A 576,716-nucleotide genomic window follows, 5' to 3' on the forward strand; every position below is an offset into this window, starting at 1 on the left:
TGGGATCTCCCTCAACCGGGGCACGAACCCGTGTCCCCTGCATCGGCAGGTGGACTCTCAACCACTGAGCCACCAGGGAAATCCCCTGTCTCTTCTTTGATATTACAAAATTTCATAGTAGCGCTCTGAACTTTCCACCATAATTCCCTGTTTTCACTACCTGTTTATCCCTTAAGACTTTTAAACTTTCTGTTCTCTCTGCCTGGAACAGTCTTTCATATCTGTTCTTTGCATAACAGGCTCTTTCTCATCGTTAGGTCTCCATTTTAATGTTATAGCCTCAGAAAGGAACTTCATGGTTATAATAATTAAAGTAGCCTTTGATATATACACACCCATCCACCTACCCACACACTTACTTGTTCTCATCACCCTATTTATTACTCTCATGACATTTAACATGATTGGTAACTATCATGTTGACTGATTTGTTTCCCCATGTGTTCTCTCTCTCTCTCCCACCCACACCCTATCTACCCACTAAGCCTTGGATCTTGTCCATCTTCTTCACTGACATTTCCCAGTTCCTGGCACAGGGTCCATCCAATAAATATGCATTGGAGGAATGAATGGTCTATTTCTACATTATTCTGTAAGCTCTAAGCAGGCAGGGTCTAAATATATTAACTGAGTGAAATTGTTATTAAAGGGAAAATCAATTTTTAGAGTGCAAATAAAATTGAGATTATTTATTCCATAATTTTCATTTTGTAGGTAAGTGTTCAAAGGAGTGAAATAATTTGTACAAGGTTTTATTCTTTAGTGAAAGAGCCAGGAGTAGAAGCTAAGTCTTTTGATGTCCAGAGGAGTAAGCATCAATTAAAGATCCTCTTCCCACAGGCACTTATAGACTAGGTTGCCCAACTTCCCCAAACTCTCCACTCCAGCCAACAAAACCAACAATGCATAGCCTGTTTATTGACAGCCGTAATAGCAAATCCCAGCTGTCTCTACTGTATGAAGCAGTCTCCTCCCATTCACCTCTATTCACTGAAGTCCTGCTCAAAAGATCTTATCTTTTTCAAGTTTTACTTGAGTAAGCCCAATCAACTCTAGTCTTATCAGGTGCTCTGTAAATTGTTTAGCTCTTTCTCTTTTCTTTTCTTTCTTTTATCCTTTTTTTTTCTTTTTGGCTGTGCCACATGGCATGTGCCATCTTAGTTCCCTGACCAGAGATGGAACCCGTGACCCCTGCAGTGGAAGCACAGAGTCTTAATCACTGGACTGCCAGGGAAGTCCCTGTTTAGCTCTTTCTATCCCTGCCCTCCTGCTTAGATGGTAGATCTGGGACTCGTTTTTCAATGAAATTCCCTCACTGAGGTAGATTGAAAAAAAGGGCCACACTATTTTGCAGCTCCTCCCATTAAGAGGTGGGAATCTGGGCTTAGCCATTTGACTTGCTTTGGCCAATGGGATATTGACAAACATGTTTCAAACAGAGGCTCAAAAAATGCTTGTGACATTAGGGTTTGCCTTCTCTTGCTGCAGTTGGAATCCTGAGGCCACCATATGAAAAAGCACACACTAGCCTTCTGGAAAGCCCACATAAAGAAAAACCTGAGCACCTTGACTGGCTACCTTCCAAATGCTAGACATGTGAGTGGGGCCATCCTAGACCCCCTAGCTCTCAGTCTATCTGCCAACTGACTGCAGACCTAGGAGTGAGCTCAGGTGAGAATATCAAAGGAATTGCCCAAATGAACCCAGCACAAATTGCCAACCCACAGAATTGTGAGCTAACAAATGACTGTTGTTTTAAACAGTTCTGGGATGTTTTGTTACACAGCAAAAGTCAACCGATATACTCACTATGCTTCCCGCATTGCTTTCTAGTCATCTTTATCTGTTGCTTCACAGGTGTACTTCATTAGTGGATGATCCACTTATCCCCATTTCACAGAGAGGAAAAGTCAATGCCAAGAGGCTTTTCTAGTATTGATGCCCTGACAGGCTTACTTCTTTAGATCCCATGCATTAGAGATAAATCCTCCTTAGACATTTTTCAAGGGAACAGCCACTAAAAATGTTCAGAAAGGAATTAGAAAGTTAAGGATGTGCAGACAGCGCCTGAAAGCTGGACTCCAAAACTATAAGCCTGAGCTTAAATAGGGCTTATAAAGTTAATAAAGCCAGTATCCAGTTTGGTTTGTTTACCTCTTATTTTCCAACCAGCAGCTATCAACCATGCACAAAAAATCTAGGCTGTTCCAAGGCCACAGTCACTAGAACCCACACAATAATCAGCACAATAATTATCAATAGTATTTATTGATCATCTTTAAATGTTTGGCACTTTTCACATCCATATCTCTGATGCCACAATAACCCAACTAATAGTTATATTTACCTTCTACAGAATAAGAAACTAAGGCCTGGAAAAGTTAAGAAACTAGCCCCCCAAACCACACAGCTAGAAAGGCAGAGAAGTGAAATCCAAGCCAGGGTTAGCCTATGACCTTTCTCATCTAGGCTTTTCCTCCCTTGGATTGACTGCAATGCAATTCCTGTTTCCTTCCACATATTAAGGATGCAGATCATAAGCCCCACATCCAAGGATACCTGCAGGGACTGTTCCTTAGCAAGAAAGCAGAGTCTCTGTCATGTATCAAAATTTAAGTGATTTCACTTTCAAACAGCTTAAGTCTGTTAGTTATCCTTGGAATACCCCTAGAAAAGCCTCCTATTTGTCCACAGCATTTACTTTTCAACCCAGGTTTTGAGGAGGCAGAAGGGAATACATTAAGCCATGAACTAGACGCATTTTTTTCTAACTCAGAGCCAGATAACGTAAAATAAGACCTTCCCAAACTTCTGAATTAAATTCCCTAAAAAATCCTCAAAGGAGACCTCAATATTTAAAAACGTAAGAGAGGTCAGCCTTGAAGCAATGAACAGCCTTTATAAGTACTTTTTATGTTCCCAGTAAGAGACCAATGCACAGCACACTCATCTCTGTTAGTGACATTTTACACTTCTTAAAGTAGTAAAAATGGACACTGTGCTTTTAATTTTATTTAATGGATCATCTCTTACCGGCTAGCTCCATTTTAGTATCTCCCTTCCCCCTCAGTTACAGGCTTATAAAATCCGTTTACTTCGTTGCATCTAACAGGTATTTGTTTTTTATCTGCTCCATATCCACAGGCCTTTATAATTTTGTGATTTTAGCCTCTCACTTCCTGGAGCCTTCCATTTGCACTTCTGTTTAGACCTGTCCGTGTCCTCTCCTTGACAGCTAGCACCTGACTTTAGTTTCCATTGTATCCCAGTACCTAAGACAGTTCCTGACACATGTAGGGGCTTATAGTGTCCCATTGCATTATACCTTTTTTTTTTTTTTTTTTTTTTTTTTTGCTGTACGCGGGCCTCTCACTGTTTTGGCCTCTCCCGTTGCGAAGCACAGGCTCCGGACGCGCAGGCTCAGCGGCCATGGCTCACGGGCCCAGCCGCTCCACGGCATGTGGGATCTTCCCAGACCGGGGCACGAACCCGTGTCCCCTGCATTGGCAGGCAAACTCTCAACCACTGCGCCACCAGGGAAGCCCCATTATACCTTTTTTGTATCCCAGCTCTACACACTTCCTACTTTGCACATAGAGAGAATTCTCTAAATATTGTGAATTAATTAATGGGAATAAGCAGCTCTTAGGGGCAGGAGATCAATGACAATTCCCTTCCTCCATTTTTATTTTATTTTTAAAAAGACAGGGTTCCTCTCCTTCATCAATTCCTTTCCCCCAATACTCCAAACTCGATATCTAACCTTGTTAAAATAAGCCAGTTTCTTTTCCCTACAAGGCCAATTTCATAAATATAATTCTGCTAACTTACATACCAGCTGAAACAGGCTGGGATCTGGGACCCGGGACCCTTCGCTGCAGCACTTGCACCTGGACAAAAATCTCCTTGGACAACAAAGAAACTATATGGGACCAAAAATAACTGTGTGCATGAGCAGTTGGGGCAAATGATGAACAAGATACAAAAAGACCATATCGCAACTGCCACTTCTGAGGTGTGGGGAGCAAAAGCAGGCTACCGTGCCCGATCCCTGCATGCAGCCCCACCCCTCGGGCCGGACCACTGGACCCGCTCCGACCCTCACCCCATTTAAGGGACCAGCTCGCCCCCCGTGCAGGGAACAAGCGAGGGAACCTGTTATCGTTTTTGCTCCCTCATGCTGCAGCTCGAGTCCCAATAAAGTCTCGTCTGAATTTCTCATCTGGCCTCTTATCAATTTCTTTTGATTAAGGAGTCCAAGAACCCTGGTTGATAACACAGCCATTTTAAGAACCATAGCAGACTATCTCAATCTTTGTGAGAATTAAGTGACCAAAGCCACTTAAAAAGCACATCTTAGCAATTCTCTTAGTTCCCTTAAAAACAGCAGCGTTCTATAGAAGCCAAATTGCAGAATCCAATTCAGGATGTAAATTACCACAAAAGAAAAGGAAATGCAGCAGGAGTTCTCCATTGTCAGGTTATACCTGCTAAGCTAAAATTCATGCATCTGGAAAATAATATAACGTTAAAAAAAAAAGCAAAACTGATTTCCCTTGAAGTAGAACCACTTCTGATTTGGTTCCTCTTACATCTGCTTCCACCAAACTTGTTGAAATGAAGTTATCGAAATGTCTGTGCTGGGCGATCAGGCAGCACCAGGACAGCACAAAAGAGATGAGAAAAGAGCAAGAGGAAGGGAATATGTCACATCCTGACTACAGGGAAACAGTGCAAAACATCTAATCACAGCAGTGCCAGGGAACTTGAACCTGTCCAAAAAGATCCCAAGCTCTCCGTGTTTAATTGCCGTTGATGGCTGCTGGCCGGTCATGCATGACGATGTGTGCGGGTCTGGCTGCTCCCTGCCTGTGCTCATTGCTGTCAGCCTTCACTCCAGGTGATGAATATGGTCCTCAGACCCTGCGAGAGGGGGTCTGGGCCAGAGCTGGGGGGTGGGGGAGGCTAACCCCTCATAGACACAAAGCGCCTTGGATGCAAATAACCCGTAGCTAAACAGAGGTCTTTAGAAATAAAAACATTATAACCAGCTTCCAGCCTTACTTCCTTTCCTCAAGTATCCAGTAGATTTGTTTTCTCTCAAGGAAAACAAATCTAGGACACCCTATGCAGATGGGTAGGACATCTGTAACCTGAGGTATGTCAATTGGCCAATTGTGAATCTCCTGTTTAATCGATTCTATTTCAGCACATGCTTGATGCTGGATGGAGAAATGTGAACTGCACTTGAATAGCAAAGGGCATTATGGCTTTTCGTTGACTTAGTACTCTTAAACTTCTTTCTGTCTGCATAAGAGGCAACATCACGTTTCTGTTGATTCCGATGACAAGAAAAACCCCCAAGCTCTTGGGGGAAGTGATGGTTTATGAAGTCTAGTGTGGCACTGATAATTTGGAAGGAGTTCATCAATCCTTTTGGTGCCTAATTATTCATTTTTAGTGTGGGATGAGTCGAGAACTTCTCTGGAGTTGAAGACCCCTAGAGAGACTGCATTAAGGCATGAATCTCTGAGAAAGCTCAAAATGCAAAAGTTTGAGGCAGAACAAAATGGTGCAGTTGAGATTAGGAACAACTTTCCACAGAAGGCTGGTCACTTGTCTACACCCCACGAAGTGTTGGGGAGAGCTTAACTTCTCTCTGGGTTTTAATTGCCTCATCTCTAAAAATAGACATTTCTACCTCATGGGGATGCTCTAGGATTAAATGAGCTGATGTCTACTTATGAGATTCCTCTGCCAATAAATAGACAAACTGCAGGCACCTAAGGACAAGGATTTGTACCCATTTATTTTTATAAACTTAGTGATAGAGCTTAACGGTAAATGGTACAAGCTCTGAAACTAGTCAGGACTGATTTGAAGACAGACTGTGTTACTAACTAGCTATTTGTGTGTTAATTTTTTTTAAAATTTATTTTAACTTGTGTGTTAATTTTCTCATCTTAAAAATGGAGATAATTATTCTTACCTGAGAAACAGTTGAGGTGATGTGCCTAAGAGATCTGACATACAGTAAATATTCAATAAATGGTAATAACTCCCAGCTCCAAGCACATATCCAAGAACAAAAATTTAGAAATAAGTTTATGGTACTGAAAATTAAATCATCCACGGCAGGAATACAGTTTTTGTTGATTGGCAATTTGTGTAAATACCTTACTATTTTCTCAGCAAGAACCAAAAACAAAGGATGGGAGCAAGGAAATTTCGTTTCATTATCATAAAGGCTCTTTTCTCCACAATAAAACTAGTTTCACCTTTTTTTCTGATTATGTAAACACTAGTTCATTGTGAAAAAAAATTTTAAAGCCAACCAATCAATAAAAGGAAAGAGAAGAAAGTCAAAATCACCTGAAATTTCACAATCCCGTGATAACCGTCATTAATATGATATGAACCAGCAGCCCCACTTCTGGGTATACAGGTGACTCAAGCAACACGAGCTGGGGGGACAGGACGGGCAACCCTCCATGCAGTGGAAAATCAACCTATAACTTATAGTCGGCCCTCCCTAGCCTCGCTCCCTCTATATCTGAGGTTTCAAATCCTCAGATTCAACCAACAGCAGATTACGAAGTGCTGTAGTATTTACCATTGAACAAAAACATTCACGTGTAAGTGGACCCTCGCAGTTCAAATCCGTGAGTTTCAAGGGTCAACTGGATGTCCAGAGGAAGTGAAATCAGGATCTCAAAGAGAAATCGGCACTCCCGTGTTCATAGCTGCATTATTCACAGAAACCAAGATAGCTTGTAATGTATCCGTGCCAGAGATTGACTTGCTGCTCACCACACCCATTTCCTTTTCCTGGGGACTCAGATAGACTTCACTGGCCGGCCTCCCATGCAGTTAGGGGTGGTCATGTGACTGATTTCCAGCCAATGAAATGTGAGAAGGCACATGTTACACTTTCGGGTCTAGCCCGGAAATATTTCCTGTGATTGATCCTCCTTGCTCTTTCCCTTTTGGATTTGATGCGGGAGAGTACAGTGTCTTGGACGTCTGTGTTGAAGATAATAGAATAAAAATAATGAAAGGAAAAGGGCATCCTGAATCACTGCCTATAAGAGATCTATCTGCCCATCAGGAGCACCCCTCTGCCCCCATTTGGACATTACATGAGTGACAATTAAATGTCTATTGTATTAAGCCTCTGAAATCTCAAAGTTTCTCTCTGCAGCAGTTTGTGCTGCCTTAATTGTATGATAGAGCATTTTCTCACATCCCTACGAGCAGCAGGTGTTATTATACATTCATTTTTTAAAGAACCATAGCAGCAAAAGAAAAATATTTTTTCTTTTCAAAAATTTCTACTGATTATTTTATTTCTTATCTTGTATATGGTGAAACCATGAAAACAATGGTGAATAATAAGGGCCATGGCGTACACCCTCTCTTGTTCCTGATTTTAATTAAAATGAGTTTACCTGTCAGTATCAAAACTTTTCTCTTACATTATCTTCTATTAACTTGGTAGTCTTATCTTCCACGTTTAGTTCTTTGATTCATCCTTAGTCTATCATTGTATTTGAGGTTAAATAGAGATCATATTTTATTTTCTCTGTAGAGTGAGTCAACACCATCTCTATATTTTCTGTTCTTTCATCATGAATTTGTGATACCCTTTTATCAAAAATTAAGCTCATGTGGATTTGGACCTAAGAATTCTATTTTGCCCATTGGACTATTGTCCATTATTGAGTTGTACCATGATGACTACTTTTTTTTTTTTTTTTTTTTTTTTTTTTTTTGCGGTACGCGGGCCTCTCACTGTTGTGGCCTCTCCCGCTGCGGGGCACAGGCTCCGGACGCGCAGGCTCAGCGGCCATGGCTCACGGGCCCAGCCGCTCCGCGGCATATGGGATCCTCCCAGACCGGGGCACGAACCCGTATCCCCTGCATCGGCAGGCGGACTCTCAACCACTTCGCCACCAGGGAGGCCCTACTTTTTTTTTTTTAAAGCAAATCTTCATATCCTGTAAGCTGTCTCCCCTTTTCCCTCTTCTTTTTCAGAGGTTGGTTAACTTTTAGTAGAAGTTTATTTTTCTGTCTACAGTTTTAAAAATAAATTATTGACTAAAATTTAGAATACATATTTGAGTTCCTCAAAAATATAACTTTCTTTGCACTTTAATTTTAATTAAGATTCTGATAATTTCTGGATTAAGTTTGGGATAACTAAAATCTTTTAAATTCATCTAAGAATATGAAATGGCTTTATATTCGCATCTTTTAAAAAATATCCACAGTGCCTTCTTTTTTTTTTCTTTTTTTTTTTGCGGTACGCGGGCCTCTCACTGTTGTAGCCTCTCCCGTTGCGGAGCACAGGCTCAGCGGCCATGGCTCACGGGCCTAACCGCTCTGCAGCATGTGGGATCTTCCCAGACCGGGGCACGAACCCGTGTCCCCTGCATCGGCAGGCGGACTCTCAACCACTGTGCCACCAGGGAAGCCCCATTTCTATTTTAGAAATCATTATTTAGCATTTGTATCACACGTTGCTAGTTACTCTATCATTAATCGTTTAGATTTAACTGTATATATTGCAGTGTTATTGTTCATCACTTGCATCTTTTCTTTATCTTCCATCTTAAAATGTCTGGTCTATCTCATTTGCTATTTCACTAGAGCCTTTTTGTGAGTACTTTCTTCAGATAGAGTGCATGGAAGAAAAGTTATCTGAGCTATTGCATATCTACAAATTTATTTTTTTATACTGATAAGTAAATATTATTTTAACAGGGAATAAATTTCTTGGGTCACAGTCTTTACACCCAGTAGTCCATAGCTATTATTCCAAAAATCTTCTAGTTTTCAGTGCTGCAGCTGAGAGGTCTTTTGCTTCCCGTCTTCTCCTCCTCCCCCTCCTTCTCCTTCTCCTTCTCCTCCTTCTCCTTCTCCTCCTCGTCCTCCTCCTCCTTCTCCTTCTCCTTTTCCTTCTCCTTCTCCTTCTCCTCCTCCTCCTCCTCCTCCTTCTCCTTCTCCTTCTTCTTCTCTTTCTTCTTCTCCTTCTTCTTCTTATTCTTCTTTATAAGCAACTTGTCTTATTCAGCCTAAAATATTTAGAAGTTCATCTTGGGGTTCAGGAATTTCACCATACACTAAATATGTGCCTTTATCATCAAGCCTGCCTAGAGCTTCACGAACACTTTCAGTATGCAGACCAAAGTCTTTTTTCCTTCTATGTGCTTAATTCTTCCTTCTCTGTCATCTATTCCTTTTGGATCTCCTGTTATTTGTATATTAGAGCTCCTGGATCCACTGACTTTTACAATTCTGGTAAGTATTTTTTCCAGAAAGAATTTTATGCCATAATTAAGTCTTTTTATATGTTTTTATTCATACACTTTCGTAGCTAGCCTAGTTGCCCTCTGTCTCCCCTGAAAGTTCTAGTTCGTGTTCTGGGTATTCTGCTTATTTTTCCCCTCCGGTTATTGATCCTCTCAAATGAGTTGTCGTGGTTGAATTCATCTTGAGGCTTAGCTCTTGCTTCTGGGGTAGTTTAAGCATTAGAAATTCCATATAGGTTGGAGAAACAGCAGTCACTGCCCTGTGAGTCAGTGATACACTAGAGGGCAAGTGGCCAATTCCTTCTTGAGAAATGGTTCCAGATTTCTTCCATTTCAAAAGTATGTGCTCTTCCGGTTTTGGAGGTTGGTAGGAATCAATCTACTTCTTCAGAACTCCTCAGTGTCTCTTACAAGAATGCTTATGCAACCCAGCATTGCCTTTCTCTCTGGTTCATGTTCTACAGGCCAGATATTACCTAGGAAAAAAGTCTTGCACCAGCTCTCTCCACCCTCTAGGCCCTGCTGGTCTAGGAATACAGAGAGCTACCAGCTCAAGAGTAATGTTTTTTCAGCTTAAAGATGGCCAGGGAGGGTGGACATATGGAGGATTCTATTCCCAGAATTACCCACATCAAATCTTTCTCTTTTTTTTTAAAGAGTTCCCTTATTTGATATTTTTATTTTATAAAATTATTTATTAAAAAAATACTCTGAGTGGAGGCAAAATTACAAGATGTGTGAAATATTTAAACTCAAATATTTGTGCACTTCAATTCAGAGAGAGAGAGAGAGACAGAGAAAGAGAGAGGATACCTTCCCCCTAGCAACATGTCAACTTGACTTTTGACTTTAACATTTATATATAATAGACTATGATATGTTGCCCCCCTTGACTTCTTGTCCTAGCCCCTTAAGGTGTTACAACAAATACTCTACCATCAATCCAGATGGCAAACTACAGTAGATTCCTGAGGAGCAGCATTATATAAAATCTTTCTTAAATGAAATGAGATTTTCCAGTTACTGCTTACCTTGTAGCTATTAGTAATAAAAATCATTGCAAGTAATGTTTTATATGATGTTTTAAAGATTAGAAGCCTTGATCTGAGCCTGTATTTACTTGGGAATCCACTTTCCTCTACCTCTTTACCACTTACTTTCATATATCTTATACTGTTTATTATTTTCACATCATATTGTCTTATTTATGGTATATTTAACTTTATAAATATTAACTACTACTACTATTTTCTTATTTGTTCTTTCATAAATTGGACTCTGTAAGTCTCTGAGGGTATTTCTTTAGCATATTAGGTCTGACCTCCAGCTTCCCTTTACCATCTCCATTGCTCCCCTTTAGGGAATGACATGAAATTATTTTTTAAAATGTGCTGACACTTTTGTTAGGAGTCTGATAAAGTATGGATGAAGAGTTACCCTCCTTTCGCTTTTGTTGGTACATAGTCACTTACCTGAACTACTTCTGAGAGTTGATTTAAAGCACTGCCCTCCAGTCTGGAGGGAGGAAAATCAGCTCATTTGGTTTGGAGATAAAAATCTGACAGCTCTGTCAAAGGTGTGAATATTTCGCTAGCAAATAACAAATCCTGACAAGCTGGACTTCATCATCTTCTGCAGCCCTGGGTGAGAGTGAGGCCTGTGGTGAAAATGGAGATGAGTCAGAATTAGACATGGAACTTTCTGGAAGGCAGGGGAGTCTGGGCATAACCAGAGCACATGTAAACACATACCCACACACACACACGCACACACACATACAGAGCTCTCTGAGACTGTGTATAATTCAGAAAGTTGGATTTTTGTTCTCTTCATGTAGAAATTACCAAAAAAATCCAATGTTTGATGCTTTTCCAACATAACCAAATTGATGCACTTAATCTTACATGAAATCAACAAGTATGCATTTTCTGAGGAAATATGCTGTGTGCAGTCCTGGTCAAACACCATAACAATAAATATAATATAGCCAAGGTTCTCCAACGCTATTAGGCAACATTTCAAGAAAGGAGTTGGTTAAGCTACAAATGGTGAGATTAGAATACAAATATTATAGGAGTTCAGAGACAGCAGAGATTAGCAAATTCTGGAGTTGTCCAGGAAAATTCCATGAGGAAGGTGTAGTTTGAGTTGAATCTTAAAAGATGGGTGACATTTGGATTTGTGGAAAGGAGAAAGAATAGTTACAAATCACAGAAGTGGAAATAAACATGGTGGGTATAGTGGATGGTGAGAAAATCTTTCTGGTTCTAAAACGTGTTGTGGTTTCTTCCAGCTAGAATCAAGGAATCTTGAGCTTAAAAAAAATTTTAAGCCCTGTATAGTCCTTTTCTGAAGGGAACAGATATTAAGAATCTTGGAAACTCAAAAGAGCAGGCAAATAGAGAAATTAAAGCTGGAGTCTGGCTTAGACCAGATGCTTGGAGGGTGGAAGCTGAAGCTAGCTGTGAGCCTGGGAGATGTGATAGGCATAGATAACTGCTACAAAATGGCATCAGTTGTCTGTATTACTTTGTGTTTTATTTTCTGTCTTGGAAAACCATTTTCATGTTGTATTGTCATGTCATAATGTCATAATTTATGTTTTAGCTGATTTTGACATTGGGTCTATATATTGGAACTTTCCATTATCAGGTTCCATTAATCAGATTCCGGCCACTTCCCTGGTGGCGCAGTGGTTAAGAATCTGCCTGCCAATGCAGGGGACATGGGTTTGAGCCCTGGTCCAGTAAGATACCACATGCCGCAGAGCAACTAAGCCCGTGTGCCACAACTACTAAGGCTACGCTCTAGAGCCCCCCAGCCACAACTGGAACCCGCGCGCCTAGAGCCCATGCCCCACAACAAGAGAAGCCACCACAATGAGAAGACTGCGCACTAAAACGAAGAATAGCCCCTGCTCACCGCAACTAGAGAAAGTGCGTACGCAGCAATGAAGACCCAACGCAGCCAAAATAAAAAATAAATACATAAATACATACAAATAAACCACATGATAAGTATCACAAAAAAAAATGTTTCCCTGTAACTTGCTTGCTGAAGGGTACTTGCATGCATTCATTCATTTAATACTTAGCAGGTATTTGAGCACCTACAATGTCCCAAACCCTGGGGAGAAATGCATCCACATACCATTCCTGCCCTCACAGAGCTTACAGGGTTTTAAAGTGTCTGGTGGCTTCTGAGGTCACTGAACACAACCTGCTCTTAAAGGATAAATTTTCCCTTCACTATTTAGTGACTACTTGGACATTTCTAATAATAAGGGGCTTACTTCCTCTGCAGGGCAAACTGACTTCAGTGAATGCGTTGGAATAGCAGAAATTATTAGAAAATTAGTTCTTATATTAAAGTGACCTTTGCCTCCTTAGGGTTGTTCTCAAACCATGGTGAGCACCATTCTCCATAAAACGCTTTCAAAACTACAGATTTCCAGGCACCACCCAAGAGCCATTGAATCAGAATCAATAAGGATCAGGCCCAGGAATCTTTTTTTTTTTTTGAAGATTTTTTTTGATGTGGACCATTTTTAAAGTCTTTACTGAATTTGTTACAATATTGCTTCTGTTTTATGTTTTGGTTTTTTGGCCATGAGGCATGTAGGATCTTGGCTCCCCAAACACGGATAGCACCCTCACCCCCTGCACTGGAAGGCAAAGTCTTAACCATGGGACCACCAGGGAAGTCCTAGGCCCAGGAATCTTTTTTTAACATCTTTATTGGAGTATAATTGCTTTACAATGGTGTGTTAGTTTCTGCTGTATAACGAAGTGAATCAGCTATATGTATACATATGTCCCCATATCCCCTCCCTCTTGGGCCTCCCTCCCACCCTCCCTATCCCACCCCTCTAGGTGGTCACAAAGCACTGAGCTGATCTCCCTTTGCTATGTGGCTGCTTCCCCCTAGCTCTCTATTTTACATTTGGTAGTGTATATATGTCCATGCCACTCTCTCACTTCATCCCAGCTTACCCTTCCCCCTCCCCGTGTCCTGAAGTCCATTCTCTACGTCTGCATCTTTATTCCTGGCCTGCCCTTAGGTTCATCAGACCCAGGTCCAGGAATCTTAATCTTAAAAACTCTACAGATGATTCTGAGGGGCAGCTAGGGTTAAGAACCACAGTCGAACATCTTCTTCTTACTGTTTCTAGGTCTGTCCTCTACAATTAGACTAAACAGAGGCAAATCCATCTTTTGTTCATAGTCCTTCAAATATTTAAAGACAACTGTCACACTCTAACTTCCCCAAAGTCCCCCACTCCTATTGCTACTTCATCCACAGGCTGAAGACATCCACTTTTACATGATGTGATTTTCAGTACTATCATCATTTTTCATTCAGTGATTCTATTTTGTCAGTGTCTTGTGGTACCAATAAAATCCAGACTTAGTTTGGCGAAATGGACATTTGCATCCCTTGATCTGAGCACTGTGCTTTCCTTAATGAAGCTTGTTTCTTGGTGCTATCTAGCTGCTTTCTAATTCTATTAGCCCATTTAGAGCTTGGGCCAATGAATGTCCCCCACCAGATATTTTCAGAGTTATCAACCAAGTCTCCCCCTATTTGCTCCATTCATATCATTGATCTTTGAATCTCAGTGTAAGACTTTACCTCTATATCTATAATTTTTCATTTCAGTTAGAATTAATTTCAGTCTTTCATCTGTCATCAACATCTTTGCTTCCTCTCAAAGATTGGGTCAAATTTGAAAATAGTCTAGAAATGAATTGTAATGGTAGATAGTTGTCAGTTTCTGTTTCTTGAGCTTCCTTTTTAGCAATAAAACATAGAGCAACTTAATATACCTCATGCAGAAAAAAAAGAAAAAGGGAAGAGGAGGAGGAAATAGTCAAACAGAGATAGTCCTTGACTCTTTTGAGAAGTATGTGCATTTCCACTTACAGGCTGTACATTAAACAAAGGGCGGCCAAATCCCTCTCTCTCATCGGGCCATTCACACATACGCACTCAGATGTAGAAGATGTAAGAGAGCAAATCTAATGAGCATTTCATGGGCAGGTAGTTGCATGAATGATAAAAAACTTCTTAAAGTATCTTGACACAAATTAGAGTGGTGCGCACTTTATAATAAGGGCAATGATAATCAGGATGATTTAGAGCCACTTTAATCAAAGGCTATATTAGAACGTGGATCCCAGAGGTGAGGAGGCAGTTATCAGTTCACTGAACCACCCCGATCCCCAGGCATTCATAGCTCAACTCACACAGAAGGATTTTAGTGGCTTTGTAAAAGAAAATCCCCTTCTGAAATCATTCCACTTGGAAGGAGCGGGAATAGTCAAGTAAAGATAAGAGGAGATAAGGAAAGAATTTGAAGTTGACATGGAAAAAAATGGGTTGGAACTTGAATGGGAAAGATATTTACTTCAAAGTTGGGATGGAACTAGGAGAATCTAGGTGCCCACAAATGATTCATAATGTTTTGGGGCACATTTAAGTTTGATTAAAGCACTTAGAAATATACATTAGCAAAATAGTCAGCAGTGAATATATTTTTTTAAATGTGATTTAGGAGGCTTGTAAAGCATTCAGAAATCACCTATTTGTATGCTGATGAATTCCAGATTTCTATCTCCATGCTTGACTTCTTTCGTGAGCTCCAGACTTGATTAGTAAACTCTCCATTTGACAGTCCCACTTGGATGTCTCAAAGGAAAACCACACTTACTGTGTCTTAAACAGAACTCTTGATTCCCGGTCCCACTCCATCATCATCCTCTCTCCGGTCCTCTTTTTTTTTTTTTTAACCTCTGTAAATATTATCCAGTTTTCCAGGCATATGCCCTAGGAGCCAGCTTTAACCCCCCATTTTCCCTCTCACACCGTGTCCAGTCTGTCAACAAGTCCCGTATCCTTTCTCCCTCCTTCACCTCTCACCCCGCCCCACCTAAGTCAATAGGCTCTTTCTCATGGACCCATATACGTCCTCATTAGTCCCCATCTTCTCTATTTGCTCCCCCCCCAGTTCATCTCCCACACACACGGCCAGAGTGATCTTTCTATAATGTAAGGAAGGTCATGCTACTCTCCTGCTCGATAAAGTCCAAGGGCTCCTATACACTCAGAATAAACTCCAGGCTTCTCACCATGACCTGCAAGGCCTCCCATGATCTGGCATCTGGCCACCCCTTCAATCTCACCCTCCCTCCCCATCTCCACCTCACTCAAGTGCACTCGAACCTCCCTGAGCTCCTTGCTCGTCTTCACAGTAAGCTTGTATCATCCCATCTCAGGGCCTTTGCACTTGTTCTTCTGCCTGGAACATTAACTCTGCCAGATACCGGCAAGGCTCGCTGCCTCACTTCCATTAAGGTTCTGCTCAAACGTCACCCCCTCAGAAGCGACACTGTCTTTAAAATGACACCTCCCTCCATCAAGCCCTATTCTTCTTCCTGTTTTTAGTTTGGTTCACAGCATTACTCTGGTCTGACGGTGTGTCATGATACATAATAGACAGGTAGACAGATCGATGAAGAATGCGTATAGATAGATAATAGAGACAGACAGAGCTAGAGGTAGGTGATAGAGACACATAAATAGAGCTAGAGGTAGACAGAAGAGTGGGTGACGGGGGGCTGGGATTCAGGATTCTTTAAAGCTTTCCAGGTGATTCCACTGTGCAACCAAGTTTGGGAACCACAGGACTGGAGGGCAAGAGCTAATACATAAAACAGACATCTTTTATGCTGGAATTAAGTTGGAATATTTACTGCTGATCAATTTGGTTTTGTGATGCTGGAGGGATATCTCAGAGCTCCCTTTATCCCCAATATGGCTTGGGTATATGTTCACAAACCAAGAAGGCTATGTTCACAAGTTGTTTTTCTCTTTCACGAAGTCTCTTTACTAAAGGAGGAAGGGCATGAGTATAAGAGCCAGACACCTTGGCTGTGAATCCTGGCTCTACCACCTGACCAAGTGACACTTCCCTGTGACTCAGTTTTCTTATCTGTAAAATTAGAATAATAACAATATTTTCCTTCATGGAGTTGCTGGGGAATCAAATGAATTCTACATAAAGGGCTTTGAACAGCACCTGACACAAAGTTAAGGGCTCTGAAAGCGTTTGCTGTTATCTTTGAGGGAGCGGCTCTCAAGCAGAAAATGCACGTGGAAAATTCCTTTGGCCAATGATTTTGAAAGTAGCTAGGGGGATTGAGACAGGCCATTTTTCTCTAATACTCGAACTCCACACAAGAACAGAGCTGGTTAATGATTAGACCCTATAAAATTTTCCATGTCATGTGCCTTTTCCCCACCAGGCAATAGAGAGTAATTAAGAATTATGGGAAGCGGGTTCACTGAGAGGAAAGGCATGCCTTTCTAGGGACAAGCTCCAAGCCCTAACGAGGTTACTGGCACAGGTGTCTCCTGCAAATAAATTAATGGGGAGGCAGATCCAATCATGAATCTGTCATCCAAACTTGGTGTTTAGAGTCATTTGGGGAGATGGGGCTTCCTTGGCCCAACCTTGGTGGTGTCTGGAGCAAAGATTAGCAAGCAGAGTGATTTCATTAGGATAACAAGGCAGTTAAAGAACAATCTGGCTCTTTAGATGGTATTTATAAGGCATTTCAAAGAAACTCTGAACTGACAGCTGCTGTCAGTCCCTCACATAGGAACTGTGGTGATTTATTGATACAGCAGGGGAGCTGTTATTATCCTTATTTGTAAAAGTTTTGCACATACTAAGGGTCCATCTTGACTAGTTGCAAACTTCCCAAAGACAAATAAACCTCACTGAATGTGTCAGTTGCCCTGGCATGAGGTTTTGTTTAAACAGAATAAGATAAATTCTTAAATACATGGGGTCATATATAGTTTGGTCAACCGCTCCAAGTCCTTTTTGATAGAATATGGTAGATAAAGTTACATTCTCAGTTATCTGCATGAGGATTAATTACTACCATTTCTTGGCTAGTTTCTTCCAGCTTCAGTTCTTTTCTGGATGCATTAGAATATACAGATGTGTAATTTTTTGACAGAAGAATATGAAATTATGCAGAAATCAGTGCTCCACAAAATGTGCAACACTACCGAAACTAAATAAGAGTGAGTTTTATTAATTGTATTCCGTATTTATCCATGCCATTATACCTTCCTGGTTCAGCTAACTGAGAATTGATCATGTGTAAGTCCAACCATAGAGCAATTTCTTTTCACCCTTTAGGGCCGCAAGGTAGCTAGACAATTGGGTTTCCATTAGCAGTTAGCAGAGGGCAGGTGGAGCCTCTGTGTCACTTTTAGGAATAGACATATCTGTTCAATACTTTGAGGTTAGAGGAATGGGATTTCCTGACAACATTTTTATCAGATCCTATGCCAGTAGAGCCACAGGATCCTTGACTTTTCCTGGACTGGAAGGGATCGTAGGAACGACGTAGCCCAAGCTCGTTCATTTTACAGTTGAGTTAACCGAAGCCCAGGGAGATAAAATGTCACATAGGTACTGCTGAGCCAAGACAAGAAAAACTAGTAAGTGTTAAGTCTTGAATGTTTATATTCAATCAGATATTCTATTACTGCTCGTTTCTGTGGTGGTCAGAGTATAGTCAGTGAGGGAAAAAAAAAGCGGTTGGAGCAGGAAAGAAACACGGATGAAGAAAGGAAGAGGGATTGGTTTGGGGATACTGAGGGCATTTAAAAAAAATAATGGAGACATGCTCTTTTCCTTTGGGAAAGGGAATGCCAAGACCCACTAGGACTGGGTGAAGTATCATGGTGGGGCAGAGGCGGTACATGACTTTTTCCTCACAAACGAACTAGAAAGAGCCAAACCTGACTCACTACAGCCTAGAACATTAGGTAGTGGCACAAAAGAGGGCCACTTGAAACTTGACAGAGATAGGTTTTAGACAGCTGAAGCAAGTACTAATTTATATAGCAGGTAACAAATTTTCATGACACCAAGAGAAAGATTGAAGATTGAGTAGATTCAAACCTAGCTTCAGTAAATTAGTGTACGCCCGGGCCATATAGGCTTGTACTGAAAGCTGAGATGTTTGGGGACAGACTTTTGAGGTTTTCATTGGGGAAATGATCCCTCTCCTCTACATAGATCTCTTATTGCCATAGTCAAAGTCTATTGGATCATCAGGTTTGGCTGTTCTTACTCTGTGCAAAATTTTATCTCCACACTTTCCATTAGTGAAAGTTATTACATATGGGGAGTTTGCATTCTATTTTTGGTTATCCAGGAGGTGATACACACATTGTCTTCGAGTCACCTCCTTCTGATTGCCAGCTTTTTGATCCCTTCATCAGATGTCATTATTTCTGTGTACCCCTAGAAATTAAAAGTAGATGAAATTCCAAAGTAGATTTTTTCATTGCCACCAATGATATATCCTTGGTTTCTCTCTCAAATTAATGGGACCTTTATTTTCAGTCAGACAAATTGGCACCTTCATTTAAAACTATATTTCCCAGCTTCCCATGGGGTTAATGCTGCTCACCTTGAAATAGGGGGCAGTGTCCTGTGAGATTTCTGGGAAGTCTCTTTACAAGCAAGGTGAAGTTCTACCTCTCTTGTCTTCCATCCTGCTGCTTGAAATGTGTCTCTGGTGGTTGTTGCCCAGAGCCATCTTGGACAGAGGCACAAAGACCACATGCTAGGGATGCTGCAGTATAGCTTCCAAGGGAAGGCTGGGTCCTGATGACCTGGAGCCACCATCTCGCTCCTGGGCTGGCCATCTCCTGATTGTTTTTATATAAGAGAGAAATTAACTGTTTAACTCATCATATTGGGTGTACTCTTCACCAGAGCCGAACCTAATTCTAACTGATATAATATTTAATTTTGCTTCTTCTTAGTGGAACTGAGGAAACAAATTGTTTTTTTAAGAAAACACTTGAAACTAGTAGTTAAATTTTTAAAAAAAATTAGGATTCATTACAGACTTTACTTACGCACACAATCCCTATCCCCTCTTATCTTAGTTAGTCAAGAGTTGGCTATGTTTTGTTTTTCCCAGCCATGATTAGTTCCAATCCTAGAGAACACCTCACCCTTGAATGCTAATCTTGTGGTTCTTATGGCAGGCAATTTAGGTAAGGAAATTGGCAGAATACTTGAAATTTAAAATAGAAGTTCCTATTGCTCTCCTACAAAACAATAAGACTTTTAAAAGGACTTCCTTGGAATATGAATGAAGAATCAATGTCATCTGAAATATACTTTTCCTATGTAATTAACGGGAAACATTAAAAAATGGGGCCACACTTTCCAAGTTTGACATAGAATAGAAAGAGCATTTTACTTGGAGTCAGAAGATACAAGTTCTAATCTTGGCTCTGTAAGTTGCTATCCACATAACCTTGGGAAAATTATTTAATCTCCTTAAGCTTATCCCCTGAATTTAAAAAATGATAATGATAATAATAATTCATAGGGTTGATGTGAATATTAAATAATACAGATGAAAATATTTAGCCCAGAGCTTTTCACACAGTAGTTGCTTTATAAATGTCAGTTAATCTGATTTAATTAGTGTTGTATTCATGACAGTTTGAAGAAGACATAAGTTAGTACTCAAGTCCCATTTAAAAACGCACAGGGTGTCTGTTGTCCATAAGTCAGTGGGGACAATGGAGCCGACCACCATTTCTCCTGAAAAACCAGCTTAAGAAAAAAATCAATGATCATAAGCTGCCCAAGGATACATTGCAGCTAATCTCCTAACACTTAGGTGTGTGAAACCATCCAGCACCAACAACATTCTCATTTTTAGATAAGCTGCAGAACGAAATACACTTTATCAAATGTTTTGTAACAAAATATCTGCAAGAAATGTCTGTGCTCACAAAAAATATATACAGAGAGGAAACAGAAATTGCTCCTCTATATTCATTCACTTCCACACCTTTGGTGTTTTGTGAGCCTGGCCTTTGGAATGATTTGTGACATTGGGGATAGCAGAGCTGTATCACAAAGAGCTGGATTTTATGGGCTCAGTAAGAATCAGAAGAATTCAGTATAACAGTAGACTGGGGTAGACATGAGGAACGTACAGGATGGGGTAGGACATGTGTTTCTGTCTTAACTGCAGGGGTATTCAATTCATGGGATTCAATTCGGAGATACATGGGGGAGAGGGAGACAAAAACAACACTAAAATTGAGATTAATTTCTCATCTAGAACACCTTTCTCCTCCATAGGCACCAACCCTTATATATAACCCAGCTGATCCTAGTACAGTCTCCAACTCTCTCCCATCCTGGTGCCTTAGCATATGTCTCCAACTGTGAGTGGAGGTTTTTGGTAAAGAAGTTTAAAATTCTCACCAATGGAATGGAATGTCTTTAAAGGTTTGATGGTATGCATAGACAATGATAGCCATCTAAGTGATTTTTATAGCTCAAGAAAAGCTCCTTTGTTTAAAGAAAATACTAATGTTTCCGTCTATTGAATGATCGCAGTAGGGTGGGGTATTGGAAAAAAGGAAAATATTTGAGCACCAGTTATACACTAGGCATGTATATATATAAATGTATCTATATTAGGTATAGGTTAGGTATCATTTACACATATTATCTCCTTTGATCTTAAAGAATTCTATGAAATAGGTGATTTTATTTTAGTTTGGCATATTAGAAAAAAATGAAGATCAGAGATGTTAAGAATCATGAATAAAAATCACAGAGCTAGGGCTTCCCTGGTGGCACAGTGGTTGAGAGCCCGCCTGCCGATGCAGGGGACACGGGTTTGTGCCCCGGTCCGGGAGGATCCCACATGCTGTGGAGCGGCTGGGCCTGTGAGCCATGGCCGCTAAGCCTGCGCGTCAGGAGCCTGTGCTCCGCAACGGGACAGGCCACAACAGTGAGAGGCCCGCGTACTGCAAAAAAAAAAAATCACAGAGCTAGTGAGTGATAAAGCCAGTGGTGGAGCAAAGTCAGTTATGTTAAACTCTGAAGGTTTGATTTGATTTAATTTTAAAATTTTTTTAATTTAATTTTTATTTTATATTGGGGTATAGTTGATTTACAATGTTGTGTTAGTTTCAGGTGCACAGAAAAGTGTTTCAATTATATTACATATACACATATCCATTCTTTTTCAGATTCTTTTCCCATTTAGGTTATTACAGAATATTGAGTAGAGTTCCCTGTGCTATACAGTAGTTCTTTGTTGATTATCTATTTTACATATAGTAGTGTATATATGTTAACCCAGAACTCCTGAAGGTTTGATTTTAAAACTTTAGTACTTTGGTCCTGGGAGTAAGTCTTAGCAGCCAGAATGTGTTTATTTTACCTTTTTCCTGAGACAAGCAGGACTTGTTTTCTGGCACACCTGAGGATGATTAGTATGCCCCTAATCTGGAGAGGCAGTATTACGAAGTGATTAAAGACATGGAGAGCAGCAGAATGATCTGATTCAAATCTCTGTTCCAGAATGTTAGCTATGTGTTCTTACACAAGTAGCTGGAAATCTCAGATGCCTTATCTCTAAAATACCTATGTGATACCTACCTTATCCATTTACCATAGGGTTGAAGGCAGCCTCTAAAATGGTCCTGAATGAGCCTTGCCTCATGGTATTCAATTTTACATAATCCCTTCTCTTGAGTGTGGGCTGGACCTAGTGATTCACTTCTCACAAAGTTAGGGGTTGTCACTCCTGAGTTTAGGCTACAGAGACTGTGGCTTCCCTCTCCAACTTGAACTCGCATTCTCTTGCTAGCTCACTGCTGTAAGGGAAGCCAGCTGTCTTGTTGTGAGCCACCCTGTGGAGAGGCCCATGTGGTGAGGAACCGATGTCTCCAGCCAACAGTCAGGAAGGAACAGAGTCTGCCAACAGCCATGCGAGTGAGTTTGGAAGCAGATCTGCCCCAAGCTGTCCCCTGGAGTAGAGCCTTGTCAGAGCTTCTGGGCTGACATCTTGGCTGCAGTCTTTTGAGGAATCCTGGGCAGAGGTGTCCAGTCAGCTGCATCAGGATTCCTGACCACAGACACTGGTGAATAATAAATGTTTGGTGTTTAAAGCCACTAAAGTGGGGATAATTTGTTACACAGCAACAGGTAACAAATACTCCTGGGAATAAAAAGAAAATAAAGTACATAAAGCATCTGGTACAATGTGACCTCCCCACCAAAAAAAATATCATAAGTTTAATCATTTGAAAAATTGTGTTACGGAGGAAACAGAAAAGGAAGCAGGTATGGGTGCTGAAAGACAACCTTTTTCTACATATAAGTATTGCCTATAGCTTGCCATGACATTAGGCAGCTATGTCTTTCTTTTTGACAGCTCACTACCCTACACCCCCATAAATGGGGAAAGAAAAATGGACTCAAGAATAATTATCATAATAAATGGCAAAATTCACTGGAGCTTTGGCCGATCAGTCAGATGTCACATTTATCACTGGGCTTCTAGACATTGATGTGACCAGTGTCTTAGATCAATGGACAGATGACAAGACTATGAATGATCATAACCACAAATGTCAACTTTATCGCTTTAACTGCACTCAGTGTCCTGTAGATAACCCAAAAGGTCACATCGATAGTCACCACCTGCTATGTCTCTCATTCCAGACACTATCAGACAACATGGCGTTTCTGGATCAGGGAAAGAAGTTGACTGCAACAGCAGCCTGACATTTGATAATGGATCAGGGTGCATCATTGTCTGATTAAGTCATGGCGATTCTTCTCTGTCTTTGAAAGACAGACCAATGCAGTCTCCTTGCTTCTTTCGGTCAGAGGGACAACAATACTCTTCCTGCCAGGTGAGTCTTTGAATTACAGGTATGAGCGGACCAAACACATTTTTCCTGAAGTCAAAGGACTTGTGATACTTTATGTTAATAGTTCCCAGCAGTGCCAGCTCCCCACAACCACCAAAGACAAAATTCCGAGCTCATCATTTCATGCTACGTCATGGGGGAAAGTCTAAATTCATGAAAAGTCTAATTTTATAGTACATTTTAAGAGAAATGAGGTTTAGTGCTTTTTAATACATAGAGTAACTTCAACTAATTGCCAAAATAAAGTTGGCTCCCTCTGGCTTTAATGAACAGATTAGTGGCAATAGCATTAACAACACTATTCGCATAAAATTAATTTGCTAAAGCCCTTAAAAACAGTGTTCCAAGTAGCTTAGACATGCTCACTGTCTATTTACACTATTAATTTGCTAAGTAAACCTTTCTTTTGAAGGAGGGCAAAAATGAATCATCTGTCCAGCTAAAGCTGAATTACCACCAAATCCTAAAATAGTGAAGTCTAGATTAATATGTTTTTCCGGTACAAGGCTGGGAAAACATATGTCTTTGAGTTCAACTCCCAGTAAACTGATAATACAGATATTTTGTTAAGCACTGGAGCAACAAGGAAAAGTAGACCAGTTTTGAACTTGTAGTTACAAAAGTCTCTTTTCCCAGACTCATTTCTAGTTGAAAATAAGTTGCATTATAATTGATTCCTACTCAGTGGATATTATGGGTGACAAGCATGTAGAACTGTGTTGAAAAGTTTACTGAAAGAGTACAAAATGAAAGAATACAAGTATAAACCTGATCATATATTTTTCCTCAACTAATATGGAAATTCTTTACCTACATTCTTAAAAATTATGATTATGTGGAATAATTTGCTGTTTAAATGCTGACAGTACTCTCTATAATTATTCCTTAAATCCAAGGAAACTCCAATTAATATATCAATAGGGTTTGTTAAATGATATTTGATAGGCTAACTCTGTAATTCATATGAAAGGGAGAAAATGCAAAAGAAAAACCAAGAATTTTTTAAGTAGGATATTTTGGAGGGAAAGGGCAGCAACTTCTTTCACCTGATCTCAGATTTTTTTTTATTAAATTTTTTATTGAAGTATAGTTGATTTACAATGTTGTGTTAATGTCTGCTGTACAGCAAAGTGATAGATTCTTTTTTTTTATCTTCTTTTCCATTATGGTTTATCATAGGATATTGAATATAGTTCCCTGTGCTATACAGTAGGACCTCGTTGTTTATCCATTCTGTATATAATAGCTTACATCTGCTGACCCCAACCTCCTACTTCATCCATCCCCAACTCCCTCCCCATTGGCAACCACTAGTCTGTTCTCTATCTCCCTGAGTCTGTTTCTGTTTCATAGATAGGTTCATTTGTGTCATATTTTACAATCCACATATAAGTGGCATCATATGGTATTTGTCTTTCTCTGTCTGACTTACTTCTCTTAGTATGATAATCTCGAGTTGCATCCATGTTGCTGCAAATGGCATTATTTCCTTCTTTTTTATGGCTGCGTAGTATTCCATTATATATATATGTACCACATCTTCTTTATCCATTCATCTGTTGATGGACATTTAGATTGCTTCCATGTTTTGGATATTGTAAAGAGTGCTGCAATGAACATTGGGGTACATGTGTCCTTTTGAATTATAGTTTTCTCTGGATATATGCCCAGAAGTGGGATTGCTGGATCATATGGTAATTCTATTTTTAGTTTTCTGAGGAACCTCCATACTGTTCTCCATAATGGTTGTATCAATTTAAATTCCCACCAACAGTGTAGGAGAATTCCTTTTTTCCCCAGACCCTCTCCAGCATTTATTATTTGCAGACATTTTAATGATGGCCATTCTGACCAGTATGAGGTGGTACCTCATTGTAGTTTTGATTTATCTTTCTCTAATAATTAGCAATGTTAAGCATCTTTTCATGTGCCTATTGGCCATTTGTATTTCTTCTCTGGAGAAATGTCTATTTAGGTCTTCTGCGCATGTTTCAATTGGGTTGTTCATTTTTTTGTTGTTGAGTTGTATGAGCTGTTTGTATATTTTGGAAATTAAGCCCTTGTTGGTCGCATCGCTTGCAAATATTTTCTCCCAGTCTGTAGGTTGTCTTTTCATTTTGTTTATGGTTTCCTTTTATGTGCAAAAGCTTGTAAGTTTGATTAGGTTCTATTTGTTTATTTTTGTGTTTATTTCTGTTGCCTTGGGAGACTGACCTAAGAAAACATTGGTACGATTTATGTCGGAGAATGTTTTGCCTGTGATCTCTTCCAGGGGTTTTATGGTGTCATGTCTTATGTTTAAAGCTTTAAGCTATTTTGAGTTTATTTTTGTGTATGATGTGAGGGTGTGTCCTAACTTCATTGATTTACATGCAACTGTCCAACTTTCCCAACACCACTGGCTGAAGAGACTGTCTTTTTTCCATTGTATATTCTTGCCTCCTGTGTCAAAGATTAATTGACTGTAGGTGTATGGGTTTATTTCTGGGCTCTCTATTCTGTTCCATTCATCCATATGTCTGCTTTTGTGCCAATACTATGCTGTTATGATTACTGTAACTTTGTAGTATTGTCTGAAGTCTGGGATTGTTATGCCTACTGCTTTGTTCTTTTTCTTCAGGATTGCTTTAGCAAGTCTGGGTCTTTTATGGTTCCATATAAATTTAAGGATTATTTGTTCTAGTTCTGTGGAAAATGCCACAGGTAATTTGATAGGGGTTGCACTGAATCTGTAGATTGCTTTGGGTAGTATGGCCATTTTAACAATATTAATTCTTCCAATACAAGACCATGGTATATCTTTCCATTTCTTTGAATCATCTTCAATTTCCTTTATTAATGTTTTATAGTTCTCAGTGTACAAGTTTTTCACCTCCTTGGTCAGGTTTATTCCTAAATATTTTATTTTTGGGGGTGCAATTTTAAAAGGTTTTTTTTTTACATTCCTTTTCTGATATTTTATTGTTAGTGTAAAGAAATGCAGCCGATTTCAGAATATTTTTTAAAAGCTTAGTAATTACAACACCATTGGTATTGGTTCAGGAAAATATAGATCAATGAAACAGCAGAGGGAATTCAAAAACAGACACATGTATGTGTGGAAATATATAATAGTGGTAGAATTTTAGGTCAATGTGGAAAGTGTATATCAACAAATTGTGTTGGAAGATTGGCAGTCCATTTAAAAAAAGTTAGATCACTACCCCACATGACCCACAAAAATAAGTTACAGATGGACTAAAGCAGTAACAGTTAAAAAGAAAAGTGTTAGAAGTAAATAAAGGAGGATAATGTACAGAAGAAATTCTTAAACAAGACATAAAATAAAAATCTATATAGGAAAAAGTGAGTGAATTTGACTAAATCAAAATTTTAAAATCTCTGTGTTAAAAGAAATCATAGCAAAGCTGGGAAAACATATTTACAATGTACATAGAATACAGAGTAACAATATCCAAAATACGGGAAGAATTTCTATGTAGCAACAAAAAGCAAACAACTCAGTAAAACTTAGTACAGGAACAAATGACTTACAGAAAGTAAAATTCCAAATAACATAAACACATGAAAACATGTTCAAACGCATCAGAAGTTAGGAAGATTAAAATGAAAATTATCATTAAAGATCATTTTTTTCCATTCATCAAGTTATCAAAAAATATTTTATGTGATGGCAAGTGTATGGGTAAAGCTTGTTCATTTCCTCTTGGTGGGAGCAATAGAGTTTTTTTGGAGGACAAATTGAAAGTACCTATTTAAATTAAATTTTAATGAAGCTTCCACAATTCCAACTCTGATATTTTCCCTAAAACAATAGTCATGCATGTACACTAAGAACTATGTGGAGGGATGTATGCTGGAGCACTTTTATAATAAAATATTGGAAATAACCAAATGTCAGTAGGAGAATGGGTGCATAAATTATGGCCCCTCTAGGATTTGTTATTCACATATGCAACATTGTAATTTCAAAAAAATCACTGGAATGTTACATGTTATAGAAGATGGGGAACACCACATATGTCCATTCATTGGAAGAGAATAGAATAAATGCTGATATGTCTGTATGAAAATATTATGTAGTTGTATGGAAGAATGAGTGTATCTATGTGTGCTAATATCGAACAAGTTGCAAGATACATTACTAATGAAAGCAAAGTTCAGAGGGTATAGTGTATACTCTAGTTTTCAAAAGGATTATATATAATCTTTGTTATATTTATACAATAAACTATATATTTATATAGTATATGTGATACCCTACACACTACACATACATATACACACACAAGTATTTTTCACAGAAAAGGAAATATACCGTGGATACAATGCTATATGTAAAGCCTATCATATCCATATATGTGTGTATATATGTTTTTGTGTGTGTGTATATATAGTATTATATATTCATGGGATGCCTTTGCATGTTTACACAGAGATCTGATAAGAAGACTATAAATCTATCAGTGTCTGGAGTGAGAGGAAGACTCCCTTTCCATCACTTACATTTTGTACTGTTTGAAATTTATTTTATCATGTTCACATACTAATTTTTCAGATAAAACTAGTAACTTATAAATAAAAATTATAATATAACCACACTATAAAAAACTATACATAGTTTAAAAGAATGGGAGAAATCTATGTACAGTGACAGAAATACATCCACAGCACATCTTCAACAGTTACAAGTGTGTTGGGTAACAATGCATCCTCCTCAATATCATCAATATTAAGAGACATAAACAAAACAGACTTACATATGCATTTATATAAATGTGTACATTTATGTAAAAATAAGTAAAAGGGTACATAAATATTAAATAATGCACTCACAAATACAACCATATATTTGAAAATGCAAAGGGCAACCTAGAACAATACACGATCACCTGCTAACAATGGTAGCCTCTGCAAACCAGACTCAGTTGGTGGGGTGAGGTTGAGAAGATGATCTCTACATATTTAGATTTTTTTTACAATGAGAATACATTCAGGATGACTTTGGTAATTACACTTTTTAAGTTTTAAAAAAACGTTAAAATACTAGTATTAGTTACTTGTCTAGTAATAAAATATATGTCTAAAATTCGCCTGGCAAAATTAAATTTATTTAGTAACCATGGATTCTTTAATCAGCCTATTAGTAACTCTGTAACTTTTACCCTTTATTTAGTCAGTATTTAACTATCAGACCCAACCCACCAAAGAGCCTAGAAATTCAAAACCTTCTTAGTTATTCACGCTCTAAAAGATTAGGCCATTAATTTCTCCCCTAAAAAAGAGATTAAAGCTACATCCTACCATAGCTTCTTGGATGAAGTGTAACTCAGCCTCCCTGGTTATAAAACAAGTATGCTTCCCATATTCCCTTGAGGCTCATTTAGGACTCTAAAATGGATGTAGAGTTTAGACTTAAGCATAATTTTATTGATAGATGAACCTGAAGTAGAAAAATTGCTGCAATTAATGGGATACCAATTCAGATCTCTCTCCCCCTCCTCTCTCTCCCTCTCCTTCTCTGTCTCTCTGTCTCTGTCTCTGTCTGTCTCTTCTTCCATCTCCTGTTGAAACCCCAGGAAACCAGATCAATGTTTTGATGGTTCACCTCTTCTAGAATGTCACATAAGTCGGCCCTTACTTGAGTCTGGCTTCCTTCACTTAGTATAACTCATTTGATATTCATGTATCAGTAATTCTTTCCTTTTAAGATCCGAGTAGTATTCTGTTGTATGGATATACCACAGCTTGTTTATCCACTCACAGATGATGGATAATTGTGTTGATTTGGGACTGCTATGAATAAAGTCACTACAAATATTTAAATACATATTTTCATATAGACTTACATTTCTATTTCTCTTCGTAAAATACCTAGGAGTGGACTTGCTGAGTCATATAGTATGTATATGTTTAATTTTGTATAAAACTGCCAACTGTTTTCCAAAGCAGCTGTACCATTTTGCATTCCCACTAGCAACGTATGAAAATTCCAGTAGTTACATATCCTCACCAGCATTTGATATTATCAGGTTTTTAAAAAATGTAATTATCTTAACAGGTGGTTAGTGGTATCTCACTGGGTTTTAATTTGTATTTCTCTAATGACTAATTAGGTGAGCATCTCTACATTTATTTCCAATTTCATTCTTAAATTTAAAATAGTCTCAGAGGAGGCTCACATATGTTGCTCAATCGTAGGAGTGAGCAAATGAAGGGGCTTCAGCCTGACCTCAGGTGTCAATGGGGGATGCTAACTAAACAGTGCATGAGTCTTAGCCATCTTTATAGTATCTATAGTATTAATGCATAGTATAATATCATACAGTATCCTATCATATAGTATCTAGCACTGGGACTAAACATTCAATGAGCATGCCACTTCAGTGGCCAATTTAATTCATGCTCCCTGCTTCCCTGTAAACATACTGTTGCCCACTGAACCTGATCTCCATAAAGGCTTGAGCTACTCTCTGATATGTCACGGCATCTTCACTTCCCAGCTGAGTCAGATGCTTACCAAGAGTTAGTTGTGTCTGTTCCCAAACCTGTGTTATACAAGTTGAACTTGACGTTATCAACAGAAAGTAATTAAGTATTATGAAAATGGATTAAATTTAGTGACAGAAAGAGTTCTTTCTTAAAAAAAACTAAGTTAATTCTTTAGAAGACTTAATGAAGGAAAGTCACAAAAAATGTAGATTAAAAAGGAGGAAAGATAACATTAAAAGAGTGGGGAACATTATGAAAATCTAGAAGTTTTCTACAATCAGACTGCATCACAATTGTCTTTAAGTTTTTTATCATTTTCAATGAAATGTAAGTCTTGGAGAGTACATTACGGGTGTGATTTATGCAGGAAAGACAATGCCAAACAGTGGACTAATACCCAAAGAAAGGTTTTTAAATGATAAAAGTTCATTTATTAGTATCCAGTTATAAATGTTAGATATGTTTGTGTTTGAACATTTGAAAAATAAAGTAATAAAAATAAATATACCTTGATAGTTTTACCATTCAAAGATTAAACCACAGTTAGCATTTTGGAACATTTGTTATTACAATTATGACTACTTATACCATATATACAATATTATATAGTAATTGTTTACTTAACATTAATATATATGGTTTGTATTGTCAAAAGCTCAAAACTTGTAATTTTAGTGGCTTTCTAATATCTTATCATGTAACTATATTATAATCTTTTTACTCAACCTACTGTCAGACATTTAGGAAGTTTTTATTTTTTCACATTGGCAATCATGTTTTTTGATTTAATGGTTTTTTAAAAATATTTTGGAGTATATCTTTAAGATAGAGTCTCTGAAGTGGAATTAAGAGATCAATGGAAAAGAACTAAAATAAGGTTTTTTTCTGATTATAAAAATAATTCAGATTCTTATAAAAAAACTTGGAAAAATATAGGAAAATATGAAGACAGACAACTCAAGGATTATATTTTAATTGATGTATCTTCTAATAATTTAAAAACATAATTATGATCATATCATGTATAAAATATAGTCTCATAGCCTATTTTTAATTCTTTCTTTAAATTGTAAGCATTTTCTCATATATTAAATTTACTTGACAATATCTCTTTACTATATGCATATTAATATTTTTTATGGATGTATCACTGTTAAGTACTCTCTTACCGATGGACATTTAGGAAGATATTCTGATTCTTTACATTATAAATAACAATGAAGTGAACATCTTTATCAACATCACATTGCTTTCTTAGGTTAGCTTCCTAGAGACAAAATAGCCAGTGAAATGCTATTAGTATTTTTACATATGTTGCCATGGTATATTCCAGAAAGAAGGGATTAGTATTCGTTCTCAGCCATGGCCAGTACATGATTGCACATCTGTAAAATGCAAATGCTAACTGGCCTAATTTTGTAGAGAACTAGTCACACCTGAAAGTACTTATGCAAATGTCCTTATTCCTTGGCGACCCGCCCCAGGTGTATGGATTTACAGCTGTACTCTCTTAGGAAACCTTTCTTTCATATTTTAAAAACTCAGTTTATATTGCCATTATGTAAAGGGTGGTTTGGAGAAAAATGCAAACAATACAAGCTTCCTCCACAGAGGTATTTATCATTTCAGTTAATCTATCATTATAGACTATCTTGACTAAACCTTCTGGCTGAGGTTTAAAGATCCCAGTGGGTCATTGTTATACACCTGTAGGATTCTCTGACTGCTTAAGTATTGATTTATCCATTTGAAATTCCTTCCCATTGATTTATTAGGCCTATACATCTTCTGGTGGCCAGCTTCTGTCTATAAAATGTGGCTGAAAGGACTGTTTCACTATCATGTATTTTATAGCTCACTGACATTCATTTACTGCCTCTTATTTGTCCAATGTTAGTATTCATGTTAATGGGTGTTACAAATCTAGCCTTGGTCTTTGTGTATTTTTGGCTCTGCTAAGTACAGTATATAAATGATAATGAAAGAAAACTATCAAACTTGCACCAGAAGAGAGGACATTGTGAGCAATACAGTTTCCATGTCCCTTAAAATAAAGGAAGAACAGGAATAGAAATGGGTTCATGCAAGAGAGAAATGGATTCATACAAGAGATAAATGGAATACTTTCCTTAAAAGCACTGACCATAAAAAAGATTCCAATTTGTCTTTGCTAAGATAATGGGAAATTTGGGGTAAAGGGTGGGGGCCAGAAGAAGAGGTTAAGATAGAGTAACCATATCCATGAGCAGGGCAGAGATTTGCAGGAAAAGATATTGGTGACAAGATTCTAATCCTGCCTAGCTCAGAAATCAGAGCAGTTGCTTGAAAATGCAAATAGGAAGTCTAAGGAGTCATTATTTATATCTAGCGGTCTTCAATCTATACAGTCAGTGCCTTGAATGCAGTGGAGACTCTCTTAGTTGGTTACCAGCGTGAAGCAGTGGAGTCCATGCAACTTGAATTTAAATTCAGCATTTAGAAACTGTGTGCAACTTTGGGCAACTGATTCATCCTCCCGTTCCCAAATTTTTAAATTGAGATAAAGAAAGTTGATCTTGGAACATTGGGTAAAGCCCTCAATATGGGCTGTAAAAGTTATGGTCACCAGTTCCAGTGTATGGGAGGTGTGTTTTGGGGTGTTCCCCCCGCCCTGTACCACCAAGCAAATCTTGGACACCAGCTGGGTATCCAACAATTCAACTCAATTCTAACACTTTTTACCCAGAGATGGCATCAGATTCCACAGGGTAAAGGCTCAGAGCCCCTCCCCACTGCTCCTTCTTTAGAGGCCAGTTACAAAGCCCACGCACGTTATCACCCGTGCTTCTGACCCATAGGTTAGAGACAAGAGGTTCCAACTACCCCCTCCTTGGGGTTTGATTAATTTGCTGGAATGCCTCACAGAACTCAGAGAAACATTTTACTTACTAGATCACCAGTTTATTTTAAAAGGATATAACTCGGGAACAGCTGGATGGAAGAGATGCGTAGGGCAAGGTATGGGAAAGGATGGGGAGTTTCCATGCCATCTCTAAGCACACCACTCTTCCCCACATCTCCAAGTATTCACCAACCCGGAGGCTCTCTGAACCCTGTTCTTTGGGGGTTTTAGGGAGGCTTCATTACATAGGCATGACTGATTAAATCATCAGCCAAAGGGGATTGAACTCAATCTCTAGAGCCTTTCCCTTCCCTGGGGGTGGGAGGGAAGGCGGAGGGAGGACTGAAAGTTCCAACCTTCTCATCACATGGTTGGTTCCTCTGGTGACCAGCCCCTATCCTTAGGTGACCTAGGAGCATTGCACTAGTCACCTCATTAACATGACAAAAGATATTTTAATTGTTCTCATCATTTAGGAAATTCCCAGTGTTTTAGGAGCTCTGTCCCAGAAACGGGGGTAAAGAACAAATACGTATTTCTTATCTAAATCACAATATTACAGGCTGAATTGTTCCCCACTCACCAAACTCATATGTTGAAGTTCTAACCCTCAGAATGTGACTGTATTTGGAGATAAGGTTTTTTAAAGAGGTACTTAAGTTGAACTGAGTTCATTTGGGTGGGCCCTCATCCAAGACAAATAGTGTCCTTATAAGCAGAGGAAATTAGGGTACAGACACTTGCAAAGGAAAGACCGTGTGAAGACAGAGAGAGGAGAACACAGTCACCTAAAAGACAAAGAGTGAAACCTGCCAAATCCTTGACCTCGACTTCTAGGGTCCAGAATTGCGAGAAAATAAATTTCTGTTGTTTCAGCCACCCTGCCTGTGGTACATTGCTACTGCAGCCCCAGCAATCTAATACAGCACCTGCTACCAGTAGGTGCTAAATAAATGTTAAGCCTTGTAGTGACAACACGGAGAGGAGGCTGTCTAGTGGTGATTACGTGAAGTCACTGGCATGAGGACTGGGGGAACACGACCAGGGAGTCCTGGTCACCCCACACGGCAAAGGCCATATTTGCAGTTGTTTCCATAGCGTGTCATCGATAATTTGCTTTTCTGCCTTCTGGACAGCCTCAGACCTTGCCTCCTTTTTTGACAACTGCTTAAAAGGTCCTTGCCCTAAAGCCACCTCTCAACACCGGTCACCAGGCTTCCTTCCTTATGAAAAGGGTCTTCAGTGTTCTCCCTTCCCCAACTGTAGATCACACTGACCTTCATCTACACTTTACACCACTCCTACCCAGTAGGAGAGACGATGAGAATATTAGCTTACGTTCCACATATTTCATTCTTTCTTCCCAGTGATTCTGGGAGCTATGCAAGATGAGTACTATTATTCTCATTTTACACGTTTAAAAAGTGAGACTCAGAGAGAGGCTAAGTGACTTCCTAACATCACACGGGCCCCAAGTGATACAGCCAGTGGGATCCAGTCGTCAGAGACTAAAGCGCATGCTTTTTCCATCGCACCACGAAGTGGACTGTAATGTAATTCACCGTCTTTCATTTACTGCAATATACAAGTCACAGGCAATGCTGATGAAATTGCTCAAAAAGCTCTCCGTGATGTCTGCGACAGACCTAAAAATCACAGTGCAAATGAAAATTGGGCTATATTAAAATTCAACTGGACTTTCAACTCTATTGCACCTTGATGTCATCATTTGCAGGAAAGAGGAATGACTGAATTCTTAAAATATTCAAGGTACTGATCTATGAGGGTTCTATAAACACACACAATAGTGGCCTCATAAACTTCAAATAGAAGTCAGATAAAGAACTTCTTTATTATTTACCAATGACTGCTAGTTACTCTTCTATGTTCATTTATTGAATAAATACTTATTGAGCACTTGCTATGTATCAGTCACTGTTCTAAGTGTTGAGATTATAAGCAGTAAACAAACAGGTGAAATGCCCTCCTCTTAAGGAATTCATTTATTATCTTGTTGTGTATTTAACCGTCTACTGGTTAGGACTCCACAGTTTCACTGCCGAGGGCACCAGTTCGATCTCTGGTCAGGGAACTAAGATCCCGTGAGCCACCCAGCATGGCCAAAAAATACTACTAATAATAAATTTTAAGAAATTGAAAGAAAAAGAGAACACTGCTATGAAGGTATCTATACTTGGCATTTTACAGAAGAGGAGATAGAAGCTTTGGGAGTTTAGGTATTTTTCCCAAAGGCATCAGCTAGTGAAGGGAAAACTCAGGATGGAATCGGAGTCAATGTGATGCCAAAGCCCTAAATAATGCACCCAAGTTGCTTCCATCAGGAAGCCCAACATGTAATGCCTGGTCTCTGAGTAAGTACCCAGTCCTAGAATAGGGTACACTTTCTCCGGGGCAGTGACCCTGTGTCCATGCTGTCTTGTCTCTGTGTTGCTCTGCAGAGGTGTTTCATTGTTACTGTTTTGGATCCTCCTCCCCCCAGCTTTGCCTAGAGTAACACCTAGAGAAATGTGTGGGGAAAGATTGCAGCTGAGAATAAAACTTAGATGTGAAGTGAGCTGACATCAATGAGGGGGACCCTCTCCAGGAGTTGAGTTAGAGAATAACAAAAAGCCTTTCATTTCCCTTGAGCGTGCCACCACACAGGGCCCCCAGGGACAGTCTTATGGCTGTTGACCGAGTAGCCGGTGGGCCACCACCAGGCAGAAGTTTATCTGTACTCACTCCGAAGCCGGGTAATACAGTCCTTCAGCTAGAGCCCTGGACTGAGCAGACTCTTCTAATCCTTCTCTCCTCAGGAGGCAAGACTTGCTTAATGCTGCCTCTGGCTGGAATTTATATGCTGCAGAAATGTAAAATAAGCTGAATTGAGTCTGAAAAAGCTTCCAAGTTCTTACAGAGGCTGGGTGTTCTGAAACCAATCCACATTCATTAGGACTTATAGGTGTGTTTACTGTCAGAATTTTTCCACACAGGTTCAAGTCATGCAGGGCCTTTCTCAAGAATCTGAGTCTAAACTGTTGTTTTTTTAAAATTATTAATTAATTAATTAATTACTTTTTGGCTGCATTGGGTCTTTGTTGCTGCGTGCGGGCTTTCTCTAGTTGCGGCGAGTGAGGGTGACTCTTTGTTGCGGTGTGTGGGCTTCTCACTGCAGTGGCTTCTCTTGTCGCAGAGCACAGGCTCTAGGCGCGCGGGCTTCAGTAGTTGTGGCTCGCGGATTCAGTAGTTGTGGCTCGTGGGCTCTAGAGCGCAAGCTTAGTGGTTGTGGTGCACGGGCTTAGTTGCCCCGCGGCATGTGGGATCCTCTTGGACCAGGGCTTGAACCCGTGTTCCCTACCTTGGCAGGCGGATTCTTAACCACTGCACCACCAGGGAAGCCCTAAACTGTTTTTCAGAGCATCCTGAGCTATCTGGCTGCCTCGGCATGCTAAATAAAGGTCCAAAGAGCCAGGGAGTTTGCCTAGTGACATGCCTGTATGAGCTGGAGCCAGCCCCTGGTCTTTCTGTCTTTCTGTGTTTCTCTCTATATAAAGATTAAAACAATACGTGCCTCACTAAGGATCATACTCCAAGGCTTTGAAATCATGTTGCAAGAGAAATCAGATTGCATCTCATTTTTATCGCATCCAGTGAAATGCTTAGTACTGTCACACGCTGCTCCAGGTATGGAGGAGCAGAACCACCCCAGGGTTTGGGTGAAAGGCTCCTTCCTTCCTGCTTTGGCCACCCCCTGCCCCAGGTGAGGTATCCACGCCCCTCCCTCTAGACCATGCTCCAGGTACTGAAGGCCCCAGGATTGTCCAGCCAAATTGTCTTGAGTCAACTTACAGGACCTGCAAGAGCTTCCTCCTAGGGTCCGACCTCCGACAGTTGAACTGTACCACCGAGGAACTCACCCCTGGGCTCCTGAGCAAGGGAAAAAATTGACTTTTAGACAAAACCAGAATTAAAATTTCTAGAGGAGTGTTGTCCCCTACAAAGCAGTCCCCTTGGAGGTTAGACGCTTATCCTAAGCAGGCAGCCATTGCTCAAAATATTTTGACACTGATTTTTTAAAAATTGCCTTTGGAGGTGGATTATGAACCACATCAGAAAGCCAATCTCATTATTTCACATCACAGTTTGCATTTGACAAAAAACAACATTACCCAGAAGGAGGATGCATATTACTTAGCAGATTTAGTTCCTATGTTTTCCAAGTCAAATATGAAATAAAAGAAGATCTATTATATAAAAACACCTATTTATTTTAGCTTCCTTCTGAAACTATACCAAAGTGACAATGAAGAAAGAAAAAAGGCATAAATCTGCACAGACAAAGAAAATGAGAGAGAAGGTTGAGGAGGAAACGGGAATCAACATTTTGGAAACTGGAAAATGGATGGAGAAGTGGCCATTGACTTGTCAGACCCCAGAAAGCTGAAGCCTGAGCCTGTCATAAGGACAGCTAAGACAATGTCTGATTTTACCTGAAAACCCTACCCCAAGAATTAGAGGTAACAAGTAACTCAGAGTCAGGAGTGCTAGATGGGGGCAATAAAAAGAGAATTTGTTGAAAATTTCCCTAAGGAGCAATTCAACCCACAGATCTCTTCCCCCAGCAGGCAACAATCCTTCCCCAACCCAAGAAGAAGACATAAGGGCCATTCTCTAAAATCCCCACCCAGAGAGACTCTGCATCTTGGAACACCATTCCACAAGGCAAGGATGGAAGTCCTTGCTAAAAATGGGTCATTCTTTGAAAATATGCTGAACATGGAGACCCCAGCTCCCTTTTGCTTGATGACCAAAATGAACATGGTTGCCTCAAAAGAGGCAGGCACTTGGAGTGGAGATAAATAGGATAACAAACATTTATTGAACATCTTCTGTCTGCCAGATCCTGCCATATGCTTAGCCTTCAACAGGAAGTCTGGCACAATTCCTGCTCTTGCACAGTTTTCTGTCTAAATCACGTTGCATAGTTAACTGATCTGCTCACCAATCAACTTCATACATAAGCATTAAGGGATACTGGGTATGAGAAAGTCCCATATAGATGGTAAGAAACAATCCTGAAAGCAGTGATTGATTGATTGATTGATTAAAGAATACTTTTGTTAAACTTCGAATTTTATATTGGGGTATAGCCGATTAACAATGTTTTTATAACTACCGAAGCCCACGTGCCTAGAGCCCGTGCTCTTCAACAAGAGAAGCCACCACAATGAGAAGCCTGCGCACCACAACAAAGAGCAGCCCTCGCTCGCCACAACTAGAGGAGGTCCCCTCACAGCAACGAAGATCCAACACCGCCATAAATAAATAAATAAATAATTTAAAAAAGCTTTTAAAAACAAACAAAACACAATGTTGTGACAGTTTCAGGTGTACAGCAAAGCAACTCAGCCATACATATACATGTATCCACTCTCCCCCAAAACTGCCCTCCCATCCAGGCTGCCACATAACATTGAGCAGAGTTCCCTGTGCTATACAGTAGGTCCTTGTTGGTTATCCATCTTAAATATAGCAGTGTGTACATGTCGATCCCAAACTCCCTAACTCTCGCTTTCCCCCACCCTTTGCCCTTGGTAACCATGTTTGTTCTGTAAGTCTATGAGTGTGTTTCTGTTTTGTAAATGAGTTCATTTGTATCATTTCTTTTTACACTCCACATATAAGGGATATCATATGATATTTCTCTTTCTCTGTCTGACTTACTTCATTCAGTATGACAATCTCTAGGTCCATCCATGTTGCTGCAAATGGATTAAGGGATACTTTTGCATGTGTTTAAGAGAAAAAGAAAGTGCAGGAGCAAAAGAAGCCATAAGCAAAATGGACTGAGAGTGAATAATACAGACATGGAAGCAATAAGAAAAATTGGGAAAATTTTGAAGGGTCACGTGGAGGATAAAACAAGGAGGACTTGGGAAGTGGTGATGCACTACTCAGACTCAGAAAGAGAGGTCCTTGAGGAGGAAAATCTCCAAATAGGGGCCATATTTGAGGCCACTAATTCTAGGAGCTGAACATGATTAAAGTGGGCATGGAGAGTGGACAGTTCTATTCAATGGAAAGACCAGATACGTGTCTAACTCAGCAACAAAGACACAAGGGGCAGGGATCTGGATGAGAGCTGAGTTGGGAAAATTGAGAGAAAGATAAAATTTATGGTTAGTAGACATTAGTTGGGCTTTGGCTGTTGAGAATTTATCCCTTTGTGCTCACTCCCTTCTATGGGTTTTTGATCCCCCTTTTGAGGGAATCACCTATTTTGTGAGGTTTTGGTGAGTCAATGTCCATTTCTCCATCTCCCACGGTGGAACCAAAAGGTGCCAGGTTCTCCCCTTTTCCACTGTATGGGAGGAGTGGGAAGGCAGGAGGGGCATGAGACTTCAGTTTGACAAATGTGACATTCTCTCCTGGGACTCTGAATCTTGAATGGGGAGCGAGTTGAAGGCGAGAGCATTGCAATGGAAGTAGAGTGAAGGAGAAGAGACCTGACCCTTCCTGTGCTTGGGCTCCCAGCCCCCTTGCCTCTTGCTTACTCTGTAAACCATCTATTGGTTCTTGGAGCCACCAATATCCTTTCAACTGATTCGCACTTTGAAAGATATTGTCAGATTTCTTTTCTCTTGCTTGCAGCCCAAATTCCTGACTGATACAAGGGAGATACCATAAAGGAAGTATTGGTTGCATTAGGTAACTGGACGGGAGACAGCAAGGACAGCTCCTAGGGGAAGTATGAAATGGATGATTAGTGCCATCGGCAGAGATGGGAAAAATAAAGACACAAGATTTGTTTGGAAAAAGATAATACCTTGGTGTGTTTGAGCCCTGAGTTCAATGCCCTTTGAGCAGCTGTGAAAGAGGACTGCAGTGTAGCAAGACACAGAGCTGAACGGGGACACTTGGAAGAAATGTGCATATGTAACAACATTCACAAGGATATATGTAATCCTGCAAAGGGAATTATAGAGGAGCAAGAGCAGAATTCTAAGGTATAAGCCCTCCTAGAGAGTTGCAACTCATAGAAAATTATTTTAGGGAAGAAAAAGTAATGACTCACAGAGAACTGAATATGCTTATCTTGTTTTAATGCTTTGTGTTTTTTTGTTTGTTGGTTGTTTTTTGGGGGGCTTCAGTGGGTCTTCGTTGCTGTGTGTGGGCTTTCTCTAGTTGTGGCAAGCGGGGGCTACTCTTTGGTGCAGTGCGTGGGCTTCTCATTGCCGTGGCTTCTCTTGTTGCGGAGCATGGGCTCTAGGCGTGTGGACTTAAGTAGTTGCAGCATGTGGGCTTGGTAGTTGTGGCGCACGGGCTTAGTTGCTCCGTGGCATGTGGGATCCTCCCGGACCGGGGCTTGAACCCCTGTCCCCAGCATTGGCAGGTGGATTCTTAACCACGGTGCCACCAGGGAAGTCCCTAATGCTTTGTTTTTAAACTTCCTAAAGATCTCAATATACTAGGTAATACAATATATCTTGATGTAAAGAAAGTGGATAACTTTGGATGCAAGTGCCAGAAACTGTTGACCTTCATTGGCTTAAAGAATATCAGATTATATTACCTTAGGAACAAGAAGCCCATAGATAGGGCAATATTCAGAAGTGGTGAGTCAGGGCTTCAGCTCTGCTTTGGATCCGTTGGATCTGTCCTCCTCTATGTGTTGGATCTGACATCCAGTAGGTTCTCTTCAGACTCACAGGAAGGCCATATTAGTTCCAGATGTGACAAGAATAAAAAAGGGCTATTCTTCATTCTGTTTCTTGAAAGTGAAGATACATTTTCCAGAAGCTCCTACTCAACTTTCCCTCTTGTCACATCGACCAGAATTGGGTCACATTGCCATGCCTGCGCCATGCTTGACTCAAACTATTTAAGAGTCACCCCATGGGGCTGGGGCCAGCCTGCCTGCAGCACACAGCAAGGCAAAGGAAGAGTAGTGTAGACCCTTGAACAAAACAGTGGTGGACACAATAAGATAGTATAATAGGAGAAGCTAACACAAAGCAGCCAACACAAAGCAGCCATGAAGAAGAGTCGTAGAATCAACACTGTCTGCTCCATGGTGTGAGGCAAGTGCTGTACATTAAAATTCCATAATGAATTGAGCTTGATGTTTGATCTGGAGGTAACTTTAGGATAAGCTATGCATTTTTATGGGATTTTAAAAGATCCATCATTACACAATTTCAACTTGAACAATTCTTACTAAGCCATGGTTTTTTAGCCACTGCGTAACTCATCTGTACTCTCCTTTTTCTTTTCTTCTCTCTCTAACCTTGCCTCCTAAAGCTTTTCAAAAATCACAGGTAGCCCAGAGGCAAAACCCTTCTGAACTCCTAGTTTGTCCACCACAATTCCACCAAAGCCAGTGATTTGTTGGTATATAGGGACGGCATTGACAATGGCTGCCCGGGTCAGGAGTAATTAAAAAATGTCAATGGTCAAGGATGGAAATCAGTTCAAGCCCAACTGAAGCATTTAGCTATTTTCCTGCTACATCCTTTTAGGCCCCTTGCAGCTTATAAATATTAATTTAAAGACTACCAACAAGGACAGTAAACGGATTTAGGCATAAAACTTCCTGTCAGGGGTGATTTATATCCAATAAAAAGAGAGCAGGATAGAGAAAGCCTGCTTTGCTAAGTTTATGATAGACAGTGAAATAGTACCATCAAAATAAAAAGGCTTTCAGTCTGTCATCGGCTGTGTGGGTGTCTTCCTTCTTAATAAGCGGCATGCTAGAATTGTATTGTTTGCTTTTATCAGCGCCTTGCACTGTCGAGGAAAAGTTCTACTGCATTGCTAATTGAACTTGTACAGATTTATAAGCTCACGGCCTGTGCATGAGAGAGATTATTAGGGCTTAAAAGATAATAGCGCCAGCAAGAAAATTAAAACTGCTTTCACCACTTAGATTTCAATAGCGCATAACTTCTACCCTTTATACATCCCGCGATGGACTAAGAATTTGTTTGAAAGAAGATCTGTCTTAGTGTCCATGCAAGAGTGATGAAGCCCCAGAGAAATGGGCTGCCATCTTACCTTGCACACAGCCCAGTGCTACAGGGGGCCTACCCATGTGAGTCTTAAAGTGATGTTTCAATGAAACTGCTTCCTAGGTTAACAACTTGACCCTTCTAGATGATCGCTGTTGGGAGACACTTCTCCATGAGTTTTCACATGTCTATACATCTTGAAAGCAGAGGCATTCTCTGCTTTTGCTCCAGACTGTCTTTTCACGTTGTCTATACAGCAAACAGCTTTGGTAGAGAGAGATGGGGTCTCCCTCAAAAACAAAAGGCAGGTTTGCAGCTCAGGATTCTTCTCCCATAACATAACCCACTGTGTGTACAGGGACCACATGCCCTCTTCATATTGCCTTGTGAGAACTGGGATTTGGGAAACTGGAGCAGATGCTGATACTCTGATTATTGCTTTTGCAATAGGTAATACAATGCTTTGCCTCTGATCTAGGAGCCTGTATCTTCCGCTAGCATCCAGGAGCAGGCTAACTTCTCAGCTTTCAAATAGGGAAAATCTCAGACCCCTCACAGTTTGTAAAAGTCACCAGTAATGTGGACTTAGAAAAGCCATTTGTCTAATCTTTCAAATAAAAAGGAGACTAGCACCTACAATAATATGTCACTATTCCCTACATTTCCATATCTAAGAAAGTACAATTTTCCTTTGGCCATAACCAATGAGAAAGTAGTATAATGATCATTGTTAGGGAGGGTTACGGAGGAAACTTCTCTTGAATCTCTAAGAAAAAATTTTCAGTCTTCTGACAAAAAAAAAACCCAAAAAACCCGAGATGAACTAAATGGTCAGGTGACCAATTAATGTCCCTTCCAGCTCTTCATCTCACAGGTTTACTTAAATATTAAGAAATATTTATGGTCAATAGAAACACCAACAGACTACTGTACATAAACATTTAGAAACACAAGTTTACACAGCAACATATAACTCAAGAATACTTTTAATACAATTTTCTGAAATGTATGTACTTTCTAGTTAGCTAAGGCTAAGATCTTTGGCAATGTCTTCTTTTCTCTTTCTTTCTATTATTTGTTTGCAATAGTAAGTATTGCAAAGCACTGTTTAAGCACAAGAAATAAAACAATCCATGCTCTCAATCTAGCTGACTTGTATCAAGAAAGACATACGCACACATGAGTCAAATGAGTGAAGGAGAAAAAAGAGGGTAGAAGTGCCAGGTGAGGGTTTAACATGGGCATGGCTGGCCTCAGGATTTTAAGTGGAAAAATCCATATGGAACATATTACCTGAAAACTCCACTCTAGTGTCTGGTCAGTGAGGTGAGGTGAAAGCTAAGATATATGAAGTTATTTCTTTGTGTCTAGAAAAAATGGATTTGGCCATGGCTAATTTTATGTCTATTGGAAGTCACCAAGCACTATTAATTCAACTCCTATAACTTCTGACATTAATACAATCTAAAATTTTGAAAAGTATTGCTGACTTGGTTGTATTATAAAAGTCTAATTTCACTCTTGCTTCTTGCCGTCTTATAATCTAACTTTGGCTTTGTCCTGCCATCCAAGGGGGTTACTGGGATCCAATAAGTTCAGCCCATCAAGAACTCTTTGTTGTCTACTGGCTGATTATCTGGCTCCGTTAAAGAGGCTGGAGGTCACACCAAGGAATGTATGAACTATTGTGCCCATTCTCCACTTGTTCCCAGGTAAATAGAGTGAAACTTCCTCCCTCTTTTATCCCCCACCCCCAGATTATAAGTAAGGAAAGATAACGCCCTTAACCAAGTTTTCTCCCATTCAGAGATCACAGTATTGTTCCTTTTAGACCATTAAGAGGAGAAGTAAGTTGAACACTATTTCTTTTAAATGAACAAGGATGAGATTTATATAAGGAGAGGTAGGCTGATAGAGCCCATGATAACAAATATTGAGGTTACCTGAAGTTCCCTTGGACATGACTCCAAGATTTAAAAATAGTGCATGTGTGGAAGCAAACCCTGGATGAGGATATACATTCCTAAAGAGAACAGTATGGTTGAACAAAGCTTTGATGATGGAATTAACATGAAACAAAGGCCCTCTGAGGAAGATCAGTCTGAAAAGAAATGAAGAATACATAAAACTTTGTTGAATTTATGGAATTTATATGCTGCTGGCCAGTAAGTATAAAGTTCCATTCCCTTGGTCCTCACTATCATTCATGTATTACTTGTCAGTAAATGTGATGCACTCAGAACATAACAGCTCCGGTAATATTTCTTTTCCCACTGCAGCTTTACTACACCCATGAAACTCTGTAATCTTTAAATTCCCTCACTGTTAACATCTGCTGAACCATTATTGGTCCCAGCATAGCCAAGCTGCTCTGAAATTACATTTAGCAGAGTAGTTAATGCTAACAGTATAATTCTCAATGCAACCAGGTTTGAAAAGAGCTTTAGAACAGGCACAATGATTGCACTTCCTTTAGGTTTTATTTCTTTCATATCTGTTTTGTATCACAATCTCATTGGCTTCGAGCGTGCCAATTGAAAAAGAGCATATCGTATATGTATTGTTCAGTAAACACCATATTACAATCCAATTTTTTTAATCCATAGCCTAAACTCACTTTTTCTAGTGCTTTTTTAACAAAATGAAATTCCTTTGCAAGATATGATTATAAGCATTTAGCGGTTTGAGGAGGGAACTCAATCAACCTTCTGTAAAATGAAGATATTTTATCATCCTGTTAAGGTGTTTTGAATGTTTTAAATCCAAATGGTCCTACACATAAGCAAAATAAACAGGTTGCTTATGGTGCTTGTTAATGAGGATGCATTCATTCTATTATCATAAAGTTGTTAACATTTAAAAAAAACTTTGCCTTGAAAAACCATCTTTGTTATAACTCCAAGAATATAAACATTGCATTGACATTACTTTAAAATTAATATATCCATATATTTATAACATATTTTATATTAGTATAATTATTTATTTATATTTAGTATAATAGAACATGATGTTTAACCATGTGTAAACTGTAGGCATTTATCTGATCTAGTAAGAGCCGTAGTATATGGCTTGGTAAATACTAAAGACTTCTCTTCCCCAGAGAATATTCTTCCTCAAATTAAAATACGAAATTTTTAATTGAATTTCACCATTAAGTAAAAATATATATTAATAATTTAATATTAAGCAAAATCAGATGAACTTATTAAGTTCTAATCGTTTTGAGGGCAAGAAATACGTCTTACTAGCAAAGTAGAGAGCAATATTTTAACACAAGTTAATCGAACTTCTGAATATATGAAGGAAGAAAGTCTGTGCTCAAGAATGTTCACACTGTAACTTGAACAAGCTTTTACATAACTTTCCTCAAATGAACAAGATGTTTGCCAAAGTTGATGCCATAAAATATATTACAGTCAAAGATAGTAATTATATAAAATTATTACTATATATGTTGTCTCTTGAATATTTCTTGTATCATGTGTAATAGTCTGTTGGGATCACAGGGCAGATTATATTCCTAGCTATTTCTGCAGCATCTATGCCAGGATATAAACAAGACTAAGTCTTTTCTGATAAACAGGTGTTGGATTTATCTCTCCCCCCACACCCCCATCCCAGGAATCCTCATCCTCCCTGGGTTTCTTATTCCCCATGCCAAGAGCAGTTACAGCCATTGTTCAGAAATCCTCTTTCCAGAAATTCTTTCCTTGGCACTAGTGCCCTCTACTTGCTGGCTAGACTCTTCGCTTGGGTCCCCTAATCCCTCTCTATTCAGTCTCACTTTGACAAGATTTCAGGGTGTCTGCTACACTTCTGCCTGTCATCCAGACCCATGACTTGCATGTGATCTGAGTAGGTGTCCCATCTTCAAGCAGAAAATGCTTGCCAAGCTCCCGCTTGCAGGTGCTAACCCTCAGCATCGCTACTCGCCCAACTGTGCTCTGTAACCAGATTCTAGATGCCTGATTCTCCTCTGATCACTGGCTTCCCTCCCTGAGCCTAAAATATTCCTGTGCCAGCTTTTATTCAATCACTCTATTTCTTACTTCTGGCTCCCCACATCCAAACCTCTTTCCCTGCATCCACTCTCCAAGGTTGATGAGATCAAAACATTATTTCTTTTATGGTATTTGGTTGCCTTTCACGGTATACACACAAATTTATAATAAAAGCTCTACGCAGAAAGAAACAACAAAAGCTCTGAGGTTTTAAAACATATTCACAAATTAATTTACCAGACAATGCAAAACGTTATATCATCATTGAATGTTTACCTTCATTATGCTCATCTCCTAACCTCGTACAAGGACATGCATGTAGGAAATCTTATATTTGAGATCTAAGCAGTACCTGATTAATGAACAGCAGTAAATTATAAGTTGCCAGCTGGTTTTCCAACATTTGACTGTAATAATAATCTGAATTCATAGCTCCTTTTTCTCCTTCTTTTTCCTCATCGTTACCATAAAACTAGAAGCATATGGGATGATATTATTAAGGCAAGGTGAAATCTATGGAAAACAGAAAAAGGAGACAGAAGGTTGTTTAAAACCATTGCTTTGGTATGTGTGTGCATGCATGAGAGAGAGAGAGAGAAATTTCCCTGTTTCATCTTCTTTAAGACTCGTCATCCTCAATGCATAAGGGGACTCTATCAAGTGACCTAAAGAGACATAGTAGAAACGATTAACATTGCCTTCCGCTGCCTTCTCTGAAATTCCTTCCCAACCTATAGCCCTTATGGGTGGGCTTAGGCAGCCCTGATTATGCTTTTCTCTAGCCTCAGCTGATTGGACTCGAAGTAGATACATGACCCTGAGGGTAACCAAGATCTAGCTGAAGTTGAGCCAATAGGATTTTGCTGTTTGTTTTCTTTTTCACTCCCTTCTCTTTCCCTCTCTCCCAGTAAGATACATAGAAACTGGAAAGAAAATGTCATTTAGAGTTGAGTCTGCCAGTGAAGCCACAGCAAACGAGAGCATGACAGGTCAGGTAAACAGAAACCGTAGCCCTGCAGGAGAAATTACCAGAGAAAATAATGATACAGATAAACTAAAAGAAGCAGAGAAAATAAACCATGCAACTCTAGAGAAAAAGATTCTTGATACAAGGCAGAGTAAATAGGATTTAGAAAAGATCAAATATGGGGTTTGAGAAAAAGAAAGGAATCGAATGAAGACTTCTAAAAAAATAGTTGACCATCATTTCTTTATCAACCATCTCAATCCAACCTTTAATAAAATGCTGCCACAAATTCTATTTGTTAATTTAACAAATATTTATGGAGCACCAACTTTGTATTCAGTAGTCTACTAACCCTTGGGTATAAATCAGAAAATAAACCAAAGTCCCAGCCCTCAATAACTGTTAAGTCTTACCGGAAGAGACAAACAATCCATTACATTTCAGTGAGGGGAAAGTGTGTTGCACAGAGAAGCATCTAACCGAACTGTTTCCCACGGGAGTGTGGGAAGGCTAGAGCAAAAGGAAAGATATGGAATAGCCAGAGAAAGCGACACGCAAGAGCATTCCAGGGAGAAGGAATCATGTGTATTCTCTTAGGACTTGCAATTTGTTCTGTTTCTTAACGGAATTTAAATGCAATATTTGGAAAGTAATGTAAGCAGCTAAAATGTAGTGTGTTGTGGACTTTCTCTTTAAGTGAGTAAGGAATTCTGAATAAAGAGATTATTGTGAGGATTCTATGACCTTCAGTGTTGAGAAAAGAGTTGAAGGATGAGCAGAAATTGAACTGGTGGAGAAAAAGGACAGAGGACACCCATATTGCTCCATAATCTTTCCCATGTGTGCTCTGTGTGTATATCTTTCTTCTCAAGTATACTGTAGGTTCTTTGCAAGCAGCAGTTATATGCTTTTCCTATACATCTTTCATAATATCTACTGCTTTGCTGTGCACAAGAGTGTTATAAAAAATTTTCCTCAATATTTGATTTTTGTGCTTTATGAGTCAGAGATAGGAATTAGAAATGCTTGACCCTGTTTTCTGTATACCAAAAGTCCAAACATCTAGAAAATTCTGAAAGCACAGCATCTGATGCTTGCTCATTTTCCCCAAAAGCAGTTGCTGTGACCCCTTTTAGAAGCGTGTTGGTAGAGTATGTGTACTCAGATATTTTCACTTACTCACTAGGTTCATGGATAAATTTTTTTGATGTATCTCTTTAGCAGACCCTAGAAGTGAGTTTACTTACTCATAATGCAGTTTGGATGTCAAGTACGGGGCTGCATTGAGACTATCTCAAAGTATTTCTACTTGTAATCCATTCGTAGTTTATGATGGCTTCAAACAGGTAGTAATGATGGGATTAGTGACCAAAGTACAAAACAAAGTATGTGATCCTGCTAATATATCAAAAATTAGAACTAATAAAACAATTTGAATAAGGCAAAGAAGTAAATTCATCCAGTAATTTGATATAGGATTACCATTATATACTTTAATACCTAAATATACCATGAAAACTTTTGATCAAAAAATTCGGATAAAGTTACAAATACAAGAGGGGTTTTATTCATTTGTTTCTATCAATACAGTATCTTAGAATATACTTTACAAACTATCTGCAAAGAATTACTTCACTTTATACATTAACATGAATACTACAGGTAAGCATACCCTAAAATCTTGAACTAATACCTATATGTTATCAATAGCTACTGGTTTATAATGACACTGTAATTCAATATAATGATGATAGTGCATACTCTTTTAGTATACAGATTTTTAAAATTGAAAGCAGGATATATAAAATATTCTGGAGTAGCTAATGCAATATCTCAAATAGTTTTATAAATCAAAATCCAAACCATTTTTTTTTTTTTTTTTTTTTTTTTTTTGCGGTACGCGGGCCTCTCACTGTTGTGGCCTCTCCCGTTGTGGAACACAGGCTCCGGACGCACAGGCCCAGAGGCCATGGCTCACGGGCCCAGCCGCTCCGCGGCATGTGGGATCCTCCCGGACCGGGGCACGAACCCATGTCCCCTGCATCGGCAGGCGGACTCTCAACCGCTGCGCCACCAGGGAAGCCCCCCAAACCATTTTTAAGGCAACAATTTTAATGCATTAAAAACACATGGAAGGGGCCTCCCTGGTGGCGCAGGGGTTAAGAGTCTGCCTGTCAATGCAGGGGACACGGGTTCGAGCCCTGGTCCAGGAAGATCCCACATGCTTCAGAGCAACTAAGCCCGTGCACCACAACTACTGAGCCTGCGGTCTAGAGCCCACGAGCCACAACTACTGAGCCCGCATGCCACAGCTACTGAAGCCTGCGCTCCTAGAGCCCGTGCTCCGCAACAAGAGAAGCCACCGCAATGAGAAACCCATGCACCGCAACGAAAAGTAGCCCCTGCTCGCCACAACTAGAGAAAGCCCGTGTGCAGCAATGAAGACCCAACACAGCCAAAAATAAATTAAATAAGTAAATTTAAATAAATAAATAAACAAAAACGTGGAAGATATAGGAATTTAAATTCTGAGCCTTACTTTGTCTTCTATAAAATGAGAATAATAATCCCTACACTGTAAACCGGTGATTAGGATTAAATACAGTAATTTATACAAAATGCCTACTTCCTATTAGGGTGCAATGCTGACTTGTTATTATTATCAATAAAAGCTAATATGTTGGCAAAATTATGGAGACAGTGAAAAGCTCAGCAGGTGCTAGCGGTGTGGGAGAAGGGGAAAATGAATGGTGGAGAACAGAAGGTTTTTAGGGCAGGGAAACTATTCTGTATGATAGTATGGTGGTAGATATGTCATTATACATTTGTCAAAACCTATAGAATGTACAACACTGAGAGTGAACCCTAGCGTAAGCTGTGTGCTTTGGCTGACAATGATATACTGATGTTGGTTTGTCCATTGTTACAGATGTGTCACACTGACACAGGATCATTAGGGAAGGCTGTGGCAGGGGAGTGGCGGGTTGAGGAGAAGATGTAGGAACTCTCTATTTTCAACTCAATTTTGCCGAGAACCTAAAACTGCTCTAAAAAAATAAAGCCTACTAATATTTTTAAAAAAGGATCCCCCCAAAGCTAATATGAACAAAATATTTACTATTTTACAGACTTTATAGATCTGGTTATTCAACCCTCATATCAACCTTATGAGGAAACTAAAGCACAGACTGGTTGAATAACCTCACACAGCTAATACGCAGTAAATAATACAGCCTGAATTAAAAATAGTATACTAAGCGGCTTTTAATTAAAGAACACTTCCAGGGAACAATGCATAAAAATATTAAATAACAGAAGCAATGGTGACATTAGGAATAACTGAGTTACAGCCACAGAGCCATATCCAAGGGTTCAGAAATCTGATAATTCCCCAGAGTCCAGCCTAATTCAAAATCAATTATTGGAATATTTCTAAATAACATACCTAAAATTGGTGGATTCAGATCCCCTCTATTTTGGGAGATCAAATGAAAAGGGTAATGAGTTTTGAAAGCCACTCCTCAAAACAATACTTTGGTCTGGGTATTCTTACTGCCATTTTACCAATGAGAAAACTGAGGCTATGAGAGGTGCAACAATTCACCTTGGCTAAAATCTTTTGTGGATCGAGACAGGGTATAAATAAAATAGGTAAGCGGTTCCCTGAAGATTAGCAGGTTAGCAACTGAGGGCGCTGTGCTTCATAGTCAGTGTTCTCTTAGGAACTTCTCTCTTCTTCCCTGATCACCACTGGCTCCAAGCACAGTTGTGTGTATCGAGTTGCAGTCCCACATGGATGTGCCTCTCCCAGATCACATCAACTCCAATATAAAATGAAAGAAATTAAAGAAAATATCCTCAATTCAACACAGTAGTACCACAGGGCATTCAGACTCCACAGAAGTTTGAAGACATGAAGGGATTTCTCTCCCAGCAAAACAACCAACTAGAACTTGAATATCACAAATTCCTACTATGAACAGTCTCTTGGTGATCTTGTTGCAATGCCTGGCATTCTCTTATATATTCTCATTCTTTTCCTCCTTTCTTAGACCCCTCCTCTATTTTTTAATCACCCTATTGGCCACTTTTGCAAAGTGATTTAGCTCTTTTCAGCTCCTATTCCCGATTCGACTCAACATTTCACACAGTAGGTGCTGGATGAAGCTTTGAAAATATATGTGTTTGCAAGTCACCTTTTCTAACTCAGGATTAAAAGTTAACTTCTCAATTTCTATCTAGTGGTGGTTTTTTAATTTCTCCAGTTACATATTCATTTAAATGTTTTACAAACAGTAGAGAAAATCAGCCTAATGAATGTATTCTAATTGTCTGTTACACTCCAGTTGCAAATTTTTTTTAAAGTGTGTTTTAGGCTGAGAAAAACATTTTTTAAAAAATATTTGGGGGAAGGATTAAAATTAACTAGAAAGTTAAAGAACCATTCTCTGTGTGTATTAAAAGTCACTCTGGGGCAGGTTTTAGGAGTCTATTAATATCTGCAGCACATGGTTGTATGCAGCAAGTTTTCATTCCAAGATAAATGTTAATGGAGCACCGGAATATGCCCTGTTGGGTCGTGATGCTGAATTTTAGAGTGATGATGTGTGAAATGACACGTAAATTAGGTTAGAAGCCAAAGTTTGCAAAACATTGCAATTTGTTGATTACATATGTCAAATTCCACTGTGAAAATCTGTTTTGTCATATATAGTAACAAAAACTGGCTCCAGCTTAAAATGGTCTGATGGCACCCATCGTATAATGCCTCCCTACTAAATACTAAATAACCCAATTGAACACAAAGCCTGTGAAAGAAAGTTCCATCTCTTCATTTTGAAGAGATTACTTTAAAATATTTGACTCAATCTTGCCCAAATGGGCTAAAAAAATACACACACAAAAAAAAACCCCACATAAGCCAACAGGGATGAAAACTCATTTTAAAAGATGATATCTGACTGGTTTCATTAAAAATCAACATACTTGTCTTTAAAAATTGATTCTTATAATTAATTCAACAACTATCTTTGCCTTATTAATAACCAGAATGGAAATGTGAATATAAAATATAAATGTAAAATAAGAAAATATCCAAGAAATTTTTTACATTTTAACCTAATCCATATATTGTAGCAGTACATAGTAGGCACTCAGTAAATATCTGTTGAATGAATAAATGGTTAGATGAAAGACTATGAAGATTAAATGTCTTATTAGTCATAAGTGCCCATAGGATCATTTTTTTTCTCATCAATAGGCATTTATTTTTCACTCCCTCTGCATAAGCACTGTGTCGTTGAGAACAGAATGAAATGTGGGACCTGGTCTGTCTCCTCAAGGAACTTAGAATCTCATTTGTAGGAAAAATGTAGAGATTTTATATTTTTAGAATTTCCTCAAGTGAGTATAGCAGATAATTTGCAGAAAACAATTCCCCGAAGAGCATGAAGAGTGACTACCCTCTGGATGGGTTCATTTTGTCAGTCTGGAAAAACAATGATCACAGACATCTATCTTTCTATAGATGGCAAGTTCCACATGTGTGTCAGTGGCCAGATGAATTTTGTACTGGTAGAAAGAGTTAGGACCACTCAAACCACACTGCCATTGGTCTGCTCAAACCTTGGATGTCAGTATTATTCAGTGCTCATCCTTGTCTATCCTTTGGAGAAATCTCCTTTGCTCCCAGGGTCTCCACTAGCTTCTGTTTGCTGATGATTCTCAAATCTCCATTTTCAATACAGACTTCTCAACTGAGCCCCAGATCCAAACACCTCATAGATGGCTCCACTTGGATACCCCACAGATATCTCTAATTAATATTCCTAAAACAAGTTCAGTTTAAGATATTAGGTTCACCAGGACAGAAGAAAGAGGAGTGACTACTAATGGGTAAAGGGTGTCTTTTGGGGGTGATGAAAATATTCTGGAATTAGTAGTGATGGTTGTGCAACTTTGTGAATATCGAAAGGCACTGAACTGCATATTTTAAAAAATGGATTTTATGGTATATGAAATACATCTCAGTCATAAAAAAGAAAAAAATATAACCCAATCTGCTTCTATGTCAAACTTCCCTTTTATGTTCTTGAAAGGAGCAGTTATTTTCCCCAGCTGTGAAGGTTATAGCTAAATAGGGACAAGGATTCAAGCAGATCGTAACTACTGAAGGAAGACTAAAGATCGTTTAGCAACTAGACTGGGATGCTTCAATGCAAAGAAAATATCCTATTCATTTTTCTGTGATCTTTCTTTCTTTTCTTTGAGTAGGTACTCAAAATAAGTATCTTCTGAATGAAAGAAAAGATTGAGATTTCTGTCAATAATGGGAAATGACATAATACACCATTAAATACTCATGCTGAAATCTTAGGGTGGGTACCAAGTCTGTTGTTTCATTGTGTTCCTAGGGCCTAGTTTTATGCTTAATGACAATAACAATAATAATAATACAGTCCAAATAGTAATAACGGACAATCAGTAACCCTTTTTGAATGAATAAAGCTTAAAATTCATGCCTCACTGACTCTCTTTTCTTCACCCTCCCCATTTAGTCAGCCACCAAGCTCTACAGACACCCTATCTGCAGAAAATCTGACTTTTTCTCTTCATCATCATTGTGCTATCGGGATCTTGTCCTCTTTTCCTGGATTACTATACTAATTTTCTCTATATACTTTTCTCCAAATTTGTAATATTATGAAACTAAAAATAATTTCATTAAAATTAGACTCCCAGTTGGTTTCCCTTAGCTCAAGACTTCTACTCTTCTAATCCCATCTCTGCTGCAGCCCGAGGGGTCTAAAATTCAAATGAGATCGTGTTTGTTTCTTATTAAAGTTTTCAGTGATTCTCCATTGTCTACAAATTATAATGAGAGTGAAATTCCTCAGAACACCTACATGACTCTTGGCCTTGATCCTGACAGCTCATCCACCCATCTTCACTCTATAAACTTTCCTGGTGCCCCTTGCTCCCAGATAGTATTGACAGTTATCTCCTTATGCCCTCACTCCATCCAATACACACACCAGTGATGGGATCCGGAAGACACCACCATACTTATATAAAATCTGTCCCCATGGCTACACTTAAAGCCCCTTGAGGTCTGGAACCAGGCTTAACATAAAATCTGCAGGCTGGTGGTGTATCTTGTGGAAAAATCAAAATTCTCAGAGATGGCACTCTGATTCCACTAGCTCAGCAGTTTAACTCTTGTATCGTACTCTACAAAGGTACACAGTATCGTATATAATGGTTTAGTAACACTTAAAAAATACTTTAAAGATACTTCAGTAACACTTAAAAAATGAGTCAATGAAAATTCCTTTTCTTCTTCTGTCCTCTGTTGCTTCCTCTTCAGGATTTTACTACAATCTCTCCCTTAGAGAAGAAACTGTATCGTGTAGGAAAAGAACAGCATTCAGATGAGAGGGTTTCCGAGCCTAATTATACTGACGGAGTGTGGCAAGGCAGTTATTTTAAATTGACAGTAATTTGGGGGTCACTTGTAGATTTGGGTTATTCACATTATCTCCAAGTGTGAATTCTCTTTAGTCATTGGAACTTGACTACATTTGTTTATGTCTCTATTTGACTCTTTAAAATTAGTCACTTAGTGAAATTGCCTTGGGACAAGATACAGAATCCAAGCGTCGATTAATAATCAAATACAAATACAGCCAAGAGAAAATAGCATGGAGATAAAATACTGTGCTTAATAGTAAGTTGTGTCAGTGAAGATGATATTTAATAGAGTTCGTGAAACTCAGAGTTATGATGAAATTTGTCAGAAGTAAGTAGAGCTTCTGTGTGTACTATACAATCCCTTTCAGTGGGTACTTGATGTGAGTTTCTTAGTGTATTTTCCAAATCAAATTTTGAATGGGATGAACAAGAGTATTCAGTTTTAAGGCTGATGATTCTTTACTATTTCACCAATTAAATAAAAATTCCCCAGGAGAAGGAAAGTTGGCAATTACCACTCTCACTTTAATTCAATGATTCCATATTATGTCATTCCCATTATTGACAGAATCCTCAATCTTATATTCTTTCATTCAGAAGACTTATTTTGAGTACCTACTCAAAAGAAAGAACACAGAAAAATGAATAGAATATTTTCTTTGCATTGAAACGTTCCAGTCTATTTGGCAAATGATCTTTAGTCTTCCTTCAGTAGTTACGATCTGCTCCTTGTCCCCGTGTAGCTATAAGCTTCACAGCTAGGGAAAATAACTGCTCCTTTCAAGAATTTTGGACTGGTTCCGCCTTTAATTGGAGAAAATTTTATAAGACCCACCAGTTATGCAAGGGTAACATATCCAGTTGAGATGGCTGCTGGTTTTGCTCAGATCTTATATGCGCTGGACCCAGGAACTCAGTCCTTGTCTTATTCTCCATACAAAAAAATTCCTGGGGCTCCCCTGTTGGAGCAGTGGTTGAGAGTCCGCCTGCCAATGCAGTGGACACGGGTTTGTGCCCCGGTCCGGGAAGATCCCACATGCTGCAGAGCGGCTGGGCCCGTGAGCCATGGCCGCTGAGCCTGCGCGTCCAGAGCCTGTGCTCTGCAACGGGAGAGGCCACAGCAGTGAGAGGCCCGCGTACTGCAAAAAAAAAAAAAAAAAAAAAAAAAATCCTGCTTTCATCCCTATGTTCACTAATTCCCATCTCACCCAGAGTTATGGTTCCCACTTGTCTCTCTGTACTCCCTCCAATGTTGGAACATTGCCCAATCCCAGTCCTGACTACAGAATCACCAGATCTCATGGCCAGCCCTCCTATAGGAAGTTGGCCTCTGTTGGTTGTCTGCTCTTCTTTTTCCAAGTCCTGGCTTCAGCATAGCCAGGCTACCTTTCTCCTGAACTGCCTTTGCCCTCACTGCCTGTCGCTGAAACTTTCCAGATCAGCACCCTGTCCTGAGTCTCTCTGGTCTGAGGGTGTGCAGGGGCCAGGCCTTCCTTTAGTTGGAGAAAATGCAAATAGTCCTACAGATCAGTCGAGGGAAACATCAGATCAGGCTTGTTGGCGGTACCGCTCTGTACCTCATATGTTATGGAGAGATGACTGGTTCCCTACAAGAGCAGGAATTTGAAGTATCCGGTTTAGTTGCCAGCGATCACTGCCTGCCCCAAATTCCCTGGTTCCGATCCTGGTATCTTGTTGCTACTGTAAGCGTGTAGAAGAGTGATCTAGAGGAAAATGGATGGCAGACAGAAAGAAACCATGTGACAAAGCTGAAGACTACTTGCTTCTCCAAAGCAGCTTGAATCTTCCTGCCTGGGCTGCCAAGTGAAGGATGTGATTAATGAAGAGATGTCAAGGAGATAACTCTTCCTAGCCAGGAAGAGTGGGAAAGGATTTTTTTTTTTTTAGAATTATTAGAGGTTGAGTGGAAGGAAAGGAAGAAAAAGGAGCTTGTCGTGGTTGTAAAAGTGCCAAGAAGAAGTAGTTGTGCCATCATCAACCAAAGTATGGACCCTCCCCACCTGCATCTTTCAGCACCTACCCCTTCCTGCTCTTCCGGTGGAGCTGCCAGCTATCTCCCCTGTTATAAATAGCAGCACAGATGTTGACAGAAAAATGCTCCCTTAATTACCATACAAACTGCTCTACTTGAGTGCACTGTTTAAAGCAGCCTCCAAAGGAAGTTCACTCAAGCAATTCCGCAGATTACAGCTAATGAACAATATTTCCCCGCACCTATTTAGTGCTCATTAAAATGTAAAAGCCTTTCATTTTTAAACAGACGCACACTAAATAATTCCTCTCTCCCTCTCTGTCTCTGAGAGGCTTGGATAGAAGCAGGGAGATCAGGGCTGGGCTCGGGGGCGGGGGCAAGAAGAGAGACAAGAGGCGGAGAAGGGGGGATGGGGGACCAGAGAGCCAGTAAATAGCTGGGGGCTCATTAGCATCCCAGGAAGCCACAGCTTGTCTGGTAGGAGGGATATCTGTGTTTGGAGTTCAACAGACAGATCCTGGGACCCACTCATCCAGCACAGGCAGCCAGCCATGAACGAGGACGGCAGACAAAAGCTACCCCAGGCAATCCTGGGAGTCAGAGAGGGGCCGGCTCAGGCTAGAGCCAGGCTGGGTAGAGCCCTTCAGAAGTAATAAATGACCAGGGCTGTGTTGCTTCAGCTTATCCTGTGTTTATTTTTTGTCCTCATTTATTTTTAGGCTTGCGGTTAGAAGATGAATATCAGATAAACCTTGAGGGGCTACTTGTTGCAAGTGGGAACAGAGAGAAGCTATAAGATGTTTTTGTTGTTGTTGTTGTTCCTAAAGGGCCTTATACCACCACCTTTAGTATTTCTATCACAGAACACATATCGCACAGAAGGTGGAGGCATTCTTCGTGTATTGGAGGGAGCTGGAAGTGGAGGATGGTGGAAAATATGGCAGATTTCTGGGGGACTGTGTCTGGTCCTTTTGAGATAAACAGCAGAGGAAAGAGGACCAGGGACTTGGCGAAATAGGTACCTTGAAAGGATTTAAGAAAACTCTGCTTTATACACAAACATCTTTCCCCCTTTAACAGAGCTGTTAATCCCAGAGATTGGTGGGACCAAAGGGATGCAATACGTTTGTGGTGATGCAGGTACAGTAGGGGAAAAAGCCCGAGAAGATCCTGTGTCACCAAATCAGCACACCAATGAAATTGACATGTGTAATGAACTCTCTCGAACTCCAGTCACCTGGCTGGATCACGTGTATAACAGTAAAGGGACTTCATTGTCAGGGCTAACCAAGATCTTTCTTTCTTGTTTAATTCTTTCTTTTTCCTTTTTTTAAACGATGGATGAGGGATCTTCATTCTGTTAAGGAATATTGTCTTTCTAGCCAAAATTGACAGTACACCTTTCAACTTGAAATGGTTATTTCAAGTCAGAAGAATGACTGAAAACCACCAGCTTTTGTTCTAGAAGGCATGCATTTATTACACAACTATTGAGTGTCCAAATATCATGCCATGTGCAGAGGCTACAGAAATGAATAAAAGATGTTTCTGCGAGGAACCCGCAGACCTAGAGAAAGTCATCGCGCTGTTACAGTAATATGGGCAAAGAGTGCTGTAGAAGCTGGGGTAGGTGGGAGGTCTAGGATGCTACATGAGACCTTGACATTTCATACTGCAACTGGCAACACTGTTGTATTCTTATTCCAGAGCTAGGCAAATACTGGTTGATTCTTGGGACCATTTGATTCACAGAAGCTAAGTGTTTGTTAGGAAGTAGCAGGTTTGCGGGGATGGGGATGCAAAGGTACACTTGAACCTGTTCTGTGACATGAAGAAGGCACTGGGAAAGAAGAATTAAGTCTGTACCTGGCTTTTAACTAAGGTCATTTGAAAATGGTCTTCAACACCCATCTCATTTGCTTTTTTATGCCTGCCAATTTAGTGTTGTATTCAAAGTGATTAATTAGTTTGTAGTGAAGGTTTATTAGGTAATCTTTCTGTCAATCAAAAATCACTAGGGTCTCAGAGCAGAATAAAGAGCACCCAGAAATTTTATAAGAATGGAGAATTTACCTCATTATTGTATTAAAAAATAAGCACAATCTTAAAATGTGAGAGTATATGGAGGAATTAACGTGGATATTTCTAAAGTTGCCAAGAGTCATCTGGCTCTCTTGAATATTTATGGCTCCTTTTCTATTAGGACAAATTTATTTCCAAAGTATGAATCAATCCTTCATATTTTTTCTGCACTACTGACTTAAACGTAGAGTATTTTCACTTTTCTTCTCATTCAGACCCATAAAAATGTGAGAAACATATTGTAATAGAGTAAAATACTTGCTTAAAGCTATGTTATATAGATACCTTAAACCAAGGTAAATAGAGGGGATAATAATATTTCTAGGAATCAAAGATATTACCCCAGTTAAAAGTACATTCACATTATGCTACAGACCCAGAAGCTAATTTCCTAAATGACAGACCATTATATATATATTTTTGTTTTCATCATATGTATATATAATTAATTTTAATTTATTACTGTTAAAAGTTTTACTGCAATGATATTTGATACTGCTTCCTTGACAATACTTGAAAATCATTTAAGGAATTTTAGGAAAATTGGTAGTAAATATTACTTAATTTCTCTGTTTATACAAGAATAATTATATCAGTGTAACATGCAGTGTAGATAGTGAACAGAAGATAAAAACTGTTCTTTGGAGGCTTTTTTATTTAGACTGTTAGCAGTTTCCCTCTACCTATGACTTTACCAAATACAAAATTAATAGATTTTTTTCTCCTAACAAATATCAATATGGCCACCCCCCAGTCTAACACACAGTTAGAACTTAATAAATACTAAATATGATTACTATAGTTTTAACTATTTTTTACTGACAAAAAAGTATCTTTAACCTAAAAAGCTGTGTTTAATTGAATTATAAACTGCAACAATGTATTGCTGATAACATTGGGAAGATGACATTTTTTAATCCTAAAATGTCATAAGGCACTTCAGCATTATTTGACTAGTCTTTACAATGTCATTTTGCCTCTTTGAGTTAGCGCACACATTAGTGGGTCTTTATGGAACAGACTACCTGAAATGTTGCAAAAGTATCTCCTCAGAAGAAAGAGCTCTTAGGCTGACCGTGGGAATAGAAAAAAAAATCAACAATCAAATTTGAGAATCAAAAACACAAAACAGTCCACCAAACACTACACTGCAATCTTCATTCTGACAGGTTTAGTCTCTTTTCTCCAGTGCAACAGAGTGAGCAGTGGTTAGAAAAGGAAAAAGACAATGGATATATATATATATATATATATATATATACACACAATGTTTAACTAATGCAAATCAATAATTCACAGCCCAAATTGTGTTTTTAAATTTTCCAGGTAAGGACCAACAAACGGTAAATGGCATCATATCAGAAACTCTGGGATAGCCTGAATCACCTTTAAATTCCTCCTAATGCCTACATTTAAAAAAGAAAATATATTTATTTCACTGATTTACAAGGGCCCCTATAAGTTTAGATATAGTTTGGTCTGGGAATTGTAAATTTAGTCTCAGGTGGGCTCCACATTCAGCCTGAAATGAATCTGCAGAGAGAGAGTCTGAGTTCTACAAATGCAGTGGCTCTAGGGGAAATTTGTTAGAGATCATTCTGAAAGTCAGCCCTGCCTGAAAGATAAGAGTCCTCCCCCTGCCAAAACAAAAACAAAAGCACCACCTCAACCCACGTTGTGTTTAAATGATTTTTCCTCCTCTCAGACACCACACTTTAATTTCATATTTCTCGTATTTGCATTTCCTTCCACATTGTTGATTTTCAGAAAAGCAGTTGGGAACCATTTAGAGTGCTGATTTTCTGTATGTGACGTGAAATGGCAACACAGTCTGTCTTGGTGCGTTGAAGGAAGAGAGAGGAACAAAAATCGAGCAGGCTTTCTTACGTGTCTCCTTTGCCAGGCCCCGTCATAGAGAAGCAAAGGAGTTGTGTAGCTGAGCTTCTTCAGAAGGATGTAATGACAGCGTGGGGTCCGTGGGCGCGCGGGGGAGAGGCCACCTCGCACTGCCTGCGCGAGATGGATGATACTGACGGCGACTGAACACACGCATCCTGCCTGAATATGAACAACAGATTTGTCAGTGTGTGACAGGCTGACAGCCCCGCTCCCAGCTGCTTGTCCACTGCTGTTATATCAGTACCTTGTCTAAGTATTCAGCAAAGAGGCAATCTGCTTCCTCCCGGCGTGGGAGGCAGGTTGCCAGTTAAAAAACCAGTATTGGCTTCAGGCAGCAGTGCCGGAACGCATTGAAAATATGCAATCTAAACCCCTGTGTGCCCCTCAGGCAACACAGCACAGGTCTGGGAAACTAAATCCTCCAAATTAGGTTTGTAAAACAAAGAAGAGAACTCAAAATGAGACCCATACTGGCAAAACATGGTAATTTAGCCTCCGTAAGTGTCTCAGCGGACACCTGGTCGTGAAAGAAAAAACGCCGGGCACTGAGTGAGGCTGAATTGAAAGTCTCCTCTGGTTCCTGCTTGTGCAATGTTATTTGGGGGGTAGTTGAAAGTGTGTCAGTGAAAATCTACCTTATAGCCCATAAAGCCCCCAAAGTTAAGGATGAGGATTAAAAGTTCTCACCGACTAGTCAAACTATGTTGATATGATGGACAATCAGTAATGAAATATTTAACAATGTAAAAATTCTAGAAATATATTTACTAGACTTTCTATTAGTCATTATTAAGACTATTAAGTATACAAAAATGTTTACTATAGTTCTAAAATCTATAGAAATGGATCAGAAAAATTAGAAAGAAAGTTACTAAGGAATTGTACACGTTATTTTTATGTCTAAGGAATGAAATACATTATGTTAAAAGGAGAAAAGTAGGAGAAGTAATGAATTTCAGAGAAAATTGCCAATTTGCTCTGGATACTATGGATGTATTGTTCAGAAATTAGAGCGCCACTTAACTGCTTTGATGAAGTGCCACAGTACTGCTGTGGCTGTCTCCAATACTTTGTGTCTAAAAACTGAGAACCCAACAGGACTTATGCCATAGTCTTTAATGGCTCCTTCGGAGCTGTTAGGACTGTCAAGCCATTAATAAGCAGTATTTAAGAGTCCCTAAAGACACATTTACACAACAGTCCCCAAGGTCTTAGGGAAGGCTATTATAGTCTGTTGGATCAATAATTATCATCATTTCACTCAAGTCCACTGCAAAGTGAAGAACTGGCTATGGGGTCTTCTGGCATCCTTTCCTTGGGTCACCACATGGTGGTGTAGGTCTTCGTAAGTTTCCAATGGCTTTGCCCTTCAGCATCCCTGGAGGCCCAGGTCCTACCTCCCATCATATTCATTTGTTTTGCCATGTGTAAGACTCAGGAGATGCCAACATCCTTTTAAGTTTGAGGCACGCTTACCAAATACAGTCTTTAATTTGACTAAGAAAATTTATTCATTTATGTTGACAAAAAAAAAGTAGTAATAAAAGCTATGTTAGAAAACATTCATAAACATTCACGTAGAAGTGCTGTACATATTTTATTTTCTGCTAAAACTTAGCCCAAATATTTAGTTATATGTGACTAGTTGAATAAATTATTGTACATCTTTGCAAAGGAATGCTCTGTGGCCTCTAAAAATGGCATTTTAGGAGACTAAGAAGATGTTCCTGATATTCTCAAGTGAAAAAAGCAGCTTACAATGCTATAAGGGAAGTTGTGATGGTTTAAAAAATTATGAACTATTAATTAGATAGATAGATAGATAGATACAGATAGATAGATATGGATGGATGGGTGCCTAGAAGGATACATACTACACTCAAAAAAAATGGATGTAGAAAGTAAGATGTAGGAGATTTTTGGGTTTTTCTTTGTGCTTTTCTGTATTTCTGAAATTTTTCTCTGTGACAAAGTGGTGCCTTTTTTATTAGGGGGAACATGCTATTAAAATAAAAAGCTGGGGCTTCCCTGGTGGCGCAGTGGTTGAGAGTCCGCCTGCCGATGCAGGGGACATGGGTTCATGCCCGGGTCCGGGAGGATCCCACATGCCACAGAGCGGCTGGGCCCGTGAACCATGGCCGCTGAGCCTGCGCATCCGGAGCCTGTGCTCTGCAGTGGGAGAGGCCACAACACTGAGAGGCCCGCGCACCGCTAAATAAATAAATAAATAAATAAATAAAATAAATAAAATAAAACCAAAAAGCTGTCAACAGTAGAGATTCACATTTAAATGATGGAATTGCTACTCTTTTTTATTTCCTGTTAGATATTTGTGATAAGCATAATGTAATGCTATTAAACTTTATAACATGAAACATCACAAATTAAAAGCCTGAAATTGCCTTTTATTTTTGTTATTTATTGTATAATATATAAATATTTTCATAAGGACTCCAGATATATTACTAAAGATCAATTTTGATAATTATGTTAGGACAGGTTTTTTTTTATCCCATTTCAATCCTCCAAGTTTTTTCCTGTAAACCATCAAATTAATTGTAATTTAAAAACTATAGAGATTGGTTCAAGATGGTGGAGTAGAAGGACGTGTAGAAGGACGTGTGCTCACTCCCTCTTGCAAGAGGACCGGAATCACAACTAACTGCTGAACAATCATCAACAGGAAGACACTGGAATCCACCAGAAAAGATACCCCACATCCAAAGACAAAGGAGAAGCCACAGTGAGACAGTGGGAGGGGTGCAGTTGCAATAAAATCAAATCCCATAACTGCTGGGTGGGTGACTCACAAACTGGAGAACACTTATAAGTCCACCCACTGGAGTGAAGGTTCTGAGCCCCACATCATGCTTCCCATCCTGGGGATCCGGCAACAGGAGGAAGAATTCCTAGAGAATCAGACATTGAAGTCTAGTGGGATTTGCTTGCAGGATTTCAACAGGACTGGAGGAAACAGAAGACTCCACTCTTGGAAGGCACACACAAAGTAGTGTGCAAATTGGGACCCAGGGGAAAGAACAGTGACCCCATAAGAGATTTAACCTGACCTACCTGTTAGTATTGGAGGGTCTCCTGCAGAGGCAGGGAGTGGCTGTGGCTCACCGTGGGGACAAGGACACTGGTAGAAGAAGTTCTGGGAAGCATTCCTTGGCATGAGCCCTCCCAGAGTCCAGCATTAGCCCCACCAAACAGCCAGGTAGGCTCCAGTGCTGGGTCGCCTCATGCCAAACAACCAACAGGGAAGGAACCCAGCCCCACCCATCAGCAGACAAGTGGATTAAACTTTTACTGAGCTCTGCCCGCCAGACCAACACTCAGCTCTACCCACCACAAGTCCCTCCCATCATGAAGCTTGCACAAGCCTCTTAGATAGCCTCATCCAGCAGAGGGCAGACAACAGAAGCAAGAAGCACTACAATCCTACAGCCTGTGGAATGAAAACCACACTCACAGGAAGACAGACAAAATGAAAAGGCAGAGGACTTTGTACCAGATGAAGGAACAAGATACAACCCCAGAAAAACAACTAAATGAAGTGGAGATAAGCAAACTTCCAGAAAAAGAATTCAGAATAATGATAGTGAAGGTGATCCAGGACCTAGGAAAAAGAATGGAGGCAAAGATTGAGAAGATGCAAGAAATGTTTAACAAAGACCTAGAAGAATTAAAGAGCAAACATCTAGAAGAATTAAAGAACAAACAAACAAAGATGAACAATACAATAACTGAAATGAAAAATACACTGGAAGGAATCAATAGCATAATAACTGAGACAGAAGAATGGATACCTGACCTGGAAGACAGAATGGTGGAATTCACTGCCACAGAACAGAATAAAGAAAAAATAATGAAAAGAAATGAAGACAGCCTAAGAGACCTCTGGGACATTTAACGTGAAAACATTCGCATTAGAGGGGTCCCAGAAGGAGAAGAGAGAGAGAAAGGACCCGAGAAAATATTTGAAAAGATTATAGTCGAAAATTCCCTAACATGGGAAAGGAAATAGCCACCCAAGTCCAGGAAGCACAGAGTCCCAGGCAGGATAAACCCAAGGAGAAACACATCGAGACACATAACAATCAAATTGACAAAAATTAAAGACAAATAAAAATTGTTGAAAGCAACGAGGGAAAAATGACAAATAACATACAAGGAAACTCCCATAAGGTTAAGAGCTGATTTCTCAGCAGAAGCTCTACAAGCCAGAAGAAAGTTTGGAAATATCCAAAATTTAGAAGCAGCTCATGCAGCTCAATATCAAAAAAACAAACAACCCAATCCAAAAATGGGCAGAAGACCTAAACAGACATTTCTCCAAAGAAAATATGCAGATTGCCAACAAACACATGAAAGAATGCTCAACATCATTAATCATTAGAGAAATGCAAATCAAAACTACATGAGATATCATCTCACACCAGTCAGAATGACCATCATTAAAAACCTACAAACAATAAATGCTGGAGAGGGTGTGGAGAAAAAGAAAGCCTCTTGAACTGTTTGTGGGAATGTAAGTTGATACAGCCACTATGGAGAACAGTATGGAGGTTCCTTAAAAAACTAAAAGTAGAACTACCATATGACCCAGCAATCCCACTACTGGGCATATACCCTGAGAAAACCATAATTTAAAAAGAGTCATGTACCACAATGTTCATTGCAACTCTATTTACAATAGCCAGGACATGGAAGCAACCTAAGCGTCCATCGACAGATTAATGGATAAAGAAGATGTGGCACATATATACAATGAATATTACTCAGCCATAAAAAGAAACAAAATTGAGTTATTTGTAGTGAGGTGGAAGTCAGAAAGAGAAAAACAAATACCGTATGCTAACACATATGTATGGAATCTAAAAAAAATATGGTCATGAAGATACAGGGGCAAGACAGGAATAAAGACACAGACCTACTAGAGAATGGACTTGAGGACATGGGGAGGGGGAAGGGTAAGCTGCGACAAAGTGAGAGAGTGGCATGGACATATATACACTACCAAACGTAGAATAGATAGCTAGTGGGAAGCAGCCACATAGCACAGGGAGATCAGCTCAGTGTTTTGTGACCACCTAGAAGGGTGGGATAGGGAGGGTGGGATGGAGGGAGACGCAAGAGGGAAGAGATATGGGAATACATGTGTATATATAGCTGATTCACTTTGTTATAAAGCAGAAACTAACATACCATTGTAAAGCAATTATACTCCAATAAAGAAAAAAAGAAATAAACAAAACAAAACAAAAAAACAAAAACAAAAACTGAGACAAAAATAGAGCTTATTCAGTTTGCAGTCTATTTGCCAATGGTGGCTTCAAGGGATTGAGCGATGGTTGTCCTCTTTGAAATCATTATACATTTATAGATTATATGCAGTAAAATATCTAGTATATATAGTGAAATAAAAATATATAATGTAGTTTATATAGAGAGAATAATATACATATATAGTTAAAGCTCTCATAACTGACTTTCCAGATTAACCAAGCCTCTGCATATTCTCTGTAAAACATTGACTGATGTCCCTACTCAGCTGAATCCTTAAAGTAGATCCCAGTTTCTTTTAATAACTGTTTCTGGCATTGCCATTTACTAATGTTTGGATTCATTTCTATTTTTTTCCAGTATGATTCTTCATGGGTTATGAGTACTATACATTTATAGCCTGGTACCTAATGGTGTATTTTTTCTATGTGTTTGTATGTTAGAATGTGTAACCTATCTTCATAAGGTTAATTCCAATATGTAATGCTTTAGACAGGAAGTAACGTTATCTTACGTGTCTGCTTCTATGTTTTCCTGAGCTATCTTGGGTATGTAGCAGTCCCTAAATAACAATGATTATAAGGAGTTTAGAAGACACTCACCACCTAGAAAATGTTCTCAGATTTATGGAAGTAAGTTTCTTTGGCCATCGATGTGAAAATGGACCCACGATGTAGCTTCACTTCATTCATTGCTCTTGGAGAATTATCAGGCCAGGCAACATCTACTTTAATTTATGTAATCATATCACCATGCCATTTTCTCTGGAAATCTGATTTCTATAAGAGGTGTCATAAATCTATTTATTTAAGATTAGGGATTTGTAGAATAACAGGCCATTTGATGGTATAGTCTAGGAAGATCTTCTAAGGAAGATGTTGAAGCTGATGAATGAGAAAGAGGCAGCCAGGTGACAACACAGGAGGTGGAGCTGTCCTTTATTTATATTAGTCTCTTCAGTCACATTAAAACTTCCCATTGGGGTGCATATATCTTTTTGAATTACAGTTTTCTCTGGATTCTGGGAGTGGAATCGCTTGGCCATACAGTAGCTCTATTTTTAGTGTTTAAAGGAACCTCCATACTGTTTTCCATAGTGGCTGCACCAGTTTACATTCCCACCCACAGTGGGTTTCCTTTTCTTCACACTCTCTCAAGCTTTTGTTATTTGTAGACTTTTTGATGATGGCCATTCTGACCATTGGAAGTGACACCTCATTGTAGTTTCGCTTTGCATTTCTCTAATAATTAGTGATGTTGAGCATCTTTCCATGTGCCCACTGGCCATCTGTATATCTTCTTTGGAGAAATGTCTACTTAGGTCTTCTGTCCATGTCTTGATTGGGTTGTTGTTGTGTTTTGTTTTGTTTGTTTATTTTTGTTACTGAGTTATATGAGCTGTTTGTATATTTTGGAAATTAAGCCCTTTTCTGTACACCAGAAACTAACACAACATTGTAAATCAACTGTACTTAAATTGAAAAAGAAACCCAAAAGGTAGAAACAATATCCCACTTATCTCGTATATATCCACAGTAATTAGCCCAATCTCCTACAATTCCATCTCATTTCCATGGCCCATGTTTTATCATTATGCTATTTTTACTAGTGGTATATTCATTGCTTATCTCCCAGTTTATCAACTTAGATAGTATCTACTAACTAGCCATGAGGAAAGTGAGGAAATTAACATTTTTCTACCCCCCGAGTTTTGTTTTCTTATTATTACTATTTTCATTGTCAAGATTTATAACGTTTATTTTTTTTCAGTAATTATTATTAGACCTTCTAAGTTTTGTCTGCAGGTTGATTTAAAATTGAAAACAAGAAGCAGCTTTTAAAATACTGTCGTTATATGAATGTTTTGAATTTTAGAATCAACTGGTATAGACGGAGCTGTTTAGAAGAGATGAAATCATGCAGCCCTACCTCATGTAAACTTCACTGAGGCAAATCTTTCAGTGTAGATTCTATTTTAATCTTTCTGACTCCATCCCTTCCTTCCCTATTTTCATATCCCATGATGTATCCTTTCATAGATTATTTTTCAACCTACAGGACAACTTACTCAGGTAAATTTTTTTCCTTTAGGGTTCAAAAGTTTTGTTCATTTCAGGTTCACAGGTAGTGTGCTTTCTGAACTCTGGCATGTTTAAAAATGTCTTTCTTTTGCTTTTACTTTTGCCTGATGGTTTTATTCGCTGGAAGAACTTTCAGTTCAAAACTTTTCCTCTAATAACATTGGAAACACTACCCTAGTGTTTCCTAGCATTCATTACCTCTTATGAAAAGTCTGATGTCTGTTTGATTTATGTTCCTTTGTAGACAATATGTTCCACTCGTATACCTCCCTCACCCCTTCAAAAAGAGTTTTCTTCTGTATTTGTCTTGCTTGGCACTCAGTGAATTCTTTCTATGTGAAGATTTATATTGTTAATTTATTGTTTTTCAGTTCAGGTAAATTTTCTTTCTCTTATTTCTTGGGTTTTCTCACCCTTCCATTGCCTCAATTCTCTCCCCTTGGAGCTCTTAGCAAATTAAGTTTAATGTGAACCTAGTCTCAACAAATGTTTATTGAGTGGATGAATCAATGTTCTGTTGGCATCCAATAAAAAAGATATTATCATAAGGTGGCCCAAAACAATGAAAGTAACATTTTGAATTGTTTGCTGTCTATAATAATGTCATTTCTAAAGACAAAATAAAATAATTATTTTTTGTTTATGCCACATTTTCTTTTGAGATGTCATTTTAATTTAGGATTATCCTATTTGCCAAAACTTCAGTGTTATGAAATCCCAGCCAGCTGGTAGGAATTAACCCTGCAATATGCACATTAAAAATACAGTTGGAATTGTCACATAACATTTCTTTCTTTTTTTTTTTGGACACACTGCTCAGCTTGTGAGATCTTAGTTCCCCAACCAGGGATCTAACCCGGGCGCATGGCAGTGAAGGCACTGAGTCCTAATCACTGGACTGCCAGGAAATTCCCATCACATAGTATTTTTTAATTTTTAACATCTTTATTGGAGTATAATTGCTTTGCAATGGTGTGTTAGTTTCTGCTTTATAAAAAATGTGAATCAACTATACATATACATATATCCCCATATCTCCTGCCATTTGCATCTCCCTCTCACCCTCCCTATCCCACCCCTCTAGGTGGTCACAAAACACAGAGCTGATCTCCCTGTGCTATGCAGCTGCTTCCGGCTAGCTAGCTATTTTACATTTGGTAGTGTATATATGTCCATGCCACTCTCTCACTTCATCCCAGCTTACCCTTCCCCCTCCCCATGTCCTCAAGTCCATTCTCTACGTCTGTGTCTTTATTCCTGTCCTGCCCCTAGGTTCTTCAGAAACATATATATATATATATATATATATATATATATATATATATATATATATATATATATATATATATACATTAGATTCCATATATATGTGTTAGCATGCGGTATTTGTTTTTCTCTTTCTGACTTAACTTCACTCTGTATGACAGAATCTAACTCCATCCACCTCACTGCAAATAAATCAATTTCATTTCTTTTTATGGCTGAGTAATATTCCATTGTACATATGTGCCACATCTTCTTTATCCATTCATCTTTCAATGGACACTTAGGGTGTTTTCATGTCCTGGTTATTGTAAATAGAGCTGCAATGAATATTGTGGTACGTGACTCGTTTTGAATTATGGTTTTCTCAGGGTATATGCCCAGTAGTGGGATTGCTGGGTCGTATGGTAGTTCTATTTTTAGCTTTTAAAAGGAACCTCCAGAGCTTCCCTGGTGGCGCAGTGGTTGAGAGTCCGCCTGCCGATGCAGGGGAAACGGGTTCGTGCCCCGGTCTGGGAAGATCCCACATGCCACGGAGCAGCTGGGCCTGTGAGCCATGGCCGCTGGGCCTGTGCGTCCGGAGCCTGTGCTCCACAACGGGAGAGGCCACAACAGTGAGAGGCCCACACACCGCAAAAAATAAATAAATAAATAAATAAATAAATAAATAAAAGGAACCTCCATACTGTTCTCCATAGTGGCTGTATCAATTTACATTCCCACCAACAGTGCAAGAGGGTTCCCTTTTCTCCACACCCTCTCCAGCATTTATTGTTTGTAGAGTTTTTGATGGTGGACATTCTGACTGGTGTGAGGTGATACCTCATTGCAGTTTTGATGTGCATTTCTCTAATGATTAGTGATATTGAGCATTCTTTCATGTGTTTGTTGGCAATCTGTATATCTTCTTTGGAGAAATGTCTATTTAGGTCTTCTACCCATTTTTGGATTGGGTTGTTTGTTTCTTTAATATTGAGCTGTTTATATATTTTGGATATTAATCCTTTGTCCATTGATTCATTTGCAAATATTTTCTCCCATTCTGAGGGTTGTCTTTTCATCTTGTATGTAGTTTCCTTTGCTTTGCAAAAGCATTTAAGTTCCATTAGGTCCCATTTGTTTATTTTTCTTTTTATTTCCATTACTCTAGGAGTTGGATCAAAAAAGATCTTGCTGTGATTTATTTCAAAGAGTGTTCTTCCTACGTTTTCCTCTAAGGGTTTTATAGTGTCTGGTTTTACATTTAGGTCTTTAAACAATTTTGAGTTTATTTTTGTGTATGGTGTTCTGGAGTGTTCTAATTTCATTCTTTTACATGCAGCTGTCCAGTTTTCCCAGCACCACTATTTAAGAGACTGTCTTTTCTCCATTGTATATCCTTGCCTCCTTTGCCATAGATTAGTTGACCATAGGTGTGTGGGTTTATCTCTGGGCTTTCTATCCTGTTCCATTGATCTATATTTCTGTTTTTGTGCCAGTACCATATTGTCTTGATTACTGTAGCTTTGTAGTACAGTCTGAAGTCAGGGAGTCTGATTCCTCCAGCTCCCTTTTTCTTTCTCAATATTGCTTTGGCTATTCGGTGTCTTTTGTGTTTCTATACAAATTGTGAAATTTTTTGTTCTAGTTCTGTGAAAAATGCCAGTGGTAGTTTGATAGGGATTGCATTGAATCTGTAGATTGCTTTGGGTAGTAGAGTCATTTTCACAATATTGATTCTTCCAATCCAAGAACATGATATATCTCTCCATCTGTTTGTATCATCTTTAATTTCTTTCATCAGTGTCTTATAGTTTTCTGCATACAGGTCTTTTGTCTCCTTGGGGAGGTTTATTCCTAGGTATTTTATTCTTTTTGTTGCAATGGTGAATGAGAGTGTTTCCTTAATTTCTCTTTCAGATTTTTCATTCTTAGTGTATAGGAATGCAAGGGTTTTCTGTGCATTAATTTTGTATCCTGATACTTTACCAGATTCATTGATTAGTTCTAGTAGTTTTCTGGTGGCATCTTTAGGATTCTCTATGTATAGTATCATGTCATCTGCAAACAGTGACAGCTTTACTTCTTTTCGTATTTGGATTCCTTTTATTTCTTTTTCTTCTCTGATTGCTGTGACTAAAACTTCGAAAACTATGTTGAATAATAGTGGTGAGAGTTTGTGTAGGTTCTCTGGTGGAGGGGACTGGTGCCTGTGTCTGGTGGATGAGGCTGGATCTTGTCTTTCTTTTGGGCAGGACCGCATCTGGTGGTGTGTTTGGGGTTGCCTGTGACCTTATTATGATTTTAGGCAGCCTCTCTGCTAATGGGTGGGGTTGTGTTCCTGTCTTGCTAGTTGTTTGGCATAGGGTGTCCAGCACTGTAGCTTGCTGGTCGTTGAGTGGAGCTGGGTCTTAGCATTGAGATGGAGATCTCTGGGAGAGCTTTCGCCATTTGCTATTACTTGGAGCTGGGACGTCTCTGGTGGAGCAATGTCCTGAACTCAGCTCTCCCACCTCAGAGGCTCAGGCTTGATAACCGGCCAGAGCAACAAGACCTTGTCAGCCACACGGCCAGGTACGTGGGTAGTTTCTTGCCTTTTGGGAAATCTGAGGTCTTCTGCCAGTGTTCAGTAGGAGTTGTTCCACATGTAGAAGTATTTCTGATGTATTTGTGGGGAGGAAGGTGATCTCCACATCTTACTCCTCTGCCATCTTGAAGGTCTCCCCCCTCACATAGTATATCTAATGTAATCATTTCCACTTGGAGTAGGGCTTAACAAACTTAAAAGTTTATTTTAAAATAACAACTTACAAATGAACTTATCTACAAAACAGAAACACACTCACAGACTAGAGAAAGAACTTATGGTTACCAGGAAGGAAGTGGTAGTTATGGAGTTTGGGACGGACATATACACACTGCTGTATTTAAAATGGATAACCCACAAGACCTACTGTATAGCACAGGAAACTCTGCTCAGTATATAAACATATTTTTTAAAATAAATTTATTTATTTATTATTGGCTGCATTGGGTCGTCGTTGCTGAGCACAGGCTTTCTCTAGTTGTAGCGAGCTGGGGCTACTCTTCCTTGTGGTGCACGGGCTTCTCATTGTGGTGGCTTCTCTTGTTGCAGAGCATAGGTTCTAGGTGTGTGGGCTTCAGTAGTTGTGGTATTCGGGCTCTGTTGTTGTGGTGCACAGGCTTAGTTGCTCCGCAGCATGTGGTATCTTCCTGGACCAGGGTTTGAACCTATGTCCCCTGCATTGGCAGGCAGCTTCTTAACCACTGTACCACCAGGGAAGTCCTAGAACTCTGCTCAATATTATGTTAACCACCTAAATGTGAAAAGAATTGGAAAAAAATAGATACATGTACATGTGCAACTGAATCACTTTGCTGTACACCTGAAACTATCACAACATTGTTAATCAACTATGGTCCTATGTAAAATAAAAAGTTAAAAAAAATAGCAACTTCACTCTTTCCTGTTTGTATTTTCATGATTCAGTGTTCAAGAAGAAATAAATATTCTCTGAAATGAACAGCAGTGGATAAACTATAAAGCTCTCAATAACTATAAAATAAAAATAATATGAAAAGGAAGAGAAACATTTTAATTGTACAGTATTAGCTAGCATTTCAGGGAAAGATTATATGTATCATATTGAATACTTACATGTTATCTTGGTACACATGTGCATATTTTACATTAACCAGAAAAATAAGCACTAGAAACTTTATCTTTAACATCCTCGATTTTAAGAAGCCGATATGCAGCCTGTTTATGTATATTTAAGATCTCTCATTTAGAGTTAAGTGGAAGAAGAAAAGGCGAGACTGTTTTTGCAGATGTTGAGAAGGAATTCATTGCAGGCAATCATCATTTAATACCCATAGTGCTGAATTCTTTTTTTAGTGCTGGCTTTTTGAACAAGTGCTTTCTCTAAATGATAAATCAAATGAGTTGGCACCAACAATAATCTCTTAGAATATGAATGAGAAAAACAAGAATATTAAAACAATAGAAACATTAACATTAAAAAATCAGCCATTACAGCAAAGAACAGCAAAGGAAATTGGGGAACTATTTTGAATTTTTTATGGTTGATGTTAACACAATTTACAGAGGGGACTATTGTGTAAAAAAGCCAAAATACAGATCGAGCTGTAAATATTTACCCATTTATATGTGCCATGTGGTATATGAGTTGTTGGTATTGCTGTAACTAACAGTTGAAATGAAAGGATAGGAAATTTTGCCATTTAAAATATAGACACGCAAAACAACAATTTTCTTCATACTGTATATCCCATGCTCTCTACAAGTGAGACCACTTCCTGGATTTTGAACAAGTCATACACACAGTTTCCCATCTCTATTTACCCTCTGTTCCCTCCACTATCTACTTCCATCTCTGTGTATGGAAGGCTTAATTTTCTTTCAGGTTCAGCAGAAATACTAACCTGCTTTCAACACCTTGGTAAGCATGTACCTTTAATTTTTGAACATCTATAGCTTTATATAAAATTTTGGGGTACTTGGCATAAACTCTTCTGTAGACTTACATAGCATTATGTTTTTAGGTGATGTTATTTCATTTGATATTCCTTACAATGCACTGGGAAAGTGGGACCAGAAAAAAGAAAATCGAAGCTTCAAAAGTTTCAGGCTTCCCAAGACAACCCAGTGTGTGCTGAGGCCAGGACTCTGCCCATGAGTGGCTGCTTTTCCTAGTATATCATGCTGCATCTCAAAATCTTGCTCTTATCTTTTCTTATAAGGTTGAACGTCATGTGAGGGCAGAAAGAAAACAAAGTTATCTGACTTCTCTCAAAATTTCCAAACATTGGCAGGTTTTATACTGATGCATATGGCCCCAAATGTTGCACACACAGTTTTATAAGCATTCCAAATTTTATCAATCATTGTTTACATCACGCATGTGTTCAAATCCTGTCATAGTTAATCAAAATTGCATAAAGTGACCCTAGCCTCACTAAATAGGTTGCTAAATTATAAAGGACCTGGGAATGCAGTTAATAGCAAAGCAAAGCTTTTTTGGTAACAAAATTCACTGAGGATTCAGCTGCTAAATAGGGTCAGTACGGTTGCCCCCATACAAAGAACTCTGTTCCATCAACATTTTTGTTATATAGAGATTCTTCTACTGCCAGAGGAAATTGAAATAACTCGATACCTATCCCGGAAGAGTATGTTAACAGAGGGATTTTTAAAATACATTGTGCGCTAATATGTGGGGAGTGTCAGAAGGGTTTCTGATTCTGAAATTTCCTCCTTTCTCCTGCCTTCCTCTGCTACAGGGAAGAGTGATACAGAAGTGGCTTTGATCCTCTTCCTTACATTAATTCTTTTTTTTTTTTCCCAAACCGATATAAGCCTTTTTGTACTCAGCTTTGTTTTATTTTTATTCCTATTATTACAGTGGTCTTTTGGCTACCAGATGCTTCTTTTCAGCATTTATGAGGATTTGGCTGTTTCTATTTATTTTTATTTCAGTGGTGGGGAATCCAAAGTTCAACTATAGCAAGGGGTCCATCAGACTGTATTTTGTGGGTTGATTATGCATGAGGCAGGCCCGCACCTTGGCTCTGCTTTCAGCTTTATGGGCCTCTCCTTGTCTCAGAGCCTGGGGAAAGTTGGATACTCAGTACCTCCCAGAGCAGGTGTACATAGCGAGAGAGACTAAGGCTTTAGGTGAAATTGCCAAATCCTATATTTGTCCACCAGCAGGCAATAAGTGAAGAAGCTTAAGCATTGCATTCCTACTGTCTGAAGCCGGCAGACCCTGCAATCAAACACAGAGACCGTATTCCAAAACAATTGTACCTGATGACAGCTTATTATGGAAACAGTCAGTTTCACTAAGGATGCTTGCCAATAAAACCAAGTGGAAAACAGGATCTCTTCATAATTTCTGCTCATCGAGCCACAATTTTGTAGATGATAGCTGAGCTCTTATTCAGATTTCAAAAACCACTTTGTGGACTTAAGGACCATTGATTCACACAGGGCCCCTGATCGGGGCATCCTCCACAGGCATCAAGCAGAGAATGAGTCTGCTGCCGGGTAACATCTTCCAGAGGCCACACCGACTGCCCGAAGATCTAGTTAAGCACAGGTCCGAACGGCAGCGGAGCTAACGGTTCACCTCTTATTCCGGTGTTAAACTTGGGATTTACCATCCTGCAGAATGATTTCATAGACACCTCTGAGTCAATCCTTTCTTTCTAAATCAGAATAACACAGTTACCAGCAGGCTTGACACCAGGTAAACATTTGTAAAATGCCAGCTGGCCTAAGAGATTACACTCACTGGACGGAATGTGAGTTAATGCTTTCTTGTCACCTCTGGCAGACATTTTCCTTACAGATTTCTGTGAACTTTTCCTCGTGGTTAAGAAAATTGGCCGGAGGCAGTCCTGTGTGAAATATGGACAGTCATTTCTCCTTCATTTGCTTGAAAAAGTTTTTTCCTTTAAGTAAAACTGGGCAAACAGCTATTCTGATTTTGTCATTCTCAAAAATTTGAAGCAATTTTAATCATCCCTAACTTTTGCATATAGCCTTTGGGCCTGTAGACTTTCTTTTTTTCATTTATTCATTTATTTATTCAGTCAAATTTCAAATATGGATCAGTTATCATTGTTTGTGGTGTAACTAGTGGTGGATATATAGTTTTGTACTGAGGAGCTTCAAATAAAAATAGGGAGCTAAGATAGGTATAGAGAAAATGATGGGAGAATGATTAAAAAGTGATCCCTACCTAAAGAAAGTTAAAAATATTAGCTAAAAATATCCTCTGCCAGGATAGGTATCGAGTGCTTAGAAAAGGTGCATAAAAATGTTATAAGGGTAAGACTGGTGGAAAGAGATGAAATTTAACCTGATTCTAAATGGACACAGATTACTGGGGAATCTTTTTAGCCAGACAAAAGGGAGGCCATAAGCAAAGGAATGGGAGTGGGAAAAACCTGTATGTGAACATTTGAAAGAAGGAAGATTCATTTGATTAAGAGATAAGCAAGAAGAGGGCTTCCCTGGTGGTGCAGTGGTTAAGAATCTGCCTGCCAATGCACGGGACACGGGTTCGAGCCCTGGTCCGGGAAGATCCCACATGCTGTGGAGCAACTAAGCCTGTGCACCACAACTACTGAGCCTGCACTCTAGACCCTGTGAGCCACAACTACTGAGCCCATGTGCCACAACTACTGAGCCTGCGTTCTAGAGCCCGCGAGCCACAACTGTTGAGCCCACGTGCCACAACTACTGAAGCCCACACACCTAGAGCCTGTGCTCCGCAACAAGAGAAGCCACCACAATGAGAAGCCTGCGCACCGCAACAAACACCCAATGCAGCCAAAAACAAAATACTTGAAATAAATAAATTTAAAAAAAGAGATAAGCAAGAAGAGATTCCTGAAAAGAATCAAGAAAGTATCATTGGAGAGATCTGTGTACTTGGGTATCTTGAGATTATCCCCCTTCTGTGACCAACACATATGGTGTCTATAAGCAATTGTAAATGGATTTCAGTACAAGAGTTAACTTTCATGGCCTTTCACTGCCAAGGACTCTGCACCTGGTTTCATCATGAAAGAGCACAGTTATGGATTGATGATGTCTGCCATGGACAGGGAAAGGCAGCACATACAGCATTTATGCTCCATTATATACATTGGCATTTGACTGTATTCAATATAATTTTTTTTTCATTTGAAGTATAGTTGATTTACAATGATTCTGGTGTACAGCAAAGTGATTCAGTTTTACACACACACACATCTATTCTTTTCCCTTATAGGTTTTTATAAGATATTGAGTATGGTTCCCTGTGCTATACAGTAGGTCCTTATTGTTTATATTTTATATACAGTAGTGTGTATCTGTTAATCCCAAATTCCCAATTTATCCCTCCACTCCTTTCCCCTTTTGTAACCATAATTTTGTTCTCTATGTCTGCAAGTCTATTTCTGTTTTGTAAATAAGTTCATTTGTGCCATTTTTTTAAGGTTCCACATATAAGTGGTATCATATATTTGTCTTTGTCTGACTTACTTCACTTAGTATGATAATCTCTAGTTGCATCCACGTTGCTGCAAGTGGAATTTCATTCTTTATTATGACTGAGTAATATTCCATTGTGTGTCTATATATATTATATATATATATATATATATAATATATATATAATATCTTCTTTATCCATTTGTCTGTCGATGGATATTTAGATTGCTTCCATGTCTTGGGTATTGTAAATAGTGCTGCTGTGAACATTGGGGTGCATGTGTCTTTTCAAATTAGAGTTTTCTCTGATATATGTCAAGGATTGGGATTGCTGGGTCGTATGGTAGTTCTATTTTTAGTTTTTGAAGGAACCTCCATACTGTTCTCCATAGTGGCTGCACCAATTTACGTTCCCACCAACAGTGTAGAAGGGTTTCCTTTTCTCCACATCCCAATACAGCATTTTAGACATAGTGTTTTTTTTCCCTCCAACTTAAAAAAAAAAAAACATATGTAAGTAGGGCTGGTATTTACCAACATGCACTATTACACTATAACAATATTTATAGCTGGCATCCATTCAGATCAGATGGGTATCCACTCTCATTGTCCAGTGCCTGTGCCAGTCTTATTATGAAATATTTAAATATAATTTCTGAATATTTGTTGGATTTATCCAAAAAGATTACAAGTCCCTTGGGGCTGGTGAATACACTATGAAATTCTTATGAATCTTCACAGTACCCAGCTCAGTGACAAGCATATGGTAGATGCTCCATAAATACTTAGCAAGTGGCATATAATTAGATAGTAGGAAGTAGACACAGTCTGCCTTGGCAGAATATGACTGTCATTGGTCTCATTTCGCTCTGTAACAAGTAGTTTACCTAGCCTAATGACCTGTGAGGTACTTTGGTTATTTTCACAGCTGCAAAAGTCAGATTAAAGAATAGACCCAGAAACAGTCACAGCCCAACCCTGTGCTATTCATCAACAAAAGAGTGGACACAAGGCCAGTGCCCAGTGCGAAGATGCACCAAAACCCTCTCCCGGCCCCACCTACTGTCAACGTGGTTGGAAAGTGGAGAGAGATTAGATTCTCAGGTGTGTTAGAATATTACTGCCCATCACCCACAAGCTGGACTGAGTTATAGTCTTTGACAGATTCTCAAAGGGCTTCAATTAATTCAGACTGAGATTTCCTAAGAGTTCTTCCTTTGATTAGTTTACTGTTTTCCATTAAAACAGATGCCTTTCTGTTTCCTTTTACTCAAGTACCATTTTCCTTTTTAAAAAAATTCAAAACCAACCAAACCATACTTTTCCCATTCTAGAACTACAGGGTAATTCTTGAAATCATTCTATTTCTTCTGGATGTTTGTGTCTTTAGAATATTTTTCAGATGATTAGACCCCCCTCTGTGGTCATTGTTTAGCAAACTCTCCATTATTCCTGCCTATATTTTTCTTAAAGTCAGTCCCTTCAGCCTTTAATCATTTGTCTTGAATTTTTCTGAACCTGTTCCAATTCTTCAAACTGTATATGGAGTTAAGGTCACTACACTGAACCCCAGTTCTTTAAAAGAAAAAGAATCACTTTCTTCTTCATTGTTCTGGGAAATCATGCATAATCTGTTGTCCAAGGTCCTGTTGTCAAGTTAGTGTTATCCTGTATCTATGATTAGGAGCCTGACATGTCATGAGACATGTACCAGGAGATGTTGTCAAATGTTACTTATATGGACCATGCAGAATTTGACTTTGTGGTTATTGAGACTTAGGGTGAGCAAGTATGCCTGTGCATTATTATGATACTTTTATCAAGTAAATTAACAGCAGAAAGAAGTTAAAGGGAAAATAAAGTACTTAAGGAAAATAAAAGATTTCAAAACTTGATACAATACAAATGCTGTTTGCATTTAAACGCTGGTTTGAATATTAATTCTTTTAAGTAAAATTTTATTCAATATTAAGTTAAATTGTAATTTACCTATAAGCAATAACATTGCATGTCCTTAAGTATTAGCTAATTTGGACTTGCTGCTGGTTTAGGGGCGATTTTTTTCCCCATTAGTATGCATTCTTGAAGTTGATTGTCATCTAATCTTTATAACTGAGAAGGACCAACAGAGGTATTGATACCTTTCTGTGAAGTTCTCAGGAAAATTTCGTGAGAAATCCCCAGCACAGAGTAGGCACGCAGAAACATCAACTCCTTTTCCCGAATAACCACTTCTTTTTATAAATCTGGATACAAAATCCAGAGCAGTTAGGTGAGTGTCTTGAACCAGTAATGAATGGACCAAATTTGAATCCAAGTCTTCTAACTCCTGGTCCAGCACTACTTCTGCTGTATTCCCTGCTTCTGTGTCCCAGATATAAAAGGCAAGCAAACCACCAGGACTAAAGCGTTGCTCTCTGTTCTCTGCCTTTTTCCTGTTTTTTTTTTTTTAGTTGCTTCCTTCCTATAGAGGAGGGTCTGGAACTCCTGTCTGATAGCCTAGAACAGGGCAGCTGCTGATTCCAAGGGAACCGTCTTAGCAGTGACAGCCACGTCCTCCCAAGAACCAACAGCAGAACTCAGTAGCCTGAGAGTGTGATAAGCAAGCAGCTATAAGATGGGATACAAAGACTAAAGGAAGTGACATCATAATTTACAGATTTGCCATGCTCTCCTCTACTCTGTGACACATAGAAATTGTAAAACAGCTCGGGGAGAAATATCATATGTTATATATTCATTAACATATTTTAAAAGTAAAGTAATTTTCAGAATTCTTCTCCAGTCTTACGAGAGTCCCTTGAAGTAATGGGCCTCCTTTATTGATAGGAATTACTGGGTTAGAATTTGGTAGAGTTGGGCTCAATTAAAAAAAAAAAAAGAAAGAAAAATGAGGCCAAGTCATTTAGAATACTCCATTGCCAAAAGATGGAACTTTATTAAAGCATTATAAGGTGTAACAGTTCCTCTAAAACTATAAATTTTTAGATAATTGTACAATCCGAGAAAATTCAGTTGGTCAAGTTATGGTAGTACTTTTCAGTGTTTTATTATACATTTACATTTTAGCCAATATCCTGCAGAAAATTAGTACTATTTGGAAATAACAGAAAGCTTAACTTGTACAAAAAGAGAACATTTATTATAAGATAAAGGAGTGTCTTATGGGACTGGGGATAAGCCCACAGAAAAGAATTACAACCATGGTCGAATGCACAGGGGTCCTGTATTAACCTGGACAGGCTATTATTTTAGCTCCTGTCTCCTAACACAAAAATCTAAAAACTGGACAATTAACTGTCATTATGATTTTAGATTTGTTTTATCTGAATCTATGATGGCTACTTAATAAACACTAGCTTAAGCACTTCAGCTTTTACTTTTTCCCTCTGTTAAGTATTTAATGATCTGTAAATAAGCACTTGAGAAAATGCTACCCAAAGGGACCCTGTGCTCTTTTACAACATGAAAAAGCTTTGTGTAATGTGAGTGATTCGCCCTCTGATTTATATGTTTGCTCATAAGATGTTTAGACCCGTGTGGTAAGTAAGCATCCTGCCCAATAATGTAAGAGGCTTGTTCCATGCAAAGAGATGTCACATTCTCTTACAGAAAAGTGTTGCTTTCTCCACCTCCCCAGAAATGGTCCTCTGGTCTTTTTTGGAGAGAACATCTAGCAAGCTTAAACCAGGATCCAGGGCTGTGGGAAACCTAGACATTTTTCTTTACCTCATTCTTTACCTCATTTACATACTGACTTCCTCTGCTGCCCAGACCAATGGCTTCTTCATTCAAGAGACCAGTTATACCAAGTCCAGAATGAAATCTATTAGTTCTAATTCCAAATTCCTGGGAATTGTCTTAGGGAGAGGGTGGGAGGGTGGTGATGCTGAGAACATTGACCAGGAGAAGAGAGCTGGGGCAGATGAGCCAGTAGGGTCCACCATAGAAGGCTGGGCGTGGATGTGGGCAAAGGTTTGGAGATTACCTAATCTGGTTCTTCTAGGACAGTCTTTCTCAACTGCATACTCATCCTCAGGTATCTTTCTGAGAGTGGAGTTTGAGAATCTCAACTCTTTTAAGTCCTTTCCTGGTGATTCCTATGCACTCTGAAGTTTGGCTCTGTTTTAGAATATAGTCTTGAAAAGATTCTGTGAAAAGACAGAATTTCAAATTAAGCATCTCAAGCAAGAGGTCTAAGGCATTTGTCATAGCATTAGTATTACTCCTGGGCCAACGTCCCTCTCACTGGGTTCTGTATCTCCTAGTTCTGTGAGGTCAGTAGCATATACTAGAGCCATGGTAGGTTCCAAAGGTGTTGATGGGCATGGCCAATGGTTCCTGGATGATTTTCAGTCAGCTGGTAAGAAATTATTGAGTGCAAGTGGTGGTTAAATTCTGTATTTTTATTGTTTATAGGTTCTAGTCGAATGGATTTTTAAAAAAACTTATTATTTGGAGTCATAGCAGAAGTTTATTATTAAGGGTATGCCCATCAATGGTTATGAAATTAGAAAGATTGTTTAATATCACTTGTCTTTATTGGGAACTATTAGCAAAGTAAAAATACAAGAACACTTCTGACCTTCTCCCCTCAACCAGAAGAGCAAACAAACAAGGACAATTTATCACTTTATTAGAAACTAGAAAAGAAATGGTACCTAATTTAGAGCACCTACTATTTGCCAGACACTGCTAGGGTGTATTGTGTGCATTATTACATTTAAACCCTCATAACTCAATGAGGTAGCTATTATTATTTCTTACTTCAGCCAAAAAGGGTGAAACTTGTGAGATTAGTCTCAAAAAATACAGAAGGCATTAGGGCTGGGCACTGAATCTAGTTTGGAATAATTCCAATGCCTGAGCCTTTTATGTCATATAATGTCAACATAACCGAAGCAGCTATGGGTAAAAATGAACCCTCCTTGTTTCTAGTCAAACCCTGTCAAGGAGCAGCTCCAATCCCACCACTTCATGCAGCCCTTCCCTGGCATTCCTTAGAATTGTTTTCTTGGCCCAAGTCATTTAATACTTATAAACATATTTTTATCATTTTTTTCACATTTTAGTATTTCTGAAATTGGGAGGGAGGCATCTTGCCATGGGTAGAGGACCATAGTTTACCAGTGCTTTTTTTTCTTCTTTCTTAATGATACATAAAATTAAGGTGCCTCTTAAACTTGATGGCATCTTAGACTCAATGAAATGTGGTAGACGTTGCTTTGATATTTAATGGTCTGGACATGTCATATTGAGATTATGTAAAAATAGTGTAACCATAGCATAAACAACTATGGCAGAACTCATGCTCACAAACATCCACAGGCTTCCTTACTTCCAGCAGCTTCCCTGAAATCCAGTTGGGCCTGTGTGACCAAATCTGGCCCATGGATCCTGAACAGTGACACGTCTCACCTCGGGCCAAGGCAGTTAAGTGCTGGTGTGCTTCTTCTATCTCGCTGTCCCTGCCACAGCAAACTTAGGAGCCAGTAGATATTAAACACTTATTTAACAGATTTACGGTAATATATACTCACGTGATAAGTGGACCATGAAGCCTCCTTCTGCTGAGCTTCTACTAAGCGAAGACCCATTACTTTATATACCTGACATTTTAAGTAGCAGCCCTGGGGTGCGGCCCCTTGTTCCTTTTCCTCTGCACGAACTTCGTTATCAGTGCCTCAGCTAAACTTCTACAGGCAACATTCCTTTATAATAAAAGGGTCTGGGGATGGGGGGAGAAATAACCTTAGAAAGAGGAACACAGGAAAAAAGCATTGGATTTCTAGTATCTAAAGTAAAGTTCAAAATGTAAGGCTCTTCCTCCAAACTGGAAATATTTTCAGCCTAGGCCCACTTGCTTCTTGAGAAGACTTCAGGACTGACAGATCTCTAGAACAAGATAACTCTCTAGTTCTCATCCTTTTCAGAATGCAATTCTGAATTTACTTTTTGTATTGTCTCAGGACAATCCTGTTTGTGAATATGTCTCACGGTATCAACCTGAATTTCCTGGATCTGAAAAAAGTGAAGAGAAAGACTATTTGCTTTTATGTAATCAGATTCTCTGGAATTTAATCCTATATCCTATTTATGGCTGAGCCAGCCATTCAAAATGAAAATGAACCTTTCATCCATGTGTATCATAAATGGGCATTTATCAGGATTATTTGATTGTGCAATCCATCTGAAAACGTAACCTGAATTTGTTTTCTTTCCGTTTCACTATGTAATTACCATGCAACAATAACAAAAGTGACATGTTTGAAGAACAGATAAAATGCTGTAAATTGGCCAGTAATGGTGATATTTCATCTTCTGAAAAACCCATTTATTCTCTCTCTCAACAAATCAAGGCATTGTCAGCCCATCCTCTTCGCGTGGCCAGAGGGGCTCCACCAATTTCTAGATGTAAGTGAGTCCTGGAATGCAGATGAGGGCGACTAACCAAGGCTTTCAGCGCAGGCAGCTGGTTTTTGCTTGCCTCAATTTCTAAATCATCCATAATGGGGCCAAGACCTCCCAAGCACTAAAAAGAGCGAGCTGACATGCTGGACAAACTGTTAATTTTTTCCTGAAGAAGCTGCTATATTGCACATCTGTCACTGCGGCGCGCACACAATTACTCAGTGAGGGGGGAAAAAGAATCTGCTGCTTGTTTCTAGCTGAGTTGTTAAGGGACATAATGGAGAAACACAACGGGACAGGAGTCAAATCACGCGGGTTTCCTGTCTGCTCGCGATTGTTGCCTCGTTTTGGAAGGCTGTCCCGTGATATTAAAATAGGGGAAGTAGACGAACATGTGTGGAAAGAAATCAGGTGTGATGCAATTAAAGGTGAAGTGTATAAAGGTGCCGGAGGGGCAAGACCCAAGCCTTACAGATTCCGGACCACACTGCTGACTGTTGAAAGCCTACAGACACGATGGTCGTTGTTTTACAAATATTGTGGTTTTGTACTTGAAATTTCACAATTTTAATGTGCGCTGTAAAGTGCTTCACATGCACTTAAACAATTGTTTTGTAAACTCTGTACCTCCTACCTGCAACGTGGATTATCTATAGTTTCCATAATCAATTATAGCCATCAACAAAGAACTTTAGAATTAGATTAGCCACACAGGTATCTAATGGAACCTTAATTCCACGCCCACCTCCCCAACTCATTTGCTCATCAAAACTATGAAATTCTGGCGTTTGAAGAAATTCACTTCAATAAGCGATATAAGAATTTGTATATATAAATATATATATATACACATATTTATACATATAAAATATATATGTATTAAGTAAATAATGAACTCACATACTGCTTTAAGTATATAATGAGCTTGTATACTATTTCTCATCATTTCTGCTTTTATTAAAGAATGCTGCCTTTAGGAAGAAATAAACATTTCCTTGAAATTTAATAGGAAGATGAAAACAGGTAGAAAATAGGTTTGATTGTTCTTTTTGCTTGGGATACTATCATAATACAGTCTTGTCTTTACCATCTTAGAGCTGAAACATCAAGTATTATACACAGATTTAAAATGCTAGTAATTTACTTTGAGTATTCAAACTAAGGAAAAAAAAACAACTAAAGAAACACAAAAATTGCCTTCAATTGTTACCTAACTTCATCCTCGAAAGATTAAAGAGTAAACACGGGACATTCTGATACTGCAACAGGAATGAGGTTGGTGAATCTGAGAATGATTTAAACTCTCTGACGATTCAAAGATAGAAGACGACTCTAATGTACAGATAAAACCAAAAGTGGCGACAGTAGATCATACTCCGGTAGTTAATGGCACTGACTCGCTAGAGACAAATCTGGATCTACTTAAAATGTCAGGTGTATAAAGTAATGAGTCTTTGCCTAGTAGGAACCCAGCAGAAGGAGCCTTCATGGTCCACTTGTCAGTTGAGTATATATTACTGCAAGCCTGTTAAATAAATGAGTATTTAATACCTATTGGATTTAAAAAAAAATCCACATACTCTAGCAACTCACAAGTCAGTTTTTTGGGAGAGAAGAAAATTCTATCAACATAATGAGATGCTTTCCTACAGCCAATGGAACTCAACGTATTTTTTTTTTAATATAAATTTATTTATTTATTTTTGGCTGTGTTGGGTCTTCGTTTCTGTGGGAGGGCTTTCTCTAGTTGCGGCGAGCCGGGGCCAGTCTTCATCGCGGTGCGCGGGCCTCTCACTCTCTCGGCCTCTCTTGTTGCGGAGCACAGGCTCCAGATGCGCAGGCTCAGTAGCTCTGGCTCACGGGCCCAGTTGCTCCGCGGCATGTGGGATCTTCCCAGACCAGGGCTCGAACCCGTATCCCCTGCATTGGCAGGCAGATTCTCAACCACTGCGCCACCAGGGAAGCCCGGAACTCAACGTTTTAATGCATATTATAAAATATTTTAAAAATCCAGGCAGGTTTCTGAGAGGTACAATTTCCCAGAAGGAAATGGAGGGACTGTAACACATATGGTCCTGATGGATATTTCAAGTGTTAGAGAGAATTTGCACTCGTTACTTTAGAATCAGAATCTCTGAGTGGAAAGAGACCCTAAGCCGTTTAGTCCAGCCCAGTTTCAGAGAAAACAAACAAAGCCAGGAAAATGTAGTAGAACAGGTCACAATCAGCTGTGAATAAATGAAATCAAATATATTTACCAATTTTTTTTCTCTAAAATTTTTTGGAAAATGTTGACATTTTCCAGGGCTTAAAGGTTAACAATGAATTTAACCGCACTGTTTGATGTCGTCAATGGGTAGTAATTAAAAAAAAAAATAAAGTCCTTTCAACTCTATTTTTTATTACTTTTAGAAGGAAACATTTAAAGCACAAAGACAATGACTGCTTATAAATAACATTCTCAAACATCGTGTTTATTCTTTCATTCTTTGTTGTACTATTAATATACCTTTCTACTAAAAGAAAAAAATCCAAAATATTCTTTGCGAAACAACTTCATTTTACAATACCCATTTAGATCACTTTTTTTTTTTTTTTAGAAAGACAGAGTACAGGAGGAAATGGTTTTAAAAGGCATGTCAACAGTGATTTTTCTCTTTCATGAAATATCTGCTCAAAATGAAAATATATTGAAGAGAAGCAATTGTCAGTCAATTAATTGCAAGAATATCAATTCACAATGCTAAAATAAGAATATTAATAAAATGCAATTATTTTGCCATCATGTCCGTATATGGCACACATATGTGCCCTGTAAACATACCTATATGTATACATTAGGCATATCTTTAACCCTACTTGTCTTAACTTCTCTTTGATAGAAACAGTGTGTGTTATAAAATCTATGTTTTAAAATGCTGAGACCAATTAATTGGTAAATTTTAGTTAGCAATGGATTTTCTTTTAAAGGGGTATCATATAATTAAAAAATAAAAGCAAATAAATTTGAGGGGGGAACATAGCCTTAAAAATTGCATTTGGGGAGAAAGAAGGAAAAAAGGAGGAAGGAGGGAGGGAAGGAAGGAAGGAAGGAAGGAAGGAAGGAAATGACCCCAACACACAATCTGATTAATATCAAGTATAACACATATATAAAGGCAAAAAGTTGAAGTGCTAATATAGCCACACTCACCCTCTCTCGGCTACTGCTGGGACTGGATAATTTGGATAGTAGTGGAAGAGACCAATGCACTCTCTAAAATTTTTAGTACAAGCAATTAATTTGATATGAAGCTTTAGATACTGTAGAAGAGTTGGCTTTATGAAGAAGAGAAAAATCTAACCACCTTTTTAAGGAGATATGATTGATACATTCTAAAGGATGAATTCCTTTGGATGCTTTGGGTTCTATGGGCATAGGAGCCAGTAAAAATTAACTATAACTCAATATAAAACATAAATTAGTGAACTTCATATCTTAAAAGATATTCAACTTACATTACAAATTGCATTTTTCAATTGGATTTATTTCTCCGATTCAGTTCAGGTCCACGCAGAACTTCAGGTGTGCATTGATTTTTCTTAAATTTCACTGAAAGGTGAAGGGATACATGTGCTCCTGGTGCATGTCTGTGTGAGAGCTGGGGGGATGCTTGGGATGTTGCCACCTCTCTGCTTTGAGTACTGATTCACATATTCTGTATAGTTAAACACTTCCATAGGATAAGAGATGTTTGAAATCCTCTGTGAGTCACAGAGAGGGCACTAGATGTCAAGATTGAGACCTTTCTTCTATCAGGGGAAAATATAAAGATGAATTGTTTTGGGGGGCTGAGTTAGAGAGCACCCAAGCTCAGTGATATCTTAGAGAAGGTTTGCTTCAGAAGGTTGGTACCTGCCCAGGAGGACAAGAAAAAGTTTTCATACAGCTACAATATTTAGTTAAGGAGTTCCCCTGTGCCAGCTGGTATATATGGTCTGTTCTTCTTCACTGTGAGGGTTAGAACATGATAAAGTGAAAAAGACGGTCAAGTCCTCAGGAATTTAGGATCAGTCAGTCTCACAATAATCTCCTTGTGTGTTATCAGTGGCTCCACATTTGGCTTTTCAAAATTCTAGGATTTTAGAAGATCTTCGGGCAATGGTATTAAACAAGCAAACAAATAAACAAACAAAAAGAAACTTTTGAACAGATCCTAGAGCACTGTATACTACCATAAAGAAGTTTTAAACTGGAATATAGACAATTTTACCCCTTACATAGATAGAATGAGTAGTCAACAAAAACCTTTTTTTAAAAATGGCAGATTTCCAGGTAACAAACTTGTAGAAAAGAATCATACAACAAGGTTACTTTATCCAATGAGAATGCTCACCTGATAGCCTAAGAAGAGCATAAGAGCAACTCACCTGGTAGTCTATAGTCCTCTAACCAACTTGTCTTTTACCACGATACTCCTAGGAAAGAAGGTAATTCTTAAAAGGAATGCGTCCTTAAAAGGAAATCTGGCAAACCATTAGGCCTTTCAAATAGCAGGCTGAACTTCCTCTCCCTAACCAGCAGTATTTTCTTTAGGGGACCACCTGGGACAGGTCTATTACATGCACAAACCTCCTCTCCCCCCTTAAAAAACTCTTGGGGATTGACAAATTTCCAAAAGCCTATTAGACAGGAGCCCAGAGGAATTTTATCACAGTAAAACTACTCTGTATGATACCATAATGGTGCAGACATGTCATTATATGTTTGTCCAAGCCCATAGACTGTTCAATACCAAGAGTGAACTGTAAGACTAACTGTGGACCTTGGGTGATTTTGATGTGTCAACGTAGGTTCATCAATTGTAACAATGTCCCACTCTGATGAGGGAAGTTGATAACGGGAGGCCGTGCATGCATGGGAGCAGGGGATTTATGAGAAATCTCTGTACCTTCCCCATAATTTTGCTGTGAACCTAAAACTACTCTGGAAAAACAAAGGGTTGGACTTCCCTGGTGGCACAGTGGTTGAGAGTCTGCCTGCCGATGCAGGGGACACGGGTTCGTGCCCCGGTCCGCGAAGATCCCACATGCTGCGTAGCGGCTGGGCCCTTGAGCCATGGCCGCTGAGCCTGTGTGTCCGGAGCCTGTGCTCTGCACTGGGAGAAGCCACAACAGTGAGAGGCCCACGTACCAAAAAAAAAAAAAAAGAAAAACAAAGGGTTAAAAAAATAAAATCATTAGAAGGGTGATTCACGTGAGTTATCTTGGCCTTCATTCAACCAACAAAGGCCATTATAAAGAGAATATTATTATTAGTCCTTAATAATGGAGATAACTAATCAACATCTAAACTAAGAACAATTTAGAATCTCTGACATGAGGAAGCAGATGATTCAGATTTAACAATACGAGGCACAAAGTAAAAATGAATTGTTTTGCTTGGTTTGAAGGTAACTGCTTAGATGTTAGAAAGGGCAAATCAGTACCTTTCATTTTTTGTTCACCTTGTATATGGGCTGGACCATTGCCAGAAATCTGAATTCTTGGGAGAGCCACTTAAATCTTCGAATAAATTGAGTCGATATTCTAACTTACTCTGATGGTTAAAATTTAAAATCAGTTTACTACAGTTGAGTTGATCTTAAAAAAAATATCAACCTTTGGGAAGCATGAGGTAGAAGGAAGTCTAGATTAATGGAATTTACAGTTCAGTCATGGTGAATTTAAAAAATATTTTCCTTTCCATAATTCCTTTATGTTCTAAAGGAGGTAACATTTATAAAATCTGCATTAAAGTCGTGTCGAGGGCACTCTGGTGATCACAACGATGAGGTTTATTTTTGTCGACATGTCAGAGGGAAACATTAATGGCTGTTTGTCAACTGTGAACTTCATACGACACTGTCCAAGGATAGACAATGGGTGTCACCCTGTTAGAGAATCCTAACAAAAAAGCCATGTTCAAGGAATATGAAATTGGCCAGCCTTTCAAACAGAGATGTGCTTAGGACTTCACTGATGTGATGATAGGTGTTTTCGGTTACAACAGACAGGGCTGATGTGAAACACAACCCTTTCCGGCTAATCCCATTTTAGAAACATGCGGGTGTGCTCAGTTGCCAGGGCATGGAGCACACACGTGAATGAATCCAGCTAAAGCATTAGAAATTATTGACATACAAGATCAAAATAAATAGGAGAAATTGAGCTGTTCTTTGCACCTAGAATGTAAATCGCTGAAAAATTTTGAAACATAAAGGTTTTTACTTTAGCACCATGAAGTGTGATGAAATCCCATTTCTATCACTGTGGCAGAACTGTACGCAGCTAGGAAGCTAGAGTGACAAGTTTGAGGCTTTGATGTTAGATTTCAGCTTCAAAAATAGAAGCTATGTTGTAATTTTAGAACAATGGGATACATAGAGCAAATACAACTGGTAAAACATCTCTTCTTTGCTTTTCTTCTTAGGCGGATTTTCCTGAATTGGAGGCAGTTGTTGTAGGGTTGCTTTTTGGTAGAGGAAATCCAAGTCCTAATCCTTTTGGCCTCTGCATGGCTTGAATCGGCTCAGCGATCCCCTTGCCATCTCGTCCGAGACCTGACCCAGGTGTCCAGCCCATATTCTGGAGCATTCGATTTCCAATGTTGTTTTCTAGGATGGGCTGGGCGTTTTCTCCTACAAATCCTGAAATTAGAAAATGACACACACACACAAAAAAAACCCAAACCACTGTTATTTATGAACACAAGTGAAGAGCCTCTTAGGCTAAGAAAACCACATTTTCCTAAGTTTTTCTTTCAACCAGGTTGTTGATTCACCTTTGGATAAGGAGCTTGCTGTAGCAGAGGGATCAGTGAAAAAAGGGCCTTGGTTAGTTTCAGCTCTACCACTTAGTAGCTGATTAAGTTATTTAAACTCTTTGGGCTTCTGACTTCTCATCTGTAAAACAGGCATAACACAAAGCCATCAAAACTCAACTACCAGGTCATATCTTGTGGTTACTCTTCCTTGACAATTAAAGAAGTGATCATCAAGCAACTAACATTAGAGACTGTGTAGGAAGAAAAGGGGTGAAAGTATTGTAAAACCACCTTTTAGTGAGAACATATTCAGTACAGTCTCCTGTAATGGGGCTTCCCCAAAAGTCTGTTGTAGAACTTTGAAGGATATAGTATTTGCCCACCATTCCGTCCTGAGGGCTCCAGGGATAAAGACCTTTCCAAAGATCTGCAGGATGCCTGTGGCATACCAGCTCAGTCCTGGGTCCAGCACGTTTCTGCTCTGAAATGTGGGCTATGTTTTCCTAGACAGTCTGAGGGCTGAAATGAGCAGTTGTTGACAAAATCACTCACTACTCTCCAAGGCTTGTGAGTCAGATGTCTCTTTGGTACCAACCCATGAGCTCCCTGCACCCCTTTCCCATCCTCATCCATCTTTCCTCCCTGATTTGGGATTATGACAGCACCTTCTACCCCACCTCACCCCCCCAAAATTGGGATTCTCTGTCCTACTTCTCTAAGATTGTGTTTAGCGTGGTGATACAAGGCACAGAAGGCTCCTTAAGCACCAGTAACAAAAAATATTATCTATGGGACCGCAGCATAGAGTTCTATTTCTTGACCTGGGTGGTGGCTACACTAATGGCCAAATTATTATTGTGTTTTAAAACTGTATCTACACATTTCGATGTATTCTCTGGTATATGTATCTCACAGTAAAAAAATAAAATAATAATAAAGAAAAGAAATGTCAGGGTTGAACTAACAGTATATTTAATCTGGTAATTTGTATCTGGCTTTCTGGGGAATAGTGAGTGGGTTGTTCCTTGTGATTCTAACTTACAGAAGGAAATTGCAAATAGAGATGAGTTTTATAACCGAAACTGATGCGTTTTATAACTGAAACTATAGAGTAATCATCAGTTGATTTTTGCAAGACCTTTACCAAACATTTTGATATTCTCAATCTTCAGTACATTTTCTGACTGAGAATAGAATACACTGTTGCCATTTGCTGACTTCATTACAGGGAGTGAGAACTGGGTTACCACAATAATGAGTTGGTTTTGGATTTGTCAAATTGGTTCTTAGCTCATTGAAACAAGTATCTTAACATGTAATAGAAAAAACCGGGCTTCCCTGGTGGCGCAGTGGTTAAGAATCTGCCTGCCAGTGCAAGGGGCACAGGTTTGAGCCCTGGTCCGGGAAGATCCCACATGCCGCGGAGCAACTAAGCCCATGCGCCACAACTACTGAGCCTGCGCTCTAGACCCCGCAAGCCACAACTACTGAGCCAGTGTGCCACAACTACTGAAGCCTGTGCACCTAGAGCCCATGCTCTGCAACAAGAGAAGCCACAACGATGAGAAGCCCGTGCACCGCAACGAAGAGTAGCTCCCACTCGCCGCAACTAGAGAAAGCCCGCATGCAGCAACGAAGACCCAACGCAGCCAAAAAACAAACAAGTAAATAAGTAAATTTATAAAAAAAAAAAGAAAAAAAAAAAAGAGAGAGAAAACCTTCAACTGCAAACAGCTTGAATGGCCAAAGAAAAATTCTGGACTAAAGTTATTTACTGCTTGACAAAGGCAAAATATACATACACAGAGATTTTACATATATATTTAAGCTACATAAAAATATACATATAAATACATATAAAATATAAAAAATGCAACTCTTAATTACCAAAAAAACAAAGAGAAGCATTTTGTCAGAACTCTTGTTTAATATAATAACAAAAAGGCAATAAAGTTTTTTTAAAGTTTTTACTTTGAAATTATGATAATGGTGACAACAAAGACAGACCACCAAGGCATCTAACTGTTTTCCAAACAGCTGCTGCTCAGGTGTGTCAGGTTAAATGGTGTACTAACATTTTGTCTTATATCCCTAATTTTTTTGTGATCTCCATGAATTAATTTAATTCCATCTATAATCTAAGATCAGATCAGAGGGCTAATGCTGCTTTAGGTTACACATCAATTTAATCATATTTTCAATACAAGAGCTTTCAAAGGTTCAGGTTTAAAATTTAATATTTAAGAAAAAATATGAGGTCAATTTAAAACATCTCTGCACAAATTGCTAAATTGTGGTCAATTCTCAGTTCTGAAGTGAATAGTAAATAACTGATTCACTCTTGTAATTTTAAAGTGTTGGTGTTTCAAGCATGGTGGCCTAGCAGTGGCCACCCTATTCCTCCCATGCTTTTTTGTCTATATTTTTAATTGAAGTATAGTTGATTTACAAGGTTGTGTTAGTTTCCGGTGTACAGCAAAGTGATTCAGTAATACATACATATATATACATATATGTATACACATATATATATTTTTTAAATATTCTTTTCCATTATGGTTTATTACAGGATATTGAATATAGTTCCCTGCACTATACAGTAGGACCTTGTTTATCTATTTTATAAATAGTTGTGTGTATCTGCTAATCCCAAATTCCTATTTTATCCCACCACCCCCCCATCCCATTTCCCCTTTGGTAACCATAAGTTCATGCTTGGTTTTTATACAGGCAGAAAAGAATCCATTCTCTCTCTTTTTAATGCTGGTTTCATTTCTCTTCGTAACAAAAAATAAAATAAAGCATTATATTTACAGTAAAAGAAAATAATATTTAATTTCTCAAATGTTAAATCTTTCCACACTGAAACAAAGATCCCAGAAACAAACAAAAACAATGGCTTTTCTATACAACTTGAAAAAAAATGACAACAGATACTTCACTTTTCACGGGAAATGATTCTAGAGTGAGATCTACTATTGGTCGCTCATCCTTCTTTTATGAGATTAAGACATGGGAGTGGAACAGCTCAGTCTCAGCACAGCATCCTACAACCATCATTTCCTTTTCTTTTGTTCCTAGCAGTGCGAAATCCTTTAAGCCCTTTCCTGGGAGGCTCTCCTGCTCGCGCAATTTTAGCAACACAGAGCCTCCTAACCCTTCTGCAAGTCCTGCTCCCAGCCCCCTTTCTGCTGGATCTCTTATATCTATTACAGCTGAGTCGGTCCTTTCCCCTCAAATCTTCCAAAGTGTATTGTGGATGGTAGTTCACTGGTGTAATTGGCTCAAGAGATGAAAATCTTGTATCGGTCTCTCTTAGCTGCTAATATATCTAGCTGACTGCAAGCCTAATTGGCACCTTGTTTAGTCATTTGGCTCCTAAAGTGTTGTATTGATGTTGGATAAACAGCCAGTGGAAGGGGAGGTGACACATGCTGCTTCCCACATAACAGCTAGTGCATTGCTTCATTCCCGACCCTGTATTCAGAAGGCTTTTAATGGTGTATGTTCATTCTTTCTTCCCATCCATCCTCTTTCCCCATTACTTTACTAGCCAGCTGAAGGGAAGGATTATTGTTATTATTATATGTGACATTATTAGAATTGCAATTTATAATACTGTCTTCTGTTCCCAGTCACTAATTTAGGGACATGGGTTTTTGATTGCTGTTAAGAAAAGAAACAGCATTGAGCACAGTTTGGGATGTGAGAAAGTGGTAGGTGTTACTACTTTTTGTCAAATGTTTTAATTATTTCTTAATATAGAAAAGCCTAATTCAGACCATCCTACATTTAACTGCAATATTTCAGACATTTTTCATGGGAATTTTGTTAAATAAAATCAGTTCAAATAGATAACTGCTTAAAATACAAGCCACTTTTTAGAAAGTGAAATGTAAAACTAGTTTCTTGGGGTTTTTTTAAATTTAATTAATTAATTAATTGATTAATTAGTTGGCTGCGTTGGGTCTTCCTTGCTGCGGGTGGGCTTTCTCTAGTCGCAGTGAGCGGGGGTTACTCTTCATTGTGGTGTGTGGGCTACTCATTGCGGTGGCTTCTCTTGTTGCAAAACACGGGCTCTAGGAGAGTGGGCTTCAGTAGCTGTGGCACGTGGGCTCAGTAGCTGTGGCGCACGGGCTTAGTTGCTCCGTGGCATGTGGGATCTTCCTGGACCAGGGCTCGAATCCATGTTCCCTGCATCAGCAGGCAGATTCTTAACCACTGCGCCACCAGGGAAGCCGGTTGTTTTTTTTTTTTTTCTTAAATGATGAAAACTTTGCATAGTAGGGAGTGAAAAACATGGTCAATATTGACATGTCTGGAGAAGGGAGTGTTTTTTTTTTTTTTTTTTTTTTTGCGGTACGCGGGCCTCTCACTGTTGTGGCCTCTCCCGTTGCGGAGCACAGGCTCCCGACGTGCAGGCTCAGCGGCCATGGCTCACGGGCCCAGCCTCTCCGCAGCATGTGGGATCGTCCCGGACCGAGGCACGAACCCCTGTCCCCTGCATTGGCAGACGGACTCTCAACCACTGCGCCACCAGGGAAGCCCGGGGAGTGTTTTTATTAATAGATGTTTTGGTTATACAGAAACATTTTTTATGGAATGATTGTATATCAAAGAATTGTGTTTTCAGAGAACTAAAGAAATCTTAAAATAAAACTGTATTGTTCTGAAGGCACACAGGTATGTTTGTTGCTATAATATGATCAGGACCATTTATGGTCTACCTACTACGTACCTGGCATGTGATTTAATTGCTAAGCATGTGACATTCGTTATCTCCATTCCTCATGACAGTTGTGCAGGGGGGAATTATAATGGGCCTGAGAGAGATGAAGTACTTGACCGTTACCATATCCTAAGCTAAGATTCAAACTTTGGTTAAGCTTACTCTTAAAGCCTACATACTTGCCATTACCTACACTGCCTCCCTATGAGAATTAATGGCAAATAAACAATTTTAGTGGAGATGATGCTCCAAACCATTAAAAAAAATAATTGGGTTACATATTAATTGCAATATTAACTTCTCTCAATTTGCATTTGGACAGTATTCAGCATAGTACACACAGTGACATACTTGGATAACTTAAAATATAATGGTGCAGTTCTGAGAGATTACCAGTGCTTCTGTAGCCATCATTTCTTTTGATCTTCTGTAGCAACCTGAAAGATTATTATTGACTCCACTTACAGAAGAAACTGAGGTTTAAAGAGGAAATGCACCTGCCCAAAGTCAACTAGTCAGAAAGTGCCCCAGTTAGAACTTGAATTTAGGACATCTGAGTCTTAATGTTACCCTTATCAATGTTACTGAACATTGATCTTAAAATATTCTATCACCATTAGTTTCTATTATGTCATTTCTTCTGCCACATTTCCCCAAATGACTGAGATTTTAATATATCCATAAATTTCAAACTCCTGGAAAAAAACTGCTAAACTAGCATAGCAAGTCTGTTTGAAGAGTGTTTCAACTTTCCTGAAATACCTCAAAATTCCCTTTGTTATTAACCCAGCTACTCTAGCTTTCGTTGGCTGATATTTAAATGACAATTTATGTTTTAGTTGTATTTATTGTAAACAGCATATACTGAATTTTGTTCTTTTATTCATTATGATAATCCTTGAATTTAATTGATGCATTTATTCCATTTACATTTATTGTGATTACAGATATATTTGGATTATTTTTACACTATTACTTAATGCTATTTACCTTGCTTTTTCTATACATTTTTGTTTCCTCCTTTCTGGCATCTACTGCTTGCTTATACAGCTTGAAAATTCCATATTATATTTCTATACTTCTAATGATTACTTTTAAACGTTAACATGCATACCTGACTTATTATTCCCTCACATTTTACATATTATTGTTGTCCAGAGTTTTAGCTCCATCTTACTTTTATACACCCAGATTAATCCTTTTTATGGTCATTGTCACCATCATCATTATTACTTTTATATATTCAATGTAAGTTTAGCTTTATGCATGTTTAACAATTTCTTTGCTCCCAACTCCTTCTTGATTTTTATTCTTTTTCCTTTTTTCATGGATTCCATTTTCTTCTACATGAGTTATTAAATTTAGTAATGATGGGTCTTTACCTGAAAATGTCTTAATTTCATCCTCACTCTTGGGAAATAATTTAACTGGACAGAAAACTCTATGATGATTCGGTTATTTCATCTCACACTTTGAAAATATTCTCTAATTTTCTGGATTGCACCATTCTTTTTAAGTTTGTTGCCAGTGTAATTTCATTCCTACGTAGGTTATATCTTATCTCCTTGGTTGCCCTTAAGTTCTTCTCTTTGTCTTTGGTGTTCTAAAGTTTTATTACAGTGTGTCTAGGTATGACTTTATTTATATTTACAACTTCTCAATAGACTTGTACTTTTTGAACATGAAGATTCAAGTTTTCTTCATTTTTAAAAATTGTGCTATTTTCATTGAATTCTTTCAGCATTCTCCTGGAATAGTGCACTTCCCTATCTTTCTACTTTTTCTGGACGTTCTATTGTATTAGACATATATTGAACTGCATGCTCCTTCAAGTACTCTGGCTATTCTTTTATATTTTCCATATTTTTATCCCTCTGTGCTTCTTTTAGGTAGTTTCTTCAGATCGCTCTTAAAACTCACTGGTTTTTTTTTTCAGCTGTATCTAATGTGCTGTTCAACCCATCCAGTGAGTTTATAATTCTCAAGATATTTTCATAATAAATAAAATAATCTCAAATTTCTACTTGGTTCTTTATCACGTGTCGTTTCTTTTTTCAGTTATTCCCCTTCGTTTTGAATGTTTTAATAATGAATTCTTTTAGTTTTGGTTTGTGAGGTCATCTTCAGTAGGTTTTCATTTGTGGTGGTTCTTGAGACTTGGGGTTGAAGGTGTGTACCTCTAGAGTGGTTTTGCACTTGCATCAAAGACCAGTTTTTATGCTAATTTTTGGCTTGGTGTCATTTTAAACTAGAAACTCATATGTGAAGGTAGCCTCTTGGTTACAAATCTTCAGAGAGTTTTCTACTTGGAGCCTAGGTGGAAACCAGATTCTTAATTTTCCTGTGCTTGTGGGTGAGTTTTGTTTCTAGTCTGCCCTGTCCTGAGGATAGAGCTTGTCAGACATTCTGGCTTGATAAGGAGCCTTACACCAGCTCCCCGGCTTGCCTCTCTTTCCACAAGGGCACTAACCAACAAGCCTCAAGGTTTCCGAGGCTGGCATAGGCATGGGGGTGCTTGGGACCATTTCTCTCTTTCTTTCCTGCAGTCTCAGCTATGCATCTAAAGGAGATGGTTTCACATATTATTCAGCATGTCCAGGTATTCTGTGGTTTGAGCACTTTCTCATTATTTAGTCTTTCATATTGTCAGGAACAGCAATTATTTTCTATCTAACATGCGTGCTTACCTTCTTAAGTGTTTCTTGTATCATATGACAATGGAGAGCTGTCTAAGACTCTACTGAGACACATGACTGAAAGGTGGTTCATATATCCAAGAGGGAGAGAGTTACATACTTCCTAGGCTTTTGCAATATGTTTAGATACAGTTAGGGTTCAAAATGAATAACAATAATCCCCCCCCCCCCAGTAAAGTCTGCCTGTTTTAAAATCCTGGAAGAGATAAGATAATCTACAGTGGTCATACAGATCCAGTGATAAAATTAAAAAAAAAAATAGGGGACTTCCCTGGTGGCACAGCAGTTAAGAATCTACCTGCCAATGCAGGGGACACTGGTTTGATTCCTGGTCTGGGAAGATCTCACATGCTGAGGAGCAACAAAGCCCGTGCGCCACAACTACAGAGCCTGTGCTCTAGAGCCCGCGAGCCACAACTACTGAGCCCATGCGCCACAACTACTGAAGCCCATGTGCCTAGAGCCTGTGCTCCACAACAAGAGAAGCCACCGCAATGAGAAGCCTGTGCACCACAACAAAGAGTAGCTCCCCTCGCCCCAACTAGAGAAAGCACGCGTGCAGCAACGAAGAGCCAGCACGGCCGGAAAAGAAAAAAAAAAAAAAGAGGTTAACGTGGTAAATTTAAAATATATAATTATTGATAAGATAAATTTGGACAACGGAAGAGACACAGTACCTTGAAAAGGAGCTTGGTTACATCAAACATTTCCTGATTATGTTCAGTATGACTTAAAAGCACTCCTTTTAAAAACCTTCACCCATTACGATTTACAATCTGCCTTTATTGCCTTCAATCTTCATAAAGATTATTTTATTATTGAAATATCAGTAGGATGCAGAGGAGAAGTCACAGAAAGCTGTGATGTAACTCCTTGCTAAGAACTTGCATGTCCACAAAGACACAGTTTTGCTGGAGCAATATCTACACTGAGATATTGAACTTCTAATTTAAAATGTAGAGAAGAAGGTCTACTACTTATGATGAATACTTTCCCTATGATAATATTTCAATAGAAAGCAAAATAGTAACAGCAAATGCTAATTATGGATAACAATGAATTTAGTAATACATAGTGGACAAAACATTTTTTAAAAAATGTGGTAGCCACAATATCTCAATAAACATACTTAAGTCTTTTTAGTATCAGATCCTCAGTAAGCTATGACTTCTACCAAAAACCCAAGACCATAACCAACATTGCTGACGGCCTTTTAAAAACGTGTTAATAATATTCCTAGTTTGCTCACTGCTTTTCTTCACCTTTACAGATGACAGGTTTCAAACTATAAAATGCATTCTGCTGGCAAACCTTGCTTCAACAGTTCTCAGTTTTATAATAATAAATCTACATTCTTTGCTACTGAGACATCCACTACCTTTTGGTATGTGACTTTGAATGAGGCAGAGAACAAGCCATACATTTAAAAATCAATACCTAACCTTATCAATATTCATTTTACTTTGTCAATACAAAATACGAAGGTGAAAGAGCAGTAAATAAGCTAAAGCACTGAAATAAATTCGGTGTTCCTGTCACAATTAATAAATGTTCAACCGATAACACTACTGGCTAGTCTATAGCCTTACTTAAATTATGCTTCAGTGTTATTGTTACAACAGGGTGAGTAAAATTTTCAATACACTAGCAGGTAAAGATGATCAGATTTTGGGTTATTAATTTCATAGGGAACTTTAAATCTTTAAAAATATTATTTATTATGGATAGAGTATATAACTGTTCAGCATCTTAAATTGTTGTATAAACACAGTTTGGGATTATAAAGTGCCTAATTATAGTTTTCTGATAAACGTTTGCTAAATCTTTTCTAAATCTGCTATTTGATGACATAATATTTCATATATAAATCAGAGGGGATCATCCAACAATATTCAGACTGTCAGCCTTTTAACTCTCATTTCTGATTTCAAATCAGAAAGTGTTACCTTCTCCTGTCTTTTTCCAGCTTAGACTGAATGTTGACTAAAGGTAGAAGGAACTGTGAAAACACATCTCAATTCAGTGTGTTTTCTGGGAGGTCTATAAGGGCCTATAAAATGGCAAAATAACTCTACATGTTAACTCAACTTTGGAAGCTTATAAAGATAAGATTCTTTGTTATGAGATTAACTATATTCCAGAATTTGAAAACTATAATTTTTGGAGACAAGATGATTTAGGATTCATAACCTTATTATCAAAGTGCATTTATGCAAAAGCATTTCTTACTTGAATTTGGAGAATAATCTTCACCTTAGAGTTGATTCATTTGTATTGGAAGATATTCTTTTTAAAACTAAGGATTTTTAAGTAACCTGATTCTCTTCCTCTTTGAGGGGAACGGTTATGCATGGATTGTAAAAATGCATTGAAAATGAGTAACCTAATTCTCTAACTCCAATACTATTGGATTAATTACAAAAATGCATTAAATTTCTGAGTTATGTTCTTTTAGGTAAATAATCTAGTAATAGAATCAAAATCTTGAGTCTTAATAGAATCACTAAAGTTTTGAAATACAACACTTGGAATATGCTGGTGTAAGCTTATGAATGTTTTAGGCTAAAGTTTAATGTTTATACCCATACACTGTAGAAATGATTTCCTCTGATGCTACTGAATTGTAACATCAAAATCACCCTGTAGAAATAATCACATTATGCTCTCCCTAACCATTATGCATTTTCCTTCTCACTTCACATATGTTCAGAGTGTTAGGACCTGACCCTGATATCCTCTCTTCCTTATTGCTGGCTCTGAGGTGCTTCAGTCACATTCCTAAGATTGTTCTTGTACTATTTCTGCCACCAGTGTTTGAATCATTGAAAGGTAAGAGAATTCAGGGGACCATTCAACTGGAATGGGAATATTAAAGAATCCTATACCTGCCTTATGAAAGATTTGAGGAACTCATGACATGTATTTGATCTAAAAGTGGCTATATGTTCCTGTATAAAGAGATATATTAGAAGTGTTGTAATGAAAGTTCTGTATTTCTATACAGCAAATTTAGATAAATCTTTTATGGCACTTAAGATACATAATAGTCTATATAAATATAAATAATTATATAATAGTCTATTTATATATAAATCAAGATATATATATATAATTGCATAAGACACATGGAATAAGACAGTCTTTATATATATATTCTTACAGAAAGGCCATATGTATGCTATGAAAAGATCATGAGTTTAGGAGTCATGCAGACATTGGCTTGAATCCTCCCTTTGCCCTTCAATCATTCTGCCTTCTTAGGTAGCTAAGAAGACCCTAACACATGTCTGAATCTTCATTTTATGGTGTAAAGTGAATGATAATAACACCTAAGTCATCAAGTTGTTGCAAAGATAAAATAAGGTTTTGGTACATAGTAGGCACCCAGTAAGTAGTAAATATTATTCTACATGAACACAAACACATTCTGCACACCGGTATTTCCTACTTCCAAATTCTGAAAATTCAACAAAGTTAGAGGATGAAGATCAGATATCACACTTGTAACTATACTTATAACTACAGTTCATAATTTAGCCCTTTATGTGGATGGAACAACTGTATGTGAGTGCTCCAATTTTAAGTTATTCTTTAATTTTTTAGTGCTGAACTATGGGATAGGTCTACTGAATACAGAATTTAAGCTTCACCTCTTTAACTTCCTTTGAAATCATCATGTCAAGATATCTGTCTATTCATATCTGTTATCTATATCTATATTTTCCCCTTCTCACTGCTTACTCTCCTGTTGAATCTGAATCTTATTTTCATATTCTATAATTAATCTTGGAAAACATAACTCTTCCTATAAAAGAATTCCTAAATGAAGCTGAGACAGTTTATAAATATGAATGGTTAAGGACCCCAAGCAATAGGCCACTACTATAATAATAACTTTGTAATTGATCAAGGATCTACATGGAAAGCATTTTCTCAGTCAGTTTGCTGAATTACAAACCCATACAGTTAATTGTTGTTTGTTCCTGTGCACGTGTCCACATTTAAGGCCTAGTAGGCTCCCTTATCACAGGTTTTTATCTCTGCTTCCTGCACCACTGCTCTTGCATGAGATCTTTTTTTTTCTATTTAACATCTTTATTGGAGTATAGTTGCTTAACAATGTTGTGTTAGTTTCTGCTGTATAACAAAGTGAATCAGTTATACATATACATATATCCCCATATCCCCTCCCTCTTGCGTCTCCCTCCCACCCTCCTTATCCCACCCCTCTAGGTGGTCACAAAGCACCGAGCTGATCTCCCTGTGCTATGCGGCTGCTTCCCACTAGCTGTCTATTTTACATTTGGTAGTGTATATATGTCCTTGCCACTCTCTCACTTCGTCCCAGCTTACCCTTCCCCCTCCCCATGTCCTGAAGTCCATTCTCTACATCTGCATCTTTATTCCTGTCCTGCCCCTAGGTTCTTCAGAACCATTTTTGTTTTTTTAGATTCCATATGTATGTGTTAGCAGACGGTATTTGTTTTTCTCTTTCTGACTTACTTCACTCTGTATGAAAGACTCTAGGTCCATCCACCTCACTAGAAATAACTCAATTTCGTTTCTTTCTATGGCTGAGTAATATTCCATTGTATATATGTGCCACATCTTCTTTATCCATTCATCTGTCGATGGACACTTAGGTTGCCTCCATGGCCTGGTTATCGTAAATAGAGCTGCAATGAACACTGTGCTACATGACTCTTTTTGAATTATGGTTTTCTCAGGGTATATTGCATGAGATCTTGCAATACATATTAATCTTATTCTTATCCTTCCCTACCAAGCTCAGGTCTTTGCCTTTCCGGGAAGGCTTCTGGTCCCCTTTGGTCCAGTGACTTCTCTCAGCTCAAAACTTTTGGTTCTCCCTATACCACACTCATTAAAATGACATGGTGTTTGAGGTGGAAATGATGAGAGATTTTTTATTCTAATGCTAACTTGTCTAAGTAAGGAAAGACGAAATCAAAGATCTCTGGAGAGCTGGGTGTAGAAACCAGACTGCTACACTCATGAGCAGGCTGGCATCTACTACCACATGGGCCTTGTGTTTTGAGGCTGCTTCAATACTTGTGAATTCATTACTATTAATTTCCTCTGGGGTTATTTACCTTTTCATCAATTTATGCCTTGTTTTCCCAATAAGTCTGTAACTTTCTTGAGGCCAAAGACACAGCTTTTGAAGTATCTGTATCCTGTAATACCTCACACAGTTTTGCAGGTGTGTAGGAAATACTTTAGTGATCAGCGGCCTGAAAAACCTACACAAGGAACACACAATACATCCTGACACCAAAGGCAAATGATTTGCTTTACTGGTTTCTTGTAACTGTGCTTCCTCCTCAGTGCAAGTGATTAAGGGCTATCTGTATTTTACTCTTGATGATTTATGAACTTTATATGTGTGTTTTGCCCCAAGCCCTTTCTCTTTTACCTGCTGTAGTAGGTCCAGGCAAAGGTGCAGCTTTTCTTCTCCGTTTGATGTCTCCAGTGCATAGGGATCCTAAATGCATGCTTGTTTGCCTACAAGTAATTATCAGAAAAAACTATTAACAAAGGAGGGGAAAAACGACACATAAATACACAGCTTGTATAATCTGAACCTAAATCAAAACATTCTCAACAAAGATGGAGCAGCCTAGTAAAACCACCAATCTTGTTTATATCGAAACATAATTACGTTTGTTGACAAGCGTTCAGCAGCTAAATACGCCATCATAAATTGTTACTGGAATGAATAATATAAAAGGAATGCTTTTTAATTTTCAAAACTGGCAATCTTTCTGGCTCAACATAAAATCAAGCACTGTTGCTTCTGACAGGAAAATAGCTAAGATTAATTATCTAAAGAGATCACAATATTGTTGCTAGGTTATCAATTGGTTACTAATGCTTTACTGTCAGAACAACATTTATTACAGGAAAAGTATGATCAATTTCTTTTAGGATATTATGTGGCAGTGAATTCTCTTAAAACATTTTAAATAGAAGGAAATAGTGATGTTCTTCCTTACAATTCACAGGATTAGAATTCTTTAGTTAATTATTTATTAGCTAGGTGAGGAAACAATTTGAATGCATTAATGCTGATATTGATACTAGAGAAGCTAACATGATATTGGATTACCTTTGTAAAGACATGATGTATAAGAACTAAGAAGCAGACCTTCTGCTACTCTTGGAACTACTCAGAATTAGACTGTTCTGTCTAACATGGACTCCTAAATTTACGAGTTTTGGAAAAATTAGAAATGGCTCAATTGGAAATCAAGACAAACTAATAAGATGGAAAAGATGGAAAAGTCTTCAAGATTTTCAAGCTATAGAGGACGCTTATGTTCATGTCCTGGATTATAATCCCCGACATGGGGTTGGGATACTACCTGGGGATCATGAAGCAGAAATAAATAAAGCATGTTTACTAGAAAACATGACTTTTTAGTAATTCAGAGAGATATGTGGTAGTATACTGAAGTTTTATAGGGCCCAATTAGAAAACAACCAGATTATTAGAGAAAAATGTAAAAGGAAGAAACTAATTCAGGTAAAACTCAAAATATATACTTCCACACTTATACCCAGGTGTTTAAATATAATGAAAAATTGGAGTTGGGGAGTAAAATTACTTTAAATACAGATTCTATCTATAATGTACAAAGTAAAGTACAATCAATGAGCTGGCTAATCCAGGGGTATATACAACCAAAGAAGCATACTGTGAAAATCTATCAATATAGGTAGAAGCAAACAGGTATTTATCTAGTTTTCTCTTCCTTTTGTACTGAGTGCATAATGATTCTCTTTTATAAATATTTATAATTATTAAAATATTTTAAAAAATTAGTTCATTCAATTAATGATTAACTTTGCAGAAATACATACACACACATGTCAAAATGTTTACTAGTATGTATAACTATAACATTTTTATTGGATTTTGAAGTGTGGTTTTGGCTCATAATACCAAGAAAAAATAAATGGCTATATTTATTTTATATATTATATATAATATATATTTATATATTTATTTTATAAATATATTTATATTTTATATTTATTTTTAAAGCTATATCAAAATTTAAAAAATTAAAAAGTCACATCCTTTTTTTTTTTTTTTTTTCACGGTACGCAGGCCTCTCACTGTTGTGGCCTCTCCCGTTGCAGAGCACAGGCTCCGGACACGCAGGCTCAGCTGTCATGGCTCATAGGCCCAACCGCTCCACGGCACGTGGGACCTTCCCAGACCGGGGCACGAACCCATGTCCCATGCATCGGCAGGTGGACTCTCAACCACTGCGCCACCAGGGAAGCCCAGTATCACATCCTTTTTATAAAAAATTAATGAATTCACTTATTCAGCATGCAATTATTAGTATCTAATGCTGACTTAGCATAAGACTCCATAGTGATGGTGAAAATGAGGAAAAAGGAAGTAGAAGATACCAACGAAATGGAAAGTTCAGTTCTTATTATTGGAAGAGTTTTAAGTCTGAGTGAGGAGATTAAGTCAAAATATATGAAATAATTAGTGGCAGGCACAATGAACTTTCCTAATATTACTAGACATTTTGATATTTAGTCCTTATAACAATTCTAAGCATTTACTGAATATACCTTTTTTCTTTGTAGGGAAAAATCGGTGCTTCAATGGAAAACTATAGAGTACACCCTTCTACTCACCTGATTCTGATTCTATGGGAGCTATTTTACAACTCTAAGTTTAGATAACTGAAAGCAATGGAAAATAACTCTCGTCTGCAGTAATTCAAATGAGTTCTGTCCTGAGGAAGGACCATCCTCCCCACTGTGGGAAAGCCAGTTTGCACACATTGGTAAGTTCATTCAATCTTCCTTACTCCATATACATTTGTGCTTCTTTCATTTCTCCTTTGAACCCATTATAGCATCTGTCTGGTTCCCTCATTAATCAATGAGTTAAAATCTCAAATGCATATTCATTTTATATCTGTAAAAGAGACATGATTTTACCTATTTGTACAACATTATCCTGACACATCTCCGATCCCTCTTGAAACCTCCCCCCTAGAAAAAAGACTGGAGTAGTTTACCTTCCACAGAGCATGTACCAGACAGGCGCGGCTACCAGGAATAGCCGAGGAGGAGGAGGGGAAAGTAACATTCTGGAAGTGGGAATAAAGTGGGAACCCGAATTCTGGAGTGTGGCCCTTCTGTTACGGAGCTGTGAAAACCAACCCACGGACTATCTACTTCTTATCCTCTTGTTAAAACGTAATAAATATGCTTAGATTAAGCCACTGCTGGTCAGGTTTTCTATACCTGTTGCTGAAAGTATTTTTAAATGATAAAGAGTTTGTTCTGTTCAGAGAATTTTGAGTAGTTCAGGATGTCTGGGTAGCGGTGTTTACAGAGGAACTATATAATATGATGGAAGAAGAACGCTGGGGCTTGACCATGGGCCATATGTGCCACATTTGCCCCGTGAAGGTGTCTGGATTTTATAGCTGCTGTGGGGTCATTAAAGATCATTTAGCAGAAGCAAGCTGGCCAGATTCATGGGATGCTGATGAGCTGGGGTTGGGAGAGTAACCAGGTTTGCGAGTAGTCCAGACACAAAGTTCCTCCCAGGTTATCTGTCTCTGTTATAATTAAGAATAATATCATGCCACACAGTGAAACTTCTTCTGAAGAAATACCTTTTTAGAGATCATTAGAAGAATACACAGTAGCTGTTCATTGTGACTATTAAGATAGCTAGTTTCTACTTACATTGTTCTTGCACTAGTGGTATGTAACCGGAGTCTTCTAATTGCTTGAAAAACCATTCTCCCAAGTCCATATCACCTTTAAAACGTTATTATTTTTTTTACACTGTTCAAACTTATTAGGAAGGCCTGTTTACAAAGAGGGTGAAAAACAAATTCCAAGAACAACTCCCTCTTCTAAGCCTTTTTCTCATCTGCTGGACCCCAAATTCCCTTTTGGGTATCTGTACAGAACAAGTGGAACAGCACATTTTCCTTCAACTCCCCTCCCCCACCCCCAATGTAGCTACATCAAGGAAAAGAGACAAACATTCAAGGAGAATAAAGTTAAATTAATAAAGTCAGTACACTGAGCCCAAAGACCTGAGCCATAAGAAAAACAGCGAGCTGTATTTCAGTAATTCTATCAAGAATTGACTACCTGCTACAGCACACTGAGAGATCGGGATTATTGATCAGTAAGATTACTCATTTAAGCCTGTCCTCCCTCCTTTCCTTCAGACAGGTGCAACGGAGTTGCTACAAATAACCTAAGCAAGGTCTACTCCGTTATTTAGTTGTCATTCTTCATGCAAAACAGAGCAGTTATTTTTTTTTAATTTAAAATCAATGAACGTCTCAAAGGCAGCCTAGTTGGCTTCAGCCTAAATGAGTCATTTGTCTTTGCAAAGCAGAACATGTGGATTATTATTCAAGGTGATGGTTGGCAATTTTTGGTTTTTGTTTAGTTTTTCTGGCTGTGGTGTTTTGAAGAATGACCATATGTTGTCCTATGAACAGACCCAAAGTTGTTAAAAAATGTTAAGGTCCTTTTGTAAGGCACTGTTAGGAAATTACCCATCAGCCCTATCAGTATATTTGTGTCAGTGAGAGCCTTTGCTGGGGAGAAAAGTCAGAACCTGGTAACTTTGTAACTACTAACACCTTAAAATTCTAGAGGTAAACACACCCATATCTTTAAGTGGAAAGGATAAAGAAATAATGCTTTTTTGTTATGGATTTAATAAGCAGTGTCAGCTATGATTTGAAACACTGTTTCCCTTTGTACTCATTCTGAAACTTTTCCTATTAAATATTAGAAAGTAGAGCTCAAAGGGAAATCTTCGTTTTGTTCTGCTTTTGAGCCAGACTTCGCTTGGTTATCCCGTCATCCTTTCAAATGGGGTGGTGGCGGGAAAGTGGGCATTTCATCCAGAGGAAAAAAAAAGTAAAAAACAAAAATATAAAAAATCCAAAAAACCCCCACAAAGCAGAGACAAAAAATACTAAGGAGGACCACCTTGCCTGAGAACCTGTCTTTTGACAAGGGCTGACAAGGTCTGAAGCAGGCGGTGTCAAACACAATAATATTAAAGAGAAGAGAAGAGGAACTTGTCTCTTCATTGTATGCGCATTTGGCTTTTCAGAGAATTAGGCCTAGTGAAAGCTGCCCCCTGGATAAGATGTGTTCCCGAGCAGCCTCGGACAAGCTGCAGAGAAGAGACAAACAGATGTGACTATGGGCCCTGGCATTTGGCAAGAACACTCACTGTCAGTTAGAAAAATATAAGCCTGGACAGGGTATCAGCTGCACAGAAATGAAGTGGGTCTGTGGTGTCACTGGAGGAGCAGTCGGTGCAAATCCAGCCCTACGTGAACTTTCCCTTCTAGATCCAAATCACCCTCTCTTCCACTTTATTCAGTGTCAATATGTCTCAACATATTAACTGAACAAGTAAACATCAGTATCTAGCACTTTTCCTTCTGTGCCAGTATGCACATATCAAGTACTGTTGAGCATAAATATTTCTTAAGTACCAGGATCGCGCTAAATCCTTGCTTTTTTAAAAAAACATTTATTTATTTTATTTACTTATTTTTGGCTGTGTTGGGTCTTCGTTGCTGCGCACGGGATTTCTCTAGTTGCGGCGAGCGGGGCACTCCTCTTCGTTGGAGTGCACAGGCTTCTCATTGTGGTGGCTTCTCTTGTTGCCGAGCACGGGCTCTAGGCATGTGGGCTTCAGTAGTTGTGGCACGTGGGCTCAGTAGTTGTAGCTCGCAGGCTCTAGAGTGCAGGCTCAGTAGTTGTGGCGCACGGGCTTAGTTGTTCCGCGGCGCGTGGTATCTTCCTGGACCAGGGCTCGAACCCGTGTCCCCTGCATTGGCAGGCAGATTCTAATCCACTGTGCCACCAGGGAAGCCCTAAATCCTTGTTTTTAATGATGTTTTCTTTCAAAGTCCCTTCTTGTGCACGCAAAACCTTTTGCATTTGGTATTGTTTGATCAGTTGTTGGTTCTGGCGCCTTCTTTCTCTGGTGGCTTTCGTCATGTGGCGTCACGTTCTGTCTCAAGCCCATTTCCCCTCGCTTGGGAACAATCCTCACATCAGCAAGGGGTAGTTTAAGCTATAACTCGGTGCACTGAACTCAGTACTTGTGTCCCAGGATTTGGACCCTTGCTTTACTATGGACATATCCTATCTCGTTATAAACCTTCTGATATCTTAGTTCTTTTATTTTTTTATTATTTTTTATTTTTTTGCGATATGCGGGCCTCTCATTGTCGTGGCCTCTCCCGTTGCGGAGCACAGGCTCCGGACGCGCAGGCCCAGCGGCCATGGCTCACGGGCCCAGCTGCTCCGTGGCATGTGGGATCTTCCCGGACCGGGGCATGAACCTGTGTCCCCTGCATCGGCAGGCGGACTCTCAACCACTGCGCCACCAGGGAAGCCCCTATCTTAGTTCTTTTAGATTTAGGTCATTGCCTGGACTTGCCCAGATGCTAAAATGCACCTGGTAACTGGATCTGTCTCTAACGCTGCAGGCTGACCTTCTCCAAGCTTCAGCTGCTCCTGGCCCCCGTTCCTGTCACCGCCTACCTGCTTGGGCGGTTCTTTACGCTGCGGTTCAATAACCTCCGATTACCTGTTGTCTGATGCTCCACCCCTTGGATACCGTGATCTGCCTGCCAGGGTGCAGTTCCCCTCAACAGCTTCAGAAGGGTCTGTCCTGTTGGTGCTTCTTCCACCTCGTCTGAGAGTTCAAGTCCAGACCTACATCTTCCCGATCTGCTTTATCTTGCTACATACAGGTATCTGGTGGCTGCTGCCAGAACTAATGTTTCCTGTGCGTTTCCTCTGTGCCAGGTTATATGCCAATAAGCACGTCCCCCGTGGAGCTCCCAGCGAGGGTGAGGGACAGCTGTGTGTCAGGAGGCTCTCGGGGAGCTCAGGGACCAGAGTCACTGCCCCAGCAGCCAAGGACTCTCCAGGGTCCTCAGAGCAGAGCCACTTGGCTGAACTGTAGTGAGCAAGGGGGTGACACGGGGGGAGACAGTGGGAGGCTTCAGGTGGTCCAGGAACCTTATGAAATCATGTGCAAAATGTGCGTATGCATACTTTTTTATCAAGAAGGTCCATGATTCCTCTCTGATTTTGAACCATTAGCAGAGACATTAACACCGAACATTATAGATTGATACCAAACTAGTATTCATAATCGAAAATACCTATTATAAAATTTCTATGGAATATTTAAAATATGCTATACACATAGACCACCTTTTCTACTTACAGTATCACAAACAATAGAATTTAATAATGTAAGTTTAAAACAAAAAGCCTCATCCAAATATCTACACGTATCCTGTGTTCTACCTAAAAAGCGACCCCTTCATTTCTCCATCTCCTCACCCTGCTTTACTTTTCTTCATAGTAACTATACTAATATTTCCAAATTATAGACCATGCATATGTATTTGTTGAAAGGTATGGAAACTATGCAACGAAAGGCTGGTGACGATTATCTCCAATGTGATGGCGTTTGGTGGAATTTTCTTCTTTATGCCTCACCTTAATATTGGGCTTTATTTTTACCATGAGCATGGGACAAACAAACAACAAAAAATACAAATTATAATGAGATGAATTAGAAAACAGCAAACAAGAGGATTAATAAATGTAAGTGGTTGTTGCAGCTGGGGGTATTTCTTTGTCAAAGGCATGGTGGAACTTTTCCCACTGTGGAAACGGAGGTGTTTGTTAGATGAAGCTTTAGGTTCTGTTGGCCTGATCTGCCTGAGTCTCCAACAGAATTTCTTTCCTCTGACGCTGCCGTTTCTGTTTTCCCAACTAGTTCTCCGAAAAGGCTAACTTACACCATATTTGTCAATGTTTGAGAAGGATTTTAACCGATCTTTGGCATGTTACTTAAACTCCCTTTGCCTCAATTTCCTTACCCTCAAGAATTGGGATTAGTTTAGTATTTACCTCAAAGGTTTTTTGAAGATTTTATTTAAAGAGCACTGGTGTAAAACATTTGGTACAGTGCCTGCCCACACTAAGCAACTGATAACTGTTAGCTAATAAATGTACTATTATTACCATCTCCACTTTATAGATAAGAAGCCCAGGGCACAGAGAAGTGAAATAATTTACCCAGGATCACACAGGACAGGGGACACAATGGTATAAGACAACCAGAAGAATGCCTAGTGTAGAGTGTCAGGAAACAGCCACGAAATAAACACATGACGGTATAAACTCATCACATCTCAACACTATCAATACGCTATAATAAGGATATAAATTAGGGTCATTTCTAAATAACAAGTAGGAATTTTTTTGGTAGTTAATAGGAAAAGTAAATTCTTCCTTAACGTTTGATTCTGCTGGCTTTAAAGGTGTCATAGCACGTAAGAATAAAGCACTCATTTTCATTTCAAAAACTCATTAAAAACCCACAAGCCTCCTGTGAGTCTGAAACCCACTGACTCTCTCAGGTCAGCCCACTGCCACAGATTTTTCTCTTGGCCACCACTCGGTACTTCCCTCTCCACCGGTGTGTTCCATGCTTTATCTAAAGCCCCGAGGGTCTGTGATGCTGGTGATATCATTCCTTGTGTGGGTTAATAAACACACACTTCTGTATCCCTAAGCAGCTCATTTAAATGCTTCTTCTTTTTGTAGCTCTTCATTATTCTAAACAAATGGTACCTGAAAGTGGTGGAGGTTGTTTTATGCAATTCGGGTAGATATTAGAACGTTCTGAGTGTATGTGAATGAGGACATGCTCACATCAGGAGGAAACTTAATCTTTTCAGAGAGCAGATTATTCAGGAAGGTTTCAAAAAATCTATATGGGAGAACTGCTGTTACATTTTAGCTTCCCTGGTACCGCCATCATGCTTCCCATATTTGTTTAATTCCTTCTGATTTTGTTTTAAGGAATTGTCAGTCACCAAGTCCATGCATACATGCTAACACACAAGCAGTGTGTTCTACCCACTAGAAAAAACTTCCTTGCCATGTTTCCTAATTCCGCCATCTTTGAGAGCCTGCCCTTTCTCCCTTCAAAGTTCTCCCAGGGCATTTAAATCTAAATGTTCTTTCTCTTCTTCAAACTTTACTAAGCTCATTATCTTTCCAAGTGCCTTTTCTTTATATTTCTTACCTATCTGTGCATATCTCTGTCATTAAACTTGTCCTACTGTATGTCCTCAAGTTGCGTTCGGATTAGAGTGGATTGTCAGTTAAATATACGCTGGAAACAATTTTAGGCCAAGCACCATGTCTAATTCACAGAAGCTAGTTGTGCCTCTCATCTATGAGCAAAACAGTAAATATTTATTGAACTAAAACAAATCAAACTACGGTAACAACTGTTGCCTCCGCATTCTACTTGGCAATCAATCATGCATTTTTTAGGATAACACTTTCTTGAACTGTTATTTAAATTCACTCAAAAATACTCATTTAACAATTAACAAAACTTGACTATGAATCATGTATTTTACTAGACGCTAAACGAAACACAAAGAAGAATAAGAGCTCCTACCATTGAGGGGCTCATGGCCTAATGCAGGAGACACACATGAATAAGAAATTACTATACGATGTAATAAATCCACACAGTTATAGTAGCAGGCCACCACTTTGTGGAAATGGAGAAAAATTCATTTCGCCTGACTTCAAATTTTGATATTGTCTCTCCAGGCAGAATCTAAGATATTTGAGGCATCTTGGAGTATTCTTTTATTCTTCACACCATAGTACCTAGGAAAAATAGGCACTTAGTAAACTGATATTGACTTAATTTACTTGATTCCTAGCTATAACTATACATTTCTGGAATCTGATTATCATTGATATTTAGCATAGAGTTTCAACAAGTTTATTCTAATTTCCTTAAAAAATGATAAAGCTAGTATTGACTCTTAGGAGAGATAAAAAATTACTCAAAATAAACAGGATTCTTTTGGATATCTCCATTAAATGCAAGAAGATATGTGTCTATATTTAAAAAATTGGGATGTTGGTCCTGATAACATCTTGCATCTTACATAAAAGAACCATCAGATCAGACTACAGATGCAGATATAATCCCACATTCTCTCTCTGATCAGACACTATGAAATGTTTCCCAGGATGGTATTGTTGCCATTTTATAACTATTAATAAAATTATGGTATTCCTAATATTCTTAACTTTTTAAAGTGAAGTCCATGCATTATTCATTTTCATATCCACTTCATTCAGTGCAGTATATAATATTTGAATATATTTGTCAAATTGACTTTTTACTTATTGTCCTATTTGATAATTTCTGACTCTAAACCCAGCTTTAAATTCAGTAGCATTTTGGAACAAAAGTGCTGAGTTTCTTTCCTTTACCAGCTTCAGGGAATAATGGGGTTAAAAGGGCAGGACAGAGAATATATTTTATTATCTTAAAAAACTATTTTGAATACATGTTGGTTTCTGAAGTCTTAGAATTTATTATCTAAATTACCAGGAACATCCAAGCTTATTGACTGTCAGCTATATATGGGGTATTGTTAAACATTTTCACATACTGTCTTGTTTAATCCTCACAAAAACCCAGGTCTGAGGAACCTGAGGTCCAGAGAAACTGATACTTGTCAAAGATCACATAAACAGAATATAAAGTTCTCATATTTGAACCAAGGAACACTTGCCTTGAAAGAATCATTTTTTCCCCTATACCATAGGACCTCATTCAACTCAGTTATTATACTCCATTTAATAAACATCTACTGAAAATGTAATGTGCGCCATGCCCTATGCCATAAAACAGGATCGAGAAATAAAAAAGATATGGCTTTCATCTGCTAGGGGTTAAAGTCATGTGGGAAAATGATTTCAACTCAATATTCAAAGAGAATTCCAAGCAGGCATGTAAGGCATTCTAGGCCCTTAGCTGAGAGAACACATCTGAAGAGGCACAAATACCCTGAGGTGCACACATGACGTGCTGTATCTGGGGCTCTGTAAGCAATTCAGTATGGTGGGAGCTGGACCCTATAAAGGAGTGGGAGGAGAGGACATCCCCTTGTAGCATCAAGTGTTAAGAAATTCAACAAATCTGTCCATTCACAATTATTTTAAATTCTCTAGAAAAAAAAGAATGAAGCTGCCTGTTTGACTGAATTAACCAGTTTGTCAACTACATTGATGATTAAATTCAGTGGAAAAATGCCTGACCATAATTCTTTGTAGATACAATTCTGGATTTTATTGCAGCTGTAGTCAGAAATTTACTGCTCTAATGAAGAGATGGAATCAAATGTAGATCCATTTCCAAGGCAGCTCTTGAAGTTGAGAGGTTTTGCTCATTCAATAGAGTCTACAATTCACTCGCATGATTGAGTTAGCAGATACAGGCTTAAGACTGAGCTCAGTTTGACTTCTGTAAAGTGTCCATGACTTTGCTTGTTGAGAGGGGACTTAAAGTGATGTCATAATTCTATATGCTGTAATGGGCATCTGCTGAGTAAGAATACTGAAAAGCAAAGGAAAATATGGTTGCCACTTTTATCTCCATAATGAGGAGGTAATAAAAACTGGTTATTTTAATAACGGGCCAGAATGTCTTAAACTTCTGAAAGAGGTAAGGAGTTATTTCTACTTTAAAATATGTCAGACAGCATTACCATTTAATATAAACTTACTTGAATTTAGGTTAAATTATTGCTTATTGATGGAATTCAATTGGGATGCTATGACCCAGTTAAAATGCCACCTCCTTTATGCAGCCTCTTCTGATTGCCATTCCAGAATAATTTCTCACTCCTTGGAGAAAACAATGTTTTCTACCTTCAACTAAAGCTATATATGTACATGAACTAATCCTCTAACCAGACTGTATATTCCTTGAAGGCAGTGGGGTCCATATCTGTTTTATTTTTTAAAGTAAATTTCCCTTGGCTCTTACAAGCCTTGCCAATTCAGGTACTTATTGAATAGTTGTTGAATGAAATTTAACAAGGCATGCCAGAGTTTTTAGAGTAACTTGTCTTTATGATAATCAGTATTTTTATTGAGGTTCCAATTTCTATAATAAAGAAATGTTTACTTATGGAAATAGAAAACCACAAAACTTATTTGGTTCTTCTCTTGGGCTTCGGGATATAAATATCTGCAAAATCAAGCTTTTACATGTAAACCAGCTTTTTTTTTTTTTTTTTTTTTTTTTTTTGCTCTATGCGGGCCTCTCACTGCTGTGGTCTCTCCCGTTGTGGAGCACAGGCTCCGGACGCGCAGGCTCAGCGGCCATGGCTCACGGGCCCAGCCACTCCGCGGCATGTGGGATCCTCCTGGACTGGGGCACAAACCTGTGTCCCCTGCATCGACAGGCGGACTCTCACCCACTGTGCCATCAGGGAAGCCCTATATGAACTATTATATGAACTGGTATATAGTGTTCAAGGCAAAGAGTAATTGGAGATGATGCTGGAATAGTAAGAGCAGTAAGACCAAGAAAGACCTTGCAAACCATGTTTAGGACTTGATCCTAAGAGCAATGGGAAGCCATTAAGAATTTTTAAGAACACTCAAATATATATGGGATTTCCAAATGCCATTCTGGCTGGGCTATGGGGAATGAATGAAGGGGACATGAGTGAGAGACTGAAAGGAGTAAAGGATAGTGCCTAGGGTTTCCTGACCAGGATATCACATCCTGGTTCTACACATATCACCTGGCCCAGTGCCTTTTATTCACTTGGCACAAAAAGCCCTTAAACATGTGTGGAAATTGTGCATGAACATCATTTTTTCCTTAATATTTATTTATTTATTATTTATTTTGGCTGCGCCAGGTCTTAGTTGTGGCATGTGGTATCTTTTAGTTGCGGCATGCAGCCTTCTCAGTTGCAGCATGTGAACTCTTAGTTGTGGCATCCATGTGAGATCTAGTTCTCTGACCAGGTATCGAACCTGGCCCCCCTGCATTGGGAGCATGGAGTCTTACTCACTGGACCACCAGGGAAGTCGCTGAACATTATTTTTCAAAAGAAACATAAGCAATATCATACTAAAAGACTAGAAAACCATGACATGCTATTGTATCAGTAGAGAAATGTAAACCTGACCACTTACTCTAATCACTTATTTTGCCACTTAAATATAGGCATGTTTTGTAGAAGTCTTGGATTCCTGTAATTCTAAAAAAAAGTCATAACTAGAGTATTCTGAGAATATGGTGGCAGTGACACTGTGGTTTTTGAATCCACATAATAACATGTAGGATAACCCAAAACTCTTGGACAACAATAACTAGCCAGAGAGATGACAGCATTCAGAAAACAACAGAAATAAAAGGCAAAAAAAAAAAAAAAAATGAAATGGAACTAGGACACAAGAGTAAATAAATATGATGAAGAAGTAAAAGATAAGAACATAATGAAGAAAGGAAAATGCAAAGGATAAAAACATTAAAAATAAAAAAAGATTTGAGAGAAAGTGATAGCTACAGAAGGTAGGCAAGGAGGTCCAATATATGTATAATAGAAAATTTTGAAACAAAACCAAAGCAATGATACAAAACAAATATGAAAAATTATAATTGGAGAAAATCTTGAAATTTATTTTAAAAGTAATAAAACTACCACTGAAAGAGCCTACTTCATCCTTAGGAAAAACACATAGAATGACCAACATCAGCACAGAGTCTAGTCAAACCCTTCGGTTTTTTTTTTTTTTTTTTTTTTGCGGTATGCGCGCCTCTCACTGTTGTGGCCACTCCCGTTGCAGAGCACAGGCTCCGTATGCGCAGGCTCAGCGGCCATGGCTCACGGGCCCAGCCGCTCCGCGGCATGTGGGATCTTCCCAGACCGGGGCACGAACCCGTATCCCCTGCATCGGCAGGCGGACTCTTAACCACTGCGCCACCAGGGGAGCCCCCCTTCGGTTTTTTTTTTTTTTTTTTTTTTTTTTTTTTGCGGTAGGCGGGCCTCTCACTGTTGTGGCCTCTCCCCTTGCAGAGCACAGGCTCCGGATGCGCAGGCTCAGCAGCCATGGCTCACGGGCCTAGCCGCTCTGCGGCATGTGGGATCTTCCCAGACCGGGGCACGAACCCGTGTCCCCTGCATCGGCAGGCGGACTCTCAACCACTGCGCCACCAGGGAAGCCCCCCTTTCGGTTTTAAAGAAAAGAAAAACATATACTGAGCATCTGGGCAACACCAAGTCACTTATATGTGAGAGAAAAATCAGACTGTATCACACACTGAAAACAACATTTTATATAGACAATGGACTAACATATTTGAAATAGTTAAGGAAAGAAAATATGAGCCATGGATTGTATATCTGCCCAAAGTGACCTTTTAATATACAGGGTCTGAACAAACCATTAATAATATGCAGGGACTCAGGGAATATTGTTCCCATGAGACCTGCTGGAGGAATCAACCAGAGAATAAACCTCAGACAACAGAAAGAGCAGAGACGCACTGACTTCAGATAAGATAGGGATCATTAAAAACATATTTATTCATAGAATTAAAACTAAATGAATTAAAACTAAAACTAGAACTGAAACTAAGGAGACAGTATAGTATTGAATGACTATACGCCTCAGACTATATGTATGTTACACACATACGTATAGTACAACTACCTAAAAATGGAAAGAAATGAAAGCTATATAGGAAAAATAGAATAAATTTGCTGACCGTCCTGTAGGTATTAGCAGAGAAATAATTAACTTCAAAACAAATGTGTGGGAGAGGAATGAGAAGGGCAAAGAGGTTCCTAGCTTATTTCAATACTGCTCAGAGCAGAGAACCAACTGCAAATAGCCCCCCACCCTCAAAAGGGGAAGGGGACTAAGGCTGTTATATAAAAGTATTAAAATAAAGATAATTATTACAAAAAATAAGCCTCCTAAAAATCAAACAGTATACTAGAGTGAGAGTGAGAGTGAAAGAAAAGGAAATGGAAAAATAGGGAGAGAAAGATATGTCTTCTTACCTTAAAAATAGAAAAAAAAATAGCCAATGGAAGGGTAAATCATAAAGAAAACAAAACAAAGCAATAGCTACCTATATGACGGGGGGAGGGAAACAAGTGGTGAGGACTGAATAGAAGTTAGACTTCTTTAAAAGTAACTCCTTGAGGAGATTTGATTGTGGAACCTGTAACTATTTTTATATTATTATAAAACAAATAAAATTTTAAAAAGCAGTCTCTGAAAACTAAAATGAAACTAATGAACCTAACTATGGATTAATATATCTATACTTAGAAACTATTTCAAGTGACTTTAAAACACAGGAATTTGTGCATTCCTAGTGAAATATAGATGAAATACAAAAAGACTAGGAAAAGGGAAAAACTTAAAAAACTATTTTCAGTAATTATTTTATCAGTGGTCATGATGGTATGGTGATTCTGAGACTACTGTGTATGTATGGAGGGATCAATAAAATGAACAATTATTATGCTGTCACCAGAGGTAATATTTTTTATGTTGAAAAAAGACAGATTAAAGCCAATGATGGAAAATACAAAAACAATGAAGTCTTGAATTTGAACTGGAACTATCAGTATGAGCTAATTTGTTAAAAAAAAAATCTAAGTATTTCACTGAAAAGGCCTCGAAATAATGACACCCCTAATATGCAGATTGTGGGTTCTAAAATTATTTCCCAGTAAACGAATCAGCACTTCTTAAAGAAATGGCTGATTCTTGGTCTAGGCCAGAAAAGGTCCAAGGTAGCCTTGGAAATATAAACATACCAGAAAGCAAGGAAGAAAGCAAAGTCTCGTAGCAAGGAAACAGACTCAGGAACCTATTTAAATAATCTCCCATTGCCCAAAGATGGGACAATTTTAACACCAATTAGGATGATAACAAATGGACTGAAACACATGGGATCTGTTTAAATCAATGCGTTAAAAAAAATAGAATAACATTTCACCAGTCACCTCAGGAAAGTGTAAGGAATCAATTAATTTTGAAAACTGATGGCTAAAGGAAAAGGAGCAAGTATTTATCTTGCTTTACCTACATGATCTGTAGCTCAGAGTAATCAAGTATTTGAAGGGGCTAAGTTTGAAACAGAAGTAATCCAATTAATGAACCAAAGTGAGAGGACAGAATTAACATATCACCGTTCCGTGACCCTTAGTGAATGAACTGGGGTAACCATCTTTATGGCTAATAAATCACAGAAAGAGATGTGGAAGGGAGAAAAGTCTAGGCCACCACCTCTGGAACAGTTTTGCCGAAACAAAACAACAAAACTGAACCTGAATCAAATCAATTCTCTAGCTCGAAATACCCACTGCAGAAAACTCAAGGGACAGAGGAATAGGTTAAATGACACCATGTGGATAAAATCAGCAACATTCCTCAGATGTGGGAAACTTTATAGGACAATCTGACTTCTTTTTCTTCTTCTTTTTTTGTTTTTTGCCACACCACATGGTGTGCGGTATCTTAGTTTCCTGACCAGGAATCGAACCTGCTAATCTAACTTCTTCAAACAAAAAATTTCAAGGAAAAAACAAAGGGGCAGGAGGGCCTATCAATGGGAACTTGAGATATATATATGTCAACCAATTTTAACAGATAGATCTCATTTGGATCCCAATTTAAACAATGTATAAGACAAAAGATTATGAAATAATTGGAGACATCTGAGTATCAGCTGTAATTAAACACACATATACATACACATTCATACATATTAAAGAATTATTGCTTTCTTAATAGATGTGATAATGGTATGGTGTTTTTTTTCCTTAAGAGACTGTTATTTTTTAGAGAAACATACTGATATATTTCAATCAAAATAAGATATAGATGAAAGAAGGTTGGCCACATGTAATTACCTAAGACAGTTTTTTTTTTTTTTTTTTTTTGCTGTACGCGGGCCTCTCACTGCTGTGGCCTCTCCCGTTGCGGAGCACAGGCTCCGGACACACAGGCTCCGCGGCCATGGCTCGCGGGCCCAGCCGCTGCGCGGCATGTGGGATCTTCCGGGATAGGGGCACAAACCCGTGTCCCCTGCATCGGCAGGCGGACTCTCAACCACTGCGCCACCAGGGAAGCCCCTAAGACAGTTTTGACAGCTGCAGTTTTGAGCTTATATTTTTCTCTGTATTTCTGCTTATGATGACATTTTCCATAATAAAATATTGTTAAAAACTGCTTTTACCATCCTGACATTGCAAGGGAAAAGGCATCTTTTCAACTCTTAAGACTGCCAGTATGAAGCCATTATAGGTTTTTCGTATCTTAGTGAGACTCTCCATAATTTTAAAGTGATCAAATCTGAAATTAAATGAAGTTATCCATGAAGTCCATGTCATCTAGTCTGTATACATCCCTGGACTATAACCTGATATAAAAAGATTACAGAAATCCCTATCTGAGGTTTATTGTCCTTAGAAAGGATAATGCATAGTTTTTATTCCATCTTTCTAATTAGTAATTTAAGCATATGCTCAGCATTTAATTCTAAATGTTTGCCTTTTCCCCAAGCTCGAAGACAGCTGTCCAAGATTTGAATGCCAGAAAACATTTAAATATCAACATCTGTTGAATTATGTTAATTAAGTGTAATATAATTGGGCATGAGTTGGAATTGATCAGAAGTATATGAAATAAACAAAAGATAAATTCCCAACAATATCTTAGTATACAAACAAGTCACTACGGGGTGATGAAAAAATATTTCTAAAGAGAAAGGGCAAGGAAAAATACTGATTATGAAGAAATTGATTCTTTTAAATACATAGTTCTAACTCTATGGGACATTATTTTGTGATATTTGAACTTATTTTTAAATTGGCTCAGAAGTGAAAGATAATTAAAATTAGCTAAAACAAGTGATAGTTAATAGTTTAATATTTGAATATATTTATAAATTGTTAAGTGAAACATTAAAAAATTCTAATTATTGGGCTTCCCTGGTGGCGCAGTGGTTGAGAATTTGCCTGCCAATGCAGGAAACACGGGTTCAAGCCCTGGTCTGGGAAGATCCCACATGACGCGGAGCAACTGGGCCCGTGAGCCACAATTACTGAGCCTGCGTGTCTGGAGCCTGTGCTCCGCAACAAGAGAGGCCGCGATAGTGAGAGGCCGGCGCACCACAATGAAGAGTGGCCCCTGCTTGCCACAACTAGAGAAAGCCCTCGCACAGAAACGAAGACCCAACACAGTCATAAATAAATAAATTAATTAATTAAAAAAATATATATAAAACATTCTAATTACTTATATACTCATTAAATTTTTTAGATTGCAGATGATTCCTGTTATGTTATAAACAGTTACATACCTCAAAATTTAAGGGCTGATGTAACTTCTGTTCTATAGACATAAAATAGTATTTTAAACCGAAAGGTTTTCCATGTGGCAGATGGATTTATTAGGTTTATTCTGGGACTGGAAGATACAAATTATCAAGTAGTGGCCTTGTTTATTGTACTGCTGATTTAAAATATTAATTTTTATATCAATTCTTTTACTAATAAGTTAGGGATGCTTGTTGTTTTGGGAAGTATTCTGGCGCATATACACATTGCATGAACAGATCCCTGAATGCCCCTGTAATGAAATTCTAATGCAGGCAGCAGTAGCAATACAAGCTGCTGTGATGTGGCCCTGCAGGTGTGCTGTCACCATTTCCTAGGGGAACCATCTCTGGGAGTTAAAGGTTAGTTCCGTGTCCATGCCCATTTAATCACAGGACCAATTTGGGGAGTGCCAACTGTGAAACAGACACCAGTCTGTAAGGAAGTGGACTTCAGAAGACAAATTTATTTCAGCTATAGGTCACTGGAACAGCTTTCATATGCTAACTATTCTTTATTATTAGTGACCATGGCCAAATTCAACTGCTGTTCCAGAGGTGAGAGGCTGTGCATACTTTTAGTCATTTGAAAATATATAGTTCATCTATCAGATTTCAAGAGAAAGGGGAAACAGTAATGAATGTTTCACCACAGAATACTTGATTGCTTTTTTACTTACCACACACTGGACATATTATATATGTCAAATGGCAAATCCCCCTTTTTTCTTTTCTGTGTGGATTATTCACATTAAATTGAAAAGCAATCTCTCAAAATTCTAACTGGCTGATAATTACTTTTATTTAGTGTAATCACAATTTAAAATAACTCTCTATAATCATTAGTTTAAAATTTTGGCAAGGAAGCTTAGAATTTCAGGATGCCAAAAGGAGAGGAGGCAGAATTGACTTTCTGAGAACAGTGCCTTTTTAAAATACAATAATTTGGTTATATAGAGTACAACAGATTAATTAAATTCCTTGGAAAGCACTTATGTTGCATATGTGGTATGTTTCCAATTTTTCTACTCTAAATACATCTATACCTAGAAGCTATTCAAATTTTTAAAAAATTAGAACACATGTGCAATTAAATGTATTCCAGTTAAATAAATATGGAATGCATACATTCTAATTAAAGGGAATGTGTGAATACTTCCTAATTGTTCATTCACACATACAGAAGAATGAATTCAAATAATCTAAAAGATACTTTTCTATCCGGAGGATTGAGTAAATGTTTTTAGAACAATAAAATTTAACGCTAATTTTAGATTTGGAAAAAGGAAAATAATAAAGGACTAGAAATTTTATTTTGAAAATTAGTAGTTTAAAAGCAGTTTCAAGCCATCATTTTAGAATACAGAGTACGCAGAATATAAAATGCTGAGTGGTATAACTTGCTTTAAAATATGGTATTGAATCATTAGTTTTAATATGACAAAAGAGAATTTGTTTTAAATTAAATCTTTACTAGTGTAGGATAAGTAAGTCTCTTTTTAAATAATTAAAATAAAGCATCACTTACTTTTGCTGATACACTTAATTTTGTTGATACATTTCTGTGAAAAGCAACACTAGCCAAATACAGTCCATGTCATTAACCAGTACTCTAATGAACAGTTATCCCAATTTATTAACAGCTGCTCAGAAATGTAGTAATTAATAGTTTCATTTATGTTTTGGCAAACTCGCAAAATGACAAATAGTTTTGTATCTGTTGCAAATTAGGTCTCCTTCCCAAATAACAGATGACACTATGCGGAAGACTGAGCAAACTGAATCCTCGAACATCTTTGGATCTTTAGAAGATCAAATAAAGTACAGCTGTAATTCTATTTGTTACATCTGCAACAAAATACAGTGACTTGTATCATCACGTGAAAACAAATATGCTCTGTATTAATGTAAATAGGAATGTTCTTTCTAACCTGACAGAAGAAGGTTGACATGAATGTGTATGTGTGTGTGTATGTGTGTGTATATGTGAATGTGATGGGATTTGTTTTGATTTTCTGATTAAAACTATTGCCATTTTTTTCATTTTAGAAGATTCTTTTTACTACTAATCAGGCAAGAAAGTGACAGCAAAGGGAAAAAAAAGTTTATTTTTCCCTCCTTATTATTTATTAATTGATCACACAAGAAATTAGAGCACACAGAATCCAGGGATTTTCAAGTCATTTGACATTAGTAGATGAAAAATGTAATGCTTGTAAGAACTAAGTAAAAGTGAATTAACAAACATGTGTTTCTGAAAGCCATTATAAAATAGTAAGTTAAATTTAATAATATCGGCAATAAAATGTTTTTACTCGATTGCAAATTACATATCAGACTGCCAGATAATGTAGCCTTGGTGCTTCACAAGAGTAATTGTAAATGGCAAAAATCATGTAAGTAAGGAAGTAGGGCAAATTAAAAAAAAAAGATGCCAGATCTGACATGATCTACTATCAATCTTTTTGTATGGATTCTTAGAATGATAAAGACTAATCGTTAACATAAAAATGTGTTTAAAAAAGCAAGATCTTTTCAAGAACGGTACATCACTCGGTGTCAGGCATTGCTTCATGCATGTTTTACTTACTTTCAATTGGGAAGGCTATATTGAACTTTCTGGTACTAATCAAAGGTTATGATATGAGAAAAAATGTGAAATTATTTAATTGTAATTTTAAATGAGGTGAAGGGAGAGAAAAAGATTTTTCTAATTTTGAGAAGTATAAAATCTGAACACTGAAATAAAAACTAAAGCGTTTGAATAGGAAGTCTGGAATTTAAGAGAAAGATACTGGTTAAAGAATAACTCTAGATGTCACTAGTATTTCTATAAGACACTTAGGTGCATCGTCTCAATGTTAAGCTGAGTGTGTGTGTGTGTGTGTATGTATGTTCCACTTTGGCTAATAATCTATTGCATGCAACGACAACTCAAAAACCATGCCTGTTAATTATTAAATATTGACAGTGACAGGTAATACGCAGTGGTTTTTAAAAATAACAAATGTACATGCTTTCATGCATTTATATATTGAAAGACCTTTGTGTTTTCCTGAGCTTATTTATGCTTTCAAAGGTTTAAAAGTATGTAAAGATGAGAGAATGGCATGAACAAACTCTAGACATGCATTACATATTAGGGGAGAGATAGTACACAGTAAAACTAAGATGAAACTTCATAATAGGAAAATGGACAGAGAACACTGAAGAAATGGAAGAATGATTGGAAAATAAAACCCTGCAGATTAATCAAAAAGAATTATCAGATGGGAATAACCAATAAGATATAAACAACACAGGACTGTAAGACAGGAAACATGTAACTTCAAGCACCACCACAATGTAAAATCTTGGGAGAACACATCAAATGAATATGTGAGGATAGTGTCTTGATGAAAAATGTTCACACTACTCAATATCTGACACACCTAGTCTATGATATGGGCTCCCCACAGAGAATAAAAATGAAGCAACAAACCAAAAGAAAGATGTATGAGACCAGTATCACTAGAACTAATTAGATCAAATTATACCTCTGTTAATAATCAGTATTTCTTTAAATTAGTTTACATTATACCTATCATTTTTTTACCTTTTTTTTTAAGGCTTTCTTTTTTACCTTTTTTTACCTTTTTGAATCAGTCAAAAGTTTGATTACAGGACCATGAAGTGTCATATCATAAAAGTATAAGAATGTTAATTATGTTTAGAATAAACATATGAACAAATACAACACATTAATATTTCAGGAGTAACTATCTGCATATGATGGAATGGCATGTGACGACGAGCACTGTTGATGGTGAACAAAGCTTGGGAGGAGATGTTTGCAGAATGAGAAGCATGGTAGGAAATCCAAAGGAACGATGCCCTTTCAGGAGGCGGAAGTATAGGAAACCTTGAAAAACAAAGTCTGTTACTGATGAGAACTTCCTGAGGGAATTGACTGAAATTATTAAAGTGGGTTATGTGTTTAAAGGAGAACTTCAGGTTGTTACCTCCTTGGTACTGTTAGACATGAATCAGTCTAAGAGTTGGAAAAGAGACAATTCTCCTGCACCCATCACTGATTTAAAGAGCCTAGATGAACATTAAAGTAGGTGTGGCAAAAAAGGGATAAATGCCATAAATCGGACACCCAGAAAACTGCCAAACTGCACTACAGTCAGTGGCATTGGTAAATACGTCCCTAAAACCCTTCTTTGGAGATCTTGAAAATTCCCCCAGGGAGCCGAGGGTAAGAAGTACTATATTCCAGAGGTTAAAGCCATAACTGCAGTGCCCTTTATTCATTCAGAGCTTCAGTGAGGAATGCCCATCTTAAGAGTGTGCTGTACTCATGCACTTCAAAATTTCAGCTTTGAGTCATTAACAGCAGACCACTTGTGCACTTATCTTTTCTTATCTGCCTAGTATATTTGGGGAGTAAATGGTCCTAAAATTGATTGATTCAATGAATTACAGTTCTCTTCTCTAACCTTTATATTTTTCTACAAGTTGAAAAAGGGAGGTGCAGTCACTCATCCAAAAGGGGTAAGGAAAGTCAAGCCAATATTAAAAATACTAAGGAAGAAAATGGCTTCAAGGGAGGAACACAGAAAAATGCACACAAATGAAGAAGATGAAGAATTTTCATCCTGCACTCAATGTTGTAATGAAATTTAAGCTTGAGTCTTTCCTTGTGTTTATTTCACCTTTGCAGGTTGCCTCATGCCTAACACGAGTGATACCCTTGGATAGACAAGAAAATACACCACATCCACCAAACAGGACAAAGAGGATGTAGAAAAGGAATGTTCAAAGAAACAAGGTGAGCTCTTGGAAATGCGATGTATTAGAGAATTTTTTAAATCCACAAAACATTTGGGACATAACCATTAATAAAACTGCCCAGAAATCTTTGAAGACAACAATATAGAAAAGTTAAAAAAAAAAAAAAAAAAGACAACTGGAGGAGCATTTGAAGGTGCTCCAACATCCAAATAATAGGAGAACAGAGGAAATGGCAACCACTGGAAATTATTGGAGAAATGTCTTCAAAATCCTGAGGCAAAATGGTTTCCAAAGTAGAATTCAATTCCCAGCTAAATCAATCAATGTGAGACTAGAATAAAGACATTTTCAGAGATGCAGAGTCTCACAAATGTAACCACACCTGTTCTCTTTCTCAGAAAGCTCAGGAAAAATAATGCATGGGATCCAGGGAAAAGGAAATTCCACATAGGAGAGAGATTAGGAAACCCCCAGGATGAGAAGTGAAGAGAGGTCCTAGGATAGCAGAGGTGCAGCTGGTCCAGGCAGCAAACAGTCCAGAATAGACCTGAAAAATGGAGGGCTCCAAGAAGGATGCCACCAGGACAGAGAATTGAGGGGAGTTACACTTCTGTGTAGAGGTGGCTGATGAACTGGGCTAGGCACATAGAAAACAAAGCAAATGAAAAACAAGACAATTATCTCTACAACAACACAAAAGTTATACATCTATAAATAATATCTGCATATATGATCATACTAATGCACACAATAAATATTTACTTGGTCTGAATATTATGATATAACCATTAGGAAGAAAGAGGGGAAGAAAAGCAGATATGGGTGTGTGTGTGTGTGTGTGTGTGTGTATGTGTGTGTGTGTAGGGCACACAGCAGGAAGTCAATAGGTAATACTAACTAAAAGCTTCAAGAAATAGTAATATAAGCATGTAATTTAGGTCAATACTGGAAGAAATACCTAAGAGTTGAAAGTGGGTTTTTTTGGAGTGTGAAATTAGAGAATGAGGAAAAATAAGGCTGGGGCCTGCTGTACTTTGTTATGTCTTATAGAATGATTTGACATTTTAAATTATGTACAAGAAAAGTAGGACAAAAAATAAAACTTAACAAGTGCTTAGGAAGCACACAGATGGAAATAACAATATCAGACTTTTCCTAACAGCTACCGTAAGAACTCTTATATTTTAAGTGCTTTATAGGCATGAACTCATACATTCCTTATAACAATGTTCTTAGATAAGTACAATTATTTTGTTTATTTCACGGATAAGTAAACTGAGGGACAGAGAGGTTACGTATTTTGCTCAGGGTCACCCAGCTAGTAAGTGGTGAAACTGGGATCAGAAGTCAGGCACTCTAACTGCAGAGGCTGTACACAGAGGCCAAGATAAGGACTCAGTCAGTGCACTCTACTGCCACAGAATCAATGTCAAATTCGTTTGACAAATATTTTATGTAGCAAATATCTCCTATGTATCAGGCATTGTTTTTGGTACTGGGGATACACCAGTGAGTAAAGCAAAGATTTTGCCCTCATGAAGCTTAAAGGTAATAGAGACAGTAAGGGGTAATAGAGACAAGAAGGAAGACACAAAAAGCAGAGCTGGTGGAGAGTGGGCCTTTTTTACATTGAGCACAGACTTCAGACATGGGTGGGGTTGGTATGTTGGAGAAACGGGAAAGAAACCACTGTACCTGGAGTAGGTGAATAACATAGTTCAAGTGGAAGAAGATGACGTCAAGGAGGAAACAAAGAAGGCCAGGGTCAGAACACATATGGCCTTGTTGGCCAAGATAAAGACTTTGGCTTTTACTTGGAATGAAGTAGAAAGCCACTTAAGAGTTTACTTTAAAAAAAAAATATATATATATATATATATATCTTTATTGAGGTGTAGTTGGCATAAGTCCTAACCACTGGACGGCCAGGGAATTCCCTCACCACTTTTAAAGTGTAAAGAAAGAGAACAGGTGTGGTTCTATTTGTGAGACTCTGCATCTCTGAAAATGTCTTTAAGTTTTGTCATAAGTTTTCACATATGTATACACGTGTGAAACCATCACCATAATCAAGATAATGCAGATACTCATCACCCCAACAGTTTCTTAATGCCTCTTTGTAATCCTTCCCTCCAGTACCTCCCTGGCCCTCATCCCATGCCCATGCAACAGCTGATCTGCTTCCAGTCACTATAAATTACTTTGCTGTATGGTATGAAGTGTAGATGAGTTAATTTTTTTTTTTGAAAATGGATATTCAGTTGTTCCACTACCATTTGTTGAAAATACTATTTTTTTTTCCACTGAGGTACCTTTGTACTTTGTCAAAAATCAATTCTCTGTATATATGTGGGTATATTTCTTTCATCTATTTTTCTATCTTTGCACCAATACCACACTTTCTTGATTACTACAGCTTTGAAATTAAGTCCTGAAATCAGGTAGTGTTAAAGTTTGGCTATTTAAGTCCTTTGCATTTTCATATGAATTTTAGCATTTGTTTGTCAATTTCTACAAAATAGTCTCATGGGATTTTTGTTTGGATTGTACTGAATCTGGAGCTAAATTTTGGGAGAACTGACATCTTAAGAATATTGAGTCTCCTGATCCATGAACAAGGTATATCTCTCCAGTTACACAGATCTTTAATTTCTCTCAGCAACATTTTCATACACCAAAAAATATGGTGAAATGCTTAGGGATAAATCTGATAAAATATGTGTAAGACCTATACAATGAAAAAAAACCACTGAGAAAAATTGAAAAAGACTTAAATATTTGGTTCTTAATTATGGGTAGTATTATATTTCTTGCTTTATATTGTTATCTTCCTGTACTTCTTTTAGTTAATACTTATTATGCTAATCAAATTCTTTTGACTTGTTTGTTCTAACATTTCTGCTTCTGTTGAAGTCTGTAATCCAATATATATATACTTTTTAAAGTAAATTTATTTATTTATTTATTTATTTATTTATGGCTGTGTTGGGTCTTCGTTGCTGCACACAGGCTTTCTCTAGTTGTGGCAAGTGGGGGCTACTCTTCGTTGCAGTGCACGGGCTTCTCTTGTTGTGGAGCACAGGCTCTAGGCGTGTGGGCTTCAGTAGTTGTGGCACGTGGGTAGTTGCTCCGTGGCATGTGGGATCTGCCTGGACCAGGGGTTGAACCCATGTCCCCTGCTTTGGTAGGTGGATTCTTAACCACTGCACCACCATGGAAGTCCTATATATATATATATATATATTTTTTTTTTTTTTTGAAAAGGCTGTTCTCCTCAAATGTCTTATTATCTAATTCTACCAGGCAATGCTATGGGGAAAGGCCAGTCTTCTCTGTCCGCCCAAAGCAGTTCAGCAATTGGAGGTGAATGAACCTGACTTATGAGTATAGAGGTCTGGGCACCAGAAAACCACAATCATCACACCCCTCTCTATAAAATAACTCCTCTGTCTGAAAAATGCTCCCTTTCCTCACTCTCAGGAAAATAAGAACTGTAATCCTCCAGCTCTGTGGTTTGTATGGTGCAGAGTGAAGACCAGATAATTTGTCATCTAGTCCCATCAAGCTTTCCCAGCTCCTCACAAATACAGCACTGTGAGCTGCCCTGACTTTATCCTTAAAAACACTTGGACCAGAGATCTGAGTCTTTCTGTAAGGGGCAGATGTCATTTGTCCCAAGGCCATGGCCAGTGACAAGCTAGTATAGAAAAGAACTCCAAAGGTTCTCCTCACATCTCATTCTCCCTTACCCAGGCTGAATTGCCTCTTGCTTCAGGTCAAAGCACACAAGCACACCTGTGTGCCCCCATCTCATAAGCACAAGTTCAAAATAGCATGCCCCTTCCCTTAATACTGGGGACTTCTGGTAGTTTTCTGCTTATTTTCTCTTTCTAAATTCCCCCTGGGTTGATCCTGGAGGAGAGAAGCCATCTTCTTATAGTTTATAATCAGTAATCTTAGAGTTCAGAATCTTGACTGCAACAGCAACTGGGACCAAATTTCTAATATACAACTTTCAAGTAGTAAAGTTTTCTTAATTACCATCTAACTGCAACCCACAAGTTTAGATATTATCACTATGATTTTCTGGACACGAGTTATTTTAAAATGTATTTTTAACTCCAAACTTTAAAAAAATTATTTTTGTCAATGATTTCTCTTAATCACATTCAAGTTAAAGGATATGATCTTTATGATACATATTCATTAAAATTTGTTGATAGTAGCTTTGGCCTGGTAAGTGGTCAATTTTTGTAAATATTACATGTGTCTTTGAGAAGGATGTGTTTTTGTTAATAGTTTGGGTGAAATGGTTTATATAATATCATTAAGTTTGTTAATTTTCTGTTGTGCAAATTTTCTGATGGCTTAAACTATCAATAATATCAATGCTGTATTGAAGTGGGAGCACCATGATAGTGGGTTAGTGAGTTTCTCCATTCACTGCTATTAATATTTGCTTTATATATTTTCCTGAGGCTATTTTAATGAATGTACGCAATAATAAAATTATTAACTTTTTGGTAAGTTGAATCTTTTATCATTAAATTATGCGTTTCTTAAGCTTGTTAAGGCTTTTGTTCTTAAGTCAGTTTGTCTGGTATGAGAGTCTCTTTTATAGTATATCTGGTATATCCTGTTCCATCCTTTAGTTTTCCACCTTTCTTTGTCATTATTTCAGGTATGTCTCTTATAAAGAACATATAGTTGGATTTTAAAAGAAAAACTAAATCTGCTTAGTTTTGCTTTGAACTGACAAGTTTAATCCATAAATATTTATTGTAATTACTGATACATGGACTTGATTCAATTATCTAACCTATTTTTCTGTGTCCCATTTTGTCTATGCTTTTCTCCCCCCTTTATTGACTTTTTAAATGGATTTTTTTAGGTAATATTTTATTCCATTCAACCCCACGCCCGCCAACTGGCTTGGAATTAACATACTCTATTTCTTTTGACTTAGTAGTTATTTTTGATATTTTACCATGAATACTTAATACAGTCTTATCAAGTATCAATCTCTTAACTGACCAATGAAGTAAACACCCCAAACAATTCAAGGACCTTAGATTGAACTTGAACTGTAATCATCAACACTGCCAATTTAACATGCTGTTATTTTCCACTATCTTAGATTGTCTTTTGAAAAGTCCTATGAATTACATATTATAACTATCAACTTATATAAACAATGGTTGTTTAAACTTACTGAAATCTTTAACAGTTTATTGGCTTAGTATTCATTTTTTTATCTTAAGACTTTCCTCAGGAGATCCTTTTCTTGAAATACATCCTTTAAAAAGTCTTCTAGCAAAGGTCTGTTGGTAGTAAACTTTCTTAGTTTTTGAAAATCTTAAACTGTTTTTACTTCATCTTCATATATGAAAGATGTTTTTCTAGGCACATAGTTCTATGCTGACAATGTATTTTCACCCAGTACTCTGAAGACTTGTCCACTGTTTTCTGGTTTCACTGTCAGTACTCAGAAATCTGATGATGTACAGCTGTCATTCCTTTGTAGTAATTCATCCTTTATCTCTGGATTCTTTTAAGATCTTCTCTTTGTTTTTGGTGTACTACAGTGTACTACTAGGTATGGATTTCTTTCTATTTATTCTAGTTGGTATTCACTGTGCTTTCTGTACCTGTATCTATAGATTTATAACTTTCACCCATTTAGGGAATCCTTAGCCAACATCTCTTCAGCATCATGTTTTTTTCAGCCTTTCTATACCCTCCATCAAAGCCTCTAAGCTTAAATATATCTTAGATCTTTCCTGGGTCTCTTAACCACTCTTTCATTTTTCCATCTCCTTGTATTTTTATGCTGTATTCTGGCCTACTTCTTCAGCTGTACCTCCATTTCACAATCACACGTCTCATTTTTAACAATTATATGCTTTTGATTCAATTCTGCTTGAACAATTCTAATAGCGATCTGTTGCCTGCTTATTTTATTTCTATAAACATGTCATTCGTAATTATTTATAACCTGTATAAAATTTATATAAGCCATACTTCATAGTTTCAGGATCTGACATCCTTAGGGGTAACTATATTAGTTTTATGTTGACTATCACTGATGGTCAACTTATTATGTTTGACAATTTTTGATTGTCTAAATTAGACATGCTAGATGGGATTTATGTTAGCTTCTGCAGATACCTAGTGGGTTCTCAGTTGGGGTTAGTCTGTACAACATGGTACTTGGAAGCTACATTGCTTGCTTGGGAGTGTTAAACACAGTGGCTAGCACACTAACTACGGGAGGCCAGGAGATGCAAAGGTAGCTGCCGAGGTCGGCTATCTTGTTAAAAATTGAGCAAGTGTAAATCACAGGGCAGTAGTTCTGAACAATATTCTGATAGTCATTTTCACCTAAGTAAAAATGAGCTCTTCAGAAACACCATGTGCAAAATTTGGAAATACACTGTCTAAAACAATAAACTGGGGCAAATTTTTTTTATTAAAGAAAAAATATAACATCGACTCAGCAATATAAAATGAGTAAGAACATAGAAGCACTTTAAAAAAAGAGTATATTTTCTAGATACTTATTTATATATTATTAGAGATAAATATACATGTTGCTCTCTCATAAAGCCTAAGTACCATTTAAGTTTTGGGGAAAAGATTAATTCTCTCTCTCTCTCTTTTTTTTTTTTTTTTTTTGCGGTACGCGGGCCTCTCACTGTTGTGGCCTCTCCCGTTGTGGAGCACAGGCTCCGGATGCGCAGGCCCAGTGGCCATGGCTCACGGGCCTAGCTGCTCCGCGGCATGCGGGATCTTCCCGGACCGGGGCACGAACCCATGTCCCCTGCATCAGCAGGCAGACTCTCAACCACTGTGCCACCAGGGAAGCCCTAATTCTCTTTTTTTATAATTAAAAAATAAACGAATTATTCTAAATCTTGATCTAAAATTCATTAGTTATGGGTGGCAGAGATTTTCTTTTCTTCTAAAAATGCACTCTTACATAGAGAATGGACTTGAGGACACAGGGAGGGGGAAGGGTAAGCTGGGACGAAGTGAGAGAGTGGCATGGACATATATACACTACCAAATGTAAAACAGATAGCTAGTGGGAAGCAGCCGCACAGCACAGGGAGATCAGCTCAGTGTTTTGTGTCCACTTAGAGCAGTAGGATAGGGAGGGTGGGAGGGAGACACAAGAGGGAGGGGATATGGGGATGTATGTATATGTATAGCTGATACACTTTGTTATACAGCAGAAACTAACATACCATTGTAAAGCGATTATACTCCAATAAAGATGTTAAAAAAATGTACTCTTTATTTTTCATCAGCTTTAAAAAATACAAATAGAATGGTATCTTTCTATTCATTACTAGTAATCATGAAATAGATTCTAATAAACAATACATAAAATATTTTCAGCTGGCACTTTAGAGCCAAAGGCAACCCAACTATAACTCACCGTGTTCATACTGGTATGGAAAAAAAAATCACATGATTTAATGATCAGAATAAAAAGTGATTTTAAATTGCTTACCTGCTGGCTGTTTTCACAGAACAGTTTTTCTTGTGTCCTCTTTCAGCTCGGTTATCTCTCAGAAGCTGATGCTGTCCAAAGTGTTAAAACAAAGTTGTAGAAACAAAAATATTTCCATTATATTATTTTGTAAGTAGAAAAGTATTCTCATTCAGAGGGACACTATTTGTTCACTTGCATTACTTTTTTTTCTTTCTGTTTTTTTACTGGTTTTTCTTAAAACGAAGACAACTACTTTTGCTAGAGATGCCACTGACACCCTTATAAAAATGTTGCTAAGAGTTGCCAGTGCTTGCCTGACAGCTTACACTGCTCTTATAGTCACTTAATATACAGCCTAGAGCTGGAGGTCTAGGACTCACTTCTAGTTCTGGTTCTCTGGAGTGGTCCTGGTTAAAGTAATGCAACCTCTCTTACCAATGCTTCTACCAGTGCATTCAGCTACGAATTTTTCGAGGCTTTTGTCACCTACAATGACATAAAAGATCTAATCTTACTTTCTCTGTATTTACTGGCCTAACATGGTAAAGAAACATTTAAAACATTCTTTTTCAAAGAAATTATTGGCTTGGAAATACATAGTTAGAAAAAAATACAGATTTGACTGCCTCCTCAAAATGCCTCACCATACACTTCCCTTCACACTTGCTTTACCCTAACTAATTGGAAAGAAAAAAACCCAAGTAGTCAATACTTTTTGCTGTGTGTACACTCAAACTGTAGCTTATCTTATTTATGCAGAAATGTGATTATATGCAAGACTGGGCTAATAAGAAGTTGTACAGCATATTAGAAATTAACCTTAATAAAAATAGAAATCTTAGAAGTAATAGTGCAGGAAAGATCTGGGTTCAAATCCCAGCTATACCAGTCACTAACAAGTCACTAGGTTTTAAAAACAGGTCTACCATTTATAAGCTGTGTAACATCTCTAAGTCTCAGTTTCCACCTGGAAAATTGAGATAACAATAATATCTACCTGTAAGGGTGCTGTGAGTGTTAAATAAGATAAATCATGTCAAACACTTAGCACTATGACCAGAGTATAAAAAGTGCCGAGTAAATGGTTCAAATGCTACAATTGTAATTAATGAGCCTGGTTGTCAGTGGTTATTGTCTGACCAATATCAGTAACTTCTAACGAACTAACTGCTTTGAACTATTGAATAACATCATTTAGAGTCAATTACTAGCCACATTTGGCCATCCTTGAGAAGGAAAATAACTTAATTAGATCACAAAGAACATTGTTAGATCATTATTTCAGGAATGTCTTAACTAAATAAGACTACTTTATATTTCTCTGAAATATCTGCTTCTTTCCATCCCCACTACCAACATCCCAGTCCAGGCCATCATTTTCTTTCACCTACAACAGCCTCTCCAAAGGCCTCCCTGCCTCCAGCCTCACTCCCATTTAATCCATTCTCCACACTGCAGCCAATAATTCTAAAACTAGATCTGATTACATTATTCTCTTCAGATAAACCCCCAAATCTTGTACAAGACTCTCATGGCCCTTCATAATTTGATTATATTTCTAAACTCATAATTTATTATGCTTCCTCCTACCCCCCAACCTAAGCTCCTTATTTCTAAATGATATATCCCAGCCATTCTGAACTTTTCAGTTTGGAGCATGTACCATATTCTTGCTCACCTTTGGCCCTTTGTTTTAGTTATTCAATCTGCCTGCACCTCCAAGGCTCAGCACAGTGTCTGGAACATTTTTAGTGTTCAATAAATATTTGTTGAATGAATGAGTGAATGAATGAATGAGATAAAGAAATAGGGAATGAGATCTAGTATTTGATATGTAGATGAAGCCATACCTAATTATTACTACTTATAGAAAATAGCAACAATTTATCTTTAAGTCCATTAATCTGAAAGTGTTTCAATGTAGAAACACTTCGTACCATGAAAGCTAAATTGTTTCTGAAAAAAAAAATTAATTACTTTGGCATTTCTAATGCTAGTGTCTTTGTAAAAAAAATATACAAACCAACATTTGTGACACAGATAGCTAGAGGTGACATGATAAAATCTCTACCTCCACCTTCAATTAATAGTAGTAGTTAACTAACTTTTCTAATTGTTAGATAAGACGGATATGTGAACACTATTCCTGATATTTGTGTTAAAACAGTTTAAACAAAGAACTCAAAAAATCCCAAACATATGTTCTGAAATAAGAAAAGAATTCTACAGTTTAGTTTTTTTCAAAATGCAACTATAATAACCAAAATAAATATTAGGCTATACCTACTAGGTCTGGATAGTTCTCAGAGAGGCCACCACCTGGATGAACTAAAATGAGATAGCAACTTCTCTGAACTCCGAGGTTAGAGCTCCTTCTATTAGATTCACATGGGAATTTCTTTTCTCCCTCAAATTTATAGTTTTGATGGGCTTTGTATATAAAAAGAGACAAATATTGGAATTATTTAATATAATGCATCTATATTAAAAAGTCATCATAAAATTATCTCATTTTATCAATAAAATTAAAAGTCTGGGTGTATCTTTGCAAATTTAAAATCAAGCTCAGAGAGAAAAATACAGACTCAGATCTCTGGGTCATGAATTTAACAGGTTAATATGGGAACCTAGATCTTCTAAGGGGCGAAGATGAAAAAATTAATCCAGAGTGTTATTTGAATAGAAAACATACATTTGTATTTGAAAGATTCCCAACACGTGTCTGCTCTGCCCCAAGGAACAAAAAAAAAGGGTGGCAGGGGGGAAGAGGGGCATCAGATCAGGAATTCATGATAAAAGACACAAGAGTCCTGGAGCTCTGCTCTGATATGCAAGAGTAGATCATCAGGTTTTGAAAGATTCTTCACTTCTCTTACGGCTAACTTTTCCTGTTTCCTTGGACTCCTATCAGTGTCACAAGTGAGGTCAGTTTTCAGGGCTCTGACTCAACACCATCAACTCTGATTAATGACAGAACTTCTGAATATGGTGCGAAGTGCTTCTTACCTTCTGACTCTCAGATTGCTGGACTTAGGCCAAACGGAGAGACAATTCCCTTATTAGTGAGTGACCTGCAGATGTATATTAAAAAATGACTCATATAAGAATGACATGAACATTCATAAACACAAAACCTAGTACAATGTGAGGTTTACAAAAGTTACGCAATTTTAAAATCTGCTGAACGAAACCAGGAAGAGAAATGTTCCACGTGGATCATGGTTGCTCCTGTGACAGAAAGGGAGCTGAGAATTTCTGTGGCTATTCATGATATTTTAAAAAGATTATTTTGTGCGTGTCACGTTCCTAGCACAAGAGGAAAAAGCAAAGAGCAGAATTCTTATTCCACTTTGCACGGCAATCCTTTCTTTACCGCCTGATATTCAGAAGGCATTCAAGCTCAAGACTGTTTCTGGTTAGCAGCCACTTTTCAGGTAACTCCTCAAATGTCTACAAAAGAATTTCAAGTCTCTCCACACTTGGCCTTTCATAGGGTCCTCACCTTAAAAGGAGAACTAAGTAGTCTCTAAACAATGACCTATGGCTCCTTAAAATACTAGTAAACTCAGTCAAAAATATCACACCATTAGATATTCAAGGAGGAAAATCCTCAGAATTAAAAAAGACACACACACACAAAATGAGGCTTCCTGCAGCTGCTTCTGTCTCCTTACTTCTACTACTGAACCACCTTTCACTTTTCTCTTTTGTGGCCTCTGTGGTGCCCTCTCTGTGGTTTTCTCAAACATTTACCAACATCATGTAGATACTGCTTTCCTGCCCCAGATTTTACCCACCTCAGAGGAAAAGCTATGTTGTCTATATAAATACCTCTTTTTGTAAAAATAAAGAGTACCTGAGAGATAACGGCTGATGGACAACAGTGATTTACTAAATGTGTGATAAAGAAAACACTGAGTATGCATGATGTAAATGGAAATGGGACTTTGCACTAAAGAAGAGAAAGGGGAATCATAAGGTGGGGAAAGCAGTGAGGGGTGGGATTTCAAAAGTGGGGTTAATATTATCATTTCTTTATGTTGGTAAGTTGGTATGGGAAAAATAAAAGGTGTTCATGCATGCTAATAGTCATTCATTCAACAATATATTGAAGGATGTTATACTTTTTCATGGTCTTGCATTTTATCACTTGGACCTAGGTTTAGCCAATAGTTTACTGTGCTAAAGTTAGGTCTAAGTTGAATAAGAAATTTTTATCCCTCAAAACATGAGTAGTTTGTATGTGTATTTGTATACACACGTATATGTGCAACTGTTACTCATTATTCATGGATTCTGTACTTGCAAATTCACCTATTTGCTAAAATTTATTTGTAACACCAAAATCAGTACTTCTGGTGCTTTAGCAGTCATTGGCAGACAGGCACAGAGTGACAGAAATTTGAGTCCCCTGTAGCGCATGTTCTCAGCTGAGCTCTGACAAGGTGATGTCTGTCTTCTTGTTTCAGCTTTCATACTGTAAACATGTGTCTTTTTCGAGGTCCATTCAGTGCTATGTTTTTTTGCATTTTTTTTCTTGTTTTTATCTTCATTGTTTAAAATAGCCTCCTAAGTATCGTGCTGAACTGCTATCTAGTGTTCCCCAGAGCACGAAGGTTGTGATGGGCTTTATAGAGAAAACATGTGCATTAGACAAGCTCCCTTCAGGAATAAGTTATAGTGCTGCTGGCCATGAGTTCAGTGTTAATGAATCAATAATATGTATTAAATAAGGTGTCTTTAAACAGAAACACACATCAAATAAGGATATGTATTAATTAGTTAATGAAAATGTTGTGACCAGAGATTCTCAGGAGCCTAACCTTGTATGTTTCCTGGGAGCGATTTTTCAGTATTTGCTACGTTAGTATTCTTATCAACCTCATAGAACATAGCTATTACAAATAACAAGAATCAACTGTGTTCATTAACCTATCTAGTCAAGATAAAAATCTGAAATGGTATATCCGAGTTTAAGCCAAAGGGTGATTCAAAAATTTGTCTAAAATATTTAAAAATTAAAAAAAAAAAAGATTGGTCAACTTTCTTCTCTATATGTTCTTAGCTATTTGTTAATTTTTAATTACAGAAAAAAAGTTTGGCTGGAAGCAACCAGTTACACTATAATCTAAAGCACAGATTTATAACATGACTTTAGTATTTCTCAAATTCTAGAAGGTGGAAAATGATCTTTACAAAATCGTATTTGGGGATAAACTATATCCTAATGCGACTTACTACTAGAAGCAGAATCTTAATGTAATCATTTTACATAGAGGGTATGAACCATTTGGGAAAGCAGAAAGTCTAAGTTTTACATTCTGAACAAACACACTGCAGATGCAACGTAGCCTAATTAATTTCCAAAACTTTAGAAATAACGGTAAATATTCTATTATTAACAGAGAAATATATTTAAAGGTGCAAACTGCTCTCATGGAAAAAGGCCAAGTTTACAAAAAATCATTAAACTGAATTCACATATTTTTCTTTAATTAGATTCATGTGTGTTAAGAAATATAGTATACCTTATAATGAAGTATTTGGCACTTTCCTGTTATAAGAAAAGGGAACTATGGTATGTGCAACCAACTCTGCACCTGCTGCCCAGCTTAAGAAATAAGACATCACCAATACATAAAATAATGTTACCAATTACCAATTACTAAGCACAATCTCCTCTTTACCGACCTACCTACCTACCTACCTACCCCTCAGAAGAAATGATCCCGGTGGATTTGAGGCTTTTCATTTGCATATATTTAAAGGGATTTCTTACGTATCATACTATTGACCCACTTAAAAAATAACTCTTATAATCCACAATGAAAAAAAAAAAAAGGCTTAACAAGGATGCAAAGCCATATGCTTTAAAACTTATCAAAATTTTAAGCCCTAAATTACCTTATCACACTGCAGAGAGAGAACTAACACATTCAACAGACAAAGAAGATAGACTACTTATTTTATATGTAAAGTTAACCAAAATGAATGTCAAGTTCTTGCTAAGTCAACTAATCATTATGCTGCCATGAAACTAATACAAAATTTTAAAAAACTCACTTAGAAATATAACATAAACTTGTAAGAAACCATTATCACCTTCTAAACTTCAAAAATAAAAATATTCTCTGGCTGGCTGATCTTGTTTAATACAAAGCAATTTTTTCAAGCGTATGTACTATTTTGGTACCTTAACTTTGTGAAAAACATGTGAATGGTGAAGTCCTACAAACTAGTGAATTCTAAAGCCTTTCCATGGAGGTGACACGTGTGACTGAGGAAGGGGGCAGTAAGGGAGAACTCTGATGCTAGCTGAGGATCAGTCACTTGGTCAGTGTATCAGCACCGGCACAATGAGCTCCTTTTAAAATAACCTGGGATTTTATCCTTTCTCATAAAACTGATCTACTACCTTGAAGGGAGATAGCTAAATATTTGAAAGACTGAGTAACTTCCTTTTGGATTAGAATGTTCCTTACCTGGCCATGCTCTGTTCTAGCCCCAGGGCTAAACCAATGGCTGCAGAGGAAAGAGAAAAGGAGTTAGCAGGAAACTCACTAAAAGCACATGCTCTCACGTGATCAGTCTGCATGTGCTGTAAGAAATATACATGCCACCAGCAACAGAGCCTTAAAATATGCCGTATTTTAATGGATATTTCATGTAATCCTAGACTTACACCAATTTTGACAGAAATGTAAGAGGGCTCATAACCCAGTAATTTTCAGTTTAATAAGCAAACTCAGTTAGAATTACATTTCCATTTAATTATGTTAACATAAACTGCTGGGACTGTATTCATTTTATGAATCAATTCTGGTTATAAAATCTACAAATGCTATCATTTACCACAACTTAATTACAGCATCATTACAACAGATGATGACCTTTTGATTGTTGGAGTTTTAAAAAACATTAAAAATACAAGAATATTATATCCTCTGGCTATGTCCCGAGCAACAATCACACAAGGCCCTTGATGTGAATTCTAAAGTATCAGCTGAAGGTACCTTGATCCCATTCCTTCCATGGGATTCTGGATTCTGGCTGAGAACAAATTCAACAACAACACTGGAGATATATAAGTCATGGCACAGTTAAAGCGTTCCATTCTTGCACTGTGCCTCACCCTGCCTGGCCCACCCCATACTGTTCCAGATGCAACTTGGACTTTTAATAGTCTATCTGGTGATACCTTTTCAACAGGAGTTATCATTAGCTATATGCCCAGCCATCTGGCCAGTATTCTGCTTAAAACTAACTGTAAACATCAAGGAAATCCAGAGAGACATTGTGGGAAATAAGCCAGTAAAAGCCCACAATCATAGGGAATGATACTAATATTATTATTTATTTTTTTGCGGTACACGGGCCTCTCACTGTTGTGGCCTCCCCAGTTGTGGAGCACAGGCTCCGGACGTGCAGGCTCAGCGGCCATGGCTCACGGGCCCAGCCGCTCCGCGGCATGTGGGATCTTCCCGGACCGGGGCACGAACCCGTGTCCCCTGCATCGGCAGGCGGACTCTCAACCACTGCGCCACCAGGGAAGCACTAGAGTTTCTATTTTTTATAGAGTTTCTATTTTTTGACTCAGAAGCATAATTTTATATTAACTTAGTGTGTCCTGTACACATAATGGTCTAAACTTGTGCTCTCTAATATGGTAGCTACTAGTCATCTATGGCTATTTAAATGAATATTAAAAATTAAGTTCCTCAGTTGCATTAGCCACATTTCAAGTGCCCTAGACATACATGGTTAGCAGCTACCATCACCAGCAGTGCAGATACAGAACATTTCCATTACTGTGAAAAGTTCTATCGGACACCACTAGTTTACAGATTATCACTGAAAATTCAAATTAACTTTGGAAATGGAATATAATCTTCTACACTGAACATCTTCCTTGTGAACCGTAACTGTTTTATTGAAGAGACTTGTAAGTATGAAGAAGTATATAACAGAAAGGGGGGGGGTGTTGAGGAATGGGGAAGGAGAAATGTCTGTTAAACTCCTAACTCAGTATTCTATAATAGGGTTTCATGGATCAAGACATGGGAATAAAAATTAAGGTGAGAGGATAGCGTATTAAGAAGAAGCCATATGCTAGGTAAGAACTAGATCTTGGTAGCAACTACAACTGAGGATGCCAAAAGACTAAGGCACATGTGTCAGTGTAGAAGACGCTGACAGGGAGTTCCACATGACCTTCAGTACCTAGGATGATACGTGAATTTTGGTATTCTTGGTTCTATCTCTGCCTGTGGTTCTCAAAGTGTTGTCTTCAAAGTGTATTCTATGCAGCCCTGGGCGGGAGTGAGGACATCCCTGGAATACTGAACTAGTAGTCACTGTATTCCTCACTGCAATGAACTTGCAGGGGGAAAACAAAAAAGCCAGTTTCACTTAAAAATATTCTTGACATAGCAGTAAACATTTTTTTATTAAGTCTCAACTCTGGAGTATACTTAAGAAAATTATTCGTGGTGAAATGGGCAGTACACATAAAGTATTTCAGATGCATAGTGAAGTACAACAGTTGTCTCAAGAAAAGCACTTGTGAGATTGTGTGAGATGCAAACAGAACAAAGCCACTGTTTCCATGGAGCACTATTTTTAACTTGAAAGAATGACTAATAAACTACGGTTATCTATACTTGACTATCTGGAAGACATTTTCTTGAAAATGAAACAACTTGAGCCTCTAAAGTTATGGAAAACAACTACTTGTGACTCATGATAAACTTTAAGCTTTCTAGCAAAAACCAGTCAGGCTTTTAGAAAACTTGTAACTGCCACCATGAACTTGACAGTTTCCAAATACTTGAAGTCTGCTGTGGTGATATTAATGCATGTGAATTCTTCCAAATGATCAACGTATGATTTACTAAATCATGATGTGCAAGTGATCCATTCAGAATTCAAGACCAATAGATTTTAATGTCATTGAGGAAAAAAAAGCTCACTGATATGTTTTCAGATTATAATTAACCTTTGAGGAAAAAAAAAAAAACCGAAAAAAACCCTCTGTGTTTTGGTGCAGTATCAAAGAATATCCACAATGAGTTGAAAAGGCTATTAAAATACTTCTTTTGGGGCCTCCCTGGTGGCGCAGTGGTTGAGAGTCCGCCTGCCGATGCAGGGGATGCGGGTTCGTGCCCCGGTCTGGGAGGATCCCATATGCCGCGGAGCGGCTGGGCCCGTGAGCCATGGCCGCTGGGCCTGCGCGTCCGGAGCCTGTGCTCCGCAACGGGAGAGGCCACAAGAGTGAGAGGCCCGCATACCGCAAAAAAAAAAAAAAAAAAAAAAAAAAAAAAAATACTTCTTCCTTTTCCAACTACACATCTGTGTGAGGCTGGATTTTCTTCATATGCTTCAAATTGAAAGCAGAAGCAGCTACGAGAATCTAGCTTCTGTTATGCCAGACATTAAAGTGATTTGCTAAAATGATGACATGTTTTCACTAATTTTTTAGAGGAAAAGGTAGTCATTTTTCAAAAAATATGCTATATGTGTTAACATGTAATGGGCTTACTATATTTCTTAACGGATATATAAACACCTCATATATTCTTCTTTTTGCTACAAACCAAATCTTCATCTAGTGGCAGTATCAACCTTCTAATGGACAACTAAAACTCAGCTTGGGCACCTTTCTCTCTCATATTCAAACCATCAGCAAGTCCATAAGCATCTCTTAAATCCACTCACTTCTCAACATCTCTGGCACCACCTGAGTCCAAGCTATCAAGTTTTACCTGGAAAGTTGCAACTTTCCTTGTACCTACTAACTTTAATCCATTTATCATACTGCAGGCCTAGAGTGATCATTTCAAAGTTCAATTCTGAATTTGTAGTTATTCATACCCTTACCTACCCTCAAGAAAACACACAAACAAAAGCAAACCGAAGTCTTAAGTGGCTTTCCACTACTCTTAGGAGAAAGAATCCTAATACATCCTGCAAGGCTCAGCATCATCTGGTCCCTGCCCACATTTCTCCAGTCTCATCACTTTCCTCTCATCTCTTCCCTCACATTGTCACTTGTTTTAACCTTTGTTTAATTCCCTGATTACAGAAAGTGGTATTCTCTCTGCTTGAAATGCTCCTCTTGCCATCCCTTAGTTCCTAGAGATTTCATCTCAAGCTTGTTGTCCTAAAAAGTCTTCTCCATCTCCATGTCTACTTCAAATTCTTTTTAAAGTTCTCCTTTAGGGTACTTAGCACAATATACAGTAACGTCTCTTGAGCATTTATAAATAATAATAATCATAAATAATTTATGGGTCAGTATATAATTATACATTTATGGGTGTGCTTACTGATTAAGGTCTATTATCTCTATTAGGTTGTACCATGAGAACAGCGATGATGTCTATCTTATTCACTACTGTATACCTAGTGTCTAACACACAGTAGGTCCTCATAACTATTTTCAGAATGAATGGATAAATGAATGACTTGAGATTCAGGGCAGAGTTTTATTAACCAAAGCCACCCTGTTATTCTATATGAAAACAGAAGAATAAGAGCACTGAGCTATGTGGTCTTTAAGATTCTTTTGGGTTCTGGATATTCTGTGGAGCAGATGACCAGGATGTAAAGATATTCCTCATTCACTACCTTTTCTATGAAACAAAAAGTCAGTTCTAAAACTATCTCAAGAAGCCCTTCTAAAACTTGGCATTTATTTCATTAAACTACAAGTGTAAATCCAGGAAGTTCAGGTTGGCATGGCTGCTAAATCATGGGTTTTAGAATCAGAAAGATCTGGGTTTGGACACAGGTTCTGGCACTTACTGGCTAGGTGAAGTCGTTGAGACTCTTGGGTTCTTCCTCATCTATAAAATAAAATAAATCCCTCTGCTCTTACAGTATGGGGAGGCTTACACAAGACGGAGAACCCAGCACATAGTGGGTGTTTAAAATAAGTATTAATTTTCTCCCCCATAGTACACAGTGAATAAAGTAATATGTGAGCTTTTATTCTATGAACTTTTGCAATAACTTCCTATTTATTCCTAAATGTCAGTAAAGACACCAATACTCATGGGTAATGTCTATAGGATCCCCCAACAGGTTTAATGTGTTATCAAATATGTAATAAATGCTTAATACATTGGTTTCTTTAATTGACTTTTGGTTGAGTGGAATAGAGTGTGTGACTTCAGAAAAGTCAAGTTCTCTATAAAATGGGGTTATAACACCATCTATGTATGCTTCAGAGAGCTAATAAAACAATGAAGAGAGTTGTGCATATGACAATACTCTGAAAAGTAAAATATACTCTACAATATAAAGCATCATCATCAACATCATCTTGAAATGTTTTATGCCCAGTTTAACAATCTTTCTGTATTTCACATAAGTACTTTGTAAAAATGTTATATATAAGAAAGGACTGTTATTATCCTTACTCTATAATTAAAATTAAGAAATATGTAAGCTCAATGACTTACCCAAGGGAATCACAGTAAATCAGAAGAGGAATTGATCCAGGCTATTTTATTTATCTCAATCTAAAGTTGAAGTTACTTTCACCATAAAGAAATAGATGCTAAATTTCAAAGTGTAAAAGTATTCCCAATGACCTTTCATCCGAGCAAATCTTGCTTTAAGCAAACTTTATATTTACACAAAAGATAAAATAAAGGGTGAATATTTGCTTTATAAAGGAATTCATCATAGGTGTATAAGTAATTACCCATGTGCATTTAAAATAAGTTTTGATCTACATACAATTCCTCAGGTCAATTTCCTAGACTTTCAAATTAAATAAATGCAAAATATAAATATCAATGTAAAAATCAATTAATAAATCATATTTGCTCAATTTAAAAACAAGTAGCTCATAAATGATTGGAAAAATGTTGGAAAGGAAAAAATTCTGGACCATTTAAGGTCAATACATAAAGGGAAGTGGAGTGAATAAAAAGTAACCCCATTTGATGCCTTTAATATTTTTATTTTTTTATAAATTTATTTATTTTATTTATTTATTTTTGGCTGCGTTGCTGCGCGCGGGCTTTCTCTAGTTGCAGCGAGCGGGGGCTACACTTCATTGCGGTGTGTGGGCTTCTCATTGCAGTGGCTTCTCTTGTTGTGGAGCACGGGCTTTAGGTGCGCAGGCTTCAGTAGTTGTGGCTCGCGGGCTCTAGAGTGCAGGCTCAGTAGTTGTGGTGCATGGGCTTAGTTGCTCCGCGGCATGTGGGATCTTCCCGGACCAGGGCTAGAACCCATGTCCCCTGCATTGGCAGGTGGATTCTTAACCACTGCACCACCAGGGAAGCCCCAATGTTTTTTAAAACTAGGTAGTCATATATTAATTTTATTTTGCAGATTTTAATATTTGTATTTTCAAAAATTCAACAGAATAATTAAATGTGAGTTTCAAAACTTAACATGTTATTTTTACTCAGAAATTAGATACTAATTTCTCAGCTTTAGTTGGATTGAAGTTCTTGTCACATTTTGTGTACCTCTCTATGGTTATTTTAATGAATATTTCATTTATTTGCATGATATTTCCCATTAAAAGAAACCTATCATATATTAACAATTGGACTTTAAGAAGAGAAGTACATGTTCCAAGGAAATAATTATCAGATGGAATATAAAATAATTAGTACAGTGAAAATAATCACATTTTCATAATTATGACACTCTATAAGGCTTCTCAGTATCTGTACAGAGCACATGTTAGTCTACCTTTAAAACCAAGACTCCATAATCTAACTTGTGCTCAGCAAAGTTGGCGGGTCACCAAATGTCTAAAAGTAATTTTATTTTATAATTGAAATTATTGTAAAATATCTTCTTTAGAGAAACTCTTCACATTTTAATGACCTACTTCCGCTTTCTCATATACCGCACTGAAAACTTTCAGTGAGGTGAGTTTTTCCACACTGAGCACCATGCTGGGTATTGCTCTAATGACTCTAAAACCATCCTTTTCCATCCCTCAGCTCAGCAGTTCTGTTTCTTCGATTAGACTTTTCCAAGCTGCCCTACACTAAACTTTACTAACCATGCGACCATAGGAACTGAAAATTCCTAAATGTTATTGCATTAGAACCTGTAAAATATTTCCCCTTATTTATTAAAAATAAAATTCTTGAAACTCTATGAAGTAAAATTATTTTAAGTATTCCTATATCAGATTATTTTTTGTAGTTAATCTTCCAAAGCAAAACAAATATTGACTTAGAGGAATCATTCACTGAAAGTAGTAGTTGTTACCTACTATCCAATTAGAAGTTTCTAAATATTTAGTAATTGAATGACTATTTTAGCCATTCTTACAGTTCTGCATTCTGAGGTAAGTGCAGCAAGGATTTCACAAAACCACAGTTCATCTACGCTTTCCCTATACTGTTGTGCAAGAATCAGGAAGGGGGGGGGGTCTTCTCCTCATCACTAGCCAGTAGTGGAACTTGATAACCTTGACCCCAGAGCCAGTGATTTTGGATGTGTGCATTGTATTGTATATTATGAGAAAATTAAGAACAAGAAAAAGCTTCCATCCTTGGCAAATTCATGGTTCATTAGAGGAATAAGGTATGCATATAATAACTATAGTCTAGAGAATAACGTGACAAATACTATAATCAAGTAGAAATAAGGACCTGAAGGGAGAATATAGAAGGTATCGAGAATTGCTGGTTGAAATTTGGGGGAAAAAAGCAAAGATTCCTTAAAGGAGGTTGTAGCAGATACTGTTAATGTCTCCTCAATAGCTGTGCAACTATCTACTTCCAGACTTCCAGTTATGTGAGTACACTAAACAGCTCTCTGTTTAAACCATTATTTGTAGGATATTCCGTTATTTTTTCCTGACCGGAATCTGCACAAGAGTGGTCTTCAACCATTTTTGAGCACATATTGCCTGAAACAGTTATGAAAATGTCCTCCTTTTGCATATTTTTATGTAGACATCTAAAGTTTTCATCATAGTTTAAATATTTGCAAAGGAATCATTTTCTATTAATTTTATATATTGATATTTCAAAGTAAAATAAACTGCACCACTCTTTTGACTATATACACTGGAATCTAAATATCACTGTGCTTTTATATTAGCCATCGATCCATTAAAAAAAGATACCAGGGGCTTCCCTGGTGGCGCAGTGGTTGGGAGTCCGCCTGCCGATGCAGGGGACACGGGTTCATGCCCTGGTCCGGGAAGATCCCACATGCCGCAGAGCGGCTGGGCCCGTGAGCCATGGCCGCTGAGCCTGTGTGTCCGGAGCCTGTGCTTCGCAACGGGAGAGGCCACAACAGTGAGAGGCCCGCGTACCACACACACACACACACAAAAAGATACCAGGACAGGCACGTCTTTAAAAGTTGAAAATTTTACATGGCTTATTTTTCTCCTTGAATCCTTTCAATTTACAATTCACTCGTTCACAGAAGTTTATCCTAATGTAATATAATTTTATACTTGAAAGTCTTTTATTAGTTATCCTATTATAGTCTTCTGCAACAAAAATGTGTGTGTATATCTATATAACATATATACATATGTATATAAATACACATATAACATTTCCTTAAGGATCTGTGACTATAAAACTAGAGTAAAAATTATTTTGAAAAGTTTATAAGTTAGTCAATGTTAATAATAATTGTTAGTTGATAACCATTAGTTACTTAAGATCTGAAATACTTTTCATTAGTACTCAACTAAACCAACATAAATATATTTTGATAATACTAAACATAAAAATAAAATTTTATTAGAAAGCTATCATTAACAAGTTTCCCCCCCAAATTAGTTCATATATCCATTGATGAATATTACCATTAGCATCAATTCTACTGTTATTTTTAACACTTTGAGTGCTCAGAAACCTTGTTCACACAAATTGACAAATGGAAATAAAAGGAATTTGGTTAGAACCAACACTTGATTATTGAACTCCTTCAGAGTTTTATGCCAGAAAATATCACACACAATGATTTCAAGATTAAGCGGTATTTTTAATAATCTACCAGATACTGAAAACAAAGAATTAGTAACTACCTAAATCGCATAAAGCTTTGTGACTTAGTCATTTGATTTAATCTGTCAACATCAATATCAGTACAATATGAATGACCCCCTGTTCGGAACCCAAGAGGATTTTACACTACAGGGAAATGTGCCAAGATAAGATCAGAACTGAGAGGGCATCTTTTTTTCTAAAGTTGAAGAAAGGCAATTTTAAGATTCCCACCTGAGGGTAGGGCGCCCGGAGCACCCAGCTCTGAGACTCAAAGGACTGCAAAGAAAGAAGCAGTTCTTAATGGGCACGTGAGCACTCTCTGTGGCTATCCCTAAAGGCTCAGCCCAGAGGGAGCAGGATGTTTGCCTAAAAACGTCCATCTCCCAGTCTTTTCCTGGAAGGCAAAGGTTTGATGGCAAACCTTACAAGCTGCCGCCTGAGGTTCTAGAGTCTAACTGAGGATGCATCTAGGGGCTGGCTGCCATCCTCCTCAGAGTCCAGGGGGCTGGGAGCACTTCCCCCGCCTTCCCACTCCTGCTTGCTGGAACAATAAAACCAGGCTGCTAGCTTGTACACATGTCTGGTGCCCCAGCTTTTGCAGCTGCCACCTGAGGGACAGGCCCTGGATCTCCTGGCTCTGACAGCCAGTGGAGCTTGCATTCACTAGTCTTACAGGACTACAGCAAACAAAGAAGCAGTTTTTAAACAGACACAGGAACAATGTCCCCTCATGACAATACACTTAAGCTCAGTGTAGAGGGAGCAGGCAAAACACCCATCTTTATTCTCCCTGGAAGGGTCTTAACTACCTACTTTCCCAGCTGTTACAACTGATCACATAAAAATACTAAGGATCACAAGAAACTACTATAAGCCATTATTTTCCAACAAATCAGATAACCTAGAAGAAATGAATAAATTCCTAGAAACATAAAATTTACCAAAACTGAAATCATGAAGAAACAGAAAATCTAAGAAGACCAATTACTAGGAAGCAGATTGAACCAGTAATCAAAAACTATCGAAAAAGAAAAAAAAAAAGTCAAGGACCAGATCACTTCACTGGTGAATTCCATGAAATATTTAAAGAAAAATTAATATCAATCCTTCTCAAAGTCTTCCAAAAAATCAAAGAGGAGGGAACACTTTCAAACTCATTTTACAAGCCCAGCATTATATCCTGATACCAAAGCCAGAGAAGGATTCTCCAAGAAAAGAAAATTACAGGCCAATATTCCCGACGAACATAGAAAAATCTTCAACAAAGTATTCGCAAAACAAATTCAACAGGGTCATACACAATGATCAAGTGGGATTTATTCCAGGGATGCAAGGATAGTTCAACAACTGCTAATTAATAAATGTGATACATCAAATTAACCAAATGAAGGATAAAAGTCATATGATCATCTTAATAGATGCATAAAAAGCAAATGATAAAATTCAACATCTTTTCATGATAAAAACTCTCAACAAATAGAAGGAATGAATGTACCTCAACATGGTAAAGGCCATATATTACAAGCCCACAGCTAACATCATAGTCAATGGTAAAAAGCTGAATGCTTTTCCTCTTAGATTAGGAAAAGGACGAGGATGGCTACTACTCTTGCCACTTCTATTCAACAGGTATTGGAGGTCCTAGCCAGAGAAATTAGGCAAGAAAAAGAAAGTAAAAACATCCATACTGGAAAGGAAGAAGTAAAATTGTCTCTATTTGCAGATGACCTGATAGTACACATAGAAAATCCTTAAGACTCCACCAAAAAGCTATTAGAACAAATGAACAAGTTCAGTAAAGCTTTAGGGCACAAAATCAATATACGTAAGTTGGTTGTGTTTGGATACACTAACAACAAAATATCACAAAGAGAAGTTATGAAACAATCCCATATACAATAGCATCAAAAATAATAAAATATTTAGGAATAAGTTTAACCAAAGAGGTGAAACATCTATACACCGAAAACTATAAAACACTGATGGAAGAAGACACAAATAAATGGAAAGAGATTTTGTATTCATGAATAGGAACAATTAATATTGCTAAAATATCTATAGTATGCACAGATATCCATACAATCCACAGAGCGAAGGGAATCATAAAAATTCCAATGTCATTTTTCACAGAAATAGAAAACAAACCCTAAAATTTGTATGGAGCCATAAAAAACCCTAAATAGCCAAAGCAACCTTGATAAAGAAGAGCAAACCTGGAGCTATCACACTTCCTGATTTCAAACTATCTTCAAAAAATACACACTAAATATATATATATATATATAATAGAAATCAAAAAAGTATGGTATTGGTTAAAAACAGACACATAGATCAATGGAACAAAATAGAGAGCCCAGAAATAAACCCATGCATATATGGTCAATTAATATACACACACACAATGGAGTATTATTCAGCCTTAAAAGGAAGGAAATCCTGCCATTTGTGACAACATGGATGAACCTGGAGGGCATTATGCTAGGTGAAATAAGCCAGACAGAAAAAGATAAATAATGCTGATATCATTTATATGTGGAATCTTAAAAAAAAAAAAGGTTGAACTTCTAGAAACAGAGTAGAATTGTGGTTGACAGGGGCTGAGGTGGGGAGTCGGGTGGAGGAGCTAGGGAGAGGCTGATAAAAGGGCACAAACTTTCAGTTATAAGACGAATAAAGCCTGAGGATCTAATGCACATTAATGACAACTGTAATTAACAATATTGTACTGTATGCTTGAAAGTTAAGAGAGTAAATCTTAAATGTTCTCACCGAAAAAAAAAAGTAAATATGTGAGCTGATGAATGTGTTAATTCGATGGTGGGAATCCTTTTACAATGTGTGTATGTGTATGTATATAAATATACATAAAATTATCATGTTGCACACTTTAAATATTCTACAAGTTTTTATTTATCAATTATATCTCAATAAAGCTGAAGGGGAAAAAAAAAAAAAGAAATGAGTTGCAAAAACTGTGCAGCACCCTAGAAGGGCATCTGAGGTAATGAACATATCAGCTGTGATCTTACATATAAATAACAAGAAAGGTCCTCCAAGAAAGCAGAAAAGGACTGCTTGCCAAATTGGACGTATATTAAGTGCTTCCTTTACTGAATAGGAGCTTTTGTTGAAATAGCCTGCATTCTCCACAATTCTATATTTTATATGCAGTCACCTTTAATTTATGCTACATACAACATACTACAAGGAGCCATAGCCAGATCTGATTAAAGCTTCATGTCACTCAGAGGTCCCAGATGAGATTTTGAGACAGATGATGTAACTGGATGAGACTTTGAAGTGGTCTTCTTTGGGAAAGGCAGGAAAGGTATTTCACACAGTATGTATGTATGGAGTGAAGAGTGTGTATGAATGTTGAAAAGTCAGTGAGCTGAGTACGACAAATTTTGTTAGCAGCTACTCAATGGATAGTATCCTCTTCTTATCCTTATTTTGTTAGGGGCCACTATGTGCCAGACTCAAGTAACCTATCATGACTGATCTAAACCTTTGTTAGACACCTACATTCCTAAACTCGCTTGCAACTATGGGTGACCAAGTAACCCAGTTCTGGTCAATGAGAATTAAGGGAAGGTGGGTGAGTTATTTTTGAAAATAATTTTGTTTCTTGAGGAAAGCTGCTTGTACTGTCCTTCCCTTGTCTTCCTGCCTTGAATGCAGACATGATATGTAGAACCATATGTGCCATCTTGAGACTTTGAGGCAGTAAATCTGAAGACATATAAGAAAAAAAGACCAGGAAGATGCTATGTGTTGAAATGTGTCCCCTCGCACCCAAAGATATGTTGGAGTCCTAACCCCTAGTACTGTAAAATGTGACCTTATTTTGAAATAGGATCTTTACAGAGGTAATCAAGTTAAAATGAGGTCACTAGGGTGGGCCCTAATTCAATTTGACCTTATAAAACGTTATTATATATCTGTATCTGTGTCATTATAAAAAGCAGAAAGTTGGACACAGATACAGACACAGGACAAAGGCAATGGGAAGATGAAGGCAGAGCCCGGGGTGATGCAGCAGAAGTCAAGGAACAGCAAAGGTTGCCAGCAAACCACAAGTGAGGAGGGGGGCAAAGAACAGATTCTCCCTCAGGGTCCTCGGAAGGAACCAACCCTGCTGATACCCTGATCTTGGACTTCCAGGCTTCAGAAATGTGAGACAGCAAAAGCACTCTTAAGGAAGAAGAGCAAAGCTTGGAGGTGTCATGCTCCCTGATGTCAAACTATACTACAAAGCTATAGTAATCAAAACAGTACAGTACTAGCACAAAAAACGATACACAGACCAAGGGAACAGAATAGAGAGCCCAGAAACAAACTCACACTTTACGGGCGATTAATCTATGACAAAGGAGGCAAAAACATACAATGGGGAAAAGACAGCTTCTTCAAGAAATGAAACTAATATAATATTGTATGCTACCTATACTCCAATAAAAAGTATTTTAAGAATATAGAAAATTAAAGGGAGAGTGCAAGAATGCAAGAGGAATTTTATTCTGCAATGAAATAAAAGAAAAAGTATGGAAAAAGAAAAGAGCTATGAGACAATACATTTGTTGTTTAAGTCACCCAGTTTGTGATACTTTGTTACTGTAGCTCTAGGACACGAATACAGGTGATGAAGCAGAAAAAGAGAAATAGTCTGGCCCTTGATAATATCGTTAAGCTTAGTAGCAAGCCCTAGAGCCACCTTCCTTCTAACTTCTCGTGTAAGAAAAGAAAAACCAAACCTTTTGGTCTGAGCTAGCATTAGTTTCATACTCTGTTACTTGCACCTAGTACATCCTGAAAAATATAATGGATGACTTTCTAATCAGTCTTGAATAATAAATAGGGTTTTGACAGATATGGATAGGAGGAGATGAATGAGCAAAGTCACTGGCTAAAGGGGCCAGTGCAGCAGAGGTTCTATTCAGGGCACAGAGGTAGACAGCTGGACCACTGGTGTTAGGAGGAAGAGATAACGGATAACAAAGTGGAAACGTAACTGGAGGCAGATTGTGGAAGGTGTTTAACGATATGCTAAGGTTTGTCCGCTGTCAAGAGGCAATCAATACTGGAAGTTTTAATAGGAAAATAAAAGGATCAGAACTGAACTTGAATAGTAGAAGTAAGTAGTATGTACTGAAATAGTGAGAGAGCAGAGACAGAAAGATCCATATAAAAGATAACAGAGCTGTAATTAAAATAATGGAGGAGGATGTGGAAAAGAGGAGGTCAGAATGAGATACTAAAAAAAGTGGACTAGTAGCGTGTAGGGCGCGAGGTAGTAAAATGACCCTTTTAGTCCCGAGTGTTGAGAGAATTGTAATCAAACACATTGGGATGACTTGGGAAACTCTAAGAACGTGGCATCCAAGTTCCATCCCCAGAAACTCTTATTTATGGGGAGATGGGTGTGGAAGGGTTGTTGGGATATTACAATGAGGGTCATACCGGCTAATTTCAGAAGCAATACTCAACTGACATTCTTGCATTTGTCCTATTTTAAATACAAACTTTTATGTCTTCACTCACTCAACAATTGGCACTGGATTACGCTGGTGATAGAGATTGTTTGCCCTCAGAGCATTTACAATCTTTACCAAATGTGAGTTTTGGCTTAAATATAGCTCTAAATCTACTTTCTTGATATTTGTTTTCTATCAGAACAGAAAATCGAGATGAAAACATACAAATCTTCTGGTGTTCCTTATGAGATAAAAAATGCTTTATCCATTTTTTTTTTCTGTTTGAGGGAAAAAGGGAGAAGGTCTTTTATGGGATAATGAAACAATGAGTAAGATAAGCTATTAAGAGGGAAGATTGTGATATCATAAGCTATAAAAGTAAATATATAAAAATAATCTATATAGATAATATTTTATATCATATAAATTATACTCATATTAATATTTATAAATTAAGCTACATCTGAACAATAATTTCTGCTTTATATTTGATAAAAAGTAGATTTAAAAAATAGGACCTAATGGGTCCTAATATAATTGTCTTCCAGAAAAAATTCATTCAATAATTAATTCATATCGTTCCATACTTTAATGGTCTTTCTCAAGTTCAACCAGCTTCATAGGAGACACATGGTATTGAACCAAAATACACAACTTATTTCAGGTTTTCCAACAAAGATGTATTTAGAAATAGAATTAGCACCTAGAAATTCACCCCATAACTCACCAAGCCACAGCTTTACTTTTTTGGAGTTATCTAGTAAATTAGTCTCTTCCTTTTGTTGCTAAATGCAAATACTTTCTGGTCCCATCACAGCTCATGCTGGACAGGAGCAGAGGGTAGAGAATTAATGAGGAAAAGACTCACTGTTCATTTCAGTACCTTAGAAAGGATTGTAGAAGGAAGGAAGTGAGGATGGATGAGTCGAAGGAGAGCTTGATGCTACTTAATGTAATGAAAATTTAAACGCTTTGAGATAATCTTATATATGACTTTCAGTAACACGTGAATTTCAAATTCTATTGCAAGTAAAATAAAAGAATGATTACTTAAAAACTTTTCTTTAAATTTCTGTCATGGGTTTCATTTAAATTGTTCTTGGACTACTGTCCTTGGTATATGATGTTTACTCTTTTATAAGACAGATTTAAATTGAACCACCTTTACTAGCAATAGCTACCAATTTCCCAAAAGAAAGATACAGAATAGCCCAACAAGATTATACAAATACCATGCATACTCACTCATGGTGATGAGAATCTGGGGAAAAGTGAACCATTCTCTTGTTACTGACTGGGCCAGGAGTGGTCACCTGAAAGGAGATTTAAAACCAAAAACAGGTCACAGTTGAGTGTGTAAAAAGGCAGTGAATAATAGGGATGTTTTCATTTGAGGACATCCACTCTGAAATGGAGAATATAACGATTCTCAAAATCTAAGACACAACTGCATGGACCAAAATATACCTTAATTCCTGGTAACAATGTGCTATTTGTTTTAGTCTAGCGTAGTTCCTCGGCTAGAATTTTAAGACTATTTAAAAAGTACCTTCATAACAGAAAAAAAAAATCTTTCTTAAGAACTAGACCACTGACTCTCATTTCCAAATACTGTACAACTGCAAATATATTTAACTGTATATAAAAAAAGGTTTACTTAATTAGATTAGTGTTGAGAAGATGATATTTCCTAGGACCAACATGTTTGTAGTTAACTCCTAAATGTAAATAACATGTACTATAATGCACACATTTTAAATGCATACAAATTAGGAGTTTGGGATTAAACTATACTGACTACTATATATAAAATAGATAAGCAACAAGGACCTGCTGTATAGCACAGGGAACTATATTCATTATCTTGTAATAACCTAGAATGAAAAAGAATCTGAAAAAGAATATATACATATATATATGTTTAACTGAATCACTTTGCTGTATATCTGAAACTAACACAACATTGTAAATCAACTGTACTTCAAAAAAAATGCATACAAAGACTTAAGTCAAGGAAGTATTGAGTAGTCCTTTTTATAGTTTTCCCATAAAGTTAGGAATTATTTGTGTATTTACATAGAACAAAATGTAATTTCACTTAAGAGAAAAAAATTTATTCCTTTATTTCTAAATCAAATTAAAAAGCTGAGAAAGAATTCAAGGTTCAACTTTTTTGATATTGCAAGCTATTACCATTTTTAAAGAAAATGGCACAACTTTCCTATCCTATAGAGGGTTCTCAACGGGAACATAAACACAGCATGAATCCACCATCACAACTGATGAGACATAAACTGACAGCAAAAGGCTTTACATTATGCTCCGGTGTATTAAAAAAAAATCCCTCTGTAATTATAGAAGTGCCACTTAACGTAGAATCCAAAAAGGCATGATGAGGCAACAAATGCCCCTCAGAAGAAACGAACATTTTCAAAAATGTTATTTTGTCTTGTATCAATTGGGTAACATGGATGCCAGCACACACTGAAACTCTAAGAAATGCAAATATTGCAAATGTGCACAGATGATGACATTAATAACCCGATGGTTTGAGCACCACAGGTAAACATGTGGCTCAACTCCAGGACTACATCCTGCATTCATCTCAAAATGAGGTTTTCATGCTATTCCGGTGGGTAACCCTGGAATATAGTAATCCATTTTCTACACAGTGGCTATGAGAAAAGCCGACTGCGCCTATGTCATGCTTTGTTAGAGGTTCATGATCACATTATCTCATGGTGGACCTGACACTTTTATTCAGTTTACAGTATGTTCTATGTACAGGCAACTTATTTCCTTTGCCAGGGCTGCTGACAACCTTTTCCACACTATATTAATCTTGTTTACTGACTTTATCTTGGTACAAATATCAGAAAACTGAACTTTTTATCTCAGAGAAAGAATAAACAAAGTGTTGACAGAAGCAGAAGCTATTTTCAGGGCTAAAATTGCTTGTTTACCTGCAGCTATACTTATGGAAAAATGTTTAAGTCTTGCTCTGGCTTGAAATACGTAATCTGAAATTTAATAAATGAAGAAATTTCACATATACCCATGTGATAAATTGCCTGATGAAAACAATGCAACTGAATACAACAAACAGAATTTATAACTAATTTATACCACAATACAAATGTAAGCTTTCAATCTAGTCAGAAATAATCATACTATGTATTTCTCAGAAATCACATATAGAAACTATAAGCTCAATTCAATTGCTGTAAATCACTCACAAAAGATTTACAATATCAAATGTAGATATTTAAATGACTACATATTTACCTAGTACATGGCCCTTTTTTTTAAAAAAAGAGGTGAATATCCTTGACTGTTATTTCAAGTCAATTTTGGTTTTACTTTTAAAGATATGTAAAGAGGCATAATTTCGAATTTTTTTAATGAAATAAAGAAACACTGAGATCCATCCATGATGATCTTCTTAGGGTCAATGACACTGGCCTGCCTCAGGAGTAAACTATTCTAACAACAGGAATCAGGAATGTTTTGCTACTTTAGTGACTAGACATGCTTACCAGAAATCTGAGGGTAAGATCTTAGTATAGAATTCAGCTTATGGAAATCAAGGCTATACTGGAGTTTCAGTGTTTTTTAAACTTGAAAACATGTATTTAATATGATTGATTATTAGTAGATACTTCAAAGAATTATAAAATGTCAAGAAACATTCTTACAGAATTCTTCCTAAAAATTTATAATTCAGGGTTAATCTTTCTAAAAATAAAATGAAGCAACTTAAAACATAAGGTCAAAGTATTAATTTCTAGTAAATGATTAAGTATGGTGATTATTTTATTCTCCAAAAAATATGCCTTCCAGGTATTACAGAAATGTCTTAGAAAGAAATCACAAATTAAAAAAAAATCATAACTCTTTAAATATCCCATAAGATATTCATGTTGTAAAAGTTATTTGTTAGAAAAAGTAGATTTTATTTCAAAAGGTCAGATAGGAAACAGGTATTCTGTTCTTCATGAGAAATAGTATCTCCACAATCCAATTCTTGTTATTTGTTAAAACTCTGGAAACAGTCTTTTATATAATTAGCCAATATTTACTGATAAGAATCTTAAACACCACACTATATGCCCTGAATTTTTATGATTCATTTGTTAAATATTACTACGTCAATAGTGACTACAATCCTAAATAAAGTAGGCATATTTCTTTTCAGTATCTATGTTTATTATGCAAATTGTTAAATTAAAAAAATAAACTCAAAGTTAGATAGGAATGAATGGTCTCTGGATAGCATAGCATTTATGTCAACTTCTGGCCTTACTAGATTGTGAAATAAACTATAATGCTAAAAGAACACATGGATCTCAGTTTTTACTATTGTTATTTACAATCAAGTTATCAACCTTAGAAAATCACAAATGTAGTAGTTACCAGAAGAAAACTTAATAACAGCTGTACAAGTACCACTATCAAAATTCATAAGGTCAATAAGTACCAATATAAGGGAAATTTAGCCAAATGATTTCAATAACAAAATATCTTTAGCAGTTTTATTAGATACATTAAAAGAAATTTCCTATTTTTTCTATCACTGATTTATCAACACTGATTTTGTGACTTTCCTTCAAAGATAGAACAGTTGGTTTTATACCTCATTTTCACTTTGTTATTATTACCAAACCCACTGCATCTCATCCCATTCTTCTATAATTAGATGGTTGAATGAACTACTTCCCATATCAGGTAAACTTATCTGAGACACAACGGTCTTATGAGATTAATAATGAGTTTGTTCAACATGAATGATATCCTACTTATGTGCTCAATGAATAAGATCCCTTCTATAAATCCAGGAGATGTTATGTCTCCATAGAAGCACAAGAAACCATCATCCTTTCTTCTCTGCCTCTAGTAGAGCCATTGTCCTCCAACTTTTCTCTCACTTACAATTATATTTTGCTTTCCAAATGCTATTCTGCTTCAGTGCCTACACTGACAAACACTTAGGGTGGCAGGCTGCCATTCAAAAGAAGGCCTTTCAGTTTTGTGAGAACTGGTCAATCAAATCCGCCCGGCCTCCAGGCTACAGCGAGACATTGTCTGAGCCTCCCTGCCAGTTTGTCAAGACCCAGAAGCTTCCTGCTTCTCTAAGGACCATTATTAATTTGACTCAACTTCTCTGAAGAAAGAAACAAGCCTTTAAAGTTTAGCAGGCTCTGCATGAAGGCCCCCTCGGTACATTCAATAAATGTGTCAGTCAAATATATGTGACAGATATTAAGGAAAACAACTCAAAAAAAAAAAAAAAACAACTCAACAGCAAGAGGCTTAAAAATAGGACTTTAAACCCTGGGGGTAAGAAGTAAGGAAAGGAAAGCAAAGAGGTGGAAGGAAACTTACTATAGTTGCTAGTCTATACATTACCTTCATTTAAAAACAAGCCCAAGAAAATCATATTCTAAATGTTTTGCAATAGTTGATTGTTGAATAGTTGAATGTGTATAATGTCTATCTTTTAATCACATACAGAAAATGAAGAAAGATTCTCCAAAAGTATTTCAAATGAGGGCACCTGAGTTTACATAAGTGCTCTAAAAACTTGGTACAAGATGGGAGAATGAATAAAATATTTCATTGTGTCACCTATTCTCATATATAATATTACAGAATGGTCACGATCCACAAAAGGCACAATTTATTTGGGGATGGAAAGCATTCAAGAAAATAACATTACTTCTAAAACAACATATAAAGAAGTAGAAATTACTTTTCATGCTTTTCAACATGTCGATTTTCTCATTCCAGAGCCATCCATAGCTCCACACTGAAAACAAAATTAAAACTAATGAGAAATGCATTTGAAGCCCTCTCTAATCTCATCCCTGCTTTCCACTGTGATCCTTCTCTCCAGCTCCTGATGCAGTTGATTGTTCCTTGTTCTAAACCCCAAACTGCTCTGCTTGATACAATTCAACAAATATTTACTAGTTACCTATCGTGTATATAAAATTTTGCTTAAATTTACTATATAATGAGTGGTATATGGTTCCCATTCAGTTGGGTGACTTTAGTTATATAGTTACATTGATTGTTACATTGATTTAGTTATATTGTTACCAATATTAATAATCTTTTTTATATAATGATAAAGTTCTGTGTTAAGGGACCCCTCTAATTCCAAGGTGGTTTTTTTGTTTGTTTGTTTTGGTTTTTTTTAAGAAAGAAAGATCAGTAAATAATTCATGTGTTAATCCATATTTTACCTTCATTTGTCTAGAAGGCTATTAAAGTAAATGTGAAATTATACAGGTGCCTATGAAGAATCCTCTTCACTGGCTATAAAAAACTAAAAAATAATAGGTGCATGCAGAATGCCTGATGTGTGCCAGGTAAGGTGTTGGATCTGAGGGAGAAGTCAGTGTAAGTCCTTACCTATGAGGAGTTATAGCTTTGGACAATGTCCTCCTGGAAGGAATATTCAGGAAGGAAGATGATCCATTTCTGAGGACAACTGAATTACCTGAGGTTTCAAAAGTTGTTGTACTAAATTAATAAATTTGTACACTAGACCTTGGTTTTCTAACTAAGGAAATGCCTCAGAGTTTGGGATTTTATAAAATCTAATAACATTACAGAAAGATGTACTAGGTTCTCATCATTATTCATATCTTTAAGTATACCAATATTCATAAACAATCTTGCTCTTATCAGCAGAGCTCACCCAGTTAAGATTTTAGGGGAAAAACCCTCTTTTTAGGATCTATGCAGCATCTACTATTCGTAGCCTTCATGTTACCTAAATTATATTGTAGTAGATGTAACACAGTGAGTGAATCTGATGACTTTTACCTGGGTGTCAAGGTTAAAGATTCCACATTGTTCCACAAGGTTCCACATTGTTTACTATGCAATTTTTAACCCTTCTTGGAAGGATGTAAGCATGAACAACCCAACAATAAAAGTGTGATAATGACTACCCATGACACATCAAGAATTAATACAATTTATAGAAATATTTTTGTGATTAATGGTGACACTCCTATTCTTTATCAGTCTGTCCTGCTTATAAGGTAAGTTTTCACAGGCAAGATGGCTAAAGTGAATAGACATCATTATCCTCAAACACTAGATGAAGAAACTAAAAACACCCACTGAGGTGGGGGCACATAACACCCAGATTACAAAGACTAAAAACAGAGCTAGATTTGAACCTACGTTGTTCTATCCACAATTTACTAAGTTTCCCCTACGGGGGACCACAAAAGGAAACAATACATCAAAACAAGTGTTTTTTGTACTTGGGGATTTGACACAGGAGATGCTGGCTTGAATCTAGAATATACTCTTGGAAAATCTTCTGCCTAGAAATATACATTCAAGGACATTCTGGTCTTTACTTGTAACTTCAGGGTAACCTACGGGGCTATTATAAATATAGGCAAGAGTGAGCATGGCAGCTCAAACAGGGTTGTCAGCCCATGTTATGGAGAGACTAACAAGAATAACAAATGGCTCCACCGCTCGTCATTACAGGCAAAGTAGTAAAAGAAATTTAAAAATCGCACTAGAGAGGGGTAAACATTTCATGATGAGAATATGTGAAGAAACTTGGAAAATTTGAGAACTTGGACTATTTTTTTCCTTCAAGCAGATAACAATATAAATGTGAGATTACACCTTCAAACCAGAAAGGTTTTATAAAGAATCAAAAAATCACAGGAAATAAAGCACAGAGAAGCACAAGGCTATCCTTTCAATTGAGGATTACCCTTTCTGGCAGGAAGCGTATGTGTCAAAGGGAAGATGCTAACCTTTTAGCTGCCAGTATCACATGAAGTAGTGACTGAAGACAGACTTCAGGTAATCTGGAAGTAATCTTAGTACATTTTCAAGTAATAGCAGCACACATATCTCTTTTAAAGAATTCTCAAAATGCGAATTATACTAAGCTGATAGAGGTGTGGAAATATACACACATACATATGTGTATATATATGACAACATTTGCAATTCTTCTATTTTCATTCTAAAACTAAACAATGTAATTGTTTTAAATCTTCACTTTAAACAGTTTTTTCCTAGTTAAAATAAGTCAGCATTACTAATTAAGAATTTAGAATTATTGGCCTATTAGAATAATAATACTTCTAATTATTAAGTGCATAAATTCTCATTTCTGGCCTACAAAATAATGAATGATCTAAATATTTTAATAGAAAGATTAATCACTACATAATTAAAAAACAAATACAGAAACAATTTTTTTTTCCTCACGACTCCATGGTAATGTTTTTTTTCTTTTTTTTTTGAGTAAGGAACTAAAAATTAACCAGCTCGGAATGATGGCCAATAGTGATTAAAGAAAGAGTTTCACTTTGCCATCCAGTTTTAGTAGCAAGCTGTGAGTGGCCTCTGCTGGCTGACCAAAGCCTTCTTAAATCACTCATTCATGATGCTTGCAATACCATAGGCTTCAAGAAAATAAGGATAGGTCCACATATGTTTATACAAAATCCATTGTGCATAAAGATCTGCCTTTTATAAGAGTAAATGCCAAAGTAATAAACAAAATGTGTACAAGATGGTGTAAAAAACTTTATAATCTCATCCCACTGCAACATACTTAGATTATACTCCAAATCTATACATCTTCTAAAATTTGAATTTATAAACCATAAGAGTAGGAATGTGGATTATCTTTTCAATTCACATCAAGCAATTCACATCTACATTTAAAAATAATCATTTTCTTGAGGTTCATTTTACACACATACACACAAACACACAAACCTTTTCTCAAAATTAAGTGTATAATGCAGGGAAATGCAAAGAAAGACAGAAATAAAAACCTTTTAAATAATTAGTGGTTAAAAAAGGCATTAACATTTTATATGATGGTTTATGAAGATACTAGCCAGGAAACACAGTAAAGCAAAACAATTTTAAAGATTTCTAGATTATTGTACCCCTGTTTGGGTAGAAGTAACTTTATATTCAAAACTTAAAATTGCAATTAAGGAGTTGAAACCTTACTAGTATTAGGTTATGTTAATTTAGTAATCATAATAGAGAAGAAAAAAAGTTTCCATTTTTTTTTCTCAGCAGCTTTCTATTAATAAAAACTTCCTGTGCATTATAGAATTTGTGATTTTTAAATTTATCTATTTAAACATACCATTATATATGATTCTCTTCATACTCTACCCAATCTATCCACTTAAAATATACCCCATTATCAAATATGCCTAATGCTGTCAAAAGGTGACTACATTTACTTTAAAAAGTTATTGTTCTCACATGTGACAATACTCCAGTATATTTCAACCCTCATTTCAGAATTCAGTCCCATTATCTTGCCTGCTCAAAAAATTGTTCACAGGGTTAGCTACCTGACATATTAGATAACCCTCCATCTCACCAGACACCGCTGGGATATGACACACTGACCCACTGTAAGCCCTTATTATTAGCCTGAAATATATAGCACGTAATGCAGCTCCTGCCAGGGAATTTGTTTATAAAAATCCCTTTATCTCCCTGGACATTCATAACACTTTTAAAAATAATGTTCAACTATTTAAAGAAATTTCAAACAACAAATAAAAATTCTAATGGACGTTTTGAAGCCTATCCTCTCATCTCTTGCAATTCTGCAGAAGCTTAAAAAAGAAGCAAAAAAAGGGAGTCACATATACAGAAAACAGAAACTAGAAAGTGTTTCCTTCTTGGTGCTTACGTATACAGAGTCTATTATATAAAGAAGAGACTTAAAAAACAAAAAGAATGCTTAATATTTCCCATTCCTAATGAGAATTATAACACACTGAAAAGCTTGGTACATGTAAAAATAATTTTTTTTTTTGGTAGTATAAGAGGTCGGGGGTAACGTGGCAGTGAAGGTGATTATGATATATGATAATCAGCAAACACGACTGATAAAGTAAAAAATCATTAAGATAGCTTTTTGAACAAAAATCCTACCACATACATTAAAAAATTTACTTTAGGAATATAAGCAGACTAGGAAAACTTTTCAGTGCTTAGTTATAAATTACTTAAATTATTCTGATACTTGGAAGACATGATCAACATTTCAGGAGCTAAAATTACTTTCTTTCCACATTAATTATTTGATAATTTATCACAACATTATCAGTGGTGCATATACCCTTTTGAATTGCGTGTTTTTTTAAATTTTTCAAATTGTTTTTATAAACTAGCTTATTTCTTCCTACCTTAAGCTGACAGTGATGTTGTATGGAATTTTAATTTACATCAAAAGAGAAAAATTACAGCTGTTTTTGATATTTAAAAGAGTGCCTCTAAGAATAGCAAGGATACACTGATAGTAATTTATAAGAAAAACGCTGATAGTCTCCACATTTAAAAACTGATTGCCTTCATATGGTTTATATTTAGCAAATAAAACACTTAAGATATTATATTCTACAAGCTGTTCTCCTTAAGCAAAGATGCAGGCAACCACCCAGTCTCGTGTAATGCAGTTCTGATTATTATACTGTTAATTGCACTAAAACATGTCTATAACTTAAAAAACAAAACTGCGTAACTGTGACTTGAGAGGAGAAGGAAAAAGATCACAACTACAAGCATATGCAAACTATTCTTTAAGTTGTGTATAAATGAGTGAATGAATGAATGAAAAGCAAATCAAGTATTAGTTAAAGATAACAGAATATCTCAGTATCTTACATACTATCTTTCTCAATGAATGGCTACACAAATCACAAATAATAACCCGTAACCTTTAATATCCTCTGGCCAATATATATTTCGAGTAAAAAAATCACATAGTCAGACCCTCATATCTGGGGGACACTTGTTAGTAGAATTAGCTTTAAATTGAAAGAAGTAAATATCTAGCTTAACTCTGGTCGCATCATAAAATCAATCAGACAGACAGAGATGGTCATGTGAGGTGAGGTCTGGCCAATAAGAAGTATGTCAATCACTGGGTGGAGCTTCTAAGGAAAATTCTTTCAATGGGATTTACTAGCTGCCATGTACTTTGTGCCCTTCTTTGTACTTCAGGTTGCCCGGGATGCAGGCAACAACACCCATTTTTTTTGACTAGGAGTGAAAGATCAAAAGAATCAAAGGTTTCCACCCTGCCATCCTTTATCTGGATAACAAAGCCATCAAATGTCTTCTCATGACATGAAGAAGAAACAAAGCAAAACACTTTCGTTCAAGACACCATTATTTGGGCATTTTGTTACATGCACCAAGCCCACTCCCTAATTAATAAAAGTAATAATGCTGATTGTATTCATTAAATGCTACCTTTATTCTTAAAACAAAACAAAACAAATCAAACAAAAAATGCATGCCATTCAGTGCGTCAGGAATCCACAAAAAGAGAAGAGTTATTGAATATCTATTCTACATGCCCAGTACTCTGCTAAGTGCTATAGAAGATACTAAAGAATTGCATAATACAAACCCTGCTAGCTAATATGTTACAAACTCAAAATATATAAACCAATAAAGATGAAACAACCACTACACTGTGTGCATTTAGTTATAACTGCAATAGCAGTTCAAAAAAGAGAAATTGTTGAAGCCCGACTTAGCACATGAGTTTTTTGGCAGAGAGACTTAAGGCGAGTGCTAGAAATGGGAAGACTTTAAGCTGATGGAAGGAGGGAAATTATATGCTAAACACAGATACGAGGTGTGGATCAAAAGAGTATTTAGACTGAAAATAGAGAAGTAAGCCCAGCTAGAGCAGAAGTCTGATGGAAATAAAAGCTGGATAGGTAATAAAGTTTCAGAAATCTAGGAATTTGGTTCATTCCATAAAATAGTCTATGTTCGAGTCTCCACAGATTGAGCTAGAACATCTTGACTAGTTGATATTGTCAGAGTCCAGTAAGAAAAGGGTGCCTCATGGGGTTAGCAGGTGTAAGCTATTATATATAGGATGGATAAACAACAAGGTCCTACTATATAGCACAGAGAACTATAGTCAATATCCTATGATAAACCATAATGGAAAAGAATATTAAAAAAAAGAATATATCTATCCGTACAACTGAATCACTTTGCTGTACAGTGGAAATTAATACAGCATTGTAAATCAACTATACTTCAATAAAAATCTAAATAAATAAATGGTACAACCAAAAAAGAAAAGGGTGCCTCAAATCAAAATAATAAAAAGAAACAAAAGAGGAGGTATTTTCCTATTTTAAGTCGCTGTATTTTCACCTTCAGTAAATCCCAGTCCCGGTTGCTTCTGGGTTCCTAGGATCAAGAGCCTGTGAGCTGCAAGAACAGTTTCCTCTGCCTGCAGCATGAAGAGGCAAGTCCTTCTGCCAGTGACGGCTGGGCCTTGAGGCTCCTGCCTTCCCACTCTTGCAGAGCATGGAAAGGAGAACTGAGGCTGAAGCAGGGGTAAGATGGAAACCACGGTTCGAACTGCCCCCACTCATATAGGGTAAAGTGAGGGGTAAGAGCAGACAAGCATGGGGGAACCAAGGAATATCTGCTTAGCTCCGGCACAGCTGGTAAGGAGGCCAGTCTCCAGCAGAGTCCCTCATTTGAGTTGGCACTCTGCCCAAACTGGCACAGAAGTAGAAAGCTGCATTGGTGGAAGGAGGGAGCTGGATGGATAGCCTGAGAGAAGGCTACTGGTTCCCCATGGACTGAGTGTGCTAGACAGGTGACCCAGGAGTTTTGGTAAACTAACGGGGGTGGGGGGGCAGGACCAGTGGATGAGTGCAGTCTTGGGACCTAAAGAAGCACAGAGACTTGGAGATCAGAGACAAATGGCTGGAATGCATGGGCTTTGGTAATGGGTACCAGCATGGTACCTCCAAATGCCAAACAGGACCAGACTTGTACAAGTGAATGAGGTGCCTGTGTTCAGATCACAACAGCTAGACAGACATCAGCAAGGACCAAAGAGTACTGCATGGACAGTAGGACGATGCATGGACCAAAGGTAATCTTCTCCATGACCCCAAGGGCACATAAACTCCCTACTGCCTCTTGGAGAGAAGCAGATGGGAGGGGGAAAAGAAATGCAACACCAAGCATTTGTTAGAAACAGACTTGATACTGAGATACAGGAATTGGCAAATCCGTTTCACTTCCCGACTCCTGCATCCCCACCCACAGGCTCCTTCCCCACACCTAGTACTAATAAGTGGAAACTCACGAGAAATATCAAATGGAGTAAATAAAGACGCTCCATTTTCTTTGGCCCAAGTATTAAACTTTTGCCCCACTACACTTACAAACTGACATCAACCCTTTAAATATACTCATGAATAGAAGAATTATCCTTACACTAGAATAAATGAATATCTGTGTGATCCATAAGCAAGTAATAAAGCATTAAGTACTTTACTAGTTTAAGCTTTCTCACTATTTGACAGCAAAATTCCACATAATGTATTATATTTTTCAATCTGCAGGTTACAAAATCAATTGTGACCAAAACATCACTTTTATAATAGGATTAGAAAACAAAGCAATATGAAGTCTTATCAGTAATTCTTGCTGCCCGATGCACTGGTCACAATGGGATATATCATCCACAAGTTTTTAAAATAATAAATTAGAATTTATGGGTTTCATCAATTTTCTCTTTTTCTCCAGTATAGAGTAGTTCTTAGGAGTAGAACATCATCGTGATTAAAAGTATGGGGTATGAAGCCAGATGGCCTGGGTCTAAAGCCTGATTCCTCCATGTTTCAGCTCTATGACTGCTTTAACTTCCTCATCTGTAAAATGGGTATGAAAGTAGTACCCGTTTTATAGAGCTATTACGAGAATTAAATGAGATAATCTTTAAAACACATAGATCAGTATCTCGTAACTATCATTTGTATTAATTGTCTCAAGGTCTAATGCAAGATACAATCTCAATAATAAGATGACACAATAAATATTACAATAGATGTAAGCAGGAATAAGGTGGTTTTGTAGGATTGCTGGGAGTTGGGAGCAAGGAGGGTGTGCATGCAGGGTGTGCATGCAGGGTGTGCATGCAGGGGGATGGTGCAATTGAAGATGTTTCTTATTGGCAGCATCAATCACTCTTTTCAGTGAATTACTTGAAACAACAGAGCAATTGTTTCTCACGAGCCTATAGGAAATGCCGATACATATTTAATATACAAAATACATCAAATTATAAAGAAGAGTTACTTTACAAATTAAGTGAAAACCACAAGGTAGCCAGTCTAAATCACAAGATTTAATTCAGTAATTTCCACAAAGACATTATTAGTGACTACATAAGCTGGTGCTTTTCTGATGCTTTTCAACTAGCAGAAAGGTCATGAGTTTAGAGTTAAATATCTTATCTATAATAATGGTCCATAAATTGAATGTTTTATAGCTGATTTGCTGTTTTTGGCCGATTCTAAGGCCCTGAAGGAAACCTGAACTGGCAACCGGCAAACCATTTGAACTCATGCTATTAAAGGGAATGCACCTCTTCCCATGCTCCAATTCAAACACACACACACACACACACACACACACACAGATTCTTCGATCCACATACAACAGAAGTAATTTCTCTCTCTCTACTTGGAATTCCTGTGTTTCTTTGCAACTTTCTTATATCACTTAACAGACTGCATCATGTTAAAATTTATATGTTTATCTCCTCTACAAGAAAATACATTTCTGGAAAGCAGTGGCTACTGTCTAATTTACCATTGTGTCAGTCACCAACAGAACTTGGTATATTTGTCTCTACTGACCCATGTGTTGAATTAGTCAAAAGCATAAGTATTGTTCACTACAGCTGATTAGCATTTTATGATAGTTATAAAACAACTTGGTATATATTCGGAAGAATTCACAAACAGGTTAAATACTATAGTCTTTCAAACACCTGAATAGTTTGTCTTAGAAGCCATGTTGCCATCTGTATAACTAAAACCATTCTAATACCATTTCATAAAATTAAATAGTACAAAAACCAAAACTTGGTAGGAAGTATACAGAGAATCAACTGAAAAATGAATATAATTTACTAGGTGTTTTGCATAAAGAAAAGTTCACAAGTTTTAAAATACAGAAAATGAAAGAGATGCCATTACTATCTTTGATGAATTCCTAGAACACTTTTACTCAAGTTGGTCAAAAGTAACAAAGAAAAAAGAATTCCAGAAAAAAGAAGTTATCTTCAATTACCTTCCTGGGGTAACGCACAATTAAAAGAATTCATAGACAGAAAGGAGGCTGTCAAGTATTAGCATATATTCCAAGAGTACGGCAGGATATGCTCTTAAACTCACTCTAGAAGGAAGCTATCCATAAAGTAATGGTGGCATCTAAGAATCAATATAACTAAGAGACTAGATACAACTAACTTCTTGAGTTGCCCCATGGTATTAACCATGAGCTCTATAGACGTTAAACCACACCATGGAATCTGAAACAATATCTTCTCACATGGGTAGTTTGTGAAACACTGACATAATGTCACTACAACCCAACTCTGTGGAACTGGCTACACAATTAGAATGCCTGCCGAGCAGCCCACTCCATTGGACTGTGAACACCTCCAAATGCAGGGATACTTGCACTTGTTTTATTCTTTTCTTTTGTCTTTTCTTTTATTGTTTTTTTGTTCTTTCTTTGTGATGAATCCGGTATGTACTATGTAAATAGTATCCATTGTTATTGATATCACCAAACATTGAGCACTTTCTAGGTGGCCGGAACTCTCAGAAGTTGCCTAGACAGTATTTCTAATGCTCACAATGCTGCAAGATTCTAATTATTATCTCAGGCTCATGAATGAGGCTTAGAGAGATGAAAAGAGACCACCTAAGACCACCTGCTTCGCACATAGCAGAGCCAGTATTTTAGTCCAAAAATGTCTGGTTCCTCTACTCAGTAAGAAAATATTGAGCCTTTACATTATTTTCCTGCTGAGTAAAGGAACCAGATATTTATATATAACTAACAACTAACTAACAAGGACCTACTGTACAGCACAGGGAACTCTATGCAGTATCCTGTGATAACCTATAGGAGAAAAGAATCTAAAAAAGGATGGGTATATGTATAACTAAATCATTTTGCTGTACACCCGAAACGAACACAACGTTGTAAATCAACTCTACTCCAATAAAATTAAAATATGAAAGAGAAGGAAAGAAAATATTGAGCCATTTCAATGTGCCTTGGGTTGAGGAAGAGGAGATATACTGGGGAACAAAGCTGAGAGGACCGGGCACTGATGGCATGGAAGGACACACTGACTTAAAAACAAATATACAAGAATGCGATAGGTTGCTGGTAAATTCTAAGAAGGAAATAAAGAAGGAGAAGGTGGTGGGGAAGTGGAACCCCAGCTGAGCTGAGTCCTGAGGGGCGAGACGGAGCAGTGAAGCCAAGGGGAGGAGAGGTGGGAACATCCCCAGTCAAAGGAAATAGCACATATGGAGGCGCGGAAGCAGGGAAGAGATGTTCAAGGAGTAGAACAGAGGTCGGTGTGTCCAAGGACAGATGGTCTGGTGGAGATGGGAGAGCAGAAAGGAGCCAGAACACACTGTGTCTTCGTGACCTTAATTCTAAGACGTTGTGCTCATCTCTTTAGGCCAGCAGTTCTCAGCCTCTATATTCTTGAAAATGATTGAGGACTCCACAGAGCCTTTGTTTTATGGATATCTGCTGTACTGGAATGAAAACTGCCTTAATTTTTAAATCCAAGAATCTATAACGCACTGCTTGGAGACTGTGGAAAATACCACGATGTACCCCTGAGAAAATGAAGTGAACAAAGTCAAATAATATCTTAGTATTATTATGAAAACAGTTTTGCCCTTGTGGACCCCTTGAAGGAGTCCTGGGGATTCCCATGGGTCCCCAGACCACACTTTGAAAAGCAATGCTGTCTGCCATGGTTGTCCAAGGGTGGTCCCCAGGCCCACAGTATCAACATCACCTGGGAACCTGTCAGAAATGCAAAATTCTCAGGCTTCAAGCCTCAAACTTACTGCCTGAGAACGTGTGGGAGGTGGAGCCCCACCATCTGGGTTTTATCAAGCCCTGCTAGTGATTCTGACGCTCACTGGGGTTTGAGGACCACTGTGCTATACCTTACTGAAGGAGGCAGGGCAACAGGGAAACACACCAGCGGGGAGGTCGTAAGAAATGCTTTCACAGCAGGCAAAATTTGGTTGTCAGAAGCATAAATGAAAAGCTTGAAACCAAATGCAGGAAAAGAAAAATTAAAAACCCTGCAGGAAGATAGAGAATCCATAGAAGGGTAGTTTGGGTAGTTTCTTTCTTTTTTTTTTTTTTTTTTTTGCCGTACACGGGCCTCTCACTGTTGTGGTCTCTTCCGTTGCGGAGCACAGGCTCCAGACGCGCAGGCTTAGAGGCCACGGCTCACGGGCCCAGCCGCTCCGTGGCATGTGGGATCTTCCCAGACCGGGGCACGAACCCGTGTCCCCTGCATCGGCAGGTGGACTCTCAACCACTGCGCCACCAGGGAAGCCTGGGTAGTTTCTTTCTGAATAAAGGCGTCAGAGTGAGTGGAAACGGAAAAGGCAAAACTGGAAACCCTGACTGATTCTGCAAATATGTATGGCAGCAAATCCCAATGTCAGTCTTCGTGGGTGGATAACACCAAAAGGGCTAGCGTGGAAATGTCGGTCTTGGGCATATGGATGCCCACAGATAATAAACAGTATCAAAGGTGCTAACCAAGATAATATATTTATGAAAAGAAATAGCTACTTTTTATTGACTCATATCTCAGTTCTCACAAATAATTCTTCTTAAAAGAGAATAGGGCTTCCCTGGTGGCGCAGTGGTTGAGAGTCCACCTGCCGATTCTGGGGGCACGGGTTCGTGCCCTGGTCCGGGAAGATCCCACATGCCGCGGAGCGGCTGGGCCCGTGAGCCATGGCCGCTGAGCCTGCGCGTCCGGAGCCTGTGCTCCGCAACGGGAGAGGCCACAACAGTTAGAGGCCCGCGTACCACAAAAAAAAAAAAAAAAAAAAAGCATTCTGTCATGCTAAGTTGAGTTCTTAGATCATTTTCATAGAGATTAGAAAGAAAAGAAAAGGAGTCCTTTTTGGCATTTTCTTTCTCTCTGAATTTCCTCAGCCCTTTGTTCATTCCATTAATAAAGCACTTACCTGGCCACATTAGATTAAGTACATGCCTACCCTGATAGATAGCAAATCCCTTGACAGTAGGGCTTGTTTCAATTAATCTTTGTACCTGGGGTTACTGAAGACAGTATCTGGCACATAGTAGGCATTCAATATATATTTGCTAACTTGAAATGAATTAACTTAAGAGGTTTGAGATGGGCAAAGAATGTATAAGGCTAGTTGCTTTGTACTAAACACAAGTACTCTCTCTAAAAAACCCTGTTCATTGCCTCCACACTACCTTCTCACTGCTATAATATCTTGACATTACTCAAAATACTACAATATAGGAAATAAAATAATCATCACCACCATACATGAAACTACTTCAAACAGAACAGTCAAATTCAGCAAAGTACAATTAAATTATTTAGGACTTAAATGTCCACTTAAACAAGAAAAAAAGGAAATGTTTAATTTGGTAAATACAACTTTCCCACTAATTTAATAATTTGTATAATTTCAATAATTTCAAGTTGACAATGACATAGGAATTTCATCCTTCAAGAATTTCACCCTGATTAGAAAGTCTTCCCAAATAAAACTTGTCTTCAAAAAAAAAAATTTCACCTTGAAATTTATTTTTTTTAATTTCAAAAAATTTTTTAAATTTGAAAACTTAAAAAAACCCCAATAATCAGATTATAATACCTAAATACTTTACAGATTTATTTCTTTCAGACAAACACTGGATTATACTCACAAAGACTTTAACTCTCCCTTACCAGGACCCTCGAATTTCAGACTGTATAAAGATGAAATAAGTACAAAAACATTATCTTAGCCCTACCTTTTCATCATAAAACAGATTGATTCTGCCTTAGATGGATTCGTGTAGGTATCAATAACTGAAAAGTCTACATCCTTTAAAAAAAATTGAACTAAAGAAGTTTTGCAAGATAATTTATTCAAGAGTCCCAAAAGGCATGTGATAGTCATGCATGATTCTGTTGCAGTTCTAATGTGAATCACATGCATGGAGCAAGTTCACAACAAGAAAGCTGAGAATTCGTGTCTCAATTCGTGTCTCAATCTCTAAATGTCATTACAGCAATACCCTTTACGACTTGCAGATTCTATAAATTTGGGGTTAATATTACTAAAATAATATTTTATGTGGTATGAAATTTATTTTGGTGGCAAATTTTACTTTAATAGTTTTATACTTTGGTTTTGTGTTTACAGAATCATTAATGGCCTAAGAGATACTTAACATTTTTAGTTTTACTTTACTGGAATGGATTTTATAGGGAACATAATATGCTATGTTACATTTTTCCATTTGCAGTACATGAATGTCTCAGGACAAATCTCCTGCAGATATCAAGGGTCTACTGTAATTGTTTCCAGTCTGCCCACTGAAACCTAGCAAATGGGTAATAATACCCTGGCCTCTACGTTCTGACAGTGACTTGGGTTGGAGGGTTAATCACCACGAAAAGCAGAAGAGCTGAACCTTCAGCATTAAGCTGGGCATAAATCCTAACCCACATCGTATGCATTTCTACCAATTGGCTCTTCAGGTCACTATGGGCCAAGTCATGTCCATCATCACTATACTTAACAGTGCTGGACCCTAATTTTTCACATTGTTATGAAGCTATGCTATCAAAAAGCATGGGTATAGGGACAGATTCAAGCCCATGCCTTGTGCTGAATGCCATCACCCCTTCCCTTATCAAATCACTTTCTAGAACTCTCTGCCCATCTAAAGGCAGATCAGAAGTTTTATCAATGTGGACAACATAGGCAGTTTGGGCAGTGAATGTGGGTATAGTGAGTGAATGGGTTAAAATTTAGAATTTTTGTGTGGTGAAAATTGAATAGTTCAATAGGTGAAAGTTAATTAAATCCATAATTCTACATAGGAAGACATTACTACAAACAGTTTTTTTCTTAGTAATTCAGAAAAAATAAATTGACAAGTGAGAGTTCAAGTATAATATAAAGGCCAATTTCAGAATGAGAAACATCTCAGTATTCCTCCAAAATGTAACCTCTATGTTGAAGAAATGGTTATTTCTCTCAGTAAAAGAATGATCATTAATTTTAAATCAGAGGGTGGTTTATATTTTAAAACAGTATATATTTGCTCAATTTAATACATGGAGATTCTATCAACAAGATTGAAACAGACTGACTATTTGAAATTTGAAAAAGGCAATGTCCACATTTTTCCCCTCATACTGTAACAATGGCAGGTCAAACTTTTGTTCCTCTTGTCCTACAAACAATTTTCAAGCCCACGCTCAATAAATAAATTTGGTCTCAGTGCTCCCAATCAGGGCTGCACAATCCCCTCAGTAGCAGACCTATGATAAATGGGCTTATTTTCCCAAATCAAACACTTGAATTTAAATTCAGATGAGTTAATGCAAAGGTCAACATTGTAATCAGTTCTTTTGATCTTTATAGAATTTCTGGAGTAATACATAATAAATCTGAAACAAGGCAATTTGCAGCTCTGTATGTGTGGCTGGCAATAAAAATCTTAACGATCAGAGCCTTTATGTACTTAGGGAACGTTTTATAGTAATGGCTATGGTGAGAGCTTCAATGCATAAGAAACAATGGCAATAGATAACCCTGAAAGGCTTGATTTCTTGATTGTTTCTACAATTTATTTATATATGTATTTATATAAAAACTTAATGAATGCACATCTATGTTTACTGTATTTTTGAAATAGTCACCACTTTTATTACAGGCACTTAGTTTCGAGTTAAAATGTTGAACACAGAAATTGCTTAGGAGAAAAATTAGCATATCAGATTCAACCTAAAAACTTTCAATATTTAAATTAGAATTACATTTTTTTGGGTTTGTTTTTTTCACATTAAAACTTGGGGGGAGGTTAAGCTATTTAAAATTAAATAGCATACTTCAATTTTATGACTGAAAAGGAGAGTACAACCAGAAAGGGGTTCGGGTGCTTTTTAAATGGAAATTTAAGGAAGTAAGGAAGGAGGGTGGAAGGAAGAGGGGAAGGGAAGGAAAAGCAGAGGAAAACCAGATAAACAGAAAGCAAGCAGAAAGACCTGAAGCTAAGTGCCACCTCTGTAGCTAAGCTACTGGGTGTCACTGGGTATATGGCTTCAGGCTGCCTGCTTCCCTTTAAGTGTCTTAGAACCTTCTGATAACAATTTATCCTAAAGCACTAGAGTCCTTGGTTTTTCAACAAAACACTATATAATTATGGGTGGAATAACATGAAGTTTTATATTGATAGCAATGATAAATAATAGCCTGTTAATTTTTTTAATTAATAAAAAAATTTTTTTTGGTCATACAGCAGTGATTACTCCTCTCTAAACAGTAAACCCGTTTCGTCAACGTTATTACACCAAAGCTCTCAGTGCTTGCACAATAGAGCTAGTCTTTGATCAATTCTGATTCTAGTTCATGAGAATACTTTGAAACATTCCGGTGGTAAAAGTATTGATATTTTATTTGACTTAACATTCAAGATAAGCCTTTAATGAAATGAATAATATGAAAAAGCATTCTGATTTCTAGCAGTGAGGGACCCACTGTCTATAAAATTTGAAGCAGGTGTCCTCAAGGACTATGGAGCTGAAGGTGAAAATTAAAAAAAAAAAAAAAAGCCTCCATGTGTCATCTTCTATCTGTGCTTCCACAATCTCTCTCTTCAGGTCTACCTCAGAGGTAATTACCCCCAAATCTACTCTTGTTGGTGATTCTAACAATGAGGTTGAAATAGGGGCCTCCCACAAAGATTTATTGTAATTTGGTTTTTTGGAGACTCAATGAAAATACTAGTATTTAAGAGACAAAATTGTCCTGTGTCCTTGGGGCACGACAGTTATGATTCCAACTGATCTAAACAATGCACAGGGTTTGGCTACACAGCCAGAACTTATAGAAATCTGGGACAAATATATTCATCTGTAGCTTTTGCAATAAGTTCTTTCCTTCATAAGCAAATTTGATTTAGATCCACTAGCAACTTTTGCAACACTACGATACTGACATAACTTTCTATCATTTTAAGGTTTGATATTTTAAGACAGAGAAGAAAAACATGACTTAGGAAAATCCTGTCAATTTCTTCTAAACTGTGACTTTATTTCCCCAATAAACCTTACATGCTTCATAAAACTCTGATTCCACTGAACTCAAGACAATCCAGCAATAAGAAATGATTGGGTTTCTGTACTTCCTAAGACAAATCAGCAAGGCTCTTGTTTTTTACCCCTGCAGTTTCAAATTTACAGTGTACAGATGTCCTGTCATAGCAGTTAAAAAGTACAGTCTTGTGAGTCACTAGGGGTCTGACAAGTTGAGCCTCTCAAAGCCTGATAGAACCAAAAGTCCTTGATCTGAGAAAAGGGATCATTCCACTGTTTTGGCAAGTTTCTACAAGGTAGCCTATATTCAGAAAACAAGCAAACAAAAGCAGAAAATTTAAGCTTCCGTATTTTGTTCAACCTCATAAGTACCTGAAAAACTGGTAATAGTTAGATGCACGCATATGGAGAAACTGCAATTCTCTTCTTAATCCATGCCGATGTTTACTTATCACTACAATGTGCAGGACAATGGGTTGAATAACTCATTACATCACATAATAATCTGATCTGCAAGTTCACTACATAAACCTTTCAGGTAAAATGATGCAGTGGAAGCTAAGAAGATCCAAGTTTCATTTGAATAACATGTTAAAACCTCTTTCGTAAGTAATATTTTAGGTATTTCCATCTGGGCAGAGAGAAGCAGTTTCCCCTATGAAGACCAAACCTTCTGATTTTCTTATTTAATATGTCTTATGGTCCAACTACATCATTCATGCTCAAAAATGATGTAAAAACTTTCTTTTCGGTAAAATATTCTTAGGTGGGCTACATATTATGAGGTCAAGAGGGTTTTGATTATACATATAAGCTTTGTTTCTTAAGGAACACTTGCTGGTTTTAAGCCTACTGGTTGGGTAAAACCATTTATTCCTTCTTCTAATAGTACTCTGTTGTTTTGATTTTTGTTTTTTTTTTCACATGAGAATACCCTTCTCCCATCCTTAGAGTATGAGGTGTAGTGAAGCTGTGTCCATTTTCCAAGCCCATGCCTGGACATTCACAACTTCCATCCCACGTCCACTGTATTTGGTTCAAAGATGTGAACACGACCTAGTCAAAGTCATTAAGAATCAATTCTAGGATACTTTTGGAACTATTGGAAAGAGAAGATTCCTCTTTTCGAGGAGAAAGGGTGGGATAACAGATGTAAGCTACAAGCTTCCAGTGCCTGCAGCCATTTTGCCTCCATGAGGGCCTGCCTGAGAATGGAGTCAACCCGGGGTGGGAGGGTGGAGGGGGGCAGTGTATGAAGCAGAGCCAGATATGGAAGGAGCAAGATTTGCTCCCAATGCCATGGTAAGCTTGTGCATCCAACACTGTAGTTCTTTGAGCTGATAAGTTTCTCTTTTTTCAATTGCATAAGGCAGGCTGAACTGGGTTCCGGTTTCTTGCAACCAAAAAGCCCTAAGGATCAATACTAACTTCCTGAGGTGGAAACTTCTGATGGTGCCTATGGTTTAGTATCTGCCCCTAGACTTGCCAACATGTTCTTTTCTTCTGCAGGCTTTTCCACTTTTCTTTAATCTTCAAGTTTTTTCTCTAGTTTCTCACTGGCAGCACAGGGCAGAAGAGTGTAGTGACGTCTGAGAGAAGCAGCCACCCGCACACCTCACTAAAAGCGTAATGCCATTCCTGAGCTTTATAAAAACAACGCTGGTGCAGGTGGCATTTGGGGACAGGAAAGGGAACTAATATGGCCGAGTGCCTGCCATGGGCCACACACCGTTCTGCTTGCTTTATTTACCTCAGTTTCCGTAACCTTATTTCCTATCTGTGTAGTTCTGGGAAGGAGAAGGACACATCTTAAAGGCTAAGAAATAGCTGGTCAGAGAATACAACTGATCAAAATTCAGGACAGAGTGATGGCTGTGTCCACTCTGAGTCATCAGAGGCAACATCCCTGCAAAGCGTGATTGTGTGAGTGTTTTTAACGCCCTCCATGGCTCAGTTTCCTCATTTGTGAGGGAAAAGATACTTTACTCTGACTTACAGGAACAGTGTAACATCACATGTTTTCCATTGTGTGCTGCTAATAGCAAAGCCTGAAACTGAGCCATGGTAAACAGAAATGGAAACATTCTACAAAAGTGTATTTATTAAATGAACTGAAAAGAGGAAATGACCAGTTCAGCGCACAGTTTCATGGGACAAGAACAGGACAGAGAAGTCAAGGAGGGCCACAATTATAACTAAAGGCAAGAAACCAGATCAAGGATGATTCTCTTAGCTTCATGTGGCTAAGACTGCATTGGTTCTGTAATGTAAACAGGCTGAAGTTAATACTTAGGATGTTAATATATCATATTGGTATTGTGTATGTAGAGTTACACTTAAGTAACCATCTTTATGAAGTTCTGAAAAAATGAACTCCAGGTATTCTTATATTAGACATTTGAACTGAGATATGAGCCTGCAAATCAAAACTCTCTTGCCTAAAAGCAATAGAGGGGCTAAGAGCACCCTAATGTCTAGGCTTTCATGGCCTCTGCGTATGCTTCATATAATGAAATTGCAATTGTGTTTAAAGTTACATAACATTTCACTCTGACCAAAATTCTATTCCTTTCCACTCAGTTATTCTTATTCTTTCACCAGATAAGAACAATTGGTGTACTGACCCTTCTACTTTTTCCAAATTATTAGGTTTCCCTTGCTCCACTTTCTTTCCTGTCTAAATCAGAGGTCAAAATTCTTCTGGAAGGAAGTTCAGTTCCCTTTCTCACCTCTCCTATCCACACACCCACCTAGCTAAGCTCTAATGGTGAGCAAATCAAGACTTCTCCACACACCGGTACATTATCTGCCAACCAACCACATCGAGGCTGGTAACCGCTCTTAGAGACCACACAACTGGGATGAGTGGGACTAGAAATGTATGCTCAGGTGGGCAATCCCAATGGTCTCGAATTAGCTCTCCCTTTAATGCTTCACAGAAGGCATTTCAAACGTTGGCAAGTCTCTTCAACCACTTCCCTGCCCTCTACTCCATCTTAGCAAACAAACTTGGCTTCTACCTTACAATAAAATAGAAATTTGAACACTTTCTCACTTCCTGCCCTGAAATTGTAAACTTTCATCTACCCACCCGCCCCTCTGTTCCTCCCAGTCAAATGGAAGAAATGTCTTTCCTCCTCTGTAAGGCCAATTGCTCATCTGGGCTCGGGCTTCTGTCAACTTTCACAGAATTAGGAGCCTCACTCAGTTCAACAGCCCCTCTCTGTTGGGTTTTCTCAACCTTTCTTACTCGACTGGAGCCTTCCCAACTGGCATGTAAACATACCCCCAGCACTGCTTTATGAAAAACCCTAACTCTGGACAGTGCAACTTTCCTTCTCTTTCTTTCCCTTCCAAGCCCAACTTCCTGAAAGAGTCGTCCACTCATGTCTCCACTTTCTCACAGGGGACTGAAAACCTTAAATCTGGCTGAGATGGCCCAGCAGTCAGGGATTCTGGGGGACCCTCCAATTCAGAAATGTGACTGGAGGGCAACACCGAGGCGCTGTTTAGTCACAGCAGTTGTGCCACCAATGGCGACAGGGCCAGGAGCATGCGTGAGACCTTGGGAAGAGGACTGGCTGGTGAGAGTTTAGGGAGAGGTCCTGGCCTCTGCAGTCCTGGGCATACAGGGCCCTGGGGCAGCACCCAGAGTCCAGCAGCATAAACATGCGTCTCTACTATGTTCTTCCTGCAGAAAGGCAAAACAAAGGAAAAGGATTTTCCTAAGAAAATCAGATCTTCCCAATCAGAAATGATCTGTCCTTCACTGAATAGCTAAACACTTAACAAAGAGTAATTTGATTTAATAGCTAGTTGTCTAAGACCTCACTCTTGATTTTAGGTTTCTTGGAAGCAGGCTGTTTACCATTTTTCTCTGTGTAGCCTATAGCACCAAGCACAATTAGTTATAAGAAGAAGCCAGAGAATCACGAGGCCAAACTAGAATTCTGAGGGGCCCTGATGTATACCTAAACTATGTAAAGTACATAGAAAGTTTTATAAACTGTGACGCATCGGAAAAATATAAAACTACTTTATACTATATTGTAATATATATTTTCCGAGTTCATGGATAAACGTTAACAGACACTTGTTATCTTACAAAGCCAACGATGCCATTTCAATAACTTTCTCTGGTTAAAGAGCTAGACAAATGGGTGAAATGAATGGTGGGTCTGAATACATGCCAACTCTTATGGTCTTACTTGTGAAATAAAGATTCTCTTACCAGTGAGGTTTTACATGACAAAGGACAGTGAATGATTACACGTGCCGCAGAAACACTAAGAAACACGTGCTTCTCTGTATCTATGCAAAATAAAAAATAACAGTCGTAAGAAGAATACTTTGAATATTTACAGGCTTTATAAAATGGATTCAAGAACTTATTCATTTAATTCAATTTTTTTATGAAACTTTTTTCTTTTTTTTTTTTTGCCTAGATTAGGAGAGATCGCAGTTTGGAGATGTTGCTCCATTCTTTTTAAAAAACAACAACAAAAAAATCACTGTAAGAGTTAATACCTGAGGAGATTTAACTGCCAGGCACAAATAAGCATTTATCTTTGTATACAACTGCCTGTTCTTCTTCTTCTTCTACCCAAGCTTTGTCTAATAGTATCTAAATGACCTTCTTTCAGAATATTTAAATTTTGGTTTAATCTCTCCAGGTCTCTTCAAATAGCTGTGATCTAAGGCCACAGTCTTAGATGTTCAATGACAGAACCATTTACTGAGCACCTATTATGGGCTAGGCAACATGTGAGATATTAATTAATCTCAATTAATGACCAAATAATAACTGATAACTCAGATAAATATGCTAAGGTTTTTTTCAATTTAATTATAAATTTATGTTTCCCTTCAGGGTAGAGACTTTCTTCCCCTAGATATCTTTCTTCAAATATTAGAATATGTATTTCAGGACTGTCAGTCATATCTAACATTTGGGAAATGAAGATGGTAAATGCTGCTCTGGGATGAAAATGCTCCAGAAGCATTTAAGATATTCCTGCTACTGTGTATAGAAAGATCAGGATCCCCTGAGAAAAATTTACTTGATTTGATATCTTCCTTTTCCATCTTTGACCTTATGATACAAATGAGTAGCTCCATCCCATCCGAATTACAGCTCATACAAGACAGTTCGAAGAGAAAGAATGAAATGCTTATGGCCTCTTGTCATTCACTCACTAATTTGTTTATTCATTCATCATTCAACAAGCATTTACTGGTCACTTATATCCCTTGGTAAGATAAATCCACTCACAGCTATGTATGAGAATAAACAAGGAAAGAGTCAATTTAGATAAGTCGCCGAGGTAAGGAATATATACAAAACACAGGAGAATTTCTTCGTCAGCAAGAGAATCTAAAAACTAACTAGTCCTATGCAAATTTAGAGGAGTTAGAAAAAAGGAAAAGTTTAATGACTGAAAACTTTCACTGCCTTTAGGTTCACAGGTTAGTTGGGTGCAAAACAATCATGCTGTAGTTGAATGCCAATTGCTTTAAATTATGTGCAAACAAAATCAAACCTCATTTCCTTCTGATTAGTTCTTTAATGGGAAAGCTCTGCAAGGAATAACTGTCTATTCCCAGTCAGTTCCCTAGCTCCTAAATGCCCATCTCAAAAGTGCCCCTTTCTTCTCTCCCTGAATACTCGACATGTTCCTATTTTACACCCCAGCATAGTTTAGTGGCAAAAACCTAGGTTCTGTAGCAGAAAGACAAGGACCCACCATTTGTTAGCTGTGACATGGGGTAGGTTTTTAATCTCTCCAAGCCTAGGGTTCCTCAATGATTAATATCTATTTTTATAGGCTGTGATTACGATTGAAGGCATATGTAATTACCTAGCAAAAGACTTCCCATATAGTTGATGCTCAATAAAAGGCAATAATAATAATAATAGTTCCTACGATTTCATTTATATGCCAAATATTTATGGATACCTGCTCAGCGCTGGGTAGTGATTTGATCGTAGGGACACAGTGGTGATCAAAGTAGATAGTCACTGTCCTCAAAGTTGTGATTCCCATGAAGGGAGATCAACTATAATCACAGGAAAAAAATAAAACCATCTAAGATAGTGTTAAATACAAACTGATTATGCTACCATCATTAATTTTAATTCTTTTTAGTGAAGGATATTCATCTACAACTGAAAGTCAAACTTTCTTGTTATCTTCTTGGTTTAAAAAATGACCTCACAAAAATCTATTGATAAATAAAATGTGTTTACTACTTGCTTCAGAAACAGAAACCCACAAAATAAAATTTATTTTCAAAAATAAAGGGAGCTTACTTTGCACTGGAAATAAACTAATTTTAAAAATGTGATTTTAAAACCATTTTTTACTTCTATTGGCCAGTCAGAAATGACTGTCTGCTTTATATAATCTCAATGAACAAATATTTTCACTATGAGCAATAAAATGTGATACTGGACTGTATTTTTATAATTATATATTATACTAATATAATTATTTAAATACATGTAGGAAGGCAAGTAAGACGTGTTAATTAAAATATGCAATTACATGATTAGTAAGTGCAATTACATAGCATACAATCAGAGATGCTATGGAGAATTTTTGCTTACATGGACAGATAATTTTTTACACGCTTCTATGTTATATTATAAATCTCTAAAAAGATTCATAATTTGAAATAATATTGTATTTCAATTTAAATCATTCTAGAATCCCCCACTTCTTAAGAAAATAAAACAAGAACTTTTCATTAATCATTAACAGAACAGAGAGAGAGAAGCCTGGACCAGTCAGAAGTACAAAGTACAGAAAAAGATGTTTGGTCAGGAAACAAAGTCCGCTCTCTGTAGGCTGCACGGGTATCCTACTTGGTGCCAGTGTTACCAAACAGCAAATACAGGGTCTCATAGATTAGTCCGTTTCCATCTCAGTGTCAGTGAAGGAAAGGGTCTCTCTCGATCAGTGTTCCTGGAAGCATTAGCATCACTTGGGAACTTGCTAGAAATGCATATTCTCAGACCCTAACCCAGACCCACGGAATGAGAAACCCTGGGGGTTGGGGCCCAGCACCCTGTGGTTTAACCAGCCCTCCAGGGGATTCTGATGTACAGACAAGTGAGTACAGGGCTCCTGGGTAACGCAGTTAAAGAATCAAGACTGCTCTTCCTTTCTGCTTTAACCTTGAGAGCAGCGTCCCCAGAGTTCCCTCTGCCAAGGAGTTTTAGCCATCTGAGCCGCACACTGAGAAACGGGAGCACAGAAATGTAATTCTATGTTGTGTTCTGAACAATCATGTCTGATAATTTTTGAAAATGTTATGCCAGAAATCACGTGAAACAGTTCATATCCATTAACACAATAAAATGCTAGGAGAGAAGTACGATTAGTAGCCCAGTTTACAAGGGGAGAACTAGCATTTAGTTAGAGACGTTATGTATCCTGTATATGGTCAAATGGCTAGTAAATAAAATAGTGTGCTGGAAGATTACAAAATAACTACAGTCATTGAATATCATCCACTTTCACTTAAATTATTTAGTCTTCAGTTACCACAGTCTTAGATGACATTGGTAATATTTCTCAGCATTAAATGCCAAGAGCTTTCTTAAGAAATTAAGGTCGATTCTTAAATAATATCTCATTCGAACATAACTACAACCATTGCATCTAGAGGGGAAATACCTAGAGAAAATACTGACTGCCACACCCACAGCCCACTCTGATGTATACGAATGAAACTTCATATACTTTTTCTAGTGACTGAAACAACCTGAACTCAAGTACCCCCTTTACATAGATGGGAGACGCTTAAATATACTGCTATCTGTTAGATTCTTAAGCAGGTTCATATGACATATCCATATCCATACTTAAGCTATTCAAAGTGCATTCTTATCTTTTAATTTAGTAACTTATCTAGTTGGAAGGCATATGCGGCTCAGTACAAATTCCTTAATGGTGGACCCGTTCCAGAGGCAGCCAAGGTAGGAAAAGGAGTCACCAGAGGGCACAGGGAGAAGAGTCTACGTTCAACAGAGAATTTCAGCTGGACAGTGATGAAAAGTCCATATGTTACAGTGCCATCATAAATTATGTTAGAACGAATGGTCAGGCCACAAAGGGGTTCCAAAAATAGGTTGAAGCTGCTCGCAGCCCGAAAACAAATTGCCTAAATTCCAATATGAGAAAACAGTGTTCTTGACATATATTTTCATGTGGCCACGACTGGGTGAAGCGAGGTCTACAGAGATGAAATACAATATGCTTTGGTTTTGAAATTGGAAGGTGTTATTCCGTCAAGACATTCAAATGCAAAGAAATCTGCATGAGTCTGGCGCCTCAAGGCTTACAGATGTATTAGGAAGGCAAGACAAAATGAAAGATGGCGTGTCAGTTGGCCTGAACCCAGGGAGTGAACCTGCATTGTGGAGACATGGAAACCTCAGAAGCCTTACCTTTGCATCATCTCAGGAGTTAAAGTGAATGTGAATGATGTAATTATTGGTTTATCTAAAAATATACATTTAAGGGATAGGAACAGGAATTTCATAAATCAAAAGCAAAGGCGCTCAAAGGATTCCACTGTTTATTACTAAGGAGTTCATTTTTCTTAAAGGCCAACACCAAATCTAAAATGTTAAGAATTAGTTATATGATCTTTTCCCTTAAAAGGTGGAAAATAAACAGGAAAAAAAAAGTTAAAAACACACTAAGAGGATGCTCATGGTGTTTATTAAAGATGGCTGTGCTTAATAAAAAGGGAAATCAATCACCTAAATTTGCAAATTTTCATTTTAAGAACATCATAATCACAAGAAAGACAACATACAAAACATGTAATTATATGGTCTCCATAAGTGAATGCTGAACAGACTATATTTTTAAAAACACGGATATGCCTCTAAGGGGTAGAACAATCAATCCGAGAATAATATTATATTGATTAATCTTATCACAGAGCTAAAATGTTGAAGGACCAAAGTGAATATGGCTTCATTTGAAATCAAACAGTATTCAGTTGTCAATTCTGACAGAAATGCCCCGGGCACATTATTAAGAATATACATACTACACATATCGACAAGAGTAAAGTGTTTAGGGAATATTAAGTAATACTTTAAAAAATCATTTTAAAGTTCCAACAAATTTTTGCTATTTTCTATATTACTGTTTTTAAAATTAAAAGTATCAAGTTATAAAATGCTGATGGAAATATAAATACATTATTCAACATAACCTCATCGGATTCAGGACACAGATTTCAACTGTGATTCAGGTTGTATTAAAATTGTGATCTCATTTGAGAAGCCACTTGCTCACAATGGAGAATATTAGCTCAGTTTTGTGAAACAGAATGGCATTTTTAACGTAACCGAAAAGTAACCAAAAGCTTTCGAACGGAGTAAAAATGTTATATTGCGCTACCAAGAGAGAACCAAGCAGTGTAAAGCCATATTGTCCCACAGCATGAAGTGATCAGATACCTGCCTAAAATGATGGACAGCTCTGGCCTAGTGAACAGGCAAAAAAAATCCCATTTACTCTCATCCAGATGGGACCAACTGGACGCTTCAGCGCAAACAACTCATCCTTCTTCGGACCTTCTTGTCCAGCTCCTGAACTAGCTCCAGCTGATAATGATGAATATCAAGGCTATAGTAAAGTGGGTGACAACAGAAGCCTTGTTATAGCTGCCAGTCTTTCGGTCTTGTCATTATTACACATTGAAGATTTATTTGAGTTTATTGTTGTGCACAGGGTCTAGCCATTTGCAATTCATCACCTACTACAGAAAGTTCAAGATAGTGGCCGAAGCTATAATTGCCACCTCCACCTGCTTCTGGAAATTACGAGGTCACTAGCTAGGGCAGCCCAGTCTTCACTGAGCCCCAAAAGTCACAGCAGCCTGTGGGATAAAATCCTCAGGCCTTGTCTTCACTTGAGCATCTCTTGAGATCACATTAATAATGCTACATTGCCTGGCAATTGATTAAATCGTATCTGTAGCACAGCTGGCTCTATGGCAAACACTAAAAGGTTACGGCTACAGGAAAGAAATAATGAAACTATTAGAGATGCTGCAATCTGAGCATTATGGTTATTATTGTAAATGCTGCAGTTACCATGTGTTTGATTCAGGAATATACAAACTGATCAACGAGGCACATTTCTTTTATTTAATCTGATATAGTCTTCTCATCTTCAGAAATCAAACTAGTCTAACTGCAAATCTGTTTTGGAAGCAGGTGGAATATAAATCCTATGTAACTTTTAAAAAAACCCAGCACTTTTGTAGAATTGGTAGGATAGCTAAAATCACAAATAAAGACATCATTTTGCTTCTATTCAAGATATTTTAAAAAATCTTCATACATTTGGGATTTGAATGTTACTATACCAATATGTTAAATGAGTTTGACTCAGAAAAAAGAGGCAATAATAAAAGTAACCATTTTTGTTTTTAAATTGAAGCTTTTCCCCTATATTTATTAGTTTTATTTTTTTTTAAGATATAAACTTTAAAAAATCTTCCCTCCAAAGTGGTTGGAAAACTTTATGAAGAGTTTTTGCCTGTACTACTGAGCATTCAAGGTTTTACAGCCAGTGCTACAAACAGTAGGAACTTATATGATTTCCATTCTTCTAAAATGTATGATTCACTCCATCAGTGTACAGATGGCTTGAAAATTTATGATGCCTGAATCTTTTCATACTTGGTATTATGCCATTGCTTGGTTTCTACATCCTCAATGTTAATGGATTTCTAAGACCAAGATTTACTGAGATAGGTATTTTTTCGTTTCAGGTCCTCTTTTAAAAATCAACATGGCAAGTAATGCAGAAAAAAAGGTAAGCTAGCTTCATAATTTAAAATAAAACCCCAACTATTTATAAAGATTGTTTATATCTTATGTCATTCCCCAGAGTCTAGTGATATTCAATGATTTCGTTTTATAAGGTTTTAGAGGAATCAAAGTTCTAAGTGGTAAGTTTCTGTCTGCAAATTCTTTTATAAGTGGTTCCAGATATGGTTTCATATATACTTTAGCTTACTGCCACACTGACTATAAGGCCAGCTTGAGAGGATATATTTCCCATTTGGTTCCTGATTCTATATTAGGGTATGAAGGTTTGGATGTTACGATGCTAGTTTTCACTATCAGAGGTTTGGTCCCATTTTGAGTCTCACCTAGACTCGCCTCAGGAACGCTGTAAGGCAAGAAGTGAAAATGCTCGTGATACTTCTTAAACTGTTTTCTCTAAAACCATAACCATAATGCAACTAACATAAATGAGCACCTCATTTAGCTGTCCTGGTTGTCACTTGCTGGAAGGCTGCAGAGAACTGGATGCTGAAAGCCCTTCTCCCCTTCAGTTTTCCACTCTGTTGACCAGCTCAGAAGGAGTATAGGGGCCACTAACTACCTGCAGTAACAGTTGATTGAGAAAAAGCCAGCCGGCCGAGGAAAAGTTCACACACTAAGATATTTCTACAAGAGTGATGACTAACAGAACAACAAATTAGGAAAGTCCATTGCTATCCACCCCATTTAGGGAATCTTTATGGTTCAAAAAAGAGACACTTCTGATTTTCAAATCAGATCCAGCAAGTAAAACTTACATTTTGGTTAGGTGTTAGCTAGGGTGCTCAGCAACAAAGAAGCGTGACTGGAATTCTGATCTCATACACACATACGTTTTTAACTAACATGTGCCCTTCACCTTAACGTTTATGAACTCCTTTTACATATATTATCCCATAACAGTCTTGTAAGGTAGGAATTAATATGATACCCATTTTACAGATGGAGAGACTAAGGCTCAGTGTGGGGATTTTTCCAAAGCTACGCAACTGGCTAAGTCATAGAGCTAGACCTTGATCACAGATCTTACTCCAAATCCTTTGCTTTATACTAAACCACAGACAGAACAAAAGTCATTTAATCTGAAAAACCTCTCAACTGCTCTTTCCTTCCTAAAACTGAAGAGATTTTTGAGACTATGCAGTGAATAAATTTATAACTTTATATTTTCTCCAAGAAAGCTTACTAGAACACGAATCTAAACTACTAATGGAACAGAAACAAAAATGTAGAATAACAGGGCTTCCCTGGTGGCGCAGGGGTTGAGAGTCCACCTGCCGATGCAGGGGACACGGGTTCGTGCCCCGGTCCGGGAAGATCCCACATGCCACGGAGCGGCTGGGCCTGTGAGCCATGGCCGCTGAGCCTGCGCGTCCGGAGCCTGTGCTCCGCAACGGGAGAGGCCACAGCAGTAAGAGGCCGGCGTACCACACACACACACACAAAAAAATATATATATATATATATATATACATATATATATATATATATATATATATAAAATAACATAAAATGTTTTGCTCCTTCTACAAAAGCTGTGAAATACACCTTACATAGTTAACAGTGTATAAAAACACATGATCAGTTTAAGGAACAATAATCCAGGCCAAGAACTAGAATGTTAACAAATTCCAGATGCCTTGGTCCACAATGTTAACATTTACATCTTCCCTCTTCTCCTGGGGTAACCACTACCCTGAATTTTGATTTAATCATTCTCTTTTATTCATTAGTTTTAAAATTAATTAATTAATTAATTTTTGGCTGCGTTGGGTCTTCGTTGCTGGGCGTGGGCTTTCTCTAGTTGTGGTGAGTGGGAGCTACTACTTTTCGTTGGCGGTGCACAGGCTTCTCACTGTGGTGGCTTCTCTTGTTGTGGAGCACGGCCTCTAGGCGCGCGGGCTTCAATAGTTGTGGCTCGCGGGCTCTAGAGCGCAGGCTCAGTAGTTGTGGTGCACAGGCTTAGCTGCTCCGCAGCATGTGGGATCTTCCTAGACCAGGGCTTGAACCTGTGTCCCCTGCATTGGCAGGCGAATTCTTAACCACTGTGCCACCAGGGAAGTCCCTATCCATTAGTTTTACTACCAGTTTATGTATCCCTAAACAATATGGTTTAGTTTTGCCAGTCTTTGAAGTTCATATAAATGGAATTATACTGTATGTATTACTCTGCAACTTACTTTTTTCTTCCCGTGTTATATTTTGAGATTTATTAACGTTGATGCATATAGCTGTAGTTCAGTCATTTTTACTACTGAGATAGTATTCCACTCAATGAATTTACCACAATTCATTCACTCTCCTGCTAATACACATTTATGGGTTTTTTGGTCCAGTTTTCATTTTAAAAGACTGTTACTATGGATATTTTTGGACATCACTTCTAACACAAAATGCAAAAGTTTCTCTAGGGTATCCACCTTGTGGGCACTTGCAAATGTATGAGATATGCACTCTTTACAGGCTACTGCCTTTTTCCAAAATAGTTATAACAGTGTATACTCAGAGGCAATGTTTCTGGGACCCCATTAATCCTTACCTTGCTAACAACTTATACTGTCTGTTTTCAAGTTCTGCCAATCTGATGAGCAAGAACTCATAATTCACTGTGATTTCAGAGACACTTCCCTAATTTCTAATGAAGCGGAACAGATTTCATGTTTATAGGCCATTTACGCTTCCTCTTTTGTGAAATACCTATTCTTCTTGTTTGCCCATCTTTCTCTCAGGTGTCTATTCTTCACTTATTAATTTATATTCTTTGTATACTTTAGATTCTACACTTTGATGCGTCCCTAAAAGCTTAATTGCGTCCCTAAAAGCTTCTCTCAGTCTGAGCCATGGGGCACGCATGTGCATGTGTGTATGTTTTCACTCTCTTTTACATATGTCGAGTTCATAATTTTAATAAGGTTGCATCCATCTTTTCCTTTATGGTTTACATTTTATTTCTGGTCTGGCTTTAAAAATTATTCTGCTTTGAGGAAGTTGTTTGCCAGTATTTGTTCTAAAAGTGATACAGCTCTGCCTTGCCATTTATGTGTTTAATCCACTAGGAATTGATTTTTGTACGTACCATGAGGTAGGGAACTCCAATTCCATTTCCCCCATATGAATAACTTATGTCCCTCAGCACTGAATAATAAGTCCATCCTTTCCCTACTGATCCATAATATCACCTTTGTCATATGTCCAATGACACTGTTTGTGTGATTTGTTTTGTTTCATTTGTTGTTCCCTGTTGTGTTTCATTTGTTGATTTTTCTATTCCTGCCCTAATACCAGACTGTCCACTCCTGTACCGAAGACAGTATTTTGAATTCTAAAAATTTTCCGTACATGCTGTTCATGCAGTAAAATAAGCAGAAGTCAAACTTTATTACCATTTAACAAGTTAATAAGCTGAAGACACAAGTTAATCTGTAAAATGCTTCTGAATCACGATCCACATCTTACGATTCTCCAGCTGATGATTTTCTAATCCACTGACTTTTTCAAAGCATTCTCATGTTATCTCACCATCTCAAACTTAAAAATGATACAGATTATATATAATGTCTCAAGATTACTGTGGAAAAAGCACAGGCTTTAGAGTCACACCAAAAAAATGATTAGAAACAGGGCTCTGTGAAGACTGGGTGTATAATCTTGGGCAAGTCATCTACCTTTCTGAGGCTGAAACTCACTTGATCTGTACAGTGTGAATCACTACTATCTTTAAAGGGCTTCTGAATGTAGGAGGTAATATATTTAAACATGTAGCACTGTGCTTGACATATAGTAAGCTCTAAGTAAACTATATAGTTTTAACATTGAATACACGTGAATCAGGTATCTTTTACTAATAGGGTTTGATCTACAGTAACATTAAATAACAATAAAATCAGACATCAAATGTACAAATTTAATGATCTGCTGTTGTACTTACATGCACTGTAAGAGCCCTTGTGCTCAATAAATGCATCCCACTGACTATTAAAAAGTCAAGAACCAACCTAAGAGCTCCACCAGCCATCATGCCGTATAATTCATGTTCTTCACCATCTCTTTTTAAAAGAATTAAACTCTGATATCTGCCTGTTTAGAGTTCACATATATCACCCCATCAAACCCCAAAGAAGTTCTGGATTAACATTAAAAGAAAACAAAGCAGAAGACCACAGTTAATCAACACAATTTGCAAAAACCTAGCTTCCTTTCACTTCATCCAACTATACTTGCTGGGGAATCAAATCATCAAACCTACTAAATCTCTCTCAAGCAAATGTCTCCGCCTCTCACCTCCAAGTGGCCCCATGCTGCCACAGTAATATGTATACTCATATTAATTTAAAGAAATCATTAAACAATGAACTAAAAACTGCTCCAAAGCTTGAAAGTTACAACAAAATCCTAGGAAAACAATACAATTACTTTAGAGCTGAGAACACAGAGGCAGGAAGAGGTTAAATGACATGACGGATCGCAGAGCTTTAGGTATATTTGAGCCCTAGAATGCTAATCAGACCAGCTAATGCCAAAACACACGCCACAAGCAACACCACTATGCCATGAGCTGTTATTCTAAACTGTAAGCTTCTATCACCTCCCTGCTAAACATCCTTTACAAAGTGGAGAGAACTGATGGCTTCTAGCTATATTTTGAATCCAGAGCCTTCAATGGCTCCTCTCTAACTATGACATGAAAAATCAAACTCCTTTTTCTAATGCTTGGTTGAAAGCTGGCCACTGCCTTCCCCGAGTCTTATTCCTCATTATCACCCACTTTATACTCTTCTCTCTGTCCTCAACAAAGGACTCTCCTTACCTTTATCTTAACACATTATAAACATATAAACTGGATTAAGGAAATGGAAAAAAAGGGAAGTTAAAAAAAAAAAAATCTGACAACCAGGCAGGATGAAAGCAGGAGGGAGTGTGGGCCCAAGAGAGCCCAAGCTTGCATGCGAGTGAAAGGGTGAGACAGCAAGCGGGCACCATCCAGAGGTTCAAGGACAAACTAGAGATGGCGCTTGGCCTCAGAGAGAAACCAGACATCGCGCAGGAGCCCTGAGAGCCAGAGAGTTAGGAGGCTGTGAGCACACCCAAGAGACACAGATCGACAGACACAAAAATCCAGAGACAGGGAGAGCTGTACAGGCTTCCTCGTCCCTCACCGGGCTCTTCTGTGCCTGGCTTGCCTTCTCTTCTTCCTCCCTACCTCCCGTTCCTGGTTACCACCGACTTGTGTTCCAGGGCTCAGCTCAGACACCTTCTGCTGCTGAGTCTCCCCAAGCCCGACAGCAGAGGGTAGATCTCTGCCCTGCTGCTCTGCACCCCGCAAGAGCCTGCCCTTACTGCTAGCACAACACTCAGCACAGGGCTTCGGAAGTCCCCCTATGACTTTCTTCATCATTCAAATGCAAACCCTTAGGAGTAATTTTTTTTTCTCCATCTTTAATCATCAGCGTCTTGCACATAGTGGGGTTCAGTAAATGCTGAATGAGTAAAGAACTCCAGTATTTCAATGTCTCCAATGAACGTTTTCCAAATATAATGTAGAAACACACTGTCTTAATCTCAGCTATAACACACACACACACACACACACACACACACACACACACACTTTCTCAAATGTATTTTTTCTTTAATCAAGATTGAATGTTATCTATAGCACAGGGAACTACACTCAATATTTTGCAATAACCTATAAGGGAAAAGAATCTGAAAAAAATTATATATGTATGTGCAACTGAATCACTTTGCTGTACACCTGAAACTAACACAACATTGTAAATCAGCTATCCTCCAATAAAAATGAATTAATTAATTTTAAAAAGATCGAATGTTATCAAATAAAACATTAAATGAGGGAATTCCCTGGCGGTTCAGTGATTAGGACTCAGCACTTCCACTGCAGGGGGCATGGGTTTGATCTCTGGTTGGGAAACTTAAGATCCCCCATGCCGCGCTGCACAGCCAAAGAATAAATAAATAAATAAATGATTATATAACTCAAACATTCTAAATATAATGGCCCAGCAATTAGGAACCATGGCTTCTGCATGTGTTTCATTTACAGCAGAGGTTTTCAACCCCTGTGCTACCGTATGTCATTTGGGGACGGATAACTCTTTGCTGTGGAGACTGTCCTGCGCCCTGTAGGATGTCAGGCAGCATCCCTGCCCTCTCCCCACTGGATGCCTGTAGCACCAACCCCCTCCTTGTTTAGACAACCACACCCTTCTGGTCCCTTATGCGGATCAAAATTGCTTATGCGTAAGAACCACTGACTTAAAGTAATTTTCATTTTCTTCAGGTACTAATGAGTTAAAGTATCCCTTTATACTTTCTCTCTATATAGGATAGCTCCATTTTAAGATTCTAAACTTAAACTTGACATGGACTGTGCTATGGGTTATTTGACAGAGTAGGGGGGAAAAAAGCTCAATTAGCCTAATTTCATTTCAAAAGCTGAGGGAATCCCAGAAGTCTGAAAGGAAAGCTTTAAATGTCTAACTATGTGTGTTGGTGGATGTTAACTAAATTTATTGTGGTAATCATTTTATAATATATACCTACGACTAATGCAATGTTATATGTCCATTTTGTCTCAAGAAAAAAAAAAGAAAAATGAAAAAAAGAAGTTTTGATAACATGAGTAATTCCATTCACTTTTGGAAAAAAAAGAAAAAAGATACCATGTGTGCATTACTGACACCTTTTGGGATAGCTGTAGTTTTCAAAGTCATTTCTGCAATACACTTGATTTTTTCCTTGTAGGAAGAATCAAACCAGACATTTAAAAGTACAACTCAACATGGGGGTAAATAACTGCATCTGCTACCAAACTTAATAAAATAATCACAAACACCACTGCTTTGCTGACAGGAGGAGCTCTGATGCCATTAGAACCGAAGAAGAGGTTTTGTCTAAAAACATATGCAGAGCAGTCACCGTGATAAAATTAAATTTGGGGAGTAAAAAACTGAAAAATCTGTGGCACTTCAAGCAGCGGGAAGATTTATGATGACATTTGTCACCGGTGTGTGTGTGTTTGCGTTGAATGTATTTCATGCAAGCCCACCATATTCAGCTAAAGCTCCTCCTCTTTTCTTTTTTTTTTTTTAATTGCGTAAGATAATCCCATTACTCTTTTCACATTTTGATCTGTTCCAAGTTCAGTTTCAAAACTGCATCTTCACAGATTGGTACTTATTTCCTCTTCTGCCAATGGCCTTTCCCCCCACTTTTTTCTGAGATGACTGTAGTGATCTAGAAGTCTCACTGAAAGACTAAATGCCTCATCTACAGACTAAGCACCCATCAACTGGATCTTCATTCCCAGTCCCTGACAAGTGCAGGAGATAAAGCAGAGCGACATGGGGTGCCCAGCTCAGAGATACCCCCTCCTCTGCAGGGTATGGCAACATCTTTGCTTTGTTTTTGAACTGACCCAGAGGATCTTTTCTGGGCAGTGCCAAGCCCTTAAGGACAGAATATTTCTCTCTCTGAGAATTGTTTCTGGTTTGGGTTTCTCCAAGCAGGTTCACTGGAATTTCAAAAAAGAATATACCTCTTCTCTCAGGCATGCTGAGTTTTGACCCAGCCTGTGCATATACCTATTCCCCTCTTTACCTGTGCCAAGGTACAGGAAAACGACAGCCATACTAGTGCCCCAGGAGTCAAGTTCAACTCTAGCAATTCGCAAGGATTGAAGAACACTCCAGTGTTGAGAGAGGGGACAAAAGGTTTGGAAATAACACTGCAAAGCGGCACCCAAGGATGCCTCTTTAAAAAAAAAAAAAAAAAAAAAAAATATATATATATATATATATGCATTTTATACCTCATCAGCAGGTGCAAACAGAGTTCCAGCAATAATGCTACATGGAGTAGAGCTTATTTTATACATTTTCAGGCAGTGGAAATTTTCCTAATAAATGCTTGCTCAGAACCCTCAGGCTGAATGAATTACTATGACTGATGGCAAGCTGGATTCTTATCCTCTTAACCACTTCCTGGCACCTTCGCCAGGCCTGAGGCAACGCAGAGGACTCAAGGGCTACATGGAACACAGTTGGAAAACTACTAGGACAGAAAAACACTGATCAAGAAAACATAAGGCCTGGTCTTCGGAACATGAATGGAAAATAACAAGGTCAAGAGCAACAACCACAGACTTAGAGCCAAATGACTGGTATGTGAACCACAGTTCTGCATTTACTAGCTGTCTAGTCTGAACTGAGTCATTCAACCCACTGACCTTCCATCTTCTCATTAATGAACTACATAGACATATCTGCCCAAACTGCAGGGTCTGATTAGTATCAACTGAGTCCCTTACTAGCAGTGTGAGCCTGAATAAGCTACTTAACCTCTCTGTACTCCAGTTTCTTCATCTGCTAAAAATGGATGACATTACCTACCTCACATGATTATTGTAAAGATTAACTGAGATATTTGGCATATAAGGAAACAGTAAAAAAGATCAGCTATTCCTCCTACTGTTTTTTTTTTTTTTTTTTTGCGGTACGCGGGCCTCCCACCGTTGTGGCCTCTCCCGCTGCGGAGCACAGCCTCCTACTGTTTTCTAGCAGTAAACTTTGAAGCCTATAAAAGTACTATAAAATATTTTGCAACATACTATTTTTGTTATATTATGAACTTTTTTTTTGTTTTTTTCTTGCGGTACGTGGGCCTCTCACTGCTGTGGCCTCTCTCGTTGCGAAGCACAGGCTCCGGACGCGCAGGCTCAGCGGCCATGGCTCACGGGCCCAGCCGCTCCGCGGCACGTGGGATCTTCCCGGACCGGGGCACGAACCCGTGTTCCCTGCATCGGCAGGCGGACTCTCAGGCACTGCGCCACTAGGGAAGCCCGAACCTTTTGTTTTTAATTGCTGTTACTGAAAATGACGCTGGTCCAGTTGCTAAGTTGTTACGGGATATCCACTGAGTTCCAGTCTATGCTTAGATTCCAAAGAGTACCCATGTGTCTGATCTTTATTGTCAAATGTAAGCTATCCCACAAGTAAGGGATATTCCTCTTCCTACTCCTTTTGTTTAATAATCTCAACTGGAATTCTTTTGTAGAATTTCACACTAAGCCAGGAGGTTCTCTAAAAGAGCAACAGTTTGTCCATTTATTTGAACTACAGCTATATGGCCACTTAGCCTTTTCCTTGAGATAATGAATTGTGTCTAGAATATACTCAGGAACATCAACAACCATGAAAACCAGTGACATTGTTCAACCCTTCAGATTTTAAAAAAATAGAAAATTTTACTGTATAAAATGCTGCCTTGTGGACTGAGTCACAGTTAATAAGACCGGTTCTAAGGTGAACAAACATCTTTCTTTCTACTAAGACCTACCGTGGAAGTGAGACAGAAAATACAGGCTAATGAGTACAGTCTTACTATCCAAAAAAAAACCAACTTTAATTCAATTGATTGAACAAAGTACTTTTTCCCTATTATTTGAACTTCTGACATTCAATATTCAATACCTAAAAAGCCGAAATTTCCAGAAATTGTAGAAATAGAAAACAAATAAATTTTGACTGAACCTAACTATAATGTTCTCCAAAATAAAAAGTAAATTAGTATTGCTATCTTCTCTAACTACAGTGTATACACATCAGAAGAGTGAAGTTTTAAAGGAGGATATGTAAAAAGGATAATTTATTCCAGAATAATTTACAGATAGAAAAGCATGTTGCAAATTACTCACACAGTTCAAAAAGTTTAATACCTTCCTTGAAGTCTGATAAACATCCTCACTTCAAAAAAGGGTAACAGTATCTGCAAATTGAGCAAGAGGACCCGATGATAGCCATATATAATCGGTCGTCACCTTGCAGCTCAATTAGCCCTCATGTAAAAACGAGGCATGTAAGGAGAAATGAGGTTTTGACATTATCTCTGCCAGCAAGATAATTACCCAGACTTCATTTAACAGTAGGGCAACACTGCTGTAGCAACAAATTAACTCAGCCCCATTTGCAATTCATGGTGTGTTTTCTCATTTAATACCATTTGTCTTACCCCAAGTGAATGTTTCCATTAGTTTCCTCTAGCACAGCAAATACTCAGTTTGACTCCACACATTACATCATTGTGTCAATGCTTACCTTCCAGCAACTCTTTGAAGGCATATTCAAAATGCGATAGGATGTCCCGTGATTCCATTTCAGCTACCACTTTCCTCCAGTTTATGGCCAAATAATACAGTAGGTGTATCTGTATTCAACCACCAGGGACATGAAATTCCCTACGCTTACAATCAGTTTCAGAGGCATTTTTCTCTTTTCAGAAAGAAAAATCAAGAAAAAGACAAATACAGCCAAGCTCTAACCTAGGTACCCTCATATATTAAGTTTTTAATATATTTTCAGGAGACATTTTAGGAAAGAAACCTTTTTTAAAAATGTGCTGGCTGTACATGTTAAGTCTTTATATATAACAGCCTAAACAGATAACTCTGTCATCTCTTTTATTTTTCTTTCCACATTTTACATTAAAAGTTTTCCTGAGTTTGAATTTAAAAGCTATTCTGCACCCCTAAAACTAGGTACAACTGAGGAAAATTTTTAAAAAGAGTGTAATGTTTAAAGGGTCATGAGCACAGAAAACAAGAACAGTACTGTCATGAAAGGGCCTGTCATTAAATTTTATGTTCAATTCTAAAAGGTAATGCTAATTTGACTACTGATTTATTATTTGAGATTTTACACACTGAATAATTCACTATTGACCATACAAGAGGCCCTAAAAGTCCTAAGAACCCTCAAGTCCCCTAGAATTGCTTTTTTTTCAAGAAGATAAACCTATACAATGAAATGTTGAGCTTCAAACATTCAAATATATAAAGTCAAGTGCATTTATTTATAACTAATGTTATGCTAGTAGGAAGTAGAAGAAAATTTACCTCTGTGTTATAAGTGAATATATAAACATTTTGAAATCAGGAATTTCAATTTTTAAGAATAAATAGTCACTATTCTGCATGAAATTTAAGGAAATTCCTGAGGAGAAAAAACAATACTTTCAAGAGTTTTATTTTATTTATCACAACAGTGATTAGCAAAAATATTTGTGGAAAACTACATTATTTTATACTCTCAAGAATTAGGAACAAAAAGATACATATATGTACACTTCACACAAAGTTTCATTGCTAAATGGTTACTTTAACGTTATAAACTAGCAAGTAAGTGTCCATGATATATTAGTTTTCTTTTTTTTTTTGCAGTACACGGGCCTCTCACTGTTGTGGCCTCTCCCGTTGTGGAGCACAGACTCCGGACGCGCAGGCTCAGCGGCCATGGCTCACGGGCCCAGCCGCTCCGCGGCATGTGGGATCTTCCCGGACTGGGGCACGAACCCCTGTCCCCTGCATCGGCAGGCAGACTCTCAACCACTGCGCCACCAGGGAAGCCCTCTTTTTCTTTTTCTTTTTCTTTTAATTAAAACAATTCACCAATATCTCCACACTCTCAAGTAACTAACTGTTCTAAGGAATAGATTTACGACTTGAAAGTTAACATATAGGCAAGATGAATCAAAAACAAAGTTCTATGCTTTACTGTATGGTTTAACCAGTCTCACATCTCTAGTCAAAGTGATGGTAAGTGAAAGAAGATAAAAGAACCAATATTTTTCTAGTTCTTACGAAAGCATTCTAGGAGTGAAGATTTCTTCTCAATACAGAAAAATTTTTTATACACTTGACAAACAGTCATCCAGCCTTGGCTCCAACAATTCAAATACAGAGAAAAAGATACGAAATAAAGACAATGGAAAGTTAAATTTTCTTTTTGCACTCTCTTGGCCTTGCCAATCACACAGTCATCCAATTGCTGAGGAGGGTAAAATGCTTAATCTGCACATGTTCTCCAATCATTAGCTCTAAAACTGGGTGTGTATTACCACTACAGGCCTCTATTTTGTGTACTGAAATAATAAATTACACACACATGTGAAAGACAAGGAATTTTATATTTGTTATATACAGTGAACACAAATCAATACTTGGGCAAAGAATATGAATGGATATCACATCCAGTATATGGAAAATTAATTCACCAATCCAATTATTACTGAAAGACCGGAGGAAATACTCATTCTTCTGTTTCATTACTCATTTAACTAGTTTGATCATTTTGGAAAAGATCCAGGCAGGCATTTTTTCAAAAGTGATATTTAAATTAGTACTTAAATGATGAATATGAATTATCTTTAAAGTATGCAATTAAAATATGCAATAAAAACACTGATATACTATAATTGCATTTAACACAAAGTAGACAGTTAAAATATCAAATAGACTCTTTTGCTAGTGTAGGAGTTTTGCTCCTAAGAAACTTCACAATTTTTAAAAATTAATTAAAACAACTGTTTCACTGGGAAATGTGGTTGGAGGATTACTTTGAGACACAATAACATAGTTATTTTCAGGCAAATAGTTAAATGGATTAAAAGGTTTTTTATGGCTATGAGTGTAGAGCTTTAACATTTAACCATCACTTGGCAAATACAGCTCTTAATTATTATATCTAGCTTTTGCATCAGAGTATTGGCCTTTCTTTACCAATTCATGATCAGCACTGTCATTAAAGTGGTGTTGTATACATTTAAAAAAATCATCTCCGATGAAGCACAAAGATGCTAAAACAAAGCAATTGTGATGTATGGGGTGCAAGCACCTTACCTTAGCTGGTTCAATTCAAGTAATATTCTGTTATAACCAATTTGCTTTGTGTTTTATGCAAACATAATGCAGGAGAAATGCCCCTGGGCAATGTTGAGGAGTAAGTGATGAAACGGATTTATTTAGACACTATGGATAAATTGGTATAAGCCTTTTGGCTTTAAATAATTAAGAATATCTACAGTCTTCAACAAAGTAATTCTATTGAAGTAACATTCTAAGGAAGTAATCATGTGTATGCCTATGGGTGTGTGTCTTAGAAGGGAGAATCCTTCATGTACCAAGATGTTCATCAAGGTATTATCTGTAACAGTTTAAAATGAGAACTTAAACATAGGAAATACTTTATATCTACAGGATGGAATATTATGCAACCATTGAAATCTATGGTTATGAGTGCATGCGTATATGTTAAGTCAAAACGCATGATTGAAAACTACATGTACAGTGTGCATTCATTCATTCATTTCTTAGTTCACTCAAACGTTCACTGCATGTCTGCTATATATCAGGCACTGATTCAGGCCATGGGCACATAGCAATGAACAAAACAGACAAGAATCGCTACCCTCATGGAGTGTATATTCTCACGAGAGGAGACATACAATAAACAAATACAGATGGTAGTTCGGATAAGTGAGATAGAGTGCTGGAACAGGAGGGTTGCTGTTTTTAAATGGAGCATGCCTCAAACAGGTGAGGGGGTGTGCCAGGGGTGTACCCAATGGAAGAACATTACAGAAAGCGGGAACACCTAGGTTAGGAGCATGAAGGCAAGAAGGCCAGTGGTGCTGGAAAGAAGTGAGCAAAGAGATAAGTAGAAGGAGGTCAGCAAGGTTTGGGGGGAAAGTGCAGGCGGGAGGGGATTGTGCTGATGTAGGGTCTTGTCTTGTAAGCTACTGTGGGACTTCTGCTTCTATTCTAGTGAGAGAGGAAGCCAGTAGAGGCTTCTGAGAAGAGGCATGATGTGATGGGACTTCCATCAAACTGTCACCAGCTGCTGCTTTGAGGACAGACAGACTGTGGGAGAGCAAAGGCAACGGACAGCAGCTTTTATTTCAGAAATGGGAGGAAAGTCAGACAGAAAAAGACAAATATCATATGATATCACTTATATGTGGAATCTAAGAAAATGATACAAATGAACTTAATTACAAAACAGAAATAGACTCACAGACATAGAGAACAAACTTACAGTTACCAAAGGGGATAGCAGGGTGCAGGTGGGGATAAAGTGGGCGTTTGGGATGAACATATACACCCTCCTATATATAAAATAGATAAACAAGGACCTACTGTACAGCACAGGGAACAATACTCAACATCTTACAACAACCTATCATGGAAAAAAATCTGATAAAGAATATATATATATATATATATATATACACACACACGCACACACATACATATATATGCATAACTGACTCACTTTGCTGTACACTTGAAACTACCACAACATTGCAAATTAACTATACTTGAATTAAAAAAAAAAAAAAAAAAGAGGGAGTTCCCTGGTGGAAGACTGCCGGGGGATGGGTTCAATCCCTGGTCGGGGAACTAGGATTCAGCATGCTGTGTGGTGCAGCCAAAATTAGTCAATCAAATCCAGTGTCTAATTGTTACAACAACAACAAAAAAGAAATGAGATGCAGTGGTGTTAGAATAAGGAGGAAAAATAAGGTGATAAGAAGGGATCCGATTCTGAAGACATCTGAAGATGTATCCAATTAGATTTACTAACAGATTGAGAATATTATGAGAGAAAAAGAGGACTCAAGGATGACACCAAGGTTTGTGGTATGAATAACTAAAAAGAGAGTACTGGCATGCACTGTTTTAAGAAAAAAAACTACAGGAAGAACAGTGGTCAAAATTTAATAGAAGGCTAGTCAGAAAATTTAAAACACATGTTTATAATTAGTTAAGTAACAGGTTTGGTTCTGATAAAAATCCTAGATGAAACTATATCTGAAAAAAATAATACATTACTGTAATCAAAGTTCTGAATAAAAAATAATGAATGACGTCAATATGTAAGTAAGGTGGGGGAGTGAATTTTATAAAGCCAATATTTAAGATAATGGATCAAATGAGCTCAGACTTTAAAAGAATATGTGCACTATACGGAATGAAACCAAAGATGAACATAAAACACTAGCACAAACTCATTACAATACCACAGGGACAACAAGAGCTTGGAATAAATGGGGGCTGGTGAAAAATGCTAAAGGCAAAAAAGAATAGGAGTCTAATTTATTTTTGGCAATGTCCGAAGCAAGAAAAATAAACAGAAAAGAGAATCACTGCTTGGGGAGTTGGTATGGATGACAAAAAGAAGGTAGAATTTTACTTCGAATCCTTTTTATCTACTCCAAAGGAAAAATGGTCTTCAAATTAAGAAGGTTAGGAGACCTACTGCTAAGAGAGAATTAAAGTCCGAGAGACAAGAGATATGAAAAGGGAGCACCTAATTTTTTTAATAAGTCAAAATTCTAGGCTTGTAGAAATTAAACTGTATGGTATTAAACACATTTTTGGATATAATTTCAGAAATAAATTGAGAAAATCTTTTCCAAATCAGGAAGAGGAAAAAAGGTGTTGGAGAAGTAGAATTGTCTAACTAGGTTGAGTTTCAAAAATGGGGAGTAAAAAAAATACAGTTGGCACATAATAGACCAAAAGAGTTAATGTCAAATCAGCTAGCAAAAGTCTAGAATAAAATGTAAAGTTGATTATTTGTGAGGTTAGGAAATATTCTCCTCCTGCTTTCCTTCACTGTATGGCTGACAGAAAAAGGCAATCAATACAAATCAACAAAAGAGTCAAAAAGATACATGCCCCCCAATGTTCAGGCAGCACTGCTTACAATAGCCAAGACATGGAAGCAAACTAAATGTCCACTGACGAATGGATAAAGAAGATGTGGTATATATACACAATGGAATACTACTCAGCCATAAAAAAGAATGAAATAATGCCATTTGCAGCAACATGGATGGACCTAGAGATTATCATACTAAGTGAAGTAGGTCAGAAAGAAAGACAAACATCATATGACAATCACCTATATGTGGAATCTAAAATATGACACAAATGAACTTATTTATGAAACAGACTCACAGACACAGAAAACAAACATATGGTTAACAAAGGGGAAGGGGCCGGGGGAGGGATAAATTAGGAATCTGGGACTAGCAGATACAAACTACTATATGTAAAATAGATAAAGAACAAGTTCCTACTGTATAGCACAGGGAACGATATTCAATATCCTTTAAAAAACCATAATGGAAAAGAATGTGAAAAAGAATATGTATATATATGTATAACTGAATCACTTTGCTGTACACCAGAAACTAACACAACCGTGTAAATCAACTATACTTCAAAAATAAAAATAAATAAATAAAAAGAATTAAGCAAGGATTACTAAGAACATTCCGTTTTTACATTCTTTTCTCTTTTCTATTTGTTTATAGGGTTACCTGGCCAGTGGATAGAAATTTTACTTTACAAGTAATTTAATGTCAGTATAACTTTAGACAAAGTGTCTTACAATGTAGGACAAGACAGGGCAATGTGATGCATGTATAGCTAAGTTACATAAAGAATATTAACTGAAAACACAGAAAGCTTGTTTCTTAAACTTAATGGTACAAGACCACATTAGGTGACAGAAGAAAAGTAATAGGGACATTATGATGTGCATTTATCTTAACACATACACATACACACACACACACACACACACACACACTGCTCTAGAGAAAATGTAAGACTTCTACCTTGATAGAAGTTTGTATAAATTAGAGGTTTTAGTTGCAAATTCAAAGATATGTTCAATAAAATGTTAGCCTAAATGTGATGTGGCAAACCTCTTGTCCACCTGCGCCCCCAAATGAAGCATTTTTAGGCTGTTTTAAAGTAATTTGTGTTCCGGTTCCCAGAGCAAAAGAAGAAAAATATCCCATGGATCCAATGGTATTTTACTTCTGGGTACCATATTTGAAGGACATTAACATACAAGCACACGTAAAAGAGAACAATCAGAAAGGTGAAAGGGTTTGGGAATATGTGAAAAATAACTGGTGATCTAGAATGAAAAAGATAAGACATAAAATTGTCCCAAGTGTTTGTGGGACTATCAGGTGGCAACTCTAAGTTCTTTACACCCATCTTACAGGTGAAAAAACTGAGGCTTAGAGAGGTTATACAAATAAGCCAGTAGAAGGACTGGAACTTAAATTTAGGTTTTATGACCTTACACTGTGTAGTCCCAGAAGATGAAAGTAGAACCAATTATATTATGAAACCAGATTTTGGGTCACTCTAAGTTAGAAATAAAAACAAAACCAGTCCCATCATGTACAGGGTTTCCATGAAGTCTGGACACGAAGGCAAATCTACATAATGTTATCAAGAACAACTTCAATCTGTAAAAACATGTCACATAGATGTTTGCAGACTTCATGGCCACCTGGTGGAAGCTGAACAGCCATCATGCAAGGTGTTCCATAATCCCTTAATCTGTCCAACAGCCCCAAGGAAACAATAGAATCCTACTAAACACTAAAATAACGTGCCCAAGGGCTCAAAGTGAACACACTAAAAGTGAATAAATAAAAAGTGAATAAATGAAAACCACAGGTCTTCCTCATTCTTTCTCCTATAGTTCTCTTACCCTGGCCACACATTAAAATCACCTAATGCTTTTTGAAAAAATACCAGAAGTTCTGATTTAATTGGTCTTAGATGAAGTCAGTTGTCGAGATGTGGATATGGTTTCCCAACAACTGGGTACAGACATGGCCACACATACAGGAGAGAAAAGCTACTTTTCTGAGGGGGAGAGGAGGGGTAACCATGAAAAGTGAGAAGAGAATAGCAAATAGAGTGTTCAAGCATCTTCGCAAAAATAAAATTCCAGCGCAATTTTGTACCCACTTAAGATATATTCAAACAAGATCCAGATATCCTGAGATCCAAAATATTAGAAGTGCCAGAAGAAAGGCAGTCTGACACTAAAGTGCAGGACCCACTCATCTGAAATATGCTTTTTAAACACATAAAATGACACATTTTAAAGTCAAATACTGTAAAAGATTACTTGTCTTTTGCACAAGTGGCAGATCTGTTATCATTCTCATCATATTGAAAGCTTATCCAATAGATGCCCTCTCTGTACCCTCCAATAGCTCTTTGTGCACTCAAAATTAACCCCACTATCACAGTGTTTCTTGGATTAACCAATGTAGGATATTTGAAGAGGGTCTTTGTTGTCGTAAAATGAGAAAAGTTGCATTAAAAGCATTAAAATAATTGTGGTCACTTGGAGAAAAAAAAATCAGCAAAATACAGTGCCAGCATTTTATGTAAGCCATTCCTTGCAAACAACTAATACAGTTTTCAAGCTCTTTAATTAAAGAGGTATTCTTTAAAATTGGGAAGAAATGTTAAGTTGAATGTCATCCCCTTCCTCCTAGAATGAATGACCTCTGATAAGTATCTGAACCATTTAAACACAAACACACATAAAATGTATTTTTTTTTAAATTCAACAAACATGAAGTTTGGCGTGGCAAAGCAAAGCAAGAACTATTTTCTAAATTTAATTAAACAGAAAAAGACAGAGCTGACACGCAGATGAGTTGTCTAAACAAACTTTACAAGCTAGATATTAAGGAAAGGAGTGTCATTTTTTTGTTTTAAGAGCCCAAGGTGACTGCTTATGTTTTGTACTGCTAGTTAATTCTAGCTGCAGCACAAATCTTGTCTTCTCTCTTATAATTAATTCTCAGTGTCAAAAGTGCTAGATGTCCTTTTCAGAATCAACCTTTCCTGGCTGTTAATTATATTACAGAAATATGTTCAAATAATGTTAATGGCCTGATTCTAATACTCACAGAACAAGCTACAGGTAAAGCTCAATTAATGATTTAGCTAAATATGTTTACTTAATTATTTTGCTGAGAACATGAGAATGATTTGCTTTTTGCCAAAATGATACCTGGAGATGATTTTTAAAAAGATAGGAAATATGTGCAGGCTGGAAATAGATACATGATGGGAACCACTGCTTGGATATTAAGACAAATCCTGATTATTTTTAGAAGTATGCACATCACTGAAATATTATTTCTTAGATTAGAGGATTTCTCAAATATTGAGAAATAGACAAATAAGAGAAATACAGTGACCAAGAAAAAATCTTTTGAAGGGTAGTGATACAAAGTGTACCTTTTAAACATTTTTATATATTCAATTATAATGGTCTCATTTTCTCAATGGTCTATATTTCCATAAGCCCCATCCCAGACAGTGCCCTAGAAGCTGCCATAGAAATTTAGACTGAAACCAAGAAACTCATTAACTGCCCCAGGGAGAGCCTGGAGCTGAAAGAGTTGACTTGGAATTCCCCAGAGCTCCAAGACTAGTCTAAGTCCAGGAAGTGCTCTTCTACTGATGCCTGAGTTGTACAATGACATTCAGTGACTGCATTTAGTTTCTGGATGATTTATTTGCCTATGGAGGGCTAGCATGTAACTTATGAGAGTGAAACAAAACAATAAATGGAGTAATCACAGACCTTAAAAGAGAAAAGGGGGAAAAAAATGAACATTTCTGAGCACCTATGATGGGTCAGTCATGCTGCTAGGTACTTTACATATGATATATTCATTCAACCTCTCTTCTCCCATAAACACTATAAGGTATACATTATTATTCCCATTTGCAAAAGCAGAAAGGTTAAGTAAATTGTCCCAAATCATTCAGTCAATATGTGGCAGGTCCAACCAGAATTTGAGTCCCGGTCTTTTTGGCTGCAAAGAGCATGCTTTTATCTAGTAATGTACAAAGAAAAGCAAAACTCAAGATCAAATTCAGAGATAAGGCAAACATAAAATTCAATCTCATATACACATACTTGAAATGTAAAAGATCATTTTTTCCCCTTTAATTCCTGATTAATTTACACATGGGTTTGTGAGTCCGATACTTATGTTTTTTTAGAGGTCTGAGGAGTGACTGGGCCTATGGTGACGTTTGCACTTAGAATCATAACATTTATAGGTTAAAAAAAAAAAAGTAAAGTCTTAAGGCTTCCTGATTCTTATACAAGAGGAAACAAAGACATAAAATGCTTAAATGTCTTGCTCAAAGTCACAGCACTTGATTTTTGGAAAGCTGGGAATAGACCTCAGATCTGACCCATGGTCTATGCTTCTTTCAGTTACAAAGTACTGGGATTTTTTTTTGTTTTTGCTTTTTTTTGTTTGTTGTGTTTTGTTTTGTTTTTCCCCCAGCTCTGGGAAAGGTTGTAACTGTTAGTTATCATAAGTATATGATACAACCATGAAAATGTCATAAAAATCCTCGCAAAAATTAGCATATTCACATGTGGCTGATTCACTGTGTTGTGTGGCAGAAACTAGCACAACACTGTAAAGCAATTATACTCCAATAAAGATGTAAAAAAAAATAGCATATTCAGTCATCGCCTTAAAAAGAAAACCAATCACCTGGGTTTATGTCTGTTTTGTTTTAAAAAATAATCAAATGGTATTAAGAAAGACAAAACTAGGTAAGCTTACTTCACCAAAATAAAGTTTGGATTTGTAGGTCAAAATTCCAGGTGGCTGAGATTTAAAATACAATTGATGTAAAAAAATCAATGCATCATGACATGAGAAAACTGTTACTGATTCTTTATGTGCTTCCAATTTGATTGCTTTGGCCTTCCAAACAAATACATGGAAGTACCAGAAACCTATTAGTATGATAATAAAGCCTCGCTCCTGGATGTGTACAATCTCTATGCTTGGAGGATAGCAAACAAACAAACAAAAATCAGTGTAAAGATCTGCTCTAAATTTCAATAAAAGAATATTTGAACTAATTATAAAATGTAAAATTTTAAAGAATTTTAGAATAATCAGATTTCCTTCAATTTTAGAATCAGGTTGCCTTCCCTTTAAGTCCTTACAGAAGTCCATTTCTATGTGCCTTAAAAGCTAATCGTTTCTTATCTCTTAACCTATTGTTCCTATTTTAGTTCATGTTTTTTTCAGAATTCCAATTTTTAAAAATCCAAACCTAGCTTCAGGTTATTATCCTCTATTACTATCCAAAACACAGTAAATACTGTGGGTCCTTTTACCTACAGAAAATAGTATAGCTGATAGGAATATGTTTAATAATCAATGTTATGAGCAGAGAGAACAGAAATATATGAAAGGCATATACCTTCACACAGATGAATATATACATGTGTATGTACACATACACACATATGTGTACATCAATATTTGGAATGCTTTTGCTTGGATTATATACCTTCTATCACGCCCTGAAATCAAAGTAGGATAATAATTTTAAAATGCATTTTCTTGTTATAAATACATATTGTTCCTGTCACGTGAAATGAAATAATTGGAACAGTGATGACAAACTGGCTGGTAATAATTCAATAATCTATTTAAAGTGAAACTACACGTTCCTAGAACTTAATATTGCTAAATTGTTTGTTTCATGACTGCAAATTATATAATATTATAAAATACTGATTGCAAAAAGAAAATGGGTGAGACTTTTCCTACTTTTGTTCAACCTATGTGACTTTAAAAAAGAATCACATGTACACATCCGTGCTAATGAGGTTCCCAGATTTTTATGTATTCTATGTACTCAATTGTAGCCGGCCACATAATTCACATGCAGAACTATCCCCCTTTGAACTAAATGAATTCTGTTATAATGGAGAGTTGAGACTTGAAAAAATTGCTTACAATTGCACATACAAGTGAAAAAGATAGCTAAGTCTAAATTAAGATGTTGGCTGAGGTTTCCAATAGGACCTTGACATGACTGGTGACCTACCCATGACATGATCACACCAGTACGGATTTGGAATTCTATTAGTATTACCAGAGGAAAAAAGTCAAGGAGTCATCAAGAAAACAAATCTATATCTTCTACTCCATCAGCCAATTACTGTTGTTAAAGTGGAATTAGATGGGTATTGACAATGCGAAGGGGATAAGGATTAAGCAGATGACTGAATATAGAGCAAGCAGAGGTGATCACAGTTTGGATTTTTAGCACTGTTTTGTTTATGCTGCACAAAGTTTTTTAAAAAAAATTCTAAAATAGGAATGTGCAAAGTAGATTAAGTACTGCTAATATCATGCCTGACAAAATACAAATCATATTTGCTAACTGGATAATGCACAAATATTTTGACATAAGGTACTATTTTATACAAGTATATATTCAACAGCTTAGCACAGATTTACTAGACATCTGCACCTGTCTATAAATAAAGGACCCCTGGAAAGATTAAATAAAAGATTGTTTAAAATTTGCTAATAATTTAAGGTAGAAAATTCCCCAGTTGCATTTTGAAAATTGTATCTTCTTTTAAAAAGTAAGGGTAATACAACTCAACTGATTATAAAAACAAAACACTTCTATTGCATGAGGAGGCAGTATAGTATAATACTAAGGAGTGTGATCTTTGACTTTAGAGAGACCTAGCTTCAAGTCTGGGCTCTGCCGTTTGCTATATGACCTTGAGGAGATGACTTAATGTGTGTCTTACTTTTCCGACCTGTAAAAGTGAGGTATAACACCCGCGTCATGTGGCTTGTGAGGATTAAATGACTGTGCTTGTCTAAAAAACTTGGCGTAGCATTCAGTTATTGTTAACTTCTGCTATCATAAAAAGTTAGAGCTATAGTTCTACTGAACTTAGCCAGTGACTTTGTCTACAGAAAAATTCAGTTTTGTTACATGATGATTTGGAATTCCTCAGTTGCTAAGTGGTCAAAGTCAAGGAAATCATAAAAGTATTGGTTATCAATGCCAAGGTACTATAATAGAGACTGGGTTTACTTTGTACCACTACCCCTACTCTGCAAAAGAAAAAAAAAAATTCACAAAGCATTGGGCAGATTTGATTTAACGGTGGGAGAAGAATTACCAGCCTAAACTGCGAATAATACCATCAAGACACAAAAAATAGTTTTGGTGCTATAAATAGAATTATTTCCTCCACAGTTTGATTAGTTCACTAAATTCTGGTTAAAGTTTCGGGTACCATTTTTTGCCATTTTCTTCTTGTGTCTAAGTTTTTATCCAATTATACTGATTCTACTGATTGAATAACACTGCCACCTTCCCCTTACTACACAATTCACATATTTTGATATTAGGTATATTCATTATAGCATTTGTTCTTTAAAGTCAACTTTAGATGGTATATAACAGAGATGAGTATATTTATGCCAGTCCAAAATATCTATGCAAACTATAATCAGATGAATATATCAATGAACTTGGATTTATCATCACTTGATGCTACCAGTTTCTGTTTTCTTAATGTGAATATAGATGAGTGATCCTCTCATCCATTCTAAGTCTACGATGACTGATATTCTAAGGTAGTCAAAATATGTAAACAAATTTTTCACCTATAATATCAAAAAGTAACTTTATTCATACTCACACTTAGAAATTAGGGTGGATTATGCCTATAAGTTTTAAACCCTCATGAAACTTTTCTTGTTTTTAATGAACTGAGGTAACTTCATTTCACAGTCTGATTTAGTTCTCCTAAACTTAAAGTTCACAAAACAGTATATAAAGGAATATGACTTAGTTTTGTAATTCAAATAAAATTCAAACAATAATAATTTTACAATAATATAAAGAAACAAAAAATATATTGTTTAAAGAAACAGTAGCAAAGAATGCCAAGAACGTAGTAAGGAATATCAAGGTTTCCAATTGCAATTCACTCAAGAGAAAAATCACAAAAAATGCTGAGAGGCATGAAAATGTGTTACTAAAATTTTAGTTTCTAGTTTAAAAATAAAATTCTAGTCAAGAATAAAAATGCAGAGAGATGCCTAAACACAGACAAGAAAAAAACCTCTAGCAAATCTAATAAATTTAACTTGCCCTGCCAGATCTTTTCAACTTATTGGAAAATTCGCTTGACTTAATATTGACACAGAGAGGTGTAAATCAATACATTCAGAATGAAAGATATATTTTAATTTAAAAATGCTCAGACTGCAGCAGTAAATCTATGCACTTAGCACACAAAAATCATCAAGAGTTTAAATGTTGAGGTATAGTATTGGGGTTAACCAACACCTAAAGGTGAATGCCAAATACTGCATTTTTACCATTAAAATTTTTACTTTTTATGGCACAGGTAAGGTAATCTTTACAAAATTTACCGAAATATATTTATAAGCAACAGAAAGAATTTCCTTAAGAATCCATCAAAGCCTGCAACCAGGGCACCACCTATCTGCTGTTTATGAAAAGTCCTATTTTTATATATAACTAGCAAGCTATTGTGAATTTTCCAAATGAAATGAGACAAATAAAAGAAATGAAAGTACCCCCTAATCTCAGTGATTTTCTATGCAGTCAAAAGCTTTAACTGCTATTCAATATGGTAGCCATCAGACATAATATGTGGCTATTAAATTAAGTTGTGTTAAAATATGAAATACACAACAGATTTTGAGTACAAAAATGTAAAATATGTCATTCTCATTTTTGCTAAAATAATTTTACTAGTACATACACACATTTTCAGAGTACAAAACCAGAAATAATCATGGGTTTCCTTAGGAATGTATTACCTAAGAAAGCCAGACCTAGACAAGCCCCAAAATACAGTTTCTCCAACTCCTTAAATAAATGTATTATATGTGCACAAATTTAATTTGGTCAATCACATCATAAATCTAAATGATCTTTAGATTGGGATTCCCTATCTTCCATATACTGCCTGTTAGATATTATAAAAAATGAAAACTAATAATCATAATTCTGATCACTGGTAAAATGACCTTTCAACTCACAAATTTGAAAGTTAGTAGGGAAATGTTATATTCTAAAATCAGTCTGTTTCAAACAAAGAGTTAAGAAGTGTTCATATCTACTAAAGTATATATGATGATAGCCAAAATTTCCCAACTACCTCAAAATCACAGCAAAGAGATCTGCTTCTCACATCTTGCCTGTAATTTCTCTTTATAGTTAGTATATAACTTTGCCTTTAGTAATCATTCTTTTACTCGTATCATCCTTCTCCTTTAAAATCTTTCCCTTCCCCAATTATCCTCTCAAGCTTCCTTACTTAAAAGAGTGGTCCTCAGACGGGAAGCAGCATTATCTAGGAGCTCGTTAGAAATGCAAAATCTCAAGACCCACCCAAGACTTACCGAATCAGAATCTACATCTTAACAAGATCCACCTCCCACCATCCTCCAAGATTTGTCTGGAGACTAAATTTAAGCATCACTTTAGGCTTGCTGGAAAGATTTCCACCTTCACAGTCTGTTTCTTTTGTCTTTATCCTGTACATCTCTTTACTGGTCTTCAGGTTAACAAGGTTAGAAAGCATCTTAAAAACCACTGGTTTCAAACTTTCACATTACAGATAGGCACACTAGAAATATGTATTAATATCTAGCACAAGAACCTTGCATAAAAAGGCCCTGATAAATGTCAAGTTCTAAGACAAAGGCAAGAGGAGAAATTGAAGCTAAAAGAGATAAAGGTCTTACAGAAGTTCACGGTTAATTAGTTGCAGGCCTAAAACAACACTCTATGTCTCATGCTGATTCCAACATCCAATGCTCCGTCCACTACATGAGGCTACTAGCAAGACAGGGCCAGAGTTTGGGAGAGATTCCAGCCTTCCTCATTCCTCACTGGGATGTGTGGGAGAGTATGCCTCTTGTGACCGGGTGTGTGTGCACACGAGTGAACACACACGCTTGCCTAGCTCTGGAGTGCCTTGCAGAGCAACAGTTTTAACCACTGAAAGCATAAAAATTCAAGTTTTATAAATACAGCATCTATTTGTTCAGCTTAAGGCCAAATTTCCTTTTCTACAGTCTTTGATCATCTTCGCTTCTGTCAAAATAGAGGTGGGAATCAGGAGGTAATGAGTAAAGGTTACGTGAGGTACGTTGAAAACATAGATGTAAACAGCCTTAACTGGCATTATTACTTGAGTTGGCCACTATTCATTTTCCCCTACTTCTTTTGTTTTTTATATTCCTCTTTCTCTTTGTCACCCTCTTCCTGTTCCATTGCCCTTGCTCCTTTTCCTTGTTAGTGCCACAGAAAAGACAAAGTTGAAAAGTTATTTATACAAAACTTGAAACTCTTGGGGAGAAAAGCCCTATGCAAATTATTACATATCATGACTTACAATTCTATAGTATTTTAAACTTTGTACCAAGTATTTTTATAAAGCATTTTCATAAAAATTTTCTTAAAGCTATCATAATACCATAATGTCAAAATGCTTTTGAAAGTGACAGTGAATATAATATAAGAGTATTCTCTGGACATGGTAAATCCGTTTACATTTCCTCAATTAATAATATATTATGAACAGTTGTAAAAAGAGAAAAAATATTTGGGCAATAAACCCAAAAAATAATAGAAAAGGCAACACCACAATTTACTTTTAAAAAAGCAAAATACCCAGTATTAAAATTGATAAAAAAAAATATTGTAAAGCATGAATGCTTCACATGGAAATATTGTGGAGTTAAAAACAACGGATTATATCATGTCTTATCAAAGACCAGAAGAAGGTGACAGGTATGTAAGCAATTCACAGTATAACCAGCCAACAAGACATTAAACAGAGAGAACTTTAATGATTTAAATAACTGGCTTGATTACTTATTCAGCTTTACTCTCAACTAACATTCGAGTATAAAATATAGATAACTGTAATTAATAAGAGCACCTAGAGGTTGCAGAGTTTATACTAAAACAGAAATAAAACTACTGAAACATACCATTCATTGTGAAGAATAACATATATGGATAACTTTATTATAAAAGTGTTAAAAATAAGAATTTTTGAGTCTATAAACTCCATTTTGGGTAGGATGCAGTAAAACATGAGTAAGTTAAAGATTACTAACATCTCATAAATAATTACGGCAAGTATTTAGATTGCTCCCATTAACAGATTAGATGAATTAAACAGCAGAATAGACACAGTTAACTGGAAGACAAGGCTGAAGAAATCACCTACAGTACGGGACAGAAAGACAATGAAATGGGGACTAGGAGAAAAGGGTTAAGAGATACCGAGAATAAAATGAGAAAATGCAACATATCTCTGTCTGGAATCCTAAAGAGATAGAAGATTAATAATGAACAAAAAGCCATATTTAGATAAGGGCTGAAAATTTTTTGAACTGGTTCAAGATAGGAATTACCAGACATAGGAAAGACAACATAAAAGCAGAGTAAATAAATTCACATCTATACATAATGCTGTGAAACTATGAATATCAAAGACCAAAAAAGAAAATCAGCCAGAGGGGGGGAATAACCCGCGATATCTATTATCAGTCTGACAACAGATTTCTCAACAGCAGCAATGAATGCCGGAAGAGAGTAATAAAGTATATTCCAAAAGCTGAGAAAAATTATTTAACCCAGAACTATATATGCAGAAAAACTATTTTTTGGGAACAAGAGTGAAATGAATCCAGTTCCAGATTCAAAAGAGCAAATTTATCAGTTTTAGAACTTCACTAAAATACCTTCTAAGAACATACTTGAAGAAAAGGATCTTGCAAGGAAAATATGACATTTAAGATGAAATGGTAAGGGCTTCCCTAGTGGTGCAGTGGTTAAGAATCCACCTGCCAGGGCTTCCCTGGCGGCGCAGTGGTTGGGAGTCCGCCTGCCGATGCAGGGGACACGGGTTCGTGCCCCGGTCCGGGAAGATCCCACATGCCGCGGAGCGGCTGGGCCCGTGAGCCGTGGCCACTGGGCCTGCGCGTCCGGAGCCTGTGCGCCACAACGGGAGAGGCCACAACAGTGAGAGGCCCGCGAACCGCAAAACAAAACAAAACAAAAGAATCCACCTGCCAATGCAGGGGACACGGGTTCAAGCCCTGGTCCAGGAAGATCCCACATGCCGCGGAGCAACTAAGCCCATGCGCCACAACTACTGAGCCTGCGATCTAGAGCCCGTGAGCCACAACTACTGAGCCTGCGTGCCACAACTACTGTAGCACGTGCGCCTGGAGCCCGTGCTCCGCAACGAGAGAAGCCACTGCAATGAGAAGCCCGCGCACTGCAACGAAGAGTAGCCCCCACTCGCGGCATCTAGAGAAAGCCCGCGGGCAGCAACGAAGACCCAACGCAGCCAAAACTAAATAAATAAATAAATTTATTTTTTTAAAAAAAGATGAAATGGTAAGAATCTGTTATATCTTTCAAAGCTAAATAAACTATGTATTAATACTAATGTCTAATCCATAGGTTTATAAAACTAAAAAAATTGTATAGCAAGAGAATGTTTAAGTTTGAAGAAGGATGATCTAATTGGTGTTCTAAGGTCCCTGTATTGTCAGAAGTCCTGACATTATTATCCACATACCTTAAATTTAACACACAGTTGAGAACTTAATACTTCTTAAACCAGCTAGGCATTTTTACAGGTCTTTATCTTCAGTTATGCTGAACTGAAGCACGAGACTTAGAATTGGATGACCTATGTTTGCTCGCAAAAGAGATACCTACAAATAAATCTATGTTGATCTTCACAGGAGCTCCACACTCATTCATTCAACAGCCTCACTAATATACTGAGTTCCTAGGATGTGTCAAGCACGGTTCTAGATACTAAAGAGAGAGGCCAAAAAGACGGATCTTGAAGAAGAGAACATTCCAGCGTTTGGGGACACTAGACAAGAAAAAAAAAATAACTTCAGATTATGGTAGGTGCTATAAAGGAAAGAGAGAAGATCATATGAAGGAAGGTAATTAAAAGATGGAGGGAAATAAGAGATCAAAGTAACTTTGCCTAAGACTGTATAACAGTGGGGAATCAAACAGAGCTCCTTCTAACTCCAAATCTCCTGATCGTTCTACTATATAACGCTACCCTTCCTATTTTTTTGTGGAAAGACCTAATCAGACAAAGGCACAGCTCAAATACCCTTTCAATACCCACTAGTAGAAGTGATTATTCTCTTTTTTCTCATCTCAGTAGTGCAACTGGTTTAAGTCTCTGCTGTGGCACTTACACTTTTCTCCGCTGTGCATTAGTCTGTATATAACAAATGCCCATAGGACCCTTGAGAATAGGGACGTGTGTCATTCATTACTTTCGATTTCTGGGACCTGGTACATAGTAAATCTCAATACCTTTTTGCTCTTCAACTCAGTAATGATTTTAATTTTAAATATGGTCACAATAAGTACTATTCATTTATATAAACTATATCTTCTTTGATGAAAGATTTGGGCATGCTTTAAAAGAGACAAGAATAAATACTACATGTTTTGTTCTTTGTGGTACTCCCATGGCCAGTACCACATGCAGTGTTTTTTTTCACTTGTTGGCTATCAGATCTTAAAATGTTTTGAATCTGAATACCTTGAACTAGGGAATGCCCTTACTAGTGTGCAGCTACCTCCCTAAGCTACTTCCCATATTATCTGCCTGGCCCCTGAAGGCATTTGAGCTTTGGACTCCTGAAGTTAATAAGTAATAATAGTGCCTTTACAGTTCACAAAGTCCTACTACACACCGTATTTCAGCTTACCTTTTATTATCCCTATTTTAGGGATGAGGAAAGTGAAGCTCAAAAAGTGATTTCTCCTAGGTCACATAGCCAGTAAATCATGGATCTGAGAGAAGTTATTCTGACTTCTGGTTCCACACTTTTTGCTTGCACTACACCAGTAGTGGTTAAAATGTGGTTCTGTGAGCGATAAAGTGATGGCAGTGGAGACTCTGAATGCTAGGAGAGATGCCTTCTGGCATGGAAGTTTTCAGATAAGGTTTTAACTAAAATGTATTTTGATGAACAGGCAAGATTTCTCCAGACTGACATGAAAACTGTGATGTTTCAAACGTAACAGCAGTAGGAGCCAAATGACAGACACTGGAAAGTGCAGGACTCTATTAGAATGCATCCACTGCGGGGAATTAGGACGTGGAGATGATGGAAAGATAAGCTGAAGTCCTAATGGCAAAGGCCTAGAACAGGAAGAAAGGAATTTACATTATGTTGGTTAAGCCAAGGGAAGACACTAGTAGGTTTAAGTTAGAAGTCAAATGGGTCACAAAGATCATGTTAGAATTTGAAGAGAGTTGATAACAGCGGGAAAGAAAGTAGAGAAGGAAAGACTAACCAAGGAGACTAGTTAGGCTATGTCAATGGCCAAGACACTGAACTAGAGGATTGGAGAAAAATAAATAGATTACTAATTGACCTCCTTAAAAACATTCACTTTGCTTGAAAACGGTAAAGTTCACCTGGCAATTCCTAAAACTACGGTTAAAATGTTAACAAAATTGCAGTCTCTAGGACGAATTCACATTCAACTGAAAAGGTTAGCGAGAGGCAGGTGGGGGAAAATAGAAGAGGATGCTGGACCAAGAATCAGACAACTGACCCTGCTCTACACCTTATTGGTTATGTCAGTTACTTACTTATCTTCTCAGAACCTTAACTTCCTCTTTTGAAAGGACAACCCTGTTATCCCTTGCAAAACTGAATGCTACCATGCAAAGGTGATAACTGTGATCTTGTAGTTATCATCTTCATTACTGACAGTAATGGAAAAAAACTATTAACACTTAAGTAATAAATTGACTCTGTATCATTAACCAATGTTTATAAAACCACCAGAGGAATACCACTAAAATCTATTATTGGTATTTTAAAAGAAAGGCATAAGCATTTCAGTTGATCATTTTTATTTAAAAGAGCATGATTTGATTTACTTTCATATCTAATGTGATATGAAAATCAAATTAGGAGGTACACAGAAGTCAGAGATTACTTTTAAGGTTTTCACAGCTAGCTAAGTTTATTAAAACCTCTAATTTGTTAATACAGAAATTCATCTGGTAAGTACCAATGAGTAACACACTTTAAAGAATCCACATATCAAAAAAATCAGTAAGTTCACAGATTTAAAAAAAGCAGCGCTATTTTTAGATGAACAAGTAAGATCTGTAATTCATGTCAGATCTTTGCCTTAGAAAACATGCTTTCACCACTGTATAGTTAGCTCAATTAATGAATTCTATTTCAGCTATTCTGGCTATAAAAATTACCTTTTTTAACTGCTAAATTAATCATATAGCATCTTATATATTAGCGATGACACAACTTTGTCAAATGAGTTATAGGTTTGATTCAAATTGATGTCACTTTCATCTCTAATAGTATCCCTTCCAAAAATGTATTCTAGCATTTTAGTTGATATATAAAGTATTGACTTAATACCAAGCCTCAGAACATGTTGATTGCAAACACATTTTTGTTAAATTTGTGGGAAAGAAAACTGATTCTCACTTTCATTTTAAATTTTATGTAATAGTACAGTAGAGGTGTAGGTGGAAAAAAATATATATATACCAATCTGACCTCACTGTGATATAGGTAAAGAAAGGCATAAAATTAAAATGACAAAGTCAGTGTTCACCATCCAGTATTTGAAACATCTAATTTAAGTCTAATGATAATATTAAGAGTATAAAGATGGGAAATGCTCATACATCATGTATTGAATTAAAAAACAATAACGACTACATTCTAAAACATAGTGTGTGAAAAACCAATCTGATTTCACACTTTTCACACTTAGGATACATTAAAAAAAGAACAATCTGAAAATGTATACATAGAGATTCAAAGAGTGTATCTGGAGATTAATAAGGGGAAAACCTCTGTGTCAGACACAGATAGAACATAGCTGATTATTGTGTTTCCTTTTGGGTTACTGCTATCAACGGAAAAAAAAGCAGGCTCCCGATATGATCCCACTCTTCTTTGTACCAGATACTTACATGAAATCATGGTGCTACTCTGTGTATCTCTTTCTCCCCACTTTTTGATTCAAAAATGGATCTATGACAACAGTCATCTAATGACCTCCTAAGTGCTTGTTTTATGAATTTGGCCCTTACTCAAGAAGTTAGACTGAAAAGTCTTTTAATCTCCTTCTGAAAAGAATTTACTGGATTGCATTTAAGTTCAAGTTCAAGGGTATTAAAATGTACAACGGAGAGTGAAAAAGGTGCTCGGTTATAGATTTTAACTTCTTAACTAGAAAACTGACTCAATATAGATTTTCTAATTTACAATGAATCAAAAGAGAAAACAATAGACCATAGCAAAAGTGGCACAAATGTATCAAAAACCGAATGAATAAACATTTGAGGAGATTTATTATTAGAAATTGCAATAAATTTTGGAAAGATGAATTGATTTTAGTTAAAAGGTATAACTGACAATTTATTGGGCGGGAAGATGCATTATTTTCCAATTGTTATCCATCTACAGTAAAACTGATTTGTGTCCTACTGTATTTTATGGAAAAGGAGACTGCAACTTTCAGTGATTTAGATTAAATGTATTAATCATAACCAGGCACTGTGAACTATATATCTACTATTAAAGAAGATTTTTGACATTTAATTCTGTAGCAATATTTTGGCTCTGTACCACTCTTCCTAAATCCAATTCCTGCTACAGTTGGCAGATTTCTCCCTTTTAATTTTATGAGGCTTAAAGTAGCATTTAACCACCCATGCGGTAAATAATGTGGGATTAGAAATATTTAGTGTTTTGTTTCCCTTTCAGGAGTGGTAATCCATCAAATCCAAAAATGTTCTCTAAAATTTTTCTATATTTTTGGCACTAATATATGATATCATAAAAATTATAAAATTAAATAAAATGCATTACATAGCCAGAATAGATCTGCTTTTCTAAAGAACTGTGTTAACCCAAAAGAGCAGGTAAAGATCACTTTGAACAGCAACATGAATCCCTATTAAAAAAAAAAAAAGTAAAATAAAAAAATATGGATTAAAACATGATACTTGATTAGAATGTTTTAATTTTATTCCCTTGGGTAATGAATCTTAATGAGTGTGCAAATAATTTGTAGGCAGTTTAACCATTTAATATCCATCTAAACCACATACTATTGAAAGACAAAGTACTAGAGATATATAGGAAAACAGTTATTAAACATATAGTTGTGCTAGGTATTTGGCTAAGTGCTCTATAAATGTAAAAATAAATTTTAAGTTTAGTACGTCATATGGTGCACATTTGCCCCCAACAAATAAAACTGAATCCATAATTTTTTCATACAAGTGAGGCACAAGACAAAAATGAAATGGCTAACCTACAGAAGTTAATATTTCTAACTATAATTTAGAATAGTAACAAAACACCTTTACATTTAACATGTGAGCTTAAAAAGAATTAAAAACTTCAGTTAAAAAGTACAATTCTGTTATGAAATCAAAATAACCACTGGAAGTAACACCGACTTTAAACAAAATCAAATTCCAATTTTTAAATTTTAATTTATATGAAATGTTAATTTTGCTTATTAATGAATCCAAATTATTACAATGATCACACTATAACTGCATGTGGTACTCTGAGATACATCAAAGTAATAAAGTAACTTGTCCAATGAGTAATTATCTATATTTAATCTATATATAAAACAAATGGCCCAGAAATGAGTAAAGTCTGTAATTCACTCAAGACACATTGATGCCATATATTCATAGTAGGAACATCTAATTTCTTCATGCATATTCATGTCTTAATTCACTGTTAACAGTTCATGATTATGATTGTTATGAAAATAAGTGTATGTCCTCAGAGTGTCTAAATGAAATCAAAGTGTCTAAATGAAACCACCTACCAGAAATAAGATAATGTAAAGAGAAAATATGTGTATGTGTGTGTTTGTAAAGGCCCTTTTTTCATATATAAAGTGTCTGCCTTGCCCTTCTTGGCTTCATAGTGCTACACTGCAGAGCTGGGGGTGATACATTGGGAAAAATAGGAGGAAAGAAAATTCATCCAGTCAGCTAGACAGCCAGCACCTCTAAGTAACATCACAATGGAAAGCAAAGGCATTTCAAGAACAATCGTATGATCAACATATACAATAATGTGTTAAAAATGTGTTAGTAATATATACGACACATATAACAATTTGCTGAAGAAACAGGATGACTCTGAGATTATGTTAAATCAAAGAAAGAGTTAGTTTAACTGGTTTTTCCTATAAACAGACAATTCCAAAGACTGGGCCTGTACTAGTGCTTTAAGAGGCTAAATGAGGAAGTAGGATTAGGGAAAAGTTGTGATGTTAATAAATATGAAGAAAGCTAATGCCAAATTCATAGCATGAATTATTTACTTCAATACAATTTGCAACAACTTAAGAATTCAACAATAAAAATTCGTAAATCTTTCCTCAAAATGAGAACCCAATCAAATTTTGAAATGGACCACTTTCACAAGTTGACAAGAAATTTAAATGTCAAGTCTCATGGTATTTTCAAAAGCTAACATTCTAAAAAGCTAAATCGCTATAGCTCCAGCTAAAATACAGAAAAGAGAATAACTTCTGAAAATTTTCATATGCGAAAGGATTGGAGTTCAGAAGACCTGGCTCTGATTGTTCACAATGAAGCTAATTCTTTGAAAATCACTGAGTCCACACAATGGAAATTACAGTAATAGTTATACCACAGGATGGTGGAGTCTATAAAGATGGCCTTTACAAAATATTTAATGCTATTTTAATATTATCGCTGTCACTAACCTTTTTGGATATGGAGAAACCTAACTGATAGGTAACAAAAAAATTTACCTTTTAATAAATTTGAGAAAGAAAAGATTTAAATATCAGCAAGGACCTAATAAGTTAAATCAACAGATAATACAGGAAAGGAGAGAAAACATATGAGGTGAAAACAGAAGAGCTGACAGGAGGGATGGACAGCATATTTACAACATAATGTAATGATGAAAAACTATTACACTGAAAAATAAAAGATATATCCAATTCAGTAGATCCAACTTGATCAAACACAGAGTAATTATTTACCCAATATATTCATTAAATCGACCAAACTAATTAAGATGTATTTTATTTCAGTGGGCCACTAAGCCTATCAATTTTTTACAAATTAAAAATTCATTGGAAATATTTTTACCCTTGAAGGGGAAGTAGTATAGCTTGAAGGCTAAGACTTTGGGGAGTGGGTCATAGGGCCAGAGAGTTTAAGTCCTAACACTACTGATTACAAGCTGTGACCTTGAATAAGTCATTTAAGCCATTTGCCCCTGTTCCTGGCTTATAAAATGGAGAGGAGAATAATATTTACCTCAGTAGGCTTTTTTTGAGCATTAAATGAATTAACATACATAGAGAGATTAGAACACCACCTGGCAAATAACAACTCAATAAATGTTAGCTAATATAATTAATAGTAACCAAATATTTCTGTCCTTTAATATTGGTTACATAAAATAAAAGCTGATAGAATTATTTAATAATATACTAAAATGAAATAGTATGCAGCCAAACAAATGAATAAAAAATAGGCATAATTTATAATCTCTCAGACTTTTTTTTAAAGTTTAAAAACCAAGGTTCAGATTAATCGATGCTGTATGTGCACAGATGGGTATAGGAAGAACTGGATGTGGGACAAAGACTTTCCACTGGATACCTTTTGTCCTATTTATCTCTTAAAAGCTGTGAATCTATTACTTAAAAAAAACAAAAAAGAAAGAAAATCAAAAGAAAAGAACACTAGCTAGCACTTCCCGGTAAACGTAACCCACTAATCACACAATGTAGCTCCCTCTCAAAACCCCACTAAAATGACAGTAAAGAATAAAACTTATTCTTAAAATGACAGTAAAGAATAACTCCACAAGGACAAAGCAGATAGGAAAGAAGATACCACCAGACAAGCAAAGTCAACAAAATCACAGAAGAAAACGAAATGGATGTGTGGCTGACAGCTCAGCTTTCTCTAGCAAAGGGGCAGGTAGAGGGGGCGACAAAAAGTAAATTGACTGAAGCAGCAGACTCCAGAAAGGTTCAGAAATTGGAGGCGCCAGACACCTCTTCAACAGGGAATTGCTGGAAATTTTATTTTTTTAAATTGATCCCTAATCCCAATCCTTGGCCACACAGTCATACAATGTTACCACCCCTGCCCTATCTCCTAGCAGAAGCACAAACAGTGTATAAGACACTGTTAAACTAGAAAGGGGCCATACCATGGACCACATGATATACCTTTACTAAAATTAAGAGAATTCAGTGAAAGTCTGCAGACTGAGTCCTCCCTGTCCTCTGCTTTGCAATCAGAATGTTGGTGAGTGGAGTCAAAACACTAGTCCACTCCCCACTCCACACGCCTTGAGGCAGGAGATTACTTATTAGGGGGTTATTTCAAAGGAAAATCCCTATGGATAGCAACATTTAAGAATTCCCCAACCAAAAGGTGAGTATCTGTACACTGGGCATCCAAGCATGTTTTTAGCGCTCTCTCAAATGGAAACTTATCTGCATCACATCACTAAGTACATAAAAGGACAAATTAAGAACAATGAAGAGGGAATTCTGTGGTGGTCCAGCGGTTAGAACTCTGTGCTTTCACTGCCAAGGGCCTGGGTTCAATCCCTGGTCAGAGAACTAAGATCCCACAAGCCATGCGGCATGGTCAAAAAATTTTAAAAAAATAAAAATTAAAAAATTAAAAAATAGGGCTTCCCTGGTGGCGCAGTGGTTGAGAGTCCATCTGCTGATGCAGGGGACACGGGTTCGTGCCCCGGTCCGGGAAGATCCCACATGCCGTGGAGCGGCTGGGCCCGTGAGCCATGGCCGCTGAGCCTGCGCGTCGGGAGCCTGTGTTCCGCAACGGGAGAGGCCACAACAGTGAGAGGCCCGCGTACCGCAAAAAAAAAAAAAATTAAAAAATAAATTAAAAAATAAAAACAACGAAGAACTTAGATACTAATACCTGTAGGAAAGGATGTTACTTAAGGTTGTACTGGCCATGTAACTAGTGGTGGAAAACTCCCTAAAAAGCATAAGGTAATACCCAGTAAATCCCTATCAACATTTTAAAAATTATTAAACACATACTATGGGCCAGGAGCTGGACCCGTCACTCGGGTGCTACATGTACTTGGGGACACAATGAAAACATAAGACGACGAGTAAGAGTATAAAATAGAAAGGTCACCCATTAATGAATGAAAGAATGGCAGAGACAGCAGATGCAATGGCATTTCAGATGATGCAGTGACCTCTGAAGGGTGAGGAATTGGGGAAGCTTTGACAAAAAGGTATGGAGCCTGAACTGTTCCTTGAAGGATATGAATCTACCAGTAAGAAGAGGGGTGCACTGTTGTGAGCCAACGTAGAGAAGGAATGAATATGACCGAGTAAGGGAAGGTTGATGGAGGGGTGGGGATGCTGTGAACCTAAGACCATCTGGAAAGGAGTGAAGTGTTGTATATAGGTCACAGGTAAGCAGTGAAGGTCAGAAGGAACAAACCTGAATTTGATGATAGAGGCCTGAAAACTATTTTTTTGACTAGGGTGTAACCATGTTTTAAAAATGTTTCCTTGGAGTTACATGTGATATGGATTAGAGGGAGGAAAACTGGAAGGAAGAGAGACCAGGGAGGAGACTAATGTACTATCAAAATATAAGGTTAGAGCTTCCCTGGTGGTGCAGTGGTTGAGAGTCCGCCTGCCGATGCAGGGGACACGGGTTCGTGCCCGGGTCCGGGAAGATCCCACATGCCATGGAGCGGCTGGGCCCATGAGCCATGGCCGCTGAGCCTGCGCGTCCGGAGCCTGTGCTCCACAATGGGAGAGGCCACAGCAGTGAGAGACCCGTGTACCGCAAAACAAAACAAAACAAAACAAAAAACCAAACCAAACAAACAAACAAAAAAATAAGGTTAGGAGTAACTGCACTAGGGCAGCGATAGATGAAATTTGGAAAGAAAGGGTTAATATGACAAACAAGGAAAGAAATGATATTCAGACGTGTCTAGGTGTGAAAAGAGTGGAGGAAGGCAGAGATAACACATAAAACTAAAACTTTAAATGAAGAATGAAAAACTAGTCAGGATCAGCGCGTCCCTTAGCAAACATTAGGTCTCTTCTCTCTCTCCCTTTCCCAATTAATTTTTACTAGCCAAACTGCAAGGTGCTGGGGGACAAAGACATATCTCACTTCCCACAAGGAAGAAATCACAAGCCACCATTACATGTGCATACAGCTGAACCAAGAAATCTATGGCTGAAACTACAATTAAGCAAGACATCAAGTTTCTGAGTCAGAGGTCACATATACTTACTTATTCATCCAACAAATGATATAAAATACTCCTTTAAAACATATTTGTGGATCAGAAAATTAAAAGAATCTATCAAAGATATATATAAATGAAATGGGATGAGATGAAATCTAAGTAATAACTTTATTTTCAGGATTATGTAGTTTTTAAAGAAGCATTTTTAGACTATAGTACAGGAAACCCCTTTTATTTATAAGACTTCTTTGTGAATTCTCAGTTGTTCAAATTGACCTTCAGTTGGAGGATTTGCAGGTGACTTCAATATAGAAAGCACCTGTTAAATATTATTTGGAAGTGTTCTACCCATCATTGATTTTGAACTTTTCTGATATTAGATACCTGACATATCTGAAGGCAAATTAGAAAACTGAGTTTTATAGACCATCAGAATAATTCTATCAACAACATAAAAGACAGAAAACCAGAGTGGAAGCTTTGAAGAAAGTGAAGTGTTTCCAGCATTTCTGTTTCCCTGATTTTGATTAAAAAAAAGAAACCAAGAAAAATATTGGGAACTCTGGCAATGTCACCATAATTTTAAAGAGCAACAAGGAATGGAATCTTAAAAATAACACAAATGAATCTACATACAAAACAAAAACAGACTCGGAGACATAGAAAACAAACTTATGGTTACCAAGGGGAAAAGGAGGGGGAAAGGATAAATTAGGAGTTTGGGATTAACAGATATAAACTACTATACATAAAATAGATAAGCAACAAGGATTTACTGTTGCACAGGGAACTATATTCAATATCTTGTAATAACCTATAATGGAAAATAATCTGAAAAAATGAACATTCATAACTGAATCACTTTGCTATACACCTGAAACTAACACAATATTGTAAATCAACTATACTTCAATAAAAAAAAATATCTCACAAAAGGACAATCAATGTGATTCTACTTACCTAAAGAACCAAGACAGGATTTAGGAATACATATGCATGTGGAAATTTTTAATGTCAGAGTGTTGAGATACACAGAGGAATTAGAATCTTCTGTTTCTGAAGGTGGGTGATGAGAATACGGGCATTTGTTTTTCTGTTATTCTGTAAACTATACATTTATATCACCTATGCACCTATCTTTATATAAGATATTTCTAAATAAAAATCATGCCATACCTCAAAAAAAAAAAAAAAAGGCAACGAGGAAATGGGTCTTCAGTCTACATTTATGGAGTCAAATAGTTACCAACCAGCAGTCTTAATTTCTAAAAAGAGCACTTTAGAGCATATTGCAAAGGTTTCTTTTTTTTTTCTTTTTTGATCGTGCTGCATGGCTTGCAGGATCTTAGTTCCCAGACCAGGGACTGAACCTGGTTCCCTGCAAATGTTTCTTAGGATACAACAGAAAATAAAAATATTTAAATGATAAGCATCATAATCTTTATAAGAAGTATTTTTTAAAACCGCAAACGTTTGCAATCCAATGTTTTTAAGGAGATTCATTAAAAAGTCCATAGATCATTTCTTCAAAACAAAAAAAAGAAAAAAAATCAATCTTAAAACAAGCCATTTCTTTACTAATAAAGTGAATGACCTAAGAATTTGTATGCAAGTACCAATGTGAAAAAATTGAAAAGAAAGCATGGCATTTCATGATCTTTAAAAATGTAATCAAAAGACTGGTTACCCTGCATAATATTTAAGTAGCCATTAAAGCATGAGAAAAACTATTAGAATATTAAAATATTACATTTCTGAACATACATTATGATTAATCTAAAGTGGAAAACCAGAGTAGTATATAAATATTTGGCACCTGCAAACTTTCTTTAAATAAAGAACAAAACATTCAAAAGCTCCAGAAGTAATACTGTACTTTACAAATAAAAGTGTCCTTTTGCCATTTGCAGGCCCACATTTTGTGGACATTTAAAAGCTGTGGTCAACCTGGTCTGGAATCAGGAGAGATGTCTAGGACATAACCCAACTTCCTGAATGAACAGGTGTGAGTAATGCACACTCTTGTTTCTTTCCCCACATTGTTAATAAAAGCAATGAGAAGAAAGGCACTAGATCGACCAAGGCTGAACATTATTCCAGCCTGCAAATCATATTCTCTCCAATCACCTTCATATTCTGTAGTTCACTATTACATTACCCTGTTTAATTTTCTCCATGGCCATTTTTACGTCCTCACCATCCTCGCCAACCAAGTTTATTTTTACTTACTAAAATATAAGCTCCAGGGAACCTTGTCTGTTTTATTCACCATTGTAATCCCCGAGACCTAGAGCAGTATCTAGCACATAGTAGAGGCTCAATAAATACTTGTTGAATGAATGGATGCTACCCAAAGGTTGATCAGGAAATCAAATCTGGTAAAATAAAGGGTTCAGTCGACTGTGGATCCCACCTCCTAGGGGAACAGCTAGAGAGCTTTAGACTCCTGATATAGTCTTAACTTGTAACCACCCAATGTATGCTCTATAGCACTGTCCATGTGATCTTTCAAAAGACAAATCTGATCCACTTGACCCCCCAGATATTACATCAGTTCACATGCATTCCCACGGACCACAAAAGTCTGAAATGATATAACTCCTGCCTACCTTGCCAACCAAACCCTGTCTACTGTATACTCAACACAAGCATACCTTATATTTCAGCGACACTGGATTCAGTTTCCCGAATATTCCACGCTGTTTCAAACTTAAGCCTTGCCCGTTCATGTTTTTCTGTCTGCCAACTCCATTCCCAATGAGTTAGTGAGCTCCAACTCAAACTTGCAGTCCCAGCTAAAAGATCTTCCTCCTGTGTGAAGTCTACCCAGAATTTTGCCAAGTTCCATTAGAAAGGGGAGGAAAGGAATAAGAGAAATACAGAGGATATAATCACAGTTGAACTGAAGTAGAAATGTGACAGAGGCCAGGCACGTTATACAAGACTGGAGCGACAATGAGGAACCACAGATGGCAAAGCAGGGAGAACAAGATGAAACAGAGAGCAAGGAAGCAGACCTGAACTGGCTAATGCTAGAGATCAAGAAGAAGGTATCGAAAACTACCTGAGGAACAAAGAAAAGGATCAGAAAGTTGCATGTGGGTCCACAGTGATTAACCTCATGGAAGCAGTAAAACATTTTAATGATTATTTTTATTATGGCACACACTTTGACTGTGCTCACTATTCAAGACAGCAAAGAATACTGCAAGGCTTTCAAAATAACTCATACTTCCAACAGCATTTTGTAGGAAGGAAGATTTTTTCATGATGAGAATTTATTTTTTATTTATCAGTAGCAAAAGAATAAACGTCCAGACTGCATTAATTCTGGTTTACTAATGGAAAAAGAGAAGTTAAATGTGTAAGTTGTAAACATTAACCTACATTACAGGGATGTTCTTAGGATTAAATGAATCAGAATATATAAATAGCACTTAGAAAAGTATCTGACATATAGTAAGCATCGTAATAAGTGCTTGCATTCATTGCTAACATTCGCTTTGCCAGGTTCCAGATTTCTGAAACATCACAAACCGAAAAACAATATATGAAGCCAAAGCAATTCTAGTACTGTTATCAGAGAAGCGAGCATAAGTAGTTTAAATAGATGGAGAAAAAAGTATGTGTGGCCAAATTTGACAGTATTAAAATACCAAGATTGAACATATGTTTATATAATTTTTCCTAAAGGATTTTTAAGACTCAATATGGAGAACAGAATAAGCATTCAAATACCTGCTGAATGAATGAATGTATTATTATATACCTGTACTATTTGAATTTGTATATATTATGTTCTACTTTTAGTAAAGTGTAATATAATAAAACTAAATATCATTATTAATACAGATACTGTTTTTAATGGGACAGAATAAAAAATTGTTAGATTCATATATTCAAATATCAATTATGGATATTAAATTTATATGACACAAAATATAAAGTTGTGAATAATCACACTGAAATACAGAATTTTAAATCAAAGAAGAGACACTGTTAAAATGTCTTCTGTAAAAGAAATATTTATTATAAATCTATTAAGCAGTACTTTTCAATGATATAATATCTACTTTATCTCAAAATAAATTCAAAGAAAAAAACATCAGTTTCTAGTGTGAAATCTGGAGCTCATGTTGACTTTGAGATAAGATTAAGAACTAAATTATTAACATACATAGTAACAGGTTAGAATATACATGATACAATGTATATTTAGAATATAAAAAATTCTAAATGTGTATTCTTTTTGTATTCTGCAAAGTATCCAAAAATGTTTAAAGGATACAAATGAATATCAATTCACAGAGGTTATAATTAAGCATTTAGTTATTGAATTCCATTGAAAAATATTAGATAACTAGTTAGCACATGGTCAAATTATAGTTGAGGACATATGCTGGGAATATATTAAAAAATCATTTTAGGTCTGTTTTCTGTTATAAAGTTTCTCCTTTATCTTAGACTAGGCTAAAAGAAAAGTTTATGTAGTTCCCTTATTTAAACCAAATCCACTTAAAATGGGCCTCCTGTTGTAAAAGGCTATAAATCGGACTAAATATTTCTACTCTAGTATCCTAAGAAACAATAAAACAACAGTTGAGTAAGACATACAGAGTAAATCATTATAGTATTATTATCAATATGCCACTTATGAAATCCCGTCTTCTATGACTTCATAAAAAGGAAAAAAATTATAATATTCCTTTTCTCTTACAGAACGAATTGACTCAAGAGTCTGAACAGATATAAGTTACTGCATTGTTGAATACAAACAATATGCTTATTGTATAGCATGACAATTTAGAATAAGGACTGATGTTCACATTTTTTTCAAATATTTAAATTTGATAAACATGTATTAAATAAAAAGTCAATAAAATCAGATTCATTTTCTTTGCTAGAATAACTACCACCACCATCACCATTATACTTTTTCTCATTCCAACCACACAAAAAAACTGGACTGAAACAATTATAAAATCTCAAGATAGAACCCTATAACCCTTATGTACAATTCTTTATGTAATATTTATGTTGGACTTCAGGTACTATATTTTAAATGGAGCCATTTATTTCCTGATCTTTCAACAGACTACTCAATTGGAATGCTAATTTAGATAAATGTAACCCTGTGGAAAGACCATCCATTTAAAAAAAAAGAAGATCAAGATCTCTCAGCCACAGAACACACTGATTAATTAGGATGCTTAGGGGTAGCACATCTCAGCTAACTTAAATGCTATGCTTAAGTCAGGTTAGTCAGATTCACTTTGCCAGTACAGTATCCCAAAACTGATTCTGGGACGGTTCATTATTCTGAAGATTATCATTCTGAATTGTACCTGATGCACAAATTCTGGAAATACAAGAGATTCAGGCTGAATCTCCTGGATAATGGCCCCATAATTATTATTTCCTTAATTCTCCTAAAAGAGGTGAATATAAGGGCTGGTTAGTTGGGCTCCAATAACCTAGTGCCTTATTCTAACAGAAGGACAGCAATAGTTAATTCCTCTTAACATTAAATTCTCAGGAATATATCTGGATTCTCCCTTCATGTACATGGACAAAAGTACTTTTTTTTTTTTTTTGCGGTACGCGGGCCTCTCACTGTTGTGGCCTCTCCCATTGCGGAGCACAGGCTCTGGACGCTCAGGCTCAGCGGCCATGGGTCACAGGCCTAGCCACTCCGCGCCATGTGGGATCTTCCCGGACCAGGGCACGAACCCGTGCCCCCTGCATCGGCAGGGGGACTCTCAACCACTGTGCCACCAGGGAAGCCCCAAAATTACTTTTAAGAATCAAATAACTCTGGACCAAAACCTCCTAAACAGTGCCGGTCTTTCTACAAATAAACAGCTTAATAATTGCGGCAGTTGGGGTAGGTGGGGTGGAGAGGAGAAATTTAGAACAGGATTTTTGGTTTGCAGTTAGGTTTTGAGATTCAATGCAGTGTCTGTCAATTTAAAATTCATTCAAAATTATTCTTCACAGACCATATTAAACACAAGGGCCAGCTCAAATATGAATGAGGTACAAAAGAAACATAAAAGGCTGCAATCAAAAGCACTTTAAATATTAAACATGAAGGGATAGTATATATAAAATACGAATAGATAAGTTTTAAAGTCTAAAATTCTGCACTTTGACCCATGATACAACTGTTCTTTACATCATGAGCTTCTGTGTTTAATATATCTAATAATATGTGTGACCATCACTTATTTAATATACATTATGTGACAAAGGTGGTGCTGGACCCATTATGGAAACACAATCTCATTTAATCCTGACAACACTTCTGCAAAGTAATCACTGTCTCTATTTACCAGAAAGAGAAAATGAGGTTCAAATTGTAATTACAAGTAAAAAGAAGAATCAGAGTGGGGTTTCACCAATGTCTGACTTCAAAATCTGTAAATTTTCTACAATACCACTTTGTTCTTCTACAAAACTAACTGCAGTCGATCCTCACTCCAACTTGTAGGTCCTACATATGCAAATTTTCATATCCACTAAAATTTATTTGTAACCCCCAAATCAATACTCATAGTGTTTTCATGGTCATTCACAGACGTGAGAAAAGCAATGAAAGACTTGAGTTACCTGAGGCACATGTGCATGCCCTACTGAAGTCAAACAAGGCAACACTGCTTTCTTGTTTTCAGCTCTTAATACCGTAAACAAGTGTCCTTTTTGTGGTTTATTTAGTGCCATGTTTTCCACCTTTTCGCGCTTTCTTTGGTGATTCGCTGTGTTAAATGGTCCCCAGGCATAAGGCTGCAGTGTTGTTTGCTGCTGCTAAAGCACAAAGAATGCTGTGCTGTGCCTTACAGAGAAAACACACGTATTAGATAAGCTTTGTTCAGGCACGAGCTATAACGCTGTTGGTCATGAGTTCAATGTGAATGGATCCACAATATACGTTAAATAAGGTGTTTTTAAACGCAAACATACATAAAACAAGGCTATGCATTGATCGAATGATGAAAATGTCACAACCAAAGGCTCACAGGAACATAACCCTGCGTTTCTCTTAGGAGCAATGGTTCAGTATTCTCTAATTCAGTGTTGCCAGTGACTTTACAGAATATTACTATGGTGAATAATGAAAACTCTGATTGAAAGTTTTTCTCCAAAAATGTTTACATTAATATTTCAGTAAAAGATTCTCCTTCTGTCATTTCCTTCAAAGAACATCATTATTTTTTGTAGTCATCACCCATCTGTTTAAGAAAAAGAAACCCTATGCTGTCATTCCATTTAATGGGTTGCAGCTACATGTGTCTGACTTTGCTCAGGAAACTCATCTCTCTTAAAAGCAATCTGGCTTTCCAACGTGAAAGTCTAAGGAATTAAGTTTCATTTCTTACTACTGGATGTCAGAGCTACTGTTTAAAGATGACTGTTCCGTGAGATTACGATTTTTAAGACTAGATTGTTACATGTAATAGGGACAGTACAAGCAACAACAACAAAAAACTTAGCATAGGAATTTAAAAATATCAGCACAAATTGGAACTCTTACCTTTCTTGCCCAAGTCAAATATTTTATTGAAAAAAAAAGAAGATTACAGTACTTAAAACTCTAAACAAGGACAATTCAGAATTGCAAGAAAGAAAACCTGAAGGAGACCATTGTCTTCAGCAAAATTTTGAATACAAAAAACGTGGACCAGGAAAACAGTTTGTGGCCTAATGCACTAGTTCCATGATAAACACCATATATAGTATATCTCCATCAAGAGAAACTTAATCACCTTTTTACAATTGAGAGAGGGAAGGCAGCTTTTACTATGGTTAAGCCATGTATCATCAATACCATGAAGCTAGCCTATCAGTTGTAATAGCTTCTATAAAATACCACAGTGAGACTGCAATAAGCCTAGAAAATGGGCTACAAATCCCAGCTATGCTCAAGCAAGCAGTGAACCAAAAATAAAAATAGGTAAAACTGAAACAAGAGCTAGATAGCATTCATCTAGATTTATGATTGGTAAGGCAAAGTTCATAGGCCAAGGTTTTAAAGTGACTTATTCAGATCTAAAAGACAGTCGTTATACAAAATAAAATAAAAACATTTATGTAAATTCAGAAAAAAAATCACGAAGTTTCACTCCAAAGGACATAGCACAGAAAAGCTTACTTACAATGACCGAATACCATATTATTGTTCCTCTAAAATATCACTTTAAATATGCAAAGGTAAAGAGACTAAAAGTTGCACTTTACCACTTTTAATCTCTCCAGTTTAGACAAGCAATCTAAAAGATGTCACACATTCCTACTTAATACATTTGCTGGAATCTTTCAGATTGTAACTTTAGGTAAAGAAAATGTCAACTTTAAGTTTCTTTTCCAATCATCAAATTTAAATTAGCCATTAAATGCTGAATTAACAATTAATCCATACAATAATATAAAAATACATGTATTAGATCACAATTTTCATCGATTATTGGAACTTAATAAAAATATTAATCATTTTAATATAACCATTTTGAAGAACTGGGCTGAATGTAGGGTAGTGTCTAAATTATACCATCAATAGAAATGTTACATTTTCCCTTCTGCTTGGTGAAAATGAGCTCATGCAAGTATTTTTGACACTCACAGTGACACACACATTTGCCATTCTAAGGATGTGTAAGCAGCTCTCACTTTTAAACATGACAACATGATTCAGTCATACAGTATTTGTTGAAATACCAGCTTTCACAAGATTTCAATACGCTCTAAGCAAGAATGATCATTTTGACGGTTTCAGGTATCAGACAGAGAAGATAATTTAAAAGGTAAGAGTAAATGATTCCACTAGCACAGACTAGTTATCACCGTGACTAGTTTAAAACTAAGATTTTTCCAAGTACAATAAAAACTGTACTATAAAATACAATGGGTTTGCAATACAGAGCAGATTATCCAAGTAGAAAGCAAACTTGAACAAAATACAAACTCTAGCAGATTATCAACCTTACCTATTACTCATCTTAGCCCTTGTTAAAATACCCTGAGTAAAATGCAAATATTTTAAATAATGTTGGCTATATAAGATTTCTCTAAAAATGAACCATAAATGTCAATGCATCATGTTTTTAAATTTACAACAGTCAGATATGTAAAAATGAGTTCTTATCCAGTCACAATATAAACATTAAGGAATACTGATGTGAGATCTGGAAGTTTTTAATTCTCTAGCTTTTGTTAGCATTTTGGCAAAGCAAGTGATACATAAATGGTTTCAATGTAAAAAAAATCATAAAAGAGAAAAATATATAAAATTTACAGTAGTTTCTACCCACCCTGGGCCAACCTAGATCCCTAAAAGCCTCCCCCATCAGGTTCACTTCTGACTAAAGGAAGAATACCAGTCCTCCAGCAAAAACAGCCCCATCTTTTCATCAAAGAGGCTCTCACTTCAATGATATTCCTCCAGGGGAAGAGGACAGGAGCCAGGTTCCCTCGAATGTCATTCCCCAGATGTTCAAAACGTAACTAATTTATTAGCATTAGAAGATTTGGTTTATAGGGGAATCTCACTGGTCCAGTTTGTAGCCTACAAAAAAATGGATTATTTTTAAGTATAACATTAGAATATGAATAAAGGATGAGGATGTGGCTTTTTATTCCATAGAAATGGATACATTTCCAAACATGAGAAGTAAACAAGAAAGCATGCCTACCATTGAAGTTGTGGTCCCTCCCGATTTTTTAATATTCTTGGAAGGCATTCCATGAAGGCGACTGAGTCTGGCTTGGAAACCTGGAAAATCAAAGTCCTCGATTGAAGAAGGGTCTATGATCATTGGAGCATGGAATAAGATCCTATCAATTCAAAATTCAAAGTCAGTTGGAGGGGGGAATATATTGAACAGTAGTGGGGAAGAGGCAAAATTCACACTTAAAAGATCCGAACCAACGCCTAGTAGGGTTTTAATGCAGCCAGCACATGACAACCAATTGTTTAAGCATTAGAGTATTATCCAGGGTTTTTCTTTCCTCCCAATTTATCTTTCTATAATTTCAACGTTTTTACCATGGGCCTAGCAAGAAAGCAAGTCAACCTTCCTAATAAATTGAAAGCATGAGAATTCAGTGGGAGCTGAATTGCTGGTCACCATGTTTCCTCATAGCATCTTGTGTCTAGTCCATTTAGCACCTCCTCTTTCAACGACTCTTCCTAGACTGACTATAAGTCCCCTGTATCCACCAGTCAGGCAGTGCTACTGACCTCTTCTTCCCGGATGTGACATAAGGGGGAAAGAACCAGTTAGGATACTTTCAAAGACAGGATCTGGTAAATTTTTGTCTAGATCAGTAGGATCTTCCTTTTCCCACCAGGGAATGACTCCAGTGATGCCACAAGCTCCCCCTGATTCCTTTTCATAAAACCAGTCGCTCTGCTCATCATCACCTGTGCAAATACAAGAAATTCCCCAGAGGTTCAGTTTTATCATCCAAATAAACCGAGTTGTCAGATTAAGATTTAAAAAATACAAGATGGTAATTAAATCTGAATTTTAGATGGTTCATTTTTAATATAAATATATAGTACTTGTACAAAAGTTTTAGTATATGTCCAAATACGAAATGGGTCCTACTTATACTAAAAAATAATTATTTATCTAAAATTCAAATTTAATTGGGGATCCTGTATTTTATCTGGCAATCATCTATATAATCTATAAAGAAAACTTTTTATTCTACACCACGGTTTCACTTAAGAAAAAATTTTTTAATACTATAACAAGAACTTCCATCAATAATAACATAAAATGTTATGTTTCAGAACAAATTTAAAAATGTGAAAACCAATAATATACTGGTTAATCCTTTGGCAAAAACTGTAGGGAAATCCAGTTAAGTTACTACCCTTTCCATATTAAGGAAAAATAAACCTTAATCTCCTGCCAGGAATTAAAAGGTATAAAATTATAGAACTCGTTCTTTGCAGCTGATAATGGTATATAATGAGCTTAATTTCATGATTTCTATGGAGCGCAAAAGGGGAAACAATCATGAACAGATGTGACTAAATGAAATTAATCTGATTAAGTTCATTAAGAAATAGTTGTGAAAAAGTTGATTTTAAATGAAAAGTGACAACACTACAGAGTTTACAGAGAAACTACACTGAACCTCTACAAGCAAGGTATTTTTAAAACAGAATACTATTCATAGTAAGTCTGACTTCTAGGAACATCCTTGAGTGTAACCATGAAGTAACAATCAATTTAAAATTCAGTTTGAAATGTGCCCTTGGTGTGAATCAACAGTATTTTGTATTTTTTTAAAAAAGGAATAATAAAGAGATGTATATGGAGACAAAAAAACAAAAATAACTCAAAAAAAGCAAAAACAGAAAAGCAGATGGTTTTAAAAATAAGACACAAATAACATTTTGAATATGATCTGAGATTCATTAGTCTTCTCCACGGTTCTTAGAAAAACTACTAGCTTCTAAGAGGGTCGTCACAACTGCTGTAAACTTTTTCCCTTTACAGAAGATTTCTGGTTGCCAAAACCTCTTACTACTAATGTTTTTAAACACAAACTAAAAAAACCCTTAAACTTCCATTGAAAATGATTTTATGGGAAATGGCTGTATTTAGAATTATGAGGGAGTTAAAAATTTAAAGCATTTGGAAAACCAAAGTCACCTGTTTATTTCTATTGAGGATCTAATAAAAATTATTTTTTTAAAAAACAAGCAGAACTCAAAGCACAAATATATTAGTACTTTCATTGAGAGTTATAGTAGAAGTTCACAGGTCAGATATAAGCATAAGAAAAGAAAGGGAGTCACTTGAAACTGACTACCCTAGATCTTAATTCCAATTAGACAACATTATAATAGAAAAATGGGGTTATTTTATTTTTGATGTGATACACAACTTTATTCTTAATACAGAAATCAAATAGCTACAGATTAAGAACTTGGGTTCTAAAGTCAGACAGAACAATTAGATTTCTACTGTTTTGTAACACTGGGGAAGTTACTTCAACTTTATTAGTCTGGGTTTCATCATCTGGAAAAAAAAAAGGGGGAGATCTCATAGGGTTGTATTAAGAATCAAACAAGAACTTAAAGTAAATTAAATGTAAAAAAGCACTTAGCAATATGAAACATAATAGGCTCACAATAAATGCTAACAGATTATTCTAAGCCATCCAATGCTTCTCAAAGATGGATAGGCTTGTCAAAACGTTATTTTTTTAAAAGGTGTTTTCATTTCATTTCATTACCAAAGGCAATGTTTATAACATAACTTTGGGTAGACATAGGTGTTTTAACAAGAATTCAGGTTTATTATCAAGGTAGTCAAGCTTACTCTTAGCCCTGAGGTTCTAACAAATTTCAGTGAAGTCTATGGTCTTCAAAACAATTATGTATCTATTTATCAGGCACAAATGGTTTACAAGTAAGCAAAAAGGAATAATAATTTAATTTACTTAATTTGTACTGCCAAGAGGAGGAAAAGACTAAGAAAAAAACTGTGGGGCAGCTATTATTTTATCCTTTTTTTCATAACATCATTAAACTATTTATAATTGAAAAAATAAATTTTGTGGGTTTTTTTCCCTTTAGAAATAACTGCTTTCCTCTAAAGATCTCAAGAAAGGAAGAAAACACTTATGATAAGTATTCATATGTATTCGTATCCTGCCCCCTTAGTAAGGTTTTCATATTTTCTACTGGGACAGGTAGTTTCAAAATAATGCCACGTTAAAGTGTGAAAAGCTTCAGGAAATTTCAAAGATGGGAAAGATGTAAGTTGCAAGACATTACTGTTTAACAGTGTACAATATTGAATTCGGGAAAATGGTCTAATTACTTACAAACTGGATAGGATGAATAAATGTCACAGCTGAATAAAAATGACAAATGACTTGCAAATCCACCTTTATTAATGCTTAAACAGAATTAAATACATTTGGAACCAGGCGGAGAATGAGAACCAGGGTCTTGTGAACTTGCTAAAAGAGACAAAATTGAAAAGACTTGAGGTATGCAAAGCTTTCTCAAGGAAGATAATCCTTCCTTAACATTATTAACTCCACAGACTAGCTTTTGGAGATAATTAACTACTTTAGGTTATGAAGACATAGCATGGAAAGGAACTAAACCCCAGTCCAGTCCACTGAGTAGTGTGTGGATTGCACTAATGTAAATGGATTGCAGTCATCAATTTATGAAATAACTAGAAATAAGCACAACTTAAAAATGAAGGCGTTTTTTGCAAAGAGATAAAAAATTAGCATCTCAGTACCTTGTCTTCCCTCATCATTGGTAAACAAACCAGCATCAGTGCTGCTGAGACTGCTGGATTCACTAAAATAAGGGAAAAGAAAAAAAAAAAGAAAACAGATCAAAAGAACAATTGATCTCTCAGTTGTCAAATTTTAAAGAGACATGGCAGCTCAGAGATGGAACTTAAGCCTGACAAAGATCTGAAAGAAAATAAGATGATTTTTTAAAATCAAACTGCAAATATCTCGGTTCCATTAACTACAGAGCATATTATTTTTGGCACATAAAACCACAGGAATCTAATGGGACTCTGACAGCAAGCCAGATGTGACTGCAACGAGGTGCTGACACAATTGATGCACTTTATTACCTACTTTCATCAAATGCTTACTGCTCCTTTCTTATTCCAGGCAATTCAGCTTGAGCCCTGAACACCACTGCTCAATAAAATGGGGAAAGTCTCAATCAAAAGCAGGCTCAGCCTTTCTTCAGCACATGAAATAAATACAAGGGCCTGGGATAGAATTACTTTTCATAACCATATTTGCAAATATTCCAGAAAAGACATTACTTAAGAATTCCCAACAACTCTATTATTTGGCAAGGAGGAAAAATGTTTACAATGGTAACAATCCATTAAATCAAAGCTAAGGTCTCTCTGAGGAGAAAATGAATATTGCCAATTATTAAGGAGGAAGTATACAAAAATAACAGGTTCTTATTATTTCCACAGAAGTTGGAGAGTATGATACAGAGTCAAACTTAACATATAAATGAAAATAAATAGTAAATATTCAACTGACATGAATTAAACTGTCACTTAGTTTTATCAGAAGCGATGCTTATACGAGAGTCTAGTTAGTTAAAACCATAAGGACAAGGTCAGATAATAAGGGGTTTAGTTTTTAAAGAATATTGAGTGATATTCTTAAAAATTCTCATATACTCTCTTTTTACTGTAATTCTTAATTCTAACCAATCAGGAAATCACCCCAGGTGATTTTTAAATTATAATACTTTTCCATCAACAGGGAGAATTCTGTAATCTTAGCTTAAAAAAAAAAAAAAGCATCCTAATCTGTTTTAAAATATTTCAATTGGGAGTTCAGCTTTAAAATTATAGATGAAATTCTAAATCCACATACTTTTTCTGAATATAAAATATCATTTCAGTTTTTGTTTGATTTTTAAAAAATAAACATAAACAAAAAGTATAAAAATTTAAGTGGCACATTCTCCCAAGAAACTGAATTAGTACCTTTTTCTTTAACTTTCTTCAAGTTAAGTGAATGTATGAAACTATCCTGCACATACGTTAAGGAAAGAAAACAATACTTTTTAAAAGCATCATATCAATACATATTTTCTTATTTACAAACAGGTATGCTCTTCTATACACAGTGGTATTAGAGTATTAAAAACACTTCAGAAACTTTATCTTTCTGCTATTTAGCTGCCCAAACTACTATGTTTTTTTTTTTTTAATCTGTGACTGAGTAGTGCTTTCTCATCTGCCCTCATCAACACAACTCTAATAAAGGGCCTTAACATACATACCTTGGGTTAAATTCTTTTTCTGAAATCCTCGAGGCAAAATTATTTAAAATTCATACATTTTTACACTTTAGAAAGGTACATTCTAAAATGCCTAAGAGGAGTCTGGGGTAGCACTTCATAATCAAACATATTATTTTTTCAATTAAATGAAGGAATATCCATGTTAAATACAGGTCAAGTTAGGTCTGGCCACAAATTAATTAGTTTTTCAGAGCTTTCAGGATTCAGATTTGCAGATAAAGGGCTGTGAATCTATGTGCCTTTATTTATTTATTTATTTATTTTGGTACAATGGTCTTCCAATCTCTGAGTTTAGATTTACCCCCTTTAATCTATTCTACACAGAGCCAGGTTCATCTTTTCAAAACATAACTGGTTGACTAAAAATATTATGGTATCCTGGATGGGGTCCTGGACCAGAAAAAGGACAGTAAATAAAAACAAAAGAAATTCTAATAAAGTACTGACTTCCGTTAATGTGTCAACACTGGCCCATTAGTTCTGACAAATGTACCATAGTAAACGGATGATATTACCAATAGGAGAAGCTGGGTGTAGGAAGTATGGGAACAGGGTATACAGAAACTCTCTGTGCTATCTTTGCAAGCTTTCCGTAAATCTAGAACTATTCTTAAAGAAAGCTTATAAAACACACAGGTGCATATATGTGTGTGTGTAAAAAGAAAAGTTTATTAAAATTCTTATGTATAAAATAGATAACTAGTAAGAACCTGCTGTATAAAAAAATTAAATTAAATTAAATTAAATTCAGAAAAATTCTTAAATTACTTCCTCAGATTTATTGGCTTAAATTTAGTTATCGAGGCTTGCCATGTATGGGTTCCCACCTAAATTCTTCCCATCCCCATCTCTGGTCCTTTTGTTTATGTCCTTTCTCCAAGAGGTATCCCTATCTCCTTCTCTCTTCTCTGCCTGCTGTTCTTCTTAAAGATACAAGAAAATCAGAATTCCCTCTCTAAGATCAGCTCTTAGCCCTTAAGGATCCTTGGCCTACTTTGAGATGTTTTTACACGTGTTTTAAACAACATGCTTCCTTATTTACGTTTCATCTAATTGACATCTAGCTAGTTGCTCCAAGTATATCATGTAGTTGTTAGTGGGTACAATAAATCAGAACAAGAACTTAAACAGAAGCAAGGCTTTCCATTTTCAGGAGCTGAGGGTCATTATGGCTTATCTTCAAGGACACCTCTTCCCACTTTTTTTTAGTATGACTTTTATAGCACAGTATTTAGAGGAGAATATATTCCATGAATGCTTGTGGAATTAATGCATGGATGCCAATCCCAATCCCCTGCCCCAATCTGTTCATTTCCTATATTTTCTATTCTTGATACCTGCGCATCATCTGAGAGTCCTCCTTCTCATTCATCCTCCCAAAAATATAGGCAGCCAACCTTCCACTGATTCCAACTCTTAAAACTGCTCCCATGTTTTTTTTGTCCTCTACTACTGCTGCCATAATTCACCTCCCTCTTAAGGATGGACTGGAGGTCAGCCAAAACTAAACGAGCCACTGTTGTCAAGGTCAGGTATCTTGATAAAATATAAATCTAATTGACTAAAAATTCTTCACTGACTTCCCATTACTTACATGATGAAATCCAAACTACCATTGCACACAGGCCTTCAAAACACAATTATTGCTGTAGCCTCCGTTCCTAATTTATGTAATGCAGTTACATTACCTATACTTTCCCACATACATAGCACTTGCTTCACAACCATGTCTCTGCATAAGTTATTCCCTCTACCTGGGATGATCCGCCTTAACGCCTCGATATCTGAACAAGGCTTTCAGTCACAGTTCTTTAGGAAGTTTTCCCTCACCAGTACCTTCCACTCAGCACATTTCTTTTTCATAGTTTGCTTGTTTGGCTATTCCAGGTTATGAGGCTGAAGAGAACCGGGGCTGTGTTATTTGTCTGGGGACCATGAGTGGTGAACAGTAAACAGCAGTTATTCAAATGTGTGTTAAATCACACACACAGAGTGAAGTAGTTCCGTTCTTGTCTATAAATCAGTTCCAAGGCAATATATAGCTTTTTATAGTAGGAAAGCTTTGGAAGTGGTCTCAAAAAATGCTTATTCTTGTTGGGAAGATACTTTAAATATTTAGCAATTTTCCCACAGAAGGAATGTGCACCTAACTCTTAAGTGACCACAAAGAATAGCTGTATAGGTAAGTTTAAAATAAGAGGAAATAAATTTAATTTATTCAAGAGTGAAAACATCATTTTTGAAAATTTGTACTTAGGCTGTTGACTGCTGGGTAACCTGATGGCACCTAATACTCAAATATTTTTTACAATGAAAAGAAATGAAGAGAGTTTTATCTCATTTCTAGTCCAGGGTACATGTCTGTCAATAAAAGGAAGACATCAATAAAAGGAGGGGCTTACACAATCAATCCAGAAAGCAGGTAATCTGTGAATAATCCAGAATTGAGGATTTATCTCCACTGCCACACACCCTCCCTCCCAGCAACTAAGCAAGATAATTACTTTCAAGTCAAGCTGGATGGTCCTCAGTCACAATGGCCCAATACTTGCATACAAATAATTCTCATTCCGGTATAAAAATGACAACTTTCTTGGAAGAAAAGCAGGTACCATAAACTTCTCAAAACCTTCCTGAAACATTTATGTAATTTTTAGTTCTTTAGGAAAATTACATAAATAGCAAACCACCTCTAATAAAAGGTCCATTCTGTAAACTTATACCAGGTCCTATGGATATCTGTAACCACATTTACAAGGGGAAAGAAAATATATATATATATGCGCTTATGAGGTCCATAGCTCACAATCCACATGATTAAAATGATGCCAATCTTACCAGTTAAAAATCAAATACTCTCTCCCAGACCATTTTTAAAGAATATTCTTTTCTTGACCATAGTTGTGCGTTTGATTTCAAGGACATGCTTAAAAGGATGAACAGTGTCAATGTTTTCTCATTCCTGCAGGTAACATTAGTTCTGTGTAAAAGAAAAGTGATCACTTACCTTTTGAAGGTGTCAAAACAGTCCTTAACAGGTATCATTGTGGTATACCTCTTTTCTAGAATGGACAGATTAGACTAACTGCCAAAGGATTACTGCTTCTCCCATTTGTCTAATGACAAGATCAGGAGTTTCTAGACTGTAAATTGGGTTTTACAATTCATAAGTGATCAGAATTCCTAGCAATCTACAGACTTCTTAAAATATCTAGCCACTCACGGTGAAGTGGTATCAACTTTGGTTCTCAGGAATCAGAATAAACTGATGAACCGTGACACTAAAAAGCACCAACGGCTAAAGCTCTATAATTAAACAAGTAAATAATTATAAATGCAATTCTAACAGTTATAAATGTGCTGTTATTCAAAAGCATTCTTTCCCATTGAAAATCCATTTCCTTTTCTCTTTGTAGCTGAAAATTAAGTCATTATAACACAATCAAAAGACTGTTCATAGATCAGACAAGCAATTTTGCTTTGTGCTAAACATCATAAATTATAAGTAAATATAACCACGGTTAAACAGTAATGTCACTACCATTATTATAATTTATGATTATTTAAAAATAGAATTAAAATCCGAAACACATTCAACGGCAAACAGTGGAGACATATTTTTATATTTAGAGAATAGAAAAGTCACCTTTCACTCATGAGTTCGTCTGAGACTTTTTGCTCTTCGTATCCCATTTTGTCCTTATTCGTCTGGCTCGTTTCCTCATTTTCTAAGACTACTCCTTCGTCTTGGATTTTGGGTCCTTGTCTAACTATTTTCAATTTCCTCTTCTTGACTTTGTTCTTGGTAAACTCTTGACATTGGTAAGCTCTGTTGTCATTGTCCATGTCCTGATCTCTACAGCCTTCGAGGGGCTGGGTCACCGTCCGCTTGTTAGCGCTGTCCTGCGGGAGGTCCACTGCCATGCGCTTGACCTTCCTCCTCCTGCGCAGAGTTCTGTTCCCAAGGCTGTCCACGGCAAAATCAGACTCATGCCAGAGAGGCCTTTTCCCTCGAACGTTATTATTTAAGTTCGATGATGGCCTGCGCTTTGCCACTAACATTTGGTCGTCAGAGTCACTGTGATCTTTTTTATTATTATTGTGATTCTCTCTATAGTCCTTGCTTGGTTCTTCTAAACTAGAATCAGAGCCTTCACTTAAGCAGTGACTGGTCTCCCACGGGTGATGAACATTATACGACCTCCGTTTTCTCCCTCTCCGTTTCCTGGCCTGGCGTTTCAGAGGGCAAGAGATACTTCGAGAATGGTCTCCAGTTTCGGCAAATCCACCTCGAGCTTGCTCCGAGCTCTCCTCCAGGGCTGAGACAAGATCGTGAACCAGTTCTTCCATGGTTCGACTGAAATGCCTACATTTTTTTAAAGAAAGAAAAAAAATTTACATAGTCAGGGTCAACCATATTAACCTGGTTTATTGCAGCAGACAATTCATTCTAAATCTGACTAGAATTAATAGTTATTATAAAGAACTGTGTAAAAGCTGCTTAATTTTCCTATCTAAGATATTACAGTTCCAAATATTCTGACTCAAAATTTTAAGTTTTTTCTCGTATAAGTGCTTTTATTAAACACAGGAATTACTTCAAGATAGAGTAAGCATAATATCAGCAATGAAAGAGCCCAGTGATTTTATATTTTTACTGTCTAATTATGGAAAAGTTATTTCTCCTTAAATCACCATACCTTAGTCTACTCCTGTCCTTTTCCTAAAGCCAGTTTTCAGAGCAGATGTACAGAGTAAAGAGAACTTTCGCAGTCCCCCTCCACCACACACACACACACACACACACACACACACACTAATTTCTAAGGAAACAAGGAAACATATAACCCTCTTCTCACCACATGCTCTACCCAGTCACTGCCATGACACGCGAGGCAGACAGAAAGATAGGCAGCTACGTTCAAGGTTTGTAATATATGTGAGAAGAAAATTTAACCAAACGCTAGGCATATATTGTATTGAGACCACACTAATCTCGCAACCGAGTGCAGCAGAAACTCTGTTTGTATTCAACCTGGAGCCCCACTGATCTAAAATGGCCCATCATTTTTCTTACCATTACTCTGAAGCAGTCTCTTAGGCCTTACAAAAACAAAAAACAAAAAACTGAACTATGTGAGAAAATCATCCACTAGTCAGCAGGGCTAAACATTAGTGTTCTTTGGGAACTTCTGTAAATTATACGGGTCCTTTCAAAACCCAACAGGGCCCAGACACATGATTTTATTTTTTAAACATTACAGGTAATTCAAATATGCACCATTCTTATGAAGATCATGAACAATCATTTCTTAAACTGAGTTCTAGAAGCACCTAGGATCAAAATATTCTCGATTATAAAGGACTGTATAGTTTCTAGAGTCTATAGCAGGGGCAGGCAAATTTTCTATAAAGGACCAAGTAGAAAATATTGTAGGCTCCACAGGCCATAAGGTCTCTGTCACAACTACTCAACTTTTCCCATAGTAAGGCCAAGATAATCATAAGAAATACGGAAATGAATGGATATGGCTATGTTCTAATAAAACTTTATTTACAAAATCAAGTGATGGCCAGCCATAGTTTGCTGACCCCTGGTCTACATACAATCTTTATAGTCTATAATTTCAGGTGTTCACAAGTTCCCTTGAACGACTTTCAACTTGATCTTTTCATTTTAATGATAACTTGAAAACAAACACATGTGTGATTCAACTGGATTTAACACTTACAATATGAAACACACATAAGGCTTCCAACACTTGAGTATTTATTATGTGCCAGGCTCATTTCTAAGTGTTTCATATGCATTACCTCATTTCATTTTCACATAATAACCCTATAAGGTGGTAGCAGAAATACACAGAAACAGAGATTTAAGGTAGGCTTGCCCAAAGAGACACATGTAGGAAGTGGGAGAAGCAGGATTCAAACTGTGGCAATCTGGTTCCAGAGCCTGAATGCTCACCCAACTGCAGCCAAGAACAGCTACACAAGTCCAGTATCTGGTTTGCATTTTTATTTATGATTGATTTAGCAGCAGGGGGTACTATTTATTGTTGAGACAGATTTAATACGCATGTATGTAAAGCTGATGACTCACAGTTAAGCATTATATTCTTCTGAACAGAATAAAGGGATGAGAGACCTGAGTCAACATAAAGCACTGGGCAGTTGGGTGGTGAAAGTGAGTCAAAAAGAACCAGTGATGTAGTCCTCAGTAAAATGCATACTGTGAGCAATTAAGTAATAGGACATTGTCTTTCAGTTAATGTGGGTTTGTATTTTCCAGATCTATCTCCATTCTGAATGAATAAACAAAAAGTTTATATAGACAAACATTTTTCAAAAACATGGTGATTGGGCCTCCCTGGTGGCGCAGTGGTTGAGAGTCCGCCTGCCGATGCAGGGGATACGGGTTCGTGCCCCGGTCCGGGAGGATCCCATATGCCGCGGAGCGGCTGGGCCCGTGAGCCATGGCCGCTGAGCCTGCGCATCCGGAGCCTGTGCTCCGCAACGGGAGAGGCCACAACAGTGAGAGGCCCGCATACCGCAAAAAAAAAAAAAAAAACAAAAAACATGGTGATTCAAATATATATATTTTAAATGAAATCTGGAGGGCCGCTAAAAATTTCTTTTTGCCTTTAAAAGGTTACTCGGGTTTCAGAACACTGAATTTGATGAAGAGAAATATGCGTCACATAGGAATTAGCATTAAGCCAATACAAGGGCTACAATTCCAACTACACTGATAAGCCAAATGGATCTTATTTCAATACCTAAATGTTAATAATTGCCTTTTTTGTTTTCCATTTATTGCAGTGAATATTTTGTTTTTTTCCTTTAACACTATTTCTTTGGAGGAAACGTAGTCTGAGAATTATTATCTCTGAAAACAATACTGTACCTTTAAAAAAATTCACTGGAAGTCAGTTTAACATGTACTACAATAAAGATCCTTTGTCTAAAGGAAGATTCACCATCACCTGGTTCTGGAGGAATTTACTTTTTGAAGAAATAGTTTTCTTATCAATGGGTGAATGACTGGTTCTAAATAGTAATATGAACTTAACTAACTCAATGCATGAATATAATCTCCAACTAAAATTGCAGGTTATTTTGGAAGTTAAACTTTAGTGCTTTACTTTAGAAGAGAAAAATGTAATGGTCCTAACATTAGAAAAAGCTTAGCACATCAGATTTAATCTTCTGAAATTTGATACTATTCATTAATTTCATCTAAATTAATTCATTATACTGCTGTGACTAATGCAGTTTAATCAAATATAACCAATAATATTACTAAAAATGAAAGCAAAATTTCTTTATAACATTATTAAAATTGTGTCAGCCTTATCTGATTTTATATTGATTTTCTTAAGAGAAAATAAAAAATATTTTAACTAGAAGAATCTAATTTATTCCATGATGTGATTCAAACATGAATCAACGAAAAAACTACTTTAAAAAGCTTTTCAAAAAAACCCCTATAAAAACACAGAAAAAATACATTTAAGTGACATTCAGAGTTCAAATCACTTTTTCCCCTTTAGTTTCAACTCACCAGAGTCCTGCAAGTCAATCTCAACCAAAACTCCTGTAAATAAGCCAGTACTATTACAGCTAGTCAAGCTGCTTCACTTACACCTCTCAGGTAAAACTGGTGTTAACAAGCTTCACAGAAATAGTCATTATAAGAGACCATCACATGACCAATAGCTCATTTATTTCCTTTGCCTTGGCAGTTACTGAAGACCATTGCCCGGAAACATTTTATCCTAAAGATATTTTCCTAAGTAAGCCCTTTCTTACTGCAGGCGAAAACTGGAAATACGTAACTTTTCTGTACAAAAATCTATGTTTATTAAGCAACCATAGTTTTAAAGACTGAATTATAGTAAAATCCAGTGAATTACCACTTAGCTAATTTGTAAGTTTTATATTCATATTTATAAAACAATTTCTCTTCATTTGGAACCCAATGGAAATGAAATCTTTTGGGAATAGTTTGCACTGAGTATAATGTCTGAGAACACTTCACTAATCGTTTTCTTAAGCTAGTCCAAATGAATAGAATAAAATTACAGTCCCACTATTTATATAAAGTTGGATTTTATAAAAGGAAATGACTTGAATAGATAAGCATTTTGTTTTTTCAGGTGGTATTATATTATGCTGAGCAATCTATAAAATGTATGATCAACCCAGAAATTGATATGCCAGTTTCAGGTAAGAATATTTGGCCAAAGGTCAAGTTTGTTTGTTTGTTTGTCCTCCTCCAGGCAACATTAAACATCCAGTAAAATGAGTGAGTTTCTTTCCTTGGCTTCCTTTAACACCAAGTTCTAATTAATTCAGAAAAGGGCTTCCTAAACAATGTATGCTCTAGAGTGAGGAAGATCAGTTAATGTAGAAAACACTGCACTGAGTTTAAGGGTTTTTTCGAATGTTTTTGGTTCAAGGAAGAAGAATCAGGAAGCTGCCCTAGTCCTAAGTTACTGCTCCTATGTCCTCAAAGAACTGACAAGTTGACCGAAGAACCAAGGGCCTCAAAGGGAGTCAACAACGTAGAGCCAGGCATAGCAGGAGTTGAAGTCCAAAAAGCCCAGAAAACAAATTCCCCCCAATAACCAACAACTAACCATTCTGTCAATGATTATTACTTTTTTGAAGCCTGTATTGGCAATAACTACTATTCCTAGAAGGGAAAAATATAGCATATATAGGAAAATTAGGGAATAATTTCCTTTTCTGGATACCGATAAAATAACTATAACAAGAGGATGGACATGTGTGTCTACTGAATAAACCCACCAAGTTCATTATAAAACAAAAATCTTCCAGGTATACCTAAAGGGTAATTGACTACAGCTTTCACATATCTAGTTAAGGAAAAAAAAATTAAATACTCTTTGCCACCTTGTACATGGTAAAATTCTCATCTTCATCTCTGTAAAAGATTAGATCTTCTACAAAGTTAAGTAATTTTAGGAGTGGAGTGCTAAAAGGTACCTATTGCTAAATACAACTGTTCAGTTGGCTTCAAATTAAAGGGAATAACGATTTACGTGTTAGATTCTGTATGAATAAAAATTCAGTGAGTACAAAAACACTGAACCAACAGTACATAGTCAAGAACTATGCTGATGAATATAGACTATTACTACCGCAAGCTTAAGAAGAAAATAGTTTTGGAATTAGCATGCCTTGATATTCATGTTAGCTTTTACTTAAGATAGGAAAGTTTGGTTGGTCCTAAAAGTATATAGCAAATAGCCAAACAGATTAAAATGAACACATTATAGTGTAGACCATGACCATGGGAGACTAGACAGGCAAATGATGAGCCTTCAAAATGCCACATCAAGGGCTAAATTTTATGACTAATTTAACAAAATATGATCCATAAGAATGTTCTAAAGTTTGATTAAGATTTCTGCTGCTCATAGGAATTTACAGATTTCCTTCCTTAATGGTAATATTATTTGTTCAAACAAGTCTTTATCTCAGTCTAGTAACCTATTAAGAGATTACATCTTCAATTTTCTCTATTTGTGTATTTTGGGACAGATCATAGGAAATTAAGAATAACTCTAACATTAAATGGTAACACTTGGGCTAGTTTAGAAATTCCTTGACACATCTATATAAACCATTAACTATAAGTAATCTTCTCTCTTTTTTAAAAAAGTAGCATGGAGGGGGGAAATCTATCTTATTCTGAAACATGCAAATGATTAATTATAACTTTATATTGACACTAGGCAATAAATATGGAATAGAATTCACTAGGGGGAAAAAAAGGCTGGGAGGAAACTGTAGAGAACATGAGCTTTAAGAGTCAAAGCAAGAATCTGGAAGCTATATTATACTATAGTCATCAGCCAGAGGACCTTGGACAAATTACTTATCTTTTGATGCTGTTTCTTCATCATAAAAATGTGTATGACTATCTTGTAGGGATTCTGTGAGGACAAGAATGGGTACTTATGTGTGAGAGCAGTTATTTCATCTTTCAACAACCTCTACACACAAATAAGAGGAAATTGTTATTGAAATATCAAATCATTCTTCTTTTGAGGTACAAAGTATACTATGAATCCTGAGTATGTCATAATAAAAGCTAAGACCATCAACTTTTCTGAGTTCTTGGACCTCTCTGAATGACGGTGAGAGAGGAGTTAACAGACATTTGTAAAAATCTTGCATAGGATTTCAAGAAATTTAAGCACTTCCTTAAAGACTTTTATCTGTTAAAAAAAAACAAAAACAAAAATCTCAGGTTAAAAAAAAATTAATGCTGTGTATTTGACCTACTCCTATCCTAATAACATACAGATATAAGAAAAAAAAAGATGAAAGGATATCATCCTTCCAAGTTAAGAGCCACAAGGTTCGCCGCCAAACAGAAAAACTTATTTCCCATAATGGGAGCAAAAGTTCTACTGACTTGCACTCAACTGGAGGTGTTGCTGGCAGCCACTACTTTGTCACTTCTGTCACCACGGGAACCCCCAGAAAGCTTTCTTTCCTCCTTACCCTAGCAACGTGACAAAAAACAGTTCATACATGGCTTTACCAAAAAAAAAAAAAAAAAAATCGAATTCTATTTTTCCAAATAGTGATTTTTCTAATTCTATTTTCCAAATAGTGATCTAATAAGGCAGCTCATTCATTATTTAAATTTGAAGATCATTCTTTTGATTTTTTTTTCATTTAACAACTTCAAGAGTCATTCAAACTTCTTTCCTTATACAGTAAACACTTTCAAAAAGTAAACTATTGAATAAAAAACTGCCAAAGGAAATAAAGTCAAAGTCTAAAACAAACAATGTAAAGCCTAAAAAATAATTCATAACAATTCTTGCTAACAAGCATATATTAAAGTGCGTCTAGGCAACCTTCTAATATTTAGGAAATGAGTCTCATGCACTGCTCATACATGGTGACTACTCAATATTTTTGAATATATTCTTAATTCCTAGAAAAGGAATGAGAATGAAGACAACTGAATATTAATTACAAGTACCTAGCATAATGCTTGACACATAACAGATGTTTTTAAAAAGTCTGCTGGATGAACAAACCAATCAATGACAATGAATGAACAAACAACAAAGGAAATATATGACTTGACTGAAAATTTGAACAATCCAGATTTCAAATTACAGAAACCTGACTCAGACAAACCTGACAGTATGAAACTGAGTTCAAGACAAAAGGCAAAAAAAAAAAAAAAAAAAGCAGTTATTTAAAAAGCACATTTACACTATGCAGTTTTCCAGAACTAAAGAAAATCAAAATAGCAAATAGAAATGAAATGATAGAAGAAAAGGTCCAGAATCAATAGTTTATTTGTAATGGGCTTTCTTTTAAAGCAAAGCCACATAAAGTGAAATAAATAGATACTATAGCTCAGTAGATCAATAATGATTCAATAGTTTCATTATCAAGAACTAATTTAAAAAATCTGTTCAGTTCAACCTTCAAAATCTTTCCAAAAAAAAAAACCCTCAGAAATTGACTTTAAATATAAATCACTAATAAAGTAAAAAGTAATAAAGTGTGTCAAAATTCTAAATGTGATTTGTCCATTAAATGAATCAAATTTTTAAAGGCAGGTTAACATTTTAAGTACCAAAATAGATACTTTTTGGACCCTACTTTCAAAATTGTATGTGAATGAGGTGGCAGGAAGAGAAGATAGACATTCCCAGCTATAAAGATTTTATAAAAATATAATATGAACTACTTATAATAACTTGCACAAAAAACATATATTTCCTGACACACACAAAAAATAGAACTTTTGTTATTTAATTGTATAAAACTTTTCTTCCTTAGGCTTTTAAATTATAAAATATCAGTTCTACCTTTTAACAAACTATTAAGAAAGAGAGGAATCATCGACATTTACCCATGTGGTGCCTGAAAATTGAAAAAACAGCCTGGACATTGGAGAAAAAGTTGGTCAAGATGGGAGTTAGATACATCAAGAATTCTAGCCTGGTTAACGAATCTGGGCATATACTTTCCGGTTTATATACTCTTTGTGATATGGTATCTCAATCGGACACATAGGCAGTAGGCTAGGAGAGTTAAGAATTTTTTTTTTTTAGATATACTGGAATCATACTGCAAATATGATACTTGGGTGTATATTTAAACTACATCTTCTCCTGTCTCACCACCTCTAAAATGCAAAAAATAATAGCACCTACCTCAAAAAACTTGCAAGAGATGATACATGTACTTAAAACCCGGCACCAAATAACTGCTTAGTAGTAGCATCCCTAGTGGCACTGATATTTTGTCACCGGCATAAAACACACAAGCATAGTACAGGCAAATGTATGATCAATGAATGAAAAAGACAATTCCATTATGAAATTTTGAATAAAGTGATGGTTGCACAGATGAACTAGAAAAAAGGGATCCAAATTTCTGGAACACACTCATTCTGTCAAATCAGGCATGATTTAAGAATTCCATTCAAAAACCCTGATAACATGCCAGGCACTATGTTATACTCTGGTGCTATAAGAAAGGATGAATTCCATGTCAAGTAAAATAGAGAACTAAAAGAGGGTTTCTCTATATTATAAAGAGGTACCTAACCATGAATTGGGTGGAAGGTGGAAGGGTGAGAAAGGAGTTGAAAGACTCATACTTTTAAATTAAATAGTCATTTATCGCACAAATCATTATCACTATAACAAGAGCAGACCAGTCTACAGAGCACATTTTGTCTCCCCCCCCCCCTTAAATAGATGCTTAATGGTGAAACATTAAGAAAGGTACCCTGGAGAGGGAACCCTGAGGTGATGGAAATGTCCCATATCTTGTTTTGTGTTGTGGTTACACAGTGTATACAACTGTCAAAACTAAAAATACTAAACACTTGAGAACTACGTGTTTTATTGTATGCTCATTGCTTCACCATTAAAAAAAAAAAGGCTCATTTAAAAAAAAAAAGTGTTATTTTTCTCACAGGAAAATGTGAGCATTTAAAAGGAGCATAACCAAGATAATGGCTATAGTACCTTGTGCTATACAGTATATCCTTGTTGCTCATCTATTTTATACATAGTTGTATGTCTTCAGCCCATGCCCCTAATTTGCCCCTCCGCATTATCTTGTAATAACTTTCAACGGAGTATAATCTGTAAAAGTACTGAATCACAATGCTGGACACCTGAAACTAATACAATATTGTACATCAACTATATTTCAACTAAGACAATTTTTTAAAAAGGAGCATAAACAAGTCTATATTCATTATAAAATGAACTACAGAATGATATGATCTCATTCAAAACATTTTAGGCAAGATATTCTTTTAACTTTTTAGTGATAGGTGATACAAAAGAAATTCTTCAGATCACAGGGTACTAGAATCCCCCATATTCTCATTTGCTGCAGATCTAGGAATGGACAGACATGTTACAGCTGCATTTCACCTGTTGTTCAACAGTTTACGTTTGAGAACAGTCAGTGGAAATTTTGCTTCTTTCACTGTTAGTCTTAGGTAGACTTGGAGGAAAAGGGTTTGGGAGAAAAACAAGACCGGAATTACAGAGCTTTCAACTAGAAATCCAAAACCCAGCTTCTAGCTCTAGGACTAAAGGATACATGGCAACACTGGACAAGTCACTTAACTATTCTGTGCCTCTGATAATCTCCTAGCATAGGGCTGTCATAAAGATAAAGTGTGTGTATTTGTGGAAGCACTCTGGCAAGTCAAAGCAGTTTATTATTCTAAAGTGGCGTTGGTGGTATGATACTGTAGTGGAACTCCAAATTTAATCCTGACATTTACATGTTCTCAGGGGACACCCCATGCACATCTTATTTGAACTAGAATGGAACGTTCAAGGGGCAGAAACTGGTAGGTTACTCCTACTCCAAAAACCCGGCGTAGGAAGGCAAAGTCTCCTCCACTACTAAACTTCCAGGAGTCTAGATTTCTGGGATTTGATCTTCCAAAGCACCTGGGATAATCTAGTAAATTTAAAAAGGCAAATGAGGAAATAAGGCCTATATTAAGGTACATTCTTCTCTACCCTCGTCTTGTCAACAATCAATGAGGAAATGAATTGCTCCTGGAATACAGAAAGGTTCACGCCTAAATTATCGTGGCGTGGTAGACAAGCCATCAGCAAGCATTAACTGTATTCCTTCGCAAATCTTTAGCACACACCTCAACGCCTTCAAATTGCGTCCATCCCAGGCACGAGTGAGAGCAAGGCCTAAAGGTCTTCAGATCATCCATCACAACTCCCTCCCCCTTCCATTCCAGGTCCAGCGGCCTCCGGCCGTCACACCCTTTCCAAATCTCCCATCCCCTGGGTCGCCAGCCTCACCAGCTGTTCCCGACGGCTGGAGCTCCGATCGGTTGGCGCCCGGCGGCCCCGAACATTAACGACACCCAGGAGCCTGGCCTCGAGGCTCAGGCCCGAGAACAGACTCCAACTACCACAGCACCAGCGGCTTCCCAGGAGCAGTTCAGCATTTTGAGCTGAGCTTCCGGAAGCCGACTGGAGGCGGAAACCGGATGCCAGGAGCAACCATTAGCTCTCCACCTCGCCCTCACGCCAGCTTCCTTCTCCGAGAATCTCCTCCTTTTGCTCGGAGAAGACATAGAAGCCAATAATTTGAAATTTTTCATAAGCAAAATTTCTTAATTTTTCTTTCTAGTCTTCCGGAAACTGAAACAGTGTGAGGGAGAAAATGTAAAGTCAACGAAAAGTTGAACCCCCGGGGCCAGCGGAATGGTTTAGCCCGGTTGCCTAGGAGACCGAGAGTAACTCCAGTGGTGCAGCTGGCCCGCTGAGGCTATGGCCACTTTAGCCCGGCTGCAAGCTCGGTCGACGACTGTAGCACGTCAGTACTACTACAGGAACAGGTAGGGCATCAACTGGGGGAGCGCGAAAAGGCCTGGCTTCATCCCCAGCCCGTTATTCCTCAACAGGAGCTTCCTGTGAGCAAATTCCCTAACTCGCTGAGTACCACCCACTTCTCTTCGTCATTTGTGGGCTGCAAACAGAATCGCAAATTTAAAAGTAGTGTTAGCATACAGGGGGATTATAGATACAGGGAGCCATGGTTAGCAGCTGGAGATGATTTTTAAAATTCCAGTATAAATAAACTTGTAAAATGAAGTGTTTTCCTTTGACATCATCACTCCACAATGTGATGAAACCTGTGTCATCCTTGTAGAAGGATTAATGGCCTGACTGGGGTCGCCCAGGCTCCTTAGCTGGGTGAGCTCAGAGTATCCCCCATCTACCTGGGGATGTGAACCTCCATTATGTCACAAATATCATTGAATTCAACTGTTCTGTGACTCAATTGTCTTCCCGAAGTGACAGTACCTAAACTATTCTGACAGGATAATCAGTACCAATATGTTAATTAATAGAAGAGGGCTAAGGAAGACACTAGTGGCCTTATCCATCTCTCTACACCTAATCTTCTCCCTAGTGGTTCATTTGAACACTGGACTTCTGGAAGCAGTGCCTCAGGAGATTTTCCAACTTAAGAAAAAATCCAAAAAAAGTAAATCAGACCATAGTAGAAGATAGTGACATGCTAGACCAATGGAAAACGTGCCAAGAAGACAGAATCTTGCTGAGCTATTCTTATTCTAACAGTTTTCTCACCTACTACATTCTTAGAGCACCGTGTACCTTTTACAGCACTTGATCACAATTTAATTTTACATTCTGTTGTGAGATAATATATGAGATATATAAGTATCATCCCTCTTAGCTGCACAATAATTACTTGTCTAATAATTCCATAAATGAATCTTTCAATCAATCATTGGTCCTGGTTTACATAAGTGTATGAAAAATAGCTAAAGACAGAAGTTATGTATTATCTATAATTATAGATAAATTATGTGGAAGGTCCTGTATTTATGACATAGATATCTAAAAGAAATAAATTCCATCCCTCTGATGTTCATAGCCTAATATGGAATATAGGCATTTAAAAGATAATTACAGGGCTTCCCTGGTGGCGCAGTGGTTGAGAGTCCGCCTGCCGATGCAGGGGTCACGGGTTCGTGCCCCGGTCTGGGAAGATCCCACATGCCGCGGAGCTGCTGGGCCCGTGAGCCATGGCCACTGAGCCTGTGCGTCCGGAGCCTGTGCTCTGCAATGGGAGAGGCCACAACAGTGAGAGGCCCGCGTACCGGGAAAGAAAAAAAAAAAACAGAAAAAAGATAATTACAACAGAGCAAGCATGAACAGGAAGGGAAATGACTAACATTTCTTGAGCACTGATTATATGCTGGGCATTGCATTAAGAACTTTTCCATACAATATTCATTTGGTTTTCACAACTTTACAAGTTAATGTATTAATCTATATTTTTAGAGCTTGAGAACAGTGTTCTAGAAAAGCTTGGTGAAGTGTCCTGCAACTGCAAACAGACATAATTTTTTTCTAAAGATTTCAGTGTTAATCTTTGTCCCCATCTCCTGACTTTTGACAATGGACACATTTTCCCCAAGCTGGAGATGGTCTGGAGAAAAAACTAGGGCTATACAAAGGCCATGATGAGAATAGGCTGGCATTCCTTCCATTTCATTTATTATTATTATTAATATTTTCAGTATGAAGGAGAGTCTCTAAAGATCACAAAGGAATCAAAACTTCCAAGTTTGCCTAGTTTAAAAAAAAAGGGTATTGATTAGCATAGGAGCAAAAACCATATAAAATGTTAGTATATGAAAAAATAAACGGGCAATTTCCTTAAGAAATGGTTGTCATTTCTCATCTGTTATTGACTAGATTAGTTCTTTTGCAAACTTCAGTGTACATCAGAATCACCTGAGGGTCTTGGTAAAATGCAGATTCTGATTCAGTGGGTCTCAGTTATGGCCAGCAAATCTGCATTTCTCACAAGAGTTCCTGTCAGGCCCCATTTTGCATAAAAAGGGAGACTTTGTAAGAAAAAAAAATGGTGTATGGGCCTAGCGTTTAATTTGTAAACATCCATACATGTTATATATTTATTCCTTCTTTTTTTTTTTTTTTTTTTTTTTTGCTGTACGCGGGCCTCTCACTGCTGTGGCCTCTCCCGTTGCGGAGCACAGGCTCCGGACACACAGGCTCCGCGGCCATGGCTCGCGGGCCCAGCCGCTCCGCGGCATGTGGGATCTTCCGGGATAGGGGCACGAACCCGTGTCCCCTGCATCGGCAGGCGGACTCTCAACCACTGCGCCACCAGGGAAGCCCTATTTATTCCTTCTTTACATGAGGCAAAGAACATGAGATTCAGATGGATTGATAATTTGTATGAGGTCATACAGCTACTAAGTCTCAAAACCAAAAAACCCAACTCTAAGGCTTATGCTCTTCACTACCATACTAGACAAGATTTTCTTCCCACTACACTGGTTTTGATGAATTAACTGACAGGAAGCACCAAGATCCAGAAATCCAAATGGCATGAGCATACTGTTTCAACTCCATTAGCATGTAGGCACCAGAGTTGGAAGAAACAATTTTAATTCTTCTTGGTTTGTTTTAATGTCTTCTATGATGGTAACAAGACAGTGGCAAAAATGTTTCTACCTAACAGCTGGCACCAGATTGCCTCTGAAGTTGAAATATGACTTTGCTGGGAAAAATATACTATGACTAAGTGCTTAGATTAGCACCTGAATCCTCCAGGGCCTGGGTGTCCACCCAGGAAGAGAGAAGCTTCTCTGCCTAACATAGGGGAAAGATGTGGAATTCCAAGAAGTGAAAAGCAAATATGGTGGTAGCTGATGTGATAAAAAAGCTAGGGGCACGGATAGAGTTGTGCATTATCAAACCTGTCCAAGCCCTTTGGGAAGTTGCTCCCACAAGCAATGTTTGGTGGGCACTCATGTTTGGTGGTCTGCTCATCAAAGAGACTGAATATTGTGTCTAGGATGTTACAGGGTGGCACAAAGATACTACACAGTTGTTATTTGACTAAGTGTTGGCCTTTTTTTTTTTTTAAACTTTCACTATGACTTCCTAGTTTCATTTCTATTCTTCTGAATTACTGAGATTTCTTTGGGACTTATTGGTCATTTATACTATCCTATTCGTGGAAAGAAGAATTTGGTATATGTTCATTAATCATATTGTTCATTTTCCCCATATCCTTATTGAAATTTCATCTAGTTGATCTGTCAAATGCTAATAGGAATGAGTTCAAAATGTCCCTCTTTCACTGAATTCCACTGAGCTTCCACTGTGTGGTATCCTTTTATGTCGTGTTATTTAGCTTATATATGTGTACTGGTGTGTGTCTCTTCATTATTGGCTATATATTGGTCTTTTTTGAATGTGCAAAATGTTTCACCTTTGAATCCTACTTGCAATTTTTTAAAATTATTTTTATTATTTCTTTAAACAGATTTAATGCAGTAACATACAACTTGTAATATTAATATTGATCCTCTTTTATCTGATCTGAGTTAATCATATTGTTTTTGTATATTTCTCTTCACAAACAGCACATTTTAGGGTTTTAAATAATTAGAACCCAGGAAATTTGTGATGGGTTAAGTTTGTTTCTTTATGTTTAATGTAATTTTTTATTTTATATTGGAGTATAGTTGATTTACAATGTTGTGTAATTTCAGGTGTACAGCAAAGTGATTCATTTCTACATATACATATTGATATATAGGCATTTTACATGTTCACCCTATGTTAAGCTACTTTTTAATTCTTGTCCCTCTCTGTCATGACTTCTCATGTAGAAGCTGTGTTTTATTTTTTTTTTTAGATTTTAATATTATTCAGAAGGGAACTTATTTCTCACATTTCTTATGAGAACCTAATGCACGCTACTTAGATTCTCAATGCTATATTTATGAATTAAATATTCACTGAATAAATATAAATGGAACACCTATTATGTGCTAAGGACTGTTCTGGGTATTGAGGATAAAGCAGTGAACAAAAGAGTCATGAGGGAGACAGAACATAAATAAACTTACATAGAATATTTTGTCTTTGGGTGATTGTAACCAAAAAGAATAAAGCAAGGTAGGGTGAGCAAAGCGTGAACAAACATCCTGTTTTAAATAGAGTGGTCTGAGGATGCTCCTCTGATCAGGTAATATTTGAACAGAGTCCTAATAAAAGTGGATGAGCAGGCCTACTAGATAGGGATCTCAGGGATGATCCTTCAGGAGCTGTAACATCAAGTGCTATGGCCTTGTTGTCAGAAGCCTGCATGAATGTGTTGCAGCACAGGGTTGGAAGCCAGATCATTTGGGGCTTTTAAGCCATAGTAAGGATATTGGATTCTACTCTGATTAAGATAGGAAGTCATAGGGGATTTTCAATAGAGGAGTGACTTGATCTGACTTCTGTCTTTAAAAATAAATAATGAAGAAAACTCCGAACTTATTTTGAAATTGGTAGAGCATTTTGATTTTGTTTTCTTTTTTCTGCTTTCCTCCTCCAATTCCATCGTTGATTAGTTTAACTCTTTGTGGCCTGTTTTGCTTGTTAGGAAAATTTAAGTCAAATTTTCCTTTATGAGAAAAATAAATAAGATTTGAAATCATTTTAAACCGTATATAGTTTTCTAAAGGTACATAAGCAGAAATTAACCTAATATATGTCAAAATCTCTTTTAACTAACTTAGCTGAAGGGTATGTGTAGGGGAATATTGAGAAAGCAGTTGCTCAGGAAGAGGGCTAGAAGTTCTACAGAGACACTGTAGAGACCAAGTGGCTAACTCAAATTTCCAGATCCCTTACCCTCTGAAACGGGACATGGGGAGTGTGTGAGGATAGAGAGAAGGGAGTAGAAAGAGAAATAAATGCAAGTGAATATCTGGTATGTGCTGAGAACTCTGTTAAGTGCTTTCACAAACATTATTTTATCTTGACTTTCACAGTAACCATATGAAGTGATTTTTATTATTCCTACTTTACAACGGAGGAAAATGAGATCTTAAAAGTGTAAGTTACTTGTTCAAAAAGATCAAAGATCTAATGAAGTTTGATTCATCTCAGTCCAAACCTTATGCGTGGAGTATGGGGACTTTAAATCAAGTGCCTGCATGGAATTAGGTACATCAAATACATAAGGTCTAACCTGCCTTTCTAAGGTCAAGTTGAGGAAAGGGAAACACCTGGTATGGCAAGTACTCTCCAGTACAAGACCAGCGATTTACCTGGACTTCATTACCTTGTGTCAACCTAAAGTATAATATTCCTTAAGTTGGCCTGATTCTGGAATCCATTATTCCCATAAACAAAATCAACTTGTTTCTAACTCCAACATAGTCAAAGGTTCCTGACTGTATTCTTAGTCTAATTAATTGGTTTGATATCCTTGACTTTGGACAATCATCTTGGTCCTAGTAGCCTAAAGATTGTAAATAGCACTTAGTTGGATAGACACGAGTCTCTTCCTCTGATTCTAATTAGTTGCTGATTTTTCTGTTCAGTGGGACTCAATTCTGACCAGTAAAATTTAGCAAGGCTTCTGCCAAGCATACAAGGATGATTTATGCCAGAGTGCAGGAACAGTTGAAATCCTAATTCTGTGTTACTTTAGGCTTAAACTTAAACTCATAAATTTATACTCTTAACCTACTTAAACACTTTAAATATCAGCTTTCTCATCTGTAAACGAGGCAATAATGCCTATTGAGATGTCAACTAAGAAAATTAAATGATTTTTTGTCACATTAGTTAGCACCCAGTAAAATCATAATATTAAAGGAAATCACAACAGGAGGGCAAAGAATAAAATTCATACGATCAACTCATTGGATATAAGAAAGGCAGTTGATAAATTTATTTATGAGTATTTTTCTTTTCTTTATAAAAGTTTTAAAAATTTTGATATATTATGTACATTTAATGAAGTACATAAACTATAAATGTACGGCTTAATAATTTTTACGTATGTGTATACCAGTGTAACCATCATTCAGATAAAATTCTCAAGTTAAAAAATCTTTAGAAATGAGAAATAAAGGGAAATGTGCTTATAATAAAGAATATGTTTCTAAAACCAATAGCCAACATCATGTGTATTGATGAAATACAATATCGATAGTTCCATTTAATTCAAAAACAAGAGAAAAATACACATTAATTCTACTATTTGGAATCTTTTTCTGGAAATTGTAGCCAATACTGTAATAAAAGAAAAAAAGAAATATTTATTAATAAATATTAGAAGGGAAGAAGTAAAGTTGGTTACAGATCATGAAATTATAAAGCTGAGAAAATGCAAGATAATCTACTTTAAAAACTCTTAGAAATAAAATGAATTTGATAAAGTGTCTGATTACAAGGTAAATTTAGAAAAATCAGTAACTCTTCTTGGTACCAGCAATGACTAGATGAGGAATTAGATCAGAAGACATACTAAGCACTTATGTATACTTCTCCTTTGATTCCATTCAAAATACAGTTAAGTGTAAAAAAAATTTTAAAGACTAAATCTACAAAATTTTAAGAAGAAAAAAGCATGCAATTAGTAGACCAGTAATTTTGAAGAATCTCTAGAAAACAAAAATTCAGTAGGAAGAAGGAGAGATAGGAGTCTAAGCCAGCAGCTCTTATTCTTTTCTCCCTTGCACATTTGTGTTTAGACAACTCAGTTTTCAAAATAAGGGAAACACAGCTATAAGGACCAAGAACCCCACTGCTTAGAAAGAAGCCTGCATCTGGTAGAGTCCACAGATGATGCAGATACTAGTAGGACCTCTGGTATGTCTCCAAAATCGGCTACCAAAAGCTTGAAGAATCACTTCTGAGAATGAATGGCTTCTTTTCTTTGACCATGGAAGCTCTGGAATCCTCCTGACCTGAAATTGGTCTAACGAATACCTATGCCTCAGGCACCAAAAGAGAGATCTCAGTTCTCCAACATGTTCACTGCTGGCTCATTGAACAGAAAATGTTTTTACAGTAACTTTTACTGCCTGTCAGTACACTACTGCCCTAGTGACGTGAGCAGGCAGTCCTGCCTAGATATCAACCAATTGAATATCTATCAACATAAATAGGCAGAGAAAATTCATAAGCCATACAAGGGAACTTTAGTTTGGAGGAAGGAGATTAAGCTAAGAAGCCAGAAGAGGTGGCTACTGTGGAGTTAGAACTAATGGAAGACAGAGATGTAAACTTTAGTAAAAATATAATGAGAACTTTTACAGAAATAAAATTAGAGAAAAAAAATTACTGGAACCACCAATTAAAATTCTTTTCAGCTTAAAAATGTAAGAAATCAATTAAAAATAGGATAGTCATAACTGAAATATAAATGTTTCAGGAAAGCAATGTGGTAGACATATCTATGGGACTTAGTATATGAATAATAGTCACTGCAGAATATGGAGTAGGAATGGGAAGGAGATAGATTAATAATAAAGAAATACTAGAAGAAAATGTTCCTAAACTGAAGAATGAGTGTGGCTTTGAATTGAAAGGACTGTCTGAGTCCTAGACAGGATTTTCTTTTGGAAGACGTACTTCTTAGATGGTATCTATCCAAGGGTACAGAAAAAATTTTACAAGCTTCTAATATAAATAGGAAAGAGAAAAGTGATTTGCTAAGGAAAGAGTCCAGCATTGGATGGCTCATATGCAACACAGAAACCTAGAAAAGGACAATAATTATCGATTATTCAAGGTAACAACTAAAAATCCTAAACCTAGCAAAGATCTTATTCATTCTTTTGATGAGATATTTTTAGACATGTAAAGACTCAGAGTTACATCATCCATGTACCCAACCTGAGGAAATGTTCTCTAGAAAGTACTCTGTGTAATCAAATTAAAATTAAATCATAACAAGGATTTGAGGATAGGGGAAGAACAAAAGAAGTAACAGAAGCAATGATGAGCAATTATACTTGTATGTAGTATTTATGGTTAAATTTAGATAAGCATTGTGGTGCTGAGATTTATGAGATACCCCTTATTCTACGCAGTTTAAAGAATCCAATTGGCACTTTCAGTATTCTTCCTAGACATCTTGGTGCAGGGTCAAAAAATCATTAGTACATTTTCAATCAACAAGCAGTTACAGGCAACAGTCCTGCTAATTGTGTCACTAATACATAATGCAGGTACTTCTTTATTTAGCTTCTAATCTGTTACCTCTCCACTATTCTAGCCTAAATTGTCTCTTTAGTGGCCTTAAGAACTCCTCCACTGGCTCCCCCATCACCTACTCCCAAAACCAATACATATATTTTAGGTTTATGGTAATGTCTACCATACTATCTTTCAGTTTTCTATGTAGTCAAATTAGTCAATCTATTTCTCTGGCTTTTGGGAATTTTAGCCTATTTTGGAAGAGTCTTTTCCAGCCCATGATTATAAGAAAATTATCTGTATTTACTGATAATATTTAAAAGTTTTATTACATTTTTCCTTCACCCTTTATGCAGTTATATTTCTATGCATGTATTGTGTGAGATAATAACTTAATTTTTTTCTGTAGACATACAGTTGTCTCAACACCATTTATTGAACTATCCACACTTTCCTTAGTAATTTTAAATTTTGCATGATAAATAAAGGGGTTTTGCACAGGAAGAACTACAATTGTCTTTTTTTTATTGAAGTAGAGTTGGTTTACAATGTTGTGCTAATCTGCTGTACAGCAAAGTGACTCAGTTACACACATATAGACATTCTTTTTTTAATATTCTTTTCTATTTTGTTTTATCACAGGATATTGAGTTTAGTTCCCTGTGCTGTGCTAATAATAGGACCTTGTTGTTTATCCATTCTAAATGTAATAGTTTCCATCTACCAATCCCAAACTCCCAGTCCATCCCTCCCCCTCCCCCCTCCCCCTTGGCAACCATAAGTCTGTTCTCTATGTCTATGAGTCTGTTTCTGTTTTGTAGTTATGTTCATTTGTGTCATATTTTAGATTCCACATATAAGTGATATTATATGGTATTTGTCTTTCTCTTTCTGACATACTTCACTTAGTATGATAATCTCTAGGTCCATCCATGTTGCTGCAAATGGCATTATTTCATTCTTTTTTATGGCTAAGTAGTAGTCCATTGTATATATGTACCACATCTTCTTTATCCATTCATCTGTTGTTGAACATTTAGGTTATTTCCATTTTGTGGCTATTGTGAACAGTGCAGCTATGGACATAGGGGTGCATGTATCTTTTTGAATTATAGTTTTGTCCGGGTATATTCCCAGAAGTGGGATTGCTGGATCATGTGGTAATTCTATGTTTAGTTTTCTGAGGAACCTCCATAAAATTGTCTTTATTCACTGAAAACGCAATTTTAAGCATATAAAACTCTAAACCACATACAAACAAAATGATTTAGAAATAAAAAGTGAATTTAGCAAGATTGCCGGATACAATACACAATACACAAAAATCAATTTTTTAAAATATAATAGCAGTGGGCAATTATAATTTGAAACTACAAAAATAATATAATTTACAATAGCATCAAAATGCATATGACTGTATCTACTTACCTTATAGAAATATGTACACAATTTGTGCACAGAGTATTTTATATATGGGTTTATGTAAAAGGCATTCATTAAAGCATTATTTCTAATAGGAAAAGCACAGAAGAGACTTGTATGTATTTGTAACTAATCTGGCTAAATAAATAAAGGCATATTCACATGATGGAATATTAAGTAGCAGTTTAAAAGAGTGAAAAATTTTATACATAATGACGTAAAAATCTCTGAGACAAAGTAAAACAAGGAGGTCATAGAAAGCATGTAATACATTTAGCATGAAATTTTTATGTATAAATACATAGAGACACAAAAATATGGATCTGGAATCATATAACAAGCTGTTAATAATGATTAGATTTTGAAAATTGGAGGATAAGGTAGGTTGAAATGGAATCAATTTTTTTCTCTATTTTTCTATATGGTTTAAATTTTTAGATTAAGCTTTGGATGTTCATGTATTATTTGTGAAATAAACAGTAAATAGTTAAAAATTTGTCCTAAGACAAAAAATTTATTTTGATTTTTTTTAAAATTTAATTTAAATTATTTTGGCTGCACCACACAGCTTGTGGGATCTTAGTTCCCCGACCAGGGATTGAACCCAGGCCCTCAACAGTGAAAGCACTGAGTCTTAACCACTGGACTGCCAGGGAATTCCCCCAAATTTTGTTTTGAAAAGGTAAAATTAAATATATAAAATAAGTGTCCATGAAGATGTAACTGGTACAAAACTTGCCCTCTCACCATGAAAAATTAGAAGACTGAACAAAATATATGAAAACTTATTTCTAGACATTGATGCAACAGACAGTGCAGGATTAGGATCTCTGAAAGAAAGGAAACAAATTACATTATCCAGACAATTACCCGTCTTTATTCCTGGAGGTAATTTCTGAACAAAATCCAAATTCTCAACAGCATAGCCTTCATAGTATCCAGCATCTATTCCTAAATTATTAGTAGGACAAAAATGTAGCAAACTAAGACATATAACAAGGAGGAGAAAAATCAGTTAATAGAAACAGACCAGAAATACAAAGATAATAAAATTAGCAGACAAGGATTTTTAAACAGCGATTCAGAATTTAAAGACTTAAAGGAAAATATGAGCATAATGAGAAGTTAAATAGAATATAAAGAAGAAGCAAATGAAACTTTCAGAGATTAAAAAAACACAGCATCTGAAAGAAATAATTCACTAGATGGACTAAACATCAGACTAAAATATTGCAAATAAAAGATCAATTAATTTGAAGACATACCAAATATATATTATTGGGTAGAGTGTTCCATAAATATCAATTAGATCAAGTTGGTTGATAAATATTCACATTTTCTATATTGTTATGGATTTCCTGTACAGTTGTCCTATCAATTATTTGGAGAGACATGTTGCAATTCCCAACTATAATTGTGAACTTGTCTATTTCTCCTTTTAGTTTTGTCAGGTTTTGCTTCATGTATTTTGAAGCTTTATTATTAGGTGCATATGCCTTTAAAATGATCATATCTGCTTAACAGATATGATAAATTAACATTTTTATCATTGTAAGATGGTTTTCTTTGTGCATGATAATTTCCCTTACTCTTAATTCTACTTTAAATAATATATTTTAAGCTATGAAAAGTGTTTGAAGAATTTAAAACAATATTGAGATGCCATTCTTTCTTGTGTGTGTGTGTGTGTGTGTGTGTATGTATACAATCTCAAATTTACATAAAAGTTGCAATACAGTACAGAGAGACTTCTTTCAAAAACCAAATGGGGATGCATTGCAATCTGATGCCTTGCAAATTCTTTTTCCATATGAGAACATTTTCTACGTAACCACAATTCAACCATCAAAATCAAGAAATTAATATTTGTACATTTCCACCATCTAATCTTCAGACTCCAACTTTTGCCAATTGTCCCAATAATGTTATTTATAGCAAACAATGCTGTTTGTTTTGTCTCTTTAGTTATTTTTAATATAACGCATTTTCTCAGATTTTCTTCAATTTTCATGACCTTGACCCCTTTGAAGAACACAGATCAGTTATTTTGTGGAATTTCCCTCAGTTTAAGTTTGTCTGATTTTTCCTCTATTAGATTCAAGGTATGTATCTATGGCAGAAATATCACAGAAGTAATGCTCTGATCTTTTCAATACATCTACCAGGTACTGCATGATTTTGAGTTGTCCAATTACTGGTGGGGTTCATTTGGATAATATCATTAAGGTTATGTCTGCTAGGCTTCTTCACTATGATGTTCTTTTTTCCTTTGTAACTAACAGGTGTTTTTTAAAAGCAAGTAGTTTGAAGCTGTCCCTCTTCTAACTTTCAATTTATTTGAATATTTTCTTATTTATATCGTTATGGACTCATATGTTCTTATTTTAGTCAATGGGTTAAAATCCATTGCTCTTATTTATCTTCATGCTAGCATTGTCCCAGATTTGTCTAATGGAAGCCACTAAAAGCTTCCTTCTGTGTCCTGATCATGGTAATACTCTCCGGCTTTCTGACACAAAACAGTTGAGGCTAAGCTTTTACTTTTTCTGCCCCAGCCCTGGAGTTATCCATTTCTTCAAGGACCTCTTGTTTCTTTTAGTAGATGCCTGTGCCATTGGGTGTTGCTGTTCTCAAGCCCTCTCAAGTGGACAGAGCTAGGAAATATGTGTATATATGCATTTGCACAGAGTTTACATCTATACTTTATCTATGTATCTATCCATTCATCTGTCCAAGTAGATGTTGAAATCCATGAGTTTACATTGACACTCTGTTTCAAATCCAGCACTACAGAGTTCATTCTCATTTTTTTCCCTTTTCTTTTATTTTTAATATATTCACTTATTTGACCAATCCCTCTGTATGTAATCAAACTCCTGTCACCACAGCTGCTTTCTCTTTTAGGTATACCACTTTCCACCCTGTGTGGGGTCTTCCTTTCTGTGCTGAACTATCACCTCCCAGCCAACTTGGGTACTCTTTTCATCACTCTTGGGCTCTGATTCCCTGTCTGGCTGCCCTCCCATGTGTACCTTTTCTTTACCTTTCCTCAACACACTAAAGCCAGGCCTCTCCATGGGAATACTCTCCTTACTCAGACTGGGACAACCTACCCCAGGGGTTGCCCCCGCATGTGGATGCCCACCTTACCCCGCACAGGCTGTTATACCCCATGCTGAGCCATGGGGTCCTCCCCATCCTCCCACCCGCCAGCACAGATCTTTGCTTTTCTTGCCCACTGCTGATTTCTTTAGGACTGACTTGTTCAGGAAATGAAGTGAAGAGAAGTGAGAAGGAAGATGAAGAAAAGCCAATAGGAAATATTTTAAAAGTACACTAACAGTATAAATCTACATGACACACTGTGATAATTCCTACTTTATGATCTAATGCTTATGTATTTGCAACCCATGATTCATTGAACTGTGAAGTAATAATAATAACGAGAGCTATTAATGAAAAACAAAGCATGGCTTCTACCTTCTAAAATGTCGTATTTCTCATCATCAAGTAGTTATTGACCTCTTATTAGTAACATGGGTGATAATCAGAACCCCATGTAGAAAATAAGCATAATTCCTGCCTTTAAGGAGCTTGAAATCCTTTAAGACCTAATAGTGAAATGATATGGAAAAAAGTAATCATTTTACACATCAATATGTCTTATAACACAGGCCAGCTACTATCGGAATTTTATTCCTAATGTCTAAAATAGCTACAAGTTATATGATAATGAAAAGGAAAGCGTATTGGGTTTTTAATCTAGTATTTAGTTAGTAGCTAAGGTCAGACTAAGCATAGTATTTTGATGTGTAAAATGCATATTTTTTGCATATTGCTGGAAAAATACTTAACCACACATTTTTTCATTTTTATTTATTGTCAGTTATTACATATGTGCACATAGTGTTATCCAGGGTTATAATACTTCTAGCTGATGATGAAGTGACTGGAAACTTCCAGCTTTTTCTCGATGTTTTATTACATTCCTGGTAATACTTTTGGTCTTTCATCATTATTAATTCACTTAGTATTCATTGTGATAATGCTGATCATAATAAATTTTTTTCAAATTCATGTAGATGTCATGTTTTATTCACTGCTATATTATTTTCATTGTAATTTTGAACTAATTAATATACCATTAAAATAAAGTGTTACCCACATTTTTCATTTTAAACATAAAATGTCTAGCAGTTCATGACATATTGCATGAGTATGCAGCATCCCAGTGGCAACCCAAGTATCTGTAAATTACATTTTTAAGCAGTTAAAAAAATGGCAACAGAAAAATGTTTATAGATGTCAAATTTCAGCACATAACTTAAAACTTAGCAGTAAGTTAACTACTAGTTATTTTAAAGCATGTCCCTTTAATTTAATATATGGTTCTTATTAGTGTCATAGTATGCTTTTATTTATATAACTTAAAAAAAACAGAGATTTTTTTTTTAAATACTCTTCTGTAATGTGATTATTTATTTATTTATTTATTTATTTATGGCTGTGTTGGGTCTTCATTTCCGTGCGAGGGCCCTCTCTAGTTGTGGCAAGCGGGGGCCACTCTTCATCGCGGTGCGCAGGCCTCTCACCGCCACGGCCTCTCTCGCTGCGGAGCACAGGCTCCAGACGCACAGGCTCAGCCGCTGTGGCTCACGGGCCCAGTTGCTCCGCGGCATGTGGGATCCTCCCGGATCGAGGCACGAACTCATGTCCCCTGCATCGGCAGGCGGACTCTCAACCACTGTGCCACCAGGGAAGCCCCCCAGAGATTTTTTAATAACTCCAAAAAGAAATTATTTAATCTTCCTTTTGACTAGGTAATATATGTTAGCATTATTACCAGGAGAGTTAAAAAAACATAAACTCAGGACAGATAATTTGATTGCTTATCTTCTGTATTTCTTATGACAGTTATAAGTAAGGCGTAAGTTCAAACTAATACACTAGTTGAAAAGAAGTAGTAGGCATATCTGTATACCCTATATTTTTTCTCCCTCCTTTGCAAAGATAGTCAGTTGTTGATTGCTCCTGGTGAAGGACAGAAGAATGTTTTCAATAATTTAAATAGAGCATAGTTGACCCTTGAACAACATGGGTTTGAACTGGCTGAGTCCACTTATACTCAGATTGTTTTCAACAAATACATTCTGCAGTGCTACACAGTCCCCAGTTGGTTGAATCTGTGGATGTGGAACTGCAGATATGGGGGGTTGACTGTAAAATTATACATGGATTTTTGACTGTAAAAATCCCGTAACACCCACATTATTCAAGGGTCAACTGTGTATTTAAAACTGAAAAACAGACCTACTATAGTTATATTAAATGCTAATGATAAAAAGGGTTAAATAACCATGAGAAACCGTTTTATCCCATTATCATGAAATTGACTTTACATCAACCTCTTTCAATAAATGTTTCTTTCCTTATCTTCTTTACACTCTATCTTCTTTGAATTGCCTGCTCTACTAGACACTGTGTTGCTTTATCTTTTCTATATTTGCCCTAAATGACATTTTATATCCTGCACTAGAATATCTTATTATTGACTAGGATAAAATGTTAAAAGAAAAATGAAAGATTCCTTCTAACCCTGTAACCCCTTGAAACTGGCCTTGTTTTCATGACTTTTTCATGGCATTTGACACTGTTTAATCATGATCTCCCTTTCCTGATGCCTTTCCATTAACTTCTAATGAACTGCAAAATACTTGTCTCTTATACTTGGGTCTTGTTTTTTGTTTTTTTCCCCCTTATTTAACACCTTTCGCTATAAATTTTTTTGAACCAGAGTCTGTTAAACTTTGGAGATGTGTGGTGCCAGTGCCACAATTATGATATTCAGGGAGTCTAATATCCCTTAATATTATACACAAAATTCTGAGAACCGTTAAGGACTTTGCCTTCTGCCTTGGCTTCAGCTATTACTTATCATATCTTCCTTCTTTTCTTCCTTTCTTCCTTCTTCTTTTCTTTCTTTCTTCCATCCTTCCACGAACATTAGTTTAGCTCCTCCTATGTATCAGATACTTTAGTACATGTTGGGATACAGATATGAATAAAAGGCGAGCCTCTCAAGAAGATAAATGTTATAATTAGTATATAGAAGAAACTTCAGGGTACTATAAAGATACATCTCTCTGGAAGTTGCAAAAGTCAGTTCAAGAAGAGGGTGTAGTTTTGTAATAGTTTGAGGGCAAGAGAGCACAGGGCCTGTTCTGTGAACTATAGGAGTAGAATGGCTCTATCATAGGATTGAAGTGGTAAAAGAAAACATGGGAGATTAAGTCTGAGCCAGAGCTGGGAGGACTTTGAAATCTCAAGGGCTTTAGACTTCATTCAGAAGACTTGGGGTGTTTTGTGGGGTTGCCATGAAAGGATTTTAGGAAAAAATGGGCTTGATTAGATTCATGTTTTAGAAAGACCATTCAAACAATAGCTTGAAGGATAGAGTAGAATAAAAGACTAGTGTCTAGGAAACAATGCTTTTGCAAGTAACTAATCTTAAAAATATGAAGACATGAACTAATGCAAAGAATTGGTTTTGCAGTTTTTGATTTGAGCAGTTGGGTGAATCATATTGTCTTTCATGAGAAATGGCTTGCAGAAAAGAGCCGTTCAAGAGAGAAGAATAGAGGATGGGTGTGTGTGGAGGAGGGATGAGAGGAGTTATTTTAGATATGTTGAATTTGAAGTGCCTGAGGAATATCCCAGCACAGGCGTTTTAGATAGACAGATCAGGAGAGTTGCCCATCCTCTGAGAAACTACTCAAAATGCTTCCTTTGACTCCCATCTCTCCCTACTCATTATTTCCTAAAAAACAAACGAAAAAAACTTTTCTACTTCTAAATTTTCCAGATCTTTCCTTCTGACATGGTATTTTACTTTTCTCATACAGTATTTCACTTTTCATGTAATTTTATTTACTGTTGCTATTATTTTTCAGTTCTATTATTGGGTGGGCCAAAAGGTTCTTTCGTTTTTTCCATAAGATGGCTGTAGTAGTGCTTAACTGTCTTTAACTTCATTCGAAACAATTCTGTTAGATTGTATGTGACAGCTGTCATATAAGCGTGCATTTAAAAAAAAGACATCAAAATTGGTAAATTTTTGTGTAGCCATTTTAATATTGAAGGTGGAAGAAAAAAAGCAACATTTTCAGTATATTATGCTTTATTATTTCAAGAAAGGTAAAATGTAACTGAAATGCAAAAAAAGTTTTGTGCAGTATATGGAGAAGGTGCTGTGACTGATCGAATGTGTCAAAAGTGGTTTGCAAAGTTTCGTGCTGGAGATTTCTCGCTGGACGATGCTCCACAGGCAGGTAGGACAGTTGAAGTTGATAGTGATCAAATTGAAACAATAATTGAGAACAATCAATGTTAAGTCACACAGAAGATAGCCAACATACTCAAAATATCCAAATCAAGCGTTGAAAATCTTTTGCACCAGCTTGGTTATGTGAATCGCTTTGATGTTTGGGTTCCACATAAGGTAAGTGGAAAAACCGTCTTGACCATATTTCCACACGTGATTCTTTACTGAAATGTAATGAAAACGTTCCGTTTTTAAAACAATTTGTGATGGGTGATGAAAAGTGGACACAATACCATGGAATGGAAGAGATCGTGGGGCAAGCAAAATAAACCACCAACAACCACACCAAAGGCTGGTCTTTATCCAAAGATGGGGATGTTGTGTATATGGTGGGATTGGAAGGGAGTCCTCTATTATGAGCTCCTTCCAGAAAGCCAAACAATTAATTCCAACAAGTACTGCTCCCAATTAGACCAACTGAAAGCGGCACTCGACGAAAAGCTTCCAGAATGAGTCAATAGAAAACACATAATCTTCCATTAGGATAACATAAGACCACATGTTTCTTTGATGACCAGGCAAAAACTGTTACAGCTTGGCTGGGAAGTTCTGACTCATCCTCCATATTCACCAGACATTGCACCTTCGGATTTCCATTTATTTCGGTCTTTACAAAATTCTCTTAATGGAAAAAAATTTCGATTCCCTGGAAGACTCTAAAAGGCACCTGGAACAGTTCTTTGCTCAAAAAGATAAAAAGTTTTGGGAAGATGGAATTATGAAGTTGCCTGAAAAATGGCAGAAGGTCGTGGAACAAAAGGGTGAATACGTTGTTCAGTAAAGTTCTTGGTGAAAATGAAAAATGTGTCTTTTATTTTTACTTAAAAAGCTGAAGACACATTTTGGCCCACCCAATAGTTTGCAAGCTTGAGAGCACAGAATATGTCATATATACATCTTTGGCTTAAATGGCATGCTAAAAGTGATGGTAGCATCACGGCAGCATAAGTTGTTCCTTTTTTCTCTCCACTTTGATTTAAAACTAGTCAGACATCCATAACCAGAAAAAAAAGAAAGAAAGGAAGAAAGAAAGAGAAAGAAAGAAAGAAAGCACCTCTCCACAACATACGAGGACACCTGGGATATCCATCCATTTGTGCACCTGAAAGTGGATGGATTAGATGGCAGAGGAGGCAGCAGAACAAGGGAAGTGGCGTCGGATATGGTGGCAGCAGAAGAGTGATCGCAGAGAAGGCAGAGGCCAGCCTGTCAGTGAGCTGACACAACCTTTCCGGAAGAGGAGGTGGAGGCTGAAGGCGGTGAGTGAGGGTCTGCCCAGCCACACGTGTTGCAACTCGAGGGACTAGTTGCTCTCTCTGAGGACACTCAGTGACTGAGGGAGATGAAGGACAGTGAAGTAGGCAGACCACAAGAACTAAAGGAAGTCATCTTCTGTCTGCCCCAGGAGGCAACAGGATTGCCCATGGACATCTGGGACACCCCCGCCCCTCACCCCCACCCCAATTAAGAGCCTTTCTACCGAGCTGTGGACACACTCAAAGTCCCAAGTAGTAAGTACAGAATGGGAGAAAAATTTTGCAAACCACATATCAGATAGGGGCTTAATATCCAAAATATATAAAGAGCTCAGTCAACTCAATAACAGGAAAGCAAACAGTCCAATTAAAAAATGGGCAGAAGAACTAAATAGTCATTTCTCTAAAGAAGACATTGAGATGGCCAACAGACACATAAAAAGATGCTCAACATGACTAATCATAAGGGAAATGCAAACAAAAACTACCGTGTGATATCATCTCCCATCTGTTAAAATGGCTGTCATCAAGAAGACAAGAGACAACAAGTGCTGTCAAGGATGTAGTGAAAAGAGAACCTCTGTATGTTGTTGGTGGGAATGTAAATTGGTCCAACCAGTATGGCAAACAATTTGAAGATTCCTCAAAAAATTAAAAATAGATCTACCATATGATCCAGCTATTCCACTTCTGGGTATGTACCCAAAAGAAATGACTACAGGATTTTGACAAGATATATGCACTCCACATTTATGGCAGCATTATTTATAATAGCCAAGATTTGGAAACAACCCAAATGCCCGTAAATGGATGAATGGGTAAAAAAGATGTGGTACATATGCACAATGGAATATTATTCAGCTGTAAGAAAGGAAGATATCTTCCCATTTGTGACAACACGGATGGACCTTGAGCACATTATGCTAAGTGAGGTAAGTCAGACAGAAAGACAAGTGCTATATTATATCATTTATATGTGGAATCTAAAAAAATTAAACCCATAAAAACCAGAGTAAATGGTGGTTACCAGAGGAGGGGGGTGGCTAAGAATGATGGTGTTTAAGGGTACAAATGTGTAATGAGTAGTAAATAAGCCATAGAGATCTAATTCATATAATAAATACAGACAATAATATTGTATTTTAATTATGTAATATGATAAATATCACTATATTGTAAATCATATTACAATATGTAAATGTATCTATGTAATAAGCTATATACCTTAAGCTTAACAAAATGTTACATGTCAGATTTATTCAATAATAAATGCCATACGAACACATAGTTTACATATAATAAATATTTTTGAATTAATGAATAAGATATTGACAGACTGGTATTTTTTTCTTCCTGCAATCTACATAGATGCCCATTGTTATGTAATAATGTAGTAATTATCATTATAATTTATTGAAAACATATTATTTACCAGTCTTCCAGTTTCTTTGTGATATGCCAACAAACATACCCATGATACACTATTACTGAAATTTTACAGAAGAAACTGAATTTTGGATTAAAAAACTTGCTTAAGGTAACCCAACCAGTTAGTGGCACAGTTAGAATTTGACCTAAGGTCTTTCTGCAAAGCAAAAGTGCTGGCCACTATCCTAATATTTTAACTAGGTTAGGCCATAGTTGATGTTATATTAAATGGTCAAATTCCTTAGGGTTTAATGCCTAGATAAGTCTAATATTTCCCTTAAACTTGAAAATGTGTTTCTATTTTTCTAAGGGATTGTGTTAGTTTATTCATTACAAATTTAAAAAAATAATTACAAAGTATTACACAGCTCTTATAAAATAATTTGCCAAATTCAGAAGTTAATAAAGTAAATTTCTCCTTTCAAATTTTATTCCCTAAAAGCAACCACTTTTAATAACCTTATTTGTACAAAGCAAGACTTTTTCTGTGCCTACATTCACATACTCATGTAGTTAAAATTGTTTTTTATAAATATGGGATCATATTGTATTGTACTGTATCTTCCTTTTTTTCCCACTACAACATGTTTTGTCCATGTGAAGACATTGATCCACTTAATTTTTTGTAAGGACAAAATAGTGTTCCATTTTATGGATGTACTGTAGTCCATCTCTTGCTTATTTAGGTTGTTTCTGTTATTTTAATAGTACAATGATACATCATTAAAAAATTCCTGACTCATCTTGAGTGTCTTTTGGTGCCTTTTTAAAACAACATTTTATAAAAGATCTTTTATTAAAGACACTTCAATGCCATTTGTTAGTTTCTTCAGTATTTTACATGTTTTTCAATGTACATTGTACCAAAATTCCATAAATAAATGTTTGTATTGAATACATAAAGGTAATACTTCCTCTTTCACATTGCCTTGCAGAAGCAACAAATTCACATATTTTGTGGAAGTAACATCAACCAGTTAACTGTTCAGAACGAAATTCTAAATGTGCTTACCTTTTCTGGAACAATGATGACATTTGACAGTAAAATTTAACATTGGTAACCATTCATCAATCCTTAACTTCAGCTTCTTGAATAAAGGGCCTTGTTTTCTGAAATTTTAAGGACCTTGTTTGTTTCAATGTAATTTTTCCTGAAATACACATCGACACTCACAAGGTGGTTTGCTATAGATCTCAAAAGTGCAAATATGGGCTTCCCTGGTGGCGCAGTGGTTGAGAGTCTGCCTGCCGATGCAGGGGACACGGGTTCGTGCCCCGGTCCGGGAAGATCCCACATGCCGCGGAGTGGCTGGGCCCCTGAGCCATGGCCGCTGAGCCTGTGGGTCTGGAGCCTGTGCTTCACAACGGGAGAGGCCACAACAGTGAGAGGCCCGCATACCGCAAAAAAAAAAAAAAAAAAAAAAAAAAAAGTACAAATATACCCAGAACCCAGATCATGGGCTTTTAGAAGTATAAATTGATTGTATTTTCTTTTCTGTAAATTGCCTGTGTTTTGCTGCTTTTCAATTGGGTTGTTTAATTTTTTCAAAGTTTCTTTTCTTTCTCTCACATATAGTGACAACAGCACAAAGTCTTTGGTTTTTCCGTTTATGGCATTCCTAGTTTATGAAGACATGACAGATCTTAGAAATTTACTGCACGTCTGTCCTGAAATTTGTGTTTTATCATTCCCATTATAGTTTTACTACCATGTGTATGTGTATGCACTTCTAATGAACATTCCTGAAGTTGTGTGACTTTTGACTCTTATAAATGAAAGTTTTCTGTATGTGTTCAAAGACCAAATTGTTTCCTTCTGGCCATATACACGAGTGCCTAATGTACTGCATTCTCACAGTACTCCGTATAGTGAGAAATTTTTGTTTTTTGCTATAGATGTTGATGTTTTTCCACATCTTCATCTTCATTTATTGTTATTAGGAGATCGGTGCTATTTTATGCCACACAATTTCAATATTATATTTGGAAATGGCTTACCTGCATTTTTCCTCTTGCCCCTTTTTCCTTGCTTTTCCTTCCCTTTTACTTCCCTCGCTTCTCCTGTTCTTATCCTTCCTCTTCCCCTTCCGGGGAAGTGATGGTTAGGAATGCAGCCTTGAGAGCTAGACTACCTAGAATCAAATCTCCGCTCTGACACCCACCAATGTGTGACCTTGGGCATATAGCTACACTTCCCTCTGCCTTAGTGTCTTCTGCTGTCAAATGGGCATATTTATTTACTTCATCGAGATGTGAAAGGATTACTTGTGAGTTAACTCAGTGGTATGTAAATGCTAGGAACAGTGCTAGCACGTAAAGTATTAATTTGTTTAAGATATTATTATTCTTTTCTCTACTTCTTTTAACAGGTTCATTCAGAGATCTGCCTGTCTGTTACCCATAATCACCCCAGGACTCAAGTTACTAAGAGCATGGGGGTTCCTGTTGGGTTCTCAACAGCTCTGTCATCCTAAAATGGGGAGAGATGTCCATGCAGTGAAAGGTGTAGTGATGGAGCTTGCAAATGACATTCTTCACAGAGATTAAATGTGGCAGGTGACATGCTGTCCCCCAGAGGAAGCAGCTCTGGAAAGACAAAGGTTGAGTGTTAGGCGTAACATCCATGATCTCTCTGGACCCACTGAGAGAGTCATGTGGGACAAAATAGACAAGATGACTGCCTTTTGCATCTTCAAGTTTAGTGGAAAGACCCTCATTAAACAATTACATATGATTGTATTAAATGTTATGAAGAGCTATGAGTGTATATAATGGAAAGGCCTCATGGAGTCTGGGGATTCAAGGAATGCTCCATGGAGGAAAGGACTTTAAGCTGTTGTCTTTCCCACGTGCAGTCTAATAATTTGAGCCAAGTTTATACATGTCTCTGCTCTTATTTTGTACCTGAAGGGCAAACATACAGCACTAACAAAACTTTCTTTTCTTCTAATTGTCTAGTGTGTCCTCACACAGTTATTTCCAGCTAATTTTATTGCATCATACAATAATCTTATCAGGGTGCCTTCCATTATCTGGTAAAGTGAGTGACTATTCTCTTGTGTAGTTTTTACAGTTTGTTCTTCACTTCTGCTACCCTTTATGCAACCTTACTGATCTGTGCGATTTCTCACCACTACTCTTTTTCACATCTGGGTCACTGACTTGATGCATAATTTTTGTTCCTCTCTCTGCTTTTGAAGGTCCTTTTCAGTCAGGCTTTCTAGGTAACTCTCTTTCCTGCTTATCTAGTAGATAATCTGTCTATTTACTTCTTTAACTATTTGTCACTGACAGTTTAATTGCTAATCCTATTTGCTTTCTCAGCCAACTTCATAATATTGTTTGAAATATTTTTCCCATTCTGTTTTTGTTCTAATTATATAAATTTAATGAAATCTATATATTTAACATACAACAAAAACAAAAAAATAGCCTAAGAAAACACAATTCTTGAGAGAATTTTTTAAAAAGTAAAAAATAAGTGACTAGCAATTCTTTATTCATTCAGCAAACATAAAGTGCTAAGTGCCAGCCAGCCTTCTAGGAGAGAAATTACTCTGTGGTCTACAGTAATTGCCCTAAGCAACATGACTTTATCAGATGGGGAGGGAGAGGGAGAATTGTAATGACTGAAAAAATTAAGATGGAGATCTGTCCTGACTAAACCTTTTCTTCCTATAAGTCAGTAAGATCTAAAGACTGAATTTCTTATCTCTTTATAAGGCCTATGGCCCTGGCCCCTGCCTCCTTTAACTGAAATACGTGTTCTAAGAACTGTATCTAGAATAGGTAAAATGACGGATGCATTTTACTTAGAGGCAATTCATTTGATATAGTAAGTGAAATATGCAAGGATTTTAATCTTGCATAATATGTGTAGTGGCATTTAAACAGAAAATTCAAATAATTATGTTTTTAAATAATGTCAAAATAGCACATTGTTTTTTAAATTTCCTTATAAAAACCACTGGTGAATTAATTAGTTGCAAATAGGTGCTTATAAAAGTAAAAAAAAGTAAAGCTGTTGAAAGCACATGGCCTCTTAGAGAAAGGTTAATTTTTGAAACATAGTTTATAATTTCTGGAATACTTTCTTTAGTATTTTAATTTTATTTAAAATGACATTTGAATTATAATTTTCAAAGAAATTAAAAATTAAGTTTAACAGATTGATTTGCTTTAAAATTATATTAGTCACTAATGAAATGCTTTAAATAATTTCTTTTTAGCGTTGTGGATATACTTCGAAAAAAGGAGAATGATGCAGCAGTTAAAATCCAGAGCTGGTTTCGAGGATGTCAAGTTCGAGCATATATCAGGTATATTGATTTTGTCATGGAACCTCAGATATATCATAAAAATATACTCCTTAGAAAATGTAATTTATTCATGTGGTTCTTATTGCAAATAATTTTTTTATTTTACTTGTAATGAAGTTAATAAATTATATGATGTCCTTTAAAGACATAACTCTTTTTGGTCATATTTTCTCACATATAAAGAAACTAAATGATGTTGACCATATCTCTTTTAAAAATTCTCAATGTCATAAATATACTTGATCAGATTATTTTCTTCAAGTTCCATAGGATGTGACAAATTATTGGACTTGTATTTTTATAGCAGTGAATTTATTGACTGGTAAGAAAGGAAAACAAAACAAAAAGAAGCTATTCCAATCCTCTCCAATGTGTTGATAAATAAAGGCAAATGACACCAAAATGATGTCACTCTGATTACAGAGACTGCAGTTGATCCCTATCTTAACTGTTTCCACTTTTCAGTGCTCAAATTTCCCTCAGTTTCTCATCAATTCTGAAAAATATTGCCCTGGAAGAATATGACTAATCCATAATTAACTCAGATAGTCAGCTAGGGGTTATACTGTATACTTCCTTATATTTACTAGTAGGAGCCAGACATGCAAATAAAAGCATGAAGATGACAGTTCTCTTTTGGCCACTATACCAAATAGGAACATGGGAGCAGAGAGTATTTTTTGATTCAGCAGACTAAAATGACTTTAGCTAAGATAGACTGAGTAATATAAGTATGAAAAAGGGAAGTGTTTCTTGACCTCACAAATTATTTCAAAGTACTTATAGCGATTCATATCAATAGTGCCTGGCTTATTTCTTAACATGTCTCTATGACCTGTTTTACATAGTCTTCTAAAAAATATATTTCACTATTTCATTGCATTCTTCTTTGTTTTTAATTTTCTTTTGACTTATTTATTTTTATTGAAGTAATTTACAATATTAGTTTCATATTAATTTAATAACGATTCAAAAGTTTTATAGATTATATTCCATTTATAGTTACAAAACATTGGCTATATTCCCTATGCTGTACAATATATCCTTGTAGCTTATTTATTTTTTACAGAGTAGTATCTCTTAATACCCTATCCCTATCTATTCCCTCCCTCTTCTGTCACTCCACTGATAACTACTAGTTCATTCTTTATATCTGCGCGTCTGTTTCTTTTTCGTTATATTCACTAGTTTGTTTTATTTTTTTAGATTCCACATATAAGTGATAACATATAGTATTTGGCTTTCTTTCTCTGTCTGACTAATTTCCCTAGGCATAATACCCCATGTTGTTGAAAATGGCAAAATTTCATTCTTTTTTGTAGCTGAGCAGTATTCCATTGTGTGTATACATACATATATACATATATGTGTGTGTGTATGTATATATATGTATATATAAAAATATCTTCTTTATCCATTCATCTGTTGATGGACATATAGGCTGTTTCCATATCTTGGTAATTATAAATAATGCTGCTATTGAATATTGGGGTACATGTATCTTTTCAAATTAATGTTTTTGTTTTCTTTGAATATATATACTCAGGAATGGATTGCTGGATCATATAGTAGTTTTTAGTTTTTTTAGTTAGGTCATATTTTTAGGTTTTTTGGGAACCTTCATACTGTCTTTAAAAGTACATGTAAACTCAGCTTTGAATTTGATTTCTTGAATTGTGAAAAGGAATATTCTAAGCAAAAATTGAAGATATATCATTGTTTCAATGAAAGCATACTAATAAGCATATTTTTCACCCAGGTACTTACACAGAGCAGCAACAATTATTCAGAAACAATGGAGAGGTTACTTAGGCAGACAACATTATCAACTAATTGTGAAGGTAAATATAAAATTTATATATGTTAGCACTTGAATTATTCAATTTGTTGTAACTAATTCACTTTAGTCACATTTACATGTAGTTTTGAAGTTATTGATAATATTTATATGAGAACAAAATTGGGTTTAATTTTTAGAACGAGAATTCTTCTCAGAAGCCTTTGCTGATTTTTCCATGGAGAATTGATGACTCATTTCTTTATACCCAGACTATACTAGATATTTTATTTTTGTTAAAGTACTGTTCACAGCATATGCATTTGTATGTATTATTTGTTGAAGAGTCTCTATTTTCTAGACGGTGAGCTCTTTCAGAGTAAGAACTGTAGCTTGTTCATCTTTGGTCCACCAACATTTAGACCAATCCCTAGCCCATTGCACTGTCAATAAACATTGGTTGAAGTGCCCCAAATTAATTCTAAAAAATAAAAATGTAAGATAATTTCTCTCTGTGCTACTTATCATTTCCTATAATTGACTCTTGGGATTTTTGAAGATTGCCTTAATAAATATAACATAGCACAATCATCTATATCCACTGATAGACTTGCAGAAGTATGAGATAACATGCCAACTTATACTTCAGTTTAATGATTTCAGAAATTAAGAAAAAAATAATTTTTTGATACAAAATGAGGAGGTTTATAATCATTTGCCTACTTCACAAGTTTTCTGATTTGTTACTATTTTCTACTATAAAAGTTTAAATTTGTTCTTAATTTATTCTTTATTAGAGGCATCTAAGTGAAATTAAAAGATATAGGGAGGGAAAAGAAAAAAAAATAAGTAGACAACTAAATGATAAGAGTTCACCGTTGGCAAGAAAAGTTTAAAACATGTTAATAAAATACAGGGACTGCTTGGAGGAAGAGCCTAATACTTTAGATTTAATGAAATAAATAAAATATTTTTTAAAAAATGCTGGCACAAACTTTTTATAAGTTTATAAGTTTTTATAAGATCTCTCTTACAGTTAGGTTTAAAATCACTGTGATGCTCTTATAAAGCAGATCTGATGTCCCTACAGGGGAACCCATTTTAGTGATAACTTCTCTAAATAAAATGATTCTCTCAAGTTAAGCCCCTATTTTAATACTATACATTCCCACTTAATTAATATGTCACTTAAGATTTTAAAAATCCACCAAAACCAAAGAAAAGTTTATTCTTTTAATTTAATTTTAAAAGTTTTTTCTGGGCTTCCCTGGTGGCGCAGTGGTTGAGAGTCCGCCTGCCGATGCAGGGGACACGGGTTCGTGCCCCGGTCTGGGAAGATCCCACATGCCGCGGAGCAGCTGGGCCTGTGAGCCATGGCCGTTGGGCCTGCGCGTCCGGAGCCTATGCTCCGCAACGGGAAAGGCCACAACAGTGAGAGGCCCAAGTTTTTTCTTTTAATTTAACTGGCTTTTAATTTAACTGGCCCACTTAAATGTCTGCAACAAACTTAAAGTATCTTTCATTAATTTTGTTAATTGTTAGCATGGGTTTTCTTGTCTAGAACACTAATCTCTTGCATCATTGACATTTCAGACTACTTAAAAAGTAATTTTTAAGTTTTGAAATAATTTCAGATTTACAGAAAAGTTGCAAAAATAGTACAAAGAATTCCCTTATATTCTTTATGAAGATTTCTTCACTAAAGTGAACAAATTTACTTTATCATTTTCTTTTACCCCTCTATACATATTTTTGGTCTTTTTTCTATGGTTATTTTGAATTATTTGAGACAAAGTTGCAGAAGTGGTGCCCCTTTCCTCTCAATTCATCAGTGGATATTTTCTATATAACCATATTAAAATGATCAGAATCAGGAAACTGACATCTGTACAGTACTATTATCTAATCTTTAGACTCTATTCACATTTCACTGACTTTCCCAATAATGTCATTTATAGCAAAAACATCTTTTCCAGGGTAAAAACCAGGATTTCACGTTGTACCTAGCTGTTGTTTTTCTTTAGTCACCTTTAATATGTTTGGTCTGTCTTTGCTTTTCATGACCTTGATATTTTTGAAGAATATAGACTATTTTTCAGATTATTCCTCAGTTTTGGTTTGGTTATGTTTCTTCATTGTTAGATTGAGGTTATGCCTTTTTACTAGAAATACATCTCAATACATCATGTTAGGAACCATATAATGTCAGTTTGTTTCATGGCAGTTAATGCTAAATTTGATAATTTAACACACACTGTAGACTTGCTATTTTTTTCTTGCGAGGCAATGTTTTAAGACTGGGTATACATCTTCTTCCTCATCAAAAACTTTTACCCTAGGTTTAGCATTTAATGATCGATCTTACCAGAATCAATTATTATCATATTTGTCAAATAGTGATTTTCTAATTTTGTCATTTCTTCTGTGTTTATACTTGTTAGCATTTTAGCGTAAGAAAGAACCTTTTTTCCTCTTTCTTCCTTCCTTTCTTTCCTCCTTCCTTTCTCTTTCTTTCTTTTTTCTTTTTTCTTTCTTTCTTTCTTTCTTTCTTTCATCAGTTTTAACTCATGAATTCCTATTTTATTTAATGGGTTATAATAAATTATCACTAATTGATTTGGTGCTAAAATTTTCCTAGATTTGGCCAGTAGGAGCTCCTTCAAGTCAGTTTTTAATAGAATCAGATTACTTAAACAGGATGATCAAAAATTAAGTTGTTTTCTATGGAGTAATGAGCATTTTTAGCCCTATTGTTTATTATTATTCATTAGTGGTTGGAGATCTATATCTTTGTGTAGACAAGACAGGAGAGTATACTTATGTATATGTCATTCCATGAACATTATGACTTAACTTTCATTGCTGCTATTTCTGCTCACAAGCCACCATTCAGATGGTTATGAATTGACACCTCCTTTTAATCAAACGTATAAAAGTGTATACATTTCAGTGACTATTGTCAAAATATTCAACTTTGGAATCTATATTTGTTCTAATGGTGTTGGAGTTGCTGAAAAAATATCTTTAAAAGTTCAAGTAGTGAGCCACCCAAGAAAATTGTTACTTTAGTGTCTCAACTAGGTTTGATCAAAAAGAGTATTGCTCAGCATCATCGCCAAGTTATTCTCCAGATTTGCATCTAATTATCTTTGGGCTCTTGAAAAAAATTAAAAATGGAGATTTTCCTCAGTTAGATTGGTTCTTGATGGTTTTTAAATCTATTAATCTGTAAGGTATTTCAGAACAGGTCCGTTTTATTTATTTATCTGTTTTTGCCATTGAATGCCCATAAGGATTCAATAAATAACATAATCTGATCTCAGTACATAATTATTGAATGAGATTAAAATAGCTGACATTTACTGGTTGACTAGTGAAAGTGAAATATTGTACTAAGCATTTTGTATGCTTAATGTATATACCAACTAAAGTCTTATACCAGTCCTGTGATTACTATCACCATTTAACAGATGAGGAATTTTAGGCTCAGAGATAGCTACTTCCCCAAGGATACACTGTTAGTGATAAGTGGAGAAAAGTTCAAACCCACTTTGGTTTGATTCCAAAACCCTTATATATAGGTTTGATAGGCAGTTCAATCTCAGTCTTTATTGGAGAATTCCCTTCTCTGGTTTATACAGAAGTCCTGTGAGACTTAAGTAGTGCCAACATAGCAGAGATTCTTACTTTGTCGGGTCTTCATTCATAAGATGTCTATTGTCCGAGCTCCTGTGTGTGTTTGATCCTTCAGGATTCATCCTTGGAGGACTCCATGGCTACTGGGCCACATAAAGGGAAAGGGAATTTTTGCCAAAGCTGATATCTTCCCTAGTGCTTAGAATCCTGTCTCTTCCACAGCTGCCACCAAGTTTATCCCTAGAGTTTTAGCCACCTCCCAGGAGCAATAAGAATGCCCAGTGTCATATTTTCTTATTACAAAAGCTAACGCCCCGCTCTTTCCCAGGCATGTGGAATATTTACTCTGTTTTTTCTCTTTTGCTGCTCACACCTCTCCTCTTATCATCCCCGCACACCCTCAGTGTAATTTCTCAGAGCTCAGATTTTAGGGCTGAGAACACATAGTCCTATAGTAATTGTTTAAACCACCATTTCCGAATTTATTCTGCATAAATTTTTGTTTTTGCCTAACAGCTATATATGAATACAATAATAATAATAATGCCGTATAGTATATATTAGGCTACAAAATGAATGGTATAGTTAGCAATTTTAAAACTTTAGTAACAGTTGCTGTTACTAAAATTTAGCAAAATTTTTAGCCCTGTATGTAAAATAAGTACAAATAGTGCAGCTATTTGGGAAGCTGAAGAAACAGAACTGCTTGGTCTCTTTCCCTGTGGCCTCTGTTGTCATCTGAGCCACCAGAGCATAATCTGAAAGCCACTGATTTTAATTTGCTTGTCTGGGGAAGGATCACAAAAAACTGATGTTATTAACTGCCTGGGGGGAAGAGAACTTGAGGAATAAGCATAGGAAGTAGACTTTTTACTGTAAACTCTGTGGTTGTTTTTGAATTTTAAACGCTGTGAATATATTATCTGTTAAATAAATTAATTAAAAAGGAAAGTCAATTTAAAAGGTACTCCCCCCACCAAACACACACAGGCAAGTAATAAGCGCTCAGTTGAGAAGTTAATGTTATCTCCAAAAGTCTAAGAGGTGAGACTTGCACTGAACCTCGGGGCATCAGTAGATTGTAGCCTGGGGAGAGGGAAGGCCATTTTGGTTAGAAACAGTGTGAATGAAGGTCTGAAACTGGGAATGAGCATGGTGTAACAGGAAATGGTGTGGATGTCGATCTAGATGGCTCAGAGTATTTGAGGAAGGAGCTGAATGTGACTTTAATAAAATAACTTCCTACATTTTTAAAGGACTTTCTTGTTTAAACACATGTTTTACATTCATTGTTTCATATTTTCCAGTAACAGTCTGTCAAGTAGAACATGCAGGTGTTTTATCTTCATTTTATAGGTGGAGACATGGAGGCTCAGGGTGATTAGATGATGGGCCTAAGGTTCTCAGTTCCTGATCCCTGCAGATCCATATGCTAAGTACCTACTAAAAGTCTTCTCTGGAGGTCCCTCAGATACCCCCAACCTGCTCCTCCTTCTGTATTCCTTTATTCAGGTAAATGGTACAACCATTTAGCTGGAAATCCACAGTCATCCTTGACTCCCCACCACCTTCTTTTCCCCACCCTCTCTCTCTTATCAGTCATCAAATACTTTGCATTGTCCCTCAGAAAATCTCTTGACTCCAACCTAAACTTGATCATTTCAGTCCCAGGCCCATCGTCCTCACTGTAGGATACAGCACAAAATTCATACTCTTCAACATGACATGTCACGTTTTCATAGTCTCAGGATTGCTTATCTAACCTCACTTCTTGCTAAACCTGTATAAACATACTCTGGACACGTTAAACCACTTTCCATGATATATCAAGATACGCCATGCCCTACAGGGTTTTGCAGATGCTGTTTACTCTGCCTGGAATGTCATTCTTCACTCTGACCTGCCTCCCATTGGTCTGAATCTCTATTCATCCTTCAAGACTTTACTTCCGGATTAACCTTCCGGATCTCCTGAGGCTGAGTATAGAATGGTAGGAGACTGCAGATATTAGCTGTGCCTTCCTCATGCTTTACTCCTGTAGGTGTTTGTGTCACTGTGACCCATTTGTTTATTTACATCTCTTATTTGACTGGGAGCTCCTGAGATGCAATGACTATTCTATTTATTATATCTTAAATGATCACAGTAAATGTCACATAGAAAGCCTGTAGAATTTTTGCTAACTGGATAAATTAATAACTCACCGGGATATAAGTTGGAAGACTTCGCTATGGTCAGCCTAGCTGGTAGATTGGTATCCATGTGTGCCAAAAATTCTTCCCTACCCGCCTCCTCATAAAAGAATGATTCCTCCCCATCTCATTGATTTTGGGCTAAGCCATGTGTTGTGGGCCATAGCCACAGGGAAATTTAGCCCACGTGTAATGTGAGTAAGAAATAAACTTTTTGTTTTATAAGCTAGTAAGATAGCTGCATTTTTATCTCAGCAAAGCTGATTAATGGTTGTGATGACAACAAAAGCATGGATGTTGAGAAGAAAACATTCTGAATGGGACACTCAGTGAAGCTTTTACAAAAAGATGTTGTGAGATTTTGAGTTTGTGATGATGTTAGGACACCTCCATGTGGTGGTGTCTTGTACAGCGATTTTGCTATCTCTCTGAAGAGTGTCTGGCACATTATAATTAGCACTGAACAAAAGCTTATTAAAGAGGACTTTTAGGTGAAGAGTCAGAGCTGGAGATAAAGGTTTTAGAGCCATCATTATAAGATGGCAGGATTTTCTACCTGATGGAAAATTATCTGAACAGTAGAGCAGAGGGCCAAGGATTGAGGCTTGTGGAATACATTAGTAGTAGGATTTAGTCAGAGGAAGGGAGTTATAGGTAAATAAACAGAAAAACAGAGACACAATATCACAGGAAGCACAGGAGAAAACTGTTAGAAAACTTGGAGTTATCAACAGTCTCACGTGTGGCAAAGGTCAAACAAAGGGAACTGTGGAAAGTCAGAAGTCCTAGGATCTCTTTAGATTCTATATTTTTAGACAGCCTCCCTCAAAATTCTACTATACCAGAATATTTCTATCCAGCTTTTAAATAATTCTCACAGCAACACCAGTCAACTTATCCAGTCCTATAGTGTTATGCATTCTCCACCATGGTGCCCTCACTAACCCACGATAACAGAGCCATTCCAGTTTTCTTTTCTGATTTGATTCTTTTTTGCTTCCTGGATGACTATTGTTTTTCTTTATTTTAATTTTCAACGTCCATTCAGGTCTTCCTGCTGACTTTCATGCTGCCGTATCTGGCAACATAACCCAAATTTGTCCATCGTAGGGACCGAGGACTGTTGATTCGCAACCTCAAAAACCTTTCCCTGTTAGTGAGGATGTGCTCTGATTCTTCTTTTTATAACAGTGGATTTCTAGTCACCTGGTGTGTGTGTTCAGTGCACGTGCATCCCAGACCTGCTGAATTCCTGCTATGATTTTACTGCAACCTGCTCTTCCCATTGGATACTCAAATGGTCCTACTGTTTTGGTCCCCTTCTTGTTTTCAACTGTATAATGTTCTATATAGCTTGTCCTTACCACTTTTTGCTTTATTTCATAAATGGTGAAGTGAAAATAGTTATTTCTGTAGGCGATAGTACCAGAAAAATGTTCAAATATTTCATCTCCCTCTTTCGGAAAACTAACACTTTGAGCGTTACCTGAGTGAATTCATCAATATAACCTAATAGGACAGCTGTATGCATCTTGTTATCCTTTTCAATTTCCCCATTATATAGTTTATATGATGTTTAATATCAAGTACACTATTTTTAGTCACCACACTCTGAGAGTGGCTACCCTGATATATGTGATTAATTCTATATGCATTATTGTGAAAAAATATATATAACTGTAGTTCTAAACAGCTCAATGTTATGTTTTTAAATTGAGATCATTTGGTGAATAACATATATATGGCACCACATTAACAGAACTTGGTTAAAACTTTTTGTTAAAGTATATTAATAGCCTCTGGTAGAACTGATTAATTTATAAAGATAATTTTCATTAAAAATAGATTATTCTTCAAATTATAAAAATAATTTATTGCTGAAAAGGCTCACAGTACTTATATACTGCTCATCATTTTACTGCTCTTCTCACAAAGTTTTCATGTTTGATTAGTATTTGAAAGAGTAACAATGGAAAGAAATTCTATTAACTTTAAATGGAACAAAGGATATCATCTGCTATCAAATTCCATTTTGCATTGTCATGATAAACACCAACAGGTTTGTTTTTGAATGGATAGTAAAAATACATAAAATATCAGTCGTTATTTTTAAAACTGATGAGATTGACATTGTTGCTTGTACGGACATTTTTATTTCTCTTCATTAGATAAATGAATGTTCCTTCTATAGCCCAACTCTTTTTATAAATCTCTTTATAAGGCTTCCAAATCAGTTATATGTTAATGAGGCAACATTTATCACTCTTTAGTGTTAGAGCAGAAAACTGAAACATAATCTATTTTTTCCCCTCAGGATCTGGCATTTTAAATAAATACCAAAGGCTGGATAACTTAAGACTCTGACTTTTCTAATATAAATTTAAAACTTTACTAACATATTTTCATTATAATAATATGATTTAGATTTAGTTTACTTGCTTTTAAAGATTACATTAATAATAACGGTGAAAAATAATATAATTGGCTTTTAATTTTTTGTGTGTGTGGAAGACGGAAGGTTATTTTAACAATCAGATGTTGATAACGACCAGATTGGTATCAGTTGCCAGTGAACAAGGCAAAGCATATGCACAAAATACTCATGATTATTTGATAATAAATCATTTTAATGATCATACTCAAAATTATGAAATGAGGATGGCACTGATGTGGAAAATAACAAAGGCACAGGCTCCCCAGATCTGTTATCCATATGTGCCTGGCTTCTAGAGTTTCCAGAGTCATCACTTTAATGCAAATATTTCCTCTGTATTGCCCAGTCTAGCAAATAAAGCCAGTTGATCTGGTCAAGTTCATATAGATGTATTACTCAAATTTATTATAAATATGTATTACTTTAAATGTTCTGTTTTTGAAAATGACCGTTTGAAACTCAGGTTTTCTTGGTTTCCAACCTAAATGCTCAACAATAATGGAAAGGTTAGTTAATTTATGATATGTTCATTAGCAAACTATCAATGTAGCCATTGTATATAAACATGTGAAGAAGGAACTTGAAACTGAGAAGGACATACCTGTACTAGATCTGTCTACTAGGTGGAAAAGTCTTTAATAGAAATTAAGCCATCAGGGATTTAAGGAGAAGAATTAGCAATCTGAGTTTAAGACTTAAGAGGAGAAACTAGTTCACAGGGTCTGGAACATGGCTATGGGAAGTGGATGTCATCGTGACTGGGAAAGGCAGGCAATAGTGAGAGCAGGTAATTGAGTGTGTTGTACATGTGAATTTGAAAAGCCTTAAGATATGGCAGGAATTGTGGTGAAGAATAAGACCTTTAGCTTGGTGTCAAAACGTTTAGAGCATGTTACTGGAGTAGGTCAGGGGAGGCGAGGAGGGGAAAGGAGGAGAGTGTACCTAGAGACCTGAGGACGGGTGACAACATCAAAAAGGGAGAGAGAGTGTTAAATGTGAAAAGCTTGAGAGTAAATAGCGAGGTTTTTTGTTCTTTGGATTTTTGTCATGGTAGTTTTTGTTGCTTCTAAAGGAGTACTTCCTACTGGTTTGAAATGGTTTGAAAGTATCCACTGGAGCCGAGAGAATGCCAGCAGCTTCTTCCAGTTGCTGGTGCTTAGTGTTTAGTGTCTCCTGCTGTTCTCACAACATTTATAGGAAAAAGGTGGTTTCTCCTATAAATGTTTGTGAGAACAGCAGGAGACAGAGGATTTGGACAGCTAGAAAAGGATGATAAGACCTTTTAGGCAAAAGGAGTAGTAGGAGCACGGACGTGAAGAAGAAAAGATAATAATTTGATCAGATTGAGGTTTAAAGGAGCGGCGTGGTGGGAGATGATCGGAGAACAAATTGGGACCTGGTGCGGTGAGCTTTGAATATCACTTGACCTCTAAGAGAGTGGCTCTAACCTATCCCCACCCCTGCCCCTGCACTGTAATTCACCTGGTAGAAAAAACGGAAACTCATACACGAGACATGCTCCCATCAATATCACGGTTCAATCCCATTGAATACCAGCCCTGTCCAAAAGGTCCACATGGATACTGACCCCTCAGAAAACCGATTTTAAAAGAAATACAACTTCCAGAAAAAATTTCAGAAGCCTTCTGAAAATTGAGCTAGGTGACATGACAAGGGCCATATGGCTAACAAGTGGTTTATTTAGTGTTCAAATGCAGTTTTTCATCCCAGGAATTCTTCCTACTCTATTTGTTGTAAATGCAACATATCAATTCTGTTTATCTTTCTCTCTCTCTTTTCTTTCTCCCCCTCCCTCTCTTTTTCCCTTCCTTCATTTAGTCAATAAATAGTTGGGAAACATCTATAATTGAACATCATGTTTTCATTACATTGAAACTATCATCTTTTATGCTTGATTTTCACCCCAGATCTTTAGTCTTCCTCTTTAAAATAGACTTATGATACCTTAATGATAAAATAAGAAATAATATATAGTAAGGAAAATTTGGGGATTTTTCTCTGCTGATGAATTACTATAGTCTGTCATTCTTGGATATGTTATCAGTATTTAGTAGCTGTGAAATATTTGCCTATCCAACTCCATGGAATGGAAAAAAAAAACTTTTAGGACAGAATCCTGGAAAATAATATTAAGAACAAGGGTTTTTGTATGAATTATAATTTAACTACTCATGTAACCAAAACAACAAATAATCATCACTGCTCAGAATAGAAATATAGAGACTTAGTATTTTACAAAATTTCAAAGTGTCTAATGTGTCTCATAGATAGCTTATGGAAATGCATGATTCACATTCACAAATATTTTTTAGTGTTTTTTAAAATTGTGGTAAAATATATATAGCATAAAATTGATCATTTTGACTATTTTTAACTGTACTGTTCAGTGACATTAAGTACATTCACATTGTTATGCAAGTATCACCATTAACAATCTCCAAAACTTTTCCATCATCTTAAAGGGAAACTGTACCCACTAAACACTAGCTCCTCCTTTTCCCCCAGTGCCTTGTAACTACTATTCTACTTTTTGTCTCTGTGAATTCGACTAATCCAGGTACCTCATATAAGTGGACCATACAATTTTTTCTCAGACGTTTTTGTGGTACTTTCAGATCTGGGCTATAGAATTGAGAGTCAATGTAACATCCGTCTGTGCTTCACATGAGAATGATAACCTGGAATCAAAGTGCTTTCCCACCTTTTAACTATAAAATTCAAAATTCTTAGGCTCAAACCTATATCTCTTCTTTGTTCAGAATAAAATTTAACCTCTTATACCTTTTGGAATTTTACTTATAATTAAATCATATACTTTTAGCCGCAAAATGTATAACAGTGATAATCCCTTTCCTAATGACCATCAGCTATGTCCCAAGCACCTTAAATACCTTATCTCCTTTTATTCTTCACAAGAACTCCATGGAGTATGTGATATCCCATTTTGTAAGGCTAGAAATCAAGACTGGGAGACTTCAAGTAACTTGTTCAAGCCACACAGCTGGTAAGAGCAACGTCAGGACCTGAACTCAGGTCTGTGGCTTGAAAGCTTGCTAATGCTCACTGCTGCTGACTGAACAGCAATATGAAAAAAGATAAGAAACAGTATCTTTTTCTGAACCCAACTTTCTCAAATATATAATTTCCAATATGTTTCTTCTGTGTAAAAATATTTAATGGTTATATTTGCCTTGAAGAAATACTCTAAGTAAATATTTTAAGTTGACCTCAAACACCAAGAATTATGCCTTGCTTGCCATAACGAAGAAAGAGAATTTAAAATGAAGTGACATCATTGTGTTCATTTGTAAATAACATATTGCAGCCAACTGTTTACTAACTGCTCAGACTGTTGATAACTAATCCAGCCCTGCTGCTCTCCACAGCCAATTTGCTTTGGATCAGATCAGGCAATTCAAACAATACTAATTACAGTGAAACCCTTTTATATGAATTCCTGTTTGTTGCAGGGAAGAAAACCCCTATATAAAACGCTAAGGCACTTATCTCTGATTTTTGCTGAAACATAACACCTATTACCTAAGTTCAAGTTTATATTAGTCTGATGAGTTTTGACTGAATAAAATGGATAAAGTTGTATTTTGTGTGGGAAAAATATGTATTTCAATGTTTATTGTACTGTCATGAATTATGTTAATTGTATCTTTTTAATTGAAAGAGCAGATGTGGAAGTTTTATTTAAAGCAATATTTTCATTGAAATAAGCTATGTTGCTAAATGATTATTTACTGTCACAGAGATTCGTGCATTAAAAGACAAATGTGTGTCTACTAGAAAGAAACCAAGTCTGTAGGAAGTCTTCATTATGTCAGGGGATTTGCTGTAACATGATATCATTGTATTTATGATTTTTATGGTGTTAAAATGAATATTAAATGAAACAAAATTCCCAAGGATTACTCAGGAGGCAGCTAAGTACATAACATTTTGTACAGATGGTTGGAAGGCACAATTTTGCTCCATCACTGCATCCATATCCTTGAACGATTTCGACTGAGGACAGCATTTCTTTGAATTTTTCATTAAACCAGACGTCTTGAAATATGAATTCCTTTTATGTTTCTATGAGTTTTGGCTAAAAGAACCCCAGTGAATAAATCATACAATACTACGTGTCACCAGCACTTGTGAATATTTCTGCTTTGTTATTCTATTCTCAGTAGAGCACCATTGATTATCAAACTCAGCGGAGAGCATTTTATGGTCATATATCTCCATTAGCTCCTAGTTTGACTACCATAGATTTTTCTGGTTAAGCCTGCATTATGCATTAGGAAGCCTATCTCTTCAATACAAAGTTTGATTTCATTTTTCTAAGCATAGAACTCTTATTATGTATTATGTATAAAGATTCTTATCTTTTATATGTAAAAATAGGCTGCACTGTCTTTGTGTAAAACTAAAATATATGCCATCTTTTTTTTTTCTCGATTCACAGTTAGCATATTACACTATGAAGATGAATCTCTACAATGCAATGGCTGTCAGGGTAAATATTTCTTCACTTGTTAAACAAATGAAAAGTCAATTGTGCCCTGAATTCGCTTTTAATAAAATGAGCAAACCAGAATAATGCAAATTTGATTGATAAGGGTACCTAGTTAAAAAGTTAGTTGTACTAAATAGTCTTGGCAGTGTTAAAAACTGGAGTAAAATGTAAGACATGTAATTATCAATGCTTATGTTTTAGAGTGTTAAATATCTCTGAGCCATGACTAGAGAAAGACTGTAAATATTAATGAAGCAATGTATTAGTTTCCATATGTCACATAAAATGTTGTGATAAATAGATGAGCATGGTTCTGGAATATAAGATTCCTGCCCAATACAAATCAATTAGAAATTATTCATATGATTTCACAGTAATAAAGTCAGTTTCCAGCTTAGAAATTTTATTTCTATCATTTCTGTGTTCACTTTTATGTGTTATTTGCCTAATAGGAAGCTGAATTTAGCGATTATGAGGCTTCCTTGGTTTCTGCTGAGATTTGGGGAAGAGCCACGACAAAAGTATAATTTCTTTTGTATCAGACTATGATTTTAGCTTAATTGTGAAGCTATTATAAATGGGGAAATTACTTAAGTGAATTTCATTAATGTCCTTAAAACCTATGTTTTAATGTTACCCTATTATATTCTCTCTCATTAATCTATTAATTCTTGCTTCTGCTAATAACGGATTTTATTTTGGGTGAAGAAAGATAGTAAAATACCTTCTGAAAGTCCTGTGTTGAACTAAGGCAAGTTGAATTAACATTATTTTGCTGACTTACACTGCTTTGGGAAGGGACTTTCCTATGCAGATGTCAGTGTGTTGGAGCCCAGCCCAGGGCAGATCTCTAGTATCTGTCCACCTCTCGGTGGTTCTCTAGTGTAAGGGAAAAAAAGAAGAGGAAGAAGTAGATCTTTTTTGCTTCTTTTCCAGAGGCAGATACTCCAGATGCACTGGTCTATATTTACCTTTCTTAGAAACCCAGTAATATAAGAAAATAATGTGGCTTTCCTCTTTTAACGGGAATGCTTGAGTCTGGGAATTTAGGAGATTCTGATTCTCTGTACAGCTTTGCCAAAGACTTAACCTCTGAGCCTAAAACAGTATTAGATTTTTTTCTTTTCTGCATGCCCTTTGTCAGATACGTCTGCAAAGTAAAAAACAATAGATGATGGTGGACCTAAAGCAGTTGATGGCGGGAGGCTTAGACGTCCCCATAGATCATCATAGGTCACCAAGGGAGACAGAGGCATAGGAGTCAGGGCTAGAAAAATGCATTTTCTTGTTTATTACTTAGCCCCCAATTTTGTATTGAATTCTGATCTGGCTTGAATCATTAAGATTCCTTTTACCTTGACTGGGCATATCTAAGAAACTCATATCAAACGAAGCCATTCAGAAGGCAGTGTTTTTGACTTATTCTAACATCATACTAAAAGCTACATTTCCTAACGTTACTGAACCAAACTTGGGTCCTCTTGCCCACGCACAGTAAAGCCAATCTTCTGACACCGGGTTGTGGTGAAGGAAAGTGGAGCATTTATTGCAGGCACCAAGCAAGGGTTCCTGGTAGCTAGTGCTTAAAAGGCCCGAACTCCCTGAAGGCTTTCAGGGAAAGGTTTTTAAAGACAGGGTGAGGGAGGGGCATTGTGTGGTGTGTGGTCAGCTAGTAAACATTCTTCCGATTGGTTGGTGGTGAGGTCATCAGGAGTCAACATCATCAACCTTCTGGTTCCAACCGGCCTGGGGTCTCCGTGCTTGCGGGCAACATACAGTTAACTTCTTCTGCTTGGTGGTGGTTTCAGTATCTGAAGCCACCAAACTGTGCTCTGAAAATTTGTCTCTGCGGGAGTGAGAGGCTGAAGAGACCAATGTGTGGTCCACATACCTTCACGGCATACACATCTGAAGATTACAACCCTAGCTTGATACCAGCAGCTGAAGTTTTACTTCTACTAGCCACAACTCTGTCTTTTCAGTTTTTAAGCTATGAAGTAACTTTGCTCAAAAGAGCTACCCGTTAAGTGATTGAAATGTGGGTGGCAGTGAGTGTACAGGTGGAAGAATTTCTAGTAGTAACAGATAACTACCAGAAATCTATATGGCCAGTAATATTCAGACAGATATATTTTTATATATGCACCTAAATCATACAGTAGAAAATAAAAAACTTTTGTCTTACTCTGCCTCATACACTGAGTCAATTGCAAATTATGTATTTGACTATTGACTCCTAGCATGACAAGTTATATTCAATTGTCAAAGAGGCTAGTGGAACATTTCTGAAAAGAGAAGGAATATAAAATTTTCATTTGTAGCTAATCCGTTCCTAAATAGATGTCACTTTTTTATAATGAAGAATAAATTATATGTATGTGATTATTTAATGTCGTAGATATTCATATCTTGATTTGCTGCCTTTATTTTTTAAAAGGTCACCTTTTCTCTAAAGATTTTACCATCCCCCTACCTGTGTAGAATTGATCACTCTCCTTTTTTTAATGTCCCTATTTTACCATCAACATACTTCTGTTGTAGAACCTGTAACAATTTATTATCCTTACTAATTTACATGCCTGTGTCCACCCCCCACTCCCAAACACTGTAAGTCTCTTGGGGCCCAGATCCTATCTTCTTAGGCTTTGTATCTACAGTTCCTGGCTTATACTAGGTTGTTAAATAAATGTCCTTGAATAAATCAATGAACGTTGGCTCGTGCTTTTTTAAACAAGGAGTAAAAAAGTTGTTTGTTTTAAATATTCTTTGTTTAGGTCCCTTGGCGGCCTTGATGGAAATTATTTAAGCCTTTGCTGGTAGATCTTTAAGGCTTTTTTGAGTGCCCGACTAGGCTAGGTGGTGTGGATAAACTGGACATGGGAAGGTAATATTTGGTCAGTGCAGTTCATATGTAAATGGAAGACCTCATGAGCTTTGTGACGTTGCCAAAGTGTTATAACAGGTACAGGCTTGAAGGAGGCTTGCTATGATATCAGCTGCTGTCAGAACCCACAGTGTGCCTGTACAAACCCCTGTGACTGATTTGCAGCTAGGCCAGTGACAGTCAATTAATACAGCAATAAATTGCTCAGTAAATTTTTATCTTAGCTCCTGGGGCCCTATTCCTCCCGTTTCTCCATGCGATACATTATTGCCTTTTTGGTCTTTAATTTGAATTCACTCCAGATTAGGGTTCTGCTTTTCCTCCAGCATCTTGGCTGCTGCTCTGTGGATCTCATTTAAATTTGGCCTCCAAATTTTTTTTTCAGTTCTCACTCTTTGAACAGCTTTTAGTATCTTATACAAATGTCATGAGTTGATTCATCTACTCAACTTCTTTCTCTCCCTGTTCCATCTAGATGTACGACTGTGTTTCTTTTTACAGCCTGACGCAGAACTGACCCTCCATTTCTGATGCTAGTGAGCATCTACTTAAGCACTTGGGTGTCACTTCAGACCCTCCAAACACAGGGCTTGTTTTCTAATCATATAAAGCTGAAAGGCAAAATTACTTTATGTATAGAAAACCCATTTATAAATATCCACAGGTAGCAAAAAAAAATGCAGTTTAGTGGAATTATTTCATCCATCCTAAGGTCTTTTACTTTTTCCTTTTCTCCAGTACTTTGATTCATAGTTCTCGACATTTAGGATTTGTTTTTTCTTTATGGCTTTTGTTTACTGGCTGACCCCATCCAGGATGAAGCCTATTGTATGGAGTGGCACATGTCTTATATCTAATTCTTCCATTTCTAGGGATATGTCCATTCAGCCTCAACTGTGCCTTTGAGGCCCCCATTTCCCCAATAGAATGGTTCCAGATTCTCATATTTACTACCCAAGCGTGAATGGCTATAGCTGGTAGATACCTGAGTATACCTTAGTCAAACCAACTGCCAGTGAGAGCTATATGTCTCTGAGGCATATATGCAAGAACAAGATTACAATACCACGTAACTCCAAATCTTGGTAAGTCAGAAACATTGGTAAACAATAATGATAACAGTTAGCAATTGCATAGCAGTTACCACTCTCCAGGCACCATTCTAAATATTTTAAATATTTTAACTGTTGTCTGACATGAGCAGCTCTCTGAGGTGGGTATCATTATGATTCCAATTTGACAGATGAGAAAATGGAATCGCAGAAAGGTATCTTGCCCAAGGTCACATAGCTAGTAAGTGACAGTGTTAGGAATTGAACCCAAGAGGTCTGGTACCCACATTCCTGTTATTTCTGGCCACGTATAGACTTGCCTTTACTTCTAGTCTTCTCCTTTCTTCAAAAATCTGGATGAGAGCAACTATATGAACCCTTGACTGAGCTGTTAGGGAAATTTTATTGCTTACACTCTGGTTTTCTTGGTTGCCTGACCCCATGACCCTGGTAATTCATGAGCATTCTTACTGGTAGTACATTTCACTCAGGGAATTCTAAATTTAGTAATAATTCGTTGAAAACCAAATTGAGACATCCCAATTCAGTGTCACATGCTTCCCCTTGTAGGCAGAATTGGATGGCTTAGGATGAAAAACGTCACCTTATAAATGAATGTTTGAGCTGTGGTCTCCACATATTGCTATTGTTAGCATCTGGATTTGTCATCTGTCATAACCTCAGGTAAAACACCATTCTTGCTACAATTTTAAATGGATTTTTGTATAGGATGTAGCAAATGATGAAAGAGAATCTGTCATTTCTTTCCTGTATGGAGTACAAGGTACAGATCACATAGATTTTTGTGATCCAAAAATTTGAATTTGGTTGTATTTGAACCTCCGCCATACCTGTTTTGGACCCTGAAAAATTAGTGGAAAGAAAAGAGGACTCTAACTTTGTTAAAACTTTAGAAGCCCCACCAAATAGTTCCTAGGACTGCTGTTTTTCAACTGTGGACCTCTCCCTTTATAAATTAACTCTTAGAATATACTGGTCTTCAATAAAGTCAACTTAATGAGGATATATAATCTGGCACAGACTTTGGAAGTTAACAAAGGTAAACTCTCTAAGCATTACTGATTCCTTGCAATTCCTTTGAAAACCTCCTTTGGGTCATCTCACACATCTTGAATCCTAACTGGAACAATGTCATATGAATGCAGATTTCAAGAAGTGCTAATGTGTAGTATCTTGGAGATCTCTCTTGAAAAATATGTTCCATCAGACTTTTTCCTTTCATTTTCAAAGATCTATGAGGAATGAAAAATGGTAATAATCTAAAACTTAGAGAGTTTTAAAGAACTGCAGATGTAATTAATTGTTTAAGGTAGAATTTCTTTTACCCTGGAAACCTTGTCCATGTTATTGATCAATCACATATACTTTCTCAATGGTATTCATGGGTGTCTCAACCGATCCTTTATTGTTGCAGTTATTTTAAATGATTTAACTTGAAATTAGTGCCCCAAGACATTTTAGTTCAGATAGAAATCCTCACTTAAAGGAAAACAAGGACTATAATAACAAGAGGACCACTAGAGTAACATATAAATATATATATATATATATATATATATATATATATATATATATAACCTATATAACATATATATAGGTATGTTTTTGACATGATAATGTAGTGGCATTGAGAATGAAAACTTTGATAGTACTAGTTTTAAACACCCTATCTTTGAAAATTTAGTAAACCCACTTTTCTGTGCTTACTGTATGGTCTTCTAGAATGTTGAACATTCTAATAAGTAAAAGTATAATTATGATGTGTCCTATTTATATGCTCTCATATACATTTAGAGCATTAGTCCTGGGAAGGGTATCATCAGTGAATTTGTCTTTCATGTTTTAATTTTAATTTTAGGTGCCAACACATTTTTTCTCTCTTTTGGTAACATTAAGATTACTATGAATTTTGAGGAATAATAATAAACCCAATGGAGGGAAGATCTTTTCTATGAACAGATGGCTTTTGATATATCAAGGTTTTGCCATTTATTTTAGTGCTTAAAATAAACATTATTTATAAGACCACTTACATTTTGATGTTACTTAATGAGGAATATGCATCATTGATTTGACTAGCTTAAGAGGTCATTTAGAACTTGCCCGTTAACAAGCTGTAATCTGCTGAGCACGCAATGACTTTGTTTAAAATTATCTATTCAGAGCTGATCAATGACAATAATTGTTTTATACCAATCACTTCTGAAAGTTGCTAATTACTTTGAAGGACATGAATACTAGCCCGTTTTTGGAAGTCGTAACCCACTCACCTTAAAGTTATCAAAAGTCATTTTGTTATCAAAAGTCATTTTGCCTCTTGAAAGTACTTTGTTTTAAAAAACTTCACTAGTACTGGGATATCAACAGGAAACATAGGCAAAATTTAAGATGTCATTTGTTCCTATAACAGGAAGTATGGTAGAATCTCAGCTATTTGTATCTTATATCAATTAGATATTGGTTAAACTGGGCTCCCTATAATGTAAGAAAATGGTGTCTTTTATATTAAAGAGGATTGCACACACTCTTTCTCTTTATACAGTACATCCCTCAGATGTTTTAGTGGAAAAAGCCCGGGCTTTGGAATAAGACAGAGCTGGGTTTGTATCCTGGCTCTGTCATTTACTCTTTTACTGGTATTGCTGTGACCTTAATCAAGTTATTAACCTCAGTTTCTTCATTGTTAACATGGAGATCATGCCCTCTTCACAAGGTTACCATGAGGATTAAAGCAGTTAGCCTAACACCTGGCACATTCATGGAGTTCAGTAAATTTTAGATTCTTTGCTTCACTGGATGGCAGCATCTTCACCCACTCTCATGCCCAGCTTCTTCCAGCTGTTTTCACTCATTCACCTCTAACAAAGGCATTGAAAGGTTGGTTATTATACTTCAGTGTGGATGAGTTTTAATTTGTTATCTTAACCATCCCTTAACCTGTTATGAGCTTTAATACCCAGTTGTGAATACCAGGGTTTGTCTTGGAAAGGAATCATAGCATGCTTTTGGGTAGATGTTTAAGGAGTTGGTGCATTAGAGGACTGTCTGAGAGCTTAATGGTGGACTCTGAGGGTGTGGTTAGTGCTGTTTCTTTAATTGCTCAGTGTGGAGTGGGAAGGAGCCCATGCGATTGGCCTCTGTTAGTTCCCTTCCTACTGGCACAGATTTTTCAGCCAGTTTCATAGTTTGCCCTTTCAACTTCTTTTCTCCAAGTGGGCATCCCCACTACTCTGCCATGACCTAACTATAAACCACCATCCTCCGTCTTTCCTTCTCAGTACTTCAGCATGCATCTTTTATGTTTTCTGACACATTTAATCTTATTTTATTTAAAATTCAGTGGTGTTTTCATGTAATAGGTAGTCCATCCCTTAACAGTATTTGATATCCTAATATTTTCCCATGCTTCCTGAGTCACTTCTATTGCCAATGATGGATTTTCTATCAGTAGTTTTGTTTACAACTGTTCCTGTCTTTAATACAATTAGTACTGTATATGCAATAAAAGTAAGCTGAAATTCATGTGAAGCCATCCAACCAGCTGTATGACCCAAGGCATTTATTTAAGCTCTCTAAGTGTCAGTTTCCTCTTTTATCAAAGAAGGCTAATAATAATCTCTACCTCAGAATGATACTGTAATGATTAAATTAAATAAGCCAGGAAAATAGTCATTATTCACATGTATAATTTATATATATATACATATTCCAATTGGTTATTCTTTTTCATTAGGAAAATGGTTTTTGTATCAATTCCTCCTCTTTCTTTGCCAGCCATAATACAGTTTTGGTCAAATTAGAGGGCGGTAGTTCCTAAACTGAGTATAGAGCTTTAGAAAAATTAATTTTTCTTTATTTAAATAATTAAGCTCTAAATTAAGATCATTTGAGAAATATTTAGAAAGACACATTCTATAACATCGTTACACTAGCTTGTTATTCTACTTAGTTTTACTTTGCAGAATTAATTTCTCTGATTTAATTTTTCTTATAATAAGAACAGTAAGATAAGTGGTTTTGCATAACTTCAGTTATTTTAGTCATTCTCATACTGGGAGGTTGACTGAAACATTTCTTCAAAGTCTTCACATTTAATATTTCAGATTGTAAAATACCTTTTAAATGGCCATATTTTACAACAGAGAAAAATAAGGGCTCATAATTCAAGTAAAATATTTTTCCTGTTTATTCTTATAGATCCAGCATTCAAGGTTATAAAAATTTTAAACTCAGCATATTTAGTAAAAAAATCATAGGCTTTTGGCATAAAATGCAACGGACTGAGGCTCATTCTCTTATTAATTACTTTTTCCTATGAAAAAATATATTTTAAAGATGTGTGTTCCTAGCCTATAACTTTGCAAAACATTGGAAGGACTTCATATCCAAAAAAAGAATTGTTCATAGTATATGAATAATTCATAAATATATGGAAACTGCTGGAAAATTTTAGAGAATGAAGTTAAGTCTTTATGCAAGACTAAGTTAACATTTTTTTTGCAATTTTTTCTATTTCTTCTTCTTCTACTCCTTTAAATAAGTTGAGGTTTTTTTTTGGTTTTCCACAAAATTAGGATTTATACATTATAATTTTTGTTTTGAGTTTTTCTAATAGAGGTTGTATTAGCAAAAATAGAGCTTAAAGAGATTGATTCTTCTTATGATTACTGGGGCTTTTAAGGCATCTAGTAGCCCACTTAAGTATGTTTTCGTAGACACCAACACTCCTCTCATCTCAAAAAAGAAAAAAAGATACTTTCAACAGAAATATTTGTTCATTGAAAATTGCAGTTCACTTTGTTCACAGTTCTATATTGCAGTAGTTTAGAGAATGGGCCCCCTGAGTCCTAATTTGATTCCTGAATCCATCACTAATAGCTGAATAATTACGGGAAAATTGAATAACTTCTCTTTTCAGCAGTTTTCTCATCTGTAAATATCTCAGAGAAATGTTCTAATGGTTAAATGTGTCCATACAAACAAAACCCTTAGAATAGTGCCTCACACATAATAAGAGCTCAATAAATGTTACCTACTGTTATTATTAAAGAAGTATTAAAATGTCATGATGAAGGTACAAGACAACATTTTGTTTAAAGATTTTGATAGCACTGAATTTAAAAAGCCCATTAAAGGGAGTTCCTTAGCAGTCCAGTGGTTAGGACTCGGTGGTTTCTCTGCCATGGCCCCGGGTTCAATCCCTGGTCAGGGAACTAAGATCCTGTAAGCCACATGGTGTGGCCAAAAACAAAGTCCATTAAAAACATTGATTTCAATGAGATGAAATACAATCTTCAAGCCCATTGGTTATGAAAAACAAAAAATCTGTTTGGTCAGTAAGCGGAAGAGGTAGGAATTGGTAAAGCAAATTTTTGATCTTTCAGTAGTTACTTTCACATTTAGTATTTGTAAAACAATGATAAATATTATAAAAAATTATAGTAACCTAGAGTATGTTTTTGTCTTTATAATATTTTATAATAAATCTATGAGGACAACCTATATTTGCAACTGTTATATTAGCAGAAAAACCTAAGACTTTATTTGATAGGAGTCATCATCCATCATTACCTTGATTTTGAAGAATTGTTAATGTTTTCACTAAAAATGTTCACTGGCATATTTCATCTTTTTATTTAATTCAATAGATTCAGAGGCGATGGCGAGGCTATAAGATTCGGAAATACTGCTTTAATTATTTTTATTTGAAAGAGTTCCTGAAAGCTGTTTCAGAGACCAATGATGCAGTTAGGTGAGTAGTATAATCACTAGCCTACTCGTCACAATTTTAGAAAGGTTACTCCATAGATGTTGATCATTATCAGACTTAGGAATACTTTCTAAAACTAAGTGATATTTTAGGCAGAAATTTATTGATAAGAGAGAGATATCTGATTCTCTTTAACAATTTGAAGCTGTTGTATTTTTAAATATCTTGTACTCTTGACTGTAAATTAGATTATTCATGTATGTAGTAGGCCTACCTTGACACTATGCAAATAGCTTAGTTTCAGTAAAATTGCCTCATTTTGAGATGGATTTATCTGTAAAAGGATTATATAGATGAAGGCTTAAGTATGACAATCCACAGAACATGTTCATCGGCAAGAACTTGCCTCTCAAAGAAGAAAACATTATGGAACACATTAAAATGGACTGCTTTACTGTCGGTTTTTATTTCTGCAAACACACAGAAAGATAACACCTGGATTTAGGCCTTAGGGCGGTGTCTTCTGTAGATTTAAAGTTATTGCAGCACTATTCATTCAGCTTTACCAAAGCTCTATTTACTAAGTTTTCATATTCAAAAATAGCTAGTCTTGGGCTTCCCTGGTGGCGCAGTGGTTGAGAGTCCGCCTGCCGATGCAGGGGACACGGGTTCGTGCCCCGGTCCGGGAAGATCCCACATGCCGCAGAGCGGCTGGGCCCGTGAGCCATGGCCGCTGAGCCTGCGCGTCCAGAGCCTGTGCTCCGCAATGGGAGAGGCCACAGTAGTGAGAGGCCCGCGTACCGCTGAGCTCTGGCGGTGGTAGGAACATGGTGCATGGAATGTGATGGGAGGATTGGCTAGGGATAAATCCAGCAGGGACCATAACATACCAGGGCATTTTAGAGCATATTAAAGCTTGGAGTGGACTTCCTTTTTAAGGAGAGCAGCGACATGATTACACCTGTGTTTTGGCATGCATGTTCAATTGCATTTTTCATAATAGTTATATTTAAATTGTCTGGTACATTTAAAAAATATCTATTAGGGTATTAATTTTACTGAAATAAAGTGTTTTCTTCTTTCTCATGGAAGAATATGCGACAGATTTGTTTGGATTGTTTCTTCATGTTTCTTTATCCTATTTTCCATTGAAAATCATTGGAATCAGGACTCTAGTTACCTTTTCCTTCATAACAAATTCCACCCAAAGCAGCTTAAAACAATACACACTTATTATCTCATCATTTTATCTATCAGGAATCTGGGAGGGCTTTGCTCTGTGCCTGGGCCAAGGTCTCTCATGAAGTTGCCATCTGGCTCTTGGCCAGAGCTGCTGTCTCATATGGAGGCTCAACTGGGGGAAGATCCACTTCTAAGCTCACTCACATCGGCCTCAATTTCTCCGGCCATTGGCCACTGGCATACCTCAGTTTCTTGCCACGTGGACCTCTCCATAGGACAGCTTATAACGTGGAAATTGTCTTCCCTTAGAGCAACTGAACCAGAGAACAGGAGAAAACATCCAAGATGGAAGCCATATCCTTTTGGTAACCTAATATCAGAAGTGACATCTTATCACTTTTGCTGTATCCTCTTCATTTAAAGCAAGAGACTAGGTTCATCCCACACTCAAAGGGGAGGATCACACAAGGGGATGACTTCTGGAGTGGGGATCGTTGGAGGTCACCTTAGAGGATACTTTCCATGTACAGTGACTTGCATATAGTATTTGTTCAATAAGCATGTTGATTTTCAGCATTTGCCTAGGACGAAGTTACATTACATTAACTTAAGGCAATTTTTTTAACATCTTTATTGGAGTATAATTACTTTACAATGGTGTGTTAGTTTCTGCTTTATAACAAAGTGAATCAGCTATACATATACACATATCCCCATATCTCCTCCCTCTTGCGTCTCCCTCCCACCCTCCATATCCCACCTCTCTAGGTGGTCACAAAGCACTGAGCTGATCTCCCTGTGCTGTGCGGCTGCTTCCCACCAGCTATCTATTTTACATTTGGTAGTATTTATAAGCCCATGCCACTCTCTCACTTCGTCCCAGCTTACCCTTCCCCCTCCCCGTGTCCTCAAAAAAAAAAAAAAAAACAATGGTTCTGAAGAACCTAGGGGCAGGACAGGCATAAAGACGCAGATGTAGAGAAAGGCAATATTTTTATATGATGTCTTTTCAAGATCATGTTTCAAACTTTAATATTGTATCAAAGCAATTATGATGTATCCTAATTACTTCTACCAACAAGCATTAAAATGTATAGTTTCTGGATTTCAAAGAACATGAAAGATCTAGTGCATTCCTCTGTCTTTGGACAGGATAAAATCATTTACAGAAAATAAATTAGTAAAATATATTTTATATCAGAATACATTTTGCACTTGAATTGTGTTGCACAATTCAAGGCCAGACAACACTGGGCTTAACTTTAGCTTATCTGCTCTTTCATTAATAGAAATAGTTTATCTATTCTATAGTTAATAGTAAAATACTATATATATATATATATATATATACACACACAAGAATATATTCTTTAACTAAGAGTGGACTTATCCCAAAGATAAATGGAATTGATTAATTTAAGGCTGAGTTTGCATTTGGTAGACAAGTTTCTTTGTAATATCTAGCTTGATATGCAAAAATTGCCCCAGGTTATGAATGAGAAAATTATCTAATGAAATTAAAAATTAGCTACAGAGTTATAGATTAGTAGCTTTAATAAAACATTATTAGCTTGAAGTTCAGAAAACTGACTTTTTTGGGGGACAGAAATTCAAGCTAAAAATAATATATTCCCTCAAGTTCAATGCTTCAGTGTAGCTGTTGGTTGTTAATAGTGGATAACAATAGGTCTGTTTTGAGTGTAAATTTGTCATTCATCAAAGCAAATTAGTTTTTCAGCATGTTGATTTTGTGTAGCCCTGGTTTGGCTAGAAAGATTTTTCTGGGTATAATTCTTTACCTATCTTTGCATACATCAGCAAAGTTGTTTTTAAAGGATCTATTTGTTTGTTTTGTTTTTTCTGTAACAGCTTTATTGAGATGTAATTCACATACCATACAGTTTATCCATTTAAAATGCACAATTCTGTGGAGGTTAGCGTCGATATATTCACAAAGCTGTACAACCATCGCCACAATCAATTTAAAACATTTTCATCATCATGAAAAGAAATCCTATACCCTTTCTAGTCACTCCCCCACCCCTACCATTCTTCCCATTCCTGCCCAGTCCTAGGCAACCCCTAATCTACTTTCTGTCTCTAGATTTGCCTATTCTGGACATTGCAAATAAATTGAATCTTATAATATGTGGTCTTTTGTGACTGATTTCTTTCCCCTAGCCCGATGTTTTCAAGGTTTATCCATTTTGTAGCATATATTAGTGCTATATTCCTTTTTCCTACCAATTAATATTCCATTTTATGGATAAGCCACATGTTATTTATCTATTTACCAGGTGATGAACATTTGAGTTGTTTCTGCTTTTTGACTATTATGAATGATGGTGCTATGAACACTCATGGACAAGTTTTTGTGTGGCCATATGCTTTTATTTCTCTTGGTTACATCATGAAAGCTTTAAGCTAACAAATTCAAGAACGAGTGGTCAAGAGCACTAACTTTGGACTCAGATCAACGTGGATTAAAATCATGGTTCTGCCACTCTCTAGTTTTGTAACCTTGAACTAGTTACTTAATCTTTCAGAAATTAGGGTTCTTCATCTGTACACTTTGGAGCAGCAATATTTACTTTGAAGAATTTTTGTGAGGCATTCAGTATAGGAAACATTGAGCATGTAACTGACATTCTTCAAATAGCAGCTATTACTATCAAGGACAAGATAGAGAAAATGGGAACCAATATTTGTAAATATATACCTCCCTATGATATTACAGAATTAACATTCAGTTTTATATGAGGCTATTTTTAATTCAAAGTAAGCAAACATATATAAAATTTCATGAATCAGGTTGTATATATATATATGTTTTTAGTTTATAGAAACATTAATTGCCAAGTACAATATAAGTCGTCAGTATTTTGTGACATTAAACCATGTCTAAAAACTGTCTTTCAGAGAGCTCGAAGGAAAAGCAAATAATAGAACATAGTACAAAGTTGGAAAAGAGACAATCAATGAAAACACAAACTTAGAGTTTTCTTTTTTAATTTAGAATTCTTTTACCATTTTATGGTAAAGTAGACTATATATCAACATAACACATGCATATTGTTAAATATATTACCTATTAACAAATGTTTTATATTAGATAAAAGAATCACCTTACCACATTATTTTACCCAGTCCCTAATGGTTACCACTTTCTTCTCTTAGCTATTTTTTCTTCTTTTATAAATTTATTTATTTATTTATTTTTGGCTGCATTGGGCCTTCATTGCTGCGTGTGGGCTTTCTCTAGTTGTGGCGAGCGGGGGCTACTCTTTGTTGCGGTGCATGGGCTTCTCATTGCGGTGACTTATTCTCTTGTTGCAGAGCACGGGCTCTAGGCGCACGGGCTTCAGTAGTTGAGGCATGTGAGCTCAGTAGTTGTGGCTCACGGGCTGTAGAGTGCAGGCTCAGTAGTTGTGATGCACGGGCTTAGTTGCTTTGCAGCATATGGGATTTTCCCAGACCACGGCTCGAACCCGTGTCCTCTGCATTGGCAGGCACATTCTTAACCACTGCACCACCAGGGAAGTCCTGCTATTTCTTCTTGTACTCACTGAATGTTTCTAAACTATATGCTGATCTGATATTGCCTGATTTTACACCTCAGATCTTTTAAATAAGTTGTATGCAATATGGTAGAGGGGGATTTAACTCTCTTATACTTCTCACCTCCACTTGTATCTCTTTTTAGATGAATCTATATCAGTATTTACATTTTTGTGATTATGGAAGTAGGGTTCTTTACAAAAGTAATTAATATAGAATGAGTATATTTACTTTATTCCTTTTTTGGTTAATTTCTATCTTCCTTATTTTTTCCTCTTGTCTTATATGCAAATTATATATGCCATTAATTATTTTCCAGTTATTCTATCTTAGTAAGAAATCCAATTAAGTCCCCCTTTCCTCTGGAGCATGGCCTGTGTGGCCTCCCCTTCGTCCTGCTCCAAATAAACTGCATTTTCTCTAGACACAATAAAGATTTCTTCTTGAGAAGATATTTCTTAACTTCCTTTCTCCTGGGCTGGACTTACTATTCTGTGGATCTATGTTACCTTTTCACAATTTATTTCCTTGTTTTTCCTGGAGCAACTGTTATAATAATGATCATGGAAGGCAATTTTTGGAGTCTTTGCTTGTTTTAAATATGTCTTATTCTATCCTGAAATTTGTTTAGTAGCTTGGCTGCATATAACATTCTAGGTTGCAAATTATTTTTCCTCAGAATTTTGAAGGAGTTGCTCCCTTATTTTTAACATTCAAAATTGCTAAATACTCACTATTCTGTTTCTCCTCTCTTTGAAAGTGATCTATTTTTTTTTCCTTTTTCAATGTGTGTTAGTTTAAGTTCACCAAGAAACAGATGCTAAGATGGAATTAGATGTGCAAGAAGTTTACTGGGGGGAAGAAGCAGGATGAGGTGGGGAACCTTCAGTCTGTAGCACAAGTCTGACACCTATGAAGAGAGAGAAGGAAGAAAAATTGGGGAAAGACTGGGATTGCAGCACGTTTTCAAGAAAGACTGATGGCTTGTCCTCAAGGCAAAGTTACCCTTTGGAGGAGTCTTCTGTCTTACCAGAATGATCCTGACTTAGTACCCCATCATACTCAATCATTGGCTGGAAGTGACCTGGAGAAGGTGTGACCTTGGTATGAACATGTTGGAGGATCCAGTGGTACATTTGTAGGTCATTAAAGGATGTTTTGAATTTTTTTCCTGACGTTTTTGAAATTTCTCAGTTTTACGACTTCTATGACTTTTATTTGCTTCCATTGTTCTGAGCATCAGTGGATACTTTAGTTCTCCAGCATTTTCTTATATTATTTCTGTGATAATTTCCTTGTTTCTGTTTTCTTTTTTCTCTTATTGGCTGGATGATGGACCTCCAGAAGTTACGTGGGTAGTCTCTTACACTTTTCTGCCCCTTTCGTTACCCTGGGCCTTTATCCTCCCATTCTACTTTTGTGAGAGACTTCCTTCCTACCCTCCTACTGAAATTTTTATTTTAGCAATAATTTTTAACTTTCGTGAAATATTTCTACTGTTATGATCATTTCTTTTTTGTAGGCTTCTGTTCTTATTAATAAAATATCTCATATTTCTCTAGAATACTGGAGCAGAAATGGTCTTGGCAGGAAGCAGAATTCACCTCAGGATTTATTCTTCAAATAAAGAGAGTTAAATGAAAGGGTAATTGCAGAGATATGCACAGGGTTAAGGGCTCAGCAGGAGAGGTTTTGGCATCCAGAGACCAGCAACAGTGAGATGTTGCTACTACTAGGGTAGAAGAGTTAAGGGGAAGGAGTAACATTAACGGCTATAGTGAGAACCAAGGAGAAGTGAGAGCCCCCGACCCCTGGCCATGACCTACACTTGTAGAGGCGTTCAGTTATTGCCAGAGGTGTGGGCATCAAAGAAGAGAGAGGAATGAGGAGGAAATACCCGCAACTTCTTCCTCCTGAATGCTAGTTATTTAATATGCTAGCATATTAAACTCTGACTTTCTGTCCTTTGTCCTTTTTTTTTTTTTTTTTTTTTTTGCGGTACGCGGGCCTCTCACTGTTGTGGACTCTCCCGTTGAGGAGCACAGGCTCCGGACGTGCAGGCTCAGCGGCCATGGCTCACGGGCCCAGGCGCTCCGCGGCATGTGGGATCTTCCCGGACTGGGGCACTAACCCGTGTCCCCTGCATCGGCAGGCGGACTCCCAACCACTGAGCCACCAGGGAAGCCCTTTTGCTATTATTTTTGTGTGAACAACTTCTAGTTCAACTATGAGAAATTCTCTTAGGTCTTAAAATTTACAGTTCCTCTTTCAATATTTCCTGTTAAACTGTCAGTGTTTATTCCCAGTGACGATAGTCGCAATCCAGAACTAACAGCCTGCTGTTTCAAAATATTTATTTCAATATTTGTGTTAAATGCTGTCTTTGTAATCTCATTTGCATTTGTTCTCAAGGATAAAGCCAAAAAACAAAACCTTGAGTCATTTTTATAAATATGCATCTAGTTTTCAGGAAGCTGAATTCAAAAGCTTTGAGCATAGTCGTTCATCCTTATAATGGTTATCTGGGAGACTCAATATGGCCACCCTTATTGTCTTTAAGTAATCTTGCTCTGGCAGGAAATCGTGCAGAGTCAACAAATGCATCAGGCTAATGACAAAACTGAAGAACATTGAGATTGCTTAACATTCTGCATCAGGGAAGCACAGCACTAGATTTCTACTTCCTTGGAGTTGAAGACTTTTTAATACATAAAGCTTGCTAGGCAGCACATTTCCAATTGTACTTTGATTAACAAAGGAATAGAAACATGAAGGAAATCAGCATGTCCTTTCAGACTGGTAGCATGCACAGCCCCGCAAAAGCAAAGCTGGAGCTACTAGAGTGAAAAAATCAGTAAGTAGTGTTGGTATTTGCCCCCCTTTTGCTGTCACATGTGGATTCTCCAGAACTTTCATCAACTTTATTTTAAAGTCAGAATTAATATTAAGTGGGAAAATACTAATGGAAACACTGAGAATCTGGAGTATATCTACTCCATCAATATTCAACACATGCTTGATAATAATAGCTTCCTCTTTAGACACAGGTACAGCGTGGACAAAAATCATAACTGAGGGGCTTCCCTGGTGGCGCAGTGGTTGAGAGTCCGCCTGCCGATGCAGGAGACATGGGTTCGTGCCCCGGTCCGGGAAGATCCCACATGCTGCGGAGCGGCTGGGCCCGTGAGCCATGGCTGCTGAGCCTGCGCGTCCAGAGCCTGTGCTCCACAACGGGAGAGGCCACAACAGTGAGAGGCCCACGTACCGCAAAATAAATAAATAAATAAATAAATAAATAAAATCCAAGCTAGAAAAATGTGGCAGTTTAGCGAACTGCCTCTTCCCACACAGATCTATTGTTTTGGCTGACTGGAAGCAGTGGGTGTTGAAAGATTGAGTAGCAGAGCATAGAAGCCGGTATCTAAGACCATAGGTCCCTAGGCTTGAAAACTATGTCTAGATAAGATCCTTGATTGTGGTTACTTGCTCATGGAACTGACCAGAAGTGAAAAACCCAAACTCCTACTATACTGACAAGGGTATTTGTTGTGAAAGAAATCCCAGCCTGGCCAGCTGCAGCGTAGCTACCCTCAGGCAATCATAAGGCTCCTGAATTTGCACAGAAAGATCATCCCATCCAAAGCGCATCTCATATGTGGTCGTGGAAGATGACGGACCAGGAATACTCTGTTTGTCTCCCCAAGAAACCGCCTCCAACAGGAGCTGTGTGGCATATTTGATATTCGCTATGGACCAGCAACTGCTGTTTCTTTCCCATTTTTTTCCCTAATGGGGAGTTTCTATTGTGTTTATTTCATTCCTCCTCGACCACTGAGTGCTGGCTGTGTTGTAAGTAGATAATTTTAATATGAAGACTTATTAACTAATAAAAGATGAGTAACTTTAACAGAGGTAAAATAGCACTCTAAAGAATATGGAAATAGTAAATATCGAGAGAAGTTACCACCTCTAGGCCTAAAGAAGAGTACTGAAAGGAGGAAAGTTTTTGTTTTTTGTTTTGTGTGTCTGCACCACGTGGCTTGCGGGATCTTAATTCCCTGACCAGGTATCGAACCTTCACCCCCTGCAGTGGAAGCACAGAGTCTTAACCACTGGACTGTCAGGGAAGTCCCCGAAGGAAAGCTTTTGGAAGAGCCTCTCCGCACCCGTTAATGATGAGACTCAGACCTCATTGGCGAGGATGTGGCAGCAGCCTACTGGATTGTGGAGTTTTCTGAGATGTCACGGACCAGAGCTGTTTTGCAGCCAGGGTGCCAGCCGAGATGAGCAGGAAGCTGCCCACCAGGGTGCTGGTGGGCAGGGACAGATAACTTACCTGTTGGGGTGACAGCAAAACTCACTAGAGGTTGGCAACCACTGGATCCCCTGCGTATAGCTGACAGCCATGCCATGGAGACAATGAAGCAGGCGTATTGGAACCAGGAAGAGAAACTCCTGCCTCTGCTCTTCCTTGAAATAGCCCTCCAGTACCCTCTATTTTCAGACTGATGCTGTACTCGCCAGCAAAGGGAAAATGTTTATGGGTCCAGAACCAATTTTACAAAACAAGCAAAGAATTGTCGACTTCAAGCTGAGAGGCAAAAAATCGATAACTGACAAATGTTGACTTTGCAATGAGGTGGCCTGTGGAAAATTCCATAGATTTGATCACTCCAACATTTGCACTCCAACATTGGCAACTTAACTTCTGTTATTGTTTAGACTTTTCCAAACTTCTTTCAGCTAAGAGTGGAAAGATGACTTAGTTCTGGGTGATGAGATATGCTAGTTCTCCTTCCATTTTCTTCCCCTTTTCCCTGGAATGTGCACAAAATGACTGAGGCTGCAACACCCATCTTACCAGTGATAGGAAAAGGCTACGATGATCACACATCAACATAATTAAATGTATATATATTTATATATAGCTTTAAAATGTGTATATTATAAAAGAACACTCTTGGTGATCGTCACTGAGTCTACGTAAGTGTTACTAAAAAGACATTTATATCTAGATTTACAAAATTCATTTATGTAAACGAATATGCTTTGAATTGTGAGTTTACCCACTGTTTATTTTACATGGAATCACACTCAGATGTATCATGATATATAACAACTTTTTATTCCTGTGACTTTAATATTCTCTATGAATTCTTTGAGTCCATTCCATCCTTCCAGCATTTGGATGGCAGAGGGCAAGAAACTAAATATTAGTCCAATTTGGCCCAATAGAGTAATTTAAAGAATCCTTTAATATGTCAGGTTTTCATAATTCCTTGAGTTCCCCCTTGTCTTCTCCAACATGTTTTATGGATGTATAAGGAACTTGCGTTACCTTGTGGCCCTAGGGGTTAAGAGGGAGCCCTGACTTATATTTAGGTAACAAAAGTGGCTGGTGTCTGCAGCTCTGTGGTTATCAGTCTGGTCACTAGGAGTTCTGCTGGCATCTGCAGCTAAAACCTACCATTTGCTGTAACCAGTTGCAGCTTGATTTAGGTCTGGTGGTTTTGCTTAGCTGACCAGACCCTGCATCATCTCTTTCTGTCTCTGTCAATCCCTCTGAGATCTTCCATATGCTTCAAATGATGCCTTGGCCAAGGCTAGCTACCCTGCAGACTCTAATTCAAGGTCGTCTGTATTTTTGCCATTGTGGTCCTTGTGACTTGACCCCTAGCTCTCAACGTAGAGCTTCCATATGCTTCAAATGATGCCTTAGCCAAGGCTAGCTACCCTGCAGACTCTGATTCAAGGTCGCCTGTATTTTTGCCATTATGGTCCTCGTGACTTGACCCCTAGCACTCAACGTAGATCTTGCTTGCCCCTAAAATGATATACATGAACTTCCTGGTCCTCGTATACAATATAGGAGCCAAGGAAGACTTACCAGTGCTAAGAAAACCCTTCCTACCTGACCACACTATTTGATCCTCTTTGCTGGCCTGGAGCCATCCCATATTGTCTTGGGCTGCCTTGCACAAGCAGGATCCTCCCAGGATCCCAAACAGGAGGTAGGAAAACAATACTTGTTTTTTGTCATCCCTCTCAATCTACCAAACCTTCCTCTCTGCCTGCAAGACTTTGGCCTGGAGTTCAGTGGTCAGGGCATAGGTCACTACATTCTGACCTCTCTCCTATAGGCCCTTCTTCCTTCCACAGTCTCCTGGGGTTGGAAGGGACAGACTTGCCACTCTCCCTTCTTCCAGCCTTCCCCACAGCTCATTGTTTCCTCATTCTAAGGTGGGACCTGCTCTCCCGGAGGGCTGGGTTATCCTCTAATCAGATTAAACATCCCTCCTCATGAAGGAAACAAGAGAGGGGGAAGTATTCTGTCACTACAAGTAACATCTATGTCAATAGGTATAAATTTGTGTCAAAATGTCCAATGCCTATTGTGTGTGTGTATGTATATATTTATACCATAGTTTCTTTAGGAAAATCTTTATTGATGGACATTTACTAGAACATTCCTCTGCTTATTTCTTTTTGCATTTGTACTGTTATCTTTTTTATGCATAGTTCTGTAAGGCTTTTACATAAAAGTTTAAACATATTTTATAGTTCGATGCATATTAGCTAATTCTCCATTTAAAAAGTCAATGTATACTTCTACCAACAATGCATAGGAGTTTCTGTTTCCTTTGCCAATACTGGATTTTGACTTTTATCACTGCCAATTTAATAAAGTGAACAATTCCATCTAAATTTTATCTAATTTTATTTTTAGGAATTTGAACATCTTATATTGGCCATTTGTATTCTTTAATGACTTGCCTAGTTCAATTTGCCTAGTTCATTTTATTATAATTATTATTCATATGGATTTGTAAAAAATCCTTGTGTATGCTAGGGAAACAAACCCTTTGGCATCAGTGATGCAATTATCTGCCCTTGTTTGCTCTTGTCTTTCCAACATATTTATGGAGATTTTGAAATATGCTGACCTTTCCGTTTTTTCTGGTTATATTTTTCAGTAACTTCTTTTTTGATTTCTTCTTTGCATGACTTTAAAAATAGTCATCCATATTTCTTTTGATATTTTAGGGTTTCTTTTGTAACTTTTAATATTGAAGCCATCTGGAATCTATTTGATATAAGCAGTAAATTTGATATCCAGCTTAAGATTTTATAAAATGGCTAACAAGTTATTCCAATAGCATTTATTCAATAATTCACTTATCTCTCCCTGTTAAGTGCCATCTTACCACATATTAAGAGTCTTCACATGTACTTGGGCCTATTTCTTGACTATTGATGCCATCTGATTTCTCTCTCTCTTTGTAATCCTGTATAGTATTTATTGCATGGCTTAAGTAGCTATAAATTACTTTTATTTTTCAGCTGTGGCTCTTTTTGCTTAATTTTTATCCAACTAAATAGTGAGTCATTTTGGCATGTTTCAAAAAATAGCAAATTGGGATTTTAAATGAGTTTAAATTAAATTTGTAAATAGTATAGGGGAAAATGATACTTTGATAATTTGAGTTTTCCTGCCAAACAATGAGGCATATGTCTTCATTTGTGTGGATTTAAAAAAAATGTCCATTAATAAAATTTTGTTATACAGGGTTTACCTATTTCTCGCTAATTTTATTTCTAAGAATTTCATATTTTTCTATTATATTTGCTAATGGCATATTTTCTTTCATTTTCTAAGTATTTCTTTTTTTCATATAGGAAAGCAATATCTTTTGGCAGAGTAATTTTAATACCTTACTAAAATTTCTAATTGGACCTCAAATTCTTGTACTTTTTTTTAGTACTTAAGCTAGATATCGATGGTTTGTTTTCTCATTCATTCATTCAGCTATCTAACGAGGGGTAGAGAGTGAGCTGGGGCCATGGGCAGCTGTGCTCTTGCCACTGTCCTCCCAAGTCTGATGACCTCCTGTCACTGTGGAAATTGATTTCATGAAGCACGATCAGTGTGAAGCTCCACAGCTTATGGGCTGTCTTTTCTTTCTCCAGTTCACTTTATTCAGCGGCTCTCAGGCTACTTTTCCCCGTTCTCCTCCAGCCCAGGTTTGCCATCAAGTCTCAACTCAGCCAGCGGTTCTGATCAATGAAAAGAGGAATTGCTTGGCCTCAAATTCTCTCCCTCAGTTCTGCATCCCAGTCAGTCCCTGTCTTTATCCGTCTTGGTGAGGGTACTTACTAGGTTCTTCAAACTTGTTCACATATTGATATTTCCCACATACTACACTGACTTTGTGATTGAGGAAAATACCCTGAATTTGTACTTTAAATTTAATTGAATATGACAGATATTCTCCATTCATTCAATTCCTAGTTATTCTCTTAAGTTTATGATGGGGGTTGTGACTGTTCCTTGTTGTTTTTCATATATTTTTGTTTATGTTTGTTCACTTGGCTGATTTAAGAAAGGTAAAAGAGCGTACATTTACTGTTTTCCTACAAAGCCACACATACTTATTTTAACAAGCACTCAATATTAGCTTTTATCATTATGCTTTCTTTGAGCGTCATTTCTTTATGTTTTTCAATCTTACTCTTTCTTCAAGGTATGGAAACTAAATTGTTTTGCATGTATAGATGCATTTATAAAACCTTTGTTTTTATTATTCGTATATATGGTTCTTTCTTAATTAAAGCAGTTTTATTTTAACCCTCGATACTAGTATTCTCGCATTAAGATACGAAAGTTTTATCTTTGTAATAACGACCATTTTTCTATTTCCTGTTGCAGTTCTTGACATAGAGTGTTCATTAAAAAAATGTCTGTATGGATGCATATATATTTCGAAGATGGGGTCATATATTCTTCCTCAGTACATAAAAATTTTTTAACTTATATATTATAAATCTGGAGGAGCCACATTAGACTTTCAATAGTGGCAAAGTCTGATTCTCAAAATATGTAATGCTTCTTTTATATATTGTTTCATGTTTTAGAATAAATATATAATTAAGCAAACGTTTACAATAATATTCCAGTATTATCTGAAATGCCAGTTCACACATTTTACATTCTCAGAGGCTGTATGATGCAGATGAAAGAGGAAGTGTAGATCTTAACAGACCTCAGCATGAACCTCCCATTGAAAACACTAGGGATTAATCTTTCAATCAAATAGAGCTATTGCCACTCAAGCACATTATAAATTGCTAACATATATTGAGCACTCACGGTATACCAAGTGCTGTGCTAAACCCTTGATTCTCATTATCTCCTTCCATTTTCACAACAAACCTGTGAGGTAGATGTTATCACCTATTCTACACTTCAGCTAGAAATATTTTAGTTTTGCTTCATTATGTCTAGGACTTCCCTCTAAGTATTATTTTTCTTAAGATTCTTAATTAGGATGGACATATCCGTATAGATGTTTGCTAAAGAATGGTTACCTTAAAGTAAGGGTAAGCATAGAATATAGACACTGAACTATCTCATAATTAATTATTTGGTAAAGTTAAATACAACCCATTCAGAGCAAAGCAATATTAAGAGTAATTTCCATACTATATTACTTTTCTTTAATAAAACCCATCGATTTCCTCTTTGAAACATACTTTATTTTAAAGCTAGTCAATATAACTATTTATTTTTATTAAACAAATTATTTTCGGTTAACGGAAAGAGTGGTAGATTTTCCGTTGTTGATACATGAAAGAGATTTGACCCATAAAAAGTGGCTGTTTCGTAGATTCATTTGCTGGGTAAACTGTCAGGTAACCTCCATAAATGGGCTGTCGTGTTATTTCATTTATTTTTATTATTTAAACTCAAATTAACTCTACAGTTTCACAATTTATCTCTCATGAATCTGAGCCGTTAAGTAAGACAGAAGAAAAGGTACAGTTCCATTCGGCTCTAACATATCATTGGCTGTCAGGTAAACCTTGTTATGCTGTCCATCCTCATTTAACTATCCCACAAGATCTCTTAATGAAGTTAAGCCCCAAGTTCACTCCAATAATTCTGTGGCAAGAGTTTGTGCAATGTAACAATTCATCACTTGTCAGGAAGGCACTTTTAGTTTATACATTTAATAAGGGCATCCTCTAGCTTGGTTAATTAGAAGTGAACAGTTTGCATATTTACTAAATGCAGAGTGTCATTGCCACCACGGCCTATTGCCTACATGAATTATTTCTCTATCTGCAATAAACAGCTGGGTAATTATTACTGCCATAATCAGATAAATTCCCTCTGTAAGGCTTTTTCTTACATGGCAATTCTTTGAACTCATCCAAAGCTGAACAAAATTTATGAACTCCAGCAGCGAGACCACTTTTTCATACTAGGGTGTCCCTGTTCCCTGTTTCAAGGACGTAAAGTGAAGCACCATAGATATTGTGTAAATAAGGAGAATAAATATGATTACCTAAAGATAATGTTTCAATAAACCACATTTTAAAAATATAATGTTCCGATCTCAGCCAACTAAATGATAGCAGTTTGGCTTTATCGAATTGTATCCAGGTGACAGGCTCTTTTCATAAGGGCTAGCCTAAGACATAAAGAAAATAACATTTTAGTTTTCAAGGACCAAACTAGTCTGCAGTGTTAACTGTCTGCATGACTTTCTTTCTGTAGAATCACTTTATATATGAAGAGACACTGATTATAGCAATTAATTTGGTAGAATTTAGATAATAACATACTAGAGTGTCTAACTTAAAGTACAGCATGTAATCTTTCTTTTAAAAACAGTCTATTATTTATCCATCATTAGTAATTAATGACATAATCCATATAATCACTTTAAAATATGGAATGATATCACCTATTTGATCACAGCCTTTTTACGTTATTTTTATTTTTACCAAGAATGCACTACCTTTAACAATTTGCTATTTCAAAACATTTTTAAAGCCAAGTATATAAAAAGGAAAAAAACCCTTCATTCCTGAGATAGAATTAATAAACGGAAAAAGCTTATTACATCGGGTATAATTTTGTTATATATGTATCTGTATATATTTTTAATTTTTTTCAAATTTAACTCTTTATACAATGAATTTCAAGAAGTTTACAAAAGACGTTTATGAGTAAAAGAAACAAGGATCATGGTAAAGGAAAATACAGAATGATAACTCTGATGGTATGATTGATCAGGAGATGTGATTAGTTAAGCATGTCCCATTGTCAAAATGGAGAAAACATAACTGCATATGCAAGAAACAGCTTTTCTAGAAATTTCGGGAAATTTCACATATGAATCCTCAATAGGAGACACAGTAATGTAGTGAACAATGACTTCTTTAACTTTTTTTTTTTTTAAACAGATAAAAGCTCTCTGAATTTCAAGTTTCTCTTTTTTGTGGTGATATTTGGGGGGAAAAAAGAGCCAAAACGTAGCAATAAACTGTTACTCATTTGAAAGCAAGGGACTAAAATATGTTGGTTTGTGGACTTAGCCTCGTGGTTGTCCAACTTGGAGGAATGGATGGATTAGAAGTTCTTATCTCTCACTTATCCTAGCTGATCCTTTGATAGGAGGTGGGTGGAAGAGAGTTGTTTTTTTGTGTTTTCTTTCCCTGTTTAATTCAGTGCTAAGGATTGGTAATGCTGTTTTTAGTATTGCTGATTGAGAGTAAATTTATATAGTGGAAATCAGATTTGGGTACCTGATATCTTAATAATACACATTTACAGTCATACTTGAAGTTACGTTTTAAGTTACTGTGAAAGTGTATTGAGAAAATGTAACTATTGCTAAAAAATTATTTAAAGTACCATCCAACCGGCTATTTGCCCTTCACCTTATTTGACCTTTTTGAAGCACATGACAGTGTTGATTACTTTCTTCTCTACTCTCTCTTATAACTTAGCTTCTCTGAAGGCACTCTCTCCTGGCTTCCTTTCTACTTTTCTCTCATTTCCTCTCCATTTCTTTTGTGGACTCACCTTTATTTGCCTGATCTTGAATATTAGTATTCTCTCTTTGATGCACTTGCCTTTTCATTCTTTATCCTCTGGACAGTCTCCTCCACTTCAGTGACTTCTGTTACCACTTATGTTTTGATGATTTATAAATCTGAATATTCTCCAGCCAAGAATGTTCTGATTATTATAAACATTTATTCAAATGCCTGCTAACACTGCCACTTGGACATCCACAGACACCTCAAATTAAGCATCTTTATGTGTGAAATAATAATTTTTTCCCCAAATGTCTTCTTCTTATGGTGAATTGGACCATTTTTCATTTCGGTGCCCAAGACAGAAACATGGGGTTCATACTAAAGATGCTTTTCTCCATTCTGTTGATGACCAAGCTCTATCACTTCTTTTCCTAGCCCTCTGTTCTCATTCTTCATCAAGCTATCCTTCCTTCTGCTGCCTGAATGACTCTAAAATACAGATCCGATTAATGTAATCTGTTGTATTTCCTTCCTTTTAAGGTTTCCCTAGTAAAAGGTGACTTAGAGATCCTAGAAATATGTAAACTATAAACATGAGGATTATATTTGAGAGCATCTTCTTGGCATAAGAAATAAGCAAACCCAAAGTAAATGCATTATATTCTTAAATAGTTATAATACTTAAAAGCTTGGATCGTTGAGAAAAAATTGTTAACAGGTGTCTTAGTTAAAATATTATTGTAGAATGGGAATTCCTAAAGAGTGTGTGTGTGTATATATAGAGAGATACAACTAACAGATGCGTGTATATATATATATATATATATATATATATATATATATATATATATATATATATATATAATAGAAATTTTGTGATGAAGAGGAAATGTATGCAGTGGTGTCATAGTACAAAAGCAGTGAATTTAAAAAGCATCACTTTTTTAAAAATACTTTTTTCGTTCCCCCTTTGTAATGCCTTTAAGCTTTTTCCGTCTTGTTTCTCTTCTAATCTGTCTATTTCCTCTCTCAGGAGTGACATTGGAGAGAACTGAGAGAAAATCACCCCAGTTTCTATCTCTCTCTGTTCTTTCTACTGCTATTTTGTAGTCTTTTCTTATCCTGGCTAAGAATACATAGGATAAGATTCTGTTTAGCATTCATATGAAAGAGATATCTAAGATCAATTATAAAATAATTGGTCAATAAATAGTTTTCCCAAACTCATTTATTGAAGTTACATGTGATAGACTGCTTTAAAATAGTTGCCATCATCCTATGGTACGTCAGTGCTTTATGATAGCATCAGGATTAGTTTAGAGAGGTCCCTGATCTGAGTTGAGTGGATTGCATGAAAAAGCAACCACAATTATTTTTGCTTTAAAGTGAAGTTAACACATTTTAAATAAGAGACGATGTGTGATTTTGGAGTAAACGCAAAGTAAATAAGATCTTACAATTCTTTTCATTTGAAATGGGAACTTTAGGTGCTCAACTCTGAACTCTACCCAAAACAAAACTTCACAGTAACTTGATCCTCATTCTCCACAGCTGAATGAATTACTGTGAAGATACACTCTCAAGGGAGAGAGAATGTGATGTGCCTTGATCTACCTTTTTGCCAGAAAGCCCCCATGCTGTGTCTCAAAGTCACTGTCTGTAAAGTCATTTCATTTCACAAAGAAGAACAGGAACCTTGTTAATGATACCTGCCCCTTACCAACCTCAGGGGGATGTTGTGAGGATGAACTAATTGGGAGCTCCTGAAAATGATGCACTGAGTCAATATATTTTATTATTATGCCTATTATTGTACTTAGCTCACTGTTGCTCTCAATTATTGGACATCATATATGTTACATAAAATTTTACTTCCTTTTATAGAAGTTGTCCAGAATAGTAAAAAGAAAATAATTTTACAGTGATACATGTGCATATGTTTAGAAAGAATGCTATGCAAAAAATTCTTTTCAACTGAGTCTATTCAAAAGAGCCAGAAGAAGAAAAAAATTGATTTTCATGAATGATCTTTCAATGGAGTCTTATTGCTTTTTAAAACCATGAAAAGTACGCAAATGAAATAATGGAGCAATTGGATGCTCCCTTTTTACGATCAGAGTGAAGTCATGGTACTGTAATTTTATGACATTGACCATTATCTTCTTTTTTCACTTTTTTTATTCTCAAAATATCTAGTCTATAGCATACAAATTTGCTAGCATTACCCTTCGAGAGACTATTCACCCTTGGTCAGGGAGCCTTTCTTCTGCTCTAAAGTGCATTGCCCCCAACTTGCTGTTGATAGATCAAGTCAACCAAAGAAAGCTGGAGTTTTTTGTGAATAATCCATCCTCGTTTCATTACCACTCCCCTCCATCCCAGCTTGCTCGCTTTAGTGAAAGCTCGCTTTAGTGATCTGATGATGAAGAAGAGTAGCGATAGTTCATTTAAACTTTTCCAAAACAAAGCAGCTTTTCCCTTTTGAGGACTTTGGGAAAATAATATGGATACTACAATATTCAAAGTTACAGGAAAAAGGTCTATCGTTATCTAAATAAAATATTGGCTTAGGCAAAATTTATGGTATGAGTATAGTATTGTGCTTAAAGGCATGGATTTTGGTGTCAGACCTAGATTCAAATTCTAACTCTGCCACTTTCTAGTTTGAGAGTTTGGGCAGAGATCTCACCTCTGTGAAATGGGTGTGGGTAATATCTGCATCACAGGACTGTGAAAGGATTAAATGAGGTATTGTAGATGTCTTAGCCAGGAAGCTCTTGGAAACAAAACGTAAGTCAAGGATTAAACTGCCAATCCTTTATTTGGGTGGTTCTAGCTCAGGACAACGAGGGTGAGGGAGTGAAGTGTCAGAGATGGAAACAGACTCTGAGACAGTGATTTGGTTCGTGAGTGTCTTTGGGGAGCGTTGGGGGAATAACATCTCTAAGGGAGTGGAAGAGGAAAGCAGAGGGAGGAGATGAGCCTCATCGGAAGTCTCAGCCAATCTCAGGAAGCTCTGGACTTTGGATGGGCCTTGAGAGTAGCTCTAGATTGACACAGAGGCTCTGGGCCTGTGTATTCCTTCAACCACCAGTCATTGGATGCAGACTGGGGGAGAGGGTGACAAAACCTGGGGTGGGGCAGCTGATTTTCTCCAGTGGGATGTAGCTTGAGCTGTCAGCCACCAACAGTCAGGACAGCTGTATTGGGTGCTTTGGTCCTATAGGAAGGATGTGATAGGATGACCTCCTGCAGCCCTGGACCACTGCTTCACATCACGTTCCAGAGTGACTCAGCCTAGTGGAGCAGGTGTGCATTCTTTTGTTAGCCACATAGGTTTTCTCCCAATCTGCAAGGAGACCTCTCAAAGCAGTATGTGAAAGACAGTAAAAAAGGGAAATTCATTTGCATGAATCTCTTCTGTCTTCTGTTTCCCACTGGTCAAGGTTTACCCCATGCTTCCTGCCTCTTAGGAAGCCAGATTTCTTGCTCTGCCTTGTGGGAAATCTCATCCGTAAAGTGCACACTAGTGGAGAGAGAAAGGAGAAGATCATTGACGGGATTTAAGAAAGCATAAACGATTCCTATTCAGTTATGTAGATAAAGCAAGTAACCTAGTACGCAGCTCACAGGAAACAGTCTCTAATGTAGCACCTTACTGTGTGCCAGCCACTACTCTAAGCACTTTACATAGATTAATCTCTTCAGTCCTCACAATAGCTTGATGAAGAAGATACAAATGCTGATAATATATTTGCATTTTACAGATGAGGATATTGAGGCTCAAAGATTAAACAGCTAGTAAGTAGCCCAGCAGAGATTTTATAATCAGGTGTAATTTCAGAGTCTATGTTGTTTAACTGCTCTACGATATTGCCTCCAAGTGGCTATTATTATTTTTATTATTGTTATCACTAGAATATGTAAATATTTTATTATCATTATAGATATCATTAGCAAAATATATTCAAATATGTAAAGCTTTACATAGTTTCAGTAATTTTTGCCTTTATTTTAAAACTAATATCACAAAATGTTTTGTATATATAAAAACTGGTACAGAAAGTCTGGGGACTTATCCTTGTTTCTCTAACTATATAATAGGAAACAGGATCATAAGATAAAAGAAAATATGCATGGTTCCTTCAATAAAAGTAGCTTCTGCATAGTATTTCTTGTATCAGCATGACTATAGCCAGGTCTGTGGTTAGAGAATCTGCAAATCTAGGGATTCTAATTCCATTTCTACCATTAACTGATTTGTTATTCAGAATGGGTCATTTCATCTCTTTATGTGTTTTCATATTTGTAAAATAGGTTAATTAATTATACCTATCCCATATATATCACAGGATTTTTCTTGAAGATAGAAATAAGTCAATACACCTGAAATTTAAAAAAAATATATTCATAACAACCTGAAACTATTTGGAGAAATTTTTAATTGTTTAAAAAGCATTTTAAAAATTGCTGGATTAAAAAATAGGTAAATTTTATATTTTTGCAGGGAACCCTAGTTACAATGGTTTCCAGCTTTTAATCTTAATGGGATCATAATTTTTTACTGCATCCTTTACATTGAGCCATATCTTCATCTAGATTGCTATAACAAAAACCTGTATATCAAGGATAAATAATTTATTCAGCTCTTCCTACTTGGTTATTTAACAAAGAATATTTAACATAAATATAATTGTGGTGTTCAATACAACTGTATACTCTCAAGTAGGGCAATAAATCAGTTAGGAACCTTAGATTGATTTTTTTCAATAATTATATGAATTGACTAAATTAATTATTTTTGTGGTTTGAGATTACCCCAGATTAGTTTTTCTAGGGTTTTGTCAAATTTCTTGGATTTATTTGTAGGGCTTCCCAGTTCCTTCTAGACTTACTCTGTGTTTTCTTTATATACTGGAAACTGACATTCTTTTACATCTCTCTCAGTTTTAACTCTCCTTGTCAAGCTCCCCAAGTACACATTGTTTTAATTTTGTATTTCCGTATCCTGAAGATGGATGGTTTTTACTACTTCAAGTAATTTCCACCCTCATTTTGTATCCAAGTCCTATTTACTTCTTTGTACCTTGCCTGTTCATGTATGTGTTCAATTTTATTGGGCCTTTTTTCTTTCTTATGTAAGATCTCTTCATATTCATTAAATTATTTATAGAACACAAACTTTGTAGATGTGTTTTTTAATTTTTTTGATTACTCGGAAAATTCCTGTCCTTATCTTTGGAGTAACATAAAATTGGATACATGCATATCTGAGTAATTATCCTTATAGCGGCAGTTCATGGGTTATTTTAAATTATCTTAAAGACTTATAAGAGGAATTAGAGAAGAGATATTTATTTTTTACATAATATCAAAAGTAAAGGTGAAAATGACGTATTCACTTCCTTATGTAACATATGATTGTTACTTTTCCTGGTAAAAATTCTCATTTATTCATATGTAACTGCCTTGAAATTTGTACCTAAGGACAAAGAAAGGTCACCAATCCCTTTAACTCCTGGTTCTTTGTCAAAAATGGACACAGTTAATGAGGTTTGTTTGGTACAGAACAAATTCTCAGACACAGATAGAGATCCTTTCAATGGAAACAAATTTGTTTGGCTTTACCAGGTTACTTAGCGATTAATAATAGCCTTGAGATGCAGGTCAGTAAGGTCATTGTACCAGCCTGCCAGCACAATCTAAATGTGCAGCCAGCCCAGCTCCGTGGGTGCAGAAGCCCCCAAAATACTATGCATAAAGTAGAACAGGCTATTTTCTGACTCCTTTTTTCATATTAATAAGCAATTTTCAAGAGAAGGGTGGCAAAATGAGGGCCATGCCACTCCAAGTAATTCATTTATTTTGCAATTTAATCTTATGTTGGAAAAAATAGCTCTGCTGCAATAGCAGAGCATGGTGATTTTTAAACGTCAGAGTGTTTCATAAGTAACCTTGTATGAAGTATTGTATTAGTAGCCTTTAACAGAAAATTGCGACAAAAATATTTCCAGTCATTGAAGTAGAAATGAGAATCTTTTTTTTTTTTTTTTTTTAATCTTTGGAATTCTCCCCTCTACTTTCCCCTGCTATCTTTGAGGTATGTGCCCAGATGCTTTACTTAAAATTGTACTTATAGAACTAGACACTAAGTTACATATCTGTTTTTTAAAAGCATAAAGTACAATTTCAAAACATTATTTTAACATGAGTGGTTAAACTTGTTCTATGAAAATAAAGGATTTATTCTTCCATAACTTGATAATATTCTATTTAGCAGGTATTTGTCACAAAGTATATTTTAAGAGGTGATTTTTTTGTTTAAATTTTTAAAATACATACACATAAGTGATGAAAATTTCATTATTTTAATGGAATTTATTACACTTAGAAAATTGTGAACTTATGCACCCAATTTGGCTTTTATTCTAATTATCGATATAATTGAACAAAATGTCAACCTTTCAAGTACAGGATAATATATGTAATCTTGTTGATATTATTTAAACTGTTTAACTGAAGTAAACTTAGAATAAATTAAGTATATGTGTAAAAACCCATCACACTTTTTAAATTAGCCTGTTAGTGTGTAAAGTAAACAATGAGAACTTGGTAAATACCAAATTTAAAGGAAATCAATAGCCCAGTTGTTTTCTTAGGATATTTAACTCAGTCCAAAATAGCCAAAGAAAATGATAGCATAGTAATTAACTTACTTTGCATTTGATACAGTTCCTCAGCTATTGAACTGATTATAATATGTAGATACTTGATTCTCAAAATTTCACCACGAAAAATCACTTAAATGCTTTTTAAAGATTGCAAAGATTCCCCTAGAATGTGCCGGTAAGTTCGATTCCACCACTGATATTGATGGATGTGGACAATGGTTACCCCTCAAAAACTTACTTGATTCGCATCAGTGAAAGAATTAAAAGGTTAGCAGATTTTTCGTATCATGAATAACTGCAAACTGATTCCTGCAGGAAGGCTCTGGAGGAGTTTGCAGAGATGAAAGAAAGGGAAGAGAAGAAGGCCGACCTGGAAAGGGAGGAGAAGAAAAGAGATTACCAAGCCCGAAAGATGCATTACCTCCTCAGCACAAAGCAGGTTGGTCTACCTGTCCCTGACAGCTCGCGGAAGCCACTTGGGCACCCAGCCTGACAGAGATAAACTAGCAGGCTGAATGGGACATGACTTGTTGAAAAGACATCACAAAGGCACTACTTCGAGTTCAGTTCCGTGCTGCTGTGTAGGTGCACGCAGGCACCCCGGCTGGTCTGACAGCAGCTTCATAGAGGCAGCCAGGCGAGGCTGGCAGAAAGGTCCAAGTCAGCACTGCGATCCGCCACAAAGGCCATAACCTTCATTTCCAAATCCAGCCTGAGTGGCTTATTGTTGTGTTGTGAATTGATCAAGAACTAAGAAGTTATTAAGCTGAGGTCACTTTCATGTTTTCTCTGTTAATCAAGTGAATGTTGAGATTAAAACCATTCTTGCATCCTTTCTATTCTATTAATCTAATAAATTCCGAGGCAAGTTTTCATGTATAGCTTTTAAACATACTGCTTGAGCAGTTGCATCTTCGTATAGAAATATAAATGTGGGATTTGGAATACTTAGAAATTTCTTTTCTGATACGTGGGAAGATTTTACTGCTTCAGATCTTGTCATGGTTGCTAAGAAAAAGAATTGCATGTCGAATATTCTGCTCACAAAGAAATACGGTTAAGAAAAGCATGAATTTGGGGGATGAGATGTGTTTTGTTACTTGAGCTTGAGGCTGGAAACTAGCTATTTCTTGGTTTTTATTCTCTCTCCTAGACTTCAAGTCCAGTCTTAGAGTTCTAGCTGAGTCGCATATGCAGATGTCTTCGACAGGGAGGGGCAAGTGAAGTCCCAGTGGGAGAGGGTGAGAGCTGAGACTGAATGTCTTCCTTAGAGGCATCCAAAGTTGAAACCATATTAAGTACTGGGCTGGCCATGTAAGTTTGGAAAACAGGCCTCCTGTACCTCTAGCTTCTATTTGGTAGTTGAAATGATAATAATGATGACTATCGTAATATTTACTTGGATTTGGGTAGCTGAATTGTCTTTATTTAACAGGCAAGGAAACTGAAACTCAGATAATTATGTGACTGGTCATAGGCACAAAACTAGTAGTAATAGCTCTGGTATTCAAACTGAGGTCTTTCAACTCTAAATATGCTTAGGTAATAATTTAAAGAGAGTTTTAAAAATAAAAGGTAAAAGTATTTTCACTTTTTATTATAAAATCCATAACAATGTAAATGTTTTAGTCGTTTGATTAGTGGGCTACATTTTAAAGATAGAGAATTACAGATCAAGGATTCTTTTTAGCAAAACATTTTTTTCAAACTTTAGTTACTAGTAATTTCAATTTTGATGAAACTAAGGGGGGCTATAAGTATATCCTGTAATTCTTTAAACCTAGTAATAATTCTTGGGGACAGTTTTTTCTGTGATAACTTTGAACTCTCTTTATACTTTGAAACTTAATCTGAGTTCTAATTGTGTGGTTTATACTTATGATTGGTAGTGTGATAGACAAAGCTATCTTAAAAATGGTGAAATCAGGGGCTTCCCTGGTGGCGCAGTGGTTGGGAGTCTGCCTGCTAGTGCGGGGGACACGGGTTCGAGCCCTGGTCTGGGGGGATCCCACATGCCGCGGAGCGGCTGGGCCTAGTGGGCCATGGCCGCTGAGCCTGTGCGTCCGGAGCCTGTGCTCCGCAGCGGGAGAGGCCACAACAGTGAGGGGCCCGCGCGCTGCGATGAAGAGTGGCCCCCGCTTGCCACAACTAGAGAAAGCCCTTGTTAAAAAAAAAAAAAAAAATGGTGAAATCAGATTTAACTGAAACATCTGTTAATTCTGTCTTATCCAGGGTTATTTAGTTATTGGGTATATAGTGGAATAATTTAGAAAGACCATAAAAGCTTGGATGTTTTACTAATAAAAATAATATAATAGCACATATCCACGAGTGCTTACCATGTATCAGAGAGTATGATAGATATTTTATATACATTATTTTTTAAAGTATTTTGATTTCATTTCGGTTTTTCATTTAAGTGCCTGGTTTAACGAATTATTTCACAAACCTGACCATGTGACTTGGCTCATGGACCTTAACGAATTTTCAAGCAATATTACCATTATGTTTTAGGTATGTTTGTATTAACAATGCATGCTGTCAATGCAGTATCTCTTTTTTTTTTTTTTTTTTGCGGTACGTGGGCCTCTCACCGCTGTGGCCTCTCCCGTTACGGAGCACAGGCTCCGGACGCACAGGCTCAGCGGCCATGGCTCACGGGCCCAGCCGCTCCGCGGCATGTGGGATCTTCCCGGACCGGGGCACGAACCCGTGTCCCCTGCATCAGCAGGCGGACTCTCAACCACTGCGCCACCAGGGAAGCCCCAGTATCTCATTTTTCTCCTGTTTATCCCACGTTGGCTGCTAGTAATATCAGTGTATATAAATTTTAGTTTAGTGATCACTTGTCACCAGAACTTCCTGGCATCCAATAAAATGTTTCTTTTTTGAGGCGCTATGGTACAGTAGAAAGAGTGTGAACATTTACATCAGTCAGAGCTAAGTTGGCATGAAAGCTCTCTCACTTAAGGTAAGGTATTAGGAGATTACCTAGAATCGTCTGAGCCTCTGTTTCCCTCTGCACCTTGAGAGAACATTGTGAGGACTAAATCTAATGTATGTAAAATATTGCCAGGCCCTTAGAGAGCATTCAGTAAATGATAACAATCATATTATTAGAATTTAACCTGTCAAGGATAAACTAAGATTCTACACTTTCATGTTCTTCAATTTGTCTTAGCTGTTGGAAGCATTCATTTTCTCATTTCCTTTCTTTGCTTTTCTTTAGTTATTAAAGAAAATTAATTAGAAATCTTCATAATGGTGTTGCCTACCCTACATTTCACACCTGGCTTCACAGACCTGAGGGCAATACAGAGGAAATGATGTTTTTAAATCACCTCCCTCAAAGAGGAATATTATTAAAATGTCAGGGGTTTTCATTTGAATCTTGCAAGTTGGTGTATTTTGTCACAGTGATCTTTAATATTTGATCACAATTAACTAGAGATAAAAGGGACAGCCCTTTGAAACTATGGGCACACTTTTGTTCCTGAGGGAGGCTTTCTTTTTCCATTCTTTCTTTTCTCCCTCCCTCCCTCCCTCCCTCCCTCCCTCCCTCCCTTCCATCCATCCTTCCTTCCTTCCTTTTCTTTCTTTCATGATAAAATAGAATAGTGGCATCATCCTGGTCTCATCTGTTTACTTTGGTCAAGGGATTGCTTGTACTAACAGGATGGTACTGGAAATTTTTAATGTTTTGTTCCTTATATCCACCAGATTTGCTTTACTTAGCTTTAAATTGGTGCTTTTCATCATGAAATTAAAAAGTCGAATTTTAAAACTGATATTATAGGTACAATTATAAATCAACTTCACCTACACAAAAATATGCGATACTGATATTTACTAAATAGAGTGAATATAAATCTTAACTTTAAAATTCATCAGTTAATTACTCCAAATAACATATTTTTGAGTACCTACAATCTTTCTGCTACTGTGCTAGGACTAGGATCAGGTCATACAAATGTATATTATGCTCCTTAACCACAAGAAGCATTCTATCTAATTTCAGTCTAATGCCAGACAATTTTTGGGGGGGCTGGAAGGAAATTGCCAACTTTCTGTTACAGCTTATATAGGCAGTCTCACTGGAATTAACAACCTTTATTTATGGTTTTGCTGATTCCATTTACTATTTTATTTTAATAAAAATCTTTAAATACTTTTCCAAACCTAAGCAAGAGTCAGAGAATGACAGATACATATTTCATTTCAAGTATTGTTAATGATTTTTTCAGAATGACTTGGCTATTGAGAAGAAATGAAGCTGCAGTTTTAAAAATATTCTTAAGTCATATGTTTATAGATTAATTGCATTGCTTTCTGTTAGAGTTTTGTTTTCAAATTATATTAAATACACATTTAAGTACAAAATAAATGCAAAATATGAATTTATTTATATTGAAAGGCTTGTGTAAGTTTTAATTCTCAATTTGTGCAGATATTTTAAAATTTACTGAAAAACTATTCAAACCTAAGTAATTTTTATAAGAAGTATATGAGGATGAGAAAAGTTTTCTTGAGCTGCTTAAATGGAATAATTCTAACAGCATTGTTAGACAGGAGAAAAACACTATTTTATTGGTGATCTCAATAATTTAGGAATGATGTTAATGTAGTTTCTAGAATACTAATTTCCATAGTTCTAATATAGCTTAATTTAGATGAGTTGAAATAAAACATTAAAGACAAATAAATGCATAAGAAAAGGTGAAGAATTTTGTAAGTTAAGATTGTGAATATGTGAATTCATATACAGATAATAAATGAAGTCATGTGTTTTTTAATGTATTAATTTTAGGATGATTATGCTGATATACTGACATACTCATGCTGACAGCATAGTTTTAAAGTCAGTTTTAAGCCTTTTTTTAGTATAAATCTAATGTACATCTTAAAATCTATTATTAATTTTTAGTGATAATAATTATCTCATTTTTATGCAAGCAAATGTATTAGCATTAATAGGAATTACACAAGTAAATAACTAATAATAAATATAACTAATAAATAAATAAATAAAATAACTAATAATAAAACCCCTCAGGGTTTTATTAATTAAAAAGTTCAAGTCATATTTAAGCACCTTTTGTATATGTTTATTTCAATCAGAAAGCTGAACATGGTAACTTATTTGCATAAATAATCAATCACCATTTACTAGTAGTAATAAGGTTAATTTGTTGCTACAGACATAATAAGATTAGTCAATTATATTTCCCAGAAAATACTATTTGTTATGCACCTCATCACCTGTAAAACAGGATTGGTTTAGCGCCCTTATTAAATGAACACATCAAAAAGTCTCTGTCCCTGTAAAAATTTTGTGAAAACAAAGCTAATTTTAGTTGATTTGAATAAGTAAAATGCAAACTCTGCTTCCATTCGTAAATTTAATTTATCTTTCTGCAAAGACTGATTATTTAATAGTTATTTATTTTGATTCAGTAACCAGTCAAACTAAATCTAACACGTATAGGACATATTCCCTTTGAAGAAAATCTCATTTGCAGATTTGTTTTATTCCAAATAAACAGACTTTCATTCCCTCGTCGTTGTTCTTGGGTAGTAAATTATGTTGTCTGCTCCACCTACTGGCGGATATATGCAAAGGCCTATTGTTGGATTCATTAAAAGATATTGCCTCTGAAATGTTGCCAGAATTTTTAAGTATCCTCCTGGAGATCAACAAATTTGCAGATACAAATGTAAAACTCAAGATATATTCAGAAAGCTTAATATTTAGAAATATAGGTTATTATATAAAATTACACACATTAATAGTTTCCTAATTAGTGAAAATGTTACCCTGTTTTTTAAAATTTTAATGTCAATAAAAAGGATAAATAAATATAAGATATACTTATAACTCAGTGTATTAAAACTATGTACATTTTATTTTAGTTATGGAATTTAATAGCTTATACATATTCAAATTAAAACTAAAATGAAAAATTATATAGTTAATTAAAATACATATTTTGTGGAAATATTTTTCATGTCATCTTTATATAATAGATTTTTAATGTTTTTCCTTTAGTGGGTAGTTAAAATTTTCTTATCAACTCTGAGATAACAACTTTCAGTTATTTATGATTCTTTCAAAAGGCTCCATACTCTGATTAATATTGACAAAACTTTATTTTTAATTACTTTATTTTTTAGAGAAACAAATGGCTTCAGCTACTTTGTTTTGAAAATTATATGAAATCCCATTTGTATACAGAAGGAAAATCCCTTCATTTTAAAAAGTAAAATTGATATACCAAAAATTAAGTGGTAGTCTGCTGGTATGGACAACATCTTTACAAGATAAATCTTATAAGATGAAAAAATGCAAAAATTAAGAAGTATAGTAAGTCCTCCAAATCATTTATTGCTTTCAACTCTATCTTTCCAGTATCATAAGTGGGAAATTCCTATGCTTTACATATATTAAGTACTTAATATGTGATTGCTCACTTTTAATTTGAAGTGCCGCAGTAACAGAAGAACTGCAGCCTTTCAGGGTGCACCTGCCTGTGTGTGTGTGTGTGTGTGTGTGATGTGTCTTCGTATATATGGTGTATTTGGAAAGTATCTTTGTGGAGTCTTCTCATAAGACATTGTCCTTAGGCAATGGTGTACCACAGCAATGGTTGGGAAACTCAAGTTTGATATTAAAACATACCCCTATAAGGACTCTCGGGTTCATTTTAGACCTCTTGGTCATTTTAAAACCACTTCTTTCACTTCAAAACATTAATTTTGTTCCTTCCTAATTTCTAGGATGATCTGTCTGTCTGTCTGTCTGTCTCTGTCTCTCTCTCTCTAGGTTTATCACCATCCAGTTATCCTTCTTGAAAGCACCAGGATTCTGATTATGTACTGCTCCTTGAGTTACCTGCAATTCATTGAACTCTCTTTTTACACTTTCTCTGAAATGGTTTCGTATTATAAGAAACTGATTCTAAGTGAGTTCATGTACAAAGATGGAGAAAAACTAGGGCCTGCATATAAATGAGTGAAATAAGCCAGACATAATGTAGATTTCTATGGTGTGTTCCTGTGAATAGCACAAAGCACTTTTATTTATCCCCACAATATTCTATAAAGTAGCAATTATCTTTCTGGTGACTAAAATCCTATTGTTTGGTACTCATTTTTCCTCTGGACACTTGGAAGATTTATTCTTTCAGGAAGATTATGTAGTGAATAAAGTTCTGACCTATGATCTTTGGATCCGTAGTTTAAGAGGCAGTTCCTGAAGTTTGGTCATTTGTTCTTGGTCCCAAGTGAACTATCCATATCACATAATCATCACATAATTTGTTACTATTGGCAGTCTCTGTTCAGAAAAGGCCAAGGACTGAACTACCATGGAGAATGAATTAGCTATTAACTTTTACATTTTATTTCTTTCCTCTTTAACATTATAGTTTTTATTATCCTGCAATATATGAAAGGGATAAAATTATCCATTATCAGTATTCTTTGAAGAGACAGATGAAATGGTTAAAGAAAATATCTTGTTGTGTCCCCAAAATGAATCCCTTTTCCACACTTCTCTCATTGCCATCATTTAACAATCATGCATCAAAGAAATAGAGGGAAAAATGCAGACAGAGGCAAAAATAAAATCAAAATTAATTAAAAGAGAGACCACTTCAGTAGAAAAGTGCCTAGCTACTTTTCTTATTTATATTTTTCTTTTCAACATACTAAATTTTAAAAGTTATTTAACATTTTATTTCTTTAGCCAGCACCCTGTAAATCTCTCCTATACATGTGGCCTGAGGCCGATTCATGTGTTGTGGTTCTTGAAGCTCATACAATTTGGGGATCCACCTTTAAGAAGGTAGTATACAAAGTTACAAATACAAGAAAAGGAATATTTTTTATAATGAGCAAAAATCATTTCAGAGAGGGCAGACAGCAGAAGCAAGAAGAACTACAATTCTGCAGACTGTGGAAGGAAAACCACATTTACAGAAAGAAAGACAAAATGAAAAGGTAGAGGACTAAGTACCAGATGAAGGAACAAGATAAAACCCCAGAAAAACAACTAAATGAAGTGGAGATAGGCAACCTTCCAGAAAAATAATTCTGAATAATGATAGTGAAGATGATCCAGGACCTCGGAAAAAGAATGGAGGCAAAGATCGAGAAGATGCAAGAAATATTTAACAAAGACGTAGAAGAATTACAGAACAAACACCTAGAAGAATTAAAGAACCAACAGAGATGAACAGTACAATAACTGAAATGAAAAGTACACTAGAAGGAATCAATAGCAGAATAACTGAGGCAGAAGAACGGATAAGTGACCTGGAAGAAAGAATGGTGGAATTCACTGCCACAAACAGAATAAAGAAAAAAGAATGAAAAGAAATGAAGACAGCCTAAGAGACCTCCAGGAAAAAATTAAATGCAACATCATTCACATTATTGGGGTCCCAGAAGGAGAAGAGAGAGAGGAAAGTACCTGAGAAAATATTTGCAGAGATAATAGTTGAAAACTTCCCTAACATGGGAAAGGAAATGGCCACCCAAGTCCAGGAAGCGCAGAGAGTCCCAGGCAGGATAAACCCAAGGAGAAACATGCCAAGACACATAGTCATCAAACTGACAAAAATTAAAGACAAAAAAATTATTGAAAGCAACAAGGGAAAAATGACAAATAACATACAAAGGAACTCCCATAAGGTTAACAGCTGATTTCTCAGCAGAGACTCTACAAGCCACAAGGTAGTGGCATGACATATTTAAAGTGATGAAAGGGAAAAACCTACAACCAAGATTACCCTACCCAGCAAGTATCTCATTCAGATTGCATGGAGAAATCAAAAGCTTTACAGACAAGCAAAAGCTAAGAGAATTCAGCACCACCAAACCAGCTCTACAACAAGTGCTAAAGGAACTTCTCTAAGTGGGAAACACAAGAGAAGAAAAGGACCTACAAAAACAAACCAAAAACAATTAAGAAAATGGTCATAGGAATATACATATTGATAATTACCTTAAATGTGAATAGGTTAAATGCGCCAACCAAAAGACACAGGCTCAGGCTTCCCTGGTGGCGCAGTGGTTGGGAGTCTGCCTGCCAATGCAGGGGACGCGGGTTTGTGCCCTGGTCCGGGAAGATCCCGCATGCCACGAGGCGGCTGGCCCTATGAGCCATGACCTCTGAGCCTGCGCGTCCGGAGCCTGTGCTCCGCAATGGGAAAGGCCACAACAGTGAGAGGCCCGCGTACCTCAAAAAAAAAAAAAAAAAGACACAGGCTCACTGAATGAATACAAAAACAAGACCCATATTTATGCTGTCTACAAGAGACCCACTGCAGACCTAGGGACACATATAGACTGAAAGTGAGGGGATGGAAAAACATATTCAATGCAAATGGAAAACAAAATAAAGCTGAAGTAGCTGTACTCATATCAGATAAAATAGACTTTAAAATAAAGAATGTTACAAGAGACAAGGAAGAACACTACATAATGATCAAAGGATCAATACAAGAAGAAGACACAACAATTATAAATATATATGCACCCGACATAGGAGCACCGCAATACATAAGGCAACTGATAACAGAAATAAAAGAGGAAATCAACAGTAACACAGTAATAGTGGAGGACTATACCACCTCACTTACACCAGTGGACAGATCATCCAGACAGAAAATTAATAAGGAAACACAAGCTTTAAATGACACAATAGACCAGACAGATTTAATAGATATTTATATGACACTTCACCCAAAAACAGCAGATTACACTTTCTTTTCAACATGTGCACAGAATATTCTCCGGGATAGATCACATCCTGAGTCACAAATCAAGCCTTGGTAAATTTAAGAAAATTGAAATCATATCAAGAATCTTTTCCAACTGCAATGCTATGAGATTAGAAATCAATTACCTGGAAAAATATGTAAAAAACACAAACACATGGAGGCTAAACTATACATTACTAAATAACCAACAGGTCACTGAAGAAATCAAAGAGGAAATCAAAACATACCTAGAGACAAATGACAATGAAAACACAATGATTCAAAACCTATGGGATGCAGCAAAAGCAGTTCTAAGAGGGAAGTTTCTAGCAATACAAGCCTACCTCAAGAAACAAGAAAAATCTCAAATAAACCATCTAACCTTACACCTAAAGGAATTAGGGGAAGAAGAACAAACAAAACCCAAAGTTAGTAGAAGGAAAGAAATCATAAAGATCAGAGCAGAAATAAATGAAATAGAAACAAAGAAAACAATAGCAAAGGTCAATAAAACTAACAGCTAGGTCTTTGAGAAGATAAACAAATTGATAAACCTTTAGCCAGACTCATCAAGAAAAAGAGGGAGAAGACTCAAATGAATAAAATTAGAAGTGAAAAAGGAGAAGTTACAACAGACACTGCAGAAATGCAAAGCATCATAAAAGACTACTACAAACAATTCTATGCCAAAAAAATAAAATGCATAACCTAGAAGGAATGGACAAATTCTTAGAAAAGCACAACCTTCCAAGACTGAATCAGGAAAAAATAGAAAATATGAACAGACCAATCACAAGCACTGAAATTAAAACTGTGATTTAAAATCTTCCAACAAACAAAAGTCCAGGACCAGATGGCTTCACAGGGGAATTCTATCAAACATTTAGAGAAGAGCTAACACCCATCCTTCTCAAACTCTTCCAAAAAATTGCAGAGGAAGGAAGACTGCCAAACTCATTGTATGAGGCCACCATCACCCTGATGCCAAAACCAGACAAAGATACTACAAAAAAAAGAAAATTACAGACCAATATCACTGATAAATATAGATGCAAAAATCCTGAACAAAGTACTAGCAAACAGAATCCAACAACACACTAAAAGGATCATACACCATGATCAAGTGGGATTTATCTCAGTGATGCAAGAATTCTACAATATATGCAAATCAATCAATGTGATACACCATATTAACAAATTGAAGAATAAAAACCATATGATCATCTCAATAGATGCAGAAGAAGCTTTTGACAAAATTCAACACCCATTTATGATAAAAACTCTCCAGAAAATGGGCATAGAGGGAACCTACCTCAACATAATAAAGGCCATATATGACAAACCCACAGCAAACATCAATCTCAGTGGTGAAAAACTGAAAGCATTTCCTCTAAGATCAGGAACGAGACAAGGATGTCCACTCTCACCACTATTATTCAACATAGTTTTGGGAGTCCTAGCCACAGCAATCAGAGAAGAAAAAGAAATAAAAGGAATACAAATTGGAAGAGAAGAAGTAAAACTGTTATTGCAGATGACATGATACTATACATAGAGAATCCTAAAGATGCTACAAGAAAACTACTATAGCTAATCAATGAATTTGGTAAAGTTGCAGGATACAGAATTAATGCACAGAAATCTCTTGCATTCCTATACACTAACAACGAAAGATCAGAAACAGAAATTAAGGAAACAATCCCATTTACTATTGCAACAAAAACAATAAAATACCTAGGAATAAACCTACCTAAGGAGGTAAAAGACCTGCACTCAGAAAACTATAAGACACTGATGAAAGAAATCAAAGATGACACAAACAGATGGAGAGATATCCCATGTTCTTGGATTGGAAGAATCAAGATTGTGAAAATGACTATACTACCCAAAGGAATCTACAGATTCAGTGCAATCCCTATCAGATTACCAGTGGCAGTTTTTACAGAACTAGAACAAAAAATCTCAAAATTTGTATGGAGACACAAAAGACCCCCAATAGCCAAAGCAGTCTTGAGGGGAAAAAATGGAGCTGGAGGAATCAGACTCCCTGACTTCACACTATACTACAAAGCTACAGTAATCAAGACAATATGGTACTGGCACAAAAACAGAAATATAGATCAATGGAACTGGATAGAATGCCCAGAGATAAACCCATGCACCTATGGTCAACTAATCTATGACAAAAGAGGCAAGGATATACAATGGAGAAAAGACAATCTCTTCAATAAGTGGCGCTGGGAAAACTGGACAGCTACATGTAAAAGAATGAAATTAGAATACTCCCTAAAACCATACACAAAAATAAACTCAAAATGGATTAGAGACCTAAATGTAAGACTGGACACTGTAAAACTCTTAGAGGAAAACATAGGAAGAACACTCTTTGAAATAAATCACAGCAAGATCCTTTTTGACCCACCTCCTAGATAAATGGAAATAAAAACAAAAGTAAACAAATGGACCTAATGAAACTTCAAAGCTTTTGCAAAGCAAAGGAAACTACAAACAAGATGAAAAGACAACCCTCAGAATGGGAGAAAATATTTGCAAATGAAAGGATTAATCTCCAAAATATATAAACAGCTCATGCAGCTCAATATTAGAAAAACAAACAACCCAATCCAAAAATGGTCAGAAGACCTAAATAGACATTTCTCCAAAGAAGACATACAGATGGTGAAGAAGCATGTGAAAAGTTGCTCAACATCACTAATATTAGAGAAATGCAAATCAAAACTACAATGAGGTATCATCTCACACCAGTTAGACTGGGCATCATCAGAAAATCTACAAACAACAAATGCTGGAGAAGGCGTGGAGAAAAGGGAAGCCTCTTGCACTGTTGCTGGGAATGTAAATTGATACAGCCACTATGGAGAACAGTATGGAGGTTCCTTAAACAACTAAAAATAGAATTACCATATGACCCAGCAATCCCACTACTGGGCATATACCCAGAGAAAACCATAATTCAAAAAGACACATACACCGCAATGTTCATTGTAGCACTCTTTACAATAGCCAGGTCATGGAAGCAACCTAAATGCCCATCGACAGATGAATAGATAAAGAAGATGTGGTACATATATACAATGGAATATTACTCAGCCATAAAAGGGAATGAAATTGGGTCACTTGTAGAGACGTGGATGGATCTGGAGACTGTCATACAGAGTGAAGTAAGTCAGAAAGAGCAAAACAAATATCATATATTAATGCATATAGGTGGAACCTAGAAAAATGGTACAGATGAACCAGTTTGCAGGGCAGAAATAGAGACACAGATATAGAGACCAAACCTATGGACACCAAGGGGGGAAAGCGGTGGTGGTGGGATGAATTGCAAGTTTGGGATTGACATATATACACTAATATGTATAAAATAGATAACTAATAAGAACCTGCTGTATAAAAAAAATCATTTAAAACACATTTCAAATGTTTATGTCTAAAAATACCAGAAGTCAAAATAGAAAAACACAACGGTAGTTTTATTGACTGCCCGACTGCTCTATAATATGTGTTCTCCATATTTTGGCTTCATACTCTCTGATCGCTTCTTTATTTGGCAATAATTTTGTTATATTTTCTGGAGTGAGAAGGGAAATTTTATTCACTCTTTTCTCTAGGAATGTTGATCTAAATTTCTCATTACTATAAGAAGTTAAATGATGTATTTCTATTTGCTTATGCTGCATTATTGAGTTCATTTTTGAAAGGGGAGAGCTTCCATTTTGTAATGGAAATGATGAGAATCAAATTCTCCATTTATAATTTACACATGTGAAGTTTGGAATGATTTTCCATAGTCCAGATCCTGGCAGTTTGCACCCTCTCTCAAACTCTGTTTCTCTTCCACTACCCACATACTTCCAGAGCCACACCCCTTAGGATGTTTGTATTGCAATGCAGGCTCTAGATCTGCACCTTTATTTGTAACTCCTGGAGAGTCTGCACAGTGGGTGCAGGAATTTTCCTGGAAGTTATTCCTACATTGGAATTGCTAACACATTTTAAGTATACTTGGAAGTACCAGAAAAAATCTATAAATGTATATATAAATCTGTTTGTAAATATATCCAACTAAAATTAAATATATAACCACCTCTGCTTCTTCCTAGCTTGATCCGCAACATGCCCACAGCCACTCTCATACCACCCAACCCAGGTGTGACAGAGGATAAGTCAGTATAGAGAAAGAGTGGAAATAAATGATATCTTACTTTTGCAAATTTTACAAAAAAAAACATAGCCACGTGAGCACATTGCCAGGGTCCCTCCCTGTGTCTTGGAAAGGGCCTACCAAAATGAGGGGCCCAGAGGTTACAGTTCATCAATTTCACTGTTATTTCACCTCTGATTGGACTACATTTTTGTACTATGTGCAAACCCTGCTGCTCTGGTTAAATTTGCTCAGATAAGTTTTAACTTTTATTTTAATGTGCTCTAAATAATCATCTGCTTATCAGATACCAAATCCAGCATTCAGACATTTAAATACACCTTATTATTTTAGTCCTATCTTTAAAATTGAAGCACTTGGTTTTCTTTAGTTCTCTCTCTCTTATTTCTTTTACAGTTTATTTTATAAACTCAGGGTCAGTTTACTTCCATACAGTAGACTGGGTAAATTTTTAATGTATTAGGGTATGAAGTAGAGTTTGTTCTCATTAAGTATTAAAAAATAACCTATATATACATACACATATGTACATGTATGTGTTTATATGTATATGTATGTATATAAACACACAAATGCAGCCTTGTGTAAAATTTCCAATATAGTTTTTTAAAAAGAACATTTAAGTAATGTTGGGACTGTTCTCTAATTACAAACAAAATGTATTTAGTACCAAAAGCTGGTAATACAGAGATAAACACAGGAGAAAATATTTGTGCATATTGGACCATCCAAAAGATAACCACTGTTAAAAATTTGGTGTATGTTCTTCCAGTAATTTTATATGCATATATAGGTTTATATTATAGATAACTATATATACAACATAAACATATATATGTATATTTTTTACTTTAAAATGGTATTCAATACAGTTTTAATAGAAAAAACTGAAGTCAGAAAAGAATTAGAGTAAAATGTATAACAAAAGTAGTTCCCATTTCCTACCTCAATGTAAAATGTTCCTGCATTTAAATATTTTAAATTGCATTGTATATAAACATTTTACACAAAAATAATTGACAGCTAACTACTACATACTTATTTCTATTGGTTTTGTATACATTAATGTTGCTGGTAAGTTAATTGCAATCAATCCTATCAATTTCTTCATTGATTAGAGAAGATAGAGTTTTGAGGGGTTCCTTTTGATATCAGTAATTTTATTAATAATATAATGAAATCCAAAGCCTAGAAATACAAGGAAGTTATACCATTGCTCTAACTAGATCTGATGAAATAATTGGGTCTGTAATATAATACTTTGTAGATTTAAAGATTTATTCCTATTATTATGATTACTTATTGGTTTTCAGAACATTTCAGAAATACTTTAGATTGAGACCAATTCTAAGTTAGATACTATTATAACTGATGCACTATGAAGAGGTGGAGTTTGTCAGCTCATGGTTCATCCTAGCTCTTCTGTGAGCTGAGAAGAATAACTTTATATAGATAAGCCCTGCTCTCTCTATATCCTTGATATTTAATTCACTCTTGTGGATTGGAAAACTTCAGAAATCTTTCAACTGAGTAACTGGTGGCCAAATTTTAAACTCTCAGGCTTTGGTATAATTCATCTCCTTTCTTCCCTTCTCTTTCCTCCTTTAGTCTTCCTCTATACCTCTTTTCCCAACCCTTGCATCCTATAATCAAACACACTTAGTATTAAAACTAGGGACATAGGGAGAGCAATTATACTTTCAAATGTTTCCTTAAAATGAACTCTTAACTAAGTCAGTGGTTAAGATACTGAATCATTGTCTAATGTAGCTGATTTGGTCACTAAGACCACTATTAAGAGCACGAGTATTTCCTAACTTTTGAGTTTAATTTAATGTATAGTCCCAACACAAGAAATCATCTATAACCTTAAGATTTTATGCAATGTAAATTAGATAAATATTTTAAACGACATAGAAATTTTCCTCAATATTTTATGTATTTATTATAGTCACAAAAGAAACAACAAAAGAGGAATTACAATTCTTAATTTTAAAATATATATAAAATTACTTTCATTTCAGTGTGACAAGCATGATTTTAAGTATTTTAGTATGAAGTGGCAAGTTTTCTGTGTAACTAATAGTCCTGTCAATTGCCATTTCTATCTACTGTATCTTTTGACAGTTGGAAGTATTTCAGTCAAAACTGAGTTATGTTATCCACACAGTATCACAACAGACAGTAAAATAAAGGGTGAGAAAATGGAAGGAAGGTGTGGAGAAGAGAGGAAAGGGAAAGAATTTATGTTTAAATCTTAATCTTTGAATATCTCTTGGACCTAAAATAAATAAGCTGCACGTCTTAACAGCTATTATTGTACTGAAAAGAAAGATTTACCAAAAGGGTATAATCTTCCTTAGTTTAGAGAAAAATTATGTTTTCAAGATGCTTAGTTTGTTAGTCTCCTTAATGAGTTGAATTTCAATTTTTTTTTCTTAAATTTATTTGGCTTTATTTTCCATTTACTTTTAAATTAAACCATGTATATATACATATGCATATAATTTCAGTTCTAATATCTCATTGAAATAAACTGTAATCATTAGGATAATATAATTTTGTTGTACTCCTATTAATTATTTATATTTATGCTTTATGTACATAAGTTAACTTATGATCATCTGTATTACTCTTGAACTCACACCATTAAAATGATTCAATTTATCTTACCTGTATTCTTAATTATGTAGCCATACCGAAATCAACTTCTCTGTCAACTATTATCAGAATGCTAAAATTATTGTTGAGCTTTCCCTGACCTTCCAAGGCAGAGTTGTTCCTTTTTTTCTCCCTCTATGTTTTAATATAATATTTACCATTGGTATTATGGTTACATCTACTTCGGCCTAATGTAGGTAAATTCATAAAAGAAAGTAATCATGTCGTTTTAGTATCTCTAGTACCAAAGTAAGCTCATAAGTAATATCAATTGACTAATAAATGAATGGTATATACACATGTCCTGATTCTGATTTGTAGTAATTTTAGATTCAAAATAAGAAAGGAAGCTTTTATTCCAATCTCAGTTATTTACTAGTTCTTCTTTGCATTAAAAAAACTATTAAAAAACAATTTTTAAATCTATAATAATTTTTAGTAACTGATCTCTATATTGCTAAAATATATTTGATGTTGTTTTTAAAAGGGCAAATCTTATATACAATGAAAAGGCATAGGGGAAGCTAACAATTTTAAAGGCTCCTTATGTCCCAAATCAAACCAGGTTATACAGGTAGATAGGGTGGAGCTGAAATTCAAACTCAGATCTGGCTGTCTTCGAAACCATGCTTTCTCTTTATGGTATGGTTTGAAGGGGGCTGAGAAAGGTCCTATCTCAAGAATATTTTCCTGAATGATGGCTGAAATCATTTCTCTAAAGTTCTGCTTATTTGAAGGTATCTAGTAGACAACATATTCAGCATCATTAGCCTTTAATCCCTGTGTGAATTAGCTAATCAGTTCCTTTAAACATCAGGAGGTAGAAGGCGTAAGTCTAATATGCAAGACCCTCTCACAGGAAGGCAAGCAAGCCTTCATGGGCACTTCTGGGCAGCTTTTAGGCAATGTGTTCTCCTTGTTAGGAAAAGAGAGGAGTAAGGCTGGGTACTTGTCGTCTATTAAGTATTTTCACCTTTGAGGCATCAGCTGAAATTTTGAAACAACAGAATCCTGTCCAACACGGAGTTACACATTGTCTTGTGATCATATTATTTGAGATCAAGAGACAGCTGTAAGAACACAAATGTCTTTGACAGCTCACTCTTGATCTAACTAGTAATGTTTCTTTCAATTAATGAATGCTCATGTCAGTGAAAGAAGTGGGCTTGTTATGTCCCAAATGATAAGACTGAAGCTTTATTTATTGGTATGTTCAACACTATCTGAGATGTCAATATAGTTAATGGCAAAAGTGAGGCACGATGTTTGCCAAAGCACCGTTCCGGAATAGTCAGGGTGGAAACTTGGTTGGGAAGGGAGAGGTGATGAAGAGCACAATACCTAAACCCACTTTTCCCTGCCCGAGTTCAGAACAAGTTGAGAGAAAGATAGATGGAGATCAACAGTATTCGTTTTATTAGCAATGAGAGCTGTATTGGGAGTTTGCATCTGAAGCAATAATAAACTTGCTTCTACTTAATTTTATAATTACATCTTCTTCCCCATCATAAGCAAAGCAGGAAAACTGAGTCCATCCTTGTGAATCTTAAAGCAAGTGGAAGTAAAGGATATTTGCTTTCCCAATGACGGGCTGACTTTCAAGAAATGGGAGGAGGGGGCTAAACTAGGCTGGACCAGCTCCTTTGCTGATGTACCAAACTGAGAACTCACTCCTTGTTCCTTGATACAGTGAAGGGCAGAGAGAGGCCAGTGGAAACATGAGGAATAGGAAATATGTCCTCCCGCTGATTAGATCTATAGGCTTGATGAGGAAGCAGGGTTAGAGGAAGGTTTTCATAAAAGTAGAAACTCGTACCTGTTCACAGAAGAACGACTTGCAGCAGAAAGCTTGAAAAGACACGAGGGATGAAATAACTAAATAAGCGTGGACCTGGAAAAGGTGGGAGAGGATGTGATGATGAGCGTAAAGTTGTAGGCTGAAAGAGACGGAAGGAGAATTTTGCCTCCTAAGTGAGGAAGGAATAAAACAAGTGTAGGATTGTATATGGATACTTGTATAGCAATGGTTGGAGGTTGAAGTAATTACTGTCTGAGGACATCAGTATCCTGACTGATCTTCTAAAATAAACCTGAGAAGAAGCATAGGCAGAGGGCTGTTTAGGGGCTCGGAGGGATTAGGTAGATTTGAAGTCCACAAATATGTAGTATCTCCAGCCTGCCTGGTTATAGGATTTATTCCAGCAGTTAGCGGTAGCCTGAGCTCGTAAGCCTGCAGAATAATGGTAACAAGAGCTAACTAACATTCATTGGAGCCGTACTGTGGGCCAAGTGTTCTTCTGATTCCCTTACATGAATTAACCTCTCTTAATTCTCATATACCACCCTATAAGGGAGACTGTTATCCCCAATTCATTGATGCTGCACAGAGAGATTCAGTAAGGACCCAAGGTCAGTGTTAGTATGTGATGGTCTAGACCAGAACTCATAGTCACAATGAGTACATGATACTACCTCTTTAAAAAAATTAGCATTTATTGAGTGTGTTCTTTGTATTAGGCATGGTTCAAAGTGCTTGAGCTGTATTCATGTATTTAAACTTATACTTGACCCGATGAGATAGTTCTGTTATTTCAGAGGACATACCCATGTTGCTGTGGGGTTAAGTAATATAGGCTAAGATCACAGAGGAAGTAAGAGGTAGAGTTGGGAATTCAGATTTAACTAATTAACCACTAAGTTATATGATGCAGTTGAATGGATTCTGGTTTGGGGCATGGCCATGTAGATGTGACAGGATGGTGGATGTTAGGGACTTGAGTCATTAAAATAATCAACCATGGGACTCATATTAGTAGGAGAAAAAGTGAGGGCAAAAAGGAGACAATAGATTAGGAAAAACTTGAGGGATCCCTGGACTTGAGATCTTTAGGGAATCAATCTTATGGTCAGTAAAAATAAGAATGTGAGAACTAGTAGACTAGAAAGTTAAGAGGGTGAGATATTGGTGTCTAAGCTTACTGAATTATTAACACAGAGCAGGTCTGGACGACAGGTTTTTGTAGGGTGTGGCTAACATTGTGTAAGGGTGAAGGTCAGTGAAGGTGAAGGAGTCAAAGAACTGTGAAGACAAACTATTGGGATGGTTGCCCATCTGTATATGAAATCACCTAAAATTATGCCAGAACACATAGTCGAAGGGAAGCCTGAACCACGGCCAAAGGCTATCATGAATATGGGGAGAATGACCAGCAAGTCTGGGACATAAGGAGGGACAAAAAAGAGATATTCAGACTGCAAGAAGGTTGATTTGACAGTGGTTTGAAAGTGACATTGGAGAAATGAGATGATGCAAATCTCTCCCTGGTCACTGTGATACAGGGAAATACTGAAATGTTTTGCTCAGTAAGGCAGCAAAGGAAGTGGTGCTCTCGAGGAGAAGGCAGCTTCAATTGTAATAAAAAAGGTAGAGAATGTATTTATTGAAAAGCTTGAGGGCATAGGGAAGTGGGTTAGCATAGACCGGAGATGGGATCCACAGGGCAAGGCAGAAAGAATTATAGGCAAGGGCATCAGGAGTGTTGGGGAAAGTAACAGGGTTTTGAGGATGAGTAGACCAGAAAATGTAAAGGAGAGCTGAGATTAATTTAGCAGAAATTTATTTGGGCATAATCAATTTGACCAGAAAACAAATAGACAAATAGTTGCTTGATCCAGCTATCTCCTATTATGGGGAAATTTAAGTTGCTGTGCTTATGTTTTTATTTCAGTTAACACAGTGATATTATAGATTGGAAGTGAATTATGGATTAAAAAGTACAAGGGCAGTACTATTTCCTCAAATCTTGAAAAAAAAATCACACACAGACTTGTAAAACAACCCAGTAGTACACCCAAAAAAGTAGAGACTAGACTATTATTCGTTTTAGACCAGATCAGTTTTTTTCATCAAAATATGAATTGGCCAGCTTCTTTTGAAAAAAATACGTTTCTGCTAATTATTTTGTGGCCAAATTATGTTACCACTGGAGGGGCTTACAGTTTAAGTAGTAATAAAAGATAGTACGGTTGTAAAGCATACTGGATGGGATTTTCCAGGCTCCCTACCATCGAGACCAGAGCAAAATAGGAAAGCAAAAAAGATAACCTAAAAAAGTTAAAATAAAATTTTTATTGGAGATAACATACAGAAAAGAAAAAAAATCCTAATCACCCAGTTCAATTGTCACAAAGTGGCAGGTATAATCTGTACCTAATAGGTACTAATTAATAGTTTCCATACAAGAAGCCACAGGTCTTCAGAACAAAACTACACTAGAGCGCAGTGATCTGAAAATGCGGTGGTCTTTAGGATATGGACACAAGACTGTAGCCAACCAGATTAAGGCAACATAGCATTCCATGCCCACGAGGCAGTCAGTCCTATACTTCGATACAATTTAAAATGACTTTCTCTTGTTTGCTTAAAAAAATCCTTCTTCAAAGACTCGTGGGTAACAATTTTTTGCAGAACCCCATAGAACACTGGAAGTAAAGTGTGACAAATGCTCCATGCCACTGGTACATTTTCTTTAATAAAAGAAAGTTTTCATTTACTTGCCTGTTTCTATAATGCCAAGTATTTTTCTTTTAGCAACTAATTGTCTTGGAAGTCATCTTTTAAACCCAAACTATGGAATCATTTTCAAATCAAATCATCTGTAGAAGAACCAAGCAAGGGAAAACACTAGGTTTCCAGAGGGAGTAGAAAAAAAGGTGTATAATGGAAGGTTTCTAGGGGGATGGTGGTCATAAAAACATCCTTCCCTATGTTTATTCTATTTTCCTGAGGGGTTGCAGGCTTCCTTTGTGTATATAATGAACCAGTTCAGAATGTATGGAAATTGTATAGCAGAGGAATCACAATAGGGAGTTTTCAGATCACTGTGAATGGAGTTTCCACTTCCACTGCTCTACTGAGAATAACTCTTGATCGGGTCACCCAGGAATCTCCGAATTATAAATTCATGTGACCTCTCAGAGGTTTGCACACTGCTCACCACACCAGTGATCTTGTAACCTTCTTTGGCCTTAGTGACACTATAGTCAGCTTTTCCTCCCACCCTTTGGTCATTTCTTCTCACTTTTCAATAATTCTTGTGTATCTTGTTTACTCTATCATATGAGTGCATATATAGTTTTTTTAAATATCAAAGTTATTTAAGCTTCTGTTCCTTTGTACATCATCTTGTTTTCTGGGAATGTCTTTCCTCACTTTACACACCAAACAAATCCCTTCTCCTCTTTCATGATCCGGCTCAAACACCAGACATCTTATGCCCACAGAATGGTCTACTCCCAGGATGGCTATCTCTCCATGTCAACACTAATTTCAGTATTTTATAATTATTTATAAACTATCAAGTCTGTGACTCAAATGGAAAGACAGAAAGCAAAGCCAAAGCTGGAGAGACTGCTAAGGTAGCAGACAAAAGAGAAGGTAAAGGAAGCCACACTGGTGGTGGGTAGATGAGGTTTACTGCAGGTTGGGAAAAGGAGAAGGTCTAGAGAAATTACCTAAGTGGGAAAACAAGCCACTTGCATCCAGTTCTTGCAGGGATCAGTAAAAGACTGACCTGACATTTACAGATAGAGAGAGAAAGGAATTGTTTAATGGGGAAGACTTCCCAGAAAATCTTTTACATGAAATCTTTCTCAGAAATTCTTTCAAAATGCAATATGGTTAAAGGGAAATCCTGACTGGGGAAAAAAAACAAGATATTCTTTCAGTCCCAAGATTTTTTGAGTCATTATGATATTGCTATATTTTGGAAGCCTCAAACCAGCCTCCACTTCTTTTTTCTTCCTCACATTCAATGGATTACAATATGATTTCTGCCACAAGAACAGAATCTGCTTCTGCAGAGGTCACCTGTCACCCTCTAATTACCATTCCAGGTGTACAGTGTCTGTCCTCATGCTGTTCCACCCTCCCTGACATCTGACCCCGGTGACCTCCTCCATGAAAGCATCTTCTCCCTGATGTCCTGCCCCCCCTCACCCCGCTGTTCACTCTTTCCATTGCCCTTCACTTCATGAGGTTCCCTTCTCCCACTTACTTCCTATACACACATCACTAAGACTTCTTGGAAAAAAGTCCCTCAGTCTCTATTCTCCCCTTCAGTGACTCCATCCATTTTCACACCTTCAGCCATTTTTATTCAGAAAACGCTCCGGTTGCTAGCTATGACCTCTTTCCTGAGTTCCAGACTGCTCCGACAACGCCACACTGGACCTTTCAACCTGAATGCTTTGTGGGAAGCTCAGTCCTAACATCCCCCAAACAGAGATGAATATTCCCACATAACTGCTCTTCTTGTGAACTCTTGCTGGGGTTCTAAAGGCAAGATTTTCTGTAATTCCACACTCCCTTATATTCTTCTTCTTCTTCTTCTTTTTTTTTTTTAAACATCTTTATTGGAGTATAATTGCTTTACAATGGTGTGTTAGTTTCTGCTTTATAACAAAGTGAATCAGCTATACATATACATATATCCCATATCTCCTCCCTCTTGCGTCTCCCTCCCTCCCACCCTCCCTATCCCACCCCTCTAGGTGGTCACAAAGCACCGAACTGATCTCCCTGTGCGATGCGGCTGCTTCCCACTAGCTATCTGTTTTACATTTGGTAGTGTACCTTATATCTTGATGAACCTATTATCCATGACTTTTGATTCTGTTTCTATAAAATACTCCCTGTCCATGTCATTCTTCTATTTCCACTAGTCTTTCTTCTTACTTCTGAATAAACAGGCTTTGCTTCCTTTTACAGCCTTCTGGTCTTATATCACTTATTCAGATAAACATGGATTGATTGTCTATTCTGAGCCAGGTATTGAGATTGGTAATAAGTCAGGGTTCTCAGCTCTTCTTTAAAAACAAAACTAAGCTAATGCCTAGACACGTGCTTCAAAGATTCCACCTGAGTTGATGTAGGGTGGAGCTTGGACATAGTACTTTTCAGGTTGCCCAAATGAACTTACCATGTAGCCAGAGTTGAGAACTACAAACTTAAGTATATAAACGTCAGGAAAATGGGTGTTATTCTTACCCTGATGGAGCTTAAATTCTAGTTGGGGAGATAGACATTAAAGAACAAATAGTCATATGTGTGAATAACTTAAAGTGATGAATGCCATGAAGAAAATGAGCAGGGAACTTTGGGAGAAATAATATAGTAGGACAATGTGTATGGGGTCACAAAAGTTCTTTCTAAAGGAGTGATATTTAATGTGAAGTTTTAAGGATGCGTATAATTTGGCCAGGCAAGTAAGCAGATGGAAAAAACATTTTTGACGAATTTGAGTCATGGAAGAGCCTGGCATGTTTTGAGGAAATGAAAGAAAGCCAGTGTGGATGGTGTGTAGTGACGGATGGTTAGAGTGGCTTAAATGAGATTGGAACAGAACAAAGGACTTTGTTAGAACTTGTTAGGTTTTCTTAGGCACATTGAAAAGCGATTTATAGTCTTTTTCCTTTTAAGATTTTTTTTGATGTGGACCATTTTTAAAGTGTTTATTGAATTTGTTACAATATTGCTTCTATTTTATGTTTTGGTTTTTTGGCCATGAGGCATGTGGGATCTTATCTCCCCGGACCAGGGATCGAGCCCACACCCCCTGCGTTGGAAGGCGAAGTCTTAACCACCGGACGGCCAGGGAAGTCCCCATTTATAGTCTTTTAGGGACAAAAACAATTTTTTTATTTGCAGTTATTACTCTGGCTTCCCTGTAGAGGGTAAGAGGGGTTCAAAGCAGAGCAGATGGAGGGGGACTAAATATAAGTTTGAAGCTTGTTTTAGGTAGTTTTAGGTTCACAGCAAAATGGAGTGGAAGATCTAGAGATTTCCATGTACCTCATGTCTCTACATTTCTTTATCTAGATTTGCCTCTTCTGGACAGTTTATATAAATGGAATTATGCAATATCTGGTATTGCATCTAACTTCTTTTATTTAGCATAATGTTTTTGAGATTCTTCCATGTTATAGTATATGTAAGTATTTCATTTCTTTTTATTGTTGAATAGTGTTCCATTCTATGGGTAACTACATTCTGTTAATTTATTAACCTGTTGATAAACATTTGGATTACATCAAATTTTTGGCATCTGTAAATAATGCCACTATAAACATTTGCATGCAAATCTCTGTGTGGACATATATTTTTATCTCTCTTGTATCAATTCCCAGGAATGGGACTGTTGTGTTATATGTTAAACATGTGTTTAACTTTTTAAAGATAGACTGTTTTCTGAGTAATGTTAGGTTCACAGCAAACTTGAGCGGGAAGTTGCCATATAAAGTCAGTCCTCCATATCCTCAGATTCTGCATCCGTGGATTCAAATATTCAAAGAAAAAAAAACAGAAAGTTCGAAAAAGCAAAACTTGAATTTGCTGTGCATAGGCAACTGTTTACACAGCATTTACATTGCGTTAGGTATTATAAGTAATCTAGAGATGATTTAAAGTATCGGGGTATGTGTGAAGATTATATGCAAATACTACGCTATTTTCTATAAGGGATTTGAGCATCCTCGGATTCTGGTATCTGCGGGTTTGGTGGGGGGATCTTGGAACCAATCCCCTGAGGATGCCAAGGGACGACGGTACTGTCTACACCCCTCCCACATCATTACCACCCAATGTCCATAGTTTATATGAGGGTTCACTCTGGGTGGAATATTACACCCTACTCTCATCTTGCTTGTATGGTTTCTGAGGAAAAGTTGGATGTAATTCGTATCTTTCCTTCTTTATAAGTGAGGTGTTTATCCCCTCTGCTTCTTACAAGATTTTTAATCTTTGATTTCTTGAAGTTTGAATATGATATACCTACGTGTAGGGTTTTTTTCATTTTGTTTTGCTTTGTTTTGTTTTTTGGCATTTATCCTGCTTGGTGTTCTCTGAGCTTCTTGGATCTGTGATTTGGTGCCTGACATTAATTTGAGGGAAATCTTCAGTCATTGTTACTTCAAATAATTCTCCTATTCTTTTCTTTCTTCCTTTTCCTTCTGGTTTTCCCATTATGTGTATGGTAGACCTTCTGTAGTTGTCCTGCCATTCTAGGACATTCTGTTACATTTTTGTCAGACTTCTTTTGCTTTGCTTTGCTTTTCCATTTTGGACGTTTCTGTTGATATATTCTTTCCTCAGCCATTTCTGGTCTACAAATAAATCCATCAAAGGCATTCTTCATTTCTGTTACAATGTTTTTGATCTCTGACATTTCTTTTTGATTCCTACTTAGAATTTCCATATCTCTGCTGTCATTGCCCATCCATTCTTGCATGCTGTCTACTTTATCTGTTAGATGCCTTATCTTATTAATCATTGTTATTTTAAATTCCTGGTCTGATAATTCCAATACCCCTGCCATATCAGAGTCTGGTTCTGATGCTCGCTCTGTCTTTCAACTGTGTTTTTTGCCTAGGTTTCCACTGGGTCTGTTTCTATACGCTTCGTGCACCAGTAGGGCCTGCTTCAGACTTTTACCTTCTGAAGGAGAATGTGAAAATCAACAGATCCACATCATATGTAGAATTAAGTGCAATCTTGCAACCTTCTAGAATTGGCCTCAATTTATCTTCACAAGCTCATTTCTGACTGTAGCTTCATGCTTAAACTGGCCAAAGTGATGTTCACTGAACAGTGGCCTATGTTTTCCCACAAATATGTCTTTGATTTTACCCTTCCCTTACCCTGGACTACCTTTCTTCCTTTTATTATTGCCCAAATTCTACCCAACTTCAGAACAAATTCAGATACTTTTTCCACACGGTTTTCTAAAGGGTATATACCTTTACCATAACCTTTGGTGTATCCTTCTTTTAAAAAGTTATTAGAGGACACTTACTACAGGCTGGTTGTGTTACTGTCAGTCATAAAATCATTCTCCCCATGCCCCCTCCGAGAACGGCTTGATGGGAATGATCACTTTTTATTTATCTCTGTACCCACCTTAGATCCAGCAAAGTGTTTCTAAGTTAGAAGATGCTCAATATTTATTGAATTAAATTAGTATATGGAGAATGGTATCTTATTTAAATTTCTTCATTTTAATCAACATTTCATGAGAATATTTTAACATATAATAATGATTAGGATATCCAAATGATTTCTAAAACTCATTTGTTAACCTAACAAAGCCGGCTATATCTGGGGGCTCTGCATTTAACGTACCCCCTCTATAATTTGACTGAAGACATTTAAACATTTTATGTCTTAATGGAGTGAAAGATGAGAAAAAGCATTTGTAGTTTAAAAAAAAAAACAACTCTTGCCTTAGATAGATAAGAACCATACCAAATATATCCTTTGTGAATCCCTAATGTTTCCATGAAATTGTTATTCCTTCTGGGATGCTGTATCTGAGGATTAACATGACTGTTGTCTGTATCTGAGAAATGACCATGTTTCCTTTTAGCTCTCAGGAAGAGTAATTGAATGTAGACTATCTTACTAAATGCTGGCCTGTGACAGTGTGTTAACACTCTGTCTCCTAATGGCAGGTCAATTATTTGCTGAGTGGGATTTTTATAAATCCCCTGGCACTAGTATGTCCCAATAATTATGATGAAGAGCATTGGTCAGTGTTGATTCAGCAGTGCCCACTCCAGCAAATATTTCATTCGCAGTTCCCTGGCCCACTTCCACTTTTCTAGTTATTAGAGACCTTTACTACTCTTCTGTGCTTGCCTAGTGTCTTATATTTTAAAAGCATTTTTTACTAAAACTTAGAACTCAAACATATTTTAGACAGCCCTCCATTTAGAATTGTTCATCTCTCATGATATTCACAAAATCTGTCTCATGGGGCAAGAAAATACTTTTTTAAAATCTTTTTTTTAATTGAAGTATAGTAAAATTTACAATGTTGTGTTAGTTTCAAGTGTACAACAAAGTGATTCAGTTATACATATTATTTTCCATTATGGGTTATTACAAGATATTGAAGGGAAAGATACTCAATATTTTATAATAACTTATAAGGGAAAATAATCTGAAAAAGAATATATATATATATAACTGAATCACTTTGCTGTACACCTGAAATTAACACAACATTGTAAATCAAGTATACTTCAATAAAAAAATATTTTTTTAAATTGAGTATAGTTCCCTGTGCTATACAGTAGTTCCTCGTTGTTCACCTATTTTATATATAGTAATGTGTATATGAGAAAATATTTTTTAATTTTGTTTCTTTTTGTGGCAATCAGTGACTCCTGTTTGCTGTGTAATTGTCATTTACAAAAGTAAAACTTGAATTCTCCCACATACCCTGTAGAGTTCTTCATTCCTGGAATAAGCAGTTACTTTGAAATCATGAGAAATTACTGTTTCTAATCTGATAAAATCTGAAATTGAAGCACTAGTAATCGTGCTATGGGAATTATAGGTGTACCCGGTCCTATTTCAAATTCTTTTTATTTTACAGAAACTCGTTTTAAAAGTAAACCTCAATAACAAAGAGAAGAGAAAAAATTAGACTATGGCTTCCCGCAGGCAATTACAAAATAAAGGTCAGTGTATGAGTGGAAAGTGACCATAAAAACATTCTTCATGAAATACAGCAGTAGATGCTCCAAATATAACAAGTATATCCATTTGTTCTCAAGTCAACCGCATTTTTAAAAGTACTTTCCCTTAGAATACTTCAGTAGAAAAATAAAAACTGAGAAGAAAAGAGCCAACTGATATGATAGATTGTTAGAAATATGGAATGATTCAAAATATTAATGTAATGCTAAGGGTGAACGGGTAACAAATGGTACATTTGCTCTCTGTTCAACCTGGCATAATTAATATTCTAGGTCATGCTTACGTTCCCATGATGGACGGTCTGAAGGGGGGAAATTCAAGAAAAATATATATCTATTATATAACTCATTGCCTTTTTTTTTTTTCCTTTCACTTTGACGAGTCAGAATCATAGCCTTTAAAAAAAATCAGTGCTTTCACACCTCATTTGCTGTATTCACCACTGGGCCACCAGTCAGCAGCCGGGCCTGATACAGGGAGGTCAGTAAGAAGCTATTAGCAGAGTCCTCTCCTGAGATTTCTTGGGTCTTATTGAGTTGAATGTTAGCATGACAGTACTGCAAATAACTCAGTTGTAGGCTTCTTTTTTTTTTTTTAACAGTTAGCACAGATTTCCCCATAGTGTTGGTCACTCTAGAAAATTATTGCTGAAAATGAAGTCCCCAAAGCTAGCTTGGCATTAGCCTTTCTAAGTTGTGAAAAATGTGAAAACGGAAAAATATGTCATAGTCCCCGAGGATTAACTTTGTCTTCTGTGACTCATAGTAATACTTTTTAAAAAATCCATAGCAAACCATTATTCACAACGTGGTTTACAAATTAATGAAATATAGCAATTGAGACAATAGTTCGGGTTGTTTTGTTAGCTTAAAGAAATAATAATTAAATGGATACTATATTAATATAAGTAGATAGGGTCTCTGCTTGCTGTAGAGATTGAGGGGGGCTGGACCGTTTTCATTGACAAAAGTTAGCCAAATGTATTAAATTAATTTCTAAAATACTGACACCTTGAAGATTTTAAATGATACATTTTCCATTCAATTAAAATGTATTTTCTATCTATATATGATTTAAATTGCAAAGAGAATACACATGAGGAGATCTCCATATAGGTTGCAAAATATAATTTAAGAAAGCTATCATGTCTACTGATCTATTTGCATTTCCCATCTAGCCTATGTATACATGTGCATGCAAATGTGAAGGAGATCAAGGAAGATTTCTAATGGGGGTAAAGTTAATAGCTAGTAGCAGTTATTCAGGTAGATAGATATTTTTAAATGGTAAATTATAATCTAGTTATACTGTATGCATTTTACCATTTTAATCTGTAAGATTATAGAAATGATAAGCTAACAGACTTCAGTTAATTAGGTCATCACTAAACTAATGGTATTCTCTTATATCTCTTTCATAGACTATGTAGATTTAGTTCTATTTTATGTCAGAATAGTCTTTTTAGTGTAATATTTATTGTTTTTTTCTCATTACAATTGATATAGTCTCATCTTAGAAAATCATCTTAAAAGTCATCTTAAAAATTACCATCCACTTAAAAATTACTGTCCACCAGGGCTTCCCTGGTGGCGCAGTGGTTGAGAGTCTGCCTGCCAATGCAGGGGACACGGGTTCGTGCCCCAGTCTGGAAAGATCCCACATGCCGTGGCCCAGCTGGGCCCGTGAGCCATGGCCGCTGAGCCTGCGCGTCCGGAGCCTGTGCTCCGCAACGGGAGAGGCCACAACAGTGAGAGGCCCGTGTATCGCAAAAAAAAAAAAAAAAAAAAAAAATTACTGTCCACCAAAAGCTATTTTGAATACATATGTGTATTAAGTTTCTTATATTAACATCATTAAAAATATCTGTTTACGTGTCCACCTTGTTCTGTATTTAGTATTATAGTAAGAGAATGTTAACATGACATTAAAAATGGCTTATACAATGTCTATAATGTTTCCAATACCTTTATCTTATGTAAATTGTATAGGGAAAAAAGTCTCAAAGAAGCGCCAATTCAAGAAAAAATTTAAATAGGTAAATATATTTACATTAACTTTTTCCCTAGCGTAGGAAAAATTTGAGTTGGAGATGACTCCGTGGGTCTGTGATAATTTAGATCTAGATCACAATGTACTCAAAAGCAAATTAAACCTGAAGTGTTAAGAAAGATGAAAAGGATATAATCTATAACTTTGAAGGAAGTCAATCAGATTTTGAAATAAACTCAAACATTTTACTAAAATATTTATGCGGCTCGAGAAAGTAAGAGTAAAATAGAGACTTTATGGGCCTTTCTGAACAGTGCATTGTTTTTCTACATAAGCATTTAGCATTCATTTTTTTTTTTTTTTTTTTTTTTTTTTTTTTGTGGTACGTGGACCTCTCACTGCTGTGGCCTCTCCCATTGCGGAGCACAGGCTCCAGACGCGCAGGCTCAGCGGCCATGGCTCACGGGCCCAGCCGCTCCGCGGCATGTGGGATCTTCCTGGACTGGGGCACGAACCCGTGTCCCCTGCATCGGCAGGCAGACGCTCAACCACTGTGCCACCAGGGAAGCCCAGCATTCATTTTTTGAGTGTCTACTATGTGTTAAGCACTTTGCTAGGCCCTGGAGATGCAAAAATACTTAAAATAGAGTCCCTGTGCTCCAGCGGCTTGCTTAGGGAAGATGGACACACACAAAGATAATTTTGAAACAATGTAATAAGTACTGTGATAGAGTTGTCCCCAGGCTATTAAGGAAGCATTGGGGATAGGACACGGAATCTAGCCTGAGTTGGTATTAGATAGAGGTTTATACTTACTGAGGAGTTAGGCTAGAAATATAAAATTTCCTAGGATAGTTTTTCAAAGACAACTACCGTAGGTAGCCATAATACTTTGGACTTGCTTATTCCAAGAGGTAAATATAACAACCAGAAATATTTATGGATATGATGGTGGCATGAGAGAAAAGCACATTTTTAGGAAAAACCAGAGAGGTTTAATGGATACATTCTTTACATTAGTCTAGAATATCTACAGAGCAACTAAACAAGTCATCCTATCATTTAAAATGTAGCTTTTCTTCATGAATATGCATTTGTATATAGGAAAGGAGTAAAAATATAGTTCTAAGCAGTTTGTATATTCAAACGTCATTGAATTTTCAGAAGGTGGAATATGCTAAACCTGAATTTAACATTTATCCTGCATACATCGATTGAACTTCCATTGCATAGCAGTCACTGTGTTAAATAAGTCTGGACTATTTTGATGCAGTGTGTGACAAGGTCAGTGATAGACAGCAAGGGTAATGTGACAATATAGAAATAATGCACCTAACCATGTGAATGCAACTCATTAAATACAGGATGTTATTTTGAATGATTGTATGCATATATATACACACACATATATATACACACATGTATGTTTGTATACAATATATATATACATATACCAGTTTATTATTTTAAAGTAAAGAACTTAAAATGGCGGCCATTAATTAGGTTGTATAATGAATAATCTTTCAAATAATCAAATATTTATTAAATTCATACTTTGTACCTGAAACTGGTTCAAGCATTATATATTTGAGTTTGTGTGAGTGAATGTATGACTTACAGAGCTGGTTAAGTATACATATACGTAGTTAATGGTTAGAATACAAAATGAATGCCTTAAGGTCCTGTTATTTTTTTTCTCAAATACAATGATATCAAATATGCCATGTGTAGCAGATAGAAACTATAGTTTCTATTAGTTGTTTTTAACATGTTTAGTCTTCAACCATGAATCATTCTGAAATTGTTGGTCTGGAGACAAAGTGTATTTTGTAATATCCTTAGCCTAATCTAAAGTCCACCTCTAGTTAAGAACTAGAGTTGTAGTTTAACATAGTCCTTAAACATATGAAAATTTGTATGGTACAACTTTATCTTCCCTTTATTCTATGTGAAAATGAAGGATAAAAAATCAAAATGATGTTGTTCTTCTTTAGATTCCAGGTATATACAACTCACCTTTCAGAAAAGATCCGGATCCATGGGAGTTGCGGTTACAGCAGGCAAAGCCTTTAACACACCGAAGACCTAAAGTGAAGCCGAAGCACTCCGACAGCCTTAGCAGCTGGCTGGCTTGCACAAGTGCCTGGTCCTTTCCTCGGTCCGGAATTCTGCCACCCATTGATAGGAAACGATGTCAGGTACTCATTAGTCTTTTTTTTTTTTTTTTGGTTTAACTTTTCTGTCTTCGTACTTTTATTATTCACTTTTTTCTTTTTTATTGGAGTATAGTTGCTTTACAATGTTGTGTTAGTTTCTGCTGTACAATGAAGTGAATCAGCTATATGTATACATACATAAGAATTGTGTCAGTGATCGTATTCTTTCTGTTTTTTTTAATTATTGTTTTGTCTTTGTGAAAAGAAAAGAAAATTATTTTTTTACAGAATCTTTTTTTTTTTTTTTTTTTTGGCTGTGCTGTGCAGCTTGTGGGATCTTAGTTCCCTGACCAGGGATTGAGTCTGGTCCATGGCAGTGACAGTGCCGAGTCCTAACCACTGGACTGCCAGGGAATTCCTCAGAATCTAATTTTAAATAATAAAGATGAAGTACATTTAAAATATATATCAAAGAAATAAATATTTCCTTGGTGTTGAATTTTACTGTTCTGGGTGTGAAATTAACATGTAGGATTTTTGGCTAGGACGTAGCCTTTTTATGTAACAATACTGTAATAACTGTACTTGTTATAACCTGTTGTTGCTAGAAAAATCCTATGTATTATCAAATTTAATTTAGCCTCTCATCTGATAGTTCATATGATTCTATACAATTGTAAACATAATTTTCATGGGAGTCATTTAAAAAGTATAAGTTGGAGAATTAGAGAGGACCCAAAACAATGCAAAACTCAAGCAAAGACAAAATCTTCCCTGTGGGTTAGAATATAGCAGGATTGGCAAATGACTTCCTAGGGCTAAAGGGTGGAGTGGGATGGGTTGTGATGATTGTCACCGTCCTAAAAGTTCCAGAGAGCAACACTTCTGTCACCCCCAGAGAGCATTCTGTCACCCCCAGAACTGCTGCCTGTTAGCTTCTTACACAGGCTTGCCTCTGTGTATCTACTGCAGTATAATAAATTATATTATATTTATGTATAAAGCCTGATGGCTTAAACCAACACACATTTCTTTTCTCACAGTTTCCGTGGGTCAGCGTTGTGGGTACAGCTTAGGTGAGTGCCTCTGACCCAAGATCTCTCATGAAGTTGCAGTCAAGGTGTCAGCCGGGACCGTGATTTCATATAAAAGCTCAGCTGTGGAGGAAGGAGAGGAGGGTAGGGAGATCCTCTGCCAGGGTCACTCACATGGTTGGTTGTTTTCCTGTCTCTGTCTCTCCTCCCTCAGTCTCTATAGCGCTCCCCTCCCTGGGGGAGGGAAGTGCCAAGCTTCTAATCACTTGGTCTTTCTGGTGACCAGTCTCACCCAGAGGCTATCTAGGGATTCCAGCCTAAGTCACCTTATTAGCTTAAACTCCAGTGTATTCTTGTTATGAGTAACAAAAGATACTCCTATCATTGGGAAACTGCAAAGGTTTTAGGAGCTCTGTGCCAGGAACCAGGGACAAAGACCAAATATATTTCTTATTATACCCACAATGGTGTAAATATAAAGACACATGGAAAATACATATACATTTATATAAAGGTATACATTCATATGTATGTGGAATACACATCTGTATGGAAGATTTTATATATGTGTATATACATACACATATACATATACAGGTACACATACCCACATGCATACTCGTAATGTACATTTATCTAACATACCACAAAATAATTATCCCTGCTAATTGTTTCCCTTTCCTTCTTTCCCCATCTCCTTCCTACTTACCCCTGGTCCTCCTCCCCCACCCCCATCCTATCCTCTCATCCTTCTTTTCCTTCTTTCTCTTATTTTTCCTTCTTTCCCATTTTCTCTTCCCACCTTCTCTCTTATCATCTTTGACTTCTTCCTTTCTCCCTTCCTCCCCTGCTTTTTTTTTTTCTTCTTTCCTGTTTTCACAGAATGGGATTCTTAATGTGGTTTTCTTTGACTGAACCCCATTTCCTGTACTTATCTATAATAAAAAGGTACCCATATCACTGGGGACATTTGAGATTATATATACTACAGTCCAGATGATACTATTTATACTCTGACAGTCTATCTGCACTTGTGAGGTGAATTTCTTAAATGTGTGAGACAATAATGGCAAGTTTAAAAAATTTTTCACTATTATTTAAGCTTTGAGAAAAGTTTATAAATACAAGATGACTATAATATGGGTTATTAAAAATATAGACGAATAGGGGCTTCCCTGGTGGCGCAGTGGTTGAGAGTCCGCCTGTCGGTGCAGGGGATGCGGGTTCGTGCCCCGGTCTGGGAAGATCCCACATGCCGCGGAGCGACTGGGCCCGTGAGCCATGGCTGCTGGGCCTGCGCGTCCGGAGCCTGTGCTCCACAACGGGAGAGGCCACAACAGTGAGAGCCCCACGTACCGCAAAAAAAAAAAAAAAAAAAGGATATAAATATATTTGACTCATAATTGGACTTGATTGAAGGCAAAGAAAGTCAAATATTGGAGAACTATAGCTAAGGGCCCACGAAGTCTCGTAGGTTCAGGTTGAATCCTGAATGGTCTACACATTCTAGGGATTAGTGTTTGGAAATGAGTGCAATGAGCAGAGCTGAAGTTTGAAGCTTTGTCTGAAATTTGGGATGCTGTCTCATTCCAGGTATGATTGGTATAAGTGATCACTTGAGATCTAAAAGAGTCTATCAACAGAAATAGAAGTCAGCAGAAGCTTTGGCATAAGAGAATCTTGACAGTAGAGGCCAAGTTTGCTGACTAGGAAGGTGGTCTATTAAGCTCAAAGACAAGACATTAATTGTCTAAGATATAAATGTATGGATCAGGCACTGAAACACATAGAAAAATGGAAATCCTTAAGGAGGATTGTGGTCATGAAGATTATAGTTAATGAAAAAAGAGTGGGTCTATTTTATTCTAAATTTTGCTGCTTAAGTAGGGCTTCCTCTTTCATTTCCTAATCTTGTTGGAAATAGCAAGTTCCAGAACAAGTAGTGGAGTAAGCCTCAAATGGGGGTGTGTTATATTGATACATCAACAAAGGTCAGACGGCAGAGATTGGCCACCAAGAAGACTTTATTCCTTGTGAATGCAGGCCCCTTCAAAGTCATAGCCTTGGTCTTTTGTTTATATACTTGATGCTACTATTGTTCAAAATCTTTTTCAAACTCCTCTAGAAACTAAAAGTAAGAGTAGTAAGATAATAATAAAGCTAGGAGTACAATTTTTGCATATTTACTAGGTTCTAAGTATAATGCTAAGGGTGTTACTTATATTGTCTTATGTATCTTAAGGGCAATTTTGTGAGATAGTTATTATTCCATCTTACATAGGAGGAGAAGAGGTCTAGAGAAGTAATTTGCCCCTAATAACACAACAAAATATTATTTTTCAAACCACAGAATCTGTCAAAGTGAAAGATTAAAAAATCTGTAGAAAATATCCTCTTTTGATTTCTTAATCCTGAACTTGGAATCATGTTACTGTATCTTTAAAAAGTAAAATTCCAATAAAAATCCATTAACTACTTTCAAATATAGCAATCCTCCTGTCCAGCTGTGAAAAGTACTAGATGATACTTATTTGCCATTTGTGTTATTTACGGTCCATGACTTTTATGGTAACTGGTTCCTATTATTGGTTTCTATTAATGTAAAACATAAGTGAACATAAATGAGGCGTGAATCATTTCTTTTTATTAGCCCCCCAGTCTTCACTCAGTGCTTGCAGTAACTCCAGCTGCGTCTTGTTAGTGATAACCTATTTAAAGAAGAGCTCTTTAAGGACAAGGGATATGATTAGAAATCTTTGTCTATTTTATATCACTTCTCTCCTGCACAACAAAGGTGGCGAAAACAAAATGTAATTGATGGCACAGCAAAATCTCGAGCCACCTCCAACTTGTATTGTGTTTCATATGATACTAACTAGATAACCAGTGGGTTCTAGTAACTACTATAAGTAACTACTAATTTAAAGGTGGAATATGTTGTAAACCCCTTCACACCATTGCAACTTATGGACTTTGCTATATATTTGTGTCATTAAATGGTCGCTATTGTATCAGAGGTATTAAGCAATAGAATTTAGAATTTAAATAAAAACACTTAAAATAATTTAAAATATGGCCCTTCTATATTTTGGAGGAGGCCACCAGTTAAATGTAAGATTTGGCATTCACCTAAAAGCTTTATTTTAATGAAAAAAAAAACTTGCTGTCTGATTTCTATCTATTTGAAAACTGTGCCCAGGGTCTTTTCTAATATTTTTCCTTACTCAAAATGGGAGTGAATTCTTTTTAAATTATAAGAAACGTGCTTTTTAAAATTAGAAAACAAAGCAACTCTTATAACTACAAGTTAACTAGTTCTAGCATGAAAACTCTTTTGATGTAAGTGGGGAAAATTCTGCCTAATTTTAAACATTTTTAATATAATCACTTGCACTTGTGTGAACGTTTCTTGAAGATGTGATGCTCTTACTTCATGTGTTTTCTATTTCAGAGAAGAATAAGCTGTTCTTTAAAAATAACTTAGTAAATACTACTTGTTTTCTTTGTAGATATTCAGTAGCCTTGGTCATAAATCACAAACTATGTACCTCACCCTTTCTTGTCAGGGACCCTTCCGCAATGTCTCTGAAGTGTGGGAACAGCGCTACAAGCCTCTGGAACCGACGCTGCGAGTGGCCGAACCGATGGATGGGCTAAATGAGGCCAGAGCACAGCTCCAGAGACAGGAATGGACGCGAAATGTGAATGACAATATGTGAGTTCTTAGCTTAAAATAAGTAGCTTTATCATGTTTGGTGCCTGAAGTATTTTTAATATTTTCTATTTCCTAGTACTGTAGAGAATCTTTTATTTGTGAGAAAAGGAAGAACCACCCCTGACCTATTCAGAAGCAACCATTTTTCAATATACAAGTGTTTTAGATAAGGTCGATATTGATGATGATATTGATTTTATACACACACATACACACACACACACACATACATACATATTACTCAAAGGGAAAAAGGAAAGAATGAATGGCATTTCATGGGGATAAGTGACCACTATCCATGCATCTGTGAAGATAATTTCCTTAATTATCCAGTGAAAGTATTCATATTTCTGATGCTTCTATAATAAGATCCAACAGAACAAAAACATTTTTCTTAACGTGAACTAAATTTTATTTGGATGCATTGATATGGCATTGTAGTTTTAATAAATCAGGTACAATGAAAAAGTTTAGTTTCTTCACCACTGAGGAAGATGATTGAGAAGGATAAAGGGCAATCTAAGAGCATATGCAATTTTAAATTATTATATTAGCATCACTGATTTGGGTCTCAATTCATACATCTTTCTCCAAGGCACTTCCTCTCTCTTCAGGCATTTGTCATCAATAGTTTTATGTAATTTATAAACAGACCATTTAAAATCTAGAAAACCCTTTAAAAATTATTATTATTACTCTATTAGATATCTTGTAATTATTTTTGTAATATATCATAATAATTATTTACTATTATATATACTAAATAATAAAAAGGCAATTATATTATTCTAATCTAAATTCTTATAATTCTTATAATTTAATATAATATTATGTATTATAAATAATTATATGTCAACTACAACATATAAACCACAGTTACTTATTTATATAATATACACTATATACTAATCATCGTATTACATATGTTATAATAATTCCAAAATACATTACAAAGTATGTTTTGTTATATAAAGAAACTAGAATTACCTCTTATCCAGCATGGTGGATTTTGGGTAGTTTTATCAGTCAGAAGGGATATATAATATGCTTTATTTTAATCATACGTTTATGAAGAGTCTCCTGAAAAATAAAAATTTTTGAACAAACTCATATGAAAGATAAAATTAGCAAGTATCTCAAGTAACTTTCATAAAGTTTTTCATTTTATAGCAATTACTTGAAGTGAGATATTAGCTATAGAGTGTTCAGCATATTCTTTCAATAATTGGATGAGTTACACAACACATAATGAATAAGAAAATAAGAAACATTTTTTCCAATTATTTTGGGGAGGTAGATTTCTTTTAGTAAAGAGATTATAGAAGATTAGTGCTGCTCGACTTAGTCAAGCAAAATGTGCAATTTAGTGATGAATATCAAAAGAGTTATATTATTCAGGATTATTTTTCTATTTTCAGTGATGCCAAGGTTTATGAAATAACAAAATTAACTTCTCAAATAATTGACCACATTGATATTTCTACAGAAATCACTGTGTATAAAAGATACTGAAGTATCCTTTCTTAGTATTTTCCTTGATAAACCTAGAAAGAGCAGATATCAAGGTTAGCCCAAAGAAAGGTGCTCAACTTTTACTTTCTGTCGAACACTTGTAAATATCTTCAACCTCTACAGTATTGCTTCACCTTGAAACTTCACCTTGAAGTTTCACATTGAAACGTTCAGATTGAAAGCTTCACCTTGAAACTTTCAGATTGAAAAGCGCTTTTAGGATAACCAACCAATCAGGAGCAAACCAAGTTGGGAATGCTAAAGAAATTACTTATAGATTTGAAGCTCTCATGTTTTTAGTGAAGAGGCTAAGCAATGGGTTTTAACAGCCAGCCTATGGATAATCCACTTTTTCAGAGAACTGAAACTATTATTTTGTAGCTTCTTCTGAATCCATTTTGGTTTCCATATACTGGATAACATAAATGTATCTTGTGAGGCAAAAGAAATGTTTGAAATTTAGGTTTTATATCTTTCAGATAATAATTTTGTGATAGAAATTAGGCCAAAAGTCTACTTTTATCACAGAGATGCATGGTTTATTAATGAGAAGGATCGTTACTGGCCACGTTACCAATTTCATCTGTAAGGAATTGAGGGCAGTGCCTTTGCCATCCCAGGGCCTTAACTAGGAACCCTCTATCTAAAGCCAGGAAGGTAGAGCTTTTTATTTCTAACCTTAAGGATTCAAAGGGTGGCCTTATATCTGAGGATATGAAACATTTAGCTATTTTGTTTCCATACCTTTATGAAAATTGCACTGTGGTCGTAGTAGAAGGTTGGGCTTTGGAACTAGATCTGTGCGAGCTCAAGTCTTGAGTGCATTACACAACAGCAGTATAATCTTGGGTAAGTAACTTAGCCAGCCTGAGCCTCTGTTTCCCAGTCTGTAAAATGGGGAGAGAAGTGTTATCTTAAAGGTTGTAATGAGGATTGAATGAGACACTGAGTATAAAGTACCAAGAACATAGCAGAGTTTTAATAGAAGATAATTATCATCATGTTTAGTATCTGCTACAAGCATAATAATTCTGCATCTAAAACATCAAACTGTGGGTAGGAAACCACAGATTCCACAGATGGGCTGGATTTTATCTACTAGCCCTGGGAACCAAAAGTTAAGGAGGACCACGGGCAGAGCTCTCATAGGCCACTCATAGAAGATTTTTATTAAGGTTCTGAAAGACAGATTTTCTGCATGTGTTAGTTTGCTAGGGCTGCTGTAACAAAGTACTATAAACTAGATGGCTTAAACAACAGAAATTTACTGTCTTATGGTTCTGGAGACTAAAGTCCTGGATCAAGGCCTCAGCAGGGGTGATTTCTTCTGTTCCAGTCTCTCCCTTAGCTTTTGATGATGGCTGAATCTTTGGTGGTCCTTGGCTTGTAGAAGCATCACCCCTATCTCTGCCTTCATCTTCACGGAGATACTCTTCCTATGTGTGTGTCTGTCCAAATTTCCCCATTTTATAAGGACACCAGTCATACCAGATTAAGGCCCCAGCCTACTCCAATATGACTGCATCTTACAATACCCACAACGACTGTATTTCCAAATAAGGTCACATTCTTTAATATATTCTTTAAAACAAGTATAGGAAGTGGGACAGTAACATTTTACATATAGAGTATGGAGGGTGTTTTGGAAATCGTTTAAAAACTGTTCTTATTCCTAAAGAAACTCTATTTTCTCATGCCTTCTCGAAGAAAATTATTTTCATTATTCACATGTCTATCTTTACGAAGCCAAGAAATTAAATAAGCAATTAGTAAATAATTGTCCAGTAACCTTTATGTGAGGAGCTCTCGGCTAGATATTATATGAAATATAAAGGAGTATTTATTGATTCAACAAATGTTTGCATGTCAGGAAGAGTTCTACGCTCTCAGAATATAGCACTGAATACAATAGACAAGTCTCTGGCCTCATGAAACTTCTGTGCTTCTAGCTTTAAGCTGAACCAGAAAACCTAATGAAATTCAGAATAAGTATCATTTGCAGATAAGCACTTGAAAATAGTCAAGTGTGTGTTAAAGACAGTAAGTGCCATGAAAAAAAAATTTTTTTAATGTAGAGTTTGCTCTGTTCTCTGATGACCTGGGAAGGTGTTCTTCACAGAAAAGGAACTGAATTGAGTTCTATGGAAAGAGATGTTTAAGATTTTGACAGAGAAAAGAAGAGAAAGTAGATAAAAACTAGGTTGATGGTATGGGGAAAAATGATGGTAGAACAATGAGAAGACCAATTTGACAGAAACTCTTTTATGTGAGAGGCAGTAGAAAGAAAAGTGGTAGGAGGCTTCAAGGCCAAGGATTTGAGGGTTCATCTGTAGATAATGGAGAACTATTTAAGGCTTCTGAGTAAGAGGATGTTAGAAGCAGGATATGAGTTTGTTGATTGTATTATAGAAGAAATATGCTGGAGGGAAGGAAACGCATTAGGAGAATATTGCAGTACTTTTGGTGAGAGGTAACGGGATAGAACTAAGGTGAGGGCGAGATTCAATATTCAACTTTTTCTTTACTTCCTTCTCCTTTCTATACGTAATCTCTCTGAGTGATTGCTTCTGTTTGAGAGACTTCAACTCTGTGACAGTTATTTTCACTCTAAGTCTCTAAGATCTTTCTCCTACGTTCCCGATTTATATTTTCAGCTGCCATCTCTGCCAGATGACCCAAACTCAGTAGACCCTACTTTGGCCTGCTTCTTCTTGTCTTGAGTGTGAATTGCAGCACCAACTGTCTGCCCAAGTAGGGACGTGTGAATTACCCTGTTATCCTTCTCCAGAATTCTATTGGTCCCCAGATCCTGTCTATTCTACCTTTCATGTATCTCTCAAATTCAGCCACCCCCTTCCCTTTCTACTATTGATTTAGTTTAGGACTTATAATTTCTTCTTTGAGTTGCTGTAAATCCCATCCAGTCTGCCCATTCAGTGCATTTACCATGACCACACTAGAGAAATTTCAGCAAGCAGTGATTCAGCCCAAATGCTTTTTCATGGCTTTTTATCAACTACAGGATAAATCTTAATTCTTTATTGTAAGACTCAAGGCCCTCCAGGATCTGATCCAGGCTTATTTCTCCAGGTAATAGGCTGCCACATTCCCTAAGAAACTCTGTGTCTAGAGCTCCTGGGCTGTTATCATTTCTCTTTATATCCATACCCTCTTCTGCTTCCATTACGGAGTTTCCTACCTCCCTTGGTTTACTCAGTCTGCACTTAAAAAAATAAGAAAGGATTGTTTCTTTACATTTTAAAAAATGGAAAGAGCAACACATTTGTTTTAGGGTTTTTCAGAGAGCATATTAAGAATTATTTTCAGATGTAAATGGGACCATGCAAGTTGCCTAGATGAAGTGGGGAAAGAAGTCTTTATTATTAAGAGGTGGAAGAAACAGAAGGCCACGGCGCCAGAGCTATCAGAGCAAATGTTTAATTTACCTGCTAAGATGGCAGAGGTGGAGTGGAGTGATCATAAATCCGGTGATATAGGCTGATATTGGCTTCACCAAAGTCTTATGAGAGGGGCTAAGGTCCTATATGTTAATACTGTCTATTAATTGTGAACATCCTGGCTTAATACAGGAGACTGTAATTATTCAGACTGTAACTGTATCCAAAATGGAGTGGTTTAAGACATTGCAGTGGAAGTCGGTGCTGATCTCTGCTCTGGTAGGCAGAATAATAGCCCCGCAGAGAAGCCACATCCTAATCCCAGGAACCTGTGCATATGCCACATTGTATGATAAAGAGAACTTTGCAGATGTGATTAAGGATTTAAAGATAGGGAGATTATCCTGGATTCCGGATGGGCCCAATGTAATCACAAGGGTCCTTAAAAGTGGAAGAGGCATGCAGAAAGAGATTTGACTACATAAAAGGTCAGAGTGATGCAATGTGAGAAGGAAAACTCATCTTTGCTAGTTTTGAAGATGGAGGAAAGGCCACAACCAAGAAATGCTGGCAGTCTCTAGAAGCTGGGAAAGGTAAAGGTAAAGAAATGGATTCTCCCCTAGAGCCTCCAGAAGGGATGCAGCCCTCCCAGTGCCTTGATTTTAGCCTAGTGAGACCCATTTCAGACTTCTGACCTTCAGAACTCTAAGATAATAAATTCATATTCCTGAAGCCACTAAGTCTGTGATGACTTGTTTCAGTAGAAATAGAAAACTAATCCAAGTGTCCTTCAAATCAAGGAGCTGGCTTGCTAGATCAGACTTTGGTGTTTAGATTAATTATAAACCTGAGCTAAAGTTGAGGGATATCCTTAGATCCCTAAGGATTCAAAATTCTTCTGCAGGTTTGGGGTGTGGACATTTAGAGTATTAAAAAAAAAATACAACCAGGGCTTGAACTTTCCTATGAAATTAAGTTCATAATTTAATCATATTGTAAAGATATTATATTTGAAACTTGTACAGCCTTTCATAAGAACCTGAGTACAGACATCTTTAGTATAGCCATCCCTACATCTTTTTGAAAAATAAAAGGTATTAATTTTCTAATAGTTTTAGTAGAAGAGGCAAAACTTTACTTCTCCCCACTTAGGGACTTCAGCTGGGACTGAGAATTAAATTGGCATAAGACAGATTAAAAGCATACAGATTTATTTAATATAAGTTTTGCAACACACAATAGTCCTCATAAAGAAATGAAAACCGAAACAAGTGGCAAACCCTAAGTGCTTATATATTGGGATGAGCAAAGAGAAACAATTGTGGAAAATAACAAAAATATATGCGGAGTCCAAAGGAAGATAAAAGTTATTTAGCAAGGTCTGTTGGTACAGAATTCTCTGTGCTGTGACTTCCCATCTCTGGTGATAGGAATGTTTCTTTCTTCCTGGTATAGGAAAGGCATCTTTCATATGGGAGTGTTATCTCCTGATTTTAGGGGAAAAAAGGGGGAACTAAGATCACTTTTCTTCTACCTGTTGTTTATAAGTGCCTTTAGCTCAAAATAATCCTTGGCCAAAGTGGCCTATTTTGGGGTGGCATATTTTGTCACCTTCATTATTAAGAGTAGGTGAACAGTAGTTGAACTAAACTGTTTTTTAAAAGGACATTTAAAAACCGTGGTATATGTAGATGAGATCTGGTTATATTATTTATCACTAAGAACAGTGATAAGGAAATTGAACACATCTCAAAACTTTTTGGACTTGTGTGATTTTGCAACACTTTAGACCTTTACAATTTGCATATTTTCTGAACCGTTATTGTATTATGATAAGTAGGGATTATCATACATTTTCAGATAATGTTTTCTTAACAATTCAACTTTTATTTGTAACTCTTCCATTTATTTTAATTACTAGCACAGTGTGCAACATTTATTAATCAGCAGAGCCTTTTTAAGTTAAAATACTAAATTAGCTAACCCCATTAACACAGAATACTCCAAACAAGCAGTAATAGGAGAGGTAGTTGCTGTGCAAATCGTATTATACATGCGGGTGCTCTAGGGCACAGTTAAGCGTGATTACCCTCTTTTGATCCAGTATTCCTCTGTCTCTCCCAGCTAATTTCCAGTGGAAATTTACAAAGTACTGCCTTCATTTTTCCAGCTTAATTTTTCTAATGAAGTTCTGGTACTTTATAACACTGGGGATACAGATAATAAGCCTGTGTGTAATTAAGAATTTCTAGAATTTGTCTACAAAATAGCCCTTTATTACTTTGGCTCTACAGTGAGAACTGTGCTCTCTTTTTGTCCACTGTTTCCTTGAAAAAGATGGCTTTTTAAATAACTGACCACAGAATCCTAGAATTCTGTTCTCATAGACATCTAAGTCTGAAGAATTTTAAGACTTATAACATTGACATAATGGTGATAACTTGGAATACTTTTACTGATTTTGTGAAAATATTACGCACACTTTTGGTGTATGCAATCAGACAATCATAAAAACACACTGTTAGTCTTTTTAGTTAGATTTTTATCATTTTCTAATAATTCTTCCTAATACAATGGCTACCATATTCTAAGTAAAGTTTTGCCAATTAACTTTTGGTCAATTTACGAGGCCTGTGGAACTTCCTTTGTAAAAGAAAGATGGTCATTCTCTGCCATACTCATATTCTTATATTGATATGGCATTTATACATCCCAGACCTCCCTGTTTCAATTTAGAGTTCAAAATTATGTTGGCGGTCAGAAGAGACTTGAAGGCTGAACAGGAGTTTGCCAGGCAAAGCAAGGAGGGTGACACCAAGGATGTTGCCTGGACAAAGCCATCTCTCTGTCAATGAGTGCATAGCTCATGTGGGTTTCAGTTTGCCTTCTGAGGTATCTAGTGAAGTTTAGTTCAGAGCTTTGGTACCTCATGCAAAATGGCAGAGATGAGAGGGAAAGTATAGGTGGACCCAAGAGTATAAAGGGCCATGTGTCCCATGATAAAGTGTTTGGACTTTACCATATAAAACACGGTGTAAAACCATCGCTGAGTTTCAATCACTGGAGTGAAAGGGTCAGTTATCTTAGAAATATCACTCTACTAGCTATGTCCATTGTAAAGAAATGGGAGTCACAGCAGTTAGGGTACTGCTGCCATAATCCAGTTCGGAGATAAAAAGGACAGGTATTTGAGACTTGTTCCATAGCTATGTATCTCGGTATCTATGAATCGTTATCTCCATGTCCAGTTTGAAATGATTTTGAAAAGCATCCCTTTTTGTGCTCTAACTCACCTCCATATCTTTGTATATGTTGTTTCTTCTGTCTAAAATAGTCAGAATTCATTGTGGCTTGGATAACTACCCTATTGGGCAATCAATATATAATATATATGGAGAAAAATATTTAGCAATTTATGAAGATCGGTAATATATTTCTATGCATAGTTTCCATGGGCTATCTCATCTTCACTATAAAGCTGTTCACGATCTCCTTTGCTTCCTTCATAAAGAACTCAATTTTCTAGTTATGTTGAACCCCTTTCTGTTTCTTCAGCATCCCTTTTTGTGCTCTAACTCACCTCCATATATTTGTATATGTTGTTTCTTCTGTCTAAAATAGTCTTCACCAGCTTCTTGACTTGACTAACTCTACATGTCTTAGTATGCAGCTCTGACATACATGGTCTGGGAAGACAGCTTTTCCATGCCCCGCCCCCCAACTCCCTGCCAATAACCAGCCCCATATGCATATACATGTGCATGTTACAAGCACATATGCATATATAAATAAACCTTCCTCTGTGTCCTATTTGCCTCTTGTGCATGTATTTATCACAAAACCAACACATTCTACTGTGTTGTCTCATTCTCCACCCCCTGTTATAAGGTGAATTCCTTTTAGGTATACTGCATCTTCCAGCATTAAATCCCAGTGTTTTTCAAAGTGTTTAGTATATAAAAGCATTTCATTTAATGTTTGTTTAATGAATAAATATTAAGACAGTAGAGAAATCAGTGTGGGTTGGAGCAGGACGATTAGGAAGCTGGGTGTTAAGCCAGATTTTGAAAGATAAGTAGTACTTGGATCAGTATTTCAGGAAGAGGAAGATGGACAAAGGCAGAGCTGGGATAGAAAGACAGGAATGAAGGAAACAGAGAAAGAATGAAGGAAGGGAAGGAGGGAGGGAGGGAGGAAGGAGAATGGCATCAAAAGACATCAGGTAAGGAATGGTAGGAGATTGAACTGACCATGTGCATTCTAAGAAGCCTGGCTGCTGGGCTGAGGAATATAGGTTTGAATCAATAGGTAATAGGGTTCCATGACTGGAGATTTGAATTATCTGGCAGTGAAATAAATAGGTTGGAGGAAAACCTAGAATTATGAGTGACAGTAGTAGAACTATAAACAAAAAGGAGGGGGGGATGAAAGTTAATAAAGAAAACAAAGATAAGTGTAATTTGTTTGTCTTCTTATTTGGAAAATAATATTAAGTATATTAATACTCAAAGAATAAAGACTTTATATTTGCAGTGGACTTATTTTCCCTGAAGCTAATTGGTTAATTTTATTTTTTGCTTCCTGAGACCCCTACCAATTCTTCTCTAACTCTGCAGACATTCAAGTACTGACTTGTTTGTATATATCACTGTATCTCCACATTGAATTTAAGAATTTCTGCCAGATCTGTATCTCTGATGAGATTGTAAAAATTAACAGGCAAACCCATATCATCTTCTTCTTTAATGTGATGTTCAGTTAATTGAAAAGTATGCACTGCAAGCATAAAGCACATCTGAATATATATTTAAAACTGGTAAAGATACCATTTTAAAAGTAAAATTGACCATTATCTAAACTTTTGATTGTAAACTCAATTGATTTCTAGGGTTTTCATAGCTGTTTATACTTTTATAGAGCAAATTCTATTTGAGAATTAAATAATTTCTTCTGAATTTGAAGACAAATTTTAAAATATTATTTATAAAACATCTAAATATTTTTCAATGTATATACATATATACACATACATGTGTGCACTTAAGAATATGCATTACACGTTACCTTAATGAAACATTGTGGCTCAATGAAATTAATATTAATTCATGTGCAGGGAAATACCTAGTCTTTCAGTCTTGTCTTCTCAGCCATCCAGTCCCTTGAGAAAGCAAATTTTGTTCAGACACAAAAGAAAAATGTACTATTAAAATGCAATTCAGAAGTGATAAAAAGTGTAAGTACAGCAGCCAACTCACAGCACCTCTTCTGTATACTCAGGGACATTGGGGCCACATTAATTTTTTGTATGTGTGATGTCCATCCCATGTGCAAATTAGCACTAGAAGGACCATAATCTGTCTTACATGAGAGCTCTTTTCTCAAGAGCATATATAATACATGCCTGTGTAATTTTGTATAATTCAAAGCTCTGTGTTCTGTTTATTTTTTATCTTAAATAGGCTTAGAGAATATTTTCTTAGGAAAAATATTTAAAAGGAGTTCCTTAATAAACATTAAAAAGAAATTATAGAGAGGTATGAAAATTGATGAAATAACACCACATTTCCTAAGCTTATTATTTTTTAAACAAATTTATGAATATAATGGCAAAATTTTTTTCAATTGAACTGAGATTTTTGAAAAGGCCCCTTCTTTGTCTTAATTAAATGAGATAATATATGTGAAAATATCTGCATATGCTCAATAAATTCGTTGAACCTCAACTTTATTGTTTCAAAGTCTGAATTTCAAAATATTTTTCTTGGTGGAATATTTAATTTAGCTGTATATATTTATTTCCCAGAGCTTTCTGTTTCCCACTAAATGTTTCTTGTATTTAAAACAAGATCTAGCTCTGATTTCATTGACACCATGTCTCCGTTGATTATATTAATTAGAATTTTCTGACGTTTGCTCCTGTTTCCTATATTATATGTTTCCTCTAGGTTATCTTTTATGTTTAGATATATGTCTTTCTTTCATGTTGGTAGTTTCCCCAATTGGTAATCTATTCTTAAATTCACATTAAAAAGGAGACTCTAAAAATTGGTTTAAAAAGTTTATTTGTGTGTGAGAGTGGCTTTTTGACTGATAGACTTTGTTGCACAGTGATATGACCTTTTAGTTAAGAGATCTCCAAATGTTGATATTTGAAGTTGTTTCTCTGGGCACTCTCAGTATCTTCTGAGATGATACAATTACTCTTCTGAAATCTGTTAGTCCAGCTCCCAGGTTACTTCGAGATGAGCAAGGGAAGATTTCAATGAGTAGTCTTTGAATTAAAATTCATATATTCCATTCGGTGCCTCACTCTGGCATTCCATGGTTCCTGCTCTGAGCTCTCCGGTATAAAGTTTTCTGAGAATACACTATTTTTTTGGATACACGGACTAAGAGAGGAACCTGGGTATTTAATTATTCATGGCACAGGTTTTTCACCTGTCTTCAGCCTTATTCTTCACTCTCACCCACTGTAGTAACTTCTAGAATCTTCCAGGATTCTGCAGGACTAATGGCTTCATTTCTCTTTGGCCTCTCCCTCTTCTGGAACTTAGATTTCAGTTTTTAAATTTTCTCTCTGCTTTCCACCTGCCAAAATGTTAGCATTTTCATCTTCTATTTCTTCTCTTTTGTCCTCTTTCTTGTGAGTTTACAAAGTTTTTTATTCCTTTACTTTTATTTCAGAAAGTTTTGGTGAGGGATTAAACAATTCATCAGGTTACACTAAAGACAAATCACAATCTTAGTTCTCCTGTGAGAGTTTAAAATTTTTATTTTTTATGTTGATCAAAATAACATTAAAAGTAATAATGATGATGATGGTGATGGTGGTGGTGGTGGTGATGATGATGATGGTGGTGATGATGATGATGGTGATGATGATGATGATGGTTGTGATGATGGTGGTGGTGATGATGATGATGGTGATGATGATTATGATGGTGATGATGGTGATGATGGTAATGGTGGTGGTGGTGGTGATGATGATGATGGTGATGGTGGTGATGATGATAATGGTAATGGTGGTGGTGGTGGTGGTGATGATGGTGATGATGATGATGGTGGTGATGGTAATGGTGGTGATGATGATGGTGATGGTGGTGATGATAATTATGATGATAATGGTAATGGTGGTGGTGATGATGATGATGATGGTGGTGATGGTAATGGTGGTGGTGGTGGTGGTGGTGGTGGTGGTGGTGATGATGATGATTATGATGGTGATGATGATGGTGGTGATGATGATGATGATAATGAGAGCTACAACAATAAGCTCCTTCTACTTTTGTACCCCCATTATTTATTGAACACTTACTGTTTTCAGCCTCCATGTAAAGTTTTGTATATATTAAGCTGTTCATTCTTTCCAATTTCCCTATAATTAAAATCTTTTACAGGTCAAGCAACTTGCATGAGGGAACACAGGTAGCAAGGCAAAGCTAAGACATGAATATAGGTCTGACTAACTCAAAAGGGTCATTATCTATAACCTGTACCAAACTGTCTTTATTTTTTGGGTAAATTAAGATTTTAAGAAGTCCATTTCAATAAGAGTTGCCAGTGCTGGCCATCCTTTTCATCTGGGGACTACCATCTTAAAGTTAAGGGCATTTTTACTTATGTGATGTTTTGAATTATTTGGCATAATTAATTAATAAATTTATTATTTAACATTTTCTATATTTAGAAAATATTTGAGGCTCACAAAAATTCTGTGAAGTTTTAGTACCTCCACTTGCAGAATAAAAAATGAAGATTCATAGAAGTTAGTAACAGAGATAGTGACAGAGATTGAAGCGAAAACCTGGTATTCTGATTCCAAGCCATGTATTATTTTCACTGTAATTTACTACTTCTTATTTTTTTAATCAAATGTCTCTAGAAATAAAATTAAGACTATTACCTAAATGTTCTTTCAGGTTTTTGCCATTTTCTTCCTACCATAAAAATAAAAAATACATCCCAACAATGCATTTATCAAGCAAGTATGGTCCTGATGCTTATGGAAGTCAACATTTCCGAGATGAAAATCGTAAGAAATGGATCTGTGACAAGGTGAGTTGATACAACATTAAAAAGAAAGTAGTGTTTCTTTTAAAAGGCTAAAAATATACACTGATTATAGCAACTATAAATATTCTTATTACGACTAACACCTTCATGGTTACAAAATTATTTATAGCTATTTTATGTGAAGATAGTGCTGTTTACTATGTCAGTAAGAGATTTAAGTTTTTCGTGGGTTTTTTTTTTTGATGTTGTTCTTGTGTTTTATGGTTCAGCTACCCTGTGATCAAATGGCATGGATCATTAGCTTTGGCAAAGCCAATTAGGGTCAGAATCTGAATCTGTGGAATAGAGTTATAAGCTAACTCTCAGGCATAGAGATCAGTGCTTTCCTGCTTTCTCTCAATCTCTGTGTGTATGTAGGTAAGTAGGTAGGAAGGAAGGAAGGGAAGGAGGGAGGGAGGGAGGGAGGGAGATATATGTGATATCCTATGTATATATATGGTATAGAAAAGAAAAAAGCAAATAAATACTTATTTTCTGATTCCAGAATTATAGTTGCTAGCACTTAAATAAAAATTTCTAGATTGTGAAAACACTCACATGTCTTACACTATAGGTGGTAAAGAGGAAAGTTCTTACTATGTGTTTAACCTATTGCCTAGCAGTTAGAAACTCAAACTTATTCATGCTAAAATTATACAGATAAAATGAAGTAGGCAGTGATTTTCTTGAAGGGGGTTAGGGCTCTTGAGTTCCATATACTACCAGGCCTATTTCTATTAATCGTCTGTCAATGGGGATTCATTCATTTACACACAGTCTCCTACCAAAAGGATTTAAGGCACTTATCAAATGGCAAATACAGCACAGGTCATATTCTAGAAATTTAAATGAGGGGAAACGATCTTAGATGAGAAGAGTGGCTGTGCACACAAAATAAAGGGGGACTGTGAGTATGGTGGGAAGTGACTTAGAAATTGCAGCCTGTGTGTGGCAAAGACGGAGAGAACACAAGTTGCAGAGGCATCCTCACTATTCAAGAGGAAAAGATACATTAGACCCTTAAGGGAAACAAGACCTTTCTCTACCAAATTCTAAGAAAATTTCTTTTTTTAAGGACATTTTAAATATATGAATGTCAAAGGGAACTCATTCTGGGGAGTAACTTGGATTCTTTGGAAAGTGCCTTTTTCTTTTACAGCTACTAAGTCTTTTTTTAATTTTTTAATGGTCTTCTAAAACACTAAATAGTAATTCCATGGCATAAGAAACACAAGGAGTAGGTCAATCCGGTCCACTGATTGACAAACCTAAAAGTTGATAACAATATTATTTCATAAAAATCCATGGTAAGACTATTCTAGGCATTTGTTTTTACCTAATATGCAACCATTCAGAATATAGGTTTAATATGATTTTTAAACTATTTAATTTTGTATTTTGAATGTACATAATGTGATCTACCTCTCATTTTTCTATTTGACATAAAGTTTTGTGGGTTTTTTCTTTTTTTTTTTTTTTTTGCTGTTATGCCCTCACCATCTTATTTAATTCAAGGAAATTCTCATTTCTTTAAAATTTAAATGACTTACCTACCTTAGGACATTGAGCTACTTCAGAGTAAGAAAAATCCTTGTGCCAATGTTTCTTTCCTAAAATAATACGGTACTTTTTGGTTTTATGCAACAGGTTCATTCATATATTTTGACATATTCCAAGACTATGCCTTTATCCAACTGAAGTAAGCAACTTGAAGAAATTCTCAGATACTCACTAAAAAAAAATGTTTATTTTGTTCTTTTGGAGGAATCATTGTGTGCCTCTGTATACGTTTAGAAAGTACACATACTTGAAAAGTTAATGACAAATAATTGTTCTTGCAGACCCTGAAAACTAAGAGAGAAAGTGTAGGGATTCTTTATGTCTTAATAAACCACTAATCCACCTGCACAAAACCACATAGAAAAATATTAAATACAAATTTAAATTTCGCCCTCCTCTCCTCATTTCCTTCTTCCCCCTTCTTCTGATCTCTTAAATTAACCATCTTAGATGAACAAATTATTCCTGTGTTGCCAATAGATTCTACAAAGTATAAGGGTAGTCATTCTATTGTTTACATGAAAATATTTTATGTTTTGATTTGCTGAAAGCGATTTGGGTGAGACTCGTGCCCAATAAATAACTAAAAGCAGGCTTATTTTTCTTTATTTTATATAAAACTTTGTTTCTTGACCTTGGAGATGTGAGACCATAACTTAATCATATTAGATGAAGAATAGTTTTAGTGAGTTGTTGAGTTCAAAATGTTGGAGAAGGAAAAGACTGGTGTAGTCTTATGCTTCTATTGGAAAATGGACTATTTACGAATATTTAAATGCACATAAGATTTAGTTCAATGCAGGAGATTCACTTCAGCCAAGAAACAGCTCAATTAAATACATTTGGTTCCTGATCTCCACCCTTTCCATCATGTTTTAAGATTGTCTGCCTGAAGAATTTTCTTTCTCTTCTGTCATCTTTAAGCATGGAGGTTATAATTTCCAGATGATTTGCTACACAACTGGGATAAAGGGTATCAGTTGAGAGAAAAATCATGTTTTCTTTCTCTAACCATATTCACATTACATCAATTAATAATCAAAGAGTACTTAATATTTTTGTATTATTTTTAATTTTATTAATATGAAGAACACTATACAAAGACATCACAAAGTCAGCACATTGCAAGCAAATAATATTACTTTTTCCCAAAACTATGAAAATCAATATGGAAAAAATATATATATATCATTTTTTTAAACATCTTTATTGGAGTATAATTGCTTTACAATGGTGTGTTAGTTTCTGCTGTATAACAAAGTGAATCAGCTATATGTATACATATATCCCCATAACTCCTCCCTCTTGCGTCTCCCTCCCACCCTCCCTATCCCACCCCTCTAGGTGGTCACAAAGCACTGAGCTGATCTCCCTGTGCTATGCATCTGCTTCCCACTAGCTATCTGTTTTACATTTGGTAGTGTATATATGTCCATGCCTCTCTCTCACTTCGTCCCAGCTTAACCTTCTCACTCCCCGTGTCCTCAAGTCCATTCTCTACGTCTGCGTCTTTATTCCTGTCCTGCTCCTAGGTTCTTCAGAACCATTTTTTTTTTTTAGATTCCGTATGTATGTGTTAGCATATGGTATTTATTTTTCTCTTCCTGTCTTACTTCACTCTGTGTGACAGTCTCTAGGTCCATCCACCTCACTACAAATAACTCAATTTCATTTCTTCTTAAGGCTGAGTAATATTCCATTGTATATGTGTGCCACGTCTTCTTTATCCATTTATCTGTCGATGGACACTGAGGTTGCTTCCATGTCCTGGCTGTTGTAAGTAGAGCTGCATTGAACACTGTGGTACATGACTCTTTTTGAATTATGGTTTTCTCAGGATATATGCCCAGTAGTGGTATTGCTGGGTCATATGGTAGTTCTATTTTTAGTTTTTTAAGGAACCTCCATACTGTTCTCCATAGGGGCTGTATCAATTTACATTCCCACCAACAGTGCAGGAGGGTTCCCTTTTCGCCACACCCTCTCCAGCATTTATTGTTTGTAGATTTTTTGATGATGGCCATTCTGACTGGTGTGAGGTGATACCTCACTGTAGTTTTGATTTGCATTCCTCTAATGATTAGTGATGTTGAGCATCCTTTAATATGTTTGTTGGCAATCTGTATATCTTCTTTGGGGAAGTATCTATTTAGGTCTTCTGCCATTTTTGCATTGGGTTGTTTGTTTTTTTGATATTGAGCTGCATGAGCTACTTGTATATTTTGGAGATTAATCCTTTGTCAGTTGCTTCATTGGCAAATATTTTCTCCCATTCTGAAGGTTGTCTTTTCGTCTTGTTTATGGTTTCCTTTGCTGTGAAAAAGCTTTTAAGTTTCATTAGGCCCCATTTGTTCATTTTTGTTTTTATTTCCATTTCTCTAGGAGGTGGATCAAAAAGGATCTTCCTGTGATGTATGTCATAGAGTGTTCTGCCTATGTTTTCCTCTAAGAGTTTTATAGTGTCTGGCTTTACATTTAGGTTTTTAATCCATTTTGAGTTTATTTTTGTGTATGTTGTTAGGGAGTGTTCTAATTTCATTCCTTTACATGTAGCTGTCCAGTTTTCCCAGCACCACTTATTGAAGAGACTGTCTTTTCTCTTTTCTCCATTGTATATCCTTGCCTCCTTTGTCGTAGATTAGTTGACCATAGGTGCGTGGGTTTATCTCTGGGCTTTCTGTCCTGTTCCATTGATCTATATTTCTGTTTTTGTGCCAGTACCATACTGTCTTCATTACTGTAGCTTTGTAGTATAGGCTTAAGTCTGGGAGCCTGATTCCTCCAGCTCCGTTTTTCTTTCTCCAGATTGCTTTAGCTGTTCAGGGTCTTTTATGTTTCCATACAAATTGTGAATTTTTTTGTTCTAGTTCTGTGAAAAATGCCATTGGTAGTTTGATAGGGATTGCATTGAATCGGTAGATTGCTTTGGCTAGTATAGTCATTTTCATAATGTTGATTCTTCCAATCCAAGAACGTGTGTTTGTATCATCTTTAATTTCTTTCATAAGTGTCTTATAGTTTTCTGTATACAGGCCTTTTGTCTCCTTAGGCAGGTTGATTCCTAGGTATTTTATTCTTTTTGTTGCAGTGGTAAATGGGAGTGTTTCCTTAATTTCTCTTTCAGATTTTTCATCATTAGTGTATAGGAATGCAAGAGATTTCTGTGCATTAATTTTGTACCCTGCTACTTTACCAAATTCATTGATTCGCTCTAGTACTTTTCTGGTAGCATCTTTAGTATTCTCTATGTATAGTATCATGTCATCTGCAGACAGTGACAACTTTACTTCTTTTTTTCCAATTTGGCTTCCTTTTATTTCTTTTTCTTCTGTGATTGCTGTGGCTAAAACTTCCAAAACTATGTTGAATAACAGTAGTGAGAGTGGACAGCCTTGTCTTGTGTCTGATCTTAGAGGAAATGGTTTCAGTTTTTCACCATTGAGGACAATGTTGGCTGTGGGTTTCTCATATATGGCCTTTATTATGTTGAGTTAAGTTACCTCTATGCCTAGTTTCTGGAGGGTTTTTATCATAAACAGTGTTGAATTTTGTCAAAAGCTTTTTCTGCATGTATTGAGATGATCATATGGTTTTTCTCCTTCAATTTGTTAATATGGTTTATCACATTGATTGATTTGCATATATTGAAGAATCCTTGCATTCCTGGGAGAAACCCCACTTGATCATGGTGTATGATCCTTTTAATGTGCTTTTGGATTCTGTTTGCTAGTATTTTGTTGAGGATTTTTGCATCTATGTTCATCAGTGATATTGGTCTGTAGTTGTATTTATTTGTGACATCTTTGGTTTTGCTATCAGGGTGATGGTGGCCTTGTAGAATGAGTTTGGGAGTGTTCCTCACTCTGCTATATTTTGGAAGAGTTTGAGAAGGATAGGTGTTAGCTCTTCTCTAAATGTTTGATAGAATTCACCTGTGAAGCCATCTGGTCCTGGGCTTTTGTTTGTTAGAAGATTTTTAATCATAGTCTCAATTTCAGTGCTGTGATTGGTCTGTTTATATTTTCTATTTCTTCCTGGTTCATTCTCGGAAGGCTATGCTTTTCTAAGAATTTTTCCATTTCTTCCAGGTTGTCCATTTTATTGGCATATATTGCTTGTAGTAATCTCTCATGATCCTTTGAATTTTTGCAGTGTCAGTTGTTACTTCTCCTTTTGCATTTCGAATTCTATTGATTTGAGTCTTCTCCCTTTTTTTCTTGATGAGTCTGGCTAATGGTTTATCAATTTTGTGTATCTTCTCAAAGAACCAGCCTTTAGTTTTATTGATGTTTGCTGTCGTTTCCTACATTTCTATTTCATATCTGATCTTTATGATTTCTTTCCTTCTGCTATCTTTGGGGATTTTTTGTTCTTCTTTCTCTAATTGCTTTAGGTATAAGGTTAGGTTGTTTATGTGAGATGTTTCTTGTTTCTTGAGGTAGGATTGTATTGCTATAAACTTCCCTCTTAGAACTGCTTTTGCTGCATTCCATAGGTTTTGGGTCATCATGTTTTCATTGTTATTTATTTCTAGGTATTTTTTGATTTCCTCTTTGATTTCTTCGGTGATCTCTTGGTTATTAAGTAGTGTATTGTTTAGCCTCCATATGTTTGTATTTTTTACAGATTTTTTCCTGTAATTGATATCTAGTCTCATAGCATTGTTGTTGGAAAATATACTTGATACAATTTCAATTTTCTTAAATTTTCCAAGGCTTGCTTTGTGACCCAAGATATGGTCTATCCTGGAGAATGTCCCATGAGCACTTGAGAAGAAAGTGTATTCTGTTGTTTGTGGATGGAATGTCCTATAAATATCAATTAAGTCCATCTTGTTTAATGTATCTTTTAAGGCTTGTGTTTCCTTATTTATTTTCATTTTCGATGATCTGTCCATTGGTGAAAGTGGGGTGTTCAAGTCTCCTACTATGATTGTGTTACTGTCGATTTCCCCTTTTATGGCTGTTAGCATTTGCCTTATGTATTGAGGTGCTCCTATGTTGGGTGCATAAATATTTACAATTGTTATATCTTCTTGGATTGATCTCTTGATCATTATGTAGTGTCCTCCTTTGTCTCTTGTAATTATATATAATTTTGTGAAAGTATGGAAATCAATGATGCACTAATGTACGTTATCATATACCTTCCTCATATTTCTTTTATTTAATTGCAAAATGCCCCAAGTTAAATTGTTAGAATGTAGGTCTGTGTCTTAAATGGTCGAACTTTAAGTTCAGGTAAATACTTTGGATTTATAAATTCTTTGTTGTGCTGATCTCAATGTTTAAAATAGAAATGAAATTAAATAAGGAGACTCTATCAGTCACCATTAATTTCATCTATCTGGCTAGGTCAAAGTTGGACAAGAAAAAATTCCGTATACTAAAAACATTCTTTTGATTGTCAAAACATTCACATATGTTCATATTTACTGAAGGAGAAATAATAGTCTGAGGCCTTTATCTGAATTAGAATGAGTTTCATGTGCATTTTAGACAACTGATTGTAATAGAACCATTTTATGTTTTTCCTTACTTGCAAAATTCAAGCAGAGACTTTTAAGATGGTTCGTGTTGACAGAGCTTCTCCTCATCTGCCTTATTATAGGTGAATTACAACAGTAGAGCAACGCTTTTTTGTTATTTTCATGTGCATTTTGGTCCTAAACAGGATTTTATAATCTACAAAGCATAAAAATATCTAGTACTCCATAGAATTAATTTAGAAAACCTAAGCATATTGCACAGAACATAAAGTTGACCTTTACCGTCTATGGCTTTTGGAATGGAGTGGGATGTGGAACACATCATAGATTTAATGTGGCACATCGCTGTCTGCAGAAACTTGGGTGGGACTGTGACTGCTTGCCCATGGCACCCGATGATTGAATCTGCTGTCACCAGCATCCTGATAATAATGAACATCCAGCTTAATGACCGTGATTATGATTATCATAATTGATGTGCAAGAGCAGTGTGTGGGGATCATTACAGCTGAACTGTACAGCAGAGAAACATGCCTCAGTTATGGATAATTTTACTTTTATGCATTGATTGGGATAAAATATGCCTTTCACTTTAAACAGACCAGCTTCATATAATTTTAAGAATCTTTCTGTACACTTTGATGGATGATTATGTGCCGGCTGAAAAGAGCCCCCAACAGTTGTTTGTTTTGTGTTGCTACATTTCATTAGTAAATGTAAACAATTAAATAATTAGGTGTAATTGAGGGAAAATATTTTGCTTATGAGGATGGCCTTCAATAATCAAATATTCAGTTTAAGTGCTTTTTCTGTCTCTCTCACAATATATCTGGGACTGAAGTTCTTCAGTTTTCCCTTCTGATTACCCTTGTATCAGTCTTCTGGAGGTCAGTAGCCTTCAGGAAAAGTATATGTTTATATAATGTTTTATTATAAAGTATTTTGCATTTGTATGTGTATACGTTTATGCATATACTCTAGTTTATTATGCATTTAAGAAAATAGGACAGAGCCAAAGATTGTGTTATACTATTTATTAAAAAATAATGTTTAACCTATAGAATAGTTTGGATGTGTAATGTCAAGATGTATAAATTTACATTACCGTAGCCTTTTAATCAATGTTTTGTTTCAGATAGGTTTGTTACATTGTGTGGAAATTTTCAATTATAGTTTTAAAAACGGGTTCACAAGAGTTTCTGATTTGAATTTTAATTTGTGAATAAAAATAATATGTGCAGTCATGTATCCAAGATTTTCAATATCTCAGAACTGACCATATTAGTGTATAATTATTAACCTAAGGGCTCAATTCGCATTTGAGTCTAAAGCATTACATTTGAGTGAGGAGCAAACATAATGGAACACAGTTTTATAAGAAGCATGGTAACCTTTTTTTTTTTTTTGCGGTACGTGGGCCTCCCACTGCCGTGGCCTCTCCCATGGCGGAGCACAGGCTCCAGACATGCAGGCTCAGCGGCCATGGCTCACGGGCCCAGCCGCTCTGCTCCGTGGCATGTGGGATCTTCCCAGACCGGGGCACGAACCCTCGTCCCCTGCATCGGCAGGCAGACTCCCAACCACTGTGCCACCAGGGAAGCCCCATGGTAACCTATTTTTAAAAAAACCTTTATTTTCTAACTGCAACAAAGTCTGAGATTGAAAGATCTCTCCATCTGATTATTAATCACTGTACAGCTCTAGAGAGACTGTGGCAACTGTTTCCTTCTGAGGTCTGTAAAATTTACATTACCCCAGGTAAGATGTTTGCCCTAGATGTGCAGCTGTACACTGTGGTGTAGGACAGAATCTTTGTTTGACAGCTAGAGGTTTTATAGCTTGCTTCTATAATTTTCTTTCTGAAAGTTTTTAGTCCCAGTGTGATTCCTGAACTTAATTTTTTCCTTTTCTCCACTCAACTCAGATCCAAGGATGAGATGGTTATGTATGCTCAAAGTCTCCCTCATAGGATCTTTTTCTTTTTCCAGTTCACCTACTGAAAATGTTACTTTTCAGAAGTGCTGGTTTTATACCGTGGTCTCTGGTCTAACCTCCCACTGTACCCCAGGGCCAGATGTCTCTTTCTTGACCATGTGCCATGTTATACCCAAACGTTAGGACTCTATGGATGTGTATATACCATGGGACATGTGCTGACTACAGACCTCTCTGGGTTGCACTTTTTCATCAATTCTTTCTTCCAAAGAATCCTCTTAATCTTTCCCCAGGTCATTTATGCGTTAAAAAGATCTTAACATCTTTTATCCAGAATTTTTAGGTGATAGGCTTCTTGAAACCTCTAGTTTGCTGAAATTAAAGTACTGACACTTTATCTCAAATATTGGAAATATTTTTGCAAGTTAACAAATTGTTAATTTTGTGGGATTATTTTAAAGGGGAATGGTTCTACTATTATTCATTTCATTTAGTTACCTTTTTATTTGCTTTGGGATTTTTGCATAGTCTTTGTTGTTTTATATTAACTCTGTGCTTTCATGCACCAAACTTTTGTATATTGTATATGTATATGTTTTCTGTTAAATATATATTGTTTTGCTTTTAAGGCTTTTTTCAAAAATTGGAAGTATAATTTCTGTACAGTATTACATAAGTTAAAGTTATACAACATAGTGATTCACAATTTTTAAAGGTTGTATTCCATTTATAGTTATTATAGAATATTGGCTATATTCTCTCTGTTGTACAATATAGCCTTATAGCTTACTTTATACGTAATGGCTTGTAAATTTAAAAAATTTATCTTGATTATGTGTCAAGATGATACAGAACACCAGAATATTATTTATAAAAATAATAATAAAATGAACTCTCTACATGGCTGCCAGAGATAGTGATTCCTCTGATGGATCTAGACAATGTAAATTGAAAACTTTCTGGAAAATATTTATCATTCTAGAAGCCATTAGGAACATTCATAATTCATGGGAAGTGGTTAAAATATAAGCATTATCAGGAAGAAATTGATTCCAACCATCATGGATGCCTTTGAGGGCTTCAAGACTTCAGTGGAGGAAGTCACTTCAGAAAGCAACAGAACTAGAATTAGTAGTGGAGCCTGAAGATGTAACTGAATTGCTGCCATCTCATGATAAAACTTGAATGGATAAGGAGTTGCTTCTAATGGATGAGCATAGAAAGTGGTTTCTTGAGATGGGAACTACTCCGGTGAGGATGTTATATAGATTGTTGAAATGACAAAGGATGTAGAACACGACATAAACTTAGTTGATAAAGCAGTGGCAGGGTTTGAAGAGATTGACTCCAGTTTTGAAAGAAGTTCTGTTACTGTGTGTAAAATGCTGTCAAGCAGCACTGCATGCTACAGAGAAATCATTCCTATTTACATTCTGTTTTTAGAATGCTATTGCACACTTAATAGACTACAGTATAGTGTAAACATAGCTTTCAGATGCAGTGGAAGAACAAAAACATATGTGTGACTCAATTACAATATTCACTTTATTGTGATGGTCTGGAACCCAACCTGTGATAGCTCCAAGTTACTCTTGTATTTAGAAAGTAATAGTAAAATCACATTAATAAATTGACTGAGTCCTAGATGATTAAAAGATTAATTTGCTTTTTATTAATTTAAATTTGTCCCATACTGTATAGTTCATGTTTTAATATTATAAAAATTGAATAATGAAATTTAAATATATCGAACATCTAACTTGTGTTACTTCTAAGGCAAAAGAAGTAAAAAGCTTGCTCTCAAGTTGGATTTTAATTTATAGATCACATTTTATATCCTTTTGTATCTTCCAGTCGATTTTATATCAGTATAAAAATAGTGTTTTGAAAAAATTTTTGGTAAATTTCCAAGTTGGTGCTTAAAATATTTTTAAAGTCTTCCAAAAAGGCAAAGGGAACCAACAGCAACACGTACCATAAAAAAAAGGGACAAGTCAAATACTTCTTTTAATTGTGTGTTTCCTTATCACTTTATATCACTTTATATAATGTGCTCTAAGGAGTGCTCAGAACTCTACTTATGGATTTCACAGACTAGATTTCCTGCTTGAGAGTTCACTTGAAGAAATTGTTCCATTGCAAAAATTATTGTTGTGGATTTAATTTGGTTTAACATACTTAACTGCATATTTTCCAAATTATGCATAAGTGCAATATATTTTCTCCTAAAGGCTCTCTTCGTGGAGTTATCTAAACATTCATATTCATCCTAAAAAGATGCTGAAAGCCATACTACCAGACTGATTTTGAGAAGGCTACAGTTTGTGATTTCTGTTACATATATAAGTGCCAGATTAATAATTGCATTATTAACTCTGGATTAATTTACAAGTTATTTTTTAGGTGGCTATTATAAGGTTATGAACTATTAGGGGAAATTTTAAATCTTCTAACATGTTAAAAGTTTAACAACTGTGAAATATCAGATGACTGAAAAATGATAACTTGATGATCTGGGCAGCAGCTGAATTTAAGGATATCAATTAAAGACTCTAAAGGTACAAAAGGAGTAAAAATATTTCGCACAGAGGTTGTAAGGATACAAATGTTGACCTTAACTTTCTTACTAAATCGATTCCAGAACTATTTGCAAAAGAGTTTGTTCACAACAATTGGAATATTTTAAAAAACCTAATTTTCCTCCTCTGTAATTCCTCAGTTGGAAAATGTGGTCCCTTGATGATGATCTAGGACTTTGAAGAATAAATGGATTTTAAAGAGAAAATTAGATGGTACTTATTATTCTGTCTAACTAGCAATGCATTGTCATTTGTCTGTTGTATTATAAATGTCTTGCTTTCCCTCCCTTCTTCATTTAATCATGTAACTTGCCTGTAAGCAGCATTAGAGAAAAAATAATATTGCTGTATTACTCTTTCAGTTTTCTTTGCTTATCCAAACAGAGCTCACACTCATTATGCCCAGTGCAGAACTCTCCATCTCCTCCCTGACACCTGGTCTCTTTTAAATTCCTTCCATCCAGGCAGTCACTCACTTATGTCAAATACTGAGGAGACATACTAGTTTTCTCCCTCTCTTCCTTAGGAGAGCTTTTCCTAACTGCATCCCCTCTCCCAAGTGAAATTATGGCAAGCTTAGTATTTTAAAAATTAAACCATGATATGGGACTTCCCCGGAGGGCCAGTGGTTAAGACTGCATGCTTCCACTGCAGGGGGCATGGGTTTGATCCCTGGTCGGGGAACTAAGATTCCACATGCCACATGGCGTGGCCAAAAAACAAAAACAAAAACAAAAACTAAGATATAAAACTTACATCCTAGTCCAAAATTAAGTTTTCTTATGGTAAATAAAATACAATTTCTGTGTATGTATTCAGTATTTTATTATTTTTATTATATATTCTTTCTGAATATATTTTTGTTATGAATCTAATTATTTGTCATGAGCAGACTGGGCTGCAGGCATGTCTGTCCAAGTTTCCTTGTAGCTCACCAACCTAATGCCATATATCAGGATGGTATTTATTATAGAAATAATGAAGAGCACATAGCATTAACCATTTACCTTTTTCCTTCACTTTATGTCATGTACTATTTTAAGAAAATGACTTACATTTTGTCAACATTTTCCATAGAGACTCATTTATATTGCTAAAGCCTATAAACCATTAAACAATTTTTAAAGTATTTTTTTCAGAATTATAATTTTTAAAAGAAATAAAAGAAACTATTTAAATTCAAACTATGCTTGTTTGAATCTGAAGCTTTGCTTTGATTTTCAAGACACTACATATTGTTTTTCTAAATGAACTCAGAAACATCTGTCATTTATGTTTTGATATTTAATATACATAAATAATGTCCAAAGGGTAGAAGCAATCTAATCTGCAAGTATGAATATACTTTCTAGTTCTAATAACATAATTAAGGGTATACAAAATACTGTACATAAAATTTTAGCATACTTAGTTTTGAAACTAAGTTTCCATATTCATGGCTAGTGTTACTTAAATTTCAAAGTACAGTAAAAATTCTAAAAATATCCCAGAAAACAGTTGATAAAATATATTAGATATATTGGTAGCTAACACATGTACTTTTTCCTTTTACCCCAAAACACTACTGATAAAAGTTCCCTTGCTTCAACTTTCTAACTCTCATATTACTGATCTATAATATATATAAATGCCAACAATAAATGCCAAAATGAAGTTGCATGAATTTGTCAGATTGGGAGATTTCCAGATATCAAATGTTAAGTATTTGATATTCTATGAAGAAAAATCACCTCTGAATATAGCTACTGTATTCATATAAAGTTATATCTTAGTAGCATTAAAATAATCAGTGGTAGATTGAAGGACTGATTTTTGATGACATGCTAACATAAAAATAAAGTGCACTTTCCAGAAAGCTTCTTTCTACTGTAGTGTACAGTGTAGCTTAAAATACTGCCCCAGTAAAGTCTATTATTCCAAAGCAAAGAAAGATGCTCCTTTTCAGATATTTCCTATCTTTCCTATATATGTGTGTGTGTGTGTGTGTGTGTGTGTGTGTGTGTGTATAGGGGATGACAGTATACTTGGTTTATTTATTTATTTATTTTTAAAGTTATGGTCAAAAAGTTAGTTACCTTAAGAACACATTAACTAGGGCTTCCCTGGTGGCGCAGTGGTTGGGAGTCCGCCTGCCAATGCAGGGGACGCGGGTTCGTGCCCTGGTCCGGGAGGGTCCTGCATGCCGCGGAGTGGTTGGGCCTGTGAGCCGTGGCCACTGTGCGTCTGGAGCCTGTGCTCCATGGCAGTAGGGGCCACAGCGGTGAGGGGCCTGCGTACCGCAAAAACAAACAAACAAACAAACAAAACACATTAACTAAAGTATGTCTGTGGATGTACTCAAGGTTTTTCTTTGCCCTCTTGATCTCACTAGTCCTTTTCTGCACAGCTATGAACACACAGCCACATTCAGGAAAGGCATCATTAGATGGGGTGGAAAGGTGGAATAACTGAAGAACCATCTCTCTCACATTGAATCTTACATGTAGAAGTGATGTTCTAGCTATGAAGGTTTTCTCTACAGTTAACAAGAGTGATGCAAGGCAAAGAATCCATTACAAGTGCATGTTACATGATTGTTGGCTTGGCCATTTGTGCTCAAGACCTGTCCACCTATACTCATCAGATGACTAATCAAGTCACTATCTTTTATCCACTTAACCATGTGGTTTTATTTTCCTTTGTTGGAAATCATTTTGCCTATCTCATTTCTTGTACTTTTTTTTTTTTTTTTTTTTTTTGCGGTACGTGGGCCTCTCACTGCTGTGGCCTCTCCCGTTGCGGAGCACAGGCTCCGGACGCGCAGGCTCAGCGGCCATGGCTCACGGGCCCAGCCGCTCCGCGGCATGTGGGATCTTCCCGGACCGGGACACGAACCCGTGTCCCCTGCATTGGCAGGCGGACTCTCAACCACTGCGCCACCAGGGAAGCCCTCTTGTACTTTTTTATGTGGGAAGTTTGATTTAAAATATAGAGTGGCATTTTATGGTTTTTGGTCTTACATTTAAATCTTTAATACATTTTGTGTTTATTTTTGCATATGGTGTGAAATACAAGTTTCATTCTTTTGCATGTAGCTGTCCAATTTTGCCAACACCATTTATTGAGGAGGCTGTCTTTTCCCCATTGCATATTCTTTCCTTCTTTGTCATAGATTAATTAGCCATACGAGCATGGGTTTATTTCTGAGCTCTTTATCCTGTTCCATTTATCTGTGTGTCTGCTTTTGTGCCAATAACATACTGTTTTGATTACTGTAGCTTTTAGTATAGCTTGAAATCAGGGAGTGTGATACCTCTAGCTTTGTTCTTAAGATCGCTTTGGCTATTCAGGGTCTTTTGTGTTTCCATACAAATTTAGAATTATTTGTTTTAGTTTGGTAAAAAATGCCTGTGGTATTTTGATAGAGATTGCATTGAATCTGTAGATTCCCTTGGGTAGTATCGCAATTTTTTTTTTTTTTTTTTTTTTTTTTTTTTGGTACACGGGCCTCTCACTGTTGTGGCCTCTCCTATTGTGGAGCACAAGCTCTGGACGTGCAGGCTCAGTGGCCATGGCTCACGGGCCCAGCCACTCTGCAGCATGTGGGATCCTCCCAGACCGGGCACGAACCCGTGTCCCCTGCATCAGCAGGCGGACTCTCTACCACTGCGCCACCAGGGAAGCCCCAGTATGGCCAATTTAACAATATTAATTCTTCCAATCTCTGAGCACAGTATATTTTTCCACTTGTTTGTGTTGTCTCCAATTTCTTTCATCAATGCCTATAGTTTTCAGAGCACAAGTCTTTTACCATTTTGGTTAGATTTATTCTCAGTATTTTATTCTTCTTGATGCAAATGTAAATGTGATTGTTTTAATTTCTCTTTCTGATAGTTTGTTATTACTGTATAGAATTGCAACAGATTTCTGTTTATTAATTTTGTGTCCTGCAACCTTACTGAATTCATTTATTAATTGTAATAGTATTTTGGTAGAATTTTCTATATACAGTATCATGTCATCTGCAAACAGTGGAAGTTTTACTTCTTCCTTTCCAATTTGGGTTTCCTTTATTTCTTTTCCTTCTCTGGCTGCTGTGGCTAGGACTTTGAATACTATGTTGAATAAAAGTGCTCATGTCAATATAATCATATTATTTTTATTCTTCTCTTTGTTGATGTGGTGCATCACACTGATTGATTTGTGGATATTGAATCATCCTTACATCCCTGGGATAAATCCTACTTGAGCATGGCATGTGGTCCTTTTAATGTATGCTTTTTGTATGGTCTTAGCAATATTTTTTGGATCTGTTTCCTCAGACAAAGGAAACAAATGAAAATATAAACAAATGGGACTACATAAAACTAAAAAAGCTTTTACACAGTGAAGAAAAGTATCAACCAAATAAAAAGGCAGTCTACTGAATGGGAGAAGATATTTGCAAATGATATATCCAACAAGGGGTTGATATCCAAAATATACAAAGAACTCATACAACTCAACATCAGAAAAACAAATAATCTGATTTTAAAATGAGCAGAAGACCTGAATAGACATTTTTCCAAAGAGGGTGTACAGATGGCCAACAGGCACATGAAAGGATGCTCACCAGTCATCAGGGAAATACAAATTAATATCGCAATGAGATACCACCTCACACCTGGCAGAATGGCTGTCATCAAAAAGATAACAAATAACAAGTGTTGGCAAGGATGTGGAGAAAAGAGAGCCCTCATCCTTTGTTGGTGGGACTGTAGATTGTGCAGCCACTGTGGACAAATTTTTTAATGCAAAAAATTAAAAATAGAACTACCATATGATCCAGGATGAAATAGGTGATGGGGATTAAGAGATAAAAACTTCCAGTCATAAAATAAATGAGCCACAAGGATGTAACATACAGCATAAGGAATATAGTCAATAATATTGTAATAACTTTGTATTATGGGGACAGATGGCTAGTAGACTTATCATGGTGATTATTTAATAGTGTGTGCAAATGTCAAATCACTATGTACCACACCTGAAATTAACATAATACTGCACATCAACTGTATTTCAGTAAAAATTAAATAAAGAAAATATAGAGTGTCAAAGTAAGTTTTCAGTTTAATTCTGGAGACTGCTGCTTTCTTCAGAAATAATGTAAAGACTTCAAATTAATAATTTGATACCTTTTTTGGCCTCTGACCCTAGAGAATCTAATTGAAACTATGGACTTTCTCTCCAGAAGAAAGTGCAAATATACAATGCACACAGCACATGCATGCCATCATTTTGTTTTACTGAAACTAATTTCCTTCACAAAACAAGTAAAACAAAAGTTTTGTTTACAATTGTTGTTCTCAAATGTCTATTTTATAAAAATGTGGAAATGAATACAAATTTTGCAAGTTAAGAAATGTAATTGTGGGCTTCCCTGGTGGCGCAGTGGTTGAGAGTCCGCCTGCCGATGCAGGGGACACAGGTTCGTGCCCCGGTCCGAGAAGATCCCACGTGCCGTGGAGCGGCTGGGCCCGTGAGCCATGGCCGCTGAGCCTGTGTGTCCGGAGCCTGTGCTCCGCAACAAGAGAGGTCAAAACAGTGAGAGGCCCGCGTACCGCAAAAAAAAAAAAAAAAAGAAAAAAGAAATGTAATTGTATAAAAGTAAATTTCAATGAAAACACTACTATGTTTTCACTTGAGTTAAAAGTTGAAATGCTAGGGAAGACTTTTAATATGGCAATGCATTTATCTTTGACATTAATTTGATTTCAATTCTTTGTTCTAATGGCAGCAAATGTTAAAAATAAGTTACTTAGGTATGTAGTGTCAAATAGTATCCAAACACTAATAACTTTGTCAGAGAACAAAGGTTGGAGTAAAGGAATATAAAAGTTTTCTGAGAGTCTCTAAAATAGATTGAACTCACATCGTTTCGTTTCCTTTCTCCTTAAACCATTGAGGGTTATGTGTTTTGGAGTCTGCTTTATTGATATACTCTGTGACAGCTGAACGTTATGAATCCCATGTATTAGTTTAGGGATATTGAAGCAGAAGTGAACTTCAACAGAGATTTGTATTGTTCCTGGGTGTTCAGAGACTTCTCCCTATACAGAAATAAACAAATTGTCATTTTCCACTTCAGCCTATAAAAGTACTTCTTTCAGAATTAGAGAGTTGGCATAATTATCTTCTTCTAATCTTATTTTCCAGAGTAAGAGCTTGTTCAATAGAAGTCATGACTTTTCAGCACTATGCATACTATGACAGTAGTGCATTGAATAATAATAAAATTATCTAGGTAATCCAATCTGAATGAACTCCTTATCTTATTGCTCTAACCATGGCTTCCTATTTCTCTCAGATATTTTGAAACTTCTGCTTAAAGTTGACTCCTTATATTCCAGACACTGTATTTCATATCCTGTTCACATTTTCTCATGAAAAGTCTGAGGTTGACTACTGAAAAGGAGTATGAATGCCTCCCTTAAGGATTTGGGGCAGCATCTTTGGCAGTAACTCATGTTAATTTAGAAAGTGATCAAGGTGGCACGTGAAACTTTTTTTTATCAAACAGTAAAACCAGACATGTTTCCAAAGATTACAGATACTATACCTAGTCATGAAGTTTCCAGATTTTTCTTCCAAATGAAGTTATGCTCAACAAAAGAAATGTTAATCATTTTGAAGACAGGAAAACAGTCTACATGCTTTCCAAAAGGGGCTCACAAAATAGAAATTTTTCTGTCATGATGTCAGTGGGAACATACCAGACCAAATTCATCAGTTGGTTGCTCTCAGATACATCCTGGGTCATGCTAAAGGAAATGCTGCCTCTGTTGTTTACTCTATGACATGTTAGAAAATATCAACTATTTGGGAGAGAATGCAGTATTTCTTGTATTTTATCCTTATGTTCTAAGTCACAAATCAACAACATTTATTTTCTTGCCACATGGTTTCTCCCCTGTGGTATGTGGCTTCATGTTTGCATTATGAGATGATTCTAGGTGAAGGTCTTTGGATAGAGCAAATCATAGTTTGGTTGATTTCCAACCTTCTCAAATCAAGCCACTTTTTGTGACAAAGAGCCCCATTCTCTGAAGTATTTTTGCAAATGGCAGAAGTGCTCCAGCTGTATTTACTTCATGTTTTTAATGATGACATCTTCACTACTCTAGAGGTTGTTTATTTGCTGTGCCATTTTATAATCTAAAACCTCAAGATTCTCTCTCTTTATGTTACCATATTAAGCTGAATGACTCAACACAATTTTGAATATTATGTAGAACTACAAGAGTTATTTGGGGTATATCCTCCAGTGTTTAAAACTTAAATCAAGAATAAATAGTAGAGATGTGGAATTAGGGAATTAAAACCTTCCCCACACTGCAATACCCAAACAGAAATAATCTCTGTAATAGCTTTTGAATAGCAAATGGCTTGGCAGACTCTATTGAGATTAGTTTCCTTATGGCTTTTGTGACTGTTTAGAGCTACTAAGTTTAGATATTTTGTTTCTGAGCATGTTTTCTGAGATTTTAAAAGGAAGCAGTTTGACGAGAAGATCAAAAGCAACAATATGGCTAAATTAACCACAGATTTACTGTATAAATAATTGTGTTCAGTATGCCTAGCTGATTATGTATGTATTATAGGCATGAGTAATAATAAAATTCTTTGCTAGCTATTCTTCACAGATACTCAACAATCAGAATGGACAATAATCCTGGGACTCCCTGCTGGGATACACAGTAACTATTTAACTGCTGGATTATGAAGGAAGTTTGAGGTAGTACTTGGGTTAGTAGCCATTTACTAACAGATATGAAAATAATGAAAGCATTTCTAAAATATGTTAATAACCAATATGCCCATACTGATGCATGCTGGCTGAACTTCAGCTCTTATTACAGTGTGAATCTTGTTCTAATCATACGTTACTGCCCTAGGAATGGGCATTATCTTCCTGGCCTGGTATGTGGCTATTCCGAGTCTCCATGGTGTGCATGGCCTGTTGACTTCTTAAGTCTTACCTTATCTTCACTGATTGTTACGAATCTTATAATCTATATGTATTTCAGTAGTGTTCATTTATTAAGTGAGAAGGACTTTTACTCTTGCCTGTAAACAGTTGATTCAGCTGCTATTGCATCTGTTCATATAGATCTACTTGTTGTGTATGTAACTCCACAGGACTCCAGAATTGCTCTGTTCACTAAAGAGCAGAAAAACTACTCCCTGAGAAATCAAGCTCCAGATTCTCTAGATTTGTGTTGTTCCATTTGATAGCCATGCAACTACTGAGCACTTGAAATATAGCTTCTCTAATTTGAGATGTGCTGTAAGTGTAAAAGACCCTGGCTTTCAAAGATATAGTACAAAAGAAAGGTAACATTCATATTTTTATATTAATGACATAGTTATACCAATAATACTTTAGACATATTAGCTTAAATATTTTATTGCCATACAATTAATTTCACCTGTTTCTTGTTACTATTTGTAATATGGCTACTGGAAAATTAAAATTATATATGTGGCCCACATTGTGTTTCTATTGGACTGTGCTGCTCTAAACGATATAGCTAACCAAATGTTTGGGGTAATAAGGACTTGATTTTAGTGGAACCTGTGGAGAATTTTGTTCTGGAAACTCAAGCAAGCATTTTTATCTGATGTCTTATCTGATGTCATTGTGCTTTTCCACTTTAAAACTTTTTCACTACGGTGTAGTAGATTTGAAAATACCACCAGTTTCTTTGGCTATGGTTGCTTCCTCCACACTTCACTAAATCACTAAATTACCCCTCCCAGTGCACTCATTATAGGTCAGTTAAAGAAGTGAGTTTTTTAGAAAAGGTACATGAAGTGGAAATTTTTGGCTTACAAATAATTATCTTAATGCAAATAATTAAATAATAATAAAGCCAAGGCATTAAAAACTAAGGCTTTGGTGAAAATTTTAATGGCACTGTCTATAGGTATATACTCTTGACTTCGGATCAGCTTTGCCTATGGCCAGAAAACCAAAAGAAATCACTTTTGTTCTATGGAAATGAAGTAGGAGTCCCTTTCCTACTACCCTCTTAATTAGATTTCATGAATTTATATTGTGGGAAATCAGAGTGCATTTCCTTAATCCAGGGATAAGATTATAGAGCTATATTTATAAATATAGGTAAAATTAATGTGGCTTTATGGGTTGCTTAAAACATGTGTAGTCTTAGAAGATTTATAAACGTATTTAAAAGATGTCACTATACAACTGTACAAATACATGAAGCCACTCTTGAGCTGATCTGTGTTTAGAGAAGGAAGCCATGACTTGAGACAAAGTACCTTAACCAAAATTCTCAATATTTTAGAGGCTGTTTTCAAATTCTGATATAAATAAATAGGTGTGAGTCTTGGACTCAGAAAACAGGAAGAAAAAAAAATCAATCAAAAGTATCCTGTATATTAAAACCGACTTTGTGCTCTAATGTGAAGCTACTTGATTGAGTGGTGCGGTGTCAACCGTATCTTTCTTCTAATGCTAAAAGTAATGCACATAGACAGAGTGACAATCACAGCACAGCCTCCCATCAGCAATAATTAATCTTTTAGTTAACAGAGACTAGAAAAGCCTCTCATCAGCCTCTTCTGAAGTCTGAGGGACCCTGTATTTTGATGTTTCATTCTGAGGAAAATTGTCCCCACCAGTTCTAACAAATTGAAACACCAGGCTAATTATGGCAGCTAATGAAGTGTGTGGAATGGTCACAGCTTGTCGTGAAACTGTTCCTTCAGCTTGGATTAGGGTTTCATCAATCACTTTTTTAAACTGATCCAGAATTGCTTCTGCCCAGTGCTTGGCATTTTTAATGCTGTTTCTGTAATTGGTTTTTTCCCTAAAGCTTAGACTGTTTTTTGAAATATTATAGTCTCAGGACAGGACTTGCAAAATCTAGTTTATAAAAAAAAAATATTATTAGTGATATCAGCTGATCAAGTGGTAGGAAGCTAATAAAAGGACCACCAAAATAAAATTTGATGTACTGTTTCAATCCTACTAAAGGTAGAAATAAATCATATCTATGTGTATCATTTTCCCAAATGTATGTATAATATAACACAGGAAAATCCTAGTTGGTGGTTAGGTGACTAAAATTCCACCAAGAGTTTATATGAAATTAATATGTAGATGTTAGTTTATTGTTGGGGAGGGTCGCTCTCCATTTATCATCCAACATTGTTTTTTAAGATGACTACATTTTGCACTGAGCCAAGCATTTTGAAGCATTAAACCAAAGATCTCTATATTCCCAGTTAAATCGCTGTGTGTAAATCTGAATTTCAACTCAGAAAACCTCGTTTAAAGGTTTTTACCCTGTCTACAAAAGGGAATCAGTTATTTTGCAGGCATGACTGCAATTTGTAAATAATTAAATCTCATTTTTAATGTTGAGAGTTCATCAAAGCATCTATTGAGCACCCACGATGTGCAGAGTATTGCCTCGATTTATAAGACAATTCAATAAAACAAAGATATTAAGTTCTACTCTCATAGGTTATGTCCTTTGAAATGATATGAGGAAAAAAATATATATATAATATATTCATATAAAGCTATGTGTTTCAAAACATGGATTTTTTGACATCTCACAAGTTTTCATCATAAATTTCAAAATGTTTTCTATTTTGACTCATGTTTTACTTATTAATATATACTTGAATTATCTAACATTTGGAGATTTCCTAGTTGTATTTTTTTTTTACTAGTTTAATTTTTCTGTGGCCAAAGAACATCTTCTGTGAATTTAATCTTCTGAAAGTTGTTGAGAGTTCCTATATGGCCCAAGATGTTGTCAGTTTTGGTAAATGTTCCAAGTACATTAAAAGAGATATATTTTCTGCAATTGTTGGGTACAATGTTACATATTTACCAGTCTCCTGAAGTTTCTAAATATTGTTCAAGTCTTCTACGTCCTTACTTATGTTTTTTGTTTGAGATCATATTGATACTACTGATATCAGTATTATTGATTCTTCTCCCTGAGATATTAAAATGAATCATTTCTTTGATGCATGGGATATACAACAAAGGTTTTATTTAAAAGAGGGCAAGGCAGTACATTTTCTGGGACCCTGAATATCTATGACAGAGAGTTTATTGTCTCTGAATATCAGTTTTCTCTTCTTCTGTACTAGGGTCAACAAACGTTCTTTAAGAGCCAGATGATAAATATTTTAGGCTTTGAAGGCACAAAAGCAACCATAGACAATACATAAAAGGATGGGCATAACTGTGTTCCAATAAAACTTTATTTAAAAATTAGGAAGTATTCTGACTGGTGTGAGATGATATCTCATTGTAGTTTTGACTTGCATTTCTCTAGTGATTAATGATGTTGAGCATTCTTTCACATGTTTGTTGCCAGTCTGTATATCTTCTCTGGAGAAATGTCTATTTAGGTCTTCTGCCCATTTTTGGATTGGGTTGTTTGTTTTTTTGTTATTGAGCTGCATGAGCTGCTTGTAAGTTTTGGAGATTAATCCTTTGTCAATTGCTTCATTTGCAAATATTTTCTCCCATTCTGAGGGTTGTCTTTTGGTCTTGTTTATGGTTTCCTTTGCTGTGCAAAAGCTTTGAAGTTTCATTAGGTCTCATTTGTTTATTGGAATAGGGAGGGTGGGAAGGAGGGAGACACAAGAGGGAAGAGATATGGGAACATATGTATATGTATAACTGATTCACTTTGTTATAAAGCAGAAACTAGTACGCCATTTTAAAGCAATTATACTCCAATAAAAAAAAGAAATTTATAAAAATTTAGTATGTGCAAAAACAGATGAACAAGATAAATACATATTTTACAAACTAAAACAAAAAAAAATTAGGAAGTAGGCTGGCTTTAGCCTGTGGGCTGTAGTTTGCTGACCCCTGTTCTATACTAGTAGAACCTCTGATTTATAGCTGGGTACATGACTGCCTGAAATTAAAACTGCATTTATCAGCCACCTTTTAAAGCTAATTATAGTCCTGTCACTAGATGCTAGAAAATGGAAAGTAAGCAAAAGTGTGGGCTCCACCTCTAGGAATTATTTTTCAGGACTTTCCCTACATAAATAAGTCTGATGGTGTGGAAGGTAGCTAAAAGAAGAACTCTCATCAGAAGAACTATGCAAGCTAGTAAATTAGTCTGATAAATTTTCACAGATGCTGGTAAAAGGCACAGGCTTCCTAGGTCAGAGACTATTCCTCACAGCAAACGCAGGAAAAGGAGTTTCAACATAGTTGTGCTAGTCCCCTGAGCCTCGGGTCCCAAGATGATACAGAGAGCCCCATGGTGCCTGCACGTGCTAGCGTGTCATAGGAGGAAAACCCTGGATGTGTGAAATCCACCACTTTCGTGGGAAGCAGTTAGCAAGCCTGCTGTGTCCGGATGGAGCACATGCTTTACCAGACTATGCGGTACATACTGTGAGGTGTTACATCACTTCTCAGGGTTGGCAGTTGTATATTCTCAATACTGAGAAGTGACCCTCACACTGGGTAAAAGAATTATCAAGACTTTGTGATTTTGACACATTCAGCAAGATTTGTACAACTCAAGAGCCCCATGGCAGACTGCCTCCCATCGTGTTTTTAAAGAAAAATGTCATTCTTCTCATTTCTTCCTTCTGAATGTCTGGTATGGAAGGTTTGACAGCTAGAGATTGATTGACATCTTCAGTCATACTTTAAACCTTGGATCAATGTGGACCAAGAAAGATAGAGCAATAACATTAAGGAATCCTGGGTCCCTTTCACTGTGGAGTATCACACCAACCCTGGACTTTTGTGTAAATGAGAAAGAAAATTCTCTCTCTTGTTTAAGTCATTGTTAATTGGGGCTTTCTAACAGTTGCAGCTGAATCTAACCCCAATTAATACAATATCTAAGAATGCCTTTCTATTGCTTTCATATATAAAGCGACAATTAGGGTGTATATAAAGTACTGGGTTCACAACCTTTTTCTCTTAACTCTATAGATGTTAGTTTGTGATCTTCTATCAATTACTGTTACAAAAGAAGTATCTGAGGGCTTCCCTGGTGGCGCAGTGGTTGAGAGTCCGCCTGCCGATGCAGGGGACGTGGGTTCGTGCCCCGGTCCGGGAAGATCCCACATGCCGCGGAGCGGCTGGGTCCGTGAGCCATGGCCGCTGGGCCTGCGCGTCCAGAGCCTGTGCTCCGCAATGGGAGAGGCCACAACAGTGAGAGGCCCACATACCGCAAAAAAAAAAAAGAAGTATCTGAGATAAGACTGATTTTGTGTGTGTGTGTGTGTGTGTGCGCACGCGCACTGCATGAGGGGGTGCTTTTTTTGAATTTTTTTCTTTATTCTAAAATATAACCTTTATCGCCCCTTCAACTTTGAATAGCCAGTTGTTATCTCTAAAGTGAATTTTATTTCTGCTATTGTAATCTTAGTTTATTTTCTCTAGTCACCAACATCTCTGACCTTGTTGTTTTTATGGGTATCTAGTCCTCTTATTTTAGCCTCTTTTATCCTTTCGGGCTTTGGCTCTGTTTTATAGAATCTGTATTTTTAGGAGTTGGTTGAAGTTGGCAAATATTTTCCAACGCTTAAATTTTCTTCAGGTTCCTGTAATTGATGTCTTTCAGATGCCTGGTCTTCATACAAGTCTTTAACATGTGAGTTTGTTTTTCTTCCATAGGCCTGTGTAATTTTTCCCCCCATCCTTCTCCTAGATGAAGAACACTAGAGACATTCATTGTTTACTGACATAAAGAACTGGTGGATTTGGTTCTTCTATCTCTTTGAATCAAGGACTCTTTCCAGGCTTCAGTTAGAAGGCAGCCCAATTCACTTGCCCCAATTTCCTAGATTTCCAACACTAATAATTGATGTAAGAGATGAAAATTTATCGTTATAAGCTGGTACTGCCTCTTACACTCTTCTTTGCATGTGTTGACCCGAAACCAATAGCCTGCTAGATATTTTCCAACAAAGATGGATTTACTTGAGATCAGCAGAGAATTGCAGATTGGGGTCTACAGCCATGATGGGCCACGTGCAAGTCCACCCATGGCACAGGAAGGAGACCGCTTTTATAGAGGGGAAAGGAAGTTGGGAGGGCTGTAGTAAACAAAGAGTCCATGACTTTCATTAGCTGAGTCCTTGCCAGAAAAGAGGAGGTGTCTTTCTTCTTCCTGTTGGGCTCTGCTGTGGTTGCAGGACATGAGAGCTCCCCTTTCTGGTCTTCAAATTTTTTTCAACTTAGGTTTCTGTTTATTAATTATTTACACATAGCATAGAGGTCCTGCATGCAGTGAGTCTTTGCAGAACCCATATAAAGCCTAGCCTACTGCTTGGTATCTGTAGCTCAACAATTTTGTGTCCTCCATTCATTATTGTGAACTCTCTTGAAGAGATAAACATTTCTCTTGATGAAACAATGGCCCCCAAAGAAATCCAGCTTTAATGCTTTTGTAAAGTCAAAAGTAAGTAAGGAGGAGCTCAAGAGAAATTTACTGGGACTGAGAATTTATCTGATATTTGAAAGCTTCAACAGACATGATGGTATATCTGTCTGAACCTCAGATCATTTTGTGATGACTTTCAGTTCCAAACATGAACATAGACATTGGTACCGTAGTTTTTGTTTGCAATTTTCTTGCTAAACCAATTCTTCCACATGCTATTGATGGTAGAGATGGAAAGGGGTTTTTCTTAGGGCTCTAAACATAATATTTCTTGGGAGAGGAAATTTTTTGTCTAGGCTAAGTAACTAGCCCCCATGATGGATAAGAACTTAATGGAACATTGTGAGGTTAACACCTACTAAATCATATTAACAGTTTTGAAAATTTGGATAGGCCCGAACCATATGGTTGGAGAGCAGAAAAAACTAATTAAAATACTTTACCATTAATTTTCAAGCTCTTGGAAACTAATAGGTTTCTAGAAATATTATTAATGATGACTAATATTTATATCATAATCTATATTAGCTAAACATATATCAACATAAGATATATAAAGTATCATACATTAATATCCTAAATTACATTGCTAAATAAAGACTATTTGCATAAAGAAATCTACAACTCATAATTATTTTAGTCTAACATATTAATATTACATTCATGGTAGAGTTTTAATGTGGCTTTTCAATATGAAACAATTCTTACCTGTTGTTCCTTTGTTTTCCTAAGTAAAGTGAATATATACTTGTCAAAATTTTACTTAGTAACATTGAATAAAGTCAAGAGCATTCTGGCTATTATTTGTTAAAAAGACAGTATGAATTACCTCTGGAAGATTTTGATTTGTTTGGAACTCTTTTAATCTCTCAAGCTTAATTCAGAGATGTTTTCTATTAATAATTCATATTAACCCTCAAGTTGCTAATGAATACAAAACATGTTAATACCCCAGTAAACTATCTTAGCCTGTTCACATCAGAGCCAAATCTGCACTACTTAAAACTTAATGCTATGTATGCTTACTACTTTTATACTTGTTTTATTCTTTCTTATACTGAATCTATTTTATATTTCTTATAAAAAGGGTTTGTTAAATAGAATAATAATTTATCCAACATTTTAAGAGTAGTTACCTACTTGACAGGTCTGAGTTTCTCAAGTGTTTGTAAGTATCAACTTCATATAATTTGTTTACTAAGAATAGAACTTATGTTAATGGTTTAGTTTTAAAAGTACAATTTCAAAAGAGATATCAACTAATTAGCAGTTATTATATATTGGCCATGGGGAGAAATACTTGATTTTTACTTTGTTTCTGTTAAATTCTTATTTGCAGAAGTGCTATAAGTCAAGGCAATAATACACAGTTGAATTTAACCTATTCAAGAGATTTTTTTCTCTTATATTGTGTGATTAGGCCAACAGTAGGTTTCAAAGGCCATAGTTATTTAAATTGCTCCATTTTTATATCTTCTCAGTCTTTAAATAATTTATATTGTTTAAAAATAATGAAGTAATATGTTAAATATTGAGATTAAATTCTTATATGTATCATATGTAATTTTATAAATGAAAGTCTTTCACTTATAAACTTTAAATTAGGAGTTATATGTAAATATTCTGTAATAAACTGTACTTTGTATGGCAAAAGCAAATAAACATTTCTTAGTATTTTGAATACCAAAGTATGTTACCTACACATGTTTTTTTAGTTCAGACTCAGTAAAGTTCAAGAGCTTCCAAGTATGAAATAGCTTGTGAGGAAATTCACCTTGCTTTCTTAATTTGATTAGGTTGGGGAAAAGGACACTAAATAGATCACCATCTTTAATAATTTTGGTTCAAATATAGACATATTGTACAGACTAGTAAATGTGTATATAATTTTCCCAAAGCTTGTAAAGGGAGTTGGCATTATAAAATACACTAATTTCCGTTGACTATCTAATCTGCATTTTAATATATTTTATTATATAGACTTGCTTATGGGAAGCATTGTTAAAAATGCTCAGAAAGGGCAATATGGCAAAAAAATAACATATGAGAAATCATATATTTAGGTTTTTAGGATAAATGTAACTAGGTATTTTATATAAACGATAAAAAATAGGGCATCAGTTACTGAGAAGAATGTAGTTGATAAATAATTGTCCAAGTAGAAAAGAAACTTAATTCTAAGAGAAGAGTAAACATTTTGATGTACTAATTATTTTTAACTTTGTTTATATCAAAGTAAAACATGTAATAGTTTAAGTATTCAATAAAATTAATATGTTCAAAGATTTATAATGTAAACTGGCATACTCCTGACCCACTCCTCCCATTCTTCATGTTTAGTCCTCCTTTCTAGAGATCACCACTTTCAACTCTTTTATCTTCTAGCTAAATAATATACTATCTCTTGATTTGTCAGTTTTAGATGATAGCCACCGACCTTCAACTATGGAAGATGAGAATTTAGCTCTTTCATACTATCATCTCCATGTTTTCTTGGAATACAATTGTAAGCTTTGAGTCAGCAAATATTCACACTTTACCTTTTTTTTGACTATGGAAAGATTGTTTCCTACTAAACTAAGAAGTTCTAAGATGATGTTTGCTTCTTGTACAACTTTCTATATTTCCTGGAGTTAATAATTGCCTTTTTCCCCATTTGCTTAATTTTCTTCACACCTCTTGTTAAGTTTACCCATACCCTGTAACAGTGTCTCAATATAACTTTTATTTCTGAAAATTCCATCTCACACATACTTGATATTGATTAGATATAGAATTTTAAGTTGAAGGGTGTCTTTATTTTAAGCCATCGTTATCTGTCATTCTGCTTTGGGGAATTTTTTCTGCATTCTTTTCCAATTATTTTCTCTTAGTTTTCTCAGATTCTTTTTATTGTAGCTCCTATAGTCAGAGAGCAGATTCTCTACATTGATCCTCAACTTAAAAACAAAAATCTTGTATCTCCTATTTCCATTTTATTGTCCTTTTGTTTTACTTTTTGGGAGAGTTTCTTGGTGTTAAATTTGAAAATTTTTCTATCAAGTTGTTTTTTCTGCTTTCACATTATTAATTCACTACAGACTTTTTAATTAAAAAAAAGTTAAAACAGCATCCTATACTTGCTTAGTGGATGCAATATCCTTGCTAATGTCTTTTAGAATGTTTGTTTTAGATTTTAACAATACTTTTTTCTGCTTCTTGCATTGTCTCAAGTTCATCTAAATTGTTTGCTTTTGTTGTTGTTGATATATCACTCTGTCTTTTAGGTTGGAGGTTTTTTTCAAACATCTGTTGATACTTGGCTGTTCATTCATATTTTTAAAATGAGGCAATGAAGTGGCTTCCACTGTAGTGGTGACCTCCTGTGGAAGGGCCACTCCATATGGACATTTAATTTTTCCAACAAAAAGTTCCCTAATCCTCTGCCAAGTGCTCTAGTATCCTGGGAGTTGGGAACAGGGTGGGGAGTAGAATGGTATTCTCACCAGTGTGAAGACTTTCACTTACATCTCAATATAGTGTCTGACCCTTGTCTTCTACTAAGCCTAGATGCTCCAGCTTTTGTTTTTTAATTTTTTTTCCTCAGAAAACAAATCCGAACCGGGCTGTGGGGAGAAAGGGAGGGAGGTTCCTTCAGAGGAACCTGGGGAGGGATCTTAAAAGTTAAGTGTTCCGTATGGAGACTTTCAGCCAAGCCCTGTGCTTCACCTTTGCCTTCTGAGATGTCTGAAGATTTCAGTGCCTGAGGGTTCTGGGTTTAGGGAGGAAGAATAAGATGGAATTTCAATGATATCTCCCTCTCCAGACAGGAAGTGTCTCTGTTCTTTTAGGTCTGCTGCCACCCTTTATCTGTTTCTCAACACAAGGTACAATTTGAGGTCATTGTTGTCTCCTGGTTTCACGGAAGATGTAGTTTTGTAGATTTTTATAATTCTCCATGTTTGGGGTGCCATTTCTGAGAATATAAAATAGGGCAAGAAATTCAGTACTCTGCCATCTTAAAACTAGAAGTCGTCTAAATGAATAATTTCAAAACACAGGTTTATACACATTTTATAGAGAGACTTTTGAAATAATAGTTTTACTTCCCAAAACATAACACCCAGAACATTTTATTCATACTGGTAGGTTTTCATTTTCAAGTATTTTTTAACGTGATAGGTGGAGGATATAAACACAGAAGACCTGGATCCTACACCCAGGAACCTTATCATCTAGTGGGGAGATGAAACATGGAGGGGAATTACTGTCACAGAACAGAGACTATAAAAGGGCCATGAGAAAGGTATAATTATGCACCAGAAGCATTCAGTGCCTGGAGATGTAATTTGCATCTTGAGAGAGAAGGATTTCCAGGAGAAGGTAGCATTTTTATATGAGACTTAATGTTTGGGTAGGATTTGCACCTAGTAAGAGCTTAATAAATATTTGCTGAATATAATTAATACTGACATTTTTAATACTGGTGGTCTGACATTTTTCTTTCCACTCCTGTTAATGGTAAATATTCTTTACTTCAATGCAGTGTATCAGTAGCAATCAATTTCACTTATTCTCATCTTAGTCTTCCTGAGAGGTATTAACAAAAACATTTCTACATAGAAAATTCACCATTCAATGACAGTTATTGATATATCCTATAATTACAAAAAATTCTTCCTGTGAGAATTTCATCATATTAATGATACATGTATATTATTAAGACTCATAAATATTGAGTAATAAAGCTTCAAGTTCACATGTTCCCAGATGTTATTTTGGGGCAAGTAGATTAGCAATTTTTCAAGAACATAAGCAGTAATTAGAAATCTTTCATAATTTCTTTCAGAAACAGCACTTGATTTTAATTCTTTCATTTAAAAAAACTTGTAAGAAAAAAACCACATCAGAACTCGACATTTTTATAGCTTGACAAAAAATTAAGTATAATTAAAATGAAATATGTGTTGCATAAATTAAATTGCAATTAATATGTTCTCTGCCACTGCTTGAAGGATAAGATGAAAATGGTGTGGTTAGCAGACTCCCTGCTGTGAGACTAATTTCTTGATTTTTATACCCCACATTATCATACAGATTCTCACAGTAAAAGAGTAAACCAACAAGTAGAAAACATTGTTTGATGAAAATGGTATACAGGAGATAAACTGGCTTTTATGAAGACAAGGCAATATTACTTTTTTATTTTAAGATCTGATTACTAGTTGATTTCAAGGGTAAGATTTGTACTTTCAAAGCCATTAAAATATGTAGAAAATTGCCCTTCATTTTAGTTAGCTATGCCTTTTAAATTATCCATCGTATTGTTTCAGGATGTTTGCTTTCTCCGGAGGTAATTAGGAAATGAACAACACATGTTATGCAGAGGTCTCCCCCTCCAGCTAACCAGGAAATAGTAATAAATTCCATCACAAAAACTTACTCGTGAACAATTTCAAGAAAAGTGGAGGAAAAATATATTCTGTTAGTACTTCTCTTGGAGGAGGATCACTTTTTTCTTACGGGGGCCCACCATTAAAGAAAAAAGCACCACACCTTGACAAACATTAGTTATTCCTATATTGAAAAAAAAATTCTCCAGCTGTCACTTACCCAGACAGTGTTATCAAGTATGATTTCTATATGCATTTTTCCTGGCTAATTACTTTTTGACATTAGACCCCATTTGTGGTATCAATGAAAGAAATAGGTAATCATTATTAATAGTCTTCTTTATCTCTCCAAATGTCTCTCTTGGGCAGTGCTGCTCAAGGGATATAAATGCACAAATGGGAATTAGAAATTATGGGCTAGGCCCCATTTACTGTGACTCTTGCACACCTGATCCCTGGGGGCCGAGATGGTGTCCATTCACGTTATATGACGACAACATTAGGATGTGACAGTGCTTGTTGAAGTGAATTAGTGGAGCTCTGTTCATATACAAGGCCACGGCGCCCCTTTTGTGCTGTCTGCAGAGAAAAGGCAGTACTTTTTTACTGCTCGATGCTTCCTACATTCTGCACTAACAGAGTTCAGACCCTGGAAAAAATCCTCCAAAAGTCTTAGAGTGAGTAAAACTATCTTTTTAAGGTAGCTTAGCAGGTTTTCGTTGCTTGAAGTGACACTAGTGTTGTAGTGAAAAAATTGGTGGTTGTAGTTGTGCTCTTCGTTTGCATGGTTACATTCTCACCTCCTTTGAGTTAGTGCTCAAGTGTCACCACAGAGCAGCCTTTCTGACCACCTGATTTGAATTGCAGGCACTGTCTCTAACGCCCTCACCCTTCTCTCCTACCCCATCTTATTTTTCTTCACAGCACTTATTATTACCTGACTTATTTGCTTGTTGTCTGTCTCCGCCCGCTAGAACTTTAAGTTTCATGGAGACAGGAGTTTTTGCCTGACTTACGCGTTGCTGTATCCTCACTGCTTGGAACAGCACTTGGCATAAGTAGGCACCAGATTAGTACTTTTTGAGGAAGAAGGGAAGGAAGGAAGGAAAGAAGGGAGGGAGGGAGGGAAGAAGGAGAGGAAAAGAAAGAAAAAGAAAGAAGGAAAGAAAGAAAGAAAGAAAGAAAAGGGAAGGAGGGAGGGAGGGAGGAGGGAAAGAAAGAAAAAGAAAGAAAGAAAGAAAGAAAGAAAGAAAGAAAGAAAGAAAGAAAGAAAGAAAAAAAGAAAAGGGAGGGAGGGAGGAGGGAAAGAAAGAGAAAGAAAGAAAGAAAGAAAGAAAGAAAGAAAGAAAGAAAGAAAGAAAAGGGAGGGAGGGAGGGAAGAGGGAAAGAAAGAAAGAGAAAGAAAGAAAAGGGAGGGAGGGAGAGGAGAGGGAAAGAAAGAAAAAGAAAGAAAGAAAGAAAGAAAGAAAGAAAGAAAAGGGAGGGAGGAGGGAAAGAAAGAGAAAGAAAGAAAGAAAGAAAGAAAGAAAGAAAAAGAAAAGGGTGGGAGGGAGGGAGGAGGAAAAGAAAGAAAAAGAAAGAAAGAAAGAAAAAGGAAGGAAGAAAAGAGAGAAAGGAAGGAAGAAAGGGAAAGAGAGAGAGGAGATGAGTGAGTGAGTGAATAAATGAATGTTTAAAAACCAATTATTTTTGAAAGAAATTAAGCAAACGTGATAATGCCTGGTGATAATATGAAAATCTAAGTTTAGTAGAGGGCTATGCAAATTCTGTTTATTAAATCTTCATTTATGCGTGTGTGTGTGTATATATATATATATATATTTACACTATGGTAAATCTTTATTTATGGACACTGATATTTGAATATCATATGATTTTTTTTTCAGTTGACAATTTTTTTTTAATTGGAGTATGATTGCTTTACAATGTTGTGTTAGTTTCTGCGGTACAGTGAAGTGAATCAGCTATATGGATACATATATCCTCTCCCTCCTGGACCTCCCTCCCAACCCACCCCCCATCCCACCCATCTAGGTTGTCACAGAGCACCAGGCTGAGCTTCCTGTGCTTTATAGCATGTTCCCACTAGCTATCTATTTCATGCATGGTAGTGTATATATGTCTATCCTAATCTCCCAATTCGTCCCACCCTCCCCTAAAGCTTCATTTATAATTTTATCTTATGTTTAATCTGAGAGAAATTATACTGAAATGAAAACCATTTCTTATAAAACTAAAATTTCAGATTATAATCCATATATGGTTAATGTTCATGGAGAGCTATTTACAACCCACCCTGTAAGGATAGTAAACAATATTTTGAATCCATTAGGTCATATTTTTATTCATGTTCTCATTCATTCATTTGTTTGTTCAGTGTTAGTTGTGTTCTACGAGGCATGCTATTTATAATATTCTGATAGAATATGTAAGTACATGCAGCAGTAAGTAGGTCATGATGGAGCTTGGCTGTACTGAAGAGTGACAGTCTGTTCTTGTACTTGCCATAGTTATGTTCTATGAAGTCACTGCAAACACGGAATCAGCAAATACTGAGCCACTGCTCCTAGGGAAGTGCAGGGTTAGGTTCCTCTGAGCCTCTGGTCAACATTTTTATCACCCAATCAATACATAACATTGTTTCATGTGTATTTCTGTTGAAAGACTCCTTATTTAATATATATTGTTGATTCATTAACATTGAACTCCTGGCCAATAACTCTATAACTTATGCTTGAATGAAGCTTATCTAATAAATATATTTTCTCCTTAAGGCACACAGTAATCTTCTTGTGCTTAGGAACGCTAGATAGCACTTCAGCAGTATGCTTGGGGTCTACTTTAAAAAGAGAAATCACCAACAAAAATGTGAAAAAGGTGACACTAAATAAACACGAAAGGACACGTGTTTATAGTGTGAGAGCTGAAATGAGACAACAGGCTTTGGCTGGGAGTGTGGGTGCTGGGTGACTCAAATCTTTACCTCTCTGCTTGTATCTATGAATGACTGAAAGCACTGTGAGTATGCATTTTGGAGTTACAAATACATTTTAGTCAGTAGGTGAATTTGCAAATAAGGAATCTGAATAATGTAGATAGATGGTAACAGTGTTCTTATAAAGAAGACATCATTGAACACATCTTTTATAGCCTATTTACTGATGAATCTAGGTATTACCATCCTTGAAAAATGGGGTCACAGCAAGAAGACATATTTCTATTCAATCAAGATTTACTGAGCCCCTCCATTCCTCATAGACCTCATACATAAATATGTTACTTACTTTTTCTCTACTGTATTCTCTTCCCCCTCTCCTGATTTCTCTATTTCTCCTCCAACTACACTTAGACTCAAGTGACTTAATTTACAGAGGGACCTGGGCATAACGTCTACCAGTTGGAAAAGGAAAGCTCTCAGAGTGTGGAGTGGACTTTGAGAGGACCCTCTTGATGATGGAGTCCAGGCCATACAGCTGCCATCTCCTTCTTTTGGTTTCTAGAGTGATAGGGTTGAAGGAGAGAGTAAGGATGTGCTATTCCAGAGGCTCAAAATTTGAACAGGTTTATGGTTTCTCCAGGGCCAAGTCTATTTATTCATTCTTCAGTCATTCCTTCAGACAAATAATACTTTTGAAGCGCTTACTTTTTACCAGGCTAAACTCAGGATACAATGCGTCCTGTCTTTTAGCAGTTATCCCCCCTATTGAGAGTTTCCTTAGAATACTTATTTACTTAGAGGCACTCAGTTTCTTTCCTACAAGACACTCTTAGTATTTAAGAATGTCACAATTCTGGCTTCAGTTGTATTCCCCACTTAAGTGGTTCTCCTTCAGCCATTCTGATGTTATCTTGGAACATTTTTGCAGCGTATTCTCCAGTACCCTAACCAAGTACTAGACCAAACTTTCCCTTTAGTGCCAGGGCCATATAGTGTTCCCTCTACTTAAAATGGTTTGCTGTTGTATGTGAAAGTCATGTTACTGGAACCTCTTACCCTGGTATCATTAGCTTTGTTATCAAACCAACTCACAGTCTACAGATGATTCTACCTACAACATTTGTCTCTTGTTGGATGTTCCATTTCAGTGACTTCTATTTAGATAACATTCTTATTGTTTTTAGTTGAAATTAAACAGTTAAGGCCACATTTTATATGTACATCTATATTTCTGCATCTCGGTTTATTACTTCTCATATATCTTTGTATTTCTTTTACTATGGCCATAATCTATATACACCATAACACAATGGACTGGTCAAACAAGAAACCCCATTATTCATCCTTCAGTTTACATGTTGGCCTGCCATTTCCCACTAGTGCATTTATAATCAAGACTATAAAAGTGGTGTTTGTATTTTTTACAGTTTTTTCCCTGTAATTGATGTCTAGTCTCATAGCATTGTGGTCAGAAAACATACTTGATACGATTTCAGTTTTCTTAAATTTGCCAAGTTTTGACTTGTGACCCAAGATATGATCTATCCTGAAGAATGTTCCATGAGCACTTGAGAAGAGAGTGTATTCTGTTGCTTTTGGATGGAATGTCCTATAAATATCAATTGTTTAATGTCTCATTTAAAACATGTGTTTCCTTATTTATTTTCATTTTGGATGATCTGTCCATTGGTGAAAGTGGGGTGTTAAAGTCCCCTACTATGATTGTGTTACTGTCAGTTTCCCCTTTTATGGCTGTTAGCATTTGCCTTATGTATTTAGGTGCTCCTATATTGGGTGCATAAATATTTACAGTTGTTACATCTTCTTCTTGGTTGATCGTTGATCATTATGTAGTGTCCTTCTTTGTCTCTTGTAATATTCTTTATTTTAAAGTCTATTTGGTGTGATATGACAATTGCTCCTCCAGCTTTTTTTTAATTTCCATTTGCAGGCAATATCTTTTTCCCTCGTCTCACTTTCAGTCTGTATGTGTCCCTAGGTCTGAAGTGGGTCACATGAATCTAGGTATTACCATCCTTGAAAAATGGGGTCTCAGGAGACTTCCGGGTAAGATGGCGGAAGAGTAAGACGCGGAGATCACCTTCCTCCCCACGGATACACCAGAAATACAGCTACACGTGGAACAACTCCTACAGAACACCTACTGAACGCTGGCAGAAGACCCCAGACCTCCCAAAGGGCAAGAAACTCCCCACATACCTGGGTAGGGCAAAGCGGAGAGATCCCCGCACAGAGGATCGGTGCCGAGCGGCACTCACCAGCCCGAGAGACTTCTCTGCTCGCCCGCCGGGGCGCGCGGCGCAGGAAGCTGAGGCTCGGGCTTCGGTCAGAGCGCAGAGAGAGGACTGGGGCTGGCGGCGAGAACTCAGCGTGAAGGGGGCTAATGTGCCACAGCTAGCCGGCAGGGAGTCCGGGAAAACTCTGGAGCTGGCGAACAGGCAAGAGACTTTTTCTTCCCTCTTGGTTTCCTGGTGCGCGAGGAGAGGGGATTAAGATCGCTGCTTAAAGGGGCTCCACAGACGGGCGCGAGTCGCGACTGAAAGTGCGGAGCCCAGTGACGGGCGTGGGACGCTGGGGCTGCTGCTGCTGCCGCCAAGAAGCCTGTGTGCGAGCGCAGGTCACTGTCCACACCGCCCTTCCGGGAGCCCGTGCAGCCCGCCACTGCCGGGGTCCCGGGATCCAGGGGCAGCTTCCCTGGGAGAACGCACGGTGCGCCTCGGGCTGGTGCAACGTCACGCCGACCTATGCCGCTGCAGGCTCGCCCCGCACTCCGTGCCCCTCCCTCCCGCCCGGCCTGAGTGAGCCAGAGTCCCCGAAGAGGCTGCTCCTTTAACCCCGTCCTGTCTGAGCGAAGAACAGACGCCCTCCGGCGACCTACACGCAGAGGCGGGGCCAAATCCAAAGCTGAGACCCAGGAGCTGTGAGAACAAAGAAGAGAAAGGGAAACCTCTCCCAGCAGCCTCAGAAGCAGCGGATTAAAGCTCCACAATCAACTTGATGTACCCTGCATCTGTGGAATACATGAATAGACAACACATCATCCCAAATTGAGGAGCCCGGAGTCAGTGCTGTGCCTCTGAGGTGGGAGAGCCAACTTCAGGACACTGGCCCACAAGAGACCTCCCAGCTCCACATAATATCAAACGGCGAAAATCTTCCAGAGATCTCCATCTCAACACCAGCACCCAGCTTCACTCAACGACCAGCAAGCTACAGTGCTGGACACCCAATGCCAAACAACTAGCAAGACAGGAACACAACGCCACCCATTAGCAGAGAGGTGGCCTAAAATCATAAAAAGTCTGCAGACACCCCAAAACACACCACCAGACGTGGACCTGCCCACCAGAAAGACAAGATCCAGCCTCATCCACCAGAACACAGGCACTAGTCCCCTCCACCAGGAAGCCTACACAACCCACTAAACCAACCTTAGCCACTGGGGACAGACACCAAAAACAACGGGAACTACGAACCGGCAGCCTGCAAAAAGGAGACCCCAAACACAGTAACATAAGCAAAATGAGAAGACAGAAAAACACACAGCAGGAGAAGGAGCAAGATAAAAACCCACCAGATCTAACAAATGAAGAGGTAATAGGCAGTCTACCTGAAAAAGAATTCAGAATAATGATGGTAAAGATGCTCCAAGATTCTATTTCCCAGATCCAAAATCTTGGAAATAGAATAGACAAAATGCAAGAAACAGTTAACAAGGACCTAGAAGAACTAAAGATGAATCAAGCATCAATTAAAAACACAATACATAAAATAAAAAATACTCTAGATGGGATCAATAGCAGAATAACTGAGGCAGAAGGACGGATAAGTGAGGTGGGAGATAAAATAGTGGAAATAAAAGCTGCAGAGCAAAATAAAGAAAAAAGAATGAAAAGAACAGAGGACAGTCTCAGAGACCTCTGGGACAACATTAAACGCACCAACATTCGAATTATAGGGGTTCCAGAAGAAGAAGAGAAAAAGAAAGGGACTGAGAAAATATTTGAAGAGAATATAGTTGAAAACTTCCCTAATATGGGAAAGGAAATAGTTAATCAAGTCCAGGAGGCACAGAGAGTCCCATACAGAATAAATCCAAGGAGAAATACGCCAAGACACATATTAATCAAACTGTCAAAAATTAAAAACAAAGAAATCATATTAAAAGCAGCAAGGCAAAAACAACAAATAACACACAAGGGAATCCCCATCAGGATAACAGCTGATCTCTCAGCAGAAACTCTACAAGCCAGAAGGGAGTGGCAGGACATAATTAAAGTGATGAAGGAGAAAAACCTGCAACCAAGATTACTCTACCCAGCAAGGATCTCATTCAGATTTGATGGAGAAATTAAAACGTTTACAGACAAGCAAAAGCTGAGAGAGTTCAGCACCACCAAACCAGCTTTACAACAAATGCTAAAGGAACTTCTCTAGGCAAGAAACACAACAGAAGGAAAAGACCTACAATAACGAACCCAAAACAATTAAGAAAATGGGAATAGGAACATACATATCGATAATTACCTTAAATGTAAAAGGACTAAATGCTCCCACCAAAAGATACAGATTGGCTGAATGGATACAAAAACAAGACCCATGTATATGCTGTCTACAAGAGACCCACTTCAGACCTAGAGACACATACAGACTGAAAGTAAGGGGATGGAAAAAGATATTCCATGCAAATGGAAATCAAAAGAAAGCTGGAGTAGCAATTCTCGTATCAGACAAAATAGACTTTAAAATAAAGACTACTAGAAGAGACAAAGAAGGACACTACCTAATGATCAAGGGATCGATCCAAGAAGAAGATATAACAATTGTAAATATTTATGCACCCAACATAGGAGCACCTCAATACATAAGGCAAATACTAACAGCCATAAAAGGAGAAATCGACAGTAACACACTCATAGTAGGGGACTTTAACACCCCACTTTCACCAATGGACAGATCATCCAAAATGAAAATAAATAAGGAAACACAAGCTTTAAATGATACATTAAACAAGATGGACTTAATTGATATTTATAGGACATTCCATCCAAAAACAACAGAATACACATTTTTCTCAAGTGCTCATGGAACATTCTCCAGGATAGATCATATCTTGGGTCACAAATCAAGCCTTGGTAAATTTAAGAAAATTGAAATTGTATCAAGTATCTTTTCCGACCACAATGCTATGAGACTAGATGTCAATTACAGGAAAAGAGCTGTAAAAAATACAAACACATGGAGGCTAAACAATACACTACTTAATAACGAAGTGATCACTGAAGAAATCAAAGAGGAAATTAAAAAATACCTAGAAACAAATGACAATGGAGACACGACGACCCAAAACCTATGGGATGCAGCAAAAGCAGTTCTAAGAGGGAAGTTTATAGCAATACAATCCCACCTTAAGAAACAGGAAACATCTCGAATAAACAACCTAACCTTGCACCTAAAGCAATTAGAGAAAGAAGAACAAAAACATCCCAAAGTTAGCAGAAGGAAAGAAATCATAAAAATCAGATCAGAAATAAATGAAAAAGAAATGAAGGAAACGATAGCAAAGATCAATAAAACTAAAAGCTGGTTCTTTGAGAAGATAAACAAAATTGATAAACCATTAGCCAGACTCATCAAGAAAAGAAGGGAGAAGACTCAAATCAATAGAATTAGAAATGAAAAAGGAGAAGTAACAACTGACACTGCAGAACTACAAAAGATCATGAGAGATTACTATAAGCAACTCTATGCCAATAAAATGGACAACCTGGAAGAAATGGACAAATTCTTAGAAATGCACAACCTGCCGAGACTGAACCAGGAAGAAATAGAAAATATGAACAGACCAATCACAAGCACTGAAATTGAAACTGTGATAAAAAATATTCCAACAAACAAAAGCCCAGGACGAGATGGCTTCACAGGCGAATTCTATCAAGCATTTAGAGAAGAGCTAACACCTATCCTTCTGAAACTCTTCCAAAATATAGCAGAGGGAGGAACACTCCCAAACTCATTCTACGAGGCCACCATCACCTTGATACCAAAACCAGACAAGGATGTCACAAAGAAAGGAAACTACAGGCCAATATCACTGATGAACATAGATGCAAAAATCCTCAACAAAATACTAGGAAACAGAATCCAACAGCACATTAAAAGGATCATACACCATGATCAAGTGGGGTTTATTCCAGGGATGCAAGGATTCTTCAATATACGCAAATCAATCAACGTGATACACCATATTAACAAATTGAAGGAGAAAAACCATATGATCATCTCAATAGATGCAGAGAAAGCTTTCGACAAAATTCAACACCCATTTATGATAAAAACCCTGCAGAAAGTAGGCATAGAGGGAACTTTCCTCAACATAATAAAGGCCATATATGACAAACCCACAGCCAGCATTGTCCTCAATGGTGAAAAACTGAAACCATTTCCACTAAGATCAGGAACAAGACAAGGTTGCCCACTCTCACCACTCTTATTCAACCTAGTTTTTGATGTTTTAGCCACAGCAATCAGAGAAGAAAAGGAAATAAAAGGAATCCAAATTGGAAAAGAAGAAGTAAAGCTGTCACTGTTTGCAGATGACATGATACTATACATAGAGAATCCTAAAGATGCTACCAGAAAACTACTAGAGCTAATCAATGAATTTGGTAAAGTTGCAGGATACAAAATTAATGCACAGAAATCTCTGGCATTCCTATATACTAATGATGAAAAATCTGAAAGTGAAATCAAGGAAACACTCCCATTTACCATTGCAACAAAAAGAATAAAATATCTAGGAATAAACCTACCTAAGGAGACAAAAGACCTGTATGCAGAAAATTATAAGACACTGATGAAAGAAATTAAAGATGATACAAATAGATGGAGAGATGTACCATGTTCTTGGATTGGAAGAATCAACATTGTGAAAATGACTCTACTACCCAAAGCAATCTACAGATTCAATGCAATCCCTATCAAACTACCCCTGGCATTTTTCACAGAACTAGAGCAAAAAATTTCGCAATTTGTATGGAAACACAAAAGACCCCGAATAGCCAAAGCAATATTGAGAACGAAAAATGGAGCTGGAGGAATCAGGCTCCCTGACTTCAGACTATACTACAAAGCTACAGTAATCAAGACAGTATGGTACTGGCACAAAAACAGAAAGATAGATCAATGGAACAGGATAGAAAGCCCAGAGTTAAACCCACGGACATATGGTCACCTTATCTTTGATAAAGGATGCAGGAATGTACAGTGGAGAAAGGACAGTCTCTTCAATAAGTGGTGCTGGGAAAACTGGATAGGGACATGTAAAAGTATGAGATTAGATCACTCCCTAACACCATACACAAAAATAAGCTCAAAATGGATTAAAGACCTAAATGTAAGGCCAGACACTATCAAACTCTTAGAGGAAAACATAGGCAGAACACTCTATGACATAAATCACAGCAAGATCCTTTTTGACCCACCTCCTAGAGAAATGGAAATAAAGACAAAAATAAACACATGGGACCTAATGAAACTTAAAAGCTTTTGCACAGCAAAGGAAACCATAAACAAGACCAAAAGACAACCCTCAGAATGGGAGAAAATATTTGCAAATGAAGCAACTGACAAAGGATTAATCTCCAAAATTTATAAGCAGCTCATGCAGCTCAATAACAAAAAAACAAACAACCCAATCCAAAAATGGGCAGAAGACCTAAATAGACATTTCTCCACAGAAGATATACAGACTGCCAACAAACACATGAAAGGATGCGCAACCTCTTTACTCATTAGAGAAATGCAAATCAAAACTACAATGAGATATCATCTCACACCACTCAGAATGGCCATCATCAAAAAATCTGGAAACAATAAATGCTGGAGAGGGTGTGGAAAAAAGGGAACCCTCTTGCACTGCTGGTGGGAATGTGAATTGGTACAGCCGCTATGGAGAACGGTATGGAGGTTCCTTAAAAAACTACAAATAGAACTACCATATGACCCAGCAATCCCACTACTAGGCATATACCCTGAGAAAACCATAATTCAAAAAGAGACATATCCCAAAATGTTCATAGCAGCCCTATTTACAATAGCCCGGAGATGGAAACAACCTAAGTGTCCATCATCGGATGAATGGATAAAGAAGATGTGGCACATATATACAATGGAATATTACTCAGCCATAAAAAGAAATGAAATCGAGCTATTTGTAATGAGGTGGATAGACCTAGAGTCTGTCATACAGAGTGAAGTAAGTCAGAAAGAGAAAGACAAATACTGTATGCTAACACATATATATGGAATTTAAGAAAAAATAATGTCATGAAGAACATAGGGGTAAGACAGGAATAAAGACACAGACCTACTAGAGAATGGACTTGAGGATATGGGGAGGGGGAAGGGTAAGCTGTGACAAAGTGAAAGAGCGACATGGACATATATACACTACCAAACGTAAGGTAGATAGCTAGTGGGAAGCAGCCACATAGCACAGGGAGATCAGCTCGGTGCTTTGTGACTGCTTGGAGGGGTGGGATAGGGAGGGTGGGAGGTAGACGCAAAAGGGAGGGGATATGGAAACATATGTATATGTATAACTGATTAAATTTGTTATAAAGCAAAAAATAAAAAAAAATGGGGTCTCAGCAAGAAGACAAATTTCTATTCAATCAAGACAGCATATATGTGGGTCTTGTTTCTGTATTCATTCAGTCAGTCTATGTCTTTTGGTTGGAGCATTTAATCCATGTACAATTAAGGTAGTTATTGATATGTATGTTCCTATTACCATTTTCTTAATTGTTTTGCATTTGTTATCGTAGGTCTTTTCCTTCTCTTGTGTTTCCTGCCTAGAGAAGTTCCTTTAGCATTTGTTGTAGAGCTGGTTTGGTGGTGCTGAATTCTCTTAGTTTTTGCTTGTCTGTAAAGGTTTTAATTTCTCCTTCAAATCTGAATGAGGTCCTTGCTAGGTAGAGTAATCTTGGTTGTAGTTTTTTCCCTTTCATCACTTTAAAAATGTCCTGCCACTCCCTTCTGGCTTGAAGAGTTTCTGCTGACAGATCAGCTGTTAACCTTATGGGGATTCCCTTGTATGTTATTTGTTGCTTTTCCCTTGCTGCTTTTAATATTTTTTCTTTGTATTTAATTTTTGATAGTTTGATTAAAATATGTGTCTTGGTGTGTTTCTCCTTGGACTTATCCTGTATGGGACTCTGCACTTCCTGGACTTGATTGACTATTTCCTTTCCCATATTAGGGAAGTTTTCAATTATAAACTCTTCAAATATCTTCTCAGTCCCTTTCTTTTTCTCTTCTTTTCTGGGACCCCTATAATTCGAGTACTGGTGCGTTTAATGTTGTCCCAGAGGTCTCTGAAACTGTCCTCAATTCTTTTCATCCTTTTTTCTTTATTTTCCTCTGTGGTAGTTATTTCCACTATTTTATCTTCCAGGTCAGTTATCCGTTCTTCTGCTATTGATCCCTTCTAGAGAATTTTTAATTTCATTTATTGTGTTGTTCATCATTGTTTGTTTGCTCTTTTGTTCTTCTAGGTCCTTGTTAAACGTTTCTTTTATGTTCTCCATTCTATTTCCAAGATTTTGGATCATGTTTACTATCATGACTCTGAATTCTTTTTCAGGTAGACTGCCTATTTCCTCTTCATTTGTTTGGTCTGGTGGGTTTTTACCTTGCTCCTTCATCTGCTGTGTGTTTCTCTGTCTTCTCATTTTGCTTAACTTACTGTGTTTGGGGTGTCCTTTTCACAGGCTGCGGGTTCGTAGTTCCCGTTTTTTTGGTGTCTGCCCCCAATGGCTAAAGTTGGCTCAGTGGGTTTTGTAGGCTTTCTGGTAGAAGGGACTGGTGCCTATATTCTGGTGGATGAAGCTGGATCATGTCTTTCTGGTGGGCAGGACTGCGTCCTGTGGTGTGTTTTTGGGTGTCTGTGAATTTACTATGATTTTAAGCAGCCTCTCTGCTAATGGGTGGGGTTGTGTTCCTGTCATGCTAGTTGTTTGGCATGGAGTGTCTAGCCCCTGGAGCTTGCTGGTCATTGAGTGGAGCTGGGTCTTAGCATTGAGACAGACATCTCTGGTAGAGCTCTCGCTGATTGATATTACTTGAGGCCGGGAGGTCTCTGGTGGTCCAATGTCCTGAACTCGGCTCTCCCACCTCAGAGGCTCAGGCCTGACACCATGCTGGAGCACCAAGACCCTGTCAGCCACATTGCTCAGAAGAAAAGGGAGAAAAGACAGAAAGAAAGAAAAAATAATAATAAAATAAAGTCATTAAAGCAAAAAATGTTAATTATTAAAATAAAAAAATTTAAAAAGGAATAAGAAAGAAAGAAAAGAGAGCAACCAAATCAATAAACAAATCCACCAATGATAACAAACACTAAAAACTATACTAAGATAAACATAAAAATCAGAAACTAGGGGCTTCCCTGGTGGCGCAGTGGTTGAGAGTCTGCCTGCCGATGCAGGGGACGCGGGTTTGTGCCCCGGTCTGGGAAGATGCCACATGCCGCAGAGCAGCTGGGCCTGTGAGCCATGGCCACTGAGCCTGCGTGTCTGGAGCATGTGCTCCGCAACGGGAGAGGCCATGACAGTGGGAGGCCTGCATACCTCAAAAAAAAAAAAATCAGAAAGTAGTCAGTTGCAGACAGAAAACCCCATGGCTACAGTTGCTCCCAAAGTCCACCACCTCAATTTTAGGATGATTCATTGTCTATTCAGGTATTCCACAGATGCAGGGTACATCAAGTTGATTGTGGAGCTTTAATTCGCTGCTCCTGAGGCTGCTGGGAGAGATTTCCCTTTCTCTTCTTTGTTCGCACAGCTCCTGGGGTTCAGCTTTGGATTTGTCCCCACCTCTGCATGTAGGTCTTCTGAGGGCTTCTGTTCTTCTCTCAGACAGGACGGGGTTAAAGTAGCAGCTGATTAGGGGGTTCTGGCTCACTCAGGCCAGGGGGAGGTAGGGGTACGGAATGCAGGGTGAGCCTGCAGCGTCAGAGACCAGCATGACGTTGCAACAGCCTGAGGCCGCTGTGTGTTCTCCAAGGGGAGTTGTCCCTGGATCACGGGACCCTGGCAGTGGCAGGCTGCACAGCCTCCCAGGAGGGGAGGTGTGGATAGTGACCTGTGCTTGCACACAGGCTTCTTGGTGGCTGCAGCAGCAGCCTTAGCACTTCATGCCCATCTCTGGTGTCCTCTCTGAGAGCCACGGCTCGCGACCATCTCTGGAGCTCGTTTAGGTGGTGCTCTCAATCCCCTCTTCTCATGCCCCAGAAACAATGGTCTGTTTGTTGCCTCTTCGGCAGATCCAGACTCGTTTCTGGACTCCCTCCGAGCCAGCTGTGGTGCACTAGCCCCTTCAGGCTGTGTTCATGCAGCCAACCCCAGTCCTCTCCCTGGGATCTGACCTCCAAAGCCCGAGCCTCAGCTCCCAGCTCCCACCCACCCCGGCAGGTGAGCAGACAAGCCTCTCAGGCTGGTGAGTGCATGTCAGCACCAATCCTCTGTGTGGGGATCTCTCCACTTTGCCCTATGCACCCCTGTTGCTGTGCTCTCCTCCATGTCTCTGAAGCTTCGCCCCCGCCCACCCCCCATCTCCGCCAGTGAAGGGGCTTCTAGTGTGTGGAAACCTTTCCTCCTTCACAGCTCCCTCCCAGAGATGCAGGTCCTGTCCCTATTCTTTTGTGTCCGTTTATTCTTATTTCTTTTGCCCTACCCAAGTATGTGAGGATTTTCTTGCCTTTTGGGAGGTCTGAGGTCTTCTGCCAGCATTCAGTAGATGTTCTGTAGGAGTTGTTCCACGTGTAGATGTATTTTTCATGTATTTGTGGGGAGTAAGGTGATCTCCACTTCTTACTCCTCCGCCATCTTGAAGGTCTCTCTCATCTCTGTCTTTTAGATGAGGAAACAAGCACCCAGTCAGCTTGGCTACAAAGCAATCCTGCCTCAGAATAGAAGTCATCAAGTTTTCAAACCACCCATGCAAATACCCTCAGTGAGACTCTGACATAATTTAATATACAAATGAACTTGGTTTCCTTTCTAGGTTCAGACTGACACTGCATTGTCAACTCAATGTCAGCTAAAAGTTGTTTCTTCAGAAACATATACAAATAGTTTAATTGAAAAAATACATTGTAAATCCTAAATCTAGGGAATTGAGAAGAACACAAATAATAGAGAATGCTTTAGAATGTTTTCCTGAAAACTCATACTGAACAGAAAGAAGAGAAAAACTCCTACAGCTCTTAGCCATTGCATGTGTGTTCTTTTGTCGAAACAGTGGAGGTGGTCTTGCCATCACAGAATTTTCTACATGCAATGAAAGCAAAGTTGGATCGTGCAGGAATAATGCCAGGTGATCTTTTAAAACTGCCTGTGAACTGTTGTTTATAGATCATGGAAAATCCCAAGCCCTAGCCAGACTTAACTATAGTCTCATTCAGGAAATATTTTCCTGTATTTAATCAGCTTAGAGCTGAATATATAAAAAATATTTTAAGCTGAACAATATGTGCATAACCTTTCATTTCCCTCTTGTCCTTCTAATCTTGGAGGATTTGTCCACTATAGTTTATCAGCTCCATCCTGCTTACCAACATTAAAGCTGGTCATGAATATCTGATGAAAAGCCTTAAATAACTAGTTAAACAGTGCAGCTGCCAACCTAAAGTAATCCTACACTTAGGGGTGAGTGGCCCAGGAAATTTGCTCTTTGTCATTTTGACTTGGGTTTGAAAATGGACCTGGGCTGCATTCCAGCTCAAAGAGCCATTCACTTCCAAAGAGTCCTAAATTGTCCCAAGGAGCTCATTTTGGCAGTGGATTATTTGTGTTTGGCTGGTCAAAAGCTAATAGCAAAAGCTGTCTGCTCTGGCACGCAAAGGCTATGGCAGCATTTAGAATTACATCCCCAGTGTTTTTTCTTGATGAGGTTATTTTTCAGGAATGCTGTCCTTCACCCCCCCATTTCAAAAGTGACAACGTACAAGTGTCATGCAGGTGGTTTTCTGGAGCTCATAAATAGCTTCCCATAACATGGTGGCCTGTTTTTTCCCATAACATGTTGGCCAAGGAATATTATAAACAAATGAGAACCAGCATCAGATTTTTTCCAAAACCAAAGCTGTCTTAATGGTGTGTTCACCTCTTCCTATACCAGAGGTAACAGTTATTGGTTGACTAGGGCCAAGTAAGAAAGTGGGCTTTTAAATAAAATAAGAGTGATAAAGGATTTGTGAAAGATTTTCTGTCAGGGGATGTAGAGTATAGGTACTTGAAGAGTCAATCCTTGCTTATCTACACAACTATAAATGCCTATTTTCTGACTCTTCCACTGGCCTGTGAGGGATCCTGGGAAGACACAGCTAAGTTTTGGTTACCTAGATAGTTGGAAGCTATCTAGTGTAGTGCTGACACACTATAGATGCTCAAATGTTAATGGAATGCACAGGTTAAAGTATAACACAATTAATTGTTGCTTCATTCATTATATTAGAGGAGCCCAAAACTAAGTACACAAGAAGATCCAAAGGAATGAGGGAAGAAAATATTATAATTTCTATTTATTTTTACCTCATTTGTATATCATTTAACATTATATTTTACTATCACAGTGTTACACATATAGAATTTCAAGCAGATAACCAAAAATATATTGAGGATGCTTAAAATATTTTTACTGATGGAGGATACAATCAAGATCCTTTCAGTTCTGTTTCACTACATTATTGCACCATAATTAGTCTCTCATATGTGTCAATGGAATTTAATTTAACTTTTAAAAACACATGTTGGATAGACTATGAATAGATTTTTACCCTTGAAGGAAAGATGGAGGAAAAAGCTAGTGCTAAGATGTTTTATCCTGTTTAATCCTCACACCAACCCTGTAAGATTTCTTTATTTTATAGACGATGAAAAGAATGAGTCAGGAAGTGCTTTCTGTACATCTGTTTTCTGGAATAAATTTTACAGAATTGGTATAATTTCTTCCTTTTTTGGTATAATTCACCAGTGACCTCATCTAGGCCTGTTTTGGAAGGTTACTAATTATTCAATTTTTAAAATAGTTATAGGCGTATTTAGATTATTTCTCCTTGTTTGAGTTTTGATAGATTGTGACTTCCAAGAAATTAGTCCATTTCACCTAAGTTATCAAATTTATGAACAGAGTTGTTCAAAAAATTCCTTTATTATCCTTTTAATGTTCATGGGATCAGTAGTGATGGTCCATCTTTCTTTTTTTATATTTGTAATGTGTATCTTCTTTCTTTTCTCTTAGTCTGGTTAGGTGTTTATCAATCTTATTGATCTTTTCAAAGAAACAACTTTTGGTTTTGTTGACTTTTTTCTATTAATTTCCTGTTTTCAATTTCTACTCTGATTTTATTTTCTTTGGCATACTTTGGATTTAATCTGCTCTTTTTCTACTTACCTAATGTGGAAGCTTAGATTAGTGATTGTAGATCTTTCTTCTTTTCTACTATATGCATTCAATGCTATAAATTTCCCTGTAGGCACTGCTTTTGCTGCATCCCACAAATTTTGCCAAGTTGTATTTTAGTTTTCATTTAGTTCAAAAATTTTTTTTCTCGATGCTTCTTCTTTGACTCTGTATTATTTAGTAGGGTATTGTTTAATCTCCAAATATTTCAGGAATTTTAAACTATCTTTTTGTTATTACTTTTTAGTTTATTCCATTGTGGTCTAAACACATACTTTGTATGATGTCTACTCTTTTGAAGTTGTTAAGCTATACTTTATGGCTCAGAATGTGGTCTATCTTGGTGAATATTCCATGTGAGCTTGAGAAGAATGTGTGGTTATTGTTGGATGAAGTAGTCTATAAGTGTCAATTAGATCCAGTTGAGTGATAGTGCTGTTCAGGTCAATTGTATCCTTACTGACATTCTGCCTGCCAGATCTATCAGTTACTTACAAAGGGGTATTGAAGCCTCCAATTACAAGAGTGAATTTGTCTACCTCTCCTCGCAGTTCTATTAGTTTTTACTTCATGTATTTTGGTGCTCTGTTGTTAGGTACATACACATTAAGGACAGTTATGTCTTCTTTGAGAATTGACTCCTTTATCATGTAATGTCCATCTTTATTCCAGATTATTTCCTTACTCTGGAGTCTGTTTTATCTGAAATTAATGTAGCTACTCCAACTTTCTTTTGCTTAATGTTAGATAGTATATCTTTCTCCATGCCTTTACTTTTTTTTTTTTTTTTTTTTTTTTGCGGTATGTGGGCCTCTCACTGTTGTGGCCTCTCCCGTTGCGGAGCACAGGCTCCGGACGCGCAGGCTCAGCGGCCATGGCTCACGGGCCCAGCCACTCTGCGGCATGTGGGATCTTCCCAGACCAGGGCACGAACCCGTGTCTCCTGCATCAGCAGGCAGACTCTCAACCACTGCGCCACCAGGGAAGCCCCATGCCTTTACTTTTAATCTGTTTGTGTTTTTTGACTAATCCAAGTCCACTTTCAAATAACACTATATTGTTTCATGGGTAGTTCAACTACCTTATAACAGATTATTCCCAACTCCTCCCTTCCATCCCTTATAATATTGCTGTTATTTATTTACCTTATCCATAAGCTATAATCACTGATTATATTGTTGTTATTATTATTTTGAACAAGACTGTTATCTGTACGATCAATTAAGATCTTTACCTTCATTTATTTCTTCTCTAATGTTCCTCGTTTCATGTAGAGCTGAATTTCTAACGTGTATCAGACAGAGAAAGACAAATGCTACATTGTATCATTTATATGCAGAATCTAAAAAGAATACAAACAAATGTATATGCAAAACAGAAACAGACTTACAGATATAGAAAACAAACTACTGGTTACCAAAAGGGAGAGGGAAGAAGGGAGGGGCAAATTAGGGGTATGGGACTAAGAGTTACTAACCACTATGTATAAAATAGGTAAACAACAAGGGTATATTGTATAGCACAGGGAATTATAGCCATTATCTTATAATAACTTTTAATGGAGTATAGTCTGTAAAAATAATGAATCACTATGCTGTACACCTGAAACTAATATAATATTGCAAATCAACTATACTTCATTTTTTTATAAGAGGAAAAAACTAGAAATAAATTTTTTAAATATCCAAAATGATTTATTATAGTAAAATTTTAAAAAGTAGTTAAAATATCAAAAGTTTAAGATCATTTGCACAAAACAAACCTTTTCATTTACTTTTTTGAAACCTAGATTATTGTTATACATATATATTTATAAAACTTAAACCATCCATAGTTCTAGTCTTCAGGGTTCATCAAGTGCCGACATTAAAAAATCACTATCATGCTTCTCACATATGCCTAACTTCATACATTCAAGTTTAAGAGTAATATGAATTACTTACTATTGCAAAATATTCCCAATATGTCATGAGCCACTCTTGCAAACACTATGTTGATTCCTGAGTACCCCTAGAATCACAATTTCAAATAAAAAGAAAGCCAGAATATGGACTTCAGCACCACAAGAAAATTATACTTCATTATATAAAGTTCTATTGCATTCATGCTATCCAAAAAGAAGGATTTTATTCGAATTAATTAATTTGTCTTTTAACTAAGCATTTTTGTCACACAAATTCTTTGTGTACTCGAAAGCAGTGTCTGTTACAACCTTTTGTCCTTCATGTCACTTGGGCTTTGTCACTTTTGTTTCATAAACACAAAACAACAGATGTGGGGCTTTTCCCTTGGGCCTGAATAGGCTTATTATTAAGCCCTGGGCTTATTCATAAAAGCAGATATTTAGGGTTGGGGCTCTGTTGTACTGGAGTGGAGAGCCAGATCCCTAGTGACAGAGGTTCCTGTATGTTCTTTAATGCATTTATCTTCTGTGTGTTTGTAAGGTAGGAACCCTCTAAAGAGGTTGACCCTGGGCAGAGGTCCTTCCTTCCAAGGTTTTCTTAAGGAAAATTGTCCAAAATCATTTCCATTGAGGATAAGCCTGCTTTACAAAGGAGAAACATATACTTTTATATAGTCTGACCATTTATTTACAGTATCCACTGTCGATTTAGTACTTTACCTCTTTAACGACTTTGCCTGCTTCACATGCATGAAAAGCATTCGTTTCTATTGTCAATCAAATGCTGCTTCTTTGGTTACTCAACAATAAATGATTTGTCCTCTCTTCCTTCTGAACTTCTTCAGCATTTGTTTATATCACTTCTGTGATATTTACCACAGGTGGCCTTCTATTATAATTATTTGGGTATAACACCTTTCCTTTTTCATTCATTTAGTCAACAAATATTATTTTGCACAAGACAAGGTACCTACCTGTATGAAGCTTACCATCTCATGTGGGACACAAAATAAATATATAGTATCAAAGAATGGTAATTGCTCTGAAGAAAATAGAGCCGTTTAAAATGATAGCAAGTTTCAGGGGTACTATTTTATGTGCAGGTAGTGAGGGAGGGTCTCTTTGAACAGGGATGTGATGAAGGGAAGGAATGAACCATGGGAATAACTGGAGACAAGGCTGTCTAGGTGGAGGCATCTCTAAGTATAAAGACTGAGAGGCAGAGTGTTCAGTAAGCAGAGGTGTTGCTAGAGGTGATTCAATGAGGGGAAATGTAGAAGAAAAATCATGTCAGAAAAGGAGCCAAATGCACCATCATCAAGATCAAGGAGAAACATGTAGATTGTGAGCTCTGTGAAGACAGGTGGCTATGTCACTGTGTTGCTCAGAGCTTCTCCAGGCGGCCATCCACAGCTCATAAAAACTATGTGTTTAAGAAAGTGTCCACCCATATATCTGGCTTTCAACTGATAAAGCTTACCTGCTAATTTTGTTTTATTTGAGGGCATGATGGGAAATTTGAAGTGCAGTTAAATGATATCCATCTAGCAATTTAATATAATTTGAATTATAACAAAAATAACATAAGAAATCAGCATGACCTCTTTGGTAATTGTTGATCTTTTTCCTCCTAGGATTTCCAAACTGTATTGCCATCATTTGATCTCTTCTCAAAGTATGGAAAATTGTATTCAAGAGCTGGACAAATTGTATAAAGGTATGCATTTTTGCTAAAATGTACTTCAAAAAATGCTATAGTAAATAACAAAAAATCAAATGAGATTGATTTAACTATCAAACATTTTTTAAAAATGCTATAATAATATTTATATGTAATACAACTTCATATATTTCTTTCATTCTAGTCTAATGGTTTTCAACATTCAAAAATCATGGATTTTGTATTTCAAATCTCTTCTCCAAAATGAACTCAAAGTCGAACTGAAAACTACCTGAAGTACCCTTTCTCTTTAAATTAATTAATACAGTAAATAAATAGCTTTACGTAATATAATGAGAAAGTATTGATGGTGTCCAAAAGCTAAAATATTTCTCATTACTGTATAGTTACAGTATAGTTTAAAATACTGTATTCAATATGTGTGTTCCTTAAAGTGCAAGGTGCCTTTAGTGGATTCCAAATAAATAGCATCTTGGGTCTCTGATGACCAAAGTTTATAGACTAGAGAAGAACAGAGATACCTACATAAAATTCAAGATCACAAAATAAACTCTCAATGAATGCTGTATTTAATTGCTAAGGTGTTTTAGAGTAGAGAAGTGATTACAATCAAAGGGAGACTAATAGGAGATATTCTGACATCAGCAAAATTTAAAGGAGATATTGGATGAAGACAGAAAAGATCACTACAGTTGAAGGAAAAGAGGCAGGAATGAGAAATCAGGCTAGTTAATTCCCCAGGGTTCCTCCCACACCAAGAACCAGGGGAAAGCTCTGGTCCGTTGGAAAGAACACAAAGTAGATGCAAGCAACTATGTTCCTTAGATTTAGTTAGTATTGCCTCTCCCACGTTTATAACTTTGGATACTCCAACTGGAAGTCAGTATGTTAAATGTAGATAGAAATGACGTCCTTTTAACTTCTCCAAAGGAATATATGAGGGGAAATATGAAATACTCTGAGTTAATGGAGAAATATAATGCTGAGTGGAATTGCAGTTTCAAAGGTTTATAAAATAAGTACCATTACCCATTGGAGCATTTATCTAGTATTTGTGACTCACAGCATGAAGTAGTCTAAATAAAATTTTTCATATTTGTGTATGATTTCAGATTATAATTCAAAGATGCATCCTGCTCATAATGGCCAAAGGTTGAAAACAACTTGAATACTCATTAGTATATGTTAAGTTAAATAAATGCTAAGACACATGAAATGCAATACTATGAAAACATTAAAAATGTTAACATAGATCTTTACTTATTAATTTGAAAAAATGCCTCCAATATATTTCTAAGAAAAGAAAGCTGGATTCAAAGGAAACTATGTAGTCTGATTCCATTAAAAAACATGTATATATGTGTGTGTGTGTATGTGTGAGTGTACACACACACATATATAATGTGTATGTATGTATAAAAAACACACTTTTATGTGCTTATTTATGTATTACATATGTATGTATACATTCATATAAGGCAAAAATGTTACTGGTAGTTATCTCTTGATAGTGAGATTAGGAGTACATTTTGGGGGGATCTTTCTTTATGGTCTCACTTTTTGAAATTTTTATCTAATCAGACAAAGGCAAATTGTTAAACAATAGGAACTACTTGCTCTTCTCTACCAATTACAAAAACATCTTGACTTTATTCAATTCAATCCTAATAATTCAGAGACAATTATCGTTTTTTCTAAAAACTTCTTGACTTTATTCAATTCAATCATAATAATTCAGAGACAATTATCTTTTCTTCTGAAGATAAAATAATGACTTGCTAAATTATAAGAAAGACAAGGATGAGTAACAAATGTTTCACGTTACTTTTAATTAAAAAGAGTGCACAATGCACAGATACAAATATGTGAGAGACATTTTTAAAAACTGTTTGCTAACTCTTCTCTTGGGTGTTTAACTATTTTGTGAATTGAAAGTACTATCAAAATGTCATCTCCTCCTCTTAGAAAGGAAATGAATATCTAGCGTTTAATTTTGGTAAGTGAAGGGTTAGCTTAGCTGATGCTCTCCTATTAAGATTTAATTTCACCAAATACAACACAGTGCTTCTGCTCTTTGTAAAGAAGGCCGAGACAGGCACACTTGAACCAAAGTGTTTAATAAAGATGCCGTGGTAATTTTTAGAGCTATCTATTTGATTGCTTCATCTTCAAGGTAGTTCATCACTTCGCTATAATTCACCCGACATTGCCTCATACACCCACACTACACTTGCCTGTCAGTCCAATTAGAAATAGTGATATCTTTATCAGATTAATCTTTCTTTCCTTTAGCATGTCTGAGTTTAGGATAAGCAGAGCCCACACCTACCCATTTTGATTAATGCACTAAGACTTCAGCCACTGAAATTGTACAGAGTGAATTAGATTTTAAACACACACATATTTTAAAATCTACTCCCTGACTAGGATAATATGATTCCTTTTAATTTCTTTAATTTTTCTGTATAACTACTCACTTTTGTAACCTTTGATAGTTTCCCAGAGGCACCTTTGTTTAAATCAGAAGATGCTATATTCCGTCAGCTTGCGCTGCCATCTTTTCAGCTCCATTCATCTTTCCAGACAGAAGAGTCTCTTTAAAGATTAGAATGGAGAAAAATTAGCATCATAAGGTGAAATCATTGGTTAGTCCAACATCAGTGTGAGTTTTCTTGCATTATGTGCTTCTCACTTTTTTCACATTCTTCTTTGCGATGGGCTTTGGCCCAGGCTATCATTCTGCTAAAAAGTTCAGTTTTGAGGCCATATATGATTAGTTTTAATGGAATTATTTGTTATGTATGAAAAATAATGTACTTGCTTCCCCTTTTCATAGGAATTTGGCATAGGCATGACTCAAGTAGCCGAGAAAAAAAATAAAAATGAAAAATAAGTTTGGTTAGTACCTGAATTGGGAAAGGGGTGAAATTCCATTGTCTATTTCCAGAGGAAATATGGTCTCAGCAGCTGTGTAAGGAAAAGGAAGATACATGAGGGGAGAGTAATAATCAGGCATAGAAGCTACATATGTGCCTGTTAGGGTTACATTTTTAATTCAACAAGAAAAATTACTACACCTTGTTATTCAGTTTGGCACTATGTGAATTTATAGCCCTTTTCAGTTTAGTCATAGTGAATTGGCAAGAAACAAAACAGAAAGCAAAATATCTTTAGTATCTTTATCCTTTGACTAAAGATAATATAACAACCCACTTGCCTCTAGGAAGACATTCTGCTATGTTCCCTTATGACTGAGGCAGGCGGGCTGAACACTCTGTGTGTCTAGTGGCACACACCAGCAATGTTGTTGACCAGGACCTGCAGCAGTGTAGACAGAGATCAGAGAAAAGGGTAATTCCAGCAGGGATAGAAATGAGTCAAATCAGGGGTGTAGCATCCTAGACTCTTAACTGAGCTTAACTCTAAGTGAGGAATATTTAGAGAATTTGAGAACTCATGTTATTGGGTTCTTTTTCTCCTTTCATTTTACTGTTTTGATTTTAGAAAACGAGACAAAATGTAAAAATGAGGTTATGGTGTGAAGTGTGTTGAATAGAAGACCCCACTGCCTGGAATCCTGGATTCTACTTTGATGGCTGCTGAACAACCTTGCCACAAGTCTTTCAACATTTGAAGTATTTCCTATTCTCTCTCTCTCTTTCTCTCTCTCTCTCTCTCTCTCTCTTGTTCTCTCTCCCTCCTCCCTTCTCTCTCTATCTCTCTCTCCTCCCCCTCCCCCCATCTGTCCAAAGAAGAAACTGGAACCATCCCTGGTTCATTAAAAACTCTACAGTTCTAAAAGGAAAATACAAATGAGGATCCTACAGAAAATACACTTAAACCGTACTTATTATTATTCAATAAACTAATATTTTACAGCTGACTACTCATGAATTAATTACAGTGTAAATATATATATATGGTGTGTATGAACAGTGGGTCTTTTACCTCTGAGAATGTCTGTCACAGCCACGGCCACTGGTGACCAAAAGTGCCACAGATGGTTCCACTGAAGTGGCCATATTCTGACCCCGTCATCCTAGTCACACCATTGTTGGGAGCCCAAGTGAAGGGCAGCTAGCATGAAGAAATGGTTTGAAGAATGAATGGGGCAGGGCTTCCCTGGTGGGGCAGTGGTTGAGAATCTGCCTGCCAATGCAGGGGACATGGGTTCGTGCCCCAGTCCAGGAAGATCCCACATGCCGCTGAGCGGCTGGACCTGTGAGCCACAATTACTGAGCCTGCGCGTCTGGAGCCTGTGCTCTGCAACAAGAGAGGCCGCGATAGTGAGAGGCCCACGCACCATGATGAAGAGTGACCCCCGCTTGCCACAACTAGAGAAAGCCCTCACACAGAAATGAAGACCCAACACAGCCAAAATAAATTAATTAATTAATAAACTCCTATCCCCAACATCTTCTTTAAAAAAAAAAAAAAAAAAAAAAGAATGAATGGGGTAAAGTTGTATGGTATGGAAGCTCTGCTCTGAGGGAAATAGTGACTCGTCAGACCAGTTCGAACCCCCTCAGGATGTTGAACTTGAGACACAGAGACACAGACCCCGGTGAGTGTGGCAGCAGAAACATAGACACCCTCAGATGGAGAAGACATTTGCAGGTCTCTACTGCAAAGAGGTCATCTGCTTGCAGGGTCTATCCAGCTCATTGTATTCACTTAGTAAGTGGTTTCTGATTGAAAAAACAAGTGTCTGGCTGATTAGATTATGAAATTTAGAGTATGCCTCCTAGCCCTTTGAATCTTTAATAATTCACAATCTATTAGGTGTTTTGAAGATGCTGGGTGAGTATTTGTTAATTCTGACCTTAGCATGAACTTGTAAGACAATTACTGGAATTAGAAAGAGTCTGAACATTGCCCACTTCAAAGCTACATGACAAGTCGGTGATTCAGTCTGTAACCTTGCCCTTCTCATTATGATAGTCCAAGCTAGATTTTTTAAAACTCTTTGGTATAATGAGGTATTATGTGAGAGGTTATGATTTGTGAAGCTTTATATGAAAAGATTCATTTTTATAAACATCTTTAATGCTATTTTTTAAAAAACAGTTAACATTTATTTAGAGCATTCATTCAATAACATTCATTCAATTTGGTGAATATGTTGGGAATTATAATAAGTATAGGTTTGTAGAAAATTCAAATAAGTAATAAAGGCTTTTTTAAAAAAATAAGGCAACACTTATTGCAAGGAGGAATTTGCTGCCATTTGGGGATAGGAGAATAGAAATAGAATGGGAAAATATTATTGGGTGTTAGACAAAATAACAGAAGAAAGTTATGAATTACTTTATCTTGTAAAGTGTAAGGCTAAATTTAAGGCTTGTAAAGTGGAAGTAGCTAGATTTAGAGCAGATCAGGGTCCTTTGAAACGTGATGCGTTGCCTCTATACCAGATGACAAAATGGACAAATCAACTCTCAAACTTCATTTACTCTAGAAACAACTGATGAAAAACAAAAACAAAAACCCAAGATGATGTTTCTGCTGAGTGGGGAGTATATAGCTTGGCCTCTTGTTATAACGGATTCTAACTCTACTAAGCCTAGTTTCGCTCTTCCCTGATTATTTTTTTCTTCTTTTATAGGATGTATTACTTTATAGTAAGGGAATCAATAATTCCTGTTCTTTTCTAATAATAATCTTAGGAGACTGGAATCTTATTATAATGCTGTTGCTAGGACTCACAATATTTTGGGAATTCATTCTTTTAAAATAACTTTTAGCATTAGATTATGAGCTATTGCATAGTCTTAGTGCTCCAAAGTTACCTGTCCTGGAAATTCAGAAACAAAACTGTGAGTGACAGAAAATTGTGAATTGGCCTGCCCCAGTCTGCAAGGTTCACATGTTGTCACCTACCTTCCTCTCTCTCCTCCCTTTCTCTCTCTCTCATGTTATATCACTACACCTAAGAAAAATAATTCCTGCTCCTGACATATTCTTGAGAACTGCAAAGTATTTCATGATTCAGAATGCCAGTTTTATCTTTCTCACTGTTACCCAAACTCGTGCATGCCTCAGGTGCTCTGTAGCCAATCCGTGTGATGTATTTGTTTTTCACCACCACACTCCCTGCTCCTCCCCCCACCCTGGCACACACATAAGTTCCTGATAACTATAGAGGGTATCCAGATGAGCCAAAAATGCCTTTGCATTGAGGAGAAAGAAGAATGAAATATGGACTCTTAGTAGAGAATATAATGGGGAAAGCAGTCTGTTGCTTCTTGAAAACTACTTAACTACATCAACTTATATACAATTTCTTTCCTATATGCCCAATATGAGCTAATTCTGTATGAATATTGACCATTAAAACATCAAGAGCACTGTGGATGTTTAAAGGCATATACCTTGAGAGTATTCAGAACTGGACCCTCCAGTACTTCTGAAATCAAAATACTCATCAGCTTTCGTGTAGTTAATCAGTTAATGCCTTTCTTTCCTGCTGGTCTCTAATTTCTTTGAGGGCAAATACTGTCTCTCTTGATAAATGTCCTCTATCCAACATCAGGCAGAACACCAAGCACCGAATAAAATACCTGTTGGATAAATGTTGTTAAGAAAGTTCCAAAAATGTTTCAAGAAATAGAAGCTATAAAATAATAGATAGCTTCCTAAGAAAGTGCCTATAAAGACACCATCACTCATTTGAATGCACACATTATGGAGTGTTATTTTCTAACTAGTCCCATTATTTTGTAGTTAAGATATAGATGATTTTGGATATAAGTTTAGATATACACTAAGTTGGCTGATCCTGAGATCAAGTTATGATCACTACTTGGGTAAAGTGTTTCTTCTGGGAAGTAATCTTTTTTATCCGTAAATTTTTTAGTAGTTATCCTTATTTGTGGTAATACATTTTTGTGGCTGTGAAGTCAATATTGCATTCTTATCTTAGAGAAATTGTGAATTTTGTTACCAATTGTATTCCCTTTTTACTCTGGTCCCTCACATTAATGGCCGGCCTCTCACAGCTATATGGTGTCCATTTTATGTGCTAATCTTGTCTTCAGTCTCATTTTTTTTCCCTCCAACTCTTCTTTTAATTTTGCCCCGATTTTCTCTTCCATTTTATTTTCTTTTCTGGTGTAAAGTGGCTCAAAACCTTTTAGGAACAAAGTGAAAGCACAGTAAAAAATAAATCACAAAATTTTTTGTAGAACTTGTGTAAGATCATAGTGATGCCTGAAAAGCAGTAGCACTGCTGGATCAATAGAAGTCACTTGGTCCAAGTTCCAGTTTATAATAAACCACTACATAAAGAATCAGAATAAAATTGTATTGCAAAATGAGTGAGTGAGTAAATGAATGCACAGCACAGGAGAATGTTGCTTAGGTTGGTCTGTATTCCATGAGTTAAACTCTGTTAGCTCCTGTCTTTAAGTTCATCTAAAACTACAACTCATCACATCTTTGTGTTACATCTTCAACAATGAGCTTTCTAGCTCTTCTGTAGTAAATGAACTCTTCCCTCACTTAACGCTCTGAATGAAAGACTCTAAATGAGAGCAATGACATTAATTTGGCCTGAGAACGTGACTGATTTTTGATGCGAAAGAGCCCACAATACCGAAACACTTGTTCTCCCATTTTATAATCTCAAATTTTTCCTGTGAGAATGGAGTGAAATCCCAACTTGATCTGTGGTTTGTACTTTGCTTGCTCCTTTTGGGGTTCAGTGTCCCCAGCAGGCTCCCTCACAGAGCACAGTAGGATAGTGCTAAGCACTCTTCCACTTGTAAATACTTCAACTCCTTAATGAGGAAATGACCTTGCGGCTGGTGCAAACAGATACAGCCACTTATCGGTACATTGAGTTCAATGTATAGTTCTCAGCTTCTTATTCGTGATGTGGGATGCAGTTCATTTGCACACTGCGGCATTAAACAATCCTTGCCACAAAGTGACGTCAGTACATTAAAGAATCCTGATTTTAGGAACTGACAAAATTGCACATACTGATAGGGATAAATCGCTGATTCAAATAGAGAGGAAGCATACACTGTGTGTGTGTTTAACACTAAGCTGAACAGTTACTTTGCTGCCTTGTAGGGGGAATTGTAAGACCATACGAATTGCAAGTAAAGCCCAAGCTCCTATGAGGATAGCTAATAATGATTATTTAGTAGGCTTGAAGTGTTCCATAGTCAATGTGTTTTCCAGCTGGAAATTAGTCTGTACTATTTAGTGTATTTTCAAGGCATTCATGCTTAATTCCAAACAACCTAATAGAAATTAGTTTTCATACTTCTTTTCATGTGAAAATAATCCAATTGAATGAAACATAAAAATAGTTTTTAAAAAGTAGTCCTTCATTCATACTTAATATTGTAAATTAATAACATCACTGACTAGGAGAAAGGAATATGTACAACAAGATCATTTTGTGATTTTTGAAACCTGGATAGTTTACTCATTCTTTGCTCAACAAGGATTCAATACAGAATCTTTCATCTTTGAGCGTTACTGTATTAAATATAATGTGAACAGAGAAATATTTTAGTAAATGGAAGATGAAATTACTTCCCTTAAAGAGTTAAGTCCAGTTGACATGAAGAATTTGAAGAGTAATTAAAAGCAAAACAAAGTTATTTAGTATGAGAATTTTTTTTAAGTTTGTTGCATGCCTAAAAGGTAAGCAAATAGGATTAAAGTGAGATGGGAATAGTTAAGAAAACTTTCTTGAAGGGGACAAATGTTAAGACCTAATAGTAATAAGGATCTTGAATTGACTGAATTGAAAATATGAACAAGAGGGTTATCAGGCAAAGAAAATTACGTAAGCAAAAGCATAGAAACAGAAATGATCAAGACGTATGCAAAAGGAAATTTTTAAAAATCTTAACTGGACAAATAGCAAAAGAAGATTAAAATAGTTTGATTTGAATTGAACTTAAAGAAGGGAGTTAACAATTTTTTTATTGAAGTATGGTTGATATACAATATTATGTAAGTTACAGGTGTACAGCCTAGCAATTCACAACTTTTAAAGATTATACTCCATTTATAGTTATTATAAAATATTGCCTATATTCCCTGTGCTCTACAATGTATCTTTGTAGTGTATTTATTTCATATATAGTAGTTTGTACCTCTTAATCCTCTGCCCTTATATTGCCCCTCCCCTCTTCCCTCTCCCTGTTTGCAACCATTAGTTTGTTTTCTAGATCTGTGAATCTGTCTCTTTTTTTGTTATATTCACTAGTTTGTTGTATTTTCTTAGATCCCACATATAAGTGATTTCATGTAATATTTGTCTTTCTCCTATTTGAGCAGTTCTGATTTTTTAAACACCGCAGGACCAAGAAACCAAGAATCCAAGCATAAAACGGCAGCTAAAAGACTGAGAGGTGAAGTTGACCTTATACAGTCTCCTGGGTCTAAAAAGATATAAATTGGAGTTCAGGGCTATGTAGGAAGCCAGGACTTGAGAATGATCAAGTCCAAGAGAATTAAGAGTGAAAAGAAATGAACCCAACATTCAAGACCTTTTTTTCTTGAGGCATTTGTGATTTGTGAAAAGCAGTCTAAAAGCTGAGACACTAAGCAGAGCTTTCGATAGTCTCCATATTATGTGAGAAAACAACATCCAAGGTCTTCCAAGGATGAGGACTCTTGGTAAACATATTTTCAGATGGAACTTGGAAGTGCTATCCTAGTGCAAGAGTAGGCAAAAAATACATTATCATCTGTATTAGTTTGCTCAGGTAGCCATAAGAGAATTCCACAGATTGGGTGGCTTCAAGAACAGAAATTTAACTTCTCACAGTACTGGAGGCAGGAAGTTCAAGATCAAAGTGCCAGCATGGTTGGTTTCTGGTAAGACATCCTTTCCTGGCTTGCAGATGACTGCTTTCTTGCTGTATCCTTACATGGCCTTTCCTCTATGCATGCACTTCCTGATCTCTTCCTCTTCTTATAAGAACACCAGTCCTATTGGTTTAGGGTCCCATCTTTAAGACTTCATTTAAACTTAATTACCTCCTTAAAGGTTCTTTCTCTAAATACAGTCACATTTGGGAGGGGGGATAGGGCTTCAGCATATGAATTGAAGGGGGTGGGAGGCACATTTAATCTATAACATTATCACAAAGATGGAAACCTATCTTCAACTTAATCACACAATAGGCTAAGGTGATTGGCACTTCCATTAACTGTTGTCCAGAAGCCAAAGTAAATTTTTTGAAAGAGCATCTTGAGCCATTACATGTTTCATAAACAATGAATATATGCAATGAAAAACAAAAGAACAAGATAAAACCTAAGGAGGGGGGGAAAACCTTAATGAAATGGAGATGAGTTATCTACTTGATAGAGAGTTCAAAGTAATGGTCATAAAGATGCTAACCAATCTCAGGGAAAGAGTGAATGAACACAGAGAGAACTTCAACAAAGGGATAGAAAAGATAAGAAAATACCAAACGGAAGTCACAGGACTAAAGAACACAATAACTGAATTGAAAAATACTAGACAAATTCAACAACACTAGATGAAACAGAAAAAGAATCAGTGACCTAGAAGGCAGGGCAATGGAACTAACATAAAGCAGCAAAAAGAAAAAAAATTTAAAAAGTGAAGATAACTTAAGAGACCTATGGGACAACATCAAGTGGAACAACTTTCACATTATAGGGGTCCTAGAAGGAGAAGAGACAGAAAATGAGGCAGAAAACTTATTTGAAGAGATAAGAGCTGAAAATTTCCCTAGGCTTCCTGCAAGGAAAAGACATCCATATCCAGGCGGCCCAGAAAGTTCAAATAAGATGAACCCAAAGAGATCCACAGCAAGACACATTATAATCAAAATATCAGAAGTTTAAAATAGAGAATCTTAAAAGCAGCAAGAGAAAAATAACTTGTTATGTACAAGGGAACCCCCATAAGATCATGAACAGATTTTTCTGCAGAAGCTTTGCAGGACAGAAGAGAGTGACATGATATATTCAAAGTGCTGAAAGCAAGAAACTTCAAAGGCTATGACTCAGAATTGAAGGAGAGATTAAAAGTTTTCCAGACAAGTAAAAATTAAAGGAGTTCACCACCACTAAACCAGCCTTACAAGAAGTGTTAAAAGGACTTCGTTAAGCTGAAAACAGGGGCACTAATTAGTAGCAAGAAAACATAAGAAAATAAAAATCTCACTGGTAAAGGTAAATATATAGTAAAGGTAGTGGACTAATCAATTATAAAGCTAATATGAAGGTTAAGAGACAAAAGTAGTAAAAATAACTATAACAATTACAAAGAGATACAGACACAATAATGGTACAAAATGTCACACTGAAGACAAAATGTTGGAGGTGAGGAAAAATGTAGAGTTTTAGAATGTTTTCAAACTTAAATTGCTATCAACTTAAACATATATATATATATATATATATATATGTAAGAAAAAAGAGAGCTCAAAAAATAAAATCAGAAATTAAAGAGAAGTTATAGCTGATACTACAGAAATACTAAAGATCATAAGAGACTACTATAAAAATGACAGCTAATTGGAAAACCTAGAAGAAATGAATAAATTCCTAGAAATGTACAACCTTCCAAGACTGACCCATGAAGAAATACACAATCTGAATAGACTGAACACTAGTTAGGAGAGTGAATCAGGAACAAAAAATGTCCCCTTAAACAAAAGTCCAAGAGCAGACAGCTTCACTGATGAATTCTACCAACCATTCAAAGAAGATTTAATACCTATCCTTCTCAAACTCGTCCAAATAATTGAAGAAGGAATGCTTTCAAATTCATTTCATGAAGCCAGTATTATCCTGATACCAAAACCAGACAAACACAGCACAAAGAAAGAAAATTAGAGGTCAATATCACTGATGAACATAGAGGCAAAATCCTCCCCAAAATTGCAAACCAAGCTCAACAATTAATTTATGAAAAAAAGGCAAGAATATACAATGAAGAAAGGATAATCTCTTCAATAAATTGTGTTGAGACCACTGGACAACCATATGCAAAAGCATGAAACTAGACTACTATCTTACATCGTACACAAAAATTAACTCAAATGGACTAATGACTTGAATGTAAGACAAGAAGCCTTAAAACTTCTAGAAGAAAACATAGGTAGTAAACTTCTTTCCATCAGTATGATGGTGAGTTACGGATCTGCCTCCAAAAGCAAAGGCAACAAAAGCAAAAATAAACAGGTGAACTACAACAAAAAAGTTTCTGCACAGCAAAGAAAACCATCAACAAAATGAAAAGATAATGGGAGAAAATATTTGCAAGTCATATATCAGATAAGGAGTTTATATACAAGATATATGAAGAACTCACACAACTCAATAGCAAAAAACAATCTGATTAAAAATGGGCAAAGGAGCTGAATAGACATTTTTTCCCAAGAAGATATACAGATGGCCAACAGGTACATGAAAAGTTGCTCAACATCACTAATCATCTTTCAGATGATTAATCACTGAATCATCAGAGAAATGCAAATCAAAACCACAATGAGATATCACCTCATACCTGTCAGAATTGCTATCATCAAAAAGACAACACTTATATGTGAAATCTAAAAAACAAAATGAATAAACGAAACAGAAAGAGACACAGAGATACAGAGAACAAACTAGTGATTGCCAGAGGAGGAGAGAGTGGGGGATAGTGAAACAGATGAAAGGGATTAAGAGGTACAAACTTCCAGTTATAAAATAAATGTCATGGGGAATATATACAGCATAGGAAATATAGTCAATAATACTGTAATAACTTTGTAGGGTGACAAATGGTAACTAGACTTACAGTAGTGATCATTTCATAATGTATTAAAATATCAAATCACTGTGTTGTACACCTGAAACTAATGCAATATTATAAGTCAATTATACTTCAATTAAAAATGCAAATTAAAAATGCAATAAGGCAGCAGTACATACTATAATTTCTACAATTTGAAAAGAATCACAAAATATTATAAATAACTCTGTGCCTGCACATTTGATAACCTAGATGAAATAGACCAATTCCTCAAATGACACAATTTGCCAAAACTAACACAAGAATAAACAGATAATCTGAATAGAACTCTATCCCTTAAAGAAATAGAATCAATAATAAATAACCTTCCAAAAGAGAAAACACAAGGTCCACTTGGGTTCACTGGTGAATTCTATCAAATATTTAAGAGAGAAATTATACCAATTCTCTACAACCTCTTCCAGGGGATAGAAGCAGAGGGTATACTTCCTAACTTATCCTGAGTCCAGCATTACACTAACAGCAAAATCAAATAAAGATATTTCAAGAAAAGAAAATTACAAACCAATATCTCTCATGAACAGAGATGCAAAATCCTCAACAAAATATTACTAATCAAATCCAAAAAAGTATAGAAAGAATTAATTATACATCACACCAAGTAAGATTTATCCCAGTTATACCAGGGTGATTCAACATTTGAAAACAAATTAATGTAATGCATAATAACATCAACAGACCAAAAAAAATTCACACGATCATATCATTATCATTCAGAAAAAGTATTTGACAAAACACAACACCCATTTATGATAAAGCTCTCAGTAGACTAGAATTAGAGGAGAAATTCTTCAACTTGATAAAGAATATCTACACAAACTTTCATCTAACATACTTAATTATCAGAAGCTAGAAGATTTCCCATTAAAATCAAGAGCAAGACAAGGATGTCCCTGCTCACTCCTTTTCAACATAGTACTGGAAGTCCTAGTTAATGCAATAAGAAAAGAAAAAAAGAAATAAAAAGTAGACAGACACGAAGGAAGATATAGAGCTGTATTTATTCATAGATGACATGGTTACCTATGTTGAAAACGCAAACAATCAACAGCAACACAATACATCCTGGAACTAATAAGCAATTACAGCAAGGTTGTAGTATACAAGCTTAATATTCAAAAGTCAATCACTTTCCTATAAACCACCGATGACCAACTGGAACTTGAAATTAAAAACACAATTCCATTTAGCACCCCACAAAATGAAATACTTAGGTATAAATTTAACAAAATGTGTACATGATCTATGTGAGGAAAATTACAAAACTGATGAATAAAATCAAAGATCAAAGTAAGCGGAGCAATATTCTGTGTTCATATGTATGAAGAAAATATTGTCCAAATGTCAATTCTTCCCAACTTGAGCTATGATTCAATTCAATACCAAAAAAATCCCAGGAAGTTATTTGGTGGATATCAACATATTCTAAAGTTTATATGCAGAGTCAGAAGACTCAGAATAGCCAACTCAATATTGAAGGAGAAAAACAAAGTTGGAGAACTGATGTTACCCAACTTCAAGACTTACTATAAAGCTATAATAATCAAGTCAGTGCAGTATTGGTGAAAAAATAGATTAATAGATTAATGTAACAGAATAGAGAGCTCAGAAATAGACCAAGATAAATATGATCAATTGATCTTTGACAAAAGAACAAAGGCAGCACAGTGGAACAAAGTGTTTTCAACAAATGGTGTTGGAACAACTAGACATCCACATGCAAAGAAAAAAAGAATCTAGACACAAACCTACACCCTTCATAAAAATTAACTTAAAACAGATCACAGACCTAAATGTAAAACTATAAAACTCCTAGAAGATAACATAGGAGAAAACCTAGATGACCTTCTGTATGTTGATGACTTTGTAAATACAATATCAAGGACACAATTCATGAAAAAAATAATTGATAAGATGGACTTCATTAAAATTTTAAACTTCTGCCCTGTGAAAGACAATGTCAAGAGAATGAGAAGACAAGCCACAGACTGGGAGAAAATATTTGCAAAAGACACTTCTGATAAAGAACTGTTAAAAAGAACTCTTTTAAACTCAACAGTAAGACAACAAACAAACTAATTATAAAAATGGGTCAAAGACCTTCACAAACACCTCACCAGGTGGCAAATAAACATATGAAGCATATGAAATAAGCATATAAAAAATGTACCACAAATGTCATCAGGGAAATAAAAATTAAAACAACGAGGTACCATGACACACCTATTAGAATGCCCAAAATTCAAAACCCTGACAACACCAAATTCTGGTGAGGTTGTTGAGCAAGAAGGATTCTCATTTATTGGTGGTGGGAATACAAAGCGGTACAGTCACTTTGAAAGACAGTTATGCAGTTTCTTACAAAACATACTCTCACCATATAATACGGCAACTGTGCTCCTTAGTATTTACTCAGAGGAACTGAAAACTTATGTCTAGACAAAACCTTACACATGGATATTTGTAACAGCTTTATTCATAATTGCCAAAACTTGGAAGCAACCAAGTTGCCCTTCAGTAGGTGATTGGAGAGATAAACTGTGGTACATCAAGACAATGGAAAATTATTCAGTGCTAAAAAAAAGAAATGAGCTATCAAGCTGTGAAAACACAGTGAAGAACCTTAAACACATATTACTCAATGAAAGAAACCAAAAGGATATGATTCCAACTATTTGACATTCTGGAAAATGCAAAATTATGGAGACAGTAAAAAAAAATCAGTGATTGCCAAGCATAGGGCTGAGAGGGAGGGATGAAAAGGCAGAGCACAGAGAATTTTTAGGGCAGTGAAAATACTCTGTGTGACATCATAATAATGAACACATGTCATTATAAATTTGTTCAAACCCATACAATGTACAAAACAAAGAGTGAGCCCTAATGTAAACTGTGGACTTTGGTTGATTATGATATGTCAATATATATTCATCAATTATAACAAATGTTCCACTTTGGTGGGGGAAGTTGATAATATGAGAGGCTGTGCATATGTGAGGTCAGGGAGCATACGGGAAATCTCTGTACCTTTCTTTCAATTTTGCTAAAACTGCTCTCTTAAAAAAATAATTTTATAAAAAAAATAAAAATAAAAGAATGACAATACCAAAATATCACACAACTGTAACTCTCATCTGGTAAATTGGTAGAAATATAAGTTTATACCATATCTTTCTTAAACTGTTTGTATACAGCCACTAGAAACTTACCACGTGAGTATTTTGTGACCCAGCAATTCCTCTCCTACATATATCTAAAAGAAATATGTACACATGTTCACCAACAGATATATACAAAATGTTCACAGTACAGCCTTGAAGTTTAGAAACAAGTCAAATGTCCATCTACTGATGAGTGGAGAAACAAATTGTGGTATGTCCATATAATGGAATATTGTTTGGCAGTAAAAAGGAATAATGTACTGATACACGTGACAATTTGGATGAACCTCAAAAACATTATACTAAGTGAAATAAGCTATTCACGAAAGACCACGCGTTTTATGGTTCCGTTTATATGAAAGGTTCAGAATAGGCAAATGTATAGAGACAGAAATATTGTGGTTGCCTAGGGGTGGGAAGCGGGATGGAGATTGACTGCTAATGGGTGTGAGTTTCTTTTGGGAGAAACTTTCTTTATAAATTTTCTTTTTAAATATTCTAAAATTACATTATGGTGATGATTAAACAGCTCTGTAAATATACCAAAACCATTGAATTGTACATGTTAACTGAGTGAATTTTATGAGACATTATTTATAGCCCAATGAAACTGCTTTAAAAAAACACAAAGAAATGCCAGTACATACTCATTATAATAGTGAAATTTTATAAGAATGGTAATCAAAAAATATGACTCTAAAAATAGAAAAAAATATGACTCTACTGTAACTCTCAGCCAGTAAGTTGGTAGGAATATAAATTGTTACAATATCTTTGGAAAACTATTGGGCTGTGGCTACAAAAGCTTAACATATGTCTATCCTGTGACCCGGTAATTCCTCTCCTACGTATGTCTGAGAGAGATGTGTATATATATATATACTCACTAAAAGATAGATAGAAGATACCAATGAAAACACTGTTTGTAACAACCAAAAAAATTGAAACAACCCAAAGGGCTACGAACAGTACAAAGGATAAATAAGTTGAGGTATAATCATAAAATAAAATATAATAAAAATTAACACTACTCCTACCCTCAACAACATAGAAGAATCTCATAAATATAATGTTGAGTAAAACCCACCAGACATACAACATACATACAAATAAATCTGTCCATTTATTTAAGGTAAAAAAATAGACAAACTGAATCTCTGGTGATTTGGGATGAAGTCATAGTAACTGTGAGGCAACACAGGAGTCTTCTGGAGAGGTAGGTGCTGGTAATGTTTTATTTCTTGATTTAGGTTATGAATACATTCATGTTTCATTTGTGAGAATTTCAATGAACTTTATTTTTCGTGAACTGTGCACCTTTCTGTATGTACATTTTGCTCTGTTTACAATTAGCCCAGTGAGGGTGAAAGGGGATGGGGGGCAAACAAAAACCAAAACCCTGGAGAGCATCTGGTCTCTCTGAGGATGGTGGCTACCCCTCGACTCCACATGACGTTGCCTGTGAGAATGCCAACCCAGTGACTTCAAACTATCTACTTTTTCAGAGAAGCTGGAAATATTTCCCTGGAATTCTCTATTTTTAGGTGTTGGCCAAGATTTCAATTGTCAAAACATTATGAAAACCATCCAAAGCACAACCAAAGCTGGGTTCTACCTTTGGCTGGCAGTTTGGGTAACTCTAATGGCAGTTTCAGGTGGCTCTGTCACTTAACTCTGTGCATGATCTTGGCAACATTTCTTAACCTCCCCAAGCCTCAGTTTTCTCATCTATAAGAATTAGAATAATAATACTTTCCTCTCCAGGTTATTAAGAGGACCGACTGCTTGTTAAAAATCACTTAAGACTATGCCTCTAATTCAGCAAGCTCTCAATAAATGATCATTGTTATTATTATTATTTTTATTGCCAGAGTACTACTCTCTGAGGATAACTGAGAAGAAAAAAGGGTGACAGCTTGAAACAAAGACATACAGCTACAGCTTTCCACGCTCATATTTTCCTGTCACCCCTATCTTCCTCTTCTCCCACTAACTGGCTTCCTGTCTTAAATTTTCTCCTGCTATCACCCTACTAAAGTTCTCAGAAGTCACCACCACTTGTTTAGAATGAAAATGGGAGTAAGGCAGCTGGAAGATCTATTTCTATCACCCCACTCTGGGTCTCCAAACTCTTTTTTTTCTCACAAAAATACATGAAATGTGGCCTTTTTTTCTAAAATATTATTCCTGTTTTAGAGAAAGTAGGATATGAGTTGGATAGCTTTTTGTGGACTGCCCTGGACACCAAACCACAATAAATAATATAGAGTTATTTTCAGTGGTATACGCATTTGTGATTTCAAACTGCCTGTAAAAGAAAATTTGGTACATACCTGTCTTTTGACATGTGACTTCTTGTGCCACAATAGTAAGGTTTAAATTTCATACATAAACAAAATGTTCAAGGTAATCTCATAAAGTGAAAACCTATAGGTAATTACATTTTCATTTTAGCTTTCATAACTGAAACTTTACAAACACGAGTAACATTCCAAAATTCCTGATCCTGTTTTGATAATTTTGATAATATTCTACTGCAGAAATAAGAAAAATAAAAGACAAGCCTTGGCAGAGAGATGTCAAACTTAAGGGTAGGTCAGAAAGTGAATAACGATCACCTATATAATCAAAAATTTGTTCTACAAAGTTTCAACCAGCTACAACTGATTTTCGGCATTCAAAATGCATTTGGATGTACTTAACCATATGGCCCTTTGACTCAATATTTACATTGAAAATCAGTAATATTCTATAATTAAACATTATTTGCCTGGTGTGCTCATAATTATTCTAATTAATATCTCCAAAGTCATGTGAGGCTAGGATTTATTATCTCCATTTTCAGATGAGGAAATTAAGACAGGATAAGTAAATGAATGTCATATAGAAAACAGCATTTTCTAAGTTGGGATTGGACTCAGGTCTAGTGTGAGTCTTCAGCTCAGGCTCTCAGTTGCTGCATTAGAATGATGGTCCTGGTGCTGGTTGCTAACAGTCCTCCAAAGGCCATGACTTTGTCTCCTTGGCAGGAAACAGCATTCTGGAAGCCAAGAGTTTATCAATCTACTTCTTCCTTTTAGTGACCAATTCCATTCCTTGGCTCAGATCAGGATGGTGATGGTGATCTCTTTTGCTGTGTTTTTTAGGGTCTAGCCAAGTAAAGCCCATTTCCTTGTGCCACTGTTAGGAAGGAAGAAAGTTATTTTTTTCCCCATCATTAGTGAATGATTTCATTCTTATAAGGCAGAGCAAAAAGAAGACAGCAGGAAAAGGATCATGAAATCCCATTTGGGGATAAAGAAATCAACTTATTTTCAAATGGTGTATAATTGTGTATAGACAAATGTGTGCATGTATAATTTTAAAAAGTAGAGTGTAATGAAAACATTTGAAATATCTCAGCAAAAATTACACATAGAAATTCTATGGTCCCACATCTTTACTACCATCCTTTCTCAAGTCACTGGCTTATTATACCCAAATATCCACTCTTTAAAGAAAATTAAGCAGAAATAAATAGAGCAACTCAGCATCAAGAAGAGAAAAATGTGAGAATAACATGTTGGAAACGGAAACTGCAGTCTAACGAGAGCTTCCCCACCTTCATTACCATCCTTCCAAATAAATCTCCCTGCTCCTCTTGAGCTGGCAAATAAAAAAATCAAGCCACAAGATATATGTGTGTGCTTTTCCTGATGAGCATTGCCATCCATCTACAGTACGTCCCACATGCCAGTTTGAAGATGGGCTAGAGGGAGAATTAAAGACTTCAGAAAGTCCACAGCATAATCAAGAAGGCTTTTTTCTTCTGACTACACAACTTTCATCTCTGTCTTATGTGATTTTCTCCCCATCTCCTTCACTCTGTGGCAAAGATCCTGATTGCTGATGGGACATTAACTGAGTATATAACTAACCTTTCAGGGCAACCAACTGGTTTCCACTATATGGCACCAATGCCTTTGATACGTTTCATTTTGGCAAAGACTCCTTAAAAAATTATTTATTCTAACTTCTCACACCTGCTGGAATTCTTTCTAAGCTATCCATACCCCTGCTTGAGCATTCCTAAGTCTTGGGAATAACTCTCCCTCTCAAGAGAGTATGATCCATGTTGGGCTTTTAAAATTATTTAATATTTCTTTGTTATATGGAGTGTGTGATTTCACTTATTGCTACTAATTCAGTGCTTTCGAATGAATTGAGTCTCTTTTTCACATGGCTGCCATTCAAGCATTTGGAAAGAGACCATGACTCACCCGAGATTTCTTTTTTCTGTTAAACATCCTTAGGCTCCAGAACTTCATCCTCTAGTTGGTTCCACCAGTCCCTCTCCAAGGCAGATGTTGCTAATTACAATCTTCATTTCTACAGATCTGAGCTCAGAATCCTCCTTTACATGGCTCTCCAGGCAGCCACTATTCCATTTGAATTGAAATGTGAGTTGAAACCCACTTGCCATCCTTGGGAGTTTGGTTTCAATACGATAAAGTTCAGTGAAAATGGAGGTGGGGGTGGATTAAAGCTCTTTAATAATTTGAACATGGGCTTCCCTGGTGGCACAGTGGTTGAGGGTCCGCCTGCCGATGCAGGACACACGGGTTCGTGCCTTGGTCTGGGAAGATCCCACATGCCGCGGAGCGGCTGGGCCCGTGAGCCATGGCCGCTGAGCCTGCACATCTGGAGCCTGTGCTCCGCAACGGGAGAGGCCACAACAGTGAGAGGCCCGCGTACCACACACACAAAAAATAATAATTTGAACATGCTCATGTCCAAGGTTGATGTCAGTGTTTCTTTCAAATTAAATTAAGGAGTTACATAGGATGTCAACTGTGCCCTTGATGATGCAGATTCCATTAAAAAGAACTGTTTCTAAGCAGATCATTGGAACCGAAATACCCATATTTGGCAAGATCCTCAGTGCTAGATTATTAAGAGAACAAGGCAATAAAAGTGAATGACTGAGTGGTAGCTGTAAACATTAAGTCAGAACTTGTGTTTGGCTTAGTTTAAGAAATGATTACTTATTTTCTATTCATTTTTATTCAGGTCCATATATTTCACAGCTTGTGTCTAACACCTGGAATCTAGAATATCCTTGTTTAACAGCAATATATGCTCTCAGTTTGCAGCAGGTTTCATTGAGGAGTGCTATTTCTTTATGAAAATACCTAAAGAAGGTTTCCAGAAGGAAACATTGCTTAGAAGCTTAATCTCCTTTACAGTCATCGTCACCTTCTGCCAAGAGAACTGGAGAATAGTCTATCCTTGTTGCATGAGATCATGCTCATCTACTGCCAAACTTCAGAGAGGCCACCCAGAGCACATATTTCTCCATCTGTCAGCACCAGGAAACCATTGCAATTTATGGATGAATAATTATTAAGACGAGTCTGTGGCTCTTTCTCTGGGTACAAGTTTTTGGGACGAAGTTAAGGTGTGCAAATACAGTGCCTATCTGTGATAAATCAGTATTAAACTTGTTTGGTTAGATTATTATTTTTTTTAAATAGTCAAGCTGCCTTCAAACAGCAACAAAGCACTTAATTTCTCCCCACTTGACCTAGTTATTCTATATATGCTGGTGGTACAGACTAAATAAACATCAAATATCTCTGCTTGTGGCTAGAATTCACTGTAATAACAGTTTATTTGTTTACTTAGAATGATGGCCCAAATGCCTTTGCTTAATAAGAATGGAAAAACTATTACTGAAGTGAATCTTGCAGTGAAAATATTTAAAAATAAACTCCAGGGAGATGGTTGGCCTAAAAGAAGGTCTTGGTGGTGAAATGGGTAAGAACTCTTGATAAAGAGTCCTGTTGACTTAGAGAATGCTGGTAAATTGTTGATTCAACACTAATGGACCCACAGGTTATTACTTTTGAAGAAATATATGTTTAGGCAGAAGGAATACAGTTCCTTTTAACAACTGGTTGTTAGCAAAGAGGAAGAAAGAAAAGGCAAATGTGTGGAACGTGATTTCTTCCAAGTGACTAGGTGAATAATGTAAACCTTTTGGTCATTGGTTATGATGTTGATCCATCTTGTGAAAATTGTGCTCATGATAAGACAGAAGACCCAATTAACTCTTCACTTTTTTGTTTTCCATCTTGGCTCTTCAGTCTTGCAATTGAGTTCCTGTTCATCATGCAGAGATCAACTAAATTCTCAGAAACAGATGGTGTTCCCTTTACCACCAACTTACCCTCTGTAGTTCTACAGTTGGCAAGGCCAGCTGGATCCACATCCTGAAATTAAACTTTTCACCAAATTCTTGTAAGTAAGCAGACGTGTTATTAACATGGACTTCTGGACGTGGAACAATACACAGAGATGATTGATTAGAAACTCTAATTAAGGGCAACAATGTGGAAGAACTGAAGCAGTGAGTTCATTCTGAAAATAAGGAGCATATTTATATCCCATAGTCTTTGAGTAACAAAACTGAACCAATAATTAATACATTTTCAAGTGGTTGGCCAAATGATCATTGCTTGCTCGTGACTTGCATTTATCCTCAGCCGTCTAAAACTGTCTGCAGATAAATCCAACAAAAATAGTATATAATATATTAGGTCTCAGGAACTTTTTTTACTTTGGGAGAGAAAAGTTGGAGCACACTCAAACTTCCCTTAAGTCCACTGATGTTTCATCATCCAAATTTCACTTTAAAAGACAAATCTAATGATATGCTTAGTGTTGCAAGGAGCTTAGAGAGGTGCTTCACCTACAAGAATTAGAAAGGAAATATGTTGTCCTTATAGCACAAACTGTAAAACCAACACAGAGCAGAACAGAAATATCCAAAGCTACCGGATGGCTTCACCTTAGCCATTCAAGTCACAATTTAAATATCATTTTTAGTAATTCAAGCTCAGTTATGCTCTTTTCTTTACATCTTAAGAGGACATTTGAAAACACCATTCTTAACACTGGACCATGACATGGCTCCATTATGTAAATATTTCAAATATTAAAAATGTATATATTTTTTAAAAAAATCCAAATGAGTCACTGAATGAATGCATACAAGAATGAATGAATGGGAAGATAACTCTTCAAAGACATGAAGTTTATGAATATACCACTGTTATTGCATGAGCTTGAATAAATATCCTGTAGTCCCTTCCCAAAAATAATAATATCATCTTTATCAGATAAACCTTCCCCATCACAAAACGTCTCTATCCCTCCAGCCATGATTACTTCAGCACTGCTTTTTCTTCATGGTTCTTGTTACAACCTGATGTTCCTTTGTTTATGGAATGCTTTTCCTTGGAACGTGTGCTTCCTAAGAACTGAGATATGTCTCTCATCACTAATGGAGTCTCAGCACCTCAAACAATGTCTGACACATACTAGGCCCTCATAAATACTTGCTGAGTAAATGAATAAATAAGTGAATGAATACAGAGGTGGTAGATGATTCCTAGGCCAGGAAGTCTGCCCTGTAATGAAATGTAATGTATTCATGTACCTAACCTTCATGTAACAGATTAGTTCCAACATGGAGACACAGAGGCAAAGGCTTATGGTGCTCATCTAGAAACTATCCAGAAGAGACAATACCTGGTCATCACACTGCTAGTACTCTTCCTATGAATGATAGGAACGAGGTAGCCTTTGCTTTTGCCCTTAGACATCTCTTTCTCCATACTTTCCTCCATGCAACTTTCCCTTCCATCATTCCCTTCCTTACAGGAAATATAAACACCTACTAGGGCCTAGTTTCCTGGGTTCAGTCTTGACTCTTCCACTTAGTAAGTGCTCAATAAATGCTAACTATTATGATTACTTTATCTTCTGTTGATTTCTGCTCTGACATATAGTAGAAATTCAAATATTTGATTTACTTTATTTGACTCTATTGTGTCCAAGTTCTACCACTTTTTTTTTTTTTTTTGCTGTACGTGGTCTCTCACTGTTGTGGCCTCTCCCGTTGTGAAGCACAGGCTCCCGATGCACAGGCTCAGCGGCCATGGCTCACGGGCCCAGCCGCTCCACAGTATGTGGGATCTTCCCGGACCGGGGCATGAACCCGTGTCCCCTGCATCGGCAGGCGGACTCTCAACCACTGCGCCACCAGGGAAGCCCTACCACTTTTTGCTTTAATGAATTTTCAATGTTTTTCCTTGTATAAATGTGTTCTATACTTATTTTTCTTCCTAAATTTCAGGATGTGTCATCTGGTTCTATTGTTCTAGCATTTGGTAGACAATTCTAATCTTATTTAGAATAGGATTAGACATCCGTGCTTTTATTTCTTTTTAATTCAGATATATCTCTCCACCACCATCTTTTTAAAACCTCAATTCCCATAGAAGCAACTGTAAATCTTTTACTTTGCCCAACTGTTTTCCATCTGAGATGTGTGTGGTAGGCAGAATTCTAAGATAGCCTGCAAAGTGTCCTGCTCCCCTGGTGTCTACACCTTGCATAATCTCCAGGAGTGTGAATTAGATGATTCAGGTAATGTCTATGGCTCTGTAGGGAGATTATACAGGTTGGCCTCACCTAATCACATGTGCCCTTCAAACAGAGCTTTCTCTGGCTAGTCACAGAGCTAAATCAGATTCAGAGAAGAACTTGATGCACTGTGGCTGGCTTGAAGATGGAGGGAACCATGTGGCGAGGAATGTGATTGGCCTCTAGGAACAAAGAGAGACCCAAGATCTACAGCCAGCAAGGAAATTAGGGTCCCCGTCCTACAATTGCAAGAAACTTAAGTCCTGCCAGCAAAAAGAATGATCTTGGAAGCAGATTCTTCTCCAGAGACTCCAGAATAAAATTCAGCCCAGCCAATGCCTTGATTTCAGCCTGTGATTCCCTAAGCAGAGAACCCAGACACACCGTACCAGATTTTTAACCTACAGAACTTCAAACTAATTAATAGGTGTTGTTTTAGGCCCCTAAATTTGTGATAATTTTTTTTTCCGGTACGCGAGCCTTTCACTGTTGTGGCCTCTCCTGTTGTGGAGCACAGGCTCCAGACACGCAGGCTCAGCGGCCGTGGCTCATGGGCCCAGCCGCTCCGCGGCATGTGGGATCTTCCCGGACCAGGGCACGAACCCGTGTCCCCTGCAACGGCAGGCGGACTCTCAACCACTGTGCCACCAGGGACGCCCAATTTGTGGTAATTTGTTACGCAGCAATAGGACATTAATATCATGTGTTTCCCTTGAGGTGCACTGACCAGGTCTGTATCAAGTATTACAGATGCAGCCAAATCGTGGTTAGGTACCAGAAATACTATCAGCCTAAGCTAACATGGATGCAGATTACTGAAAGAGAGGACACTAGCTATCACACTGGGCTCTCTAACAATAAAGAAATTGAGCTCAAAGTAATTTACAGTAGTAAATTATGGAATATATCCGAAACCTGGCATTAAGTTTTCCTCAGTAAATGTCACTGAAAAAGGCTTTAGGTAGTTGAAAGCATCTGATCAAACAAGCTATCTATTCACATAGCAGTTTATAAGTCAACAATATTTAAAACCATTTAAGAAGATTTCCAATTAACCCAAGGTATGAAAGAGATCATCTGTTTTTCCCTCCTTGGGATGTAACTACATTTCAGCCTCTGTAAGTCTCGAAGGCATGAGGTCTTATAAGCTCACTAATAGGATGCTTTGGGGGATGTGACCACATCATTCCTGCTATTTCTACTTCTTCAAACCTTATTACAGATGTCAAGGAAATTTGAAGATTTTTCAAATGTCTGATCTCCCTGTCATGTTTTGAGAGATTGAATTTAAACACCTTTATTTCACCCTATATTTGCTCAAAAAAGCCCAGGATGACAGCCTCACAGAGGCAGAAGATGGAAAAGGGCATTGAAAGTTCTTTTTTTTTTTTTTTTTTTTTTTTTTGCGGTAGGCGGGCCTCTCACTGTTGTGGCCTCTCCCCTTGCAGAGCACAGGCTCCGGATGCGCAGGCTCAGCAGCCATGGCTCACGGGCCTAGCCGCTCTGCGGCATGTGGGATCTTCCCAGACCGGGGCACGAACCCGTGTCCCCTGCATCGGCAGGCGGACTCTCAACCACTGCGCCACCAGGGAAGCCCATAAACCCAATTTTTTTTTTTTTTTTTTTTTTTTTTTTTTTTGTGCGGTACGCGGGCCTCTCACCGCTGTGGCCTCTCCCGTTGCGGAGCACAGGCTCCGGACGCGCAGGCTCAGCGGCCATGGCTCACAGGCCCAGCCGCTCCGCGGCATATGGGATCCTCCCGGACCGGGGCACGAACCCGCATCCCCTGCATCGGCAGGCGGACTCTCAACCACTGCACCACCAGGGAGGCCCGAAAGTTCTTTGAGACTTTGATGAGATGAGAGTGATTAAAAGGAGAAAGGAGAGGGAATGAGATCACTTTCCCAAAGCTTTATATGCTCTCTGATATAATGCTCTCCAAAGAGGCTTGTACAGTGAAGTCATTTTGGCTTTGGTGAAAGCCATGGATTTGAAGGAGCTTTCTGAATAGAGCTCTGTGGTAATACATCAATAAATCTGACCTATTTTTGAGAGTAGCATTTTTAATAACAGGCTTGGAGAGGGAAACAAAATTTACAGATTACATGGCTACTTTATTTCATGGGAAAGAAAAGAAAATAAAAGCAATTATGCAAGCAATAATCCCTCTGATATAAATTACTTTGCAATGACTCATAGAAACCAGAATGTATCAGTCAGAGTCCAATCAGGATACAAAACCACGTTATAATTTGAATGTGGAAAGTTTAACATAGAGAATTAGTAACTCTAACATAAGATTGGAGTGCCAAGCGTGGGCTAGTAAGAAGTACAGGGGGGCTTCCCTGGTGGCACAATGGTTGAGAGTCCGCCTACCGATACAGGGGACACGGGTTCGTGCCCCGGTCCGGGAAGATCCCACATGCCGTGGAGCAACTAAGCCCGTGAGCCATGGCCGCTGAGCCTGCGCGTCCGGAGCCTGTGCTCTGCAGCGGGAGAGGCCACAACAGTGAGAGGCCCGCGTACTGCAAAAAAAAAAAAAAAAAAAGAGAGAGAAGTACAGGGAACTCTAAAGAATATAGGAGTAACAGTCTGTCATACAGAGTGAAGTAAGTCAGAAAGAGAAAAACAAATACTGCATGCTAACACATATATATGGAATCCAAAAACAAAAAAAAATGGCTCTGATGAACCTAGGGGCAGGACAGGAATAAAGACGCAGACGTACAGAATGGACTTGAGGACACGGGGAGGGGAAGGGTAAGCTGGGACGAAGTGAGAGAGTGGCATGGACATATATCCACTACCAAATGTAAAATAGGTAGCTAGTGGGAAGCAGCCGCATAGCACAGGGAGATCAGCTCGGTGCTTTGTGACCACCTAGAGGGGTGGGATAGGGAGGGTGGGAGGGAGATGCAGGTGGGAGGGAGATACAAGAGGGAGGGGATATGGGGATATATGTATACGTAGAGCTGATTCACTCTAGTATACAGCAGAAAATAACACACCATTGTAAAGCAATTATACTCCAATAAATATGGTAAAATAAATAAATAAATAAAAGAATATAGGAGTAACAGAAAAAGCGGCCACTAACCCTATGGCTGATAAACTGCATCTAAGGAAGAGCTCCTGCCTGCGGGACTTTTGGAGGACTTGACTCTGGCTCCTGTGGTGCTGTACCAGCAGAACTCGCTGTAAATCTACCCTTTAGGGTGCTGGGCAAAGCTCTTCACAGGAGATGTCTCTCTGGAGCTCCTCTGCCTACAAAACTGCCCTGGTGGGGAGAATGGGGGAGGCGGTCCTGGGGCTGCTGCTGGGCCACACAGGGCAAGAGTCAGGCGCTGGAAAAACTGTGATGCAGGAGCTGGGCGTTAGGAAAGCCACACACACAGTGCTGAAGCCAAGCTGCCCATTCTGCACGAACCAGATGCTCAAGATGTCACCTACACTCCAGGAGTCTGGCACTGAAGAAGTCACATGTGCTGTGGAAGCCTGAGGCTGGAGGGTCACAGCAGCCAGCTGCTGGAGAAGCCACCACGCTGGAGAATCAGCTCGCACTGCAGGAGCCTAGAACCAGGAAGGAAGACCCGTCCTCCCGATGTCTCTCTAATGCCCTCTACTGGCAACACTTAACGAAGGCAGAATGTTTACGTTAAGAACACACAGGTTGGTCAAGGAAGGTGAGACTGAAAGGTAAGGAACTGCTAACTGGCAGAACACATCCTTTAATGCAACCCCTATACTTGGGATAGTGTTGTTGTTGTTTTTTTCATCTGTGAAGGAGTTCTCTTTGTTTCTTGTACCCGACTGACTGGGAATTTTACCCTCTGTTACCACCTCCAACCATTTGAGAATGTTCACGTTTTTATCCCCAACATATGTGATAAATTTTGTATTTATAACATGCTGGTGAATCTGCCCAACTCTTCACATTCTTATCTCTTAACACAGATATAACCCCACGCTCCAGGTTTGAAATTGTCTCTAAGTGATCACAGGTCAGGGTTCAGGTGACACAGGGAGCTGCTTCTAGTTATCCTTTCCCAGTGGGTGATGGTGACCACAATTATTTTTCCCAGTAACAATGTGTGGGAACACGCATGAAGCATTGCCAACCAGGGAAGCTCACCTGAGCCTTGGTGTCCAGGGTCTTTACTGGGGTTCAGTCTCATAGACATGGCTGACTTCCAGCCCCTCCAGAGGTCAACCTGATACCACATGGTCCAAGGTCTCCAACATAAATCACATTGTTCACGTAGTGATGCTACGCTAACACATAGCACATCCATCATGGTCCAAAGCCCCCAAGTACCCAAGGACAGTCTCATCAGGCAGGACATTCCATGAGCTCATAGGTTACCTCTCAGGAGTCTGGAAAGACCCAGAACTTTTCTTGAGATGTGGAAAGTGTGGCCAATCATGAGTTAACCCTTTACTGTTCATCATTTGACCTCAGTCTTTGCCTAGTTGCCCTCATTTATAAGCTAAGGCAAGATGGACCAAGATAATCCCTAGCTCTAAAGGGCTACATGGATTTAATTTTTTAGTTAAGCAACACAGCAGTGCAGTAAGCTTTTAAAGACTATTCACATTCAATAAATAGTTGAAGAAACATCAGTGTACAAAGCAAAGACACATTTTAGGGGGTATGTTTCTTACAATTAGGTAATAATTCTCTTTATCTTTGCCTTCGGCTTGTAAAGACCAGTGGCGTTTTTTTCAAACCACACTCCCTCCTGGCCTTTCCACCCTGCCTAAAATCCCCACCCAAATCTCTGGAAAATGAGTGCCTCTCAGGAGACTTTGAAGATTAGTTCAGGCTAATTGCTGCTGCATAAGTAGTGTTGAGCAGCGGTTTAAAATAAGAAGAGAAAGGGAGATGGGTTTATTTTGCAGCAAGAAGAATTTAGGTTCAATTTAAGGACAATTTACTAACTAAGAAGAACACGAAAAACTAAAATAGGGCTTCCCTGGTGGCTCAGTGGTTGAGAGTCTGCCTGCCAATGCGGGGGACACGGGTTCGTGCCCCGGTCCGGGAAGATCCCACGTGCCGCAGAGCGGCTGGGCCCGTGAGCCATGGCTGCTGAGCCTGCGCGTTTGGAGCCTGTACTCTGCGACGGGAGAGGCCACAACAGTGAGAGGCCCATGTACCGCAAAAAAAAAAACCAAAAAAAAAAAAACCCTAAAATAATTAGCAAGGTTTATGGGGTCACCTCATCTAGAAAAAAATCAGAAAGTGAATTCCTTTATTTTCTGGATAGTTCAAGTTTAGATCTGACCTTACAAAGATGCCAGGGTGGAGCGGGGGTGGGTTTTTATAACACTCCTAAGCTCAGAAGTTAAACCACATCCAAAATAAACTCAGCAGATCAGGCTGCAAAAGCAAGCTAGAATGTTTTGGTAGGCAGAGCATATTTATGGCATTTCCCATTTCAGTTTAAGCTGAGGTTGAAGGTGGATTAATTTTGAAGTATTGTACTGAGTTTATTTGGGATGCGAAATGCTAAAACACAGAGGTACAGTTTTTTTTTTTTTTTTTTTTAAGGTACAGTATGTTTTGAGCTGGTGTTCCAGCTCTCTGCAGGACCAAGCTTCTGTTCCAAGGAGGCCAAAATGAATTTGAAAGCCATGATTGCCATGCCTTCAGAGAAGGAGATTTTCTACTCAAAGAGCAAGGCCATCAGTACCTGGTTGAGTAGGTAAGTTTGATTCCTCATCGGGCAAGGCCAATTAACATCCACTATGTGGCCTCATCTTCCTGCTCACTGGTACCTCCTTCACTGGTTTTATAGAGCGGCATCTTTATAGATGGTGTAGGAGACCATCACAGGAAATCATTACTCTAGGAGTAGACTAGGACAGTGTATCACTAAACATCATCCTGGAAAGTGAGAGGTAATGGCCAATTCACCGTTTGCGTAATCCTAGTACAATCCCATTATGTTAAGGGCTCATTTATTATGAAAATGAGAAAGAGAGAGAATGACACGGAATCTAACCAGGGAAGAATTGCTTTTGGTCTACGTAAAATTAGCATTAAATTCACTAAGATTAAAGTTCCGGATTCAAACAGATCATCGAAGATGCATGGAGTAAGAAATGGTAAATATATTCTTAATATGAGCTAGTTGACTAATTTTGAGAAGTTGGCAACTGCTACAGACTGAATATTTGTGTCCCCCATCCCCCAATTCATATGTTGAAACCTATTCCTCAGTGCGATGGTATTTGGAGATGGGGCCTTTGGGGGAGGTGATTAGGCCATGAGGGGAAAGCCCTCATGAATGGGATTAGTGCCCTTGTAAAAGAGACCCCAGAGAGCTCCCTTACTCTTCCCACCATGTGAGGACACAGCAGGAAGACAGACATCTATGAACCAGAAAGCAAGCTCTCAGCAGACACTAAATCTGCCAGTGCCTGATCTTAGACTTCTTGACCTCCAGAACCGTGAGAAATAAATATTTGCTGTTTAAGTCACCAATATATGTTATTTCTGTTAGAGCAGCCAGGAGGGACTAAAACAGCACACCACCTAACCCGTCGAATGAAATGTTATGGTTTGAGGATCAGAAGAGTTTCCCAGGTTGTCCTTACCTTGTGTTCCCTTGAGCCCAATTATCAGCAGCATCAGCAATGCCCCTGGAAGACTGTTAGGGAAACAAAATCAGGTCCCCATGGAGACCTACAGAATCAGATTCTGCATTTTCACAAGGTCCTTGGGGGATTCATATGCCCATTCAGGTTTGAGAAGCACTGCTTGCAAATCTGGCCAGTTGCCTGTTTTTATAAGTCAAGTAGTATGAGTCATGCTTTTTTGATTATGTCTTGTCCATGGCTGCTTTTGCAGGACAATGGCAGAGATGAGTACTTGTGACAGAGACTGTATTGCCCACAAAGCCTAAAACATTTACTATCTGGCCCTTTGCAGAAAAAATTTGCCGATCCCTGTAAGTCCAGAATATTATTTCCTACCTTGGCTGAGATAGGAAGGAAACTATCCTTTACTATCTGTGATAACATAAGGGCTTTTTTATTTTTTACTTTTTTTGCGGTACGCGGGCCTCTCACTGCTGTGACCTCTCCCATTATGGAGCACAGGCTCCGGACGTGCAGGCTCAGCGGCCATGGCTCATGGGCCCAGCCGCTCCCCGGCATGTGGGATCCTCCCGGACCGGGGCACGAACCCGTGTCCCCTGCATCGGCAGGCAGACTCCCAACCACTGTGCCACCAGGGAAGCCCCATAGGGGCTTTTAGATTAGGCTTTTTCTACCTTTCTTAGTTTTAATTTTCATAATACTCATTTTTGCAGATAAGAGTAAACAATGTGTTCAAGATCCCATATCTAGTTAGTGGTGGAACCGGACCTCAAGTGAGGTCAGTCTGACTCCAAGGACCATGACTTGCCCCACAGGGAGTCGGCAGTCTCAATGTTCTGCTTATCTAGGGGTTATCTCGCCTTGGCAAACAGAGCTAATGTTTCCCAGACTCATGCTTGATAGAATTATTCCAAAAAGTCAAATTCCTAACCTATACTGAGAAATCTCTCTGCTCTGCAGACCAATAGATGGCAGATGTACTTGAGAAAACAGATTAAAGACAGAAGGAGTCTTGGAGGGTTTCTGGAATCAGTGCTCAGTGGGCCTCTGCTCAGATAGGCTCCTCTGGGCCTCTGCAGTGGCCAGGGCCTCACTTCCCCAGTTCCTGGAGATTAGAGCCTGTTCCACTTCTAACTTCCCTATTTTCAAGTTCCAATTATTTAGTTTAATGATATCAGCTTTGTGTTTAAGGGTAGGTCCCCGACTGTTGTGAGCAGATTCACTTATTCAGAGTCCTAGGAGTAGATGAGTCAATTCTGGACCCTGCTCTCCAGAAACTGACAGGGCAATGAGTTGAAAATAAGAAAGAGTGGTGTTTAAAATGGAAAACACCATCTTTGAAACTAGAGCCGGAGTCAGTCTGGATGACTAGAAGTGCATGCCTGGCTATGAAAAGCTTTGACTTAATACTTTGGTCCAATTATCTTTCCCTCATGGTTGTTTATTCTCTCTCTCTTTTTACTCAGCCTCATTAACCCAGGTAATCGAAATACACTCACCTTTCAGGTCTAGAAGCACTACTCATTTTCCCTTTTCTTCTCTATCTTCTTTTACTTTTAAGATTTCAAGATAAGTGCGAACAAAAGGATTAAAAATAATTTGATAATTTTTGCCTTATAGAGTAAATTATACAAAAGTATTTTGACTATTTAGGTCACCTTATTTTCTTGATTAGAGTATAAGGTATTGAATACCTTAGACCATACAGTACACTTTTTAAAATCTCCTGAAGTGTCCTGCTTATGTAGTGTCATGTATATGCTTTCTTTTCCTTTTCCAAACCCTGAACTTTAAATAATAGCACTACCAATTACAGTAGTCCATTTGGATTTTTCTTGTGTTGTTCTCTTGTTCTGAGTGCAACTCTCAGCTTCCTACCAAGACTACAAGCCCCTCAAAGCTAAATATTTTGCTAGTATCCTTGGAGCATCCTTCTTTAATACTTGCTGGGCCCCAAATAAAATTCAATACTTGATTCTTGGTTGAGAGGGCAGACACATGCGTGACTGTGTTTCTGGCCCCTAACACAGTGCCCTTTATAGAATAAACACTGAAGAAACATTTGTTGTATAATCCCTTTGCAAAAAAAAAAAAAATTTAAATAATAAAAGTGAAAATAGTCCAACAAAAGCCAGAAATATCTGAAACTTCACTACATGTACACTTCCCTATAGGTGGCCTTTGTAAAACAAAAAAAAAAACTGGCTCATAGAGCAGGACTTGTAATCCCTGATTGGAGGTACACAGGTATTAATGGCTGTCCTTCCATTCATTCTCCAACCCACACTGGTCCCACTGCTCTTTGGAGACTGTGTCAGCTCAGATCTACCATCACATCAGCATTTATGAATATGTATTGTTTGTTAGCCACCAGTATACAAAAAAAAAGAAGAAAAAAGAAAAGTAAGTTTTATTCCAAACAATGTTGACATTAACATGGGCTCATGACTTCTTCCAGACACCAAATGTTCTGGGCAGCCAGATGGTCACCTGATCCCAAGACTGGAAAAAAAAAATTGATGGGCTTTGATTTCCATGTACCTTTTTGCCCGACAGTCAATAGAGGACTTTGCAGAAGACTTCATTGCCAAGAAAGGATCTGGAGAGGAAAAACAAAACAAAATGTCTTTCCAGCCTGACATCCCCAGGTGCAGCAGACCTACTCTTCTAAATATTTAGCAACCACTACAGATGAAAGTCAAGTCCTCATGTTTAGGATTGAGACATTTATGAAAGGACCATTTATTGTGAGGGCTTGAGTAGTGTGAGCTAAAGAGAGATATCCTCTACCTTTGGAAAGATCATGTATTTATTACATTCAGTGAGTATGTATTGAGGGCCTACTACACTGTTCTGTAAGCTGGGGAATGAGTAGAGATAAAAGTAAACCCCCATTCCTGATCTCATAGAGCTTACATTTTAGTGGGAGAGAGACCACAAAGAGTAAATAAAATCTAGAGTGTGTGAGAAGGTGCTAAGTGATAAGGAGGGGCAGACGGGAAGGGCTGGAACTTGACACAGGGTATCAGAGAAGGTGTGCCTGCAAATGTGGATGCCCAGAGTCTACTGCCTAAGACTGTTGATTTAGGAATGGATAGGCACACAAATGTGGCAATGGAGAAAGAGCAATCAGGAGTGGAGGGCAGGGCGGTGCATCAGACATTGGCACTGTGTGCTGGTGTCAGCCGGGGTGTTAGTCGAAGGAGCAAGTGTCTATGTCAGGCAGGTGCTTAATTATGATGGTGTCAGAGAGGAAGAAAGATTGGAGGAGCTCCTTGGAGAAGAGACTAATGCAATCTAACCATATTGGAGAGTTTCTCTGGAATAATAATTTTCTCAGGACAAACAGAGTGCCCTTTCCATGGACTACATTAGCTGAGACTTTAAAAGGCAACAAAGCAAGTGCATACCAAGGGTACCCTCTGGTCCCTTACTCTCCACGACCCTCTCCAGACTTTGGGGAAACTAAGCGACTCCTCTTAGGCTAGAGGATAACGAATAATATAAACAACTTTTTATGTCAAGTGCTCTCAATTTTCCTTTTGCAAAGCCAAAAGGGGCCACAAAAGTTTCCCCCTTTTACTGCAAAATGTCGACCTCCATTATCAGCTGGTACTAGCTGGGTGCCACTCCTGTCTCCTATTGCTGCGAGGCACATATGGCTGTGTGGCTCGGACCCCACAAATCATCCAGGAAGTTCATTTTTATTAGAAGATTCTGCTTAATTAAGAGAGGCACCATGCTCCATCAATCAACTTCTGTTGCATTCAAGTCATCCCCCATCACTCCACTACTAATAGTTCTGGTGCTTAAGGAAAAAGAAAAGATCTGGGGCATCCTGGCTCCAAAAGCCAAGGGGGTATGTCTGGCAGCTGCAGCACTGCTGTGGAAATTCCTTTAAAAATAAGACTGTGATTACAGAGGCAGGGAGTGGGGGATGCTTTGAGTGCCTTTACTCTTCAAAGATGTGAACTTTGATTCATTGGACCAGATGCCTGTTAGATAAACAGTGCTTTAACATGTTCATATTAAATACGCGATTGTAGTGAACTGGAGTTTTTCATTATGTAGAAAAAGTTCATAAGGTAAGATACATAGAATCCCATGTGGCAAAGTAGATGGACAAGAATGGGATTGTTATGTATTTTTAACTCTTTTGCCCCCATTTAGATGCCTTATTCAAGATAAGGCTCTAAGTCAAAACTGCTCTTTTATAGCATCTTTTCCAAAAAACCTTCCAAGTACATTCTATCCACATTATTCACAAATTCTGTATTTGTGAATTCACCTACTCACTAAAATTTATTTGTAACCCCATGATTTTGACTTGAGTATTGATTTCTACTCCTGACCATCTCACTCTGATTTGTAGATGTGCTCAGAGGGTGAAAAATTTGGGTCACTTGACGTGCACCTTCCCAGCTGAGGTAGAGCCGGGTGAAGCTCTGCCTTGGTTCATCTCTCATGCTGAGAGTTGACTGATGGACAGAAGACTAGAGGGAGTGGTGCAGTGGAAGAAGTTCTGGCTCTGGGGCCAGTTGGCCGGGTTTGAATCCCAACTCTGGCACCTGTCAGTGGAGGGCTTCAAGCAAGTCACTTTAATATATATGTAATTATTTTCCCTAGGAGCAATGGTTCAATATTAACTAATTCTCTGTCCATAATGACTTTATGGAATGTAACCACTATAAATAAGAATTGACTGTAATAACTTCCATTGGTGAATGAGATATGCAAAAGTTTATAACGTTTACATAAAACACCATATTAAAAATATTAATTAAAATTAATTTTATGGGGCTTCCCTGGTGGCGCAGTGGTTGAGAGTCTACCTGCCGATGCAGGGGACATGGGTTCATGCCCCGGTCTGGGAGGATCCCACGTGCTGAGGAGCAACTAAGCCCGTGAGCCATGGCCGCTGAGCCTGCGCGTCCAGAGCCTGTGCTCCGCAACGGGAGAGGCCACAACAGTGAGAAGCCCGCGTACCGCAAAAAAAAAAAAATAATTTTATGAGAAAACAACATAATTTAAAAATTGGCAAAAATATATGGTCCGACACTTCCCCATAGAAGGCTCAGTGATGGCAAATAAGTATATGAAAGGATGCCCAACATCATTTGTCATTAGGTAAATGCAAATTAAAACCACATTGAGATACCACTATACACCTATTAGAAGTATTAAAACCATCAAAAGTGACAATAGCAAATGCTGACAAGGATGCAAAGCAATAGGAACTCTCATTCATTGCTGGTGGGAATGCAAAATGGTACAGCAAGCAGCTCTTGGCATCAGTTTAGCAGTTTCTTATATAATTAAACATACACTTAACATATGACCCAACAATCCCATTCCCAAGTCAATTGAATTTGTTTTAAAGTAAGTACATTCACCCAAGTGAGTTGAAAATAGCCACGATATCTTTCAATAGGTGAATATATGGCACATCCATTAAATGGAATACTAGTCAGCAATGAAAAAAAGATAAGGTACTTGATTTGTGCAGCAACATGGACAAATCTTAAATGTATTTTCCTAAGTGAAAGAAGGCAGAACCAAATGCAAATTTCATTTATATGACATTATAAAAAAGGAAAAATATAGGGATGGTTTCCAGGGACCAGGAGAAGAAGAAGGGTTAAATATAATACAGCCACACAGGGGAATCTTTAGGGTTATGGAACTCTTTTGTGTAGTACTGTGTTGGTGATATATCACTTTATGGATTTGTTTAAACCTGTAAAACTCTACGTAACAAAGAGTAAGTCTTTCTGTGTGCAAATTAAAAAAAAAAATCAACCAACATGTTGAGAATCCCAGTATGGACTGAAGATTGTACCTAATTTTATTACAAGTGTATGGCACAATAAAAGGGGAGGGGGAGCCAATCTAAGTAACTCTGGGAAAATGGTGTCTTGACTGGACACTGTAAAACTAAAGAAAAAAACCTATGTACAAACAAGGTACTCTGGTTGATAAGTTTTTTTTTTCCCATAGGGGTGTGGGTTATTAATTATGAAACTAATCTATATGTATAGGAGGGCTGAACAAATAAGTAAATGAATTGGAGATGATGGAAGCCAACCTTCTCAATGTTAGAGAAACAAGTTACAAATAAACAGGCAGAGGAAAGACTAGAATAATGTCTGTGGTGTTGGCTTAGAGTTGGAAATATCAGTATGATTTATTTAGCAGTTATACAAATAGACAAATATAGAAATAGAGATCTGTGTTTATACATGGATTACTATGAATACATATATCCTAGCTCTATCTCCTGAGACTGCCTAGAAGCAATGATAGCTCAGCAGCAATGAGCACACCCAGTGTCCAGATCTTGGTTTCTAAACACCACTCTCAAACAAAAGGAGGCAGGTATCCTTGGAGAACTAGCTGATTCTAGGCTTGAGGAAAAAAAAATTTGGATCATGTCAAAAGAACTTGAGTCAACCTGAAAGAGCTCCCAGGTGCCAAAACTAGAATGATTTGAGGAAAAACTCATCCAGTTCATGGTATTGGACTATAACCTAAGGGATATAATACTTACACAGGAGTGCATACTGATATTAATACGTAAATGGGGAAGAACAAACATATCTTCCTTATAGAAGCATCTGGAACAATATGGGTAGATATTTCCCCCTCTAGGAGATGAAGCTTAATTCCCCTTTCCCCTTCCCTGTGTTGGCTGGACTTAATAACTCACTTCCAAACAATAGAGTACGGAAAGGGGAAAAAGAAGTAACTTTACAGTGGAGAAAACTGGCAGGCACAACCTTAACCAAATAATCAAGATTAACATCACTTGTGATAATTTTATGGATTGCATGCACTCCCTGTTATGATGTGTGCTTTACCTCACTGGTATGTTTTCCCCAAGCCTTTAACCCCATTATAAAATAAAATTGAGGAACATTCTATAAAATTCCTGACTAGAACCCTTTAAAACTGTCAAGGTTATAAAGAAGAAAGAAAGACTAAGAAACTATCTCAGACTGGAGGAGACAAAGGAGACATGACAAATGAATGTACTACTGTGGTATCCTGAACTGGAACAGAAAAAGGACATTAGTGGAAAAATGGGTGAAATCCAAATAGTCTGCCGCTTAGTCAGTGGTGTTATTTCAGTGCTAATTTCTTAGTTTTGACCGACATACACAATTATGTAAGATGTTAACATTCGAGAAAGCTGGGTAGTATGGGAACTTTCTGCACTAGCTTGGTAGCTTTTCTGTAAATCTAAAAATTCTTCCAAAATAAATAGCTAAAGTGAATGCATACATACATACATACATAGATAAATCATGTAATATGATATGACAAACAGTTCATTTTCCAAACACAACAGAAGGGATTAAAGGCAGAGGGAAAAGGAATCAAGATGGTTTTCCCTAACTTACAGATTCTATTTGAATTGTATTCACTTGTTCTCCACTTTAGATTTCATAGAGGGAGGAGAGGAGCAAATATAAAGAAAGAGGAAGAACAGAGGAGAAAGAGAAGAATTAAGAATGTAAATATAGGGGCTTCCCTGGTGGCGCAGTGATTGAGAGTCCGCCTGCAGATGCAGGGGACACGGGTTCGTGCCCCGGTCCGGGAAGATCCCACATGCTGGGCCCATGAGCCATGGCCGCTGAGCCTGCGCGTCAGGAGCCTGTGCTCCACAGCGGGAGAGGCCACAACAGTGAGAGGCCTGCGTACCGCAAAAAAAAAAAAAAAAAGTAAATATAATTAAAACTTTCAGAACTGTGCAAGCCATGGGTAGTTCTTCCTAATGGCTCAAATGTCAATATGATTCAGAAAAATCGACAAAATGAAAGTCAAAAAAACTATGAGTGGCTCAGAAGCTGTCTGGAAATTTGAATTCTGGAACTCTAAACTTGACAGTCATGCTTTGGATCTCATTGACCTGCCTCCCAAGCTGTGTTTATTCACAGAATAATTGCCGTGCTTATCTCCCACAAGACACTTTAGAGTGGAATGGCTATTTTTGTTTTGTTACTGTTTAATTACACACGGTAATGTTCAGGTCGTTTCAGGGCAGAACAAGTCAGTGACAACATCCCCTGAAGAAACAGCAAAAACCATGTGATAGAAAAATCTGCAAAACATGACACAAGTGTGTCCAGAGTTAAAGTTTGGCTTTAATACATTTGGCACAAGCATCCTAACAACACGGCCACATAGCTCCCTCTTCATCCAGGCTGAGTGGTGCTAAGCCTTCTTCAGGGCATCACACCACTAAAAGGACTGCTGACAGGACTCTTCGGTGGACGCTGACACACGGTTCCCTGGAGAGGAAAACCAAATTCACTTTCAGTCTTTGAGCAGTGAAAAGGTGACACATTAACCCCCTGCATCCTTTCAATAATGAGGAAAGTAAATCTAAGTAATGCCTTAACAGTGAATGGGAGTCTCCATCGTCAAAATTACATAGGTCAATATTTTTCCTTGGTGCTTTTTCAGTCATTTTATCCTCTACCCATTGTATGATGATGCTGGTTATTTAAAGGTCTCATGAACTATGTGGAAAGTGTAAAAAATAGCAGCCAAACATTGAGTAAATACTTTTTAGAATATAAATAAGATGTTATACTGTATTGTGTATATTATTATGTACAATTATTTTTTTAAAGATATTTTTGATGTGGACCATGTTTTTAAAGTCTTTATTGAATTTGTTACAATGTTGCTTCTGTTATATGTTTTTTGGCTTTTTGGCCCCAAGACATGTGGGATCTTAGCTCCCGGACCAGGGATCGAACCTGCACCCCTTGCATTGGGAGGCGAAGTCTTAACCACTGGACCGCCAGGGAAGTCCCTACATTTATTATTATAATAAATCCATGAAGGAAGTTTTATACCAGTAGGGCATTTTTCAGGCCACTTCCCCATTTATCGTTAGAGGGGTTTTTCTCTCTCATTGACTGTATTAAGAAGTTTGAAGGGAGAATATATAGGTGGTATGATGTAGCCTTAAGTGGCCTCTACTTGCTACTCTTTACAAATTGAGTTGGATTATGTCATTTCCTTTGATGCCCTACAATGCAGCCTTAAGAATAATGACCCTGCAATGTGGCTCTGCTGAAAGTAGCTTTTCCAGTGCCAGAAAAAGATGATTCATACTTGGCATGGGAGCCATTTCTAGAAACTGCCAGAACAAAGAACAGAGGTAATTCACTAAGGGGCTCCATCATCATCCAACTCAATTTGGAAATGATGGTACATCACGAAATACAAACATTCCAATTGATATATTTACAATTATACATGTGTGTGTGCCATGGGCCTGTTTTGTATGTATGTATTTATACTACAGATGGGTTTATACCTACACATATAGTACGTATGTATTTGTTTTAAGGGCATGTTACTGAAAGCAAGTTTGTGTGTCCAACGCACAATGAGGCCAAACAAACCAAAACATCAGAGTTTGGGGCAGAGGAAAGTTTATTGTAGGGCCATGCAAGGAGACAGGTGGCTAATGCCCAAAAAGCCCCGAATTCCTCGAAGGGTTTCAGCAGAGCACTTTTAAAGGCAAGGTGAGGGAGGGGTGTGGTTAACTGTTGCAAAGTTTTTGGTGCTGGAATCCTTCGTTCTTGCAGCAGTCCACATAGGTCAGGTCACGATGTTCCTATAAACCTCCAATAAAACAAATCTTATTCTCTGTTCTGCAACTCTTTATCTCTGTATGGATGGACTCTTAAAGGTCAGAGCCCTGAGAATAAACTCTCATGTATATTTCAGGCTACAGGCAACATTCTTTTACAAAAGGTGCAGAGCCAGCATGACTAAGCACAGGAAAAGGAACAGATCTAATATGGAGTCAGATTTGTTCATCCCTATTACAGGCAGAGATACAGCAAGCTGTAGACAACCGTTAATTCCCCATTTCTTAATTCTAACTATATGGTCTGAGATAGTTTGAATGGCACCAACCTGAAAATAGAAACTTGGTTGAAACTATAATTCTGCTACCATATGTACTCTTATTCCCAGAAAGTACTAAAATCACACTGAAATAAAAAGACTTTATTCTGAAGTTTCATTCAGAAACTTCAAAAAGTTTCTGGCTACTTGAATGATCCATACTTCCAGGGGCGCCACTTCCCACCACTTCTTGGAGAAGGCTGTATCCTTGGAGCCCACAGGGAATTCCTAGAGAATGTCTTCTCGGCAGCATCTTATACACTTCATTTGGCAACTCTGTTATCATATTCCTCCCTGGTTATGTGTCAAACTGCGCATTTATTTTTCTTAATCTTTTCTCAAAAATCAATTCTCTGAGTCCCTTAATCATTTTTATTGATCTCGGTAGAATTTTCTCTAATAGGATGGTGCCTATCTGCTCCTGAACTATTTTACTCATCTTTCCCATTCCACATTCGGCCTCGCCTGGGTACCACATAGTATAGATGTGGAGGGTGCCGGCTGAGTTTTGTCTCACAGAACATCCACTTCCCACCATTGTGTGAGACTCAAAAATACATTATAATTGAAACATAACAACTTGTTGCTTGCCCGTATATGGTGTCTCCTGTGGTTTTTATTCTAAATCAGATTCTGCTATGAATGTGGCTTCCCATTACCGAGTATTTAGTACATTTTCCAGGTCATGACTCTCTGAGTGTCTAAGGCCACATGTCTAACTTTCCGGCCATAATCCTACTTCCCATCTCTTTTCGAAAATGCACAGTATGTCAGCTGAAATTTTAAAAACTGCATTAATAGGGGAATAAAATGAAGATTTTTCTCCAATTAAAAATTTCCTATTTTTCAAAGATGATAAGTTAGTTGTACATGCAAAGAATTTATCTGATAAATAGCAAAGAATACCTGGGCAGTAACACAAGAATCCCAGGTTCATTGTTAGGTCACTGGGTTCCAGGATCCGGGGAAGGGGCAACTGAAATTGTAAGCTCCACCATGGGGGATGGGGTCGATGATAGGCTGCATATGATGATAATTGCTACCATTTTGTGAGTATAAGGTATCAACTGCTATTCTAAGGTTTTTCCACATAGTTCATTTAAACTGAAAACAAATATTGGTGAGAGACACAATTATTATGGCCATTTTTACAGATGCAGGAACTGAAGCACAGAAACACTTAAGAACATTCTCAAGTCCACCTAGTTAGTTACTAAGTTGGCAAAGCCTGGGATTCAAACCCAGGCACTCAGCTAAACAACCTGTAGATCTATTTATTTTGTATTGTCACAGATAAGCCCACAGTTGGGAAGTACATGTAGATCCAGGTAGAGTATATGTGAGGTATCTACCCTAACCTTGGCTATCAAAAATAATATGTGTGGAACTTTCTTTGACATCAAGTTGCCTACAGTGTTATGCCAACTGAAGATTGTTCAGAAAATTAGATGGTTCTGGTGGGAAAACACTTCGGATTATACGTGATTTTTAAGAAAAAGTTTCTCCTTGATTAACTCATCAGTAAACAACAATAACAACAATTTAGTATTTTACTGAGGCCTCTTTAAAAATTCTTGGCCTGGAGATGGACACATTGACTCTCATCCAGAAGAAAATTCTTAAAACTATCCTCTGTCGTAAAATCCTTCTTTGTGAATTTTGCTTCATGTATGTACATCAAGCTCCTACACCACTTGTATGTGCAAATCAACTGCAGCGGAAAGACAAAAATTTAGCTGGAAAGGATTAATTCAGAAGGAAAGGAGGTGGATCATTAGGTCCTTCTCAACCCCCAGTATCCCTTTGGCCTTCACTAGCAAAGCAAGAGCAAGCCTTCATCTCCTGATTGTAAGGGAGGCCAGCTCAGTTAAGCTAACATCAAATCCATATTCATCAAATCTCCCCCATTTGGATCACTTATTATGTTAAAATGAAAAGTAGCATTTCAAGGACATTCAATTTATGTTCCAAGGGACCCAAGAACCATTCTTAAAAAAGGAACGATTCTTGGCATGAATTATCAGTGGCAACCTCTGGTCAGATCTCTTAGAACTGTTCCAGGGAACTAAAGATGAATTTCCCATTTCTCATTCCCAGAGTTTAGAGGCCTATAAGAATGAGTTTTTTAATCTATGACTTCCTGCCTGTTACAAAATGATTCTGGCTGTGTCAATAAATTTGTTCACAGATCTAATTGTGTTAATGAATTGAACATAATTAAACTTCCAGCATGTCATGAGTTTCTTCTGGCAGAACTCAGTAGATTTAAAAAAAAAAAAAGATCTCTGTGGGAAAACAAATCTACTGCACAACTTCCACCATCACCATTTGTCTCTGTGGAGAAGAGACTGAAATAAGGGATTCTGAAATTGACATTTTGAAACATTTTCCTCTCTGAATAAAACTTCATTCAATTTGCAATGAGCATGACTTGTCTTTTGATTCAATTCACTAGGTTGCAAACTCCTTTAGGACAGAAAGTATAGACTATTTTATCTTTATCCCCAATACTTAGTAGAGGGCCTGTTACCTAAAAATTTATGATGAGTGACTGTGGCCATGAAAACAAAGTCACTCTAAGTAGTTCCATTTGGGGCTCGTGGGGGGAAGGGAGTCTGTATTTATTGGGTCATCTCCTACATGCTGGTCACTCAGCTCAGAGTGCTTGCATACAAAATTATGTCTAATTCTCACAAAACCTCCTGAAGGAGATATAATTATTCCCACTTTTATATGTGAGGAAGTTACTCAAAGAAGTTGAGTAACTAATATGAGCTCAGACTTAAGTAAGTGGGAGATTTGGGGTTCCACCCGTGTCTGTCTGACTCCAATACTTTGTGCTTGTTGGGTCACTGGTTGACGAACATACACTATGAAAAGTTATCAAGAGTTCTCTGAGGCACCAAAAACTTTGCTTAAATGATCTGCCTTTGCCTAAATCATTTTTGAAAAAATAAAATTAGTTGGCCGTTAAGAAGTGTGTCCAACTCTTCTCAAGATATTTTGTTGGCATGCTGTCTTCAAAGTTAAGGATCATGACAACATTTCTGTTCTATCTGATGCAGCACAAGGCATAGGTCTTGCACACTGCCAGTGTTTAATAAGTACTTATTGGTGACAAATGTTTCATTTGAATTGTTGCTGTATGAGAGGTGGCTGCCAAAAGAGCACTGCTTTTAACTTATGAGACCTAAAAGCTTGTTTGACAAATAAGGAAAGTGAAGTCAAGACTCAGACAATATACATTACTTATTGGCACAAGAAAGGGAAAAATCCCCAAACCTCTGGGTTAGTCAGAAGATTTATATTCACTTCGATCTTGCTAGAACCATTCACAAAAAATGTCATGGGGTTATTAGAGTTGTAGCTATTTTTCTAATGGTGAAAAGCCTCACAGACCAAAAAGAAGAAAAGAAAGGGTCCAGATAACTTATAATAATCTTAATATTTATTTACAGTTTATAAGTTCCCCCAATATGCTCTATCCTATCCCAGCCTAATAAGAGCAGCCCCATGAGGAGGGCAGAGGGTTACCATTACTCTCATTTCATAGATGCAGAAATAGAACCATTTAACGTTGTGCTTAAAAAGCCCAGCCCAGGACCGGCTGGGTTAATGCATCCCCCTCCTGTAGCTGGTCACCCTCTGGATATGAGTCTGCCATGGCGGATGCTGGGAAAACACTGAGTTCTAGGTAGGTCAGGACCACAAGGTGCAGTGCACGAGGCAGACAGAGGGTTCAAGTTCCTCCAGCAGTCCCACTCCGAGAAAACTAGGGCAGGTTGCAGTGAGCTTAGGGACTTCTGTTCATTGGGAAAGGTTAAAAGAATGAGAATGTAAAATGCATCATTGAGAGCAGATCAGATGGCAAAACAGCTCAAGTTTTCTAAGGAACCAGGAGAAATGATACGAATTAGACAAGTAATCAATAACCTCAGGGCTTCCCTGGTGGCGCAGTGGTTGGGAATCCTCCTGCCAATGCAGGGGATGCTGGTTCGAGCCCTAGTCCAAGAAGATCCCACATGCGGCAGAGCAACTAAGCCCATTCGCCACAACTACTGAGCCTACACTCTAGAGCCCGCGAGCCACAGCTGCTGAGCCTGTGCGTCGCAACTGTGGAGGCCCGCACACCTAGAGCCTGTGCTCCACAACTAGAGAGGCCACCGCGGTGAGAGGCCCACGCACCACAATGAAGAGTAGCCCCTGCTCGCCACAACTAGAGAAAAAAGACCCGTGCGTGGCAACGAAGACCCAATGCACCCAAAAATTAAAAAAAAAAAATCAATATCCTCAGATCTCCAAGTGAATATTGCTGAACCCGAATCTCCAGCATATTTAATTATGTCTCTGAAAAAGTTTCCTTTTGAATAAACACAAATGATACTTTCTACCACTCTTTCCGAGAAAAGTATTAACATTCTGAGGACCTGTAATGACAATGTCTCTCAATTGATTTTTTCAGCGTACTTTTTCATATAAAGTACAGTCAATCCTCATTATCTGCGGATTCTGTATTTGTGAATTCACCTACCCCCTAAAATTTTTTTGTGACCCCCCCCAATCAATCCTTGTGGTGTTTTGTGATCATTTAAGGACACACACAGAGTGGTGAAGAATTTGGGTCACCCAAAGCTGGACAAAGTGCCAGCTCGCCTTCTTGTTCCATATAATATAACCAAGTGTTCTTTTCATGGTCTATTTGGTGCCACCTTTTTCACATTCTTGTGCTTTTTGTTGATGATTTTGCTGTTTAAAATGGACCCTGATTGTAGTGCTGACCTGATGTCTAGTGTCCTAAGTACAAGAAAGCTGTGATGTGCCTTATGGAGAAAATACATGTGTTAGATAAGCTTCATTCAGCCATGAGCTATAGTGCTGTTGGCCGTGAGTTCAATATTCATGAACTAATACTATTAAACAATACTAAAAAAAACACACATCAAACAAGGCTATATATTGATCAGTTGATGAAAACGTTGTGGCCAGAAGCTCTCAGGAGCCTAACCCTGTATTTCCCCTAGAAGCAAAGAGTCCATATTTGCTAATTCAGTGCTCCTGGTGACCTGTCAGAACATAATAACCACAAATAACGAGAATCAACTGTATGTTTTAAGAGTTAGTCCATGGGCTTCCCTGGTGGCGCAGTGGTTGGGAGTCCACCTGCCGATTCAGGGGACACGGGTTCGTGCCCCGGTCTGGGAAGATCCCACATGCCACGGAGCGGCTGGGCCCGTGAGCCGTGGCCGCTGAGCCTGCGCGTCCGGAGCCTGTGCTCCGCAACGGGAGAGGCCGCAACAGTGAGAGGCCCGCATACTGCAAAGAAGAAAAAAAGAAGTCCAGCTAGGGTCTAGGAGTGACAATTGACTGTGACTGATAGCATAGCATATAATCGATGCTCAGTAAATGTTGTAATGAATGAATACATGAAGTCAAAGGATTTGCACTGGTGTAGCTTGGTAAATACGTTAACTAGAACTTGTATCAACTGGGCTCTGACTTCCAGACTTTCATCTCAGTAAATAATATTCAGCCCCCATTCATTTCTCACGTTCTCTCATCCTGCAAAGTACACTGGGGAATCAAACTAATAAAATGATCATTTTCTGCTTGTTCAGAATCAGTTGGTGGCTTTGGATCTGTGAACGGATGGCAATTTGTAAGCCTAAATGGGATGGAGAGCTTAGATGACACAGGTCAATTCTGAGCAGTGAGATGATTGTCCAGTAGGTGCTTCTGATGCCCAGTCACCTACAGTGACGCAGTGGCAACCTCCTCGTTGAGCTGACTGATAACTGACTACCCACGCAAACTTATGTCATCCCATGTGAGGTCAGAGATCTCCTAGGCTCCTGAGACTTCTCTGCCACCTGCTGCATCTACCATCACACAGGAGCTTGAAAACTGTATTCTGATTGTGGTGAGGATAAATAAGACAACAATCGTTTCTACTTGGAAGCCATGTCCAGCAAATTGCTGGAGGTGCTTTGGTGAGTTCAGACTTCAAAACCACATAGCTGCCCACAATCCGCCTGCCTGCATTCAAATAACATGCTTCTTTCTAACACTAGGACAGATTTTAAAGCATTTTCTCTTTTGTATAAGAGATAGAACTAAGTGTGTGTGTGTTGGGGGGCAGGGTCTCAAAGTAGATTTTCAAAGAGAAGCCTGGGCAAGAGGAGTTGGGATGGAAAGAAGTTCCAGCAGCGTCAGGGGGAGGGCAGCTTGGTGGAGGGTACCTGGGACCCAGCAACGGTCCTCAGAGAATGACCCCTGTCCCATTAGAAAGGAAGAGCAGTTTTCAACATAACACTTTGTGATGATGTCCTCCCGAGTTTCTCTGGCTTAAACTCCAGAAGGCAGAGTGAAACCAGCACTGGCTGTGGAGTCAGTAAGATGTGAGTTTGAGTTCTGCCCACTAAGGCATCTCTACCTCAACTGGGAAGCTGTGAGGATTCAAGGAGAGAATGCGTGTGAGCGCGCTTGCCAGGTGCTCTGCGAACGTGCCTGGTGGTTGTGTCTCTGCATTCTGTACAGTAAGTCTCTTACATACGAACCTTCAAGTTGCAACCTTTCAAAGATGCAGATGTGCGTTCCATCAACGTCAGGCGTGAGTGACATTGCAGCTTGCCCTCCATCTCCTATTGCTGAGGATCCTTCAGCTCTACTATCCCCCACCTCCTCTCCCTCCTCCAGTCAGTAACTCTTCCTGCCTGTTCACTTGATGCCAGCCCCTGGATGCCAGCTGCTGTAGTACTACTGTGCTTTTCAAAGGACTGTACTGTAAGATTAAAAATGTTTATTTTTTGTGTTTCTTTGTTTTTTTATGTATTATTTGGGTGAAAAGTATCATAAGCCTATTACAGTACAGTCCTATACAGCCAGTTGTGTTAGTTGGGTACCTAGGCTAACTTTGCTGAACTTACAAACAAATTGGACTTACGAACATGCTCTCAGAATGGAACTCGTTCATATGTAGGGGACTTACTGTAATTCCTCCTCTGTGACTTTGAGAGCCCCAGGGGATGATTGGGACAGGTGCCCTGTCATAGTGAAGAGCATAGGCTTTTTTCCTCCTTGAAGGAGGAGGTTTCGTCAGGGAAAATTCTGCCAAGTGGCCAGCAGCCTAAAAATGTCTCCAATTTGTGGACATTATTTCGCTTGCGTCTACTCCAAGGGAAGTTTCTTTCGCTGCAAATGAGAGCCGGTCTGTCACCTTCGCTCAGGCATCCGCGCTCGCCATCATGTCCGTCACACATATGGTGCCTGGCAGGGTGCACCTCCACTCCAAGGCCCTTTCTGCTAACCCTGCCAGCCTGATGGCTTCCAACCTCAGCATCAGCTTTTCCCAGGTTTCTTGCTGAATCAACCAATTAGCTTGAATCGTCTCTGACTGCTTTGAACTATGTCTTGTTAAAACATGGGTGGATGGGGACCTGGTGAAGTCCAAAAGTCACTCTAAGAGAACCAAGCGTCCTCATACAGCCCTGGTGCTGGAATCTCTCTCTTCCACTTAATGTAGTTAGATGTCTTTGTGCTTAGGTTGTCGGTTTGACTTCTGGAAGAATCTCTGTAGGGATTCGGAGCAATGCCTTCACTGAAGCATTCCTCATGACATTTCCTCCAAGATCTTTCTGCTACCTAAGAGCAAAAAGGCATGATTTATTTTTGGGGAAAAAATAATAACTGACTCTGAACTCAAGTGATCAATGATATATCGCAGCTTATCTTTCCTTTTTTTTTTTTTTTTGCAGTACACAGTCCTCTCACTGTTGTGGCCTCTCCCGTTGTGGAGCACAGGCTCTGGACGCGCAGGCTCAGCGGCCATGGCTCACGGGCCGAGCCGCTCCGTGGCATGTGGGATCTTCCCTGACTGGGGCACGAACCCGTGTCCCCTGCATCGGCAGGCGGACTCTCAACCACTGCGCCACCAGGGAAGCCCTATCTTTCCTTTAACAGCTGAACCTCAGCTCATCGTATCCCTGTGACAGTCCCAATAACTGTGCCCCAAAGAGCCAGATAATCACACAAAAATCTCAACAGCTCTGTGTGTGGTTGCTAATGGGACTGAACTCTCCCTGAGACAATAGATGTTCTTGCATGTTCCCGAGGAAAGCTGTCTTCGGGGTACCCTGCTCTTTTGCAAGCCAGGTGGAGGTGGGGAGCAGAGGTTTCCTGTCATTCTCGGAAAATCTAAGTGACCTGGCATTTTGCCTTCTTTGGAGTCGTCATCTTGCCCTGATTCCAAACACTTATTTTAGTTCCTAAGATTCTGTTGAGGAAAGTGCAAAAGCTCAATAGGAACATAATTTAAGGGAAGCCAATAAAAAACATGCTTTATATAATACACGAAAGACTTTCCTAAGCTCCAAAATGGCCCTTAGAGGTTATTTATTTTCTGTAAATGAAATATTTCCACTCACAGATTACCATTCACTACCGCTGATGTTTATTCTTCCCCTTGAGAACTATTCTGGTTTGTTCCACATAGAATGTGTACATAGGAGACACCAAGCAAGTGTCTCAATTCACGCAAACTCCCAAAACCTCTACCAATGAAAACTTCCACCAACACAACACAAACAAAACCTACATTTTCCAAGGTGATATGTGCCTTCATTATTTGCAGATTGCTTTGATATCACAGCCGACATCCTTAAGGGGTTGAAGCCAAAATAGAGATAAACCAAGATTTTCTCCAAATTTCAACGATCTCTTCTGACCAAATGGATTATTTTAGGTTGGTATGTGCAGTGTAATTAGTGCATATGGTCCAGCTGTGAAGAAATAGCTGAGGACTCCTAACTTATTATTAATTAGGCTCATTAAAATGCAAGTAAGAGAACGTTGCCTAGGTAAACAATACCTTCTGTCAGAAAGCCATTACTTGACAAGAGCTAGTCTTCCTAACTAAAGTCATCACTGATATTTCATGGAGGAATTTTTTTAAGGCAACAGGGGTACCAGTTAACTACTTTTGACGGACATCAAGGACAGACGTGCAGAGCTGGAAAGAGCCGGTGGTACCGCACAGCAATACTTCTCACATTATTTCCAAATACGTCTGGGGGAGGTTAGAGGTTGACAGCCCAATGACAGGCCTTCTTCAACTGCCGTGGTGTCACAGCAGGAGCATGTCAGGAAAATTTCCTCGGCCCCTCTGAATTTCTTACATGTTCACATTTCTCTCCCTGTCTCCCAAGCAGGGAGGGATTGGCAGCTTTGTGACAAACACCTGGGAAAGAGAAATGTGCCTTATCCCTGTTAGGAACCAGGGGGGGTGATGAGGGGAAAAGACACCTGAGTTCAAGTGGGAAGGATCTCCTGATATTTTGCCAGATTGGAGGGAAGAGGAAGATGGACTAGCCCAGGGGGACATGACCCACCGGCCCTTTGTCCTTTATTTCTGGGCACCTTTCCAAGGGAGTGTATAGGTTCACTGTGGCCTCTGCCCATTGGAAATGCGACTGTAGCCTGGTCACTCAAGAATTAGCTCAGCTAACTTGGTAGAGGCCTTCCCAGCCTAATGAGTGCGAGACAACAGGCCACACAAGATTTGAAAAATGAACGTTGGGATTGAAGAGCGCCCAGCTTCAGAGGCAGACACAGGTCTTAGGTATTATTATTCCCCAGGTCTAATCTTCTCTCTAGGGTTCGTTGTCTGAAAGCAACAGAAGCAGCAGTACACACGCCAGCAGATTCCTAGGGTTCCAGAAATGTCTCCCTGTCTTTAAAAGTCCATGCACGCATCAGTATAAATCACTACAGGGATGCAGGCTCTGGTCTAAATGAATCAAAAGAGGCTATTGACAGATGCTGAAATGAGTGTCTACCTTTAACACCGGGTCAATTGATAAGTGTCTGACCTAGACTTTTGACTGACATGAAGAGCTGTCAAGAAGAAATCATCTTTGCCAGCAATGACGGTGAGGCAGGAGGAGAGGAGAGGGGAGAAAGGGAAACCCAGAGAAGGATCTCACTCCCTGGTCGACATATTTGCGTCCTGCCGGGTGCATCCCAGGCAACCACCTGTGCTGGATGAAGGATTGGAAGAATCCAGTTAAATCTGTGTCCCATGAATGAAACTTGGAAGAGATTAAGGTTTGTCTCAGTCAAATAGAATACCCTCATAATATTATTTTACATCCCTATTTCAAAATAACTCTAAGAAAAATATTAACTTTAAAGCAAAAATTTCCCACGTGATCATGTAGGAAAATTTGCACCCTTGAACAGAAACATGCGCTGGGATGTAAGACTGGTTCAGAAGCACCAGAATCTGTGCTTCTCCTGTCTTAGCATTTGGGCGTATCACTTCTCCAAGAAGGAAGTTGTTTGGTGGACCCTATTTTTGAAATATCATTTATTCTGTTGTGTTTTTGTTTGTTTGTTTCTTTCTTTTTTTTGCGGTACGCGGGCCTCTCACTGTTGTGGCCTCTCCCGTTGTGGAGCACAGGCTCCGGACGCACAGGCTCAGCGGCCATGGCTTACGGGCCCAGCTGCTCCGCGGCACGTGGGATCTTCCCAGACCGGCACACGAACCCGTGTCCCCTGCATCGGCAGGCGGACTCTCAACCACTGCGCCACCAGGGAAGCGCTATTCTGTATTTTAATTCAACTAATATTGGCAGAGTTTTAGGTGCCTTCCCATGTCCACAAACGGTAATTTTACTGCTCAGCTTTTCACTTTTGAGTTGTGATGCTGTGTGTCCTGACGGACAGCAAGTTTCAATTGTTAAATCATGATGCTACCCAAACCCAGACCGTCATTTGCTTAGTGGCTTGTTTCCACTGCTCCTCCACAGAGATGTCTCTTCTGCAACCAGACCCTGTGCTCACCGTCTTTCTCACTGACTTTCAGTCTCATCACAATCCTGTGAGATCAGCGTTGTTACCACTACTTTACAGATGAGGAGACTGTGGCTCAGAAGGCTGATGTAATTGGCCCAATGACACGTGTGTACTTGCTTTTTAATATATTGATACTAATTGTTTTTTAGGTTGGGGGTCGTGGGGGAGGACTTGAGTTTAGATTCTGCCATATGGCAAGAGGGGGTCATTCAAATATATAAGTTGGGAGAATGACATGATCAAGTTTTTATTTCAGAGAGATTCTTCCAGTGGCAGTGTGGAGGCTGCCAGAAGATAATGCTGGAGAGAGAGACTAGTTAGGGGCTTAAGTGATGGAGGTGAGGCCTGGGGTCTGGAAAGGAGGGTTCTGGAAATTGTTATTAACAAGGAATTCTCTACTTGCCCTGCCATGTTTTTTTTTTTTTTTTTTTGCGGTACGCGGGCCTCTCACTGTTGTGGCCTCTCCCGTTGCAGAGCACAGGCTCCGGACGCGCAGGGCCAGCGGCCATGGCTCACGGGCCCAGCCGCTCCGCGGCACGTGGGATCTTCCCGGAGCGGGGCACGAACCCATGTCCCCTGCATCGGCAGGCGGACTCTCAACCACTGCACCACCAAGGAAGCCCGCCCTGCCATGTTTTATCTCTTGAGTGTATTCTGATAGTTGACCCATAGCATGCCCTTCATCTGCTCCCTATTTGCAAAGACCAAGAAACTAGAGTATAAACAACTATCAAGGCACTCAAACTCTGAGGACCCGTGGAGGCAGATGCTCATGAAAACAACCCGGAAATGACAGAAGCAGAGTCAACCAAGGATTCATTGCGTGCGTGTGTGCATGTGTGTGAGCACGTGCACGCATGTCTGTGAGGCGGGAGATGACGGTGGGGAGGGAGCCGAGGAGGGCTCATTGCACTTTTCTCCCTTTATTTAAAGCCTTTGGTGATGTGTGCACATTGGGAACACACACGTGAAATTACCTGTGAAATTCACCAGAAGGAGAACTTTCAAGAAGAGGCGTATAAGAGAACAAAGCTGGCATGGCCCCCAGGGGTCCTTCATCTTGTGAGCAGCAGCTCAGACCAACCTGCAGACAGACAGGCTAGGAGGGAGGGGGCGTCCTGCTTCTACCTGTGCAAATCCTCAGTCCTCTGCTCTCTGTTTCTAAACTTAATATTCTAGGAAGGAAAGACCAAAATCACACTGTGCAGGAGAAGCACAACGACTAGGCCAGACAATCTGCAGGCTTGAAGGGGAGAGGGGATGCAGGATCCCTGGGACAGAGGGTTAGGGGGACAGGGGGTGCGGGATCCCTGGGACAGGGGTTAGGGGTCACTAGAAGGGGACTGAGTCATGGCCACTCCTCCACCCTGCTTCCTGTCCCACAGTTCTGACCTCTCGGGACTCAGCAGTGGGCTCCATTGCCCTTGGCGTCCAGTTGGTGTCCCTCAACAGAGAGTCCTAGAACGAAGCCAGGGAAGGAGGAGAGTGAGGCTACCATAAGAATTTTCCTGGTTCCCCATGAGTCATCTCTACAAAAGGTCACCGTTCCTCTCAAGGAGGCCATCGTTATAGGACTCTTCCAGTAACTTCTCTCTTCCCTCATCCTTGTGAGACTAGAGGTGCTGATGGTGCTGCTCTGGCTAACCCAGTATCTCTAGTGGTCCCACAACCCATCAATCTCCTTGTAAATATCCTTACTTGGGCAGGCATACCATCTGTCCCTTGCCTATTCAGGGCTCCAGTGTTTACATCTCTTCCCTGTATCTCCCTCAGATTTAGTCTATTTCCACAGACAGGTCTACAACACGGAGGAAGTTCTAGAAGTAAAAATGTCCACATGCTTCCCTCCAGTACTGCAGGCATCAGCAAAAGCCCAGATTTTCCTACTGTCCGAGAATGTAATCCTAGGCAACCTTTTATGTAGTGCCCACTAGCACTTTACACATATTGATATAATTTGATCTGTTACAATTCTTACAGCACTCTTCTAAGATAGGTATTCTTTTCATCCCATTTTATGGATATGGAAACTGAGACAAAGGTTAATAACTTGCCAGTTAATGGCAGAAGTTGAAAGTGACCAGGAGTGATAGACCTGAGGTGCCCAGATAAACTGAGCAGTCTGTGAATGTGAGAGGCTGGCATGACTTACAGGGCATTCCAAAGACATCTTGTATTTTTGGTTTTCTGGAATATAAGAGCTTTAAAATGTAAAAGATCTATTCTACGTGAAACCTTAAGTCCATAATGGCATCAAGACTAGCTGTTACATCTATTTGCTGACTTGACATCTCCACTTGGGATAAGGATTAGACCCTTAGAGGGTCTAACCACATTGTGACCTGAGGGAAACCCTACACCACCTCCACTGCAAACTGTTCCTCCCACAATCCTCCCCCTTCGGTAAATGGAAACACCCTGCTTCCGGTTGTTTAGTCTAGAAACCTGGGAATCGTCTTTGATCTCTCTACTTCTCTCACATTGCTCACTCGTCCTGTCTGAAAACCCTGTTGGCTGCCGATGGTGGACTGAATAGTGTTTCCCCCTGAATTCATGTCCATTGGGAACCACAGAATGTGACCTTATTTGGAAATAGGGTCTCTGTAGATATAACTCGTTAAGGATAGAGATGAGAACACGTGGCATTAGGGTGGACCCTGAATCCAATGACTGGTCACCTTATGAGAAGACGGGACACAGAGACACAGAAGAAGATGACGTGAAGATGGAGGCAGAGATTGGAGCTCTGTTGCGAGAGTCCTTCTAGGAGCCCACAAAGCCTACGAACTCTGGCCCCAGGGCCTCTTTGGTTTCCTCTCCTACGTTTCCCCTTTCTCGCTCTGCTCTGGCCACACTGGCCTCCGTACTCCTCCTCTGATATGTCAGGCCCATTCCCACTTCTAGCCTCCTCCAGCCTCCTCCAGCCTCTTGCATTGGCTGCGTCCTTTGCCCAGATGACTCTCCCGTCTGATATCCTCATGGCTCCCTCCTTCATTTCCCTTAAGCTTTTGCTCAGAGGTCACCTCCTCAACTGCTGTCAGTAACACCCCATGCCCCCTCCCACACACACACATTTCACACTTCCTTTCTCTCTTACTCTGCTTTATCTCTACCCCCCCCCACTTCCTGCAAAAGCAATCACCATCTTCTAAGGTACTCTAAAATGGAATTACTTATTGTGGATAATGTCTAGTGTCTGTCTGTCCCCGCCCTCCACCCTCTGCACACTAGAATGGAAACTCCATCAGTGCCGACATCTTTATTTTGTGCATTGATACACCCCATGTACTTAGTAGGGTGCCCAGAACATAGAAGGCACTCAAAAATATTTGTTGAATGAATAAATGAATGAATGAAGGAGGGAAAGAGAAGTAGTAGAGGAGGATGTTAGAGAGATGTCAGGGGCCGATTATCTAGAGGCTTTTAAACTCTGGGGAAGATTTAAATTTCACTTCAAGTGAGAGGAGTGAAGCCATCTAACCATGGTGAAGAATTTCATTCTTTCTCCACCTAGCTGTGGAGTTAATGTGATCCAGTTCTCCCCGCCTCTGAACAGGGTCATTTGAAGAACTCTGAGAATTTATTGATAGCATCTTAAAAGATCCTCATATGTGAACTTGCTTTTTCTATCTACTATCTATATCTATCATCTATCTCTCATCTATCTATCTACCTCTATCTATCACCTATCTATCTAACCATCTATCTACCCATCTATCTATATATCTATCTACCTATTCTATCTATCCATCCATCTATCTATCTATCTATCTATCTACCTGTGTATCTACCTATCTCCAAGAATTAGTGTGTTTTTCCTCAGGGATGATAACTAGTTAATTAGTTTAAAAATATGAAAAGGAGATGACAAATTTAGGAATCATTCAGAAGACTGGTAACCAAGCCCTCGTGACCAATGAGGAGACTCTTGCTTTATCTGTAATCAGAAGGTGCAAATGGTAGTTTAGGGAAAGGAGCAATTAGCCTCTGCACTTCACCAGTATTTGGCAGCCCTGTCTGGCTTCGGGGCCTGTGCAGCTCAGCAAATGTTATCGTACGATGACGCTCTATGTGGCCAAAGAAATGTTCAGTAACTGAGAATTGCTTCAGCCTTGGCTGACATCTTTTGCTGTTTGTTCCTAAAATGTTTGTGCCTTTCTTCCTGAGGGGGGAACATTACCTTTTAAAGGCCTCATCAAACTTTCCTCGGAGCTAAAAAGGTCCATTTTCCTAGGAGCTAAAGTTACGTCCCCAGTGAAATTTGTTATCATCTTTCCCTTCTGTTTTCGGGCTGCAAATTTGTTATCAAAATGCTTCCCTGACCTTCTCCTTCCCTCTCCATCACGCACTGACACATCTCACCTAAATTTGCGTCTTGCATCACCTCAGGAAACTCATGGCTAATTTCATTATTTGGGAGAGAAAAATGCAAATGAAGCCAGACAGCTGGTGCTTTCCTAGCAGCTGAGAGTGATGGAGGGGCCGAGGCCCACCTCGTCAGAGGCCCTCACACCCTCCTGCTCAGACAGGCCCCGGCGGGGGGAGAGCAGAGAGGCTGCTGGAACAGCAGGAACAGATGGCCAGGAGGGGAACAGGATGGAGAAGCCCAACTTGCCGGAGAGGCTGGGAAAAGGTGGCTTGTCAGTTGCCTGGGCGGTCAGATGGAGCACACAGGACGGTCCTTACACACTGCCACCTACTTAAGGGCAAACAGAGCCCAGAATGCAGGCTAACAGCATCCTGTGCCAATGGCAACTGGTACTCCTCTGCTCTGGTCTACAGGGCTTGGCCTAGGTTTCATTTTCTGTGCCTGCGTTCTCAACATCAGCCTTTTCCCAAAAACGTGATAGAGATAAAGCTAAAGAGGATGGAAGGGGAGTGAAAGCCCATTTCTTTCACCCTGAATGAATCTCAGTTGGCAAACCCAAGTTTGCAAGACGCCCACATTTTATTTTTCTATAACTGAACTTAGTTTTGTTTTCTGGTCATGCCCTTATGCAATGATGGAAACTTTATTTCATTCAATATTCCCCCTTTCTCTGGAGTTCACTGAAGTATGGGGCGACTTAGAAGGTCCCAAGGGAGGGGCATTAGTCCTTGTCATGTGTCCGCATTGCTCTCCATTGAGACATCCATCATCCCCTTAAGCCCCTGGTCCCAGGTCCATACAGATTGCTGCTGAGGAGGCCTCCACTGGCTGCTTCATTTCTTCTTCTTTCTCCCAGGACCTTCTGGCACACACAGCCATCGGTCTGGTGTGCCAAGGCTGTGCCAGGCTGGAGAAACTCCATGGGCTGTCTCTGGCTTTTGACACTCACGTTCATAGAGATCGTTCTGTTCCTGACTTTTTTCCTCAAGGGCACAAGTCAAGGGGCAGGTTCCACCAATATGTACACACCCTTCACTTTCCTGCTAAGTCTCCTTAGCGCATCTTCAGCTACTCTGGGCCAGAAACCCAATTTGTGCTCCGTCTGTGGTTGCTTAAATTTTCAAGCAAGACCTGCACTCAAAAAAGAAAACAAGAAAAAAAATCTCTAAAATAGAGTGGTTGGTATTTCAAAGATATTGACTTATCATACACAGAAAGAAGAAAAGATGGACATGGAGAATGGGGGTCACCAGCCAAGCCTAATTCAGGTCTCCTTGACCTATACGGTTAGCTAAGGGGGTGTTTTAGGTTGGGTGAGGCTACCTTACTCCCCCACAGTCTCTGGTACCATATACTCTCTGAGAGGCCCCTCAGGCCTCAGGGGGGATTTTAATGACGTTCTGGTCTGGGGAGCAGATGGGATTCCTGGGCTCCAACTTATACCAGGATGGGTACCTAAAATCCTGAAAATACTGAATGTAGCCCAAACTGCAGGGACAACATGGTTGGGAAGTAGGGAGATGGGAAGGGAGGAAGGGCTTGATGCATAGATTTAATCATGGCCTTCAAATCATCCTGATGATTGCAGAAAGTCTGGAGAGGGCTTGGGAGGGACACATAATCATTCCTGTCCATTGCACTGAGCCTTTCCCAAAGCAAAGTAACAATTTTGCTTTGATTATCTTGCTTTGTACGCACAATACCTCTGTATAATAGGGTTGTTTTAAAGGCCAGGAGCCTTTAAAATGTTATAAAATGGAAAAGGCCCAGGGCCAGTCCTTAGTGGCTCAGCTGGGCTTCCTGGGTCTCCTCATTCCTGGGCTGGTCTCTCTCTGGTCTCCTCCCTCCCACCCCAAACCATTAGGCCCAGCAAATTTTCTTTCCTTCCTATTATATTAGTGTGTACCGACCTCATTGTGTTGGCATGATCTTTTTTTAAAATTTTTATCTTATATTGGAGTATAGTTGATTAACAATATTGTGTTAGTTTCAGGTGTACAGCAAAGTGATTCAGTTAAACATATACATGTATCTACTCTTTTTCAAATTCTTTTCCCATTTACATTATTACAGAATACAGAACAGGGTTCCCTGCCAGTATACAGTAGGGCCTTGTTGGTTATCTATTTTAAATATAGCAGAGTGCACGGGTTAATCTCAAACTCCCAATCTATCCCTTCCTCCCACCCCTCCCCTCTGGTAACCATAGTTCGTTCTCTAAGTCTGAGTCAGTTTCTGTTTTGTAAGTTCAGTTGAGCGGCCCTAGGAAATTACAGATACTACGATTGGACCCACACCTTCCCCATTTCTCCCACTCAAAGGAGCCTCTGAAAGAGCCCCACCAGCCAGGGAATCCCTGGAGCTCTGGGATCCAGTGATGACTTCAAAGTGGGCTTTCTGCCCTCTTGGCCAGGGCCCGGTGCTGGAGACTCTTGAAAGAGGGAAGATCCCAAAGTTCCTTGGTTGAGATCTAGGGAAGGGGGTGTTGGAATTGCACGGTTTTAGCCAAGTTGTATCTTCACTGGCCTACGCTGGCCAGTATAAACTCTTAAGGCAGTGAGGGACTTGAAGGGATACCACGGCCACGCCCCCGTATCCCGGAGCCCCTGCACACTTAGACAGGGAGGCTCTGCTCTTCTTCCTGCAGAGTTTGCTCACCCTAAACCCCAAGTCCATCCCTCCCCACCCACCCCCGTTGGCAACTGCAAGTCTGTTCTCTATGTCTGTGAGTCTGTTTCTGTTTCGTAGATAAGTTCATTTGTGTCGTATTTTACATTCCACATATAAGTGATATCATATGGTATTTGTCTTTCTCTTTCTGACTTACCTCACTTAGTATGATAATCTCTAGTTGCATCCATGTTACTGCAAATGGCATTATTTCATTCTCTTTTATGACTGAGTTATTACTATCATCATCATCATCATCATCATCATCATCATATATGAGATAGGCATGATTTTCCCACTCTAAAGATGAAGAAACTGAGGCTAGGGGGGGGAAAGCAACTTACTAAAGGTCACTGTAGGGCAAGTGACACCTGTTACCTCCTCCAGAGGAGGTGTCCCACTGCGTGGACAGCAAAGAAGGTAGCAATGCCTGCCACCAGGAACAGCAGCCCCAGGATATCAACCCACCACCTGGGTTGCAGGGCTTGGGGTCTCCAAGAAAGACATGACTCACACAGGTGCTGGATGGAACAACACTTCACAGAAGAGACAGATCAAGATCAGCTTCAACAGTGAGCATTGGTCCCCCCCGCCATGGACATTGGGTCTCACCCTGCAGCTGACCTGGGCAATGGTCTGCATACATCCCTCTTGTGCTGCAGGTGGAGGACCCTGTTCCCTCCCCACCAGGAACAGATAGAGCAGGGAGGTTGACCAGATGCCAAATGACACCCATGAGTAAGCAGAACAAAGAAGTGAGCATCGAGTCTGGAACAGGGAAAGATATTCCCCAAAGAAAGAGATGTGGCCAGCCCAGGACCTGTGGGCTCTTTATCTCTTTGTAAGGAAATGTTCTGTGTCCAAGGCACATTCTTATGCAACAATGCAGGGGTCAAAAGACCACATGCAAGTGAGTTCTTTTCCCATCAGTCAGGCAACTAGAAACTAACAGAACACAGACTTGAACTCAGACCATTTTTTCCAACCATTATGTGTTGACTTCTTACTGTGTGCAAGACACCACGCTGGGCCCTGCGAGTCTACAGAACTATTTTAGACACAGAAGTCAAGCTCCTCCTCAAAAAGCTTACAGTAATGGAGAAAATACATGTATTTTCCCTGAACATAACAGAAATTCTTTTATTATACAATCTCATCCTCTAATTGCATGTTCAGCGTATTCAGCATTGAGAATCTGCTCTTTGCAGGAACCATGCCAGGCCCTGGGATACAACGGCTTAAAAGAGTGTCCTTACCTATAGAGCTGGCAGTGGATTTCACAGTGCAGCGAGCAGGCCAGGGAGTAAGCAAGCAACACAGTTATGTGTGAAGCACTGCACTGGGCCCAAGAGACGGCAACTGAAAAATTAAAAATCTGAGCCCATAATCCTGGTTCTCACTGGACATACAGTCTAAAGTGAGACAGAATTGCCTAATTGCATTAGGCAATTCCAGAACCACATACACCACGAGGGGGCGGTGTGTGCTGGATGCTGCGGTGGGGCGGGGGGTGTAGGAAAGGGGCACCTTAAAATGAGGACCAGAAATGGCTGCCTGGAGAAATGATGCTTGAGCTGAACTTGAAGGAAGATAGGTTTCAGTCAGATGAAAGAGAGGAGAAAACGTTTTTCTCAGGGGCAGGAAGGGTGTGTTCAGAAGTACATGGGTAGTAACCAGCCAAGTGTGTTCACAGTCCTGCAGAGAGTTTGGTGTGACTGTGACAGAAGCTCTGAGTGGGGAGCAGGCAGTGGGAACACAGGTGGATCCTGAAAAGCACGGGAGGGCGGCGACAGGCACATATCCTGAAAGGCCTATGCAGAAAGCTAATAGGACATAGACGCTCAGATGAAGTGCTAGAGTTATCTTGGGAACATTCAGACATGGTTCAAGGAGAAACAGAATCTGAAAAGAATGGGAATAATTTGGATGGGTGGGGTGGGAGAGAGTGGGCATTCTAAGCAAGGGGACGCTTTGGCATAGCTGAGTGTAGGCAGTCACATGACCCCAGGGGGGGAGTGGGGTCATGGGGGTGGAGCTCTGAGCCAGATTATGCGCTCACACACTGTGACCTGCTGGGCACCACCCACAATGCACTACGCATGATCCTCATGGAGGTACCCGGGGACATCAGATACCTGCGTAGACTTATACATATGAAAGGAAACTTCAATGGCTACAGTTTGTTGTCCTGAGATGCTATTGAGAGTAAAAGGATAGGACATACATACAGCAGGACAAGAGCCTTAGGACAAGCCTCGAAACTGGAATGGCGGGTCAATATATGAAGAAGCAAATAGATCAGATTAAATAGTCACAGGGTGAAAGCCAATGGAATTGGAGTGTTCGAGGAGCATATATTGATATAAGATTGACAGGAATTTTCCAAGGAGACACAGCAGGGTAGGTTTGGAGACATGATCAGCTCCTAAATACACACACACACATATAACACAAACACATTCATTTACATGTATATGTAGGGAGATAGCTAAATAGATACATGTATACACACAGATGACTGCCACGGAAACACAATGCTGGCTTTGCCACATGAGATTTAGGCTTTTTTTTTTTTTTTCAATTAACTAAAGGCAGTTAAAGGCTTTAGGATCATGCCTATCTGAGTTTGCATATGAGTTTTACCATTTAGGATTTTTTTTTTTTCTTTTTTTGCGGTACGCGGGCCTCTCACTGTTGTGGCCTCTCCTGCTGCAGAGCACAGGCTCCGGACGTGCAGGCTCAGCGGCCATGGCTCATGGGCCCAGCCGCTCCACGGCATGTGGAATCTTCCCGGACCAGGGCACGAACCCGTGTCCCCTGCATCGGCAGGCGGACTCACAACCACTGCGCCACCAGGGAAGCCCACCATTTAGGATTTTGACTGGATTATTTAACTCCTCTGAGTCTCAGTTTCCTTATCTATAAAATGGCGCTAATAATATTTACTTCCAAGGATTGTTGTGAGGGTTAGATGTGTCCGTTGTCTGGTACACGGTAAAACCTTCAGTAAGTAATATTTTATGTACCCTTTTGAATAGTTTCTGTAGGTATGTATTATTGGCTATAAGTGTAGCACATACTCAATACAAAAATGACCATGATCTATACATGAGCAAGTTTGACTGAGTTTACCTGGAATTATCATATCAAGTTTCCTGTCATGAAAGCGGAATAGGGAGTTCAAGACCCCAGTTGAATTCAGTTATAGAAAAAAATATATATCTTGTCCCATAGCAGCTGTGGGGACTCGACTTTGTACTTACCACACTTCATTTTCTTTCTGATGTGCTGACCCTTCAAAACTTCAATCTTCTAAATTCTCTCCCTCTAGTCCCAGGCTGTTGAGCCCTGGGAAAGAAAAGCACATGCAATGAATGAATTTGGAGAGCTGGGAGGTGAGAAAAGTGGGCTTTGAGATCTGCCTTCCTTTGATAAGCAGGTTTAGAAACAGGGGCAGTAACACAGAACTAATAGTTGTATGGAAGGTTATAGTTTACAAAGAAGGCATTTTTATCACACTCAACTCTCACAATAATCTGGGAGGGAGCTAGACATTCCTGTCTGCTATTGACCAAGTGCAAGCAGCCTATCAGCAACAGAGCCTAGACTTGCCACTACTTTTCTCACTCTAAATCTCACATTCTTTCCATTCTCCTGTGCTCAGTATTCTTCTTTGGTGTCCGAAGGTTGCCTTTGGTTGATGCAAGTGTCCTCTGGCTCATTTGGTGAAAGGTTAGCTTTCACCTTCCAAATCCCACTTGATCTTAGGACCATTGCTCCCATTTTACAGATGAGCAAACTGAGGTTCACTCAGTTCAAGGTCACTGACTGTTAAGATATTGAGCCTGGGCTGAAAGCAGTTTTGCTGCTTCATGATTCGGTGACCTAGCCATTGTATCCTGCTAATATTAAGCTGTAGTAAGTAGCACATTATTAATGTTATATTTTTAGAGAAGCAAAATACTGCCTTATTCATGGGGGAAAATGAATGACTAGTTGAACTTTCTTCCTTAGATTTTTATAAGTGTCACAGATACATCATAATACAAAACAGAGTTCTATTTGATTAGATACCCCTTTCCTTTCAATGAGTTTCAGTAAAATTACATATTTTAATCTGAAAAATTGAGACATGCAGATGTAATTTCTGTGAAAACGCCTAAAGTAAGCGAAGTATTACTCTCTAAGCAGAAACTGTTTCATGTCAAATGCTGATTATTGTTAAAGAAACCAATTTTTACATATTAACTTGGAAATCAGCAGCAGATTTGTCAGTTGGTTTTTTAAATCATTTCTCCCTGGTTTCCTTCTCCTCTTTTGATCATTTTGCTGCACTTGCAATTTGATATCTCACTTCTGGCTCTCCTGTCTGCAAAACTATGTTTAGTGCAAAGCTCTGCAGGAAAAAAAAAAAAAATCTCTTATTTGACCATGAACTTTCGATGATCTAGTTAGCGTTACTGTCAAGCTTCCCGCGGTCTTTTTGAAAAGCAGGACTTGTCCGTGCTGCCCTCTGGCCAACTTCAGTGGGACTAAAGCGCTAGCAAGAGCCATCAAACTGCCTGACGGCTTGTCACCAGTGAGGCTCGATTAATTTACACACATTTTCCACTGTTTGGCATCTACCATTATAAATCTTTTCTCTTCCAAGCAGCTCCTGTTTGCATTTAACACTTGGGTTAATTTTCATCAGAGTTTAAATTTAGCCATCAGTTATTTCAGGGGAGCTGTCAGCCAACATATGGAGAGAGGAGGGAAAAAAAATCCTTCTGAATTTATAATAAAGTGGAATCTGTTGAATGTGAAACAAAAACCAACTGCAATATAGGGAGGCCCCGGTGGGGAGAGCGGGGTCAACGAAGAATTGCCGAGTGGATTAGCTGTTCTATTCACCGGAGCCGCATATGGGCACCACTGAGCTTCTTGATATATCAAAAAATGATGGAAAGACACAGTTCAATTTGTCCCCCTTTTATAAAGGATAATTAACCTGTCAGTCTTGCTACTTTAACAACTTCATTAAATTGGAGGCAAACTGGGTGCTGAGAAGTCTTGTCTTTATCCAGAAGGAAAACAGGGCACTTGTATAAGTGGGGGAAGAGGAAGGAAAACGCATACACGTGCGCCCCGATAATACTGTCTAGTTCCTGAAAAATGGAACATGCTTCTTCCAATTATGTAATAATCTTGCCTTGACTCTGACCTGCTCAAAGTAGTTTTCTTAACTTGGAAGGCAGAGGAAATCATGTCACAGCCCAACTAGGCCAGATAAATGCACCATTTCAAAATTGAAGTTATGGGGTTTCAGATGTTATTGGGCCAAACTATTTAAGACCTAAAGTGATGGCTACTAAAGGTGAACAGCATTTCACAAGCAATAAAAGGAAATGAAAACAGAGCTCCCTCAGTGCTCACCACCACCGCATCCCCCCGCTACCCCACAATGGCTGCCAGCATCTGTATCTTGGCAATTAATCTTTTCTTTAGTACTATAAAGATTTTAAACTTTAAAATGCATTCATTCAAGGAAAGAAAGAACACTTACATCATTTTAGTGTTTGAAACCATCAGTGATCTTAACTCTTTTTTAAAGCTAACATCCTGAATATTTCAAGTAACTGAAATAATACTGTAGTTTAGGATTATCATCTCCTTTTTTAGAAATTCTACTCTGTATAAATAAATATAAGGCACAGTAATAATAAAAGTTAATTGTAAAATATTTTTCAAATTTTATTCAAATCAAAATTATGTTGTTTCCAGTTGAAAAGGAAATTGTTTTATGAACTTGGTAATTCTGTTCTGTAATATCGCATTGAATGATCACAAAATAATAATTTATCACAAAATAATCATACAAAATTTCAATTAGCTACAGTTAGTAAGGGTAAAATTTAATATGCTTCTCTTGTGAGTACAGTCAGGAATTCTAGAAGTGATCATGTGATCCAAGAAAGGAACTATTTTATATTTAAAAAACAATTTGAATGGTTAAAAATACAGACCAGTTTTTATCTTTTCAATTTCTCTCTTGTTAATTTTTTGTATGAGATTAAAAAAAAATTTGTAAAGCTAATATTACCCCTTTAAAGTTTATAGTTCCAAACTATGAATTTTAATTTATAATTTCTATGATTTTTTATTTTAAATTCATTTATGATGTTTCATTTTTAATAATTTGTGAATATACTAGGAAGGCAAAAAGAAACCCATACCATCTTTTAGTACAATAGGTGCCATTTAGATGAAAGTCTTTCAATTTTATGAGCAATTCTTTGATAAGAGAGTGACCGTGTTATTCATGAAAATAGTTGCATGCTTCATTTGATGGAGACGTCAGAATTCACCTATTTTTATCTTATTTGAAACAAGATTTGGTACAGCTCCTAGAATAGTTAAATAACTACAACAGTGATTAATATTTAAAACATAGCTATTCTTTTTCTACTTTTCATAACGAAAATAGCCTAATTTCATAGAAACAATCACAAAAACAAACAAAAATAGAGATAACCCTTCTGAAGACCAATCGCATTCAGAGGTTTTCAGAGCGCATTTGGTTTTATCATATCAATTATAGGATGTCTATTTAGTTCACCTAGCTAAGGACTGTATTTATCATAAAGAAGACAATTCATTTTTGTCAGTTTTTGGAAAGAGAGCTTGTCCTCACTCATCCCCAAAGTGACTTTCTCCTGTTCCTGAACTTGCCTGTCTCTCTAGTTAGACAATAATTAAGATGATACATTTTGTATGGTTCAGACTTAGACCTCTGTCTGCACGCATTTGCAGACAAGAGTTAAAAGCTTTATCAGCCCTTCCCCCATAGTATTGTAAAAAGGGGACCTGTGATTCAGAGTGGCAAATGTTCTTGCCACTGGTGCTTTACCAAGTTGTACATGATCTCAAAAACCATGGTGGTGGACATGCGACACCATGAGTGCTTTTCTGCCACAATGACACTTCACCTTTTTCTAGATAGTACTTGGCATGTTTGCTTGCCGTGTCTTTTAGAGGAAAGACCCAAGGGCCATTGAGATTCGCAGGCACCTCGGCCATGTCACCCTCTCCAGCTGGTCTGGCACCAGGGGCACTGCAGACTGAAAAGGAAATGACTCTGATTCCATCTGCACTAATACTGGGAGACTGGAAATGTTAAGGAAAGCGGCATCAGTCAGAGTCTATTGGACATTCACTATATATATATGAAAGGCAACAGGGAGAAGGGAGAAGGTTTTCTGAGATTAAATACTACTTTAGGGTCCAGAGGCAGGTTCATTTGTCTGTGGCTCTGCAAGAAGTTATAGAATGACCCAAAGCGTAATTATAGAAAACAAGTGACTCCACTTACCCAAATAAAATATTCCAAATGGTAAACATGACCACCTGATGTCAATGTGGGTTTGCCAGGCATTCGGCTTTCATAATTTGGGAATTTCATATCCAATTGGATCAAACTTTGTTTTGAATGAAGAAAATGTTTTAATTCAGCTGTGTGCATCCTTTTCGTTTCTTATTCAAAGACAACAAAATGCTGTTAATTTTAGAGAGAAGAGACCTAGCCAAAAGCTAAGATGAGCAACTAGTACCACCAAATAAACATGGGAAGAAGCTCAATTTCCTATTGTAACAAAATGTTTAAATTGCCTCAGACTAATCACTGTAATTTAGTCATTTTGTGAAGGTAGGTCAGCCATTTGTTGGCAGAAATGTTTTTTATTTAAAGGGCATTTTTTTCACTAATAACCTTCAAATTTACAGTCAGTTTATTCCAAAGAAGTGCAAAATTATCAAGAAACAAATATAATTAGGTCTCCTTATATGCAGCAGAAGGAAAACCAACTATAAAGAGTTCTCTGAGCCTGATTTTAAGATCAGCTCCTCCCACTCTGTGCCTGCATTAGTACTTGAGAATGAAGTGGTGGTTATAACAGCAATGACTTAGGTGTTTGCAGCAACTGTGAAAATCTGTTATCTTCATTCCAAGATTTTCTTTTTCTTATGTTATCACCAGACTATGTCATAAAAATTGCCTCTGATACTACCACCACCACCACAAGTTTTAAAAAATTGAAATGTAGTTGCTGTACAATATTGTATAAGTTACAGGCGTACAGTATGGCGATTCACAATTTTTAAAGTTTATGCTCCATTTATAGTTATAAAATATTGGCTATGTTCCCCATGTTGCACAATATGTCCTTATAGCTTATTTTATACGTGATAGTTTGTACCTCCTTTTCTAGGGCTCGTTTCTATAAATTTCTCATTTTTATATGTGTTTCCCAACTCAGTATCTGTTAGCCAACCCAGTAAGTGCCATGGGGTATCTTTGTTAATTGAATGTTCTAGATAAATAAGCACTGCTGTCCCCATATTTTCTCTCATGAGCTCATTATCTAGGTCCTGTGAGGCCACCACTTACCAGTGAAGCCCTAGTGACTTCCCTCCCCTGATTCCGTAACAAGTAAAGATCGCTCACTGTATATTCAAATACACACTTCCTCCTGCTAGTTTAGTATCTCTCAGTATGGACTTGTCTCAGTTCCCCAGTCAAGCTTTCTAAAACACTTTCCAGTCCCTGCAATGTAGCAGGCTCCCAGATAGGCACCGAGGTGACTACTCCATATGACCCTCACAAGCATGAGGAAAGCAAGATGGTACCCATTTTACAAATAAAGAATGAACTGATGCTCAGAGACGTGGAATAACTTGCTTATGGTGACCTAATCATTCAGTGACGAAATCAGGATTTGTAGTCAGGGCTTTTTAATTTCAAATCCCATTATACTTCTGCCTCACAAGTCCATGTACGTGTCTTGAACTCAGTGCAATAAATGATTCCTCTCTCTATCACCTTAGAGTGAACATGACATGGTGCCACGTTCATGGGAAGTACCCACTAAATACCCTGTTATTCCATGATTCCCTGGCATCCTTCAGGTAGAGGACGAGTCCATGCAAAACCCAACCACTTCTTCTTAATCATCCATTTACCTGCCTGTCCCCTGCATGAGGCTTCCTCTTATCTTACTCTTGTTCACAACCCCCATGTCTGACACATTGTTTTCTCTCAGTAATCAAAGGATGCAAGATAGGGGTGGTACCCAGAGAGGAGGGCAAATGTAGCCAACAAGAGAGAGGATAAGCCCCCTCCGTGGTATTTGGAAAGATGAAAGTTGGTAGAAAACTCCTGACATTATCGTTAGGTTTTCCACTTAAGACACAGAGACTTTTAAAAAATAACCTTTGTGCTAGACCATAATTGTAGATGTAAATGGTCATGAGATCAGGTAGACTCTATGCAGACATCCAAAAAGTCCCTAAGAGTACTTTTGTCTGTTTGTTTTTACTGAACCACTAAGATCAGCCTGCTTTGTGGTCAATTATATCTCTCCTTAAAGATTGTTTTGGAGGCTGCTTTCCAGTTTAGCAACACACGTACGTTCTATTTGTTGTTGAATCAGGCACTGGAAGTCCCACCAGGTGTGACTTTGTACCTGCCTTTCCCTTTGCATATGGATATATAGTGATCCACGTACAGAGCAGCAGTAAGACAGACAGAACTTGTTCTTATGGGTTTAATTTTGTCCCCCCCGCCAAATATGTTGAAGTCGAAATCCTCAGTATCTGTCAATGTGATCTCATTTGGAAATTGGGTCATTGCAGATGTAGTCAAGTTAAGATGACATAGAAAACAAACTTATGCTTACCAAAGGGAAAAGGGCTGGAGGAGGGAGGGATAAATTAGGAGTTTGGGATCAACAGATATACACTACTGTATATAAAATAGATAAACAACAAGGACCTACCATATAGCACAGGGCACTATATTCAATATCTTGGAATAACCTATAATGGAAAAGAATCTAAAAAAGAAGATTTTGTATATGTGTGTGTGTGTATATATGTGCACAGACATCTGAATCACTTTGCTGTATACCTAAAACTAACACACATTATAAAACAACTATACTTCAATAAAAATAAAAATGTAGCAAAAACTTATATATATATATGGTATCCTAAAATACTATAGAATTACAAGAAAAAACATTTAAAAATGTTTAGGCTAATTTGGAGTTAACTCTATAATAAACGTATATAATACTATCCTAAATAAAAGATGAGGTCATTAGGGTGGGCCCTAATCCCATATGACTGTTATCCTTAAAAAGGGGGAAATTTGAACAGAGAGACAAACACATGTAGGAGAATGCCACGTGAAGATGAAGGCAGAGATCAGGGTGATGCCTCCGCAAGCTAAGGAAACGCCAGAGATTGCCACCAGAAGCTAAGGGAGAGGCCTGGACAGAGTCCTCTTCAAAAGCCCACAGAAGGAACCAGCCCTGCTCACATCTTGATCTCAAACTTTCAGCCTCCGGAACTGTGAGATAATAAATTTCTGATGTTTAAGCCACCCAGTTTGTGGGTTCTTTGTTATAGCAGCCTTAGGAAACGAATACACTTGCCTTCCACTAAGATTTGTAGACAATGGCCTTTAATTAAATGGTTTCTGTCTCTACTTAAAATGAAAAGGGTTAGAGAAACAAAAATGAAATGACGCCTTTCATGTTTGTTTTTCTCTTTGACCCGAAGATACATATGTCTGGGTCATTTTACACAAATGTTATAAGGAAAACATATTAATTTCAGAGTACTTAAGAAAAAGTCATTTTTGTTGTATCTTTTGAGTACTATGCAAATAAACTGTATGCTAACAATAGTACAGGACTGACTATTTTATTCGAGATGATTCAAGATATAATCCTTTATTGCACAGGAGAATAAAGAGAAAATACAAGTGTGCTTGCTGGGTGGCATTAGGGTTTCTGGAAAGATGCGGAGGGCAGGGAACTAAGGGGATGCCATGGAGGCTGAGAGACCAATCTAAAAATTAATTAAAATATAGTTTTTTTGCAATCACTATTTCCTAATATCCCTTAAAGTAACTGGATGAAAGTCTGGCCATATCTAAGCCCACACTTAGGAATTAATGCCTCTTCTAATCATATCACTTGTTTTATTGCCTTCAGACGTTTTGAAAGAATTAAATTCATTTGCTGGGATATTTATTCTCTGATTTGAAAAATAAAAAGACCTCCTGGGCTTCCCTGGTGGCGCAGTGGTTGAGAGTCCGCCTGCCGATGCAGGGGACACGGGTTCGTGCCCCGGTCTGGGAAGATCCCACATGCCGCAGAGCGGCTGGGCCCGTGAGCCATGGCTGCTGAGCCTGCGCATCCGGAGCCTGTGCTCTGCAAGGGGAGAGGCCACAACAGTGAGAGGCCCGCCTACCGAAAAAAAAAAAAAAAAAAAAAAAAAAAAAGACCTCCTGGCTCTGAGAACCCACTGTTCATTTTGACGGTCCTTTTCTTAAAAATGCTTTCTGATAGGCAATTTTCCTCCTTCCAAGCTTGAAGTCATGTTTATATATTTTAAAACCAAGTCTGTTTTCTGAAGTGTAATGTCAGATCCTTACTGGTCGGTGCTCTTTATTTAAGCTATAAAACTATGTAATAAACACTCATTATAACCAGGACCTCTGGTGCTCTTGTTGCTACCTGGACAGATCTGAGTCTCAGGCAGTCTTATTTGTACCAAACTGTTGTGCTGTGTTCAGCTGTGCCATGTTCGGCTGTTATAAGGACAACCACCCTCAGTTTCCAATATAGCAAGCCACTCTTCTTTCTCGACACTTTAAAACATGGCCCTTTAGCCTCAGCTAAATCCCTCTCCCCACCCCCGAGTATTCACTGATGTCACTCCATTTATTCTATCTTTGTATATTCACTTAGGGCTGTGCCTTTGTCCCAACGCACAGATCAACAACTCCTTCCATATTTTATAAAAATCAATCCAAAATTCCTTAAGGTGAACCCAAGCCTCTTTGTCTCCCCCTTTCTTCTCTAGAGATGTCAAATGTTTGACAGGGTCCATGACAGCATGAGAAAAGGATGCTTCTCTGATTTACCCCACTCTTGTTCTTCTTTTCCCTGGCTAGAATTCTCTCAGTCCTTTATGTTTCCTACAATTGTTTCTTCCAGTTTCAGGGAGGTCTACCTTCTTTCCCCAATCAGATTATAAACCACGGGAGGGCATGGAACAGGTCCTTCTCTTCATTTGAGTTCCTTATAGAGCTAATAGAGCTGCCCATGCTTCAGTATTCAATGAATGCCTGAAAAAGAATATTGGATTAAATTAACTGAATTCTAAAGTTTTCACCAACACAGAAAGCATGTCTATAGTATTTCTGCTTTCACGGCAAAAGTAGGAGTGATGGTAAAGTCAATTTTGGTGGCTATTCTTGACAGGATAATCATGATGACATGGAGGTTGATATCAGCCATGTGCTCTTGCTCTGGTTTCTAATGCAGTCCACTCCTCTGGACTTGGGGCTGGTAATAAATACTTCACCTTTGACACAAAGCATTTAGCAAAGGAGCTTCAGCTTAGAAACTAGGAAGATCCAAAGGGTTGAAAATAGAGTCTCTACTGTAAACCTTGTCTAATTATGGGCACCTAGTAGGTACTTAAAATGTTAACAATACATGGATGAAAAGAAGGCTAGAACCTCCACCAGTGACAATTGCGCAGACCAAGTACCATTCATTTTCAGTTAGCCAAAAATTCTTATTTTTTTCTAATATTTTTGTATTCTTGAAAAAAGGAGATAGATAATTAAATTGCCTTCAAACAGTTCTCTGAAATATGACTTGGAGAGCTTCAGCAGTTTTCTTTAATATACTAAGCTGAATCCATTTGTCCCTTTTAGAAAGAGACATTAAAATACAACCACTTGAACAGACAACACAGAGTACTCTTGTCTCTGAATGCTTCTCTGCATTTACACAGTTCTCTGAAATAACAAGCTCTTCACTGTCCCCTTTGCTGACAAATGGGTGATAAAGTGACATCTCTCTAATGATTCAATACCTGAAAGATATTTATGTAGTTCACGGTGTTGAATCCATGTGTTCTGTGTATTTGGGTCGGGGGGTGTCCATTGACCCAATTGGCATAAGTTGACTCTTAGTTTCTGGTGGTCTTTTAAAAGTCCTCTACTTAATGTTCTGTGTTTCCTCATCAGCAACTTTGTCTTTCCTTATTATTTTCCTATTTGGAAAAGAAAATTCTACATATTTAGGGAGCAGCTGCAACACGTCTTATTCATCACATGCCACCATTCTGTTTTTCAAGCAGTCTGACTGCAAATTTCAGTGATCACATAGGTAATGGGGCATTTGAGATTTCTGGAATAAAACTAGCTGCGTCCCCATAACCCATATCCCCAATCTCCTCAGCATTCTGATATTATATTCGGTTTGCTCTAATCCAGATGGTTTTAGCTGTGGTTCCTTCATGTGTTTCCTGGGTTCACCCTGACCTTGCCTGAGGGACTCCCCCACAGCCTCAAAGGCAGAAAGAAGGCACTTCCCCCGCAGAAAACTCTAAAGAAGCTGATTCTTCTCCCGAACTTATTATGGGGCAGAAATAATGGAACAAAGTTGACTGCTTCATATTCATTTTTAACACAGTTCAGGAAAGCAATCACTTCACACACACACACACACACACACACACACATGATAACTTAGGTGAGTTTACAAATTCCTTAAATCAAGATACTCTTTCACTTGCTTCCCTGACACAGTAAGCCTTCTGACACTTACACGGACCAGCATCTCCTTTCTGGGGGAAAAAAAAAGAGACAGTGGCTCCTCTCTTTAATACAGGGGAGCCAAGGAAATGCACCTGTAGTGGAGAATGAATATTCTAATGCTTCTGAACCTTTTGGTGAAGGTGAAGGGGGCTTGTTGAAAACATCGCTGTGAGCAGATGGACCCCTGAAACCATCTGCTATGAAGCAACTAGATGTTCAATGATGCATTACAGAATTATTTAGCTCTCAGAGATCCTGAAACTAGTTAGTAATGATGGCATCTGTACCGAGAGCAAACAACCTATTTATATATGATCTATTACTTCATAAACTGTTTGGAGACCCTCCCTTCTTAAAGAAGCAGCAGCCTTCTTGATTGCAAGGTATAAAATTGTTACTGAAAAAGTCATAAATTATAATCTTAAAATTAACATCCATTTTCCTCCTTTAGGTTAAGTCAACTTTTTGCTGAACCCAATTTTTTCTCATTCCTCATTAAAAGTATAGCCAACTGAGATTATTTGATGCCACTTAAAAGGAAACAAAGTATGTTTTCATTTCTACAAATCATAACCACTAGATATTTTAATATCTATATAAATGAATCATCTTTTCCAAAATTTCTATTATAAAAATATGTACCTTTTATTAAAAAAAACTAGACAAATAAAAATAGAAAAAAGAAGATATTTATCAAAGACAATCACTATTAATACTTTTGGTGTATTTTCTTCAGCTCTTTTTCCGTACTCAGTTTGAAAACAAACAACTAAGTTTAGTTCCATAATCCTTCAAAAGTATGTGTCTTCTCCCAGAGACCTGGTTTTGCGATACAGGACTTAACAGCATATTCTCTTTATTCATGGTCTCATGAAAATACATAAAATTCAAACTGGTTTATTCACATAATAGAATACTATTCACAATAAAATGGAACAAACTAATAATATACACAATGACATGGATGAAGCTCAAATACATTATGCTAACTAAAAAAAAGCCAGACCAAAAAGGCTACATGCAGTGCAGTTGCATTTATATGATGTTCTGGAAAAGGCAAAACTGTAGAATGAAGAGCAGATCAGTGGTTGCCAGGGGTTAAAGATGAGGAAAGGATTTGGCTAGAAAGAGAAAGCATGAGGGATTTTTTTTGAGGGATGGTAGAATTGTTCTGTATTTTGATTGAGGTAGGGGTTACATGACTGTATGCATTTGCCAAATGCATAAAACTGCACACCGTAAAGAAAAAATTTGACTTTATGTGCATTAAAAAAGAAATGTTCAAAATATTATTCAGAGGAGTATACACCACAGAAGTCATCAGGTCTCAGCTTTATACTTGCTTAAGAAAATGGATTTATTCATTCAACGATGATTTATAGAGTGCTACCGTATTGCAGGCACTGGTAGGTCTGAAGGCAGAGCAGTGAACAGACAAAACACCTTCATCCAGGATCTCCCTGGATGTATCCTAGTGGGGAAGGACAGTAAGCAAAATAACTTATATTGGATCATGGTGAGTGCTTTAGAGAAAAGTGAAGCAAAGAAGAGGAAGTAAGAAGAGGCTGTTTCTGAGAAGGTAACATTTGAACAGAGTCTTGGAGGAGATGAGAGGATGACCGTGTGGCTATGTGGGAGAACACCAACGAAGGGCCCCAAGGACCCGAGAAAGAGTTGTGCTTGGTGCAATCCAAGGAGAGATGGATGGCTGGCTTGAAGGGCTGGGTGGGAGAGCAGTGGGAGATGAGGTCAGAGGGATAAGGGGGAGCTAGTGAGGATTCTAGACAAATGTAAAGATTTGGCTTTACTCTGCATGAGGAGTGCTATTGGAGGTTTTCAAGTAGAGGAGCACTATGATCTTAACTGACACTGAAATATGTAATAGGGAAGAACAAATCTGACTCCATGTTGGCTCTATTTCTTTTACTTTAACCTTTGCATTCTATTGTTTTTGCTACAAGTTAAGAATGTTGCCTCCTGGTGGTCCAGTGGTTAAGACTCACCTTCCAATGCAGGGGTGAAGGTTTGATCCCTGGTTGGGAGCTAAGATCCCACATGCCTCCTGGCCAAAAAACCAAAACAGAAATAACCAGAAATATATTGTAACAAATTCAGTAAAGACAAAAAATTTTTAAAAATAGTATGTTGCCTTTAGCCTAAAATATACATGAGAGCCCATTCTCAAGGCTCTGACCTGTAAAGGTTCAACAGTCTTCCATTCATATAGAGATAAAAAGTTGCAGAACAGAGAATAACATGTCTTGTTTACAAGGTTTACAAGAACATCATGACCAGATCTACTTGGACAGCTGTGAGAACAAAGGATTCTGACACCAAGCAGTTTGCAATGGCTAACCACACCCCCTCCCCTTTTAGTATAAAAGAAGCCTGACATAGTATAAAAGAATTCTAACAAGGGGAGGATGATTCTTTGGGACACTAGTCCACCTTCTTCTCAGTCTGCTGGTTTTCTGAATAAAGTCGTTATTCCTGTTGAGTTCCTCAACAACTCGTCTCTTGATTTATTGGCCTGTTGTGCAGTGAGCAGTATGAGCTTGGGACTCAGTCACAAAAAAGAGATCAGCCTGGCTGCTTGTGAAAATAGAATGTATGGTTTGGGTGGGGATGGGTGGGTGGAACAAAAGAGGTAAACCAATCAGGAGATGAGTATAATCCATGAAGAGACAGGGTGGCTTTGGATTGAGGTGGTAGTGGTAGAGTTGATGAAGAGTGATTGGATTCGAGATACATCTGGAATTAAAGGTAATAGAATTTCATCACCAAGGAATGTAGAGTGTGAGAAAAAGAGAGACATCAAGGATGACTCAAGGTTGGATTGATGTTAACTATACTTTATATGTTATATATTATGTGTTAACTATTGATGGATTTGCTGTTAACTATAGTGGGGAAGTCTGTAGGAAGAACAGGTTTGGAAGAGAAAATTATGAGTTCAAAACATGAGTTTGTTTTTGAATTTGTTGCATTTGAAATGTGGACTTCCAAGAGGAGATGTCTGGTAAATAGTTTGATATATGAGTTTGGAGTTCAGGCGAGATATCCAAGGAGGAGATATAAATGTGGATGTTGTCAGTATATATAGATGGTATTTTAAGTCATGGGACCCATTCAAATCATTTTCCCAAACAAAGGAGCAGCAGGCAGCCTTGCAAAACAGAACACAGGTCTAAGCTTCCACATTCTTCCCCCCAATCCCCAGAAATCTCAACGAGAAGCATGAAGTCAGCTTTTCCAAACATTTAACCTGAAAGTGAGAAATCAGCCTTGAAATGATAGCAGTGGAAGCTTCTTCTTCTCCTTTCATATCCTACTTCCTGAGATGTTCCCTGTATGTATGTTCCCTGTTATGCAAATATCCCATATTAACAGCATCAAAGGTTGCAAATACCCAGCAGTGACTATATTGTGAGGTCACCTAGGAATTTGCAGCTTCTCTATGCAATATATATATATATATATATATATATATATATATATATATATGGGATGTTTGATTTCAGACAGTTTTTCATTAAAATCATTTTCATTTGCTTAGGTATAGGATTATTTAGAAGTAAAAATGTAGCAAGAGCTTGGAATAGGCATATAAACAAAATTTTTACTGTGTAACTATGTATAAAGTGTACATTCACACAAATGGTATATGTAAATGAGAAAAACAAGCTTTTACTTCCAAATCAATAGTTAACAAGAGCTTTTTATATTTAATTCATTTTTATAAATTAGGTATGCTTATAAAACTAGTTTTTAAAATCATTAATTTTATGTATATCACCACAAAATATTCTGAGGAGAGTATTAATCTGTGTTAACATTTTCAGTATTAATCTGAAAAACATGGGAAATACTCTTTGTTGAATTAATTAATGATTTTAATTTCTGCCTCTCCTGAGCTTACCAAATTAAAAGGACACTTTTTTCCGCCCACACAATTTGAAAGCTCTATCTTTTACTGAGAAAGTTTTCTCTGCTAAGAGATCATCTGAATTTAATCACCAAAGGTTCTTCCAAGTTGGGGCAAATAGTTCTCAATTAATTAATCAATCAAATATTTATCAAGTAACATCTGATAATTCTAACATTCAGTTGCCTTGCATTTTGCTTCTTGCTTTTAGAAATTTTTGTGACTGTGATTTTTCTCCTTTCTGCATTACCAAACACAATACCTTTGTATCACCAAATACAATACATTTCTCAGGTATTGCCGAGTTGATGCTTAATTTCAATTTTTATTAATTTGATGAAGGTGTTTTAATAGAACAAAACATTCTTCTATTCACCATTTTTATCTTATGAGAAATGAACTTTAAAAACTCAATTCTTGGGCTTCCCTGGTGGTGCAGTGGTTGGGAGTCCGCCTGCCGATGCAGGGGACGCGGGTTCGTGCCCCGGTCTGGGAGGATCCCACATGCCGCGGAGCGGCTGGGCCCGTGAGCCATGGCTGCTGAGCCTGCGCGTCAGGAGCCTGTGCTCCGCAACGGGAGAGGCCAGAACAGTGAGAGGCCCACGTACAAAACAACAACAACAACAACAACAAACCACCTCAATTCTTTAATTGAAACTACAAATTTGCCTCATTTTATAAAGAAATTTTAAAGCAACAGAAAAGTTCAAAATACTATACAACTAGCCTCCTCTAGCCGCCCTCAGAATTAAACCTAGAAAATATTTCTTAAAGGAAATAAGCATCCTCCCCCCTGCCCCCAGTTTTTCTGATAGGTCTGTTTCATTTACTTTTTGGTTTGTATTATATTGTCACAAAAACAAAGTTCCTGAAATACAAGTGATAAATCTGAAGTGAAATCCATGTGTGATACCTCTAACAGGTTCCCCCAGACTACAGAGGTGAAACACAAGCTCTCCTGTCTTCCCTGATACAGGCTCCATCCGGCTCCACATCACCTGCCAATCAAGGAGTCAATTCACTAGTCATTCAAGGAGAGAGGCACAATCAGCCACTTAATGACAGATGGCACCTGCCTTTCATGAACTGTGTTCCGAAGTCAGAGTCTACCTGGGACTAGGCTCGGTGTTCTATCCCCGGGTAATGATGAGATGTTTTTGTATTCAGTGTAAGCTGTAAAGGCTCACACATCCGACAGGATGCCCTCGCCCACCCCCTCTGTGAAAAGAATACGGTTCCCCCGCATCCAGTGATGGGACATAAACAAAGTGGTTTCTGATCATTAAAATAAGCAACCTCACTTCCTTCTCTCCGATCTGATTTCAGATTAAGATGTTAATTGGCCCTGCAACCGAGGTAGGCAGATTTCAGGGGTAAATAGCCAGCCTGCCTTTCCAACAGCTGAGAAACGGTGCTGACATTTAAGTACAGACTGATGCGCTTTTCCTCATACGGGTTTACCAGAGCTTTCAACTTGACCTGAAGGGAACACCTTTTCTGGACGTGACAGGTAATTTAGCCTTCTCGCTAAGTCTGGGGCTCTCTGGTGGTGAATTATGTATGGTGCTTCTATGATACAGACACCTGTCCACTGAGAGCGAAACCAAAGCTGATAGATTCCTCTTAAAGACCTTAGATTAGGTATAAACTACCTTTTTCCCCCAAGAAAAGTCATCATGATGTCAATCACCTTGTTTTTTCCTTCCTCCCGTGATATCAGGGATATGAGAGAGGCCTAAAACAAACTGAACAATGTTTGCTTTTATAAAATGATTCTTTGGGTAGCACTGCAGTGTATTTTTGTTCCCCCACTTTTCTGAAACCGTCAAAAACCCTTTTATGTTGGAACAATTAACTTGTGAATTATGAATTACCTGTGTTTGTCCCCCAAACCTGGCTCCTAAAATAATTCACTAAACTGTATCATTGAGTGTGCTCTATTAATTAAATCAGAGTTTCCAGCAAGGTTGCCAGCCAGTTCAAAAGCAGCCTTTGGACTAAAAAAAAAAAAAAAAAAAGCAAAATTACATCACACTATACTCTTGGCTTAGGTTATAATTTGGGACAGGTAAGTCAAATGTTTTGGATCTGGAGAATAGGAAAGGAGTAATGTCAATGACACTGCAAAAATCCTGGTGGATATAAAAAGAGGCTAGAGAAATAGACATTTATGAAATGGTTTAAAGCTCATTGTGGCTGGTGGAGAAGGAGGGACAGGGTTCTCCTGAATAAACTTCATTTTTATGTCTCACTCAAATGGTCCCTCGCCAGCCAGACTTTGGCCAGGACATCATCTGGTATCAATAGACCCACCTCAAGGGCAACTGAAATGGTCCAGGGAATTTTGTGCCCTGGGGAAGACCCTTTGAGATGCTGTTTTTGTTGGTCACTGTTTATAGCGCTGGTGGTAACATAGAAGAGCGAGATCTTCCCACACAGGAGCAAATCTCTTTCTGAAACATAATTTGAGACTGAAAATTTGCTTGGAGCTCTTGCCATGAGCTGTTCAGCCCAGTACTAACCTTTTACCATGTTTTCCCTCCTGGCATTGAAAAGGTAAAGCCCACTCTTCTCTGTAGCAGTGGCCACTTGCCCACTTCCTGCCCAGGAGAGCTCAGCAAGGGAAATATGGTCACCTTCTGACTCAAGGGCAGGCAGGTCCATATCCATTAAAGATGGGATGTAAATGGGGAAAAAAATCTCCTGAGAGGAACCCGTCACACAGCCACTGTGCTCCGGGGCTCTTGCTGGAGTGCAGACTGAGAATCTCATTAGGAATCTAATACAATAAAGACATGCAGATCTTAAGGGTGTGGGGTACAGTGCAAATCAAATTAGCTTCATTACTTTATTCTGCACCTCACAGCGCTTCTGCCAGTGGACAATTGCATTAGATCAGCGAGGAGCTCAAAAGGCAAAAAAACTCCCTGGAAATTCATTGTCTGAAGCAAGACAAGGGTGGGGGGGTGGGGTGGAGGAGAAGTGGGAGGAGAAGGCAGTGGTGACTTGTGTTGATCCAAGACATAACTTTCGTACATCTACCCACACTGGTGCTGGGCCCTTTGCTTTGCTTTTCCAACTCCCAGGTCGATGTCTAGTTTTATGTTGGTCATGGGAGATGAGGCAGTGAGGCCTAAAGTGAGAAGAATGGAATCAGTGTCCCTACCTCTAACTTGGCCCTTGAGTCATTTGAGCTTTGGGAGTTTTGCTTTGACACTCTTGACATTTCAGAAGGCCCTTAGAATTATTTAAGTAAATACATGAAAATGTTGCCGAAATGTCTCTAGACTTCTTGCCAATAACTGAAATGGAGGAGAAATGTTCAGGAAGGGAAATGTAAACATATTTGGCCAAAAAATAGGTGGCAAGTGACAAGAGAGAAACCACAGCTGGAGACATTCTTGTTTTTGTATTATGAATTAAACTGCAGATAAATATGACAGCAAAGTAAGCTGCACCATAATTCAATATATATTATGTTTATTTAACAAGTAGTTAATTGAGGTACTAGGAGTTGGAGGTGGGCAAAAGTGAATGACATGTACCAGAAATTAAGGAAATGCTTACAACACAACAAAACAAAGCAACAATAACAACAGCAAAATAACGGGGGCTTTTTTCTTTTGGTAAATATAAAAAAAGGATACAGGAGTCAAGTGAAAGAGCTCCCAATGGTCAAAGCTGGAACACTTTGAGCAACAAAATAAAATACTCTAGGATTATAACTTAAGGTATAAAATAAATATCTAAATATCCACAAGTCCATACTGATATTAATTAATAAATGTGGGAGGAGAGACACATCCTGTGTAGCAGAATTCCAAATAATTTATGCAGAAACTCCATCCTCAGGGAAGTAGAGAATAAACTCCACCTGGGAAGTGTGGGTCTTAAAGTGACTTCCTTCCAAAGAGGACAGTAGGAAAGTGGGGAAAAAGACCTATTTCACTGTGGAGAAATCTGACAAACACTTCCTCAGCCAGTTGATCTAGGTCAACATTGACAGTGATGTCATGTTGACAGTATGTATCCTTGATGTATTGTGATGAAAATGGCACGTTAACTCTGGGATCATTCTCCTAAAAACCACAGCCCCAGACTCATCATGAGAGAAGCAGGTAAATTCCAATAGATGGGCAGCCTACAAAATTACTGACCACAACTTCTCGAAACTGTCATGGTCAATGGAAACAAAGGCAGTCTGAGAAACTGTCCCAGAAACTGTCACAGCCTAAAGAACCATGAGGACCAAATGAAGCATGGTGTCCTGGATGGAATCCTGGAAGAGAAAAAAGACATTAGGTAAACTTAAGGAAATCTAATAAAGTATAGACTTATCAACTGAAAAAAAAAAAGCACAACATGAGAGTTGTGAGTTAAGTTTTATTTGGGGAAAAATGAGGACTATAGCCTGGGAGACATCATCTCAGAGAGCTCTGAGGAACTGCTCCCTAGAGGTTGGTGGAAGTGGGTCAACATATATGTGATTTGGGAGAAGGGAGATATATGCAATCCAGCACACAGTTTGGCAGAAGATGTTGCTAGTCTCGTGAAAGTTCCTGCTAATCATGAGGAGCAGATGTCTCTGTTAATGACTTTGGTGCTTTTCTAGATATGAGAAGATGCAAGAATTTGGGCTCATAAAATCTTCTCCTGAAAATATCTATCTAAAGGTCTGTTCTGCCAGTTTTTCCCAGAGCACGGAGTGCCTCAGTCCTGATCTCCTCCCTAAAGTCCTTTAAGGTTGTGTTGAAGGTCAGTTGCTAGTGACTTAATCCTTGCAGAGGCAGATGGCAAGTGCCAATTTTTAGTTTGCAGACTGTAGTTATTAATAATGTATGAATATAGGTCCATTATTTGTCACAAATGAACCATCCTAATGTCAGATATTAATAATAGGGGAAACTCGGTGCTTGGGTATATAGGAAAGCTCTGTACTATCTTCTCAACTTTTCTGTAAATCTAAAACTATTTTAAAAAAATAAAGTCTATTTTAAAAAGACTTACAAACAGCTAAGGTAATGTGGCTGTGCTCTCAAATAACTTTCAGTCAAGTGAGAAATAATCCAGAGACTCTACAGTAAATTCCTTTCCCAGGAAAGTTGGTGCTCATCAGAAAATCAAACCCCTAGAGTATTGTCAAATTGAACTTATGGAAATTAACCTTAAGATTAAAAAAATTAGGGACTAGTTACCACTGACATCAGCTGAAACTATGTTGTTGTTTTCTTCTCTGATTGCAAAAGAAAGGTTGTAAAAAATCCACTGATGAGGGTTTTTTGGTTTGTGTGTTTGTTGTTGTTGTTGTTGTTTTTAAAGGGCTTCAAATGCTTGGCTTTTTATTTATTTATTTATTTATTTTTGTTGTGTTGGGTCTTCGTTTCTGTGCGAGGGTTTTCTCTAGTTGTGGCAAGTGGGGGCCACTCTTCATCGCAGTGCGCGGGCCTCTCACTATCGCGGCCTCTTTCGTTGCAGAGCACAGGCTCCAGATGCGCAGGCTCAGTAGTTGTGGCTCATGGGCCTAGTTGCTCCGCAACATGTGGGATCTTCCCAGACCAGGGCTTGAACCCGTGTCCCCTGCATTAGCAGGCAGATTCTCAACCACTGCGGCACCACAGAAGTCCTGTGTGTTTGTTTTTAGGTCATATTTCACTGTGTAACTATTAATGGCATACTCTTCACACAAACCAATAAATGGCATATAGTATTATCCAGCAGTCACATGTGTTTCTCTCTCTCCCCCTTCTCCCTCTCACACACACATATAACACTTTATCCCCCAGCCCTTCCCTCCACTCTGAAGATAATTGTAGTTGATCCAATCACCTCTTGGGTCAAAGGCCCGTCTGGAATTCCAGGCAATCCATTCATCTACAGATCAATAGATACATACTGACAATCAACTTTGTGCAGTTGCTAAGAGCAATACAAAAGAGAACAGAACATACACAGTTCAAGAAAATCCTAAGACAAAACAGGAATTGCCACACTTTTGTGGTTCATCTGCCAAGAACTGGTAGAACCAGTATCACCATTTCTAGATTCTTCAGGGGTACTGCAACTTCTCAATGCAAGGTTTTACAGAAAAAGGATGAACTTGAGCCAGGCCCTGGAAGAGTATAGGATTTGAATAAGGTAGGAAAATGGGAGCTCAGGAAAAGTATGGCATAGAGGTATGGGGAAGGGATAACATAAGAAAGAGGGGATATTGTGACTTGAAGAGAGTGAGAATGGGCAGTTGAAGCTGGTATTGAGGGAAGACGACGGAGGCCACCAAGAAGTTTTGATGACTGTATAGTCACTGGGAATTAGAATTTGTGGATCTATCAAATATCAGCACTATACCATTAAGAATTCTGTGGTTGGGCCCTGCATAAACCATATTGGGACAAATTTGTTTCTCATAGGACAAATTGTCTCGTGAATATATATACAGATATATATATATATATATATATATATATATATATATATATATATATATATATATATATTTAAAAGATATATATATATATTTTTTTACTGTATTTATATAGTAAACTACATAATAACTTGGGTGATGAAGCTTCAGAAATTCTACAATTTATGTTATATTATATTATATTATGTTATATTATATTATACTATATATTATATTATATTCCAAGGCATTTAACTAGTCATTCCAGAGTGAACAATCTGATATACAGGGTGTCCCAAGAGTGTGCAGAACCTGGGACAAATATTTTTATGGGGCTCCTGACTATATAAACAATTTGTTTAGAAAATTCATGAGCCCACGTGAGATATAGTGGTTTATCAATGAAGATTTAGAATAATGGGTAGGGAAGAGGCACTTACATATTTGCTTACTGTTCAGTCAGGGCTCATGGAGATTCTCCTTAGTGTACAGGTATCATTAATTCCTGTTCAAGCCCAGAAACCATCACTTTGTGTTTTTTATTGTCAAATGCTCCATTCCAAGCTAACTTCATATCTAAAATGTAGCAATGCTGTTATTACCCATAGTGCCATGGTTCTTCAGAACCTGTTTGTATTGACACTATATGGATCACTTTTACTTCTGCAGTTCCCTAATACCATTTATTCAATGCTCTTCACGTCATCCATGGAGTCATCCATGGAGTCATCCATGAATGCCAGTTAACAGTGACTCTCAAAGCTTGTTACTATGCTTCTTTGAGGATGACTGCGGTCGCAGGACATAAGAGCGGGCAGGAAAACGTGAATAACGTTTTATTTTCTGGTCATGTGAAATTTACCAGTCAGAATTGTACACATAAACAGATCTAATCACGACTGCCCTTGAACCTTTGGCTGTCATTTCTGCCTTCCTAGAATGTGGTCCCTTGGTGTTGACCACAGCCCTCCTTCTTTGCTGCACCCCATGGGTGCTGCGAGAAGAGCAATCCAGTGCCCACGAGGAATGTTTTCTGTTTCTCTTGAAGATCACCTCGGGAAGCCACGCTGTTGGGAGAGCCTGTTAGGCTGGCTGGGCAGCGACCACCCCAGCACTGCCTGGCATGTGGCATGGAGCTTGTAAAGAGGTGGGTGACTATCCTGACTGCCAGAGGCAGAGGGTGCACAGGACGCTTTGTTCTTTAGCAGAGAGGAGAGCCCTTATCTCTTCCTTCTGTCCTATGGGAGTGAGGGTCACTGCACTCAGCATGTTGTCGCCATCCTGGCTGCCCAGTTTCATGGGTGGAGCATCAAAGAGCGCCCCAGAGAGAGAAGAAACACGTGGGTCCCTGCCTGGGCTCTGGGCACCCTGCCTGGTCCCAGATAGGAGAGATAGACCTTGGAAATTTCCAAGAAAGCACCTCCAGAATGGGGGCGGGGAAGCGTTGGGCTTTTGAGGGCTGGATGGGGGCAAGGACTCCCTTGCCTTGATCTAAAGTTAGGAAACCTGAAATTCAGAACCATCTTTTTAAAAAGTGGTTTAACAGCAACAATTAAAAAACTCACCATTGATTTATTGTTATCATAATGGATTTTGTCCTCTATGAAGGTGTTAATTTAACTCATAAATAGGGCTGATTTTTGTTGGGTTTCCCAGAAACATTAGAATTCGGGCAGAAATTAGTGGCAAATGTGAAAACAATACATTGAGTTAGGATGAAGGGAATACAAGGATTTCTGGATGTGAATGAGGACCTATGTTGCTCTGGTTGCTGTCAACAGCCATCTTGACCCCGGATGAAGCTGTCAAAACATGAAACCAACACAGTAAGGAGGGCAGAACTCAGAAAATTCCAGAAACAAGAGCTGGTTTCTTGATCACACCAAACCAGAGGTTTAACTTACCTCTGGACTTTTGAATTATGTGCATTGCCACTGGATCCTTTTTTATCCTTAAGCCAGTCTGAGATGATTTGTTTTATTACTTAAAATCATAGAGACCCTCATTGGTAAAAGCACTTGACTGCAAAAACACCAAGCTGGAGTTCTCATGCTTAGAATAAAATAACAATAACCAGAAAGTGGATATGCAGCCAACAAAACTCTGGAAATTAGGGAGAGGCTCCTGAGGGTCTTTTATAGAATAATTCTGACGTATCCAGAAGGAAATGGGTAACATGATTCTGGATGTCATTGTACTTTTAGCAAAGAGCCATCAGCCTTCATTAATTAAATTCTTTCCATGTCATTTCTATCTTTCCTGACTATCCCTAGAACTCATTGACTGTATCATATTTGGGGATTTGATTAAATGTTACCTTTTCTTTTTCTCATATTTCTCCAATTTATGTGTATTCTTTCTCCAAATAGATTACAATCATCTTGTATCAGGGTCTGTGGTAGGCAGCTTTCGGGGAGGGTCCTCAATGACCCCCCTCCTTTTATTCACGACCTTGTGTAATCCCCTCCTGAGTGTGGGCTAGCCTAGTGACTTGCTTCTAACACACAGAATACAGCAAAAGGGATGGAGTGTCACTTCTGTCTTGGATTATTCAAGACTGAAGGCTCTGTCTTGCTAGACTCCTGTTCTACAAAGGGAGAATATACAAAGTTTAAAATGTAATACAAAAGGGATCATTTTTAAAATGTCATGGGCTGGCTTCTAAACCATGATAAAATATGACTGACAAGAATTGCCTGGCTCTCCTTTATTTCTCTTTTAGTCTGCAAGTAAAAAGATCATCTTGGTAGTGTACGTCAGTACCCACCTTTTTATCACACCTTAAGATTGTCCCTTAGGGACTGGCTGAGGGAAACGCATACATTTCCCAGTGTTTCCCTCTGTTTGCTTTATTTGCTTGCCTCCCCCCAGCCTCACGTCCCCCACTCCCACCCTGCCAAAGCATTTATGTCACTCCATCCCTGCAGTTGGCTGTCTCTTAACTTCTGAACTGAACTTCTGAAAGAGTTTAAAGGGGAGATGAACGAACAAGGAGATTTGCTTGTCTCAAAGCTTGGCCCTGCCTGCCTTTAATTAAAAATGGTATTGATTTTTCTCTGTTCTAATGACAGTCACTAGTCTGCCCTCCCTGTGTTAGTCACTGACAGTTGAAGTATGAAACAAAGAGCATTTATTCAGCACTTAATGTGAAATTATCACGGATTAAAAAGTGATTTATCAAAAGAACTACATCTGTGTAGGCTTTTTGTGTGTGTGTGTGTGTGTTCACTTTAACCAGAGTTTGTAAGGTATAGCTGGATGATTGGAACAGTTCTCTCCTCCTCTTATTCAGTTCTCCTTCCCTGGTTTTAGTGCAAAATGAAAAACAAAATTTCCACTGAACTCAGGACTGAGAAACAAGGGAGGGAAAAGAATTTTATTTTATTTTTTAAAGTTTTACTGGAGTATAGTTGATTTACAATGCTGTGTTACTTTCCAACAGTTCTTGAAAATTGCTTATACTATATAACATATAAATATATTTAAAGTTCAGAGTAACCAATGCAGAGGACATGAAAACTTTATTGAACTACATTATACTTACTTTGTTATTCAGAATTTTCAAAACCTTACACACAGTGGTATAGTGGAGGAGGAAAGGTGAGCACCGCAATATTTTTAGGATGTAGGGCTTCCGCAGGTCTTACGTCAGTGCTGTTTCAATTGGTGGTGTTCAAGAGAAATAAAGAGAAATACATGACAGCTGTAACATAGGGATTGGTATATAGTTTCTTGTGTCCCCTTTATACTGCCTTTATTTTGCAGTTGAAGCAGAAATGCAAACAACTTGATGACTTTCTAAATATCCTAGAGTTTATTAGTAGCAGAACTTGTAGGAAAGCCCAAATGTTATAAACATCAAGACAAAGTTTCCTTCCACTAAAGCATAGAAAGGTGGTGACTTGCCTTTTTAGCATTAAATGACAGCAAGCACAAAAGGTGAGATGCATTATTAATTTAGAGGACAAGGCCCACTTCTGGATAAATTTCTTGCATAGTATTTATCAGAGCAACATCATATATGTTTCTGATAATAGTGAAAAAATAATTCACTATCTTTCTATGTCTGTGTTTCTTGGGGGAAATCCCCAAAGATTGTAAAATTAAGAGGAAAAGAATAAGTTCTCCAGGTTTCCTACCAAAAAAATAGTCCCCTAAGATAAGGAAGCATGAATATGAGACTGGGTGATGGAAAGCAAAGAGAAAAAAGAAGGCCCAACATTGATAAGATGTCAAGAACTATGTCCCTGAGATTACTAAGAGAGGAAGGAAGACAGAATTAGGGAAAGAAAGAAAAACATCAAGAAAATAGAAGGCAATTTAAGAGCAATACAAATGGAGAAAATTCATTCATTATTCACAAATATTTATTGTGTAACTACTATGTGCTAGGTTGTTTTCTATGTACTTTGGATACAACACTGAATGAAATAGGCAAAGCTTTCTGCTTCGTGGAGTTTATAATATAGCAGGGACATGCAGGGAATAAAAAATAGGTATAATACATATGTATATAAAACTATACTGAATATTATGTGATCCGTAAGAAGGAGAAATATTAGTCAATAATAATGTACCAGAAATGAAATAATGAAATTAGCAGGCAAGACAAATAAATCATCTATTATAAGTATGTTCGAAGAGTTAAAGGAAAATATGAACATATGAGAGAAATGGAAGATAAAATAGGAACTTCTAGAAGTAAAAAAATAAAGCAAATGAAAGGAAAAATTTAAAAACTCAAAAAAGATTTTGAGATTAACAGCAAACTAGATATTGCAGGAAAATAAAATCAGTTACCTTGAAGACATAGTAATAAAAATTAGCTAAACTGAGACAAAGAGAGAGAAAGTGAAAAAAAGATCCCCAAACATTAGTGACCTTTGGGACAATATGTGGTGTTTTATCATGAGTGAAATCAGAGTGCCAGAATGAGGCTTAAAAAAAGATAATAAAGAAAGAGGTAAACTTTGTTTTTAATAAAATTATGGACAAAATTTAATGAAAAATATCAATCCACAGTTAAAGAAAACTCAATGAACCCCAAGCAGGATGAATACAAATAAAACTACAATAAGATATGTTACAGTCGATGGCTGAAAATCAGTGATAAAGATATAATCATAAAAGCAGCCAGAGAAAAATGAACATTAGGACCATAACAAAAATGACAGCACATTATTCTGCAGCCAGAAAACAATGAACATTCTTTTTAAGTACTAAAATATAAAAACGGGCCACTTGAAATTCTATATCCAGTGAAATATCTTTCAAATATGAAGGCAAGGGCTTCCCTGGTGGCGCAGTGGTTGAGAGTCTGCCTGCCGATGCAGGGGACGCGGGTTCCTGCCCCGGTCCGGGAAGATCCCACATGCCGCGGAGCGGCTGGGCCCGTGAGCCATGGCCGCTGAGCCTGCGGGTCCGGAGCCTGTGCTCCACAACGGGAGATGCCACAGCGGTGAGAGACCCGTGTACGGCAAAAAAAAAAAAGTATTTTAATAAGGTTAACTCAATAATTTAACCAGAAGTTGCAAATCTTTCTCTTTTCTGGGAGAACATCACCCAACCTTCCCAGGAAACAGCTATATTCATGGATAATGCCGGGAGCAAACATAGCTGAGTTGGGACACTGGCTCACCTTGAACCCTTTGAGCCTCAGTTTCTTTATTAGAAGAATGGAAAGAGTAATATCTACTTGGCAGGATTATAATGAGGAGCGACTATAGCATCCACCCTTTAATCTATCACCCATTTTTGAATATCCATTCTGTACCAGGGAATGTAGTAAGATGTTAGAAAAAAAAGGCCAATTCCCAGGATTTAAGAAGTTACCTGTACTGGTGAAGGACAGACAAGTAAACCAATAAGCAAGTGCACTCAGTCTGTGCTGGGGCACTGAGGAAGCATAGAATGTGTGGTAATTTCATAACCCATAGTTGTTCGATGGTCAATAGAGTCCCTTCTCCTGTCACCATTTTACTTTAAAATTTCTATCTATCTGTGATTCTTCATCTCTGGTTTTCCAGGATACTTGGTGGCTCCTACAGCTGCCAGGAAGAGAGCTGGCCTTTTGTCAGAACCTCACTGCCAAGGGCAAGTGCTCCCCGTTTCCCACTAACCTCCCCTCCCCTTTGCTTTGAATTGCTTGAATGCCAACCAAGGAATGGCATTTCTTAATAGCTGCCAAAGCCTCTTCCCAACCATTCTTTGCCATCTTTAGTTTAAGACAAGTTCTCTTGGCAATGGTACCCTAGAAATCTGAGGCCAATTTCTCACCAATTAGACTGGGAAGTTACAAGTCAGAAACATCCAGGTTTCTGCTGGCTCCCATTCAGCTCTTCTTGAAGACGTTTGCCTCTATGGAGCCTGACAGCCCACAAAGCCTTCCTCTAGCCTCTGAGCCACCAGTTTATTTTTCTCCATGACCACCAGGTAGCTGCTTTCCTATTGCTTTCCACCTAGTGGGGGGATATGGGAGGTGGCCAGAGATACCCACCGGGTGACAGAGGGAAATGTGGCGGAAGGCATCTGACTCTGAGGAACTTACATGGAGAACCTCCCAGCTCAAGGAAAGGTGCCCGGGCTGAGAGCACGGGGAAGGAGGTTCCTTTCAGAGTTCTGCTAATGACCTGCGGGGAAACGGCACAGCAGTCATTTCGCAGATCCGATGGCAGGTCAGGGCGACAGATGTTCCCAACATATGTGGAGAATTAATTACCCACTAGTAAACAAAATCTGTGATGCGGTGAGTCATTTTGTCCAAATTTCTTCTGATTTTGCTTTTATTAGGAGCTTAATTTTTCTTGATCATCTACATTCTCTTGGATTAAAGCACTCCTTAATGGGCTCCCAGGAACATTGCAAAGAGAAATAAGGGCCCAGTGGGCTGCAGAGGGGAGGAGAAGGAAGAAGAGGAGGAGAGGAGAAGCAGAAGCAAGTCTCTGGCTTCAGGGAGGATGGAGTTAACCAAGGGGCTGATGGGGAGGCTACACCATACTGAGTGATTAGCAAATTATTTGATTAAAACATTGGATGCTAGTCATATTTTTTTTAATATTCTAATGGTTACCTCCTATTTAACAGCGCTTACACTTAATTTAACTGCGTGCTGTGGAACAGCTGGAGTTTCTAAAGAAAATTACAACATTCTGACAGAAATAGGCTTCCAGAAAGGTTTTCTTTTAAGTTGCTTTTATAATTCTGAACATGTTCCTGTCTCGGGTCATGGAAGCAAATTCTGATAGTCATCACTTAAGAAAACAGATTTTCTTCAAAAGGAGCTTGAAGAGCCTCTTGATTTTTGTTACGTAATTATTTCCTTGGCCATTTTCATCAATCGCAAAAACTGTAAAAAATTCCGCATTTCTTGAAGTAAATAAATCTGAGAGGTTGTTGGGAAAAAAAAAATGTTCCTTATCCCTTCACATTTTTGTAACCCCTCTAACTCTTAAATTCAAAAGTATCCCTTAAATCTTTTATTTAACAAAGTAAAATAAATTAAAAAAAAATAGTTCCATCAAACACCGTCTATAATTCACACACTTCTTGTTTTTCTCATTCGTTCGTTTCCTCATTCATTCAAGGAACATTTGTTGAGCTAGGTGCTGGAGGAACAAAAATGAATAATATAGGGTCCTTAATTTCAAGGACTTAAGCAAAAAACAAACATGTAAACAGACCATGTAAACTACATCGAACCTCCTTGAGCTGGATGACTACATGCTAGTAGCATCTCCCGCCCATCACTGTGACATCCAAAATGTTCCCAAGGGTGCAGATTGCCCCCACCCCCATCCTAGATGTGAACCATAGGTTTAGTCAATACTCAGAGTGAGTCTAGAAAGAAGTGAACCAGAGATTCTTCTGGAATGTTGGTGACAGCCTCCAAGGCTGGGGCATTTCTGGGGCACAGAGACAATGGGAGGAGTCTATTGTTGCAGTGATGAAATAGAAAGAAACAAAATCTATTGATGCCAAGATAAAATGGAAGGAAACAACATGCTTAAGATGAAACCTATTTTTATTGCCTTTCTTCCTCGAGGCATTGATTTCCTGTCCTTTCCTTCTACTAATTTGGCCCATCACAGGAAACAAAATTCTTCGTAAAAAGGTCCATGATATATAACATCTGTTTGGTATTCATTTTTGCTGCATGTCACCAGGATCTGACAGTTGAAATTTACTTGAGTAAAACCTCCCTTCAAAGATAAAAATTGCTTATTCCACTTTCTCAGGAATTCTGAGTCTCTTTTGGAATTCCCAGAAATTTGAGAGGTATGTCATGAACTGTGGTGAGTCTTACATGGCTGTTTCATTAGTTAGAACATATGAAACCTGTTTCATGAATATTTTCATAAGGTAACACTTCAGTTCTGCTATTTAACTGGTTTGATGCTATGTGACACAAACTTTACCCATATTTATGGTGGTTGGTGTACGGCTATAATAAACACCTAATAACCTATCTTGTTGGACAGAATATGATAAGAATGGGAGAATGGCCTCTGTCTTTCATAGTGGATATTTATAGATAAAAAACTCAGAATATGAAGAGCTACAGACCAATGACTTGTGAACTTGCTTCAACTCACTTTTGTACTTTATTAAAATCTCTTAGTTTCACCCATACATGAATCAGTCTGTGGGCATTTTGCCACCATTTTGCATTTTATTCTTCTTTCATTAGGCAAGACAATAACAACCTAATGTAATTCATATGTTTCCCTGTTTCTAATCTCCATACCATTGTTCTATTTTTCATTTTAGACCTCATGCATAATTCAATCCTATTTGAACATGATAACATGGTACAGTATGTCAAATATTTAGAAGCAGGCCAAAATAGACCTGGTTCAAGAGACAGCCATAGAAGTCTTCAGCTGCAGTAATTTATTATTCCTTGCAACAAATGATTAAACCAATTCTCTGATTAATCAAAACTGTACTTTGGAGCTAACCACATGAGACCAGAATTTTAAATCATGTTATGCAGACTGTAGCAATATAAAGAACGAGATTGAAAAATTAATTCTATAAGAAATATTTAGTAAATAAGCGTTAATCTTCCTTCAGGCTTCTTGAAAGATCAAAGCCACACTCAAGCAAATTTTAAAATATACGCCTTGCCAGGCACCATGGAAAGTGTCACATTCTTTTAATAGGTGCACAGCGTTACTATTAATCATTTCTCCTTGAAGGACTTCCGCACTGTTTATGGCTTTCCCAGTGGCGGCTCTTTGCTCACTACCTTTTCTAGTTATTGTTCATGCCCTATCCTCAGAACTAAAGAGAAAGGCCTGAATTCTCCTCATTTCCTATTGCTCCTTCCACAAACAGAATTCAATAACACTCCCTCATTTGCAGTTCATGTCACTTAAATAAACCAGCTTTCTCCCATCCTCACGTCATTCATTGAGTTCCGTCTTCATTTCTCAACTTTCTCCAAACTTGACTTACAGTTTTCTTTTCTGCTCTATCCATGCTGTCATTGGTTAATTAATTCATTCAATCTTTCTTTATCAAACATTTATCAGGAACCTAAAATAAGACACAAATGAACTTATCTACGAAAAAGAAACAGACTCAGACATAGAGAACAGACTTGTGGTTGCCAAGCAGGAGGGGGAGTGGGGGAGGGAAGGATTGGGAGTTTGGGATTAGCAGATGTAAACTATTACATAGAGGATGGATAAACAACAAGGTCCTACTGTATAACACAGAAAACTATATTCAACATCCTGTGATAGACCATGATGGAAGGGAATATGAAAAAGAATATGTATGGCTGAGTCACTTTGCTGTACAGCAGAAGTTAACACAACATTGTAAATCAACTATACTTCAATAAAATTGTTAAAAAAATTATCAAATATTTCCTAACTGCCAGAGACTCTGTGTCAGGAATATAGAGATAAAATAAGACAGAGATTCTGCCTTCAAGGAGCTTTAAAACAGTGGAATCATCCCAGTGACATTACTTGAAGGGGGTGTAGTTAGGGCGTTGGTGAACTCGTACTTTTCCCACAGCATAAAATGACCCTCAACATCCCAACGTTTTGTCCTGGCATATGAGAAGGAAAACATGGGACATGATGGTAGGTGATTCAGTAGCATAAACTGTGAATGGTTAAGTGTAGTTCTATTTATTCTATGGAAATATACATTTATGGCAAGATAAAAACTAAAACTAAAATAATGAGTTCTGAGGATGACCATCACCATCTCATCCAACACCAAGCTCTCACCTGCAGGCATTTTCTCCAGTGGAGAGGGGGCACAAATAGTAAGATCTCAGCCCCAGCAATCGTATCGACCATAGGTCAGCTGCCAACTCCCATGATTACAAATTCTGAAATTGAGCTCTTTCACCAAACACAGGTTTTATTTTTTACCAGGTACCTTGCCATATTTTCACTGAATAGAGTCTTTTTTCTCCAGTCATTTAACTATCCTGGTTCTCAGATTCTACAAGTCCTTCCTACCTTTATTTTCTTCCCTAGTTTGGCTACTAAACACCATTTCAACTCTTTTACCACCAGCACTTTAGATAACTCCAAATTTATGAGGCTTGGGTATACATCCCATCCCTAAACATGGATTCATCTAAATCAAAAATTTTTTTGTCTTTTCACTTGGATCCATTAGATATTACTGGTAAAGTATATAACTGCACAGGCTGGATTCACTGTGACCTAATTTTATTAATCTAAGCTAGATCCACATGGTAAACTCTCAGATTTTCAACTCATTCCTAAACACTTGCACCCACTCACCGCCCCCCACCCAATGCTCCACAGAAGTTACTATGAACTTTATTAATTTGACTGAAACTTCCAAGTATAGAAGACAAAGTCATTTGAGAATTTTCCCATTTTCTCTTTTCCTTAACAAATATCTTTATGTCTCCTCCCATTCTTTTGTCTACTTTAGAAGATAAAATGACCTAATTTGTTTGAGATAATCTATTTGGCTGTGTTCTTAATACAATTAGGATTCTTTCCCTCTCCTATGAATTCCACCAATTATTCTATCTCCTTCCCATATTTCTCATCTCTCAGGATCCCTTTTTCCTTTTCTGACCCTGGCCATTCACCTTTGGGAATGGAACCATGAGAAAGTTGCTCTCCAATTTCATGATAGCTCAAGAAATAAATAATTATGGCCATCAATGAAGGTTGACGAATCATTTCCTTATTTTCTTTTATATATAATATTATAATATTGCAACTTAAACACTTATCTTTCCTTACTGATAGACACTTTTAGCCGAAGGAATCCATTTCTGCAGGTAGCTAGATAATGTCCTACTTACATGCAAGAGTAACTTTTGTGATCACGATGTGTGTTTTTTTTTAACATCTTTATTGGAGTATAATTGTCTTACAATGGTGTGTTAGTTTCTGCTTTATAACAAAGTGAATCAGCTATACATATACATATATCCCCATATCCCCTCCCTCTTGCATCTCCCTCCTACCCTCCCTATCACAGCCCTCTAGATGGTCACAAAGCACCAAGCTGATCTCCCTGTGCTATGTGGCTGCTTCCCACTAGCTATCTGTTTTACATTTGGTAGTATATAAGTCCATGCCACTCTCTCACTTCATTTCAGCTTACACTTCCCCCTTTCCCTGTCCTCAAGTCCATTGTTTACGTCTATGTCTTTATTCCTGTCCTGCCCCTAGATTCTTTAGAACCTTTTTTTTTTTTTTTTAGATTCCATATATATGTGTTAGAATATGGTATTTATTTTTCTCTTTCTGGCTTACTTCACTCTGTATGACTGTCTCTAGGCCCATCCACCTCACTACAAATAACTCAAATTTGTTTCTTTTTATGGCTGAGTAATATACCATCATTTCTATGTGCCACATCTTCTTTATCCATTCGTTTGTCGATGAACACTTAGGTTGTTTCCATGTCTTGGCTATTGTAAATAGAGCTCTAATGAACATTGTGGTACATGATTCTTTTTTTTTTTTTTTTTTTTTTGCAGTATGTGGGCCTCTCACTGTTGTGGAGCACAGGCTCTGGACACGCAGGCTCAGTGGCCATGGCTCACGGGCCCAGCTGCTCTGCGGCATGTGAGATCCTCCCAGACCGGGGCATGAACCCGTGTCCCCTGCATCAGCAGGCAGACTCTCAACCACTGCACCACCAGGGAAGCCCCATGTGATTGTTTTATTTTTAGTTTTTAAAGGAACCTCCATACTGTTCTCCGGTATCAATTTACATTCCCACCAACAGAGCAAGAGGGTTCCCTTTTCTCCACACCCTCTCCAACATTTATTGTTTGTAGATTTTTTGAGGATGGCCATTCTAAGCGATGTGAGGTGATACCACATTGTAGTTTTGATTTTCATTTCTCTAATGATTAGTGATGTTGAACAGCCTTTCATGTGTTTGTTGGCAATCGGTATATCTTCTTTGGAGAAATGTCTGTTTAGGTCTTCTGCCCATTTTATGATTGGGTTGTTTGTTTTTTTGATATTGAGCTGCATGAGCTGCTTGTAAATTTTGGTGATTAATCCTTTGTCAGTTGCTTCATTTGCAAATATTTTCTCCCATTCTGAGGGTTGTCTCTTCATCTTGTTTATGGTTTCCTTTGTGGTGCAAAAGCTTTTAAGTTTCATTAGGTCCCATTTGTTTTTATTTCCATTTCTCTATGAGGTGGGTCAAAAAGGATCTTGCAGTTATTTATGTCATAGAGTCTTCTGCCTATGTTTTCCTCTAAGAGTTTTATAGTGTCTGGCCTTACATTTAGGTCTTTAATCCATTTTGAGTTTATTTTTGTGTATGTTGTTAATGAGTGTTCTAATTTCATTCTTTTACAGGTAGTTGTCCAGTTTTCCCAGCACCATGTATTGAAGAGACTGTCTTTTCTCCATTGTATATTCTTGTGTCCTTTATCAAAAATAAGGTGACCATATGGTGTGGGTTTATCTCTGACCTTTCTATCCTGTTCCATTGATCTATACTTCTGTTTTTGTGTCAGTACCATACTGTCTTTATTACTATAGCTTTGTAGTATAGGCTGAAGTCCAGGAGCCTGATTCCTCCACCTCTGCTTTTCTTTCTGATTGCTTTGACTATTTGCGGTCTTTTGTGTTTCCATACAAATTGTGAAATTTTTTGTTGTAGTTATGTGAAAAATGCCATTGGTAGTTTGATAGGGATTGCATTGAATCTGTAGATTGTTTTGGGTAGTATAGTCATTTTCACAATGATGATTCTTCCAATCCAAAAACATGGTGTATCTCCCCACTGTTTGTATCATCTGTAATTTCTTTCATCAGTGTCTTATAGTTTTCTGCATACAGGTCTATTGTCTCCTTAAGTAGGTTTATTCCTAAGTATTTTATTCTTTTTGTTGCAATGGTAAGTGGCAGTGTTTCCTTAATTTCTCTTTCAGATTTTTCAGCATAAGTGTATAGGAATGCAAGAGATTTCTGTGCATTAATTTTGTATCCTGCTACTTTACCAAATTCATTGATTGGCTCTAGTAGTTCTCTGGTGGCATCTTTAGGATTCTCTATGTATAGTATCATGTCTTCTGCAAACAGTGACAGCTTTACTTCTTCTTTTCCAATTTGGATTCCTTTTATTTCTTTTTCTTCTCTGCTTGCTGTGACTAAAACTTCCAAATCTATGTTGAATAATAGTGGTGAGAGTGGACAACCTTGTCTTGTTCCTGATCTTAGAGGAAATGGTTTCAGTTTTTCACCATTAAGAATGATGTTGGCTGTGGGTTTGTCATATATGGCCTTTATTATGTTGAGGTAAGTTCCCTCTACGTCTACTTTCTGGAGGGTTTTTATCATAAATGGATGTTGAATTTTGTCGAAAGCTTTTTCTGCTTGTATTCAGATGATCATATGTTTTATCTCCGTCAATTTGTTAATATGGTTTAGCACATTAATTGATTTGCATATATTGAAGAATTCTTGCATTCCTGGGAGAAACCCCACTTGATCATAGTGTATGATCTTTTTAATGTGCTGTTGGATTCTGTTTGCTAGTATTTTGTTGAGGATTTTTGCATCTATGTTCATCAGTGATATTGGCCTGTAGTTTTCTTAATTTGTGACATCATTGTCTGGTTTTTGTATCAGGGTGATGGTGGCCTCATAGAATGAGTTTGGGAGTGTTCCTCCCTCTGCTATATTTCGGAAGATTTGAGAAGGATAGGTGTTAGCCCTTCTCTAAATGTCTGAAAGAATTCCCCTGTGAAGCCCTCTAGTCCTAGGCTATAGTTTGTTGGAAGATTTTTTATCACAGTCTCAATTTCAGTGCTTGTGATATAAAACAGACGTTTATATTTTCTATTTCTTCCTGGTTCAGTCTCGGAAGGTAGTGCTTCTCTAAGAATTTGTCCATTTTTTCCAGGTTGTCCATTTTATTGGCATATAGTTGCTTGTAGTAATCTCTCATGATCCTTTGTATTTCTGCAGTGTCAGTTGTTACTTCTCCTTTTGCATTTAGAATTCTATTGATTTGAGTCTTCTCCCTTTTTTTCTTGATGAGTCTGGCTAATGGTTTATCAATTTTGTTTATCTTCTCAAAGAACCAGTGTTTTGTTTTACTGATCTTTGCTATTGTTTCCTTCATTTCTTTTTCATTTATTTCTGATCTGATCTTTATGATTTCTTTCCTTCTGCTAACTTTGGGTTTTTTTTTGTTCTTCTTTCTCTAATTGCTTTATGTGTAACATTAGGTTGTTATTTGTGTTGTTTCTTGTTTCTTGAGGTAGGATTGTATTTTTATAAACTTCCCTCTTAAAACTTCTTTTGCTGAATCCCACATGGTTTAGGTCGTTGTGTTTTCATCGTCATTTGTTTCTAGGTATTTTTGATTTCCTCTTTGATTTCTTCAGTGATCTCTTGGTTATTTAGTAGTGTATTGTTTAGCCTCCATATGTTTGTATTTTTTACAGATATTTTCCTGTAATTGATATCTAGTCTCATAGCATTGTAGTTCAGAAAGATATTTGCTACTATTTCAATTTTCTTAAATTTATCGAGGCTTGATTTGTGACCCAAGATATAATCTATCTTGGAGAATGTTCCATGAATACTTGAGAAGAACGTGTATCCTGTTGTTTTTGGATGGAATGTCCTATAAATATCAATTAAGTCCATCTTGTTTAATGTATCATTTAAAGCTTGTGTTTCCTTACTTATTTTCATTTTGGATGATCTGTCCATTGGTGAAAGTGGGGTGTTAAAGTCACCTACTATGATTATGTTACTGTCAATTTCCCCTTTTATGGCTGTTAGCATTTGCCTTATGTATTGAGGTACTCCTATGTTGCATGAATAAATATTTACAATTGTTATATCTTCTTCTTGGATTGATTCCTTGATCATTATATAGTGTCCTTCATTGTCTCTTGTAATAGTCTTTATTTTAAAGACTATTTGGTCTGATATGAGAATTGCTACTCCAGCTTTCTTTTGATTTCCGTTTGCATGGAATATCTTTTCGCATCCCCTCTCTTTCAGTCTGTATGTGTCCCTAGGTCTGAAGTGAGTCTCTTGTAGAAAGCGTATTTACTGGTCTTGTTTTGTATCCATTCAGCCAGTCTATGTCTTTTGGTTGGAGCATTTAAACCATTTACGTTTAAGGTAATTATCAATATGTATGTTCCTATTACCATTTTCTTAATTGTTTTGGGTTTGTTATTGTAGGTCTTTTCCTTCTGTTGTGTTTCCTGCCTAGAGAAGTTCCTTTAGCATTTGTTGTAAAGCTGGTTTAGTGGTGCTGAATTCTCTTAGCTTTTACTTGTCTGTAAAGGTTTTAATTTCTCTGTCGAATCTGAATGAGATCCTTGCTGGGTAGAGTAATCTTAGTTGTAGGTTTTTCCCATTCATCACTTTAAAAATGTCCTGCCCCTCCCTTCTGGCTTGAAGAGTTTCTGCTGAAGGATCAGCTGTTAACCTTATGGGGATTCCCTTGTATGTTATTTGTTGCTTTTCCCTTGCTGTTTTTAATATTTTTTTCTTTGCATTTAATTTTTGATAGTTTGATTAATATGTGTCTTGGTGTTTTTCTCCTTGGATTTATCCTGTATGGGACTCTCTGTGCTTCCTGGACTTGACTGATTAATTTCTTTCCCATATTAGCAAAGTTTTCAACTATAATCTCTTCAAATATTTTCTCAGTCCCTTTCTTTTTCTCTTCTTCTGGAACCCCTATTATCTGAATGTTTGTGCATTTAATATTGTCCCAGAGCTCTCTGAGACTGTCCTCAATTCTCTTCATTCTTTTTTCTTTATTCTGCTCTGTGGGAGTTATTTCCACTATTTTATCTTCCAGGTCACTAATCCATTCTTCTGCCTTAGTTATTCTGTTATTGATTCCTTCTAGGAAATTTTTAATTTCATTTATTGTGTTGTTCATCACTGTTTGTTTGCTCTTTAGTTTTTCTATGTCCTTGTTAAATGTTTCTTGTATTTTCTCCATTCTATTTCCAAGGTTTTGCATCATCTTTACTATCATTACTCTGAATTCTTTTTCAGGTAGACTGCCTATTTTCTCTTCATTTCTTTGGTCTGGTGGGTTTTTACCTTGCTCCTTCATCTGCTAAGCATTTCTCTGTCTTCTCATTTTGCTTAACTTACTGTGTTTGGGGTCTCCTTTTTGTAAGCTGCAGGTTCATAGTTCCTGTTGTTTTTGGTGTCTGCCCCCAGTGGCTAAGGTTGGTTCAGGGGTTGTGTAGACATCCTGGTGGAGGGGACTGGTGCCTGTCTTCTGGTGCATGAGGCTGGATCTTGTGTTTCTGGTGGGCAGGACCGCATCCAGTGGTGTGTTTTGGGGTGTCTGTGACCTTATTATAATTTGAGGCAGCCTCTCTGCTAATGGGTGGGGTTGTGTTCCTGTCTTGCTATTTGTTTGGCACAGGGTGTCTAGCACTGTAGCTTGCTGGTCATAGAGTGGAGCTGGGTCTTAGCATTGAGGTGATATCTCTGGGAGAGCTTTCACCATTTGATATTATGGAATTGGGAGGTTTCTGGTGGATCAATATCCTGAACTCGGCTCTCCCACCTCAGAGGCACAGGCCTGACACCCAGCTGGAGCACCAAGACCCTATCAGCCACATGGCTCAGAAGAAAAGGGAGAAAAAAAGAAAGAAAGAAAAAAAAAATAAAATAATTACAATAAAAAATAAAAAAATTATTAAAAATAAAAAATTTAAATGTAATAAAGAAAAGAAACAAGAGAACAACCAAACCCAAAACTAAAAACTATACTTAAAAAAAGCAAACAAACAAACAAACAAAAAAAATGGACAGACAGAACCCTAGGACAAATAGTAAAACAAAGCTATACAGACAAAATCACACAAAGAAGCATACACATAGACACTCACAAAAAGAGAAAAAGGAAAAAAATATCTATCTATCTATATATATATATAAAGGAAGAGAGCAATCAAATCAATAAACAAATCTACCAATGATAATAAACTCTAAATACTAAACTAAGATAAACATAAAACCAGAAACAAATTAGCCTCAGAAAGCAAACCCCAAGTCTACAGTTGCTCCCAAAGTCCACCTCTTCAAATTTGGGGTGATTCATTGTCTATTCAGGTATTCCACAGATGCAGGGTACATCAAGTTGATTGTGGGGATTTAATCCACTGCTCCTGAGGCTGCTGGGAGAGATTTCCGTTTCTCTTCTTTGTTTGCACAGCTCCTGGGGTTCAGCTTTGGACCCGCCTCTGCGTGTAGGTCATCTGAGCATCTGTTCTTCGCTCAGACAGGACGGGGTTAAAGGAGCAGCTGATTCGGCGACTCTGGCTCACTCAGGCCAGGGGGAGGGAGGGGTACAGGGGGAGGGAGGGGTACGGATGCGGGGCAAGCCTGCGGCGGCAGAGGCCAGAATGACATTGCACCAGCCTGAGGCGTGCCATGCGTTCTCCTGGGGAAGCTGTCCCTGGATCACGGGACCCTGGCAGTGGCGGGCTGCACAGGCTCCCGGGAGGGGAGGTGTGGATAGTGACCTGTGCTCGCACATAGGTTTCTTGGTGGCTGCAGTAGCAGCCTTAGCGTCTCATGCCCATCTCTGGGGTCCGTGCTGATAACCACGGCTCACGCCCGTCTCTGGAGCTTGTTTAGGCAGTGCTCTGAATCCCCTCTCCTCACGCACCCCGAAACAATGCTCTCTTGCCTCTTCAGCAGTTCTAGACTTTTTCCCGGACTCCCTCCCAGCTAGCTGTGGTGCACTAGCCCCCTTCAGTCTGTGTTCACGCAGCCAACCCCAGTCCTCTCCCTGGGATCTGACCTCCAAAGCCGGAGCCTCAGCTCCCAGCCCCGGCCCGCCCCAGCGGGTGAGCGGACAAGCCTCTCGGGCTGGTGAGTGCTGGTCAGCACCGATCCTCTGTGCGGGAATCTCTTCACTTTGCCCTCCGCACCCCTGTGGCTGTGGTCTCCTCCGCGGCTCCGAAGCTTCCCCCCTCTGCCACCTGCAGTCTCCGCCCACAAAGGGGCTTCTAGTGTGTGGAAACCTTTCCTCCTTCACGGCTCCCTCCCACTGGTGCAGGTCCCATCCCTATTCTTTAGTCTCTGTTTTTTCTTTTTTCTTTTGCCCTACCCAGGTATGTGGGGAGTTCTTGCCTTTTGGGAGGTCTAAGGTCTTCTGCCAGCATTCAGTAGGTGTTCTGTAGGAGTTGTTCCACATGTAGATGTATTTCTGATGTATTTGTGAAGTGGAAGGTGATCTCCACATCTTACTCCTCCACCATCTTGAAGGTCTCCCACGCAATGTGTTTTTATTTTTTCTTTGCCACAAGTTTAAATATTCCTTGCATTGTTTTATACTTCAAAGTATAAGATGCTTTAAATAACTAAATAAGCATATTATAGACCTATAATTATGGTTAATTATAAAGTGAGCAAGAGGAGATTTCTACTGTGATTGGCAATTAAGAACCTTGGGCATTGAAATTCATTTAGTTTAATTCCCTAATCTAAATATATTGACTTCATAACAAAATTAACATTTAAAACATTAAAAGACATTTATAAAAATTATAAACAAAACTTGAAGGAAATTAATTTATCTCTGATTGCATTGACAACAATTACTTGATATATCAAGCACAACTAAATTCATATCCTGTTATGAAATGTTGGCTTTTTTTCGCTCTTTCTTTTTTTCTTTCTTTTTTTTTTTTTGTGGTACTCGGGCCTCTCACTGTTGTGGCCTCTCCCGCTGTGGAGCACAGGCTCCGGACCTGCAGGCTCAGCGGCCATGGCTCACGGGCCCAGCTGCTCCACAGCATGTGGGATCTTCCCAGTCCAGGGCACAAACCCGTGTCCCCTGCATTGGCAGGCAGACTCTCAACTACTGCGCCACCAGGGAAGCACCCCTCTTTCTTATTTTGAAGGTGAGATCTATGCATTTAGAATGACCTATAAGTTATAAATTATTATTTTTATTTTCTAACAAATAGCAAAATTCACCAGTCCCAGCTGAAGGCCATAATGCAAGGATGGAAATTTTCCAATTTCGGTAGCTTCTTCTGCCATTTAAACGACACTCCCATCTCAAAGTTCGCTATGTATTTTTCACTTCTTGTAACAAGTTTTCGTGGGGCACATGCCAGGCACTGCTCTGTGTGATGAACATTCAGAAACGAGCAAGATAGACCAGGTCTTTGTCCTTGTCTGTAAAGACAGTATTTATGTGCAATATTTCCCTAGATGAAATCATATCAGCATAAGGTAAACTCTTGATAGCCAACCCATAATATCTGTTTTGGTACACATGTAATATTGAACTGTGACCCAATGGTAAAGAGAACTGAATAAGATAAGGAGCACAGCAATGGGGTATATAGACCATGATTTATACTAACATAGCCCGGAAGAAGGCTCAGGATTACCTGTACTCTTACTACTTTTTTAAAAATAAATTTATTTATTTTATTCGTTTTTATTTTTGGCTGTGCTGGGTCTTTGTTGCTGTGCGTGGGCTTTCTCTAGTTGCAGTGAGCAGGGGCTACTCTCGCGGTGTGTGGGCTTCTTGTTGCGGTGGCTTCTCTTGTGGTGGATCACAGGCTCTAGGCACGTGGACTTCAGTAGCTGTGGCATGCGGGCTCAGTAGTTGTGGCTTGCGGACTCTAGAATGCAGGCTCAGTAGTTGTGGCGCATATGCTTAGTTGCTCCGTGGCATGTGGGATCTTCTTGGACCAGGGCTCGAACCCGTGTCCCCTACATTGGCTGGCGGATTCTTAACCACTGCACCACCAGAGAAGCCCTGTACTCTTACAACTTTCTTTATCACTACCTACCTTCAGGTAACTATAACATGTTGTGCTCTCTGTCACTGCTTAGTCCAGATTATCTCATTTATTCTTATCATCCTTATGAAGAAAGTTCTATCATTTCTAGTTTAGAAATGAGGAGACATAATTTAGAGAAGGTACAAAGAATGCCCAGTTCACACATCAACTGAGGAGCAGAGTCTATAGTAAACCGTGGTCTGACTGTAATACTGGCTTCCCCTGAAGTGATACTGCCTTGTGCTAAATAAACTTTGGGAAATGGAAAACAGGCAAAAAGGACCTACAATAGATAAGTAAGTAGATGTCCCCTCCTGACCCCCAAAACAACCAACCTAGTAGCTGCTGTCTTTAGTCCTAAGATAGTTTCTTCAGAGAACGTCTTTTTTGGTGGGCAACAGCAGGAGACAGTCTGTTTTTCCTTAGCAAGCTGCACTTCCTGTGAGCTTGAATGTAGGCTTTGAGGTTGTGATGTTTCAAAGAAAGCTCAGTCTGTGACTGAAAGCCTCCACCATTATTTGCAGGTTGTTAAGCTTGTTTGAGTATTTGTTAAAATAAAAAGTTAAGGAAATTTGATTAACACCCTTTCTCTAGTCTTTCAGAAGGAGACAACAGATTTGATCATCATATTGAAAAAAAGGTGACAACAGGGGAAAATGGTGGTGTTTCCCCATACTGACTCATAACTCATTTTGTCTGAAAACCTATTGACTTAATTTGCAACGATTTTGTGGAGTAAGTGGATTACTGTCAATGTGAAGAGTTTGTATGTGCAACTTTTGTTCCCACAGCAAAAATGTCGGCTAAGTTGCCAGCACCACTAGCTGCCTGCCTTTACAATCACCCCGGGAACTCCCATTGAACAGCCACCAAAAGAGGATGGCTTAATGTAAGTTGAATAGCGCCCCTAATATTACACTGCCACTTAGCATTCAACTTTTAAGTGTCAGGGTGGCCTGAGCCAAGTCCTACTCTGGGACCTGAATAGTGATTCATGAACCACAATTAATGGTGTCAACCATTACAACAAAAGTACGTAGCTGAAATTGAAGAAACCATCTTGCTAGTGACGCCCTTTTTCTTTTTGCGCTTCATTCTCACCTAATATACCAACTGTCCCATTCATTCTAAAAGAATATTCATGTAACAGCAACTGCAGTGAGGTGATGGTAGATTCCTCCAGCTAAACATTTTAGAGTGGGTACATTCAGTGTGATTCCTAGGTTGGGACAAGAAGGAGAATATAAGCAATATTAAACCATTAAGCAAAGGAAGCTTGGGTCAGAAATATGAAGGTCATACATGAGAAGAAGAGAAGGGATACAAATGCAAAGTGAAATCAAGAACATGAAGAGAGAAAGATTGCAAAGTTATTATCAAAGATGGAAAAATCAGTGTCTGGATTAGGCTGAGAAAGTATTCAAGACCTCCTCTAAAATCTGTGGGGTCCAGAAGAAAAGTAGAGATGAAGGTTCACATCCCAGGTCTTATTTTTAAAAGTTATAACTCAAGCTCTACCCAAGGCCTGGCCCACCTTCCTACCCCAGGGACCTTAGCACACTCCTAGGGTATGTGCCTGTGACACTGCCCTGCTGGCTGCTAGCCTGAGTGGGAACAAAGGTCTGCTGGGGCAAGACCTAAACAAAGGTCCCTGGGAAGGGACAAGCCCAAACCCAGAGTGGAGAGTGACCAGGCTCAGCTCCTCAGGGGGCTGGGAGGGACAGGACCCCTGCCCCATACTTTTCCTGCTCGAGATTCTCAGGCAGTTCTAAATGCTTCCCCAAACTAAACCCCAGAGTACAAAGAGAGGAGAGAATACAGTATTTAGAGAACCTGATCTGTCTAGACACCCACCTTGGAGAATGGAGCAGCCGAGTTTAAGCAAAATCAGCCTCTCTTCCTCCAGTGAGCCAGGACAGGGGCTGGTTCTTCTCCCTCATGTACACTTGAGCACTCTTAGCTCCGCTTTCTGGCCTGGGGCACCTAGTACCAGTTCCTCTAGAAGGTACTGCATCTGTAACGTCCATTTGCTCAGTTAGCTACAGATTCTTCAAAAAATTTTCTTAGGAAAAATAAAATTAGTCTTGTATTTCAGTTTTTGTGATATGTAACACCCTCTAAGACGCAAACCCAGGACCCTCTTGCCTGGGTCTAAGGGCAGAACTGAAAGCATCCCATCATTTTAAGCTGTGTAGAAGCCAATAACAAACCAAGAGGAGTATAATTGATGTACCTGACATTCCTTGATAGTGGCCTGTGCTCTACCTGCCCCAGGTATGCCCAACCAACCTCAAGAATACTGGCAGAGCACCAGTCCCCTTTGTAAAGGAAGAATAAAGCAATCAGGTTTAGAAAACACTAGAGCACATCTTCAAATAATGGGTCAGAATCACCTACTTCAAAAATCAAACCATGAGCAGATGAATCCGACTCGTAGCTTTTAGAAGTGGAGTAATTACAATGGGGCACACACTTTGGAGTAAACTCTCAGCCTGTGAGACAGCTTTTGAAACAGTAATGGCTAGTGAAAATTATCATTCCAGTCTCAGAAAGATTAGTGGTAATCTACAATTTTTATTAATCATACTCATACACAAATATAGAAGGGACTCACAGAAATATCACTTTCAATACATATCTCATAAATGCTTACAATTTGTGCTTTGTTTAACTTACAAGAGGGAATAGATGCTAGGGCAAAGGAATTTAGCTAAGGTACCACAAAAAGCTTAGAACAAATGAGTGGAGAGCTAACTACTGAAATTAGGAATTAGTCTAATATCCATACTGGAGGTCTGCACACAATTGATCTTCAATAAATGCAAAACTACAACAAATAAAAGTTTCTTAGGCCTCAGACTAACAAGAACCAAGCTTTTCTGAATGTAAATATAATTTTGAGCTGTAAATAGGTTGAAATCTTTGTATTGACCTCATCACTCTCTACTTTTCACGCAACCAATGTCTCTGTTTAGTCATTGGTTCTATTATGTGTACTTGTCGTGTAGTGATTTTGATTCTGTAGAAAGTCTCTGTGGAAAGGGGGTAAATACAAAAAGTACTTTAAAAAGCTGCCGTATAAGTATTTTTTAGAATATTTTGAAAAAATAGAAAAGAAGTCTCACCATGTTCTTTGCGCTAAGCAACTGTTTTCAATAATGAATCCTGCATAAGGACTTATTGATGAATTCAGAAATCCTAGCACAGGACAGGGAGGCTGAAATTAAAGGCATCCTCCAATTAGTGCCCAAACAGACTCAAAGGGGAGTGGTCTGTATTGCCCTGGGATATAGCAGTTCTGAGTTTTAAGGTTGACAAAACTTTGCAGGATGAACAGTATAAATTTATAGACAGACATATGAACCATGGAGAAGAATTTCAGAACCTTGCTAACTACCTTAATTTAGAATGAAATAAGCTGAAGATGAATTATTTCTCATTTTGTTTGAAAAATTGGCAATCCATCCACAGAAAATATGCCTGAATTTTGGAGGATCATGCAAGTGTTATCGCCGTACTTGAGACAGTAAATCTTCCTCTTTACCTCTAGAATAGGACTCACATTTAATAAAATGCTTTTAGTCTACTATGAAGCCTTTCTGGGTTGTGTTAAACCAGATCAGCCAGGATAGACAAAATTTACCAGTCGGTTCAGACTCCTGCTGCAAACTCTCAACGCCTGCATCTACTGTCAGCTTTCACCAGGAAGGAGAGACCAGCAGCTTATCAATCTATAGACACAATCCATCTCCATATTCTCTACTGAAGCTCACACATGGATGATAACTTGAACAATTTTCCAGGACATAAAGAGAGTAAATAAATAACAAGGCAACATGGCGCTTAATTTTTTCCTTTCTCTTTTTCTTTCTCTTTGCGTTCCAGCTTCAGGCAACAAAATCCTTAAGCACTGAAATGAGCAAAAAGCAGTTTTAAGAAGATAGGTCAGGACATTAATATAACACCTCCTTTTTATTCTCTGACATTCCTCAAAATAAATCAGCTGGCTTTCCTCCACCCTCTCTTCACACACCCTTCACCCGCCCATCCAGATTTTGGATCACCGAAAGTAAATCTGTGACAAGGGTATCTATACATAATATTAATGGTGCCGAGGAGGGCTGGTGTGAAGTGTGAGCACTTGTCAAGAAAGGAGCGATTGAGCCCAGCCATTCATCCTCCGCAGTGTACTCTACATCATCTGCAGGACAAATGTAACATCATTAGGAAGAAAAAAAAAAAAAAGGAGGAAGAGGGAGGGAGGAGGAGGTGGGGAAGTAGCCAACCTGCAAGGAAATGGCTAAGTTGGAGATTCCAATCAATCTAACGAAGCCAGGTTCCCTGAGATACTGTCAGCTGCTACAGACAAAACAGATTGCAGGAGAGATCACTGAGTCAAGCAAACAAACAAACCCAGAACTATGAAATACAACTTTCTTATCAGAGATTTACTCAAGTACTGGTGGCATTTTAAATCCATTTTCCAGTTTAGCTCCACTTTGCCTGCCCAGAAAAGAGAAAGAAGTTTGCTTTATCCTTAAATAAAGGAATTCAAGCAATCAGCACTCTAGGGGGTACTAGTTCATAAGCATTTACAGTAGATTAAAAAAGAAATGATGGCAGATATTTTGTGAGTCAAAGTTTAAAAAAAGGCCAGAAGGATAGAGAAGTTTGAGTTTCAATCTTTACTCAAGGTCAAAATCTAGCTTCTGGGTTAGTGTGCGGCTGAGATTTTTATGGTGGAAGGGGGTTCCAATTTCTTTGGCTGTTTAATCAATTGTATGTAGAAGGATTGTGTCCAACTAAAGATCTGTAGGCAGTGAAACTATTGACCATATGCTGTCCTAGTCTCTGCTTGTGAAATAAAGATCATTTGATCTTTTGTGCCAAAGTATTAAATCACCTAATCCACTGACAACTAAACTTAAGAAAACCAATGCCAAAACAAAACAATGAACAGAGAGAATGAAACAAACTGTCCTAAATTACTGGGGTGGGTTAAATAAAATCCAAGTTCCATTACCCCTCTGATTCCATTTACTCACCTGTCACTTAATTCAGAGCCTGACAAGTTATTTTGTTTTATCATCTAAACTGTTCCAGATCTATAGCTCTGAGATATTTAGCTGCAACTTGGGGAATGTTCTCTTACAAATAATTTTAGCATTTGCTTTGGATGATTCCCAAGTCCTTTTACCAAGTGTCAGAATAGATCTGAACCCAGTTCAGAGCTTTCAGGTCTAATGAATCTTATCCCAAAGCCAACAACTTTAGTTACTATTGATCAATCAGTTTTATTTCCAAGTTAAATGCCTGAATACTTAGGATAAATCAGAAATTAATTACTGAGTATTTTAGAAACCAGCCTCCCCCATCTGCATTCAGTATCTTTTAAAAGTTTTTTTTACTAATAGTTTAAAGTAAAAGAAATCAGGTGCTCACTTTTTAAAGTAGCCTTGTTTCCAAAATATGATAGGCAAACTCACTGCTCTTGCCAGCCACTTAAATTAGGGTCCTGTTGAATGGAGATGATGACATATGGGTAGTTCCATATTTAAGCTAGCGCAAAGAAATAGCACCTAATGCAAGCAGACTAAGAAAGTGCAAGGTCATATTTAACTGTATCAAACTTGATTCTTTAAGCTCTAACAGGATTTGATCATCAGTCAATCGTGGAATGCTGAATTTGCCTAATAGTGATTCTTTTTCCATATACAAATGACCATAGTTTGTACATAATTTAAATCGAGACATATGAAATTATGGTGATGGTTATGAAAGAAAATCAGAATAATTTTTACTTTATTAACAATAATGTACTAGGTGTACACAGTACACACAACTATACAAATAAGTATAGTGAGTCTTTAAGTAAGAAATGCAAAAACAGGAAACTATTTAAAGAGAAATTTGATTTTGGCACACATGACCAATTATCTAAATCTGACTCCAGAAAGAAATGTCAAGTAATCATAATTATCACTGCACCAATCCATTCTGAAAAATAAATAAATAAATAAACAACAGGCAGAACTAAACAATTAAGGGATTTTTGCATTTCCCATTATGGTCCCTCCTGTAAAATAAACAATAGATAGACTGAAACATGAATATGAAGGCATGAATGAGAATTATTTTCTTATTCTTAAAACAAACAAGCAATGAGTAAAACAACATTCACATTAATTTAAAATGAAGATATGATGCATTTGCTTATTCTGTTTAATTTTGTACCACTTATGTAACAATGGAGAAATTTGCAAAATGAAAATAATGTTGCAAATATCATTTGATTCAGATGATCTTCGTAGCTTATTTTTCATGGGTGATCCCTTTTAAAATTTAAATTAGTAGGAAATTATTTGCTAACATTTAAAAATTCTCTATTGTGTCTCCAAATAGAATTAATCTTCTACTGCATTCTGGAAGCTTTAGAAAACATATAGCATGACATGAAGTTCAGAATTTCTTTTTTCAAAAAAAATAAAGCTGACTTATTAATTAAATATGTCTGACATCTTCACCAAATTGTTAGCTCCTTGAGGGATGGAGCTGTCTCTCCTTCATTGTTTTACCCAGAGCACTGATACAGGATTGGGCCTTCCTGTGGAAATGAACTCTGTGACTTTGTACAAGTCACTACCCCTTATCAGATAAATGATTTGCAAATATTTTCTCCCATTCTGTAGGCTACCTTTTTGTTTTGTTAATGGTTTCCTTTGCTGTGTAGAAGCTTCTTAGTTTGATGCAGTCCCACGGCCCCAGTCTTTAAGGTGGGAACTGTTCCCTCAATTTTGGGTCACCCAAAGTACAAACTGTTTGCATCTGCCTACATCCTGACCTGATTGCTTCCTGTTGAAATAGAGGAGGTGTTCCTTCAAAGGCTCCGAATCCTACCCACCAGAACCCTCTCAGCTCTCGGTCACTAGGAATATTCCCTTCTCCCTTCTGTATCTTCACCTTTTTTTCTTGTTAAATCCTTCTCATCAGCGTTTAAACATGCTCAAGTCTCCTTTCATCTGAAAAATAAACCCTCACTTGATTAATCTCCCCATCCATTTACCCCTTATCCCTCTCCTGCCCTCCAGCCTACCTTCCTAAAAGAGAGGTCTTAAGACTTTTCCTCCAATTTCATACATCCCACAAACTGCACAATGAATGTTAACATGGCTTCCGTTCACTCTACCTAAGACTTCTCTTGATGGTAAATATTTTTCCTACTTCATGACCACTAAAGCAGCATTCAACACCAGTGGCTACACCTCACTTTTAAATCGTTCTCTTCCCTTAAATTTTATAACACCACTCCATTTTCCTACTAGCTCTCTGTTTCTTCTGTCTTTGCTGGATCTTCCTCATGTACCTAACATTAAATATTAGAGTATCCCAATCAAAGTTCAGTCCTAGGCCTTTTTACTCTCAGCTTAATTTCTCTACCTGGGCAATCTTACTCCTACCCAGTTTCAATAGCCCTGATGACTCTCAAATGTTTATCTGTAACTCACCCTGCTCTGAGCTCCAGACACATATTCAATCATTTATTTGATATCTCCACTGTCTTAGGACTGTCTTAGGCACTTCTTAGATGGCAAATCCAAAATTAAACTCATGATCTTCTCCATACGTCTGTTCTTCCTCTATTATTTTTAAGTAATGACCTCATTAAATACCCAATGTTACAGATCTGATGACCTTGACAACTTCTTCTCCTTTACCCCTATATACATTCAGTTACCAAAGCCTAACGGTTTTACTTCCTAAATGTCTCTTGAATCTGTTCACTTCTCTTCATCTTCACTGCCAGAATCCCCAAGCATGCCATCACCTCTTGCATAGATAAATCTGTTGTTCTCTTAACCAATCACCATAAATACTATTTCCCTCCTCCAACCTTTTTCTTTTTTTTTTTTTTTTTTTGCGGTACACGGGCCTCTCACTGTTGTGACCTCTCCCGTTGCGGAGCACAGGCTCCAGACGCGCAGGCTCAGCGGCCATGGCTCACGGGCCCAGCCGCTCCGCGGCATGTGGGATCTTCCCAGACCGGGGCACAAACCCGTGTCCCCTGCATCGGCAGGCGGACTCTCAACCACTGCGCCACCAGGGAAGCCCCTCCAATCTTTCTTGACCCTACAACTAAAATGATCTGCTTAAAGTCCTTTATGGCTCTAAAGACAAGAAGCAAATCCTTAACCTGTCTAACAAAGCTTTACATAGTTAACCCTTACCTAACTCCATCTTCATCTCAGAATGCTCTCTGGTTTGCTCTGTGCATTTCAGCCACACTGGCTTTCTTTTCTAATGCATCAAAATAATAATTAACAATCCTTTCCACTCCAGAGCCTGTGCACTAATTGTTTGGGATGTTTCACTATTTTAACTATACTGCTTCTGCCTAGTTAACTCTTATTCACATTTGTTTTTTGACTCAAATATCACTTTTCTTTAGAAGTCTGCACTAAACTGCCAGTCCTCCCAATTAGATTCTCTTTTAGCACTCTACTTCCTATTTCAATTGTAATTAAATAGTTAGTTTTAAAATGTTTGGTTCCCTACCAGACTGCAAACCCTAGGAAGGCCAACTCTATGAATCTTCACTTATAGCTATCTATCTTTTCCACGTGCAGTGACTCATACAAAACAGACATTCAGAACTATGTGTTGAATCTGGATACATGAATGCAAAAATACATATCAGCAGCACAATCACCTGAAAAGCAGCAGGTTTATTTCAGGAATGCAAAGATGGATCAATATCAGACAATCTATTAATTTTAATATATAACTTTAATTTACTAAAGGTATGATCATATACAGGTATGCCCAAAAGTCATTTGATAACTTCCAGCTAGACATAATAAAAAGTTTTAGTAAATTTGAGAATAAAATCAACAGACATAATACAGCAAAGAATATATGTCATAGTGCACTTCTTATGTACTAGGAATATACCAGACACATTCCTTTTATAGTGAGGAACAAAAAATGCCTATGTTGAAGATTGTATTATTATTCTAAATGCTGTCTTCTCCTCTCTCTAGGAGGATTATAGGTCCCTACACCTTCAAAGGCAGGATTAGCCACATGACTCGCAACATCTCTCCTTATAGAAGAATTACATATTCCCACTTCACTGATAACAGTAGTCGCCAAGTGACTTGTTTTGAACAATTTATTGTGAGTGCAAATAATTGTGACACTCCTAAACAGAAGCTTTAAGAGGCATCTCGTGATTCTGCCACACTCTCTTTCCATCTCTCACGAGACCACAGTGTCCCAAAATTAGGTCTAGGAGACAATGTGTCTGCATTTTCTCACTTCTCTGATTAAATGTACTCTTTGGAATTTGGGGAAAGCCTAGGAGGTTAAAATGTTTCTACAAATAAGAGGCAGATGGAGGACAGGGTTGGGGAGGGGGATCTGTCCTGGGAAGGCCCCCTAGGGTCCTGCTCAATTACAACACCCTTTTCTTTGATATTCCTCATTCGTGTGGGGGAACAGGTGTGGAACAAGAAAAGGCATAAAGTTTTGGATAGAGAGGTTAATTATAGACTCGGCAGAGGGACTTGGTTTTAGGGGGACTCGGTTTCAATAGGATTGACAAAATGGAGATAAGTGAAGATTAATGTACAGGATCATACATGAATTTTTTCTGAGTTAAATTTTCATAGGAAAACCACAAATAGGGCTAATAGAAATGTAGTTGGATATCTAGAAGCATTTAGCCATGGACTGCTAATACATAGCAGTGTCACGGAAGTTGATGTAACAGCTTCTCAGACCTCAAGCTACTTCTAAGTAAAAGGTTTTGAGGTATGTTTAACAAAATGGCCAACTGAAACAAGATCATGGGTGTTAATGCGGTGACTATGGCATATATTCAGCTATTTAAATTCTCCTGTTTTAAGAACTAGTTACTAGAGTAATCATTAAAAACTTACCTTGAGGTTTTTGACAAGAGGGTGGATGGCATGACCTAGTGAGACCACTGGTCCAGGAGCTGGTAGAAGTCATCTATTCTTGAATATACCACCTCCTGGGTGACCATGAGCTTGATGTTTCATCTCCAAGACTCCGTTTTTTAATTTGTAAAATGAGGTTATTATATCTGCCTTTCTACCCTATGAGCGTATTACCAGGATCCGATAAACTAATGAATGCAGCACCACACAAGTAGAAGACTAGTCAATACTTAGGAGAATCTTGAACAAATTTGTTTGGACATCAATTATAATTATTTCCTCCCATACCGTTATTGTCACTATGATAAACCTCTTTGCCCTATGATGAAAATAATTTCCAAAGGGCTATATTTGCAATTTACTTTAAAATGTTTCCAAAATGAAGATGGATTGACCGATGAATAGAAGAATGGATAGATATGTTACAAAGCAAGTATAATAAACACAAATGATCATATTGTGGTGGTGGGTATACAGATATGTGCTATAAAATTCTCTCAATTTTTCTGTGTGTTTAAAAATCTTCACAAAATATTGTGGAGAGTACTCATTAAAAAGAGGATTATACAGTTTCCCTTTACTATAAAAGAAGAGAGGTTATACTCATTTGCTCAGAGAGCACCCTATGCTGATGGAGGAAGACTAGTTATATTATACAAATTTAAAAGCCAGCAGTTTTATATCAATTAATTATATCATAAATGCCAGTTAGCAATCACAGCCAAGCCAAAGCATGACCTCCCCAAGTCCCAAGCACAAACAACTGTTCCCGTGTTGTTTAAACACCAGGCCAGGAGGTAGCTGCTTATAGTAGCAGTCTCCCGTTTGCATCTGTATTGCTGTGTGACCTTGAGAAAAATATTTAACCTCTCCCTTCTTGAATTGTTCTATCGGAAAATGGTGACGACTATTAATGATCACAGGACCGCTGAGGACATTCCAGAGTGATTTTGAAAGCCCTCAGAAACAGCTTAGACAAATTAAATGACTCCCTCTTTCCTATTGATTTCACTTTGTATTTTCTGAGAATTTCAGATAAGCTCCAACATGTCCTCCCAGCCCCATCCTCCAGGGCCTAGAAGAGTCCCTTATACATGGTAATCACTCAATAAATATTTATTCATTTGATCTGATAACCTAACATTGTTAGAATGCATTTATTCAGAAAACATATTAGTCATTTTGATCATTACAACTGCCCCATCCCAAAGAACACATCACAAACCTTGAGACCTGTGTGATGCAGCAGAAAATAAGCTCAGATACTAATCCTAGGAGACCTTGGAGAGAAGGCGCCATCATGTCAGAAGGTTGGTATTTTTCACAGCGATACATAACGTAGCGTCGAGAGAAGAGATAATAAATCTAACTGATCGCCCTGTATGTTAACTGAACACAGAGCCAGGCACAAACTGTCCTGCAGTATTTAAATGAAAGCCACACGGAGTCAACACAATTCCCAGGATGAGAAGAGACTGATATTCTTAATTCTGAAAAACTGTATTGGTAATCAATCGGAATGCGAGAGCAATCGAAAAGCTGTCCAATTTTCAATTGCAGTATAAGTTGGAAAACAATTTGAAAATAATAGCTCATACAAAGAATTTTTGCAGCAGTCAATATGGACTTCATGTGAAGGACAAATACGGATTTGGCAATATATGCCCCGTTCAGCTACTGTGCGTCAGACGGTGTCCGTAGCATCCACTGAAGGATCCCCCGCATATCAGAATGGGAAATCTTTCAGAGTGTGGCTCTATTGAGACTCTATTAAATGGGATATTCACTGAGAAAGCATTTCTAATGAATGCACACTGGCAGAACTGTGAACATTCCTATTAATGTACGATCATTGCAAATGAATTTACATGTGTGGTTTGCTGAACTGGTTCATATTAGAAATGTTTATCTTATATTTTTATGGTATAACAACATTATGAAACTACTCATTCAGATTAAAGGTAGCTCCCACCATCCACCACAGACTCTGATCCACTGTTAAATTTTTTTTCTTCTGTGAAAAGCTGTGTGGCTTGAAGACATAAAACAAAACACAAATCTGCACATTATTATTTATTTCTTTACATAAAGAAAACTGTTCTCTGGCTCAATTTCACTTTATCACAAACTACAGAAATAGGGTAAGTTTATAGGACTCAGTTATACGTTTAACTCCTAGAGGATTATACTTTTTTTTTTTAAAGCTGGTTTAATCTCAGGAGATCAAGTATAAATAATATAGAGGACCCCCAACCTGCTTATTCTTCCTAATATTGGGGTCCTATTTGGTATTATACTCGACATGATATATGTGGCAAATATCTGTCACCATTGAAAGCAAAGATAGAAGCTAATTGATTTAGATATTTCGTTCTGCTGCAAAATGAGCTTTGAATCCAGATTTTTTTTTAATTGAAGTATAGTGATTTACAATATCATGTTAGTTTCAGGTGTACAGCACAGTGATTCAGTTTATCTATCATCTCTCTATCTATCTATCTATCTAATTTTTTCAGATTCTTTTCCCTTATAGGTTGAGTATAGGTCACTGTGCTATATAGTAGGTCCTTGTTGGTTATCTGTTTTATATAGTAGTGTGTATATGTTAATCCCAACCTTCTAATTTATCCCTCCCTCCTCTTTCCCTTTTGGTTCCAGTTTTTAAAATAATGAGTATTCCAGAATGAACGTTGTATCTCCTATCGGAATGAAAATTTTTAAATTTAAAAATCCACACCATAAGCTTTTTTTTTTTTCTTATATGCGTATGTAGTTCTTTTCTCACTCTCTTTAGAGGCTTATCCTTGTCTAACGATCTTAACAAACAGACTAACGTCTCCCTCTGGGTTGCTTTAAATGTGCTGTGCCTGAGGATGCCCTGGATGGCTTCTGAAACTCCCTTCCAGCCTGAGGTTTGCTCTTTTGATAGAGACACGTTTTCTGAGGGCCTCATTTACATAACCACACAAACCCTGAGCAGACAGCTGTTTGCCCACACTGACTGCACTGGTACCCGCACAGATATGCAAATTAGGTGATACATACTTAGTGCAGTTGTGTGTTTATTAAATTTACTCACTTCCTAATAGGCCTGCCTGACAGAGTCTCAAGGAAGACCTTTCAAATACTGATGTAAAACCTAGACAGTAAATAAGGTGTTGGGTTTTCAAAAGACATCTTGAAAAAACATAAATTCAGTGATTCCAGAGGCTGATTTCTTTCATCTCTAACTTTAGTGGCTACATAAATACATATTCCCTAAATGGTTAAAATGGATTGAAGTTAAACAACTGTGAAATTTGTCACTGTAGATAACATATTACTTTTCTCTATGCTCCCAGTCATCTCTGATCACTCTTGAGTTATTTATTTCAAATTTGAGCTTACCCTAAAAACATATTTTCTTCTCCACTGAAGACAGTGGTGCATTCTAGAAGGGAAGACACCTAAAAGGACAATTGTCAGTTTCTTTAGAACAGAGATTCCTAAGCCAAAGACAGGGAGTCCTTGAGGGACCCTAAGGAGTTTCTACCAGTCCGGGAACACGAGTATTGCCTGCAGTGTGAAGATATAAACACCTGTTTAACTGTGTATGTAAATATTGTGATGACTTCATTTCAAAGTGTATGTGCTGTAGATGTGCAATCATGTATTGTCCTCTTGTGCTTCTCAAATAAAGAGGCAATAAAATATAATTGCCATCGTGTGCAGGTTGCATAAATTTGATCATAGTTTCTTTAAATATTTCCAGCCTCAAACTGGATAGGACTATGAACTACTACTTTAGATCATCTTTGCTTCTCCCTTTCCTGTTATCAAAAGAGAACAAAGATCTATAATGCCTAGAAAGTCACCAAACTAATGCTAATGTAGGAATAATTGCATCACCTCAGTGTCTTAGAAGTCCTAGATTTTCTCCCAAACACCAAACCTCAAGAGCCCCATGAAGATGACAACCTACCTATGGCTTCCCAGTCATAGATCTGAGAAGCAATTGAAGGTCTGTACATAGCTCTTCTGTTTCCGTTGACTGTTTTAATTGTCAGAGGAGAGAGGGCGAGGTCTTTGAGGAAAATTTACCATGGAGTATGCAACTTATAAATGGAAAAGTTAGACTTAACCCACTATTCAGTCAACAAAAATCAAATTATCCTTTCCTGGTTGATATTCTTTCACTGGAAGAATATAAGCTAACTTCATAATCATCTTGTCTGCAAAACCAGGAGGGGACATTTTTAGTCATTCTGGACCAAAATACATGATTTCTCTATTTTCAGAGCTCTCCAGGGAAAAATAGTTTCAGACTTTTTATAGTCATAAACTTCAGCATTATAAAGATTTTTCCCTGTCTATGCCATCTTTAGGATTTCTAACCTCAATCCCATTCATTCACTTTAAATTTACCCCCTCTTTTTTCCATCGTGGTGGAAATCATAACTATATGATCACATTCTCCTTAATCTCTTATAACATCTTATATTCTAGCATATTAATCACAAATCATTTCTTGGCTTTCATGTCACCAAGCTGGGAAACCCAAACGTCTAAAGTTTTTCCCATATGCCAAATTTGAACCTCCGTTTATGTTTCTGTGACTCTTCTAAGAATTGTCTATAATTTTAGTTTATCCCATTTAGTGAAAGACCTTAATACTAAGTTCTGATCATCATCAATATAATGAGAGGGCTAGTGAATCATTTTTTTTCTTTTGGTTTCTTCTATTTGTGCTTTCAAGATCATGAGCTTGTAAAGACACTGCCAAGCTGAGTTAGATTCACTTCTGAAACACTGTGAAACTGCATCTTTTTCTGCAATATTCCTACAAACCTATTCATTTTTCAAGCTAAGATTTTATGTTCCCAGGATCATCTGTAATAAAAAGAAAAACCCTTTGGCTGAAGGTATTTGCTGTGGTTACACTAGATGAAAATACATTATGTCTTACTGGAAATGCATTGTGTATATCACAAATAATTTTTTTCTTCATCTCTATTTTCAACGAAGATCTCATTAATACCCTTGGAAGTGTGGCATTTTTTAAGGACTCACCTTAAATGTATTTCTATTGAAGTTGACATAATTAAAGAAATCCATGAGAATAATAAGTAGAGCCCCTTTAGGAAGTAGTATCCATTGGAGGATAGGAAAAATACTTTGAGTTCCTGGGATCCTGGTGATCATGGTACTTAAAATTTAGTTTTCATCCCAATCTTAATTTATCAGGATTTAAAGTTTTAAGTTTTCATTGTTAGAGCAAAGTATTAGGATAATTAACATTCCAAGAGACTGTTTTCCTGTATGCTAATAACCAAGGTTTTAAGATATAAAATTTCCCCAGTAGAATTTTAAGATATCGTCATCATTCAATTATGACTATTATATTAAGCAGGTAATAAATAATATTAAAGCCTTAATAGAAGAATGGAAGGAAGCATACCAATGGAACTCATGTATTCTTAACAAATGTTTTATCCAACAAGGCTTTTATTGCCATATCACTTGCCTAGCTCTCTCTACCTCCAAATGTGCATTTACCCCAAAACTAAGAACTAATGTCAAAGTTTGCCTTCATAAAAGGGGAAACTTGTATTTACTGAGTGTCAGTACTGTGTCAGGCTTTCTGCGAGGCACGTGGCAGACACGATATCATCTACTATTGAAAACTTCCAGACGACTCTGTACTTCTACCACAAAATCACTTTTCTACCATCCCTGATCTCTGCTTATTCTCTTGGTTGGCGTGTCTTTGCTAAATCTCAACGCCATTAAAATAGAGAATGGGAAATGTGCTGTATTTTTGCTCCATGTTTAGTCTCTACAGAAGAAAGCTCAGGTCGTTGTTCAAAGAGATGAAGCCAAAAAGCTCTTTTGGAGGAAGACAAGTTATTGGTTTTCATTTGATAGATTGACCTCATAGAGTTTTCCCAAATAGTTGTGTGTCTTCCTAAAGATGAACGATAGGCTCTGTGGTGCTCCACCCCCATGCAGCTGCCTAAGAAATAACCAGCCATCAACATCCCTACAACAGCAAGGAAACAGCAGTGCTGACATGGATTGTTCAGTTAAATAAAACCCTCACTCCAGATTTCTTTAATGAAAGGGGTCTATTTTTTTCTCTTGGAGAAGCTTTGAAACATGGTTCATTCTCCAGGCAAGAAGGGCTGTGCTTTGTTCGCTGATTGCTTGTGACATAATTAGCTGAGAATCTGGCACCGCAATATGATGCGCAAATAGGACAACAGTGCAGGAGAGGGTGGTAAGCTTAACCAATCTGGAAGACTTTCAACATGAAAGGAAACCCTGAAAATGTAAATTATACCCTGGTGTTCATCTTTTAAGCTAAAATCAATTTGAGTCATTACGATGGTTCTGGAAGAAACGATCAGTACCAATTTGTTATAGGTTTAGAAATATTTACCATAGGAAATGCAAAAACTCCAATTTGATTTTCCTATTCCTTCATTGAAGGCAGCTGAGGAGAGTCTGAATAAGTGATAATGATTGTAAGATTAGGAAGCTTGTGTTTAGAATTCACCCCACTGATACCCGCGGCAGGTCTGCAAGCTTCATGTCACTCCCTGGAAGATTTTAGGTTATTTTTCTCTCTGTGACGTTATCTTCGCATGTTATGTTGGGGACCAATTACCACAACTCTAAAATATATGATTCAAACAAGAAAACTGAAGAAGGAAATGAAAAAACAGGGATATGGACTCGGAAACACTGATCATCCCTGTTAGATGATTAGTTAGAAAAAAAAAAAACCTATATCCTTAGAAGAAAATAAAACTTAGCTGCATGTCTTTAGTGAGTTGGCTTTGACATGAAAAGTGAAGTCTGGATTTCTCTTTGAAAGGCAATAAACTGTTCAGTTGCTGCCATCTTATGTCTTACTCAATAGCTTGTCTTTTCTTTTTCTTTTCTCTCCTTTTCTTTTCCAGGGTGGAGTTTGTCCTGTGGCTGTTTTGCCACCTTTTTCTCCTTCTGGGCTGTCAGATTTCTAAGGAGACCTGGAGGGAGGAAGCCTGAAGCCCTTGTTAGCCCACGGCTGCCTTTCTGTCGAGGGCGGTCCGTTTGATTAAAGGGGAGAGCCCCCCTGGATTTCACAGATCCCATCAATCATGTTGATCAGCCCCCGAAAGGCAACATATTGTCTGGGACTCGGCCAAGGAGGGATATCAATTTCACAATTGCACTTATGTCTTTCAGCCAAGAACCGGTTTATTTTTGGCTACTGAAGTCTGAGACTCACTTTGGAGCTACACTTACACTTTCATGCTTTAGGCCAGCCTAAACTTTCTCTTTAGTCAAGTAGAGGCATCTTAGCAGCAAATTAGCTCTGCTACACATTCCTTACCGAAGAGCCTTGTTTTATGTTTTGACAGAGTTTGGAGGCTTTTTTCTTTTCCGTTATTAATTCTTCCTTCCATGGAGAGAGATTTCTTGATGGAGGGAGTCTCCTTTCAGAAAAAGGCTCTAGGAAAAGAGTACCATCAGAAGTGGCATTATTCTAAGAAAAGTTAGGGCTTCCCTGGTTGCACAGTGGTTGAGAATCCGCCTGCCTATTCAGGGAACACGGGTTCGTGCCCCGGTCCGGGCAGATCCCACATGCCACGGAGCGGCTGGGCCCGTGAGCCATGGCCGCTGAGCCTGCGCGTCCGGAGCCTGTGCTCTGCAACAGGAGAGGCCACAACAGTGAGAGGCCCGCGTACCGCAAAAAAAAAAAAAAAAAAAAAAAAAGGAAAAAGAAAAGAAAGAAAAAAAAGAAACGTTAAATAATTGTTTTAATCTAAAGTGTCTGATCAGGCTGAAAGCAACAACAACAATAATAATAATATCAATCACACTATGAGAAAGTCGGCCCTAATGGTTTTATGCCCATTTTTGGTATTAAGACACTGTATGTCTTAATTTATTTCAAATGATTTTTAATATTGTACTTTTCAAATTGTGGAGAATCATTTATATATCATATCATAGGACCCCATCAGAATTCAATATAGTTTGCTCACAGGAAATTCTGACCTGTGGTTACTTTGTATTATCTCTTCACTTTTAAATACACACACACACACACACACACACACACACACATATATATATATATATATATAATGCTCTTTTTAATCCATTTATTGTGGTTGCCTTTTCTATTTGCCAGTTTCTCATCCTGTACCTTTACTCTTCTTGTCTGGAATTCTGCCTCATTTAAGGAATAAAATGTTTACCAGGAGATTTATTGCAATGAAAACTAGATGAATCACTGAAACAAATATTTGCTGGGGAAAAAATTAAGACATATATTTTAGAACTTCATAAATAAAAACATATTTTCCAACAACTGTGAATATCTTGCAAAACATTTCAGGTTAATAAACTAGAGCAGGTAACTAAAGTGTATTATCTAGCCACTTTTGCTTTGTAAATTATATAATGAGTTACAGAATTAAATTCAATAACTTTTTACAAACAAGGTCCTGCTTGGTTTTGATATTCAAGAATTTTAAAAACCACATAAAAATTCAAAAGCTGATACTGTTATATTCTCCTTTAGGAATAGCATCCCTGAAGACTTAATGTTTAATGACTACAGTTTCTGTAAAACTTCTTTAATAATAAATGATTAAATACTTACTATGACATTATTTACGGGTAATATTTATTCTAACTTGACGTAAACCTATAATGGGATACTTTTACTTTACTTCTAAATACTCTGAAACAGACTTAACACCAGTTTCAAATACTGAATTGAATATATTCTTTGAATAATTAAAATAGGTCTCAAGTAGAGCTATGTTTGGGAAATACTGTTGGATCATGTTATTTTCTTTTGAATCATCAGAAGTAGGGGATACTTTTTTTTCAATTATTTTCTCAGATAGCAAACCATAAAAAGACATCATCACAATGTGTTCCTGAAAATTAAGATCGGCTTCCATTTTTAGTGTGATTATATTACAGACATTTGGAACTGTAATGAGTGTTGAAAGCTTATTGTGTTTAAATGAGCTAAGATGTGTGAGCTACTGTACTCAATAACTATCTTTGAAATGTACTGCTGGATTCTTTAATTACCTTTAAATGCTTTCTTTAAATTATTTTAAAATGCTGCCTTTTTGGATTCTGGGAATATGAATGTACTTTTATGGCCTATGTTTACAATTTAACTTTTATATCCAGAGACAATCTTGCTTACTTCTTTTGGCATAGGGATTCTATTTTCTATTGATACAAAGTACTGCAAAATCTGATTCAAAATTCCATGCTTATTATTTCTCTAAAGGAGAGAGTCGTGCAGTCAAGTTCATGTTAGAGAGCAAAAATGCTAATTAACACTTTCATACCAACCAGTATTTTGATAAAATCTTTATTTTATTAATCCCATGCCTGAAATCTGTTTTTAAATGTGAATGACAGGGATGTCTTTCACCAAATCACATATAGAAGAAAGATAAACGATTGATGTCTGTAGAGTGATATTATTTGTCATGGTGACATATTCTTGAGAATATGCGGTGTGTCATGTCTCTGAAATTTGGATATTGATAAAGTAAATATCTTAATGTAGTTTTAATTAATCCTATTCATAAGATTCATATTCTTAAATTAAAAGTGTTTGTTTCTCTTCAAATCATATATTAAATCTCAGAATGTGACATTAAAAATGGAGGAAAGCTCTTATTTGCCTAAGCGAATCTCACAACCTGTGATAATTTATCATTAATTTAACTGAGTTCCTTGACTTTCTTCATCTTGATTTTCCTGTTAGATATCTACTACTTCAATGCATAGCCAATATTATCATGCAGTGAACTAAGTCAGCAGTTTTGACATCTTCATCTCAATGTCCTTTTCTGTACCTTCAGCAATGTTAATGTTACAAATTATAGGAGAGCATATTAATAGCCATACCCAAGAAGCAGAAAGAAAAGTGCATTTTTTTAAACTAAGTACTAACTTGGGATTTCCCGGGCCCATTGTCAAGTCAGCCGAACCCACAGCTCCTCCATTGTGATGATAATGGATTCCGTGTTGTTGGCGCAAAGGTCGTGAGGTCACCGTAAGCTCCTTAATGGACTGTGAAATAACTTTAACTGCATTAACCTCTCTGGATCACATGGGCGGCACCAACAGCCACTCCTGAAATTCTCATCCGCCTATAGAGACAATACCATTAGATTATTATATTTTCCATTTCGAATAGCAATAGGCTCAAGCAATTATGCAGCTAAGCGTTTCCGCTAAGTGAATAAGACCTTAAAGAAGATTAACTAGAACATGTCTTTTATCAGATATGTGGGGGGTAGGGATGGATAATTATGAAAATTTCACAGGACTTTCAGATACCTTAAACTCAAAGGGTCCACCATCTCAGGTTTCAGGCTGTGAAGTCATTGGGTGAAATGAAAATCTCTTACACATTACTAAGCCCAAATGGATTCTCCCTGTTTCCTAAGTTGAGCAGTATATTTAGAGGATAAACATTTTCCCCATCTATTGATTTTTCTTAATGAGACTATGAAACCAAGAGAACTGAGAACCTAGAAACCATAAGCCAGAGAAACCCACACTGGAAGCCATATGTTATCTTTCCCAGACTCTGTGTAACAGAGAAACTCTTTTCCCCAGGAATGCAAATGCTGTTGTTCTAATTTCTGTCTGCTGGTTATTGTGTTTAAAACACCAAAATGCTTTCCTTTGAAACCACACAAAGCTGGGAAGCCCTTATTATTTTAAGGACAAGAATAATTGCTGTTGGTTTGCATAGATGTAATCAGACATCTATTTACCCACAAGTTAAGCCCCGTTGGATAAGTATCCAAGAAAGATTTAAAGAGTACTGTGGTCATCAGTATTATCATTAAAGTACCTCATTGTCATCTTAATATGACATAACACAAAAACACACCACATTAAACATATGTTTTAAATGCTATTTGATTTTCTAGTGGGATATCATGAACTGAAAAGTGAAAACAGATAGACTACATTTCTTTGCTTTTAAAATGCATATCTGAATATTTCCAAAATGAGGATCCAATATGCAATTACTTTTTTAAAAAAAATTATTTATTTTGTTTACTTTTGGTTGCATTGGGTCTTCGTTGCTGTGCCAGGGCTTTTCTCTTGTTGCGGCAAGCTGGGGTTACTCTTCATTGTGGTGTGTGGGCTTCTCATTGCAGTGGCTTTCTTGCTGATCATGGGCTCTAGGCATGCAGCCTTCAGTAGTTGTGGCACATGGGCTCAGTAGTTGTGGCTCACAGGCTTAGCTGCTCCGCGGCATGTGGGATCTTCCCAGACCAGGACTCAAACCCGTGTCTCCTGCACTGGCAGGCAGATTCTTAACCACTGAGACACCAGGGAAGCCCTTCAATTACTTTCTATATTTACATTATACCTTCAATTAGTTCACTATATTTTTCCAGTTCTAAGACACCTCCAATTATCTTAGATTTTTCCAGAATTAAAAAAAAATAAATATAAGAAGTAATTGCATTTTTTAATATTCTGGAAAGTCTATGATAATTGAAGGCGTCTTAGAATTGGAAAAATATAATGAACTAATTGAAGGTATAAAAATCCTTTCTTTAATCTTGATCTGCGTGTGTATGTTTCAACCTTGGAAAACTGCTTTTTGAGGATTACATGGGAGTTGGTTATTGTTTTCTATAAATGAGAGGAAAAAATTACAGCACAGCAGCATGGTCTTTGAAGTGCAAAATGGTATTGCTTATGTTATCTAGGAAATCTGAAAGAGAGGGTAGATTATACTTCTACTAAAGCCAAATACATCAAAATCTATTATTTGATCACAATAGCTACTATTATTAAAAAAAACCTTTTGTAAAAGTCTTTGTCTTATATATAGTTCTATTCCATATATATCTGTGGAATAGAACTGAAAGTCCATAAATAAAGTTATACATCTATGGTTAACTGTTTTTCAATGAGGGTGCACTATTCAATGGGGAAAAAAATAGTTTTTTTCAACAAATGGTGTTGAGACAACAGGATAGCCATATGCAAAAGAATGAAGGTGGACCCTTACTTCACATCACATAAAGAATTAACCCATTGGATCAAAGAGCTAAATGTTAGAACTAAAACTATAAAACTCTTAGATGAAAACACAGAAGTAAATCTTCATTATCTTAAATTTGTTGGAAGATTCTTAGATGCAACAGCAAAAGCATGAGCAAAAAAGAAAAAAATAGATATGTTGGATTTCATCAAAATTAAAAGCCTTTGTTTTTCAAATGGCAACATCAGTGAACTAAAAAAACAGAATGGAAGAAAATATTCTCAAATCATATATTCATTAATGGACTGGTCTACAGAGTATTATGTAGGACACTTATAACTCAATAATAAAAAGAATCCAATTTAAACATAGGCATAGGATCTGAATGGACATTTCTCCAAGGAATATATACAAAAGGCCAATAAGCAGATGAAAAGATGCTCAATATCAGAGATATTGTGATATAATAAAAAATATGTATTTTAGCCTTTGTCCCTGGTTTCTGGCTCAAGAGTTTCTAAAACCTTTGGAATTTCCTCAGTGATAAGAGTGATAGAAGCATCTTTTGTTTCTACTGAGGCAACTCTTTGTGGATCCCTAGATAGTTTCAGGATGGGGGCTGGTCACCAAGAAGACCAAAACTTGATTAGAAGCTTGGAACTTTCCGTCTCATCCCCAACCTCAGAGAAGAGGAGAGGAGCTAGAGATTGATTTAATAATGAATCATGCCTACATGATGAAACCTTTATAAAAAGCCCTAAACAACAGGCTTTAGAGAGCTTCTGGGTTGATGAACACATCCATGAGACAGAAGAATGGTGCATCCCAACTCCATGGAGATAGAAACTCCTGGCCTTGGGACTTTCCTGAATCTCATCCTACCTACCTCCTTATCTGGAAGTTCATTTGTATCCTTTGTGATATCCTTTTTAATAAACTGGAAATAGTAAGTAACGTGCTTTCCTGAGTTGTATGAGCCATTTTCTAGTAAACTATTGAAAAGAGAGAGTGGGTTGTGGGAACCCCTGATTTATAGCCAGTGGATCAGAAGTTCAGGTGGCAATCTGAAACTTGCAACTAGGTGTCTGAAGTGGCAGCAGTCTTGTGGGACTGAACTCTTAACTCAGTGGGGTCTGTGCTATCTCCAGGGTAATTAGTGTCAGAACTGAATTGGTGCCTAGAGCTGGAGAATTGGTTGATATGGGAAAAAAAACCCTCCCACACATTTGATTGCAGCAGTGTCGTGAGTGAAAACAGTTCAACATCATTAGTTGTCAGGGAACTACACATCAAAATCACAATGAGATATCACTTCACACCCACTAGAATGGCTAGAATCAAAACATTCAGACAGTAACAAAGGTTGTCGAGAATAAGTAGACACCATAGTCCTCTTGCACTGCTGATGGGAAAGCAAAATGGTGCAGCTGCTTTGGAAAACAGTCTGGTCATTCCTCAAATGATTAAACATAGATTTACCATATGATCTGGCAATTTCACTTCTAGATCTTCTAGATATATATAGGCAGACCTCATTTTATTGCACTGCATTGTCAGATGACTGTTAGTATTTTTCAGCAAAAAGCATTTTTTAATTAATTTATGTACTTTTTAGACATAATGCTAGTGCACAGTTAATAGAGTACAGTATAGGTAAACATAACTTTTATATGTACCGAGAGATCAAAAAATTCATGTAACTTGCTGTATTGTGATATTCACTTTATTGTAGTGCTCTGGAACCAAACCTGAAGTATCTCCAAGGTCTGCCTGTACTCAAGAGAAAAGAAAACCTATCCATACAAAAACTTGTACATGATAATTTAGGTCAGTATTATGCATAATAGCCAAAAGTGGAAACAACCCAAATGTCCATCAACACAAATCAATACATATTCCATTGTATATATATCTCCATACAATGGAATATTATTCAGCCATAAAAAGGAATGAATGTAGTGATATACGCTACAACATGGAAGAACCTTGAAAACATGCTAAGTGAAACAAGCCAGCCACAAAAGGTTATATTTTCTATGATTTATTCATATGAGAGTCCAGAAAAGGGAAATCTATAGAGACAGAGAGTAAATGGGTGGTTGCTTAGGGATGGGGGAGAGATGAACGAGGTGGGTAGAGGAAGGATAGCTGAAGGGTATACGTTTCTTTTGGAGATGATGAAAATATTTTAAAATTGACTGTGGTGATGATTGCACATTTCTATGAATATACTAAAATCCATTGCATTGTACACTTCAAATGAGTGAATTATATAGTATGTGAAAGACATCACAAAATTGCTAAAAAAGAAACTCCTATAATATATATTCTAAGTCACGTACTCTAGAACTATCTGATTTCCTTTTGGATGTGGGAAATCATTTTTTAACCATAAACATGCAAGATAAAGAACTTGTGATTCTCAGGAATATACCTTAGGAATCAGATTGGGGTGGGAGTTAGTCATTGGCAGCATATCTTTGAGGTTATAGACAACTTGAGGTTTCACGTACAAAAAGCCTAAGTTGGTTTAACCTCTGTTCTCATATCTAGATTTACACAAGCAAGACTAGGAACTTGAAATATTCAATCCTAAAAACTCAAAATATGGCAAGGCCAGTTATCCAATCATCATTTGAAAACAACCACTGCCTCACTTTTGCCCTTTTCCCCCTGTAAGTTGGACTTTAATATAATTCTTGTTTCATGCGGTATTTTCCAAGTCTCAGGGTTTGTATTCTGCCTATCTTTTCTCTGCAGTTTTCCAATAACAGTTGATCTCCTCCATAATAGGTGCAAGGGACAGCATCCCTCTGAAAACCAGAAATAATATTCTTTTTAATATTCTAAAATGAGGCCATATTTAACGAGTAAGTGTATGGCCACTTCAGGATAAATGTGGTCACCAGACTCAAAGAGAGGCCCAGCAAGTTCATGTCCTGTCCTCGTAGAGAGGAGACATAATGGGTGAGGGTGTCTTTATGTAAGTGTTCTCACTGAAGTTTATTTGCTTCAGGTCTCAAGGTGCCATTGCGTTTTGCCATGAAGGCTCTAGTAGCCTTACACTGTGTGTTTTGCCTTCGCAGGTCTTGCTCACATTAGTACCCACTGAATGATGGATTTTTAATCCACGTGGACATTTTTCATATATCAGAAGACAATTTTTAAAAGCCTCGAGATACCTATATTTATTTAACACCCTTCAAGGACATTTCAAAATTCCCTAGAGGGCCGTTTCCTTTTATCTCTGCAATGTACGTGGTCCAGGAAAATATTAAGCACTATTATTGAATACTTGGCCCTTCATCTTTAAGAAGGCATGATTCAGGAAATCCGATGGGATGGTTCACTGAAGTTAGCCTGGTGACTAATGTCTTAAGATAATCACAACATCAAGACCCAATGACATGGTCAAGAGAGTTAATCATTCAACAACTGTGTACTGTGTGCCTTTCAGGGGCAAAGCACTGAGCCAGCTAGTGAGACTCAGCCTCAAAGGGCAATGAGGGAGATGCTATGCATTTATAGCTACCATATCAGCTCTATGGAATGAGAGCCATTGAACACATACAAGTTTCTGTGGGAATTCAGAGCGAAAGGAGATCACATTGGCTTCATGGAAGTCAGGTATTTGTGTTGGAACATGAAGAAAATGGTATTTCAACCAGTTAAAGGAGTGGGGAGCACATTAAAGACAAAGGTCAGTAGGTAAACAAAGGTACACAAATTTTGGGCTATTTTTAAAACAAGATGAATTATTATGTTTGGCTGGACCATAGAAAATTAATAGGAAAGAAGTCTGGAAAGTCAGTTGAAGCTAGATCACGAATGAGATTAGAATGCGAGCTTAAGAGATTTGGATTTTGCAAAGGTGATGCCAATTAGCAGACTGTTGCAATGAGTCCAGGCAAGTATTAATGGGGGTTTTAAAGATACAGGAAGGTTTTCTAGGGTATAGAGAAAGTGGTGTTTTAGCAGCTGAATCCATAGAGAAGTTGGAGATTGATTGAATATAGAGTGTGAAGGAAATGAAAGAAGCAAAGATCACTCCTGGGTGCTAAGGTTAAGGTGTAGAATAGAAATGGGAATATGAGTAGAAAGACCTAGTTTGGGGAGAAAGATTATGAGTTAGTTTCGTGAAATGAGATCGAACGTATCAGGGTGTATCCAAAATATGATCTGGGGCACAGGTGGAAGTGTGAGATTAGGGTTTGAAGAAATGTCAGGACTGTAGATTATAGATTTGGGGTCCACATACACATCAATGATGCTTTAAAGCCCCATGAACTGATAAATAAGAAAAATGAATTACATGTAAAATAAAATAATTTAAGAGACATTGTTAGGAAATAAAAGGAATCATTAAAGGCAAAAGTGTAGATGGAAAAAAACCCAAAAACAAAACCCAGAGATAATCTGAAGACAGAATATTGAGACCATGCATGTTTTCAAATCAGAGAAAAGGAGACAAAGACAAAGGTGGTATCGGAAAGGAAAGTGGACGAGAATTTTGAGGAAAAGAAGTTAGGAAACAAAGGAGGAACAATGCAAAGCTCATGATTTAATACTGAGGAAGCTGTTTGAAGAGAAATCAGCAAACAACAAAATTGAATATATAATAATACTGTTATTATCTTACAGGCATATCATAATTTTACAACTTATCAAGCACTTTCAAAACTTCTGAGCAATGTAGGAAATTTTACTAATGAAGTTAGTTTTTTGAAGTTTCAAGCTTAAATATTCATTTGCAGAAAGTGTGAAACCAATGAGAAAACCAGCAATAGGTCAGAGAAAAGGTTAATTATCATTTACAGTGTAATTAATGCACCTTATAATTAATTAATAAAGACTAGCCTCAATGAGACCCTTAAATTCCTACATCATTTGTAGCTGGATCAATTTTATATAACCATCTCATATTAAAAAGGCAAAGTGACCAAAGTTTTGAATGTGAAAAAAGAAGAAGTAAAGGTCAGCTTTAATCTTTATAACTGTAATAAAACTGAGACTATTTTTTACTCAATTCAAAGGTTAAATAAAGAAGCAAGAAAGAGATAAGTTGTGTCCAGGGCAATCATTTTTAAATTCCAGAAGATTAAAAAGACCCAAGAGATAAACTGTAAAACTATACAAATCTCCTTTCTCTAATAAAAATTGTTACCTTTTATTTTTTAAGGGTGTGTTTCTTTTTCCTAACTATATCCCATGTAAAAAAAATCTTTCCCTCCAAGCCACTTAAACTCAAAGTTCTAAGGTAGAAAAACTGCAAATTTAGCAAATTTTTTCCTTTATTATTTTCTAAGTGAGTACCTCAAATATAAAGGCCATTTCACTGGGCTCACGGGGAAGCCCTTCGGTTTGTTAAGGTAACTATATTTAGTTAGGAGAAGATAATTCTATAACTGCTTTGAAGGGTAACCTTGACTGTTCTGATAAAATATTCAGTTACACCATCTTCAGCACCATTACTAAAAATTTACACATACTTGAGGACTGGAGATGAATCCCCCTGGTTCCAGATTCATGGAAACGTCATGTGTTTGTTTACATTTCCATTGAACTATAGGCTTGCTATGCTTTGAATTATGCACAGAACTTGTCACCTTAAATATGTAATATTTCTTACAACTACAGGACTTTTCACAAGACTCATCTCGCTTGATTCTCTTCAAACATCCTATGTGGTAAGCAACACAGAGATTACAATTAACATTTCACAGATGAAGAAAATGACTCCTAAAAGGTGAAAGGGCCACCTAGAGGACCATTGCAAATTAACGGAAGAAACTTGCCTTTCAAGGTAGGCTGTTCTGCTCCTGCTCGCTCATTTAGGATCGGTTCTCCACGCTGGAATGAAAGCTCCCTAAAGACTGCTGTTCGTTGCTGCATCCCCACACCCAGGTCATGGCCTGGCACATATTAGATGCTCAATAACTATTTCTTAAGTAAATGAATACATAGTGACATATTCAAATCAAATAGGTAAATGTCAACAATAGCTGCGTTCATGGAATAAAAGACAGGGTCTGAATGATGGGGAATGTGTAAAACTTGAATCAGTGTTAGGAAGATTGTATTTTTTTACTTTTTATTTATTTTTTTCTTTGATTTTTTAAATGTTTTAAAAATTTTATTGTAGTTGTTTTACAATGTTGGGTTCATTTCTGCTGTACAGCAAAATGCCTCAGTTATACATATATATATATATATATATATATATTCTTTTTCATATTCTTTTCCATGATGGTTTATCACAGGATATTGAATATAGTCCCCTGTGCTATACAGTAGGACCTTGTTGTTTATCCATCCTATATATACTAGTTTGCCTCTGTTAATCCCAAACTTCCAATCCTTCTCTCTCCACCCCCCTTTTCAGAACAGGTTTATTGAGGTATAAATGACCCATTCTAAATGTACAGTTCAGTGACTTCTAGTATATTTACAGAATTGTGCAACTTTCACCACAGTGCAATTTTAGAACATTTCTATCATTCTCAAAAGATTATTCATGTCCATTTTCAGTCATTCCTCACTCCCACGCTGAATCCTATGCAACTGCTAATCTACTTTCTGCTAGAGTTGGGTTTTTTTTGGACATTTTATATACACAGAATCATACACTAAGTGGTCTTTGTATTGGGTTTCTTTTACTTAGCATAATGTTTTGGGGGTTCATCCATGTTGTAGCCTGTATCAGTAGTTCATTCCTTTTTATTGCTAAATAATATTCTATTGTTTGGATAGCACATATTTTGTTTATTCATTCACCAGCTGTTGGATATTGAGTTGTTTCCATTTGGTTGAACCCCAATTGACTGTAAATTTTTTTTTTTCTTTTTTGCGGTACGCGGGCCTCTCACTGCTGTGGCCTCTCCCATTGCGGAGCACAGGCTCCGGACGTGCAGGCTAAGCAGCCATGGCTCACAGGCCCAGCCGCTCCGTGGCATGTGGGCTCTTCCCGGACCGGGGCACGAACCCGTGTCCCCTGCATCGGCAGGCAGACTCTCAACCACTGCGCCACCAGGGAAGCCCTTTTGGGTTTGTTTGTTTGTTTTTAACTGTATTCATACTTTAAAATTTTCAAACAAAATGATTATTTTATCTCTGCTTTTTAATTGTAAGACATCTCAGTTTAAAAAAATCAGGCTAGAGTACAATTCTTCTGAAGGAAAGCATTCCAAGGTAGTAGATTCCAAACCTCTCACCAGGCAATAACTTCTCTACCTCACCATACCCACACAAACTTACTACCACTCCCAATCAAAAACCAAATAATCTAAAAGGTTATCTTGTTCACCAATTAGAAGGAATCTTACTTAGAAATAGGATTTTATTTTTTTAACATCCTGTGAATTAGTAAGATTGATAATTTTGTTTAATTTTTAATACACTTAAGTGCAAATGGAGAGTCAATAGAAATAGTTGAAAGATAACATCAGTATATAGAAATCCATAATATGGATTCTAAAATCAATTTTGCAATATAACTTGAGAAAATTCTTCTGAAGGAAGGTGAGGAACTGTTGAGATAAATGTAAACCTTTTTTTTCTCTTATCTTTTCACTTGCAAAGTATGTATCATTCTTCTGGCATTTCATTTAAAATACAAATTCTAGTAGAACAAGAAAGACTGCACCCAGCTTCTGTCTACAGGAACTTACCAACAGGACAGCTGTTCAACAATGGTTTTATTACAGTACTGTAATATTAAAAATTAGAGAAATTTGAGATTATACATATCATAAATATTATATGCAATATATAAACTTAGTAAGTCTATAAGTATGCAATCAGAAACAAAATCAAAGTGACACTGCATGATCATAATTAGATAATATTTTAAACTTTGTCTGACAATCAGAAATATATATGCTTGGACCCTACCAAGGACATGCTGATTTATTAAGCATGGGATGGTGTGATTCTGGTGTAAAGTCAGGCTGAGAGCCCAAAATCAGACCCCAGAGAATCTGGACATCCTAAGAAAATAATCAGAAATAAAGAAAACAGATATGCATAAAGATTTCTATCACTGAATTATTTACAATAGCAAATTAGTGACTTGCTATTACAGGAAATTAAGTAAATGTTATATAAATGGACTAATATGTGGCTATTCATAATTATGAAGATGGAGAATTTAAAGAGATAAGATATTCTCATACTATTAAGAATTTACTAGAATGTAGGCTCCATGGAGGCAGGGACTTTTGTTTCTTTGGTTCACTGCTCTATGTCCGCCTGCCTCAATAGTATTTAACACACAGTATGTGCTCATTAAATACTGTTGAATTAAAGAGTGAATATATAACTTTAAAAACAAGATAAAAATGCACATATAGTAATAGCTCAATTATATTTAAAAGCCATTACAAAGTTGAAGGAAATATGCTATTTATTTTCCACTCAGAAAAAAAATTAAAAGCCAAGCAAAAAATTTGAAGTGAGAACCTACGCTCACAGCATCTGTTAAGCTACTATGTGGCATGATATTGCTTACACGTGGAATCTAAAAGAAGGGTACACATGAACTTATCTACAAAACAGAAATAAAGTTACAGTTGTAGAAAACAAACTTATGGTTACTGTGGGTAAAGGGGAGAGGGATAAACTGGGAGACTGGGATTGTCATATACACACTACTATATATAAAATAGAGAACTAATCAGGACCTACTGTATAGTACAGGGAACTCTACTCAATACTCTGTAATGGCCTATTTGGGAAAAGAATCTAAAGAAAGAGTGGATATATGTATATCTATAACTAATTCACTTCGTTGTACACCTGAAACTAACACAACATTGTAAATCAACTATACTCCAATAAAAATTAAAAAAAAAACACTATATGTGGCAAGGTAATTTAAATTCTTACTATGGAAGCTGGGGATTCATGAAAACATTTACTCATGTATTCTCCTAGATTAAAACCTTAGAATATAATCAGGCAAGAGTGCAGAGATTGGTCTTGCCAGGAAAATGCCAGAAGTGGGATCTAAAGAAACCCACAGACAGATACTACTTGTCTCTGAAAAACCCGCAGTTTCAACCTGCACCCCTATAAGTGTTTCCTAGAGATTTTATCTGATTCTTGACACATCACTGGACTTCTAGTTGACGTGGAGGGCGCTCTGGCTCTGTCTGCTTATCCCACAGCAAAGGAGCCCTGTTGGGCCCATAATGTGTGCACGAATGCATGGTGATTGACGGGCTGATTGGAAAGAGGCAGATATGAGTCTGGAGGACAGACTGTCAGTTCCAGATGGTCCCCTGAGGAAGAACAGGAGGTGATACAGGAATCTCTGTCCCAGAAAAACCACAGGCTGTCAGTTACGTGCATCAAGCCCTGTTGAGAAGAGGCAAAGCAGAAGCAAAAAAAGAACTAAGAAGTCATTCTTCTTGGCTGTATGGCTTCCACAGTATCTTCATTTCACCTTTACCAATTGGCAGGATATTCCCAGGAGCACTTGCATCCACATACAACTCCCCAAGTGTCTACACATCTCCTCGTGTTTTAGATGGACTTGAAGGGAGAACAAATGGGCTTCAAGATTCTATTTCCATTTTTTTTCCTCCAAGCACCATTCTTTCAATCATCTTTCCTCTTTTTTTTGGAAAAAGTTTATTTGCTGCCAAAGAGAAAGTGTGGTCTTTGTTATTAATGTTGTAAGAAATACAAATATGTCCACCCCGGAAAGGAGTTTTCATTAACTCCTACAGCCCAGAAAATTAAGGCACGCCTCATCAGCATCCAAGCTTGCTGTCGACTAAACTGCAAGGGACTAGTTGAGCTGCTGGGATTCATAATGCTGATAGAGCGGTTTCCACGTGAATGAAGGATAAACAGCGATTAATTTCAGCCAATAAATAATGGTTTGAGGCCCACATTGAAAGAGGAACAATTACTTTTCCATTTTTCCTGCCAAATGAGCTGATAAGAGAAAACAGGGGAGTTGGCCACGTAAATCAGTCTTAATTTTATCTTCCCCATTAAAAAGCAGCCATTAAGGCCATCTTCGGCTCATTTCATCCTCCTCTTGTTTCACTTTTTCAATTTGCACAAAAGGGGGGAGTTTGCTCATCATAAAATTTCACTTTGGCCAACCTATCATTTGCATCTGGGCCAATAAATAGCAATTAGCATAAACATTTAAATCAGGAACTGGAACAAATTCTTGTTCCCCCAGCAAGCTGTTAAATTACAGTATTTTACTATATATAAGAAGCACTAAACAAAAGATCTGTCGGGCACTATTATCCTCTTCCAAATAGGACATGGTTGAAAGAGAAATGATAACTCCAACCCACAAACTTCTCACTCAGATCCAGGGTGTCTGTCTCGTGTGAACCTGACCTGTAGAATCGATGTTTCTTGACCATTGGTTAAGTTCTCATCCAAACAAGTAACTTGTAACTCAGTTTTGTGAGTTATGAAAATTGCAGTATGGACTTCTTTGGATAAATAAAGGCTTTGCTTTTAAAGATGCATCAACAAGAGTTGTTTTGAGCTCAAATCAAAGTCCATTATACAAAGTACAATGAAACACATATAATAAAGAGATATGAACTGGTTAGTTTTGTGATTAAGGTGCCCTCCTGAGTTCAAAGGAAAAAAAAATTCTGTGATCAAAATCTCGGTGCAAAAAGATCCAGACCTATAGCTCATTCTCCCCAGCACTTGTTTCTCCCAGTGGCCACTGGAGATGGTTTATTTTTTTTATTTTTTTATTTTTTGCGGTATGTGGGCCTCTCACTGCCGTGGCCTCTCCCACTGCGGAGCACAGGCACCGGCTGCGCAGGCCCAGAAGCCACGGCTCACGGGCCTAGCCGCTCCGCGGCATGCGGGATCTTCCTGGACCGGGGCACAAACCAGCGTCCCCTGCATCGGCAGGCAGACTCTCAACCACTGCACCACCAGGGAAGCCCAATTGGCGATGGTTTTTTACAAGAGATTTGTTGTCACATACATTGTTCTTAAAGACAGAAATGCACCCCATTTGCCTTTATCTAAACCTACATTTTTGGCCCATGCCCTTTCTTGACATGTCAGAGGCTATGGTGAGGCTTTACAGAAAGACAATACAGAGATGGGCCCTAGGTGGCTATCTCCAAACCAACTATTAAGCCTTCTTTCTTTTTAAGCCCTTTTTATCATCAAGGGAAACTTAGTTCATTATTTATCTATGACTCATTGAAAGTCAAGGTGAATGCTTCTCTTGATTAGGCCCTAATTAATTTTGACTGGAAATCCAGTGGAACAGGGTGGTCTTGATATTTTTTATGAAAGCTTTCATTGGGAAGTTCTGGGTTTACCAATGAAACACTATTAACTGCTTCCAGTTTGCATATGTGTGAAGTGTTTATTTGTAATTACATAGATTCCAGTGAGAAGACACTGAAAATTTGAATCAATTGCTCCTTATTGCTGTTTTTGATAAATGATTCTCTTATTTCTACCAGACATTTAAAAAGGAAAAGAATTTTGCCTGACTTCTAAGGAATTTGAGCAGAGTCAACCTGGTGTCAACTAAAACCATGAAGAGCAATGCCTCCACCATCTCTGGTATTAACCACACATTGAATGACATTGCTTCTACTTCTCGTAGGATGTCAAAAAATAGCAATAGCTTAACTTTTAGCTTTGAGTTTACAATTTATCAGTTGAGTTATGTAAATGTGCAGATCCCTCCTTTATTCTCTCCTCTTTCTGGCTCCCACTAAACTATGTACTACCCCTTATCCCATTATACCTATATTTGGCCCTGGGGAAAAAAAAAAAAAAAACAGGAGAGAAAAGGGAAGAGGCACTTGTGGTCTGCCCCAATGTCTGAGGGAATGAGCAGAATCAAAGTTACCAGGAATCCAAAAGCTTCTTTCCTTCTATCTCAACTGCCACCTTCCCAAATAGATTATGATAAATTTATTTAATCTACAAATATATATTAAAACCTGCTGTGTGCCACTGAATGGAAGGCCTGGGGCCTTCTTACCTCAAATTTGGGGTACAAAAATTCAACAGAACAAGTGAGAAATATTTGCCAGGCTATACATCAATAAGCCTCAAAGCATCAATAATTATATTGGTTTGCAAAAGCATATAAACTGCTCTCCACTGTATTGGAGTACAAAAACCAAGAGAGCTAGATTATTATCCATAATTACAGCAAACATTTAAGCATCCTCTGATTTGTCTATAACACTGGTGATGGAAAACATTTTGACACATGTTCAATGTTTTATTAAACTAAAAGGAAAACTGTGTTGAGAGAGTTTCTCAAGAAACCCAGCTGTAGTAAATAGACACTGAGAATATGTCTCAGAGAATGCGGCCAAAACAATGCTATGTCTTGCCTCACCAGTTACTTGCCTAGGGCACACAGCAAAACTCTGCTTCCTGTGCAGTTAGGTTGTGGTTGGGTAAATTCTGGTTAATGAAATGTAGGCAGAAATTGCATATGCCACTTCCAGGATGAGCCCTAAAATCATCTTATCTCAGTTCTTTCCTTTCCTCAGTAATCTTGGGGCCGCAAGTTTCAGATGGAGTAGCCACCAGAAGAAGAAGGGTAGTATTAAACAGCAACATGACTGAATAAAGGATTTTTAGTATGTTAAACCACCAAGATTTCCGGGCTTATCTATGTGGCAGCTGGTTCAATTACCATAAAAAACACAGAGTATGGAGAAAACAAGTAGGGTGATCAAAAAAAATTCTCTTTCTGATTGGGACAGCCCAAGATTAGATTTGTAGAATGCCCAGGACTATGGAAGTGTTCTTTCTCATGTTGCTTAGAGAATAACAAAAATCAAAGTTGACAAAATTAAATAGTAAATTAGGACACAATAGGGCAAAGGTACATTCACTGGGACCAAAGGGAAGCAAAAAGATGATGACTCTTCTAAGGAAAAGAAATTAAATGAGCAGCTAAGGAATTGAACACAAAATTGTTTAGTCCTCTGGACAAGCTGCCTGGGAAGAGGAGGAGGTGAGGGGGTGGAGAGACTTTCAGAGAAAGTTAAGGAGAATGAATGTCAAAAAGAGTTGAAGTGCTTAAAGGAAATTAAGCTATCTTTGGAAATTATAGCGACTAAGAATATTTTGAATAAATATCATTATAACACTCGTTAAATGAATGGATATACTACACAGCAAACCATGTTCATCAACATATTTACATATTTGGATTCTTATTTCTTTTATTTATAATCTATATATTATATATTATAAAATGAATCTGAGGCAAAACTGTCCTGTTTCATTAAACTGTTGACTGCAATAAGACAAAATAAACATTTTAAAGAAAATTTTATACGATCTTCAGTAGTTTGGAGATTACAAAAAACCCCACATTTTATTGTAGAATATTTAGAAAATAAGGAAAATTATAAAGAAATAAATCAAACTCTCCTACTATTTTCTTCCAGATAATACAGTAACATTTGTGTGAATGAGTATGTATGCTAATTTTGCAAAATACATTTTAGTCAAATTGAGGTACAGTATATACTGAGATTTGTTCCATGATTTTTTTTCTCCTACCATTTGCTTGTTATTAAAACTCTCTATTGGTTTTCCATCTCAAGGATAGCAAAATCTAAATTTATGTGCAATTGGGCACCCTGGGCTACGGATGTGCCCAGATGCTGGCTCCCTCAGCTAATAGGGCTGCCTAGTAGGGCCTGAGGCTGACAGAAGCCTCGTCCACTTATGTTAGTTTGTTATAAAAATACTGTTTTCTATGTTTGCTAGGCCATGAAAGAGATTCAAAAACACCATAGATTATTATCTTTTCTCCCAATAAATATTTTTGGATTTGTATTAAATTTAACTCTACTTATAATTATTATTTATTCTAATAATGCATTAGCTCTATTTAACTTATTTCCATGTTTATTACTGTTTCTTTATATTATACCTTTCCTATGCCTAAATTCACTTTTAATTTTTCTGGAGTTTATGCTATTTTTTCCCAGGCAGCATACAGAACTGGTATACTTTCGAGCTCTTTTTCCCCGAGAACCTCTTTACTTTGGCTTAGCATGTAAGTGATCCCTTGAGTTGACATTTAATTCTTGGGTCACAGTCCGATTACCTTAAAAGTCTGAAAACATTGCTCCTCCATCAGCTTTGGCATTCAGAGAAGTCTGAATATTTATAGTTATTTTATTGATTCTTAAAACCCAACTTTTTCTTATTAAATGGGTTTCTAATTAAATTTATCTAGATTTTAGAAACCCCTTCAAATTCTGGATTGTTATTTATTGAGCTCAGAATTTTTTTTCTATTCTAACTGTGATCAATTCTGTCCTTTTGTTCTGGTTTGTCCCTTTGGCATACAACTAATATAGTTAATTTTACAAATATTTATTGATTACCTACTACGTGCCAAACTCTGCTTTGAGAATTGGTGGGTAGGGTGAATGCAGCAGTGAACAAGAAAGAATTGATGCTTCCTTCATTGACTTTACAAGCTAGATAAACAAAATGATTCATAACAATTAAGGAAAAGTACAGGATCCTAACTCCTAAGAAAATGCATATTCATAAAACTTAGCATGAGAATTCACTATTTATTCTCTGTGCCTGTTTCTTATTTTGTTTTATATTTTTGTCATTATGCTCTGCATTTTATATTATTCTTTTAGAGTTCTTTTTCCTTATCACTTTAAAAATTTTCTTAACTTTCATTTGTGCTCTTAACCGCCTTGGATGAAAAATTTAATTGTAACCACATTTTGTGTTCCATAGATGTTTTTCTTATTACATTTATCTCCCCTCTTATCACATTCTTCCTTCCAGTCTGTTTTAAATAAAGCTCCTAGTTCTTTTATTATAGAGAAATATTTTCAGAAATATTTTCCCCTAACTCGAAAAAAAATTGAGATGTGACATATACCACCCAATTCACTATTTTAAAGTTTACAATTCAGTGTTTTTTTAGTAGATTTTTAAGGTTGTGCAAACATCATCCTATCTTAGTCTAATTCCAGGATATTTTCATCAGCTGTAAAAGAAACTTCATACTTGCTAGCAGTTACTTCCCATCATCATGTCCCAGTCAGCTTCTGGAAACTGCCAATCTACCTTCTATCTCTACGAATTTGCCCATTGTGGACATTTCATATAAATGGTAAGTGGCCTTTTGTGTCTAGCTTCTTTTACTTAAAATGATGTTTTCAAGATTCTTTCATGTTGTAACATGTACAAGTACTTTATTCCTTTTTATTGCCGAATAATATCCCATTATATGGGTACACCGTATTTTGTTTCTACATTCATCATTTGAGGAACATTTCGGGTGTTTCCACTTTGCAGCCATTTTGAATAATGCCGTTATCAACATTTGTAGACAAGTTTTTGTGCGAACTTTTATTTTCCATTCTCATGGGCATATACCTAGACGTGGAATAGCTGGATCACATAGTAAATCTATGTTTATGTTTTTGAAGTACTGTCATGGTGTTTTCCACAGCAGCTGCACTATCTAATATTCACACCAGTAATGCGTGTGTGCTCCAGTTTCTCTCCTTCCTTGCCAACACTTGTTGGTTTCCTTAATTTAGTTTAATTTATTTATATATTTTTTATTTTATTTTTTATTATAGCTATCCTGGTGGGTGTGAAGTGCTATCTTACTGTGGTTTTGATTTGCATTTCCCTAATGACTTAATAACATGAGCATCTTTTCATGTACTTATTGGTCATTTCTGTATCTTCTTTGGAGAAATCTATATTCAAATTTATTTTTTAACTAGATATTTGTCTTTTTGTTGAGTTGTAAGAATTCTCTATACATTCTGGATACCGGAACTTTATCAGATATATGATTTACAAATATTTTCTCCCATTTTGTGGATTATCTTTTCACCTTCTTGACAGTTTTTTTGGTGCACAAACATTTTAAATTTTAATAATGTCAGGTTTATAAATCTTTGCTTATGCTTTTAATGTCATAACGAAGAAACTGTTGCCTGATCCAAGGACACAAAGATGTATGCTTATGGTTTCTTCTGAGTTTTATAATTTTAGCTCTTCATTTAGATCTTTGATTCATTTTGAGTTAATTTTTTTTATTATATGAAGTAGGGGTTCAAGGCCATTCTTTTGCAAAAGGATATCCAGTTGTTCTATCCCTATTTTTTGCAAAGCTATTCTTTTCCCATTGAACTGTCTTGGCACCTTTGTTGAAAATCAGTTGACCATCGAGGTATGCGTTTACTTCTGGTCTCTCAGTTTTCTTCTATTGATCTATATGCCAATTCTTATGTCAATAACACACTCTTTTAAAAAAAAATTTTTTGGACTATAGCTGATGTACAATGTTGTGTTAGTTTCTGCTGTACAGCAACGTGAATCAGTTATACATATATCCACTCTTTTTTAGATTCTTTTCCACACTCTCTTGATCACTGTACTGTTGTGCTGAGTTTTGAAATAGTGAAGTGTGATGCTGTTAGAACAAATTTTGGCATCATAGTTAGAGGACTTCTTTCACAGTCCCCATTCTCAGCCTTTCTCCATAAATAAAGGTATTTTGTTGAATTCAAGCAGAGCAATTTTGTATATGCCTTGTATTGAATTCAGACAAATTGATCTGAGTCCATAATGAAACAAACAAGAGTAGTAATCTAACCAGTTTAACCACGTTTGTTTTACAGAGAGGCACTGAATGCTACTTCACCACACTGTGAAGAGCATCTTCCAGCCAGGAACAGTATTTACCCTGTTAAGAATAGGGCCTGGGGCTTCCATGGTGGCGCAGTGGTTGAGAATCTGCCTGCAAATGCAGGGGACACGGGTTCGAGCCCTGGTCTTCTGGAGCCTGTGCTCCACAACAAGAGAGGCCGCAATAGTGAGAGGCCCGCGCATCGCGATGAAGAGTAGCCCCTGCTCGCCGCAACTAGAGAAAGACCTCGCACGGAAACGAAGACCCAACACAGCCAAAAATAAGTAAGTAAGTAAGTAAGTAAGTAAGTAAATAAATAAATAAATAAATAAATAAAAGAATAGGGCCAACACTTGGCAATTCCTGTGTGGACAAGGATGAGAGTTCAGTAATAGGTGCATTTCGAATCTGCTAATTAGAATAAAATCTTAGAACTCTTAGGGTCAAGGCCCAGGAAATTGTCAGTTCTCCCCAATGTTAGGTGTGTGGGGTGGCTGTAATTCTGCCCAGATAACTAGACAGAGTTAGGCAGTGTGATTTTTTTAAAATTAATTAATTAATTTTTTTTGGTCTGTGTTGGGTCTTCATTGCTGCACGCAGGCTTTTTCTAGCTGCAGCGAGCGGGGGCTACTCTGTTGCGGTGCGCAGGCTTCTCGTTGCCGTGGCGGAGCACGGGCTCTAGGCACCCCGGCTCAGTAGCTGTGGCGCACGGGCTTAGTTGCTCTGCAGCGTGTGGGGTCTTCCCGGACCAGGGCTCGAACATGTGTCCCCTGCATTGGCAGGTGGATTCTTAACCACTGCGCCACAAGGGAAGTCCAGCAATGTGATTTTGATTGGTGAATTGCAGTGCAAATTACTTCCTCTTGTGTTAAAACTCTGTTTATGAATAGACATTTCTACATAATTGTTAGAGCTTCATTAAAACATTTATCAGATAGCTAGTGGGAAGCAGCCGCATAGCACAGGGAGATCAGCTCTGTGCTTTCTGATCACCTAGAGGGATGGGAGGGTGGGAGGGAGGGAGATGCAAGAGGGAAGAGATATGGGAACATATGTATATGTATAGCTGATTCACTTTGTTATAAAGCAGAAACTAACACACCATTGTAAAGCAATTATACTCCAATAAAGATGTTAAAAAAATTAAAAAATAAAAAGTTAAAAAAAATTATCAGAACATAGGTAGTAATTTGACTATGCACCATGTTTTGAACTCTCCCAGAAAATTAAAAAAAAAAAATACTGCTAGGCTGTTCACATTTCTGTATATCTCTAGAAACAAATTGTTTTTACACGAAATCCACTGAGTCTAAAGCAGCATTTACATGATGGCAAATGCTGGATTAAGAAGAAAATTCTGTTATCTGAATGTTGAATCATACAACGTCTACATCAGCATAATGGAAAGGAGCTGATAATTGGCCAGATGTTGGGCTTTTCATTTGATTGGTTATCGTCAAATTATTTTCTCCCCCAACACACCGGAGGGTTGCAACACACCCCATCAGTTAGAGTAATTCTCAAGGGGAGAGTGGGCAGGTTCAGCTCCGACCGGAGGGAGGGGGTTGGAAAATGTCCCTCAGGTGACTGTGAGATGTGCCCCTAGGGGCCCGTCATGTGGCAAAGAAATTATGAGTGAGCTGTTTCAGTGGCATCACACTGAAAATGACATAATCAGTTAGGGTATTTTAAATCTTCCGTTTTCAAAGATAAAAACCCTAGACCGATTTTAAGGCTAAGCTTACGGGAGCAACCAGAGATAGAAAACTAGTTAAGAACGACTGAGGGGGAATTGATCAACTTTGATGACTGTGTGAGACTATTGAGATCAAACTGTTACCCTTCCCCTTCTTTCTACATAATCAGTTTGGGGTGGGGGAGGGGAGTGGTGCTTATTTAAGCAAGAAATCATTTCCATCTGTATTTTACTTCTCTGTTCATTCATTCATGGTGCATTCTGGCACATCTAGAGAGTATTCTACTGGGTTCTACAATTTCATATTGGATAGCCCTGTAAGTTGCCAGTTTCTTGGGTATTAAAAAATCTTGAATTGCTTTCAAAATCAGTCCAATAAATGCATTTCAGCTTTAAGAATGTAAAACTAACTAAAGGCCAGTTTTAAATATAAAAAGTGACTTTTTCTTATGCTTTGTTTAAAGCCATGTCATAAGTAGTTTTCCAGTTCCGTGTTCTGTATATTTGTGTAACTACATATTATATACATGTATCTACATGCCCGTGGTATGCAGACACATGCAATTTAACTATATTAAACCAAAGATTAACGTCCAGAATTAGGTGACTAATATACCACATGAGCTTGGCCATTTAATTAATATCAAATGTTCAAACATAAAATAAAATATAAGAACTCTTTACCCTCACTTTAACATATAATTTACTTAGACAATTAAGAAAGCTGGAATCACAGAAGTATAATATGCTTATAGCTCTATTCCCTTTACGTTGATTAATTGTTTTGTTCCTGACCATACGTGGGTGGATTCCCAATTTCTGAGGTCCCACTGTATATATATATATCCAAATGTGAACGTCTTTCCTGTTTCCTGTGACTCAAGAAAAATGGGCATAGCCATATCAATGAAGTTTAAAAGGACGGTCAGTTAGCTCCAGAAATAACCTTGACACCTTCCAGTTGCAAAATCTACCTTCAAGCTTTTGTGATAGGCATGGTTCTGCTATGGAACCAATTACAAAACAATGTATTTTCCAAAAATTATTTCTCAGAAAAGCGAGTCACCTTGTATTTGAAAGTTTAAGAGCTTTCTCATGTCTAAATTACTTCATTTTGAAAAGTAACGTATAGTTTAAGAAAAAAAATGAACAGCTCTAAATGACCTCAATTAATATTGCTGGTGGAAACAGCTTAAGAAGAAAAAAGTGTCTAAGAAATATAACAGGATAGTAATTATTCTGGGAGTATACACCACAATTACAAGTATTGTCTACCATTATATTCAAGACTTAAAAATTTTTTTTATTTTATATTGGAGTATAGTTGTTTAACAATGTTGTGTTAGTTTCAGGTGTACAGCAAAATGATTCAGTTATACATATATCTATTCTTTTTTCAAATTCTTTTCCCATTTAGGTTATTACAGAATATTGAGCAGTGTTCCCTGTGCTATACCATAGGTCCTTGTTGGTTACCACTTTAAATATAGCAGTGTGTATAAGTCAATCCTAAACTCTCAATTTATCCCTTTCCCCCCAACACTTCCCCCCTAGTAACCACAAGTTTGTTCTCTGTCAGTCTGTTTCTGTTTTGTATATAAGTTCATTTCTATCATTTTTTTCAGATTCCGCATATAAGCGATATTATATGATATCTGTCTTTCTCATGTCTGACTTACTTCACTTAGTATGATAATCTCCAGGTCCATCTATGTTGCTTTGACATATATTCAAGACTTTTAAAGATCACTTTAAAACAATACCATGCTGTGAAGAACACAAACGTACATTTACAGGATGAGTAGGAAACCAAAAGCTATCCAAATGTAACATGAATGGTCACTATGGCATGGGATAATATTTTTAGTGACACTATCATATATAGATTTAAATGTGTTATATCTCAGACTGCTTAGAAGAAAGTGCAAGAAAAGCCACTGTACACTCTTTGATGACAAATGAGGCTCAGTGGTGATAAAGACACTGGTGTCAAAGATGCAAGGGAAGAGTGTGAATAAAACTGTAGCATGAAATGAGAATAGACAAAGCATTTATTTTTAAAATTGGTATGTTATGCTATATATATATACACACACACATATATATAAAGGAAATTATATAAGTATATTTTGACTATTGCAGATGTATCTCAAGATTATTTATTTTCAAGTTCAATAATTATTTTAAAAAATCTTAACAATGGGATAAATGAGTCCTGCCTTATATTTGAGTTCAATTAGGTGGGCGTATATGGTATTATGTTCATACTTTTAGATTTCAAAGTTAAGTATGTTAACCTGTGCCTGACTCAGATAAGTCGTTTGTTCAATTTAAAGACCAAGCATTATTACTTATCATTTAATAGTTACTTCATGTTAATGGTAATAGCAGGCTATATCTATTTTTTCTTTTTCTTTTCTCTCAAACATTTGCAAGTGTATATTAAGTCATTATAGTCAGAAATAATGGTTATAATATGAAATTTTCCCTGGTGTAACATGGCCAGATTTAGCAAATAAAATAAATGCCTGGTTAAATTTAAATCTCAAATAGACAATGAATAACATTTTAATATAATTTCTCCCATGAAATATATGAGACATACATATACTAAAAAAAATTCAGCTGTTTATCTGAAATGTAAGTTTCACTGAGTGTCCTGTGTTTTATCTGGCAGCCCTTCCTAGAGTGAATTAAGAACTGACTTTTGTTATAATTAAAAGGGATGAGTAGGGGAAAGTGTGAATGGGGTTTTCAGTATGTTAATATTAGGGGTAGATTTATTTTCTTGATTCTCAAACATTGACAAATGGGCACAGCCTTGCAGACTGACTCAGTACCTACTACATTCAGTCCAAAATAACCTCTTACTCTCTCTTCCTGGTGTCTTCCTTCACACAGCTGATTATAGATAGATATAGATAGAGATAGAGATAGAGATAGATATCTTTTACTTTCTCTCTGTAAAGCTATTTCAGACACAAAGTGCACAAAGGAAGCCATATCAAATAAAGCAACATTGTGCAGCATACTACAAACAATTGTTTAGGAGGCTGCACATTATTCCAGTGATGGGAAATGCTCGGTCCATCAGAGAAACACTCTTCTGAGGTGTATTCCAGAGACATATTTAAAAAATCATAAAATTCAAAATTCTTCTTATCATCTTTCCAGCCTTCCAAAAATGTTTTAAAAAAGGGGTGACATGTAGGATCCGGTGTTACTTCTGCATGACATCAATGCCCATTACTGTTGCACATATATTATAAACATTCCACAGGGTCATCAGGAGCCCGGCAATGTGAATTTTCATAAAGTGATTTATTCCTACCTGGTGAGCACTGAAACCTCCTTTGTGTATAGGAGCCAAGTGTGTCCCAGCAATAAATAGCAGAGAAAGCACTCTTATGGCTCTTTTCTCCCCCACCAAGTACAGACCTTGGTGGATCAGACGAATTCGTCCCTCTCTTGAACCATGGATAGGGTGCTTTGGCACTAGTACAAAAGTCACACTACTTTAGTCTGTTATTGGTTAACTAGACAAAACCCAACAGGTCGGGTGACCTATTTTTGCTTTTTGACAGTGCAAGTCAAAGTACTTAACTTCAATCACGATCTCATTTGCCAACCCCTCCCCCCAAAATAAAAAGCATGACAGTGAACACTAATATGATGGTAATTTCATATTGTTTCTGCTTATGAATTTGTCTTTCCCTTATTAATCATCCAATAAAATACTGACACTGCAGAATCCTGACGTGGCTCAACAAACCATGTACTAAGGACAGTAGCACCCTAAAGGAAGAGGCTCCAGGCGAACTGGAGAAGCGCAAAGCTTTTATTAACACCAGAGGCCTATTAGACTGCTCTCTGTTCACCTTCAGTGGAGCAATAAATGAAGAGAGCTTCACCGGAGAGGACTCCTACTGTCTTTGTGCTGGTAATGCCCAGCCAAGCTGTAGTCATGTTGTAACGCTTGTAAGAAACAGATGTTCCTTCCCTGACAAATCTCCTTTCTTGATTTATTATTCATTTGCTCAAATCACAATGGAAAGTCTTTGGCCCATTAATTAAATTCCAAGCAAAATAAAATTTGCAGCAGAACTCATTACTGGTAAATGACTTTGACACTTCATCAGATTTGAAGGTAAAATAGGCGACTTTAGGAAGTTAAAGGTGGAGGGAGCCTAGGCCTTTTCTGCAACCACTGCAAGATGATAAAGATTGTGATGAAATTTTTATGTTAAGTACTGATCTTGGAAAGTTCAATTTTCTCCTCCACCCCCCCAATCCACTCTCCACCCTGCTCCCACCATGATCTCCCTTCTGGCTTCTTTTAAAGGAAAGTCTGAAGGAGACATTTAGATTTCAAATATATTTATGTATGTGGGTATCATGTCTTGTTCCCAACATTAAAGCTCATATTTTTTTCAGTATGCAGAGAAGCTTGGCACATTGTATATTTGATGTATTACCTTTTGAATAAAGGTCCAAGGGAAATCTAATAACCATGAACTGCCGCATGATAAAGGAATTAAAACTAGGACTTGAGAACAGAGCAGAAGAAATTTTTGATATCCTGATCCAAATATCCAAAATTATTTGCTATAGTGAAGAAAAAAACCTTAGAATTTCAAACCATGCTTGAATTACAACAAATCATAAGCCACTCAAAGTGAAAGAAAGCAAACACTTTCAGCGGAAGGGCAGAACTCATGGTTTTCTTCAGAAATAGACACACGTTGAAAATGAAATTTTGGACATGTGAGAAAGATAACCAGCTATACAATAAAGTTTGCTTGCATGAGAAACTGAATTCTATTCCTGTTTATGTAATGTTAGTTTTAGGTGTGAGTCTTATTAATGAACTCTAGCTGGTTCCAATAATTCACATACCGTTTCACATGCAATTGTGTCCCATTAAGAGTATATATTTTTTAGAACATGTTACATCTTGAAACTAGGCCACACTAAGAGCAGATGTTTAACAAATACAATTCTAAAAATGCCTGTGTTAAAGAATGAGACTAAAAACATATTTTTACCACTTGAATCCAAGTGTCCATTTCTGAAATAAGGATTGTGGGTGAAGATCCATCACCTGGTATTAAGTGTCTCTGCTTCTCCACTTTAAGCAAACTTCTAATTAAGAAGCTTCGGAGAAAATATAAGAAAATGAATGAAAAATGGTGGCAAACTTTAAGCAAAATGTTAATTCATTTTCATCATTCCAAGGACCAGGTTATAATATTAGCTGGTTGCCTAAAATTAAGATGAAATGAGGTTGATACCAGACATAGGTAAGTTTTTAAATGAACATCAAGGTCTCAGATTAACAGTATTCAATTCAATTCAAGTATGCCTCAGTAACATCCTCAAAGTGTAGACACCTTTAAGTAAAAATTTGTGATAATTCAGGAAGTGTCAGTGCTGCATTTGCACAGTAGGTCACACAGTGTTTGTTCTATG

The 576,716-nt window shown here is 37.2% G+C and overlaps 2 protein-coding genes across 7 annotated transcripts; one reads left to right on the forward strand and one right to left on the reverse strand.

Moving 5' to 3' along the window:
* Positions 1-85,359: 85,359 nt before the first annotated feature.
* Positions 85,360-253,561, reverse strand: GPATCH2 (G-patch domain containing 2). 6 transcript variants are annotated; one of them, XM_081226151.1, is made up of 10 exons: positions 253,402-253,561; positions 242,685-243,404; positions 237,480-237,541; positions 234,440-234,622; positions 233,892-233,971; positions 154,469-154,536; positions 139,242-139,281; positions 132,778-132,848; positions 102,594-102,682; positions 85,360-89,618 (listed from the first exon to the last, which is right to left on the reverse strand). In XM_081226151.1, the coding sequence occupies exons 1-10, from the start codon at positions 253,455-253,457 to the stop codon at positions 89,398-89,400; spliced, it is 1,590 nt and encodes a 529-aa protein (XP_081082277.1). In that variant the 5' UTR covers positions 253,458-253,561; the 3' UTR covers positions 85,360-89,397. The 6 variants fall into 6 exon arrangements, with proteins under 6 accessions (XP_081082277.1, XP_081082280.1, XP_081082281.1 ...); XM_081226154.1 differs by lacking the exon at positions 85,360-89,618 and adding an exon at positions 89,653-89,873; XM_081226155.1 differs by lacking the exons at positions 85,360-89,618; positions 102,594-102,682 and adding an exon at positions 111,485-111,934.
* A 282-nt stretch (positions 253,562-253,843) lies between these two features.
* On the forward strand, positions 253,844-431,654 carry SPATA17 (spermatogenesis associated 17). The gene is made up of 11 exons (XM_081254442.1): positions 253,844-253,943; positions 277,821-277,910; positions 279,670-279,751; positions 292,430-292,480; positions 302,086-302,189; positions 325,703-325,826; positions 357,518-357,721; positions 362,280-362,428; positions 375,258-375,393; positions 427,725-427,807; positions 431,276-431,654. Exons 1-10 carry the CDS (start codon positions 253,876-253,878, stop codon positions 427,803-427,805), a joined length of 1,089 nt encoding a protein of 362 aa, XP_081110568.1. The 5' UTR covers positions 253,844-253,875; the 3' UTR covers positions 427,806-427,807; positions 431,276-431,654.
* Positions 431,655-576,716: the final 145,062 nt, after the last annotated feature.

This window comes from Mesoplodon bidens, assembly GCF_964165515.1.
Source record: "Mesoplodon bidens genome assembly, chromosome: 2".
NCBI lineage: Eukaryota > Metazoa > Chordata > Mammalia > Artiodactyla > Ziphiidae > Mesoplodon > Mesoplodon bidens.

Coding starts and splice junctions, on each gene's coding strand:
- SPATA17 (XM_081254442.1), top strand. CDS start 253,876: ATGGCCACTTTAGCCCGGCTGCAAGCTCGGTCGACGACTGTAGCACGT. Junction 302,190..325,702: donor GAGACCAATGATGCAGTTAG/GTGAGTAGTATA, acceptor TGATTCCTGCAG/GAAGGCTCTGGAGGAGTTTG. Junction 362,429..375,257: donor CGAAATGTGAATGACAATAT/GTGAGTTCTTAG, acceptor ATGTTCTTTCAG/GTTTTTGCCATTTTCTTCCT.
- GPATCH2 (XM_081226151.1), bottom strand. CDS start 253,457: ATGTTCGGGGCCGCCGGGCGCCAACCGATCGGAGCTCCAGCCGTCGGG. Junction 234,623..237,479: donor CAATGATGAGGGAAGACAAG/GTACTGAGATGC, acceptor GTATTTGCACAG/GTGATGATGAGCAGAGCGAC. Junction 132,849..139,241: donor CTAGAACAGAGCATGGCCAG/GTAAGGAACATT, acceptor CACTTTGGACAG/CATCAGCTTCTGAGAGATAA.